The following is a 576,716-nucleotide window of genomic DNA, read 5'->3' as shown; positions in this document are numbered from 1 at the left end:
ATTTCCTCTATGACGTCTCTTTTTCATGGGCCTCATTTTCTTCCTCTATAAAAGAAGGGAGTTAAACTATATGAATGCTAAGGTCTTTTCCAGCTCTAAATCCAATGGTTCTATTAAGCTTTGATTAAGCCATCTGCTAAGGGCTAAAATTCTAGCTAAATTGTCTAAAATATCTAATGAGTGGTCACCAATAAATTATAAGCTTTAGCAAGAGTTAGACTTTTTTTTTTTTTTTGGCGGGGCAATGGGGGTTAAGTGACTTGCCCAGGGTCACACAGCTAGTAAGTGTCAAGTGTCTGAGGCCGGATTTGAACTCAGGTCCTCCTGAATCCAGGGCCGGTGCTTTATCCACTGCGCCACCCCCAAGAGTTAGACTTTTAAGCATTTATTAAGGAGAATAAGAATTTGGTAAAGAGAGAAGAAAGGCCTAGATTCCTCTATCTATTAAAGGGAGAGCGCATTTCTAGCTGCCCTCTCCACCAGCATCCCCAGGAAAGAAAGTGAGACCAAGCACCAGACTCTTCCTTCCTCCTCCCACTTTCCAAATTTCTTTAATTTGTCAACATATTCTTCAAAAGGGGAGGACAAAAACTAATTTTTTAGCACATTAGTGACTTTCAGAGAACATGGTAACATTGCACTTTCTATCCCCATGGAACACTGAACAACAGAAAAGTGCCAAGCTATATTAAATTCAGATCAGGTACTGTGGAAGCTCATACAATGTCATCTCCTTCCAGAGGTTTTCTTTCTTTCTTTTTTTTTTTAAAGGATGAATTTTCTTCTATCTGGAATGGATAATGTATGGTACTACCAACAAAAATATATGACCTGTCAAGGTTCCTCCTATTATTCAAAAATTCCTCTGAATCATGACAGTCACTCAAGTACAGATTTTATTTTAGCTTTTTATCCTCCTAAGTCAAGGTTGTTTATGAGAAAAGAAAGAACAGAAAAAATAGCAAGTGCCACTCATGACTATAGCATGGCATTTTCCACCCACTGTTTATTAAAACTTGATTTTCAACTTTTAAAATTAATTTCCATGCTATTCAATAAGTACTGCAGGTATTTAACATTTTTCATCTCAATCAAGAAATATTTACTGGGTACCTAATAAATGTTCTGATAACTACTCTACTTACAACTCTAAGTTTTTTAGTTCTAGGATATTTAAGAAGTAGAGCTCATAGAATTATGCATATAAAACCAGAAAAAAACCTAAGAGAGCATCTAGTCTAATCCTGTAATTTTATAATTTCAGAAACTGAGGCCCAGAGACAAATGACTTACTCAAAGTCTCACGGCAGTATGCCATTAGCCTGGTACATAAAAGTTTTTTGAGTCCTAAGACATGTACAATACTAGTTTTGTCTCCATCACAGAACCTAGCAGAGTTCTGAGTCAATAAAGAATGGTGTGGTGGGAAGAATGCTAGATTAGATGTTGAGAGAAAGCTAGGTTCAAGTCGCAGTTCTGCCAATAGCTCATTGGGGATGACTTGGAGCATTGAACTTTTCTGTACCTTACTTTTCTGGTCTGTAAAAAAAGGGTGATAATACCTATCAATATTATCTAGTACCTACCTCAAAGGAATGTTAGGAGGAAGCAGTGAAGTAATGCATATAAAATGTGTTGCAAACTTTAAAGAGCTACAAAAGTGAAGAATTTATTTTGTCCATTAGACAAAGTCAAAAAAGGTAGAGCACGGGGCAGCTAGATGGCACAGTGGATAAAGCACTGGCCCTGGATTCAGGAGTACCTGAGTTCAAATCCGGCCTCAGACACTTGGCACTTACTAGCTGTGTGACCCTGGGCAAGTCACTTAACCCTGATTGCCTCACTAAAAACAAAACAAAAAAAAACCCAAACAAACAAACAAAAAAAGGTAGAGCACGAATAAATAAATGCTTAGCAATTCTAAATTAAATTAAAATAGATTATATTCCCCGTGTGATGAAAATATCATTGATCTTGTAGGAATGGGAGCAAAGTTGTTCCTGAGTCCTCAACAAATCATTCCATTTCTCTGGACCTCAGTTTCCCCAACTGTAAGATGAGGGGATTTCACTAAAGCATCTTTAAGGTCCCTTCCAGCAGTGACATACCACAGTCTAAAATGCATTAGAAAACAGAATCTGAGGGACCAGATAAGAGAATATTAAAATAGTGTAGATACAAAAAGGGGGGGGGGAGAACAAGAGTGGCCTAAATTGAAGTACAGAGGAGGAGTTGAACTCACATGTTGGTAAAGTTTGGCAAATGAATGGATTGAGAAGAAAGGAAAGAATCATCAACAAGAAACCAAAGGTATTGGGAGTATAGGTTGCTTTCTTCACTGATTCCCCCTAAAGACAAAGACTGGAGAAGAGAAGGGCAGAAATTAATTCTTAAAAAGATAATGCCCGGGGGTGGGGGGAGACATGGACGGATGGCAGGGATGGGCGGCGGGGCGGGGGGCTCACGGCTAGGTGGCCAGTGGATAAGCACCGGCCCTGGATTCAGGAGTACCTGAGTTCAAATCCGGCCTCAGACACTTGACACTTACTAGCTGTGTGACCCTGGGCAAGTCACTTAACCCCCATTGCCCTGCAAAAAAATTTTTAAAAATTAAAAAAAAAAAAAGATAATGCCGGGGGGCAGCTAGATGGCACAGTGGATAGAGCACTGGCCCTGGATTCAGGAGGACCTACGTTCAAATCTGGCCTCAGACACTTAACACTTACTAGCTGTGTGACCCTGGGCAAGTCACTTAACCCCAATTGACTCACCACCACCACCACCCCCCAAAAAAGATGATGTCTAAGAATAAGATTTCTATTTCCAGACCACAGTTTAAAATTTAAGAACTCAGGGGCAGACAGGTGGCACAATGGTTTAGAAAACCAGTCCTGGAGTCATGAGGACCTGAGTTCAAATCAGACCTCAAATGCTTACTAGCTGTGTGACCCTGGGCAAATGACAATCCTGATTGCCTCCTCTCCTCAACTGCCCCACCAAAAGAGAATGACTTGTAGGCAGGATAAAATGTAACTAAATCATGGTTGGTAAGAACATCTTTGCCATACTTGGAAACAAACTAAATGCCCATTTTGCAATGGCTAAACAAATTGTGATCTATTAATATAGTGGGCTATTTCTGCACTATAATATGCAATGAACGTAGAAAATTCTGAGACGAATAGGAAAGCTTGAACTGATGCAGAGTGAAATAAGCAAAACAAGGAAAACAGTAGTTATAGCTCAATTGAAAGTTATGCAATTATAATGACCAAGTGTGGCCCTGAGGAGAGCTGAAAAAATGCATTTCCTGTCCTTCTTTGCAGAGATGGAGGACTATGGGTATGGAACACTACACATACTGTTACACTTGGTTAGTTTTATTTAACTACCTCTCTTCCCCATTTCTCTTATTCTTTGTTACAGGGACAGAGGGGAACATTTTTGAAAATGTAAAGATCATGTAAAAACAAAAGATATCAATAAAAATGTCTTATTGCAGAGGAGGGAATGTATTTTCTGGAATCTTGCAAATCAAATCATGAGGATTTTTAGTTTAAAAGGAGAAGGGTTTGAGAAAAAATGCCTAAGTATATCTAGTCTAATCTAGCTAGGTAAAGAATAGCTGCAAAGCAGAAAGAGTAGTGGCAAAAAAAATCGTTAGAAACTCGTAGGAGATAAAATCTGATAAGAGAACTAGTAACAAAGCATTGTATCAAATCCATACATAAATCCACTTAAAATAAAACAAGGTAAACCAAAGAGCATCAGGAACATTGCCTTGGAAGGATTATTCAAAAGTACAAGGATATATAGCATGGGAGGAAGTGGAGAGGCAAAGAGATAGTCTCTATTTGAGAAGATAGACCAAAAAATCCAGGAGCCCAAGATGGGGCACTTGGTACAACACATATGAAGATCAGAGGCAGAAACAGAAGTAATATTGTTATCAGAAGATACTACAGACTACCTAGATAGAACAAGGAAACAGATGAGGAATTCAGGAAACAGATCACAGGCCTGGCATGATAGGGTTGTAATGGAGAACTTCAATTATCTGGACATCTGTTGGAGCTCCCTTTCAGTTAATAATTTCCTGACTCACTTTAATGATAATTCTATCTTTCAAAAGATAATCACAAATGAGAGAAACTTTTCTTCTGGACCTAATTTTCACCAACAAAGAAAATGGCTGGTAGGGTAGAAATGAGATGAGAACAGAGTCTGCAAAATGCTAAGGCAGTGAGCTTTACTTCCATTTCTATACCTACCTAGCACAGAATAGTAGATGCTCAGGAATGTTGACTTTGTTGAATCTAACTCTAAGCAAAATCCTCAAATGTACATTCTTTATTATTAAAGGGATGGTTGTTTAACATCTAAAAAACTGTAGCATTCGATCATGTCAGTATGACTTTAAGAACCGGTTGTCCATTTTTTACCAGATTATTGGACTGGCAGAGGAAGTGAATGCTATAACTTACCTAGATTCTAAGGATTTGACAAAGTCTCTCACATTATTTTTATGTAAAAGAAAGATGCAAGTCTTATGATAGTAAAATCAGATGGATTCAGAACTAGCTCTATGATGAGAGTCATTACCAGTTTGATATCATTTTGAGAAAAGGTCTCTGGTAAAATGCTGAGAGAACTATGCTTGGTCCTTTGGTTATTTTTTGTTGTTTTAACATTTTTATCAGTGATTCTGACAAAGGAATATATAACCTATTTATCCTATTTTCCAGTGACAGAAAACTATTATGATAAGTAACATACCCAAAAATATCTTGAAAGACTAGAACTCTGGGTCAATTTTAATAGAATGAAACAATAGGAATAAATGGAAAAGTATTACATTTGGCTTAAAAATTATCAATTGTACAAGGTAGAGGAGGCATGGCTGGAGAGTAATCTGAAAACATCTCAAGGGTCTTAGTGTACTGCAGGCTCAATGTGAGTCAGGAGCATGACAGGACACCCCAAAAAGCTAATCCAATCTCAGGTTGTATTAAGAAAGGTATTATGGCTAGGACTAGGGAAGTGTTAGTTCCAACCTAATCAAAACATATACAGAATATTCTATTCTGTGCTGGACATACTGCAGGAAGGGCATCAATAAGCTAGTGTGCGACCAGGATGGTATGTATGGGATCATGTAATATAAAGAATGAAGTAACTGGGAATTATCTATAGAAAATATGGGGGGAGTGGTTGCCCAGATTATACCTATCTTTAACATATGAAGGACTGTCATAGAGAAAAGGGATTAGACTTGAGACTTGTTCATCTTGACCCTAGAAGGCTAAATTACGAACAATGGGAAGAAGTTAGAAGGGCAAAATTTGGACTTGAACCAAGGAAAAACTAGGGCTATTAAAACGGAATGGGGGCACTGGAGCTGGAATTCAGGAGGACCTGAGTTCAAATTCAGCTTCAGACACAACACTTACTGGCTGTGTGACCCTGGGCAATTCACTTAACCCTCATTGCCCTGGGTGGGGAACAAATGGAATGTCTCTTGACATTTCCTTTCAAGGGAGGCATTTTTAAGCTGCCTGATTATGTTGGAGAAAGGATTCTTACTTAGGTACAAGTTAGGCTAAATTACATGGACTCTAGGGATTCCTTTCCAGCTGAATTCTGATTTTGAGTCACTCTACCCCTTCTAAAGACAAGCAGTGAGATGTAAATCGCTACCTTCCTGAGGCAGCACTTTCCATTGTTGGCCTGCTCCATTAGAAAGTTCTTCCTTACTAAAATGAAGTCTACTTTTCTTAACTTCTACCTATAACTGCTACCTCATTATGCCCCCGGTGATAGCATAGGATAACATAAATATGCAATGTGCTTAGGGGGAAAAAAAATCTTAATTTGCATTTGCAAAGCATGCATAAACAATTAGCTATTTTGGTTCAATCATAGTTCTAAAAGGGACCTGAAAGCCAAGATACAGATTCCCCAATACTGGAGACCTTCAAGTACAAGTTGGTCTTAGAGTTGGGTTAAACTAGTTGACTTCTGCTGTCCCTTCCAACTTTGAGACTATATTCTAAATTGTAAAGAGGTATAATTCCCCTATGACATTGCTAGTTTTACAAACACACACCCACACATGCACACACATTGAGCTATTTTCTCCAAAGACATACTTGCTGAAACTCTGATGAACAAAAATGGCAGACAACTCTTGAAAATTTTGAAACAATTTATTTTAAATGACCTTAAGGAGCCAAGTGAGACATGGGTGGAAAACAGTCATGTTTCATGACTCATGATATTAACTATTTAATAATGGATCAAACAAAACCAATTGAACTTCATAAGATATTGCACACAATGCTTCATCATATGACCAAATTCAAACTATTGATTTATACATATGTATTGCTAAAAAAAAAAATGTAAGAGGTAGAGGATAGAAAGTCCTGGAAAAGAGGTATAAGAAAAGCATTCTATAGCAAGGTCAAAGTAAGGAAAATTCATTTCAATCCCTGACCACTGTACAGGAATGTTCTAAAGGGATTTACTGACTCACATACAGGTTATACTATAATGACCTCTATGAAGCCATTCTGACCCTGGGATTCTAAGATACTATTATTGTCTCAAATGTTGTTGAGGCATGTGCCCCTCCTCCTTTCACAAATTAGTTAAATATATGTCTTTTAACAAGTTTGCCAATACATATGAATGATTTGCTAAATCAGCTTGGGGGGTTGGGAAGGAGGAGAGGGAAAGAAGCCTGGCACACATATGCAAAATACATATAAATGAACTTTCAGGTTCCCATAATCTCTATTTTTTAGAAAACTACAGGGAACATTGATGGGTAGGACTTACTGTTGGCTGGGTCATGTTCAACCGAGTCATCCTGACAGAACCCTAGGGAAAAAGAAAAAAGAAAAACAGCATTTATGATCTGTGAGTTACTTCTATATTCTGCCTTCAAACAGAATATATTTAGTCATCAGCAAGTCTAAGGAATGTCAGCAGTCCCTACAAGGCTTCTCATGTGTTACCAAAATCAATCTATCCTAAAAGACTTCATGATAGAGTAGAAAGGACACTGGGCTTGGAGTAAGAAGATGACATCTGATTTAGAATCCTGGTTTCCAAACTGTATTAGTTATATGACCTGGAAAGAGTTACATCAACTCTCTGAAACTTAGCACCTTTATCTGTAAAATGTGGGCAATCATACTTATACTTACCTTACAAAATCTTGAAGAAAACATGTTTGCATTTTCACCAGCTTCCTGCAAGCCTGGAATTCTCTCCCTCCTCATCTCTGCCTCCTGGCTTCTCAAGCCTCAGCTGAAATTCTACTTTCTCCTTCTTGGCCTTTCCCAGTGCCCCTTAATGCAAAGGGCCTTTCTTCTGAAACTACCACCACCAGCTTATCTTTTTTTTTTTTTAAGTGAGGCAATTGGGGTTAAGTGACTTGCCTAGGGTCACACAGCTAGTAAGTGTTAAGTGTCTGAGGCCGGATTTGAACTCAGGTACTCCTGAATCCAGGCCGGTGCTCTATCCACTGCGCCATCTAGCTGCCCCACCACCAGCTTACCTTACTTAAGTCTGCCCCATTAGTATGAGCTCCTTGAAGGAAAGAACTATTTTTGCCTTTCTTATCTTAGCACTTAGCATAGTGCTTAGCACATAATAAGGCACTTGATAAATGCTTACTGACTTGTAAGTGTGAACTATTATTACTCTATAAACAACCTTTCTTATATCAAGTTTATTATTCAAAATATAATAGAAGTGTTAAAGAACATGTCTGGTATAACAGATTCAGGATGCGGGTGTCTCTTACCATATCAAAGCCCAGACAGAATCAAGGACATTAGGCTACCTATGCTACTGCAACTTTCTCCAAAGCTCAGCTCAAGTGCCTGCAAGAGGCTGAATTTGACTCTACAAGATGCAAATATCTTTTCCCCTTCCAATATCACTATATATTTATTTATCTTGGGTATATGTTAGACTTTTTTTTTGTCTTTGTATCCTCAGCAACTAGTATAGTGAGTGCTTGGCTGAGTAGTAGGTCCCTAATAAATGCTTGCTGAACAAATATCTTAGTTTGATCCATAAGTCTGCAGGAGCTAGGAGGTAGATAATACATAAGCTACGACAAACATTTTTTTTAAAGTAGTTTTGTGGTTTTGTTTTGGCTTTGGCGGGGCAATTGGGGTTAAGTGACTTGCCCAGGGTCACACAGCTAGTAAGTGTTAAGTGTCTGAGGCCAGATTTGAACTCAGGTCCTCCTGAATCCAGGGCTGGTATTCTATCTACTGCACCACCTAGCTGCCCCTATGACAAACAGTTTAAGAGCCTTTCTTGATCTTTTGCCCCACTTCAGTTGAAAGTAACTTCACCTAAATATAGGAATATCAATCGCTCACAGAGAGGCCAAGCAAATATGATAAAAACAATAATACTATCTGAACCAATTTACTTACTCAGTGGCATACCAAACTACCAAAGATTAAAATTTTTTTTTTAAGTGAGGCAAGTGGGGTTAAGTGACTTGCCCAGGGTCACACAGCTAGTAAGTGTTAAGTGTCTGAGGCCGGATTTGAACTCAGGTACTCCTGAATCCAGGGCCGGTGCTCTATCCACTGCGCCACCTAGCTGCCCCCAAAGATTTAATATTATATATTATTGTTGTTGTTTAGTCGTTTTCAGTTGTGTCCAACTCTGTGTGACTGATTTGGGGCTTTCTTGGAAATGACACTGGAGTGATTTGCTATTTTCTTTTCCAGCTCATTTTAGAGATGAGTAAACTGAGGCAAACCAGGACAAGTGACTTGCCCAGGATCCCACAACTAGTGACTGAGACCAGAATGGGATTCAGGAAGATGAGTCTTCCTGATTCCAGGCCCTGAACTCTATCCACTGTGCCACACCTTGCTGTATAGATGTGCATGTGCGTGTGCGTGTGCATGTGTGTGTGTACAAACACATACACACATATGCACGTTATACACACATTCACATACAGGTACATATGTGCATATATAACAAAATTCATTTGGAGAAACAAAAGGTCAAGAATCTCAAGGGAATGGACATTGTCATGAATGGTAATGGTAAACATGGATGGGGCTTACTTAACAGTACCAGATCTCAAAATATACTACAAAACAATAATCATCAAAATGATCTGGCACTGATTAAGAAAGAGAGGTCAATGAATAGAATACACTGAGGATATAATATACAGAAGGAAACGAACCCTAGTCATCTAATGATCAATTTATCCAAAGACACCACCCCCCTCCCACTGTGGTAATGGCTCACTATTGTACAAAAATTGGTGGGAAACTGGAAAGCAGTCTAGAAGAAATTAGATATAGACAAACAACTCATAACATATAACAAGATAAACTTTAAATGCCTACATGACAGACATAAAAGGTGGCATCATAAATAAATTAAAGAAGCAAGAAGAAATTACCTGCTGGATCTATGGCAAAAAAAGGTCAAGACCAAACAAATAATAGACAGGATCACAGAAGATAAAATGGGCAATTTTGATTACATGTATTTTAAAAGATTTTGCACAAATAAATCCAATGCAGCTAAAATTTGTAGGAAAACAATTAACTGGGAGGAGGGGGGAGAAATCTTTGCAGCAAGGTTCTCTGGTAAAAATAACATTTTGATATATATAAAGAACTGATTTTTAAGAACAAGAGCCATTTCTTAATATGAAAACTGGTCAAAGGATATGAACAAGCGGTTTTCAAATTAAGACATCTAAGCTATCAACCATATGAAAATGCTCCAAATCCCTAACAATTAGAGAAATGCAAATTAAAGTAACCCTAAGCTTCCACCTCACACCTATCAAAATTGGCAAAAGTTGCCAAAAAGGAATATTGAAGGGACTTAAAGATAACAAATACACCATTGTACTCTCCACTGGCTCATTCCCTCCTGCCTACAAACATGCCCATATCTCTGCCATTCTGAAAAATCCTCACTTGATCCTTCCACCTTATTAATTCTCATCCTATATATTCTGCCCTTTGTAGCTAAATTCCTACTCTCTTCTTAACCCTCTATAGTCTGCCTTCCGACCTTATCATTCCACGAATACAGCTCTCTCCAAAGTTACTAACAATTTCTTGTTTGCTGAATCCAATGACCTTTTCCTCTATCTTCATTTTCTCCTTGACCTCTCTGCAGCTTTTGACACTGCAGATTACTCTCTCCACCTTGATACTCTTCTCTCCCAGTCTCTTCCTGGTTCTTCTACCTGACTGCTTCTTCTCTGTCGTCTTTGCCAAAACCAGCTCCAGGATCATATACCCTCTAACTGTCCGGGGCCTTCTCTACTACTTCACTTGGCAATCTCAGCAGCTCTCATGGATTTAATTACTATCCTTATGCTGATAATTAGCCAATCTACCTTTCCTGCAGTCTTCTAATTGAACATTTCCAACTGCCTTTCAGACATATCTAACTAGAGGTCCAGCAGTTATTGTAAACTCAATATATCCAAAATGAACTCATTTATCTTTTCCCTTAAACCCTCCCCTCCTCCTACTGTCCTTATTAGGGGGCAATAACATCCTCTCAGGCCCCTCAGATTCACAAGGTAGGAGTCACCCTAGACTCCTCACTATCTCTCACCACCCCCACATCTACTTTGTTGCCAAGATCTGTTGGCTTCACCTTTGCAACATCTCTTGTAAATGCTCCCTTCTCTATGGCCCTGCCACCATTCTAGTGCATCTCATATCTCAAGCACTGCAACAGTCTACTGGTGGGTCTACCTGCCTCAAGTCTCTCCCTACTCCAATCTCTTCTCCATTTAGCCACTAATGTGATTTTCCTAAAACCCAACTCTGATCATGTCACTGTCACACACACACACAACTCCAGTAGCTCCCTACTGTTTCCACAAGCAAATACAAAATGCTTTGTTTAGCATTCAAAGCCCTTCATATCCTAGCCCCTTCCAACCTTTCCAGTCTTTTTACACCTTTACTCCTCCTCAATGTGTACTCTTCTACACAATGCCACTGGCCTCCTGGTTGTTCCATGACCAAAATACACCATCTCTTGGCTCCAGGCATTTTCTCTGGCTGTCCCCATGCCTGGAATGCTATCTCTCCTCTGTCTGCTCTGACTACTGACATTCCTGGCGGCTGCCTTACTAAAATCCCACTTTCTATAGGAAGTCTTCCCCAACCCCCTCTTAATTCCAGTGCCTTCTCTCTTTTAATTATTTCCTATTTATCTTGTATATAACTTGCTTTGTATCTACAGTATTTGCATGTAAGCTCCTCAAGGAGAGGAACTGTCTTTTTCCTCTTTTTGTATCCACTGTGCTTAGCACAGTGCCTGGTACATAGTGGGCACCTGGGGGCAGCTAGGTGTCACAGTGGATAAAGTACTGGCCCTGGATTCAGAAGGACCTGAGTTCAAATGTCACCTCAAGACACTCGACACTTACTAGCTGTGTGATACCTTGGGCAAGTCGCTTAACCCCCACTGCCCCGCCAAAAAACCCCCAAAAACAAAAGAACATAGTGGGCACCTAATACATTTTTATTGAATTGAATTGAACTGTCAAGTTAGTCTAACCATTCTGAGAATCAATTTGGAATTACGCTCAAAAAGTACTAGTTGTGCATATCCTTTAACTCAAAAATACTACTACTAAGCCTAAACATCAAAGAGATCCTAAGAGGAAAAGGACCAGGGCAGCTAGGTGGCTCAGTGGCTAAAGCACTGGCCCTGGAGTCAGGAGGACCCGAGTTCAAATATGGCCTCCAACACTTGACACTTACTAGCTGTGTGACCCTGGGCAAGTCACTTAACCCTCATTGCCCTGCAAAAAAAAAAAAAGAAAAAGAAAAGGACCAATAGGGATTACAAATGCTTATAGGAGTTCTTTTATAGTGGCAAAGAACTGGAAACTAAAGGCACACACCAGCTGAAGAGTGGCAAAATAAATTACAGTATATGACTGTAATTGAATATTATAGTGTTGTAAGAAATGGAAAAAAGGATGGTTTTCAAAGAAAACTGGGAAGATTTGTAAGAAGTGATGTAGGATGAAGTGAAGAGAACCAGGAGAACAATTTATGTAAAAACAATACCGTAGGGGCAGCTAGGTGGCGCAGTGGATAGAGCGCTGGCCCTGGAGTCAGGAGTACCTGAGTTCAAATCCAGCCTCAGACACTTAACACTTACTAGCTGTGTGACCCTGGGCAAGTCACTTAACCCCAATTGCCTCACTAAAAAAAAAAAAAAATTACTGTAAAGACCACTGACTTCAAAAGCCTTAAGAACCTTGATTGATTGCAATAACCAAATGTGATTGCAGAGAACTGATGATGATGGTGTGTGATACCCACCCCTGAGAGGGAGATGATAGATTCAAGATGCAGACGCAGAAGGAGACATTCAGTTTTGAATATGGCCGATGCAGGAACTTGTTTTGCTTGACTATACGAGTTCCTTACAAGGGTTTTATTTGTTTTTTCTACTTTTTCTGTGGGGGAGAGGGAGAAAGAAGGTGAGGAGCAGAAAAAAGAAATGCTTATTAATTGGAAAAAAAAAGTTTTGAAATTTTTAAAAAGTCATCTTTTCTTCCTTCTCCTAAAGCACTGGCACTGTATCCAGACACAAACTGTGTGACACTGAGCAAGTCTACTTAATCTGTCTGCCTCACTTTCCTCAATTGTAAAATGGGGATAATAATAGCATCTACTTCTCAGGGCTGTTATGAGGATCAAATGAAAAAAATAACTGAAAACACCTTAGCACAGCACATGGCACTATGGTAAGCACTTAATAAAGGCTTGTTTCCTTCACTATCCAATTCTATTGTGCATTATATCCACTTTTTTATATGGCACGTTCCCACCATTAGATGATAAGCTTCCTGAGCACAGCAATTTTTTTTATTTTTATCTCTTCCTTCTGTTTCCCCCTCTATTACCCCACCAGCATGAGCACCTCCCTGTTCATAACAAGCATTTAATAAATACTTGTTAAAACTGAATTGGTCAGGGGCAGCTAGGTGGCGCAGTGGATAGAGCACTGGCCCTGGATTCAGGAGGACCTGAGTTCAAATCCAGTCTCAGATACTTGACACTTACTAGCTGTGTGACCCTGGGCAAGTCACTTAACCCCAATTGCCTCACCAAAAACAAACAAACAAAACTGAATTGGTCAGATAGACCCTGACCTGAAATGCTACGGTGACTGTGACAGACTCCTCCAAAGGTCAGGGATCTATCCCAAACGATGTCAGTTCCATGAAGGCAGGAACTGTTTTGCTTGTATTTGTATTCCCACCACCTAGAGTGGTGTTTTGGCTCTTAGTGGGTGCTTAATAAATGCTTGCTGAATTAAACTGCTATGGCTCTACCATCCAAAAAGTTACCCAAGTCTTTCGTGGACTGCTTTACATTTTCAGCTTATAAGTTTTCTTGGAGCTAATGAGTCCCACATGTTAGCAGCCTATGGTATAAATAAGTACTTCCTTTCACTTGGTGTCAAACCATTTTCTTCCAGCTTCTAGGGGTACCCCTCAGCACTAAGCATTCTGAAATTTTTGGAACCAGTTTGGGTTCATCTTTTTCAGGTCCCCCCCTTTTTTTTGGACTCTAACTTCCTTTCAGTTCCATGCTTATTGTCAAGAACTCAGGAAGCCCAAAAGAGATTAGCAGAAAGTAATTACTTTGACAAGCTTACGTATTGACAACACTAGGTCAAAGACGATATACGACAATCTAGCTCTTCTCCTTAAACAAGACCACAGGCAGATGTTCAACAGCAGACAGAACTTAACACTTCAAGTCACAAAATGACTTTTAACTGCCAAAAAACTGCCAAAAGTTAAGTGATCATTTCATCCTTTTAGGTGGTGCCAAAACCATCATTTGTTTTATTGAAAGTAGAAGCCAAAACCTTATAAGACTTCTCAGAACACTATCACAAGGGCTCTGGAAAACTATTCTAAGCCATCAAATCAAAACATGATTTCTGGTTGATTATTAAGTCAGAAAGGAATACAGATAGATTATGTACATCTTCTGCCCTGGACTATGTATAGCTTCTGAAATGTAATAACCACTCACAAAAGAGAAGGGGTTTTAAACTTTTTTTTTAACTGCCAGAGCTGGAAAAGACCCTAGGATCAAAATGCTGGAACTAGAAGAAAGCTTAGACATCACCTAGTCCAATTCCCTTATATGACAAATAAAGAAACCAAGGACCAGTTAGAGTAAGTGGCTTGCCCAAAGTCATCCAAAAAGGAAAATGGAACAAAGGTCACCTCATTCCTTCAAGGCACTTTGTACAACACCATGCTTCACCACTCAGCTGGCAATGTTCCCTTTTCCTCCTAGGACTAAGGAGGGAGGGGGTGCTCTACACCATAGAGTTCATATAAATAGTAGCAATAAACTTCTTCAGTACTTTTAAAGTTTCCAAAGCACGTCATTCTCTAAGACCCATGGTCCAAGCATCCTATTTAACAGATGAAGCTCAGAAAAACAAAACAAAACCCAATTTGACCCAAAAATCTTTTCCCAGACAGGTAGTAAGTGGCGGAGCCAGGAATTCAAACCCCATATTATTAAATGTCTTCACTCCATTGTGATTTCACTACACAAGGGTAGGTCCTAATACAATTCAAAATCTACAAGTTCTTGAATACACAGCACCCAGTGGTGATGAATTGGGAGTTTCATTTACTGTTAACTTCGATGCTCTGGTTCCTGGAGTCCTTTTTTAAATGAAAAGCAGAATCTACCACAGCTACATGTCTTAGTCCACTGGGCAAGAAAGAACTGTCAGGGACTCCTGCTCCTGGGAATGGTTGTAGTGACTATAGTATAAAATTCAATGTTTTCCTATACCAGGTTGCATGGACTGTCATGTCCCCCTTAAGTTAACATATTAAGGCTAAAGAGTGCAGTTGCTCAGATGATTCTGACTGTAGACACTGCCTGAATGCACAATTGTCTCTGAAAAAGTTATACTGATACGTTTTCTTTCTGCTTTTGTATTGGGGGGGTTATTTATTAGGTTCTCTTGGAAGGCAGTTAAAGGACTGAATCAGACTACTTAGATGCTAGGCCCAGTTCATTCATTGTCTTTGTATGACCACAGACAAATTGCTTTCTTTTTCTAGCCTCAAACTTAATCTGAAGCGAATGAACCCTACAGACAATCTTTAAATGTCCCTTTAAGCTATCTCTGTCCTTTTCAGATTATACACTCTAAGGTCCCTTCAAGAGATAACATTTTACATGTCTGGAACCCTGCACCTAACTGTTCTCTCCTGTTTGCCTAGTATGAACCCTATTAAGACTGGAATTTGGGGCAGCTAGGTGGCGCAGTAGATAAAGCACCAGCCCTGGATTCAGGAAGACCTGAGTTCAAATCCAGCCTCAGACACTTGACATTTACTAGCTGTGTGACCCTGGGCAAGTCACTTAACCCCTGTTGCCCTGCCCCCCCCCCAAATTTTCACTCTGGAAAAATCCCCTGCAGCCCCTTCCTCTGATTGGTCAGCTCTTCCTGGAACCTCCATTTTAAGGAAGTACCTAGGCTAACTATGATCACTTTCATTCCTCTATAGGTTCTATTCCTTACACTCTGGCCTTTGTTTTCCACTAAGCCCCAGTGTAGGAACCTTCCCACTTCTGCACCTCCCTCATTCACTCCCCTACAGCATCATTTTCTGTATTGTCTTCCCTCATTAGAATGTAAGTTCCTTGTGAGGAAAAACAAAAATATCTTTCTTTTTGCTCTTATTTGCATGCCCAGTGCTTAGCAAAGTCCCTGTAACATAGTAATGGTATAATAAATACTTATTAACTTGTTGACTAATTATGGATCACATTTCCACCCAAATTTAAAGGCTAACTATAAAATGGCTAGATCTTTCTTCATCTTGGAAAGGAAACATGAGCACAAGCTTTCCAAAATTATAAAAGGGGAAGGTGGGGGCACTGTGATTTAAAAGCAGGTGGCCTTACTAGCTGTGTGACCTTGGATAAGTCACTTAACCCTCATTACCACCACCCCCCCCCAAAAAAAACAGGTGGCAATCTTCATTAGTAAAGAAAGTTTCTTCAAGTTCCTTATACCAATAAAATCACTGGGCAGGTCCACAAATAAACTGTGCAGGATACTAAACACTACAGACACAAAAATGAAAAGTTACGAATAGTCTATGACAAATGACACGTACACAAATCATTGTGTTTCAAAGGAGGATGGGACAGGAACCAAAGAGACAGTCAAAGTTAAACAGGAAAATTGGAAAGCATTACTTTTAGGGAAAGGTTTTCAAGTGTGAGCTAGATAATTAGGATGAAGAGGATTTGTAAAAGACATGCCTTTTCTTAAAACGCTACTTCATTTTTCTTTTGTATATACCCATATATGTATTTGTCTTCCTCAAAAAAATGTAAATATCGAAGGGCAAGGGCATGTTCACTATCTTAGTATCGGAAGCACCCAGCAAGATAACTGGCCCAAAGAAGAAACTTAGTCATTGACTGAAAAGGAAATGTGTTCCAAGTCTCAAAAATGGTCTGTAGAGATCTAGAAGAAATGATAATAAAATTCATCTGAAAAAACAAAATATGAAAGAAGGTGGTCTAGCAGTACCAAATCACAAACTATATATATTTTTTGTCCTGTTCAGTTCTGAGTTTCTATGGTTCTTTGATCTTTTCTTTTCTCTTTCTTTTTTGTTTTTTACTGGGCAATGAGGGTTTAAGTGACTTGCCCAGGGTCACATAGCTAGTAAGTGTCAAGTATCTGAGGCTGGATTTGAATTCAGGTTCTCCTGAATCCAGGGCCAGTGCTCTATCCACTCCACCACCTAGCTGCCCCCTCAAACTATATTATAAAACAGATAATTATTAAAACAATGTGGTACTGGCTAAGAAATAGAGAGATAGATCAGTGAAATAGGATAGATAGAAATTACACCATAGTAAATGACTAGTCATCTAGTATATCACAAACCCAAAGATCCAAGCTTTTGGAACAAAAACTCATTATTTGACAAAAAACTGCTGGGAAAACTGGAAAACAGGATGGCAGAAACTAGGTATAGACCAACATCTCACACCTTATACCAATATAAGGTCAAAATGGTTACATGATTTACACATAAAGGATGATACCATAGGCAAATTAAGAGAGAATGGAATCGTTTATCTGTCACATCTATGGGCAGAGGAAGAATTTAGGACCAAAGAAGCTATAGAGAGTAAAACAAAAAGTAAAATAAATCATTTTGATTATATAAAATTAAAAAGGTTTTGCACAAACAAAACAAATGTAACCAAGATTAGAAGGGAAGCAGAAAACTAGGAAAGAATTTTTGAAACAAGTATCATGGATAAAGGCCTCATTTTTCAAATACATAGAGAACTGAGTCAAATTTATAAAAATACAAGTCATTCCCCAATTGATAAATGGTCAAAGGATATGAATAGGCAGTTTTCAGACACAGAAATCAAAACTATCTATAATCATATGAAAAAATGCTCTAGATCACTATTGATCAGAGAAATGCAAATTAAAACAAGTCAGAGGTATCACCTCATATCTATCAGAGTAGCAAATAAAACAAAAATGGAAAATATTGGATGTTGGAAGGGATGTGGGAAAGCTGTGTTGTTAATCCACTCTTGGTGGAGTTGTGAAAAGATCCAACCATTTTGGAGAGCAATTTGGAACTATGCCCAAAGGGCTATAGAACTTTGTATACCCTTTGATCCAGCAATACTACTGCTAGGTTTATATCCCAAAGACATTCCCCCCAAGAGAGAAAAAATATTTATAGCAGCTTTTTTTTTTTGGTGGTACCTAAGAACTGGAAATCAAAGGAATACCTATCAATTGCGGAATGGCTAAACAAGCTATGGTATGTGATTGTGATGGAATATTATTGTGCTATAAGAAATAACAAGCAGGATGATTTCAGAAAGGCCTGGAAAGACCTGTATGAACTGATGTGTAGTAAAGTGAGGAGAACCATGAGAACATTGTACACAGACAGCAATACTATTTGATGAAGAACTGTGAAAGACGTAACTGTTCTCAACAATACAATGATCTAAGACAATCCACCTTCAAAAAATGAACTGATATTGATTGAACACAGACTGAAGTGTGCTATTTTTTACTTTAATTTTTTCTTTTATTCAAGTTTTCTTGTACAAAATTACTAATACGGTAATGTTAATTGCACATGTATAACCCATATCTGCTTACCACCTTAGGGAGGGGAGAGGAGAAGGAGGGATAAAAATTGGAACTCAAAACTATAAATAAAAATGTTTTATTACTTTTTTTTTAAATGGTCTGAGAAAATTCAGGAGGGCAGAAGATGATTCAATAAAATGGGTAAGAAATATCAATTCAGTTTGGCTGGAAGGCAGATTAGATTTAAACTGTGGAGGAGCCCTGAATGCTGGGCTAAGGGATTTATATTTTTGGAGTACAGGGAACCACTAAAGGTTTTTGAGCAAGGGAATGACTTCATTGAAAGTTAGACCCCTGCATTTAATATCTAATCTCTTCTACAAATGAGTATAATTAAGGTCCAGTTAAGTGAATTACCTGATGTCACTAAACTGGTTAAATAACTATGCAGTTTTAGTTAGAATAGGACCCTTATAACATCATTGAATGTTATACAGTTCTGAGATCTGAAAGATGCCTAACTTTCTTAAAAGAGTATTTATCTGGTCCAAGTGTCTCCACTTCTACAATATTATGGTTCTCTTCTCCGCCCCTCCCCTTCCCCTTGCTTTTTTTTTTTTTTTGGCCTTTCAGACCCACAACAATCTCAGTTGCCAGTTGTAGCCAATTATCAGCTTTCAAAAGTTCATAGAAAAAGCTGTACTAGACCCTCTCCACTAAGACCAACTTTGCAGGGCTCAGATTTTCCAGCTGCAAAGTCTGGCAAAGATTTTAACTTCAAAACTGAGAGTGGAATAACAAAAGCAAGACATCTGACTCCCTTTATCAGCTGAACTCCTAGGAACAATAAGAATTTAGCAGTGGACTCCCTGGGGTCAACCTATATACACATGCAAAATCATCTCTGACCCACTGATATGATGGGACTAACTCTGTCATTTGCCTCCCAAAGAGAGATCCTTTGTTCTAGGAAGCAGCTTAGGCAAAGAATTTCACTACCTAGGAATGGAACTGTAGGTGGGAAGAGGAGGGAGGTTAAGGTTACCAACACACACACACACACACACACACCCCCTCTAATCCTTTTGCTCATTTGCTCTTTTTTAAGAGTCTGTCAGGCTATCTTTACCAGAATTTATTAATTTTAGAAATGAAGTTCAAAATCAAATAATTTGTGAGCTGAAAGGTCATATAGGACCACAAGATTTAGACTGGAAGAGATTTAAGATGTAGTCCAATCCCACAACTGAGAAAACTAATAGGCTGCAGTCAAGATTCAGTTTCATGAGTTTCATGAGTTTAAATCCAGAGCTTTTTCCACATCACATTATCTCCCTATCAGGGATTGGGGAGAGGGGAGGGAATAAGTATTTCTATAGCACCTACTAAGTACCAGGCACTATACAAAAGTACTTTTTACAAACATTTTCTCATTTGATGGAAAACTCATTTCATTTCTCTGAACAAGTGTCTCTCATCTGCATTTACTACCTCCTCTGTAAAGACAGTGAGCCCTAAACATTAGCACAAGTTCCTTCAGATGATTATGGTGACTTGGTTTCAAGGTTCTTCACTAGAAACCAAGATATTAAGATAGATACACATGGGACAGCTAGGTGGTGCAATGTATAAAGCACCAGCCCTGGATTCAGGAGGACCTGAGTTCAAATCCAGCCTCACACACTTGACACTTACTAGCTGTGTGACCTTTGGCAAGTCACTTAACCCCCATTGCCCTCCCCCCCAAAAAAGATAGATAGATAGATAGATATACACACACCTGAAAAACTGCAGTTTGGGGTTAATTTATTCATTTAGGGGAGGAGATTAGTTTAGTGAAAAGAACACTAGATTTGTTGTCAAAGGTATAAATCCTGGCTCTTCTATTTACTGAGTGACTGAATTTGGGCAAGTCACTTAACTGTTCTGTCTCCTTATTTTTTCATCTATAAAATAAGGTGGTTAAACAAAAGATTCTGAAACTCTCCCAGCACTAAATCCTATGATTTTACATTAAGTGACCTAGATCACATGGTCATGTAAACTAAAAATTACCAGAAACAAATCTGAGACTCAGCTCTTCAGATTCAGTCCTAATATCAGTTATCAATGTATTTTATCTTATCTCTTCTACTAGAGTATAAGTAAGCTACCTGAGGGCACAAACTGCCTGGTTTCATCTTCTACCCAGCCTGGACACAAAGCCTTTCTTGAACACAGTAGGCTATTAAAAATATTTGCTGAATTAAATTCCCATCTGCCTTCTACTAGTTCCTTCAGCGAGTTGAATGACTCTTAATGCCATTAACTTTTGTTTTCCATTAGCCAACCTGACAAACAGCACTTGAAAAAGATCAGAAAATGCTTTTAAATGCAGGGACCCAAGGATCAGCCTGGCAGAGCTTCAAACCACGTTTCTCTTCTACCACCTACAAATGTCAAGGTCACATGTTTTGAAAGCCTTGACAAAAACAAGATGTCCTTTTTGTTAAGAACACTTATGTGTTTTTTCCTCTAATGCAGTCTTCTCAACTGGAAGGATCGTAGGCAAAAGCAAGAGGCTTCTCCATTCTGTTCGCTATTATGTGCCACCGACTTGCTCAGCTTAGCTTTTCGAGGCCTTTCTCTGAGAAGGGCCTTCATTTCTATAGAAACATTAATCACTGTTACCTCACCAACCCACATCCCCCTTCATGCTGTTTGCAGAGCTTACCAATGTTGTAGTCACAGCCTTGAAAACAGGTTCCTGGCAGAAAAGCAAGTCTAAGATGAAGGATCTCATTTCAAATTTTTATTAAGAGCAGGAATGCAGAGCTAAATTGTGCATAGCTACAAGGTTGGAGCAACGAAACCAGCAAGCACTGTGATGGAGGGCCTGGGGTAAAGACAGAGGTCATTAATGTTTTTCTATATAGCAGGAAAGAGGTATTTTTCAGAAAGCTAGGTAGGAGAGTTAAACCTATGACATTTTTGCATTTACATCACATCTCTTTTCTCTCTTTGAAGAGGAGGTGGGAGGTTTTATTGTTGCTTTTTAATAGAAGTTTTAGAAATTTCAAATATGGCATAGGAAAACAAAGTTTCAAAATGTTGTTGTCATGTAGACCATAGGAGGGATCTAAGAATACAGACTGTTAGACTGAGAGGGGCCAGGAACCGCCCTGTTTGGCCTGCTCATCTTACAAATGAGAAAATTGAGACCCCGAACAGGGCAATGATTTGTCCAAAAGTTCATGGCAGAGCCAGGTCTTGAACTAATGTTTCCAGATTCTAACTCAATGCTTCTTCCACTACACCAAATTAATTATTAAGCAGCAAAACTGACATTCACAAGACAGCTAGCTATAAAAGCAAAGGCTCTGCCTTAGCCAAAATATGATCTATTCAGAAGTTATATAGTATTTGATCATGGGTACAAGGGTCTCAAGGATGCCTAGAGATATCTTAAAAAACATTTACACAACTTAAATACCCAATATGTCTCTTGGGGGGAAGAAAGACAAAATAGTTGTTATTGACTACTTAAGGAAAAGTGTCCCAGAATGTCACTTCCATTCTTTTCCTACACCTCAAACCCTACAGGGTCCTCTGACTTTAAATCCAATGTTATTTCCACTATACTATGCAGCCATCTAAGGTCTCTTCCAATTCTGTATTACTACTATTCTGTGAAGAAAACTAGGTAAGAAGAAGAGGTAATTAATATGCTGTAGTAGAAAAGCACTGACTTCAGAGTCGGAGGACATGGGTTGGAATCCTCAATCTAACACTACCATGGAATCATGGGCAAGGAATTTAACTACTGGGTCACAGTTCCTAATCAATGAAATGGGAACAATAAGACCTGCAAAATATCTACCTTGCTTAGCAGTTGTGAGGAAAGTGTTTTATAAAATTTAAAGCATTCCGGTAATGGTAATCAGCAGCAGCAACAGCAACAGCAAATAAAACAAGTAGAACAATGGAGAAACTATGGATGCCAACAAAACCCTTATGGACCAAAAGTGCTCAGTCAAGAAAACTTCCCCAGTTGTTAGAGGATTAGCGACTTTTCTCCTTATCATTCTAAACAGATGGTTTGCCAGAACAGCTGAAGCTAACACACTGGAAATCCATTAGCCAGGCGCTGACAACAACGATTTTAAAAGAAAAGCCCCAAGTGACCAACAGATCAGCCTCTCTATTCAATTCAAAAATATCCTGCACAAAGTGGTTTTCCTATTTGGCACAGTGGAAAGACATGAAATCAGAAGACCTAGTTCTGTCACGTCCTAGCACTGTGATCTTGGACAAATCACTTGCCTTGATTGGTGGAGCCTTAGTTCATTTCTAAAATGGGGATAACAATCCTTGCAACTACCTCCTTCCTTCACAAGTCTTTAATGCACTAAATATTTTACAAGCCTTAAAACTCTATATAAGGAAGAGACATTATCAGTAACCCTTTACTAGAAATAAAGTTTTAGACACAAGCCCTTCCAACATCCTAGTCTTTCAGTAAGTAAAACCCTGTGTAATCATCTCCCTGTGGCCACCTTAAGAAATCAATTGTAGAGCAACAAAGAAATACTGCATCGATAACCTTCTACCCCAAGAGAATTAAGGCAGAAGCAAAACAAATTAATCACATTTCAATATTTCAAGAGATCCATGATCTCATCAGTCTGGAGATTCCCTTAGTCAGTACAGAATGTCATCCCCTCATGCTTTTTCATCTCATGAAGATTCTTGGCTAGAACACAGAACTTCCATAAATTTACCCAAAGTGTTGGGATGTCTTCTGAGTCATTCACTTGCTCAAACAAGTTCAGTGTGTCCCTATTACCTCCGGGGTAAAATTATCTAATTTAAGGCTATTGTTACTCTTCTCACACATTCTCTATTTCAGCCAAATCTGACTAATAAATTGCTCCCCAATCTTATCAAATCACTTGCTAAATCTTGTAATTTTTCTCTACAAAACTTCTTCACGAGATCATAAAAAAGGGATAAGGACAGACATGTACAAAAATATTTATAGCTGCTCTCTTTGTGGTGGCAAGGAATTGGAAATTTAGGGGATGCCCATCAACTGGGGAATGGCTGAACAAGTTGTGGTATATGAATGTAATGGAATACTACTGTGCTGTAAGAAACGATGAGCGGGTGGATTTCAGAGAAACCTGGAAGGACTTGGATGAACTGATGCTGAGTGAGATGAGCAGAACCAGGAGAACAATGTACACAATATCAACAACATTGTATGTTGATCAACTGTGATAGACTTGACTCTTCTCAGCAATGGTCCAAGACAGTACCAAAGAACTAACAATGGAAAATCCTCTCCAAATCCAGAAAAAAAAAAGAACTATGGAATCTAGAAGCAGATTGAACCATGCTATTTCTTTTTTTGTTTGTCTTTCTTTTTTGATTTTTTTCCTTTTTGCTCTGATTCTTCTTTCACAGGATGACTAATGCAGAAATATGTTTAATGTGATTGTACATATATAACCTATATCAGATTGCTTACTGTCTTGGGGAGGGGGGGGGAGAAAAATTTGAAACTAGAAATCTTATAAAAACAAATGTTGAAAACTAAAAAAAAATTGAACACATTCCATCAAAAAAAAGAAAGAGAGAGAGAGACTTCTTCACATGTTGAAATCCTTCCTTCCAGATCTAGCTCAGATACCACCACTGCATGATATCACCAAGGGAGACACCAAGGTAGGCACGTGCTAAGTAAGTCAAATCACTGCCACCACTTCCCCTGGTGGAGTGCAAGGCATGGGGGAATAGCTCAGAACCTTGAGCCCAAGAATCCCAGTACCCTTCTGAACACTGACTGCTTCCAGCCTATCCTGTAAAGCCATCATAAAGAAGAAGAACCCTTTTTGGAAAAGGGATCTGCTGCCATTCCCACCATCAACTGCTAATCAACTGCCACAGATGGGCAGATAAGCCCAAGAGCCCTAGGGATAGCAATAGCTTCCAGACTACCAGCCTGTACCCCACCACCATTGTCCAGGGAAACAACCATTATGGAAATGAAAACTGTAAACGTTTCTGAAAGTGCTGAGTCCCAACCTCATCTACATCGACAGCTACTCAAGATTGGGAAAAGTTGTTTACACCAAACTCTTTGACAGTATAAAATGGTTTAATGATGCATGGCCATCTGTTTTCACTAATGCACCCTGGGGATCACTGGGGCTTTTCCACCTGACTTGTAGTTGGAAGCTCCTATATTTGACTATTTTGCTTTCCATTTAATACCTCCAGTGCTAAGTACAGAGTAATCACTTAATAAATGCCTTTTCATTTATTCAGTTATTGATTTCCCACAACTAAAAATTCTCTTTCCCTCTTCAGATTTTTTTAGAGAACTTAAGAGGTCTCCTTCACTCCTAGTCCCAATATTCTTTATATTTATCTGTCGGGTACATGTCACATCCCTTTAATATAATGTAAGCTCCTTAAGGGCAAGGTCAGATTGTAGCATTTTTCATCTTTGTTTCTCCAGTCCTGAGCACTGTGTGTGGCACAAGGCAATAACTTAATATGTTGTAGAATATTTTGTGGCTAGCTAATCTGGCTATGGGGCTAATATACCTGGTCCAGTCATATATGTTAAAAAGCAGTGTTGTGCAGTGGAAGGAACACTGGATTTAGAGACAGGGGATACAAGCTCTGCCACCACTGCTGGACCTTGATTAAATCACTTATGTTTCCTAGACCTCCTTTTCCTCATCATGAAAAATACTGGATGATTCTTGAGCTCCCTTTTAGCTCTAAATTCTGTCTTGGATAAAATCATTTACACCATTTTTTATTCACAAGTTACTGTTAATGACATGCTGCAGCTAGCCTACTTAAACTCAAGCCTATGAAATAATCCCAGAATAGAGTTTAAAAAAAAAAGATTAATCTAACCAGTAGCATGATACAATGGGAGGAATACTGAATTTAAAGTTAAAGGACCTAGAGATTCAAATCCTGTTCCTATTATTTACTTGCCCTGGGCAAACCACTTAACCTCTTGGGGCCTCAGTTTCCTCCTTTATAAAATGAGGTCAGACTAGATTGTCTAAGGTCACTTCAAGACCCGGTACTAAATCCTGATACTATAAAATAGATCAAGGATGGACGGATTTTTTGAGTCAAAATGTGCCAGTGAAATTTCTATTTGTTTTTCTATATCCAACATTTAATTCCATCGATGCACCCGGTAGCAAACCATTCAGGTTTGTTATGAGTGATAGAATGCAGAAAATAATTCATTTTTGTCTCTGTATCCAGAGCATCCAGCACAATGTCTTATGCGTAGTAGACACTGAATAAAAGGCTTTTTGAATTACTGGTAATAGCACTGAATCTGAAGTAAACAAACAAACAACAAACAACCTAGTGTTCAAGTTCTGTCCCAACTCAGTCCTCAGGAGCCCACTATGAATTAACAAGTGAAAAGTGAAGCATGAACACAGTCTTTAGAAGAATGTGGCACAAAACCTTAGCAGTTGAGAGGGATGTCAGGCAGCATCTAATCTAACACCTACCTAAGGTGTAAGATTTTCATTTTAACATCCCTAACATGTTTTACTTCAGCTCAAAGACCTCTCAGTCTTTGGATAAACTCACTACACCTCCCCAGATTGCCCATTCCACTTGGGTACAATTCTCTCAGGGTCTCTTTCTAATCTAAACCCCTACCTCCTACCCAACTGCTCCTAATTCTGCTTTGTGGGGCCAAGAAGAACAATTCTAATCCCTCTTTCAAGTGAATGGCCTTCAGAAGACTACTAAATGGCATATAAGCTCTGGAATCTGGCAATCAAGGCCCTCACATTCTAGTTCCAACCCACTTTTCCTGGACCCTTCTCATACTATTCCCTCTCTTATATACTACCCAAAAAAGTGTCTTTCTCTTCAACCTTTCATGATTTTACCTTTGCCTCCTAATGGTCATCACAATCTACTCCATCATTTTATCCTGATATCAAAGCCAAAATTTTTAAACAAAGGAAGTTTTCCCAAAATCAATTAAGACAGATTACAAAATAGTCACAGTATTAAAGTAATAAGCAGCCATAGTGTAGTGGAAGGAGTACTAGGTCTTCCACTTACTAGCTATGTGAATCCCTCTTTAAAAAGAGATGTTTAGAGAGTGGCTAGGTGGTGCAGTGGATAGAGCACCGGCCCTGGAGTCAGGAGGACCTGAGTTCAAATCCAGCCTCAGACACTTGACATTTACTAGCTGTGTGACCCTGGGCAAGTCACTTAACCCTCATTGCCCCGCTCCCCACCCCCCCAAAAAAAAGAAAAGAAATTTTTTTTTAAAAGATGTTTAAATTATCTCAAGGACCCTCCCATTATTTGAAGCTAAAGTATGCTAAGAATTACAAGTTAGAATTAGAACAGACCTTGGAACAAAGAACTATATGATTCATTATTAATATTCGTATCAATGCTAATGTACAGTAATACTTCCACAATGCCATTATAGTGTATAAGAATAACCTAGGAGTCTCCTCTCAACATGGCAAAGAAAGTCATGACAGATTGTTAAATTTTAGACTATGTAATGTTTGTTATTTACAAAGCACTACAGCGACAAGTATTATTAGAACCAAAGTGATTTTGCCCAGGGTCATACTGACTGTGAATGCTGCAAGCCTGAGGTTTGAGTCCAGGTGTCTCCTAACTCCAATTCCAGCAGCAGAGCCTAGCTAGATCCAGGAAGGGTACCTCAGAACATGGGATCTTGGAGCTGGAAGGATTCTTAGAATGAAGAATGTTAGAAGTTAAGACATTAAGATTAGATGGCTTGGAAGTCACCTAGCCTAACCTATTCATTCTAACAAAGGAGAAAACTAAGAGAATGGTTCTCCATTTGTATCACCTTTACTAAAGCATTATCTATTCAATTGTTTGGAACTCTTCTTTGTGAATTCATCTAGATCATTTCCAAAATCATTTTTATTTTAGGAAGCATTCTCTTGATTCAAATATCTAACTGTTTTGAAAAAGCTGTGGTATTACTATTCTAAGCCAGGCACACATATGGCATAGGGGCCTTATTAAGTCATCACTCAGTGCTATCATTAAGATGTTTCCTTCTCTATGAAGCAGCCCCATTCATGTGAAAATTGACCTTGGGTCAACCATTCAGGCTTCAGATGACAGGACCAAAGTAGTAAATGACTCAGGCATGTTTATTAACAGCTACAGACACTCTCCCAGGCCCACCCTACCCCCAAACAAATTTAAATTACAATTCTCCCTTTAAAGTAATAATAGCAGCTCACACTCAGATAGCACTTTGAGGTTTACAAAGGCTTTACACATGCATTATCTCATTTGATCCTATCCCCAGGGTAGCTCACATATTATCCTATTTTTACAGATGAGGAAAATGAGTTAGAAAGAGGGAGAATGACTGGCCCAGGGTCGCACTAAGCTAGTAAGTGTGGAACCTGGAATCAAACCCAAGTCTTCTAACTTCAAGGCCAGAAAGAACTCTCCATCACAGCACAACTATCTCCAACTTACAGGAGAAAACTGAGACTAAGATACAGGGTCTTGCTAGGAAGCAAGGCAGAATCAGGGTCAAATCCTGGTCCTCTAACAACAAAGTCCTTACTTCCCCCCTCCCTCCCCCATAACTAGATCTTAGATTCTACAAGCCCAGAAGAGCAAAAGACCTCCTGATGCTTACTAAACACCATTTCCAATCATGGGGGTGCAACATTAGCTTCTAGTTTTCCTTTCTTTTCATCATGGAATTTAAAAGGATATTGAGCAAGAGTTTAGGGTTTGGGCTCCCTGGGTAGGAGGCCATTGTTCAGTTAGTCATGACTCACATTCTTGCCATCTTACAGTACAGTCTAGGGCATCTCCCCTCCTCCCGGCAATTTCCTCCAGGTTTATTACATGAAAGGGGCTAGATTAATCACTTTAAAGATAAAATTGCCTTTCTTTCCTACTACTCATTGTGAATGTCTCAGAGGCAGCCTGTTATTACAAGTGCTAGATTTAGAGTCAAAGAACATGGGTTCAAATCCATGCTCTATTGTGTGATCTTAAGAGATATCTCTTCATCTCTATGGATATCAATTGCACAATTTGTAAAAAGTGGGGGAAAGAATGAATAATCCAGATACCTAGAGAATTTCTAAAGTCCCCTATAGATAGAAATCCTACAGATCTATGATTTTCTCTCCCAAGTATATGGTAGAATAAGAAAGGTTTTCTTCCTTGAAACTGTGATCTATGTCTGTACCCCTTCACCCTGACTACAAACTGTGACCTAACCTGGAGCTTTATTCTCCAGCAAATGAATAGGACCAACAAGGAAAACAAGACAACTGGAGGCACCAGGTCAAGAAACAGAAAGACTCACAAGTTTCCTAGCTAGACAGAGGGAGGTGAAAGGCCTATTGAGATGTTTGATTCAATTTTTCAAAACTATGTTAAGTGTCTACCAGTGCCTGGTGCTGGTAATATAAAGATGACAGTTCTTGCCCTCAAGGATCTAATAGGGTGGATAATACAAGGACACAAATATGTATGAGACAAGATAGAATATGATAGGGGTAAAGGGTAGGTACAAAAAGGCCGTAGGACAACTTTGAGAAAGAATAATACTTCTCTGGGGAGGAAATAAAGGGGACCAGGGAAGGTGGCTCCTAAGCTGTTGCCTGGAAAAAAGAAAAGATTTCTGGCAGGTAGAGATGATAAGGAAATGCGGTCTAGGCATGGAGGGGGGTGGGGGTGGGGGGGAGGGAGAGCAGGTCTTGGATGAATGTAGGCAGACAGAAAAGATTGGATAGTAGTTCAGTTTGGGGGGAAATGTACCATACATAAGGCACCCATAAATCTTTGGCTGAAAGTATAGTGCATAAACAAGAGTATGTGAAATAAGACTGGTAAGCAGATTGGAATTAAATTGTGGAGGCATTTAAGTACCAAGCCAAGCAATGTTCATTTTGTTCTATGGGCAAAAGGGAGGCATTTTTCTTTTAATTAAAGCAAGGAAGTGACCCGTGTATACTTATGCATTACAAAGACTATTTTGGCAGCCATATGAAGGATGGATTGGAAAGACGAGGCAGGAAGACCAGTTTTCTACACTTAATCTTCTCAGATCTCTATTTTAAACACAAACTACCACCACTACCACCACCACCCAATCACAATGCCTTCAGAATAAAATCTATGAGCCTGGTATTCAAGGCTCACCATGGCCTTGTTTTACTTTAGTCCTCAGAACATGCTCCGTTATCCATATTCTACTACTCAAGACAACCTAACCTGCTAGCAGTTCTGGCTCTCTCCCACCTTGATGGAATCACTCTTTGGTCTTAAGGCAAGTCATTTAACTTCTCTGGATCTTAGTCTCCTCATCTGTAAAAATGACGGAGGCGTTCCAGTCTTAAATCTTAACACTATAATTCTCCCATGAAACCTTCCTTTCCCTGACATCCCCTAATTTTGACCCGGCTCAGAGATCTTTCCCTTCCAAAATCTCAGAATCCCAAAGCCTAAACTCCCCTCCTTTGTATTTGCACTTTCCTTTAGAATACAGTGATTTAGAGACCATCTAATTTGCATTTTACTGATAAGGAAGGAGAGGCTCAGGAAGGGGAAGAGAACTGCCCAGGCATACCTTGGAGATATTGTAGGTTCAGTTCCAGACCACCACAATAAAGTGAGTAACAAGGATTTTTGGGTTTCCCAGTGCATATAAAAGTTGTGTTTACGCTATACAATATACTATACTGTAGTCCAGTATTATGTTTTTAAAAAGCAATATACATAGCTTAATTCTTCAAATACTTTCTTGCTAATAAATGAGGTATGCTTCATTTTATGCATTTGGTTTTTGTTTCTGTTCCTCTCCTATAGGAATGTAGGTTGGTAGAGACCAGAAACAGTTTTACATAACCATAGATAGCTCCCCAAATATAAGCACTTCGTGTTTATTCAATTTAATTGAATATTCTCTAGATTATGAAGAAAGCAAGAGAGTTCCAGAAAAACATCGACTTGTACTTCATTAGTAATACTAAAACCTTTGTGTGGATCATAACAAAACATGGCAAGTTCTAAAGAGATGGAAGTACCAAATCATCTTACTTGTGTCCAGAGGAACCTGCATGGGAGCCAAGAAGTAAAAATACCGAACATAGAAAACTGATTGGTTTAAGATTGGAAAAGGAGTAGGACAAGTATATTGTCACAAAACAAGAAGGCTGGATGAATGAAAAGCTAGAATTAAGGCTGCTGGGGGGAAATATCAACAATCTTAGATTTGTAGGTGATACCACTGATAGCAGAAATGAAGAGGAATTAAGATTCTTGATGAGGGTTAGAGAGAAAAGTGTAAAAGCTGGCTTGAAGCTTAACATCAAAAAAGCTAAGTTTTTGGCAACTGGTCCCATCAATTTCTGGCAAATAGAGGGAGAAGAAATGGAAGATTTTAAACTCTTAGGCTTAAAGATCACTGTAGGTGGCAACTGCAGCCATGAAATTAAGACACTTGCTCCTTGAAAGAAAAGCTATGGCAAATCTGGATACCATACTAAAAAAGCAGACATCACCTTACTGACAAAGGTCAGAATAATCAAAGCTATGGCTTTTCCATCAGCAATGTATGGCTGTGATATCTGCACTATCTGGAAAGCTGAACGTCACAGAATCATGATGCTGGAGAAGACTTTTGAGAGTTCCTTGGACAGCAAGGACATCAAATCAGTCAATACTTAAAGAAACTAATTCAGGTGCTTCACTAGAAGGTCAAATACTGAAGCTGAAACTTTACTTTAGCCACATAATGAGAAGATGGGACTCACTATAAAAGACACTGATGCTGGGAAAGATTGAAGGCAAAAAGAAAAGGGTACAGCAAAGAAGGAGATGGATAGATATTATCTTGAAAACAATAAACATGAACTTGGACACACTTCAACAGACAGTGTAGGATAGAAAAAGGCCTATGTATGGTCCATGGGGTCACAAAGAGTTGGACACAACTGAACAACAAAAATAAGAAAAATGAAATAGAAGAACAGGGGCTCTTAACCTGAGATCCATAAACTGTTTTCCCCAATATTTTGATAATTATTTTAATATAATTAGCTTCCTTTACAATTCTACGTAGCTTGTTGTAAAATTTATTTTAAAAACATTATTCTGAGAGGTACGTAAGTTTCATCAAACTTCCAAAGAGATCCACAACACAGAAAAAGGTTAAGAACCCATGAAGTAGAGCAACATTATGAGGAAGTAAAACGTCAAATCTCAATTTCATTTTCTGTCTACAGGTTTTTTTAATTACAAACTTAAGTCACCTAATGTGAATATTTCAAAAAACAACACAAAGGATAAATTCTTATGAAACCATAAGTTTCTGTTACATATAGTTTGGTTTTTTTAATTCTGTATTAAATTGAAGCTGATAATAACAAAATTTCCCTGTTTTCATCCCCTCTTCTCTTACTGTCTTCTGTATGTTTAATGTTTTAATGAAACTCTTTTGTTTCTTTCTGCATCTCCATCACCATTTACCAACTCCACTCCCCCCAACAGAAGAATCTCTCCCTTGTAACAAATAAGTCCTATTAATTATAATAAATCAATACATGGGCTGTATCTAAAAATGCTCCATATTCTGTACCCTCTGGCTCATCACCCCTCTGTCAAGAGGTAGGAGCCATACTTCATTTAATTGTCCTCTAAAACCATAACTAGTCACAGTTCTATAGATCTGTTTTCTTTTACAGTACTGTAATCACAGTATAAATTGTTCTCCTGATTCTGTTCACTTAACTAACTTCATCAGTTCATATAAAAATTCTCCTAGTTTTCTCCAACTCCACAATATCTGTTACTTTTTACCACATGATAATTTTCCATTACATTCATATACAATTTCTTTTGTATGTGGGTTTTAATTTTTTTTTTTGGCAGGGAAATGAGAGTTACATGACTTGCCCAGGGTCACACAGCTAATAAGCATCAAGTGAACTCAGGTCCTTCTGAATCCAGGGCCCGTGCTTTATACACTGCACCACCTAGCTGCCCCTATACTACAATTTCTTTAGCCATTTTTCAATAGGCACCTTCCTGCCCCTCCCCCATCCTATAGTTTTAAGATATCATTTTGTTGTTGTTGTTGTTGTTGTTTTTTTTAGTGAGGCAATTGGGGTTAAGTGACTTGCCCAGGGTCACACAGCTAGTAAGTGTTAAGTGACTGAGGCCGGATTTGAACTCAGGTACTCCTGACTCCAGGGCAGGTGCTCTGTCCACTGCACCACCTAGCTGCCCCTAAGATATCATTTTTATGCAGTTGTAGATAAGAAAGGTCTTATTTTTAAACTGTTTTCAATTATCGTCTCTATCATTAAGACAAAACTCCAGTTATTTCTCTAGCAAAAAGATTTGTACAGACTTTAAAGTACTATGTAAATCATAATTATTATTCTAAAAGACAATGACCTATCTTTGATTACTTTCCCCAAGTTCCCGGGTGCTAAGGTTCTTGAAAATATAACAGCATAGGGGCAGCTAGATGGCGCAATGGATAGAGCACCGGCCCTGGAGTCAGGAGTACCTGAGTTCAAATCCGGCCTCAGTCACTTAACACTTACTAGCTGTGTGACCCTGGGCAAGTCACTTAACCCCAATTGCCTCACTAAAAAAAAAACAAAAACAAAAACAAAACAAAAAAACAAAAAATATAACAGCATAAGGGCAGCTAGGTGGCGCAGTGGACAAAGTACTGGTCCTGGATGAAGGAGGACCTGAGTTCAAATCCAGCCTCAGACACTTGGCACTTACTAGCTGTGTGACCCTAGGCAAGTCACTTAACCCTCATTGCCCCACAAAAAACAAACAAACAAACAAAAATATAACAGCATAAAATGAAACCTGTCTCTGCTAGTTAGATGATGATGGACTAAAGACCTCTATTGTTCTCTGAATGTTATCTGCAAAATGAGGAGAAAGATTAAGGATCATAGGATTTAGGGCTAGAAGGAATGAAAGGAGCCCTCTCGAGATCATCTTATCAACTTCATTTTACAGATGAGGACAGTAAGACCCAGAGAAATTAAAGGACTTGCTGGAGATCACAAACCTTGCACTGGAATTCCAGTCTTCAGACTCCAAAACTGTACAGCCTACTCTTGCAGGGCTTCTGTGAAGAATGGATGATCAAGTGCATGTGAAATGTAATATAACAGAAGGGAACACCAACCTTGGAATCCCAATACCTGCCATTTACTAGCAATTGTGACTTTGGATAAGTTACTTAACCTCTCTAGGCCTGTTTCTTCATCTGTAAAATGAGGGAATTAGAATAGATGACCACTAAGATCCCTTTCAGCCCTAAATCTTATCATCAACTATGATTCTTCTATTAATATCCCCATCTGATCCTTTATCAAGGTGACCCCTGAGCTTTTAAAAGTTTATGCTGACTGACTACAAGCTCTGGCCAGTCCAACCAAGTTGAAAAGATTTTTGGAAGATAAAGCTTGGCAATGGACTGCATCTGTTGAATAGTTCATTTCTGAAAGGCTCATCACCAGAAGGTCCACGTAAAGAGATGAATGAATGTTGGGGACCAATTAGTATCAGTGTAAATCATATTCATCCTAATAAAAACATATATCCTTATAATACTGAGGTATTATTACCGAACAAAATGTACATTGATGAAAATAAGCAAGCGGTAAATAAATTTCCCTTTTTACCCACTTTTTACCCAGGCTTTATCAGCTTCATTTAGCATAACAGACCGAGAGGGTACATAATAAAAAGGCCTGACAAATGAATATTTTTTTTAAATCACCAAAAAGGGGAGCAGCTAGGTGGCACAGTGGATAGAGCACTGGCCCAGGATTCAGAAGGACCTGAGTTCAAATCCAGCCTCAGACACTTGGCACTTAGTAGCTGTGTGACCCTGGGCAAGTCACTTAACCCCCAGTGCCCTGCCAAAAAAAAAAAACCACCAAAAAGATGTGTTGAATCAGAGAACTACTGAAAAGGTTAGACCCGAAATGTTCCTTAAGGTTTATCAGATTATAAAGTAGCCTCTTAGCACAGGTTCTTACATGTAGAAGGGACTTAATAAATGAATTGCTGAATTTAACAATTATTAACTATTCCTTCAGGTTTTATAGGGTTACAAAGCATTGAGCAGGACAAAAATTGCATTGTCTTCCTTCACTTTGCCACAGAATATTCATTTCAACATATATTAAATCATTTTGAACGTATGTGGAACACAACATTAGATTAAGATTTCAACTAAATTCAACATTTATTAAGTGTCTACTATATATAGTGCATGATGTTAGGTGCTAGGGAAGATGTAAAATTTAACTCCATACAGAGTATACCAGTCTATTAGGGGAATGTAATATATACAGATAACTACAACACACAAAAATGAAGGTACAAAGTGTTAATATAAGCTCTGAGGGAGGAAAAGGTTATTGTGCTGACTAGGCAGTAAAAATGAGGCCAGGCTTTCTGGAGGAAAGTACTCAAGATTTTAAAAGATGGACAGGAATCCATAGTAGGCACTTAATAAATACTAGCTGACTGCTTGAAAAAAGAGAACAATGGATATGGAAGACATAGGAACAACATTAGCAAAAGTAAAAAGGAAGAATTTTTTAATGGACACAAAGTAACCCTTCTTGGTTTGAAACACAAAATAGATGAGGAGTAGGTAGAAAGAGATAAGGCTGAAAAGTTAATATACCCATAATACATAGTATTATGCTGCATTTTGGGTTTGTTTTTTTTTAGATTTTTAAGAGAACCTACCTACTACCAATAAGACAAAGTTAGGCACTTACTGGGTAATATGGAGGACAGGCAGTATTATTCTTCATGCACAGAGGAGGAAACAGGATCAAAGAGCAAAGTGACTTGGCCAAGGTCACAGTGATATCAAGTACTACAGATCAGAGCAGAAGTGGAAGGGACTTTGGAAGTCATCTAGAATAACCACCTAATTTTATAAATAAGGAAATTCAGGGCCCAAGGTCAACTGGTAGTGGGCCAGGATGTAAACACAGGTTTCTTGTCTCCCAGTTCACTGCTTTGAACTAAGTTAATGCTATAAAGTCAACTGAATTTGCTATTTAGAAGTGTTATAGACACAAAAATATGACAAAGTACTACAGCTGTCCTATTTAGACCTGTCCCAGTATTACACATACAGATTTTAATAACAGAACTTTCTTTAATTTCTTTCTAAATAGTAAATATTTCCATGGAAAGAATGTTTAAAGGGAAAACAAATAGTAACCTACAGAGATTCTTCTGACTCAATGTTGTTCAATAAGAATTTTTAATCCATCACTTTCTAATTCTACAAAAAATATTAAGTGCCTTCTATGTGCAAGGAAACACGTATAAGACAAGTGTGCGGCCTTTGAGTTAGATCCATTTGTCCTAATCAAGTTGGTTTACATCCTGTGACCTGTTTAAAATTGCAAGGGAAAATGGCAAAACCTGCATATCGGTAGGTATTCAGAGGACTAGTGTTGTAGACTTGAGGTTCATGGCCTAGCTCTTACACCCACACATTGTCTGATCTTGGGCAAAGTCAGTTTTCCCCTCTCTGAGCCCTTATTTTCTCATTGGATCATACAATCTTTAAGGTCTCATCTTGCTCTGATGTTCCATGGCCTATGTATGCAAAGGAAAGAACCCTCAACTTGGAATTCAGGCTCTGACACTTACTAGCTCTGTGACCCCTAGGGCCTTCAACCTCCATTTCCTTATCTATAAAATAACCTACTTCATAAGGTTCTTGTAAATAAAGCACATTATAAATCCTTAAATAGCTACAGGCATGTGACATAAAATATCCTATAATCTAAGGTACCTTCCATTTCTGATAGTCAACGTTTCTGTCCCCAAAAGGAATTTATCTCATTAGGGTTCAGTTCTAGTTGCTTCTTTGATCCATCTGAAAACTCATCTGAGAAGCTATCTTCACATTTGTTCTGTTCAACATATAAAAGAGCTCATGGGGGGGAAAACACCATCACCATGTCGTAATAAAACCAATAAAAAATAAATTGGAATACAATAAAAAATAAACAGGAATACATTTGCTTAATGATTAATTTAAGGCAGATAATTGGCAAAACTATAAAAATGATGAAATAATTTAAATTGCATTTAAGAGAAGCAATTTTTCCATAAGGTACACAATTTTAAAAGATAGTAATGGAAAATGTTTTTCATTGTTTCTAACATTTTTAAAAAAACAAAAACTGATTACTATAAAAACCATTTTCAATAAAAAAGTAAAATGAGGTCAATTTCCATCTAAAATTAGAGGGGTAAGAATTTTAATAATTCAAACTATAAAATAGACTAGATTTCATAATCTGACATAGTTCCACCAGATTACCATGGTCCCCATTCATTAACAAATGTAGCACAGTAAACAGTTAATTCATTCTAAATGTAATTGGGAAAAGATGAGCAGAAGGTAATAAAAAGGCTGCTTCCTAGATTTTTATTACACTTGAGATAACATCTGTTTCAGAAACTGCTAGCCCTAAAGACTGTGTTGTTGTTTTTTAACTCTTTTACAACATTATCAAGTCAAGAGTCAAAGGAAGTGTTTAGAATGCTGTTACAATTATTCTAATAGATGCTATGCAGAGAAGTAGGAGACAACAGAACTACAGTAACATTTATAACCTCTGGCATTTTAATAAGCCTTAAGAAAAAGCCATGCATTTAGAAAAAAGCTAAGTCCAATAAAGAAAACAGCCCCATCTTTAAAGTGCTAAATTAAAAAACACATTCCTCTATGCAGTTGAACCTAAAATTATCACATTTCAGAGAAAGAAGGCCATAGAACTTGGAATGGTACACCACAGAAAATGGAATGTTAGCATTGTAAGGCAAGGCTTCTTAAACTGTGGGTCATGACCCCAATATGGAGTCACATAACTGAATGTGGTAGTTGTGAAAAATTTGGCAACAGTTAAAGGTTTTGTATACCTATTTTATTTATCTATATACTCTGGGTTGCATAAAAATTTCTCAGGGGAAAAGAGGTCACAAGTGGAAAAAGTTTAAGAAGCCCTATTGTAAGGTCATCTAGTTCTGAACTTCACATATGAGGAAACTGAAGCTAATCACTATTTTCTGGTTTGTCCAAGGTCTAGCCAGGTCCAGAACATAATCTTAACCCTCTTCCCAATGCACACTTTTTGGCTCCACCATTCTTTATTCTATTTATATCCTTTAAACTGCAGGGAAACTGGTCACTGAGATTATCCATAGGAGAATTTAGCCATTTTACAAGAGGCTAAGCAAACCCTAGTAACAGTACTCAAATGGGAGTCCAGAGATACAGGTTCTAACACCAGGTCAGCCAGCAGCTAGTTTTATGCCTTCAGGCAAAGTAACTTATTGTCTCTGGGATTCTATAGTCTCTAAGACCCCTTCAAACCCTAAAATTCTAAGTTCCAAGGTCCCTTTCCAGGGCTAACCTTCTATGATTCTATTTTATAAAACTAGACTTATTCTAGTTACCAGAAGTTCTAGTTATTAGAAGTATGTACTCAATTGTGTAAAGAAAACCTTGAACTACTATTATCTGATTGATAATAGAAGCCTTGAAATTGTTGATATAAGAATCAGGTGGGCATGTTGGAATGCAAGATAACACGTGTTCTCTAGAGTCATAAATGTGGGTCAATAGGAAAGCAAATAGTAAAAGTGAATGCTAAATACAGGTACCTGTGATTTTTTTGTTCATTTAGAGCTTCCTCCCTTTAAAAAAAGAATCAAAATGGGTATTCCAAAGCTCTGTACATATGAAACTTATCAGGTTACACTTCCTGATAGTAAAAATGGTTTACATTTATATGGTACTTTATGGTTTATAAAACACTTTCTTTGGTTATTATAATTCCCATTTTACACATGAGGCTCTGAGATGCAAAGTACACAGGTTATAAATGAGTGAGGACTCAAAGTCAGGTCTTCTAGCCCGAAATACAACAGTTTTTGGCATTATATCACAATATCCTAGTAAAAATGGTAAGAATTGTTACAAACAGAAATTCTAATAAATTTTAAGATGAGATTTGGAATTTTTATCCTAAGTGACTCTCTAATATGCTTTCACATAGCAACGCTATTTTAAAAAATAAACAAGATCAGTGGATAGAGCACTGGCATTGGAGTCAAGAGTACCTGAGTTCAAATCCGGCCCCAGACACTTAACACTTACTAGCTGTGTGACCCTGGGCAAGTCACTTAACCCCAATTGCCTCACTTAAATAAATAAAAATAAACAAGATCTTAGAGGTTTAACTTCCCCCTGGTGATACCTGGCTGGATACCTGTCAGAAAAGCCAAAACCAGAAGTTAATCTAATAGCTGTCACCTCATTCAGGTTTACTAAGAAGTTATTACAGAAACGTAAAGCGGTGGTTAGCATGAAAAGGGAGCTGAATTTCATTGTCAACTTGATGGAGTTGAATTATAGAATCACAGATCTAAGACTTCTAAAATCTAGTCCAATCCACTCTAATTTTACAAATGAGGAAACTGAAACATGAGGTGGTTAAGTGACTACTCAAAGCCATGTAAACCACCATGTGAATAAGATGTGCCAAAACATATCATAACCTAATTGTCTCTCCCTCAAAATTGGTATTTGGGGACTCAATTTTTAAAGTTTGTATTTAAGTTTAGTTAATTCCCTTAAGTTTAGCTAAGTGACTGTTTCTTTGATTTGATAAATGAAAATCTGCTATGATTGAATATTAAAACAATTTTTCTATGAAGTTTTTTTTCAATTCCCCAGGTGCATACCCTAATGAAATATAGCATGCTCAACTATAACAAGTAGTAGGTGTCCTATAAATATGACAGCTGTAAGGTACCTTAGAAATATGATTGATAAGGAAACTGAAGTCCAGGAGACATTTAAGTGCTTCTTCCTTTATGACATTCTGACTCTTGGCAGTTTTTTAGTCATGGAAACTGTAAAGTATCTGGCTGAGTAACCTCCAAAAAAAAACCCACTAAAGTAAAACTAAAACTAATTAATTATGAAATATTTGATTCTTTATTGAGAATCAATAGCTGTCAAATGTTAAACTGGGAGGAAAAAAAAATAAGACATTCAAAATAAATCGCAATAGGGTCAAAATGACTCACCTAAAAATTAATTCCATCCAACTTTAAACCTTTTGTAAGTATATGTTTAAAATGCTTCAAAGGTAGATAACAAATTGAATAATGTTTGCATCAGATTGTGGGTGCCTCTTATTAATGATTTCTGATCGTCAGTGTTCACTCAAGGCTACTGCTTAATGTTTCAGCAAACAGTGTACCATTCTACCTAACCTCTTGCAATGAACAAATGTGATAAATTTACTTGAAGACAGCTTTTGTGATTCGGTTAGATTCAAGGTCATTCTAAGGCTTTTAATTACTAACTGGGATTTGAGGGCTCTGGAGCTCAGTGTATTTGAGAGAGAAGAGCAGCTGGCTCACTCACTTTCTTATTAAAGAACATTATAAAACCCAGGAATTGGCAAATGGCAAGTTCTCTAACTATCCATGGGGAACACAAAGAACTAAAGAAGATATAACCAAATATCTCTTTAGCTTTTCACCACCATCAATATCAATGTTTAAAAGTCGCTAGTAAAATGTGTGAATTCAGTGATCTAAGTTTTAAACTGAAATTTGTCCCAAAACCAGAATCCTACAAAGTGAGATCCATTTTCAGTTAGAAATGTTTTCAGATTTGTACTTTGAAATGATCTCTTAAGATTACCACCTCCTGATCTGGGGATCCTATGGAACTGTGAAATAAGCCTTGGTTTTGTAAAAATTCTTCATGAGAGTGAACCCAAAGTAACCTTAAAAAAAGTCATTTCAGGGTAGAACAAACTGAGGACATCTGTGTTGAGCATAGCATGGGTTACACATAAATGAAAAGGTGCTATTTGCCACTCCTCTCACCACCACCCCTCCCCCTGCCCCAGGCTGGTATTGTAAAAAATGGATAAAGAGGCAGGAAATTCATGTTCTAGTCTTGTTTTGACCACTAACCAGCTGCGGGACTCAGGGCTAAACCATTTCACTTCCCATCTCTCAGTTTATTCACATGAAAATGGAGACTGGATTAGGTTGGAGGTTCTTAATTGTTTTTGTGTCAAGGGCCCCTTTTGCAGTCTAGTGAAACATACTGAACCACCCTTTCTCAAAATAATGTTTTTAAATGCATTTTTAAAATCCACAGAATTACAAAGGAAATTGATTATGCTGAAGTCCTTACCAAAAAAAATTTTAAGAACAAGTTCACAGCCTTCAGGCTAAAAACCTCTAGATTAGGTACTCTCTAAGGCCCTTTCAAGATCTAACATTCTATTAAAGGATAACATCAAATTAGCATGGAGGCTATTTAAAAATCACAGCAAAACTAATTGAAAGGCAGCACCACAAAGTCACATAAAGAACACTGAACTAGAAATCAGAAGACATGTTGGTTTCAGTTCTAACATTTAAGGGCCAAGTGACTCTGTACTACTCACTTAACTTCCATGTCCTTATCTGTAGGTTGGGGATAACATTCAATTTCCTTCCCTCAAAGACTTGTAATAGAGACAGATAGATGTGATTTAAAGAGCATGGACTCAGTCATAAGAGTATAGCAACCGTCCTTTCTTCCCTTCTCAGCTAAACTTGAAAAAGCAATCTACAGTGGGTGTCTCCATTTTGCTCACCCTTCTCATTCATTTTTTAACTCTCTGCATTCTGGACTCCAATCTCTTCTACTGAATCTGCCATCTCCAAAGTCATCAGTGACCTCTTCCCCACCCAATCTAATGACCTTTTCACAATCCTAATGCTTCTTGATCTCTCCGGGAGCTAAGCCTGCTGATAACCTTCTCTTAGATTTTCTCTTCTCTCTATGGTTTCTTGATGCTACTGTTAATGGTTCTCCTATAGGTCCTATTGCTCTCTGAGTCCCCCTGACTGATTTTTCAACAGTGTCACAGCCATTCACACAGGTGCCCCCCCTCCCCAAAGCTCAGTCCTAGGCCACCTTCTCTTTTTCCCTCAATAGTATTTCAATTGTTGCTCTTATCACCTCCTATGATTCAATTATCATGCAGATGATTCCCACATCTGCATGTTTAACTCTAGTGATCTCCTGAGAGCCAGTCCTGTATTTGCCTTTTGGACAACAGGAATCCATCTCAAACACAACATGTCCAAAATTTAACAGCTTTTCCCACAAAATCTTCCTACATTCCCAATTTCTGTCAAGGGCACAACCATTCCCTCAGTAACCCAGGCTCAAAAGTTCAGTTGCATCCTTAACTCCTCATTCTTACTCATCCCATATATTCAATCTGTTGTTGAATCTCATCAATTTTACCTGCACGGTGGATTCCAGAGAAACCTGGAAGGGCTTGCATGAACTGATGCTGAGTGAGATGAACAGAACCAGGAGAGCATTGTACACAGTATCAACAACATTGTGTTGATCAACTGTGATAGACTTGATTCTTCTCAGCAATACAATGAATGGTCCAAGATAGTTCCAAAAGACTCATGATGGAAAATACTCTCCAAATCCAGAAAAAAAAAAGAACTGTGGAATCTGGATGCAGATTGAACCATACTATTTCTATTGGGTTTTTTTGTTGTTTTTCTTTTTTGAGGTTTTTCCTTTTTGCTCTGATTCTTCTCTCATAACATGACTAATGCAGAAATATGTTTAATGTGATTGTACATATATAGCCTATATCAGATTACTTTTGGAACTAGAAATCTTATAAAAACAAATGTTGAAAACTATCTCTAAATGTAACTGGAAAATAATAAAATATTTATATGAAAGAAAATTTTACCTGCACATCTCTCTTCTATGTCCCTTTCTCTCCACTCACACAGCCACCATCCTAGTACAGACTCTCTCTTTAGTGGACAGAATTTTCAACTCTGATAAAGTCCTAGGTCCCAAGGCATAAGAACTAATTGGAGAAATATAATATTTATTATTTTTTAAAAAATAAATCCTTACCTTGCTTTTACATTACCTACATTTCCCCCTCAATCCCCTTCCAGAGGACAACCCTTTCTAATAAAAAAGTCTTAAGAAAATTTTAATAAAACCAAATAAACACAGAAAAAAGATGATGATGTATGCCATGCTCCACACCCATAGACCCCTGCTTCTTCCAAGGGGGAAGAGTGTCTTCTAATTTCCTTCTTTGGGTTTTTGTTTTTTTTTTTTTAGTGAGGCAATTGGGGTTAAGTGACTTGCCCAGGGTCACACAGCTAGTAAGTGTTAAGTGTCTGAGGCCGGATTTGAACTCAAGTTCTCCTGACTCCAGGGCTAGTGCTCTATCCACTGTGCCATCTAGCTGCCCCCTAATTTCCTTCTTTGGGGCAAAGATTGGGCTTTACAATTTTAAAACATTCAGTAACAATTGTTTTGTGCTTAGTTATCTCTCCATTTACATTGCTGCAGTTATCTTGGCTCTACTGAGATCATTACATGTATTTCTCACACACATAATTTCTTACAGCCAGTAGTATCCCATTACATGAATGTAATACGATTTCTTTAACAATACTGCAAAAGACAGGTATCTACTTTGTTTCTAGTTATTTGCTATCACAAAAAAAAACGACTGCTCTAAATATTTTGGTGTATGTACAGCTCTTCTTTTCTGTCATGGCTGCCTTGAAGCATATGTCTAGAAGTGGAATCTGTCACTATTTTAGTCACTATTTGCATAATTCCAAATTGCTGTCCAGAATGGTTGTACCATTTCACAGCTCCATTAACAATGCATCACCAACATCAAATAAATAAATAAAGACTAATATGGTAATGTTTTACATAACTGCACATGTATAACCTATATCTGATTGCTTACCACCTCGGGGAGGGAGGGAATGAGAGAGGGATAGAATTTGGAACTCAAAACAATCAATCAATAAATAAGCAAGCAAACAAACAATGCATTACTGTACCTGTCTCTCCACAACTATCCAAACATTGACTATTACTTTCTTTTGTTATCATTTCCAAATTGCTCCATGTGAAGTGAAGCCTCAGGGTTTTGATTAGTATTTTTAGTATTAGTATTTTTCTTACTATTAGTGATTTAGAGTATCCTTTTATTTGGTTAATAGTTTGAAATTCTTTTGAGAGCTGTTCACATCTTTTGACTAATTCTCCATTGAGGGGTGGCTTTTGGTCTTAAATATTTCATATAGTTTTGGTATAAAATCCTTAAAAATATTCCATACAGGGGCAGCTAGGTGGCACAGTGGATAGAGCACTGGCCCTGGATTCAGGAGGACCTGAGTTCAAATCCGACCTCAGACACTCGACACTTACTAGCTGTGTGATCCTGGGCAAGTCACTTAACCCTCATTGCCCCACCAAAAAAAAAAAAAAGGAAAAAGAAAAGAAAAGAAAAAGAAATATTATTGCTTTGTAAGTTGTATATTTCTTGTATTGAACAGTTCTTAGTTTTGAGAAATTAGGGGTTTTTCCCCCGTGAAAGCTGGTGGATGGCTTATTTTAGGTATTAGTAGACTTGTTCGTTGCTTTGCAAATAGAATTCTGAATTAGAATTTTTTAAATTCCCACTTCTAGATCAGTTTGTGATTCATGTATCTTTGTAGAATATTAGGTGACTGAAGATAGATGAATTTAACAAATCTTTTAGTTTTCTGCACTTTTCATTACAGTATACCTTAGCCTTTTTTTGTATTTACCTCCATTTTAACAGAGGCATTTTATTTTGTTGGTTTGTGTTTGGCATTTTGCTTTACACAGAGCCTGTAGGCTAATTTGAAGCACAACTTGTGTGAAGATATTTTCCATGGGGGTGGGCAGAACACAATAATGGCCACAAGACCAGACTATAAACGGAAATTTCTCCCTGCCTCTGTCTCTTTCCACTGTAATAACTTCTACAAAATATGAAATTAAAGTCAAAGTCGAATACCTCACACCTTTTTTTGGTTAGGAGCCTACTGAGGATGGTTCAGATTTCTCTGTCTGGCATCTCATACTTGCTAAACTTTTGTCTCCAAACAGTACTCTGTGTTATTGTCCTCTATATGTTCTGAATTCTGACCAAATCAAGCTGTGATTTGACTACATGTTCTTTGAATGGAAACTCATGATATTCCTTCCCCATTATTAGAATCATATTCTCCCACATCTCTTCTTTTGAAATCCTACCTATTCTTTAAAACTCAGAAAATTGTTACACTCAGCATTATAGGATATACCTGATGTTATTGAGCACTACCTGCCTTTAAGACTTCATGTAAGGGGCAGCTAGGTGACACAGTGGATAGAGCACCAGCCCTGGAGTCAGGAGGACCTGAGTTCAAATCCGGCCTCAGACACTTAACGCTTACTAGCTGTGTGACCCTAAAGAAGTCACTTAACCCCAATTGCCTCACAAAAAAAAAAAACAAACAACCACGTAATATCTCTAAATGTAACTGGAAAATAATAAGATATTTACATGGAAAAAAAAAAGATTTCATGTAATACACAACTTGGTCCTAGCTACCTTTCTGGGCACCTAGGACATCATTCGCCCTCCCCACATTCTGTGATAAAGCCAAACTGGTCTCTCTCTGTTCCTCATTCACATCTCCTTAGCTATGTGCTGGTCATCCCCCACCTACCTTCTTACTTGTCTACCTCATAGATTCCCTCTTTTCTTTTAAGATGAGGCTCATACATCACCTTCCAAATGAAACCTTCCTTAATTTCCCCCTCCAACTGCTAATGTCCTCCTTCTTAGACTACCTTTTTTAATGACTTTGTACATATATACTTATGTTACATATGCTTGTGTAATATGTTCTTGCTGTCTCCCTCATTGGAATTAAGTTTAATTTAAGTAGAATTGTTTTTTGTTTTTTTTTTTGTACTTGTAGTCCCAGGGCCTAACATAGTACCTGGCACATAGTAGGTACCTAATTTCTGCCAGAGTAGTTTCCACTTTTCCCTAGCCATTCTTTTCAAATAAGGAGTTTTCTAGGTAATTGATGTTTTGGGGTTTATCAAATACTGGGTTAAATTCCTCCTCTTTGCCACCAGTCTGTTCCAATGATCTCCTTAAAACACACACACACACACACACACACACACACACACACACACACACACACTATCAAATGGTTTTGATGATTGCCAACTTTATAATATAGTTTAAAATCTCTTCATGCTTTTTCTCCCCCATCACTTCCCTTGATAACGTAGATCTTCTGTTCCTCCAAATGAATTTTGTTATTATTTTGTCTAGCTCCATGAAGTATTCCTTTGGTAGTTTGGTATAGTGCTTAACCAGTACATTAACTTTGATAGTGGGGGCAGCTAGGTGGCACAGTGGATAAAGCACTGGCCCTGGATTCAAGAGGACCTGAGTTCAAACCCAGTTTCAGACACTTGACACTTAACTAGCTGTGTGAATCTAGGCAAGTCACTTAACCCTCATTGCCCCACAAAAGAAAACAAAACGAAAAAACTTTGATAGTACTGTCATTTGTATTCATTCTATTGATACCATCTGGGCATGAGTATTTGGAAAAAAAAAAAAGATAACTTAAAAAGGGAGCAGCTAGATGGCACAGTGGATAAAGCACCGGCCCTGGAGTCAGGAGTACCTGAGTTCAAATCCGGCCTCAGACACTTAACACTTACTAGCTGTGTGACCCTGGGCAAGTCACTTAACCCCAATTGCCTCACTAAAAAAAAAATTTCTATCACTTTCTTTTTTGGGGGGGCAATGAGGGTTAAGTGACTTGCCCAGGGTCACACAGCTAGTAAGTGTTAAGTGTCTGAGACCAGATTTGAACTCAGGTCCTCCTGAATCCTGGGCCAGTGCTTTATCCACTGCCCCCAATTCATATCACTTTCTAAGATATTCTTTATTTCGTTAAGAAGTCAGTCATCAGCAAGTCAGTAACAATCATCTATTAAATGTTTACCACGTGCCAGATCTTGTGCTAAGTGATGGGGATACAAAGAAAGACAAAAATAGCATTTTGTAAATGAACCTATACAGGTAGTTGAGTGTGCTTTGCTAGATTAATTCCCAAATATTTTATGCATTTTGTAGTTATTTTGGATGGCACTTACCTTTCTGTTATTGGCTCTTTGATTCTGTTATTATCACCTAGAAATATTGTTGATTCTTGGGTGTTTATAATGTAGCCTGAAACTTTGCTGACACTACTGTTCTTTCAGTTTCTTTGCTGATTCCCTATGATCTTCTTTAAAAAAAAACAAAACAAAAAAACCCCAACTCATATCATCAGTAAATAAGTAAAATTTTGTTCCAATATTTATAATTGATTGATTGATTGATTGATTGGTCGTGATGGGGGAGGAGGGAAGTTCTGAGATTTCTGGGGAAAAGAGGAATAGCTCCTGTTCAATATCTTTGCCACCCATGATTCAACAATAACCAATAAGCTACCCCAGAGTAGACTGGACTACTACTGGAAATGACAGGACTTCACCAGAGACACTTAAGCAAGTCTGCACACACTCTACACTCTAGGCAAACTTGCCTTCTTGCCATTCCTCACACAGGCCACCTTATCTGTGGTCTTTGTGCTGGGATGACCCTCCTTCCTCTCTTCTAGAGACCTTTGGAATCCCTTGTTTTCTTCACAGGTCAGCCCAAGTGCCATTTCCAACAGGAGATCTTCCAGTATCCCTCTAATGCATTCCCTCCAAAATCCCCTTGTTTATTCTGTGTATATTTATATGGATATCGATTGTCTCTCCCTGCCTCTCTTAATGGAATGTAAGATTCTTGAAGGCAGGCATCTTTGTGTCTCCAGCTCCTAACAGTTCCTGGCACACAGCAAGTACTTAATACATGCTTGTTGACTGAAAGAGGAGCAGACATCTTGAATAAGACCAAATGAGCTGTTCTATCCCAACTAGAAGGAAAAGGATCCAATCAGTGGGAGAGGGCTGGTTAAAGGAATAAGAGGAACTAGAGACAATAGGCATATCAATTAGGTCCTTCAACAGAGTTAAAAAAAAAAAAAAGACCACAACATGTCATTAAAACACTTCACTGGCAATTAAGAGATTTAATCACTAACCTGTGGTAAGACCTTAAGTGAGTCACTGGGCCTCAGTGTTCTCATCTATAAAATGGGGAGGGGAGCAGGTGTTGAATCACATGAGCTCTAACATTTATGTTTTCATATTATAGGATACTCTGACATCCCCATTACTTTTTTTTCCCAACCACTGGGAGACTTTTACAATAAAGCTCAGACTGTTGTGTTTTATGGCATCTCCTGATTGCACATAAAAACATTCCACCTTTCCCAAATGTTAAGTTAATCTTTTTTGCTATGGTACCTTCCAGAGCTGCATGCAATTAGCCAGCTTTGAATTCCTGCCAAGCTAGCTACCTCTCAGATTTGATCATCAGCATGAAAAGGAATTTTCTTGTGTGTTGGGGGAGGGGGGAAAGCAATTGTAATTCTCCATTATGTGATTGATTACGTTTTACTCTCTAAAAGGCTGATTGGTTTCCTGGTGCCAGTAAAATGATTGATGAATATTTCAACCATGGCTCTTACTCTTCTCTAAATCTCCCCTCCCCCCCAAAAAAACTTAAATCCTACCTCTCTCCTATAGTACTGCACCCTCCCCCACTCTTGTACCACCCACCCCCTTCCTGCTGGGCTTCCCTTTTATTGACCTACAACATTTAAAAAGGTCTCCCTTCTGTCATTCAGGGCTTTTTTTCTTTAAATTGAATCTGGAATTCTCTAGTGCAGGTCATCTGGCTTAAAGAGAATCTCTTCAAGATGCTGATGGAATGATGCTAGGTCCCAAGAATTCTGAATCAAAACTCTACTTTACCAACAGAGACTGTCTCAAAGAAGAAATAAATTATAATAAAATAATATTAGTAGCCTCTGAGAACCCTTCCAGCTCTAAATCTACTCGTCCTATGGTAACTAGACAAGGATCCCCATTTTACAGATGAGGAAGCTGAATAGAGCTCAAGGAGATAAAATGATTTGTCCAAGGTTATTAAAGAAGTGACAAGATCAAGACTCAAATTCAGGTCCTCTCACCTCAAGATATAGGCAGTGACAGAAGAGACAACTTTGGCTGAGTGAAAGAACCACAGGATTTAGAGTCACAGATCTGGGCTGCAAATTTAAACTCTGCCTAGTGGCCAGTATGACCTTGGGCAAGACCTTGTGGGTCACTTCTTCTCTTGGTAAACTGAGGAGTGGATTATTTTTATTTTTTATTTTTTTGCAGGGTAATGAGGGTTAAGTGACTTGCCCAGGGTCACACAGCTAGTAAGTGTCAAGTGTCTGAGGTCGGATTTGAACTCTGGTCCTCCTGAATCCAGGGCTGGTGCTTTATCCACTGCGCCGCCTAGCTGTCCCGAGAGGAATGGATTAAATAAATTCTTCAAGGTCTAAATCTGGTGGATATGCTTGGATACACCATCCCCCTCCCAAACAATGAGACCACTGCCATTTGATGGGAATTAATTGAGTCCATGCACCCTTTTCCAGCCTCCTTAGGGATACCAGCAAAAGACGATTCACTGTAATATCTTCTCTCTCCTTAAGCCTCTGATTTGCCAAGGACTAACTTCATGAGGCTTATATTTACCACACCCAATATCAGGAAAGGTGGCAAAAGAATTTGAAGCTATATGAGTACATGGATATCATAAACACCCTCTCTTTGGACACCATTTGAACCTCTCATCTTTCCCTGAACCCTCCTTGGCAACTGAAAACTCACCTTTCTCAAATCTCACTTTTCATTCTTCCTTTTCCCTCATTCTTCACATCAAATTAACTGCCAACCTCAGGTATTCTTACCTTCTCTTACCTGTTCCATATATACTGTCCTCTCTGGGGCAGCTAGGTGGTGCAGTGGATAGAGCACCAACTCTGGATTCATTCCACCTCAGACACTTAACACTTACTAGCTGTGTGACCCTGGGCAAGTCACTTAACCCCAATTGCCTCAGAAACAAAACAAAACAAAACATACTGTCCTCTCCCACTGTAACTACTCTATTTCAAGTCTTCTCATCTCTTCCTGAACTATTATTATAGTCTTTTAATGGATTTCCTTCCTCCAACTTTTCTCTTCTACAATCTCTCCTTCATGACACTCCCCAGTAAAGTAATATTCCTAACATAGTTCTAATTATTTGGCTCCTCTACTCAAGACCCATCGAAATTCTTTATCACCTATTGTATGGTAAGAAAACATGACACATTGTGAAACACTGAACTGGAAGTCAGAAGAAGGTTCATAGCCTGGCTCTGCCCTGACTAGCTGTGTGACTATGGAAAAATTATTTAATTTCTCTAATCCTCACTTTGTTGATCTATAAAGTAGGGATAATACTCATACTACCTAATTCGAGTTTTTTAGAGAGCAAAGAGCTCTGCAAAACTTAAAGTGCCATAGAAACCTAAGTTACCACAAAATAAGGCCCTCCACACTGTGGGCCAACTGACCTGTCCAGCTCTCTTACACTACTCCCCTTCATTCATTCTTCATTCCAAACAAATTTCATTACTCATGCTTGTTGTTGTTCAGTCCTGTCTGACTTTTCTTGACCCTGTAAGCCACGCTGTCCATGGAGTTTTCTAGGAAAAGATACTCCAGTGGTTTGCCCTTTTCTTCCCCAGTGGATTAAGGCAGAGGTTAAGTAACTTGCCTAGGATCACACACCTAGTAAGTGTCTGAAACCATATTTGACCTCAGGCCTTCCTGACTCCAGGTCCAGTGCTCTATCCACTGAACCACCTGGCTTCCTCCTACTCATGCTGCTACTCCACTGAAGTTCTTTCCTTCCTCCAAGATTGAGCTTTGGTCTTCCATGAAGCCATCGACCCTCTTCCAGACGAAAGTGATCTCTTGATCCTTAAGTTACATTACACTTTATTTAGTCTTTTCTGTATTTAGCTTTCTCTTCCCCTGTATCATCATCATTGTTATACAGTGTCCTCCACTGCTTAAAATTACAAACTCCTCAGGAGCAGCCCTAGCCCTGAGCTCTGGATAGCCATTAATAAATATGTGTTGATTTGGATCTCTCCTCTCCTACCAGCTAATTTAGGTTTTTCCTCTTCTAGCAGCCCAACTTTTCCTGTTCTTTAAAAAATCTAAGTGTTTTCCTAGCATACCGTTTATTATTCTGCTGGAAAGGCATCATTTATTCATTAGAAGCCCAAGTTTCTGTGCTCGGAGGACTCAAAGATCATCTAGGAGAGCCTTCCTATATTTTGTTCAAATGAGTACGGTCCAGAGGCTTGGGGTCAAATGGCAAAGTAAGGGCTCCATAGAACCCAGTTGTTCTAACTCCCACTCCAGAGTGTCCTTGAGTTTAAATTTCTCTTGTGAGAAATACCTTTGGGTAACAACTGAAGGAACTGTTTATATTTAGCCTATGGAGCAGAATACTTCAGAGGAGACAAGGTAGCTATCTTCAAATATCTAAAGGGCTTTTACATGGAAGCAGTCTTACTTTGATTGGTCCAGAGGAAGAACCAGGAATGATGAGTTAAAGTTATAGTGTGGCAGATTTTATTTGAGAAAGAATTTTGAATTAAGCATTGTCCAACAACTGAATAGAGTACTTCCAAAACCATCCAAAAGTTTATTATCAGAGCCTTTTCGGTTAACTAGCTGCATAACCTTAAACAAACTGCTTATCTTCCATAGGTTCAGTTTTGCCATCTATAAAATGAGGCAGTGGGATTATTTCTCCAAAGCTGGTCTATATTCCAAGACCCCAGACAACCCCCAAACCTAAACCTACATACCTATTCTCTTACCTGGGATACTGAACCAACGACTACCTAATGGAATCTCTCTCCTATGGGTATCTCAAACTCAACAAGTCTTAAAGAGCTATCACCACCTCCACCTTCTTAACTTCCCTGGTTCTGTCAGTTATCACCCCCCTCCCAACGATTCGGGTTTGAAACCTTAACTCTACATCTGTGCTTTTTCACAACCTCCCCCCCCCCTACACACACACACACACACACACACACACACACACACACACACACACACCTCCCTCCCAATCCAGAGCTTCCTTCAAAACTTTAAGTGGCATATCATATAGGAAACCTATCTAGACTCTCCAAGCTGTAGTTCTCTTGACATTCCCTCTCATTACTGTGTATATCTTTTATATTTACTTTTCTTTGGACGTGTTTCCAATTGAATGTAAGCTCACTGAGGGCAAGGACTACTTTTTTTTTTGTCTTTGTAGGCCCAACACCTAAAAGTGCCTAGCATCATCATAGGTGCTTAATAAATGTTTGTTGAATGAATTCTATGAAAAGGAAGATCAATTTATTTTCATGACTGAACTATGCCAGCAATATAAAATTAAAACTGTTTGAAGATATTTTCCACAGATGATATGGAACTCCCAACAATGACTTCTTCCACCATCCCCCCTCCCCCAAACACTTTCCAGGCCTTTAATCCCCACACCAAGCTTCAGTGGAAGTTCTGATCCTGTAACTCATTGTTATTCACATTGTTATGTGACATTTCTTCAGCTTGCTGGCTTACCACGGAATGACTTCTACCTAGCAACTGCCCTAACCCCCTTAACAACAAAGTAATTGACTTACACTAAAATGTCATTCACACCAAAGACAGGGGCAGCCTCTGTCCCAGGGCTGAAACTGAAATGCCGATTCTATACTGCCCTTCTTTGTATATATTTTTTAATTGCTAGTTAAGGGAGCTATAAATACAACAAACTGATTAATTGCTACTGTGTACAGGGTACTGTGCCACAGCTAGAAGCGATACAAAGCTTAACTGCGATCTGGTCTCTGTCCTCAAGGAGCCACAGCTTAGTAAGGGATAAGACACAAACAGCGCAACGATAAGTACACTCAAGTTAACCGACATCACAACTAACAAAATTCAATGAACACCAAATTGTGATGCTGAGTTCTCAGACAATGCCACTGGAACATAAGCCCTGGCTGGTCCTATCAAGCTGGAAAGGTTTTGATTACAGGATCCAGACTGTGTCTCTGGTTTGCAAACTAGCCTCCTGAAAAGGTTCTTCATTTTCCAGAAGTCTGGCCACTGGGGATAATTTTTCCCCCTGCAACTCATGAAACTCTCTACTATGATGAGAAAGGGTTGGGTTCTGGTTTGATTAAGGGATAACATACAGAAGGAATAAAACCTCTTGAAATTTTGATGTAATTCCCAAACCCTACTACTCTAAACAATGCAAGCATAGACCCCTTTTCTCCCAGCTAAAAACCCACTAGATTCGAAATTTCACTAGATTTCTCCATCCCACATCAGTACATCTGAAGTGTAATCTTGAACATAACACAGTGTAATCTTGTGGCATAACACAAAGGACTTGAGGTTTCAATCTCTAGTCTGACATGTTAAACTAGCTCTGTAACCAGCCTCAGTTTCATCTGTAAATGTAAGGATGACTCTTCAGTTGTTGTGACAAAAGCACCAGGAGTATCATCACAACACTCACGCTTACAATACTATCATTTACCATTAATCCAAATTGTGAGCCCACTGTAGAGAAAGAGTAATTTCCTATTAGACTCAAGTAGCCACAACTAAGATAATGAAGGGTCAAGCAAGAGGTTTCCAATATCAGCTAAACAAAAGATATCTGAGAACATGGTGAGGGCAGGGTATAATTAGGAAGAATGCTCCCCTTTGATTCTGTTCTAAATAAATAAAACAGATAAGAGGGATGGTAATATCCAGCCGTTTCATTATAGACATGGGAAAAACATAACTATGAAGTACAGGAAAAAGGTTGGTGGTCACTTTTAAAAATTAGTTTTATACTGTCTCCTTTCCATTCCTTTTCAAACTAGAGCTCATATTAAATCACTTCTATAGACTGACTGATAATCATAGAATCTCAGTTTTGAAAGAAATACAGAATATTACAGCATAGAAAAGGACCTCAGAGACTATCCCCTGCCCCCTTATTGCATAGAAGAGGAGAAATTAAGGTGAAATAACGTAACCTGCCCTCCATCACACTAAGTTAAGTGACAGAACTGGAACTGCAGTCTCCTTATTTCTATATTACTCTTTCCATTAATTATGTGGCCCTCGGTAAGTTGCTCCTTTTTCTAAGCCTTAGTTTCTTATTTATACAAATGAGGGATTTGGATTAGAGACAGCCTCAACTTCTTCCATTCCTATGAATCTGAGAACTACAGAATAAAGAAAAAGCCTAAAAGGCAAAGAGGTTTGAAGAGGAAGTCATTTTTATTCTGAAGAATTAATTTTTCCATTTGGAAATTAAAAGTTCCTTGGTTGTTGTACTATGACTAATTGTAATATTTATGTTGTACTCTAGGTTACAGAGACTTTAGGTATATGATGGGGAGGTAGGGGGAAAGAACAACCCAGAGAAGTAGGGTAGTACATGTATCAATCACTATGCCCACTTTACAGATGAGGCACACAAAGTAGAGACTTGTCCAGAAGTTACACAGCAAGTAAGAAGCAGAGTCTGGATTCCAACCCATAACTTCAAAATGAGTTCTCTTTCCACTATAAAACTGCTGCTAAGTCCAAATTGCCTCCAGTGCAAATAATTAATTACCTGAATCGATGGCCCTTAGAGGCACCTTTAAAGGAGAATATGAAATACATATCAAAAATATTAAACCATCTCCAGCACTTTAACAAATTCACCATTCTAGCTGAAACCACCCACTAAGTAGATCTTTCCATCCAATTCCCTAATTTCTCCCAAGAACACATAACGTTTTGCTGTCCTGGTATTGGATTTCAGAAACACTACACCTGGCAGCTGACATAGCAGTAGTACATGGAGACAGATATGGGGACCAGAACTGACAGAGAAAGAGTAACTGGGATAAAGTGTGTGTTAGCCTAGAAAAGAGAAAAACATACTACTACTGCCATCTGTGGTTTCTACTTGAATAGCTTTCCTGGTATAAAATAACTAGAAGGAAAATGTGACTCAGACCCAGTGGTTTCATCATTTGAAGACACTTTCATAAAGTAATTGAATCATGGCATTCCGATATAGAGATAAGAAATAGACTTTTAATTATTTTATTCTAGATTATAAAATGGGACCTTAGAAGAATTCTAGAACTAGAAAAGACCTCAGAGATCATTTAGTCAAACTGCCTCATTTTACAGGTGAGTAAACTGAGGTCCAAGGCAAACAATGCTCCTTGCTTAAAATCACATAGCTAGTAAATAAAATAACTACTCATATTTACAAAGTGCTTCTGTGAGATGAGAGTACATATTACCTTACATATGAATAAAGAAACAAAGAAATATTATAAACTTGCCCCAAAGTAAAATCAGTTGGGAATAGAAGAACCAGGCCATAAATCTACTGTATCTAAATCATTCATCATTCATTAAACATTAAGTGCCCACTGTTTGCCACATAGAGGATTTTGTTAGAAATACAAGGATCATTCTATTGGGTCCAGTTCTCTTCCCACTGCTTCAAATTATCTCCCAAGTGATTATCTCATGCCATTAAGAGAAACCAAATTTTCATACTGTTGGCACAGGTAAGATTTTGGGGTAGATGGGAGGTCATTTCTTTCTCATATACAAAGCAAGTGTTTTGAAGAGCATGGTAATACTGTGGATGGTTTGACAAAACAAAGCAGTTCTTTTCAGAAATCATTCCATTGACAAAATGTAAATAACCAAGTGTTTCTAATAGCACTTAGGTGACTAAGATCTTTAGTTCTAAATCTGATGAGCCTATGAAATATTCCCGAATTTGCTTGTATTTAACTGAACCTAAGTTTGCCCACACAGAGTGTGCACCATATGTTTAAAATTCAGAAGGTTTCCCTTTAGCAGAGGATGATTCAGGATTAAGTTAATATTTTCAATTTTTTTTTCCTTAGTCTTCAAGTGCCAAAAATGTTAAAGAGTACCTCCGAAGTTGGGGATTTTAAAAACAATTTGGAGTTAACCTGCTCAAAGGCCAATCACTGTAGGCTGAGGATCAAAAGATACAGGGCAGCTGGGGATGGGAGGGTGGAGAAGCAATTTAAGCCACCAGCCAGCAGCCCAGGGAAGCCTGATCCGCTCCCAAAGTAAATCACTGTTAATTAGAATTACCAGGTTACACTGAGAAAGCCAGCTTTAAATAATCATTGTATCAACAGGATAGACTCTTTCTTCTCCTAGGGAAGTGGTTAGAAGCTGCGATAAGACTCACACCTACCTAATAAGGAATTCTGAAAGCCATCTTGGGCAGCCAAAAAATTCTCTTTGTAGCATAATTTATAAAAGACAGTGGGAGTGAAGTGTCTCTCCACATTACCAGTCCTTCAACTTTCTCTAGTTCAGGGGAGGGGTTAGGCATATTATAATATGCCAGGCATGGAATACAGATTTACCCACTGGAAGGGAGAAGTAGGGGACTTTAAATGTCCATCAGGAAGGATTTTACCCTGGGGGAGGTCACTCCAAAGGAACCAGACAAACTACAATTCTGTTTTATATTCATGCACTTATATAAAGCACCCACTCCCTGTGTGCAGAGTACAGTTTAAGATACCAAGTCCAGAAAAGATCCAGTCCATGGTCTTGGGATTTACATAGATTTATATGGAGCTATGAAATACATACAACATAAGTAGAATAAACAAATCCCTGATCTATAGGTTTTAAGATTTATCAAAGCACTCTCTCCATAATATCTATTTTGAGTTACTGCTTGCAAGCATCTCCATTATACAGATGAAGAAACAAGCTCAGAGAGCATCAAGTGACTTGCTCAGGGTCCCACAGCTAGTGAAAGCTATGACTCAAAACCAGGTCTCCTGACTCCAATTCCAGCCAAATTTTTCTAATCCTCTAATGTTCCTAAATCTCAATTTCTAACTGAGGGAATACATTGAAACCTACAATATTTAATTCTAAAGTTGAGGGAAAGGAGAGAAAATGTCTGTTGTAACTTCATGGATACAAAAATCAGGAAGGAAAAGGTTTCCAATTCAAAGTAGGTTGCTTGCAAATCAACTCACAACACAAGCTACAATTACTCCTGTTGGCTACCTTGTTTTAAATATGAAACCAATAAAGAGTGATGTGAATAAGAGTCAGAAAGACTAAATATTAGCAACCTCTCAGAAAGTGGAACACTGACAACTACTCAGAAAGAAAGAAACCCAGCAACAAAATCCAAAGAAATATGCAAGGAGTCAGAAAGCAGAAGAAAACAGTGTCATTACCATATTAAAGTTAACATACTTTTAAAAAATGAATCCTGTAGCTCATGGTTCCATCTACAGTCATTTTAATTTTCATTGCTGCTAATAACAAAGTGAAAAAATATTGGGGGGGGGACCTTACAAACTTTCCTGGAAACTAAGGAATCAATTGCTCCCCCTTTGTTCCCTTCCTGCTCCACCCTCAACCAACCCCCAACCTTCATTCTCCAAAGTGTTTATCTGTTCTTGGTCAAGGAATTCTTTGATTTTTTTTTCCCCTCCAACTTTGACACAGTTCTCACACAGAAGAGGGATATAGCTAAGTTCACAATAATAGAAGGCACATTTGAATGCCTCAGGCTTTAAAAAAAAAATAAAAGAATCTTAACCAAAATAATTACTCTTCAAAGGTAACTGGCCAAAAGTTTAGTTTTCATACCAATTATAGACATTATAAATAGTCAACAAAGGAAGGGTATTAAGCTCCGCTACAAGAAAGAAAAAGGAGCAGTGCAATTCTGGAGCAAAAATAAGAAAGACAAGACCACCAGTATCTAGATTAGCTTCCAAACAATGGAATTAAGAGAATCTAGAGGAGGGTTAGCTTTCCAGCTACTAAGGATATTTAAAATAAGGAACTCCTCATGTAAATCGATAAATGCAATTAAATATAAAATTATGTGAAAGTATTAATCATTCATTTACAGCAGCTCCAGCATTTCCTACCTCTGTGACTATGGGAAAATTAGTTTTTTCATCTGTAAAATTAAAATAAAAATCTTTAAGGTTTAACAAGTACTTCTCACAAGAACTTTGAGAGGCAGATAATGCAAGTATTCCAAGATTTTGAGTCAACTCCATAAATGTAAGTTGTTACTCAGAAAAAAGGATTTTAAAAATACTGTGTGTATATGCTAAAAGCTTGAAGTCAGAAAGGTGTGGCTAAGGTTGGACCCTTGCCATTGCTCACAGTCTACTTAGGAATTATAACAAACACACGTCAATATAATAATAATTCCCACTTTTTAAGTTATTTCTTCAGAATCCTGTAAGAGAGGTTGGGCACATGCTATCACCCCTATTTTACAGATGAGGAAATTGAGGATCAGAAAGGTTAGATGACTAACTAACCCAGGTTCACTGGCTAGTAAATTCTGGAACAAGAATTTGAACTCATGTTCTTAGACTAAGGCCCTTTCCACTACAACATGTTGCCTTTCAGCAATGCATCAAAAAGAGGAAAAATTGTTGAGGGATATCAAGGAAGGTGTCCTGGATACCTGGATAGTGGACACCTAGAAGAGAGCCTGAAAGCATTAGCAAGAATTCAGCAAGAGACCTGAATAGGTAGGTCTGAATACTAGTTACCTCTACATTCAGTACAATCCTAGATTTCTGCAATTAAAAGTATATATACATACACTGAACAAATCCCCATCCCACCAGATTTTCTACAGACTAGTTTAGGGGTTGTGGTGGTGGAGTAGGGACTTAGTTCATTCTCCCTACAAGTTCTTCCTAATTGTCACAACAAAAGAATAGTCTCTTAAAGCAAGAAAAAGACCAGAAGCTGAATCCACCAACATGCAAATCTGATCATTCAGAGTTTCATTTAAACCTTCCTCCTCACTCACTATGAAAACCACTCTGCTCAGTAATCTTTCACCAAAATAGCTCAAATCCCCCAAATTTTCTAAATTTTAAAATATCTTCATTCTGATCACCATCTTCCCTCTGGTAGCTTCCTGGATGTGTTAATTCCACCACTTTAAGGCCCTCCACAATCTGATGCCATTGCCTATCTTTCTGGTTTCTCTTCCTCTACTTAATTCAATGTCCAAGCCAAACTGGACAACTCTCAATTCCAGAAGAAGCTCTCCCTGTTCCCACACCTCAATACTTTTGCTTCCAGTTCTCTAATGCCCCAAATGCTCTCCCCCCTTCTTCCTTCTTTCCATCTAGTGAATTTCTAATGACCCTTTCAACCCTAAATCAAATGGCTTCTCCTTCCCCGAAGTTTCTGATCCCAACAGAATGTAACCCATCCCCCATTTATACAGGACTTATCTTTCCACATCGCTAAAGAAATTAACTATGATGCTGAATAATACATACGTGAATATTTATCTCCTAAAAAACAACAACAACCTGGCTCCAAGACAACAGGGGCCATACTTTATCTAAATTGTATCTCAAACCCCTCACCCCCATGGTGCTCTGCATAATAGATGCTTAATTTATTGAATTGAATCACAGAAATTTTAAGTGGAAAGAATCTCAGATCATCTGGTCCAAGTTATTGTTCAAAGTACAGGATGTCCCAAAAGTCTAAATGCAGTTTTAAGTTATTAAAGCTTAAATAGCTTTAATTAAACTAAACTAATTTTAATTAAAGCTTTAATAGTGTAAAATTGAACTGACTCAGAGCTGCACTAAGTCTTTTGGGCCATCCTATATAATCATTATAACTACATAAGTTGGCCCCACAATAACAGTTAATACATTATAACCAAACCATATATTCTATTTATTACATTGTTCTTGTAAAAATAAATGCCCCCAATTGTCTTTTCTCTCAGTGATCTGTTTTTGAAAACCCAATTAACTCTCGTTAACCAGTATGTATGGCCATACTTGAAAATGTGCTACCTATTCTCAAATAAAATGAACCCCTGTTGGCATCCCCAAATCATTCCTCTTTCTTTTGAAAGGCCTTCTATAGTCCCCCTCAGTTATACCTACAGTTGAACAAATGTGTTTGTTGTAAAAAGACCCTACGAGACAGCAATAGCAAAATATCTTGCCCACTCAGCACAAAATTCCTGGAAGGGTTGAGGAGGCTGTTTGCATCAAAGGCAGGCTGCCCAGTTACCAAAGGGAACAGAACAGAAAAACCATTTAGAAGACTGTAAATTCAGCATCCCCAGGAATTCCTCCAGGAAAACATTTCTAAAATTCCATTTGTGAGTTTTATTGTTTCCATACTTCTATCAGTATTAAGCATTTTTATTTTATCTACTGTAGCTCTATTTTACACAAACTCAAAATTCCTTCCAAGCTTAAAAACTTCAGAACAGAGCCCAGTTTATTACAATAAAGGACATCAGTTACTGGGGCAAAAAGTGAAAAGAATTCAGCTCCTCAGACTAGTACTTAAGGAGAAATGAGGGGGTTGGATTAGATACTTTCTAAGGTTACTTCCAGAGCAACCATTCTTTATTCTATTATTTTTTTAGATCTTCATTTGCTCTAAAGAAAGCTGTAACTAGGAAGCAAAAGAAATTTTTTAAAAATGTTTATGTAGAATGCCACTCATTTCCCCTAGCATACTGTGTTACTCTTGGGAGCTCCAAATGAAGCTTTAATACAAAGAGAGAACAAAAGATAGTGTAAAAATCAACTGTCAGATATTGCACCCACTCCCCCCCCCCAATCTGATCATTCTATTTCCGTTCTATAACTATTTGCTAGGTTTAATGTCCCAATTTCCCATGTGTTTAAAGCAACACATAGATGGCTTTCATTAACACAGAAGAATTCTGCAACCCTAAATAAGAAAGATGTCAAATACTAAAGTGATGCTGTTTTCTACAGGATGGCTAGAACTCTGCCATTTCAAACTGGCTCCGGCCAATCCAGGAAGAATTGGAAATTTGGGTGAGTTAAAAATCACCATTAAAATTCTTTAAAATGTACCAATGAATAACTGATAGACAAGGCAATTCCTAGCCTCCCCTTAACTACCATATAGACAAAAGTAATGATGTCTGTTCTAAGATTTGTCATCTTTTTGGATGTGAAGTGGCATATTTTACTTTTTATATGTTCACAGGATTTACTGGGAAGAGTCCAAATCCCAGTCTAACTTTTTTTAGACTGGTTTAACAGCATTCACAGACTAATGGCTAAACTAAGTTATCAAAAAGGCTACAGAGGAAAAAGGTTCAATGAATTAAAAAGATGGGCTTTGTTCTACAAGACTCTTTCTCCCTTTCCTAACTGGATCCCAGGTTCCCTCTCTTTGTGTGACAGGAAATTTTATTGATTTCAAACACACTCACAATTCAGAAGTCAATTCCCAAAGACACCAGCACACATGACACCCAAATATCATGGAAGCACTCCTTTTATCCACATTCCCCACGTCTTAATCTGGGTCAAATCAAACACAATTCCACTTTTTAAAACTTCTCTCCACCTGCAACTTGTGCTTTATTCGAATATTAAGATAATACAAATGAATCTGAATTTATTCCATAAAGCAGCAGGGCCAGCAAGGATTTCAGGTAACAAATCCAGCAGAGATTCCCTGAGGTAAATATATACCTCTCAATTCTAAGCCAGATTTAAAGGGCATTTCTGCAACACAGTGGTCAGTTATTTTCAAGTCAAATGGTTTACTTGGAAGTCAGAACTCCAAAAACATTCTTTGTTCTTAGATCCCTTCCAGGGCTAAATTCTAACAAGCTATGTTCCCTCCCATTTTTTAACATTGTTATCCGTATCTTAACGTTCTATTGTGTCTTTCAACTTTAATGCTTTATGTCGGATGTTTGAAGGTTCAATTTATATAATTCAATGACTAAGTCTACCTAAATAATTGCAAGTATCTATGAAAAGTAAAACCCTACCTACACTTCTTTATTCAGAAATGCAAAGATGTGTAAAAGGTGGAAGCCACAGCAAATAAATAAAGAGGTTTTGCCACTTCAGCATTTGCTATTGCAGGTCCCCTAGCACCCTTTGTAATTCAGAACTCCCGGTGCTATAGCTCCAGCAGCTAATTGCTCCAGGGCGCTTTCCAAGTTCAAAAGTTCACCTTTTACGACCTCACAAAGGCTTCTTACACTTTACTAATAAACACATACCCAAGGCAAACACTGAAGGGAACTATATCAAACATACAAATAAACCTTCAGGTCAAGGAGTACACACACACACACACACACACACACACACACACACACACACACACCCCTCCAAAAAAAAATTTCAATCAGGGACCCAAGAGGCCTGAATAAGGGGGGTGATATGCTACCTAAGACTGATGCCCACCTTCACCATCACGCTTTCCAAAGCCTTCACTGTAGACCTCACAGATCTCCCCAAACTTCTTATGGGCCAACTAGAACAAAGCCCTGGTAGGGCCAATTCCTGAAGCCGGGCTCTCTAAGGCTCTACTGGGGATGAATCAGGGTACCAGGCTGTGCCGGGATTAATGGGGGGGGGACCCGGGACCCAGGAAGACGGGCCATTCTCTTATAACTCTTCACTTGATAATAAGTTGAGGGACAGGATGAAAATTGGAGAGAAGCGCTAGGAAAACAAGAACCTGTGGCCACTAGGTTAAGAATGAGAACCAAAGCCTCAGAGACCATGGACAGAAAAGGGATATAGAAAGAAGGGTGAGAGCGGAAAGAAGTTCACAGAAAAAAGGAATTTGAGGAGCCTATGGAAAGTGGGGCTAGCTCTTGGGGCAAGACCCTGTGGGGTCAGCGAGGAATGTGAAAACTGACGGAAAGAGGTGAAACGAGGACCGCGAAGTGGTGGTCCCCCAGGTAAAGTGACTCAAATTTAAAGACCTGCGGAAAGAACCCTGGAGCATTAAGTGTAGAAGGAACTAGAAGGAAGTGAGACTGAGCGATAGAGATGGACCGAGGGCCCTACGAGATGGGAAAGGCGAGCTAAGGGATTGAAAAGGGCCGAGAAAAGTAAAGAGGGAGTGAGAAACATCCAAGATCCTAGAAGCAAAGGAATTAATTCCTAGAACCCCGAAAAGGTGAGCCAGGTTTCAAAAAATGGGGGCGGGAGAGGATATGTCTAAGAAAGGTAAGACCAGAGAAGACTTTAGAATGGGAAAAGGGAGCTGAGGACGGAAAAGATATAGGGAAGGGGAGACCGGGAGGTGGGGAGTTCTCAAAACAGGGACGAAGGCAGAGATGAGGCTCCTAGAATAAGGAGGGGTCGGCTACAGAGCGGGGTGAGGGAGAGGCTGTCCCGGGAATTTCAAATTAGAAGAATGGAGTGGGGGCAGCCGGAAGAAGGTGGAGGGATCTGGAGAATTGAAAGGATGTGAAATCCAGAGTAGAAGGGGTCGAGGACCAGGAGGTGTGGGGTGCCGAAAGAAGGGGTCGGGAGAAATGGGGAAAAATCCCTCCGGAGTAGGGGAGGATGGGGAAGGGAAACGGAGAAAAGGAAAAAGGAGAAGGAATAGGGGGAGCAGGAGGGGTCTGGGGGAGGGGGAAGAGGAGGGTAGGAGAAGGGGAAGACGGGAGAAGGGGTTCGGGTTATGGGGGAGGGGAGAAGGGTCCCAAGAATAGGGGGAAGAGGAGATCCGGAAATTGTGGTGAAGAGGTTGGAGAACTAAGGAACTCAAGTCCTAGAGAGGTTGGAAGCGGAGGGGGGGAAGGGGGATGGTCCGGAGAAGAGGAAAGGGGGAAGGGAGGCCCGAAGATTAGCTGGGGTGGAGGAGAGGGGAGAGGCCGAAGGGGAGAAGAGTTCCAATCCGGATGGACCGGGAGGAAGACTGAAGTCCGGAGACGGGGACGAGGAGGGGGTTGGTTCGGACATGGGGGTCTGGGGCAAGGAAGAGGCTGGAAATGGGAATTTGGGTAGAAGAGAGAGAATGAAAGGAGACCAGAAAATTGGGATGGGGGGGGTTCAAAGAGAGGAGGGAAATGTCCGGAGATGGGGGAGGGGGCATGGTGGGAGGTCAAGGGGCATGCAAAGGATGGGGGGCCAGGATGGATGCTGGGGAGAACTAGAGGAAGGAGCGCCGGATAGACTGGGATGGGGGTAGAAGATGGAGGCAAGGGGAACCCGGAGTTTGGGGTAAGGTGTGGGGCGCGGGTGCAGGACAACCTACCGTTGCGCGGTGCCGGGGCTGGTGCCGGAGCCGCCGCGGGGGCGGGGGCCGGGGCCAGGGGCGGCTCTGGAGAAGCGGAGGAGCCTCCGGCGCCGCTATGCGGCCGCTCGTCCCGCTCCATGGGCGCGCTTAGGGCCCGCGCGGGGCCCGCAGCTCCGCCAGGGGCGGCTCCCCAGAGGCGGAGGCTGTCATGGCCCGGGCCGGGCCAGGCCGGGACAAACTGGGGTAGGCTGAGCTGCTCGGCGCTGGGCTGAGAGTTGCGCTCGGTTCCCGAGGCTCCGGCGCTGACTGAGACTCTACGGCCGAGTCCGGGACCCGGCCCCTCAGCACTGGCCAGCTCCCTCCCCCGACGTCACCGCGCCCAACTCGCTGGGCTCCACGGGGCACGCCGGGAAATGGAGTCCTCCATGAGGCACCGCCCCCCGCTCGGGACATACCAACACCACTCTGATCGTGGGGAGAGGTAAAAGGAGGATCACCCCCCCCCCCAAAAAAGGGGTCGTGATATAATAGATAAGAATTACCCCATGGTCTCTCTCTATTTTAAAATTATAATCAATAATCTCTTAAATATTATGTCTTCTAATTTACTTTTTCACAATCACTAGACTTTGTGGCACTGCAGTTTCCCCTTTACTAAAGAATACATTTCTCCAAAAGAGTAGCTCCTCAGATTAAGGCCCGCCCCTTCCTCCCTGAAGGCTCCCGACGCCTAAGAGAGCACGTGCTACAAGGACCGCCCCCCCGGGGGTGGGGCATCAGAGGGGGCGGGGTCATTGAGCACCTTTTTTCGGTTTCTGCGGGACAAATAATTCCCTGGGATTAAAAAGCAGGAATTAAGGTTCCGCTACCATTGTCGACCTGCATGTTGGAGCGTAAAAACACATTTATAAAGTAATTTAAAAAAACACCTCCACAACACTCCCACGAGTTAAGTTGTTCAAAGATTATACCATTTTTCAAATGGGGAAATTGAGGCTCAGATAAATTGCCCAGAGTCGCGCAGCTAGTAAATTTCTGACCTGGGATCTGAATAAGTCTCGTCTGATCCTAAATTCAACACTTTATACCACGACACCAATGGAACTCAGTTTCCTCGTATGAAAAATGAGGAAATTGAAGATGGTCTTTCAAGTTCTTTCCAGTTCTACATCACATGACCTTGCACTACCTTCCCTTTTCCATAGCTATACGGTCTATCAATGAGCCCAAGTGACCAAATAATACAACCCTATCTTTTTACAGAGAGGGAAACTGAGACTCAAAGAGGTGAATACAGTGACTTTTGAAAGGCTACACAAGCGTAATAGAATCTTGAGGTTGGAATGAACATCAGGAGAATAGGAAGTCCAGTCTTCATATGAGCAAGAATCAATCCCCTATACCGAATACCTGACTATTAGTATCTATTTGAAATTATCTATCTGCATCCAATTTCACTTGTGGATCCTCTAATTGTTTTCCTGGGGCAGCTAGGCAGCACAGTGTATAGAGAGCCAGGCCTAGCTGTGTGATGCTGAGTGAGTCACTTCATCCTGTTTGCCTCAGTTTTCTCATCTGTAAAACGAGCTGGAGAAATTTCCTTCTTGCAAATCACTTCTGTATCTTTGTCAAGAGAACCGCAAATAGGGTCACCAAGAGTGAGAGACAACTGAAATATTGTTTTTCTAGCTGCTGAGTCATCCTTAGCCAGGAGATGGCGTGCAACTACTATCAATGCTGCTGGGTTGAAGCCCAGGGGTCAAATTCAAGACCCCTCCAAGAAACAGATGAATTCGGCTGTCTGACTACAGACAGGTGGTGGATTAGGGCCTGGGATAATGGACAAAATAGTTGGGGATTGACATTCAATTACTATTCTTTATTCCTCCCTCAGCATCCCTTCATACACCCTAATCTCTCACCCAACGTTTGCAAAAAATGAATTTTTAAGCTCCCCAATTCTAGTATCTTGGCTCTACCCTTTCCCCTCTCCCCGCAACTTCCTATACTTAGCAACTGCTAAGTAAATGGTTGATGGATGAATTCCATCTGCTCCCTGCATGATCTTGGGCAATTCAGTTCAACTCAACCAAGATCTATTGTTCTTAATAGCTATGTATAAGTCAATGTGCTAGGCACTGGGAATGTGAAGATTTTTTTTTTCAGCCTCTGCTGTCCTGAAACGTATGTTTTAGCTGTGGGAGGGTGGCATTAAAGGAAAACTGGCAAGGTACATGAAGACACATAAAAACGGGAGTAGAGCATGATGGATGGAACTCTGGATAAATGCAGAGGAAAATTCTAGAAAGAGAAAACTTTCAGTTCAAGAGATCAGGGAAAGCTTCACAAAGGAGTGAAGAGAAGAATCCTGAAAGGCAGAGGGGAGGAGGAAGTACATCCCAAACAAGGGAGAGCGTCTTATTAAGTTTGAAAAATGCCTATCAGTCCAGTTTGGTTGGAGTTTAGAATGCACCCTACCAAATGAGGCTGGCAAGGTAGGCTCCAATCAAAAAAGTATTTATTAAATGCCTACTGTGCATAGACATTGTGTCAAATACTAAGGATACAAAATGGGGGTAGGACCATTATCGTCCTCAAGAAGTCTATATTCTACTGGAAGAATATATCATGTCAACAGATAAGTATATACAGGATCATTTGCAAAGGAGAAAGAGGAAGGAGGGAGTACTCACAACTAAGGGTATCCCAAAAAGTTTCTGTATAAAAGTTTCTGAGCCATTGAAGGGGGTTAGGGATTCCAGTGATGAGGAACTAGGTCTTGACAATAATAGCTAGCATTGGTATAGCAGGGGTTTTTTGTTTGTTTGTGTGTTTTTTTTTACGGGGCAATGGGGTTAAGTGACTTGCCCAGGGTCACACAGCTAGTAAGTGTTAAGTGTCTGAGGCCCGATTTGAACTCAGGAACTCCTGAATCCAGGGCTGGTGCTTTATCCACTGCGCCACCTAGCCGCCCCTGGTATAGCGTTTTTAACTACTTTACATATTATCTCCTTTGATCTTCACAACAACATTGTAAGGTTCAACTCTTATTATCCCCATTCTATAGATGAGGAAACTGCTGCTGAAAGAGGTTAAATGCTTATCCAGGATCAAATAGCCAGTAAGTATATAAGCAGTATTTAAACTCAGGTCTTCTTGACTCCAAATCCAATACTATCCACTGTATCACCTAGATGCTTTAAGTGTTAAATTAGGGAATTTGCATTTTATCCTACAGGCAATAGAGAGCCAGTGATGGTTCTTGAGCAGAGTAATAACCTGTTCATTGGGAAGATTATAGAGGTTATGACTTGACCAAGGTAACACAGATAGTTTAGCAGCTGAGTAAAGTCTGAATTGAAAAGGGACCAGGTTGAAGGTAGAGAGGCCATTTAAGACACTATGTTTGATAATACCACTACCAGGTCTATATCCCAAAGAGATCATAGAAAAGGAAAAAAGGACCCACGTGTGCAAGAATATTTATAGCAGCTCTTTTTGTGTCGGCAAAGAATTGGAAATTAAGGGAATGTCCATCAATTGGGGAATGGCTGAACAAGTTGTGGTATATAAATGCTATTGTATTGATCAGCAGGCAGATTTCAGAAAAAACTGGAAAGACTTAAGTGGACTGATACTGAGTGAAGTGAGCAGAACCAGGAGAACATTATACATGGTAATAGCGACATTGTGGAATGATCACCTATAATAAACAGCTCTTCTCAGCAGTGCAATGATCCAAGACAATTCCAAAGAACTCATGATGAAAAACGTTCTCCACATCCAGAAAAAAGAACTGTAGATTCTGAATGCAGATTACACCATACTGTTTCAACTTTTTGGTTGTTTTTTTGTTTTGGTTTGGTTTTTTGAGGTTTTTCCCTTTTGTTCTGATTCTTCTTTCACAACATGACTAATGCAGAAATATGTCTAATGTGATTGCACATTTTTGAAATCCAAGCAATAGGTGATGAGCTGAGCCAAGGTTTTCTTATTTATAAAATGTTGGGATGGAGTTAGGTGCTCACTAGGGTCCCTTCTAGCTCTGACATTCTACATTCCAACAATCTATGTTCTAAATCCTTTAACGTATTTGCATTGTATATTGCGATTTTGTAGGCTCCTTTGCTTTCCTTCCTACCCCTACCTCCAAAAGACTGGAAGTTCTTAAAAGATAGATACCCTTTCTTATTTACCTTGAAACCTTCCTAAGAGCATAGCTCAAGGGTTTATAAAAAGTATATTTTAAGTAAATGGTTTTATAATTAAATAGAATTTTTAATTGCCCCTGAATTTCTCAGTGTTTTGAGATCCTCTGTGTCAAAGGCTGCCCACCCAGGGTGATCTTTATCTTTGGAGGGGATGGGCCCTCAGATTTCCTTGTGTCTAACATGATCACCTGCATACACAGCATCCTCTATCAACACTGCCAGAGAAATGGTGGGGTAAATTTGGAGGAATCAAGTTAGCCAGGCAACATCTGGTAAAGCAGGGATCCTCTAAATTAATGTAACTGAATCCAGAAAGCATTTATTACATGCGTACTGCATTCATCACTTGGGGAAGATACAAAGCTCAGGAGCACATGCTTATAAATCCCATAAATGCTTAGAGGAGACACTGTGGGTGACAGGAAGATCTGTGTCTGTGATTAGTCAATTTTTCGCTATTCTCCTCTCTTTCAAGCTAGTTTCCTTTCTACAAATGAAAGAGGATCACAGGGAGGGAAGTGAAGGCTTCTTGGCAAGTATTTTTTTCCCTTGTAACCCCCAAAGTTCTACTGATGTCGCACTACTGCCTGGAAGTGGTGTTGGGTTCTTAAAGAATATATCAGAGCAGGGCAGCTAGGTGGCGCAGTGGATAGAGCACTGGCCCTTGATTCAGGAGTACCTGAGTTCAAATCCGGCCTCAGACACTTAACATGTACTAGCTGTATGACCCTGGGCAAGTCACTTAACCCCAATTGCCTCACTAAAAAAAAAAAAAAAGAATATATCAGAGCAAACGCTGGCAGTTCCTACCTGCTTGCTGGAAAAGCTTAGCGTTCAGTCTCAGAAAATTGAAATCTGCTTCCTAAGAACCATCCTATATATAGTTGGTTGGTGTTGGCCACTTGGGATTGAATTCTTTAAGTATAGCAGCTCTATGAAACCAGAAAATTACAAAATGACCCTTGATCTGTGCACTTCTGCAGAGATACTGGTAGAGTGATGGGAAAGGGCACAGAAGATACTACGAACTCCATAGTTTTTAAACTTTTTTTTTTCATCTTTCATTTGGATGTTGTCTCTCTAAATGTGAAACCTTTGTCCAACGTTCAACTAGCGGACATATTAGGCAGGGCTGAATTATGTTCATCTTGAATTTTTAACTATAAATGAAATGAGAAGGAAGAAGGAAGTTGCAGCCAAATCAAAGGATACCTCAAATCCTTAGAGGCAAAGAAACAAGTGGGTAGAGTTGGTTTTATTGTCTGCCCAAAGGTAACAAAAAACATAATTTTATGGGACATTTAGTCATCTTGCATTCAATGCTCATGAGAATTTTCTTTCTTTCTTTTTTTTTTTTTTGGTGAGGCAATCGGGGTTAAGTGACTTGCCCAGGGTCACACAGCTAGTAAGTCTTAAGTGTCTGAGGCCGGATTTGAACTCAGGTCCTCCTGAATCCAGGGCCGGGTGCTCTATCCACTGCGCCACCTAGCTGCCCCTCATGAGAATTTTCAAAAAGAAGGTCATGAAAGTATTTAGGTCTATATAATAGTATCGGTTGCTAAGACCTTGCAAATTAAATCAACATAGACTTTTAATACTAGGTGATTTCAGTGCAAAGGGGGGAAAAGGTGAGCATGGTGAGAAATAAACCAGAAAGGGGGCAGCTAGGTGGCACAGTGGATAAGCACCAGCCCTGGATTCAGGAGGACCTGAGTTCAAATCCAGCCTCAGACACTTGACACTTACTAGCTGTGTGACCTTGGACAAGTCACTTAACCCTCATTGCTCTACCAAAAAAAGGGGTGGGGGAAGAGAAAAAAAATCAATAAAATTATAGGAAAACCATTGAATGAATTTTGCATCTTCAAGAGTAATGTATACTGGTCATGTCATTGAAATATGAAGGTTCTGTCATTAATTTGTTTTAGTATTTGTTGTTTGCCCTTTGTTCTTGAAGAGGACCATGATATCAGGGAGATATCATGACTTGCAGTGAATTGAATTTAAGTAAGGGAGGGCTGTGCAAGATCACCAACTTTACTCTCCTCCAGAGCCATCTGGGTCCAGTGGCAAGATATACACCAGGAAAACTGGAGATGGCCCTGTCTGTTTTAAAGCAACCTGTATTAAGTGACCTGCCCAGGGTCACACAGCTAGTGTCATGTGTCTGAGGCAAGATTTGAACTCAGGTCCTCCTGACTCCAGGACCAGTGCTCTATCCACTGAACCACCTATCTGCCCAGTTTTGTTATAGTGGTCTGATATGGAAGGCAAGAAGCTTTATTTGCTTGCTCGTTTGTTTTTAAAACATATCAGAGGATTTTGAGAACATTTAAAACTATAGCCAAATGATTCCTGCTTGCATAGTGCTTAACTAGTAGAAGGCAACTAGTAGAAGCAAAGATTTCTGGCCTTGCTTACTGTTTGGGGAGTGGGGTGGAGTGGGGAGGGAGGGAAAGGAGAGAGGGAATTTGGAACTGAATTTTTTTTCACTGAATGTTAAAAATTCTTTACATGTAATTGGGAAAAAATGAAATATTATTTTAAAAAAGATTATTATGATTTCAAAACCATTTTAAAGTAACCTATATTAAACTTCATTGCCACTTAGAATATAGTTACTCAAAGTGCTACAAATGTTGATGTGGTGTTGTTAAATAAAAATTATTAAAGTTAAAATGTAAGCCTCCAATATAACCCAGAATAGCTTTTATATTTATAATAAATAGTCACTGAAATTCACATTATTACATTGGCTTAATTTAAAAATCTCAACTATTCTAAAATTATGTATTCCAAACTGCACACAAAATAACATTGAAACACTGTGAGCCTTTGTAGAATTAAGTAAAGTTATGAGAGAAATAAATATACAGACCATAGATAATAATACAGGTTCAAAGGACATCACTACCAAATTATATTGTGAAAATTATACAATGTTAAATAAGTTATAAAAAAGAAACAGAGGCAGCTAGGTGGCTCAGTGGATAGAGTACTGGCCCTGGATTCAGGAGTATATGACTTCAAATCTAGCCTCAGACACTTGACACTTACTAGCTGTGTGATCCTGGGCAAGTCACTTAACCCTCATTGCCCCACAAAAAAAAAGAAAGAAAGAAAGAAAAGAAATCAGTAGGCTTTGGACACAGCAAGCAAATCATATCAAATGACATCACAAGAATGAAAGTGGCTGAATTTTAACAAATAGGAAAAGATTCATTATGGTGAGCCATCTCTTAATCATCTGTCTTCATACAGTCAAACCACTAACTTGTTAGAACAAAGATCAGACAAGCTAGAAGAAAGAGAAAGAGATGCTTGATGCTTGATGGAAGAGAGAGATTTTATGAGGTGGAGGTAAGGAGGAAATACATTCTAGGCATGGGTGACAACCAAAGGCAGAGAATCCAGGACATGGATTATAATGAGAAAAGAACAATAAGAAGGTCAGTTTGGCTTATCACAAATTGCAGGAAGGGAGTAATATCCAATGAGGCTGGAAAGATAGGTTGGGGCTAATCAATTTGTCAAGTTAACTGTAGCAGGGAGCCCAATTAAGAGACTATTACAAGAATCTAGGGAAGAAGTGATAAGTACTTGAACAAAGATAGAATCAGCATTTGTGGGGAGAAGGGGTTGGATGCAAAAGATGTCATGGAAATCGAAATGGCAAGATTTGGCAACTGGAGGGATACATGGAATGAGAAAGAATGAGGAGTTAAGGATAATGCCTAGGTTAAAAACCTGAGAGACTGGAAGGATGGTGGTACCTTTGGCAGGAATAAGGAAGTTTGGAAGAAAGGAAGATTTGGGAAGGAAAGATAATAAATTCTATTTAGGATTATGGAGTTGGGGATGCTTCTGGGACATCCAGTTTGAAATGACCAATAGGTAACTGGTGATGAGAGACTGAAGCTCAAAGGGAGAGCCTGGGGCTGATCTCTGGTATGTGAGTGTGTCTATATTTACACTTATATAGACAATTCTGTGACTATACATACATTTATATAGACACACTTTATGTCTATACATACATTTATATAGACACACTTTGTCTATATATACACATTTATATGTGTGAATATATGCATGTGCACACATACATACATTGTATATCTATACATGTGCATATGTGGTACGTTATATATACACATATATGTTATACCTCTACATGTGTGGTATGTATATATAAATTGCATATAGATGTGTATCTCTATATTGTGGGTATGTATATTACATATACATATATGGTATTCATGATATGTGTATTGCACATGTACATGTGTCCCTGTGTGGTATATGCACAGTATTCTATATCTATATAGTGTTGTATGGACACATACATATATGTGGCTACATACACATCTGTGTCTCATTTGCATAAAAATACTAGTAAATCCATGGGAGCCCAGGACATTTGAAGAGAAAGCATAGCAGGAGAAGAGGGCCCAGAGCAGAACCTTGGAGAATAGTCATGATTTAGGGAGCACGCTATGCATGATGACCCAGCAAAGACAACTGAGAAGGAAGGGTCCGATAAGCCAGAGAAGCAGGAAGGAGCAGCATGACAAAAATCCATAGAGGAGAGCACAACCAGGAAAAGAGGGTGGTCAGCCATATCAGATGCAGCAGATAGCTTGAAAAAGCTGCATTATGAGAAAAGGCCAACAGAGTTCTCAATGAAAAGATCACGGTAATTTTGAAGGGGGAAGTTTCAGTTGAATGATGAGGTCAAAAGCCACTTTAGATTGCCAGGAGTTAAGGAATGAGTGAGAAGAAAGGCATAAGAGTTGACTATTGACTGAAGAAGTAGAGGCAGCAAGTATAGAGAGCCTTTTCAAGGAATATAGCTAAGAAAGGGAGGAGGGTTGTTAAGCTATTATTCCTTGCTCTCACTACCTGAATGCTTGCATGCTCGCGCTCTCTCTCTCTCTCTCTCTCTCTCTCTCTCTCTCTTCTATGTCTGTCTGTGTGTGTCTTTCTCTGTCTCTCTGCCTGTCTCTGTCTCTGTCATACCTTTCTTATCATTCCCCCTAAACCCTTCCCTCCTTCCTAACTTTCCTATTAATGTTGAGGGTACCACCATCCTCCTGGTCACCCATGCTCAAAACCTGGATGTCATCCACAGTTCCTCACTCTCTCTCACCTCCCATATGCAATTTGTTGCCAAGTCCTGTGGATGCTACTGTCTCAACATCTCTTGTACATGCCCCCTTCTCTACTCTGACACTGCCATCAGCCTGATACAGCCTTTTAGTTGGTTTCCCTGCTTCAAGTCTGTCCCCACTCTAATCCAATCCTCCACTCAGCTGTCAAATTGATTTTCCTAAAGCACAGATCTGACCATGTCATCCCCAAATTCAATAAACTCCAGTGTCTCCCTATCATGTCTAGGATGTCTGGCATTCAAAGTCCTTCATAACCTGGTTCCCTCCCACCTTTCTAGTCTTCTTACTCTTTACTCATCCCAACATATTCTGTGATCATGTAACATAGATCTCCTTGCTGTTCCTCAAACATGATACTGCATCTCCCAACTCTGGGCATTTCTACTGGCTGTCCTCTATGCCTAAAAATCTCTTCCTCCTCAGCTCTGCCTCCTGGCAGAGTGCCATCTAAAATCCTTCCTCCTACATGAAACCTTTCCCAATCCCACTTAATGTTATACCTTCCTTTCTCCTATTATTTCCAATTCATCCTAGATATATCATGTTTGTTCATAGTTCTTTTCAAGTTGTCTCATTGAGAACAAGGATTGTTTTGTTGTTATTTTTGTGGTCCATATACCCACCACTTAGCACAGTGCTTGGCACATGGAAAGTGCTTAATAAATGCTTGTTGAGTCATTGATATCTTTGACACCTCTTCTTTGGCGTGTGGAAAATGAAAATACAGTGTCACTTATTTCAGAAACAGTGAAGCAACTTCTGTCCTAAAGTAAGAAAAACAAAAACTGGCTGGATCCAGTTTTTGTCAGTAAGGTTAGGCTAAGTGAACTATGGTTACCTCAACTCTCTTCTGAGCATGCTTAATCAGTTTATGAATATTATCTGCCAATGCTCCAAGGGTGGAGACAGCTGCCATTTTTTAACATGGGACTTATGAAGATGTATGTAACGGGAGGGAGAACGTGTTAAGGAGAATTTGAGTAGGCTTCTTTGGAAACCCTGTGCTTTTTGAAAGAACTAGCCAATGAGAGATTGGGGGAGGATTTTTGGACTTGGGCATTGAGTATAAAAGGCTGGATGGCTGTAGCTAAGGTGTGCTTCACTCCTAGAGACATCCTTTCTTGCAAGATTGATCAATAAATTGCCTTCTTGCTTATGTCCTGTAATGATTGGAATGACGCCACCTGCTAGAGACTTACTGTAGGAAAGCTCCAACATGAGGAGAGGGCCTCTGAGGGCAGGACCATGTGGCTTTCTTTGGTGTCAGGAAGTGACGTTGCCTTGTGGGAGGAGGAAGGGGGAGGTGGGCGCCCTGGCTGGCTCTCTTTTTTTTTGTGTGGACTCTGGCAGAGAGCGGAGCTAGGAATGCTCTTCCCCTTTAATAGATAGATGAATCTAGGCCTTTCTCTTTCTCTTCACCAAATTCTTATTCTCCTTAATAAATGCTTAAAAGTCTAAATCTTGCTAAAGCTTATAATTTATTGGCGACCACTCATTAGATTTTAGACAGACTAGCTAGAATTTTAGCCCTTACAGTCCTGAGTCAGGTCAACTTTGTCAGTGAGGACCCTTGTTTCTCACAGGTGCAAGTCATCATTGGTGCTTGGGGCAGCTAGGTGGCTTAGTGGATAAAGCACCAGCCTGGGATTCAGGAGGACCTGAGTTCAAATCTGGCCTCAGACACTTGACACTTACTAGCTGTGTGACCCTGGGCAAGTCACTTAACCCCCATTGCCCCACCAAAAAAAAGCTTGATTGCTGTGTGACCCTGGGCAAGTTACTTAACCCTCATGGCTCAAAAACAAACAAACAAACAAACCACAAAAACAAAAACAAAACAAAGCTTGATTGGACAGTTAAATAATTCAGTTATACCTCAAACCTCCAATCCCTTACTTCTTCTTCTTCTTCTTCTTCTTTTTTTTTTTTCCGGGGCAATGGGGGTTAAATGACTTGCCCAGGGTCACAGAGCTAGTAAGTGTCAAGTGTCTGAGGCTGGCTTTGAACTCAAGTCTTTCTGAATCCAGGGCCAGTGCTTTATCCACTGCGCCATCTAGCTGCCCCTAATCCCTTACTTCTTGTCCCATTGCCACTCATATCTTGTCAACCCTTATCCCTGAATTATCTTGAACACATCTCAAAAATAGAACTCATTGTACCAGCATCTTAAAAGTTTTTCAAATATGTCCAAAAAAAGGTAACATGTTGAACTTGTTATATACTTTATCTTTTATTTAGTTATTTTTGTGGGGCAGTGAGGGTTAAGTGACTTGCCCAGGGTCACACAGCTAGTAAGTGTCAAGTGTCTGAGATCACATTTGAACTCAGGTCCTCCTGAATCCCAGGCTGGTGCTTTATCCATTGAGCCACCTAGCTGCCCCTGTTATACACTTTAAAAGAAAAAACAAGCATTATCTAATTCACAGTTTCAAGTAAAATCCTCTTTTTCTGGTCTATTTTTTTTTAATCTGCAGGAGTAAAAATAAGTAAATCCACAAACCAAAAGGAGATTTGAGAGCAAACAAAGATAAGAGGGATAACTTTGGAACTAACCTGAGGAGCGCATCATATACTTTAAAAATCCCAATTTGTATGTAATGAAGATTTGTGGTTTCATGTATAATACTCTTTTTCTATTTTTTCTCTAAGGAAATGCTCATATTTACTGGTATTTGTCAGGTTCAGAATAACAAAAATATTAAATTATATTAAAGATAGAACTCATTTTCTTCTTCCCTGAGCCTGTCCTTCCTCCAAACTTCCCAATTTCAACTGAAGAGAACCATCTGTTCTAACAACTTAGGTTGTCAAGTTCACAACTTAGATTTCATCCTCGACCCCTCCCTCTCTCCCTCATCTCCCATATCCAATCAACTCCCAAATCATGTCAATTCTCCCTCTTCAATACCTCTCACATCCCCATTAGTATTGCAGTAGTCTCCTAGATTGGTTTTCTAGCCACATGTCTGGACCCTCTTTCATCCATTCTCCAAATAACTATCAAAATAGTCTTTCTAAATTACAGGTTTGACTGTCACTTTCCTATTGGAGAAGCTCCAATGAATCCCTACTGACACTATGATAAAACACAACCTCTCAGCCTGGTGTTTGAAGTTCCTCCCAGTCTGGTTCTTGCCTCCTGTTCCAGACTTATTTCACATTTCTCCCCTTTGCCAATTATGTGCTCCAGTCAAATAGGCCTTCTTACACATGAGCCATCATCTCCTGCCTCTTCACCTTTGCCCAGGTTGTCCCTTAGGTTTGGAATGCATTCCACTTCTCACTTCTGGCTCAAAGCCCTGCTCCGGAGGGACTTCTCTATGAAATCTTTCCTGAGCTGTCTCAGCTTCCCTCAAATCCCTTTCTCCGCCCCCCCCAAATTATCTTGTATTTATTTTGCATATTCTAAAAGTATATTTACCCAAAAAAGTATATTTACATCTCTACATATTGGATGGTCAGAAATTGTTTTATTCATTACCTAGACTATGACATATAGTAGGTACTTAATAAATGCTTGTGGATTGATTGTTGAGTCCCCTAATTGTTCATTCTCTCACCTCCCCAAATTATCTTTTATTTACTTATCTGTGTAATCGTTGTATGTATGCCATCTCTCCCCCAGTAAAGGGTAAGACTCTTGAGGGCAGCATAGTTACTATTATTATTTGTCTTCATATGCCTAGCACAGTGACAAGAAATAGTAGGTGCTTAATAAATGCACATTAAAAGAAACTGAATTTAGTTTACATCACTTCTTCCAACTAAATTTTCATAGGACAAATGCTTCAGCTTATTCACATCTGCCACACAACTTGTCACTCATCTTTGGGTGACTTGGGTAGGAGAGGCTACAAAATGCAATTCTGGGGGCAGCTAGATGGCACAGTGGATAAAGCACTGGCCCTGGATTATTCAGGAGTACCTGAGTTCAAATCCGGCCTCGGACACTTGACACTTAAGTAGCTGTGTGACCCTGGGCAAGTCACTTAACCCTCATTGCCCTGCAAAAACAAATGGGAAAAAAACAAAAACAACATGTTATTGGGGGAAAAGGGCAGCTAGGTGGCGCAGTGGATAAAGTACTGGCCTTGGATTCAGGAGGACCTGAGTTCAAATCTGGCCTCAGACATTTGACACTTACTAGCTGTGTGACCCTGGGCAAGTCACTTAACCCTCATTGCCCCCCCCCCAAAAAAACAACAAAAAATCAAAAGGCAATTCTGACTCTTGCTTCAGATTTCAAGACTCTTGGTTTAAAGACAATGCTGGGAGAGCAAAAAGAGCATGGGACTTACTGTCAGAATACCTGGAGGCAAGACCCAATTCTTTCACTTACTACTTATGTAATCTTGGTCCAGGCAGTTTTCCTGGACCTCAATTTCCTCATCCATAAAATGCGTAAATCCACACTTACAGAGCTGACCTTAAAGGGTTATTCTTGGAAAAGAGCCGGCAAAACTTTATTGTAATTTTTGTTTTCTTGGCACCCTGAACAGTTCCTGATTAATTCACCAGGAAGACACCAGGCGGCAGGCATGAGCTGAGTTAAACTTGGAAAACACCTGCAGGAAGACTGCAGTGACAGGATTTGCAGTTGTCTGGGCTGTTGGCCACCATTCAGATAGAATGCTTGACTGGCTCTATGACTTCAGCCACATCTTTCATTCAGGGATACCCCCTCAGCTTTCCTCCACTATGATCTCCCCCATAACTGAGGTCTCTCATTGCCACTGTTGTCTGAACACTTCAAGGACAAAGCATCAATGTACCCAGGTAGAAGCTCAAATAAATCGGGGAGGACAGAATCTGTGATTTAACTGGGATAAGCAACACCCCTTGAGAAAACTTCATCTATCAAGCAGGTCTGCACCTATTTTGCAATTTCTAATTTTAGAAAGTTGCCCCAGATGCTAGGTAAGCAAAGGAGGGACTGGCGTACTTATGTGTTCCTGAATCTGAAGTCAGCTCCAACTACTATGCCGTGACACCTCTCATAAATGTGTTTCCATACTTCAATGATGCTTGATTTCACCAAAAGAGGAAAGTGAATTTTAGGACATGAAATGATCAGTTCTTTTTTTTTTTTTCAGGGCAATGGGAGTTAAGTGACTTGCCCAGGGTCACACAGCTAGTAAGTGTCAAGTGTCTGAGGTCAGATTTGAACTCAGGTACTCCTGAATCCACAGCCGGTGCTTTATCCACTGTGCCACCTAGCCACCCCGAAAATGATCAATTCTTGATTCCTATCTAAATAAAAATGAAAGCTGATATTTGTAAAGCACTTGAAATTTTACACAATAGTTTATCTAGATCATTTCATTTGATCCTATCAACAACTGTGTTGTTAACTTCATCTTAGCAGGTGTAGGAACTGAGCTCAGGAAGGTTGAATTACTTGCCTAGGGTCACACAGCTGTTAAGTACCTGAAGGATGGTTCAAATCTAAGTCTTCAACACTCCATCCACAACCCCAAGATTCCTGTTCAGATATCAATTGGAAGGGGCAGCTAGATGGCGCAGCGGATAGAGCACCGGCCCTGGAGTCAGGAGTTACTGAGTTTAAATCCAGCCTCAGACACTTAACACTTACTAGCTGTGTGACCCTGAGCAAGTCACTTAACCCCAATTGCCTCACTAAAAAAATAAATTAAAAAAAAAACAGATATCAATTGGAATAGATCAATCATTCCTAAAAAGTAGGCCAAGGACCCCCTCATTTGGAGGGGTGCAGGGCTCAGGGTTATTGCAAGGGGTCCAGAAATCCATATGGCCACCAACCATTGTACTTTTTATTTTTATTTAGCTCCTATGAAATATGTAACATGAGGGGGCAGCTAGGTGGTGCAGTGGATAAAGCATCGGCTCTGGATTCAGGAGGACCTGAGTTCAAATTCGGACCAGACACTTTATATTTACTAGCTGTGTGACCCTGGGCAAGTCACTTAATCCTCAATGGATGGATAAATAGATAAATGATTGTCCAAATGTCCAAAATGAATGAATAAATAAACAGATAAATGGACAAATAAGTGAATTAAAAATAAGTAAATAAAATAAAATAAAAGCTATTCTCTCAGACTTTCAAAAAATAAAGTATTCCTACAAAGCACTTACCTCACGATAGCCCTGTGCAGTATCCTTGACCCCATTTTATAGAAAAAGGAAACTGTTGCCCAAGGCTACACAGCTGTAAATGGCAGAGCCGGGATTCTAATCCACATCCTCTGCCTCCTAGTCCAAAGATTATTCTGCTCAGTACCACCGTCCCTGGCACTCAGTTCAATCAATTTGAACTTTTACCAAATTATGTAAAGAATGCAATGACTATTGAATGCCAAATTCTGTGCCTGGGGCTGGGAACATAAGGAGGATCAAATTAATCGCCTCTCCCCTCAAGAAGTTTACATCCTTACTTCCAGTGGAACGTAGTAAGGGTTGAAAGAATAAATGAAGATCTGGCGGTTCTAAAAGGGGAAATGGCTGTCAGCCAGGTGACGCAGTGAATAGAGTGCAGGGCCTGGAATCAGGAAGGCTCATTTTCTCGAGTTCAAATCTGGCCTCAGACACTCACTAGCTGTGTGACCCTGAGGAAGTCGCTTAACCCTACTTGTCTCAGTTTCCTCATCTGTAGAATAGGCTGGAGGAGGAAATGGCAAACTACTCTAATGTCCTTGCCAAGAAAACCCCAAATAAGGCCACGATGAGGTAGAAGCGACTGAAAGAGCGGGGAACCGTGAGCTAAAGAACCCAGTAGTAGCCAATCGTTGGTTCCTAGTATTTAGCTAGAGAAAGTGGAATTGAGGATCAGGGAGTAGAAATCTCTGCTCTGGACTAAAGAAGCGACAAGTAAGGAGACAAAAACACACTGGGAGACAGTGAGTTGAGTCCAAACAAACAGGAAGCCAGAAAAAGACAAAAGTTGAGTCAAAGAAGACTGAAACAGAGAGGAAAGGCAGAGATGCAGACACAGGGAAAAAAAAAACGGAAGAGAAGATGGAGATGCGGGAGGGAGATGAGATAGAGAGAAACAGAGGGAAGAAGAAAATACTGGGAGAGTACGTAAAGTAGACTGGATGCGGGGGCCGGGGAAGGAGAGCAAGGAAGAGAGAGCTAGGAAAAAGCTGACGAGAAATGAGAAGAAACCCTTCCAAATCCCAATTTCGACACCCCACCCCCAGTACCTCGGGTTATCTCCAGGTTGTGAAATTCTCCAAACCAAATGCTTTCAATAAACTTTTAAGATTATTATTATTATTTTAAACAAACACGTGCCCAGTTGGGGAAAGGGAGTCGCAAATTCAAACCAACCATTCAGCTGGTGGGAAAGTCCCAGGGCCGAGGTTCGGGGGCCGGAGGGATAAGGGGGGCGGGGGCCAGAGGGAGAGGCGGGGCGGGGGCCGGGGCCCAACCCACGGTCCCTCGGGGAAAGGGAATGAGGGGGGTGGGGTTGGCCACTCCGGCCCCACCCCCTGGGCCGGCCCCTACACAAGCCTGGCAGGCGAGGGCGGGGCGCTCAGAAAGAGCGGCGGGAGCTTCGGGGACTTAACTGCGAGCTGAGCCCAGCCCAGCCCAGCCCAGCCCAGCCGCTGGTGCAGCTTGTCCAGCTCGTCCAGCCCGAGCCATGGCCCGACGCGGACTGCTTTGGTTGCCACTGGTGCTCTGTGTCGCCTCAGTGAGGGCCAACAGCAAGGTAAGTCCTAGGGAGCCCAGGGGAATCCCATGACTCCTTTGCCCACATCGGCTCCCTTCATCTTTATGCCTTTAGACTCCTATGATGTCAAGGCTGGAGCGACCTTAGAATAAAGAATGTCAGGACCGGAAAGACACAGAACGTAAGAGTTAAGTGGGAACTTAGGACCTAGAATGTTAGAACATAGAATGTCAAAGCTTGACAAGACCTTAGAAGACAACGCTCATCCTGCTGGGGTTTTAAAGATGGGGAAACTGAGGCCCAGAAAGGGAAAGTGACTTGCCCTTCTGCAGCTCTCTGCTAAAGCGCTGTGACCCTAGAACCAGTTTCTTCTACTGGTGTTCTGCTAAGAGCTCTTTTGCCAGTCATCTCCTGGGGTGGGTGGGAAGCGGGGATGACTCTATGGCTTCTTAGTGTCGGATTGGCGTGGTGCTGTGACCACGAGAAGGAATGCTATGGTCCTGGCAGAGGGAGGGAATACTCTTGTTCTGGGCCTGGGAAAGGGGGTAGGACCCTGGTAGGGGGCATTTGGATCAATGCCTTTTCTACTTAGTACCACCCTGCCTGGCACACATTTCAATCAATTTAACCACTTACTAAGTCATGTAAATAATGCAATACTACAATGCACTCAGGATCTGAGACCAGAGAGAGCTGTTTTTCTTTCCAATCTGTGAAATAAGGGACTTGGACCACATGACCTCCAAGAGCCTTTCTAGCTCAAATATTCTTTGTCCTAAATTTTTATGTTGTCTTAGAACATTTTGCAATCTGAGATCTTTTCCAGCTCTCTTATATCCATCCTTTGATTCCTCAAGACCCTCAATAAGCTATTAGATCTATGGAAGGGAGGTGGGGAGAGATCCATCCACTGACCCTGGTAATTCAAGGAAAGGGAATAAAGCAGGAAAGTACAAACACTATCTGGGGAGAAAAAGAAAAAAGAAGCAAGGGCTGTCTTCTACAACTTATTGCAGCTAGTTCACCTAAAGCCTCTGGTGGAGCTTTCACCAGGAAAGGATAACTATAAAAAGGGGTACGGGGGCAGCTAGGTGTTGCAATGGATAAAGCACTGGCCTGGATTCAGGAGGACCTGAATTCAAATCTGGCCTCAGACACTTGACACTTACTAGCTGTGTGACCATGGGCAAGTCACTTAACCCTCATTGCCCCGCAAAAATAAATAAATAAATATGCCTATAGTGAATGATGTCCCATAGTGAAGTATCTCTTTTCCCACTGATCATGGAGCCATTCCTGGAAGAGGAGGGGGAAAGACTTCCAGATGGGACTGGAAGTCCCCTGTGCTTTTTCTTACACACTTTTCCTCTGACTCTTAGATGCCAGGTGATTTAGCTCAGGTTCCCGGAAATATCAATTTCAATTAATTTCCAGAGGAGTTGAAAAGGAACTTGGAACATAATGATGATAGCTATCATTTATATAGTACTTTAAAACTACTTTACAGATATTACTATATACATATTATCCTCACAACAACCCTAGGAAATAAATGCTATTATTATTTCTATTTTACAGATGAGGAAACTGAGGCAGATAGAGGTCAAGAGACTTGTCCAGGTTCATATAACTAGTAAGCATCTGATTTGCACTTAGGTGTTCCTGACTGCTGGTCCAGCGCTCTGTCCACTGTACTTCCCAGCTGCCCTTAATACAATGTTAGGACACAGTCCACAAACGATGGGAGCTAGAATGTTAAGGATCAAAGAATCTCAGGATGGGAAAGGACCTCAGGGGTCATCTGACCAAGAATCTCCTTTAAAACACCTTCAACAAGTAGTTGTCCAGCCTTCCACTGAAGTCTTCCAGTGAGGCAGCCTCTTTTTTTTGTTTGTTTGTTTTTGGTGAGGCAATTGGGGTTAAGTGACTTGTCCAGGGTCACACAGCTAGTAAGTGTCAAGTGTCTGAGGCCAGATTTGAACTCAGGTCGTCCTGAATCCAGGGCCGGTGCTCTATCCACTGCGCCATCTAGCTGCCCCAGCCTCTTTTATTGTCTGTCATAAAGATCAAGTTCTTGTATGTCAATCTAAATCTATCTTTGAAATTCCTGCCCTTTCCTTTTAGTTCTGACTACCTGGGCCACGGAGAAGAGAAATGGAGGTGTCTGAGCTGGGTTGAACTTAGAGGGTTGGTTGGATTTGAAGGAGGGAAGCATGTTCTCTGTATGTAAGGATAAAAAAAAAATTCTTCCCAGATGTACCAGATGACCTTCCCAGATGTACCAGATGACCTTCGTCAAATTATTTCACTTCTCCATACCTCACTTTTCCCAACTGTAAAATAACAGAAGTGGACTAGAATGTCCAATGACTAGGATTCTATGGTCTAAGCTGTCTCTTGCATGGAAAATTCTGAGTCTCTACCTTAGTGACCATATATGCAGGTCTCCTGAATCAGCTGTTTCCACTCATTCACTTTGCTATGTCATAGATGCAGGAAGCAAATATCGTCTTGTCCTCTTTTCTCCTTTATCCCCTAAGGTCTCTTTAAACAGAACAGGAGGTTGTGTGGGCTTGTGGCAGAAGAATTTAAATTGAAAGCAGAAAAGAAGATGAAAATCCAAATTTGTTTGTGTTAGCCAAACATCACTTAACTAGCTTAAAAAAAATTCAAGAAACCACAAACAAAAACAACCTGGTCCCAGGTGGATGACTTTTTCGTCGACAACTCCTGTGGTGAGTGAGCATTTCAGGAGCCAGGCATCTCTGCCATCCACAGACAGGAATCTTCACTGTCCATAGGAAGAGGCACTCTGGTTGGCATGATCTAAGTGGCCTTGCTAGGAAAAATAAAACCTGAGTTTCCCATTTACTTCTTAGCTGAAAGCCCTGAAGGAGCTAAGGATTCCGAAACCTGGGTTCAGATCTCTGCTCTGCTACTCATTTGTTGTGCTATAATTTCTTTTCTTTTCTTTTCTTTTTTTTTGCAGGGCAATGAGGGTTAAGTGACTTGCCCAGGTTCACACAGCTGGTTAAGTGTCAAGTGTCTGAGGCTGGATTTGAACTCAGGTCCTCCTGAATCCAAGGCCAATGCTTTATCCACTGCGCCACCTAGCTGCCCTGTGCTATAATGTCAACAAGTCACTTTTACCTATTTACCAGTTTCTTTGCATGCAAAATGATGGTGTTGGACTAAGTAATCTCTAAGGTCCCTTCAATTTTAAATCCCAAGGTGTTCAACTAGATGGTCTGTAATTACCCTTTGGGGGTGGTGCAACTAGGTGGCACAGTGGATAGAGTGCTGGGGCTGGAGTCAGGAAGGCTATCTTCTGAGGTTCAAATCTGGCCTCAGACACTTGCTAGCTGTGGGGCCCTGGACAAGTCCCTTAATCCCGTTTGCCTCAGTTTCCTCACCTGTAAAAATGAGCTAGAGAAGGAAATGGCAAACCATTCCAGTATCTTGGCCAAGAAAACTTCAAATGGGGTCATGAAGAGTCCCTTGTAGTGTTATCTGTGGTCTAGCATTTTATGTTCTAAGGTCATTTCCAGCTCTAACATTTTGCATTCTGACATTCTCTGTTCTAAAAGCACATCATGAAAACAGTGAATTTAGCTTCGGAAAGTCTTGGGTTCAAATCCTTGCTCCGTGTGATATTGGGGAAAATCTCTTCACCTCTCTGATTTTCTCATCTCTAAAATGAGGGGGTCAGACTACGTTGTCTCTGAGGTCTCCTGCAGCTCTTACTCCAAGATCCTGTGATTCCTCACAGCCTTCATATCCTGATTCCAGTCTCCTCTGCATATTCAACTACTAGCAGGTCCCAGCAGGTGTAGGTTTAGGCATGGGTTGCAGGTTGGGGGAGGGCAGGGGGCTGTGGCTAATCCCAGTACTCAGTCAGAGCAATGAGCTGGGGGTGGGGGTGGAGGAAGCCTCCTTTTGGCTGGTGATAACTGGGCGTGAGAGGCCTGAGGAAGGAGGCCACTACTGAAATAACTACCAGCACACTGGGGGTGGGAGAGAAGGAAGCAGCTGGTAACAAGCCAGGGGAGCTCTCAGCCCCAGGCATGCCAGGCTTCATTCAACTCCAGGCAGATCTTGGGGGCCCTGGGGAGCAGGTGGGGCTTGGGAGGAAGCTGGCAGGAGGTGGCCCTGGCTGGGACCCTTCCCCCAGAATCGGGAAGGGCTGATTCTGCTCACATGTTCCAGGCCCTGCTGGCCTCCTGGGCTTAGGTGGCTCTTCTTTGACTTGTGGAGTTTCCGCCCGGGGGTGTAATTGGAAACAGGACGAGCTGGAGCAGGAAAAGCTCTTTGCAGCTGTCACCCCTCACCCCCCTTAGCTACTCCCCCCCTCTTCTGACCATGAGTGCCAGGGCCAGGACTAGGGCAGGCCAGGAGCCTGTGGGATCTTCTGTGGGATCTCGACCTCCACCCCTTACAGGGGCCCTCTCCTCTAGGACCCCCTCAATGAGGCCAGCTTTGCTTCAGGAATGAATACCTGTCTCTGCCTGTGGGGGGCAGTTTCTCTTCTGGAATCACTGTCTCTGGTGGTCCTACAATGGGGTCCTTTGCCCTCTGTTATTTCCTCTGAGGCTCCTCTTCCACAAATCTCTGGGGAACCTTCTGCACCCCCATAGGGGCCTTCTTTGCTCTTGGAGCCACTCTTTGGGGTTTCTCTTTCCCAGGGCTCCACCAAGGAGTTTCTCAGTCTAGGGATTCCTTTCTTTCTAGAAACTCCCCCCATTAGGTCTTTGCTCCCTACTGGAAACCCTGCCCTCTGGAAAGACCTCTGTACCCCACTGGAATCGTCCCATTTTTCAGCTTAGAATCTTTTTGGGGTTTCTACCTCTGGAAGCCTTTTCCCCTATTTTGTTGGGTTTTGTTCTTCTTGGGCTCTCCCTCCCAGTTAGTCTTTTCCCCTCCTCTCCCTCACACAGTGGTGGCATCATCAGATTTGGAGTCAGGGGTCTGGGTTTAAATGTTAATTCTACAGGGGCAGCTAGATGGCGCAGTGGATAGAGCACCGGCCCTGGAGTCAGGAGTACCTGAGTTCAAATCCAGCCTCAGACACTTAATACTTACTAGCTGTATGAACCTGGGTAAGTCACTTAACCCCAATTGCCTCACTTTTAAAAAAATGTTAATTCCACCATTTATATTCCCTTTGTGACCATGGCCAGGTCACTCCCCGTCTCTAGACCTCAGTTTCCTGATTTGTAAAATGAGGAGGCTGGATTAGGTGATTTCTTAAGGCCCCTTCCTACTGGAAAACCTTTGATCCCAACAACCTAGACGTGCTTCTAGTGAGTCCTCTGGCTGCAGCCTGTCCTCAGCTTCAGCCCTTCTAAGCCCCTGAAGGTTGACACATACCCAAGCCTGAAGGGGAATGGGTACTAGATGGGGACTATGTGATCCTCATGTGAGAGTGAAGATTTCAAAACATGGGAGGTGAGGTGAGAGTAGAGGCGGAAGAGGGGAAGGACAAAGGGAGGGAGAGAGAGAGAGAGAGAGAGAGAGAGAGAGAGAGAGAGAGAAGGAAGGAGGGAAGGAGGAGTGAAGAGAGACTGGGAAGACAGAGATACCAGGGTAACAGGGTGACAGGGAAACCTAAAAAAGAAGCAGTTGGGGCAGCTAGGTGGCGCAGTAGATAAAGCACCAGCCCTGGGTTCAGGAGGACCTGAGTTCAAATCCATTCTCAGACATTTGATGCGTATTAGTTGTGTGACCCTGGGCAAGTCACTTAACCCTCATTGCCCTGCAAAAAAAAAAAAAAAAAAGAAGAAGAAGAAGCAGTCCAGAAAAGAGAGAGGAAAAAGACGATAAGGGGCAGACAGCCAGTTAGACTGAGAAAGTTGGGATGTTCCTTTATGCAGAGGTGGAGGGGGAAGGAGGCATTGACTGGTCAGGGAGGGCCACAGAGCCCAAATGGGTGTTTTTGGCAGATGATGACCAGATTGACGGTAATTCCCAGCCTGGGAAAACTTTGCCCTGGGAGGGTAGTTGAAAGTGAGGATGAAGATAAAATAGGGGACAGACACCCTGACTGCCAGCAAACCCTAGACACTGGCTCCAGTTGAGGAAGGGCCAGATCTCTCAGCATTTCCTTAGACTGACAGACTGACAGACATGAATTGTGCTTCTCCATCAAACATTAATAGGAAATAGCTTTGATTATGACTGCTTCAGAGGAAGAGAACTAAATGTGGTAGTATCAGCCAGCAACTGAGGCCTGGTGATTTTCAAGGCCTATGGGCTTGACAGCAGAATCCAACCAGTAATTTTCCCATTCTGAATGGGTGTAGCCTGACACAAGAGACGGCTGGGGATTTCTCAGTGCTTGATGTAACAACACGGATTGAACTTTGACAACCAATCACTCAGTAGCCATTTATAGATTGTATACTAGGTTTATTTCAGATCTGCCCCATCTTGTCATGGAGTCTATAATCTACAGACGGGACAAAGAAAATCATAGGAGCTAGGAAGGACTAGGGAGACCATCTAATCCTCCATTTTACACATTGGGAAACTGAGGCCCAAAGAGAGAAGTGATTTGTCAAAGGTTACACAAGTAGTAAGTGTTGAGCTAGTGTTTGAGCCCATGCCCAAATCAGTGCTCTTTCCATTATTCTATAATTTATGTTACTCTCCAATTAAACTGTAAACCCAGTGAGGACAGTGATATAATTAACCTAAACTTTGTCTCTCCCTCAGCCACTGAGAGCAGTGCCCTGCATAGAGCACTGCTGAATTCCAAGTGCCAGCTAAATGACACAGACAAGATGTGTTATGTAGGAGTCTGTGAGTTGTAGTAAGTAGGGAAGGCTTCCTGGGGGAAGTGAGGTAGTTGACTGAGTTGAAAGACGGTGAGGATTCAGATAAGCAAGAGAAGAAAATGGCAAGCATTTCAGGGGAGTAAACACTGGGTACCAAGGCGGAGAGGCGTTTTTCTGCGACAGAATCATAGACCCTCAGGACTAGAAGGAACCTTAGGGGCCAACCAGTCCCCTCTCTAGCTGGCCAAGAATCCCTACTATGTCCAACAAGTGTTCATCCAGGTTTGACTTGAAGGCCTCTAGTGAGAGACCTCCCGCTGCTTTGGGAGGCAGCCCATTCCATTTGGGGTTAGCTGTAACTTGTTTTCAAACATTTTTTATTGATATCTTTTGGTTTTTTTTTTTTTTGCAGGCAATGGGGGTTAAGTGACTTGCCCAGGGTCACACAGCTAGTAAGTGTCAAGTGTCTGAGGCCGCATTTGAATTCAGGTCCTCCTGACTCCAGGGCCGGTGCTTTAACCACTGTGCCATCTAGCTGCCCCGATATCTTTTGTTTTTACATCAAATACATTTCCAAATGTATCCTCTTCCCTTTGTCTTCCTAGAGGGCCATCCCTTTATAACAAAGAATAACAGAGAGAAAAAACAGGTCAGCAAAACTAAGCAACCCATCAGAAAAGTCTTGAGTTATCTATAGGGCACCAGACCCATAGCCCCTCACCTCTGCACAGAAAGGAGGGAGGTGCCTTCTCAATCCAAGCTAGTAGGGATTGTTTCTTTCATTGTAGTTATATCCCTAGTGCCTGATCAATCAATCAATAAGCATTTATGAAGTACCTATTATGTGCCAGTCACTGTGATAACCCCAGCTTGTTAAGAAAGTTTTCCTTACATCAATCCTAAATTTTCCTCTCTACAACATCCAGCCATTGCTTCTAGCTCTGCCATCTGAGGTTGAGGAAGATATATCTAATCTCTCTTCTATTTGACAGCCTGTCAAATACTTGAAGTCGACTATCTTGCCAACCCTGAGTCTTCTCTTCTCTAGAAGACACAAGATCCTCAGTTCATTCAGTGTCATTCCTGCTATGACACAGCCCTCCATCACTTAAATCTAATTCAGTGCAAGTCATGATATCCCCCCCAGTGTCATTGTCCTCTTCAGGAATGAAGGACAAAGAACAACATGGTCCAGAGGCTGCTCACCCTCCTGGTTGCTCCACTTTGCACCTTCTGTAGGTCAGTGAAGGAGTTTCTAAAATATGGTACCCAGAACTGAATATAGTACTCTAGATGTGAACTGATGAAGGCAAAGAACTAGATCCTCTCCCAATTTATGGACAAGGTGCATGGATAAAGCCCAAGATCTCATTAGCTTTTTTTTTTCAGGGCAGTGAAGTTAAGTGACTTACCCAGGGTCACATAGCTAGTTGTAAGGGGCTAAAATTCTAGCTATGATGTCTAAAATCTAATGAGTGGTTGCCTTAAATTAGAAAAAGTATAGCACCAATCTTTGGGCATTAAGTATTTATTAAAGTATATTAGGGTAAGTAAAGAGAAACACGTGGATCAAGTATGAAATTTGCTTGCTCTTCCTATCCTGCCTGTCTCTTGCTCCCCAGCCAAAGTCTCCAACCCAAAAGGCCCACTTGCTCCTCAGCTTCTCCCAGAAGCCTCCTGAGAAACTGGAAACAGAACCGTCCACACACACACACACACACACACCTCCAAGCTAATTGGCTAGTAGCTCTGATTGACAGGTCCCACAGGTGATTCTATAGATGTAACTTCCGGACACTGGGCAACTTCCTAATGCTAAAGTCACATAGTTTCTAAGTCATATGCCTTCTCCTCATGGCAGAGCTTCCCTGCAATGTCTTTCCCAGCAGGGGGTATCATTCCAATTCTCACATAGTTAAGTGTCAAGTGTCTGAGGCTGGATTTGAACTCAGGTCCTCCTGAATCCAAGGCCAGTGCTTTATCCACTGTGCCACCTAGCTGCCCCTCATTAGCTTTTTTGACTGACATGTTACACTGCCAACTCACACTGAGCCTTCAATCTACTAAAACCCCCACACCTTTTTCATATGACCTGTTGTCTAACCACCACATATCCCCTGTTATATATTTGTGAAGTTGGGTTTTTTTCTTTAAATTCCAAGTGGAAGACTTTGTATTTATGTCTATTAAATCGCATCTTGTGGAGATCTTTTTGGATCTTGGTTCTGCCATCCAGTGTGTCGTGCAGATTTTATTAGCTTGCAATCTATGCTGTCATCCAGTTGTTTATGGTGATGTTAAACAGCATGGGGCCTAGGGTAGACCTGTGGGGCATTATATGAGGGACCTCCTTTCAAGTTGACATCTACTGATGAATAATGCATCTTTTTTTTTTTTGGATATATTTTTTTTCTTTTTCTTTTTCCTTTTTTTTTTTTGCGGGGCAATGGGGGTTAAGTGACTCGCCCAGGGTCACACAGCTAGTAAGTGTCAAGTGTCTGAGGCCGGATTTGAACTCAGGTACTCCTGAATCCAGGGCCAGTGCTTTATCCACTGCACCACCTAGCCGCCCCGAATGATGCATCTTAAAGACCAGTCATCCAACCACATCTGAATCCAGCTAACTGTACTCCTATCTTGCTCATATCTCTTCATATTGTCTGTAAGGATAGCAGGAGAGACACTGCCAAGTGCATTATTGAAATCTAGGCAAAAAAAAAAAAAGGAAAAAAAAGAAATCTAGACAAAAAGGATGGTTGCTGTATTCCCCTGATCTAGCAGACTTTGAACCCAGTTAAAAAAAAAGAAAAAAAAAAGAAATGAGATTTGCCTGCCATGATATTTTTTTTTAAAGACCATGGTTGCTCTTGGTTGTCGTTGCTTCCCTTCCTAGATGTTAACAAACCATCCCTTTGATAATATTTCCTAGAATTTTTTCCAGGCATTGAAATTAAGCTTCATTTATCTGTAGGGTCCAAGACCCACAGTTCACCAGCTTTGCACAAAAGGGAAAGAGGTATCATTCTATAGTTTTCAGAATCTGCTGTCTTCTCTTTTTTAGAAAATTAAATTGCCCTTTTCCAGTCCTGTAGGACCTATTCCATTCTTCACAGTCTTTGAAAGATCACTTGACCATAACTCAATGGAGGCATCTGATTGTTCTTACAGTACTTTGGGATCTACTTCATTGAGGTCAGGTGCTTGTATTCATCAAGGGTAGCTGCTAGGCACTCTCTTAGCTATCTCCTCACTTGCCTTAGGTTGCACTCCCTATTAACCATTTTTGTTCATTCCTTGCCAGACCAAGGATCATTTTCCTTGGCCGAGAAAACAGGGGAAAATATCTGGATGGTTGACTTAGACTGGAAAAATAATGGGGGAACAAAGCTAGAGATTGGGTGGAGAGCCTCCTATAAAAGGCTGAAGTGTGTGGGAAGTGAGGAAGCATTGGATTTTTTTTAAATCACAGCGAGGTGTTGAGCCTAGAAGTGGTATAGTATAATGGAAAGAGGACTAGATTTAGAGCCAGAAGACTAGAGTTCAAATACTGGTTCTATTATTGCTTGTGTGACCATGAGCAAGTCACTCGGAATCCAGCTCTCAATCTGATAAAGCTGGTAACTGTACAAAGAATGAATTGGAAAGGATAAAGAGGAAGATCACTTTGTTATAATACTATAAATCTAGGACTGAAAGGGATCTTAGAAGTCATCACATCTACCTCATCCATCATTTTATAGATGAGGAAACTGAAAGAACTGCTCATTTGCCCAAAGTCATCCAAGTAGTATTGTCAGAAATGGGATTTGGATCCAAATTTATTATTTCAGAGTCAATACTCTTTCCACTGTACCAGAACCTGGGTAATAATAGGGGGAGTAGAGAAGAGGAGAAAAATGGTTGGAAGAGACTTTTTGAAGGAACCCTCAAGAGGGGGTTGGCAACTGATTGAATGAAGGGGCACGAGGGAAGGGAAAATAGTCAACATGAAAATTTCCAGCCTAGGTGGTGTCATGAATAGAAATAGAGAAGTCATGAGGAGGGTTAGGGTTAGCAGATATGGGCATGAGGGTGGGGGAGAAGATGAGGTCATATTGGGATATGTTGAGTTTAAGGTGCTGGTAAGACAATTAGTTGGAGATATTCAACTGTCAGTTAGATACATGGATTTAGATCTCAGAAAGACTCGAAATTTAAAACTGGGACTAATCTAAATAGACATGATCAATCAACCCATGGGAGTGAATTAGACTATAAAGGGAGACCATATAGAGAAAGAAGAGAGTCTGAGAGAGTTTTAGGACTTGGCAACATGTGCAATCAATCAACCTATCAGCAAGCATTTATTAAACACCCTCTGTATGCCAGACACTCTACTAAGCATTCCTCAAGGAGCTTACTCCAAAGGTGGGAGATAACTTGTACTTATATAAGCATATCCAAAATATATTCAAAATGAATGCTATAATAAGGTGTTTTGGGGAAAGAAACCTCTAGCAGTTTAGGGATTAGGAAAGGATTCATGTAGAAGGATGCATCTCCACACAATTTTTTTTTTTGCAGGGCAATGGGGGTTAAGTGACTTGCCCAGGGTCACACAGCTAGTAAGTTTCAAGTGTACTCAGGTATTCCTGAATCCAAGGCCAGTGCTTTATCCACTGCACCACTTAGCTGCCCCCTAGAAGGATGCATCTAAGATTGCTGGATTGGAGACAGAGGATCTGAGCTCAACTTCTAGATTTGCCCCTTACCTTGGTAAAGTCACTTAACCTCCTTCAGCCTCAGCTCCCTCATCTGTAAAATGAGGGGGAAGGACTAGATAACCCCTTAGTTCTCTTCCACATCCAAAGCTATGAACCTACGAACTTTTGCGTAGGAAGCAGGAGAAAGAAAAGAAAGTGGTGAAGGAGGCTGGAGAGTGGTTGGCAAGGTAGACATTTGGAACATTGAGAGTAAATGAGGTCTCTCAGGTAGTAGTAACAGCATGAGGAGGAGGAAGGAGAAGAGCAGGAGCAATAGTATTAATAGGAGTAGGGAGAAGAAGAGGAGGAATAGTGTAATAGTAATAGGAGGAGGAAGAAGAAGAAGAGTAGAAATAGTAGGAGAGGGAAAGGAGGAGGAAGAGTACAAGGATAGGTAATAGGAGGAGGAGCAAAAGATTGAGAGTTGGAAAGAACCTTAGACATCCTCTAGTCCAAAGGTTGTTAACCAATGCGTGTCATGTATTCCTTTGTCAGTGTGGTGAAGCCTATGGACTCTCTCTCAGAATAATGTTTCTAAATGCATAAAACAAAGAAGAAGGGAGGAAGCATTTATTCAAAGCCAATCATGTGTCAGTCACTGTGCTAAACGTTTTACAAATATCTCATTTGATTAAAAAAAAAAACTACAAATTTTACCATAAATAAATAAAACATAAAATTATAAAGAAAACCAAGTATATTGAACTACTGTTATCAAAATATAAAAAAGAAGTTCAGGGAACCCAGGTTAGGCCCCTGATTCTAGTCCAACCACATCATTTTACAGAGAGTGCACATTTTCTATGGTGTTTTAAGATGTACCACAGGAGGCGGCTAGGTGGTGCAGTGGATAAAGCACTAGCCCTGGATTCAGGAGTTCCTGAGTTCAAATTCGGCCTCAGACACTTGACACTCACTGGCTGTGTGACCCTGGGCAAGTCACTTAACCCCCATTGCCCTGAAACAAACAAACAAACAAAAAAAAGATGTACCACACATTCTTCTCCCAGCATCCCTCTGAGTCAGGTAGGAAGTAAGGATCATTTCCCCTACAGATGAGGAAACTGAAGGTCAGAAAGATAACATGAATTGTTGAACTAGTAAGTGTGACAGTTGGGACTCATACCTCTGCCCACTGACCCCATGTTTAGTATCCAGGGGTTGGAGAGAGAGACAGGAACAAAGACTGGAAGTGACTGGGGAAAGGCATGCCCACAGTCAGGTAATTTGCATTACATTTAGATTAGGCCCCATTGCTTAACTTTAAAGTAACTAAATATTTTTTTTGTGAGGCAATTGGGGTTAAGTGACTTGCCCAGAGTCACACAGCTAGTAATTGTTAAGTGTCTGAGTCCAGATTTGAACTCAGGTCCTCCTGAATCCAGGGCCAGTGCTCTATCCACTCTGCCACCTAGCTGCCCCTGTAACTAAATCTTCTTAAGCAAGAGCTCCAGAGGCCAGATTTTCAGGCTTTTGGAAGGACAGAATCACCTTCTAAGTAGGTGGCAGGATATCCTTATGGAAGGAGGTGAGGGGTTAGAGAGGAAATAGAAAGGGATAGAAAGAGAGAATAGTAACTCTCTTTGGCACCAGTGGTCCCTGCTGAATTTGATCCAGCCCAGGGTCTAATTGACTCATTTTCAGTAAAACCACTAATTTTCCCCCTGATGGTTTTTGGATTCTATTGTAAACTACTTGTAAGCATTCAGGCTCCTGTTTATATAAAAACCAGTGACAAAATGAGGACAACAGCAATCTATGTGGGCAGTGAAGAGTTTTGTTTCAGCAATAGGAGAGGGGGGAGTGGGAACCAAGGAGATCTTGGACCTGAGAAAACACATTTTCCAGGTTTGCCTGGAGGGAGGACAGGATTAAGAAAAGAGCCAGTTATTAAGACTCCCCAGGATGCCTGGAACACAGTCATTTAAAAGCTCTCTTGACCCTTTACAGAGTGGTGTCCTGAAATGAGCCCTAGGCTGGAAGGAAAGAGCACTGGGTTCTAATCATAGTTCCACCCCTATTCTTTGGGAAAGTGGCTTTCTCTCTTGGGTCTCTGTTTCCTCTTCTTTAAATTGAATGGGTTGGGCAAAGAAGATAGACCTCTAAGCTCACTGCCCACTCTCCCACTCTTTGTTTTAGAGGCTATCATTCTAAGTTGTGAGCTCCTTTCCAGCCCTAACCTTATATGCCCCATAGTCTCACTTTCCATATTATGAGGTTCCGTCCAGCTCGCATATTCTGTTATTAGGAAGCTCCTTTCATTGTGTAAATTAGTGAAGGAGAGAAAGGAATTCACCATCAGCTCCACCTCCAAGCACGGATCTTGCGGACAAGGCTTTGTCCTTAGCAAAGTGAAAAGATGGATGGTGGGAGGGACAGGAGTTGGGTGGGGGATGGGAGGCATGAGCCAGCTGGGCAGGATTTGGCTTGGGGTGGGGTGAGTTGGGGGAGCTCCCCTCCTGGACCAAACCCAGGATTGTTACCAAAGGCTATTTCCAGGCCAGCTTGAAAACTGACCCACCAGTGGGCCTGAGTAAGCCTTGCCAACCTCCCTGCACCACATAGGACGTTGCACCTCATCACCGAGGGAAAGAATGTAGCAGATGGTCGATGCTTGGGCAGATGAGCTAAACAGCTTTTCCTGCCCAGTGATGGGGGAGGCTCCTGTTAAGTCCCCCACACCCAATCTCTCTCAGCTCCCCTTTTGCTAGGGCCCCATCAGGCCAGGCCAAAGAAACACAGGCTGGGATTGTGAGGGGGCAGAAGCCGGGAGCCTAGGGGCTGGTGTGACATAAACTCTGAGAATCCGGAGACTCGTGGGGGATGATCTTACAAGATTTAGAGGCAGCCCTGTTTAGTGCAGAGAGCTGGAGGGTGTCAAAGCACCTGGGTTCTAGTCTGGCTCTGCTACTAATCATCTGTGTGATGTAGGCAGGATTCCTAGTCTTCTCAAGGCCTCATTTTCCTGATTTCCTTAACTAAAATGGGGGGGGGGGGTTCAATGATTGAAATGTAAGGTCTCTCTGACATTTTGTATTCTGACATCCCTTCCAGCTCTAATATCGTGTTTCAAGGCCCCTTTCATTTCCGACCTTCAATGTTCTAAGGCCCTAATAGTCTGTGTCTAAGGTCCCTTTTCATTCATTTGTGGTTTTTTTTGCAGAGCAATGAGGGTTAAGTGACTTGCCCAGGGTCACACAGCTACTTAAGTGTCAAGTGTCTGAGGTCGGATTTGAACTCAGGTCTTCCTGAATCCAGGGCTGGTGCTTTATCCACTGTGCCACCTAGCTGCCCTAACTTCTTTCTTTTAACAATCCATAATGTCCCTTCCAACCCAGGTAGCATATATGATTCTCTGATTGATTAGGTGGAATTAGCATTTGGAAGCTCCTCCTATAAATGGCATGGGACTGTGGAATGTGGCAAACACTGAGCTCTCATCCTGGCCTGGTGTTAACCATTAACAGGTAGGAGATAATTACCTGGCAACTTTAAAAGTAGGTTTTGCCAGGAAAGTGTCCTTGTTACCAAAAACTTCCTCCAGCAGTCCCAGAGCTCACTGCTCAGGACTGGTCTGTCTTCTTCCCAGCATTATGAGGTTAGAGTTGGACCAATGCTCCTGGCCTTCCCTCCCAAAAATCCCCCCAAAAAAGGAAAAGAGAAGACCCAAGTCCAGAGATCAAGACCCTGAAGAAATAAGACTTACAGGAAAAGCAGCTTTCTAAAAGATGAACGCCAATCTACTCACCACCATTACAAAGTTGGGAATCCAAAACCAATCATAAAAGCAATAAGCCCACATTTCTGTACTTGATTACAAAATGCTTTTTTCATAGTAACCTTTATGAGGTAGGCAATGCATAAAATATTATCATCTCCATTTTACAGATGAAGAACTGAAGTCAGAGTGTGGAAGTGATTTTCCCATTAATAGCTCACATTTCTCCAGTCTTTTACAGTTCACAGAATCATAAGATTTAGAGCTAGGAAAAACTTTAGAGATGATGTAGTCCAGGGCTTCTTATACTTTTTCCACCCACAACCCCTTTTTGCCTGAGAAAATTTTATACGACCCTGGGTATATAAAATAGGTATCCATAACCTTTTATTGTTGCCAGATTTTTTGTGACCCCCCCACACATTCAGTTATGTGACCTCATGTGGGGTTGTGACCCAAAGTTTAAGAAGCTTTGATCTAGTCCAACCTTCTTATTTTACATAAGGGGAAACTGAGGCCCAGAGAAGGAAAGTATCATTCAGGTAACAGAGCTGAGATTCATATTCAGTGTACTTTTTATTCCAATTCATTGCCTTCTAAATTTACAAAGTGCTTTTTTAATAACAACCCTGTGTTAGGAGGTACAAGACTTATTGTTTCTATTTATCTAAGAATGAATGAACCCAAGACCCAGAAGGGTTAAGGGACAAGCATTGTTTTTGGATTCAAAGGATCTGAGTTCAAATCCTGACTGCTTACCACCTCTGGACTTTGGATTCCTCATATATAAATGGAGACACATGAACTAGAGGATCTTTAAGGACCTTCCCAGCTCTTAAATCTATTATTTGTACAAGACCACAATTAGTATGTATCAGAACCAGGGCTCAGATTTATACCTCCTGAATCTCATTGCAGGGCCCTTTCCTTTATACCTTTATGTCTTTTTTATCTGGGAATGCTCAGATTATTTGTAGTTATTCTCATTTCGTGAGAGTCTAAAGCAGAAGCCTAATCCTTTTCCCACATGACGCTTTACTTAAAGGTAACTATCATGATCCTCCCTTCCCTCACTCAAATCTTCTCCAAGCTAAGTGTTTTTGTTCCAACATTCCTTGAAGTCCTTCACCATCCTGATTGTCTTCCTTTTGGCCTTCTCTTGCTTATTACTCTCCTTTCTCAAATATGGCAGGCAGAACTGAACTAAGCCTTCTAAATGGGTCCTGACCAGGGTAAAAGAACAATAAGGCTATCATTGCCCAAACCCTGGACACCATTATCCTCTTCATCCAGCCTATAGGTTTGCTGACTGTTATGTTGAACTGAGCTTGCAGTCCACTAAGACCTCCAGATCTTCTTCAAAAGAACAATAACTTTTTTTAACTCGAATGTAGTACTATTTACCACTATTAAATTTCATCTTATTTGATTTAGTCCATTGTTCTATCCCATGGAGGTCTTTTGGGATCCTGACTTTATCATTCAATTATCTATCCTCTCAAGTTTTATTTCATCTGCAAATCTGATAACCATGAAATCTATACCATTAGCCAAGTTATTTATAATAAGGTCAAATAAATACAAAACCTAGGACAGACCTTTAGGGCACTCTTCACTGGAGACCTTCCAAGTTGTTATCTACCTTGAAGCAGCTAGGTATCATAGTGGATAGAATGAAGGGCCTAGAGTCAGGGAGGCCTGAGTACAAATCTAGCCTCAGACACACAATTAGCTGTGTGACCCTGGGCAAGTCACTTAACCTCTTCTGCCTCAGTTTCCTCACCTGTAAAATGGTAATAATACCTCATAAGGTTGTTATGGAGATCAAATGAGATATTTGTTCAGTACTTAGCACATAATAGATACCAGATAAATGCTTATTCCCTTTGCTCTCCCACCTCTGAAATCTTTAGGACTCATTCAACCAGGTCTGAATATACCAGACTGTACTCTTGGATAGCCCATGACTCTTCATCTTGTTTACAAAGTTAGCATGAGAGACATTGCCAAATGCTTTGCTGAAATTAAGTCAACAATATCTACATTTCCATAATCTCTCTCTCTCTCTCTCTCTCTCTCTCTCTCTCTCTCTCTCTTTTCAGGGCAGTGTGGGTTAAGTGACTTGCCCAGGGTCACATAGCTAGTAAGTGTCAAGTGTCTGAGGCCAGATTTGAACTCAGGTCCTCCTGAATCCAGGGCTGGTTCTTTTCCATAATCTCCCAATCAAGTAACCCTGTAAAAAAGGAAAAAAAAAAGGATGGATCATAGGAAGGATTTATTACGCACCTGCTGTCTGCCAAGCACTATGAAAAGTGCTTTACAAATACTGTTTCATTTGATCCTTACAATGACTATAGGAGGTAGGTGCTATCTCTAATTTAGAAGTTGAGAAAACCGAGGCAGACAGCATGACTTGCTCAGGGTCACCCAGCCAGTAAGTGCCTGAGGCTGGTTTTGAATTCAGGTCTTCCTGACTCTAGAGCCAGTGCTCCATCCACTGCATGACCTAGCTGCTGCTTATAATCACAGGATCTTAGATTTAGAGCAGGAAGAAACCTCAGCCATCAACTAGTCCCACTCCCTCATTTTACAGATGAGAAAACTGAGGATGAGAGAGCTTTAAGTGTCTTGCTTCCATTCATACAGAGAGACAGTGGCAGAGCAAAGATGTGGAACCAGGTCCCCCAATGCAAATCTTGTGCTCTTTCCTCTGTACTATGGTGTTAGGAGATGAGGCTAGTCTGCCATGACCTCTTCTTGGGAAATTCACAGTCTCATGCTTATCACTGCTTCCCTTTCTAGATGTTCACAACCCATCCCTTTATTGTATTTTCTAGGATTTTCCCAGAAACTGAAATCAAGCCCAGGGTCCCATAGATGAGAAATTTTGCTCTTTTCCTGGTTTTGAAAATTGGGACATTTGCTCTTATTCAGTCTTGTAGCATAAATCCTATTCTCCACAGTCTTTCAAAGATCTCTGCTGCTGGGAACCAGGAAAACGTACACAATGATCAGTTCCTGATTGACTTAGCTCTTCTCAGCAATACAATCCCAAGAAATAACTGATGGAATCTGAATGCAGATCGAAGCATACTATTTTCGCTTTCTTTATTTTGTTCATAGTTTTTTTTCCTTTTGTTGTGTTTCTTCTTTCACAAAATAACTAATATGGAAACATGTTTTACATGATTGCACATATATAACCTTTGTCAAATTATTTACCGTTTGAGGGAGGAAAAAAAGGGGGGAGGGAGGGAAGGAAGGAGAGAGAAAAATTTGGAACTCAATCTTATTTTTTAAAAAATGAATGTTGGGGCGGCTAGGTGGCACAGTGGATAGAGCACTGGCCCTGGAGTCAGGAGTACCTGAGTTCAAATCCGGCCTCAGACACTTAACACTTACTAGCTGTGTGACCCTGGGCAAGTCACTTAACCCCAATTGCCTCACTAAAAAAAAAGAAAGAAAGAAAGAAAGAATGTTAAAGATTGTCTTTACATGCAATTGGAAAAATAAAATACCATTAGAAAAAAAAAGAAAAAAAACCTCAGCTGCTGGCTCAATAATTATATCAGCTAATTCCTTCAGTATCCTGGGATGTAGTTCATTCAGGTCTGGTGACTCAAATTTATCAAGGCAGTCAAGCATTCTCTTACTATCTCCTTACTTAACGTGCTCCAATTCCTTATTAATCATTTTCGTTACATCTTTTCTAGTCCAAGATAATTTTTTCTTTTTTTAATCATAAAAGTATTTTATTATTTTCCAGTTACATGTAAAGATAGTTTTCAACATTTGTTTTCATAAGATTTTGAGTTTCATATTTTTCTCCCTCCCTCCCTTCCCTCCCCCCTCCCCAAGACAGAAAACAATCGGATATAGGTTATATATGTACAATCACGTTAAACATATTTCCGCATTAGTCATATTGTGAAAGAAGAATCAAAATAAAAGGGAAAAACTTAAAAAAACAACAACCCCAAAACAACAACAAAAAAAAGGAGAGTCCAGTTCTTTTTTGTTTTTGGTTTTGTTTGGTTTTTGGCCAGGCAATGAGGGTTAAGTGACTCACCCAGGGTCACACAGCTAATAAGTGTCAAGTGTCTGAGGCTGGATTTGAACTCAGGTCCTCCTGAATCTGGGGTCGGTGCTTTATCCACTGTGCCACCTAGCTGCCCCCCACAGTTCTTTTTTTCTGGATATGGAGAACATTTTCCATCATGAGAACTTTGGAGTTGGATCATTGTATTGCTGAGAAGAGTTAAGTCTACAAGATCATTTTTCTTAGCAGAAAAAAGAAAAGTGAAATGAGTTGAGCAGTTCTGCCTTCTCTCTTTTACTTTATCGTTGTCCCAACCCTCCTGAATAGCCCTTCCATCTCTCTCTCCCTCTCTCTTCCTTTTGTCAGATATGACTAAAATGCCCTTCTCATTGCCAGCAATCACTGCCAGTCCCAGCTTGTTCTGAACTTTCCCATTCTGTAAGCTCCTCTTACAAGATCCTGCAACACTTTGGATCATTACCTATCCTTACTTCTATCACCTTTATATCCTCCTTAAAGTCTTATCGATCTCTTTAGACAACACCCTCTTTCCTTCTTCATTGGAGTTGTTTCTGTTTGTTTCTGTTTTCAGAACTTCATTCTTAAGAGCTTCCTGTCCCCTTTGGACTGGCTTCCATCACAGAATTTTAGGCAACGGGTTCCTACCCAGCTTCCTCTGAATGCTTTAAAATCTATTCCCTGGGGGCAGATAGGTGGCACAGAGGATAAAGCACTGGCCCTGGATTCAGGAGGACCTGAGTTCAAATTCTGCCTCAGACACTTGACCCTCATTGTCCTGCCAAAAAAAAAAAAAATCTATTCCCTAAATAGGATGCCTGTAAGACTATGCCTGCATTTCCTCTCTTCCTCTAGCAGAGATTCTAGGATGGAGTGAGTGGTCATTGTGTCTAATTCAGCAGCCAGTTCCTTCTTGTTGGTGAGAATCAGGTCCACAGTAGATCCACTTGTCACTTTCTTCACTTCCCATAAAAGGGAAATTTTTCTACCTCAGAGAGAAGGAACCCTCCTTCAGCCTGGCTAATGGTGGCCCCAACTACTCATGTGCCTACTCGGCCCATTAGATAAATAGGCACTTCTCTCCCCAGTGCCCATCTATCTCTGGGCCTTCTCCCCAGGGACCTCTGTTCTGCTATCCCCCCAGGTGTTTGGTGATACCGACCAGGTTCAGATGACGTCCGAGGGCTCAGACTGCCGCTGCAAGTGCATCCTGAGACCCCTGAGCAAGGACGCCTGCAGTCGTGTCCGCAGTGGAAGCATGAGAGTGGAGGACTTCTACACGGTGGAAACTGTGAGTTCTGGGGCTGATTGTCGCTGTTCCTGCACGGCGCCACCTTCTTCCCTCAACCCCTGCGAGAATGAATGGAAGATGGAAAAGATCAAGAAACAGGCCCCAGAACTCTTCAAGGTATGTGGGCTAGGGCTAAGCAGGTGTCCATCTATGGGAAAGGAGAGGCACCACAGTGGCTGGGGGGTGGACGGGCTGGGAAGGAGGCAGGTCCTGGAGGCAGATTCAGGTGATTATAGGACCGGTGAAGGGAACCCTCTATCACTCAGCAGGAAGTCATCCAAAAAACCCAACTTCTTATACTCAAGCACAATGGCAAATCACCACCACTCCAATGTAATGTCACCAATCTCAATAAATTGTATAATCATACAGTGTTAGAGAAGGAAGGGACCTTACAATAACGAAAATTAGACCTGAAGAGCATGAGATGATAGAACATAGAATGTTAGTACATAAAACATGGAATAGGACCTTAGAATACAGAATGGGACTTTAGAACATAGAACATTAATGTTGGAAGGGACTCTAGGGACTCTGACTCCTTCATTTTACAGATAAAGAAACCGAGACCCATGGAGAGGAAGAGATTTGGTGAGGGTACACAGCTCATTAAGACTGAGGATCAGAATATAGGCTTTCTTACTCCTAGTATGTTATTATCCTTTCTGCTCTCTCTTCCAGCAGCACATGGGTTTCATGTCTGTCCTAGAAATTCTAGGGAGTCACTTCTACATGCTTTTTGTTTAGAGTTTTGGCAGAGCTCTGCTTTTCAGTTCTATCTTCCTTCTAGACTCTAAGTAAGGGTGTTTTTCCAGGTCCTAGATCTCAGGCCCTCTTTTGGGGGGGGGGGTGGAGGTGGGAATGGATGAGTCAGACTCCAGCCTCAGGAAACTGAGCCAAGGAGCTGAGGATCAGCTCTGTCCCTTGGGGTCTAAGTAAAGCGTAGGAGTCAAACCCATATTTCCTGTGTGCATTGGTTGAGGGGAGGGATGAATATTATTGAGGTTGGAGATTTAGGAGACTTCCAGAGAAGGGCAGCCTCACCAGTAAGTAAGACTTTGGAAGGAGAAGCAATTATATCAAATGTCATGAGATGGAAGATATTAGTGAGGGGAGAGTTCTGAGGAATAATCATTGCCCACATGGTTCTTTGGAGAAATGGTGGGATGGGGTAGGTGTACATCAGGGAAGGCAGGAAGACAGGTGGGAATCCAATGGAAAATAAGGAAGAGCTGGGGAAATGGAATATTTGAAGGGATGAGGGGAGAGGAGCTGGGAGCAGCTATTTCTGAAGTCATGGCCTTTGATGTCCCTCCCCGCAAGAGCTGTTTTGTGTGATAACCTCCCCCCTCATAAGTCCTTTGGCTTTTTATGCCAGCCCTTCCACCCCCTCCCAAGGGAGCAGTGACTTCAGTTAAAGGTCAATCAGGACAATGTCCTGGGTGTGTGCTTTTTGTCTCATCATTTTTCCAGTTTGATGTGGGGAGGAGACCTGAGCCATGGAGTCAATAAGGGAAAGGGTGTGGCCTCTGTTTCCCTCTTTGCTCACAGACCAGGCAAAGTAACATCAAACACTCATGGGAAGAGTCCGGCTTTCCAGGCAGGAAGGGGACCAAGAGAAGGGAGGGTAGATGAAAGCATTAAGAGGCCCCAGGAACTGTCCCATGCCCCCAAGACAGAGGGTGGGCTCAGAGCAGGGGACCCCAATGTATCAAACATAGGAAATTCCCAGCTTTAGGCTATTGTGAGGGGTTGGGTTTTTTTCTTCTTGGTGGTCCTCATTTACTATTGGCTGAAAGAAACCTTAGAATGTGGATTTTCAGAACTAGAATAATTCTTAGAACATAGAATGCAATGACTAGAAAGGACCTTTAAAGTTGGAAGGAAACAACATAGAATGTTAGAGCTAAAAGGACTGTGGAACATACATTGTTAGAACTGGGAGTGCCTTTAGGATGTAGACCATCAGGGCTAGCAGGAAGCTTAGAACATTAAATGTTAGTGCTGGAAGGTACTTCAAAACATAAAGTATTATGACTTGGAAGGAACCTCAGAATGGAGAATGTTAGGACTAAAGGAAAGTGGAAAGGGGCCTTAGAACACAAATTATGAAGACCGAAGGAACTCTAGAACATAGGCCATGAGCTAGAAGGCCCCTTAGAACACAGAATGTGAGAAATTGTTAATGCTGGATAGGTTCTTAGAACGTCGAATATGAGTTCTGGAGGGGACATTAGAACAGAAACTCAAGTGCTTTAAGGTAAGAAGGAGAAACCATAGAAAATAGAATACTGGGAATGAAAACACTTTAGAACATAGTGCTCGAAGGGACCTTAGAACAAAGACTGTCAGAGCTGAAAGGAATGTTGGTCTAGTCATTTGATTTTACAGATGAAGAAATTAGAGTTCAAGGATGGGGAAGTGACTTCCTTGGGTTTACACTGGGAGCTGGTGGCAGACAACAGACTGGAACCCCGGTTTGTTGAGTCCTGGTCCAGCATTCTTTCCACTAGACCGATTTTCCTTAAACCCAAGTACCAGGGCAGCTAGGTGGCGCAGTGGATAGAGCACCGGCCCTGGATTCAGGAGGATCTGAGTTCAAATCTGGCCTCTGACACTTGACACTTACTAGCTGTGTGACCCTGGGCAAGTCACTTAACCTCAATTGCCTCACGGAAAAAATATATATATATATAAACCATTCTAGAATTTTTAAAAAAAACCCAGGTACCAAAGAGACCTAGGATGGGAAGTATAGACCTCTGAAGTCATCTAGTCCTACCCCCTACCCGGTGTATATCTCTTTCTGTTACAAAATCCAGCTTCTACTTGACCACCCACAGTGATAAGAAACTCACCATCTTTTGAGGAAAGCCTTTCCAATGTTGGGGAGCTCTCATTGTTAGGAAGTTCTTTTCTATTTCATGCTGAACTCTGTCTCCTCCAATTGCTTCAACCTGGAGCTAACCAGAATAAATCTAATCTCTCTTTGCTGTGACAGCTTTTTAGATAGGTGAAGTAGATTCTTAGATGGAAATCAATCCTAGTTCAACAGTGATGGAGCCACAGTGGCTGAGAAGTTGAAAGTGATGAGAAATATTTACTAGAGCTCTCCCTTATTGCTGTCAAAGCTTCCTGAGCCAGAGGTTATCTGGTCCAACCCCTTGCTAGAGCATGAATCCTCTCTACACCATCCCCAACAAGTGTTTATCCAACTTCTGCTCAAATACTTCCATTGACAGGGAGCTCACTATCTCCCAAAATATTTTGGGGTCCCAGATAGGGGCCTCTATGTGGTCTGGGAATTTTGGAAGAAAACTGTGGCCTTTTTTCTTTATAGCTCCAGTCCATGGTCGACCTCCTGGAAGGGACATTATACAGTATGGACCTGCTGAAAGTCCACGCCTACATCAACAAAGTAGCCTCTCAGATGAACACCCTGGAAGAGGTGAGAGGGTCTGAGTCCCCCAAGATGGCAACAGGATGTGGAGCTAAGGAATGGAGTAGGACCAAAATTCCATTTGGGTCAGAAATAGGGCACACTTTCCCACGAATCTTGTTTGTATGAAATCTGGAGTCTGGGAACCCCAGGCCACCAAGAAAAGAAGGCTGTGTTCCCATCCCTACCTTCTCCTCTTCAGGGGCATCTAGAGTAAAAGGAAGGAGCCAGCACCAGCTCCATCTCTGCCATTCAGGGGGCCAAACAAATGGAACCAAGTCCTTCCTGGGTCAGCCTTGATCCTTTCAGAACCAACATGGAGATTTGGTGGAAAGAGGGATTGTCTTAGAGTTAAGAGACTTTGCTTCCCTAGCATATTACCTGGCATATAAAAGGTGCTTAGTAAATGTTTATTGAGTGAATGAATGAGTTTGAATCCAAGCTCTGTTACTTTCTAGCTGTGTGACCCCGGACAAGTCACTTCCTTTCCCTGAGCCTCAGTTTTTTCATCAGGAAAATGGTAATAATAATCCTTTTCCTCCCTGCCTTATGCTGTTTGAATGTTCAAGTATGACAGAAATGTGAGTTGTTCTAATTCCTCATTGCTTTGTTACCCCAAAAGCCTACTTCAGGTCTAGGTAGCCTCCTGACCTACAGGGAATTATGAGACAAAGAACATCCATGGGTAACTCTCCACTAATATTGTTATTAGAGGCTGCCTGGGAGGAATGAAAAGAGGACTGGACTTGGAGTCCTGGTTTCTGGACCTAGATCTAATACTTATTTGCTATATGACTTTGATATTCCTGCCTGTGGGCCTTAATTTTCTCCACTGTAAAATGGGTTTAATAATGCCTGCACTAGGGGCAGCTAGGTGGTGCAGTGGATAGAGCACTGGCCCTGGATTCAGGAATACCTGAATTCAAATGTGGCCTCAGACACTTGACACTTACTAGCTGTGTGACCCTGGGCAAGTCACTTAACCCCAATTGCCTCACCAAAAAAAAAAAAAAATGCCTGCACTAATCTACCTCACAGTGTAGCTTTGACAATATGGTGAGATAAGGTGAATAAAATGCTGTGTAAACAGTAAGTAATGACGAAGCTAACAATTATAGTGTTTGTACAGGGCTTTATAAAGTTACCCTATGTATGTCGATTTGTATTGCTGGCATTGAGCCCAAGGCTCGGTTCACAATAGGGAATAGTTAATAAGTGTTTGTAAGTGAATGTAATTGAGCCTCATTCTCTTCACCTGTACAGTGGGGGTAGTCATCCTTGCACTCCCCTGGACCATGGAGATGAAAGCGATTTGTAAATGGTAAAAACATGAGCAGTTATTCTTGTCCTCTGTCTTTACTGGCTGGGTCTCTAGGCCCCATCTACCTGGCCCCACCCCCAGGCCTTCAGCTGGGAAAAGGCCCCTGTCCCTTAAGGCCTCCCACCTTTTTCTTTCTTTCTTTTTTGGGTGAGGCAATTGGGGTTAAGTGACTTGCCCAGGGTCACACAGCTAGTAAGTGTCAAGTGTCTGAGGTCAGATTTGAACTCAGGTACTCCTGAATCCAGGGCCGGTCCTCTATCCATTGTGCCACCCAACCGCCTCCACTTTCCTTGTCTTTCAATTCCCTCAGACTCCTCTGGTTTCAGTGTGGACACACTTCCGCTTCCCTTTTGTGCATCTGAGAGAGAAGATGGGTTTTTCGATAATTAATAATGATCAGCATGCACATTTACATATTTTCTCCCATTTAAGCTTTGAAATAACTCAGTGAAGTATACCAGTATTGCAGGTCTCATTGTCTCCATTTAACAGATGAAGAAACTGTAATCCAGAGAGTGGCAAAGCTTGTAGAATGTCCACTTTGGGATTATTAATAGTAATTAATAGTAATCTTTTTTCTTTATTAATAGTAATCTTATTATAATAGCTGGGCAGCTAGGTTGTGAAGTGGATAGAGCACCAGCCTGGAGTCAGACTCACTTTGTGAAGTCAAGTCCAGCTTTAGACACTTCCTAGCTGTGTGAACCTGGGCAAGTCACTTAACCCTGTTTGCCTCAGTTTCCTCATCTGTAATATGAACAGAAGGAGGAAATGGCAAATCATTCCAGTATCTTTGCCAAGAGAACCCCACATGGGCTCATGAAGAGTCAGACATGACTGAACAACAACAACGATATAATGCTTTAAGGTTTGCAAAGCACATTACAAATATTATTTCATTTTATGCTCAAGACACCCCTGCAAAGCAGGTGCTATTACTATCTGCATTTTACGGATGGGGAAACAGAGGCAGGTAGAGGTTAAGTGACTTGCCCAGACTTACTAGACTAGTTTCTGAGGCAGCATGTGAATGCAGATCCTCAGGTGACTCCAAGTCCAGTGTTTTATCCACTGCACCACCTAGCTTAATGCACAGCTGAGAACCTACACTTCTTGACTATCAAGTCAAAACCCTTAACTACATTTTTTAAGCTATGAAAAAAAATCACATGCTTTTGTTTAAAAGGAAGGAAGGAAGGATCTCATATGGTTGAAGAACTCTCATAACTCACATCCTAATAATATAATATATACAATAGTGATGACTAGCATGTGGTACTTTATGAGAGAACTATAGACATGGAACTGAAGGAACTTGGAGGTCATCTCATCTAAAGAGGTCACCCTATAATTTTTTTATTAATAAAGTGAATTTCAAGGAAGTTATGTGACTTGTCCAAGGTCACAAAGGTGCTAAGTGGCCAACCAGGGATTTGAACCCAAGTTCTCTGACATCAAATCTGTGTTCATCCCACAGCACACTTGTGCTTCAGGTGATGCTCCCTGACTTCTAGTCATAGAGCATTGTGGTCTGTGAACAAAGTTGACTTTATCCAAACCATTAGCAAAAAGTATGTATTAATGACTGCATCAAATCCTCACAACAACCCCAGGAAACAGACACAGAAAACCTGAGTGTGAGTCCAGACTCTTCCATGAGCTTGTATGATCCTGGATGTGTCACTTTGGCACAGTCAACTCACTGAGGTTCAGTCTCCCCAACTGTAAAGGGAGAAGAATGAAATACATACTGCTTCTCTCCCAGGGCTGTTGTATGATCAGCTGAGGTACATGGAAAAGCAGCCTGTGGGAGAATCATTCTCCCACTTTTCCAGTGAAGTAAATGAGATTCAGCAGTAAAGTAATTTGTGTAAGGTTACATGGCTAGTAAGTGACAGGGTGAGGACTTGACCTCAGGTCTTACAACCTCACTCCAGTTCTTGTGCTCTCTCTACTACATAACACCCTGGGGTGGTAGACAGGATGAAATTATTATTATTATTATTATTATTTGGGGGGCAGGGCAATGAGAGTTAAGTGATTTGCCCAGGGTCACACAGCTAGAAAGTGACAAATGTCTGAGGTCGGATTTGAACTCAGGTTCTCCTGAATCCAGGGCTGGTGCTTTATCCATTGTGCCACCTAGGTACCCCAGTAGACAGGATGAAAGGGGATATAAGTAAGGAGTGAATGGAGAGATGCTGGAATGCAATGGTAATAATTACAATAGCACTATAGAGCTTTGTTGCTGTTGTTTAGTCATGTCCTATTCTTCCTGACCCCATTTGGAGTTTTCTTGGTAGAAATACTGAAGTCCTCGGCCATTTCCTTCTGCCGCTCATTTTACAGATGACGAAACTGGGACAAACAGGGTTAAATGACTTGTCCAAGGTTACACAGTTAATAAGTGTCTGAGGTTGGATTTGAACTAAAATCCTCCTGTCCCCAGAGTTGGCACTCTATCCATTGTGCCATCTAAGACTTACTTTCCTCACAATAGTCCTGGGAGATAGTGTGAGAATTATTATTTCCATTATACAGATAGGTAAACTGAGGTTCAGAAAGTAAGTGACCTGTCCCAGGTCATTCAGCTACTACCAGTTCTAGGACTTGAACCCAGATATTTCTTTATTATAATTTTGTTTTTTTGGTGAGGCAATGGGGGTTTAAGTGACTTGCCCAGGGTCACACAGCTAGTAAGTGTCAAGGATGTGAGGCCGGATTTGAACTCAGGTCCTCCTGAATCCAGGGCCAGTGCTCTATCCACTGCGCCACCAGCTGCCCCAAACCCAGATATTTCTACCCAAAAGTTCAATGTTTTTTCTACTACCGTTTTATACTTCTTGTCCCTGTCCCTTACAGACGATTAAGACAAATCTTAGCCGGGAGAATGATTTCATGAAGGAAAGCGTGGCCCACCTGACCCACCAGATGAAACGTTATGAGAACTACTCAGACATCATGATGAGTATTAAGAAGGAGATTTCCAGCCTGGGCTACCAGTTGCTACAGAAGGATGCAGCTGCTGGCCCTGAGAGCAAAGCCCAGGTAAGCCAGAGCCATGGATCATGTTCATCATGGCCCTTGGCCCCAGAACACTTTCCAGTTTGCAAGCTGATTCCTCACAAAAACCCCATGAGATACATCAAGCAGATGTTATTATCCCTGCTTTACAGTGAGGAAACTGAGAAAGTCACTGGCCTAAGGTCCCACAGCCAGAAATAGGAGCGTGGCGCCCCTTCTTGGCCACTCCTCCCAACTTTCCAGGCCTGGTTAGTTTCCAAAGGATGACTGGCGATTCCTCTCAAAAGGTTCTAGGGGTAACTCTGAGGGCTTATGCTTCTAGTACCATTGCTCCTGAGCCGTCCCCCCCATTGTTTCCTATTAACAATCAACCCAACACAATAAATAAGTTTTATGCAAAAGTATTTACTAAGATGGGATTGGTTAACAATTGGTATAAGAGATTCTCACAGATACAGCTCCATGGGAAGAAGAGGCTCACACTGAGAGGCCAGTGGGAGTGAGGCCACATGGGTTGACTGATCCCTAAGATGCAGAGGTGCCAAAGGGTGACTTATCACTTCCGGTGCTTTAGGGCTGGAAGTCCTTTCTTTAGTCCATAGCCAGCATTCTTCTTTGATACAGAGGCTCGTCTTCCTGGAAGCTTCCTTCCTCCTCAGGTGACTGTCTTTGCACATCTGCTCGTCCTCAGTAGTCACTCTGTTGCTTGTTTTGTCTCCTACCAGTCCAGTATCTCTGATTCTAGCTGGATGCATTTTTTGCTACTGCTCTAATCTCTCCAATTAAAGGGGTAGGAGCAGGAGAAGAGACCCTTTTCTGCCCCCAGCCCCAAGAGTGATTCCCTCTCAGGGGCTTGACTCTGAAACTGGAATCCTCAACTCCATAATTTGAAATCCTCCACCACTGAACTGGACAACCACTTGACTGATAGTTGTATGGGGGAAGAGGAAGGGAATTACCATTTACATAATATGTATCACCTGCCAGACATGGTGCTGCTGAGTACTTTACAAATCACAACAACATTGCAAGGTGGTGTTCTTATCCCCATTTTCCAACTCATTGTGACCCCTGTTTGAGGTTTTTTTCACAGAAATACTGAAGTGGTTTGCCATTTCTGTCTCTAGGTCATTTTACAGATGAGGAAACTGAGGCAAACAAGGTTAAGTGACTTCCCCAGGGTCACATAGCTAGGAGGTGTTTGAGGCCAGATTTGGACTCAGGAAGATGAGTCTTCCTGATTCCAAGCTCAGTGGCTTTCTACTCTATCACCTAGATGCTCCAACAACAACAATAACACCTGCCAGGGAGCATCTAAGCACTTATCAAATTATAACTTTCAAGGTGCTGTTATTATCCCCACTTTACAGTTGAACAAACTGAGGTAAATAGAAATTAGGTGATTTGTCCAGGATCACACCACTAGTAAGTATCTGAGGCTAGATTTAAACTCAGGTCTTCTTCAGTCTGGGCCTAGCACTCTATCCACTGAGCTGCCTCTGAGCATAGGCTCAGAGACATGTCTGATTCTTTCAGCCAAATCACAAGATATTTCCCATCTTCATCTGCCTTCATCCAATGGCCAAAGATCTATAATCCTGTCAAGTTGATTAAAATAATCATTTGAACATTGTGGTAAAGTCTTAGAAAAATTCCTTAACAGTTTGCTCTGTTGGTTGACTGATTGATTCATTTAAGGGGCCTGAATTTTCTAGGATTTCATTAGTTGAGATGATGAAGTGAATAGAGCTCCCAGCTTGGAGTTAAGACCTGAGTTCAAATGTGGCCTCAGATACTTATTAGCTGTGTGGCCCTGGCCAAGTCACTTAACCGTGTTTACTTCAGTTTCCTCATCTATAAAATGTACTGGAGAAGGACATGGCAAACCACTCCAGTGTCTTTGCCAAGAAAACCCCAAAAGGGACATCACTGAACAACAACCACCCTTACAAGAGGAAAAATAGCTCATGTTTCTATCATGCTTTCTTCACACCAACCCTAGCTATCAGGTGAGATATGTTAGGAGATAGATGATTCAGTCATTATAATCCCCTTCTCACACTCATCTCCATTGACAATTACAACAGGCCCATGAAAGAGGCTCTCACCTTTAAACAGATGAGGAAGTTGAGAGTAAGAGTGGACTTGTCCAAGGTCTCATAGCAAGTTAGTGGCAATTGGAGCTGAAACCCCAACTTTCTGATTCCCAGTCCAGTGTTTGTTCGTTCTCTCTCTCTCTCTCTCTCTCTCTCTCTCTCACACACACACACACGTACATATTGGGCAAAAGTTAAAAAATTCTCAAGTGAAAGCAATGATCAGGAATTGTCTTATTGTTTGTATTGGTCTGAATCCTCCACCGATCTATGGAAATGGGATAGAAGGAGATTTCAACTCAGTGAAAAAAATACACAACCCTACATCTTGACAATTAGAGCTGCCCCCTAATGGAAAGTTGAAAGACCCCCTGTCAGGGATGATAGAGAGGAGATCCCTCCTTTGGTCCAAATTAGGCTAGATGTTTTATCAGAGTCCTTCCAATTCTGGGATTCTGGGATTACTAGTAGTATCATTAATGACAACAATGTATTACATATGAAATGTGGACATTTAAAATAAACATCAAATGAAAGCCATGCTTTACCTTGGAAAGAAGACAATTGGCAGGATTGGGAATTGGATTATATATGTAGTGTTTGTCATATTACCAAGAGTTTCTTTATAGATTGTAAATTGTGGGATCTAGAAGCATCAAATATTTGATTTGGAGGGGACCCCTTAGAAGATCATAGAAAGGTAGGAGTGGAATTAACTTAGGGGCCAGATAGTCCAAGCCCTCCATTTAAAAAATGATTCTTCCCTGATCTGCTTCAACAATAGATTATGTAATGGACTTGGCCAGTAGGGCCCCCATGCTGTTATAGTGAGTTAACACCAGAGTCATCTGAGTAGTAATAAAAAATAACATTCATCCTCATAATAATAATAATAATAATAAGGAACAAGCTCTCCAAATGCCTATACACTAGAAACTACCCCTAGTAATGGAATAATGAGGTCATGTTGTTCAGTCATTTCAGTTGGGTCCCGACTCTTCATGACCCTATTCGAGGTTTTCTTGGCAAAGATAACAGAGTAGTTTGCCGTTTCTTTCTCCAGCTCATTTTGCAGATGAGGAAACTGAGGCAAACAGAGTTAAGTGACTTGACCGGGGTCACACAGACAGAAAGTGTCTCTGCAACTCTACCTAGCTACCTCCAATGAAGTCATAATAACCAGTAAAAGGTTGAGTTTGGAGAGTGAAAGATTCCTAGAATGTCAGACCATAAAATGTAAGCTGTTATCTAACTTTGAAGTATAGAATGACCTACAATGGACCCTAGAACATAGAATATAAGATGTCGTAGCTAGAATAAACTTTAGAGGTCAAACCTATCATTTTACAGATGAAGAAACTGATACCAGAGAGAAGTGACTTACTTATGGTCACACAGCTAGTAAATTACACTACCAGATCTCCCGACTTCCACACCCACTACTCTTTGTATTCCTCCAGGGACAATGGGAAGGGCTAGTCACCTGGACATTGACTTGAGAACTAGAAATCTATTCCCCTAATTCCAAACCCCTGACAAGGATAAGAGGTGTCCCTGCCAGCAGTTCTAGGAGCCTTTCCCCCCTTTTTTTCCCCTAGGAGACAGCTGGTGGAAAAGGCAGAGAAGCCAGCAAATATTCTGGAGTCAAGAAAAACTTTGGGGACAAGGCTGTCCCAAGGCCTCCCAAAGACAAGCTTCTGAAGGTGGAGAAGGTGAGGAAAGACACTGTGAAGAGCAAAGCCCTGCAGGCCACAGCTAGGCCCCGGGCCCTCCCACACCAGCAAGCTGTGATCCGAGGCATCACCTACTACAAATCCACAAAGCAGGAAGAGGTGAAGGATGCAGCTGGTAAGTCTCTTGAGGAGGAAGATTCAGATTTTTCTGATACAAGTAACATTAGGAGATTGCTGAGCATCTGTGGATGTTGGTGCTGCTAGGAATTGGTGGGTGGGATGGCAAGGGAAATAAAATGTGGAAAGTGAGACCTTTTGACATAGAATGAGAACGTAGAAAGGGAACTTAAGAAAAATAGGATGTTTTGGGACAGCTAGGTGGTTGAGTGGATAGAGCACCAGCCCTGGAGTCAGGAAGACCTGAGTTCAAATCCAGTATCAGACACTTACTGGCTGTATGACCCTGAGCAAGTCACAACCCCAATTGCCAAGAAAGAGAGGAAAGAAGAAAGGAAAGAAAGAAAATAGGATGTTAGAATTGAAAAGGACTTGAGAATACAAGGCTGTTAGAGCTGATGAAATCTGAGAACATAGAATTTGATCACATATGCCACCAAATGTTAAAGCTAGAAGGGACGTTAAATTGTCAGTGTATAAACTGAACCTGTTGTCCAGAGTCCAGACAGAAGTTCATACAATGGCAGGACTTCCCCAGCGTCAGGACCTCCCTTCTGCCCAGCTCAACCAAGAAGAGCCACGACCTGGCCGCATGTCTCCACATTTATTCCTTCCCTCCCTTTGCCAAAAAAAAAAGGCACTCAGCAGACAAACAGCTGCAGGAATCCGACTTTGCCAACAAGACCTGTGGGAACCAAGGCCTGTGTCTGGCAAGTAGCCCAGGTCAATGGCAAAGACTCTGCAAAGGGATGCTAGGCCCTAATGTCCACCTTCCCATTCTGGCTGGGCCAGGCCTGATGTGTGAACAGGAAGAAGACTAGGAAATGCTGATGTGCCCTTGATGAATTGTTAGCACATCAAAGGCAAGGGAGGCTGGGGAAGAACCCGGTCTAGACAAGGTCTGACTCCCTCTTCCCCTCAGTCACCCCAGTAGCCCTGGATCCATCTATCTCTTGTTTCCACTGCAGAATGAAGGGTGCAGCTAAGTGAGCTGGAATGTCCCTTTGAGCTTTCATGTTCTATGTTCTAGCATTTTGTATTCTTGAGTTTTAATGGAAAATAATCTGGATTTAGGATCGGGAGACCTGGGTTCATATCCTGACTCTGGGGTAAGATACTGTAGCTCTCAGTTTCAGTTTCTTCATCAGTTAAATAAGGATAATAATACTTGTGTTGTCTATCTCATGTTGTTTCTTGAAAAGTTCTTGGTAAAATGTAAAGTATTATCTAGATACATATATGTATGTGTGTATATGTATATATGTGTTTTTCATATGTTTCAGTTGTGTCCTTCTCTTCATGACCCTATTTGGAGTTTTCTTGGCAGAGATACTGTGGTGGTTTGCTATTTCCTTCTCTAGCACATTTTACAGATGAGGGAACTGAGGAAAACCAGGTTAAGTGACTTGCCCAGGGCCACCTAGCTAGTGACTGAAGCTAGATTTGAACTCAGGAAGATGAATCTTCCTGATTCAAAGCCCAGTCCTCTCTCTACTATGCCACCTAGTATGCATATATGCATATATATACGTGTGTGTGTGTGTAATTCATTGTTCCAGGGTCCTTTCCACCACTGAGATTCTGTGTTCTGACACTATGTTTTCTTCACTTGGTGTTAAGGTGAATCTCCATGATTTACCCTTGCCTCCTTTCCCAAAGGCGAGCTAGGTACAAGATGGTAACTCTAGAATGGGATGAACACTCAGAGGCCATTTATTCTGGGACATGTTGGCAAACATTTAACAAGTGTGGTAGGAGATGGATGGGGAGGAGGGATACACACACACACACACACACACACACACAGGACACACTGTTATGTTTAATCTGCACTGTTAATAAGAAATCAAGCCCTGGTTTATAGTGATTGTGAGTTCTGATCTCCCAGGTATAAATACTCACAGTGAAAATCAGCTTTTTCTTTCAAGCTGACTCCAGCCCACCCAACCCCTTCATTTTTCAGTTAAGGAAACTGAAGCCAAAGAAGTCAAGTGACTTGCCAAGGTCACAAAGGTAATAAGTGGCAGAGCTGGTATTTTAATTCAATTATGGATTTCTAGGAGACAGCTCAGACTGATTGTGAGCCACTTAATCCCTTGTTTCCTCGGTTTCCTAGTCCATAAAATGGGAATAACATAATTATACTAGCTTCCTCACAGGGGTGTGTGTGTGGAGGGGGGAGGCTTGTAGACTTTAAAGTCCTACTGAGAACCAGAAAAAAAGGAGAAAAAAAAAGTCCTATAGAAATGTTATTATCTCTTAGTGGGCAGCCAGCTGCTTACAGCTGTGCCCCTGAATTGAAGATTTGCAGAATTGTAGGGGAGAGGTTATAGGTGAGGAATGTGGGGATGGGATAAAAGGGACTCTGGTTAACTTTGCATGGTGTTTGACCATCACTCTGATGGCCTGGTGGGAAGAAGAGGTTAAGTCAGTGCTTAGAGGCCAAGGTTGGTTTGTTTCGATGGTTTGGGACTAGAGGCCAGGGATAAATAGGGATGCTGTGGTCACTTTGTGTGTTGTTTGACCCCATCACCGAGACAGCCCGGTGGAAAGAAAGGGTAAAAGATTATTGCTTGGAGACCAAGGTTGGTATGGCTCTGTGGTTTTTGGCTACAGCCCAAGGAAAAGTCAGCCAGTAGCTAGGCTGATGGAACAGGGATTAGGCTGGGGATTTGAACTCTGCCATAAATGAATTGCAAAAACTCCCCCTACCCTTCTACCCCCCCCCCACCTTGCCTCAAAAAAAATAAAGAAAAGAAAAGAAAAGGTGAGGGGAACTCTCCTTTTTAGAACCAGGCTGGTCTTGCCAGTAAGCAAAGATTAAGACATTTCAAAGCCAAATCAGATGGCGGGAGGAGATAATCCCTAGGGGAAAATTGAGGAGGGTAGTGTACTGGAAGCAGCTTTGGACTGGGTCCTCAATCCGTGAAGCACGGGATCTCATCAGCTAACTAGTCCCTGGTCCAGTCACTTCTGTCCAGCCTTCATTTTGTCCAATGAAAGGGTTGGATTATATGACCTCTGAAGTCCTTTCTAACTGTAACATTCTATATTCTTTCCAGCCTTAAGATTCTGTATTCTAACTTTCTATGTTCTAATATCTTTTCCTGCCCTAACATTCTATGTTCTAATATTCTGTATTCCAGGATCCATTCCAGCTCTGACATTTTATGTCCCAAGGTCACTTCCAGTTCTACCATTCTTTGAGTTTAGGAGTTATTGCCCCAAGTGAACCCCTTCATTTTTCCAACAGCTGTAGGAGGGAGAGGCAGGGCTGGTAAGGAGCCTTTGTCCTGCTGCCAAGTTGTCTTAAGTAACCTCCTTAGAGAGTGGAGTTGGATGTCTTGATTCTTAAGGAGAGGGACCGATGTGATTGATGTCTGGTGGTGGTCGCAGGAACAATCTTGTCTCCCTGGGAGTCAGTGTACAGAGCGGGTGGCTTGGCACCTTTAACCCCCATAGCAAACAAAGTGAAGACAACAATAAGGAAGCACAGAGGGGGAGGACTAGGACAAAAGGGAGAAAGAGATGAAGGGAGAGTGGGAGGGTGTAAAGACGGAATCAGGCTCCATACCCTGAGGGTCAAAGAGTGCTAGACCCTAGGACACAGAATGTCAGAGGCAAAAGGGACCTGAGAACAGAGGATGTCAGAGCTGGGAGGGGCCTAAGAATATAGCATGGGAAAACATAAAGCCTAGATTACTGGAGCCAGGAGGGACCCTAGAGATCTCTTGGTTCAACTCTTTCATTTTGCAGATAAGAAAACCAGAAGCTAGAGAGAGAAAGTGACATGCCCCATGTCATGTAAAGTGCATGGTGGAGCCCATGTCTAAAGCCCAGGTCTCTTCCTCTGTTCTCTCCACTCCCACACTCCTCTGGTCCCAAGGCAAGATGAGGTGTCTGTCTCAGAAAAGACTCAGGGTTTACCTCAAAGTCAGCATGTTCCAAACAGTTTTGATAACAAGCAGGTCAGGGTGGTTGGAATGTAGAGCACATGGCGTGTGGGGTGGTAGGAAGGAAGGAAGGGAATAAGCATTTATATCACGCCTACTGTATGCAAGCTACTGTGCTAAGCACTTTGGAAATATTACTTCATTTGATCCCCCCCTCCAGCAATCCTGGGAGATAGGTGCTATTACTATCCCTATTTTACAGATAAAGAAACTGAGGCAAACAGAGGTTCATACAGCTAGTATCTTCTTGACTCCAAGCCCAGTATACCACCTAGCTTCCTCTGTGTACATGAAAGGGAAGGGTGTAACGTAAGGCTAAAAAGGTAGATTAGGATAGATTATAGAGAGCCTGGGATGCCAGGCCAAGGGCAGGTTTTAACCTCTCTACTAAGGTTTTTTCCCCTTTTTGTGTCAGGAAGCCCTCTGGGCAGTCTGGTGAAGTCTATAGACCCCTTCTCAGAATGACTTTTAATGCATAAAACAAAATACAAATGATTAGAAGGGGAACCAATTATATTGAAATAAAGATGTTAGTTTTTTCCTATCCTAGTTTACAGACCACTTGAAATCTATCCAAAGGCCCCCAGGTTTAGAACCTCTGCTCGAAGCAATGAGGAGCTACTGAGGGTGTTTATGTAAAGGGAAGGAGACCTTGATCAGAGCATCATGGGTATCCTGAAGACCATTGAGGCAGCTCTGGATTGGAAAGACTGGAGACAAGGAGAGCAGCTCCGAAGCTATTACAGTAGGCCTGGCAAAAGGGAAGGAGGTCTGGACTTGGTTGGGTGCAGAGGCAATGGAAAAGAGGAAATAGATTCAAGAAATAATCCTCATACCTTGCATTTCTAGAAAGAGTGCTTTTAGATTTATAAAGTGCGTTCTTCACAGTGGCCCTGCCTGTCAGGTTGAGAGTGGAGATTCAAAGTTGTAAAACATCTTGTAGAGGATATCTAGCCAACCTCCCTCATTTAACAGATGAGGAAACTGAGGCTGAGAGGAGTGTGATCCCTAGAACATACAGGCAGGAAATGGAAGAGCTGGGACCTGACTTTAGACCATCTGATTCCAGATGGAGAGAGTTTCCCAGTGACCCATTATGCAGTGCAAGTGCATCACACAGAGAACCTGGGACTCATAGAGCTGATGCGACTGGCCCACAAGCACCCAGCACAGGATAGAGACTCTCTTCCTACTAGTCCAGCACTTTTTCATGATGATAATCAACAGCAACAACAAGGGTTAGGCTGTGGGACCATGGTCAAGTCTGTTAAACTGTTAAAAGTTAGAGGAGACTTTACAGAGCACACAGACTTAGTGCAGGCTCCTCATTTTATACCCGAGGAGCCTGAAACTCAGCCAGAGAAACTCATTTACCTATCCAACCCAATCCAATCTAGGAAGCATTTACTAAGTACCAGCTAAGTGCAAGGCACTGTTCTAGGTGTCAGGAATACAGAGGCAAAGGAGGAAGCAAGCCCTTATGTCATGGATTTTACATTCTACTAAAAGGATGCGGCTTGTAAAGAGAGAACTATACATGATGGTTTAAGGAAGGAAAAGGCCCTTGATGAGTAAGAGATCCGGAAAGGCTTCCTGTAGGAACTGGCCTAATAACTGGGCCTTCAAGGGAGTCAGGTGAAATTAGTCATTAGTAAGAGAGGATTTGAACTCAGGACTTCTGACTCCCTATCAAATGCTCTTTCCATAATGACAGAGTGGCTCCCCAAATTCATATTACTGTCTTTGGGGAAGGGGACAGCTTCAGCCCAGTTAAAAAAACAAAACAAAACAAAACCAACACACCACCTAATAAGGGGCCCACAGGCTGCCTGAGATATACTCTCTCAGAATACCTAATGGCCCCATGCCGGCTTCAAACGCGAGGCAGCTGCCATGACAAACAGAGCTAGAGGAATCCGTTTCCTTCCTGTAGATTCTTCTCTGGCCTCCCTATATCACAAGAGGGTGATTGGGGAGACAGGGCTTCAGCACAAGGCCTGATTTGGTCCCCGCCTCCCTTGCCTGCCCTGCCAAGGGCTGAGTGAATCTGCGTGTCTCGCCCCAGTGTATTTCCACCTTCCCACAGTTTGGAATGTGCACAGGAGGAATTCAGAAGAGAATGAGAGGCAGGGGAGGAAGACAAGAGGACAGTGGGCCAACCCCTCCACTCGCCCAAGGACTTGAACCTCCACGCCCCGAGGGCTTCTTCCCCTTAGGAGAGAGTCCAAGAGAAAAAAGACCTGGGTTTGAATCATTGCTTGCTCACTGTGTGACACTGGGCAGGCCATTCGCCTCCTCTGAAGCTCTGGTTCCTTATCTCTGATGTGAAGGGATTGTACTATCTCGCTTCCAAAGTCCCTTCCAGCTCTGACATTCCAAGTGGTGATAATGATATGTAAACAGCCTGTGTCATGGGGTCTTTGTGAGGATCAAATGAGACCATGTCCATAAAGTGTTTAATAGTAGTAAATGGCTCTCTAAGTGTGAGTTATTATTATTGTTATTTTCTTACCTCTGCCTCATAGAAGGCCTTCTTGCCTTCAAGACTCAACTCAACCAGTACCATCTCCATGAAGCCTTTCCTGATCTCTCCTCAACTTCTAATGCCCTAAATTGCTCTGAATTTATTTGGTATTTATTCTGACTATACTTACATACATGCAAGTTGCCTCCCCCCACCAAAAAATATTATAAGTCCCTTGAGAATAGGGATATTTTTTTAGAGGCAATAAGGGTTAAGTGACTTGCCAAGGGTCACACAGCTAGTAAGTGTCTGAGGCTGGATTTGAACTCATGATTCCAGGGCTGGTGCTCTATCCATTGGAGAACAGGGACTATTTAGTTTTTGTCTTATTAAATGACTAGCACAGCGCCTGGCATATAGAAGATATTTAACATATGTTTATTGGTTGATTATTGTTATTATTCATAGAAAACACCCTCAAGGGAATAGTAACAGGGGTGGAGCAGCAGGAAACCAGGCCAGAAGGAAGACACCTGGAACCCAACTCCGATGAGCAAGAGGAAGTAGAGGCTACAGATGAAGGAGACCCCACCCCTGGCCCTCCTTCAAGCACTACCACCCTTCCCACCACCGTGGTTGCTAGCACCACCACCACCACCACCACTACCACCACCACCGCTACCAGTAGCCCGTTGGTCACCATACTATCCATTGGATACAATGCTGAAGGCCCCAATGGGTCAGAAAGTCTGAATCAAGGTATGCTATCAGTCTTTAAAATGTCAAGGACAGTGGAATGAATACTAGGATCTGGGTTCTGGTCCTACTTCTGCCATGAGTGATATGGGTGACAGGCAGGTCACTTAATCTCTTTGTGTCTCATTTTCTTCTTCTGTAGATGAGGAAGCTAAACTAGATAGTCTCTGAGGCCATTCTAATCCTGATATTCTAGATCTCTTGCATCTCTGATAGGAGCTGCTTCCACCCTCATCTGAACGGGACTAAAGGATCTCCAAGAAACAATTTTATACTTTTGTATATTATTATTGGAGGGATAAGATAATTTCATACTTTTGTGATTTGGTAGCTTCATTAATATATATCCTTTCTCCCTACAGTCAAAGAAGTGGGGTGTGAAGGCACCATCAAGTCTGTTGATCCCCCTGTGAAGCAGCACAGTTATGGGCGGAATGAAGGTGCTTGGATGAAGGACCCTACAGCCCGGGATGACAAAATCTACGTCACTAACTATTACTATGGGAACAGTTTGGTGGAGTTCCGTAACCTGGACAACTTCCAACAAGGTCAGGAATCCCATGGGAAATTCTTGAAAAGGGACTGGGGCAAAAAGTAGGGAGACCCTTGGGCCTCCACTGAGTACATGGCAGGGACTAATTTTTTAGAACCAAGTTTCCCAAGGATGTGAGGAGTATTTATGGAGGCCCGTGGGACATAAAAGAATCAAGTTCCCCCTGGGGGAAATAGGGCATATGATCTAGGGAAACCTGATAGTCTGTTTGGGAAGGGAGTAGACCCTTCCCTTGACCTGACCACTTAGAGTTAGGCATCTTCCCGCCTCTCCCAGAAGTTCCCTGTGTAATGATTGGAATGACGCCACCTACTGGAGACTTGCTGTGGAGAGCTCCACCATGAGGAAAATGCCTCAGAGGCATTGTGGCTTTTCCTTGGCGTCATGGGTGCTGTCTATCAAGTCTACCAGCCAATCAACTGGAGGAGCCTCCTATGGTCTGGGAGGAGACAGGAAGGAGGAAAGGGAGCCTGCGCAGAGAGCGCTGGCCTTTTTGGCTTCCGGACTTGATGGTGGTGGCGGTAGAGGACTTCACAGGAAATTTGAGGAAAGATAGGAATGCCAGGCTGTTAGAATTCTGTTCTCAATCTTTTTCTTTCTATTTTCCAATAAACCCTTAAAAACCTAAACTCGTTTTATCAGTGATTTTTAGTCAGTTTCCCCCAAACTGGGGGAACACATTAGAATCCACATTTAGAATCTTAAATTACACACCTGTTCCATGTCTTTATGATTCTGAATGATAAAATATTAGAATCCCAAGAGATCTTAAAATATCAAATATTAGATTATCACGGAGCAGACCTTAGTACACAGAATGTTATGATATAAAACCCAGAATGTCCAACCTAGAATGAGAGACCCCCAGGTACAGACTGGTAGAACAAAGACTCACAGCATCTCAGAATCCATAAGGGACCTTAGAAGTCAATCAGTCCAACTCTATACTTGGTCTATTTTGGGAATCGTATCCCATTCTGCCCGGGAAGCAGTTTGGCTGTAGTAGAGAGAACATTTGAGAACAGATTTTGTTGGACATAGTAAGAGCACACTACAGTGAAAAGAGCACTGTAGTGATATTTCTACAACTCAAGTTTTTTCCAGGTTGTGTCAAAATATTGCTGTCTGGGCCTCGGTTTCCATACATGTAAAATGGAAGCATAGATAATGTCCCTTTCAGGGGCAGCTAGGTGGCACAGTAGATAGAGCAATGGGCCCGGAATCAGGAAGACATCTTCTTGAGTTCAAATCTGGCCTCAGATACTTACTAGCTGTGTGATCCTAGACAAGTCCCTTAACCCTGTTTGCCTCAGTTTCCTCATCTGTCAAATGAGCTGGAGAAGGAAATGGCAAACCACTTCAGTGACCCCAAATGGGGTCAGACATAACTGAAATGATTGAATAGCACTAGAACTATCCCTTCCAGCTCCTCCATTCTATGTTCTAAGGTCTCTGAGTCTAGCTCTCCTGTCTGGGATGGAGGCCTGGGTGCCAGCAGGGAAGATCTGCCCTCGTTTTCTAATTAGGAAAGATGACCTACATAAATGGGCCAAAAGGGCCCCCTGAGCATCAGGCCCCCTGAGCATCAGGTCAAGTTGCTGCAGGGGGCAAGGAGGAGAGGGCTGGAATGTGCCTAATGTAGTCCATGTGTTTAAACAAGATCAAAGATCAGTGGGTGCTTTTCATGAGCTTGAGAGCTGAGAACCCTCCAGGATTTCCCGAGGTTGGACTGGTGCCCAGCAGAAATAGGACAGTGTTGGAACCTGAATGCAGGCTTACATAATCAAAGAGAAGGTGCCAGAAATGCTTGGTTTTCATTGACATGGAAATGACATGCTAGGGGTTCAGCACCCGGGAGAAATGTCTGGGGCCTGCCTCCATCCCTGTGGCCCTTCTGTGCTCTCTCCTTCGGGCTCCTGTGAATCATAAGATGTTACAGTTGGAAGGAACTCAGAGCACGGAATGTTAGAGCTAGAAGAGACCTGGTACAATGGCGAGAACCCTAGATTTGGAGTCAGAGGAGCTTGGTTCAGATCCTGGATCTGCCATTTACTCCCTGAGTGACTTCAAGCAAGTCCCATGAATTTCTTAGGCTTTAGTTTCCTAGCTATGGACAACATAGCTAGGGTTCTTTTCAAATTCTTTTTTTTTTTTAACTTTTTTTTTTAAGTGAGGCAATTGGGGTTAAGTGACTTGCCCAGGGTCACACAGCCAGTAAGTGTTAATTGTCTGAGGCCGGATTTGAACTCAGGTACTCCTGACTCCAGGGCCGGTGCTCTAGCCACTGCGCCACCTAGCTGCCCCTTTTTTCGAATTCTAATTCCCTATGACCTCGGGTGAGTCATTGGAGTTTTATAAGCCCTTTTATTCTGTCTGACGTTGAGGATGCTGAAGACCAAGGAGGTTAGATGACTTGCCTAGGATTGAACAGGTGATATTCTTCAGAGGCAGGATTTGAACCCAGACCCTCTAACTCCAGAGTCAATGCTTTCATCTCCTGCATCACATTACCTCCATTGATCCCACTGAGTCTTGTTTCCTTATCTGTAAAAGGATCATGTTGAGGTTGCTTTCAGCTCTATTCTCTTAAGATTTTGCTGGGCTAGGTCCAAGAGCTCTGAAACATTTTTGATGTGGGGGTCATTAACTGGGGCTCCTAATCTCTCCCACTCTCCCTGCAGGCCGCTGGAGTAACATGTACAAACTCCCGTATAATTGGATCGGGACGGGTCATGTGGTGTTCCAGGGGGCTTTCTATTACAACCGAGCCTTCACCAAGAATATCATCAAATACGACCTCCGGCAGCGCTATGTGGCAGCCTGGACCCTGCTCCCAGACGTGGTGTATGAGGACACTACCCCGTGGAAGTGGCGAGGCCACTCTGACATTGACTTTGCTGTTGACGAGAGTGGCCTGTGGGTCATCTACCCCTCAGTGGACGAGGGCGGCTTCTCCCAGCAGGAGGTGATTGTGCTGAGCCGGCTGGATCCTGGCGACCTGTCTGTGAGGCGGGAGACCACTTGGAAAACCCGACTGAGGCGCAACTCCTATGGGAATTGCTTCCTCGTCTGTGGGATCCTGTATGCTGTGGATGTCTACAACCAGAGAGAAGGGCAGATCTCCTATGCCTTTGATACTCACACCAACACTGATGCCTACCCCAAACTGCCTTTCCTCAATGAGCACTCCTTCACTACCCAGATTGACTACAACCCCAAGGAGAGGGTCCTCTATGCCTGGGACAATGGGCACCAGGTCACCTATACCCTCCATTTCGTGGTCTGAGGGAAGCAGGGGTCTTCTCTCCCACCACAGTGGGAAGCACCTTTGGGCAACCCCCACCCCCCAAGGCATAGAGGAGGAGGTCACAGGTGATGGGTGGGTGCCCCCTCTGCGATTATTCATGATGGCCCCCATACCCACAGAGCAGGGGAACATTGGGATTATTTCTGGGGCTGCCCAGATTGGAGCGGTGTTACTGGAGTTGGGGAGAGAGAGACAGAGCAGAGAGTGGGGTACACTTTACAGAAGACTTGGAATAGGCTTCACCTATCCTTAAAAGCTTTCTAGAACTAGACCCCCATCCTCTCTCTCTCTTTTCCTCTTTTCCCCTTCTATTGTCTCTTCATTCTTGAAACAAAAGTCAGTTGTTCTTGTGTTCCCAGGGGACCTCCTGCAACCAGAACCAGGGGACAGGGCACTGTAGCAAGGGAACAAGAGAATCCTTGATCCTGTGTTGAAAGGACCCTTTGAGGTCATCTAGTCCAAACTGACCCTTTACTGAGAGGCCTCTGAGGGCTGAAATGGTTTGCTCTCTTTAGCAGAAGTCAGGGGTCACTGTAATTTCCTACCTGGATAAATGCATATGATTATATAAAATTAAATATATGAGACTACAGTACTTCAAAGACCTGGGATGCTCTTGGCATAGCTGCTCTTTCTACCAGCATAGGTTCTAACCAGCCTCAGGCCCCACCCCCAAGGGTGGCCAACCTTCTGTGTAGGAGCCCCCTCTGCCCTCTGCTAGGCCAGCTGGCCTTCAATGGCAGATGCACACTAGCACTGGGCTATCCCACCAGAACTTGACTTCATGGGCGTGGCCCAGGAGATCCAGCATCACCTCCACATCATGAGCATGTGTCAGAGGAGGAAACATCACTAGATTACAATTATGTGTATGTGTCTGTGTACATATATACACACGCATATATATGCACATATGTGTGTAGGTATACATAGCTTAAAGGCAAGCAGAGGGAATGAGAAAGCATTCTTGGTTTGTCTTTTTCTCCCTACTTGTCTACCCAAGAAGTAGTCATTTCCCCAGGTTTAGTTTAATTTAATTTAAGGTAGTCTAGCTTAGAGGAAAGAGCATTAATTATGGAATCAAAAAGCCTAAGTTTCACAATTGGTTCTGATACTTGCTTGGTGAAAGACTTTGTTCAGATCAGGTTCCTTCTCTCTGGGCCTCCGTTTCCTCCTCTATAAAACAAGGGTGTTGGACTACATAACGTGTAAGTATTCTTCTGGCTCTAAGTCCTATGATTTATTGAACAGGGATGGATGGCCTGGACTAGATGCAAGGAGCCCTGTTCATGCCTCAGCTGGGGGCCCTGGGTTCAAATCCTGACTTTGTGACTGACTACCAGTGCAGGCTCAGACGAATCCCTTCCCCTCTGCTGGCTTCAGTTTCCTTCTTTGTGAAAATGAGGGGATTAGATTAGATGACCTCTTGAGTCCCTTCCAACTTTAAATCTTGTGTTCCTATGGTCTTATTTCAGTTCAACAAATATTAAGTGTCTTCTGTATGCAAAGAGGGGCCTGGTTTAGGGAACAGTTCCCCTTCCTTGGTAAACCTGGGCTCTGTTTAGCCTCAGGCCTCTTCAGGCTGCTCTGATCTAAATTCAGGCCCGTGGCTTCCTCATCTCTTGGGATGCTGTTGTACACTGTCTGACACACATTCCATCCCTCCACAGTCACCCACGAGCCGGCCTGAAATCAAATACCAAGAAAACATGAGAACTTGTTCCAAGGTCCTCTCCCTTTCTTCTGCACTGATTTTTCTTTTGTAATTCATAAATGTTGTCATCTATTTCTGCGGTCGTGGCCCAAGAATGCTGTAAGTGCTTGTGTGCCAGGAAATGTCGGGAGGGGTACACTGTTTCCATCAGCTCGTTCCCTCCTCTCCCCGCCTCCCAGCCCCCACAATTCTGGCCCAGCCTGAGGCTCCCTCCCACGGCAGAAATGCTTGCTTTGGCCAAATGCCTGATGTCTTTGCCCTCCACCCCCCTCACTCCCCTCATCCCCCGCTTGGTGTCACACAGTAGAGGATCCTGGCAGCTTTCACAGTGTCCCCAAACTCAGGTTCCCAGAGTGCACCTGTTCTAGACATATCCTCCCCTGTGTATGACCTTTGACAAGTCATTTCTCCGGGCCCCAGTTTCCTCATCTGTAAAACAGGGGACTTGGACTATGTGACCTTTAAAGTCCCTTCTAGCTCTAAACCCTAACACATTGGGCATTTTGAACAAGCTTTCTACACACTCAGGGAAACTTGCATCAGACAAATCACTTGTCCCAAACCATACTGAGAACCATGACCTTTACTGTTTGTCAGGTATTGGTCTGAATATAGGCTGACCCTTCTCCAAATACAGGCTATGTTCTTAAAATTAGACATTTCTGGAGGAATAAAGAGCAATGAGCAATGGGTGGAAGTTAGGGAAACAGCTCAACAGAAGGAAAAAACCTCTTACCAGTTAAATTAGCTGAGTGGAATGGGGTGCTTCTAGAGGTAGTGACTGAGTACCTCATCACTAGAAGGCTGTGGGTAAAGCTTGGGAAGCCAAGTTGTCAGGGATACAGGACAAGGGATTCCCAATGAGGTGCCTGTTGGATCCGATGACATGGGAGGACCCTTCCAGCTCAAAAATTCTGGAATTAGATAGTATGGCGTATATTCAGACCAGTACTGTGTGTGCAAAGAGCGACTTCATCCATCCTTCCGAACCCCGCCCCCCCCCACCCTAGTTCTGCTGGATTCAGTATGGACCATCAGCACCGAGACATCCTATGTGATTTGTATCTCCATGGCTGGAGTCCCAGACAGCAGGAGTCCTGAACCCTTCTGATCTGGGAGGAGCTTTGTATCTGGTCTGTGGCAGGCGAAGGCTTTCCAAAGGCAAAGAGAAGACCTGTTACTGGTCAGAGACAGCTAGGGGTTGTGAGCAAGAAAAAATGGAGGAAGGTTGTGAGGAAGAGGAGGGCAGGCTTTTCTCAAAGGATACCAGCCCTGAAGGCTCTCTCCTCAAGAGAAGAATTGTCCAATGGGAGAACCACAGTCAGGTCTGAAGGAAACCACTGGTTGGGGAGTGGAAATAGTCTTGGATTGGGAATGTAGGGACCAGAATCTGGGTGCTGCTACTAACTGACCATGTAACCTCGAACAAATCACTTCCTTCCCTCCTCCTAATTTTTTCTCTTTTTTAAATGGAAGAGGTTGACTAGCTGTGTGACCCTGGGCAAGTCACTTAACCCCAATTGCCTTACTAAAACAAAAACAAAAAACGAAAAAACAAATAAATGGAAGAGATTGGATTAGATCATCTTTAAAGTTCTTTTCAGTTCTAATATTTTATGATCCAGTGTTCTATCTTCTAAGATTTCTTCTAGCTATTGTGTTCTATGTTCTAGGAGCTCTTCATGCTGGGGTGAAATCTTGGCATGAAATCTCCCTTGTAGGTCCCCTTCTCTCTACTCACTTGGCTACTACTCTAGTTCAGGCCCTAATCACCTCTTGCTTGGAGAATTGCAATAATTTATTGTTCCTCCTTGCCTTAACTCTCTCTCCAACACAATCCATCCTCTACCCAGCCACCAAAGTGATTTTCCTAAAGTTCAAATCTGGCCTTTTCCTGCCCCCCTACAGGCCCCCCCAAAACCCACTAGTGATCCCCTATTAGCACTAGGAGGAAATATAAATTCCACTAAGTTGCATTTGGGCAACTAGGTAGTGCAGCGAATAGAGCACTAGGCATGGAGTCAAGACCCAAGTTCAAATCCAGACTCAGATACTCAATAGCTGTATGACCCTGGGCAAGTCACTTAGCAAACCACTCCAATATATATATATATTTTTTTTTTCCCATGAGGCAATTGAGGTTAAGTGACTTGCCCAGGGTCACACAGCTAGTGTCAAGTGTCTGAGGTCGGATTTGAACTCAGGTCTTCCTGAATCCAGGGCCGGTGTTCTATCCACTGCGCCACCTAGCTGCCCCCCACTCCAGTATTTTTGCCAAGAAAACCCCAAATGGGGTCATAAAGAGTCAAACAAGACTCAACAGCAAAATTTGCCTTGACAGCTCCTCATATTCTGGCCCCTTCCTCCCTTTCCCACACACATTACAATGAATGCACACTGGCTTACTTGCTGCTCCTTGCTCACAATACTCCCTCTCCAGGCCTCTGCCCTTTGCCTGCTAGCTTTGCTAGCTTCCATCAAGACTTGGCTCAAATTGGACTTTCTGCCAGAGGCCTTTCCTGTTCCCCTGGCTGTTGGTGCCTTCCGCTCTGAGGTTACCTTCCATCTACTCTGTATATACCTGTACATATCTAGTGATTTTCATGTTGTCTCCCCCTTTAGAATGCATATTCCTTGAGGGCAGGGACTTGTTTTGCCTGGCATGTAGTAAGTGCTTAATAAATGCTTCTTGACCCCCTGACTGACATGCTACAATTGTGTTCTAGGTCGCTGCCTAGGCCTCTGACGTTCTCTATATATTCAGAGGTCAGTCCAGCTCTATTGTTGTTGGCTCTAAGGGCCCACCAGCTCTTCCATTCTCGGGGTAACGTCCATCCCAGTGCTTGGGACCCTTGCCACCAGTAGGCCCAGGATAGTCAGGTGTGATTTCTACTCCTAACATGACCCCAACTCCAGTGCTTGTTGTGAAGGAGTGTGTAGACATTCTTAACCTGCCTATCAGATAGGCAGAAGTATTTCGTGCAATTTCCTTTACACTATGGCCTTCTCTCCCTTCCACCTGACTCTCCAAGAAGGTGGGGACTTGGTGGTACCTCCCCTTTCCCAATCCTTCAGGAGCCCCATCTCAACATCTATTTGAAGATGGGCCCACTTCTTGCAATCTGTAAGCACATTTCCTTGTGAGCACCAGCTCCTCATATAGGGGATAGTTGAGAGTATAGCTGGATATCACAGAATATTGACTCTGACATTGTGAAGGAGTTGTGTTTATATATGAAAAGAGCTTTAGAGGTGGAAGGAACCATCAATGTCTGCTTTGGAGTTTGGAGGACCGAGATTCAGATCCTGATTTTTCTATCCTGTCAACGTGACCTGAGATGATGCCCTTAATTTCTCTTAACCTCAGTTTCTCTCTGTAAAATGAGAGGATTAGCTACTTTATCTCTTGGGTCTCTTCTAGTTCTGACATTCTATGATAATAGTGCTTCCATTTTCTTAACAACAACAACAACCATGTGCGTTAAGCAGGGCCCTATTTCCATCATTGCCCTATTTCCCACAGCAGTATCAAAAAGTCCCAGCTCCCAGAGCCTACAATGCTTTGCCCTTAACCCTCACTGCAAGGTGCCAACCCCATGCCATGGCACATTTAGTGTGCAGGGCCCAACTAGAACGGTTACTTATCATTGTTTATGGATGCAAGGGTGTCCTGTGGAGCCCAATTTGCCCTGCTCAGGGCTCTTTTGAAGGTCTCTAAGAAGAGAGGAAGCAATGGGTTCCCCTCACTCTTGTGTCAATGTCTAGGGTTTCCAGAAATAGCTCCTTCAGTCCAGACTCTAGTCCAGGGATTGGCACACTAAGTCCTGCAGGCCATGTTTGCCCTACTGCCTGTTTTTGTCTTTCTGTGAGCTGAGGATGGTTTTGGTATTTTAAAGTAATGTCTTATTGTACTTTAAAATGTGAAACAGGTAGATGGACATAGTTTGTTTGCCAAGCCCAGCTCCAGCCCAAAGTTCTCCTATGCCCCTTGAGAAGGCCTAATTGACTGCTGCGTCACCTTGTAAATCGAGGTACACAAGTGTGCATCATGTAGAATCTGCTTGTATCAGCCATGCGCCCACAATGGTTGGCGACTTCTTTTTTTTTTAACATGTAACAATTCTTTGAAATAAAAGAAAAATATGATCCCAAATCAAGGATTGCTTCATTTCAAATAAATATTAACTAAAAATTAGGATAGGGAGGTCAGGGGAGTAAAATCTATCACATCCACATGATTCGACTTCAATTATCTGTGTGAAAATTATGTCATCTTCCACTGGTATTGGTGCAGCCAAAATAAACTGGAAGTCATAGGTTTGTTCTGTCATTTTTCAGGTGTGTCTAACTCTCCATGACCCCATTTGGGGTTTTCCTCCAAAGGTAAAGGTACCAGAATGGTTTGCCATTTCCTTCTTCAGCTCACTTTACAGATAAGGAAACTGAGGCAAACAGGGTTAAGGGATTTATCTAGGGTCATGCAGCCAGTAAGTAGCTGAGACCAGAACTGAACTTGGGAAGATGAGTCTTCCTGACTCCAGGCCTGGCACTCTATCCACTGTGCCACCTTGAGGACCTAGGTTCAGAGCTGGCTTTCCCACTCACTACCTATGTGACCTGGGGCACACCTCTCTCTGGACCTCAGGGAGGTTGAGCTAGATGATCTCTGGAGTCCCGTCCAGCTCTAGATCTGTGATTCTGTGACCCTCATTGTGGCATAGAGCTAATACTGAATTGTCCGTGGCCATCCTGCTGGAGTCCAGGTTCTGACTAGGCTTGTCAAACTGGAAAGTCTTCCAAGGACCTGCCCAGTTTGACGTCCACCCACCATTAAGTACAGGGAGGCTTATCTCCAGGTGATAAATTTTCTTGGCCACAAGAACTGCGGAAGGATTATCTTGTTTGGCTTAGTGGAAAAGGACGATGGATTCAAAATCAGAAGACCCCGAGTCTGGGCCTTAGCTCTGTCACTTTTAAACAATCCTAACTTTGGGAAAGTCACTTCTTGGTGTCTCTAAAGCCTCTGTCTCACCACCTGATCATGAGGAAAATAATCTTTGCCCTCCCAAGGGTGGGCGGGGAGGCACAAATGAGATCATGCGTATAAAGTGCTTGGTAAACGCTAAAGGCTATAGAAACATCAGTTATTATTATTAAGGCATGGGGGAAAGCATAGAAAATCACAGCTCTTTTGAAGTTTGGAAGTCATTCTCCCACAGTGAAAGTGGCGTTTGTTTTGCTGACCCTCTGGTTTATTTTACAAGACTCTGTGTCCCATGATGTCACAGTTTAACCATGTGAGAGGATTTACTCCTTTTTTTCTAAAAAGTTCATAAAAATTAGACTTCGAACTAACTGCGTTTGGAGAATAAAGAAATAACAACATAGGATTGATTTAAACAGTGGGGCTGGAATTTAAGAATACCTTAAAGGGTACAGTGAATTTTTTTTAATCCGTAAAGAAAATAAATTAGAGAGGAGGAACAGTTTTATTCCAGAGTAAAATTAATAATATCTGCTTGCAATTATTTGTATTTAAAGTGCATTTGCACAGCTAGGAGAAATTATAATAAAATCACCAAAAAAATTGTACCTCAGTTTACATACCTGGTGCTTCTAGTGTAAAATAAAACCAGGTAAGGGGGAAGAGAGTCAATGCAAATGGACACCACAAAAATACAAATCAGTCTTCACTCACTGTGTTCAGGCAACTGGACAAAAGTATAAAACACTTAGATAAGTCCCTGCTCTCATAGAAATCACAGTCTAGTAGGTGATTAAGACACTACCATGGATAAGCAGAGTGGGAAAAAAAAAATGAGATTTAGAAGGAGGAGAATTCATCTTGAATCTCAGCTCTGACACTTTTTTTTTTTAATGACTTTGGACAAATCACTCCTTCCTCTCACTGGTTTCCAATGTTCAATAGAAGGGTTAGAATGGCTGGGCTTCTTGGCTTCTTTTGTGTTGTAGACTCTTTGGTAGTTGGATGAAACCTATGGACTCCCCAGAATAATGTTTTTAAATGAATATAATAAAATCCATAGATGTATGTGTATATATATATGTGTGTGTGTGTGTGTGTGTGTGTGTGTGTGTGTGTGTGTGTGTGTGTGTGGGCAGCTATGTGGTGTGGTGGATAGAATGCCAGGCCTGGAGTCAGGAAGACTCATGTTCCTGAGTTCAAATCTGGCCTCAGACTCTTACTAGCCGGGTGACCCTGGGCAAGTTACTTAACCCTGTTTGTCTCAGTTCCTCATCTGTAAAATGAGCTGGAGAAGGAAATGCCAAACCGTACCAATATCTTTTCCAAGAAAACCCCAAGTGGGGTCACAAAAAGTTGGACAAGACTGAAAAATGACCAAACAATAAATATATGTGTGCATGTGTATATTGATATTGATTTATGTGTGCATGTGTGTATGTATTATATATATGTGTATGTTTGTGTATACATGTGTATTGTGTATATACACACATATATACATTTGTAGAGAAAGACATAGATGAGAGAGAGAGAGAGAGATGATAGATAGATAGATTAAGCCTTAGGTCACTAGATGATTTCTTAGGTCCCTTTCAACCCCAAACTATTAGCCAAGAGACCCAGGAGTTGGAATGAATCTAGGAGAAAGAATTCTTTATGCCCCACTGATTGGTGAGCTTTTATTTCTGGTGTTCCTCTTGGGAGAACTGACCTCAGCAAGCTGTATTCCTTTCCCCAGAGACCAAGGGTACAATTTAAAATTGGGACTCCATAATAAAACAAAACAACCTGAAAAATCAGGATTGAATCTCAGCCCTTCAAACCCCAAGGCAGATACTAGTGGTTCCTTCTACCTCTAAAGTTTTATTATATATATAAACACAACAACCTGATCCACTCAGCAGCTCCAGGAGATTTTACTGGGCTTGGACAGTTCCTACCTGACCTTATACTCTCTGGTTTTGAAAGGACCCCTGAGCTTAGAATCACAGAATGTCACAGCAGGAGGAGACTTTAAAACATAGAAAGTTAGGGGAAGCTAGGTGGCTCAGTTGATAAAGCACCAGCCCTGGATTCAGGAGGACCTGAGTTCAAATCCGACCTCAGACACTTGACACTTACTAGCTGTGTGACTCTGAGCAAGTCATTTAACCCTCCTTGCCCCACCCCCCAAAAAAACAAAAACACAAAAAAAAACAACAAAAACCAAACCACAGAAAGAACACAAATATCAAAATGTTAGAAACGCAAGATATAATAGCCCATAGAATGTTAGAATATAGGGCCAAGGATGTAAGAGCTGGAGGGGATCTCAGAGGTGGTAGAGCCCTAACTCTTTGTTGTTGTTGTTAAGTCATTTTTTAGTTGTGTCTGACTCTTCATGACCCCATTTGGGTGGTTTTTTGGCAAAGATACTAGCGTGGTTTGTCATTTCCTTCTCCAGCTCATTTTTAAAGATGAGGAAACTGGGGCAAACAGGGTTCAGTGACTTGCCTAGGGTCACACAGCTAGTGTCTGAGGCCAGATTTGAACTCAGGAAGATAAGTCTTCCTGATTCCAGCCCCAGCACTCTATCCACCGTATCACCTAGCTTAATTAATAACCAATAGCTAACATGTATATATAGTGCTTACTATGTGCCAGGCATTGTTTTAAGCACTTTACATATGTTATCTTATTTGATCCTCACAACAACTCTGAGAGGTAGGTGCTATGATTATCCCCATTTTACAGATGAGAAAATTGAGGCAAACAAGGATTAAGTGACTTGCCTAGGGTCACATAGCTAGTAAGTGTCTAAGGCCAAATTTGAACTCAGGAAGACTAGTCTTCCTGACCCCATGCCTGGCACTCTATCCACTGTGCCACCTCAATGCCCCTAAACTCTTGTTTACAAAGAAGGAAATTGAGACCCAAACAAAGAAATGATTCTTTTAAGGTCACACAGCCAATGACAGCTGAGCCAGGATTCGAATTCAGGTCTTTGATTCTTTCCACCACACTTTCAACACTACTTCCTTGGACTGGAAGGAACCAAGAAAGGGTCATTTAGTCCTGCCCTCTGCCTCTACTCAGAATGAAATAAAATCCACATGAAGAAATCCAATGTCCGGGCCAACCCCAAAGTCAATGCTTCTTGCTTCTACTTTGTTAAGACCTAGAGCTCTCCCCAATCCCTACTCACAAATACTGTACGGAATAAGTGATCCCAATTAACTCTGCCCTAGGTTAGATTGCTTTCCACACTGTTTTGTCATGAATTTATTTTTTGAAAAAGCACTGAGGAATATATATGGGCAGAGGTACAAAAAGACTGTGGCATATTGTAGGGGATTCTTTCAGGAGTGATGGGGGAGAACAATGGGGGAGGGGGTCAATACTGATAAACTCTTCAAGGAAACTCTTGTGGCCTATTCTTAGGTACTAGGCTAGGTAATCTTGAATGACCTACTTCACTTCACTTACAAAGTGGTTGTGAGGAAGCTCTTTGTCGAGCTATTCTAATTCAGATCACCCATTTATTTATGCAAATCTTTTGGCCTTGCCAGCCAGCATTGCGGTTAAGACCTCTCAGCCCCTCCCTTGGATCTGTATAGGCAACAAATAATATGCACTCACATATACCAGGTTTGACTTGGGCTACAGGAATTTTCATATGGGGGACCACATAGAATTTTAGATTGAACTGCAGGTGACCTTCACAAAATCACAGACTCTCAGAGACCTCAGGGGGGTCTGATGTGTACCTCAGTGGTATCCCCTCTTAGGGATCTATCAGCCTCCAATTGAAGGCTTTCGGTGGTAGGAAACTCTGTCTCTTGAGAAAGCCTATTCTATCAGACAGTTGTGGTTGTCCTTAGAGAACAGGATGTTCAAAATAGAAGGCACTTAAAAATGAAAAGCATTCTGGGGAAGGGGTAGGTGGGGAGGTAAGAGGGAACGGAACAATGGAAATGGATGCTGGCACTCAAGTGAGTCTATGAATCACTGTTTGAGTTGAGGCAGAAGGGATTATAGAACAAGATGAAAAGGCATTAAGTAGATCAAACAGGTCTGGGCAGAGCCAAGCAGGGCTCTATTCTGGATACTGCTGGTTGAAAGTTAGAAGGTCACCAGGCAGCAGTTGGGAACAGAGAGAGAAGGGGCAATTCAGGGTCAAAGCATCCCAGCTGGACTCTGTAGCCAGGCAGGTGTCACCCATCTCCCCACTCCTTCCTCAGTGCCCTGTGGTCTGGCCTGCTCTCTGTCCTTGCATCCAGGCTGTTTCTCTATTTCCTGGCCCCCTCTCCACCTTTTGACCATCCCAGGCAGAGCTGGGGAACATACCCATGGCCCTCTGTGTGGCTCACTAGCCTCCTGGATTGGAAGGAAGTCACTGCAAGGGCTGTCTTGAGGAATTCAACTTTTGAATAGGAGCCTAATATCAATCGGCAGTGTTTTGTCCTGGGAAAACCTAGGGACGGGAAGCCAGGTTTCATTCAAGTCTTACCTCATTTACTTCTGAGCTGTTGCCCCCCCTTCAGGATCCATGCAAAATGCCACCATCTCCATGAAGCCTCAGCTGAAAGCCTCATCTCTTCTTTCTCAGCTTTTCCTAGTGTGTTTGGAGTAAAGTTGTGGTGGTTGTTGTTTAAGTAGTGTTCAACTCTTTGTGACTCTGTTTGGGGTTTTCTTGACAAAAATCCTGGAGTAGTCTGCCTTTTCCTTCTCCAGCTCATTTTATAGATGAGGCAACTGAGGCAAACAAGGTTAAGTGACTTGCCCAGGGTCAACACAACTAGGAAGTATCTGAGGCCAGATAAGTCTTCCAGATTCCAAACCCAAAGTTGGGAAGAACTGAGTTCAAATCCTGCCTCAGACATATAGTAGCTGTGTGACCCTGGGCAAGTCATTTAACTGTTTGCCTCAGTTGCCTCATCTGTAAAATGAGGATGACAGCACCTCCTTACAGGGTTGTTGTGAGGATTGAATAAGATAATAATTGTAAAGTGCTTAGTGCAGTGCCTGGCACATAGTAAGCACTATATAAATGTTAGCTGTTATTATTATGCCATGCGTCATATTTATTCATACAGTATGTATGTTTACACACTATTAGACTATAAGCTCCTTGAGGGTAGAGACTCTCCTTTTCCCATCTTTGTCTCTCCAGTGTTGTCTATACACAGGTGCTATTATAAATGTCTGTGAGTCAATAGATACTTACCATGTTCCTGGCCCTGTGCTCAACTCTAGAGATGCAAAGAAAGGCAAAAGACAATAGCTGCCTTCAAGGAGCTTACATTAAAAAATGTGCAAAAAATTATACATGGCAGATAAATACAGTATAAATGTATAACTCCCTGAGAAGGTAATTGTAGAGGGAAGGCACTAGTTGGGGGTGGGATAGGCCAAAGCTTTGAGTTTAATTGGTTGAACTAAAATGAAAACATGTACACAAACCACTTTAGTAAAAAATGGAATACAAGTGCATACAAGAGGTACAATGGCTTCAGAGAGCTCATAGGTGAAAGTTGTTTCCTTTCTCCCTTGGGACCAAGGAAGGCTTAATGCAGGAGGTGACACTGGAACTGGGCCTCAAAGGATAGATAAAACTTCAACACATAGAAAATAAAGGGCAGGAAAGGACATTCCCAATAGAGGCAACAGTAGGAGCAGAAGGAAGGAGTCAAGGGGGAAAAAAAGAACAAATTCAGGGAAAAGCCAGGAGTCTGGTTCAGTGGATGTTCGAATGCATGATGTGGTGCAGTGTCAGATAAGGCTGAAAAGGTTTTGAATGCCAGGCAAAATTTATGTGATGGGCAATGGGGAGTCCCTGATGGTGCTTGAGCAGAGGAGCAATAAAATCATGCCATATTACAAAAGAATCTTTAGGAAGATTCCTCTGTCATTGGTGAGAAGGATGGGTTGGAGAGGAAAGGAGACAGGGAGACTAGTTAGGAGGGTATTAAAATAACCCAGGGGAGAGGAGATGAGATTAAGTGCAGTGAGAGTGTAAAGGAGGAGATGTATGTGAAAGATATTTTGAACATAGAGTCAACAGGACTTGGCAACTAGCTGGATGTGGGAAGTGAGGTAGAGGTGAGGATCAAAGGTGATCCTTGGGTTATGAGCCTGGGCAACAAGAAGGATGATGGTGCCATTGATAGAAATAGGGAAATTGGAAGGAGGGATAAGTTTCAGAGGAAGGATCAAGAATGTAATTTGGGGCATTGATGTGCAGGTGGGTTAACCAAATCAATTCAGCAGTATGATGTAGTGGGGAGGAAGGGAAAAGAACACATATTTATATAGCACCTACTATGTGCCAGACTGTGTAAGTGCTTTACAAATATTATTCAATCTTCCCAACACCTGTGCCATCAGCTGTCTCCAATGATCTTTTAGGTGGTACAGTCAATACAGTACTGGATCTGAAGTCAGGAAGACTGGGGTTCTAATCCAACCTTCCATACTTACTAGCTGTGTGACCCTGGGCAAATCACTTAACCTCTGATTGCTTGACAAAATGGATCCACTGGACCAATGGAGAAGGAAATGGCAAACCACTCCAATATCCTTTCTAAGAAAATCCCAAATGAGGTCACAAAGTGTCAGACCCAACTAAAAGAAATGAAAAACAACAGCAACAACAACAAAAAGCTGTGTAACCCAGCAAATAATTTAACCTCTGCCTGCCTGAGTCACCTCAGTTGTAAAAAGGGGATAATCATAGCACCTATCTCCCAAGGCTGTGAGGATAAGATGAGATATTTGTCAAGTGATTTGCAAACCTCAGAGCACTCTAAAATGGCAAGCTAGCATTATTATTTGGAGTCGTAATCCTGGTTCTGCCACATCTCCGGCAAGCCTCTCTGGGTTTCCAATTTCCTTGTGTAAACCGAGTGGATCAGACTGGAAGAGCTCTAGGGTTCTTTCTGGTTCTGAATCCTTAGATCTTACATTTACTGAGAGCCTCCAGTATTAGAAAGTTTATATCTTGGGATTCTGAGCTGTAGGTCAAAGATCACTGGGAGCTGGCTGAGTCTTTGAGCAGAGAGGTATGACATAACCAGACTTATGCATAAGGAAGATGAATCAGTCATTGGAGGTGAGAGAAGAAGCAGGAACACAGGGAAAGAATCTATTGTGATAGGTAGTCTAGGCAAGTGGTATTGAGAGCCTTTACTAGGGTATGCTGGCCATGGGAATAAAAACAGAAGGGACATCCATCCAGAAGATCATCCAATTGACCAACAAGCATTTATCAAGCACTTCTTCTGTTCCAGGCACAGTGGTAGGCACTATGAAGAGAATAAATGAAAAGAGATGGAGCAGAAATGGAATCCCTGTTGCACACTAGCTGATTCACCAGAGGAGGTGAGGAAGAGGGAAGAGTCAGGGATTATCGCAAGGTTTTGAGTATCCAGTTGGAGAACAATTTGAACACAGTCCAAACGTTAGCTAATGGCAAAGATCTTGCCCCAGCTTGAGTGTTCTGATTATCAAGGAAAAACAAGCTGCAGACACGTGGACCCCCAGATGTTCTGCTCTAATCCCCAAAGTGATTGTCGAGTTCAAGGGAGATGCCTCTGAAGGACAAGGAAGGAGAGGAAGAACGTCAGAAGATCCCAAGACCGGAAAATGCCCCTTGACCTCTGAGGCAGGGCCACCAGCACAGGGCTGAGTGACCCTGAGGGGAATTCTTTAGTCACAGTGCCTGCCCTTTGCAGTCTGCAGGATCACATCATCTCCCAGTCAGACCAGAACTCAGAAGTCATTTGTCCAACCTCTACAAGAATCCCCCTACAATATCCCTGACAAGGGATCATTCTGCTTGGATACCTCCAGCGATGGAGAACCTATTACCTCTCAGAGCAGTTTCTTCCTCTTTTGGAAGGTTCTGTTAGGATGTTTCTACTTACATTAGACCTGAATCTTGCCTTCATTGTTTCTAGTTCTCCCCTCTGGGCCTCACAAACCAATTCTAATCCTTCGTCTAAATGACTGCCTTTCATAGCTCGTTTTACAGCTAGTATTTATATGGTATTTTAATGTTTGCCAAGTGCTTTGCAAATATTATCTCATTTTATCCTCACAACAACCCTGAGAAGTAGGTGCTATTATTACCCCCATTTTACAGATGAGGAGACTGAGGATGAATAGCTCATGGACTTGCCAAGGTCACAGCTAGTAAGAGTCTGAGGCCAAATTTGAACTCAGGTCTTCCTGACTGCAGGTCCAGTATTCTATATACCTTACCCCTTAGCTGCCTCTGACTTGAATACAGTTATCTTCTCATCCCCCTCCCATGTGTGGTCGAGGGAAGTACCCACCCCCAGTGAAATGACAGATCCTAAAATTAGTGGAATAATAATTTCATCTCATCAGATTTGCCTCATTTTAACCCACTTAGATCATTTTGTATACTGGCTCTATCATGCAGTGTGTTTGTCGTTCCTCCCACCCAGCTTCCTGACATCTGATACTTGATAAGCACACCATCTAATAAATAGGTAACAATTAAATTCAAGGTTATTTTGAAGGAGAGGACATTAGAAGTTGAGATAAATCTGAGGGAGCTGACAAAGGTCCTTAGAGGGTAAGTGACAGAGGTCATGCCTAGAAAATGTCCAGGGAGGGATTTGAACCCTGGTCTTCTTTACCCCAACTCTTTCTGTCCATAATGCCACATTGCCTCTCCCATAACCAGCATAGTGCCCTGTCAGTATGCTGCTCTTCATGATCACTGGTAACTTTTCTGTATGCCCATAAATCATTTCTTTAATACTATGTTCTTCAATTTTGTTAAGAATCAAAATCTACCTCCCTGCCCTATAGGCTGCGGAGCCCACCCTTTTCCCTGGAGCACTTGTACTGGATTCCATGATTTTCCAAAGATCAGAGGAGTGACGCAGAGATGACACTTGCCAGTTCTTTCATTGCCCTAGGACATCATTCATAGAAAATTGATTTAGATTTGCAAGGGGCCTTACAAGAGTCTCTCCTCCCAAGCCCTCATTTAATAGATCCAAGCTCAGAATGATTAAGTGACTTGCCCAAAGTCTACCAACTTGTAAGGGCCAGGACTGAGACTTGAACATAGATCCTCTGACTCCAAGTTGAACACTTTTCCCATTGGAAAAGGTAACATTAAAAGCAAATTAGAGGAGTGGGGAAGGAGATACCTTTCATGACTATGAGAACAGTTCTTGGACAAGCAAAAGATTAGGAGAATCATAGGTAACAAAATCGATAATTTTGATGACATAAAGTTGAAGTGCTTTTGTACAAACAAGATCAATGGAGTTAGAATTAGAAGGAAAGGGGCAGCTAGGTGGTGCAGCGGATAGAGCACCGGCCCTGGATTCAGGAGAACCTGAGTTCAAATCCAGCCTCAGACACTTGACACTTACTAGCTGTGTGACCCTGGGCAAGTTACTTAACCCTCACTGCCCTGCAAAAAAATAATAATAATAATTAGAAGGAAAACAGTTAAGTGGAAGAGGGTGGGATCTTTCTCTAATAAAGGTCAATATCCAGGATGTATGGAAAATTGATTCGGGGGCAGCTAGGTGGCACAGTGGATAAAGCACCAGTCCTGGATTCGGGAGGACCTGAGTTCAAATCCAGCCTCAGACACTTGACACTTACTAGCTATGTGACCCTGGGCAAGTCACTTAACCCTTATTGCCCCACAAAAAAAAAAAAAAAAAAGAAAAGAAAAGAAAAGAAAAGTGACTCAAATATATAAGCACAAGAGCAATTTTCCAGGAGAGAGATCCTCAAAGGATATGAATAGGCACTAGTGCTCACATGAAAAAAATAACTATCAACAACTACATAAAAATGTTCCAAATGACTACTAATGAGAGAAATGCAAACTGACATAACTACAAGGCTCCATCTCATACCCATCACATTGATAAAGGTGACAAACACAGAAAATAGAGTCATTGAAGGGAATGATGGAAAGGGACAGGCACACTAATGAATGTATTAGTTAGTTAGTAGAGCTGTTAATTGGTTCAGGTTTTCTGGAAAGCAATTTGGAACTTACCCCAAAAGTGAGTAAAATGGTGCATATGCTTTAACCCGGTGATACCATTGCTAGGTTTATACCACAACAAGAGAAAAAAAAAAGAGGGAGAAAATCCATATGTGCAAAAAATATTCATAATTGCTCTTTTCGCTGCAACAAAGAACTAGAAGAAGAGGATGCCCATTGATTGGGGAATGACTGAACAAATTATGGTATATGAATGTAGAGAAACTTGGGAGAACCAGTATGGACTAATGCAGAATGGAACAAACAGAATCAAGAAGACAGTTTATCCAGTGACAACAACTTTGAGAAACTTAGGAACTGTGATCAGTGTGATGACCAGCCACAACCCCAGAGGAAGGTTGAAACATGCTTCCCACCTCTTGATAGGAGTATAGAATGAGACATGTGTTCAGACATGGCCACTGCGTAGCTTTGCTTTGGTTGTTTGTTTATTTGTAACAAAGGAGGTTTTGTGTTCTTTGGTGTTTTTTTCTTTTTTTGAGTTCTTGAATGGGAGGGAATTTGAAGGGGAGGGAGGCTGGTGATTGAAATGCCAAAATAAAAGAGTGTTATAGTACATTGGATAGAATGCTGGGCCTGAACTCAGAAAGACCTGAGTTCAAATCCGGTCTCAGACACTTATCCATGTGACCTTGACCAAATCACTTAAGTGCTGTTTACCTCAATTTCCTCATCTCTAAAATGGGGCTAACCTACTTTGCAGGGTTGTTATGAAGATCAGATGAGATAATAATTATAAAGAGCTTAGCACAGCATCTGGTACATAGTGCTTTGTAAATGTTAGTGATTATTATTATTATAAGAGCATTGATGAAGCTTTTTTTTTTTAGTGAGGCAATTGGCATTAAGCGACTTGCCCAGGGTCACACAGCTAGTAAGCGTTAAGTGTCTGAGGCAGGATTTGAACTCAGGTACTCCTGATTCCAGGGCCGGTGCTCTTTCCACTACGCCACCTAGCTGACCCCATGAAGCATTTTTTAAATGCACAGAAGGGAACAGAAGGAGGTTCAGAGGGATGCACAGGCAAGTTTGCAACTAATGTGCTAAATTTGTTATATACCTCAAAAAACAAGCTGTGTGGGCCGGCTTTGGCAGCATTTATACTAACCCTGGAATGACGTAGAGAAGATGAGCATGAACACGTGCAAAGATAACGATATGAAGAATTCATGGTGTTACTTTTTTTTTTTTTAGAAAAACATGCTCCATGGAACAGAATTTCATGGTTTCATGTACTAATCCTCTTTTTTCTGTTCTTTGCATATGGAAATGTTTGTGCTTGTTGGTGTTTGTCAAGTTAAGAATAGTAAAATATTTAAAATTTATTTTTTTAGGGGGCAGCTAGGTGGCGCAGTGGGTAGAGCACCAGCCCTGGATTTAGGAGGACCTGAGTTCAAATTTAACCTCAGACACTGGACACTTACTAGCTGTGTGACCCTGGGCAAGTCACTTAACCCTCATTGCCCCATCCCCCCCAAATTTATTTTCTAAAAAAGGTGATCAAGGTCCAATGCAGATGCAAAAGAAATTGTTAGGGTTGTAGCTGAATCGTCAATTTTGCTACAAGGTGAGCCAGGCTCCCCCAACCTTCTGGGGGTAGGGGGTAGATTTGCAGCTATGGAAGAAACTCTGAACTAAGAGAGGTAGAAGGAGTCAGAAGCCCAGGTTTGAGTCTGAGTTGTGCCACTCACTGTGTGACCTCACAAAGCTCATTTCCCTTTTCTAGGCCTCATTTGCCTCATCTGGAAAAGGAAGAGCTTGTTTTAGATGACCTTCCAGCTCTAGCATTTGATTTAATCTACACTGATTAAAAGAGGAAATGTGGGGCAGCTAGATGGCGCAGTGGTTAAAGCACTGGCCCTGGATTCAGGAGTACCGGAGTTCAAATCCGGCCTCAGACACTTGACACTTACTAGCTGTGTGACCGTGGGCAAGTCACTTAACCCTCATTGCCTAAAAAAAAAAAAAAAAAAAAAAAAAGAGGAAACGCATTGGATTTGGAGTCCCAGTCACTTGTCAGTTGCATGACCTTGAGCAAATCCTTTTCTTGATCTGGGCCTCAGTTTCCATATCTGTAAAATTTAGAACCCTGGACTGGATATCCTCTGAGGTTCCCTCATGCTCTAGAATTCTGCGATACTGTGAATTGTTACCCTTGGCAAAGACAAACACGAATAAAAAAGATCTGGGGTCAGAGAAGAACCAACGTGTCTCAACCTTTCTCCAAGCCATTTCATGGGGAAGAAAGGTTTTTTGGCTGTGGTATATCTAAACAATGTGGTCTGCACAACGGCTTTGAAGCCAAAGCTGCCTTAGAAACTGCAAAGCCCTCAGATGTACTCTTCAGTTAGTTGGGGGTTGAGGCGGGGAGGGAAAAGAATGGCTTTGTTTTATCCACAGTCTTCTCTCTGCTTTTGCGGCATCTCAGGTATGAGACAGGCAGGTCAGTCCAACTGGGGCTTGCCTGCCTGAAATGTCATCAGATCAGACTCTTTCAAAGAGAAGATTTCAAAGCATCATGTTCCATTTTGAGTGCCTCATTTAGGAAGAATATTGATAAATTGGAGTGTCTAGATGAGGGTGACCAAGACAGTGAAGGATGGTGATATGTGAGGTTGAAAGAACCAGGGGTGTTTATCTGTGCCCTTTGACCTAGCAATATCATTACTAGGCCTATTCCCCAAAGAGAATCAAGAAAGAGGGAAAGGACCCGCATATTCTTTAAATAAAAATATTTATATGTGAGAAAATGGGTAGTTGTCTCCTCTCAATGTGGATATAACAGTCAGTCACATTACTCCTCCTGACCTGTTTGTAGGACAAAGGTCTCAGAACCCCTCCTCCCCGTCAGGTTAACAAAATCACATGGTTCAAAGAGCCCTGGTCTCAATAAGGTCTGCTCCAGAGTTGTGTCCATATAAGGAAGTATAATGTCCACTCCTGAGTCATGCCCATACAAGAAAAAGGGGTGGGAATACTGCATTCTGATTAGATAGTTTTTGAGCGTATTTTGTAACCCTTGAGTAATCGGACCAGTGATGAAAAAGGGGAGGGTCCATTCACATTAGGGACTAGGGTATAAAACAGGGCCTGCGAGCCCCCTTTCTGGGCACCCACTAGCTGCACACTAGGGTGCCTCCTTCTCATGAGAATGAAATAAAGAGCCTTTGCCACATCCCTGTTGAATTCCTGAGAATTATTGAGAAGAGGATGGTTTTTTCCCTCACATATAGCGGCTCTTTTTCTGGCAAAGTACTAGAAGATAAGGACATACCTTTCAATTGGGGGATGGTGGAACAAATCATGATATATAGTTATCATTGAATAAAGGTAGGTTGCAATTAATGTAAGTTTGAATAATGCAAATTTCAATTTAGTGATAAAATGATACCAGGTCACATTTAATGTGAATCCAAATTTAATTAATGCGATGCACGTGAGCTAGTTGAGAGTTTTAATATGTTGCTACATTCTCTGTCTGCATTGTCCTATGTGGAGATCCTGTGCTGTGTACATACCATATTATCAAAAGTTGTGTTAATTTTTTTAATAGCAGCTCAACAAAGTGGACAAAGGGAAAAATACTTTGGATGGAAACACTGCCAGTGTGAAAAAGAAGAGGCTTATTATTACATTGGAACAAAAATTTAATGTAATTGAATGGCATGAATATGGTCATAGTAATTCTAAAATAAGACAAGATGTCAAAATGCCGAACGATGGCATGGAATATTATAAAACACCAGGAGGGGTGCAGCTAGGTGGCACAGTGGATAGAGCACTGGCCCTGGATTCAGGAGGACCTGAGTTCAAATCCAGCCTCAGACACTTGACACTTACTAGCTGTGTGACCCCAGGCAAGTCATTTAACCCTCATTGCCCCAAAAAACAAAAACAAAAACAAAAAAACACCAGGGTGAAATAACAGAAAAAGGCAAAGTTGGGTCAATTTTTTGTGATTTGCAAACAGCTACAAGGAACAGAGGTGTCATGTTGATCAAAATGTATCTGTTGGGGCGGCTAGGTGGCGCAGTGGATAGAGCACCGGCCCTGGAGTCAGGAGGACCTGAGTTTAACTACGGCCTCAGACACTTAACACTTACTAGCTGTGTGGCCCTGGGCAAGTCACTTAACCCCAATTGCCTCACTAAACAAAAAAAAAAATGTATCTGTCTTTTAGCTGTGCAGATTCAAGATTGCCATCACAAATACCTTCCTCTTAGCAGAGCAACCATTCAGACAAAACCTTCACATTTACTTAAGGTAGCAAACAAAATGAAAAGGAACTGGATAGTGAGGAAACATTTACTTTAAATATTGGTTAGTTTGATCACTTTAAAATTTCAATTGGGGGGCAGCTAGGTGGCGCAGTAGATAGAGCACTGGCCCTGGATTTAGGAGTACCTGAGTTCAAATCCGGCCTCAGACACTTGACACTTACTAGCTGCGTGACCTGGGCAAGTCACTTAACCCCCATTGCCCCGTTTAAAAAAAAAAATTTCAATTGCATTGTTGTTAAAATTCCAGAGAGGTAGCCAGTGAAGATGAGAATGTGAAGGTATGGAAATGTAGTTGGCTATATTGTGCAAGTAGTAGTTTTGAAGATTTTCCCTTTCAGAGGCAGATTGTTAGAGAAGAAATAGCAAACATTGGAAGAAGGCTTGGTTTGGATGAACTAGAAAATGATGTTGCCTGTGAATTATTCAATTCACACTATGAAGAATTGGCCGCTGACAATCTTTTCCATTTAGATCCATGAAATGTTTGAAGAAGTAGATGATGATGCCAGAGAAGTAGAAATGTGCAAATGAAACCGTCTCAAAGAATTTGCTGATATCTTTCCAGCTGTAGAAGCTGTGAAACAGAAAATTATAGATGTTGATGCAGTATGAAAATTCACCAAGATGTAGCTCTCCACATCTACAAGATACATATAAAGATTTAAAGAAAGAAAAGAATGTTTAAACCACACTGCTAAAATATTTTAAATGACAATAACATTTTTGTCATATCATCAGTGTAGGCTAATTTTTAGGTACAATATTAAATAATTTAATTTTTTTTTAATTGGCTTTCTGGGGCAGCTAGGTGGCGCAGTTGATAAAGCACCAGCCCTGAATTCAGGAGGACCTGAGTTCAAATCCGACCTCAGACACTTGGCACTTACTAGCTGTGTGACCCTAGGCAAGTCACTTAACCCTCATTGCCTCGCCCCCCCCAATTGCTTTATATTAATACTATAATACTTTGTAATAAACAAATCAGAACTTTATTTTCTTATCCTTTGCTGTTATATCACATTAATAAACAGGTAGAAAACTTATTAAAGTTTTTTCATTGCATGTTCTCATTGGGCTAGAACCAATTACCCTATTTTCCACATAATTATAACTTTGAAGAGTTTAAGTTCCAATAAATATGATCATTTCACGATATACATTATTCACACTAATGGGGACCTACCTGTACTCTTGGAGTGCTATAAGAAATGATGAAAGAGATGGTTTTTGAGAGACTTAGGAAGACTTGGGTGAACTGATACAGAGTGAAGAAAGAAGTGCCAGGGGAACAATTTCCACAATCATAACAACACTGGAAATACAAACAACCTTGAAACACTTAAAACTCTGATTAATTCCAGAGGACCAAAGATGTCGCTCTCCATCTGTTGAGAGAAAAGTAATGTACTTTGGATGCAGATTGAGACATCTGCCAATATGGGGATTTGTTTTGCTTGATGATGCCTTTTTTTGTTTTGTCTTGTTTTTGTATTGTTTTTTTCGGGGCAATGAGGGTTGAGTGACTTGCCCAGGGTCACACAGCTAGTAAATGCCAAGTGTCTGGGGCCAGATTTGAACTCAGGTCCTCCTGAATCCAGGGCCGGTGCTTTATCAACTGTGCCACCTAGTTGATCCCTAGGACGATGCCTATTTATTTCAAGGGTTTTGTTTTTCTTTTTTCATCAAGGGAAGGAAGGACCAAGAAAAAATAGATCTTTGTTCAATAAAAAATTAAATTCAATTTTTTTAAACAGTGATGATGGGTTGCTAAGGTGCATCAATGAATGGAATATCTACTCTGGTGAGATATTGAAGAATCAATGCATTATTATCTCTCAGGACAGTCTTTTTGAGAACAGCTCTGATTATTAATAAGTTCTTTCTTACTAACTTGTCAAAATCTGCCTCCATAACTTGGGGGGGAGGGGGAAGAGAAGCTTCATTGTCTTCAAATATCAAACACCCTTCCCCTAGTTTAACTGCTCAACAACAAAAAGTTTAACATGACCAGCAGCAGCAGCAGCAGCAGCAGCAGTAAGTCAAGAAAGAAAGCATTTATTAAATATCTACTATGTGGCAGGCACTGAACTAGGCACTACAAATACAAAGAAAAAAATGAAATCATCCCTGCCTTCAAGGAGTTTATATTCTAACGGGAAGATAGACTGTATATATCTATAGAGATATACAAAATGCATATAAAGAAGATACAATGTAATTTTGAAGGTAACAGCATAAGCCACAGGGAAGGGGAGGGAGGGGGTTAGGAAAGGCCTTATGCAGAACTTGAGCTGAATCTTGAAGGAAACCAGGAACTTCAAGAGGTGGAGGGGAGAAGAAGAGAGCATTCAGTGATGGAGGACAGACAGGACAAAAGCATAGAGGTGGGAGATGGAGTTAACACATGGGAGTGATATTAAGTAGAATCATATGGCTGGACCATAGTGGAGGGAAAGGAGTTATGTATAAGAAAGTTGGGGGGCATCTAGGTGGCACAGTGGATAAAGCACTGGCCCTGGATTCAAGAGGACCTGAGTCCAAATCTGATCTCAGCCACTTGACACTAGCTGTGTGACCTTGGGCAAGTCATTTAACCCTCATTGCCCTGCAAAAGAAAGAAAGAAAGTTCGAAAGGCAGGATGGGGTCAGGTTGTGAAGAGCTTTGAATGACAAATAGATGAGTTTATAATTGATCCCAAAGATGAGAGGGAGTCACTGGAGTTTGAGTAAGGATGTGGCATGCACCTGTACTTCAGTAAAATCATTTCTGTAACTGAGTGGAAGATAGGTTGGAGGGGGCATAGACTTGAAGCAGGAAGATCTGCCAGAAGGCTCTTACAATAGTCAGGGTGGCAGATGATGAAGGCCTTCACCAGTGGGGTGGCCACATGAGAAAGAGGTAGATGTGAGAGATGTTGTGAAGGTAGAAATGGTAAGATTGGCAACTGATTCTATATGTAGGCTGAGGAAGAATGAGCAGTTGATAACAGGCTCCAAGTCTGTCAACCTGGGTGCCTTGCCCACGGTTTTTAAGTGGCAAGGCCAAGATTCAAACTCAAGTCCTTTGACTCTAAATGTAGTGGGGTCATTCCCCTTTCCCCAGGGGACACCTGAACTCAGAGAGTCCATTTTGCCACAAAAGCTTCCCCTGCATGGTGTGCATTCCCTCATTCTGACCTATGGGGCAGTCTTCTGGCACTGGTCTTGGCTCTGCCCCATCCCAGCCATAGAAGTCTGAACTCTGGAGAATGTCTAGCCTCCTACTTTCCAAGCACAAGCCCAGCAGCCACGCACATTCCTGTAGGGGCCTTGTATGGCTGGAACAGAAGGGGCTTTCATGAGGACCTCCTCACAGCATGATGATTATCTCTGAGGAATTATCTTCCATTAATGTAGCCAGTTGGAGGGGGTGGATATGGTCTGAACTGGGGCCGTAGGGGCCTCCACTCACACATCTTCATCTTTAAGTCAGACATGTGCATGTAAACATTTCACATTCAAAGGTTAGGGAGACTTTTTACCATGACTACTTGGCTCGCAAATCCTCATTGCCAATTGTGTAGCTACAGAAACTGTATTCTCTTTCTCAGTGAGGAACCACTACCTCCTCCCCATCTGTCTCCACTCAGAAGCAGCCAACTCCCTAGAGAGCTATAAAGACTTGAACAAAAGACATGGGCCCCAGGTTTCCTCTTCCTTCTCCTTTGGTAAGGATCAAGGTGATAGAAGGTAGGTTGTCCCCAAAAGTCTATCCTTTTAATGAACATAAAGATGTCATGGAGATGTTATGGTTTAATGAATATAACCATGTTATGGAGATGGGATATTGATAAATTGGAGTATGACTCAACCAATTGTGGCACATGAATATAGTGGAATACTATTATGGTGTAAGAAATCATGCAAAGGATGATTTCAGAGAAACCTGAAGGGGCAGCTGGGTGGCACAGTAGATAGAGCACCGGCCCTGGATTCAGGAGGACCTGAGTTCAAATCTGGTCTCAGACACTTGACACTTACTAGCTGTGTGACCTTGGGCAACTCACTTAACCCTCATTGCCCAGCAAAAAAAAAAAAAAAGAAAAGAAAAGAAAAAAAAAGAAACCTGAGAAGATTTGTGTGAACTGATAAAGAATGAAGTGAGCAGAACCAGCAGAACAATTTCTATAATAACAATAGTGTAAAGATGAATAATTTTGAGAAACTTAAGAACCCTGATTGATGCAATGACCAACAATTCTAAAGAGTCCATGATGAAACATATATATATATATATATATATGTATATATATATATGTGTGTGTGTGTGTGTATGGAGATATATATATATATATATATATAATCAGTCTGCACTGATATATATATATATGTGTGTGTGTATATACATAATCAGTCTGCATTGATATATATAAAATATATATAATCAGTCTGCACCCTGAGTCTACCACATACATACACACACACACACACACACACACACATACACACACACACATATATATACATATATATGATTTAGCCAATGGAGTAATTTGTTTGACTTGATTATGCATGTTCATTACAAGGATTTTCTTTTTCTTTTCTTTTTTCAATGGGAGAGGGAGGTTGTGAGAGAGAAATAATAGATTTTTGTTAATTGAAATTTTTAAAATTAAATTTTAAGGGGCAGCTAGATGGTGCAGTAGATAGAGTACTGGCTCTGGATTCAGGAGGACCCAAGTTCAAGTCTGGCCTCAGATACTTGACACTTGCTAGCTGTGTGACCCTGGGCAATTCACTTAATCCTCATTGCCTTGCAAAAAAATATTAAATTTTAAAAAGAAAGTCTTGAAAAAAGATGTTATAGAGACAAGAAAGTAGACGTGTGGGTTGGCAGTCAGCATTTTAAAAATAATGCCATCAATGATCTTTCCTGTTCTTTTAATAATCTTTCTCTTAGGGGCGGCTAGGTGGCACAGTGGATAGAGCACTGGCCTTGGATTCAGGAGTACCTGAGTTCAAAACCAGCCTCAGACACTTGACACTTACTAGCTGTGTGACCCTGGGCAAGTCACTTAACCCCCATTGCCCTGAAAAAAAAATCTTTCTCTTACTTGTTATATAGTAAAAACTGGCCTCTGAATGCCTTCAAAATTTAATCAACTACAGTACAGTACCCTGGGTCATGCCCAGGTGCTCTTCCTGATTCCATCTTCTTAAATGCCATTTCCTCTTCCACGGAGAGCATATTGGATACCAACATATTCGAATGAGATGATTTTAGTGTCACAGATCCTAAGACTAGAGCACTTGTTTTTCTTTGTCCTTTGTCTTCGAAGAGGACCAATGACATCATGGCATGGTGTTTTGACTTGAGTGTGAACTGGACGTAAGTGAGGCAGAGTTACACACAGTCATCAGCCCCTCTCTTCCAGAGTCCAGTGATAAGACGAAAGTCAAGGCCACTGGTGATGGACTGGGATGCAGTGGGTGACTCTGGCATCATCAATGTCTTGACCAAGCTCCATGTGCTCCACAACACCTGCTTCCACTGCCTTCATGGGCATTAGATCAAATTGTTCTCATCTGTCCATTCTATTAGGGAAGTCTTCACATGCTTGGAGTAGACATCCCCCTAACTCACCGATGTGTTTGAGGCCCATCTCATCCTGATTTAGCCAGTCTGCCAAGACAGTTTTACCAGGGTGTAGTCACTGTGCATGCCATGTCATCTTGGAGCCACAGGTGAAAGCTGAGTGATTGTTTAGATGCTAAAGGTGGATGAGCAGCCCCGAAAAGTGCTCAGCAAGCCCTTACCAGGGGTGCTAGTTCTCCCTGAACACCCCACACTGAACTAGAGTGCTACTGAAATGCTGACATCTCTGTTCTATTTTGCCTCAGAGATTTGTTGTCCTCTCCACTTCATTTCGAAGTGTTTTCCTTGTTTTGTGAAGTGATGATGCTCATAATCTTTTGCCTTTCTCTTCTCAAATGTTTCGCAATTAAGTTTTTACTCTCAAGGGACTTTGTCCTTAACTGCAAAGTCTACTCCTTTGCAAGAAGATCAAATGTTGCCAATTGAAGTGATTTCTGGGCTTTGGGGGTTTCTTTCTCATGGTGACTATTTTACATTCATATATTTCTCTAAGAAATGGTGACAGTTCTGGGAAAATATACAAAAAAGAGTTCAGAAGAGGACACAGAAGTAAATAAGACATTGATGTTATCATCTTGTTAAAGTTAATATAAATATAATGGGGGAGGTGACTGGCCAATGAGCTCTTGGATTGGACATCCTCACATTTGCCCTTCTTGGTGAGTTATACAGAATATGTATAAATATTTCTCTGCCTGCTTCCCCTCCAACCACATTGAGCAGCTTAGTGATGCTATTTCTGGCCATGAGATACTAGGGAGTTGGTGCAAGTATTCTGGTCAGCGGCAGAGTCAGAGGACCATGATTGAGGAGGTGTTGAGCTGGGACTGAATTCACATACAACAGCTATAATATGCCCCTTCCCCATCCCTTTTTGCATTTTTCCTTCCTGGTCACTATCATGGCAAAACCTACTGCAAGCTGTGGGGTGGGGAAGGGGCAACCTTATCTCTCACTCAGTCACTATGTATTTTTGAACACATGTTGCTGCTTTTTTTTTTTTTTTTGGTGTTTATTCTTTCTGAATTTTAGGTCCAGGAGGACCTGAGTTCAAATCTACCCTCAGACACTTGACACTTACTAGCTGTGTGACCCTGGGCAAGTCACTTAACCCTCATTGCCCTGCAAAAAACAAATAAACAAACAAACACACACACACAAAAGCTACATAAGACTGATTAAAAGAACAGGCAATTTTCAGATGAAGAAATTAAAGCTATCTATAGTCATATGAAAATATGCTCTCAATCACTATTGATTAGAGAAATGCAAATTAAAATGACTGAGATACCACCTCACAACTATCAGACTGGCTAATATAACAAAAAGGAAAATGAGAAATGCTGGAGAAGATGTGGGAAAACTGGAACACTAATGCATTGCTTGTGGAGTTGTGAACTAAACAAAACTATTCTGGAGATCAGTTTGACACTATGCCCAAAGGACTATAAAACTGTGCATACCCTTTAACCCAGCAATACCACTACTAGGTCTATATCCCAAAGAGATCATAAAAAGGGGAAAGGACCTACACATACAAAAACATTTATATCAGCTCTTTTTGGGGTAGCAAAGAATTGGAAATCAAGGGGATGCCCAGCAATTGGAGAATGGCTGAATAAGTTGTGGTACATGAATATAATAGAATACTATTATACTGTAAGAAATGATGAACAGGCAGATTTCAGAAGATCCTGGAAAGACTTAAATGAACTGATGCTGAGTGAAATGAGCAGAACCAGAAGAACATTGTACACAGTAACAGCAACATTGTATGAAGATCAACTGTGATAGACTTAGCTCTTCTCAGCAATACAATAATCCAAGACGATTCCAAAAGACTCATGATGGAAAAAGCTCTCCACATTCAGAAAAAGAACTATGAAGTCTGAATGCAGACCAAAGTGTACTATTTTCACTTCATTTGTTGTTTTCTTTCTTGTGTTTTTCCCCTTTTGTTCTGATTCTTCTTTCACAACATGACCAATGTGGAAATATGTTTAACATGATTGTACATATATAACCTATATCTTAGCTTCTTCCTTCCTTCCTTTCTTTCTTTCTTTTTGCAGGGCAATGAGGGTTAAGTGACTCCCAGGGTCACACAACTAGTGAGTGTCAAGTGTCTGAGGCTGGATTTGAACTTAGGTCCTCCTGAATCCAGGGCCAGTGTTTCATCCACTGTGCCACCTAGCTGCCCTTATATCCTAGCTTCTTAAACTGTGGGTCATGACCTCATATGGTGTCACAGAACTGAATATGGGGGTCCTGAAAAATTTGACAATAGTAAAAGTTTATGTATGCCTATTTTATATACCTATATACCTGTGGCTGTGTAAAAGTTTTTTGGGTGAAAAGGGGTCACAAGTGGAAAAAGTTTAAGAAGCCCTGACCACCTTATATCAGACCGCTTCCTGTCTTGGTGGAGGGGGGAGAGAGAGGAAGGAGGGAGAAAAATTTGGAACTCAAATACAAAATTAATGTTGAAAACTATCTTTACATGTAATTGGAAAAAAATAAAATACTATTAAGGGAAAAAATGAAAAAAGTATTCATAATCTACAGGTATGAGATTCACTAAGTATCAGAGATGCCATCATTTTCTTAGTCCAAGTTGGATAGTGGGATGAAATGAGGCATTTGCAAGCCATTGAATGGTTAACAAATGAGGTTTACTTTGCTTTAACACAGCAAGGATATGCAACAAGGATACAACAGTGTTTAGCTTCCATGGCTGTGACTTATCTCCATATGGAAACTCATCTGATCATCAGGGTAGGATAAGATAGAGGACATAGTGAAGATCTTCAGAAATCCACCAAGCCTGAAGAGCCCAGACTTTCCATGGCTAGGACTTTTTATGCCCTTAGAAGACCAGAAAGCCAGGGCCAATCTGTTCTCCATTCTTGGAATGTTCCCCTTTCTCACTTCTGCCTCTTGGAACCCCTGGCTCCGTTTAAGACTCAGCTCAAGGGGCAGCTAGATCTATACACACAGCTAGGTGGATAGAGCACCAGCCCTGGATTCAGGAGACACTTAACACTTACTAGCTGTGTGACCCTGGGCAAGTCACTTAACCCTAATTGCCTCACCAAAAAAAAAGACTCAGCTCAAGAGTCACCTTCTTCAAGAGTCTTTTCTAATCTTCCTAGTTGTTAGTGAGCCTTATCCTAATCATTCTCTTTATTTGGCATATATAGTATTTGCTTCCCTGTTAACTTGTTTCCTTTCAGTAGAATGTAAGTTTCTTGAGGGTAGGGAGTGTTTCCAGTTTATTTTCACATCCCCAGAACCTAGCAAAATGCCCAAGATACAATAGGCTTTTTAATAAATATTTAATGGTTGAGGATTGATTGAACTGGTTTGTAAGATCTTTTCTGACTTTTCATTGAATTTCTCTACTTCTTCACCATCAGCTGCAATTGATATTGAACTACAATTATCTTCATGGTGGTCCTTTTGTTTACACCCATCATGAGCACTGCTAGGCAAGAAAACCAAGTGTTCTATGAAATGACTCATACCCCAGGGAGCCTATCTTGTTGCCTTGGGCCCATTATGAAGCCAATTCTACCAATCCCTTTATTTACCTCTCCAAAGAAAACCTATGAGCCATCCTTCCACTTAGCCACAGTTTCTTTATGTTTTCTGGATGCTGGTTTCTGTTAATATTGATGTAATTCAGTAGCTCCTTTTACAAATTGAGGAATAATGATTACTAACAAAGCATTCATTAAACACTTACTATGTGCCAGGCACTAATGGAGTCCACTTAGCCAAAGTTACGTGGTCATTGGACAAAGATTTCACATTTAAAGTACTAACAATTAAAATACTATTTATAGACATCTTTTTTTCTTTCTTTTTTTTGCTGGGCAATGGGGGTTAAGTGACTTGCCCAGGGTCACACAGCTAGTAAGTCAAGTGTCTGAGGCCGAATTTGAACTCAGGTACTCCTGAATCCAAGGCCACTGCGCCACCTAGCCGCCCCTATAGACATCTTTAAAATTGTGTGATTCTTAACACCTCCTGCCTCCTTTTCCCATTATTCCATCACTGTCAGTGCAGAAATAGATAGGAGCCCCATAGGACTCAGCATCACTGTGTGTTTTTCTTCATTTCATTGGCCAATGTAATTCATCACCTAGTGTCCCACCCACTGGTGATAAGTCTCTTAGTACTTGGCTAGGCTGGGTCTTAGACAGTAAACACAGTCTGCTGCCAGGCCTGTACTTGAAGCCTTTCTGATTCGATAGAATCAGCCAGCACTCACGCTCCATTGGCACAACCTTTAAGAACCCAAAGTGAAGCTTCAGAGTAGGAATTTTGTGGAGGAGTTTTATTGCGAGGCTATTTTAGCTTTTTATGACTATTCTGTGTGACCTCCAGATAGATTTACAGAATCACAGAATGTTAAAGCTGGATAGGAGCCTAGGTCATAGAATATTAGAGTTTGGGAAAAAATACCTTAGAATATAAAATGTTAGCCTATAGAAAAACAGTATGTTCAAACTGAAATGGACCTTCAGACATAGTATTTTGGAGCACTGAATGTCAAGGCTCCAAAGGAGCTTAGAAGACAGAATGGTAGTGGTTCAGAGGAGGGAGAGAACTAGGAAAACAAAGATTCATTTGTTTTTCGTTCTCAGAAAATACCTACCCAGACAATGCCAAAGCCCAACCCTGAAGCCCCTAAGGAGGGCAGCTCTGCACTGCTAGGGTGTTTCCTTATGGATGCCATTCCTGTCATAGATGTGTCATTACCATCTGCTTGAAAATTTAACTAGCAACTCTTCCTCAGAATGAGTGTTTCCTCCATCATCATGGGGGTGTTTTATAACTCGATGAAATAATGCTGAGAGTAAGACATTCCATGTTACCAAGGAGGGCTCAGTAAAAACAGGGTCAGGGTCCCTTTCTCTCTCTCTCTCTCTCTCTCTCTCTCTCTCTCTCTCTCTCTCTCTCTCTCGTTGGGTAGCAACAGGGAATATTTTTACCTGGGGCAAAAACAGTATGGGAGGGGTGGGGCAAGGAGGGTTGATGACTAGCTTAAGTTTTGTATCTTCAGTGCCTGAAACATGGTAAATGTTTAATAAATGCTTTTTAAGTCATTCATTCATTCATTTAAGGTCATGTAACTAGTATATGACTAACTTGGGGTGTGAGCCCAATTTCTCTGACTTCAAATCAGATGTCCTTTCTATTGCACCCCATTGTCCCATTTTATAGATGTGGAAACTGAGACTCAGTGAACTGGATCACATAGCTTTTAAGTGGTAAATATAGGACAATAGCAGTCTTTAGGTATTTGGAGGGTTGTTAGAAAGGGGATTAGACTTGCTCTGTTTTGTCCCACAGAGGAGAACTAGGAGCAATGGATAGAAGTGGCAGAAGAGATAGGAGACAGAAAAGATTTAGGCAGGAGGAAAAACTTCTATAAAGAGAGATTGATCAGTGAGAACCTAAAATGAAGAATGTGTATAATAGGTTTTGCCTGTTGCCAATGCATGTTGGGGGCTTGAAGAGCCAGCTTCTGGGTGTGATGATGGAGAATGGAGATTCCCTGCTCCCCTTTTCAGACCATGGACAGGTAATTGTCTCCTGTTTACCTACTGAATGGTGACTTTTGATTGCTGAGCCAGGACTGAGTGTGAAGAAACAAGGCATTCTCTGACCAAATCAATCTCTCCTCCCTGTGAGGCAAAAACACTAAGAATACTTCAGCTCCATACTCCGTGCGTCAATATGTATTTTTTTCATTCATCCAGTGTGCATATAATAAGTGCCTAGTATTGCTAGGCACTATGTTGGGTACTGAAGAAGGAAAGGAAAAATGAAACGGTCCCTGCCTTGAGTTCACATTCTCTTGGTGGGTGGGGACAGCATGTAGATTGAAAATGAAATAATATGCAAAGTAGTTTCCTGTGGGGAGAGCACAAACAACTCATGGGATCAGGGGAGACTTCCTATAGCAGGTGGCACTCAATCTGAGCTTTGAAAGAGCCTAGAGATTCTAAGAGGTGGAGGAGAGGAGGAACAAAATTCCAGGCATAGGCATAAGGGACAGACTATACAAGGGAGCAGAGATAGGAAATGCAATGCCATGTCCAAAGAATAAAAAGTAGACAAGGTTTGAATGGAAGGAAGGATTTAGTAAGTACCTACTATGTGTCAGACACTGTGCTAAGTGCTTTATAAATATTATCTCATTTGATCTTCACAGCAACCTTGGAAGTGTTATGATGAAATAGGTGGGGGGGGGTTGGGATAGAGGCTAGAGGTTTGGGGTCCTTAGGAATTCCTCTTTAAAGAATTACACCCTCGGGGGCAGCTAGGTGGTGCAGTGGATAAAGCACCGGCCCTGGATTCAGGAGTACCTGAGTTCAAATCTGGCCTCAGACACTTGACACTGGCTGTGTGACCCTGGGCAAGTCACTTAACCCCCCATAGCCCCACCCAAAAAGAAAGAAAGAAAGAAAGAATTACACCCTCTTGCACACAAATCCAATTAGAATAAAATAATAGTTTATTTAGGGGCTGGGGAAAGGAAGCCAAGAGAGAAGTCCTTGGACTTCTTCTCATGGGAAGAAGACATGGCACAGAGCATGGCTCTGAGATACCAATCTCCTTGAGCAGGAGACAGGCAGATACTTTTATAGAGGACTGATGGGGATGATCATCTGACTATGGAAAGTTCCTTTATTGGGGAAAGACCACCCCCCACTGGTGGTGTCTGGGGGAGTTGGGTGAGGGGTGGCTGCGGATCTCTCAAGCCATTTCTCTCCTCCTCCTGCCACAAAGGCAGCAGCCACACCTAATCTTATCTCCCCAGGGGTGGGGGAGACTGGAATGAAGGGTGATGGTTCTGGAGCTAGCTCAGTCCCGATCCAGTGCCACTTATCTCTTTAGGTGTGTCTGTCCTTTGGTTTAGTTTCTCAAAGAGAAGGTTCTTTGATGTACCCCCCAAAACTTCTGGGGTGCTAGGCCCATAACAGAAGGTAGGTTCTATTACCACCCACATTTTATAATTGAGGAAACTGAAGCAGAAGGGTAAGTCACTTGCCCAGAATCATGGGACTAGTAAGTGTCTGAGGAAGGATTTGAACACAGGTCTTCCTGACTGAAAGTCCAGAGCTCTACCCATTGGGCTACTTAGCTGCCACTATGGAGCATATACTGTGTGAAGGAAAATAAATCTGCATTAATCCTGGAAAGGTAGGCTGGAGTCAGGTAGTGACGGGCTTTAAAAGACAAAAGAATGTGTGTGTGATTCTGGGAGGAAGAGGAAAGCACTGGAGTGTAATAGATCTAGTCACAGATCTAGACCTGGGGGAACCTCAGACACCATATGGCTTATCCTCCTCATTTTACAGACAGGAAAACTGGGGTTCAGGGAGGTTGTGATTTACCTAGAGTCACATGGGTAAGAGAGAGACATGCTCAGATCTATACTTTGGGAGTATCCATTTCTCAGCTGGGTGAAGGATGGATTGGAACGGAAACAGACTGGAAACTGAGAGACCAATCAGGAGGCTACTGTGATAGTCTTGGTGAGAGGTGATAAAAGTCTGAAGTAGTCTGAAGGCTCTGGAGTAGAAAGGAGGAGACAAGACGTAAGACCTATTGTGGAAGTTGAATCAACAAGACCTAGCAACCGACTGGACGCGAGGGGTGAGGGAGAGAGAAGAGTTGTGAAACTGGGTAGCTGGAAAATTGGTATTGCTCGAAACAAAAACAGGGAAATTAGGAAGAAGGACTGGCTTGGGGCAAAGAGAATGAGTTCTGTTTTGAACATGTTGAGTTTGAGATGCCTACAAGACATCCTGTTTTAGATTGTCCACTAGGAATTGCTTAATATGGGCCTGAATTACAGGAGGTAGACTAGGACTGTGTGTATGTATGTGTGTGTGTGTATATGTATGTGTATATATATATATATGTGTGTGTGTGTGTGTATCTATCTAGATCTATACACACATGCATGTGTATGTATATATATGCATGTGTACATATATGTGTATATATCTATCTAGATCTAGATCTACATATACATATACATATACATATCTATCTATCTATATCAGGGAGTCAAATATGTCGAGGTGATAGACTCCTGGGAGCCTATGAGATCATGAGGAAAGAGAGTGGAGAGAGAGAAGGGAAGAGAGCCCTGGCATGCATATTCATAGGGTGTGGGAGAAATCAATGATCTAGCAGAGAAAACTGGCCAGACAGGTAGAAGGAAAACCAAAGAAAGGCAATATTATGGGGAAATCCAAGGAGGAAAGAGTATCAGGGAGGAAGGGGTGATCAACACTGTCAAATATTGCAGAGGTCAAGAAAAATGAGTATTGAGAAAAGCCCATCAGATCTAGTAATTAATGGAATGTTTGCAATCCTGGAGAGAGTAGTGATGAGTCAAATTACAAAGGGTTAAGAAGTGAGTATGAGATGATTAAAATAAAGGGAATACAGATAGTTCAATAGCATGAAAAGCTCCCCAGTATCTTTCCTTATATATCATTCCATGTCCCCAGGGAGAGTTCAGCAAAACAGAGTCAAGGTCTTGCTCTAGGGCTGTTCCACTAACTGAGGACTCACAAATTGGAGTTCTAGTGGAGTAACTATTCTCTCTGTCTCTGTCTCTGTCTCTCTTTCTCCTTTCTCTTTCTCTGTTGAAGAATAAGACTGAGAGACTGTTTCTACTGTTGTCACTCATGAACCCCCACCAATGTGTTCCCTCTCAGTGATCTATCAGTTGATATATTAAAATATATTATTAAGAGGGGAAAATAAGAGAAGTTGGTATAAAACATTCCCTTAAACACCTGGAGCACATTCTTTCACAAATATACAACTTCCACTAGGGAATTCAGCTTTATTTTAGAGTACCAGGAAAATGAGGTACAAGATGTAGGGAACATATGTGGCAAAGGGGCATTTCACAACTCCTTCACTGGAAGTCCATTTATGCCTTTGTGGAATGCTGAAGTTCTCATTAAGAACTGTCTGCTGGGGTTGGGGGGGGGGACCCGCAACTAGGTTGTGCAGTGGATAGAGCACTGGAGTCAGGAGGACCTGAGTTCAAATCCGGCCTCAGACACTTGACACTTACTAGCTATGTGACCCTGGGCAAGTCACTTAACCCCAATTGCCTCACCCAAAAAATAAAATAAAATGAAAAGAACTGTCTGCTGGGGTCTGAGAGTCGATGTCTTTCTAGAGTCCATATCCACTATTCTTCTCTGGTTTAAAGGACCATGTTTCTTGTGTCTAATGCCACTCTACACAGGCAGAACTATCTTTCCACATCTATCTACAGCTGATTCTCCTGTTGCTGGCCACTGTCACTCAGGTGGCTACAACTACTGCCACCAATTGCTGGGACTTTTTAGATCTCCCAAATTCACAATGTTGTCATTTGGACATTTCTACCTCAGGAGGTTCATTCATCAAAGATCAGTAAAGAACATGGGATGCAGGGCAGGCAAGTGGAGAGATAGGAGGGAGGGCAGATGCTTTCTCCACCTGTTCTCCACTCTCAGAGGTGGCTCAAAATAGTCATGCTTCCTGAGAGCTGCAAACAGAAGAGAGTGATGGAGGGTGGTAGACCCTCGTTGTGTACCTACTTAGTTGTGAGTCAGCAGCCACTGAGCCCTTGATTAATCTGCCTCTGAAGTGAATTAGAAGATTTTTTGGTCATCACAGAGGACAAGCTCCTCAGTTATATGTGGCCAGACACAGGCTTTCCCCAAGTCACTTGGTTAGCAGGAAAAATCTGCAGATGCTCCAAGGACAGGCCTCCCCATAGGCTAGGCTAGACTTCTTGCACTTAAATCAGCCTTGAAGGCAGTCATGTTTGTCTACTCTCACTCTCTATTAGACAACTCAGGGAGCAGGGAGTGGGGCTTGTTTATCAACACATGGTCAGGCATAAGTCTAGTCAGACTAGGCTGGGGTTGGTTCCCAACAGTGGTTTCTCATCCTAGTAGCCTGATGAGCTTAGATCAGCACCCCCAAGCTCCTTCTATCACCAACACATATCTATAGGCCAGAGGGGCCACACCAAAGTTCCACCATCTCCTAACAAGATATATCACATACCTGAAATACCAACTTAAAAGCAAGCACAACTCTGGCCTAGAAACACAGAATTCCAGTGTTGGAAGGTTGCTTAGGACACAGAAAGTGCAATCTGGGAGCATCCTAAGAGCACAAGATTGTGGAAAAACAAAATGTGAGAATATAGAATGTTGGATATGATAGAGTGAAAAAAGGATTGGACTCAGATTCAAGGGACATGGGTACAATTTTTATTCTGCCACTAACTCACTGTGTGATCTTGGGCAAGTCACTTTTCTTTCCTATATCCAAGTTTCTTGAGCTATAATATGAGAAAGGTAGAAAAGATAGTCTTTAAGGTCCCTTTAGGTGACACAAAGGATAGAGTGAAGGGCCCAGAGTCAGGAAGACTCATCTTTTGGAGTTCGAATCAAGCCTTAGACACTTATTAGCTGTGTGACTCTGGGGAATTTACTTAACCCTATTTGCCTCAGTTTTCTCATCTGTAAAATGAGTTGGAGAAGGAAACGGTAAACCACTAGCATCTTTGCCAAGAAAACCCCAAATGGGGTCTTGGAGTCAGACACAATTGAAACGACTGAACAACAACAACAATCTTTGTCAAATACAAAACCCTCCAGCCTCTGACACTTCTAGGGCCAGTCTTATGGTACAATTATTCCAAATAAAGATCTTATTGAGTTTAACATCTGCTTATTGTATACTTTCTTGTTTGGGGAGATTGTTTAGAGTTGGCTGGTAGATTTTTAATCTTATCTGCAAGACAGCCTTAAAATGTCTTTATTATCTTTTCAACTTGTGACTGACCCTCTGAGGATTTGGCAAGGCAGTCAGGTGACACAGCAGATAGAATGTTGGGCCTGGAGTGAGAAAGACCTGAATTCAAATGTGGCCTCAGATACTTCCTAGCTGTGTGATCCAGAACAAGTCATTTAAACTCTCTTTGCCTCATTTCCCTCAACCATAAGATGAGGGTAATAATAGCACTTCCCTTGAGGAATTGTCAGAAGGATCAAATGAGATCATATTTGTAAAAGTGCTTGGCATCCTAGTGATGATGAAGATGATGATGTCTTGAATCAGGACAGGAGGCAGAGGAAAACAAGGTGCCTCCTGTTTTAACTATTAATAATTATAGTTTTGCTACCCCTCTTTAATCTGAATTTTCTATAGTGACCTTTTGTTATTGATATTATTCAGTTGCTTTGGTATCCAACTCTCCATGACCCCATTTGGGTTTGTGTGTGTGTGTGTGTGTGTGTTTGTGTTTTGTTTGTTTTTTGGCAAACATACTGGGGTGGTTTGCCATTTCCTTCTCCAGCTCATTTTACAGATGAGGAAACTGAGACAAACAGGGCTAAATGACTTGCCCAGGATCACACAGCTAGTAAATGTCTGACACCATATTTGAATTCAAGACCTCCTGATTCCAGGCCTGCCACTCTACCCACTGAGCAAGCACACTAAGGTAAAAAGACATTTTTAAAACTATGTGTTACTCTTCTTCCCTGCCAACCTCCCTTCTCTGCAGAGGTAGAAGATTGTGGGTGTGGAGCATTGTATGGGCTGTCAGACATGGTTGATATGTTGGTTGGTGTTGTTGCACCGCTTTTCTTTTGTTTCCATTTGAAATCTTTGTTACCAGGGATGTCCTGATGGATAGGAGAGGAAGAAGGGATACATTCATAAATGAAGGTGATGTGAAAACAAAAAGATCTCAGTACAAATAAGATTTTCTAAATCACGTGCCCCAATTTCCACAATGAATCCTTTCTTTTACAGGAAGCCTTCCCCAACCCTTCTTGATTCTAGCACCTTCCCTCTGCTAATTATTTCCTATTTATCCTGTATATAGCTTGCTCTGTGTGTGTGTGTGTGTGTGTGTGTGTGTGTGTGTATGTACATATGTTTATTTATTTATTTGGTTCCTCTTCCCCATTAGAGTGTAAGCTCCTTGAGGGTTTAGATTGTCTTTTGCCTCTTTTTGTATTCCCAGTGCTTAGCACATTTTGTTGTTGTTCAGTCTTTTAAGTCTCTACATGACCTTATTTGGGGTTTTCTTGGCAACGATACTGGAATGGTTTGTTGTTTCCTTCTCCAACTCATTGTACATATGAGAAACTGAGTCAAACAAGGTTAAGTAACTTGCTCAGGGTCACACAGCTATTAAGTGTCTGAGGCTGGATTTGAACTCAGGTCCTCCTGACTCCAGGGCCAGTGTTTTAATCCCCTGTGCCACCTAGCTTCATGATGATGTTTAGCACATTGCTTGCTATATAATAGGTACTTAATAAATGTTTCTTGATTGACCGATTAAAACAACAGGAAGGGGGCAGCTAGGTGGCGCAGTGGATAGAACACCGGCCCTGGAGTCAGGAGTACCTGAGTTCAAATTCGACCTCAGACACTTAACACTTACTAGCTGTGTGACCCTGGGCAAGTCACTTAACCCCAATTGCCTCACTAAAAAAAACAAAAACAAAACAAAAACAAACAAACAAAAAACAACAGGAAGGCCAGAACAATAGACCCTGAAAACTTGCTCCTGTCTCCCTTCCTTCCCTTGATGTTTTGGCAGAAAGCCTCGTCCTCAAGATGATCCTGATGGAAAGAACCCATGACTGGTGATCAGGAAGCCAGGGTTCTGGTCCTGGTTCTGCCACGGACTCCTTGTAGTTTCTCGAATGAATTACCAAATATCCCTGTACTTCAGTTTTCTCATCTGTTGAATTAGGGGGGTGGACTAGGTGATGTCCAAGGTTTCCTCCACCCACCGCAGCTCTAAGACACTACTTGCTTCACGGCATCATGAGAAAAGCACTTTACAAACCGTATAATTCTATGTAAAAATAAATCGTTATTATTATGTTCTACCATTCAATATTCCAAGCTCCGTTCCAGCTCTGACATTCTATGATTCCCTAGTTCTAGGGGTAGAAATAACTCCTAAAGAGTCATTGGAAATAGAAATGTAGTGGGCACGCCGAATCTCTACTCAGCACCGAGCTTTCCGCCCACAGACACATGAGTAGGAAATCAATTAAGAAACCCACTCACCATTTTCCAGCAATTAATTTAACATGCCAGATGGAGCTTTTAAAGTTCAAATAGACGCCTGCATACAGTTTAGCAAAGCTGTCAACCAGGATTATCTTTCATAGCCTTGTGCAGACTAATCTAGTGCCAAAATAGTACCGAGGGAGGTTTATCCATCATTTGTACTAAATTGTTCCCTTGTAACGACAAACTCCCTTCCACGATCTGCCTCCACATGGGATCCTGTCAGGTTACTGGGGGAAGTGGGGAGAGGAGGACGTGGGCAAGACCCACAGGTGGTGAGGCCAGGCAGGAAGGGCAGCCAAAGTACACAAGCTATGGGATGGAAGGAGCCAGTGGGGCGCGTGTTTGGAATGAGGCAGGAGGACGGCTGTATTTGCCTTGGTGAAACACCAGCCTCAGCAACAGCAACTGAGATGCACAGACCGAGGCTCACTGCACTGTTTATGGCTAGACCCAGAGGAGATCCTGAAGATAATCCAGTCCCACCCCCTCATTTTACAGAGAAAGGGACTGAGGCCCAAAATGAAGAAGCTATTTATGTAAATTCACACAAGGCATGATTAGCAGAACTAGGATCTGGAACCCTGTCCTCTGATAGCCAACCTATTCCTTGATCGTGTCATTCATTAAATACTTATGATATGTTTTCCTGCACTGTCGAAATGCCTCCTAATGAGTCTCCCTGCCTCTACTCTCCCTTCTCTAATCAGTCCTTCACATGTTAGCAGCCAGACTCCAGGGTCATTCCCTTGCTTAAAACCCCTCTTTAGCTCCCTACTGTTTATGGACAAAGTCCATACTCCTCAGCCTGGCATTCAAAGCCCTCTACAACCTGACTCTATCCTGCTTTTCTGGCCTTAGACTACTCTCCTCCATGGGCTCTCTACCCTCTTGCTTCTGTGCCTTCTGTGACTTTGGTCACAGTATTCTGCATGTCCAGAATATCTCTGCCAACCCACTGCTTGGATTTCTGTATATCCTTTAAAGCCAGACTCAGAGGTCACCTCCTCCAGGAAGCCTTTCCTGCCTCGGACATCAAAAAGCACTTTATACCAATCTTATGGTCGTATGTTCTATGCAACTCTATAGTTATCATAGAGTTCTTACAGTGATTGCTTATCTGTGTAGATCTTAGATCTTAAAACTACTGCCAGATGGGGGCAGCTAGGTGGTGCAGTGGATAAAGCACCGACCCTGGATTCAGGAGGACCTGAGTTCAAATCCAGCCTCAGACACTTGACACTTATTGGTTGTGTGAACCTGGGCAAGTCACTTAACCCCCATTGCCCTGCAAAAAAAACCCCAAAACAACAACAACAAAAAAAAACCACTGCCAGGATGAGAGCATCTATGTGGCACAGTAGAGAACCAGTAGATAGAGAATTCATCTTCCTGAGTTCAAATCTGGCCTCAGACATTCACTAGCTATATGACCCTGGGTAAGTCACTTAACACTGTTGCCTCAGTTCCTTATCCGTAAAATGAGCTGGAGAAAGAAATGGCAAACCACTCCTGTACCTTGGCCAAGAAAACCCCAAATGGAGTCATGAAAAGTCAGACATAACTGAAACAACCCAACAATAATAACAGATTGTAAGCTCCTCGAGGGCAGGAACTGTGTCTTATTCACCTTTTTATAATTTCTGTGACTGAGCATTGTGTCCTGCACATATGAGGATTAATACATGTTCATTGAACGAATGAATGAATTCAATCCAACAAATCAAATACTTAATACAAAGATAGATATTACATAATCCCCACCACCAAGGAAATTTACAATAATAACAACAGACATTTATAAAGTACTTTAAAGTTTGCAAAGCACTTTATATGTGTCATCTCATTTAAACCTTGCAACAACCTTGTGAAGAAGGTACAACAGACACAGATATCATTACCCCATTTTATGGAAAAGGAAGTCAGTGCTCAGAAGTTTAAGTAATTTCCCCACAGTCACACAGTGAATAAATGTCGGAGGCAAGATCTGAGCCAAAGGTGTGCTGGATCATGAAGGTCAATTGCTAAATTTTCAGCATGAGCATTTATTCATCAGAATTCTGCAAATGTTAAAAACCCAGACTTGATTTATTGTTTTGTTAATTATCTTAGAGTTAAGAAAGTGATAAAGAAAATGTTAATAATGAAGATTAAACTTAAGTGGGTTGGGCTAGACATCTTTTTTTTAGGCTGGTAGTTAAATATTTGATACCAAGACCTTTAACTGAACCCAGATTTCTAGGTTTTGGCTCCAGGTCCACTATATTTTGCTTCTCTTACTGGAGGAAAGACAAGTACAGAAATTGTGATGTAATTGGGAAATGTGAGTTCAAAGAAAAGATCCGGGCAAAGTAAAATCATAAATTTGAGAAAAGAGAGTCCATTCACCTAAGGAGATGAGAGAAGGCTTGTGGCAAAGGTGGCATCTAAGTTAAACCTTGAAGGAAGGGAGACTTTCAACAGACAAGTGACAGAGAGAGTCTATAGCCATGGAGGATGATGGTGTGAGAAGGGAGTGGGCAGTATGTGCCTGGGGGTAGAAAATCATCTAGATTAGCTGGAACATAGGGGACATGGAGGAAAACATTATTAGATAAAACTAGAAAGGTCAGTTGCAGCCAGATTATAGAAGAATTTAAATCCTAGTGTCAGAAATGTATATTTCCTAGGTTTCCTCAACTATAAATTGGGGGATGAATCCCTGACTTTATCATTTATTTTGATTCAGTTTAACAAACATCTATTTGGCACCTACTATGTGGGGACAACTAGGTCTCACAGTTAATAGAATGCTGAGGGGGGCATCTAGGTGGTGCAGTGGATAAAGCACCGGCCCTGGATTCAGGAAGACCTGAGTTCAAATCCAACCTCAGACACTTGACACTTATTAGCTGTGTGACCCTGGGCAAGTCACTTAACCCCCATTGCCCCGCAAAACAAAACAAAACAAAAAAATAGAATGCTGAGCCTGAAATCAGAAAGACTCCTTTTCCTAAATTCAAGTCTGGCCTCAGAAACTTACTAGCTGTGTGACTCTGAGCAAGTCATTTAACCCTGCTTGCCTCACTTCCCTCATCTGTAAAATGAGCTGGAGAAGGAAATGGCAAACTATTCCAAAATCTCTGCCAAGAAAACCCAAAAGGGATCACAAAGAGTTGGACATGACTAAGAAACAACAACAACAACAAATGTGGAGACACTGTACTATATGCTGAGGGCAATACAAAGAAGAATAAGACATAGCCCCTACCCTCAGAAAGCTGACCATCTGGTAGGGGACATAAGACACATGCATAAATGAATATCGTATAAATTGGATCATAGTATGTCGTGGGAGAAGTACTAGACAGGAATCAGGAAATTTGGTTTTAAATCCCCTCTGCCTCTAACTTACCATGTAAGCTTGGGGAAATCATGTCCTCTCCTCTGTCAAGTGAGAAGGTTGGATTGGGTGATCTCCAAGGTCCCATCCTATTAGACTATTCTATGTTAAAAGGTCCCTTCCAGTCTGACACTCCATATTTAAATGCAGGAGTGGTATCCAAGATTCAAGAACAGAAAGGTCATTGAAACCTGGGGTCATCTGGGAAGGCTTCCTAGAGGAGGTGGTATTGGAACTGAGCCTAAAAGGATGAAGGAACTTTCCCCAGGTGAGGACTGGTAGAGAGAGGTGGTGGTCTGAAGAAAAATCTTAGCACATGACATGAAAAAAGGTCCAGAATGCTGGGTAGTTCTGAAGACGATGAGTAAATGGTCTGGTTTGGCTGGAAGGTAAAGTACGAACGAGATGGGAAAGATGGGGTGAGGGGTCTTGAATGTCAGGCAAAGGCGATTATATTTCCATGGGTTGGACCCAAAGAACACTGATAGGGTTTTCCACATTTTCTCCCAATCCCAAACCCCAGCACTGATAGGATCATAGGGTTTAGAGCTTGAAGAGACTTTGGAACGATGGTGCAACTAGAAGGGGACTGTAAAGGTCCATCACACAGTTAAGGAGCAAAGCTAGAGTTTGGAGCTAGGTCACTGAGTCATAGACTTCAAGCTGGAAGGGCCATTAGAGACCTCGAATGTCTTCAAGGCCACTTAGTCTGACCCCCTTCTTTTTTTTTTAATTAATAAAGTATTTTTTTTCCCGTTATATGTAAAGATAGTTCTCAACCTTTGTTTATACAAGCTTTACAATTTCAGATTGTTCTCCCTCCCTCCCCTCCCTCCCCCCTTCCCTAGACAGCAGGTAATCTGATATAGGTTTTATATATATATATATATATATATATATATATGTATATATATACACATACACACACACACATATATATACACACACATAATAACATTAATCCTATTTCTGCATTAGTCATGTTATAAGAGAAAAAAAAATCAGAGCAATGATGGAAAACCTCAAAATAGAAAAAAACCAACAGCATCAAAAACAAAAGAAATAGTATGGTTCATTTAGCATCTATACTCTGCAGTTCTTTTTTTCCCCCTGGATTTGGAGATCCTCTTCCATCACGAGTTCCCTGGAAATCTTCTGTGCCATTGCATTGGTGAGAAGAATATAGTCCATCACAGTAGATCAACACTCAATGTTGATGTTACTGTGTACAATGTTCTTCTAGTTCTGCTCATCTCACTCATCATCAGCCCATGCAAGACCCTCCAGGTTTCTCTGAACTCCTCCTGCTCATTGTTTCTTATAGCACAATAGTATTCCATTGTATTCATATACCACAACTTGTCCAGCCATTCCCCAATTGATGGGCACCCCCTCAACTTCCAATTCTTTGCCACCACGTAAAGAGCAGCTATAAATATTTTTGTACATGTGGGTCCCTTTCCCCCTTCCATGATCTCTTTGGGAAAAAGACCCAAAAGTGGTATTGCTGGGTCAAAGGGTATGCACAGCTTTATCACCCTTTGGGCATAATTCCAAATTGCTCTCCAGAATGGCTGGATCAGTTCACAGCTCCACCAACAATGGATTAGTGTTCCAATTTTCCCACAGCTTCTCCAACATTTATTATTTTCCTTTTTTGTCATTTTAGCCAATCTGATAGGTGTCAGAGTTGTTTTTATTTGCATCTCTCTAATCATTAGAGATTTAGAGCATTTTTTCATATGGGAATAGATAACTTTGGTTTCTTCATCAGAAAACTGCCTGTTCATATCCTTTGACCATTTCTCAATTGGGGAATGACTTGGGTTCTTATAAATTTGATTTAGTTCCCTATATATTTTAGAGATGAGGCCTTTATCAGAAGTACTGGCCTCAAAAATTGTTTCCCAGCTTTCTGCCTCCCTTCTAATTTTGGATGCATTGCTTCTGTTTGTACAAAAATTTTTTAATTTAATGTAATCAAAATCATCCACTTTGCATTTTATAATATACTCTATCTCTTGTTTGGTCAAAAACTGTTTTCCTTTCCAAAGATCTGCTAGGTGGACTATTCCTTTCTCTCCTAATTTACCTATGGTATCACCTCTTATGTCTAAATCGTGTATCCATTTTGACCTTATTTTAGTATAAGGTGTCAGATGTTGGTCTATGCCTAATTTCTGCCATACTATCTGCCAGTTTTCCCAGCAGTTTTTGTCAAATACTGAGTTTCTATCCCAGAAGCTGGAGTCTTTGGGTTTATCAAACACTACATTACTAGTGTCATTTACTACTGCATTTCCTGAGCCTAGCCTATTCCATTGATCTACCACTCTATTTTTTAGCCAGTACCAGATAGTTTTGATGACTGCCACTTTATAGTAGAGCTCCAGGTTTGGTACCGCTAACCCACCTTCCTGTGAATTTTTTTTCATTATTTCCCTGAATATTCTTGATTTTTTGTTTTTCCAGATGAATTTTGTTATTATTCTTTCTAGCTCTATAAAATAATTTTTAGGTAGTCTGATTGGTATGGCACTGAATAAGTAAATTAATTTAGGCAGGATTGTCATTTTTACTATATTAGCTCTGCCTATCCATGAGCAATTGATATCTTTCCAATTATTTAGATCTGATTTGATTTGTGTGAAGAGTGTTTGGTAGTTGTGTTCATAGAGTTCCTGGGTTTGTCTTGGCAAGTAGACTCCCAAGTATTTTATATTATCTACTGTTACTTTAAGTGGAATTTCTCTTTCTATCTCTTGCCGCTGGACTTTGTTGGTCATGTATAGAAATGCTGATGATTTATGTGGATTTATTTTATATCCTGCTACTTTGCTAAAGTTGTTAATTGTTTCAAGTAATTTTTGAGTTGATTCTCGAGGATTCCTTAAGTATACCATCATATCATCTTCAAAGAGTGATAGTTTTGTTTCCTCCTTGCCTATTCTAATTTCTTTAATTCTGACCCCCTTCTTTTACAGATGAGGAATTGAAAACAAGAAAGGTTAGGTGATTTACCCAGGGTGATCCAGTCAGGAAGTATCTGAGGTAGGATTTGAACCCAGGTCTTTATGACTCTGAGTCACCAGGGTGCCTCTTAGGCCTTCTGACTTCAAGCTGTGTCCTCTAGATTCTATCAGGCTGTGACCCCCCACTCCCAACCCCATTCATGCTCAGAAAAGGCACCACCTTCCAAGGGATGGTTGAGGGGAAAATAGAACTGAATCTTCACTCATGTCAACACAAACCTCAGAGAAAAGGGTTAGTTTGATTTATGAACCCCCTCTAAATACACCAGAAGCCTTCAATCTCTCACAATCTGTGGCTCCCCACAAAGACACATATGTGCCAAGCAAGGGTGTGAGAGAGGGTTTGTTTGTGTCTCCTAGCAACAGCCCTAGGAGAGAGCCTTTAAGGCAAAAGACCAACTGTTGGTAGAAAGCCAGGCTTGTGGCTACTGCCCAAGGAGCCCCTGCAATGTTTTTAATTTTTGTAGGGGTTAAGGGGAGCTCAAAAGCAGAATGCAGGCCTTGAAGGTACAAGGCCTGTTGTTGCTGTTAAGTCTTTTTCAGTTGTATCTGACTCTTTGTGACTCCATCTGGGGTTTTCTTGGTAAAGATAATGGAGTGATTTGCCTTTTCCTTCTCCAGCAGATTTTACAGATGAGGAAACTGAGGCAAATGGGGTTAAGTGACTTGCCCAGGGTCATACAGCTAGTGAGTGTCTGAGTCTGGATTTGAACTCATGAGTCTTCCTGATTCCAGGCCTGGCCCTCTATACACTGTACCACCTAGCTGCCCTTTCCACTGTACCAGACTACTTTACTGCCTGGGAATCCTGAAGACAATTTGGGGGAGGAGGGGGCTAGTATTGAAAATTTTGCCACTTCTCACTTTCACCTCTTTCTTTTCCCTGACCTGTCATATCCAATAGACTGCCAAGTCCTACAGACTCAGCCTCTGCAGTATATCTCATACTCACCTCTTTCTTTCCTCCTTCCCATTCTCCTTGCCACTACCCACCTTCAGGTTCTAATGACCTTTTCCCTGGACTATTGTAAAAGCCTCTTAACTGGTCTTTCTGCCTGTGATAGCTCCCTTCCCCAACTCCCACATCCCTCCCTGCCACAGTGATCTTTCCAATGAACATCTTACTGTTACTCACCTTTAAAACCTTTAGTTGCTCCCTGTTTCTGACAGCATAAAACACCATCTCCATAGACTAGTATTCCAGACTCTTGGCGATCTGTTTTAACCTACTTTTCAGACCTTGCCCCTTAATTGTCTTTATGTTCTCTGTGCTCCAAGGAACTAGATGGTTGATCAAGCTCTCCTCTGCTCTCATCCTGACCCCTCCAATCTCTGGTTCTTTGCTCCTAACTGAGATTATGGGAGCCTGAAATGTACCATGGGATCATAGAATGTCTGAGCCAAAAGAGGTTAAAGCTAGAGACTGTCGTAAGGGTGTAACCTTGTCCTGTTTGGGCCCAGGGACCATGGGGGAGGCAGCAAAGGGGCAAATCCACGCTTGAGATAAGGAAAAACTTCCTAACAACAAGAGCTATTAAAAAGCTGAACAGGCAGATGTGGGAGATGGCATCGGAGCAAAGGCTACATGACCAGCCGAGAGTGTTCTAGTAGGGATTCTCTTAGCAGGTAACGGGTTGTATTATCAATCAACAATTAGCAGGAATTGATACTAGGTCCTGATTAGTACAAATACTGAATCCTGTGAAGTGGTCAGATGATTTGGAGTCACACTTCATATTTCCATTTGACTGGAACCAGTTACTATATTTTATATAGTTGTAACTCTGAATAAAGAAAATTCCAATATAAGCTACCACTTCATAAGATTTATTATTCATGCTACTAGGAACCTAGCTGTATCAAGCATCTACTATGTTCCAGGCATAGATAAAGATATATAGATGGATGGATAAATCTGGATGAAGGTGTGGATGTGGGTGTGGGTGTGGATGTGAATGTGGATGTGGGTATGGATATGGATAGATATACGTACACAAAATGAAGACAAGATTGTTTAAGAAGGGGGGTGGTTAGAAGTTAAGGAGACTCGGGGCAGCTAGGTGGCACAGTGAATAAAACACTGGCCCTGGATTCAGGAGGACCTGAGTTCAAATCTGGCCTCAGGCACTTGACACCTACTAGCTGTGTGACCCTGGGCAAGTCACTTAACCCTCATTGCCCCACAAAAAAGACCCAACAACAACAACAAAAAAGACATTTATTAAGAAGTTAAGGAGGGGCAGCTAGGTGGCGAAGTGGATAGAGCACCGGCCCTGGAGTTCAAATCCAGCCTCAGACACTTAACACACACTTACAAGCTGTGTGACCCTGGGCAAGTCACTTAACCCCAATTGCCTCACTAAAAAAAAAAAAAAAAAAAAAATAGAAGTTAAGGAGACTCAATGGCCACTGAGGTCATTTCCAAAGGTGATCTTCTGTGATTCTGGACTTTTGGAAACATCTGCACTAAGTCCTCCATTTAACAGTTGAATAAACTGAGACTAGAGACAGGAAATTAATTGCCCAAGGTCTTACATAGTAACTGGCAAGCCTGGGCATCGTCCTCAAGTCTTCTAGAACACATCCTACACTCTTTCCATTATACTTGCCTCTACATCTTCATCCTATTAGCTTATCTCCTTAGTGAAGACTTCCTGACCCCCCCCCCAACTTAGCTAAAAGTGATTCCTCCTTTTTCAATTCCTTATTCCTTTTTGGTCTCTCTCATGCTTTTATCACATTCTTTCTTGTAGCAGGGTTGTTTTTGCATATGCCATAGTTTTGGAATAGTTCCTAAGTAACTATCAGTTTTCATCTTTCTGTCCCCATCACTCAGCTGTGCCCTGCACAGAGTAGGCACCAAATATGTGTGTCAAACTGAATTAATTAAAAGAATTGGATATAAAAGAGATGTTTTATTAAAGGACTGGAAGACTACCCCATCTTTGGCTCCACGGGATTCTACAGACAAGTCTCCTATGCTAGGGAATGATACTCCAGTGGTCAGTATCTATGGGAACTCCTTTCTTTCTGCTCCTGTAGGACTTTTGCAGTGGAGAGAGGATGAGACTTCTGACACTGGGTCTGTTCAAGTAGAAGTTAGATGCTTTCAAGGATTTGTGCATTGGGCAGAAGAATGAACTGGATGTCTTAAGAAATGCCCTGGGGGCAGCTAGGTGGCGCAGTGGATAGAGCACCGGCCCTGGATTCAGGAGTACCTGAGTTCAAATCCGACCTCAGACACTTAACACTTACTAGCTATGTGACCCTGGGCAAGTCACTTAACCCCAATTGCCTCACTAAAAAAAAGAAATGCCCCGGAGCAGCTAGGTGGCACAGTGGGTAGAGCACCAGCCCTGGAGTCAGGAGGACCTGAGTTCAAATCCGGCCTCAGACACTTGACATTTACTAGCTGTGTGACCCTGGGCAAGTCACTTAACCCCAATTGCCTCACCAAAAACAAAAGAAAAAAGAAAAAAGAAATGCCCCATCCCACCCTACCCTTTGGCTCACCAAAAAACTCCAGGATCCCTAGACAGTGAATGCACTGTCCTGCCCATTACTATGGGACATAGGAGGATAGCTTTCCATAATGATGCAGTAAAAAGAACCTAACTCTGCTGCTTACTACCTACAGCTTTGGCCTCAGTTTCCTCTTCTGTAACTGACTTTGAGCAGGTCATTTTCCCTCTCTGGACCTCAGTTTCCCCATCTGTAAAACAAGAGGGTTGGACTAGAAGCCCTCCAAGTCTCTTCCTTCTCTATAAACAATGACCTTAAGTCACAGCATCCTGGTCTCTAGAAGAAGTACTGAGGAAGAAGGTGATTTGGAGCCTTTGTGTGGGTGGGTTGTGGTTTTTCAGATTGGGTCTGTGCCACAGCTTTATCTAAATATCCCCCACAAAGCCCTGCCTAAGCAACACATACTTTTGAGTCTTTTCCTCTGCTCAAGAACAAACTGTCAACCCAACTCTAATCCCCAGCCTTTGTTGTTAGAAAGCAGGAGTGGGCCTTTGGTTGTTCTGAGCTGCACAGGATTGGTCTGAAATGATAGAAAGAAAATTGTTGACATTCCTTTCTGTGGGAAAATACATTCTTCCCCCCTCCCCCAGCTGAGCTTAGGGGCTTCTGCCCTGGCTAATTCCTAGATGGGCCAGTATCATCTTTCAGAGTCAGCTTGATGTGGTAGAAAGAACACTGGAAGCCAGTCATGATTTCAGAGGATTAATGGCAAACTGTGTCTCCCTCTATCTATCTACTCTTCAGAGAGGTGGTGAACTATGGGTGTGAAGTAAGGCATATGCTGTCAGAAATGGACAGTGTATTTGTTTGGCATAATTATTTTGTCGTTGTTGTTGTTGTTGTTGTTAAAAGAGAGGATTCTGGGGCAGCCAGGTGGCGCAGTGGATAGAGCACCACCTTAGTGTCAGGAGGACCTGAGTTCAAATCCAACCTCAGACACGTGACACTTACTAGCTGTGTGACCCTGAGTAAGTCACTTAACCCCAATTGCCTCACACACACAAAAGAGAGGATTCAGTTGGGAGGTGAGGGAGTTTTTAAGAGGCGATAGCAGTATAAGAGAAAAAAAAATCATTGAAACATCTATTTGTTATAAAGATCATTGGACAACTATAAGAACTCTCTAGGCCTCAGTTTCTTCATCAATGAACTGAAGGAGGTAGATTAGTTTAGGGCTTCTTAAACTTTTTTCATTCCTGACCCCTTTTCGCCCAAGAAATTTTTACATGACCCTGGGTTTATAGAGATATGAAATAGGCATACATATCCTTTTACTGTTGCCAAATTTTTTGCTGCCCCCACATTCAGCTATGTGACCCCATATAGGGTTGTGACCCACAGTTTAAGAAGCTTTGGACTAGTTGACCCTTCCACCTCTGACCTTCTCAGCTTGCCCAGACGTGAAGCTGGAAGCATGCCTGAAGACACCATCACCAGACTGGTGGGGTAGGCACCCCTGTCACAGGCTCTTGCAGAGAATAAATGTGGGAGCCTTCTTACCTGGAGCCTAGCTGGCTTTTTGTGATCCAACTGTCTGAGAAAACAACATCTCAACCCTAAATTACCCCTGAGCATCCCTGTAGGTGGGGGCCAGGCAGGGCAGCAGTGGAGGTGAAACCTATACCACCTTGTCCCGTGTCCATCATTACTATTAGAAAACATATTGCGGGGGCAGCTAGGTGGCGCAGTGGATAGAGCACTGGCCCTGGAGTCAGGAGGACCTGAGTTCAAATCCAGCCTCAGATGCTTGACACTTACTAGCTGTGTGACCCTGGGCAAGTCACTTAACCCCAATTGCCTCACCAAAAAACAAACAAAAAAACCAAAACAACAAAAAAACATATTGCCTCAGTCACCTGTAACTGTCGAGGGCCCAGGTAGGTGAGAGCCACCAATAATAACCAGAGCCCTGCCCCAACACTTGCTTCACCACAATTTTCACCAGGCTCTGGCTCTGGCCTTCTCGGGCACTGGACTTGAAGACCTCTGTAGCTCTGAAGTCAACCCATGTGGAACTGCCCAAGAGAAATAACTCAACCTTCCGCAACAAGCAGTAGGCACTAAGCTCCCAGGCACCATGGGAACCAGGACCTCAGGGGCCAGGCCCAACAAAGAGCCAAGTGAGTGTATGATCCATGTATGGACCATCCTCTGGGTGTGTATCGGGGCATAGTGTGGTGCAGTGGGAGGAACACTCGCTGTCTTTGGAGCAAGGAAGCCTTAGTTCAAATCCTGCCTATTACTTACTAATTAAATTTTCCTACCACTTGCCTCAGTTTCTTCATCTAGAAAATAAAATGGAGTTGGGGAGGACATGACTAGATGGCTTCTCACATCCTTTACAACTCAAACTCTATGGTCCTGTGTCTTAGATTTGAATCTTGACTCTATTTTTAAGAAAGTGAAGGAGAAAATGTTAATAATGCAAATTAAACTTAAAAGTGTGTCATGTTCACTTTCTCCCCTAGAAAGTAGGTTGTTAAAACATTTACCAGAACATCCTAGGGTCTGACATTCTGTGTTGTCATGTTCTATACCGAGTGTAGACTTGGATTCAAGAAGACCCGCGTTCTGATCCTGCTTCAGACACCTAGACAACTTACTACCTCTATGATCTTAGGGGAGTCATTTAAGCTCCTTTGGCCTCAGAATCCCTTATTTATAAAACTAGATCGCTACACCAGACTCTGTGGCCTAGTGATCTCTGTGGTTCCTTTCAGTTCTAGATCTATGAGGTCATAAAAGTCTGGTGGCTTTACCAGGATGCCCTGTGAGTGGTGTGAGTCCGCATCCTAGACACCAGAAGAGTCATCCCCTGCCCCCTCCCTGGCCCACACCCAGCTATAAGAAGACAAGCATTTCTATGTGAATACACAGAAGGTGACACTGTCTGGTTAGACCCTGCAGGAACGAAGGAAGGAAGGAAGTAGGGGCATTGCTTAGTGAATGAAGAAAGTCATTCATGCTGCTGCTCCAATCTTCCCTATGCCCCAAATGCAAATGTCTCAGAGGGACAAAGGGGGCTGTCTCAGCCTCGGCCCCAAGGCCAAGACCCCCGAATACCCAAAGAGCATTTGGGGGTGGGGGTGGGGGACAGGCTGAGCAGACAGACTGAGAGGAGGCCTCTAACCACCCACTTGTGTGCTAAGAATAACTCTGATTTCCATAGGGCTCTAAGGCTTACAAAACATTCTGCAGAAGAATCCTGTGAGGTAGGTAGGACAAGGGTTATTATCATCCACGTTTTGTAGAGAAGGAAACTGAGGCCCTGAGAAGTCACAGAGCCAGGATTCAACCTGGCTCTTTAATGTTTGCAAACCACTTTACATTCATTCTCTTATTTGAGGCTCAGGACACCCAGTGAGTTGTGTTGTTATCCTCAGTTTATAGGGAAGCCTGAGGCTCAGAGAGATTAACTGGCCCAGGAACACCAGTTAGGTGTCTGAACAGGATTAGAACTCCAATCTTCCCTCTGCTCCCAATGCATTTGTCTCAGAGGGCCCCAAGGCCAAGACCCCCAATTTCCCAAAGGGCAGTGGGGTGTGGAGGTCTTCTTAGAATCTCCTGGACGCTCTATATAGAGCATACAGAAGGTCAGACCCAGGGGTGTTCTTGGTAAATGTTTTAACAACCAGATTTCTGGAAGGAAAAAGTAAACACTGGATCCACTTTTAAGTCTAAACTGCATTGTTAACACTTTCTCCTTTATTTTCTTAAATCTAGACAACAAAACAATAAACCAAACTGTCATTTGTAGGCATTTGTCTGTTTCCAAGGTGTGAATGTTCAGACTGAAAATTTAAAAATCAGATCTGGCTTCAGCACACTGTGGCATAAAATGTTCGAGTGGAAAGAAACTTGGAGATCATAGTTAAACTTCATTTTACTGATATGGAAACAAGGAATGAATGAAGGAATGAATGATTTATTAATCACCTAGTCCACACCAGAAGCTATGCTAAGTGTTGGGGATACAGATCCAAAGGTGAGAGGGTCCCTGTCCTCTAAGCTTGCATTCTAATTTGGGGTGAGATCACATGGGTGGGTGTGGTAGCCAGAATAGTTTTTGATTTTGAGAATCACTGAGATGGTGAGCTTATCCACAGGCTGGTCCACTGACAAACCCATTCCAGAAACAATGGTAGTATTGATTTAATTTCTGTGCCCAGGGCAGGGTATAGAAAGCTGGGGATGGAAAAAGAAAAGAAATATGGTACTGGGGAGAAGGGTGGGAGCTGGAGGTCGGGTATAGGCGATGTTATTCTAGGTGGGGGGAAATGATTCAATGACAAGGCAGATGGCAAAATGACCACGGTGGATGGTTGAATGGGATGGGAAGCCTGGGCTGCTTTGAGGCCAAAATAGAATCAAATTTGTGACTTGCTTAAGGTCACAAAGCTATTTAGTGACTCCCAGTCTAGGGCTATGGATTTTCTTACAGTGGCATCTTTAGTAGCAGGGGAATGGTTTAGACCAAAGCTTCTTAAACTGTGGGTCGAGATCCCATATGGAATATGAGGGTCACAAAGAATTTGGCAACAGTAAAAGGTTATGTAAACCTATTTTATAGACCTATATACCCGGAGTGGCATAACAATTTCTCTTTTTTTGGGGGGTGGGGTGGGGCAATGAGGGTTAAGTGACTTGCCCAGGGTCACACAGCTAGTAAGTATCAAGAGTCTGAGGCTGGATTTGAACTCAGGTCCTCCTGAATCCAGAGCCAGTGCTTTATCCACTGCACCACCTAGGTGCCCCCAACAATTTCTTGAGGGAAAAGGAGTCACAAGTGGGAAAATTTTAAGAAGCCCTGGTTTAAACGGTCACTCTGCTCTCCCTCCCATTCTATAGAACAATTTTTATTTGTTCTTATGTCATTCCTTTGTCCCCCTCCCAAACTCTCTATCTCATCCCAGCTGGATGTAAGGATGCCTCTCAGCTGGTTTGGCTTCCCCAAGCTTATTTTCCTAGAAGGATGGGTAGGCTCTTCCAGTCTGTGTTGCCCTGGACACATCTTTGCTGTCTGTCTGTTTCTGCCTGAAGTCTCTCCTTCTCCTCCCATCAGGACGTCATTTCACACTTAGGTAATACCCTGTGGACAGCTTCCTGGGCCAGCTTCCACAGCCCCAGCCCTCTTCCCCAACCCCCACCCTGGGGAGGACAAATTGAGACACTTGCTGGATATCCAGCCCCTCGCCTCCTGTCCTGTTCCCCCCCTCCCAGCCTGTGATAGGGGAAAAGGCAGAGACTCTTTTTGCCTTTCTTTGTATCCCCAGGGCTTAGCACAGTGATGAGTACTTTTCAACAGAGTGACTGAATGACTGAATTCTATTACCTTACATTAGACAAGTCTTAGAACATGGAATGATAGAGCTTAAGGGAGACTTAGAGCATGGGGTATTATAACATAGAACCAAGGAAAGGACCTAGGCATGTGGGGTATTAGATCTGGAATGAAGGGAAAAGCATTTATTAAGCACTTACTAGATAGGTTAGAGACACAAACAGAAAGAAAGAGACACAGAGACACAGAGAGACAGGAAAAGACAGAAATACAGAAAAAGAGAGGGAGAGAGAAAATCAGAGAGAGAGAGAGAGGGAGAGAGAGTACATTCATTGTGCTAAGTGCTGGGGATGCAAATACAAGAAAGAAAGGCAGTCCCTACCCTCAAGAAGGATTACATTTTAATAGGGGGAGGGGATGGGCAGCTAGGTGGCTCAGTGGATAAAACACCAGCCCTGGATTCAGGAGGACCTGAATTCAGGTCCAACCTCAGACACTTGACACTTACCAGCTGTGTGACCCTGGGCAAGTCACTTAACCCTCATTGCCCTGCAAAAAAAAAAAAAAAGAAAGAAAGAAAAAAAAGAAAAGAAAAAAAGTGAAGAGTGAAAATACGAAATGAGATAGCCCTTGCTCTCTAGGAGCGTACAATCAAATGTGAGAAACACCTATTTGTTGTTCAGTCGGTTGTGTCCAACTCTCCATGACCCCATTTGGGGTTTTCTTGGCAAAGATACTGGAGTGGTTTGCCATTTCTTTCTCCAGATCATTTTACAGATAAGGAAACTGAGGCAAACAGGGTTAAGTGACTTGCTCAGGGCCATGCAGCTAATAAATATCTGAGGCCAGATCTGAACACAGGAAGATGAGCCTTCCTGACTCCAGGCCCAGCACTCTATCCATTGTACCACCTACTTGCCCCTGGTTTAGGGAAAGTGAATAATTAGTCCAGTCAAATAGACTAGATAGAATTTGAACCCAGGTCTTTTCTAAGTCTGGGCGCTTTCTAGTGTACCACACTGCCTCAGTACCTATCAGTTTTATACAAGAGATCATCTCATGAATGGTACAGATTGAGAGAATTCAAAGAATTCAGAGGGGGAGAACACTCTCAATTCAAGGGCAATCTGGAAAGGGTTCGTGTAGGACACCGTACCCAAACTGGGCCTTGCAGGAATGACATGTAGGGGGAATGACATGAGGTTCTATTCCAGGTGAAAGGGATGGTGACCTGAACAAAGGCACAGCAACAGGAAAGTCTGAGGAATGTTTGGGAAATGGCCAGCCTTCCTGTTTGGCTGAAGGGGGTGGTGAGTGTGATGGATCAGAAGGAGGTGGAGGCTGGGGCCAGATTGTTGAGAGTCTACAGTGGAGGGCTGAGGAATTTGGATTTCCTCCCATGAGCAGTGGGGAGCCCAGGAAGAGCAAATACCCAGAGGCTTGGGGGGTTCTTCTATGTAACTGGTCAAATAGATTTTTTCTGGACATTTGCCTGACCTTGACTGAGTGATGGAAAAGGACTTAATGCATTTCTTTCCAAGATCTTGGATCTTTCTTTTAAAATAAATGAGTAAATAAATAAAGTAATAGAGTTTGCTATGCCAACGTGCTCAGAATACTAGTGAGTCCCAACCTAAAAAAAAACAATAACCAACCAACACACAAAAGCCCAAACTTAACAATTGAATTTGAATACCCTTCATGTCTCAGCATTCTCCACTAGTCAGACCAGGCTATGCTGTCCTGGCGAGGTCACTTAGCTGTGTGACTGTGGAGGCGTCACTTTCCCTCTCATATCCTCAATGACCTCATCTCTAAGATGAAGGGATTTTACTAGTTGGTTTCTATGGTTCCTTCTATCTATGACATTCATGTGATTCGACGAGGTCCTGGTGCTTCTCAGGCAGAGTGCCCCGCCTCCCCTGCCCACCCAGCCAGAGTCCAGGGTCCATCGGAACAACCCAGCTCATCCACTCTCCTTTAGGGATGCCAATGTTGGAGCCAGTCTCCAGGCTCAGACCAGCTGGACAAAAGCAGGCATACCCATTCCCCTCTCACTTGTCTCCTCCCCAGTCAGTTGCTTTCTCAATTGGGATTTTGCAATTGTCAGAAAGCATCCTTGTCTCTTCCACCCATATCATCTTATGTCCTAAAGTTCCTTTTACCTGTAATGTTCTCTTTTCTATGATCCCTTCCAGGCCAAACATTTCATATTTAATTTTCTAAAATTCTCTGTCCTAAAGTTCCTTCCAGTGACATTTATTGTTAAGGTCTTTTCCCTTTCAGCATTCCACGGTGCAGTAGAAATCATGCTGGCTTGGGTGCCCAGGTATGATGGGTTTCAGTCCTTGTTCTGCTCTACTATTTCCCAGCTGTGTGGCCAGGGGCAGGTCATTTCCCTTCTCTGAGGTTCAGCTTCCTCATCTGTTAAATGGGGACAAAAATGCTTATACTATACTATGGGGTTGTTGTGAGAAAGAGTCATTATAAACATTAAAATATGATAAAAACATGGTGGTGGTGGTAGTAGTAGTAGTAGTGGTGGTGGTGGTGGTAGTAGTAGTAGTAGTAATTGTAGTGGTGGTGGTAGTAGTAATGGTGGTAGTGATGGCAGTGGTGGTGGTGGTGGTGGTAGTGATGGCAGTGGTGGTGGTGGTGGTGGTAGTGATGGCAGTGGTGGTGGTAGTAGTAGCAGCAGCAGCAGGAGTAGTGGTGGTGGTGGTAGTAGTAGTAGTAATTATAGTAACAGTAGCAGTAGTGGTGGTGGTGGTAGTGGTAGTAGTAGTAGTAATTATAGTAACAGTAGCAGTAGTGGTGGTGGTGGTAGTGGTAGTAGTAGTAATTGTAGTGGTGGTGGTAGTAGTAATGGTGGTAGTGATGGCAGTGGTGGTGGTGGTGGTGGTGGTAGTGGTGGTGGTGGTAGTGGTAGTAGTAGCAGCCGCAGCAGGAGTAGTGGTGGTGGTGGTAGTAGTAGTAGTAATGATAGTAACAGTATCGGTAGTGGTGGTGGTGGTAGTGGTAGTAGTAGTAATTGTAGTGGTGGTGGTAGTGATGGCAGTGGTGGTGGTGGTGGTGGTGGTAGTGGTAGTAGTAGTAATTGTAGTGGTAGTGGTAGTAGTAATGGTGGTAGTGATGGCAGTGGTGGTGGTGGTGGTGGTAGTGGTAGTAGTAGCAGCCGCAGCAGGAGTAGTGGTGGTGGTAGTAGTAGTAGTAGTAGTAATTATAGTAACAGTATCGGTAGTGGTGGTGGTGGTAGTGGTAGTAGTAGGAATTGTAGTGGTGATGGTAGTAGTAATGGTGGTAGTGATGGCAGTGGTGGTGGTGGTGGTAGTGGTAGTAGTAGCAGCCGCAGCAGGAGTAGTGGTGGTGGTAGTAGTAGTAATTATAGTAACAGTATCGGTAGTGGTAGTAGTAGTAATTGTAGTGGTGGTGGTAGTAGTAATGGTGGTAGTGATGGCAGTGGTGGTGGTGGTAGTAGTAGCAACCGCAGCAGGAATAGTGGTGGTGGTAGTAGTAGTAGTAGTAATTATAGTAACAGTATCGGTAGTGGTGGTGGTGGTAGTGGTAGTAGTAGTAGTAGCAGCAGCAGCATCATCACCTTCCAGGTCTAACATTCTACGAATATTGAACTTGTCTCATTCTGGAAAAATTCATTACCAACTTCATTTAATTAGAATTTAAAAGAAGATATGAATTACCCAAATTTGATTTTCATGTCACTTTTTATGGACACATCTATTTTTTGAAAACCACTTTATATCTTTATTTAAAAATTTTTCCTCTATTATAATCACACTTCTACTGGAGACAAGAAGCTGAAAATCCTGATTTTCATCTCTGTCTTCAAGCTCTTGTCACCTCTAACTATGTCCTCCAGTAAATTTTATTTTCCTGTTAATTTCTGTGACTATTCACTATTCAATTCTTCCTCCACTTTATTGATTGATCTTTCTGTCTCCTCTTCCTCCTCTCAACCCTAAAAGTAGGCATTCTCCAATGGTGGATTAGTCCACTAGTCTACCATTGTAAAACTAGTCCATACTTCTGTGTTCTTTATCATCCGTTGTCTCTATTATAGTTATTCGTGTACCTGGCTCATTCCTGCTATTGGACTCTGAGCTCTATGAGGCAGAAACTGTCTATCTAACTTTTCAGTTAGCTCAGTGACCTGCTTGTGACACCATTCCTTCTGCTCAGAATCACCACATCCCTTCACATCTTTCCCTGTTGAAATCCTATCCATCCTTAAGAGGCAGCATGGAAAGAGTGCTGGATTTGGTGTCAGAAGAACCCAACTCTCAAATCTTAGCTCTGACATTGACTAGCTTATATGGTCATGAGCAAATCTGTGAGCCTTAGTTTCTTCATCTGTAAAATGGGAATAATAGTTACGGCTAACATTTGCCGATTAAAGTCGCCAATATTATCTCCTTCAGTCTTAACAACAAGCCTATCAAGGAGGTGCAATTATTATTTTCATTTTACAAAAAAGAAAACTGAGAGTGAAATAAGTCAAATGCCTGAGGTCACACATATAACAAGTGCCTGAGGAGAGATTCCAACTCAGGTCTTCCTGCCTTCTGGTCCAGAGTTCTAGTCACAGGGCCACATAATACCAACCTCACAGGATTGCCTCAAAAGTGATGATAATGTATGGGGTTGCTAGGTGTCTAAAGCACTGGCCCTGGATTCAGGAGGACCTGAGTTCAAATCTGGCCTCAGACACTTGACACCCCTCATTGCCCTGAAAAAAAAAAGGAAAAAAAGATAATAATGTTTGCAAAACATAAAGCACTCGATTTGGAGAGGAAAAGGGAGGCAGGCCTTTCAAATAACTGCTCTTCTACTGGCTAGTGGGTGGTTTTAGGCAGGCTCTCCTCTAAGCCTCAGTGTCTTAATTTGTAAAATTAGGAGACTGGACCAGATGACTTCTAAGAGCCTTTCCAGATCTAAATCCCAAGTTAATGCCAAAGCAGCTCCTCTTGTCCCCTGCAGCAGCTACATGGCCCGGCCAGAGCCTTTGACTCAGGGCAGAGATTCCGAGTGGGATCCCAGTCTGTTTATTTTCTTTCTATGGTTTGAGGTCATGACTTACTGGAGCCATCATCCCATGAATTTAGCCTGGCTGTGCTCTGGGTAGAAAAGCAGCTCTGTGTCATGGAACAATCACTGGCTTGGTGTCCAAAGCCCCGGGTTTGAATCTTGGCCCTGCCAAAATTACCTGTGTGAGCCTGGGAAAATCACCTCATGCCTCTGAGCCCCAGTGTTTTCATCTGTCAAATGGGATAATAATAAGCTGTAGACTACTAGCCTCATAGGGCTGCCATAAAGGGAAACACATCAGAAAGTTCAAAGTACTAGAGAGAACCATTATTTCCTTTTAATCTGTCCCTGGCAGGCAATATGATATGCAAGATTGGTGGAAGAAGCTGTGAGGGGCAGCTAGGTGGGTACAGAGGTTAGAGCACTGGCCCTGGAATCAGAAGGACCTGAGTTCAAATTTGAGCTCAGATACTTAGTTGTGCAATGCTGGGCAAGTCACTTAACCTTGATTGACTCAAAAAAAAAAAAAAAGGAAGGAAGGAAAGAAAAAAGCAGGAGCTGTGGATGTTTAAGCTTGGAGAGAAGATTCAAGGTACTCAGTCACTGCCATTGAGTATTCAAAAGACAATAATGGAATAAAGAATTAGATTTTTTTTTTCTGCTTGGTTCCAGAAGACAGAAACAGGAGTCACCAAGGAAAGTTAAAGAGAATGATATTTCAACTTAATATAAGGAAATTATTCCTAGCAAACAATTCCTAACAAACAGCTGTCCAAAAGCAGAATGGGCTGACGTGAGAAGTAGTGAGTTTCCCATTACTGGAAGTCTTCAAGCAAAAGCTTCAGAACTACCTGTTGGGTAGGTTCTGGATTCCGGCTAAGACACGGGCAGGGATGGGCTGGATCCAGCTCTAACTCACTTGTGAGCTGTTGTTAAATTTTCCAAGTAAGTGTTTCTGCTTCAGAAATCGGTAAATGCTGAAAATTAGGGCTTGTTTTGTTATTTTGTTGATTGTCTAGGCTTATTTTAAGGTATGCGCGCCTATACCCATCCTGCTAACTCTGTTCTCCACCTCCAGTCTAGTTGTTAAACATTTACCAGCCCACACCCCGGTATTGATCCATAAACACTGCTTGAGTTCAGCAGGAATGAAGTAGAAGGCTCAGAGAATGAAGTCATCCTCAGACTGGAGGCTAATAATAACAACAATAACAATAAATGGAATTTACACAGTACTTAAAGGTTTGCAAAATGTTCTACATCCATCATCTCATTTGAGCTTCACAACATCCTGGATGTGGGTCAGGCAAGACACACCCCAAGGTTCCTTCCAGCTCTGAGATTCTGGGATCCTACAATTTAAAATATAATGGCAAGGGCATTGGACTTGAAATCTGAAGATCTGGGTTCAAATTCTGGCTCTGCCATTTGCTAGCTATTTGTTCTGGAGCAAGTGATTTCTCCCCTCAGATCCTTTTTCCCTAGTTATAAAATGAAGGGGTTGGGTTAAATGAGCCGTGAAGGTCCCCTTTTGTTTTATTTTTTGTTTTTACAGGATAATGAGGGTTAAGTGGCTTGCCCAGGGTCACACAGCTAGTAAGTGTTAAGGGTCTGAGGCCAAATTTAAACTCAGGTCCTCCTGAATCCAGGGCCAGTGTTTTGTCCACTGCACCACCTAGCTGCCCCGCTCTTTTGTTTTAACAGTCTATCTTCTACATCCTCCATCTATGCTGTCCCAGTTCTAACATTCTCTGTTCTATATTCTAACACTCTTTGTTCTAAGGTCCCTCCCAGCTCTAACATACTGTGTTCTATATTCTAACATTCCATGTTCTAAGGCTCCTCCCAGCTCTAAGATTCTCTGTTTCCATATTCTAACATTTTATGTTCTATATTCTAACAATCTATGTTCTACAGTCTAACATTCTATGTTCTAGATTCTAACATTCTATGTTCTAGATTCTAACATTCTATGTTCTAAGGCTCCTCCCAGCTCTAACAGTCCATGCTCTTCAAGATTGGTCCAGTCTAGTCTGGGTCCAGAGTTCGGTAGATCAGCCTGGATGGCCTGATGACCCTCCTTTCAACCAACTCTTCCTTGGGAATCACAACAGGAAAGAGTCTTGTCTTCAGAGCAGCTTAGTAAAAACAATAAAGCCGGCGCAGTGGATAGAGCACTGGCCCTGGAGTCAGGAGTACCTGAGTTCAAATCCAGCCTCAGACACTTAACACTCACTAGCTGTGTGACCTTGGGCAAGTCACTTAGCCCCAATTGCCTCACTTAAAAAAAAACAAAAAACAAAACAAAACAAAAAACAAACAAACAATAAGGCCACTTCTCCACTTCCCTCCCCCAACCACTCCACCCGTTTCTCCCCAGTTGAGGTTTTGGGGGAGGGGCCCCAGAAGGGGTAAGTTTCCTTAATGAATGCCTGTTTCACATGTGGGAAAAAGTTTATATTCAACAAGACTCATTCTTCATTTCCTTTCTCTTTCTCCTCCTTCCAACTCTTAGTGCAGTGCATGTCCCTCTGCTAATCAATGTTGACTAAGTAGGTCCGTAATAAATGCTTCTGGACCGGATTCATTCTCTGCCCTGAACATGTTGCCACTCCTTCTCTGCAGTGTTTTACTCTCAAGGCAAAAGCATATCTCTGGCCCTTCTACTTCAGTTAGTTCACTTAACCATCCCTCAGAGATCCTATGGGCTGAATATCAGGAGCTCAGGCTTCTAGTCCCAAATCTGTCACTGATTGGCTGGTCCTTCAATTTTCCCATCTGCAAATGGGAAATTTGGAGCAGACAGTGCACAAGCCTCCTTCCAGCTCTGTGATTTAAAGTCAGAAAACCCAAGTCTGAATCTCAGCTCTGTCTAGTAGCTATGTTACCATAGACATGTCACTTATCCTCTTTGGGAAACAATAATCGTTGCAATGAAGAGAAATTTCAAATAGGCTAATTTAAGTTTGAGGTCAGGAAAAACTTCCTACCATTTAGAGCTATCTACCCTTCATTGGCTGTCTTCAGACAGAGGCTAGGCAAGCACTTTTCAGGTCTCTTAGATGGAAGATTCTTTTCTGATATTGGGTTGGACGGGATGGTCACTGAGGCGCCTTTCAGCTCTAAAATTCTAGGATGCTGTAATGCTGTATAAACTTTAAAGTGTAATGGCATGGAAGGGGAAGGAATAAGCATTTATATGAGGCCTAGTACATGCCAGCTGGGGCAGCTAGGTGGTGCAGTGGATATAGTGCCAAGCTTGGAGTGAGGAAGACTTATCTTCCTGAGTTCAAATCTAGCCTCAGTCATTTACTAGCTCTGTGACCCTGGGAAAGTCACTTAACCCTGTTTGTCTTAGTTTCCTCATCTGTAAAATGAGCTGGAAAAGGAAATGGCCAACCACTACAGCATCTCTGCCAAGAAACCTCTCCAAAAAAAGGATCACAAAGAGTCAGACATAACTGAAAAACCACTGAATAAGGATAACAGGCCAGGAAGGGTGCTAAGCACTTTTTACAAATATTTTCTCATTTGATCCTCATATCTGTGAAGTGGATGCTCTTTTATTTTCATTTTACAGTTGAGGAAACTGAAGAAAACAGAGGTTAAGTGACTTGCTCAAGGGCCACACAGCTAGTTTGGGGCTGGATTGGAACTCAGGTCTTCTTGACTCCAGGCCTAGGGCTCTTTCTACTGTGCCACTAGCTGCCTATATGGAAATGAGAACTTGTTCTTCAGTCACATGACTAGTAAGTGTCTGAGGCCGGATTTGAACTAAGGAAGCTGAGTATTCCTGACTCGAGGCCCAGAGTTCTATCTACTGCATCACCTAGCTGAAAACGACTGTTATTATTGTGATTTCGATGGGAGTCAAAGAGAAGCTTAACTCACTGGGGGCTGGGGCTGTTGGGGAGATGTAGTTCCTAGTTAGAAGGGCTTATGTTTGTTGCAAAGCACAGAGATGCATAAACTTCTCCCTGTCTGACCTCTGTACTGTCTTCAGTCATAGCTAAAGTGATCCAAAGACCACTGTCACCATTCATGGAGCCCCACAGTCCTCTGTTCTGGCGCCACATGGGACAAGCCTCTTCCTTTCCCATGCCTAGGCTGCCCATCCTTTTCTGGGGTCCAGGCTTCCCTCCATTCTCATGGTCTGTGGGTTGGATTCTCTGAGGGATAGACCACCCCTTCTCGTTATGAAACTGTATTAACCAGTCCTCTGTGCCACCCCCACTCCACCCCAGAAGACTCTGTGCTGGAGTCACCCCCTTCAATCATTATTGTCTGGGGTGGAAAAATTCCTACTTACAGTTGTACTTGTTATAATTAAAAGGGCTTTTTAAAAATAGATTTTTTTATTTTATTCAGATAATGTTTTAAGTGAACAGACTTAGGTAGTTTTGATCACATATTATTTTTTACAAGCATTAAATAGTCAAAATTCTAATACTAAAATACTGAAGTAAAAATAATACTGAGTTTCTTTTTTTTTAAGTTAGTGGTTTGTTATTTATTTCCATATTTTCTCTCACTCTTTAGAGTTACAGTAAGGTTTTTTAATGTAATAAACATTTTTATTTATAGTTTGGGGTTCCAATTTTTATCCCTCCTTCCCTCCCTCCCTTCCCCCCTCCCTGAGGTGGCAAGCAATCAAATATGGGTTATACATGTATGATTATTTAAAACATAACCATATTTGTCATTTAAAAGTTTCTATTTACAATAGAATCATCAAAGAACTTTCAACTTTGCTGTTATTCTGCTATTCGAAAATTTTCAATGGTTCCCTATTGTCTCTGGGATAAAATAGAAAATTTTTATTGTTTGAACAACTTTTGTCATGTCCAACTCTTTGTGTCCTCATTTGGGGTTTTCTTGGCAAAGATACTGGAGTGCTTTACCATTTCCTTTTCCAGCTCATTTTACAGATGAGGAAACTGAGGCCCAAGGGTCACGCAGCTAACAATGTCTCAGGTGATGTTTGAACTCAGGTCTATCCCACCTCCAGGACCAGTGTGGTGGGCTATCCACTGCACCACCTAGCTGCTCTACAAAACTTTTAGCCAGAGATTGAAATCCCTCTACAATACAGCTCCTTTTCAGTCTTAGATACAAGTTTTATAAATTATCTGTCTTGGTCAAGTTGACCAGCTAGCTGTTCCCCACATATAGCATTCTGCATTCTTTTTTCTTCCCCATGTACAGGTATTTCCCCATGTCTGGAAAACTCTCTCTTCTTCCCCTGGCCTCTTAGAAGGTCTGCTTTCCTTCAAAGCACAGCTCAGAGGCCACTGGGGGAGTTTTGCAGAAGCTGCAGATGACATGCAAAAACCAGCAGATGACACAGAAAAGGTTTAGAAACTCAGAAATGCATAAAACATATGTATAGTATTGTATAATATAGCCTATGACCAAATATTCAACCCAAATTTTACAATAAGGGATTATAAACACCCCCAAAAGAAAAAAATCAGACTGCTTTGGTACAAAAGAAAGGCCAAAAATTTCCATGCAGATTTTCCAGATCATGGGGGCACTGCACCCCTAAGCCTACATGATAGGGAAGGGATATCTATATACAAACACGTATACATACACATATATAAATATAAATATATATACACACATATACACATTTGTGTATTCTAGGAGAATTATGCCTCAGATTACACATCAATCTCTTTCACAGTCTGTCTTTTATCCCTCCGGTTTATCACCTCCTGTTTAGTAACTGCCTCAGGCAACACCCACGGGTTTGTGATTCAATGGGGAGAAAGCCTAATACTTGGCTGCCTCATTTTTTTCTCTCAATCTCCTAGCAGGCACTAGGTGGGTCTTTCACTTTCTCCAGACTGTGGAACCCCCATCTCTACTATTGTGGTTCACATCAAACATGAAACAAGGTTAGGTGCTGCTAATACATTTTATATGACACTAGATTAAACAGCATTGAGGAATAAACAGAAGGAGCATGGGAAAGGGGTTGCTGACTGGGTGTCTGTCACTCACAGAGAAGTAGAGCATGGCCACACTGGAGGAGGCCCCCATCAGAACTGTGGGCAGAGACATCTGTCTGCAGGGCAGCACAAGTCACCTCACCCAATGACTAATCACGGTCATCAGCCTGGCTTAGCTTTATTGTTGACCCTAGAGACCACCACTGGGCTAATCAATAGCCATGGTTTTTCAGAGGCTTTGAAGGAGAGCAGAACACAAATTTAACATTGGTGCCTGCCCCTGTACACATCTCTGCTTATATTGACACATATAGAGATTAAAATTGGATATTAGATCATAAATCTACCCTACTTAACCTTTCCTTTAATTTATCTCCCAGACTAGTAAATGGAAGAAGCTTCTGGTTTTCTAGATAGAGCTTTTATTGTATGGTAGTCACAAGGTGATGTTGATTAGAAGGATAGGAAAGTAGAAATACAATACAAATCGTCTTAAGTCTAGGCTTAGTCTATATTCTGTATAAAACTCACCAAAAGCTGAAGGCCACCTTTTGGGGAGAGAGACTGAGTCAAGGGCGTGCTGTTAACCAAGAGCCGGGCCGAGTCAAACTCCAGTCCGCGTCTGTCTGTGCAGCGCAGCCAGGAGACCAGCAGAGCAGGAAAAAGGCCCCACTTCCATTCTCTCCTTGCCTTTTAAGCTCGCACCCCGGAAGTCGAGTGCTCAGTAGGCAATCTGGCGTGCATCACAGGCGGACTGGTGTGCGTAGCTCATGCTGTTGGTCTCCTCCCCAAAAGGGTGGTCCTAAAAAAAACTGGCGTCTCTCCATTATCTAACCGACTGTTAAAACTTTTTACCACAGTGTCTATGTATCATGTACATGTTTGTGTGATTATATGTATGGGGGCATGCATGTGTGGGGCGGTAGCATGACATGGTAAATAGAGAACTGGCCTAGAAGGTAGGAAGGTCTGAGTTCAAGTTCCAACTTTGATACATACCCTGGGTGAGTAATTTAACCTTTCTGTGCTCTAGGCAACTCTCTGAGACGTGCAGAAAGGTGCTAAATTTTCTTCACCCAGAAGTTCCTTGTTCCAGGAAATCACAGGTCTTCTACCTATCCTCTTTTGTATTTATTTATCTGTGGGCTTTTTGTACCCTTCATATATATCTCCAGTGAAATGTAAGTTCCTTGAGGTCAAGGACAGTTTTACTTTTTCTTCTTTTTTTAATTTTGTTTTTATTGTGCAGCACAATGAGGGTTAAGTGACTTGCCCATGGTCACACAGATACTAAGTGTCAAGTGTCTGAGGTTGGATTTGAACTCAGGTCCTCCTGAATCCAGGGCTGGTGCTTTATCCACTGTACCACCTACCTGCCCTCGACAGTTTTACTTCTAATATATGCATCCTCATAAGCTCACACTACTACCTTGCCTGCAATAAGTACTTAAACTTGGTTAAACCAAATTTGTTGAACTCTAGCTGTAAGGGTCCCCACCCCCCACCCCCCAGCTTCAACAGTACATAGCAGACTGCCATCCTGAATGGGAGTCCCCTTAATAGTATCCCCTCTGTACACCTAGAAGCATCAGGTATGTTCCAAAGAGTCCTGAACCAAGTGTCATGACATTTCCATCTGGCTTTTCTGTATTGGGAGACAGAAGGGAGGTGCTGCTAATTGAGGGAGACCTGTGGGTAGGTTTCTATATTAGAGGTATTGGAGTATGTTGTTCTTGTCGTTCAGTTGTATCCAACTCTACAAAACCGCATGGACTTTGTCCATGGGGTTTTCTTAGCAAAGATACTGGAGGGGTTGCCTTTTTCCTTCTCCAGTGTGCCCCCATTTTACAGATGAGGAACTGAGGCAAACAGGGGGTAAGTGACTTGCCCAGCGTCACACAGCTAGTCAGTGTCTGAGGCCGGATTTGAACTCATCTTCTTGCTTCCAGGCCTGGCGCTTTACCCCTGGTACACCTAACATTCAAAGGGCAGAGAAATGTATTGGAAAGAGCACTGAGCTAGGATTGTAAGATTGTAAGCTCCTTGAGGTTAGGAACTGTCTTTTGCTTCTTTTTGTATCCCTGGCACTTAGCACAGTGCCTGGCAAGTAATAAATGTTTATTGATTGATTAACTGAGATTGATTAACTGAGAAAACATTCAAGGGCCAGATCTCTCCCTAATTAACCACAGGAAAGTTGTATAAAATCTCCAATCTCAATTTCCCCCAGCCATAAAATGGTAATAATAATAATTCTTGCCCTTCCTACCTGACAGGGTTGTCCTGAGCAAAAGCATGTTAGCATTCTGCAGACAACAACAAACTTTTATTAAAGACTTTTATTAAGGACTGTCTATGAGCCAGGCACCATGGGAATAAGCCAGAAGAATGACTGTCTTAGCCTTCTAGGAATGTAAATTCTAAAGGGAGAAGATGACACATAAAAGGAGGCTGGAACAGGAAGCCAGGGCAGGAAGCAGGAGAATTTGAATAGGGGGCATGGTAGATAAAACAGTCCAAAGAGAGAATGGGGCCTAGAGAGGAATGAAAGAATGATCCAGGCTAGTCCTGGGCCCTTTCTTAAAATGGTGGTTCTGGGAAGAGCTAACTAATGAAAGGAAGAAATCACAGGGGTGGAGACAGTGGTATACGGGTCAATGTTTAACAACTAGCCCTCCAGAAAAAAATTTACCTAAGACACACTTAAAATTTTTTTTTTCCCAAGACACACTTTTAAGTTCAATTTGCATTATTAGACAGCTGGTAATGTGGTAGAGAGCTGACCTTGAAATCAGGAAGAACTGAGTTCAGATTCAGGATCTGTTTGCCTCAGTTTCCTCAATTGTAAAATGGGGATAATAATAGCACTGACCCCAAAGGATTGTTGTGAAGAAGAAATGTGATATTTGTAAAAGTTCTTAGCACAGTGCCCTACACAAAGTTGTTGTTCGGTCATTCAGTCATATTTGATTTTTTGTGACCTTGTGGACTACAGCAAGCCAATACTGTCCATGGAGTTTTCTTGGCAAAGATAGTGGAGTGGTTTACCATTTCCTTCTCCAGTGAATTAAGGCAAACAGAGGTTAAGTGACTTGTCCACAGTCACACAGCTAGTAAGTAGGCACTATATAAATACTTATTTCCTTCCCTTCCCCCTCATTAATATTTTCTCCATCACTTTATTGTCTAGAAAATTAACAAAATAATAAATCAAGCCTTGATTGATAGCATTCGCTGATTTCCAAGGCATAAATGCTCACACTGAAAATTTAGCAATCAGCTAAAAGGCCTGTCAGAGCTGGCTCCAGCACACCACTGAGTAGAGGGATTTGTCATGGTGAGAAGTCTGCTGGAGCATGGTGGGAAAGAAATCTAAAGAGTCGGGATAGGAAGAACTTACCTTAACACAGAGTAGAAATATGTTTATATATCAGTATAGAATCTACCCCAAAAATCTGGGAGGGGGAGACTGTGCCAAATCATTTCTGCCCCCACCAGACTATAAGCCCCTCAAGGGCAGAAAACATGATTTTTCCTTTTTAATTCTCCCCTCTCTCTAATGCCCACCACAGAACTGGGCATTCAATGAAGGGTTGGAGTGGGGGGCATAATACATATGTGTTGAATGAATTCCTGCGTGAACAAAGAGCAGGCATTCACCACCACCCACAGAGTGTCCTTTCATGCCTTCCAAGGCAGCTGTCCCAGCTGCAGTCTGTCAAGTAGAATATATTGGGAAAAGTCACAACACAGTAAAACCTATTCATTGGGGATCCCACTAATTGGGAGCTTGTGATAATCTGGACACCGGCTGGCTTCAAATGCGGTTGAGAATCACAGTCATAGAACACAGACCCGGGAGGGATCTTTCCAACATGGAAGGACAGACTTTACAACATACATTGTTAGATCTAGAACCCTCCTTAGAATATGAAATGTTAAAGTTTAGAATGTCAAATGTTTGAGCTAGAATAATTCTTAGAACAAAGTATGTTAGAGTTAGAATAATCCTTAGGACATAGTATGTTAGAATGAAGAATGTTAGAACTGGAAGGAACCTTTGGACATTAAATGTGATGATCTAGGTCATAGAATGTCAGGATTATCAGTGTCCTTAGAACAAAGAATTTTAGAATGTAGAATGTTTAAGCTGGAAGAGACCTTTGAATACAGTATGTTAGAATATAGAACAAAAAGTGCTAGATCTAGAAATTCCCTTAGAACATAAAATGTCAGAACTGGAAGTGGACTTTGAATGTAGAATGTTACTGCTAGAGTAGACATTAGAGATCATCTGGTCCTATCCCCTTCATTTAGCAGATGAGAAAACTGAGGCCCTAAAAGATGTGAAGTGACTGTGGCTTTTTGTTGTTGTTATAGTCGTTCAGTTGCATTCAACTCTTCATGACCCCATGAATTTGTCTGTGGAGTTTTCTTAGCAAAGGTAATGGAGTGGTTCACCATTTCCTTCTCCAATGTGTCCCCATTTTACAGATGAGGAACTGAAGCAAATAAAAGTTAAGTGACTTGTCCGGGGTTACACAGCTAGTCAGTGTCTGAAGTCAAATTTGAATTCAGATCTTCCTGACTCTAGGCCCAGTGCTCTCTCCACTGTGCCACCTAGCTGCCCCTCAGACCATGGTTTAACTCAGAAATTAAAACTTTAAAAAAAAAAATTATAGGTACTTAGGATGAGAGTCATGTTTTTACACCCAAGATACTTTCCTCTAGAAGTAGTATAGAATAATGGAAAGTAGAGTGAATCTGAATCCGAATTCAATTCAGCTATACAGTGATCACCCCTCCAGAATATAGGAGTAGAAACATGCTTCTCATCTCTTGGCAGAGAGGTGATGGACCAGAAGTCCAAAATGAGGCACGTACTTTCAAACATGGCCAGTGGGATCCTTTTTTTTGCTTGACCGGAATTATCTGTTACAAAGTATGGTTTCTATCTGGGGGAGATATTGGGTGGGTAGTGTTAATGATACAGAAAAGGGGGAGGAGGAGGAGGAGGAAGATTGTCAATGAAACATTAAAAAAAGACACATGATACACGAAAGAAAGCAGAAGGAATTTCAAAGGGGACCAAAGACAGGGCAGTATTGATACTTTTATGTTAAATTGAACATATACTTTAAAAAGTCATCTGTAGCGGGCAGCTAGGTGGAGCGGTGGATAAAGCACTGGCCCTGAATTCAGGAGGTCCTGAGTTCAAATGTGATCTTAGACACTTGACACTAGCTGTGTGACCCTGGGCAAGTCACTTAACCTCCATTGCCCCACAAAAATCAATTAATTTTTTAAAAAGTCATCTGTATACATTAGAGATTTATGATTTTATATATGTTTCTATACATAAATCTAATTTTAAAAATATTTCTTTGCATATTGAAGATTTTGTGGGGTTTTTGTGTTTAAGTTAATAATAAAAAAAAATACTTAAAGAGAAAGAAAATTGAAGCCGAGAGAAATTAAATGACTTGCCCAAAGACACAAAGAAAGTTAGTGGCAGAAGGAGGATTAAATCTCAGATTGCCTCACTCATGATTTAGGGTTCTTTGTATCACCCCACATTTTCTTCCTTTATTCCTTCTTTCCTTTTTCTTTCTTACTTTCTTTCTCTTTTTGGAGGCTATTGAGGTTAAGTGACTTGCCCAGGGTCACACAGCTAATATGTCTATTACTAGATTTGAACTCAGGTCCTCCTGACTCCCCGGCCGGTGCTCTGTGCCACTTAGTTTCCCCATGCCACACTGTTTCTATAGTAGCCTCAACCTCCTTTCCCAGGAGATTTTGGGAAGGAAGACTGTAAGGAGACTGAACTCAACTCTTTCTCCTTTGGTTCCCATTAAGTTGTTATATTATCGACCTAACAGTGACCAAAAGGTCACAGGTTAATAATTGTTCTTGATGGATTCAGTACTCAGACTATATTTGGTAAGATGTAGAAATAATTCATTTTCTCTTTGGGACTTTGTTCTTGGCACTGTGTCAGGGAAAATGCCTTTCAGTTGGCCTGCTGGCTCTAGCTCCCAGAGTGTGGGAAGACAAATTATTAAGTCTTCTTATTATCCCTCTTTGTTCTAAGCTTTGACCTGGTTCTCTTTCAATTGTAACATTCTGTTGGTTGTGCATTCCCATCTCCATATACTGCTATTATGGGGTATCTACTACCACCTAGTTTTCTAGCCTCTGAAAGATGGGGACTAGAAAGTAAGGGTTCCTTGAATCCAGGTCCTAGTAGGGCTAAGAAATCACTTATAAAGTAATGTGATGGGGACTACATGTGGAAGATTCTTTAAAGAGGAAGCAAAGTCGGGAGTTACCAAGTCCAGATTAAGGTCCTTTGTCAATGCTGTGGAGTGAGCCTGACTCAGGCTGTTCTGATGCTCCAGGTTTGGAATTGAAATGAAATTAAACACTTGCAAATCATCCAACAATTAACAAATGGAGCTTTATTTATTTAACTATAGCTGAGGAAAGAATATTCAGCAAAGACACAGCATTGATCCACTGAGTATAGCTTCCCTGCATTCTGTGTTAGCCAGGCAGGTCCAGAAGCCCAAAGGGACAGCTCATGGTTTTTGTACTCAGGATACCAGGATACTTGAACATCAGTGGTTCAAGCCTTAGTCCCTTACATCAATTAAATCTCAAGGATGGTTTCAATATCTTTTGGAGGGGTGGGCAATGAGGGTTAAGTGACTTGCCCAGGGTCACACGGCCAGTAAGTGTCAATTGTCTGAGGCCTGATTTGAATTGAGGTCCTCTTAAATCTAGGGCCGGTGCTTTATCCACTGTGCAACCTAGCTGCCCCCCAATGTCTTTTTGTTTGTTTGTTTTTGTTGTTGTTGTTTTGCAGGGCAGTGAGGGTTAAGTGACTTGCTCAGGATCACACTGTTGTGGGAATTTCGATGGAGAAACCCAAACAGCACTCAGGAATAAGGAAGAGTAGTTTATTGATGTGCTGGCCCAAAGCAGAGTAACCTCTGGTTCTTTGGGCCCCGAGCAAGTGTCCAAACAGCAGTTATATACCTCTTAAGTGTGAAATACATGCAGGTTTTCACAGGTACATTGTGGTGAGCTACTTGGCAGACAGGAAGGCAGTAAACAGAGGCATATGTCAGGAAGTTGGTACTAAACCACAGACTTCAGGGGAACAAACAGTATGCTCCGCTTTCATTTTGGGGCTCTCAGCTCAGGCCTCAGTTTCATCCCCTGTAATTTCCCATATTAACACAGCTAGTAAATGTCAATTGTCTGAGGCCAGATTTGAACTCAGGTCCTCCTGAATCCAGGGCTGGTGCTTTATCCACTGTGCCATCTAGCTGCCCCACCAATGTCTTTTAAAGAATAACTAATCTAGCCTGCATAGGAGTGGGATCCTAAGAGATATTGCTTCTATCACAGCCAGTTTCCAGTATATGGGGGAAGATGGGTGCCAAATGCTAAGGTGCATAAAGGGACTCAGACCAGGAACATCAACAGATTTGTCTATCTCCCAAGATGCTTGGGAGATAGTCAGCTGAGCACCAGGATGTTTGTTTGCCCAAGGACTGTTAGGTGATGCTTCCTAACCAAACCTGACTCACCTACAACATGGGCCTGGTACTGCCATTCCCTCTCTCCACCCCCCCCCACCTCCTTCCTTTACCACACCCTAACAACCTTGTGTTTAAGAAAGGATTTACTAGGAGAAAGGTACAAAAAATAGTCAGAAGGTAAAATGGCAGATGGTATTCAGAGTCTGGGAGTTGGGAGAACTAGGCCTGAATCTTGGTATTTACTTTTACTGGGTAAGTTACCGAGTCTTGGTGAACTCCTGCGCAAAATCAGACACTGTCTACATAAATACATAGCCAGAGTTAAGAGGGAGGATACTACTAGTAAGGGGAAAATTATAAGCAAAACAAAAATCTCAATCCTGGAAAGATTAAAAGGGAGAAGAAAAGAGAAGAGAAGAAAAAGAAAAGGAAGAGAAGAGAGGAGAAGAGGGGAGAAGAGGAGAGGTGAAGAGAAGAAAAGAGGAGAAAAGAGGAAAAGGGGAGGAGAAAGAAAAGGGGAGGAGAAGAGAAGAGATATAGATTCTAAGCAGAGACCCTCCATCACCTCTTAGACAATTGGGAAATGACTGAACAAATTTTATCTGAATGTAATTGAATACATTGCACCTTAAGAAATGTCAAAAGAGATGATTTCAAAGAATTGTGGGTGGTATGAACTAGCACAGAGTAAAATGAACAGAACCAGGAGGATACTCTACATCAGGACAGCAGCATTGTAGAGAAAACCACTTTGAACATCTCAAACTCTTTCTAAAGCACTGAACAACCATATCCCATGAGCACCTTCATGAAGCATGTTACCCATCCCCTTTCAGAGAGGTGATGGATATGAGGTGTGCCCTTTCTTCTCTTGGTTTTTAATTGGGATTGGGGGAAAAGTTAGCAATATGCTGCAAAAAAGAAAATCATTGTAACCTTTAAAAAATACACAGAAAGGGGCAGCTAGGTGATGCAGTAGATAAAGCACCAGCCCTGGATTCAGGAGGACCTGAGCTCAAATCCAGCCTCAAACACTTGACACTTACTAGCTGCGTGACCCTGGGCAAGTCACTTAACCCTCATTGCCCTGCCCACCCCCAAAATGCACAGAAGAGAACAGAAAGAAGTTGAAAAAGGAAGCATAGACACAAAGTTTTGAAAATAGCATGTAGAATTTCATTTATTTATTAAAACACAAGCAAGGGGGCAGCTAGGTAGCGCAGTGGATAAAGCATCAGCCCTGTATTCAGGAGGACTTGAGTTCAAATATGACCTCAGACATAGCTGTGTGACCCTGAGCAAGTCACTTAACCCTCATTGCCCCATCCCACCCCCCCAAAAAAGCAAGCAATACAACTGACATTAGAACATGATTGACTGAGAGCATCTATGTTTTGATTTTGGTTTTGGTTTTGGTTCTTAGTCCCATCTAGAAATCTGAATTAATAGGTGGTTGAGCTCAGTCTGAGTCTCAATTCCCCTTGAAGACATTAAGATCTGAAGGGGTGCTTCTTATTTCTTCCTCATTAGAATGCTGGTCCTATTATATCATCATACAAATACTGTCATTTGCTTAAATAAATTTGTCTTTACAGGTCTCCAAAAAACAAAAAAGCAAGCAATATAAAATTGAGATTCACACTTCCCTATAGAATCTGTTTTGGAGTTCAGCTGTGTACATGGAAATGCGTTTTTGTTGTTTAAATTCAAAACTTAAAAAAAAGTTAAAGGCATAGGTGTTCATAGAGTTAGGCTGAAGTCTACATGTCTGTCAGAATGCTGGGAGGTGAGCATTACCATTGACCACTGGAATAGTAACTTGGAACACAGAACAATACCTTAGGGCAGGGACCCCAGGGTCTATGGATCCCAGATGTTCTGTGGATCAATTTCAGGAGGTTGTTAACTTGGATGGGGGAAAAAATTATGTATTTATTTTCATTGACCTTTGGTTTCCTTTGTAATCCTATGCATTTTATTTTATGCATTGAAAAAACATTCTTTTGAGAGGGAGGGGGTCCCTAGGCTTCAGCAAATAGTCAAAAGGGTCCATGATACAAAAAAGATTAAGAACTCTGGCCTTAGGGAAAGGTTCAGTGGTAATGCTTACCCAAAGGCGTGCTCTACAAATGCCCGTGCTCATAGGATTGTTTTGAGGAAAGCTTTTTGGAAAGCTTGAAGTGCTACAAAAATGTAAATTATGATTTGGATCAAGATCAGGGTTTGAATCCCAGCTCTGGTATTTAAGAACTATGTGACCTGACACTTACCAGCTGTGTGGCAGGGGCAGGGGGCAAAGGGGCAGGGAGCAAGGAACTGGACTTTACTCTTTCATAAAAATGGGGATAATAATGCCTGTAGTGTTTTCCTCACAGAGTTGTTGGGAACTTTCAATAAGATCAATTAACACGGATTTATTAAGTGCTTTTTGTATACTAGGAGGCTAGGTGGGGCAGTGGATGGACTGCCAGTCTGGAGTCAAGAAGATTCATCTCAGTGAGTACAAATGCAGCCTCAAATACTTAACAGTTGTGTGACCCTGGCAAGTCACTTAACCCTTTTTGCCACGGTTTCTTTGTCTGTAAAATGAGCTGGAGAAGGAAATGACAAGCCACTCCAGTATCTTTACCCAGAAAACCCCAAATGGGGTCATGAAGTATCAGACATAACTGAACAACAACTTTTATATACTGGGTACTGTGCTAGATGCTTGGAATACAAAGATAAAAAAGGCATAGGTGTTCAGAGAGCTATTTATAGAGATTTTATAGAGGTGCAATCTAAGGACCAGGGAGGAGAGAAAACTTACTCAAGATCACATAGTTTTTTCTCTTAAAATTCGACACCCTTGAGGAATTTAAAGATAATTTCCATAGAGTTTGCTGCAAACTGGAAACAAAGAGGATGTTCATTATTTGAAGAATGGCTAAACAAAAGCATGGTTTGTGAATATGATAGAATATCATTGCACTGAAAGAAATGATGAAAGAGATGATTTCAAAGCCTCCTTGGAAAACTTGAATGAACTGATGCAGAGTGAAATGAGAAGAACCTGCCTTCAATATTTCTCCATCTAATGTCAAAAGCACCAAAAAGACAATGTCATGCATTCACAAACCACATGGAAGCCAAGTAGGGAAATAAAGGCCTAAGGCATCTCTACTCACTCAGAAGGTTATAACATTTCTTTCCTCAACTGCCACCAAAAAAGAGAAAGTAGGAATTGTCTTGTTTTCACCTTGTATATACTCCATCTTTTCTTCACCATCCTGTAAGCCAACAGAAAACAGTCACAGACCACCTGTTCATGCTCTGAACCAGGGCCCCTTCCTTATGCATCATTTGCAAAAACAAGTTCACCAAGCCCCTAAGGGGATTGACGGCAGGCAAAGAACACTGCACATGCTCTGAAATCAGGCACCTACTGACCATTCCTCTGTTATAAATATATTTAATACAAGAATTTTTTCTTTCTTTCTTTCAATTTGTAAGGAGAATTGGGGAGGGGGCAGGGTAGGATAGTTACCAAAATGAAAAAAAAAAAAAGAGAAGAGAGGAGAGGGGAGGGGAGAGTCATTAAAGCGTCTCCAAAAATGAACAGAACAGAAGGAAGGTCAGTAGGAAGCAGGCAATCAGGTCAGCTTTGAAAACAACAAGTTAAATTTATTACATACTTAAGAAAAGCAAAGTGTCTATAATGCAGATTCACAGTATCATGCGCATTCTCTTTTTTCTGTTCTACTTAGTATATGGAAATGTCTCTCTTATTTGGTGTTTGTTGCATTCAGAATAAAAAGCAATTAAAAGTCACGATAACAAAGAAAATGTGGCTGAGAATAACAAAGAAAATGTGGCTGAGAATTGTATACACAATCCGATGCAATCACTATGTCCATTGATTTTGCTTAACCGTTTTACGTGGGAGAGCTCATTTGGTGGTGGTGGTGGTAGATAATATACCCAAGAATTACTGTGATATAAAAACAACAGGCTAATAAGTCAAATTTTAAGAAAAAGAACTATGTGATCTTGAGTAAGTTATTTCCCCTCCCTGGTCCTCGGATCACTCCTCTATAAAATCAAAGGTCTCTTGTGTGCTATGTGTAGAAAAGAATCTGCCCAGTTGGAGCTGTGTAGCTCCCCAGCCTCCCGATCTGCCTATCTAGAAAAGAGATCCCCAGTCAAGTCTTTGACCTACTTAAGAAAGAGCTGGGAATTTGAGAGCTTTAGGCAGCTCCTAGTGGCTGACAAGTAGCAGCTAGCCAGTGGGTTGGGAGGGGGATAATAGGAATCAGACCGGCCAGGGGCTAGATTTGGGAATATAGTGGGGAGTGTGGATTCCCAGCTACCGGTTGGGCCTAAAGTCTTCATGGCTTGGGTCATAAAATTCCAACATGAGCCACCATGAAATTTCCAACAGCTGCTGCTTATTCAGGATCAAATCAGATGAGCAGGAAGATAATGGGGCTGTGGTCTTATTTAGGGCCAGCTGTGATCTTCCGGACAGTAAGAGGCAGGCAGCAGTTGCTTACTTTCACAGGCTCTGAACAAGCCTAGGCAGGCAAGGTTAGTCTAGGAATGAGGGTAATAATGTAGGCTGGCAGTTTTCATGGCTAAAGCAAGGCCCCCATCTTAAAGCAACAGAACCAAGTCTTTTTTTTGTTTTCTCTAGCTTTAAAACGAGGGGAAGCAAATTAGGTAGTTTGTCAGGCTCTTTTCAGTGTGGCATAGTGGAACAAATATAGGAGCTGAAGTAAGGAGATCTGGGTTCAAATTCCAGCTCTGATATTTAAAAAATAACCTTGGGTTGGTCATTTAGTCATTCTGAGCCTCAGTTTCCTCATACGTAAAAGAGGGACCATCATATCTTCCCTACCTACCAGACTTCTGTGAATAAAGTACTTTGTAAACCTAACTAAAGTCCTTTATTAAATAGTATTATGATTCTTCCACATTCTATATTCTAAAATTAGATGTCCCAAGATCTCTACTAGCAACGAACACTTATATTTTAAAATGTTTAAGTGTAATTTTATTTCTTTCAATGAATAAAAATCAAGTTCACCCACACAAGCACATGCTTCACTGCCATATGCATATAGCTTATGCTTCAAGGGAAGAGAAGGAAGGAGAGGGAGGAGAAAGGAGGCTCAATCACCAGTCCTCATTAGTACAATCTCCCCAACCCCCAACATGAGGACCAAGCAACCGGCAAGAGCCTCTGATTCTGCATTCCATTTAGTACCGGGTTAGAGTGCATATGTCATAGGAAGAGGTTCAAGCTTGGGGCACATCAGAAGGGGCCAGGGCACAGACTCCATCCCATGAGAAATGCCACAGTCTAACTAATGAAGGAGGATCCCCTGATTCTCCCCATCACACACACATTTTCTCATTTGAACCTGGTGTGATAAATAGTTCAAGGTTTATCATTCCTGTTTTAGAGTGATGAAACTGAGGCATAAAAAGGTGAATGGGGTTGGTCTGAAGTCACACAGCTAGGAAGTGGCAGAGGCAGAATTCAAACTCAGGTCTCCTGACTCCACATGCAAAGTTCTCTCCAGAGCTCAGGTCTGTCAGATATCAGGTGACCCGCAAAGACAGTTAAAAGAAATCAACCACCCAGTAGTTATTTCCTTCCTTTGTAGACCTGGGAAGCTAGGCAGAATCTTTACATATCTCAAGGAGATACTGTGTGCAGCCAGCTGACCAATAGGGCATGGGAAGAGAGGAAGACAAAGCCCTTTCCATTGAGAGAGATGTGGACCTGAATGGGGGGAGAAGGTACCCTTCCAATTCCATCCAGTCCCTCTCATTCCTCCTTAGGCCTGGTTAGAGAGCAACAGGTGGATGAAATAAAGTTCCAGCAGCGTGACTTTGGCTAAATCACTTAAGCTCTCTAAGTTTCAGTTCTAAGCTATCAGTTTCTTCATCTGTAAAATGATACAATTAGATAAGAGGATCTCCAAGGTCCCTTCTAGCTCTAACGGTCCATGCATAAGGATTTAATTGATATCTGAATAGCTGCATTACCTTAGGCAAAAGTCAGTTAGCCTCTCTGAGCCTCAGTTTCCTCATCTGTAAAACAAGGGCATTGGATTAATTGGTTCTGCTCTCCCACTGGTAAATTTCTTCTGGGCTCTCTATTTGATGATGGACCCAGGCCAGCCATTTTCATTCCCCTCCTAGTCCTGAACTTCCCTCGGTGTTTGAGGTCTTCTCACCGTGAAACACCTCTTTTCTATGCCAACTCCCTTCTCCCAATGGTGAGTTCTGGCCAGGGTCTCCATTTGGAAGATAAGCCCAAGGCATTCACCTCCTTGCTACACTTTTGGCACCATGGTGACTTCCCTCCCTCTCTCCTGCTTTTTACCTCTTTTATGTGCTGAATTCCTGGGCAAGTCACTTAACCCTCATTGCCCTGAAAAAAAAAAAGTAAGCTCCTCGAGGCCAGGGACTTTCCACTTGTATTTGCACCCCCAGCACTACTACACAGCCTGTGCACACAGTAATCACTTAATACAGGGCTTCTCAAACTTTTTCCACTCACACCTTTGGTACCCAGGAAATTTTTACACAACCCCGGGTATATAGGTGTATAAAATAGGTATACATAACCTTTTACTGCTGCCAAATTTTTCACGACTCCCATATGGGGTCAAGACCCACAGTTTAAGAAGCTAGGATTTAATAAATGCTTGTTTCCTGCCTGCTGTATACTATGGTCCAATCTAATTTTGGGGTGGGGGTGGGGAAATGAGGGTTAGTGACTTGCCCAAGGTCACACAGCTAGTAAGTGTCAAGTGTTTGAGGCTGGATTTGAACTCAGGTTGTCCTGAATTCAGGGCTGGTGCTGTATCCACTGTGCCACCTAGCTGCTCCCCAAACTAATTTAAATCTATGATCCTATAAATAACTTCCCTCTCTGAACCAGAGATTCCTCATCTATAAAATGGAAAGAACACCCTTTACATTAATGACTTCTTAGGGGTATTGTGAGGCAAATGTTTTGCCAATTTGAAGGCATCACAGAAATGTGAGCTTTGCTATTTTTCTTCTCTAAAGAATCAACATTACTGGGTGTTCAATCTCAACAATCTAAGTACCAGAGTGAGAGAGCCAGCTCTGTTGAAAAAAGGGACCCACAGAGACCCACTGGCGACTTGCAATAGCAAGTACTACAGAATTATACATAGGACTGACTGCAAGAAAGAGGAAGTGATTGCCCCAGGTCATGATGGCAGCAGAAGTAAGATGAGATCCCAGGATCTCTCTTTTTTTAACAGGTGTTTTCCTGAAATGCTATGTGTCAATCAAATTTTTGTAAATTCAATCCTCCTTTCAAAGATGGGGATACACATATCCAGAGAAAGAAATGATGGAGTCTGAATGAAGATAGAAACATACTTTGGGTTTTTTTCCCTTTTGTTCTGTTTCTTCTTTCACAACATGGCTAATTGTTGTGAAAACACTTTTTACAGGGGGCAGATAGGTGGCACAGTGGATAAGGCACTGACTGGATTCAGGAGCACCTGAATTCAAATCCTACTTCAGATACATGGCACATACTAGCTGCGTGATCCTGGGCAAGTCACTTAACCCTCATTGCCCCGCCAAAAACAACACCAACAACAAAAAACCCCACCACGTTTTACATGATTGCACATGTATGACCTACATCAAATTGCTCGCTTCTTTGGGAGGAGGGGGAGAGGAAGGGAGAAAAATTTGGAACTCAAAATCTTTCAAAAAATGAATGTTGAAAATTGTCTTTACATGTAATTGGAAAAAATAAAATACTACTACTTTTTTTGGATGGGGATGCAAAAGGTAAATAAAGTACCACCTCTGCCCTCAGAGATAATATAATCTACTAAGAAGAATGGAATGTATTCAAGTAACTTTAATATCTGGTATTTGGATTGGAAGCTAGCAGACACAGTTGGTAGCTCCCTGGACTTGGAGTCAAGAAGACCTGAGTTCAAAGCTTGCCTCAGACACAGTAATTGTGTGACCTTGGGCAAAGCCATTTAATTTCTCCTAGCCTTGAAACTAAGGCTCATCTATAAAGTGAGGGTAATAATAGTGCCTAACTACTTCACAGAGTTTTGGGTTGTTTTTGGTTTTTGGTGAAGCAATTGGGGTTAAGTGACTTGCCCAGGGTCACACAGCTAGTAAGTGTTAAGTGTCTGAGGCCAGATTTGAACTCAGGTCCTCCTGACTCCAGGGCCAGTGCTCTATTCACTGTGCCGCCTAGCTGCCCAACAGTTATTATAAGGATCAAATGAAATAATGTGAATAAAGTGCTTTGCAAATTTTAAAGTGTTTATAAGGGAAAAGAAGCATTTCAACAGACTGGAATGTGAAGAAGATGTATGTTAGTTATGGAGGATAGTGTGGGTAAAAAAACACAGAGGTAAAGGGGAGGGCAAAGCAGGTTGGGGGTCCAATTTGACTGGAATGTTATGAAAGTATGTAAATATATATGTATATATATATACACATACACAAATACATATGTAAAGATAGATGTATGTATGTTTGTATATATCTCCATCTATCTACCTGGCAAATGTTTAACAACTAACTCTCCCCAAAAATGTATTCATGACACATTTTTAAGTTTAATCTACATTATTCAGATTTTCTCTATCACTTTCTTAAGTCTAGATAGTCAACAAAATAATCAATCAAACCCTGATTTGTGGCATTTCTTGATTTCTGAGGTAAAAATGCTCACACTGAAAACAACATATCAGCTCAGCACTTGGGAGCCAGACCTAAGTTGGCTACAACATGCATACAAATGACAACAAAAATTATTAAATAATTTTAAATAATTTTGATTAAATGAAAATTTTAAGTTTTTATTTGAACAAAATCAATGTAACTAGGATAAAAAAGGAAGTTGCTGATTAGGAAAAGATCTTTACATCAAAATTTCTTTGATAAAGGTCTAAAATCCAAGATACATAGGAGACTAACACATAAATATAAGACATATGAAAATGAAACTTATCAAAATATATTTCAACATGCAGGGGCTGCAATAGTTTGACATCAAACACCACAAATAAACAGTTCCCAAAAGAATCGCAAAATATAAATGGCCATTTAATGACACATTTCAACTTATTAATATTAAGAGGAATGGAAATGAAAACAATTTTGTGGTTTCCCCTCACACCATGCAGATTGACTGACGACCAAAAAATGAGCATTCTTTTCTTAGCTATAACTGCAAAAGGTACCTGATTTCATTCTTTGCAGATTTAAAAAAATCATTCTCTTTGTTTTAAAGAGGATAAAACTAAAGAGAGGAGATATGGAAAGGGCTGTGGGAAGAGACTTTGAATGGCCCATCTATATCGGTTGGAAATTTTGCAAGAAAAGCAACCAAACTGTTTATATCCTTTGATCTAACAATCAGACTGAAATAAGGGAGGAAAGAATGAGAGATTATGACTAGGAATTTTGAGACGTAGGGAAGGGGAGGAGAGGGAGTGATGGATAGTGTCTATTTCCCACTAAAGTATGAGGCAGGATCCTTAGCTAAGAGAGTTAGAGAAGTGTAATAGAGAGGTTAGAGGAGAGAAGGTTTGGAACAACCTCAGTGGGGAATGGGCCAGAGAAGTAATTAGAGAGGAATAAGTGTATTATTTGCTGCAGTGAGAGTCCGGTTGAGATTAGACAATATAAATTTGTAGTGTCCCCAAGTTGGTTTGGTTATGTTTTTTCCACCAGTTCTACTCAGTTGCATGTGGGTAAACTTGACTTTGTAAGGTGTATCACTTATTAGTTTGTCTTTTTTGTACAATAAAAATTTCATATTGTCAATACTTCTGTATCACTTTTAGATCACTTTAAAGACCCTAGGACCCTCTGTGAGCATAGAGAGACACAAATAACAAAATTTGTGTGACACCCCAACAAAAGTGAGATTACACCAATCCTCTCTTTCTAGGTCAGAAAGAGGTTGGTAGAAGCTGTCCAGCCCTGAGCATGCTGTGGGGCAGGAAGTCATGCAATAGGAGATGAACACTTGATCTGTACACTGCAATGTCCATTATTCACTTTCTGTATTCCTTCAATATACAGGTAACTAGCTGGTACACTGGCTAGAGTGTTGACCCTGGAGTCACAAAGAAAAGTTCAAATCCAGCCTTAGTTATCGTGGTAAAAATTATTTGTGGTAAAGATTAATATCAAAAGTTTTAGCTGAATCATTTGGGAGGGGCCACACCTGGCCCACCCTGAGACTGAGCATGCTACTAAGCAGCTTTTGAAGGACCTCCCCTTTTGTGGGAGGAAAACTCCAATGGAAGGTAGGCAACTTCCAGTGGGTGGGGCATTCAAAAGGTCACAGGTCGAGCTCTTTTGGCCTGGAAAGCAGTCTGGTGGCACTTGGCTCACTCGGTGGTGGGGTGTTTCATGCTTGGTCTTGGGCATGCTGGTTATCGTCCTGGCGGGCAGTTCTGGATTGGTGAGTTATATGAAGGAAAGCCCTAGATTCCTTTGAACTACCTTAATCTCTGGGATCACATAGACTAATCTTGTTAAGATTGTCCATCTGTATTTCTACTTCCTTATTTCCCTAATTGGTTTCACCTTTGTGGTCTAATTAATTCCCAAGCAATAAAACCTGATCCTTTATGAACTAAAGCTCAGAGGCTCCTTTTCTTATTGGCCTGGGAGGTATATATAACAGGGAAAGTTCAAAGGGGAGATTAATGTTCTGTATGTCTAATTTTGGCCTTCACATTATTTAATATCTGTGTGACTCTAGACAAGTCACTTAAACCACCCTATAGCTCAGCTTCCTCATTTGTAAAATAAGGATAATAATGGCAACTGCTTTCCATTCCAGAGTTGCTATGAGGATAAAACTAGATGATATTTATAGAATGTGTTGCAAACCTATAAGTGCTATATAAATGCTAACTATTATTTTATTATTAAATGTCCTTGCCATTCCAGGCTTCCATGAAAGAAGTCAGAGAAAGTAGCCAATTCCCAAAGAGTATAGAGGTGCAGAGATCACAATTCATGTACTCTGTAGACATAGCAAAATGACAGCAAGGTAACTGAAAGCCAGTCCAGCCTGGAGGTAAAGACTCAAAGTGGCAGATGACCAGCTATTCTGCATCCTATTGAGCTGGGTGAGCTAGGAAACCATGCTTCAGAAAAAAAAAAAAAATAGAGACTAGGCTTAAGTAGAGCACCACCTGGTGGGTAAGTCTAGTATTGTACATTTTCTGGCTGGATAATTAATAGAGTTACATGCTGCCTTTCTATAGACTTAAAGAAGGCAACTGTCAAGTCATATGATCCTAGGGCCCCAGGTGTTTGAGAGGGTAGATTCATGTCCATATGCTGTATAAAGCTATCTTGAAGCAAAACATCTGATTTGATATAAAAATGAAGAGTGGTAGGGGAAAAGGCTGTCCCTAAAAGAATGAGTGGGTAGAAAGGGGAGAGACATGTAAGTTCAATATCATGTTTTTCTTGTCACTCTTCCTAAAGACATTTTTGTTGGAAATAGAGAAAGAAGCTGATTAAATGACAGTAGGATGTTATATTAGCATCTGAGTATGGTGGTGGCTGTAGAGTTACAGAACCTGGGTTCAAATCTCAGCTCCCTCTTGGAGCCTTAGCATCATAATTTGTAAAATTAGGGGTTTGAACTAGATGACCTCTAAAATAACTTCTAGCTCTAAAATTCTATAATTCTATTATAAAGTAACCCATTTAAAATGAACCCCCACTGGATATGACAATAATGACACATTTTGATAGCACTTTAAGGATTACGATATATTGGCAGCTAAGGTAGTACAGATAAGTATGCATTCTGAATTGGAATCAAAAAGCAAGTTCAAATCTTGCCTCAGATACTGGCTGCATGACCCTGAACAATTCATTTAACCTTTCTAAGCCTCAATTTCTTCATCTGTAAAATGGGGATTATAATAGAACCAACCTCACAGGATTGTTGTAAGGCTCAAATGAGATAAATATTTGTAAAGCACTTAGCACAGTGCCTGGCATATAGTAGGTACTGTAGAAATACTTATTCCCTTCCTTTCCCCCCTTATTAATATTTTCTCCATCACTTCACAACAACTTTAGGGGGTAGAAGCTATTATTATCTCATTTTACATATTAGGAAGAACTCTTTCTCCTCCTTCTTCATTACTACTACTATTACCACAACTACTACCACTACCACTACTACTACCACTACTACTACTCACCTCCTTCATAATAACCTATGACATAACGGGGCAGCTAGGTGGCACGGTGGATAGAGCACCAGCCCTGGAGTCAGGAGTACCTGAGTTCGAATCCGACCTCAGACACTTAACACTTACTAGCTGTGTGACCCTGGGCAAGTCACTTAACCCCAATTGCCTCACTAAAAAATCAAAACAAAACAAAACAAAAAAACATATGACGTAAGCACGAAAAACATTATTTTAGAGATGAGAAAACTGAGGCTCACAGAGCTTACATGGGTTGCCTGAGGTCACAGAGCTGGTAAGTGATCGAACAGAGACTCATGCTTGCTGTATCAAGGCGGGCACTCTGTCCGCTATATTCTGCTATCTTTAGTTGTCTAGGAAAATGTTCGTTTGTTCTGTGTGTCCAGCAGCTACTTCCCTTTTCTCTTTACAGGGCTGGGCAGGAGGACCCTCCCTGATTAAGGCCTTGCTCACAGATCTCTCCACCAGCTTGGCTGGAGCAACTGCTGATGACAGGAGGCTGATGGGAGGCACCAGCCTGGTGGCGGCTCCCTGCCATATCTTCAGGGGCAGTAGCTGAGCTCAACAGGGGCTGAAGGCAGGCCTTGGGCCAAGGGAAGAATCTGATAACTCCCTGGGGTCCCTCTTCTCCCACTCAGCCTGTGAATCTGACAGTCTTGGCAAAAGGCATATGATAACAAGCTTCCTTTACTTGGAAGGAAAGGGAAGAAAAATCAAGGGTAGGTTTTAGTGGACAGACCCATAAGAGGCTATAGTCACTCTGCCTGTAACAAAGAAGGCCAGAATCTGGGAGTAAGAGAACTTGAATTTGGAGAGGCAACATTGTTATAGTGGAAAGGGTGCTGGATTTGGTGTCATGAGAGGGCCAAGTTCAAATATTGCCTCTGCCAATTGATAGCTGTATGAGTAGGTAACTTAGTCTCAGTTTCCTCATCTGTAAAATGGGAATAATAATATGTACCTCAAAAGGCTGTTGTGGGGGACAACTAGGTGGCACAGTGGATAAAGCATTGGCTTTGGATTCAGGAAGACCTGAGTTCAAATGCAGCCTCAGACACTTGACACTTACTAGCTGTGTGACCCTGGGCAAGTCACTTAACCCTCATTGTTCCTCCCCCCCCCCCCAAAAAAAAAAAGATTATTGTGAGGAGCAAATGAGATAATGGTGTTTTACAAACCTTAAAGCTCTTTTTAAAAAGTCAATAATTATTGGGGCAGCAGGGTGGCACAGTGGATAGAACACTGGCCCTGATGTCAGGAGTACCTGAGTTCAAATCCGGCCTCAGACACTTTACACTTACTAGCTGTGTGACCCTGGGCAAGTCACTTAACCCCAATTGCCTCACTAAAAAAAAAAAGTCAATAATTATTACTCATAATCTCAAACAGTATGACCTGTAAGGAATCACTCAGAATTTTAATTTCCTGCATCTCTTCCTTGAGGCCCAAAGTACCTAAGCCACCCTCCTTGGGAGGAACTCACAGGACACTGGAGATGGAAAGGGTAGAACATTGAATGTTAGAACTGGAAGAGGTCTTGTAATATGGAATATTAGATAGCACAAGGATCATCAGCCCAACTTCATAGATGAAAAAACTGAGATGAGGAACGCTTCAGGCCTTGGGTCACACAGCTGAAGAGTACAAAGCCAGAACTCCAGCCTAGATCTTCTGACTTCAAAACCAGCATTCTTGCCACTACATCACAAGATGGTAGAACTAGGAACACAGAATGCTAATGTACAGTGCCGAAGCTAAGGGGAACCTTAGAGTGCAGAATGCCAAAGCTGGAAGGAACACTGAAGATCATTTAGTCTAACCCCTTCTTTTTACAGATGAGGAAACCCCAAGTTGGAGTTCTGTCGGAGTCTATTGTCCTAAGAGTGGCAGCTCTTGCATGGAGAAGAACTGGTTCTTCCCTTTCCAAATGGCTTTTTTTTTCTTTTAACTATGCACCCAGTGGTGATGCCATTGAGGAGTGGGAAGCAGGGGAACAGCTGGGGCAGTATCAGATCACAGGCTAGAGGGAGAGGGAAAAGGGAAGGAGGCTACAGGATGTGCCCAGGCGGCCATTCCCCCACTAGAGTACACCCCCATGCCCCTGCTCATTTAGCACTGTCTTTCCCTGTTGAAACCTGATATATAATGTCCCATCTGACAAGGTAGAGACAGCTGCTAGGCAGAGGGCTCAGAAGCTGAAACCAAAGCCTAGAAAACCATGACAATGGAACTGTGGCAGAGTAGAAAGGACATTGGGCAGAGAGTTAGGAAGGTAATAATAATAATAATAATCATAGGAAGGTAATAATAAAGACAGGGCTACTACATGACACAGAAGATAGAGTGCTGGACCTTAAGTCAGGAAGACTCATCTTTGTGAGTGCAAATCTGGCCTCAGATACTAGCTCTGTGATGCTGGGCAAGCCACTTCACCCTGTTTGCCTCAGCGTCCTCATCTATAAAATGAGCTGGAGGAGGAAATGGCCAACTACTCCAGTATCTTTGCCAAGAAAACCTGAAAGGGAGCCATGAAGAGTTGGACATAACTCAACAACAACAACAACAACAATAATATTTATATAGCACCTACTACGGGCCAGGCACTGTACTAAATGCTTTGCAAATCTTATCACATTTTATCCTAATAACCCTGGGAGAAGACGGCATTTTTAATCCCCATTTTACAGTTGAGGAATCTGAGGCAAACAGAGGTTAAGTGACTTTCCAGAGTTACACAATTAGTGTCTGATGCAGGTTTTGAATTTGAGTCTTCCTGACTTCAGGTACAGTGTTTTATCCATTGCAGCTCCTAGCTGGTCCAGAATCCTAGTCCTAACTCTGCCACTGCCTTGATGTGGGACCTTGGGCAAGTCACTGATCCTCCTTGGGCCTCAGTACTATAAAATGAAGTATCAGTATATATATCTCCGTCAGATTTCCATATAGATCTCAGTATCTATAAAATGAAATGATTGGGGGCAGCTGGGTGGTACAGTAGATAAAGCACCGGTCCTGGATTCAAGAGGACCTGAGTTCGAATCCAACCTCAGATACTTGACACTTACTAGTTGTGTGACCTTGGGCAAGTCACTTAACCCTCATGCCCCACCCCCCAAAAAATGCTGTCTTAAAATGAAATGACTGGGGCTGATGATCACAATGGTCCCTTCTAGTTCTAACATCCTGTGGTCTATGTCCTTACGTCCTATTCTTATATTTTAAAAAATTTTATATTCTAGAGGCCCTTCTACAGTGGCTCCAATGTCCTACCTTCTACCTTTCTACACCCTAAAATCTTCCAGGCCAAACACTCCATGGCAGGCGTTCTTAACCTTTTTTATATCATAGAACCCTTTGGCAGTGTGGTAAAGCCTGTGGACCTCTTCTCAGAACAATATTATGTAATGCATAAAATAAAACATAAGATTACAAATGAAAGCAATTATAATCGAATCTTGTAATTGAGATGCTCAAAGTTTCAAGGTCACAGACCCTAGATTAAGACCCCTAGCTCTAGAGTTTCTTCCAGCTCTAACATTCAATGTTGACATGCCCGATGTTTTATAGCTTAATAATAATAGCTAGTATTTATATAGTTCTTACTGTTAAGCTATTCTGTCTAAAATCTCTAATGAGTGGTCGCCAATAAATTATAAGCTTTAGCAAGAGTTAGGCTTTTAAGCATTTATTAAGGAGAATAAGAATTTGGTGAAGAGAGAGAGAAAGGCCTAGATTCCTATCTATTAAAGGGAGAGCGCATTTCTAGCTCCCCTCTCCACTAGCGTCCTCAGGAAAGAGAGCGAGACCGAGCGCCAGCCTCTTCCTTCTTCCTCCCACTAGCCAACGTCACTTCCTGATGCCAAAGAAAAGACTCCTGGGGGGCAGCTAGGTGGCTCAGTGGATAAAGCACCGGCCCTGGATTCAGGAGTACCTGAGTTCAAATCCGGCCCCAGACACTTGACACTAGCTGTGTGACCCTGGGCAAGTCACTTAACCCCCATTGCCCCGCAAAAAAAAAAAAAAAAAAAAAGACTCCTGGTCTTGCCCTCAAAGACCTTTGCTTCATGGGCAGAACTCTTCTACAGTAAGTCTCCAGCAGGTGGTGTCATTCCAATCGTTACACTACTATGTGCTAGGTACTATGCTAAGTACTTTACCATCATTATCTTGGATGACTTTGGGGGGGGGCAATGAGGGTTAAGTGACTTGCCCAAGGTCACACAGCTGGTAAGTGTCAATTGTCTGAGGGCAGATTTGAACTCAGGTCCTCCTGAATCCAGGGCCGGTGCTCTATCCACTGCACCACCTAGCTGCCCCCTCTCAGGTGACTCTTACAACAATCCTAGAAGGTATTAGCTATTATCAGCCCTATTTTGCAGATGATGACACTGAGGCAAACAGAAGGTAAGTGTCCAGGGTAATACAGTTAGTATCTGAGGCAGGATTTGAACTCAGATCTTTCTGACTTCAGGCCAGGCTCTCTATCCACTTTACCACCTAGCTGCCTCAGCAGCTATTCAACAAGGGAGCTGTAACTAGAACACCAATCAGCCAGTGTTTTCTACCAGCACTACTTTCTCTTCCAGGCTGAAATCCCAAGGTAGGACCTTTTTTCCTAGCTTCTTGGGGGATGAGAGGGATCCTTGAACAACAGCAATAATTGCCATCATTATTCAACAAGAAAAAGTTCAATGAAATAAAAACCATTTAATAAGTGTGTGTCAGACCATGTGCTGGGTATTGGGGATAGAGAAATTTTTAAATGGCACCATTCCTGGCCCTCAAGAAGCTTATAGACTAGAGGGTAAATGCAACATAGTCTGCAGACAAGCAGGAGATAAGGCAATGTGTGCCCAGGGCAAAGGAGACGTCCAGGCAAAATGGTAGGAGAAATTTGAGGAGGGAGTTATCTTTTTGGAGGTAGGGAAGATTTCATGGAAGGCTGGAGGGAGTGGGTACATCAGCACTCAGACTTGAAGGGAGTGATTTAACAGATGGAAGTAGAAGGAAGGAAAGGAAAAAACATTCCAGACTTGAGGGGCGGCATGAACAAAGAGGTAGAGATGAGAGAAAGCAAGACAAGGGGAGAGACAATTGTACAGTTTGGCTGGAACACAGAATATGTGAAGGGGACTAATATGAAAATTCAATAATTTAAATTGTATTTAGTAGGTAATGAGCACACACTGAACTTTTTTTTTTTAAACAGGGATCAGACTGAGGAATTAGGAAGATTATTCTAGCATCCCATGGAAGAGAGGTAGATAATGGATGATCTCAGCCATCCTCTCAGGCAAAATTATACCTTACAGTCCTGGAACAGTTGGCTTTAATAAACTAAGTCATATGAACTTACAGGAACACCAGGACTGAAGTCAGGAAGACCTGATTTTAAATCAGACCTTAGACACTTACTAGCTGTGGGACCCTGGGCAAGTCACTTAGCCCTGTTTACTTCAGTTTCCTCATCTGTAAAATGAGCTGGAGAAGGGAATGACAAATCACTCCAGTATCTCTACCAAGAAAACCCCAAATGGGATCATGAAGAATCAGACACAACTGAAAAACAACTGAACAACAAATGAATTTCTAAGTCTCTCCTATATGGACTCCCACCAGCACAGAACTCCCATGTACAAGAGCAAATCCTGGAGGAAGGGGTAATCTTTTTTTTTTTTTACTGAGGCAATTGGGGTTAAGTGACTTGCCCAGGGTCACACAGCTAGTAAGTGTTAAGTGTTTGAGGCCAGCTTTGAACTCAGGTCCTCCTAACTCCAAGGCCGGTGCTCTATCCACTGTGCCACCTAGCTGCCCCAGGAAGGGGTAATCTTGAAGAAAGTTGGCAGCTAAAGAAAAATCAAATTGGGTTGGGCCTCATTAGTCACCCATCCTCCCTCATGGAGATGCTGAACTGCTGGGCTGAGGGATAGGGAGGGCAGGGAAGAACAATCTACTTGCCAAGTGGAAAAGGATGAACCACTGGAAAAGCCAAGTCATTTTCCAGTTTCTTGGAAGCTTCTTCTGTTCCTGTTTAATAGAAATCATGATTCCTTGGGACCCAATAACCCCAGAAAAGGATAATATTCATCATTGTCCCTTCAGGGTCTTTGCCAGGGTGTGTCTGGCAAGAGCTCCTTGGAAGATACCTCCTTCTCACCCCCAGCCACTCTCTTTCCTGAACAATGGCATCTCTCTACCTCCAACCAAGTCAGAAGCTCTGATCACTAAGACCTTTTCCAAGGGGAATGACTTCTGCCACTTTCCATCTGCATCTTCCTAGATCTCTAAGTCTTAAACTATCTGGATCTGTTTCCTTCCGAACTTCCATTTCTTGTAAAAGAAGGCGTTTTTGTCTTACCTGACAAATGGGCAAAGGGACACAAAACAGGAATAGTCAATGTTGTAGAGATGGAATTAATCCAATCAATCAACCAACCAATAAGCATTTATTAAGTGATTACTTTATGCTGGGCACTATCCTACATACTGGGGAAACAAATACAATGAATGAAATAATTCCTACTTTCAAGGAACTTCAAGGAATTGAAATTATTCTGTGTGTATTATGCTATATTTGGGGGATAGATAGAAAGACAAAAAAGAAACACTCACTTCAAGAAACCTGGTTTGGGGGGGAAACAGTACATATGTTGTATAAGCCCTGGGGACAGAGCCCCTTTCCAGCCTTTGCTGGATACATCTGCATATGAAAAAGTCAGGAATGTTATTAGGCAGGTAGAAGAGATGATGACATTCCCACCTTTGCTTAGTTTGTGTAGGGTGTGTGCTGCCCATGTACATTACATATGTCCACATGGATTGTCTAAATTCAGCTCTCAGAAAGGCACTGATAGATATCTTTAGAATCTCACCTTCCTTCTGCAAGGGAGACTTTGATTACTGCCTAGAGGAAACAGAAGAAGGGGGCTAGCTGATCTGTTCTCCTCTGAAAGATGGGGCTATTGGACTAGAGTTATTCTTATCTGCTTCCCTAAATATTGCTAGTCTAGTAAAATGATTTTTTTTAGGTTCCAGCCACTTTCCTTGTTTGCTATCATTCAATCATTTCGGTTGTCTTCCTGACTCCATTTGGGGTTTTCTTGACAAAGATACTGGAGTGGTTTGCCATTTTCTTCTCCAGCTCATTTTACAGATGAGGAAACTGAGGCAAACAGGGTTAAGTGACTTGCCTAGGGTTACACAGCTAGTAAGTGAATGAAACCAGATTTGAACTCAGGAAGATGAGTCTTCCTGACTCCATGCTGGGTACTTGACTGCACCAGCTAGCTTCCCTTAAAATGATTAGATGCCACAGAATAGGTAACAATGTCTTAACTGTATTTGTGTTATAAAGGCCACTAGGACTTCTTTCATGTTTATCAAGGGGAGTGCTAACTTTCTTTTCATACAACACTCATTTATACAACACAAGGAGATTTTAAAAGGAAAAGGATAACCCAAGCTTACATGCAAAAAATTGCCTCCTTGCCACCAAATGCTAGTTACACAAAAGATCATTACAAATAGTTAAAAGTGAGTAAACACATTTATCCAAACAGATAGGAAATAAAAATCAGAGTTCTATAGATTATGACATAACAGAAGACACCTAGAGTGAATGAACTCTCTTACAGGTAGCAAGATATCTCAGCTCAAGAACCAGGAGAAAATTGTACACAGTATCAACATTATGTGTTGATTTACTGTGATAGACTAGATTCTTCTCACCAATCCAACGGTACAAGAAAGTTTCAAAGGACTCATGATGGAAAAGGCTCTCCAAATCCAGAGGAAAAAAAAAGGAACTGTGGAATATGGACACTGATTGGATCATATGATTTCTTTTGTTTTTGGTGCTGTTGTTTTTCTTTTTTGAGGTTTTTCCTTTTTGCTCTGATTCTTCTCGTATAACATGACTAATGCAGAAATATGTTTCATGTTATTTTTTTTTTTTAGTGAGGCAATTGGGGTTAAGTGACTTGCCCAGGGTCACACAGCTAGTTAAGTGTCTGAAGCCGGATTTGAACTCAGGTGCTCCTGACTCCAGGGCCGGTGCTCTATCCACTGTGCCACCTAGCTGCCCCTAAATGTTATTTATATATATATATATATACATATATATATATATATATATGTATGTATAAAACCTATATCAGATTACCTGCTGTCTAGGGGAGGGGGGGAGGGAAGGGAGGGAGGGAGAAAAATTTGAAATTGAAAATCTTATCTAAACAAATGTTGAAAACTAAAATAAATAAATTTTTTTTTAAAAGATAGCTCAACCAAGAGAAACGTTGTGATCTCAACCAATGGGAAATTTCTCTATGTCTCTAGGGAGGCAAGCGGGAAATCAGGGACATGTCGAAGTACCAGCTCCTCTTCATGTCCAACACTTACCAAAGTCTTTTTTCTCTGTCTCTAGAATCAGTCCAGAAAACAGTCTGGAATTGTATATGTCCTCTCAAAGAAGAAAGGAAGAATATCTCTCCTCTCTAAAGCTCTCAAACCAGCTTTATTTCCCACATAAGCTTGCAGTGTCAAGTAATCATTCTCTCCATCGATAAGGGAGAGTCTTATGCAAAGTTCTCCGTGCTTGTAATCTATATTATATTTGTCTCTGTTGATTTATTTTCCCACCCAATTATTGATGTGAGAGAATAAAATATATTTATGGTTCAAAAACTAGAGAATCTTGAACTCCAAAGGTGGTTGGTAGTTAGTGGGTGAACCACATTACTTCACTTTTAGCCTAGCCTTCAGAGATTGAAAAGTGGAAAGTGATGTCATGTTCATCATAAGTATAGAGTGAAGTCTCTAACAGAGGGACCCAAGACCCTGAACTGGAAAGAGGAGTCCAAAGAAAATTCTGTCTGAGTACATTAGTTATCTGGTAAAGCCCATATTTTTGTTTTAAAGAGCTTGAACCCTAGTCTATTTTTTGTTCTAAAGAACTTAGAAGCTTTTTACTGGGTTCTAGACAAGGATTTCTACATTTTCTAAAAGAATTGGAAAAAGCATGTGTCCTTTAAAGACTTTGGGATACCTACCCAACAAGAGTATGATCCATGGGGCGGGGGAGGGGGGAGGGGCAGGGAATATATTCAATAAAATAGAGAATTTTCAAGCATTCCTGATGAAAAGACAAAAGCTGAATAGAAAATTTGTCTTTCAAATACAGGACTCAAGAGGAGCATAAAAAGGTAAACAGTAAAGAGAAATCATAAGGCATTCAATAAGATTAACCTATTTACATTCCTACATGAGAACATAATACTTGTAACTCATAAGAACTTTCTTATTATTACAGCAATTAGAAGGAGTGTACATAGACAGAGGTTATGGGTTTGAGTTGAATATGATGAAATTAAGGGGTGAGAAAGAGGAATGCACTGGGAGAAAGGAAAAGGGAGTGGTAGAATGATGTAAATTATCTCACATAAAAGAGTCACAAAAGAGCTTTTAGAGTGGAGGGGAAGATGGGGGAGATGAGAAGGGGGAACACGAGAAGGGGGAACACTTGAACCTTACATCAGAATTGACTCAAAGAGGGAATAAGCATACACACTCATTTAAATATAGAAATCTATTTTGCCCTACAGAAAAGTAGGAGAGGAAGGAGATAAAAGGAGTGGAGGTCTGATAGACAGGAGTACAGAGGATGGACAGGGTGACAGGAGGGAGAGAATAGAATAAACTGGGGGAAATAGGATGGAGGGAAATACAATTAGTAATCATAAGTGTGAAAAACCTATTACAACAAATGTCTCTGATAAAGGCCTCATTTCTCAAATATATAGAGAACTGTGTCAAATGCATAAAAACAAGAGCCATTCCCCAATCGATAAATGGTCAAAGGATTTGAACAGGCAGTTTTCAGATAAAGTAATCAAAACTAACTGTAATCATATGAAAAAATGTTCTAAATCATTATTGATTAGAGAAATACAAATAAAAATAATTCTGAGGTACCACCTCATGCCTCTCAAATTAGCTAATATGACAAAAAAGGGGGGCAGCTAGGTGGTGCAGTAGATAAAGCACTGGCCCTGGATTCAGGAGGACCTGAGTTCAAATTCGACCTCAGACACTTGACACTTACTAGCTGTGTGACTCTGGGAAAGTCACTTAATCTCAATTGCCTCACAAAAAGAAAAAAGAAAAAAAAGAGAGATAAATATGACAGAAAAGGAAAATGACAAATGGGGATGTGGGAAAATTGAGATACTAATATATTGTTGGTGGAGTGGTAAATTGATTCAACCATTACATAAAACAATTTGGAACTATGCCCAATAAAACCATGCATTCCCTTTGACCCAGCAATACCACTACTAAGTCTGTATTCCAAAGTGATAAAAAATTTTTTAAAAAGGACCTATATGTACAAAAATATTTATAGCAGCTCTTTTCTGATAGCAAAGAATAGGAAATTGAGGGGCTGTCTATCAATTAGGGAATGGCTGAACAAGTTGTGGTATATTATTGTGAGGGAATATTATTGTACTATAAGAAATGACAAACAGGAAGCTCTTAGAAAAACCTGGAAAGGTTTTTGCATGAACTGATACAAAGTGAAATGAGCAGAAACAGGAAAACATTGTACACAATAATTGCAATATTATACAATGATCAACTGTGAATGAAGTAGCTATTCTCAGCAATACAGTGATCCAAGCACTTCTGAAGAAATTTTGATGAAAAATCCTATCTATCCCCAGAGAAAGAACTGATGGAGTCTGAATGCAGATGGAAGCATACTACTTTTTTCTACTTTTTTTTTTAGTGAGGCAATTGGGGTTAAGTGACTTGCCCAGGGTCACACAGTGGATGGAGCACTGGCCCTGGAGTCAGGAGGACCTGGGTTCAAATCCAGCCTCAAACACTTAACACTTACTAGCTGTGTGACCCTGGGCAAGTCACTTAACCCCGATTGCCTTCCTAAAAAAAAAATAAAAGAAATAAAAGAAGTATACTTTAAAAAATTTTATTTTTCTTGGGGGTTTTTCTGGTCTGTGTTTTCTTTCAAAACATGACTGATATGTAAATATGTTTTGCATGACTGCACATGTATAACTTATATCAAATTGCTTGCCTTCTCAATGAGAGGGCAAGGGAAGGGAGACAAAGAATTTGGAACTCAAAATTTTGAAAAACAAATGTTAAAAATTGTTTTTACAAGTAATTGGGGGAAAATAAAATACTAAATAAATAGTTTTTAAAATGTTTTTAAAAGACTATAGGGGGGGCAGCTAGATGGCGCAGTGGATAAAGCACTGGCCCTGGATTCAGGAGTACCTGAGTTCAAATCCAGCCTCAGACACTTGACACTTACTAGCTGTGTGACCGTGGGCAAGTCACTTAACCCCCATTGCCCCGCAAAAAAAAAAAAAAAAAAAAAGAAAGAAAAGACTATAGGAGGGGCAGCTAGGTGGCACAGTGGACAGAGCACCAGTCCTGGAGTCAAGAGGACCTGAGTTCAAATCCGGCCTCAGACACTTAACACTTACTAGCTGTGTGACCCTGGGCAAGTCACTTAACCCCAATTGCCTCACCAAAAAAAAAAAAAAAAAAAAAAGACTATAGGAGCTTCTGTTCTTGCCTTGAAGAGAGGAAAGGGCCAAAGATTTCAGCTGATTCAGAACCTGGAGATGATGGGTATCCAATTCAGCAGCATCTTGGGAAGCATAAGTTGGCAGAGACCACACCAGAACAGCATGGCCATGCCCAATCCAGCAGACAATAGTCAAGGGATATGTGCTGACCTTCTGTGAGTGTACCCTGGCTTTATGTATTACCCACATGCGATCTTCTCCACATGTACACCCTGACCATACATGTCCCCACATGTAGGCTTCTCTAAATGTATTTGCTACATGTGTCTGGGTCTTACCACTGGTATTTACATATTTGTGAGAGAGTATATCTTGTTAATACTTTTATTGCCATACATTTGACAACTATGGGAACAATCCCCACTCACAGATTCATCTACCTTGACTCCAGATGCTTCTCTATGCCTCACCTCCTAGAAAATAGAGTAGAGACCAGGAAAGTTTTATCTCTTTGCTCCAAGAGAGCAAGTCATATGAGCTATAGTGGAAAGCATTAGATTTGGAATTGAAAGACACAGGCTATGGTTATAAAAAGACAGTTTGCAAAAGAAGAAACACAATCTATCAACAACAATATGAAAAAAATTCTTAATCACTAATAATAATAAAACGCTCATTTCTGAGGTTGTCATCATACCTATCAAATAGGCAAAAACAATAAAAAAGAAAATGACAACTGTTGCAAGGACAGTAAGAACAAAAATATATTAATGTTCTGTTGTGGGGTTGCAAATTAGTCTATTCTGGAAAGCAATCTGAACATGTACCCCAAAAGTTATTAAACTGTGCATATCCATCAACCCTATGTAGATGCATACCTCAAATATCATAACATCAGAGCTATAGAGTTAAAAGGGACCTTAGAGATCATCTAATGGAACCCCCTCATTTTTTAAAGATGAGGAAACTGAGGTATAAAAGAGATAAGTGATTGGTCCAAAGTCCCACAGGGAGTTAGTGGCAGAGCTGGGATTTGAATCCAGTCATCTGACCTCAAACCTAGAACTTCTACTACTCTATGATATGGAGGGAAAGGACTGGAGGTGTGCTGGAGTCAGCTTATATCAGAAAGAAACAGATTGTTAAATTTTCGTTATGAGCATATACACCTCAAAAATCAGCAAATGCTACAAATCAGGTCTTGACTTATTTTGTTAATTCCTAGACTTAAAGTGATGGGGGACAGCTAGGTAGCACAGTGGATAAAGCACCGGCCCTGGAGTCAGGAGTACCTGAGTTCAAATCTGGCCTCAGACACTTGACACTTACTAGCTGTGTGACCGTGGGCAAGTCACTTAACCCTCATTGCCCTGCAAAAAAAAAAAAAAGTGATGGAGAAAATGTGGATAATGAAGATTCAACTTATAACTGTGCTGTGTTAGACATTCTGTTTTTCCAGAGAGCCAGTTATTAAACATTTACCAACACATCCCTAGAAAGACTCTGTAAGTATAAACATATTTATAGCAGCACTTTTTCTGCAGGAAAGAAGCAAAAATGAAGTGTGTGTCCATCATTTAGGGAATGGCTGAATAAAATATGGTATATGAATGTAATGGACTATTATTGCACCATAAGAAATGATGAAAAGGAGGGATTCAGAGAAACCCAAGACTTACATGAACTGATTTAGCACAGAACCAGCAGGACATTTACACAATAACCACAATAATGTAAAGGAAAATATTATATAAATATATAATAAAAATATTTAATATAATAAAATAATATAAAGGAAAACAATTTAAGACTTGTCTGATCAATGAAATAACAATAATAAGAGAAATGCAAAATTTTGGAGAAATTTCTATCAATTTAGTCAGAAGACTAAAAATGAACATGCTTCCCATCTCTAGGCAGAAAGGTGATGGGCTTGAAGGGATAGTCTGAGACCTACATTTTCAGACATTGCTAATGTGTGAATCTGTTTTGCTTACTTATACTTACAAGGAAGGACTTTTATTGAAAGAGGAATAGTTATGCAGGGAAATGGGTGGGTAGTGATATTTTGCTAAGAAAAAGAAGAAAAATGGGGGCAGCTAGGTGGTGCAGCGGCTAAAGCACTGGCCCTGGATTCAGAAGGACCTGAGTTCAAATCCGGCCTCAGACACTTGACACTTACTAGCTGTGTGACCCTGGGCAAGTCACTTAACCCTCATTGCCCTGCAAAAAGAAAAAAAAGAAAAAGAAAAAGAAGAAAAAGCATTGCTGAAACATTTTTCAAAATACCCAGAAGGGAGCAGAAGGAAATTCAGAAAGGGACCCAGAAAAGTAGGGCGGATTGATTATTGTTGCATTAAATCGAATATACACTTAGGTGTAGTGTAACAAGGTCTCAGAGCTTCTCTTCCTGAATATGGTTGACTATGTGGGAGATGTGGAACTACTTCAAACGATGAATGACTCAGGACTAAAAGATTTGTATTCTGAGATGCTGAGAGTCCCCTTATTGGCTTCTGAATTGAAGATGCTAGTGACTCAGTGGACCTATAAGAGGAGTTAGCTTCTGGCTGGGCTCTCTTTATTTTTGGGGGGGGGTTATCATATACTATATTATTTTTTTTACATATAAAGTATTTTATTTTTTCCGTTACATGTAAAGATAGTTCTCAACTTTTGTTTATACAAGCTTTACAATTTCAGATTTTCTCCCTCCCTCCCCTCCCTCCCCCCTCCCCTAGACAGCAGGTAATCTGATATAGGTTATATCTATATATCTCTATACATATACATATAGATATATACACACATATATATACACATAATAACATTAATCCCATTTCTTCATTAATCCTGTTACAAGAGAAAAAATCAGAGCAGTGATGCAAAACCTCAAAATAGAAAAAAAAAACAAGAGCACCCATAACAAAAGAAATAGTATGGTTCAATCAGCATCTATACTCCACAGTTCTTTTTTTTTTTTTTCTTGGATTTGGAGATCCTCTTCTATCATGAGTTCCCTGGAACTCTTCTGTACCATTGCATTGGTGAGAAGAATATAGTCCACTACAGTAGGTCAACACTCAATGTTGATGATACTGTGTACAATGTTCTTCGGGTTCTGCTCATCTCACTCATCATCAGCTCACGAAAGACCCTCCAGGTTTCTCTGAACTCCTTCTGCTCATCATTTCTTACAGCACAATAGTATTCCATTGTATTCATATACCACAACTTGTCCAGCCATTCCCCAATAGATGGGCACCCCCTCAACTTCCAATTCCTTGCTACCACGTAAAGAGCAGGTATAAATATTTTTGTACATGTGGGTCCCTTTCCCCCTTCCATGATTTCTTTGGGAAAAAGACCTAAAAGTGGAATTGCTGGGTCAAAGGGTATGCACAGCTTTATCACCCTTTGGGCATAATTCCAAATTGCTCTCCAGAATGGTTGGATCAGCTCACAGCTCCACCAACAATGCATTAGTGTTCCAATTTTCCCACAGCTTCTCCAACATTTATTATCTTCCTTTTTTGTCATTTTAGCCAATCTGATAGGTGTCAGGTGGTACCTCAGAGTTGTTTTAATTTGCATCTCTCTAATCATTAGAGATTTAGAGCATTTTTTCATATGGTAATAGATAGCTTTGGTTTCTTCATCAGAAAACTGCCTGTTCATATCCTTTGACCATTTCTCTGGGCTCTCTTTAAATGGTCTGCTGAGTGATCATTAGCATCTCATCTAGTTTACCTCCCCACAGAATGGATACTATGCTCACGAGTTCTGGAGTACTTCGTGGATCTGCATGTGGAGCTTTCGCAAATCTATAGCTCATGAGCCTCCACTTTAACAGTCAACCTGGAGATAGGATTAGTTATAGCAAGAGCATTTACTACTAATAATAGCTAGCATTTATATAGCACTCTAACGTTTATAAAGCACTTTATAAACATTATCTTACTTTATCCTCACAAGAATCCTGGGAGATAGTTACTATTATTATACCCATTTTACAGATAAAGTAACTGAAGCAAATAGAGATTGAGGGACTTGCTCAGGGTCACACAGCTAGTGTCTGAAGCAGGATTTGAATTTAGGTCTTCCAGTTGTCCAACTACTGCACCACTTAGATATCTAAGATAGTGTAGAAATAAAAGCAGCTATAAAACGTCCACTGCCCATAAACCTGTGGATCACTCTCCACAAATACACATTGTGTTTATGGGGAAAATGGACATAAACTTAGGGTATAATGATAACGAGGCCCAAATGTAGGGAACACATGTGACCAAGGCTCTGGTACTGTGAGGTCCCAATATCCTTTCTCTCTTTATGAGTTTTCTTCACAACTTGACTCCCAGTTGCAAGGGCCAGGTCTCCCTTGAAGCAAAGGTCATATTCTCTACTACCAAGAAATGTACTTCTTGAAGCTGCTTCTGGTCTCTTGTGACTTCCTCATTGTGTACCATGTCTGTCTGGAGAATATGCATTTCTGCTCCCTCAACTGTGCCTTAAACTGTCTCCAAATGACTCTTCTCAAACTATTTGAATTGTCCGTGAAGGGCCATGAGGACATTGCCAGCCATTTAAATGGCATCACTCCTTCCCATTCAATCAAAGACATTTTTTATACTTTGTAAAGAGATTCAGCATATAGAGACATCTTTATAGTTAATTTAATACTGCATCATCTGATACTTTCCGTCATTATGCCAGCTGTGGAAAGAGATGAGGAATTGATTAGTCAGAAACTAACTAATCCCCTGAATTTCCTGTAATAGGACCAAGATTCCCCCTGCCCCAGCTGTTTGCTCAAAGCTATTTCTGGAACCTAATTGGTCACTGTTTCCCTTCCTGATCATCTAAAGGCATAAAAAGTCCCCACCCACATGGACTTGGTGGATGTCTGAAGATCATGAATGTTACCCTAACCTTGCTTGTTGACCAGGTCCATTTCCATATGGAGACAAAGGGGTCTGAGTCTATTTTTTTTTTTTTAGTGAGGCAATTGGGGTTAAGTGACTTGCCCAAGGTCACACAGCTAGTAAGTGTTAAGTGTCTGAGGCTGGATTTGAACTCAGGTACTCCTGACTCTAGGGCTGATGCTCTATCCACTGAGCCACCTACCTGCCCCGGTCTGAGTCTATTTGAAGCTAAGTGAAACTGTATCTTTATTATATAGTCTTGCCTTGCTAGCACTAAATAAATCTCCTTTAATTAACTTATGACTTATTAGTGACTCATTTTGTCCCAAAATCAAACCTGAATTAATTGAGTGCCAGCATCAGCCCCACCCCTAACAGTCCCCCTCATAAAAAAAACCCTACAACTAATAGAAGTTCACAGTTTCACAGAAAATATTCTTCTTTTCTCCATATATTGAATGTTCGTGTTTCTTAATGTTTAAGTTCAACTTTAGCTCTGAGAATAGGAATCAAAGCAACATTACCCTTTCTTGTAAGCGTAAGTCACTCAATTGCCCTATGACTCTGCCATTCTCCTCTGACTTCCCTGCCCCAAACCCTCTTCCTTGACCACCCACCATTCCTAGGTATGTGTGGTTTTTCCCTATTAGGATATAAACTACTTGAGAGCAGGGGTTATTTTTATTTGTGTTTCCCAGTGCTCAGCACATAGTAAGTACTTAATTTTTTTTCATTTATTTATTCAGAATGAAAAAGAAGAAAACAGTATCCTGGATTCGGAGTCAGAGGATTTGGTTCCAGATCCAGGCCTACCACATGTTATTGTACTTTGTTGAATTTTGCTGATGCAGTTATCTCTTCCCCATTATGGGGCTTAAGGGCACTACACCCTATTGATCTAGAAAAATCTGCATGAAATTTTTTGGCCCTCCCTTTGTAGCAGAGAAGTCTGAACTATTATGGCATTAGAAGATAAAATATGTTGATATCGTACAATACTATGCATATATTTTATGCATTTTTGAATGTCTAAACTTTTTCTGTGTCATCTACTGACTTTCATGTGTGTCATCTGCAGCTTCTGCAAAATTTCCCCCAAATTCCCATTTAATTTCTTATGCTGACCCATGATATATTGACCCATGATGGAGAAAGTCAAGATGTGTCAAGGGATAACTGTACTGCATTTTAATTGTTATTGTTGTTGTTTTACAAATTAAAGGCAACCCTGTGTGTTAAGCGAGTCTATTGGCACCATTTTTCCAATACCATGTGCTCATGTCATGTCTTTGTGTTACATTGTGGTAATTCTCACAATATTTCAAACTTTTTCATTATTATTTTATCTATTATGGTGATCTGTGATCAGCAATCTTTGATGTTATTATTGTAATTATTTAGGGTATTAGTATTATTATTATTACAACTATGTAAGATTGTGAACTGATAAATGTTGTGTGTTCTGACTGCTCCGCCAACCAGCCTTTCCCCAGTCTCTCTCCCTTCCCTTGGGCCTCCCTATTCCCTGAGACACAACAATATTGAAGAATCTTACTTAGTTGATAAAAAGCAGTGGCAGAGTTTGAGAGGACTGACTCCAGTTTTGAAAGAAGTTCTACTGTGCATAAAATACTATCAAACAGCATTGCATGCTACAGAGAAATTTTTTGTGAAAGGAAGAGTCACTTGATGCCACAAACTTCATTGTTGTCTTATTTGGGGGGGGGGGCAATGAGAGTTAAGTGACTTGCCCAGGGTCATATAGCTAGCTAGTAAGTATCAAATGTCTGAGGTTAGATTTGAACTCAGGTCCTCCTGAATTCAGGGCTGGTACTTTATCCATTTTGCCACCTAGCTGCCCCTATTGTTGTCTTATTTTAAGAAATTCCCAAAGCCATCCCAACTTTCAGTAACTACCACCTTGATCAATTAGCAACATCCATCAACACTGAGGCAAGACCCTCCAGTAGCAAAAAGATTACAACTTACTGAAGGCTCAGGTGATGGTTAGCATTTTTTAGCAATAAAGTGTTTTAAAATTAAGATATGTAAATTGCTTTCTTAGACATAATACTACTACACACAGTAGAATGTAAACATAACTTTTATATGCACCGGGAAATCAAAAATTCTTGTGACTTGCCTTAGTGCGATATTCACTTTATTACTGTAATCTGGAACTAAACTTATGATATCTCCAAGACATGACTGTGACCTTGGGCAAATCACTTAACCTCTCTGAAATTCAGTTTCTTCACCTGTAAAATGAGGGGGATGGACTAGATGATTTCTAAGGCACCTCCCAGCTCTAAATCTAGGAGCCTCCGATCCTGGGGGACCACAATCAATTACCTTCTCCCAACAAAGTCTCTCATGTTTGCAACCTTAAAGCCATCTCATCTCTGACTGGACAGGTCAGGTACAAGAATAATGCTATCACTTTATGCTTTTCAGAACCTGATCTGTCATAGACTTCTGTTTTGTTTTGTTTTTGCGGGGCAGTGGGGGTTAAGTGACTTGCCCAAGGTCACACAGCTAGTAAGTGTGAAGTGTCTGAGGCTGGATTTGAACTCAAGAACTCCTGAATCCAGGGCCGGTGCTTTATCCACTGTGCCACCTAGCCACCCCCTGTCATAGACTTCTAAACCATCAGAGTTAGAAAGGACCATAGAGGTTATCTAGGCTCCTTCTTTCATTTTAATACATGAGGAAGCTGGGATCCTGGGACATTAAATGACCAGCCCCAAACCACACGGCCACATGGAGTGAGGAGCAAAGCTGGGAGCAGAACCAAGGTTTTCTGATCCTAAATCCAAGGCTCTTTCCCCTATACTCTGTTGTGTCTCCTCTCCTTCCTCTCTCCTCCTTGTGTCCCCACCACAGTTAACTTCTCCTCTACCATTAAAATAGATTGTCTGTTTCCCAATATGATTAGGGGGAAAAGAAAAGAACCTCTATGTTCTCAAATAATGATGAGCAAAATGAGCAGAACCAAGAGAACATTGTATACAATAACAACAATATTGTTTTAATACCAACTTTGGGGGTAGCTAGTTGGCGCAGTGGATAGAGCACTGGCCCCGGATTCAGGAGAACCTGAGTTCAAATCCAGTCTCAGACACTTGACACTTACTAGCTGTGTGACCCTGGGCAAGTCACTTAACCCTCATTGCCCTGAAAAGAGAGAGAGAGAGAGAGAGAGAGAGAGAGAGAGAACAACTTTGAATGACTAAAGTCATTTTGACTATTATAAATTCCCATCTCCACTATCTGAAGTCAGAGAAAGAATTGATAAATAGAAGTATGTGTAGAATGGTTTTACATATATACATATACACATACACACATACATATTTCTGTCTAATGGTAGCCATTTCCACGGCAAGTGGAGAGGGGAGAAAAAAAGGGTGAGGAAAAGAAAGTTGCATGATAACTTTATTATATATTTAAAAGGAATAGCAAGTAGTCCATAATAGATTTGAAGTTTCATGTATGATCATCTTTTTCCTATTCTACCGTGTTATAGAAATGCTTTTTTTGTTTCTTAAATTCAGAGTAAAATAAATGAAATTTTTAAAAAAGTAGATTGTGGATTGCTGAGATCTCCAGATGTGCTGAGTAAAAAGCCACTGAACCTTGAATTCCGTCTCCAGGTTTTTGCACAAATTGTCCACCATGCCTAGAATACACACCCTCCTCACCTCTTCTTAAAGTCCCTGGTTTCCTTCAAAGCGCAGATCCATTGCCACCTCCTACATTAGGTATTTCCCAATTCACTGAGGGCAGAGACTTTCATTTTTGTCTTTTTATTCCCATCACAAGCCACATGGTAGATGACAAATAAACGCTTGTTGATTAATTGATTGATCACAGCCTTTTCCCAATACCACAACTAGGAGGATGAAGAGCTGTGGGATAATAATGATGATGGCAGTTCACCACATTATGGTGACAAAGCATTTTCATGTTTATATAAACCACTTCATTTGATTTTCATAACAACATACTTATATGATTATGCCCATTTTACAAATGAGGAAACAGAGGCACAGGAAGGGAAGCCTTCTACCCAAGGTCACATGATTAGTAAGTGTTGGGGTTAAGACTTGAAGCTAAGTTATCATATGTTGGGATTTTAGAGCTTAGAACTTAGAATGTCAGAGCCAGAAGGGATCTTAGAACAGAATGTTACAACATAGAACAAAGAAGTTCAGAATTGGAAGTGACCTTAGGATGTTAACTCATCTAGTCCATTTTATTGATGAGGAAGCAGGCCCAGAGAGAGGCAGTCAGTGACTTACCCATGGTCACACAGTTAATGAGTTGGCAGAGCCAGGGCTCGAGCTTTCCTTCATTGAAACTTACTCTCCCTCCCTCCCTCCCCTCTTCCAAACCCGTGCCCCCCCAGGGTAGCTTCTGCCAACTGGAGTGCTCTTGTTTCCAGGAGGGTGGGCACCAATTGCGGTCATAGCTGCACAGAGGTCACATTGTTCTCTCCCTCCCTCCTCCTTTGGTGCCTAAAATAGAGCTCGATTGCCGCCGTGGTGTCTTGCAGAAACCGTGAGACTTGGGGGCTGGGGGAGCTATGGAATGAGTCACAGCCTGGGAAGCTCTACTTGGGACAGGTCCTCCTCCCTTTCCCCACCCACTGTGAGGTCTCCGAGAATTCTCTGGAGGGGATAGTTCTCAGGACCAAGAATAGGAAGGAGGTGGCCAGGGGGTGGGGCAGGAGGAAAGCTTGGCTCAGCCTCCACCAACAGGGTCCTGTTACTTTGTCTGTTTTCGCTCTCTCCCGTGCAGCTTCCCTGAGGCTCAAGGGCTATGGGGAGGGCTCCTTCCTTTAAGAGAGAGGTGAACAAAAAAAAAAGGGGGGGGGGGTGGCTAGATGGCGCAGTGGATAAAGCACTGGCCCTGGATTCAGGAGGACCTGAGTTCAAATCCAGCCTCAGACACTTGACACTTACTAGCTGTGTGACCGTGGGCAAGTCACTTAACCCCCATTGCCCCACAAAAAAAAAAGAGAGAGAGAGAGAGATGACCCATGGATGGGGACCCTTCTCTGCCCCATCTGGAATGGATATGATTCGAGGAAGACTATCTGCCCTGAGACCATGAGATTCGAAACCTCGGAGATCTTCTAGTCTAGGGCTCCTTAACCTTGTAAGGTGGTACAGGTCGCTTGGGCAGCCTGGTGAAATCTGTGAAGCCCTTCTCAGAATGAATGTCCAATTCCAATTTGAGGTTAGTGAAAATAAAGATGCAACTGTTTTTCTCATCCAGTTAATGGATCCCTTCAGGGACCCCAGGTTAAGATCCCCCCTCATCTCGTCCAGTGCTCTCATTTTACAGATCAGGAAATAGAAAGAAAAAGAGAATACGTGTATTAATTATTTATTGTGTTATCCACTGTCTAACATGACATAGCTTCTAAAGAACAGAGTTGGGATTCAACCCAGTGGTTGGGACCCTAAATCTAGTCCACATTCCTTTATGGCCAAGGGCCTCCCCTGGGTGGGCCCTAGCTTGGAGCAAAGAGCCTCCTATGAACATAACCACAGGGAGCTTCTAGGCATGGATCTTCCGTGTGGGGAACCCCTGAGGTCAATAAAAGAAAGCCTGGGGAGCCTTTTCCTAGAAATAGAGCCCTGAGCCTGGATGCTGGGCCCAGAGGCCTGGTGTCATAGGGACCAACCTGGAGAGGGGACACATAGAGCACCAAGAAACAGAGTTTGTCTCCTGGGACCAAACACAGAGGCTATTCTGTGCCCCAGGACCATCTTCTGTGACTAGGCCCCACTTCATATGTGTGTGTGTGAGCCTGGCTGGCTGCATCTTTGTGTGAATGCATGTGAATATGGGAATGACTGGGTGTGTCCAAGTGTCTATGACTGTGTGTCAGCATGAGGGTTTCAGTGCATGTGTATCTGAATGTGTCTGTGTGTGAACAGAAGTGTTTATGAGTACATAACTGTCTCTGTATATATGTCCATACATGCCAATCCATGTGTATGAGAGTACATCAATATCTGTATCCAGTGAACATGTGTGAGTCTATGTTGGTGAGTTTTGGTGCCACTGTGTATGTCTATGAATGTTTTTGTGAGCCTGTGTCTGTGTGTGTCCTCCTTCTGATAATGCCTCCCACCTTTTGGCTTCTGTTCCCTCTCCCAGGGCCAGGCTTTCCCTCCTTCCCACACTAGGCAGTCCTTGGCAGATGCTAGGAGTGACCCATGGTACAGGAAGGGGCTTCTGGTTTCATTCAATAGGAGAATATCCTTTATTCTGCTTTGGCTAGAAAGTAGTTCTTTTTCCTGACTTTGACCTTGTTCTCACGCTAGGTTTGCCACCACCTCCCTTGCCATCAGGCCCAAATGAGGAATGTGGACTGAGCAGTATCCAGAGGCCTCTGGTGGGAAGAATCACAGGTTTCTCTTACCCCTGAGCCTCCAGTCCAAAGGTCCAAGCCTGGAGAACCTGGCAAACTTCCTGAAAATTTTGATACTGTGGGGTAGAGTAAGGTGAGATGCTGTAGGTTCCTCAGAAAGGTCCCTTTGGTGATAGGACCCCAAGTACAAGAACTGTGTTGTGTATTAAGAATAAGAAACCAAGGGGCAGCTAGATGGTGCAGTGGATAGAGCACCAGCCCTGGAGTCGAGGACCTGAGTTCAAATCCAGCCTCAGATACTTAACACTTACTAGCTGTGTGACCCTGGGCAAGTCACTTAATACCAATTGCCTCACAAATAAATAAATAAATAAGAATAAGAAGCCAAAAGAATGAGGTTTGAGTGCTAGCTACACTACAAAATGCCTATATGACCTGAGGCAAGCCATTTTCTCTTTCTGGACCTTGGCTTCCTGCATTGTAAAATAAGGGCATCAGACTTCACAGAATCTTAGAGATGGGAGGGACTCGAGGCCATTTAGTCTAATCATAACTGAACAAGGATACCCTCAAAATCCAGGGAGGACATTACTGTCATGAATGATATAGATGCAAAGTGAGTAGGAAGACGAGAGAAAACAGCATACACCATGTCTGTGATAATGTAATAAAAAAGAATGTTGAAATGAAGCTGAATGGTATATAATAATGTAATTATAACGGGCAATCATGGCCCCAGAGAAATGAGAAAGCACTTCCTTCTTTTTGGCGAAGAAGTAGGATACCACAGGTATAAAATGGTACATACATTTTCAGAGGTGTTCACCAGATCAGTTAGTTTTACTTAAAACCTTTTTCTTTGTTAAAAGGGAAGAACTGGGGCAGCTAGGTGGTGCAGGGGATAGAGCACCGGCCCTGGAGTCAGGAGGACCTGAGTTCAAATGCGGCCTCAGACACTTGACACTAGATGCTGGACACATACTAGCTGTGTGACCAACCCTGGGCAAGTCACTTAACCCCAACTGCCTCACCAAAAAAAAAAAAAGGGAAGGACCATTATTTGTCTTCTGAGTGGGTGGAGGATATAGTTGGAAATGACTGTGATAAAATCAAAAGTCATCAATACAATATAATAGTAATAACAACTATCATTTATATAGTACTTAGCATGTGTCAGGCACTGTGCTGAGTGCTTTACAATTATTATCTCATTTGATCCTCATGAGAATCCTGGGAGGTAGGTGCTATTATTATTCTCATTTCACAGATGAGGGAATTGAGGCAAAAGTTTAGAGGTTACATGACTAGCCCAGCTAATAAGTATCTGAGAATGGATTTGAACTCAGATCTTCTGATGCTCTATGTACTGTGTCACCTAGCTACCTAATAAGAGAGAGAGAGAGAAACAGAGCGACAGAGAGAGAGGGAAAGGGAGCAGGGCAGAAGCGGGGAAGGAGAAGATGAGAGAGAGAATGAGAGAGGGAGAGAAAGAGAGAGAGAGAGCTCCTTTGTACATAGCTATATATCAATCTATATCTATAGGTCTATACCTATACAGATCTATAGATAGACATATATGCCTATTTCTCTAGATCTATCTAAATATAAATAGATCTAGATCTTCTTTACAAGGTAGACCTGACAAGAGGTCATCCAGCCTTTGCTTGAAGACCTCTAATGAGGAGGAATCCATTCCCAACAGGGGCCATTCCATTTTGGGCTAGCTCTATTTGTTAGGGAGCTTTCTTCTCCCATTAAGCTAAAATTTGCCTCTCTGCTGCTTCTACCCATTGAGAGTTCTGGCTTCAGGGACCAAGCAGAGCAAGGCTGATCCCTCTCCCTTGGATCAGTCCTTTAGATTGTTGAAAACTCCCATCTTGTCTCTCTCTGATCCTTTTCTTCTCTAGGCCAAACATTCCCAGTTCCTTCAGGTGATCCTCATATAACATGGCCTTAGTGTAGTGGGGGATGGATTTAATTGATCAGATTGATCATGAGGTGTCCCAAAGAATTACAAGACCCAGTGACTCAATTTCCTAAGTTTTATTGGAATACTGTGATGACCACAGGGAGAGCACCAGGGAGGTGTCTCCAATAGGGGATGAAAATGGTTTTATATATATATATATATATATATATATATATATATAGTGAGAAAAAGTAGGTTACCTCCTCATTATCTTAATCTCCTTTTTTTTTTTTTTTTGCACAGGGCAATGGGGGTTAAGTGACTTGCCCAGGGTCACACAGCTAGTAAGTGTCAAGTGTCCGAGGCCAGATTTGAACTCAGGTCCTCCTGAATCCAGGGCTGGTGCTTTATCCACTGTGCCACCTAGCTGCCCCTATCTTAATCTCCTTCTTAAGGAGGTTCATGGGAGGGCTTATCCTAATTTGGAATTCTTGGGGTCCTAAAACAATGCCTAAGGCAGGTCTCTTTTTCCCTGGAGGTGTGTTTTTGGTGTCTAAACATCATAAGGTGAACCTAAGGACACATTTGGTCTTACTGAGCATGTTCCTAAAGACATGCTTAAACTTGTCAGAGCCAGAAGGTCTCTGTGTTTTTTATATCTCTTTACTTAAGATCAGGTTCCTAGGTGCAGTTTCTGTTTCCGGTCATCTAGGAATATTAATGGCTATTAATGGTTTATGGTCTCCGGCTACTGTTTCTATTGATAGTATTGATCGATAGGGACTTGAACCCTCTAGTTATAGTTGATAAAAACTCAAACCTTAATTTCTCTGTTAACCCTTTTGGCTACTATTGATAACTCAAGCCTCAGGTTCTGTTAACCCCTTTTAGTTGATAGGTTATCTGTTAACCCTCTTAGCCTCCTCCATCATTAGGGCCCTACCACATATGGGTCACAATCTTCTGGATGCTTTCAAGATTGTCAATGTCCTTCCTAAAATATGACATCCAAAATGAAAGATAGTATTCCCGATACGGTCTGACCCAGTGTGGAGGACAGGAAGATTATTATCTCCCTAGTTCTGGATGTGCTGCCTCTCAATGAAGTCTACAAGGTCATTGGTTTACCTGGTTGTCATATCACACTATAGAATCTTACTGAGTCTTCAGTCTAATAAAAGTCCCAGGTCTTTTTTTTCCCCCATACAAATTGTTATCTAAAGGGGCTTTCCATGTTGTATACTTAGGAAGTAACTCAAGTGGATTGTTTTACATCTCTCCAGGCGTGTGCTGGAACCAGCTTGAATTGGCCTAGGAGAGGCGGTTGTTACATTTTCAGGGTAAGCAAACACTACATATCAGAGCTAGATTTATTATTTTGTTATTTATCTAGACTTAAGAAAGTGATGGAGAAAGTATTAATAATGAAGATTAAACTTCAAAGTGTATGTTGGGAACACTTTTTCCCCAGAGCACTGGTTGACCCTTTGTCTACTCCTGTCGTTTATTGTTTGGTCCTGCCCAACTATTTGAGACCTCATTTGGGGTTTTCTTGGCAAAGATACTGGAATGGTTTGCTATTTCCTTCTCCTGTTCATTTTACAGATGAGGAAACTGTGGTAAACAAGGTTAAGTGACTTGCCCAGGGTCACACATCTAGTACGTATCTGAGGCCAGATTTAAACTCAGAAAAAAGGAGTCTTTCTGAAACCAGGCCTGGCACTCTATCCACTGCACCACTTAGATGCCCTTTTCTTTAGTCCTACAGTATTTCTATTCACCACAGTCTTTTGCTGAGATGGTGACTCAGCAAACACCTTTGCCAATTCTATCAGGACCTAAGGCTGCAGCTCCCCTGAGCCAGGTGTCATGAACTTCTGATAGCCAGTGAGGTATTCTCACTTTCTCCTGTCATACCTTTGGAATAACTCCCTATTAGACACTTATTTTCTGACCTAACAACCCAAGGCTTATTTTCCTTGGCAAAAAATCAAGGAAGAAAATAAGAAGAGCAATTCTACCTTCTCTGTTGTCAATTATAATCATCCCAACTACCACATGGCAGTAATCTTTATCCCCTCTTGGGCTGATAGGTGGTGCAATGGATAAAGCTGGACCGGCCACCAGAAAGACCCGGGTTCAAAACCAGCCTCAGACATTTACCAGCTGTGTAACCTCTGCCTGCTTCAGTTTCCTAACTGTAAAATGGGGATAATAATAGCATCTATCTCCCAGGGCTGTGATGAGGATCAAATAAGATATGTAAATGAGCTCAAGTTAGATTTGCAAAGTATTTGGCACAATCCCCAGCACACTGAAATAAATACTTGTTCCCTCCCTTTTTTGAGCCTCCTCTTTCCCTCAGAGCTAAAAACCCAAACTCTTTTTGATGTCCTCAGTTTCCCTCACTAGCTTCAGCTCATTCTGAGCTTTACCGCTTCTGGTATTACTTTACAGATAGATGCCAGACTCTTCCTTCCATCCTTTGCTACTTGGCCATGTTTCCATCTTTTATACATTTCTTTTAAGATCTAAATTGGTTGGTAAGGTTCCTCTGTATAGATCCTACTTTTTCTCCTCCTCATTTTGGGACTATTTCTCTTTGAATATTCAGGCAAATTAAATTAAGGTAAAATTAAAATTAAATTAAATTCAGGTAAATTAAATTAAGGCAAATTGAGGAAGTATTAGCTACTCTGATTTTGGCTAAACTGGCTCTCTGGAAGATATCCAGATAAACGTCAGTCTCTTGTCACTACTTCTATTATTCTTCTGCTCCTTTGTGATCTCTTTCCCAGTTCTTTATCTATTTTCTCTTCTGTCCAGCTGATCTGTAGTACCAAGATCTTCTCGTGGGTTGGTATTGTCTTCCAATTGAAGGAAATGAATGTCCTCCATAATCTGGCACCTCCCTACCTTTCCAACCTTGTTTCATATTACTCTTCTCCATGTACTCTATGCTTTGGTCCAACCGGACTACTTTCTACCCACTGCACATACCCTGTCCTGCCCCACCTCCATGCCTGGCCTTAGAACGCCTCTTCCCCTGGTAGATTCCTGTCCAGACTTTAAAGCCCAGATCAAAGTCTACCTCTTCCATGAAGCTTTCACTGATCGCCAATCAGAAACAACTTTCCAGTCTTATTAACTCACCTGGTACATTGTTTCTACCTTTCCAATTCTCTTACATAATAGCATGTATTATTTCTACCTGTGCTTGTCTTATCTAGACCTGATTACATAAAGAAAGGAACAAAGGGGCAGCTAGGTGGCACAGTGGATAGAGCACCAGCCAATACACTCACTAGACCTGATTACATAAAGAAAGGAACAAAGGGGCAGCTAGGTGGCACAGTGGATAGAGCACCAGCCTTGGAGTCAGGAGTACCTGAGTTCAAATCCAGCCTCAGACACTTAACGCTTACTAGCTGTGTGACCCTGGGCAAGTCACTTAACCCCAATTGCCTCACTAAAAAAAAAAAGAAAAGAAAGGAACAAAGTTTTATATAGACTTTGTATCTTCTCCATCCCTGTGGGCCTAGGTTCTGCACATGGAATGTCCTTAAAGCTCACTGATTTAAACCAAGTACCATTTCTTCCTCTTTCACTTCAACAAATGCATCAGACACAGGGATGGAGAGACTAGAGACAGAGAGACAAAGGCAGTTTTGTTCCCACAGGGCACATCAAAGTAATAATTAATGTGAACTATCCAGTTAATTGAGGTGGTGATGTGGTCTAAGATTTGAATTAGCCAGATAAAATTTCCTCAGTGGCCCTCATCAAATTCACAAAGAATTGAACTCAATGTTTAAATTGCTGCCAATTGCATACTTCACTAATATTGCAATTTGATCTAAGAGCAAATCAAGGTGGATGTCCTTCCATTGGTGAAGATCCTCCATGCAGAAATTTCTCAGTCATTATGATTCTTGTCCATGTTCTTCTATAGAACCTCGAAGGACCACCCACTCAAGGTGCTGGAGCTTCCTCTATGCCTTCTTTTGTTCTGTGGGTCCCACCACAGCATTCAGACAGTCAATTTGTTCACCCTCATTCTGGAGTCAAAGGACCAACAGTGTCATGTAAATTGATTAGAACAAAGTAAAATAATTAAATTTATTGACTGGGCAGAGGGATGTTAGGTGGTACAGTGGATAAAGCACTGGCCCTGGATTCAGGAGGACCTGAGTTCAAATCCGGCCTCAGACACTTGCCACTTACTGGCTGTGTAACCCTAGGCAAGTTACTTAACCCTTGTTGCCCCACAAAAAAAGGAGAAAAAAAGACATATGGGATCAATCTTACACCTTTTTACATCTTTGACAATCTCTTATGATGCAACAGGTCCTCAGGTCCTCCTTTTGTTGGAATCACTTATAATACACAAGTAGGCACTGAGTTAAAAAGATTTTGACACATTCTTTAATTCTTCATTATGAAACCACACATCACATGCAATATTAAGTATACCTTTGACCAACAATTCATTTTTCAAATTCTAACCATAGGTTCTCGCTGAGGGTTAAATCAGGTGAGTTCCCAGCCCATCAGAGTATGTTTAGAGGCATCTCTTTCTTATTTTCATGATGTATGATGTGGTACAAAGCCATGTTAAAGGATTCCCTCCCCATTTGAGAATTTACCATAATTCTAGAACAATTCTACTTCTCAGTCTATTTATATATACATATGTTTTTTGTTTTTTTATTTTATATACATATGTTTAATGTGATTGTACATATATAATCTAGATCAGATTGCTTTCTGTCTTGGGGAGGGGGAAGGGAAGACGGAGGAAGAAAAATTTGGAACTCAAAATCTTATAGAGACAAATGTTGAAAACTACTGATATATTTGTCAGTATTCATCATCCCCTCAGTGGGGACAAGACTTGAACCTACCTTAGCTAATCACCTCATGGTTAGAGTAGCTATTCCTCAGTTCTGCACAATAGAGCATTAACTGGTAAGTAAGAGCCCTTTGCATTGTGGGCAGGGCAGAGCATGTCAGATGATTGAACAGCTACAGATAGGCTGGGAAATGAAATCACAGATTTCATTGCATTTTATTCCTGCCACAGCCCAAAGCCTACCTCTCTTCTGAACTTCAAAACTTCATCTGAGAGCACCACCATCCTCCAGTCACTTAGATTCATACCTTTGTGTCATCCTCAACTCTGTACTCTCATTTAGCCCACATATCCAAGCAGTTGCTAAATCTCATCATTCCTATCCCCATAACATCTCTCATCTATGTCCCCTTCTCTCCCTAATAAAGGCCCTTGTGACCTCTCACCTGGACTATCACAATGGCTTCATAATTTGTCTCAAGTCTCTCCCCACTCCAATTCTTCTTCCTTGTGACCCTTTTTGGAGTTTTCTTGAAAAAGATACTAGCAAAAAAAAAAAAAGAAAGAAAGAAAAAGATACTAGCGGGGGCAGCTACGTGGCACAGTGGATAAAGCACCAGCCCTGGATTCAGGAAGGACCTAAGTTCAAATCCCGCCTCAGACGCTTGACTGTGTGACCCTGGGCAAGTCACTTAACCCTCCCTCATTGCCCCACAAAAACAAACAAACAAAAAAGATACTAGAGTGGTTTGCCATCTCCTTCTCCAGATCATTTTACAGAGGAGGAAACTGAGGCAGATAGAGTTAAGTGACTTGTCCGGGGTCCTATAGCTAGTGTTTGAGACCAGATTTGAACTCAGAAAAATGAGTCTTCCTGATTCTGGGCTCAGCACTCTCTCCACTGGGCTACCTAGCTTCCCTCAGGGAGACCTATATTCAAATCTAGCCACAGATACTTACTAATTGTGTGACCCTGGACAAGTTATTTAACCTTTTACAGCCTTAATCTCCTTGATTATTAAATGTATATAATAATAGTACCTACCTCCCAAGCAGTTGTGAGGATTAAATGAGATAATACTTGTAAAATGTTTAGTACCTAGTACAGTGGTGCTTAGCAAATGCATGCTTCTTTTCCTTTCTTTTCCACAATCTCTGGAAGGCAATTCCCTTATATGTCAACATGATTCTCCTGGAAGCACTCTCTAGAGTATTATTTTTGCAGATAAGGATGAGTGATTGAAAAAGTTGGGCACTATACCAATACATTGTTGGTGGAGTTGTGAAGTAGCCCAACCATTCTGGGAAGCAATTTGGAATTATGCTAAAGAGGTGACTAAAATGTCTTTACCTTTTGACCAGTAATTGCACTTCTAGGTATATACTCTAAGGAGTCCACTGACAAAAAGAAAGACTCCATTTAGAACAACTTATAGCAACTCCTTTTGTGGTAGCAAAGAACTGGAAACAAAGTAGATGCCCATGAATTAGGGGAATGGTAACACAAACCATGGTACTTGAATATAATGGAATATTACTAGGTTGTAAGAAACAATGACTATGATGTATACAGAGAAGCATGGAAAGACTTAAATGAACTGATGCAAAGGGTATAATCAGAATTGGGAAAACAATTCTATAAATAAGTACTACAACAGTGTAAATGGAAAGAATTCCACAACACCATTCAAGAAACAATGCTATGAAGCTATAATGACCAAGCTTTGTCCCATAGGTGAGATATGAGAAGGCATTTCCCCTCCTTGTTTGCAGAGGTAGATAATGATGGCTGTGGAACACTGTGTAATGTTAGATTTCTTCAATATGGTGGTTGGTTTTACTGGATTGGTTTTTTCCTCTTTTTTTTAGGGAATGACTCTCGGGGAGGGATACTTTGACAAAAGTAGGTGATATAAAAACAAGAGATCAATAAAATTTATTTTTAAGTGTTTTCTGAATAACAACATTAGGAGTTAGGTTTTACAAGAATTATTCTTCCTAGAAAAAAGTGAGGAAAGTGAAGCTTCTTGAGATGAAAGCAGAAGACTGGTTTGAATCATGTCCCTGACACGGAGCTGCATGTCTTGAGCAGGTCACTTAACTTTTCTGAGGCTCAGTTTCTTCTTCAGTAAAATGAAGGGGTTAATATACCTAAGGTCCCTTCCAACTCTGAAAAGAGCACAAAACCCCCTTAGATACCCTTTGGAGCCACGGATCATGAATTTAAATGCCCTTCTTCTCGGGAAAGGGTCCATATGGGCAGGTTTTCCTCCCTCACACTGGCAACAACCTCCCATTTCCCACCAAGAATACCAAATAACTCCCATCACTATTGAGTGGGAAGAGTAGTCCCATCCTGATCTCATAAAGAGGATGCCAGATGGGTCTGGCTCAGGGCCCATCAGTCAATGGTTAATGCCTGGGGCCCCATGAAGATAAAATGTCAAGCCAGGCTATAATGTAACCATTGGTGTTAGGATGGGGGGTAGGGCAGGCAGGCATTGCCTAAGACAGCAGCCTGAATAGCTCACTCTGTTAGGAGGTGGCAGGAGCCAGGGGAGGGGTGGTTTAGGATATTGGGGCATGGGGCAATTACCACCCTGGTAGCCTGAATCATGCCAATGCCATGAATGTAATCAGTGTTTGACTGAAGCCATTGACCCCCCCCCCCTCATCTGGGGTAAGGAGCGAACCCACCCTCCTCTGTCAGGATGATTTCCTGGAGGGGAAGGATCCCTGTCTGCACGCTAGGGTAGAGGGAAAGCAGGAGTTGGGGGGGCAGAGTGGGACAAGGGGGCAGGGCTATCAGTCTAGAGTATTTCTTGGAGTGGCCCCTCTCTCGGGCTCACCTTGGAGAATCCCCCTTTTCTAGGAGTGAGCAAGTTTAAGGGAGAAGAGAAGAGTCACTTTTGATAAAGTTCTTAGACTATAACAGAAAGTTTACATTATCTAACCATTGATCTTTCTATCTCTCCATCTATCTTCCTACCCATCTCTCCATTTCTTTCTGTGTAGCTCCTTTCTATCAATCTTTTTCTTTCTGACATCATATCTACACATCAATTTAGCAATCAATTTCAGGCAGAGGTGTGCTAACATGGAGAGCAGAATGTAAAATTTTTCAGTGTGAACACTTAGACTTCAGAAATCAGCAGACACTACAAATCAGGGATTGACTGTTTTGTTGATTGTCTAGGCTTAAGAAAGTGGTGGAGAAAGTGTTAATGCTGATTAAATTTTAAAATATGCCCCGCCAAAGTACATACTTTTTCCCCCCCAGAGAGCTGGCTGTTAAACATTTACCAGCACACCCTTGATTTCAGGCAATTCCCTAAGGGCAGCTAAGTGGCACACTGGATACACTTCCGGGCTTGGAGTCAGGAAGATAGCCTTCTGAGTTCAAATCTGGCCTCAGACACCTAATAGCTGTGTGACCCTGGGTAAGTAATTTGACTCTGCCTCTGTTTCCTCATCTGTAAAATGAGTTGGAAAAAGAAATGGCAAACCACTCCAGTATCTTTGCCAAGATAACCCCAATGGGGCCACAAAGCACCAGACATAACTGAAAACGACTGAACAATATAGGTTACAGAGCAGGTACAGCTCTGCACTGATTGAGTTCTGCATTGCATCTGATGAGTTTCCTCATCAGAACCTCCCCACACCAATCAAGTCACAGGTCTTGTCAAGGTCAAAAAAGGCCTATCAGGGGCAGCTAGGTGGTGCAGTGGATAGAGCACCGGCCCTGGAGTCAGGAGGACCTGAGTTCAAATCCGACCTCAGACACTCAACACTAGCTGTGTGACCCTGGGCAAGTCACTTAACCCCAATTGCCTCACCAAAAAAAAAAAAAAAAAAAAAAAAAGGCCTATCAATTGCTCCCAGAGATACTGAATAGCAACTTCATCCATACTGGTTTGCACATTTTATCTCATTGCGAGTGGTGTTCTGGGAAGAGTAGAGTAGAGGATCTGGGTTCAAATCCCAGATCTGCTACTACTGCCTCTCCATGTGATCTTCAGAAAGCTGATTGCCCTTTCTGACCTCAGTTTCCTCCTCTGTACCATGAATAGGTTAAACTAGAAGATCTCTATGGTCCCTTCTAACTCTAAAGCTTAGGCTCCTAATACAGGGCAACAGAAAGACCAGCGATGGACAGGACTGAAAGAGACTAAGCTAATGGACAAGACTACTAGTTAGGAGAGCAGGGCTCTAGTCTCCCACTAATTAGCTGTGTGCCTCCCAGGTCCAGTAATCTTGCCAGCCTAATGGAAAGAACTCTCTGACTCTGTCCTTTAGGACAATAGGCATGCCTCTCAGACCTGAAGAGGAAGGGGGCTGCAGGATAGAGACCTTGCAGCTCTTTGGAACTTTTAAGTTTAATTTGCCTTGTTAACACTTTCTCCATTACTTTCTTAAGTTTAAACAATAAGCAAAACAGTAAGTCGACCCCTGATTTATAGTGTTTGACAATTTCTGCAGTGTATATACTCTCACTGAAAATTTAACAAGCAGGTTCTCTAAGCCCTTAAGAGCTGGCTCCAGCATAGCGTTGCTCATAACCACGATCTTAACCTCTACATAGTCCTTTGTATCCAAGCTTCCATTTCCCATCCAGCTGAGAGGAAAGGGGAGAGGAGGGGTCACCTTGTCTGAGAGCAAGAGGATTTTTAACCTTACAGAAGCATTTTGGTTTTTTATTCTCTCTCTCTCTTTTTTTTTTTTTTTTTTGCAGGCAATGGGGGTTAAGTGACTTGCTCAGGGTCACACAGCCAGTAAGTGTCAAGTGTCTGAGGCCGGATCTGAACTCAGGTACTCCTGAATCCAGGGCCGGTGCTTTATCCACTGTGCCACCTAGCTGCCCCAGCATTTTGTTTTTTAAATTGCCTTTTTTTCTTTTTTTTTCTTTTTAAGAACAGGCTGGAATAATGGGAAAGCATGCTTGATTGAAATCAGACCTGGCTCTAAAATCTGATTCTGCCAGTTACTATCATACAATAGCTGTATAACACTGGGCAAGTCTCTCTCTTGGCTTCAGTTCCCTCACCTATAAAATGGGAATGATAATTCTGGGACCACCAACTCCTTTGAGAGGAAGCCCAGTGGAAAGACTAGAAAGCCATCCCCCAAGATCAGCTTCAAGTCAGCCTCTTACACATCCTTGGCTGTGTGACCTTGGGGAAGAAACTTAACCTCTCAGTGCTCCAGGTCTAAGACTGTAAGTGGCTGTACAGTTGAAGAAGCAAGGTTATGTGAGGGAGATCACTCATTGCAAATATGATCTGCTGCTGCTATTCTTTGGAAAGAGTTCTTAATTTCTATGTGATACGGATCCCTTTGGCACCCTGGTAAAATCTATGGGTTCCCATAGATCTCTTTCAGATTAATGCTTTTTTAATGTATAAAATACATAAATTTATAAAGGAAACCAAGTACATTGAAACATAGTCATACACATATATATACTTGTTAAAATATATATATATATATATATGTGTTTATATTTAAATTTAAACAAGTTCATTGATTCCAGGTTAAGAACCCCTGATCTAATCCAAATCCCTCATTTTACATCTGAGGAAACTGAAAGCCAGAGACTTCAAGACACTTATCTAATCCCAAGAGATGGGATTAAAACTCAGGCTTCAAAACTGGGGTTCTTTCCACTTCACCCCAAAGTATCTTATTCTTCATATTCCCATTTAATGGATGGAGAAAGTGAGGCCCTGAGAGAGCATGTGGATAAGGCAAGACTTAGTGTATACAAAAGAAGAGATGGCTGTTTTCCTGCTAGCCCCCCACTTCCTGGTAGTCTTCTGGCCGCCCAGTGGAGAAGGTGCCAGGTTGTATGGGATGGATGGAAATAGAAAGGAAAAGGGAAGGGTAGGATTTAGGTCTCAAGGACTGGAAGCCCTAGGGCTAGAGACAGCTTATCCCTTAATTACCTCAGGTCCAGTAGCCAGGGTAACCCAGGAGTCTAAGGGCCATGTAGGGCCTTGAGCCTGGGTTGGGTACCATGGAGAGCCATGCTCATCCTCACTCAGCCTCAGCATCTGTTTCTGGTTTGTAATCAGTTCCGGCTGGAAATCATTTATTTAGTGAAATAATATTTTCCCTCGGGATGGGATGCTGGGGGGGGGGGGGGCTGGAGTTGAGTAACAGATTGTCTTTTGGGAAAAAAAAAAGTAACAAAAATAAACAGCCACAGCTTAGGGAAAGTGTTCAACTTGGAAACCACACCACTGTTTGGATCTCTCCTCCCTGAAGTGGGGGAAGACTCCCACACAGGCTGGGGGGAGGGTCTGGATGGCCCCCTTGGCTGAGGTATTGGCTGGAAAACCACACCAAACTTGTATTCCTTCCCCACAGGCTCTTGTGGTCTCTTCCACAAGGGGCAAGACACCCAGGCTTGGAAGGGAGGTCATTACCTTGCCTATTTCTAGGGCCTCACCAATGCAGTCAAGACTTGCAAATTAGGGGCCCTGGGGTTAACTTTGCCAGGCACCCTTTGACAAAAAAGATTATAAGGGAATATTTGGTGTTTTCGTTTTTGTAGTTGTTTTGATAGCTCATTGCTAACTGTGATCTTGATTATTTTTTTCCTCTTTGGGTCTCAGTTTCCTAATATGGGGGAAAAAAATCTTTACATTACACACCTCTCAGGGTTATTGTGAGGTGGAAAATACTGTTCAGTAGTTTCTCAGTCATGTCTGTCTCTTCATGACTTTCATTTGGAGTTCTCTTGACAACGATACTGAAAAGGTTTGCCTTTCCTTCTTCACTTCATTTTACATATAAGGAAACTGAGACAAACAGGGTTTAGTGACTTCCCCACAGTCACACAGCTAGTAGTCAAATTTAAACTCAGGAAGAAGAGTCTTTCTGACTCCAAGCCTAGCACTCCATCCACTGTACCACTGATGATGTGGAAAGCACTTTCTTTCTTTTCTTTTCTTTCTTTCTTTTTTTTTTTTTTGCAAGGCAGTGAGGGTTAAGTGACTTGCCCAGGGTCATACAGCTAGTTAAGTGTCAAATGTCTGAGGCCAAATTTGAACTCAGGTACTCCTGAATCCAGGGCCGGTGCTTTATCCACTACACCACCTAGCTGCCCCTGGAAAGCACTTTGTAAATGGCAAATTGCTAATTAAAATGTTAAGGCTGGAAGTGAACCTTCCAGCATCAGACAATTTAGAACTGGAAGACAAAATAAAGACTATTAGAGCTAGAAAGGGATCCAGAATGATAACTATATCACATCAGAGATGGAAGACACTTTAGAAATGATCAAGTCAAAACCTTTCATTTTTTTTGTAATAAACATTTTTATTTGTAGTTTGGGGTTCCAATTTTTATCCCTCTTTCCCTCCCTACCCTCCCTAAGGTGGCAAACAATCAGATGTGCGTTATACATGTTTGATTATGTAAAACATTACGATATTTGTCATTTTGTACAAGAAAACTTGATTAAAAGAAAAAAATGAAAGAAAGTGAAAATAGCATGCTTCAGTCTGTGTTCAATCAATATCAGTTCTTTCTTTGGAGGTGGAGAGTATGTTTCATAAACAGTCCTTTGGGATTGTCTTGGATCACTGTATTGTTGAGAATAGTCAAGTCTTTCACAGTTCTTCATCAAACAATATTGCTTTCTCTGTGCACAATATTCTCTTGGTTCTGCTCACTTTACTATACATCATTTCATACAAGTCTTTCCAGGTCTTTCTGAACTCATCCCGCTTGTCATTTCTTTTTTCTTTTTTGTTTTTGTTTTTTGGTGGTGTTTTTTTTTTTTTTTTTTGCAGGGCAATGGGGGTTAAGTGGCTTGCCCAGGGTCACACAGCTAGTATGTGTCAAGTGTCTGAGGCCGGATTTGAACTCAGGTACTCCTGAATCCAAGGCTGGTGCTTCATCCACTGCACCACCTAGCTGCCCCCTTGTCATTTCTTATAGCACAATAATATTCCATCACCATCATATACCACAACTTGTTTAGCCATTCCCTAATTGATGGGCATTCCTTTGATTTCCAATTCCTTTAAATTTTTTTTTTTTTTTTTGCGGAGCAATGAGGGTTAAGTGACTTGCCCAGGGTCACACAGCTAGTAAGTGTCAAGTGTCTGAGGTCGGATTTGAATTCAGGTCCTCCTGAATCCAGGGCCAGTGCTTTATCCACTATGCCACCTAGCTGCCCCCCTGATTTCCAATTCTTAACCACAAAAAGAGCTGCTAGAAATATTTTTCTACAAATATAAACCTTTCATTTTTAAAAAGAAAATTTGATGGATGTTTTTTGTTTTTACATGAGCTAAAGTTCTTGTTCCCTTTCCCTCCCAGAGAGTCATTCCTTATAACCGAGAATGTGGTTGGTTTTTTTTAATAGGAAGAAGAGGGGAAAATCAGTAAAGCCAATTAATACACTGGGAAAAAATCTAATAATATATTCAATTTTCCACACAAGTGGGGAAAAAGATACTGTCTTATATGGGCTCTTTGGGAGCCCAATTTGTTCTTTGTAGTTTTGCAACATTGATTTCCAATTTAAAACCTTCATTTTACAGAGGAAGAAACTAAGACTCAGAGATTGGAAATAACTTGCCAAAGGTCACACAGATAGTGATAATTGAGGCATTTAAATAAATGGGAAAGGCAGCTAGGTGGCAAAGTGGATAGAGCATCAGCTCTGCAGTCAGGAGGACCTGAGTTCAAATCCAGCCTCAGACACTTGATTCTCACTAGCTGTGTGACCCTGGGCAAGTCACTTAACCCCGACTGCCTTGCCAAAAAATCAAATAAATGGGGAGATGGAATGTTGGTGACTCAGTGGTAGAGCCCTCAGCCTGAAGTCAGGAAAACCTGAGTTTATAATCCTGCCTTAGATACTTAGTAGTTGTGTAAATCATGTAACTCCTGTTTGCCTCAGTTTCCTCATTTATAAAATGGGGATAATAACAGCACCTACCCTCTCAGGGCTGTCAGGAGGATCTAATGAGATAATGTAAGTAAAGCTTAAGGCATCATATAAATACTATTGTTATTAATAACTTCAAAAGCATTTTAAACATTATATAACCTTATTATTAAAATAATAACCCTCTTCAAAAGATCCCTTTGGAGGATTAATCCCTATTAGGAACATTTTCCAGGCCAAAATGTTAGAAATGAATATGACAACGGCCTGGTATAGGGACCAGGTTGTAGTGGAGCCAGGCTCAGGTGGAGCTAGTATGCCCTTCAGTCACAGGTCCACTTAGCACTACCCTGGCTTCTCAACATTAGTGAGCACTTCTCTCAAGGGGCAGGCAGTGCATGGGCGCCCTCTAGCAGAGGCTCTGAAAACAGGCAAGGAAGGAAAGAAGCAAGAGACAGAAGGAAAGAGGAAAGGAGGGAGTGAGGGAGAAGATGTCATTCAATTCGATTCAATTAAGCATCTATTATGTACTCAGTATTGTGCAGGACACTAGTGATAAAAAAGATACAGGTGAGAAAAGAGTCCCTGTCCTCAAGGAGCTTACATTCTTTTGGGGGAATTCAACATATATACAGATAAGAAAATACAAGTGTGTGTGGGGGGGGCAGCTAGGTGGTGCAGTAGATAGAGCACCAGCCCTGGAGTCAGGAGGACCTGAGTTCAAATTCGGCCTCAGATAATTGACCCTTACTAGCTGTGTGACCCTGAGCAAGTCACTTAACCCCAATTGCCTCACTCAAAGAAAAAAAGAAAGAAAAGAAAATATTGAGGTGTGGGTTGGACCAGAGATGGTCCTTGAAGTCTTCTTCCAACTCGGAGATTCTATTCTATGATTCAGAAAATCTGGTTTTAATTTTGGGATGCTGAACTTACTGACATTTGGCTAGCAGACAAACCCTAGGTGTCAGGACAAAAGAGATGTGGTCCTTGTCCTCAAGGTGCTTAACAGTCTGATAGCCACTATGAGATTCCCAAGGTTGTTGAATGGAATGAAACTGAATTACCTTATCTGTTAGAAGGTGCCTGGCCCCATGCACTGTCTTAACACAGGAGCCTTACGACTAACCATCTAGATTTGCCAGAGGCAAGCCTTAAGGTGAGACGCTAGGTGGCGCCATGGTGCACAGAATGCCAGGCCTGGAGGCAGGAAAACTCCCAGAGTTCAAGTCTGGCCTCAGACACTTACTAATTGCTTGACCCTGGGCAGGTCATTTAATCCTCTTTGACTTCCTGGAGAAGGAAATGGAAAGCCACTCCAGTATCTGTGCCCCAAATGGGGTCCCAGACAGACAGGACTGAAATGAATGAACAACAACAGCCTTAAGTAGATAGGTGTAGTGGAAAGACTGTCACACCTACTCCCATCTCAGTGCCTAGGCCCAGTTCCTTAAGCCTCGAGTGTCTCATCTTTTTCATTTCTTGCAAGTTGGAATCCTTGCCTTCTTTTTAGTCATACCTCAGGTGCCACCACTTCCCAAAAACCTCCCCTCCTTGCCCCATCTAGAAGCAATCCCTCCATCTTCTCTGATCTCTCAGAGCACTTTGTTTTGATGACTTGATGGCTTTTATCACATTCAGACTCCAACAAAAGCCTCTTCTGAAACCTCACCATCACACACAGGTAACGTTGGGTTTTCTAAGCTGAAAAGGTCTCAGCTGTGGCTCTGGTGACAACCTACATGTGCATGTTGTCCCAGGACCAGGTTGTTAAATTCAGAGCAGTAAATCACTTGCTCCTTTGCCACCAGGAGACTGGCAACTCAGGAAACATGGTAGGTGTCGTATGGGACCCAGAGTGATAAGATGCCAAATGTTTCAGAGTAATCACTAACTTTGAGGTCAGAAGACTTAGGAGTCAAATCCCACCTCTGATATTTCACTGTATGGCCTTGGGCAAGCAACTTCAATCTTCCTGAGATTCAGTTTCATCTGTAAAATTCAGGGGTGATCTAGATCAGCGGTGTCAAATTCAAATATAAATGAGGGCCACAAAACTTAGAAAGCCATGCATTTTGTTGTTGTTCAGTAGTGTCCAACTCTTCATGATCCCATTTAGGGTTTTCTTTACAAAGCTACTGGAATGGTTTGCCATTTCCTTCTCCAGGTCATTTTACAAATGAGGAAACTGAGGCAAACAGTGTTAAGTGACTTGCCCAGGGTCACACAGCTAGTAAGTGTCTGAGGCCTTGATTTGAACTCAGGAAGATGGACACTACAGGCCTGGCGCTCTATCTACTGCACTACCTGGCTGTCCTATATTAACATTATTTATATTCTGTTATATTTTTGTTGTATTTTTAGATTTGTCACCTATTGTATGTTTGTGTTTTTTTTTTTTAGTGAGGCAATTGAGGTTAAGTGACTTGCCCAGGGTCACACAGCTAGTGTCAAATGTCTGAGGCCGGATTTGAACTCGGGTCCTTCTGAATCCAGGGCTTGTGCTTTATCCACTGTGCCACCTAGCTGCCCCTACTGTTTCATTTTTTATTTGTTAAATATTTCTCAATTACATTTTAATCTCCTTCAATCCACATTCACGAGTATTATAGACTACAATGCTGCCTCCTGGGCTACACATTTGGCTTCTAGATGGTCTAGATAACCTCTGACTTCCCTTCCAGCCCTAGAGCTCTGACCCTAAAAGTGTGAAACCCACTCATATTTATCCAAGCTCTTTAAGGTTTATAAAGTGTTTTCCCCTTAAGAGCCCCGGGAAGCAGGAATCATAATGTTTATTATCCTCATTTTTACAGATGAGTAAATGGAGAAGGCTCAAAGAAGGGCCTTGGAAGGCTTGCTCTAGCTCTGAGTTATATATATTTAGTGTCAGAGCCAGGGCTTGATCCCAAGCCCAGTAGTATATTCTCTGCTCTACCATACTGCCTATACATACATACATACATACACACACACACACATATATATATGTGTGTACATGTATATACACACACATACATATATACATACACATAGAGATTTTTATATCTCTATATATCCATATATCTAACTACATATTCATATATCTATCATCCACCAACCCATCCACCCATCCATCCATCCATCCATCTAAAATTCATGAAGTCTGGATTCTCCTGTATCTTTTGTATCTGCCCCAGAAGAGCCCCGGAATTCTAAGTACACACTAAGCGTTTAATAGCTGCTGTTTGGTAATGCTGACGGCGCCCCCTTGTGGAGTTAAGCCGTACTCAGAAGGAGAGGAGGGAGGAAAGGGGAGAAAATCGGGCGGGGCGGTCACCATGGAGACCCCAGCATACACATCCCCCTCTCCACCCCTTGCTCCCCCAGAGCGGCCCTAGCATGCCCAGGTCGGCAGTCACCTTGAGAGAGATGGCCGCGGTGCGGGAGAGAACCGGCGATCGAAGCTCCAACGATCGAAGAAGCCCCCTCAGAGCTAGCTCTGAAACCACATCAACGTCCTCCTTCCAGACCCCTCCAACCCGGTCCTCACCATCCGGAAAAGCCTGGGCGCCTCTGACCGTGGGCAGTATAAAATACTTCAGTCGTCACAAGGGGGAGGTAAGCGGCAATGTTGTCGAGTCGGAGGAGGGGGCTACCTGGGCCCCCAGGACAGCATACAACCCTTTCCCAGGCGCTGCTTGGGCTGTTCTGCCTCTTTCTGCGCTCCCCATTCCCAGCACCCCCTGATCTAATTTCCCCTCAACTTGCTAGCTCTCCTGACTTCGCTATTGCTGTCTAGGGGCACATCTCGATGCCTAGGTGTTATCTCAGATACTTCTGTTTCCCTCATTTCATAAACCCAAACAGTCACTCTCGTGTTTGACCCCTTCTTTCTATTATCTTCACCCTGATTCCAGCACAGATCTTCTTCTCACCATCTGGACAATTGCAATGGCCTCCTAAGAAGATGTTCTTCCCTCCACTCTCTCCCTTCTAATGAAACTCATCTCTTATAGATACTAATAGGATAGAATCAGAAAAGGCCTTAGAGGTCTAGTTCAGGCCCCTCATTTTACAGAGGAGGGAAGGCCCAGAAAGATGAAATGACTTGCTTATGCAGATGTTTTTTATGCATAGATGGGGTCGTATCATTTTTTTTGTCCAAAATCTTTCAATAGTTTGCTATTGCCTTCTCAACAATGTGGAGGGGGCAGCTAGGTGACACAGTGGATAAAGCACTGGCCCTGGATTCAGGAGTACCTGAGTTCAAATCCGGCCTCAGACACTTGACACTTACTAGCTGTGTGACCCTGGGCAAGTCACTTAACTCCCATTGCCCTGCAAAAAACAAAACAAAACAAACAAAAAAAAAACAATGTTGAGACTCCTCCCAGCATTCAAGGCCCTTTACCATCAGACATCACCATCCCCTTTCCAGCTTTATATTTCATTCTCTCATTCCTTGTGTTATTCTATGCTTCAACCAAACTGGATTCCTCAATATCCAGCAAATGTTCCCTATGCTTTCCCACTATGCATGCCTTTAGACATTATCTTACTGCCCTTAATGTGTTCCTTTCCCCTCTTCCTGTTGTATTTCTCCCTATCCTTTAAACCCGAATTCAAAGTCCCTTCTTCCCTGAAGTATTTCTTGACTCTCCTTGGAGTCTCAACAGACCTCTCATAGCACTTTACACGTGTCTGATTCACTTAGATGTTATGTATTACAGTCCTTTGTATATTTGTCGAAACATGATGATGTCATGGGAAATGTCTTAAAGTCAGCAGATTAGTGTGCCAGAGCTCAAGTGGACTTTAGAGATCATTTGGTCCAAACTCTTCATTTCATAGGATGAAGAAAAGGAGGCTCATATGGGTGAAGTGGCCCCCAAGTCATCCAGCTAAGAAGTAGCACAGTCAAAAATCCACCCTAGGTCAAGTGACTTCTAGGTTCATTGTTCTTTGCCCAGGACCTGGAAGCGGCAGCACAGTAAGGTGGAGAGACCTCTGGATTTGGCATCAGGAGGTGTGGGTTTGCACCTCAATCCTGGAATTTACTAGCTTGGTAATCTTGGGCATGCCACTTCACAAACTCCATCTCCTTCAATGTCAAGGACATTGTATGATCTACCTCACAGACTTGTTATGAGAAAAGGATTCTGTAAACCATAAAGCTGGTGGAGAAATGAGAGCAATTATCATAGTCATTTTCCTGTCATTCCCCATGCAAGTTCCATGAAAGTGTTTTTAACAAAACTTTTTAAATTTTTTTAACCTTCCAACCAATCCAGTCCAACAAGCATTTGTTAAAGCACATGGCACTTCTGCTAGAGATGAAAAGACAAAACAAAAGGAATCCGTGCCCTCAAGGTGATTACATTTTACTAGGAAGATGCTACAGGTAAACAGATAATACATATATTTGAGACAGGAAAGGTCAGTAATTAGGGAGATCAGGAACGGTTTCTTGTAGGAGGTGGCTCATAAATTGGGCCTGGAAGGAATAGAGGGTCTAGAAAGTAGAGGTAATGAGGGAGGGAGGGAAGTGGGAAGATGGATAGCTAAGTGTGGGGAGAGTAAGTAGAGCAATTGGCTGGAACAAATGAGGGAGGAACAAAGGGGAGCTATGTGAAATAATTGGAGAAGATAGACTTGCGTCAGATTGTAAAAAGCTTTAAAAATGCTAAACTGAGGAGTTTGAATTTAACGTAGAGGTAATAAGGAACCACTCAATGAAAGTTATTTGAGCAGGGGAATAATGTGGTCAGATCCCTGTTTTAAGGGAGATTATGGTTAGGGGAGCCCAGAAGATGGGAATCCCATTAGAGATCCATGGGAGATTGCTGATGATGCAAAACTAGTGTTCTGGGAACAGGACTGGGTATAAAGATTTGGGAATCCTGTGCATAAGGAACTGATAAGATCAGAAAGTCACTGAGAGACAGAGACAGAGAGAGACACAGACGGAGACAGACAGATGGACAGACAAGGGAAAAGAACCAAAGCAGAGGTGTAATTCCCCAGTACCCAGCAGTTAAACTAAATTTCCCAAACACTGATTTAGCACCTACTCTCTGCAGTGGTTGAGGAAAAGTTTACATAAGATATTGTTTTCATGGAGCTTGGTGAGTGAAATTATTGAATCAAATTATTGAACCATCAAACTTAAGGGGAATTTTGAAACTGAATTAAAATACAGAAAAAAAGTGTGCCCCCATGGAGAGAATATTGTAATTGATGATGTAGGTCACAGGCAAAGTAAAACTTGATCAGCGATTTAGAACCTTTGGGCAGACCGGTTAATCCAACCCCTAACTTTGCAGATGAGGAAACTAAGGGCTAGAAAGATGAAATGACCCGCACAGGGTCACTCAGAGAGTCACCTCTCAGCCAAGCATTCTTTCCAGACTATCTGGCTAACTCCTTTTGGAATGGAATCCAATAGAATTCTTCCCTCCCAGGTCAATTCGTGTGCCTTCTCCCCGGACACCCGGATCCTCCTCACGTGCTGTGATGACAACAAGGTGTACATGTGGGGGGCTCGGACTGGGAATTTGCTACGGAGGCTGCAGGGCCACACAGGTGGGCGGCGCAGGCATCCCATCCGGTCTCTCATCCCTCACCCCTCCTCCTCCTGCACCCCCCCGCCTCAGCCGTCTAGCTTGCCCGCAAACCAGCGCCCAACGTCGCCCTGGGATCTGTGTACTGTGGCATAAGTCACTGCAGGTGGGCTCAGGTCATCAGGTATGGGTGCCCACCCCTCCCTGCCAAGCTTCCCACATTGCTGCGCCAGACGTTGACACTCCAATCGCGAGTTGGAACCGCACAAGGGACTCCAGGGGAAAGGAGGAGGGAGTGCAGGGTCGGGGAGGAGAGGTGGGCTTCTTCCAGCACCCTAAGACCAGCCCCTCTGGAGCTCAGGCTGCCATCAGGAGAGAACTGGGCAGTAAGAAAAACTCCAGATCCACTGACAGCAGTGAGGTTCTCTAGGCCTTTGGTCCTTGCTATTCCAGCTCTCAGAGAGTTTGAATTTTGCTGGGTCTGTAAAAGGTAAGTTTCCAGAGCCTAATATGGAAATATGTTTAAATATGTTTTGCATGACTGCACATGTATAATTATATCAAATTGCTTGCCTTCTCAAGGAGGGGAAAAGGAGGAAATTTAGAACTCAAAAATTTTTTACAAATAATATCAAAAAACTGTTCTTACATGTAATTGGAAAAATATATAATTAAAAACAATTCTGGGGGGGCAGCTAGATGGCACAGTGGATAAAGCACCGACCCTGGATTCAGGAGGACCTGAGTTCATATCCAGCCTCAGACACTTGACACTTACTAGCTGTGTGACCCTGGGCAAGTCACTTAACCCTCATTGACCCACAAAAAAACAAAACCAAAAACAATTCTAACCGATGCAATGACCAACCACAGTTCCAGAGAGACCCACCCACCTCTTTCAAGAGAGGTGATATACTCAAGGTGCAACTTGAAACACTTTTTTTTTTTGGACATAGCCAGTGCCAAAATGTGTTCTGCTTGACTATGTATATTTAAAAGATCTTTGTTCTTCAATGAGGAAAGGAACTGAGAAGCAGGAAAAAAATAGATGTTTTTTTTTTAATTTAAAAAGGTCTAGGGAATAATTGTCTAATTAAGGGGCAGCTAGGGGGCAGCTAGGTGGCGCAGTGGATAGAGCACCGGCCCTGGAGTCAGGAGTACCTGGGTTCAAATCCGGCCTCAGACACTTAACACTTACTAGCTGTGTGACCCTGGGCAGGTCACTTAACCCCAAATGCCTCACTAAAAAAAAAAAAAAAAAAAAAAAAAGAATTAAAAGGGGCAGCTAGGTGGTGCAGTGCATAGAGCACTGGCCCTGGAGTCAGAAGTACCTGAGTTCAAATTCGGCCTCAGACACTTACTAGCTGTGTGACCCTGGGCAAGTCACTTAACCCCAATTGCCTCACTAAAAAAACAACAACAACAAAACAAAACAAAAAACAACAACAAAAACAAAAACAACAAAAATAACTGTCTAATTATGCCCAGTCCTTCCCACAGAGGCTTCCCAAAGTCCTTGTTGCTACCAGTGCCTTTTTGTTGATTCAGACTAAGTTCGGAATTCAGTTCTCCTCATTTTTCACAGTATCTATGCAGCTGCCCACTAAAAATTCCCTCTGATTTCTCATAGCAGTGGCCTTGGTTTCTTGACAACTATGGCTATGAGCATAAACTTGGACAGGCCCTGAGAGGCTGGAATAAAAATCCATCAATGTTGTCAGAAAACTAGCCTAGGTCAGGTCACAAGTAGTTTGGACACCAGGGTATGACTTTTTTTTTTTCAGTCATATCAACTACCCTAAGCCAGGAAGTGGTTGTGAGCTGTGTTAGTGATGGAGTGACCAGATGGTCTGTGACACTGACCAAAACACAGACCATTAGTGTAGAAGGATCTCTGTCTCTCTCCCTCTCTTCCTCCTTTCTTCTCCCCCTATCCCCTCTCTATATAGCTATGTAGCTACATAGGTATATCTATCTACCTACCTATCCCTGTCAGTTTCTAGAATCATACCATGTCAGTGCTAAGAAATACAGTAGGGAGGACAGCTAGGTGGCACAGTGGATAAAGCACCAGCCCTGGATTCAGGAGGACCCGGGTTCAAATCTGACCTCAGACCCTTGACACTTACTAGCTGTGTGACCTTGGGCAAGTCACTTAACCCTTAATGCCCTGCAAGAAAAGAAAAAGAAATACAGTAGAACTCCTTTAGTCCAACCCCATTAGTTTATAGATGAGAAGACATAGTTCAGAGTTGGGGTGGCAGAGCCAGGTCTCCTGGCTGTCATTTGAGTACTCTTTCTAGGAACACAGAATCCCAGAGATAAAAAGGGCCACAAAAGCTATACCTCCACAGAAATGCCCTCCACAGTTTCCCCAATAATATCTCCCAGCCTTCATGTGAAACACCTTCATTGCCTTCAGATCCAAGATTCTCTGCTCTTTGATCAGATGTTGAATGTTGTCACCTTTACCACTCTTGGAACTCAGGCTGTCTGGTGGCTTATTAACTTCTGTTGTTCTAGGAGAAGAAATCATCTTATGTGTGCCATGACAAAACCCCTTAGTTCAAGCTCTCTAGAGCCAGACTCCCCCAAATGTCTCCTTTTCATCATCCACTTCTTGCCAATAAACTTCCCAATCGACAGTGGGAACATTTCCCTGTGCCACTTCCACTCCTCTCCCATCGCTGCCATTACCTTCAGTTTTTGCACTGAGAGAATATTCAAATGAATGTACAGGTAGGAAATGAAATCCCGTGGTGATCCTCAGCCTGGAGGAAGAGGAAACTGATGCTTGGGCTCACTGAAATCTTCACCTCTTCTGACCATGACTTGGAACATTGACAACTCATTTTCTGTTACCTCTCTGTGGCACTTTGAAGTTGAGTGAGTTAAAGTATGATTATCCCTATTTTAGAGATGAAGAAACTAAGGCTGAAAGATTAAATGAAACAGAAACATAAGATGGATGGATGGATGGATGGATGGATGGATGGATGGATGGATGGATGGATGGATAGGTAGGTAAGTAAGTAGGTAGAGCACTTACTAAGTGCATAGTACATACCAGGGACTGTGTGTGGTAAGTGCTGGGATAGAAATACAAGCAAATGAAATAGTTCCTACCCTCAAGGAGCTTACTTTTCTTATGGGTGAAGACAAAACATAAAAGAAGGCTGGAAAGTTGTTGAAGGGCAAGATGGAGAGAAAGCTTGAAGAGTGAGGTGACTGTGAATCTCACAGCTGCTGAGGGCAGAGACTCACTTTTATCATTTTTGTTTTTGTGCCCTCAGTGCTTAGCACATAGTACATGTAAGTTTCAGAACCAAGAATGAAAAACAGGTCTTCTGAATCAAAGACTCTCAGATCAGAAGGGGACCTGAAAAGACCATGTGGTCCAACCAATTTGTGAATAGAAATTCCCTCTACAACAATCCCAACAACTAGTCATCCAGTCTTCACTTGAAGATCTCCCATAATGGTGAATTTAATACCTTATGAGACTCCCTGTTCCATTTTTGGACATGGGTAATTATTAAGAAATGTTTTCTTACATTGCACCCAAATCTCTTTCTCCCTTTACAGTCAATTTCTCCTCATTACTCTCAGTTCTGCTTGGCTGAGCCAAGCATAACAAACTTTCTTATCCCTTCAAACGCTTTGAAGACAATAACAATAGTTATAATAACTAGCATGTGTATAGCCTTTTAAGGTTAGTGATGTACTTTACAAATATTATCTCATTTGATCCTCAAAATAACCCAGTGATATAGGTGCTATTATTCTCATTTTACAGATGAGGAAACCAAAATAAACAGAAGTTAAATGACTTTTCTAGGGGCACATAGCTAATGAAGGTCTGAGGCAGGATTTGAACTCAGGTCTTGTCTTCTTCCTGAGTCCAGGTCCAGCACTCTATCCTATTTGTCATCTAGCTGCCTGTCCCCACTAAGTTTTCTTTTCTTCCAGCTAACCATCCTCACCTGGTATGGCCTATAGTCCTCTCACCATTCTGGTTACCCTCCTCTGGACCCCTCCCACCTTGTCAAGGGCCTTCCTAAAAATGTGGCATATAGAACTAAGCACAGTACTCCAGATGTAGTTTATCAGGGAAGAGCACAGTAGGACTACTAATTCCTTAGTCTTGGATCACTTACTAGATGTGTTACATTGGGCAGCCTCTTTTCATCTATGGGCCTCAGTTTCTCCATCTGTAAAATGAGGGGTTTAAATGGGCCCTTCCAAAAATCTCAATCCCTGTGTCCTTATTCTTCCAAGTCCATTGATATTTAAGTTCCTATTGGATAGGGTCTAGGTCATTAACTTCTCCCGTTTTACAGGGAAAGTCTCTAGGGCTGAAGCTGCGTCCTAGCATCTAAGAAGCATACATGAACGAAGTTTTCCTTTAGCCTGAGAAGGAGCCCTCCACTTAGCCACACTATTGGGCCTCATTCCCAAGGGCTCAGGCCCCCATGCCCCATTCCAGGAAAGGTCACAGGGGACACATTTTCCTGGAGCCTCTACACAGTTTGTTGTTCCCGGGGGGAGCCTGTTCTTCCCAGTTATATTGTGAGCTCCCAGTTCTTTTCCTTGTCTCTTTTACAGGTCCAGTGCTATTTTGCAGATTCTCTCCTGATGGCAAATTCTTTGCAAGCGCCTCTCGTGACTGCACAGTCCGGCTGTGGGATGCCCAAACCACCCAATGCCTCCAGGTTCTAAGAGGTGACCTGAATCAAGGAGACTGGAGGAGGGGAGGGGAAGGAGGATAGCAGGAGGCAGGGGTGGGGCCTTAGGCCAGGTGACCACTACTGGTTTCAGATAGAGTTTGGTGTGGATCAGAGGATTTGGGTTTGAATTCTTTTCTAATACTTCTACCCGTGTGCCACTGAACGAGCCACAATCTCTCTAGGCCTCAGTTTTCTGCACTGGACTAGATAAGGGGTCAGCACACTGGCCTGAGGTCCAGCTCAGATTTGTTTTGGTATACCAGGCCTGGATTCAGGAATTCAGATCTGACCTGAGATGCTTAACAGCTGTGTGACCCTGGGTAAGTCACTTATCCCTATTTACCTGTTTCCTCATCTGTAAAATAAGCCAAAGAAGGCAATGGCAAACCACTCCAGTATCTTTGCCAAGAAAACCTCAGATGGGATCACATTGAATATGACATGACTGAAAAACAGCTGAACAACAATAATATCAAGCTAAGAACACTTTTTATATTTTAAAAATCTTAAAATGTAAACCCCAATCTTAGCTCAACAGGCAGCAGGTTGGATTTGACCCATGAGCAGTGCTGTTTGCCAGCCCTGGACTAGATCACCTCTGACATCTCTTTCAGCTCTGAGTCCCATGACGCTATGACAAATGGCAAGAGGTCACAGGCTGTGTCCTGGTCCAGAGTCAGAAGAGAAACCAGGAGGGTTCCTCTTGGAGCTGCAGAAAATCCCATGGTATTCATTGCTCCTTAGGGGAGCCACCCTGTAAGCTTCAAACTGTGACAGTTCCTGCCCTCTTCCAAGGATACATGAGATCTCCTTCTTTCTCCCTATTCCTCTTCATTCCTCACTTCCTTCCAAAGAAAGACATTGAACTTAGAGTACAAATGTTTGGCTTTGAATGCCAATGGCTCTGTCACCTTAAAATGTAAAAGGTTGGGCCAAAACATTAATTTCTTGGGGCAGCTAACTGGCCCAGATAGAACACTGGTCCTGGAGTCAGAAGGATGTGAGTTCAAATCCAGACTTGGACACTTACTAGCTGTGTGACTCTGGAGGGCAAGTCATTTAACCCAGATTGCCACCCAAAAAAACCCCTGTCATTTTTCTCAAATTCATTTTTTTCAGGCTTCAAATCCATATCTCCTGTTCTCCTGCTGAAGTAAAAAGAGCACTGGGCTTAGAGTCCAAAGACCCAACTTCAAATTCAAGTGCCAGGAATCCTCACTATAATAACCATACATACCTGATCATTGGTCATCCAGTCACTGCTTGAAGAATTCCAAAGAGGGGGGACTCACTGCTTCCTGAGGCAGCCCATTCCCCTTGGGGATAACTAATTATTAGGAATTTTTTCCTGACATCAAGTCATTTGTCTTATTCTCAACTTCTACCCATTTCTCCTCTGGGGCCGAACAAAACAAGGCTAATCCATCTTCTACATGATGACTTTTCAAATGCTGGAAAACCATTACCATGTTCTTCATTCCACCCCACCTGCCCATTCCTATCATCTCCAGTTTCCTCAACTGGTCCTTTCTATCCCCAAAGATTAGCTGGTGCAGGGCACATAGAAACATTTAATAAATGCTTATTAGTTGATTGCTGTTGATTATGAAATGAACTCAAGGCTCTTCACCATTCTGATTGCCCCCATCTGAACACTCACCTTATGTTCTTCTTAAACTATGTAGCCTAGAACTGGAACAGATTGTGTTCATCCACCCATTCTGCCAGGGGAAGTCTTCACATGCTTGGGGTAGACATCCCCCCAACTCATTGACAGGTTTGAGGCCTGTTGGTTACTCTCAACCCAGTTTAACCATCTACTAAGATGGTTTTATTGGGGTATGGAAGTAGGCACTGTGGAGCGCTTCGAGCTTGGTTAGTCATTGAAGATGCCAAGGTCATCCATGGCATCCCAGGTCATCACCCGTCATCTTGACTTTCATCTTGCCAACTGTACTTCAGTGACTCAGGAAAAGTGAGGCTGCTGGCTTTGTGCAACTCTGCCTCACTTAAGTCAAGACATCACCCTGTAATGTCATTGGTCCTCTTTGAAACACAGGACAAACAGACTAGAATTAAGCATAATATCCCAGATGAGTCCTGAGAAGGGCCCAGTACAGAGGGACTATCACCTCTGTCTTCCAGAAAGTCCTACCAAAGATCTCAATTCCCATGTCCCTATTCTTCCGAGTCCATTGATATATAAGACCCTGTTGGATAGGGTCTAGGTCATTAAGCTGCTCTGCTTTTAATTCAGCCTGAGATTGCATTAGGATTTTCCTTTGATGACTGCTGTCATCATACTGTTGACTCACCTTGACTTTATAGTCCACTAAAACCCCTAGATCTTTTTTAGGCAAGTCTCCTCCAAGCTGTACTTGTGATCTTGGCAAATTTCTTTACCTTTTGTTACCTCAGTTTCATCAGTCAGAAAATGATGAGGATCCTGTGAGGCACACCCAATATATATGACTCAGGTTTAGTGTGAGGTCATCATCACTGGTGAACCAAAGTAATTTAAAAGTAAGCTACCATACAACTCAGGGCTACCCAGGGCTCTCTGGGTCCATACCAAATGTCCAAAGCTGGGGATGGGCCGAGGTGGGCAAGGCCCCAAGGAAGGGAAGTCCTGTGCCCACAGAATGACTGACTGTCCCTTGGAATTTCCTCATCACTTCCAAAGGAGTCCAAACCCCAAGTGTGAGAAAGTAGTGCTCACTTTCATTCTCATAAAAACTTTAGGAGGTAGGTGAATAGGTGATTCCATGTCACACAGTATATCTCACAACTTGACTCTTACTTTCCACCTGACTGTCCTGGCTCTTCCCTCCAGGCCTGTAAGGCATATCATACCTGTGTACCTAGAAAGTCACCCCACTGAGTCTATGGTCAAAAGGCCCAATCACTACCTTTTCTCTGCCTTGCACCACTCCTTTCTTTTTTTCTTTTTGGTGAGGCAATTGGGGTTAAGTGACTTGCCCAGGGTCACACAAGTGCCACTCCTTTCATATCACAGTCTGGGCAGGAAGCCGGTGCTGGGGGCTAATTGTTTCTATTTCATGTACCCTGTCCTGCACTGGGGTCTTCCAGGTCATTCCAGGGGTGTGGAGACAGTCAGCTTCAGTCCAGACTCCAAACAGCTGGCATCTGGAGGCTGGGACCGCAAGGCTATACTCTGGGAAGTTCAGGTATGGGAATGGGGGGAAGACTGGGTGTGGTGGTGGTGGTAGTTTCCCCGGAATGGGGCTTTTCCCTTAAGTAGCTCTATACAGTCTACCCTATGAAACTCAGCTAATATAGATTTACTAAAATCAAACATAAAATGAGGGAACATGTTCACATTTCATCAGGAATCATTATTTTACAAAGAGTCCCTTAATACATGTATTTTTTATACTATTTCACTGGGGGTATGGGGTTGAAGTGAATAGAGAAATCTAAAGTATTAGAAGTCTCTGAGGAATGAAAGTTAATAAGATTTTAGCATAGGAAAGATTAGAAAATAGAAACCATTTATTAGCAGGAAAGAGGAATCTTAGAACTAGGATTTCTCAACTATGTCAAAAAGAAGTGGTGACAATGGTCAACCTTGCTTTACAGCTGTTTTTTTGGTGGGAATGTATGTAGGAGGCAGCAGAGCACAGTGGAAAGGGTCCTGGACAGAAGGCTTGGATTTGAATCCCAACTATGAGACCTTGGGCAAGCCACAACCTCTTTGAGGCTCCGTTTTCTCATCTATAAGGGCGCTGGACTAGACAATCTCTCACATCCCTTACTTCTATTTCTCCTTTGCAAGTATACTAGTTTGGTGTATATATTTAGACAGATTTTCCTTCTCTTTTAGACGGGCCAAACCATCACTCAACTCCTTGGACATCGGGATGCCATCCAAAGCAGTGACTTTTCTCCCAATTCAGAATATCTTGTAAGTGTGATCTCCCTCTTCAGCACATGTAGTGGTGGGCACCTTGTTCTTCAACAGTTGCCCTTGTATGGATTGAGTGGCAGTCCTCCATTTTATGCACTCCACCTGCAAACCTCTTCCTCCGAATCCAGCCACTTACCAAGTTCTGTTGATTCTGCCTTCTACAACATCCCTTGTATGAAATTTTTTAGCTCAGTGTCTGGCACATGGGAAGCACTCAATAGATGCTTTTTCATTCATTCATTGATTCACTTACATACATACACTCCTCTCTATTCTCCTCTTTACTTCTCCAGTTCAGGCCATCACAAACTTTTTAACCTGGCATTTAAAGTCCTCCATACTCAGGCTCCAACTTATCTATCCAACCTTATTTCATATAACTCTTTTATTCACTGTATACCAGATTATTAGTCGTGCTTAATTTTCAACCTTATGGCCCTCATGCTTGGAATGCACTCCTCAGCTCTATTTGTTAAAAAGATCTCTTCCTTAGAGACTCTAGTTCAGGGCCCCAGTCCTCCTTCCATTCCTTCCCCCTCCCCATCTCTACCCTTTCCTACTCAGATGAAAGCTTTCCCTCCAACTCTCCAATTTCCCTAGAGCAATTTGTCTGAATCTCCACTTGTCCCTTTATTTATTTTCCTTTGTTTTATCTATGTGGATGTTGAGTTGCCATTCACCCTCAGGTGACTGACCTTGAGCACAACACTTCTACATAGTAAGTGTGTTGTAAATGTCATTTACATGTAAACCCAATTGCTAAAGTGTTAGATTATCATGACCTCCTGTCCCCTCCCCCAGAAGCAGCATGGTATAATGGAGGACCATCTTTGGAGTCAGGAATCAGATCCTGCTTTTTGACACCTATCAGTTCTGTGACCATGGGAAAGTCACTCTTCAATATTTCAGTCTACTCTCTAAGACTAAATTGCAGATGGTTTTCTGTGGGAAGGGAATTTCCACACAGATCATAAAGCACAGAACCCCGCCCCCCCCCAAAACAACCTTCAATAACATTCCCTCTACCCCATGGAACATCAAAGAATGAATGAATCACTAAAGTCCCCTTGGCTTTCCTCTGTTTCCCTTCCCTTCGGCTCTCCTACTGCCAGCTTCTTCCAAACAAAGCTCCTTCTAAAACACTATTCCCAGCAAAAACTAATCAAGGAAAAGAAAAGTAGGCCATTTCCTTAAGTCTCACAGTCTGATTTCCTTCACACCAAGCTCCCAAAGGCCTGGGTAAAATGGGGTGATCTCTCCCCACTTTTTTAGAACATGGAATCTTAGAGTTTAGACCACTAGGCTTAACAAATTAGCTTTGGAGTGCTTTAAAGGTTATAAAGGCATTTCCCCACACAGCAGTCTTTTAAGGTGGGCAATTCAGTACAAAGTACTTGTGAAATGGGGACAAGACCCATTCTACAGAGAAGAAAACTGGGGATCAGAGAATAAGTGATTTGGTCCTAGTTACAGTAGGTGAAATCAGAACTGAGATGTTTAACTCTGCTATCTTGGGGCAGCCTTGGCCAAGTGAATAAAGAGTTGGCCTTGGAATCAGGAAGACTTTGGGTTCCAGTCTGACATCTGAAAGAGTGGCCGTGTGACCCTGGGTAAATCACTTAACCTCTCAGTTAAGTCTCTCTAAGACTAACTTGTAAGAAAGGTGCTGACCTGCATTGGTAGAGAGAGTCGTGTTGTTGGGGTCTCCCTGTACCAATGAAATCACAGGTCTATTCCTTGATCCTGAATCCTGGGTTCTTTCCACTCTCTAGCATCACATCTCTTTGATGGCTTGTGCTTGAATATGACTTTAAAAAAAAAGAATTGATAAAGCATTTATTAAGTGCTTACTATATGTCTGGCACCTTATTAAGCAGGGAAGGGAATAAGCATTTATGTAGTGCCTCATGTGTGTCAGGTGCCTTTTGAACATCTCATTTGATCCCCAAAACAATCCTGAGAGGTAAGTGCTATTATTGCTATTTTACAGGCAAACAGAGGTTAAGCAACTTGCCTAGGTTCACACAGCTAGTAAATGTCTGAGGCAGAATTGAAACTACAGTCTTCATGACTCCAGGCCCAGGGTTCTTTTCACTGCATCACCTAGTTGCCTCTGCCCCCAGTGCCAGGCTTTAGGAATAGCCAGGAAGTGGGGAGGTCAGTATCCTAATTCTGAGCAAGAAAATGTGAATGTTCACCTATCAGAACTCAATCATCTTGGGTAGAGGCTAGGATTCCAGTGGGAGGGGAATGAAGTTGAGAAAGATGGCCAGTGGAGATGGCACAACCTGGGTATTTTTTGTTATTTTTTTTGGTTTAAATTCTCATTATGAACTTGACAAACATCAACATGAACATTCTAGTACAGAGAGACTGATATATGAAACTGTAAATCTGTTATGTAAAATGTTTTTTTTTTAATTTATGTTACATTTAACATAGTAGTAACAAAACTGCCCCACTGGTCTCTACCCCCTTCAGAAATTCCTGCTGTTCTGTGTATTTTTTCAAAGTTTCATTGTTTTCTTTTTTTCTTCCCCATCGGTATCACTACCCACCCACACCCCTCCAAAATAAATGTGATATGTGAGTAAGTATAGTCAGGCAAAGCAAATGGACACTTGGGTGGGTGTCCTCTGAAGTCATGATTTTGGTCACTGAACTGCTCAGAGCTTTTAAATCATCCAGTTATTATTTTCCTTTACATTATTGTGGCACTGTGTAAATTGTGCTACTCTTTCTGTTGACTTCACTGCATTCATTCCTATAAAGTTTCTCAGGTTTCTCATAATTTGACTTTTTTTTTTTAATTTTGCATGGTGCAATTTGTATGAGAAGCACCATGACGTCAATGGTTAGAGACCTAATCTCAGAACAAGACCTGGGCTCAAGTCGTCCTTTTGGCACACACTGGCTATTTGACCCTAGGCAAATCACTTCAACCTCTCCATGCTCAGTCAACTCTTTAAGAGTATAAATTACAGAAAGGACACTGACCAAGAAATCACAGGTTTGGTACCCATTCCTCCAGAGCAATGTTTCAGTTCTGTTACAGTAGTCCTGCTGATAGATATAACAAGACTATTGTCACACACACACACACACACACACATATATAGTCCTTCTAGTCTTTGCCTTTTGAAGTACATACCTAGTAGGTGTATTGTATTGCTGAGAGTATGCAGTTAGTAACTTTTTTGGGGGGGGGGGCAGTGAGGCAATTGGGGTTAAGCGACTTGCCCAGGGTCACACAGCTAGTAAGTGTCAAGCATCTGAGGCCAAATTTGAACTCAGGTGCTCCTGACTCCAGGGCCAGCGCTCTATCCACTTCGCCACCTAGCTGCCCCAGTAACTTTTTGAATACAGTTCCAAATTGCTTTCCAGAATGGACCCATTCCCAGCTCAACCAACAGTTCATTAATGTGCTGTTTGTACAGATCTGCTGCCACCCTATTTTGCCCCCTTCCCCTTATTGGGGCTTTTTCCTTTGTCATTTTTGTCAACCTGGTCACAAGATAGGACCTTAAAATTGTCCTAATGTGCATTTCTCTTGATTTGGAGCATTTTTTTAAAAACCTATGGTTATTGATAGCTTGCATTTTTTCTTTTGAAAATTGCCTATTCCTATCTTTTGGAGAATGACTTGTGTTCTTATATACATTTAACAATATCCTATGTATCCTGAATATAAGCACTCTCTGAGAAATTTGCTTAAGGTTTCCCTTCTAATTCTGCTTTATTGCTTGTGCAAAAGCTTTTTGTTTTTGTCATCAAAATTGCCTGTTTTTTCTATGATCATCTCCATCCCCAGAATTCTACAGTTGTGAATGTTCTTTCATTTCTTTCTCTATTTGTTCTTTTTTTTTTTCTTGCTGGGCAATTGGGGTTAAGTGACTTGCCCAGAGTCACACAGCTAGTAAGTGTCAAGTGTCTGAGGCCGGATTTGAACTCAGGTACTCCTGAATCCAGGGCCGGTGCTTTATCCACTGCGCCACCTAGCCGCCCTTACTTATCTAGTTTTATCAAAACATTGCGCTAGTTTGATTGCATCTAGGTTTTGCTTTTTATGTTATCTGTTCCATTAGTCAATTTTTCTATTTCTTTTTAGATTTGATTACAGCTTTTTCTTTGTGTCTAGTTCTAGTACTACCCTCTTCCTCTTTCTAATCTTCCTAGAGATTCTTCACCTTCTGTTCCTCCAAATTAATTTTGTTTGGTTCTAAAATAATCCTTTGGTTTACTTTGATAATTGATATTGCCAATTGTAAATAAAGTAGTACTGTCATTTTTATATTAATGATCTCTTCAGTTTTTATTTCTGTAGTGTTTAGTATTTTGAAATTTCACACAATTCCTGGGTTGTCTTGGTACGTGAACTACCAGCTAACGTAATCTTTTACTACCCCTAGCATAAATTTCAGTGTGTGAAGATGGTTGGATGTAGCCATTTTGAAACCTGGCTATTTGTGACACGTATCTCTTCCTGTCTCTCACTGGCCTCCTCATCCTTGTTTCTAGGCCCACCAGCAGCTAGCTGCTCTAGTGAAGTTTTCAGGCCTTAAAAAGTTTTGAATTTTCTTCATCCCCTAACAGGTGATGGCTATCTTCCTGTGTGTTGCCATGGAGGGCTTCTATGTAGATAAAGGGCCACTCTGACTCTCAGGGAAGGACTTGGGAAAATTTCCTCCCTGTCACTTTATGAAGCCCCAGCTCTCTCCTTTCCCTAGTGGTTGGCCAGCAGCAGCCTCTGCCTCATAGAATGTTGAATCTTATAACATGTGATAGTCCTTTCTCCAAAGCTCTGCTCACAGCTGCTTACTTCTCTTTGAGACAGGCTACTGGCTCCTGGGATTCTACAGTCCAAGTCTGGGATCTGCGCACACTGGATAAGATTAAAAAAAAAATATTGGAAGGTCACAAAGGAAATGTCAGCTGCGTGTGTTTCTCCCCATCTGGACTCCTGGTAAGCTGGGATTCTCTTCCCTCTCCTTTAGAAAGGAGGGAAGCCATCTTGGGAAAGACCATTGCCAAAATACTCCCACTTTTCCCACAGGCCTCCGGCTCCTGGGACAAAACCATTCGCATCTGGAAGCCTGAGACAGGGAAGCTCCTTGTTAAACTCTTAGGACATCTGACCTGGGTGAAGAGCATGGCCTTCTCTGCTGATGGACTTCACATGGCTAGTTCGGAATACTCTGAGATGGTAATCCTGACCTCTTTTCTTCACTCAGGAGTGGGTTGATCCTGGCTACCCTACCCATAGATCTCTGCTACCACGGCAAGTGCTGTCTTTGAAGACAAAGGAACTGAATTCAAATCCTGACCTTGGGCCTGCTTAGGAAGCAGGCTTCAGGGGCAGCTAGGTGGCACAGTGGATAGAGCACTGGCCCTGGATTCGGGAGTACCTGAATTCAAATCTGGCCTCAGACATTTGACACTTACTAGCTGTGTGACCCTGGGCAAGTCACTTAACCCTCATTGCCCCACAAAACAAAACAAAATTTAAAAAAAGGAAAAGAAGCAGGCTTCAAAGGGAGCTGGGCCAGATCAGGTGTCAAGCACTCCTGAGGTCCAAACCACATGAAGATGCAATTGGAAGATACTTACCAAAATAAAAACACAATAAAACAGATGTGGTTTTCTAAGTCAATAAGTAGATTGTTTCTGAGTTTGACACCACTGAGCTAGATGACCTCAAAAGCACCATCTATGCCTGAAGCTACATTTTGATCCTATGACCTAAATGGGGATAAATGCAGTCAGTGAACACAAGGTGGCTGTGAGGAAAAATTCTGTGACTCCTGGTAAGCTGTGGCCAAAGCAGCTGCTAGCTCTATAGAATGGCCTAAATAGTTTTCAACTTGCCTACTTTATTCCTGACTGGCCAACTTAGCCAGTGCTTCCTCCAGCCACACTAGGAGAATCACAACTACATGAGTCACTGTTAAGGACAGCAGAACCCAAAGAAATCTAGTCCAATCCTAACTGATGATGAGGTTCAAGGAAGGAAAGAAATGGTCACAGCTACTATGTTAAAACCAGACCCAAGTACATGCCATATATACCTTGTACATACCTTGCTTCTCTAAGAAATGTGTACAACTTGTCATGGATTTAGCCTATAACTGATTTGCTTTTCAATGCTCAGATTATTTCTCTAAGAAGCTACATTTAAAAGCATATAGACGATGTAATAAGTGGCTCACCCATGATTTCACTTGATCTTCCCGTAGGACCCAAAGCCAGGTCTTCCTTGTCCCAGTATTTTGTTGACTTTTTTTTTTCTTTTATATAGGTTAAAATCTGGGATTGTACGACTGGAAAATGCACAGAGAGCCTGAGGGTAAGCTATAGCAAGTGTACACGTGAGGGTAGAAAATAGTATAGTTTAAATTACCAAGTTATATCTTCTCCAATAATCAATTGTTTCCTAGAGCATCCAAACCATGTAGCTAAACAAGGTACTAACATCTTTATAGAATGGCAGAGTTGGAACTTTCAAGGTCATCTAGTCCAACACTCTAAAAAAGGAATGAGATCAGAAGTGATTTTGCCAGGGTCACCCAGTGGCTTAGTGGTATAAATGGGATTCAAGAGCAGGTCTCCTGGCTCCCAGCCCACTGCTGTTTCTACTTTATTTATTTGGCAGGGAGTTTTAGAAGTGGCCCATGTCTGCGCTTTCACCCCAGATGGGAAGTTGTTGGTTTCAGGGTCAGCTGATCATCGAATATTTGGAGAAGGAACTGCAGATCGTCAAGTATTTGGAGAATATTCCAAGCGCTGTCAGATGAGCCACTCGGCCTCCCAGAAATCAGCTCTAAGCGAAAGCTCCTTCAAGGCCACTGACTTACACAATTACCTGGAACCAGGAGCCACAATGAAAAGAGCTAAGAGCAGCACCATTTCCACCTTAGGAAGAGAACACTGAAAATCTAAGCCCCAAGACAAGTGATAAGGAGTTTAAAAGAAACAACTTTGGGCTTGACCTTAAATTCAACTATCAAGAGAAACTGTCTTCTTATGAAATGACACCTTACACGGTAACCAATAAAGAATCAACACACTCCAGGGGCCAGCTTCTTAAAAGGGACCAAGAGTCAGTCTTCCTCAGTACCACAGGTTATAACAATTTGTCTTTTTATTTAGCACTTCTACAAATTATGCCTTAACAGCAAATTTCCGAAGAGGGTACAGGCGTTCCTTCCTCTGCTGTTTTTTGGTCTTCAGGCTTTCCTCATGCTTATTAAGCCTGCGGCGCATGGCACGGGTCTTCTTGGGCCGAAGGTCCAGGGGCTTGTATTTCTTGCCCTGTTTTTTGAGAAAATAAGTCGTGACCCTCAAAGGCAACCACATGTTGCATTAAACCTGAGAGAAGAGTCTCCAAGTCAGGTGACCAGAAAGTATTAGTTTTGGTTATTCCTGAAAGGGCCACCATCTTTCCAGACTTATGGAATCATGAAAGTCAGAACTATAAAGGACCTTTTTCAAGGATCTAGTCCAAGATCCTTTTTCAAATTAGACCTGGGGAAGAGACATTTGCCTGAGGTCATAGATTCAAACAAAGGCCTCATCCTGCTTGCCTGAAACTATAGTTTTAGAACTGGAAAGGACCTCACTCAACTAGTCCAAGCCCCTCATTTGCCTGATAGGCAGATGTATAGAATTAAATGTAGAATTTGAATCCAGGTCCTCTGACTCTAGAGTCATTGTCTCCCCTTAGTTCAACTGCTGTGTTTTAAAGCTAAGGAAAAGAGGGCCCAGAAGTGATTTGAGTTAATATAGCTAAGTGGAGACAGAGGAAAGGGTCTCCTAATTGTCTTTCTTCCTACCAGGGCTTCCACAATGCTCCTAGAAGTGGATTAAGTAAATCCTTTAGCACCCAGCTCCCATTCCACCTCCAGGAAGCTTAACCAGAGGACCTCAGCCTGAAGAGAGCTCTTCCACTTCTCAGCTCCCACACTGCTCCTTATCATTTACCTGGGTTGGGACCTTAATGAATCAATAGTAGGACATGGCAGCCCTACCCCAACCCCAACCCAACAAATAGAAAGCAGTGTCTATAACAAGGGAGGTGATACTAGATTCTGTGCCAACCAGACTCAATGGTCAGTTCTGGATACTGCCACTTTAAGAAGAATGTTAAAAGTGGAGAACACCTGAAGGAGACTGAGGAGCAGGTTGGTAAGATGATTTCAGATCATCCCAGATGCGAAGACTTGTTTAAAGAAATAGAAACATTTAGCCTGGAAAGACATAAATACCTCTTTCAAATACCAAAAGGCTATTGTGGAAGGTGAAACCAATTTGTTCTGCTTGGTCCTAGAGAGAAAAATCTATTCCCCATTGTGCTGAGGATACCACGATGCTCAAGTACTCAGGTTTACAGTTTCGAGAATAAACCCTAACGCTTTGCTCTCCCATAGTCCCACTCCTTCCTAGCTAACCAAGTAGTCATCAGATGCTGTTCTTTTTATTTCTGCAAACTCTCACATTGCTATCCTTCCCATTCACACATAAGCTCAACACCTTCCCTTGTTCCATTTTTCATGCAGCTGGCAAAACCATTTTCCCAAGGCATGGCTCTTGCTCACTCCAAGAATCTTCAGTGGCTACAAATAGCTTCTAGAATAAATACAAACTCAAAGTTTTCATTTAAGGCCTTCCATAACATGGCTCCAGACTAATTTCCTATTATTACTTCATGTTTATTTTGGCCAAATTGAACAACCAGCTGTTGTCCGGCCTCTTACCCATTAAGTAGAAAGGACACCAATTTTAGAAGTGGGAAACCTGGGTTCACTTTCTGGCTGTCATTTAATACCTGTGTGACTTTGGCTAAGTCACTTAATCTCTCAGACCTCAGCTTCCTCACCTGAAGTGGATGAGATGATCCACTTGTGCAGTCCTTCCCAGCTACAATGCTATTAATCTTACAATCTGCACCTTTGCACACCTGGAATACTTTAGCCTAATGGTATCCGTTCACCCTCAAATCAGTTTGTATCTACTTACCTGTGTCCACAATCATAGCTATCAGATATAATCTAAGCTACCTGAAATCAAAGAGTGTTCCATTTTGGGCTAGATTGAAGGGAAAAAAATCTAGCAAATAGACTGACCAAAAATGTTCAAGCAGAGGCTAAAGGACTACCTGTTAAATCTTGTTTAAGTATGTATTGAACCGGATGATTGGATCAGATTCTATCATCCCTCCCCAACAGTGTTCCAAGCCTTGGTTCCATCTAAAACACTTGGGTATTTTACTCAGTGATACTTATCTAGGCAGTCCATCCCACTTTCCCTAGAAGTCTTCCTACTGTTACCTAAAGCTTGCTTCCTTTGTAACTAGCACTTGTTAGTCTTAATTATCCTATCAGAAAGCACTTCTACTTTGATTAAATTGGCATGAAATGAAGAGTTTCACATGCACCTATACAACACTCTTCATTTTCCTTTTTCTGGGACCTTTATCAAAAATCTCAGGTTCCATTTTAAAAAAACAACAACAAACCCTTAGGCAAAGGACAAAGAAATGTAAACTGTACCTTCTGGAAAGCTCACTGAGTTAAAAAACCCAAAACCAGTTTGTATGCTTCCCAGTAGGAGAATTCTGTAGCAAGATCAAATTCACACTTTCTCCAAGTCAGAGCAGTGCTGGGTGTGTGTCTTGCAATTCAGTTCAAGTTGATTTTAACCACAAAATAGATACTAAACTTCTCAAAGCTCAACTTACCTTATAGAATTTCCTGAGGTTCTCTTTTTGTGTCTGGTTGATGACAGTCAGGACTCGGGCAATAGATTTTCTGACAACTCGGCTGTTAATGAAAGAGACTTCAGCTTAGGAGGCAAGGAAAAACAGGGCCTTGTGCATCCTACATACTTTAGGCTGTCAACAATCTTGTCCCCAAACCAAAACCTAGAGAGGGCTCAATCAACATTTGCTGGAAGAATGTTATTTTTACATAGAAAATATCAAGTTATAGAACCATGAACTGTTAGAACATAAAATACAGACCTCAGAACATGGAATGGTGTTGGAAGGAACCTGGTCCAATTTAACAGATGAAGGAAATCGAAACCCACACCAGAAATGGTTTTGTTCAAGTCCCACAGCTTGTTAGTGGCTGAACATGTTTCCACTCTAAATAGGCTGTTTCTCAATCATTGCTATTTCAAGGGCAAATTTCTTAAAGGAGACACTGGATTTTGGAAGACAGAACCTAAAGATCAGTTAGTTAAAACTTTTCTATTTTAGAGGAAACAGTCCCCAATAAGTGACTTGCCCAAGGTCATGCAGGTGACTTGAGTGGCAGAACCAAGACTCAGTTAGAGGTTCATTCCAATTCATTCTAACCATCTATGTTCCAAAACATTCTAATAGAATGTTTTCCTTAACTCAGGTCACAAGCTAAAGAATTTCCAAAATGTACTTTGAAAATCACAAGCAGCAAATTACATAAACCAATTTCACTGCTAAGTTTTTTAGGAATTGAAGATACTCACATCTTAGATAGCTTGGATGCAGCTCCTCCAGTGACCTTAGCCACTCTCAATTGGGAAAGTTCCACCTTTAAATCATCTAACTGTTTAAGTAGCTCCTCCTTCTTCTTCCCACGAAGATCCCTGGCCTTGATTTTTGCCTTAAGTCAGAAGCAAAAGAGATTAGGAACTTAACAGGTCAAGGCATTAGTCTATGGGGACTGAAGAAAAGCAGAAAGCTCCCAATTAGGAGTAAGCGATTATATTTACTGGGGAAAGGGCAGGAAGAACCCTGAGCCCATTTCCTCCCAAAAAACCAACCACCTTCATAACATCTATCATTTAGTTTATCTGTAAGATAGGAAAGCAGCAGGAGTAATTTTTCCATTTCCATCTTACAGATGAAACTAAGAACTAACTTGCCACAAGCTAGTGCTGGAATCCTATTTTGAACTTAGGTCGCCTGACTCCCAAGTTCACGGCTCCACTAAAATAATACAACCAGGGCTCCTCAGAGAAGGCAAAAATAACAGGAAAGCATTAGGCGCGATACTAACCGACCATGAAAATGGATACACTCATAGGCATGTTAGAAGCAGCATGGGCCGATGGTAACTCAGAAACCTGAATGTGAATTCCGGCTCTGCTTCTGGCTTGCCGTACTTGCACAGACCCCTTAAGCCTTTGCGGGCTTCCTAAGGCCTGTCGCGCGCACATTCCCTCTTAGTTCCTCCCCGTCCTAGTTACTAGACTGCGACAGGTCAGAGCTGGGAAGACCTTAGAACTACCCGCACCTCCATTTTTCTGAGTAGGAAAGCGAGGCCTCGGCGACACAACACGCCCCGGGCGCTCAGCGGCAACCGTCCGCTCCCAGCCCGGGCAGCCTCGCTTCCCTCCCGGCCTCCCCGCAACCCCCTGCCCGCGGCCGGCATCGGCGCAGAGGCCAAAGGGCCCGGACGCCACCGCCTGGAGCTCGTCAGGCGCCCGCAGCGCCCCGGCCCACAGCTCCGGGGCCTCCAGCGCCGCCATCGCAGCCCATGCAGGAGGCCCCCCGGTGTGGCGTGCGACGAGTGGCTCCGGAGCCCGAGGATGGCGGCGGATTCCCGGTGCAGAGCTCACCATGATCGAAGATACGACAGTCCGCCACCGGATCCGAGGAGAAAGAGGAAAAGGGAGGGGCCACGCCTGGGAACTACTACCGGGTCGTGGGCGCGACCAAGTCAAAGGGGAGCAAGAGTGTTATGGGCGGAGAATGGTACAGTCCGCCCAGAAGAAGGGGAGGAGGAGGAAGCGGCATAAGGCAAGGAGGGAGCCGGCCACACGAAGGCACGCCCACCCACGCTGGAGGACTCTTGCGCTTCTTCCATTTTTCAAGGCCCAGTTTAGGCTCCTCCTCCTCGAAGCTTTCCTTGATTACTCTCCCATCAAATTTCTCCGAACACCTTGGACCTCATCTTTAGAAGACAATATAAGGTCTCAAGTTTTTTCCTTCAGTAAAACGAATTAAGCCACCTTTCCAGTATTCGGTACAAATTCCTTTCCTGTCCAGTCTTACTGATCTACTGATCTGTGGGCACACAGGATGATTGCTCTCCAGGTTTCCCTCCCTTTCTTTTTGCACTTGCTGAGCCCACACCTTACTGGAATTCATTCCCTTCTTCGCAGCTCCCCTCCCACCCCTTTTCAAAATCCCTTGTTTGCTTCAAGCCTTTTTACATGAAACCATTCCTGAGCTCACCAATTTCTGCTCACTCTCACCCATTATGACCTTGTATTCATTTTATATTTAAATACATGTGCATATATACTTATATATCTATATAAACTTACATATGTACATGCTGTCTCCCCCATTAGAATGTAGCTCCTTGAGGGTGGGGACTGTTTCATTTTTGTATTTCCAGAACTTAGCCCAGTGCCTGAAACATATAGGTGCTTAATAAGTGCTTACTGATTAACTCATTCTGGGGGACAGTTATACATTGTCTACCTCATTAGTGAGACACAAGAAATAACAGCACAATAGCATCAGATTTAAAGCTGGAAGGATTCTTAGAAATAGCCTGTCTAGTCTAATCACCTTTTTATAGATGTGGAAACAAGCCTAAGGTAGTTAAATGGGCCAAGATCACACAATGGCAAGTAGGAAAACCAGGATTCCAGGATTTGAACTAGATAATATATGTGGAATTAAGGAATATTCAATTACAGACTTTTAAGATGTAGAATATATATTAGAGATGGGAAGGCTCATAGGGAATAGATGCTAGAACATAGAATGCTTGGAAGAACTTTTAGAGACCCTTTGAGCCTTATCCCCTTATTTTGAAGAGGTTCAAAAAAAGATCATAACTGAATTCAGAACCCAGTTTCTTGAAATCTGTTCCCAAAAGCTTTGAGCTAGCAGAAGTGAGGATAAAATTCAGACCCTCCAACTCTCAGTTCAGTGTTGCATCCATTCCATTTAAAATGACTTCTTGCAAGTATAAAGTGCTAAAATCATAAAGTGCATCATCATAAATTATTATTATACATAAATGTTTGGTGTTACAATATTAACTAGCCTTATTTTAGTAATAGATGGGCTCTGGACCAGAGTTCACGAAACTGGAAAGATCTTGGTCCTTAGTCTCCCACCCCCAGTGCAAACCTACTATTAAGGGATGTGGGAGAGATAAAGTTTTTTTGAAACACTAGCTGTGTCCTCTGACATCTCAAGGTGTCTGGAACCTCAGTTGGAATGCTGGCTTCACTATTAGTCTCTATGTGATCTTGGGCAAGTCACTTTCTTCTTTGAGCCCTAAAAATGAAAGGGTTGGATTTAAACAGCATCTAAAATCCTTAGTAGAATTGATCCTCTGATACCACTTCATTCCTGGAAATTGTTTGGTTATATATAGCTCACACAAAGAACCTGTCAGCAATTAACATCGCTAATATGTAGTTACCAGTTGATGCTAAGCAACAGAGGCAGGGGCAGGGGCTGTTTCTGTATCTGGTGCAGTACCCAGCAGGCTGTGGGCGCTTCATGAATGTCAAGTGACAATAATAACTGCTCCTTCTCCCACTGAGGATGTCAATCCCTAGCCCCCGAGATATGGATTGCTTTCCAAAAGTGCCTTTGGGAGCTGGGGAATGGAAAGTGAGTACAACAGTAACACGTCTCTATGACATTTTAAGATTCACAAAATGCCTTCCTCATAACACTATGATACAGGTAGGTCAAGACAGAGAATCTGTTACCCTTTCATCCCAGAGGTTTCTCGGGATATAAAAGAGGAAAAGCCAGAAATTGGTGCTTCTGGGTCAAACCAAGTGATGATTGTTGGGCCTTCACATAGTTCTCTGATGTTACTCAAATAGTCTTGCATTTTCCCCAAATTTCTTTCTTGTATTAATTTCTTTGTGCCTCCCAAACCCTGTAATATCATTGGATGATCATGACCTGCATTTCATTTTTGTCTTTTGGCAGGTTGAGTTTTAAAGCCTGGGAGGCTGTATGGACCCATGGAAAAGGTACTCCAGGGAACTAGGAAACTGAGATTCTTAGCTGGTAGTCAGAAGATGACTGGATTTGGAGTCCAAAGAGGTTTCAAATCCCTGCTTTTCTAATGACTAGATTTGCAATTTTTGGCAAATCATTTTGACTCACTGGGCCTCAGTTTCTTAGTCCTCATTATAAGAGGGTTTTGACTTGGTAATCTCTAAGGTCCCACCCATATCCAATGTGACCCTGAGGAGGTCATTTCCCTTCTTTGGGCAGTCCCCGCTTCTGCAAGTCTCATTCAATAAACATTTATTGAACAACTACTATATGTATTGTGATCTGTGATTCATTAGCACCAAGGGCAAGGCAAATATGAGTCATAGTTCTGGCTCTCATAGAGTTGTAATCAAATGATTAAAGTGTGAAACACTTATCAGTCAGTCAGGTTCTCCCATGAACATCATCCTGCAGAATCACATCGTATCAGCCTTGGTACTCTTATCTCATCAGTATCCTCTGCCTCTGGGGTCCCTCAGATGTTGAAGGGGAGAGCTGTGCTCCACACCTGGAATTCTCTCCCACTTCAACTTCACTTCCTCACTGCTTCAAGTCCATTAGATTGTGAACTCCTCCAGGGTAGGACTGTGTTTTGCCTCTTTTTGCATCTCTAGCATTTTGCACATTGCCTGATACACAGTAGGTGCTTAATAAATGTTTACCGTATGACTGAAGTCTCCCCCTTCTGCAAGTCTTTCCCAAATCTCCCTCCTACTAGTGCCTTTTCTCTGGGATTAGCTCCAATTTAGCTTCTACATGTCATTCGTTCATACTTGTTTGGATATACTCTCCCCATTAGACTGAGCTCCTTGAGAGCAGGTACCTTTTCTTCTCTTTGCCTTTCTTTGTTTCCCTAGAGCCTGGCACTGTGCCTGGCACGTAGTATGCTCTTAGTCAATATTTGTTAACCGACAGACTCCCTGTGCCAGCTGGGCGAAATCACTCACAAATTCTCAGTCTGTTGGGTCTGGGGAAGGGATCTCGGACATGCTCCAGCTTCCCTTTCTAAACGTCAGGTTACTCATCTGCAGAAGGGAACTATGAGTCCTCACCCCTTCTTACTTCCCTGGGCTGCTGGAGATGGGGAAAGCGCTCTGTAAATCCTGCCTGAAGCACACACAGTAGGAACGGTGGTTTACAATGATCATTCACCACCACGTCCTCCCCGCTCCCTGCCCCGGCCCCTGCCGCCACCTCCACCTGGGAGAAACAACCTGGGGTTAGCCTCGCCGCAGTAAAGCAGCCTCCTTGCCTCCCCAAATCCAGCCCCGCCCCGCCCCGCCTTGTCGGCCCCGCCCCCACCGGCCCCACATCCGGTTCCGGCGCTCGCCGGAAGCGGGTGTGCGTCGCGGCGCGGCGCGGCGCGCGGCGGAGTCGTCTCCCGGACCGTTGCCGGGGCCGTTGCCGGGCTCCGAGCGCCGTCCCTGCGGCGTCTTCTCGCTCACTGTCTTCTGTCTCCCGGCGCTGTTCGGGGTGGAGGCGGCCGCCGCCATGGCCAGGAACACACTGTCCTCGCGCTTCCGCAAGGTGGACATCGACGAGTTTGACGAGAACAAGTTCGTCGACGAGCAGGAGGAAGCGGCGGCGGCCGCGGCGGCAGAGCCGGGCCCGGACTCGGACCCGGACCCCGGGGAGGTGGACAGCCTGCTGCGGCAATATCCTTCCGCCACCCGCGCGGGCTCGGGGGAGGGAGGGCAGTAGGGGGCACGGGCAGGAGGAGACTCCGAAGAGAGGAGCAATAGCGGCTGGGAGAGGGGAAGGGAGAAAGGGAAGAGGGATCCTGGAAGGTAGTGAGCGCACGTCCCAGAGACCCACCCCCAGCGGACGACCCCACCGACCACAGTCACCCCCAGAGCCTTCCAGGGCCGCCCCCCCCCCAGACTAAGGAGACCCTTCCCCACCCGGCTCCCTCCCCCAGGTTCTGCGGTTCTGAGAGCCTCCTCTTCCCTTCCTCGTTCTTCTTTCCTGCTAGTTTAGCTTATCGCGTACATTGTAGAACCCGCCAAAGCTAGGAAAGGTTTATCGAGAAGCCCCCCCCCCAACTTCCTCAGGTGGTCACCCCCCTTTTCCCATGTCTGGTGATTTATGCTCCCATCTCTGCTTTGTGTGAAGAGATTGGGAGCCTCCGGGAACTTGCCCCAGAAGCCATGGGTTCTGGTTTCTCCAAGTTCTGATTTCCCCATCCCACCGGCCAGGGACCGAACACAGGTGTGAGGACTGGAGGGATGGGCCAAGTTTGGAAAAATGTGGAGTGGTTGGTTTTACCTGTTTAGAAATAGAAGAGGTGGGTGTCTTTAACTGTACACTTACCCCACCCTCCGGAGTGGAGATGTGGGGGGAAGTGGGGCAGGAAATGGGGCCCATCTCCTCGGTCTTAGTCTGGGGAGTGCCCAAGGTGATCCAGTGCTGAGTAATAGATGGGGTCAGAGTAGTCCCGGATACAGATCTGCATTCATTAACCATGCTTCATACCCTCATGCTGTGACAGGGATCGAGCCTTGTTAAAAATAGGTGTGCAGTGGGGGAGGGGAAGTGAGGGAAGCAGTTTTAGAATAGAAGGCAGCCCCATGGATTTGCGATTTTACCTCCGCCTGAGAATAGAAGGCTTGAACAGCTAGTGCTGGTTTCCACTGCCTTAAATTGTGACTTTCATCCTCATTTCTCCAGAAGTACTTTTTATCTCCTGCTTAGAATGTTTGGCTTCTAAAAATAGCCTCATCTCATTTTCTGTTAGTATATTTTTGCTATTTCAACAGCCATCTTTTACTTTTAGCGTACTGTGTTTGGGCATCTCTTTTCTCCATATTGTTTCCCTCCGAGGTTGGAAGCAGTTTTAGCAATTTTTTAAAAAGAGGAAGACTTCCAGAAAGAAGAATATTTACATTTTAGTGATGGTTATAGTCAGTTATGTCTATCTGGTACAACTTCCAATAAAGAAGTTTGACACTTATAATTTGCAGCCTTCATTTATCCAGGGATCCTTTAATTGGTTGACTACATCTCAAAATAAGAACTACTTTTTTTTTTTGGCGGGGCAGTGGGGGTTAAGTGACTTGCCCAGGGTCACACAGCTAGTAAGTGTCAAGTGTCTGAGGTCAGATTTGAACTCAGGGCCTCCTGAATCCAAGGCTGGTGCTTTATCCACTGCGCCACCTAGCTGCCCAGTACTACTTTTTAAGGAGCAGTTTCAGGTGGAAGAAATTTAACAGCCTGTGGTGGTTACCATTTTTATGTCTCAGGTTTACAACAATCTGGTGAGGGCACTAGTGCAAATATTACCCACTTTGGCCTGACTATAGATCATATTTTTCATTTTTTAGATCTGATTTGCTAAAAAAATATGAGTATGGCTTGTAATTGGTATTGTTTTTATGCATAGAGACAGGACCTGTTATTTCACTGATGTAGGGAATTCTCAGGAAACTCACTCTTTGCATTGGCTACATCTCTGCAACTTTGTGTCTTAGTTGCCTACAACAGGGAGAAGTCAAATGACTTACCTAGGGTCACAGAGTCATTATAAGTCAGAGGTCATGGCTTTAAGGTCAGTTCCCTGTCTAATATGCCATGCTATCTCTTAATTGCATGCTTTTCCTTTAAAAAAAATGAGATATACTGTAGTAGAAAAAACTGTACTTGAAATCAAAAGACCTGGGTTTGAATTCCATTTCTGCTTCTTACTGTCTTTGTGACCTTGGACAAGTCAGCTAACCCCATTGGATCTCAAATTTCTCTAAAATGTGGTTAATACCATAGTGATTGGACTATAGCCTGCATTCTACAAATGAAACCATACATCACAGGAAATAATAGGATTTCAAAGAGACTTTTGACATCTAGTCCAAGGGTTTGCAAACCTTTTAGTTTCAGTAATCTTTTATACTCTTAAAAATTATTGAGGATCTCAGAGCTTTTGCAACAGTGAGTTTTAGTTATTAATATTTTTGTTGTTAAGTCTTATTTAGTCATATTTGACTCTTGTTTGTTGGTTGTTTTTTTTTTTGCTGGGCAATTGGGGTTAAGTGACTTGCCCAGGGTCACACAGCTAGTAAGTGTCAAGTGTATGAGGCCAGATTTGAACTCAGGTCCTCCTGAATCGAGGGCCAGTGCTCTATCCTCTGTGCCGCCTAGCTGCCCCCATATTTGACTCTTTATGACTGCCTTTGGAGTTTTTTGGCAAAGATATTGTAATGGTTTACCATTTCCTTCTCCAGCTTATTTTAGAGATGAGGAAACTGAGGCAAACAGGGTTAAGTGACTTGCCGGGGTCTCACAGCTAGTAATTGTCTACAGCTGGTTTTGAACTCAGGAAGATGAGTCTTCCTGACTAGACCTGGCACTCTATCCACTGTGCCACCTAGCTGTCTGGCTATTAATATTTGGTACATTCGGGGGCAGCTAGATGGTGCAGTGGATAGAGCACCGGCCTTGCATTCAGGAGGACCTGAGTTCAAATCTGCCCTCAGACACTTAACACTAGGTGTGTGACCCTGGGCAAGTCACTTAACTCCAATTGCCTATCTCACACACACACACACACACACACACACACACACACACACACACACACACACACACACACACCAAAAAAAAATATTTAGTACGTTAGAAATGAAAACTGATAATTTAAAAAACAATTTATTAGCTCATTACATGGGGGTTTTTTTGTGTGGGTTTTTTTTTTTTGGAGGGCAATGGGGATTAAGTGACTTGCCCAGGGTCACACAGCTAGTAAGTGTCAAGTGTCTGAGGCCGGATTTGAACACAGGTCCTCCTGAATCCAGGGCCGGTGCTTTATCTACTATGCCACCTAGCCGCCCCCAGCTCATTACATGTTAACAAATATTTTTTTTATGAAAGATAACTTTTCCAAAAGAAAAAAATAGTGAGAAGAGTGGCATTTTTTACATATTTTTTTGCAAGTCTCTTTAATGTGTGACAATAAAAGACAGCTAGATTCTGCTTCTTCACTCAATCTGTTATGTTTTGGTGGAAGTATAGGACAAAAAGCCTCTCACAGGTGGTTGGAAAAAAAGGAGTCTTTTACTAGGCAAATAATATCTTAATATTACTATGAAAATAATTTTGACCTTGTAGACCCTCTAGAAGGGTCTTAGGAACTTCTAGAGTTCCTCAGACCCCATTTTGAGAACTGCTGGTCTAGTCTCATGTCCTCATTTTACAGTAAAGCTGAGGCCCAGAGAGAAGTGACTTATTTAATATGACAGAGTGAGAAATAGGGGCTTAAAGCAGATTGTTTCCTCTTAAGTTCAACACAGTTGAACAGTTAAGTGATGCTGGGGACCACTAGGTGGTACAGTGGATAAAGCACCAGCCCTGAATTCAGGAGGACCTGAGTTCAAATTTGACCTCAGACACTTGACACTTACTAGCTGTGTGACCTTGGGCAAGTCACTTATCCCTCATTGCCCCACCCCAAAAAAGAGAGAGAGAGAGAGAGATTAAATGATGGCTACTTCTGGTAGTATTAACATAGATTCTAATGAACTATTAGAATTTTAACTTTTTTTTTTTGTTTGAATAGAAACAGTTTTAGAAAGGGAATCTTAAAAGACTGGATTCCAATCTTTGTACCATCCAGAGCTCTGCTATCTTATCTATTAGCAAAATGGAGGCAGTGATGGTTATTAACTATCACCTGAAAAAAGGAAGACGTTTTATCTATCTCTCCCCTCTCCCCCAGTTGTGTAGAATACATGATCTCTGAGTTCAAAGGGACCTTAGACACCATCTAGTCCAAACCTCATAATAATAAGAATGCCTTCTACACTACCCTTGACAAGTAGTCATTCAGCCTTGGCTCGAAGACCTACAGTGAGAGAAAACTAATAGATTGCTGGTTTGGTTATTATAACCCTCAGTACAGACCAGATATGAGAGTTGAAGCGTGAATATAAAATTACTCAAATATTTTGAACCTAGGCAAACACATAAGGTACAGTTATCCCTGTATTAACACTAATAACAGTTTGTTGACAGAAACTATATCAGCAGAGGTAGACATGATAGGGGACATTTAGATACATCCTGGAATGAACTCAGGAACAGGAAGGGTAAAATAATTTGTCATTAAATACTAAACATCAGATAATTCAGGGGGTTAGAAAAGGTGAGAGAAAAGGGACCTATTGCAGCCCTCTTGCCTGGAGTAGAGTGAACTGGCTTAGTATAGTAGACAGGGAGCTGACCTGAGTCAGTATGACCTGGGTTTCAAGTCCTGCCTCTCATCCATAGTGACTTTATGATTTTAGGTAAGTCATTTCATCACTTAGTGCCCTAGGCAATTTTCTTAAGACTAAAATAGTGGAACTTTTGCTGATCTGCTTTGGAACAGATAGTTTCCTCACCAGTTATTGATGGAATCAGAGGTTTACAGGTGTATATCAAAAAAGATGAGAAAGGGATGAGCTTTGGGGAACAAGGAATAGGTTTCTGGCAGCACCTGGCCCAATCTGCCTTGGGGAGGGACCAAAGACCTCTGACAATGTACCCTTCCCCCTCCTCAAGTCCCAAATGTCTGGATTACAGGCTTGAATTTTAGGGCTAGTATAGTAAAACAGTGATTTCAGGAATCTTCTGAAACTTCATTGTATTACAGATCCCAAGGTCATACATAGATTTACACCTAGAAGTGTCCATCTGGACCAACCCTCATCTACAGTTGTGCAAACAGATCCAGAGATACTAAGCAACTTAGAGTCACACTAGTAATAAGGGAATGAAGTGGCATTCTAGCCTAGCATGCTTTCCCCTGTGCCATTCATAGCAACAGATTATTGAGAGCTGGAGAGGACCTGATCTAGCCCACATACCCCTTCCCTCCCCCATTTTATAAATGAGGAAACTAAGGCTCAGAGAACTTAGGAGGCTTGCCTAAGTTCACACAATTATCATAGGTAATGCTTCATATTACACTCCTCTCACCTCTGTGAGGGTTTAGGTCACTGATCCTTTAGACCCATTTTACAGAAAAGGTAACTGACATTCAGAAAAGTGAAGTGAATGCCCAAGGCCACACGGCTAATAAATGGCAGAGATGGGACTCTTCTGACTCCAAATCTTTTCCCTTTCTTAAAATAACAATACATAACATTTGTGTTGCACTACAGTATCTCATTGCATCTGTTTGATCTTTGTAGACCATCAGCTGCTACCATACTAAAAATAAAGGGCTGAAATTGCAAACGCCTGATTAAATTCCATGATGATTAAAACAGAAAGGGACCTTAAAACAGAGAATAAAGAGAACGTCAAAACAATATAGACTATTAGACATGACTTGTGTTTTTTTAAAAGGTTATTGATGCATTTTGCTTTGTCATGTGGGGAAAATGTTGGACTTGGAGTTAAGAAAACCTAAGTTCCAATAACATCCTTGACACTAGCTGAGCAATCATGGGCAAGTCACTTAAACCTCACTGATCCTGTTTCATTATCTCTAAAATAGAGATAATTACTGTAATATCTACCCCACGGGGTTTTTATAAGGCTCAAATGAGACAATGTACTTAAATTGCTTTGCAAACCTTAAATGCCTTATAAATGTCAGGTTTATTGACAAGTCACACACTCCACAGCAAGGCCCCTTACAAAGCACATTCCCTGAAAAAGTTAGTTTACCAGTTGTTAACAGAAAGATGGATGTATCCTCAAAATTTGACAGTTCAGTATTAATACTTAACATTGTATTTGACCTGAGGTTTCTTAACCCTCCCTAAGAACTTTAATTACATTGTTGTATTCACTGCATAGTATTATTTAGTATTCTTTTTGCCCAGCTACTCAGTGCTCTATATCACTTGGTACAAAGTCTTTAGAAAGGATTTTAGTGATGCTGTAGTCCATCCCCCACATTTTACAGATGAGGAAACTAAGTCCCTGAAATGGTACATAATTTGCCTACAGTAACAAAAGTAGTAGGTGGTAAACTGGACTAAAACCCAGATTTTCTGACTTGTGATGTTTTTCCTAGTAGACTGCAGTGCCACCTAGATCGTCTAGTCTATGGCATGAAAACAATTTTACAAGTTGGGAAATATCTTTACCTGTAACAAGATTTATTCAAATGCCTTTAGGATATGCCCCAACTAAAACTTGTTTACAATAAAGTATAATTCAAACAAGTGGAAGTTATTGATATCAAATACTTTACTGTTTTGATAGAGGAGATAAGACTGGGAGTGGATATATGGGGTGGAAGGATGGAAGATTGTGGAGGAAAAATTAGACAAAAATGAATTTTATATATAGCATTAGAACTGGAAAGGGACCCAGGTCTAGTTTCCTTATTTTATAGATGAGGAAGGAGACCCAGAGAAAAGTGACTTGACTAAGTTCACAAGATCTCAGAATATCAGTTGGAAGGAACATAACAGTCCAATTAATACCTCTACAATATGTGAGCCTTGCTTGATGTGAAACCTACTTGCTGAGGCAAACTATCATACTTCTGGACAGCTTTAATTTTGAGGAGGTTTTTCCCATGTTAAATTAAAATGTGCCTCTGAAAGTTCTACCCATTATTCTTTTTTTTTTTTTTTTTTGCAGGGCAGTGAAGGTTAAGTGACTTGCCCAGAGTCACACAGCTAGTAAGTGTCAAGTGTCTGAGGTCGGATTTGAACTCAGGTACTCCTGAATCCAGGGCTGGTGCTTTATCCACTGCGCCATCTAGCTGCCCTCTACCCATTATTCTTGCAGAACAAGTCTAAACCATCTCTGGTGTTAATTCTCAAGTACTTCTAAATACCTATCACATCACTTTAAGTTTTCTCTTACTCTGCTTAGATATCTTCAGGGTCATCAATTGTTCCTCCTCTGCAAGTGACAGAATCCGGCTTTGAACCAGTTCTTTTTGCATGACTGTTGCTTATACCTCTTAGTTGGTAATCTACCTATAGGGCAGTATTGAGGGAGTATTTGGTTGTCTTCAGTTAGGCAGAGAACTATATAAGAATTCAGATGCTGCTTCATTAGATTTAAGAAGACTGCTTTATATACCTCAGAATTTATTAATTTTGGGGTTTCATTGGTTTGAGCTATGGAGGTACTTGACTGAGGAGAGGTTATGTGTGTACTTGGTCTATATTTGGATTTTTTAAAGACCACACCATGTTTTAAAAGAGGAAATTAAAACTAGCAGATGTAATGTAGCTAGAAATAAGTGTCACCTTTGGGGATGTAACCTAGATTTTCTCTAATGTACTTTGTTCTGAATACAGAACAGTCTATGTGGATAAAATACTGTAATTGAGGTTGGGAAGAGGAAGGTTCTGATAGTTCTGCTATGAACTGTTCACTAGATTAATTTTGAGATATTAATCAGTGCTTTGGGATTTCACTGGTTCAGACTAGACTTGGAAAACGGCAGTCTAAAACTAATCGTCATTTCTTTGAGAATTCAATGATCACAAAAGCCTCTTTGAATGCAAGTAAAGCATTTATGTTTACTTTGGAATGTCTTGGATTAGATTAAATTAGCTTCAGTACACATTTATAGGCTGTGAGACTAAAGGTGAAACTTCTTTTCTTTGAATAAGTTCTCATTTTTATAGCACTTAAGATTTACAAGTCACTTTCCTCACAATTGCACTTGGGAAGGAGGACCAGCAAGTGTTGTTCATAGATGTTTTACACATGACGAAACAGGCTCGTAGAAGCCTGTACTACAGGCTCAAATTAAACAAAAACCCATTTATTAAGTACCTACTGTGTACCAGTTGCTTGGATGCTAGGGACTACAAAGACAAAAATGGGATAGTTGCTGCCCTCAAAGTGTTTAGTCTTTTGGGGAACCAACATATGCAAATATAAATCTAGATAAACACACCCTCAGAGTAAATAACTTCATGTGGGATATGTACTTGCTGTTGGGGGACCTCAGAGAAGCCTCATGTAAGAGGTTGGGTTTGAGCCAAACTTTGAAGGAATGTAGCTATTCTATGAAATGGAAGTGAGAGACCAGAAGGTCTTTAAGGTATGAGTAAAAGCAGATAGGGCAGTTTGGCTATACAGAAGGGGAGCAATTTATCACGGACAGTGCCACCACTTGTGCCTTCACACCCATCAGGGCACCCAGCTGCTTATCTAAAAAAAAAACCGCTTGGGGCAGCTAGGTGGCGCAGTGGATAAAGCACTGGCCCTGGATTCAGGAGTACCTGAGTTCAAATCCGGCCTCAGATACTTGACATGTACTAGCTGTGTGACCCTGGGCAAGTCACTTAACCCCCATTGCCCTGCCAAAAAAAAAGGGAAAAAAAAATGCTTAGGGGGTAGACTGCCCTCTTTGCCTGCCCTTTTTTGCGTATTGTTGGGGGGGGGGGGGAACGCGGGAGTGTGATGAGATGAGAGGAAGATGCCATTTGGCCTTTTGATCCCAAGAACTTAATGAACATATTTAGCACAGCAGACTTAAGTATTCTATCCCATCAGAGTGATCCTTGACTGGCAGTGATGCACAGGTGATATGCTCAGAGCATTTCATGCAGCTTTACGAAACTCCCCTGTCAATGCGAAGAATCAAGCAGTAAAGGTAAACAGGATAGTAGTTTTGGAAGTGGTGGGGTATTGGGTACATATTTTCACAGGAATATTTTCTTGAAAACTGCCCCCCCCCTCGGCCCTTTATCATACACAGCCTCAACAAAGACTTATATGGGTTTGCTCAGAGAGTTAAAAGTTTATTTGAAGATATAGCTTCTGCATTATTGCACATTCTTTTGGCCAGTTGTGAAGCAGAGAACAAGAAAATTGTAGGACAGACTTAGTGCTGGAAAAGACTGTTGATGTTGGAAGGACCTGAGGATATACAATAAGGATTCTTAATCTAGGGCCTGTAAACTTTTTTTAAAAATGTAAAAAAATCTTTCATTATATTTGGTTTCCTTTGTTCTATGTTTTTTATTTATTTAAGAAAATTATTCTGAGGAGGCTGTAGATTTTACCAGACAGCCAAAAGAGTCCATGATACAAAAAAAAAAAAAGGTTAAGGACCAAGATAGGGACCTTAGGACACAGAATGTTGGTGCTGGGGAAGACCTTAGATTGTAATGTGTTGGTGATAGAAAAGACCTCGGGATCAGGATGTAGAATGTTGGCATTGGGAGGGGCCTCAGACCTTAGGATCTTGGCCCTGGGAGGGACTTGTGATGGATTTTGGCTGGTCCTGGGAGGAGCCTGGGAAAGTAGGATGTTGGCCATGGAAGGCCCTGAGGAGGTAAGATGTTGGTCCTGCAAGGGCCTGCAGGAGGGCCTGAAGTTAGAAGTGGGATGAGAAGGTAGCTATCTAGGAAATGAGCCTAGCCATAGTGTGAAGGGGAACATGAGTTCGAATTAGAAGAGATCTTAAGAGATCAGCTGCTGTCACTAATCAAGGAGGAAGCTAAGGCCCCTGAGAGGGAATGTGACATGGCAGGTGCCACACACCTGGTTAATGATGAGACTAGACTCAGAGACAGCTCTGAGTTAAGTGTTATTTCTAGTGCATGAGAATGCAGCCTAGATGATTTTGTACATGACATGCAATATGGCAGTTACAATCTTAAGGGATAGGTATTATCTTTAAGAGCTGTAAAAGAATGCTTGTGGATACTAATAATTTTTAAAAAACTTTTTGAAAGAGAATACCGTTTTAAAGATGCTGCTATATAAAATGTGATCTCACAAAAGAGAAGAATAGATTGGAATTTCACATTGCTTTTACTAATGCAGCCATGGGGTACCATGTAAAACAATAGCAATATAGGAAGGCCAAAAAAGAACCATATGCTTGCTTATCTTTTGACTTCTAGAGAAGTAGAAATGTACAAAGTTGCTTCTCAGCCTTAGTTATTGTCAGATAATCAGGCTCCATCTGGACCTTATAATGATAAATGCTTGGCTTTAAATAACAATGACAGTTCACATTGCAGTAATGCTTCCTTATTTACAAAGTGCTTTATGTTTATTACTTAATTTGATTCTCACAATAGCTATGTGGGGAACGTAGTACAAAGTTTATATTCATTTTTACAGATAAGGAAACTAAGGCAAAATGATTTACCAAGGTCACATAGCTAGCAGCTGGTAGACCTTAGACTTGAGTTAGGATTCAGATTACAAATCCAGTGCCAACTGCCAGCACTGCACTGCTGCTCATAATTGGAGAACTTGTGGGGAGAGTAAAAGTGATTGCTCTGATATCTATTTTATGGACACAGTAGTTCTCGGGAGCCCCCACCTACCTCCCCACTCTGTGTGTGGGAACTTTGTCTTGTTTGCCACCTGCCCTCGAATGGCCCCTCGGATCTCACCACTCTCTCTTCTGTCTTTGCAGGAACGGGCCCAAGGAGTGGTGCTGAAAGTGCTCACGAACTTTAAAAGCAGTGAGATAGAGCAGGCTGTACAGTCCTTAGACAGCAATGGCATTGACTTGTTAATGAAGTACATTTATAAAGGATTTGAGAAGCCCACAGAGAATAGCAGCGCCCTGTTACTTCAGTGGCATGAGAAGGTATGTGCTTCTTCCTTCACAGCAAGCGCTGTGTGCACAGCTGCTGTTTGCTCTCTATTTCAATGCGTTTTGTAATCGCTGTAGTACTTGATGAGTGCCTCACTGAGGCAGACCACCTCTCCATAGATGAGTTATTGTGGCCAGCCTTCTAGTGATGAGCCTGTCTCATTTAGCAAGGTGGGCGCCTTGTATGTCATTAGTTATGTTCCTTGAAGATTTTCCAGCTTTGTAAGACCTGCCAGAACTAGTACACAGTCTTTAAGAATGGAAGGCTCCAGGCTACAATTAGGAATCAGAAGACAACTTTAGTGGTGGTAGTATTATTCCCGTTTTACAAATGAGAAAAGTGAGGGTCAGAGAGAAGTGAGATTGCCCAAGATCAAATACATAGTTGCAGAGCTCTCTGTGAAGGTAGGGAGTGTATTATGTTCCTTCACATACTTGGTGGAAAATTCCTAGGAACATCTTTTTTGAGGTGGGGTCCTCCCTTTTTAGTCACATTTGGTAATGTTACAATATAATAGAAACTGCTGTTATATATATTAATAAATGATTATTGAAAGTCGTGTTTCTGTAGTACTTGCTGGTTTACAAGGTGCTTATCTATTGTATGATTCATACAGCATCGCTGAGAGAGGTAGGTCAGGTGTCTCAAAGCTTAGAAAGGTTAATTACCTTAGGAAACAGAATGTACTCTTTGGCATATGGGGCTAGGAACAGCGCATCCCAGCTAGGGGCAACTGGCAGACTGCCCACCGAGACTTGTGCACTGACTGGGGCAGGCTGTTTTTTTAGGTAAACACAGCCCTTCCTGATGTCAGGCGTGGTATTTCAGTACCTGCAGTGGCAAAACTTGTGGGGAGTCAAATTTCTTGCTCCCTTACAGACTGAATTGTTCACAGGTGAGTACATATGTAGCTAGGATTCTTTGGCTTATCTAAAGAGGTGGCTAGTGTGCCAGTTTTGGAGATTATTTCAAGAATAACAGTGGTTGAATATTAATAAAGATTTGTCATTGTGGGCTATTCCGTGTTACATTTTGCCATTTGAAGTAGTTACACAGGTCAGTCTGTTCTCTAGGTTCAAGTAGAGGCCTAATGATCACTCCAGAGAGAATTCATACATTGGCTGGGGTTGTGCTAGGTCACATAAACAACAGCACCAACAATTTGTGAAGGTGTTTGCTGTGTTCAGGGCACTGATAGAGGTTATTAAAAAAATACCACCTTTAGATAAGATATAATCCTATCCATGTGAAGCTTAAAGTCTAGTAGGAGGAGTCAGCATGGATACTGGCGATATACAGTACTGTTGTTAGCATGTGAAAAAGGTGTACAAGGAAGTGCTTTCTGAGGTCCTGGGAAGAATGGCAGTGGTTCCAGGAATGCTTTATAGAGGTCACAGCCTTGAGGATGATGGGTTTTGTTTTGGAGTTTAACAAGTGAAGGAGAAGGGGAAGGCATTGCCCTGTAGGCACAGGACAGAAGGTGTGGAGGCAGGAAATCACAGGGCATGTTTGGGGAACAGAGTCCAGGCTGGAGTGTAGACTGCATAGGAAAGGGAGATAACAGAAGGTTGGGAATGTAGGGTGATCCCAGCTTATGCAATGCAGAGGGAATTGTATTTTATTTGGTAACATTTTTGAGGCAGAGAAGTGACATGACTAGATTATGCCTAAGATTATTCTTGTAACCATGTGGAAGATGGGTTGGAGAGAAAATGGAGGGGGAAAGATGTATAAAGATGCTATTGCAGGGGCAGCTAGGTGGTGCAGTGGATAGAGCACCGGCCCTGGAGTCAGGAGTGCCTGAGTTCAAATGCGGCCTCAAACAACTTAACACTTAGTAGCTGTGTGACCCTGGGCAAGTCACTTAACCCTCATTGCCCTGCCCCCCCCCCCAAATGCTATTGCAGTAGTATAGGTAATAGGTGGTGAGGACCTGGATTAGGTGGGGCAAGTGGGAATGGATTGAGGGGGACAGATTGAGAGTTTTGGAATTGGAATCATTAGTATCTGGTGGTAATTGAAAGATGATGGGAAACCTGAGAAATCCAAGTTTATGTACATGAAAAACAAGGTGGAGGTTTAGGAATTTTAGATATAAAAATAATCAGATTGATAGGGAACAGGTTTATTTGGGGTGCTGCTTAGGACTTCTTAGTGGAGATGTCTTAGAAGTTATTAGAAGTGCTTATATGGAACTCAAAACATCAGGACTGGGGATGCAGATTTGGGATTCTTGCATAGATATGGTCAGAGTAATGGTAGAGAAGAGGGCCAATGACAGATGCTTGGGAACTATTCAGATAGTGGTGGTAAGGCAGGAAGTCTACAAAGCCAGTGAAAGAGTTCAGGAGCAGGAACAGTCTCAAGGAGAGCGAGCAAGTGAGCATGTGTACACACGCATGTATGCTCATCTGTGCGAGCACATGTGTATGAAAGATTGCATCTCTGAAACAAGATAGGAGAAAAGTATCTAATATAAAAGGTGTCAAAAGCTGTAAGGTCAAAGATGTGGAGTAGAGGTCGCTGGATTTGGTGATTAGGAAATCATTGGTTCCATTGGAATGATGGCAACAGGGCGATGAAGAAAGAAGTAAAAGACGCTTTTGCAAGATGTTTACCTGTAAAAATACTCTCCATGTGTCCAGTTTTTCTCCTGTTGTATGCTTTGGAACAAGCAGTAGTCCTTTTCTGTTACTTAACAAATGTGTGACACAAGCACTCCTTGTCTAGCATCTTGTTTCCATGACAGTATTCCTACTAGGTGAGGAGCCATACAGGGACAGTTGATTCTATACAAACAGTACTCAGCTTGGCATCATAAATAAGTGTGATGCTCAGTGATTTTCACATACCATGTTGGCTTCAGAGAGAGAGCTTTGATGAGTTATCAGTTGTCTGTTCTTTCTGGTGTTTTGGCAAGTCTTAGTAGAATTTGGTTATGAAAGTTTTGGTTGAAGCAGCACTATGTAGAGGGCTCCTCTGAAGAGTCAAGGCAAATTTGTCTTACCTATAATAATGCCTCTACTATAGAAGTGTAGAAATCTTTCCTTGTGGCTGCCCACCTCATTAGTGGGTCTGGCTGATTAATGGAAGCATTTCTGCTCAGTATTATCTGTGTCATAATAGGAACTTAGAGTAGGTAAGTAGCTTCCCCACTCCCAAGTACTGCTCAGGATTCTGATCAGTATGGTACCCTGAGGAAAATCCCTTGGAGGATGTTAATAAATGACTTATTACTACTCTTCTGGACTGTCACAATAACCTTCAAAGCAGATTTCCCCAACATTCTTTCCTTCCGCAAGCAGTCTCTTAACATGTGATTTTCAAAATGTAGTTCTGATCATCTCACTCTCTTGCTCAGAAACCTTCAGTGTCTGCTTTTGCCTGTCAGATAGTCCAGACTCCTAAGGCTATACCTTAACAGACTTTTGTCCATACATTCTCTACTCTAACTGAACTAGACTACTCCTGGATATGCCCCAGATCTCCCAACTGCCATGCTTACAGGCTAATACGTATGAAGTCTCCCCTCTCATTGCTGCCCCAGAGTAAAAATTCCTACCCATCTTTTTATTTTGATTTTCAGTTCTAAGGTCTCTCTCTCTGTATCCTTTTCACCAGCCATTATACATATGAAATCATATAAAACATTACCCCATTAGTCATATTTCAGGGGAAAGAAGGCAAGTAAAATGTAAAAATAGGCCTCTTTTTTAAAAGACCAACTCAAAAGCCACTTTCTAGGAAAGGACGCCACCCCTCCCCACACCTGTTGTTACTTCCCCTTAGGGACTTTATATCCCTATCACTTCATTGGTATCTTTCTAGTCACAATAGCCTACCAGATAAGGCTCCATAAGGGCAAGGACTCTGTTCTGACCAACTGTAGTAGCATCTGCTAGTGCCAGTACAGGGTATAGTAATTCATATTTACTGAGTTTGTGATTTGCACAACTCTTAGGACTAACTCTGAGGTGCTGAGTTGAATTGGCAGAAGCAGTTCCTCATCAGGAGGTTTGCCTCCCCCCCCCCCCCCCAAAAAAAAATTCTGCATAGAATCTGAGAGTTGGAAAGGAGCTCAGAAGCCATTTTTGTCACATAAATCCCTTCTCGTAATAATAGAACCTGAGAGCCAGAAGGGCAGGCATCATCTAAGTGTACACAGACATGAGAAGGATGTTCCTTTGTAATATCCCTGACAAGTGGTCATGCAAATTCTTGTTTACAAACCTTAAACAGTGAGGAGTACACTTTGTGAGGCAGCCTTTTTCTTTTTTTTTCTGGGGCAATGAGGATTAAGTGACTTGCCCAGGGTCACACAGCTAGTGTCAGGTGTCTGAGGCTGGATATGAACTCAGGTCCTCCTGAATCCAGGGCCGGTGCTTTATCCACTGTGTCACCTAGCTGCCCAGCCTTTTTCATTTTTGGTCAGTTGATGCTTAATAAATAAAGATGAGAAATGTACACAGTTGGATGTAGTGGGAAGAATATTGTAAATATATCTAGGAAAACAGGGGTTGCGTGTCAGCATTGATAGTGGCTATTTGAATGTGGTTCTCTAAAAAGTCCTTGCCTCATGAGGCTGTATTATGAAAGACAGTACTTTGTAAACCTTCAGGTGCTATAGAAATGTGTTGTTAACTGTAATTGTGGGTAGGGTGGCTGGTGTTTGTGACTAAGTGATCTAACCTATACTATTGGTCTCCTTTTCTCACTCCAATAGGCATTAGCAGTAGGTGGTCTAGGTTCCATAATAAGAGTTCTCACAGCAAGAAAAACTGTTTAAAAAAAGACTTTTAACTTGCACTGAGAAGACCAGAAGAGTTTGGGGGAACCCAGAACAAGGAAGAAGGAATAATGGAGATGACACTGGCCCATCTTCCCCAAAACTACAATGAATATTTCAGACCATTCATTTGTTGAAAATGCTTTTTATTTTTGAGGTGGAGGGGCGGGGGGGATCCAATGTTCTGCTGCTGCCTTTTCTGAATCCTGCACATGATCTGACATTCTCCTTCACCTGGGAGTAAAAGAATCGCCACCACTGAAATTGGATATTGAAGAGAGGAGGATTCATTCTGCTGGTGGGTGCTCCTGGGCACTGCTGATGTAGAATGTTGGGATGCCTTTGGCAGGTGTAGAATTTTTGCTGCTTGGAAAGGGAGTGCTTGTTTGGTGTTAGATTTTCAAAGAATCTGAGGGTTTGTACAGAAATAGTCTTCCTAGAGGAGGGAGGCAGACTCGGGGGCTGATTTTTATTGTAAAGTGCCTGCTGGATCAATAAAGCTCTTCTTCACTCATTAGTATATTAATTTTTGGTGTGTTTCATCCAGTAAAATAGAAGAGTGATGCTAAATGGGCAGGGGTTCTGAGTCGTTCAGGGACACTGACCAAGAACAAGAGAGCTGCGTATGTTGGCTCTTAAGCCATGTGGATAGATGCAGCTTGTGAGTCTAGTCTATATACACCTCAGCCATTAGATCTGCATCACTACCTAGCTGATGGATCATAGGAAGGCAAAATGTTTGGTGTTTAAATATTTATTGTTTCATACAACTTCAAGTTTACCTTGTCTGTACGTCTTGGATCTTAAGTTAATAAAGTACCAACCACATTTAATATTTTGTCCATATTTTTAAAAGTGCTTTTGTATGGCTTTCTCAGAGGGGTGTTTTAAAAAGGCAGAAAATGCTGGCATTGGTCACAATACAATTTTACTGTTGACAGGTTTTCCTTTTGCTTCAAAACAAAACAAAACAAAACAAACACATGAAAAACATGTGGAGGCCAGTAAGACAACAGGAATCAAATCTGGCCCCAAACTGGTAGGGTTAGTGAGATTAGAGGATTGAGTCTTGGTTAATACCATTTACTAGTTGTGTGACTTTGGAATGAACTAGCTTCATCAGCAAAATGGGAGATATACTACTTTAGACTACTGACTTCAAGAGGAAAATGATAAAGTAGTAGGTGAAAATAAGCTGTTATTTAACTCCACTTTCTCAAGTTCACAGAGGGTGACATTATTTATATTAAATAAAAATAAACTTGGTTATGTTCTATTGTGAACTAAATTTTCTTTAATGAGCAAATAAGGATGAAATACTATTTTGTGATTTTTATTACAGTTTATCTTTGCACAGTATTCTACAAAGCCACGTTTATTCATTGTCAACCCAAATTAAGTGTAGATATCCTCAATTTTACAGATGGACAAATCACAGAATGGTGAGAGAAAGTGACAACTCTGACTTGAACCCCAGGGGTCTCATACTCTTTGCACTATCCCTGCTGTACCAAGATGGCCTATTGAAAATATCTATTTGCCTTTAGCATAAGCTTGCATATATAGGTAGGAGGACTATTTTTAGCAGGTATAGTAGTGGCTCCTGCGACTTGGAAGATTTTGTAAATTACACTGAAGTTGGAAGTAAGTTTTTCTTTTTTTTTTGGTGAGGCAACTGGGATTAAGTGACTTGCCTAGGGGTCACACAGCTAGTAAGTGTCAAGTGTCTGTCTGAGGCCAGATTTCAATTTAGGTCCTCCTGAATCCAGAGCCAGTGCTCTATCCACTGCGCCACCTAGCTGCCCCAGAAGTAAGTTTCTTGACTCATAAAGTTCTTAGAGCATTCAATATAATTATATCATCAAGAATAAAAATGAAAAAAAAAAAACAAACCAAAAAGGGCAGCTAGGTGGCACAGTGGATAAAGCACAGGTCTTGGATTCAGGAGGATTTAAGTTCAAATTCGGTCTCAAGACACTTGACACTAGTTGTGTGACCCTGGGCAAGTCACTTAATCCTCACTGCCCCACCAAAAAAAAAAAACCCACAAGAATAAAAATAATGAGCTGTGCTTAAAAACCTAATGACTTAAGACTGCAGAGCAACCATGAACCAACCCTTTGGTGATCACATGTGAACATACTACTGATAGCAGTAAGTTGCCTTTCCTTCCAGATGTGTAGAGAAGTTGGGGCAACCTTGAGAGACCTAATAAAGCCGGTCCCACTTCTTATGCAGATGAGGGAACTGAGGGTCAGAGAGGAAAAGGAACTTTGTGGGGTAGGTAGCAGAATTGGGATTTGAACTTTGGGTCCTGTGGAGTCAGTCGCCAAATCTGTAATAAAGCACTTTTATTTTTCTTTTTGCAGGGCAGTGAAGGTTAAGTGACTTGCCCAGGGTTAACATAGCTAGTGTCAAGTGTCTGAGGTCACATTTGAACTTGGGTCCTGCTGAATCCTGGGCTGGTGCTTTGTCCACTGTGCCACCTAGCTGCCCCAATAAAGCACTTTAATCAATATTTGTCTTTACTAGCTAACATAAGTTTTAGAGCAGGAAGGGACTACCATAATTATCTAGTACAAGTCTCATTTGCGAGGGAACAGCTCCAAAGAAAGTCAAGTAACTTGGACAAGGTCATATAGCTGATAAATAGCTCATCTGAAATTCTTTTTTTTTTAATTCTTTTTGCAAACAAATCAAAAATCCACCAAATCCTAGATTTAAGAGCTTTAATCAAAAAAAAAAATTATTGCACCACAAATGAATTCAACAGTTTCACATAATACAATGAATATTTACAACATGAAGGAAAAGACCCAGAGCTAATGCTCAGATAAAGAATTATTTATACATATAAACTGTGTTACCATAGTAGTTTTATGTTTTTTATACATGTTAAAGTATGTCCAATCACTCAGTATATTTACACCACTCTTGCTTTAAAAATCAACATGCAGGGAATCCTTAATCATCAATTTTAAAATACTTAAATACCCAGAGACCTAGTTAGTAGCTTCCCAAAAATATATAATTAACCTGTATCAAGGGAGAGAGATGGTATGGTCAGATGACTCAGGCAGGAAGGAGCAGGGCCTGTGTGACTCCAGGTTAGGGTGTGTTTGTTTGAGCTGAGTATTTAGCTGCTCAGACTTGCCCATTACAACCTCATTTTAGTAGTTTCTTTCTCCTGCCCCTGGGCAAAGCTGCTGAAAATATGCTGAACAAAGTAGTAAAAGAAACTTAGTTCTGTGTAGGACTGCCTCTTGCTCAGAAAAAAAAATGCTTCTAAACACATCTTCATGTTGTAAATGGAAATATTTCGGCTCACAGACCTGGTGAGAATTTATGAGCCTTTTAAAAGCCTCCCCCCCTTTGGGGAGGGGCAGCTGAGATAGGCTCGAAAAATACCTGGGGGATGAGCTGTGGGGAGAGTGATGCTGTTCCCCTCTTTGGGAATACCAGGCATTGCTGTATGCTCCTGAAGAACCTGGGCAGAGCAATGTAAATAATTTGTTGTTAAAATATCTCCCTTCCTTGTTACTTGGGAAACATTCACATATATATGATCCTGCAACTGGTTCTTAAGTCAGTGGTTAACCATGATGAAGCCTTGAGCAAGCTATAGTCTGTTCTGAAATGATCCCCTTTTCGAATGAATTTTAAGATCCTACTATGCTGAATATATATTGACTTTTCCTTAGAAATAGTTGGTAAATAGAATGGCCCCTAGCAATCACAGCCAGAGCACTTCAAGGTAAGCACACTCAAGCACTTCAAGCTTTGTAAATCCTATATATGTTACATATAATCTGTAGTGTGTTTATACATATTGGAGGCTTAGTGTTTTTACGTACAAGGCAATCGAGGCTGTGTTGCAGTTCTCCATCTCCAAAACTGGGTTTGTGGCCAAAGGTAGAAGGGCCAATATATTTATTTTGTCCTTACCCTATAGTTTGCTCATTCTCAACTGTGCATAGAATTGGGAGGGAGCAAATCCAGGTTTCTGCTACATAGAAGATACTGATACTGATTTCTCAGGAGATTGTCTAAGAGTGCTATGGAATTGGAGGGGGAAAGATGGAGAATTTAGGGTGGAAGGCAATTCCTTTTACCTCTCTGATTTTTCTCTAAGAACACTGGTAAACTGACTGCAAGACAGAAGAAATGTTTACAAGCAAATCTGGCTTTAAAAAGTATGCTTTAAAATGGTTTACCAGCAACCTGTACAAGACATATATGAGTTTAAAAAGGCAACTGAGTATATTCAGTACTTATTAACACCTTTTTTTAGTATTTTCTTTAAGAAAAGTAAAACGAGATCCCTCCAGAAAGTTGCATGTCCCTCACTGACTACTATCAGCCCCCAAGGCAGAAATCATACCTTCTGACATTCTAAAATCAGGACATACCTAGCTTCAGGAATTGGTGGGAGGGATTAAGAACATTTTAGTCTTTTTCCCTCCCTGGGATCCAAACCACTGGAAGGGAAATGCCAGGAAATGTCTTTATAAAAACACATTAGGCCATATGGAGGTTCTAGGAAATTCAGCAAGATGCAACTTGGAGGAATCAGGTTGTCCTGTACCACTAAATGTCAGTCACTTTAACCCCTCACAGCACTAGCTTGTCCACTGACATTTAGCCTTCTGGACAGATACTAATAGTTAGAACTCTTAAAGTGCTAGCACTAGGGGTTAGAGAAATCCAAATGCAAACGAACCCTCTGAGGTGCAAGTGTGGGGATTTATAGCAGCACTGTGTGAAACAGGAGTTTCCATTAGCTACTTGTCATCCCACCCACAAAAGCCCATGGAAAGCAATCCCTTCCTTTCACAACTGGCAAAATCTCTGAAATCGGCCCTATAATGTGGCTGTCAGTTTGCAACGAAGGAAGCTCTAACCATTATTTGTCTTGTAAACAATGTTTCAAAGCTTGTACAAAATACTGCAATTACAGTGATTAAAAAACCCACCCAGACTGGTGTGCTGTGTTCTTTTCATAGAAAAAGTGGCTACACATGGAATTTCCATTCTCAGGTTTCTTTTAAGACCATGGCACCCTGGGATTCGAGATGGATGGTCGAATGCTACCTCTGGGAGATGGCTTGGACCCAAACCACGACATCTATCATTTAAACAGAAAAACAACAAATGATTAGCATCATAAAGAATATGGGAAAAAGTATGAAATAGTTCACAAAGGCCATCCATCCTCTGTAGAGGAGAAAGCAGCTACAGGAACTTGTCACTGGTTCCTTTGGTCTGCACAGGCCTCTTGCTGCTAAACAGGATAACAGGTTAAATTTGATGACTAAATTTTATCTGCATAGAACTGGACAGTTTGAAGGAACCTTAGACATCATCTACTTCAACCTACAATGGGGAAACAGGTTGAGGCTTGAACTAAGTTCAAGGCTCCTCTCACCATATGCCGTTTGAGGGTCTAGGTTACAAGCCCCTGCATGAAATGCCTTGGGATTTCTAAGTCTGGATAATGCATAATACTCATAGGTCTGGGGAATGACCCAGAACAAGACCATATTTCATTATCTGAGAATTACACAGAGGTAGATTTTTAAAAGAAAGACCTTTCAAAAAAATCAGACCTGCTCAACAGTGAAAGCTGCTTTGATAGCTAAGTTCCCCATGGTGGGAGGAATTTAAGCTGAAGCTGGAGGATCACTTATCAGGGATGTTGTAGAGAAGACTCAAGCATCACATAAGGCTGAACTAGATGACCTGAAGTCTCTTCTGGTGAGACTGTATAAGAATGTATAAGAATGATAAAATAAAGAAAGGAATCAGAGGCTATACAACTATCAGGGGGCCACCACCCAAATGATCTGTAAGTGCTTGTTACGTTTACTCTTCTAGATTCAATCTTTACACAGATACGTGTTAGCACCTCATCTAAGATTCCATTTTCCATCCCCACTCTGAAGAACAGAAAAATCTACCTTATATTCCAAGGTCTCTTTGAGCATGTTTTCTTCCTCTTGTGAAAAATTCAGTAGCACAGACACGGCTTTAATGAGATGAAAAGCCTGAAAGGGAACAGATGTTGCTTACTCCAAAGAGAATGTCCAGCATGATGGCCAGACCTGGGAAAAGGGGAGGTGGGAGGCTGGTGTGGTGCAGGAGCTGTCTAGATATTCCAGCAGATATTTGCTCTGAGCTTAGGGAGAACTTCCAGGGTAGCTAAGTGGCTTGGTGGATTAAAGCACCAGCCCTGGATTCAGGAGGATCTGAGTTCAAATCCAGCCTCAGACACTTGACACTTACTAGCTGTGTGACCCTGGGCAAGTCACTTAACCCTAATTGCCTCAAACATCTGGAGCCACCGCCAATCGTCCTGATCTATGTCTTGCCACTAGACCCAGATGGCTCTGGAGGGGAGAGTAAGTCTGGTGACTCCTTTACTTAAATTCAATTCACTGCAAGTTATGATGACATCATCTCCTGATGTCACAGTCCGCTTCGAGAACGGACAAACAAACAAAAAACATGCAGGAAAATTTCTATGTGGCAGTGGTCAAAGTGGGAATATTCCTGTATTTCTAGCCTATGGCCTGATTAAATGACTAATAACCAGTTTGTGATCAAAATTTGGGATGATATTTGAAATCAGCAAAAACCTTCAAAGTTTTTTTTTTTAAGCTTTCCAAGTCTTTACTATCAATAGCAATGAATGGCCATTATGTTTACTAAGAGAATGCTACTTTGAGTATTCTGTTCTTTCATCAGTGATGATTTTCCCTCCACATCAAAGCAAATGGTCTTCCTGGGTGGTAGTGGCCAAAAAAGATTTATTCTCTGGTGGGTGACTTTTTGGCGATGAGCCACTCAGTTCATCACTAGGCCTGGATCGGTTTTCTTTGCAGTCCAGTATGATCTACAAGAGCACAGGCACAGCCTTTGTCATCCCAGGGACACATCCATAACACGATGATGTATCAGACAGGATAATCTCAGTGTAGTTATCATAGCAGTAATAACAAAAGTAATTATTACTACCACAAACAAAAGCAGCTAACATTTGTCACAAAGCATTTTCACATACATTTTATTTGATCTTCACAAAAACCCTCTTGAGATAGGTTTTACTGTGAAAGGTACTGTGTAAGATGGAACTCTGGGCCTGGAGTCAGGAAGACCCAAGTCCCAATCTGGCTTCAGATACTGGCTTCGTGATCCTGGGCCAGTCATGTCACCGGTCTGCCTCAGTTTCCTCATCTGTAAAATGGGGATAATAATAGCATCTACCTCCCAGGGTTTTTGTGAGGCTCAAAACAATTGTAATGTGCTTAGCACAGTGCCTGGCACATAGTCAGTGCTATATAAATGCTAGCTATTATGATTATTATTAGCTATTGCTGTATTGACCTGAATACTGGGTGTCCTTAAATAAAGGTCAGACCCCTAAAATAAGATTTCATTGAAAAGAAAAAAATAGGTATATACTGAAATAAAATGCACAAAATTTCATTAAAATATTCTTCCTGTGAAATTTGAAGCATTTCTTTTAAAACAGAAAAAGATTCTTTATTTTATTTTATCACCAATACCTTAATATCTATCCCTTTCATCATTGTTCTCTTATTATTTATAGCCTACTGTAGGGTGTTCTATAAGCCATATATGAGAAAAACCATTAGGCTATATTTAGTCCAATATGGACTGAAATGTATGCAGGTATGTATATGTATATTATCTGCTTATTCCCATTTACAGTTGAGGAAACTAAAGTTCAAAAAGACATGAAGTAGGGCAGCTAGGTGGCACAGTGAATAGAGCACCAGCCCTGGATTCAGTAGGACCTGAGTTCAAATTCGACCTCACACACTTGATACTTACTAGCTGTGTGACCCTGGGCAAGTCACTTAGCCCTCACTGCCCCGTTTAAATAAAAAAAAAGAAGTCATTACAAAACAAAACACAAAATCAAAAAGACATGAAGTGATTCAACTAAGAGCACCCAACTCTTCAATGGCAGAGCAGCTACTTGTTTGGGTCCTCAGATTCTTAGGTCACTGTCCTTAGCCCTCTGGTTCAATGGAGCAGGCAAATGAAGCTGAACAGGTTCAAGCCCTGGCACTGGTAATTAGTTGTGTGACCAGGTATGGGAAGACTGTGACTCTCAGAACCTTAGTTTCCTCAGCTATAAAATGGAGGGCAACTAGGTGGTTCAGTGGATGAAGCACCAGCCCTGGATTTAGGAGGACCTGAGTTCAAATTCAGCCTCAGACACTTGACACTTACTAGCTGTTTGACTCTGGGCAAGTCACTTAACCCTCACTGCTCCACAAAAATAAAATAAAATAAAATAAAATGGGCATGATACTAGTACTATTCAAGTCACAGAACTGTGGTGACAAAAGGACTCTAAATTTAAGTGCTATAAAAATGAGCTATTATGATTATTACGAGAAAGAAAAGCTGAGTTTAGATTTAGGAAACATGTTAAGTGCTACTATAAATCATTTCCTAAACTGTAACTGAGCTATTACCAAGTATGGGACAGGGACAGGAAGAAGTAAGATGGCATGGGAACTGTAATATGAAAATTCATACAGGAATAAAAATCCAGGGCAAACTGAAACCAGTGTTTTTACCTCTGATTCCCGACAGGACATGAATTTTAAAACCACATGCTTGAGGTATTCAAAATTTATCTCTCGAGAATCATTTAAGTCTGAGTTATTGGTGACAGTTGTGGAAGCAGTAGGCACTTCAGGATTGGGTTTCTCCCGAACTTCAAAGATATCATTTTCAGGCCGAATTTTCTGGAAGAGAAAAAAAACAAAAAGAGGAAAAACACTGAAATATGCTACCTTCTTTGCTCCGAAGAAAAATAGGTCAGATGTTTTAACATTTCTCAGCATGGAAATAATCCAGGTTTTAAGCCCTTTTCCTCCATGCCTTCTCCATACCTGCAGATGGGGTAAAGTAGTTGGACCAAACTGATAGCTGATCCTTCAGATATAGGATTTAAAGCTGAAAAATACCTGAGAGATCATTGAATCTAACCTCATCATTTTACAGAAGAGGACCCCAAAAGAGAAGTGATTGGCCGAAAGCCACACAAGTTGTAAGGGGGAGGGGTCAAAGCTTGGATTCAAACCTAGGTCCTCTTCAAATCCAGGGTTCATTCCATTAAGCTGTGCTCCTTTTAAGGGGAGCTATTGCCTCCTAGAAAAGGAAAAGACAGCTTCTGAAGCAAACATGGCTGGCAGAAGGTCTAGGGATGGGATTGTGGCTAAGGAGGAAGAAAGCACCAGAATAGAAACATTCAAGTCTGTCCTGCAGTCCCTTCCGCCCCCAGCCCCCAAGCAGCCCAGTCATGAAAGTTCATATGGACAGTCACTCACCAACTCCTTCTGGAGGGTCTTCTTGAGTTCCAACATTCTCTGCTGCAGCTGCTTTATAGTCTGTGGAACAAATGTCAGAGCGGCAGGGATTTAGACCTCTGAGGTCATCCAGCCTCAAGTCTCCTCCCTCCCCAATCCTAAAGCACAGATCTGCCCACATCACTGTCCTGCTCATTAAGCTCCCAATTAGGTCTAGGAGAAAACAAAACTCTTACTTTTGCATTTAAAACCCTCTACAGTCTTACTGTATCCCATCTTTTCAGGCTCATTACACATTATTCTTCTCCACACAGGCTGTATTATGGGCTTCCTTCTGTTCCCCACACATGACCTTCCATTTCCCATCTCTGTGCCTTTGCTTATGCAGTCCACCATGTCTTTAATATAGCTCCTCCTCAGCGCCACCTTCTAGGATCCTGGGTTTGCTTTAAAACTCAGCTCAAGTGCTTCTCTCTACCTATAGTTTTTCCTGATTCCCCCAGCTCCTGGTGATTCACCCTCCCCCCCCAACCCCCTCTTCACCCCCCCCCAATTATCTTGTAATTAACTTTGCATATATTTTGAATACTAATGTAGACACATTGCTGCCCATATGAATGTAAGCTCCTTGAGTGTGTGGACTATCTCACTTTCATAGTTATATCCTTGGTGATTAGTACAATGCCTGGCTCATAGCTGGCACTTAATAACTGATGACTGGTTGAATGATTGGTGGAGCCTGGTCTTGTGAGAAGGGCCCCCTGTTACCTTGTTTTTCTCTATGATCTGCTGCTCCAAGTCTCGGTTTTCTTTTTGCAGCTGCACCATATCAACACAATCCACTTCTCCGTTCAGGGTGCATTCATCATTTGAGAGGGGATATAAATCATCACTCAATTCCTTTGCTGTTTCTCCATAAACAATTACCTGCTGGGGTGGAGAATGTATACTTCAGAGCCTCTTTTGCTATTAGTCTTGAGCTTATTTTTAGGTAGAAAAGGTACAAAAATAAACCACGGGATTTTTCCCTCCAGATAAATGAACTGTCTGCCCAAATTGTTACTAGATCCAACACACAGTGGAATGTCAGTTGGAAATCAATCCCAATTCTCTATGCAAAGGCACAGCTGTGATTTATTTGTGACCCCCCCCCCCAAAAAAAGAGAAAGCCAAATGGGTAATTTTTTTAACAGGCCAGACACAAAGTAAGTAGCAATGCCAAATACAACCCAATGACCATCCCCAAAGATACAGGTTTACCTGAAGGTACAACAAATTTCAGTCACTGTGATGTTAACCAGCCTAATGTTTTTTTGGGTTTTTTTTTTTTTTTTTTAGTGAGGCAATTGGGGTAAAGTGACTTGCCCAGGGTCACACAGCTAGTAAGTGTTAAGTGTCTGAGGCTGGATTTGAACTCAGGTACTCCTGACTCCAGGGCCGATGCTCTATCCACTGCGCCATCTAGCTGCCCCTGCCTAATGTTTTTTAGTAGTACTTATCTGATATTACTGCTCAGGTTCCCAAAGGTGATCTGCCTGTGATAGATTCAGTGGGATTCAACAAAGATTGCAAATTAGCTAGCAACTTACAAATCAAGCCAACAATTACTAATTAAGCACCTACTATGCAAAAGGCACTGGACTGAAGATGGCTGAGGAAAGACAGTGAGCTCTTGAACTCATGACACAATCACTCCAAAAAACATCCAAGTAATGCTATAGGAAAATGCCTGGAGCAGCAAAACTCACAGAAGAACGTGCTGAAATCATCTTCTAACCAAGAACAGCTTGGAAGGTCAGAAGGAGGGAGCTGCTGTGCTGATACAGGAGTTGAGTCCAACCCCACAATCACTCTGACACAGATTCAGTCCCAGGAAGGCCTCACCAGAGAAGGATACCCCCAGAGCCTCTGAATCAGCTGAAGTGCCAGTGTCGTCTGGAACTAAGCTCACAATCTGGTGAGAGGGGTGAGCCCTGGCCTGGGCAGGGGGAGACTAGAGGGGTCTATGCTGGTGCTGAGGCAGAACTTGGATTTTTCACCCCTGCTGAGAACCAGGAGGTAGGCTTGAGCAGCAGTGGCCCAGGTGGGGGAGGGGCACAGGCTCATCAGAGCTAAGAACCATAACACACAAAGCTGGTTGATTGGCAAGTTGGTCTGGGGTCATCTAAGGACCAGGGAACAGGCTGGGCAAGTGAAGAACCTGATCCTCCTTAAATCATATCACCTGGGACTTCTTAAGCTTGGGATACTGCAGCCTGGAAACAGTGCCCCACTTTAAGGAGCTAAAAGTCAAGTAAAATGAAGGCAAGATGAGCAGACAGAGAAAGGTTAGGACCATAGAAAGTTTCTTCAGTGACAAGGAAGACCAAGGGGCACCCTCAGAGGAAGATGTCAACATCAGGGCCCCTATATCTAAAGCTTCCAAGAAAAATAAGAATTGGTCTCAGGCCATAGAGGTGCTCAAAAAGGACATTGAAGATAAAGTTAGAGGTAGAGGAAAAAATGGAAAGAGAAATGAGGGGGATGCAGGAAAGACATGAGAAAAAAGTCAAATGGAAAAGGAGGTACAGAAGCTCTCTGATGAAAATAATTGCCTAAGAATGAGGATTGAACAAATGGAAGCCAGTGACTTTATGAGAAACCAAGACACAATAAAGCAAATCCAAATGAATAAAAAAATAGAGGGCAATGTGAAATATCATCTGGGAAAAACTGCTGACCTGGAAAATAGATCCAGGAGAGATAATTTGAAAATTATTGGTCTACCTGAAAACCATGATCAAGGAAAGAGCTTAGACATCATCTTCCAAGATATTCTATGGGGAAATTTCCCTGAAATTCTAGAAGAAGCAGCTAAAACAGAACTTGAAAGAATTCACCGATCACCTCCAGAAAGAGATCCCAAAAGGAAAACTCCTAGGAATATTATAGCCAAATTCCAGAGTTCTCAGGTCAAGGAGAAAATATTGCAAGCTGCCAAAAAGAAAGAATTCAAGTACTGTGGAGCCCCAGTCAGGATAGCACAAGATCTAGCAGCTTCTACATTAAAGGACTGGAGGGCATGGAATATGATATTCCAGAAGGCAAAGGAAATGGGATTACAACCAAGAATCACCTACCCAGCAAAATTTAGCATAATCTTTCAGTGGAAAAAATGGGACTTTAAAGAAAAAGAAGACTTTCAGATATTTGTGATGAAAAGACCTGAACTGAATGGCAAATTTGACTTTCAAATACAAAACCCTAGAGAACCATAAACAATTGGAGCTGGGGGACATACCTGGGGTCATACAGTGGTCGACTGTCTTGTGTCTGAGGCCGAGTTTTGGCTGGGATCCCCCTAGGTCCGGGGGTGATGATTTGTCCACTGTGTCACTTAGCTAGATGATAATGTCTTTAGGGTTAAATTGAGGAGTGAAGGGAATGCACTGGGGGAGGGGGAAGGGCAGAGGTGAAATCCTATATGAAAGAAACAGGAAAAGGCTTATGGAGTGGGGGAAGAGATGGGAGAGGAGCAGGGCAGTAAATGAATTTTACACTCATCAGAAAAGGCCTTAAACTCAGCAGAGCTGCCTCAAGGAGGGACTAACACACACACACACACACACACACCTAACTGGGTGGAGTAATCTATTTAATCTGGGCAGTAAATGAGCCTAACGCTCATCAGAATTGGCTCAAAGACCTCAATCTCATTAGAATTGGCACAAGGAGGGAATAATGTACACACTCAATTGGGTGGAGTAATCTCTCTAAACCTTCAAGAAAACAGGAGGGGAAGGGGAAGGAAAGGCAGAGTGGGGGAGGGGACAGATAGAAGCAAATCCCTTTTGAAGAGTGATAGGATGAAAGAAGATGGATAACAGAATAAATATCATGGGGAAGGGAATAGGATGGAAGGGAAACAGTTAACAATAGTAATCATGAAAAAGAGAAAAGGGGGAAAAATTGTACAAAAAATATTTATAGCAACTCTTGGTGGAGGCTAAGAATTGAGAATCAAGGGAATGTCCATCAATTGAGGAATGACGGAAAAAGCTGTGTTATATGATTGTAGTGGAATGGACTTGTGCTACAGGAAATGGCAAACAGGATGATCCCCCCAAAACCTGGAAAGACTAATGAACATTGATGTATAGTGAAGTGAGCAGAGCCGGGAGGACACTGTGCGTAGTGACAGCAGTATTGTTCAATGAGCAATTGTGAATGACTTAACTACTCTCAGTAGTGCAATGATCCAATACAATCCCAAGGAACCAATGAGGAAGCTTACTATGCACCCCTATAGAAAGAACTGATAAAAAGAACACTTGTGGATTGTACATATATAACCTGATTGTGATCTTGTGGAGGAGGGAGGAAAGGGAGGGAGGGAAAAAAATTTGGAATTCTAAATCTTATGAAAATGAATATTGAAAACTACCCTTACATCTAACTAGAAAAAATAAAATAAATGTTGCTTAAAAAAAAAGGCACTGGACTGAACAATGGGGATATAAAGACAAAATTGAAACAGTTCCTACTGTGGCAGCTAAGTGGTGTAGTGGATAAAAGCACCAGCCCTGGATTCAAGAGGACCTGGGTTCAAATTTGGCTTCAGACACTTGACACTTACTAGCTGTGTAACCCTGAGCAAGTCACTTAACCCTCACTGCCTTGCAAACAAAACAGTTCCTATCCTCAAGGAATTTACATTTTATCGGGAGGATACAACATATAAACAGTTAAGTTTACATAGGATAATCTGAGGAAAAGAAGGAGAGATGGTGAGGAAAGGCTTCCCATAGGAGGCAGCCCATGACCTGAGCCTTGAAGGAAGACAGATATTCTAAGAAGCAGCTCGAGGAGAGAGCACATTCTAGGAATGGGCACAGACTGCAAAAGCACCAAGAGATGGGCTGCCAAGTCTGGGGACAAGAAAAAGGCCAATTTGGTTGGAACACATCAGTATGGATGAGAAGTAATGTAAAAGTCTAAGTAAATAAGCTGAGAGCCAGGTTTTTTGAAAGTTTTTTGTTTTGTTTTGTTTTTGTGGGGCAATGACTTGCTCAGAGTCACACAGCTAGTAAGGGTCAAGTGTCTGAGGCCAAATTTGAACTCAGCTCCTCCTGAATCTAGGGCTGGTTGTTTAACCACTGTACCACCCAGCTACTCCCTATGAAAGATGGTTTTTGTCTGAAGTTTGTATTACTTTAGAGACAAGAGGAAACCACTAGAGTTTTTTGATCAAGGAAATGATGTGCCTAGACTTATGCTTTAGGCCGGGACTTCTTAAACTTTCTCCACTCATAATGCCTTTTTGCCTGAGAAAATTTTACTTGACCCCAGGAATACAGGTATAAAAATAGGTATACATAACCATTTTTGGTGGGGGGGTGGTGGTGAGACAAGTGGGGTTAAGTGACTTGCCCAGGGTCACACAGCTAGTAAGTGTTAAGTGTCTGAGGTCGGATTTGGACTCAGGTCCTCCTGACTCCAGGGCTGGTGCTCTATCCATTTCGCCACCTAGCTGCCCCCATACATAACCTTTTACAGTTGCCAAATTTTTCAAGACCCCCACAATCAGTTATGTGACCCCATATATAAGGTTGTGACCCACAATTTAAGAAGCTTTGCTTTAGGAAGGTTATTTGGGACTGTGTGAAGACCTAAACTAGCATCTTATAAATGGAGAAAAAGGAATAATCACTAAGGATGTTAGGGAAATAGAACTGAAAAGACAGCATTATTGGGGATTAAGTAAAGGGACAAGGCAAATATAATTTGGAGGTTATGAACCTGGGGATCTGGAAAGACAGTGATGTCTTCAACAGTCATAGAGAAGCTTAGAAAACTCATTGTTTGCGGTAAGGGGGAAGACGATTTCTGTTTTAGACAGATTTGGGGATGTCTACGGGGCATCCAAGTAGAGATGTTAATAGATTGTGATCCAAGACTGGGGATCAGGTGATGGCCAAGATATGTAGATGTGTAGCACTACAGAGGTGGTAACTGAATACAGCAGAGCTGATTCAGAGATGACTAAGAGACATTTTGTAGCAAGAGAAGGCAGCTCAAGACAGAACCCTGGAGCAGACCCACATGTGGGGGTGGGATATGGATGATGATCCAGCAATGGAGACTAAGAATAGTCATACAGGGAGGGGCAGAACCAGGTGAAAGCAGTATCCTGAGAGCCTAGGGAAGAGAAAGTATCCAAGAGCAAGGAGTGCTCAATCATGTCAAATGATGTTAAGAAATCAAGGATGAGTAAGAAGAAAAGGCTTTCACACTGAGCATTTAAGAGATTTATTGGCAACTTGGCAGAAAGTGGTTTTGGTTGGTTGGCAAAATAGAAAAACAGACCACATGAGATTAAGAAATGTTTGGCTTTGAAATGGAGGAGAGACATAGGATGGCAGCTTGAGGAGATGGAGGGTCAAATGATTTTTCAAATTACAGGGTATACTTGGACATGTTTGTAGGCAGGAGGGAAGGAGAAAAAGCTTAGAGAAACGGGGGAGGGAGGAGAAAGACTGAAGGGACAAGCTCTCAGAGGATTTACAAAGGTATGGGATTCAAGGGCACAACTATAAAGATTTATTGGACTAAAGCAAAAGTGGAGAGAACAGAGGATGATGTTGAAAGGGCTTTAATATGTAGACTAAGGGAGATTAGAACTTATGATGGACAGCATCCATATTCCCAATCAAGTTAGAACTGAGGTCCTGTGCTGGAAGAAGAGCAAGAAAGGAATTAATGAGAGAAGAGATTTGGAACAGCCATTGTGGAACGTGGAAAAGTCAATTCAAGGAAAATAAAAGAATTACTGTGCAGTGGTCAAGAGGGCAGGTGAAATTAGATAACGAATTTATAGTTGACCCAATCTGAACGTTTGTGACTTTTTCCATGCTTTTTGGCAGCACGCCTCTGAGAATCAATGTGGATGATGCAGATATGGGTTATGGCAAATGGGAAAGCAAACCATGAGTAAGGACAGATATATAGATGAAATGGTAAAACAGGGGGTTAAGACTGTGAACAGGGCAAACTAAGGTCAAAGTCAGGCTAACATATTAAGGAGGGAGGGGTGCAGTTACTAGAATTTCATGCAGATCAACTATAGGACTAGAAAGATGGAAGTACAGGAGGTTGTGGTCAGACAGGATTTCAGAGTTCTGAATCATAGCAATGGCTCACATTTACACAGTACTTAAAAGTCTGCAAAACACTTTATCGACATTATCTCATTTGATCATGAGGGTAGAGCATTTATAGGTAATGGTGAGGTCAATACTATGACTTCCCACATGTAGCTGAGGTAAAGGGGCAGGTTGTAGGAATCGAGGCGTTTGAAGATGGGAGGGCAGTAGGGATATAACAACATATATACTGAAATCTCTAAGCATAAAGACAAGGTTGGTGTGGAATAGATGACTTTGAACCATGTAGCTAACTACAACCAGGAGTAGATAAGGTGATTACATGTGGAGTGTGTGGCTTTCTAAGGGAGGAAGGATGCCGTGGGATGGAAACAGAAGGAACGTCTGGAAGTGGCAGTGATGTTTCAGGGGTTATGAGAGAAGGTGCATACTGGGTCAATACTGGGGAGAGTGGCAAGGGACAGTCTTCTGGAGGACATCAGGTTTCTGTGAGTCGAATTATGGAAGGAGTATGAGAAGATGAGGTCTAAGATCAAGGGAAATTTGTTAATAATAAATTGGGAGTTTTTCATAGGACATAGTGGAAGAACAGGAGGGGATGGGTTGCAGGTCTGACAACAGACTTGAAGTCATGAAGTGGTAGCAGGGAAGAAGCTTTTTGACTATGTAGTCAGTGACTGAATCAAAGAGATTTATTTGATAAGGAAGAAGGGAGAATTTGCTCAGCATGGGAAATGGATGTAATATTATTTGACCTGCATGAATCCTAGAATGGTATTAGGCAATATCAGTTCTTTTTGAAGCATGAGCTCTGATTTTAGAGGTGAGAGGCCTCATATTTGAAATTTTTCATGTACAAACTGCTAGGATGATCTCCTAAAAAAGAATTCACCCATGGGAGAAGAGGGCCAACATGGTAGAGGATAAGCAGGCCATAGGTATTGCTAATGGGGATATCCATTCGACAAGTGAAATTAAATGACAGCAATGAGCACACATGTCCTAGAGACACAAAACAGGAGACAGACTGCTCATGCACCAAGAGTAAGGGAGAACAGATGGATAGCCTGACTGATGCAAGAGTACCTATGAAATATTAAGGGAACGAGATCATGTCTTCCAATGCAATGGATGGATGCTCTATGAAAGATTTATGGAAAGATGTAAACAAGAACTGCATAGGATGAGGTGTGCATGGATGGAATCTGCCTCAATGAAGGCAGCAGCCACACTGATGCATTCATGACTCTCAACTCAAGTGCTACCTCCTTCAAAAGGCCTTTTCTAGTTCTCTTATTGTATAAATTCTCCCTCCCCTAATCACTGGGTGCTTATTTGTATACATACTGTATTTTCTGAGCTGTGAACGTATCATATTCCCTAGTAGAATGTAAGCTCCTTGAAGGCAAGGACTTTTGTATCCCTAGCACTAAGCACAGAGCTTGAAACAAAGCAGGCACTTAATAAATGCTTCTATCGATCCATAATTATTTGACAACAAAATGTGTAAATTTCGCAGAATCTCAGATTTGAAACAGTCCTTATAATTAACTAGACCAGCCTGTATCTCAAAAAGAATCACCTGACATTGGGTCATCTACACTTGATTTGAAGATTTCCAGTGTGCAGGAATCGATTATGGCCAAAGGCAGCCCATTTCACTTATGACTGGCTTGAATTGTTAAGATATTTTTCCTCATATCAAAACCAGACTTGCCTCTTTGCAGCGCCTACCCTTTGCTTCCAGTTTTGTGTTCTGGAGGTCAAACAGAGTAAGTCTAGTCCCTTTTCAATACAATAGCTCTTCAAATATTTGAAATAACCTAATATGTCCCTCCTAAGCCTTCTCTTTTTCAGGCTAAATATCAGTACTTCATTCAATCAATCCTCAAATGGCATGATCTTGAGGCCCATCACCCTCCTTTGGATGCTCTCCAGCATATCAATGTCCTTCATGAAATGGGAGGCCCGGAATTGAAAACAATACTCCAAACATGTTCAAATCAGGGCAGAGTACATCAAGCCTGATGCCTAGGTCCCGATACTACCCCTTTCTTAATGTAGCTTTAAGATCATATTAGTTTTTCTGTCTTTAAGAGTTTATCTTGGGGCAGCTAGGTGGCACATTGGATAAAGCACCAGTCCTGGATTCAGGAGTACCTGAGTTCAAATCTGGCCTCAGACATTTGACACAAGCTGTGTGACCCTGGGCAAGTCACTTAACTCCAATTGCCTCAGCAAAAACAACAACAACAAAAGAGTTTATCTTTATGCCTATAAGTGTCATTTTATTATATTTGTCCCAAGATTCTAGTTGAGATCTTTTAGGATACTGATTCTATGATCAAAGTTAGCTCTTTCCCCATTTCTTGTCACTGGCAATTTGGGGAGGCATGCCAACTCTGACCTTAATCAAGTCACTGATAAAAAAGTTAAAGAATGCTCCAATCTTGCGCATTCCACTGGAGACCTTTCAAGATAACATAAAACTATTAATAACTACTCACTGGGTTACGGATACAAAATTAGAAGGGGTATTAGAAATCTTTAAACCTCATTTTACAGATAAGGAAAATGGAGTCCAGAGGGTTTAAGTGACTTGCCCAAAGTCAAACTCTAGTATTCCTCTGACCTATTAGTCTAGTTACCTTGCAAAAAAGAATGAGGTTAGTCTGCCATAGCTTGTTTTTATTAACTACTTTTCCCCACACTGTGTACTCAACTTCTGATGTACAACAACTCCTCCCCCCACTCCAACAACAAAAAATAAGCAAAACCAATCAGCAAAGCAACTGCATCTGACACCATAAGGCACAATTTTGCCTTAGCCCCCTACTTTGCTACAAGAAAGAAGGAACTGTCCATATCTGCTCTCCAACATCTAGACTGATCATTACAATTAATCTGATTTCTGTTGCTTTTTTATTATTTTCATTTACATTATTGAAGTCACTTTATATTGTTCCTGGTTCTGCTTTCTTTTGAGTTCAGCATTGGTTTATACAAGTCTTCCCATATTTCTATGAACTTCTCCTATATTTGTCCATTGCTTATGGCGCAATAACATTCCATCGTATTATTGTACCACAGCAATGCTCAGCTATCTCCCAATCTATGATGACTGATTCCTCTTGTATTTTTTTGCTACAGCATAAAGAGTTGCTGCAGCTCTTCCTTTCTGTCTGGGGTGAGATCACTGAGTCAGGGGGTATGGACAGGTAACTTTTCCGCAGTAATTCCTCACTGCTTTTCAGAGCAGCTAATCCCCAGCTCTACCAGCTGAGTATTAGTGTGTCTGTATTTCCAGTCTCTCCAATCAATCAATAACTACTTATTAAGTACTACTATGTGCTAGGTATTGGGGATACAAGTACAAAGAATAAAACAGTCCCTACCCCTAAAGAGATTATGCTCTGAACAAGTATCAAGGCAGAAGATTAAGAAGATTTTTTTCAAGGATTACATAATTGACATGGAAGCAATACTACTAGCTCCTCTCTGCCCTTCTCTTATCGAGACTGATATAAATGGCAAGGACCTAATGTTCTAATGAGAGAGACAAGTACACATAAAAACATAGGCATAGTAAATATAAAGTTAACAAATACAAATACATACAAAAAAGTCAAATATAAAGTAGTTTGAAAGGGAGGGCACTAGGGGTTGGGAGAATCAGGAAAAGCTAGGCAGAAGTAGAGAAAAGTGTGGCAAGTGGGATGGCAAGTGCAAAGGAACAGAGAGAGAGAGCAGTGGGGTGTGTGTGTGTGTGTGTTTTGGGGGGCAGGGGGAAGGGAGGGCAGACGGGGACCTGAAAAGGCCACTTGGAATGGACTGCAAAGTGCTAAGGGGGAGTAATATCCAAAGAGGCTGGAAAGATAACTGGAAGCCAGGTCGGGTGGGGTTTTGTATTTTATCCTAGAGGCAACAGGACTGGAGTTGATTTGGTAAGAGTCATATGGTTAGATCTGTGTTTAAGGGAAATTACTTTAGTAGCAGTGTGCAGGATGGCTTGCAGTCCAACAGGGAAGCCAATTACGAGACTACTATAATAATGTAGGCAAGAGGTGATATCTTTAAGGTGGTAACTGTGAGTGGAGGACAGGGGTCAGTTCTAAGAGATGCTATAATATCAACTATTTCTATCTTTCATCATCTTTGACAGTATTTCTCTTATGAGTAGTGATTTGGAACATTTCTTATGCACAGTTGACAGTTTGTCCTTCCTCTTTTGAAGACTTCGTATTCTTTACCCATTTAGCCTAAAGGTGAATGGATCTTGGGGCATGACCTCTTTTTTTTTTTTTTAAGTGAGGCAATTGGGGTAAAGTGACTTGCCCAGGGTCACACAGCTAGTAAGTGTTAAGTGCCTGAGGCTGGATTTGAACTCAGGCACTCCTGACTCCAGGGCTGGTGCTCTATCCACTGTGCCACCTAGCTGCCTCCATGACCTGCTCTTGATAAGACCAGGCTGGCTCTTTGTGAACACTGCTTCGTTTTCTAGATGGTCATTACTTTTCTTATACATTCTGGATTTTATTCTCAGGAATCGAAGGTAAGCCTGAAGTTTATAATTTGCAGACTCTTTTTTCATCCTTAAAAAATTGGTCTAACATTTTCTTTTTTCCAGTCCTGTCCATTCCTGTTCTTCACAATCATTCACAAATGATTGGTAGTGGCTCATCGATCACATCCAAGGGTTTTCAGAACCCTTGATGTAGTTCCTCTTGGCCTAGTGACATAAGCAGCTAGGCATTCTCTTACTCTTCCTCATTTTGGATATTAGCAATTTTAATTCTGTCTTTTCCACTACAAATATCGGTAGAGAAAAAAGAAGCAAAAATAAGTTGAGCAGCTTTGCCTTCTCTGTCACTAGTCATCATCATCCTGCATACACAATGCAGTGGTCCTATCCCTCCTTCAATAAAAAATAAAAATCACTCATCATTGCTTTTAGTTTTCCTTGTTAGACTCAGCTCACTTTGATCTTTAATTCCCTTGATTTCATCCATTATAAGACAAACACTTCCAGAACTATATTCCAATCATGTTCTCATCTTACTCAGTGTCAGTGATATAGGTATGAAGTAAATTTTGCCTCCCTTGCAATTAGGACCTCTTTACTGTGTGCATTTGTGTATAAACATCTGAAGCCCTAAGTTTTATTGCTAGGTCTTTCAATTCCATCTTCTGTGAATTTCTCAGTATCACTAAATATAGTATCCTTGGGCTCTAGCTGAGTGGTTGGAATGGAAATAGTTTTCTCATTCCTTTCCTTTTTGGTTTTGAAAGATGAAGCCAAGACATTCACACCAGTCTTTCTTAGGTACACTCTCATCCCTGGGCAGGAACCTGCAATTCCTATATTTGAAGCCATCACCTAAATTTCTTTAAATGGTCCAAAATCCAAATCCTATTCTCAGAAATGGTCAACTTAAACAATAGTCCATCTCTCAAATATGTCTTTTTCTTCAGATCTTGCCTCTGATGAGCAGAAGTAATAAAAAAAGGCAATACCTGTGCTCCTATGGTAATTTCCTGGACAACACGTCATAGCAATGCTTTATAGATTTTTTTTTTTAAGTGAGGCAATTGGGGTTAAGTGACTTGCCCAGGGTCACACAGCTAGTAAGTGTCAAGTGTCTGAGGCCGGATTTGAACTCAGGAACTCCTGAATCCAGGGCTGGTGCTTTATCCACTGTGCCACCTAGCTGCCCCCCGCTTTATAGATTCTTAATTTTGTTTTTGTTTTTTGTTTTTTTGCGGGGCAATGGGGGTTAAGTGACTTGCCCAGGGTCATACAGCTAGTAAGTGTCAAGTGTCTGAGGCCGGATTTGAACTCAGGAACTCCTGAATCCAGGGCCGGTGCTTTATCTACTGTGCCACCTAGCTGCCCCCTGCTTTATAGATTCTTAATTTTGTTTTTGTTTTTTGTTTTTGGGGTTTTTTTTTGCAGGGCAATGGTGGTTAAGTGACTTGCCCAGGGTCACACAGCTAGTAAGTGTCAAGTGTCTGAGGCCGGATTTGAACTCAGGAACTTCTGAATCCAGGGCCAGTGCTTTATCCACTGTGCCACCTAGCTGCCCCACGCTTTATAGATTCTTTTTTTTTTTTTTTGCAGGGCAATGGGGGTTAAGTGACTTGCCCAGGGTCACACAGCTAGTATGTGTCAAGCGTCTGAGGCCTGATTTGAACTCAGGTACTCCTGAATCCAGGGCCAGTGTTTTATCCACTGCACCACCTAGCTGCCCCACGCTTTATAGATTCTTAATGGTAATATCACTTGTGCACATATAAGTCATCAGAGGTGGGTAGTGGTCATCAGGTTTATGTAAGGCTTGGAAGAGATCCTCCACCATGTCCATGATAGATCTCTATTTCTATCAGGTTGAAAAATAGTTTCCTATAGATTCATTACTTCTTCCTCTGATCCTTACCAGAAGATCTCTCACCTGCTAGTAACTTTGAATCAACTTCATTCTTCTTTGTAAAGGGGTAGGTGCTTCCTGCTCTTTGAGCAGAATCCCATCTCTATTGATCTTCCTTTTATCCCGTCACTGTTTTCCACTCTCTAATCTACTAGGGTATAGGTCAGAATTCCCCTTGCTCCCTCCCTATCTTCTTGTTTTTACAATGAGATAATTTCCCCAGTTTTGGAAAAATTAATCTCCCTCACATTCAAGAAGGGAGAGGAGTTATTTAAACATGTCACCATTTCTTCTAGAAAGGAAACAAACATGTCCTTTAAGCACAGACAAAAAGACAAAGAGTGTGCATTCTATGGAGGCTGCTGGCAGCCTCCGCGCTCTCCACTCTCCGGATTTCCTAAAAACATGATCTTGAGTCTTTTGTCATTCTATTTGTTATCGAAAAACATGTGTTTTAGAATTCTCATCAGCAATCAGAGGGGTTGAAATGATTTTAGTGGGTGGAAGTGTCTAGCAGTTGTTGGCCATGGACAGGGCTGCTTGCCATTTCACTTGCCATACCACTGTCACCAAGCCTTGTCTCCAATTGTGGGGTCTATGACCTCATTCCCTTCTAGGGACTATGGAGATAATTTAGTCAAGATTTGAGGGAAAGCTTAGTTCTTTTCATCATGATTCACAGAGGTCCATTACAAATTTACCCCATCTTTCTTCAGCTTTCCTTGTACTCCCTACCCCAACAAAGCACTCCAGAAGACATTCCTGCTTCCTCTCCCTGCTAGAACCAGCTGAATCTTCCACTCAGGCATGTGCGTGGACCTCCCTCCACTGCTTTTGTTTAAATCTCTCCACCACCACCACTCCAACTGAGGAATGTGTATTTATTCCCAAAGAGTATTTTCATAAGACAAATTCAATAATTATATAAATTTAATTCCTAAAGGCATCACAACTATTTATTTAGAACAAATGAATGAATAGTAGCATTTTGTAGCTAGAAGGGACCAAATAGCCTAACTCCCTCATTTTACAGATGAAGAAACTGAGGCCCAGGGAAGCAAAAGGTTTTGCTCAAAGTTACACAGTGAAATAATGACAGCTCTTGGATTAATTCCGAGGTCTCTAGACTCACAATCCAGGGCTCTTCACTAACCCATGCCTCCACCCCTTTGCCCAGCCCCACCCCTCAGTCCAAATGTATTCGGGAAAGGAGATAAACCTCTCAGTGACGGCCCTCTCATGTAAGGGTCTCACTTATATAGGTACTGAAAATGATGGAATTTTCCCCACTAAGGACAGAGTAGATGATGAATGAATGAGAGAGAGAGAGAGAGAGAGTGTGTGTGTGTGTGTGTGTGTGTGTGTGTGGAACAGACTTGAATTAAAGGGGAAGCCTAGTCTTTTATGAAATTACTTCTGAGGTTCTTGAAGGCCCTTGTTTGTTTTCTCTCCCATTCCCTTGGCAACATGCTTGCTTTTTTTTTTTTTTTTGCTTCTTTGATTGCTTTTTTTGGCTTCTTTGATTCCTCTATAGACCACGCATTAGTGAAGGACTACTGAGTCAATTCCATGTTTGTGGCACATAGGAAAGGAACCCCCTCCATGGGTCACTGCTTCTGTCTCAGCTCTGTCCCTAGAGATCCCTTTCTTTCCTCTGCAGCTCATCTGCACTGGGTATCTAGGTGTAGTGGAAAGAGTACACCAAATCTAGAGTGAAAGGACCTGGATTTAAATTTCGGCTGTTCTGTTTACTAGTCGTTTCAACATAGGTAAGAGGACTCATTTTCCTTATTTGTAAAATGAGGTAATTGGACTAAATCAGAGGTATCTAACCTATTAGCTGAAGAAACTTGGGAGTGCTAGGGAGCTACTGCAAAGGGTTTATAAATCTGTACTGTGCACCAAGGATTATTTCTAATCTTTACTGAGTTCCAACAAAATATGCACGACAGTATAATAAGCCAATACACCTTCCACAGACTGAATAGTCTGAAGTGATGTGTAATGAGGGCCAAGAGACTGCAAAGAGAACTGACTACAACAATCTAAATGGAAATGACACTAGAAGACCTCAGAACCAACTTGCATACAACAGCCAATCTTAGTTTCAGAATGCTGATGAGGATACTACCTCTTTTCTCAACAGAAAGACTCTGAACTATAGCTGTGGAATGTTGGGAATGCTGTCAAACTCAACTACTGGGTAGGTTGGTTTTACTTGTTTTTCTTTGTTGTAAAGGAGAGTTCTAAGGCAGGAAGGGGTTTTATTGGGAAGTGACTGTTCTAAACAACAAAAGACATCAAGAAAGCATTACCATCTTTTGTACATATAGTACTGATTTTCAAATGTATGTAGGTAATATAGAGAGGAATAAAATACAGATTTACAATACAGTTCACAAATGCACAAATCTTTCTCTTTTTTGCTGAGGGGAAATGTGTTTAAAGCAGTGGCCAGTGTACTCACATTTGGCTCACCCTGGCCTTGAAGGGTCTCCTCCTCTTCTATCTGCAGCCTCAACACATTCATCTCTTTTCCTTCAGAATCTTCTTCCCTTTTGGCGTCTTTACACCTGTAGGCCTCCATGTCACTCTGCAACTGGTGCATCTGTAGCAGGACAAGGTCATGCCCTGGACCAGAACACATGAAGGCACCTTTTCTTTCTCTTTCAAATACTGAAAACAGCCCCAGTAGCAATTTTTTTTTTTTTAAGTGAGGCAATGAGGGTTAAGTGACTTGCCCAGGGTCACACAGCTAGTAAGTGTTAAGTGTCTGAGGCTGGATTTGAACTCAGGTACTCCTGACTCCAGGGCCAGTGCTCTATCCACTGTGCCATCTAGCTGCCCCCCCTCCCCCAGTAACAATTTTATGGAGCTGCATTTCCCAGACTCATCTGTCCATGGAATGCTTTTAGGTTTGCTATATAAGGAAAAAAACACCTATTCTGGGCAATATGGGTCTGAATTATAGAATACTCTGGGGATAAAAGAGTGGGGGCAATCCTGGAGTAAAATGAGAGAAAATCATACCTATTTTTATATGAAAAAAATCGTTGCACAAAGCAAACATTTTTGATAAATAACTTGATACCGAGTATTTCTGTTCAAGGTACAGCTTTTCTCCCTGGCACCCAGGCTCAAAACCTGGGAGACAACTTTGACTCTCCTACCTCAACAATCTCTTTTGTATCTGTTCCCTTTTTCTCCATTCTCAGAGCTACTATCTTCGTCCAGGCCCCCATCACCATCCATGTGTGCTATCATAATAACCTCCTGAAGTGATTCCGCTACCCTGAATTACTAGTCACACCCCGTGCATTTGCTCAGCCAGTTCCCCATGATTGGCTGTCCATTCAGAATCTTCCTTTTCCTAATAAGCTCACTTCCGGTTTCATTCATTTTCTGTAGCATTACTCAATACCCTTAACTAAAATTATTCTCTCCCTCTGCAGATTTTCTAGAGAACTTTGGATCCCTCCAGTCTCTATTGTCACACTATCTTATACGACACATACATGTTATTTCTTCACTGCAGAATATAAACCCCTTTTGGCCAGAATCTGTGAAATTTTAAAAGTCTTTGTATCACTAGCATCTTACATACAAGGAAGCATTTAAAAAATGGGGTTTTTGTTGTTTGTCTTTTTGTGTTTTTTGCAGGACAATGAGGGTTAAGTGACTTGCCCAGGGTCACACAACTAGTAAGTATCAAGTGTCTGAAGCCATATTTGAACTCAGGTCCTCCTGAATCCAGGGCCAGTGCCTTATCCACTGCGCCATCTAGCTGCCCTAAAAAATGGGGTTTTTGTTTGTTTGTTTGTTTGTTTGGGGGGGGGGGGGGCGTGGGGCAATGAGGGTTACGTGACTTGCCCAGTCACAGGGTCACACAGCTATTAAGTGTTAAGTGTCTGAGGCCATATTTGAACTCGGGTCCTCCTGACTCTAGGGTCGGTGCTCTATCCACTGCGCCACCTAGCTGCCCCTGGAGTTTATATATTTTTAAAAGTCCCAATCAGATGTCATTGCCTTGGGAAGGCATGCCCTGATTTTTGTCAGTAACAAAATTTTTCTTCAGAATTCACACTGCCTTTAGTTTTGTACCCACTAAAACTTTTATTATGTAGAACTGTTTATTATAGATTCTGTGCTGGTGATTAAAACCCTTATTGGCCTGGCAGCTCCAGGAAGACAGAAATCATGTCTTAGCCTAAAAGCTAGTGCACAGTACAGTATTCTGCATGTTCTTTCAAGGTGCTCTGTTAAATGTCAATTGTATTCTATTTTATCACAAAATCCCTATTCTATCATATAATATACCAGAGGTTCCCTTAAACATAATTTGGGAAATACAAGGTTTGGTCTCTCCCTTCTTTCAGGACACAGACTGAACTAAATAACTACAGTAATTATCCATAGCAATTTTAAGAATTATTTCTTGATTGAATTTAGGCCTCCAGAAAGAAGGAACCTGGGCCCAAGCACTTTGTATCAATCTACATTTCAATCTTGTCCTAGCAAACAGACAGACACATAGAAAAGAACTCATCAGGTACAGAGGACAGAGGTACTTGGTCCAACCTTTCTTCAGCTGGTCAATTTCTTCTTCTTTTTGGAGAATAGTTTTGGTTTTCTCATTGAGAAACTGTTCCTTCTCATTTATTAATGTTGTTAGGTCAGCAACCTTGGTGAAGAGATAAACCAACATGTATCAATGTTAGTTATTCTTACACTTAACCACCACTCCACAGTTTACTACCTTAACTATCATAAAATATCCTCAGAAACTTCACTTTTAAGTTCTTTCCTGAAAACCTGATGGACCATTCCTTTTTCTTTCTTTTTTTTCTTTTTTTTTTTTTTGTGAGGCAATTGGGGTTAAGTGACTTGTCCAAGGTCACACTGCTAGTAAGTGTCAAGTGGCTGAGGCCGGATTTGAACTCAGGTCCTCCTGACTGCTCTACCCACTGTGCCACCTAGCTGCCCTGACCATTCCTTTTTCAACCATGCATTCTGTGGAAATTATTTTTCATTGTCACTCTGGCCAACAGAAAAAATCTGGCCAAATCTCAGCAGGGTTCTGTCCAAAAAGTGGATCCTAGCTTGAATTTCAGGGCATTAGCTTGCAAGAACCCATTTCTCAAAGGCTCAATAATTCATAGATCAATATTCAGTTGGGCAGAGTGATATTTATAGGACAATAATCAGCAAAGAGCATGGGACCAGATGTGGAAATTAAGTGGTGACTGTTAGGCAGTGATATGAGTATCTACCCCCACTGAAGCATTCCCTTCAATACCCCATCAAGGTATAGAGGTGACCCCATGTTCTTGAAACCTATCCAAGTACAGAACAACTTAGAGTAGCTCCTAATATACTGGAAAGACTTCAGCCAAGAATAGGCCTTGGCTATTAGGTGGTAATGAATTTGTCGAGCATTAGGATTCCATGAAACTGTCTAGTAGGAGGGGCTGAACTGCAGCAACGAATGGAAGTAGTGGAACCTCCAAAGTCTTAGCTCTTTTGAAATACTGCAATAATGTTCACTAAAATAAATCTCCTTTGGTGAATAAATTAGGTAAGCAGGTCATAGCATTTGTGTAACCTGCTTCCATCTCTCTAACTTTGAAATAAACAGCAAATAAATAATGAAGCACAAATATTTACCGGAGCCAATTCCTATAGCTGAAAACACCTTTATAAGTCATCTAAGTTTCTGACAGAAAAAATGCTGCCAGGCTCTTTATCATAGGAATGCTAAGGGAGAAGCAGTGACCTGAATAAGTAGCCACAAATGGACAAACCTGCTGTTGAAGATCTTCCCTCTGTTTCCGGGTTTCTTCCAGCGCCTTGGCAATTTCCACACTAACAGTTTCTCTCTGGTTCCATTCTTCCTACAAACCAAGATACACTCATGAGATTTTAATGTCAAAATTCTAGTTCGCACCCCTTTGGCCATAACATATATACAATTACTATGAAACATAGCAACATAAGAAATGCTACACTGAGTAAGACTAATAGATCATATCTCTATATTAGTGTAGCAAAACAAAAACAAAACCCCAATGGATTTTGAGTCAGAGAAGCAGATTGGATAATATTATAACCTTCAGCAAATCATTTCCTTTTGGAAGCCTCAGTTTCCAGTCTGGAAAATGAAGGGATTGAACTAGATAATCTCGAGGGTGCCTATTTCTAAATCCTAACATTCCCATGAGTTCTCACTAAAAGAGGCACTAAGGTCTATGGGAAAACCTTCTACAATGAAAGTAATTTTCCTTAAACAGAGATCCAGCCATGTGACTCTCAACAAATACATATATATACAAAGCATAAGAGGGAAGGCAGTAATAGTTGAGGCAGAGGGAGTCACGTTCTTGGCATGTGGTACAGCCAGTGGAAAAGACCAAGATGGAGAAGAACGTTGTGTATAAGGAACAGTAAAGAGGTCAGTTTGGTCCTAGCTTTAAAAAAAAAAATACATGATAAATTTAACATATAAAACCTCCAAAACTGATTTCTTTGGCCCTTTTTTGTTTGTTTGTTTGGGAAAGCTATCCCCACTCCCTGTCTTTTTTTTTCCCTTTCTTTTTTCAGGGCAATGAGGGTTAAGAGACTTGCCTAAGGCCACACAGCTAGTAAGTGTCAAGTGTCTGAAACTGGGTTTGAACTTGGGTCCTCCTGAATCCAGGGCTGGTGCTTTATCCACTGAGCCACCTAGCTACCCCTTCCCTGTCTTCTTCTATTGCCTCCTCCTCCCCTCCCACAACTGAAAAAGAAAAATAAAACCTTTCTGACAAATTTGCATTAAGAAAAATGAATTCCCACTTTGGCCATGTCCAAAAATGCACGTCTCATTCTGCCTCTCGAGGTTAGTTAGTAGATGGGTAGCATTCATCATTGGTATTGTGATATTGTTAGTGCAAGTGCCCACAACGTACTACCTTTTTAACTCTCACCTCACAGAGCCCTTTTCTTCCTGTAAGATAAGATTACTAAACTGATAAGAGTTAAATCTTTCAAAGTTACTGATTGTTCCTTACACTATTATTATTGTACAAACTGTGCTACTGGTTCTACTCCCTTCACTTTGCATTAGATAATACAAGACTTCTCAGGCAACATTGAAATCAACCCTTTCTTAATTTCTTATGGAGCAATTATATTCATATACCATAATTTATTCAGCCATTCTTCAAAAGATAGGGGCCCCACTAGTTTCCAGCTCCTTGCCAGTACCCAAAGAACTTCCATAAACATTCTTGCACACAAGGGTCCGGCTCCTCTTTCTCTGCTCTCTCTGGACTATAGACCCTGTAGCAATATCACTGGGTCAAAGTATGCAAGTTGGGTCTATAAACATTTATCAAATGCTTACTTTATACCAGGCACTGTGATATGTACAGTTTAATAACTTTTGGTGCATAATTCTGATTTAAGCACATTCTTCTGTGGGTTTTGTTTTGTTTTGTTTTTTTGCAGGGCAATGGGGATTAAGTGACTTGCCCAGGGTCACAAAGCTAGTAAGTGTCAAGTGTCTGAGGCCAAATTTGAACTCAGGTTCTCCTGAATCCAGGGCCAGTGCTTTAGCCACTGCGTCATCTAGCTGCCCTTGGTGCATAACTCTGAACTGATTTCCAGAATGGCTGGACCAATTCACAGTTCCACCAACAGAAACTATCTTTTCTACATACTAATTTTTTTTTAATTTTTTTGGGGGGGGGGGGTAGGGAAATGGGGGTTAAGTGACTTGTCCAGGGTCACACAGCTAGTAAGTGTCAAGTGTCTGAGGCCGGATTTGAACTCAGGTACTCCTGACTCCAGGGCCATGCTCTATCCACTGTGCCACCTAGCCGCCCCCTTTCTACATACTATTAAAGAGTTGAGGGCAATGTTTAACCAAAGTTTGACCCAAAATCTTTTTTCCTTGCCTATCCTTGTCATAGTACTCAATGAAAGGGGGATAAGATCATTAGGATTCTGGAGGAAAATGGGAGAAGTTTCCTCTTCTACTCCAATATGGTAAAATGGAAAGGGTACAACAGTTAGAAGACCCATCCTTGAATCCTGTCCCTTCTGCTTACAATTTGTGTGACTTTGGGGAGGTGACTTTTCTTCTCTAGGCTTCAGTTTCCTTCTTTGTAAAATGACGTTGGACTAGATGATTTTCTAAATTCCATCCAGCTCTAACTAATAGGAACTTTATCTTCTTAGGGTAGGGTCAGGGTGGAAGAGGAACCATTTTGGGAAAGTACTGAGTCTGCATAAGGAAAATGTCATAAAAACCAAAGAGACAACTGCACTCCTCTTTGACAACTTTTCTATAGCTGTCTCTTTTTAATGACATTTTAAAAAAGAACATCTTAACATTCTTTTGGTATACTGACTTCAAATCCTGCCCCCTCACTCACTAGCTGTGTCACTCTAAGGATCAAATGAGATAACATGTAGTGTTTGGAAATCCTTAAAGCCCTTTCTAAATGCTAGAAATTATTGTTATTACCCTAATTTAAGAGAAATAACACAATGGTGACTTGACAGGATTCTTTTAACTGAATTTAATGTAACAAATATTTAGTAAGTGACTATGATAAACCCCTGGGCTGGGTATTGGGGATACAAACATAGCTACTGCCATCATGTTCTTGTGGAAGGTCATGATGTGCACTCACCCAATATAAGTCAGAATGTGGTAAGTGTACAGGAGATGCCACACAGTGTGGTCTGAGAAATCTGAAGAGGGAGGGGACGAAGGAAAACTTAATGGATGAAGTAGCCCTGTGCTTTGAAGGAAGAGAAGAATTTCAACAGGCAGGTGGGAGTAGGGGAGATGTCCATCTCAGGAATGGAGGCTTGTTTGAATAAAAGCACGGAGGCAGAAGTGGGCAGGATGGGTCACAGGACCCTCAGTACTCTGGCTTGGAAGTATTAAAGGCAAATGTTATCCCGTATGTTATATAAGAAGCTTTGTGCCAGAAAATAAAGTAAGGAGTATACTTAACTTTTTAGGAACAACATCTTATGTGATTAAACCAGAGCCTGCACTACTTGCCTTTTTTTTTTTTTAATGGCAGGGCAATGAAGGTTAAGTGACTTGCCCAGAGTCACACAGCTAGTGAGTGTTAAGTGTCTGAGGCTGGATTTGAACTCAGGTCCTCCTGAATCCAGGGCCGGTGCTCTATCCACTGAGCCACTTAGCTGCCCCTCACTACTTGCTTTTTGTAGAATCACAAATTAGAGCTGGAAGAGGCCTTAGACCAAAGAGGCTTTAAAACACAAAACATTAGACCATAAAACAAACTGTTGGAAACGTAGAGACAACCTAGTTTAACCCCTTCGTTTAATCGATGAAGAAACTGAGGCTTAAATGAGAAGTAATGGTAAGTGCTTGAACCATTGTCTTGTGACTCCAAGCACAGGGTTTCTTCTACCACACCAGGCTGACATCATTTCAAAAGGATTCACAGTGCTGGAAGTGCCCTCCTTTAATTCTGTAACTACCTTCAACTTCTTCAACTCAAGCTTGTGGGCTTCTAAAGAGTTTTCATATTCATTTCTATTTTTTTTAAGGTTTGCATTTTCTTCTTCTAGCAGTTGCTGAAAATTAGAAAAAATAGGTGTTAAAAGAAAAAAGTTTTAAAGTGTTACATCATTCATCTTCATGACACTGAAGTTACTCATTTTTTAGCTATGAGGACCTCCAAACCAGTATTTTACAAAAGAAGCCACTACAGGATTACCTTTACAACAGAGTGGATGGAGGAAGGTGAAGAGCAAAGAAAAGGAACACTCCCAATTATGAACAGTAAACAGCTGGGAGGCAAATTCAAGAAAAGAAGGGGATGGAGAGCAAAGACAGGGTGGAGAGGGGGAAAAAAGAGAGTGTCACAGTTAGAGCCTAAGGGTAAAGAACCAATATATTTTGGGCATGAAGGGAAAGGAAATACATGTATTATAACATGAACCATTTTAAAGCACCCTCTCCCATTCAAAAAATGTATAAACTGCTACTTAAAACACTGCAACTCAAAGAGTGACTTTCCTAACCTCCATGGAAACAATTAGAAAAACTACATTTTGTTTGTTCTTGGTATATCCAGATTCTTGGAATTAAAGGGAGCAGCACCCCAGTGACCACAACATCCTTGGTTCAAACACTTTCCTCCACTTACTATCTGCTGGTTTGCTGCTGTGTTGTCAGACTCTCGAGCTTTCTCAAGGGCAGCTATTTCAGCCTCCAGTCGGTTTCCCTGCTCTGCATACTGCTGCTCCAGGACCAAGATGTGCTGTTGCAATTTGTTGCTTTCTTCTGCCAAACTGGACTGCTCAACCCCCCCCCCAAAAAAAAACACCAATTTATTCTCTAGTTAATAAGCCATTAGTATATGTGCAGCAACTTAAAGAGCTGCAAAGTAATGTTACCTATGAAGCAGGTACTATAGCTATTATTTCCATTTTACAGATGGGGAGACTGAGGCTCAGAGAAACTGACTTTTCCATGGCCACATGGATAGTCAATGTCAGAGATGAGATTCAAACCCAGGCCTCCTTGGACAACAAACCTGGGTTTCCTTCTATTAAATTATGTCACTTCTCTTCAAATCAAGTCCAGTCAAGACTTCCTCATGGCATGCAAGGGACTCTGGGTACTCTAAGGTTGTAAGTCTCCAGGACATGCCTAAGTAACAGGATAGTACTGCTGCTATCTTCAGACCAGTATTGCTGAGTGCAGAGAAGTTTGCCATCATGAAATGAATTCTTTCTGGTTACAGAAATTTGTGGGGATCACCTATTAATGTGTGGAGAGGTTATGATCTTTGTCAGTGGGAGAAACCCCACCACTAACAAAATGACAGGTCTTTTGCAGCCTGAATAAATATTTAACAAAAAGGATTTTTATGGGGATCTTTCCACAGGTCTTGGGTTAGTGAAGATCTAGTCTCTTTATAGAGATAAATTGTCATCCCACTCACCTAGTCAAACCCAATACTTCTTGCCACCTCTCAAAAAAAAAAAGGCACCCAGAGACAAATCTATGAATTACAGAAAATCTAAGTATTTGCATATCAAGTGACAGGCACAGCCACAGAGTAAGGTCAGGGTATGATGCCTTCTAATTGACCCAAACCAGAAAGTCCACCTCCGGAGACAACAAAGCCCCTTCCTGCCAGCAAATGAAACCACCAGAGCACACTTACAAGCCTCTGAATCTGGGCTTCTTTTTCAATCACTATTTCATTGCTCTTCTTGAGCTTCTCATCTGAAACTTGCAGCATTTCCTCAAGTTCTTTTACCTAGATGGGGAAAGAAAAGAAATACTCTTCCCTATTCAACAAATGCAGACACCATAAGAGAAGAATGCCATTTCACAGGCTTGACTTTCACCTGACTAAGGCTGCTTTCTCTGAATCCTTTTATAAATTCTTCCTTCTCATGAAGTAATGCTTGGCTGTCAGTTACTTGACTATTCAGTTGTGTAATCTAGAAATAAAACAAGCAGAAATATTTTCAGTTCAGAGAAGTGGAGGATGGAGAACCTCAAGCATGGCAGCTCTTCCCTAGGTGACTGGCATGCACCACAGCTGACACAGTAAGCCTCAGTCTCAGAGGCTGAAGCCAGTAATGCTGCAGTCTGTTACGCTCTTACTAGCTATGGGATTATGGGCACACTACTTCCCCCTTCCTCCCTCAGCCTCAGTTTCTTCATCTGTTAAATGTGACTGTTGTACTAGCCTCATTACTGAGATCTCTTTAAGCCGGAAGAGATCAGATGGTACTACTCACTGAATCATGCATGCTTCTGGTACTAAAAACAATGAGATCGAAAAGCATTCCTAAATTTTATAATTTCAAGAGATTTATAATTACAGGGGAAGTTTTTGTCACACAGACATACTGCTTCATAGACATAAGGCATTAATGATACAAACATAGAACACAGTGGAAAAAGTACCTGGGTCTCCAGCAGGCTAACTGTCTCAGCTTGGCTGGTCCTAGCAGCCAACAGTTGCTGCCTTGCATCGTCCAATTTCTGTTCTGCAACAGTTTTCTGGAATAATTGAAAAAAAGAAAAGTGACCCCACACACACACTATTAGTTAATATAATAGTCATTCTCTCTGGTTTTCCACAAACCAAGCATAGCTTGGTTCCAGTATACTAGCTTGCAGTATAATCTTTTCTTTTTTCTTTCTTCTTTTTTTTTTTTTGCAGGGCAATTGGGGTTAAGTGACTTGCCTAGGGTCACACAGCTAGTAAGTGTTAAGTGTCTGAGGCTAGATTTGAACTCAGGTCCTCCTGAATCCAGGGCTGGTGCTCTATCCACCGCACCACCTAGCTGCCCCAGTATAATCTTTTCTTAATAAAAGTCTGCATTCATAACTGTTTGTCTTCATCTACAGGAGAACACAAAGGGAAGGAGAACAAAGTAGAGAAGGTTTCAAGCAGCACAGAATGATGGGTGTAGTCTATTTATAAAAAGCATCTTATTAGGGCAGCTAGGTGGCACAGTGGATAAAGCACCGGCCCTGGATTCAGGAGTACCTGAGTTCAAGTCCGGCCTCAGACACTTCACACTTACTAGCTATGTGACCCTGGGCAAGTCACGTAACCCCCATTGCCCTGCCCCCCTCCCCAAAAGCATCTTATTAAATCATAGCTATCTCTTGCAAGTGGAGGGAAAAGTGCTTTAGTCCTTGGAATAAGACTGTCATTTGAGGATGACTGTAGGTGCAATGAGATTATCTGTATGAAAACAACATACCTAAGGAGAACTTTCCTTCCTGCCTCCTTACTTTTTTTTTTGGCAGGGCAATGGGGGTTAAGTGACTTTCCCAGGGTCACATAGCTAGTAAGTGTTAAGTGTCTGATACCAAATTTGAACTTAGGTCCTCCTGAATTCAAGGCCAGTGCTTTATCCACTGAACCACCTAGCTGCCCCTGCCTCCTTACTTTTAATGTGTTTTTTTCAACTCTACAATTCTATGATCCTATGAAATATCAGAATTCAAATTCTAAAAGAGATGAAACATTCACAATTTCCACTGTATTAGAATGTTGGAATAAACACTAAATTTAGATTTTTACAAAGTTCCTGCCCTTTGTGGACATTAGAATCTAGTAGGGGATATGACAAAAAGACCAGTGACTATAACACTTTAATAGTTTAAGATAGTGTTACAGTTGGTAGAGAGCCAGCATTGGGTTCAAAAAGAACTAGGTTTAATTAAACATCTTGACTGACAAGACACATACTGGTTATATGACCCTGGAAAAATCACTTGACTGTCAGTGGTCCAGGCAGCTCTGCAACACCAGAAGTTGTAGAAAAGGTACAGATATGAATAGATAGAATTCCCAATATGATGAAATCCCAAGTTCAGTCCCACCCCAATACTTAGGTTCACAAGGAAAATACAAAGTACTATGTGAAGTAGAAGGGAATGCGGTTTTTTACTCATTGGGGAAATGACAGAAGTCATGAAGATGACTTTACAAGACATGAACTTGAAAAGATGGGTATGTATTCAACAAAAGAAGGGGGAGAAGTCACATCTCATCAATGCTTTATTCTGACACTAATCAGGGAGAAGGTGATGTAGATTTAAATTACCTCCTTAAGTAGTTCCTGTACATGTTCTTCCCCTGACAAGTTTCCTTCTAGTCTCTTCTCCAGGGACAAAACTTTTTCCTGCAAATGTTCAATGAGTTTCTCTCTCTCTTCAGCTTTGACAGCAGCCTGTTATAGTAAAAAGCAATGATGTTCACCTTCTAAGGAAATCCTTCTGTCTCTTGACACACAAAAGTTCCTCAGAATTCAACTCAAAAGACACTTCACAGATCCCAAAAGATTCTTTACTTCACACTAGACAAGAAAAGCCTTCACCTGCCCCCATACTCCCCAAAACTGTGAAATATGGCTTCAGAACATACTCAATCACATCTTTCTTCCCACTTAAAGCAACAGGAGATCTTAGAAGTAATGCAATTACCTGTCCTGGAAACTGACCAGGATGCTAGATAGATACTCCTACCCTTTAAAAGAATTAAATTATGTTTTCATGGATCAGAACCCATTTTAATCATACTGTTTATGCTGTTATAATCAAGACCAGTAGTACTTGAACTGTTGAGCTTATGCCCTGAGTTCTGTCTTCATGCTTCATTTAATTAAAAACACATAAGGGTTTAAGATTGCCTTAAATGGTGGTCAAGTTTTTCAAAAAGTGAGCCATGACTAGAAATCTGTGTGTGCACGCTGCTTGAATATTTAAAATAGAAGGATATATTGATAGTTATTTAAAAATTTGCATTTTTGCAGTAATCAAAAATCAACTCCCTATCAACTTAGTGAAGTTCAATTATATACAAGGGCATAGCTGAACATCTGGAGCTAGTCACTGATCAATCACATCAATGAGGTGCTCTTTAGAAAGGATGACAAAATAATTACAGAGAACTGTGGATGTACCAGAGGTATATCACAATTCTAACTCCAGGTTTATTTATCAGGAATATTGTTGAAGGGACTCTTATTTGAGCATGGACTGGGTGGGATGACCTGAGCTCCTTTGTAGCTGTGAGCCTGAAGGTGGCTCTCAGCTTTGATTTCAGTGGTTTCGTGAAGGGAAATGTAAGTAGTACATAGATCCAGGTAGACCCAAACACTAACTAAAATTTAGTCACACAACCTGAAATGTCTGGTATTTAAGCCCCACTGGCTTAGTACTTTCCATGTGCTAGGTAATTGTGTAAAATTTGTTTTGCTAATCACCTCAGAAAGATAGAATATTCAATTAATAAGTCACAACCTAAGATACTGAAAGATGTTCCAGTTCAAATACAAGCATGACTATCACCCTAGCATGGCCTAAGCAAAGCAATTTTCTGGGGAAAGAATCAACTATATAATTTGAGAACAGTTCTAATAAAGATCAGAATACAAAAGCAGGAAAACCTTCCCACAATACTTTCATAATGTCTGTGACCACAACATTTATTAATTTCAGAACACAAAGAAAACCTAAATTTAAATTTAAAAAGAAAAAATGAAAATGGCCCCAAAACACATTCACTTAGATTGTTCTAGTTGGCTAAACAAAAGACAAGACTCAAGGAAAAATTCAACTTTTCCTCTGGCTACAGCCAATCACTAAGTCATCAAGGGCTAATAATAAACAAGGTATCTGACCTTGGTCTGACAAAGTCCCCAGATTCTATCATTTCAATTATACCTAGTAATCAGTTGTTAAATGCTTCTTTTATGTAAAGCAGTGTAATAGTAGCATAAACTAGTACCTGCCCTTCAGGACTTTCCAGAGGCTTGCAGAAGTGTGATGGTGTAATAGAAAAGATGCTGATATTGGGATCAGAAGAGACCTGACTTCAAATCCCACTTCTGACATTTCTATGTGTCTGTGCCCAATTTACTTAACCTCTTTGAGTGTCCATTTCTTTGTATGTAAAATGGGAATAATAATATAAACAAAACCTACCCTCATAGGGTTGTTATGAGGGTCAAATGAAATACCATGATAAATAGTAAAAAAAAAAATCCTACATACTGTCAATAACTATTCCTTATTCTTTTTTTTCTCCCTTTTTTTTTGGGGGGGTGGGGTGGGGGTGGGACAATAAGGGTTAAGTGACTTGCCCAGGGTCACACAGCTAGTAAGTGTCAAGTGTCTGAGGCCAGATTTGAACTCAGGTCCTCCTGAATCCAGGGCCAGTGCTTTATCCACTGCGCCACCTAGCTGCCCCCTCCTATTCTTAATAGTAGTAGAGAAAATATGAAAAATATATTGAGGACAATCATATTAGTTATTTTAAGTGTATATGAGAGATCTAAAAAAAATTGTATGTAAGGAAAGATCACTTAAAGTTGAGGGAACTCAAACCCAGGGAATAAGTTACCAAACATTGTATACAAGGAACAACACTGAACTTCGAAGTCCTGAGACTTGATTGAAATCTCAGTTCTGACACTTACTGGTTATTTTACCATGTAATGACAAGTCAATTCATCTCCACAAGCTTCAGTTTCCTCATCTATAAAATGGGATTAATAATAAACTATCTCCAAAAGCTGTTTGTAGAACACAGTGTTAAAGGTTTTAAGGAGCTATATGAGCTATTACTATTGTTCTCAAAACAACAGCCTTGCTACAATAGTACTTACTTGCAAACTCTAACAAAGGCCTTTTGTGAAAATCAAATGAAATACTGTAGGTGAAGGTAAGTATAGTGGGAAGATAAAGCACAAGACTTAAAAGACTTAAGACTGCTGCTTATTGCTTGTGACCTTGGGCACACCATTTTATACTTCTGGACCTCCATTTCCTCATCTGGATAATTAAGGGCCTCAATTTACCCCTCTCAGACCAAGATAAATCTAACCATAAAATAAACAAGACAGAAGTTAAGGAGATGAACAGAATTTTATAAAAGTTAAATATGGAAAATCTTGTATGTAGAAAATACTGAATGAGAATAGAAAATAGTATTTCCATTTCTCAACTGTACATGCACCTTCACAAAAACTGACCAGGGCATTAGAGCATAAAAGCTTTACAAACAAATGCAGAAAAGCAGAAATATTGAATGCATATTTTGCTAACCATAAAAGTAACATTAATTAAAGGGTCTTTGAAAAAGATTAAAAATTAACTGGAAAGTAAGTAGCTTAATCCTAAAGAACGACTGAGTCAAAGAACAAATCATAAAAACAATCAATAATTTCATTAAAGAAAATTACAACGAGATAACATAATTTGTGGGACGTAGCCAAAGCAGAATTTAGGGGAAAATTTATGTCTCCAGTTCCTTACAGCAATAAGAGAAAGAGCAGATCAGTCAAAGGAGATATTAGCAAAACTAAAAGTAAAAAAAAAAATTGAATTAATAAAACTAGGAATTGGTTTTTTGAAGAAACAAACAATAAAATAGATAAGCCACTGGCTAATTTGATTTTTTTAAAAAGGAAAATTAAATTACCAGTATCAAAAATGAAAAAGGTAAATTCACAACCATTGAAGAAATAAAAGCAAGTATTAGGAGTTGCCCAATTATATGTCATTAAAAAACTACCTAAAAGAAATGGATGAATTGAAATTATAAATTGGCCAAATTAAGAGAAGAAAGAGAATACTTAAATAATTATATTTTAGGAAAAAATAAATTGAACAAGCCATAAGTGAACTCCCTAAGCATAAAAAGCCAGGACCAGATGGATTTATAAGCAAATTCTACTGTGAAATTTAAAATTGGATATTAGATCATAAATCTCCCCTACTTAACTTTTCCCTTAATTTATCTCCCAGACTAGTAAATGGAAGAAGCTTCTGGTTTTCTAGATAGAGCCTTTATTGTATATAAGGTGTTGTTGATTAGAAGGATAGGAAAGTAGAAATACAGTAGAAATCGTCTTAAATCTAGGCTTAGTCTATATTTCTTATAAAAACTCACCAAACCAAAAAAGGCCACCTTTGGAGTGAGGGAGACCGTCTGTGCCGCGCCGCCAGGAGTCCCGCCAAGCAGGCAAAAAGGCCTACCCTCCTTCTCTCCACCCCGGAAGTCAAAAAACCCGGCAGGCAGTCTGACATGCGCAGCAGGCGGACTGTACCCGGCAGGCAGTCTGACATGCGCAGCAGGCGGACTGTACCCGGCAGGCAGTCTGACATGCGCAGCAGGCGGACTGTTCATCTCCTCCCCAAAAGGGTGGTCCTTGAAAAACTGGCGTCTTTCAGTTATCCTAACCGACTGTTAAAAACTTTCATATTTTACCACACTACCAAACATTTAAAGAACATATAATTCCAATGCCACATAAACTGTTTGAAAAAAGTTAAAGGAGTACTACAAAATTCCTCCTATGACACAAATATAGTCTTTCTTTTTTTTTTTTTTTTTTGGTGAGGCAATTAGGGTTAAGTGACTTGCCCAGGGTTTAAGTGTCTGAGGCCAGATTTGAACTCAGGTACTCCTGACTCCAGGGCCGGTGCTCTATCCATTTCGCCACCTAGCTGCCCCTATAGTCTTTCTTAATACCTAAACCAGGAAGGGTCAAAACAGAGAAAGAAAACTATAAATCAATTTCCCTAATGACTATTAATATAAAAATGTTAAATAAAATACTGGCGATGAGACTATATAATGTATCACATAGGACATGCACTATGACTGTATTTATTATAGGAAAAGAGGGCTGGTTCAATATCAGAAAAACCATAAGTGTAAATGACCATATTAATAACAAAACCAACAAAAATCTTGTGATTATTTCAAGACACTCAGAAAAAGCTTTTGGCAAAATTTAACACTAATTGTACTAGAAAACACAGGAATAAAAGGAGCTTTCTTTAAAATGATAACTAGTATCTTTCTAAAACCAAGAGCAAGCATCATCTGTAATGAAGATAAGCTAGATGTCTTTGCAATAGGATCAACAAGTGAAGTGAGAATGCCCATTGTCACTATTATTAGTCAACTTTGGACTAGAAATGCTAGCTATAGCAGAAAGACAAGAAAATGAAACTGACACAGGCAATGAGGAAATAAAACTATCACTTTTTACAGAAGATATGATGGTTTACTTAGAACCCTAGAGAGTCAATTCTAATGAACTGAAATTAACCGTATCAATGAAGAACTTCAGAAAAATTACAGGATATAAAAAACCCTGCACATGTCATCCAGATTTCTGTATATTACCAACAAAACTCAATAGGAAGAGACAGAGAATCCCATTTAAAATAACCAAGGACGCTATTAAAATATGTAGATATTAGGGAAGGGATCCAGCTAGTCTGCAGGTCCTGGGATTTAGGCAGTGGCCTGAACAACTCATCTAATTTTAGTGCTAATACCAACCCATTTTATATAAGATGATAGGTGAGTCAAAAGAGAAAAGTGACTTGGCCAGTCATCCAGCTAAGAAGTCAAAACCCAAATATGAATGCAGGATTTCTGATTATAAATCCAGTGCCCTTTCTACCACACAAAACTATTTAATCTCTTACTGTTATTGCTACTGCTCCTGTTGTTATTATTATTTTAGTTTTGCCACTTCCTTTGCTATCCTAAACTCCCCTACCTTTTGATTCTGCTGTTCACTGTCAAGCTTCAAAGACTCATGCTCAGCCTGCAACGTGCCCAACCTCTTCTCAGAACAAGCTGCGGTAACCTGGGCCTACAATTTGGGGAAGGAGAGTTAGTTTTCTGAATTCTGCTTTGTTTTTTTTTAATGGGTAGGTCCCTTCCAGCTCTAAAATTCCAATATTTTAACAGTAATAACAGATGAATAATGAAAAATGTTGTAAAGATTCTTTTAACTAAAATCTTACAGAACAAAAGATGCAACTTATTGTCAAATATAGAAAATGTAGAAACAGGATCAAGAATGATTTGGTAGTGGGGCAGCTAGGTGGCACAGTGGATAGAGCACCGGCCCTGGATTCAGGAGGACCTGAGTTCAAATCCGGCCTCAGACACTTAACAATTACTGGCTGTGTGACCTTGGGCAGGTCACTTAACCCCAATTGCCTCAAAAAAAAAAGAGAATGATTTGGTAACACTTTATTTTTATTTATTTATTTATTTTTGCGGGGCAATGGGGGTTATGTGACTTGCCCAGGGTCACACAGCTAGGAAGCATCAAGTGTCCGAGACCAGATTTGAACTCGGGTTCTCCTGAATCCAGAGCCGGTGCTTTATCCACTGTGCTACCTAGCTACCCCTTGGTAACACTTTTAGAGTAAGAATACCAAAAAGCTACAGACATTAGTTTGCTATTGAGAGTAAACCTAGACTAAGAAATGTATTGCAGCACCTTTCCGTTTCTACATCCACTTACTGAATAACTAAATCCAATTCTAATGAACATGTTTTGGATGAGGTATTCTTGCAAGGCTTTGCATACAATGATTTGCTGGGGTGGCCAGGGGGGAGGTGGTATTGGAAGTCAATATGGTATGATCCCACAAAGTGAAGGAAATCTACATGGTCATTCTTTTAGGATTCTTAGGAACATGACTTTCTGACAGAAAAAGTAAGCATCTGAGAATAGGGTAGTGGCCCCTCTCCCTAGGACATCCCCTGAAGTTTATGCCTGACAACATTCCTCTTTAACGTCACAGACTAGGAAGACCCAGCAGACACAAGGGTATTCAGAGTAAAGCAAGCAAGTGCCCATCCATGCCCAACTTGGTCAAGGGTATCAAAGCCAAGGGCTGGGTGCCCAAGTATATTTTTCTAGAGCAAAGGGAAGGGGTGGTGAGAAGGCTGTTGGGGAGACCACAGCAGCTCTGCCTGAATTTGGGCAGAAGTGGTCCAATAAGGCAAGAAGACATTGTGAAAGCTATCTGGAAATCTGTATTCTTGCACCAGCTCTGACCTACAGAAGGTGTGTGACCCTGGAGGGCTCTTTCACCTCTGAGTCTGTTTCCTCATGTGTACAAACAGATCGCCAGGTTTGCAGCACCCACCTCAAAGGATTTTTGTAAGGCTCAAATGATAAATGTATAATAAAACACTGTCAATCTTCTTACCATATTCCATAAACATAAGCTGTTTTTACTGATCCTCATCTGGGTCTTCTCACGTTTTTTATTGGAGTTCAAATAGAAATGGTCTTAGAAAAACCACTATCTTAATAGTTTTCTTTTGTATAATGTTCTATACACTTTTGCACAAGTGGATAAATAACTGCTCTTTCCAATGAAAGGATTAAGATGTAAGCTCCTCTTCTTTGTTTTTGGTGGTTTTTTTCGGTGAGGCAATTGGGGTTAAAAGACTTGCCCAGGGTCACACAGCTAGGAAGTGTCAAGTGTCTGAGGCCGGATTTGAACTCAGGTCTTCCTGAATCCAGGGCCGGTGCCACCTAGCTGCCCCACTCCTCTTCTTTGAAATCAATGAAAGCAATTCTACACATCCTCAGTGGCAGTCAGGATGACGGAGATTATGTACATATATATATGAACATATCTACATACACGCAAATGTATATGTATATATAGTTCATCCTATTCCTGCATGATTTTGATTTCTCCTGCTGGTTTCTGTTTTAAAAGCTTTCTCCAAATGTGGCTGAGAGATTATACTGATTTATTAACTTGATATTTATTAAAAATATTTTCCCCTAATTTTTATGTATCAGTTATGTCTTGGCAACTGTGGGTAACAATTCAATCTGAACAGTCCAATTCCAGTTTAGCTGGTGAAATTTCAAAGATTTTGTAAAGTCTATCTAACAAGGATTTTTTACCTGTTGATTTCTGAAAAGTAGCAAGCTTCTGAAGAATACAACTAGAGCCACTAGGTCATAATTTGCAAAGTATAGGTGATAAGTTTTTATAGTCTCCAGTGATATATATTTCCTTGAGTAATTCTGCTTTGATCAGTGTAAAAATTATTTTTATGATCTCATTCTCATCTTTATTCAGTGAAGTTCAAATAGAAATGGGCCTGAGAAAGGTCATTATGTTGCTTTTGCTCTTTTCTATCTAATGCTCTATGGACTACTATGCAGGTTAATAGCTTTAAAAAAAAAAACAAAACTGGATGCAAGTACTGGGATGTTAGATCATCTTCTCTAGGCTCACTGAAAGGAACATCCTCAGTATATATCCAGGCTTAGGTCTAAGCCATTTTTACAGGTTGCATTTAGAGAAAAACCACTTTCAAGTACATTTTAGAAAACCAACAGCAGTCTCTATTATATGCTTATTATTGACATCTGCTTATTTCAAAAGTATTTCTGTAGGTTTTCTTCAACCTATTTATCGTTTGCTTTGCAAATATCTATTAATCTTTATCTTTTTATAGCTACTTCAGGGTGATTGTCCCTGAATTTTGTTAACATTGTATAGATTTTGTGATCCAACCATTCTGGAGAGCAATTTTGGAATTATGTCCAAAGGGCTATAAAGCTGTGCATACTCTTTGACCCAGCAATAAACACTATTAGGTCTTTTCCCCAGAGATCATAAAAAAGGGAAAAGGACCTACATGTACAAAAATATTTATAGCTGCTCTTTTTGTGGTGGCAAGGAATTGGAAATTGAGGGGATGCCCATCAATTGGGGAATGGCTGAACAAGTTGTGGTATATGAATGTAATGGAATACTATTGTGCTGTAAGAAACGATGAGCAGGCAGATTTCAGAGAAACCTGGAAGGACTTATATGAACTGAGGCTGAGTGAGATGAAAAGAACCAGGAGAACATTGTACACAGTATCAACAACATTGTGTGTTTATCAACTGTGATAGACTTGACTCTTCCAAGATAGTTCCAAAGGACTCATGATGGAAAATGCTCTCCAAATCCAGAAAAAAAAAAAACAACTATGGAATCTAGATGCAGATTGAACCATACTATATTTTATTTATTTTCTTTTTTGAGGTTTTTCCCTTTTGCTCTGATTCCTCTTTCACAACATGACTAATGTAGAAATATGTTTAATGTGATTGTACATATATAATCTATATTGGATTGCTTGCTGTATTGGGGAGGGTGGAGGGAGGGGAAGGAGGATGAAAAAATTGAAACTAGAAATCTTATAAAAACAAATGTTTCAAACTATCTCTACATGTAACTGGAAAATAATAAAATACTTTTATGGAAAAAAAAAAGATTGTATAGATTTTGGTTAGGATACGTTCCAAATCTGTTATACTTCATTTTATAGTTTCAAAAATGGTCATTAAAATTGGTTTTGTGTAGATGTTAATTCCCTTAAAAGTGTTCCTCCTGTTCAGTTTTGATTTTATGCTGACAATAAGTCTCTTAACAAAGTCAGCCACAACCTTTATTCCTTATGTGTCTTGACCAGAGGAGACCAAAATATCTGTGGCTATTACCTTTATCCATTAATTCAATGTGATCTCCAAATTCAAGCTTGAAGCTGTCCAGCTTTTTCCTGGGTATACATTAAAAACGTAATACTTCTTATCTCCAACTGATATTTTGATATCGAAGGTTCTTTGAGATGAAGGCTCTGTCTATACTGTACCTCTTAGTGGAAGAATATAGTGTGATATTAGCCATGTGACTAATAAGATGTTTTTGTTCAATTCACTCTTTTGCTGCCTACTCCAGGCTGTTTTTGTGAGGAAAGTGTTTTATGAATCTTTCAGGTGCTATATTAGCATAAGTTTATCTTCTCCCTCTCCTCTTCCTCCTTCTCTTCTTCTTTTCTCCTCTTTTTCTTACTCCTCCTTTCTCCTTCTACTCTTCCTGCTTCTCTTCCTTCTCTTCTTTTTCTTCATCCCCATGGCTCCTGAGCTAGGTCTTAGTCCCTTTCACGTTCTTACAACTGAGTGGATTTTTTTTTTAAAGTGAGGCAATTGGGGTTAAGTGACTTGCCCAGGGTCACACTCACACAGCTAGCAAGTGTCTAGTGTCTGGGCCAGATTTGAACTCAGGTCCTCCTGAATTCAGGGCTGGTACTCTATCCACTGCACCACCTAGCTGCCCCCATGCTTTCTAGTCTTCTTACACTTTACACATCTACAAGTACTCTGTGATCCAGTGACACGACCTCCTTGCTGTTCTTTGGTCAAGACACTCCATCTCCTAAATCCATTTTCACTGTCTGTCCCCCATTTCCAGAATGCTCTCTCCTCCTCACCTCTGACTCCTGGCTTCCCTCAAGATGCAGATCAACTCTCACCTTTTACAAGAAGTCTTTCCCCCTCCATTACTAGTGCTTTCCCTGAGATTATTTTCCAACTATCCCATTTACATCTTGTATGTACATAATTCTTTGCATGCTGTCTTCTCCATTAGAATGGGGGGGACAGGTACCTTGTTTTTGCTATTCTGTATTCCCAGCACTTCTGTGTCCTGTCTAGAGAACTTGCTTAATAAATGCTTGTTCACTCAATGACTATAACCCCTGGGACTTTGTGTTACCCCCACTTTTAAAATTCTTAGTCAATATTTATTTTTTTATGTATAGAGATCTTTTTTTTAGTGACAGAAATTGTGAGTACTTTATATTAAGAATATACAAATATAACTTGCATATGTTTGGAGCAGTTGCCTTTGTTCTCATCTTCTAGTAATAAAATTCTTTCTCTTAAGAAAGGTTCTATTAAGAAAAATCAGGTTTACATCTGAAAAGAAGCTGGTAAAATCTTTGCTAGTGATCACTGTGCCACTATGAAGCATTTGAGTCAATACTTATGGATCATATCTGGCTTGGCCATATTCCAGGTTTGCAAAGAAGCTGAAATTTCTGTTGGATTTAAGTCTTGTCTCTAATACATCATGGCTGTGTGACCCTGGACAAGTCGCTAAACCTTTCAGTGTACCTGCCAACTCTCTAAGTATCTAAGTTGCAGAACTGAAGAGTTGTATTAGCAGAAAGTTTCCTCTTCTAAAGCTTTATACACCAATAAAATCATGGATGTGGACAAAAAATTTTATTAAAATGGGTATAATTACACTTGTCCTATGAATATTAAAGGGCAGTTGTACAAAAAACCTTTTGCAAACCTTGAAACTACTCTATATTTATCATTATAGTAACTCTCTTTTACAAAGCACTTTTAAAATTTATAAGAATGCCAGATTCTCTAATTCTCAAAATTCAAATCTCTTATCAGTCACTAATATTTCACCTGATTCTTAAACCATACCCTGCCCCACCCAGCTATCAAACTCTATAAATCTTATGTTGCTGAAAGATTTGTTAAAATAAGTTATCAATAAAATTATTAGTTTACATTATTGATAAACATGTCATCTGGATTAACAGTCAGACTGGAAAATTCTGCATTCTACAGAAGTCTGGAGGCACCTTCATCACTACTTTGAATTCTAAAGACCAGAATTAAGAATTCAGTTTTTCTGTACTCAAGTCAAAGGGCAGCCAGGCTGCTTTTACTGACATGGCTCTCAGGACAAGCTAGACTCCTTTTCACTTTCTCTTAGGTAAACTAAACTTAATTCCTCAATTAGATGGTTATCTTCTCCCCAAGCACTGTAGTAGAGGGAAAAGGGCACTGAGTTTAGATTAGAGGCAAGAGACTGAGTTTCACTAGATACAATCATGAACATTAGGTTCCCCATCTATCAAATGGGGGAAGTGGGGGAGGGGGAAAGACTCCTTTGCCAACAGGGTTGTTAAGAAAACTTAATGTAAACACTGAAATGTAATATAAATGAGGTAGTCTTGTAATTCACAACCAAACACTGAGTTTTTCCTCAACTGCTAGTATAGGCATATACTATATAACAAAACACCTAAACTGTAGTTTTCAACTTTCTGCTTCTGCAAGCTTAGCTATGGAACAATGCCACAAAGGACATGAGTCTAACCTGTCACTTTCCTCTACCCCCACTACCCTGCACTCTCACCTCCATGCCTTTGTCCACAATGCTTTGTCCACAATGCTTCCCATTCCAAGAATGGTCTTACTCCTTACCTTACTGACAACTGAATTTCTGTGCATCCAGCTCAAACGTTACCTCCTAAGGAAGCCTTCCCTATTCTCTCCTGTAAGTAGCATTCCCTCTGAGATCTCACATAGCATTTGGTTTTGCAAACTCTCTGATGTACTTATCCTGCAATATTGTGCATGATTCCTTAAAATCTATGTGTTATCCTTGAACTCAGCTGTAAGCATCTTGAGAGCCAGAACTTGGTCCCATATGAACTTTATACCTCCTTGATATCCAACACAATACTTCATACACAGTAGAAAACATAATAATGAAATCTGTTGTGCTGTGTTTTATGAATCAGGGAAAGTCAGCTTCTCTTTCATAACTCACCTTTTTTTTTTTTTTGCAGGGCAATGGGGGTTAAATGACTTGCCCAGGGTCACACAGCTAGTAAGTATCAAGTGTCTGAGGCCAGATTTGAACTCATGAACTCCTGAATCCAGGGCCGGTGCTTTATCCACTGCGCCACCTAGCTGCCCCCATGACTCACCTTTTGCAAATCAACAGAAAGCTGCTGAATGAACACTCGTAGTTCCTGTTCCCTCTGTTCCAAAGTAGTGATCTTACTTTCTGCATCTGTTTCTGCAGCTAACAAGTGATCCCTTAATTGGAAAAGAAAACACACAGAGTATCTAATGAACAGGATAACTCAGCTAAAATAGCTTCTCTATGCAAAAACTTCATGCTCATCAGAAAGCAATTAAAAGAGAGCCTATCCCTTTTGTTTTCCTTAAAAGAGGATACAATATTTGGTACTGGCTAAGAAATAGGGTGGTGGATCAGTAGAACAAGTTTGGCACAGGAGACACAGTAGTCAATGACTATAGTAATCTACTGTTTGATAAACCCAAAGACTCCAGTTTCTGGGACAAGAACTCACTATTTGACAAAAACTTCGGGGAAAACAAAGTTAGTATGGCAGGAACTAGGTATAGACCTACATTGTACACCATATACCAAAATAAGGTCTAAATAGGTACATGATTTAGACAAAAAGGGTGATACGATACCATAGGCAAATTAGGAGATGAAGGAATAGTTTACCTCACAGATCTAGGAGAAGAATTTATGACCAAACAAGAGAGAGAATATTATGAAATGGAAAATGGATCATTTTGATTACACTAAATTGAAAGGCTTTTGTACAAACAGAAGCAATGCAGTCAAGATTAGAAGAAAAGCGAAAAGCTAGGAAACAATTTTCACAATCAGTGTTTCTTTTTTCTGTTTTTGTTTTGTTTTGTTTTGTTTTTTGTATTTTGCAGAGCAATGAGGGTTAAGTGACTTGACTCAAGGTCACACAGCTATTAAGTGTCAAGTGTCTGAGGCTGGATTTGAACTCAGGTCCTCCTGAATCCAGGGCCAGTGCTTTATCCACTGTGCCACCTAGCTGCCCCCACAATCAGTGTTTCTGATAAAAGCCTCATTTCTAAAATACATAAAGAACTAAATCAAACTTATAAGAATACAAGTCATTCCCCAATTGAGAAATGGTCAAAGGATATAAACAGGCAGTTTTCAGATGAAGAAATCAAAGCTATCTATTGCCATATGAGAAAATGCTCTAAACCACTATTGATCAGAGAAATACAACTTAAAATAACTCTGAGGTACCACCTCACACCTATCAGATTGGCTAATATGACCAAAAAAAGGAAAATAATAAACGGAGAAGATGTGGAAAAACTGGAACACTAATGCATTGTTGTGAACAGATCCAACCATTCTGGAGAGCAATTTGGAACCATGCCCAAAGGGCTGTAGGGCTGTGCAGACCCTTTGACCCAGTAATACCACTACTAGGTCTGTATCCCAAAGAGATCATAAAAAAGGGAAAAGGATCCATATGTAGAAAAATATTTATAGCAGCTCTCTTTGTGGTGGCAAAGAATTGGAAATTGAGGGGATGCTCATCAAATGGGGAATGGCTGACCAAGTTGTGTGGTACATGAATGTAATGAAATACTATTGTACTATAAGAAATGATGAGCAGGCAGATTTCAGAAAAACCTGGAAAGACTTAAGTGGACTGATGCTGAGTGAAGTGAGCAGAACCAGAAGAACATTAGAGCAACATTGTGGGATGATCAACTGTGGTAGATTTAGCTCTTTTCAGCAGTACAATGATCTGAGACAATTCTAAAGGACTCATGATGGAAAATGCTCTCCACATCCAGAAAAAAGAACTGTGGAATCTGAATGCAGATTGAACCATATTATTTCTACTTTTTTTCTTTTTTGAGGTTTTTCCCTTTTGTTCTGATTCTTCTTTCACAACATGACTAATGCGGAAATATGTTTAATACGATTGTACATATATAACCTATACCACATTGCTTTCTGTCTTGGAGAGGGAGAAGGGGAGGAAGGGAGAAAAATTTGGAACTCAAAACGTTATAAACAAATGTTGAAAACTGGAAAAAAAAATACTATTAAGACTGGGGAGAAAAAAAAGAAGCTATAAGAAGAGATGGGGCCCAACTAAGCAGCTGTGAGAAATTCTGATCTAGCTTCACTAATAGACATAAATGCTTACTCAACACTGATCAAAGTATAAGCCATTACACTGCAGGGAAAGAGGGAGCTCAGCCTACAGCTGTCCTGTGATCCTAGGCTGAAATAGATCTCCTGTCACAACAGATCTACAACCAAATGCTGAACCCATGTATGAGGCACAGGTTGGTAGAATGAATTCAGTCCCTTTGGAATGGACTGACCTCAAAGAATATTACAAGGTGAGACTGGAAAAAGAGCACAGGACAGCTATGTTCAGAATGGCATCAAAACCAGTTCCCATCAGCCCCCACAGACCAAGCAATAACCTCTGTTCTTCCAGCGCTGAGTACTGCCTCTGCAACATCTCCAGCTCACAGCTTAAATCTGAAGATACTCGAACAGAGGCCAACAGTTCCTCATGTGTATGACTCAGTTCTCTGGTTCTAGCCTCCATTTCCTGTTCCATTTTTGCCAAACTTTCTTCCTTTTTCAAAAGCTATCAAAATGCAAAATGAAGAATACACACAATGACTACAATAATGTCAACAAAAAGAATACCAAAAGGCAGCTCAACTCAATTTACAGGCAATGTCTAATTCTGGACTCAGAGAACAGGTGATGAAACACACTTCCTACCTTTTAGTATAGAGTTGGGAACCATGGAAGCAAAATGTTGTGTGAACTTTTTTTTTGAGTAATTGTTTTTCTTCATTATAACAAAGAGTTCTTTGGGGTGAGGGACTTTATTGGGAGATGATATCGTGTTAAAAGTCATCAATAAAATTTTGTAAGCTAGTAAAATGTTAACATTTATAGTAATCATGGATTGATGCTAAGAGGTGCTTCATTTGCTGTAAGCCAAAGAACAGATTTCTTAAACCAAAAGACAACAATCTAACTCTGAGAAAAATAAAAAGTTATGTTTTTAGAAAAAAATATATTTTGTGTGTATATGAACAAAAATGCTGTATATCAACAACTAAAAAGACTTGAATGGCAATGTCCTAGAGGAACCATCGGTGTTTATTTTAGCTTTCATCAGGCAAGATTAATCTCTTCAAAAACATATTATTAAGTGCATACTAGATATACTTAGCAGAGATGCTCACCATGTGCTTGACTTTAGCCAGCTCCTGCTGCTGGAATCCCTCTAATTCATCAATTTCATCCCTCTTTTGGAACAGATTCAAACTTTGGTTCTTCATTTCCTGTAACTGAGCTGTCAACAGTCTTTTATCCTATTTGAAAGAACAAGATACCATCCTAGGCACTAAGATGGAGGAAGTATTTTGGTTTGGGGTTTTTTTTCCTGCAAAAAGAATGTTTACCTAAAGAAAAGTACATAGGGGAATATTCTATATTATTAGCTTTATGCTATTAACAGCTTTTTAATATTTCATGTTAAAAATGTTGATAATTATAATTGTGATCAAGACCGAAATAATTAGTAACAATGTTCAATTAATAGATTTTATAAAATAGCCAGTGATGAGATAGATGAAGACCAAGACCATTTGAAGCATTTAGGTAATTAAATTTGACCATCGGTTCCATATAGCCATTTCCCTTCTCTATTCCCCAAAACATCCTGAACTGGTTAACTAATACCTAAATCAAGACTAAATATCTTTTAAAATTACAATTTAGGGGCAGCTAGGTGGCACAGTGGATAGAGCACCAGTCCTAGAGTCAGGAATACCTGAGTTCAAATCCGTCTCAGATACTTGACACTTACTAGCTGTGTGACCCTGGGCAAGTCACTTAACCCCAAATGCCTCACCCAAAACAAACAAACAAACAAAAAACCATAATAAAATTACAATTTATCCAAGGAACTTTAGCTAAACTGACAATTAAACATGTATAGTGTCATCAAGCCAAATTTGTTGACCAAGAATTGCTGTAAAGGATCACAAATGTGCCAATTATTTCTCTCTCTAGTTTAAAAAGATATTAAAATCATCTACAAGATTGACTATTATCTATATTTATAGTGGTTTACAAGTCTTTGACAAGGATTTTCTTTGCCTTATTTTTTTTTTAATTTTTTTTTATTTTTGCGGGGCAATGGGGGTTAAGTGACTTGCCCATGGTCACACAGCTAATAAGTGTCTGAGGCTGGATTTGAACTCAGGTACTCCTGAATCCAGGGCCAGTGCTCTATCCACTGTGCTACCTAGCTGCCCCCCTCTTTGCCTTATTATTGGCCCCAAAATTGATTTTTCTTAGAATCAAATGAAGGGAACCCAGGTTAGATTTTATTTAGAATAGCTCCCTCTATCTTAGGAATACAAAAATAAAACCTTGGTCACTAACTTAACTCAGCAGTTTTCAATATTTTAAGAACCACAACTTTTACATTTCTTTTAGCTTAAGAAAATCTTATGTTAGTAATCTCTTTACCTAAGAGGACAATCATCATAAAAATTTGTGGTTTTATTGAGCACATGATTTGCAACTATATTCCACAAAACCCCAGCACTCCATTTCATAGGAACTCATTAAGAAAATTTTGTCGGTAATGTTTTCTCACTTAAAAAAATTAAAAATACCAGTTATGGGTGGCAATTTTGGGGTATGAAAATACCCAAAACTAATTGGGGGAGAATTTTGAGTATTAATTTCTTCTTTTTCACTTCAAAATTTCCCTGGCCAGTCTTTTATCCCAAGACCTCAACGTCAGCATTATTATATTCCACCATATTTCTACCTGTGTTCTGTGTCTAAATTAGTTTGGGAAACACTGTTTTAAAGCAATGAGCTATGCCTGGTAAGGAAAGACATGGGAGAAAACAATTTCAAAAAACCACCAGCTTAACTCAGTGTTATGTGCAAATTATATAGTATTCAAACCTAGTTTCTGGTAACTAAGAGTTGCTGTGGATAGATTTTAGATGTGGCTACCTCATGCTAGAAGGTAAGTGAAGATCATCTTTCATTATATTTGAAGAGAAGCTATATTCAGTGAGAATGAAAAATAGATTAGTAGCAGATCATGTGAATAGTTTGTGTTACTGATTCTCTAAAAATTAAAAATGTTTCTCCATCTTAGGTTTGAAAGCAAACCTTGTCTCCATTGGAGAGCTAAGAAGCTAAGAAGAAATCTCTTAAGGCCTACTGAGGACACTTCAGGGCCTGCCTGGGGCTACTGGAGCAGTCAGCTTTTCTGAATATTACCCAGTCAGGAGAGGGTCTTTATTAGCAGCTTGGTGTTGAGACCGCAGAACACCCTCCACTCTGACTACTTCTCTAAATATTCCTGATTTTAACTAGTAACAGAGACGTTTTCCAAACAGCTTTACCCCCTACAGGGGAAGCTCCACCAGTAACACTCATTCCTGTGGTGCTTCATTTGTTGCAAGCCAAAGAACAGATTTCTCAAACCCAAAGAGACGACAATCTAACTCTGAGAAAAATAAAAACACAACTCACTTTTTCAAGCTGAGCCAACTTCTCTGCCCATTCCTAAAAAAGACAAGAAAATCACAAAAATTATTATAGTTTTAAAGAATGGCAATACCAAGATTTTGAGAAAAAAAATCCTGTTACAAAACATTTAACTTGGCTTAATATTAAGAAAGCAGGGGGCAGCTAGGTGGCGCAGTGGATAAAGCATCAGCCCTGAATTCAGGAGGACCTGAGTTCAAATATGACCTCAGACACTTGACATTTACTAGCTGTGTGACCCTAGGCAAGTCACTTAACCCTCATTGCCCCACAAAATACACAAAGAAACCCAAAAAACAGATGAATAGCTAGTAGGTGTCGAAGCTAGATTTGAACTCAGGTCTTCCTGACTTCAAGTCCAGCACTTTGTCTACTGCACCACCTAGCTGGTTCTATATAACCTTTTGGTTCCTGATACTAGCATCTGTTTGGCAAATTGAAAAGAGGATATAAAAACTATAACATGGATGTAGCTAATAAGAAAGTGTCTCTAGAATTGCTTTAGCTTTTTTCTGATTTCCTTTAGTGTGTGAAATGATATGATTGACCTTCCTTCCTTTGACTTATGCTAGATGGGACAATTTATGAGCATACCCCACACAACGTTTTTCTGACTAGTGCATTATTGGTTACAGCATAACCAAACCCCATGTGAAATTCTGTTGTAATATATAATATTACATTATAATGATTAAAATGCTAATCCTGGGGCAGCTAGGTGGCACAGTGGATAAAGTACTGGCCCTGGATTCAGGAGGACCTGAGTTCAAATCCTGCCTCAGACACTTGACCCTTACTAGCTGTGTGATCCTGGGCAAGTCACTTAACCCTCAATGCCTCATGCAAAAAAACCCAAACAAACAAAAAAAGAAAAAAAAATGCTATTCCTGTAAGGTTAAGCACTCTCACTTCCCAGAAATAATGTTTCACCTAATTTCAAGTTTTAGTAAAGCCATTGTTAAGTGAGATGTGTCTTTCTGGAATTAAGTGTTACACTTTTGCTTTAGCGTCAATAGCTGGTTAAAAATCTATAGCTTTGGGGGGCGGCTAGGTGGCGCAGTGGATAAAGCAACGGCCCTGGATTCAGGAGTTCCTGAGTTCAAATCCGGCCTCAGATACTTGACACTTACTAGCTGTGTGACCTTGGGCAAGTCACTTAACCCCCACTGCCCCGCAAACAAAAACAAAAACAAAAACAAAAACAAAACCCCAAAAAACAAAAAAAAATCTATAGCTTTGGGGGCAGCTGTGCCACCTAGCTGCCCCCTTCCTCATCTATTAAAAAGAAGATAATAATAGTACCTGCCTCCCAGGACTGTTGTGGAGATGAAAATGAGATAATAATTGTAAAGTGCTCTGCAACCTTAAAGCACTATTTGTTAGTTATTGCAGAGAAGCAAACTTAAAAAAACCAAACAACCACTTAAAAAATATATATATTTTTTTGCAGAGAAGCAAACTTAAACAACATTAGCTATTATTACTATGTTCCAATGACCCCAGATTGCAAACTCCCCACTTCACTCCAAAATATCACCTTCTCTAAAATACAGCTGTAACTTTACTCAGATATCACTGATAGAAAATGCATTCCCAAAATAAACTATTCAGAAGATTAAAGAGACCATTTTAATTGCCACAACTTTAAAATTTTTAACCTGTCCTTGAAGAACATACCTCTTTACTTCCTTAAACAGAATATACTGTGTGGCCATGGGTAAACTCCCTTAACCTCCCTCAACCGTCAGCTTTAATAAAATAGTAAAATATAAATAATAATACCTGTATTTCCTGCCCCCCAAGGTTATTATGAGAATCAGATGAAATAATACATGTAAAACACTTTCTAAACTACAAAACTCAATCCAAAAAAATCCCCCAAACCTTCTAATTTAATCTTTTTTTAAATGGCTCTAAGTTGTCATTCTAATTAATAATTATTATACTTGGTTACGATAAAGTATTTTTTCCCTTGCCACAAAGCTGATGGTTACCACTCCTTTTGCCAGTATATTGGCCTCGTGTTCTTCCCTTTCTAATCTACTGAGGTCATTAGAATTTTGTGTAAACTGAATCCCTAAGTATTGAGTGTTAGCTCAAAGACTTCTCCTAAAAGGGGGAACTGTAGGCACTCGACTGTTTGTCTTTTATGTAAACTAGATAAATGGATTACTTTCAAGTTTTAGGAGTACAAAAAACCCATATTCATCTCACCAGCATAAATGAAAGTCTGACCTCCAGATAAGTGAGGATGCTACTGGGGTAGTATTCTCTTTCTCCACTCCATAAACCTGTAGCTGGAGATGGAAGAATCTCATTGGTCTTTTAAACCCTGGCACATATTTCACTACTAAAATCAGGGTTTTTTTGTTTTTGTTTTTTTACTCCAAGCCCAAGGATAAGTCATAGAATTTACATAATAGTATAATTCCTTTTACCCTTAGCTATGATAAAAACATTTGTCATAAATCTGTAATGCCACTAAATAAATACATGTCTTTTGGTTGGGCCTAAGCCATATAGGTATTACCTGGTCCTTTTTTGCTAGGGCCAAAGCCATTCCTTCTGCCATTTTGGCTCTGTTGGCTTGATATGTTTCATTCTGCTCTTGAAATTTCCTCATGGAAGCTGTTAACAAAGAGTCTTTATTTAAAAAGTGAGAATATTTCAGAACCAACCTGTCTTAGATTGCACCAGAACTTACTTTAAGACATTCATCTACAGAAAGGTGGGCACAACACAAAAAGATCATGGAAACTGGAAATGAACTGGATCATGTTAACACTATTATTTACAAACATGATCTCTTGGGCTTGGTAATGATTAGGTAGGTAGGTAGGTATTTATTCCCCCTGGAAGGCTCTGGTGGTAATTAAATCAAGCATAAATTATACTAAAACAACTCACTACCATTATCTATACTACACTTAGCATCTGTTTCCTATGTGCCCAAAGGCCTTAAAAAATATTCTCTTTCATCAATTTAGGCAAATTTTACATATCTTGTTAGAGGGAAGGCCATGTAGTACACTGGACTTGAAATGTGCAGACCTAGGTTTAAAGACTGTCATTATTTGGGCAAGTCATATTTAGCCTCTTTGAGGCAAAGTTTCCTCATTGGTAAAATTGGAGATAATAAACCCTACACTATTTAGTTCACAGGGTCCTTGTGTCAATTATGTAAGGGATTTTGTCAACCTTAAAACATAACATAAATGCAATTTATTATTATTATAACCACCAGAGGCAGAAAGGCAGAAAGTAGGTCACCAGCAGAGCCAGATCTCCTGAGACGAGAGCTTAATCTTTTGTCACTGGATTACAATGACAACTGAGGGAAGCTAATAATCAACTTTAGGTTTTAATACACCAAGAAAACTGGTCCAAGGAAGACAACAACAATCATTCCCATCTAATCAACATAAATGTAAATTACACTTTTTTGTCTAAAAAGGATATATTTGTGGTCAAATATTATACCAAATATATTGCTGGTTATATTACTTTCAAAGATTTCAATTTTTCAAGGGGGAAAAGAAAGCCAGAATATTTTATTAAAAAAAACAACAATCAACTTATTCTATAACCAACTGGGGGAAAAAAAACAGGAAAAGAATACGTACAATCCTGGTGTTTTTCTAATGCAATTTCAAGCTTCTCTTTTATCTTCTGCAAGTTTCGCACCTGTTCAGCATACTCTTGGGTAAGGAAGGGAGATGCACAGAATAGGAATGGACAAATATTAGGAAAGGAATTTTTAAAAAATGAGTTGAAAATAGTCATGTTTTTCTGAAATTAAGAATCATTTCTTTTAAGGAAAACTAGATAGACAGCTCCTCCTTAAAAACGAGCAATACAAGCAAACAGTTCTACAACAAATTCATTATGGTACAAAACAGTGAATACAAACAAGAGACTCTACTTAGTTCATGAGAACAAGTACCAGCTCTAATTATCATGTTCTGCCACTAAAATACTTCATTTCAAAATTCACAACCCCATTATAAATGGGATAGCTGGCAACTCATTAAATAACACATTTGCAGTCCACATGTTTATAGTCTTTCAAGGCAACTGAGCAAAAACTACACAAGGATAACATTCTGGCTCAGCTAACAGAATGCCACTATGACCTCAGAGTATGAATACTTAACATTGTAGGGATGTGAAACTCTTGGCTCAGTAGAATCTGATCAACACTTGCCATATCGAAGCAGAAATGTAATATAAACTTGGATACTCAGTTTATTCATTTCCCTGTTCTTCACAATAAAACCTAATTATCCTTCAATGGGGTAAACTATTCCTATAAAATCTATGTTGAACATTTATTTTGTTCTTCCACTTTTCTGGAGGATTTTTTTTGCGGGGAGGGGGAGAATGAAGGAAGGAAATAGAACAACATTATTTTGAATTTAAAGAAATACTAGTCTTCTGACAGTGAATTCATTTTCTTACTCGGTCAACGGTGAGACTTTTCCAATTTGGTCAGACCTTGGGATCTGTTGCAATAGCTTTCTAGAATCTAGGGCTGACCTTCTCCATCCCAAGATAAAGTATAATAAGAAGTCTTTAGTGGAAGATTGCCTAGTAACACTGTAATAATCCTAACAAAAAGGTTATTAGGTGAATGCCATTAAGACTGAAAGCAAAAAAAAAATACAAGCCAAAGAAGATATTCCTAGACTGTCCAAAGAAGTAAAGTCTTTAATAGCATCAGTCTGCAGTTCTAACAGTATCAGACACTCTATTCGCCAGAAAGAAATCATGCCTTACTAGACTGAGAAAGTAAAAGGGGGTACTGAAAAAAACTCTAACTTCCAAACAAGCATTAATAAATAGATTTTTGTCTGGAGACAAGTGTTGGAGTAAGAAAAATACCAATGGAAACTAAAGATGGTCCAAACACTATTACTGGAAATGTGTTACAAAGTTGCATTTCATCCCGGCTACAATAAAATCTTCCATTAGCAAGGAATCATATCTTCATTCCAAAATTTTTGTTCTGGAATTCCCAGACACATTTTTAAAGATTTCCTTTCCTTTCTTGTGCAGAAGATTTATCACTCCTTTTGCTTGCCCTACTGTGTAGCCTTCCTAACTATTGCCTCTTCTTGGAGTTATCTTGGGCAAAAGGGTATATTTGTCTTACACAAATATAATGCCATAAACTTCCATGAGTATAAACCACCATTACCTTTAAAGGCTGACTTAGCTTTTCAATTTTTAATATGTGTACTAAGTAACTCTTGCTTTAAACCTAAGAAGAAAAAAACCCAAGTCAGAGTATTGAATTTACAGTCAATGTAGTACAAAGGATATCAGTTATTTCCTATCTAGTCAGAAGGCCAGAGCTATAGAAAGAGCCACCCATAGTATGTCTTCAGATGGCCCCCACTCACATAAAAGAATAACCACATATGTATGTATTTCAGGTAACATGTGACCTCTACAGTGTTCGATATAGTACCTGAATAATAGAAGCTATCTGTCTTAGCTCGATTGCTTAGAAAAAGAAAACTAACTTTCACAGCTTTAATAAAAAATAAAAATGCAAAAGAATTTGCTGACCATTTATATTTAGTTTTATGAAAATCAGTGGTGGTATTTAAGGATCAGGAAAGAGCAGACTGTACATATTTTACTAAAGCTGCATCTTACTTCAATTTCAATGATCCTTGATTTACTGACTTGGGTGCTCCTTCCACCAACACATATTGTACTTTGTCCAAGTCATATTAGAACATTTCATAAACTGCTGTGGTCCAAGAAGTTCATCCCCAGGTGGGCAACATTTTGATGATTAGCTTCTTGGCACTCAGCTGGGTTGGCTCTTATCAAAGGGGTCCATGACTTGGCCTGAACTCAAATCAGCATCAGTTGTGCTTTAAATGTTTCTTGATTTCAATTACTGCCAGGCAAGTACTACAATGCACAGTAATGAGGAAACTGAGAATGTACTCACTTCCTAAGTCCTCAGACAAAAGGTCAGACTCTATTGCATGCATTTAGAAGTCCAATGTGGCTTAGCAGCTAGAGGACCACCATCTGAGTAAGGAAAACCTGGATTCTTAACCATTCTCCCACGTTAGCGGCTATGACCCTGGACAAGTCATTTAATCTCTTAGAGCCCTAGACAACTCTAAGACTATAATTTACAGATGAAACATCAATATGCATCAATGGAAGAGAGTTTCTGCACTAGTAGCACCCTCACACCTATGAGATCACAAGTCTAAACCAAGAAAAAATTTTTAAAAGGTGGGAATTTTTGTGTGACTAAAATAATATGCTCTGAGAGAATGATTTATTTTCAAAACACCTGTGTTTCATTTAGAAAGGAAATTGATAATATTCCTCTTAAACTAAGCCCTGTAAAGACAAACCTCAAATTCAGGTGTAATACATATTATGACATGGTCTAGATTTTTTGCCTTTTTAAGACAGAGGGATGTTGTATTAATTTTCTTACAAGTGAATGAACCTACCAGAAAGTTTGGCCTCTAGTTTCCTTATCTGTTCATTTCTTCTAAATAGCTGGGATGAAAGGTCTTCTCGAGAACTGCTTCCATCAGAAGCCTGTTGAGTTATAAAAAAACTGTAAAAAATTTCTGAAAAATTCTGTTCAAACATTTCTGGAGAGTCAAGTGAAGAATAATTTCAAAGTAACTTTGAGAAGTAAACACTGAACCAGAAGTTCAGACACATCTACTTAAGGAAGGGCTATGTTGTAAACTGTGTGACCTTAGCAAAGTCCCTTGGCTTCTCTGAGCCTGTTTTTCTGCCCTTAAAGTGGAAATAACACTACCTGTGTTCATCTACTTTAAAGAACTTAGAAAAGATTTGTGCATAAATAATATGAACTTGAATATCTCTTTCAGAAGGTCCCATAAGATATGGCTCTCTTAGAATACAGACTGCTTAGAAAAAATCCATTGTAAACTCATAAACTAATAGAATGTTAGTGATAAATGGGAGCCCTGAGATCATTTAGTCTCAGCCCTCTTACTTTTTTTTTTAAAGAGGACAAAGGGTTTTTTCCTTTTTGTTTTTTTGTGGGGCAAGGAGGATTAAGTGACTTGCCCAAAGTCATACAGCTAGGAAGTGTCAAGTGTCTGAGGCCATATTTGAACTCAGGTTCTCCTGACTCCAGGGCTGGTGCTTTATCCACTGCGCCACCTAGCTGCCCCCATGCCCTTTTACTTTTGCAGGTGAGTAACATGAAGCCAAGAGAAGGGAAGTGACTTTACTCAAGATCTTAAGTTAATGGCAAAGCCAAAATATTTATATAAGGTATAAAATATGCTCACAGCAACAACCCTAAAAGTAAATATCCTTTTCCAAAGCATCCAATCCTAAAAGAAATATAGTGACACCACACAAGAATTACTATCTACTTTAAATAAAAAGAAAAGACTAGGTCTACAACTAAGAAAACACCAATGATACTGGCAGAGACCTGAGGCTGAGTTAACCTTACCCAATAACCCAGACTGTTTTCATACATTAGGGACAGGTATGGGGAACTTTACCATTGTTAGTGAATAATTCATTTTGTATATATAACTAATAAGGCAAATAAATGAAGTCAGAAGCCCCAAAGCCAAATATTTCCCTAAGTACAGTTACTAGGTATATACCTTTTTGTTACAAAAGTCTTTGTCTTGATTTATTAGAAAAGACCCCTCTTGCTACAATCTAGAATCAAGGAAAAATAGGTCTCTTGCCAGAGCATTAGTACTGGTAATTCTATATCCTCTTGCCTGATGCACCAAATGTACTTGTATTTCCTGTTATACCTGGTAGCCAATGCAAACTTAAGTCTAGAAGCCTGTTGATATATACCTACAATGTACAACAACTACTATAGCCTTGTAATTCAACCCAGGATCCAGATGGCATAAAAGTGGGAAGTCATCTGACTTGACAGATGGCTTCAGTCATTCAACAAAGGAACTCTGTAATCCACAAGGATATCATTTCCTCAAATTCCCTGACTTCTTACTTTTTCAGTTTTAAACTACAAATTAGTTTTAATACTAAAGAAATGTGCCTATTCCACTTTCTCCATTAAAGTTACAACTGACAAGCTTAGCAATTCAATGAGAAAGACTGCAGGGTAGAGAGACAAACAGTTAATACACCTGGTCTATCCCTCATACCAAAATGCCTGTCAGTATTCATAAAAAATAATCGGTGACATTCAAAATGAATACACCTGAGCTAAGGGTACACATTTCTTGGAGTCCAAAAAGAATATGAAGAACATAGGGAATCTCTGAGTTGGGAGAGACCTCAGAAGACATCCAGTCCAAACAGTAACTGACCAAAAATCCCCTCTAAACCATTCTGAACAAGTGGGCATCCAACCTTTTATTTATGACCTTTTGTGAGGAGGCTCCTAATACCTCCCAAGGCCATTCCAATTTTGGTCCTGTTAGGAAGTTTTTCCTAACAGTAAACCTAAAAGAGGGTGATCTGCTTAAAACTACAAGAAAAATCCCAGAATAAGAAGAGTGAGTCAAACTGTTTACGTGGCTAAAATGACAAAATCCAATAAAAAAAATACATATCAAAAGAGAGCCCTTATCAAAACAATCCTCTAAGTTGTCAAGAAAAACATCTACAAGACCATACCCATGGGTCATGCTAAATAATCAAAAGAAGGAAGGGCTACTTACAAAGTCATCGCCTGAGTCAGCTCCCACAGAAGCAACTGACTCCTTGCTGATAGATCTTGGGATTCGTGCAGCTCCCCCTGGCCTTGGTGCAATGGCAGCCTCCTCTGCAATCTTCTTTTTAAGTTTGGCAAACATTTTTCCCAGTGGGGCTACCCTCGCTAACTTCTCCCCCCAATCCCTGACTAAAGCAAAGCAATAATGCCCTAGAATCTAGTGGCAAATCACTGAAGGGCCATCAAGAAGCTCCAGCAGCCAAAATTTCCATTTAAACCTGATGAACTTCCAAAACCCTCCAAAGGTTCAAGACATCACAGTATCTAGAGAAAGAGAGAGAAAGAGAATAGTTAACAACATGAAATTAACAAATATAAATGGAAGAAACTACTTAAGTAACCCAAAAAGTTGTAATACATTTATCATTTATTCAAATTGTTTAAGGTATAAAACTAAAGATAAGCATGTTTATAAGGTGACCTAGACAGCCACCTGCAATTTAACTACAGATTTTCAGTTCAGTGATGAAGGCAACAAACTGAGAGTTAAGAAATGATTTGAGACATATACAGCAGCTCTGGATGTTTTCTTTTTGTTTGTTTGTGGGGTTTTTTTTGCAGGGCAACGGGGGTTAAGTGACTTGCCCAGGATCACATAGCTAGTAAGCGTCAAGTGTCTGAGGCCGCATTTGAACTCAGGTCTTCCTGAATCCAGGGCCGCTGCTTTATCCACTGCTCCACCTAGCTACCCACTGGATGGTTTTTAATTCAAGACTGTTATCCCAGAAGTAAGCAGGTAAGCAATATGTTCAGGCATCAGAACTCCATATACATTTTCTTTTCTTTTTTTTTCAATTGTGAATGGCTGTTATTCTTTTTTTTTATTAGAGTATTTTATTTTTTTTCCCATTACTTGTCAAGATAGTTCTCAACTCTTGTTTATACAAGCTTTCCAATGTCAGACTTTTCTCCCTCCCTCCCCCCTCCCCCAGACAACAGGTAATCTGATATAGGTTTTATATATATATATATATATATATATATACACACACACACACATATACATACATACATATATGTGTGTGTGTATATATATATATATACCCATATACATTTTCAATGAATGCTACCAACTATATGACTTTTTTTTTCTGAAGTAATTTGATAAAGATTAACCCAAACTACACTTTTCATTCCTGTGGCAGAAATAGCATATTCATACAACACCTCAGATTCAAATCTCTTTCCTCCCACTAGTCTGCAGAACATTAATAGAGGTCTAATAATCACCTGTCTTGTGTGTGAAGGATTATTGCCACACTTTGTTCTGAGAACATGACACAAATATGAAGATTATCTTTCTTACCACCTACTACTATTCATTTACACTTGTGCAATTTGGGAAGGCTCTACAATCCATTCCCTTCAACTATTTTGAATCACCCACTCACCTGATATCTACCAGACTTAAAATCAGCTTTCTTGCTACTGCATTCTGTCCTGTGTGAAGAAGGTAAAGACAAAATACATTTGATGTTCCCTCTACCAATTTTAACTAGGAGGAAACATACATAGAAACACAACATATTGTAGTATCCCATTTCACATATTTGTACAATATTCTGTCTAGTGCCTCGAAAAATATTCTTAACTTTATTTTCCATAGAATCATAGAACTTAGGGCTGGAGTGGTTCATCAAGCCCAATATACTCGTTTTAAAGACAAAGAAACTGAGGCCCAGGAGGTAACATATAGCTAGTAAACTATGATTCAGGACTCAATGCTAGCTAGATCTTATGATTTGAAACCCAATGTTCTTTTTAGTACACCACACTGTTGTCAGTTCTAATTCTACTTCCCAAACTTGGAGGAGGAGGAAAAGAGAAAGGACTACTAAAAGAAAAACAAAAATGAAATAAGGTCGAATTCACTGGCCAGGACCTACTTCCTAGTTTATTCTGACAAGTCACAAAGGTCATATAACAAGTTGATTATGCGTCTTGATGCTGGTCTGCCATTCTCTCCCAGGCTCGCATTGAGAATGCCCCTGAGAACCGCAACCCTAAATTTAATGAAGCCTGAAGTCTAAACAGGAATACCCTGAGTGGGAATGAACTGCTGACATTTACAGTTCTAGGGCGCTCTCCTTCTTCGTCCAGCATCTTTTCTCACCTCCTCTTACCCACCCAAGTTCATAAATTAAGCCTGGAAGGGACCTCCTACCCGATCTAGTCCAAGCTTCCCATTGTGCAGAGGAGGCAAGTGAGGCCGGGGAAGGAGAAATGGCTTGCCCAACTGACAGTGGCAGAGCCCAGAACTCAGGCCAGGTCTTCCGACAGCAGACCCAGAACTGTTTTCAGTACAACGCACTGCTTCGAGAGTTTAGTAATGAGCAGGGCTCACTTCAGGACAAACAAGCTCGGCCTCCTGCTGAACGGCGAGAGCCTGACAGGCCTTCCGGACCACCAAGCCCATCCCGCCCCCACCATTTAACACACTGGGAGACTGAGGCCCGAGGAAGGGAAGTGACTTGCCCAGGGTGACACCGAGAGACGGTGGCGGGGCCGGGTCTGCAATCTAGTCCTCCTGGCTCCCAGGAGGGGACGCCTTCCAGACCCGCGGGCAGACCACCCCCCTCCGGCTCCTAACGCGGTGGAGTGATGGGGCGGGGAGCGGAGAGCCGGGGCGGTTCCGGAGGGCTCCTGGTGCGCAGCTCGGGGGTCCTCTTGGGGAGATCCCTCAGCCGCCCGCTTGCCGCGGACACCCGATCTGACCGCGGCTCCTGCTCCGGGCCCGCGCACCTGTGGCTCGCACCGACTCGGCCCAAACCCCTGTCTCCCAGGAGGAGGGGGGTGGCGGCTGCGGCAACTTCCGGAAGCCAGTCCCCAGAGCCCCGACGGAGGCGTCAGCAGCACCTCCGAGGCGACCGCAGCCCCGGACCCGGAAGCGCAGCAGGCGGCGCCGGAAATGACTGTACGGCCCCCGAGCGCCTCGAGGGTTCTACGCATGCGTTACAACCCAGAGAAGCGGCTAATCCCGTTCCCTTTACTCCTCAGCACCTTTTTTCTGGCTGAGAAGTGCGGAACCAGATCGCGGCGCGAGCCTGACGAGGACTGTTAAACGGGAATGCTCCCGGTGTAGCGACAACGCGCGTGCGCGAATGGGTTGGCTGGGCCACGTCAGCAGATTGGAACTCGGTGTCCTTGGTGTTGGGGGCGGTTATCGGGTGTTCCCAGTGACGGGCCTCGGAGGGAGAAAAGGACGCGCTCCTATGGAAAGACCGCCAAGCTTTGAATGCGGAGTCCCGGAGCTGGACCTCAGTTTTCCCATGTGTAAAATGGGATAATAGTTGGAAAAGCTAGGTCCTGGCACTCCTTACACCTCTTGCGGTGGAGTGCATTGGTCTGACCACTCGGGAAAACACTTGGAAATGTGTTGGTTGGTTTTGTAAACATTCATTTTCAAAACTTTTTTTTCCGGGCAGATTTGGGTTTCTAGTTAGGAATCTGGGAGATATTTTTGAAAATGAAGGTAATGTCAAAAGATGATGAAATAAACGCATTGCGATTAAATAGAAATAATACGTTCGAAGAATTTTTAAAAAAAAGGAAAATTTAAGAATTCGAGCAGGGAAATATGAACCGAATCAGTGAAGCAAGCAGAACAAGGAAAACCGTCACTGACTACAGTAATGTTAACAGAAAGAATAACAAAAACCCTTGGTATTATGCAACTATACTAACCAAACTTACCTAGAGAATGCACCCTCCTCCCTCCTTTACACAGGGGTAGAACAATGGGCATGAAACATGCGTGCTTGTCTGATTCAGTTGATATGGTTAGTTTTGCTGAATTTTCTTTTTTAAAATGCTTTATTACAAAAAAATGTTTCTTTGGGTAGGGGAGGGAAGAAGGATTTCTTCACAAGTGAAGGTGATATAAAAACAAAGATATAAATAAAAATTAAAGATAGCAATAAAATTTATAAATACTACCTGCTTCATCCCTGCTTTAGTTAAAGCCAAATTGTTCTACTCTAGGGCCTGAGGTGGTAAGCTGGGCTCTTGGCCTAAATAAAATCCAATTAGTGTGAATGGACTCCAAATTGGTCTCCCAGTGAGCATACAGAGAACAATCAACTCAAGAAATATTTACTAAGTACCAACTATATTCAATGCACTTTAGAAGCAAAGGTAAAAAGAGCAAAAGGCCCTTCAAGAAACTTTCAATCTAATGGGGTATATAACATTTACATAGCACTATGAGGTTTGCAAAGCATTTTACATGTGCTGTTTCATTTGATACAAGTCTGTAAAGTGGGTGCTACTATTATCCCCATTTTACAAATAAGGAAATTGAGTCAGAGAGGTTATGACTAAAGGCCATTATTGCCCAAGGTCATGCAGCTACTGCTGCCTACCTAGCCAACATACACAAGTAGGATTATGATGCCTGATGGGGCAAAGGAGAGTGCCAGAGTGACACAAGAATACTACCACAGCTTTCTGAGGCTGGGAAAAATGAACCAGCTTCAAAGCTTCCATGTGAGCAAGCTTTGGAGATGGATTTCAATAGGCAGAGTTCATTGGATCCTATAGCATTTATATTGATATTTCTGATATTTCATAGTTATCATGTGGGGTTGAGAGTATCCAGTCACTGGCATAAGAGCTCCCAGTGAAGAAACTCCTGCCAATCCAAATGGGCACTTTTTAGTAACTCTGGGTTCTTGAAGGCTACACCCACAGAATGCAAGCTCAAAACATGTTAAGCTAAGAAAGGTTTGGGATGTCAGTCTAACAAAAAATGGCACAAGGCATCAAATAGCTAAGTGCGAAGAGTCTCATTAAGAAAAGTCTGGCCATCAAGGAATGATTTTTTTGGGGGGGCCACAGCAATTTATGAAAGCATGTATTAATGTGTATGGAGGGGTGATCTGTCAGTAGAAGAAGTACCTAATGGAAATGAAATAACAGATCTTTTCAAGAATTTGCATACCTCAGAACCATAATGTCTTCAACCCTGACAAAGAGACAACACTTTAAGCAAATATGTTTATTTTTCTAGATAGTACACATCATATACGTGTGGATTCCAGATACAAAATTCATGTACAATAATAGTTCACAAATGATGAAGGTAGTCACATTCCTAGAGAACATTTATCAATGAGAAAAATAGCTTTAGTACACTGACAGCAAAAATCAAACCCTCCATAATCTTGTTATTCAATGCAATAGAAACAGTATGATACTTTAGCTTTTTTCAGGCATCCTGAATCTGGTAGGTGCTTTTCAAAAGAACAAAATCCAGGAAAGACATGGTCCTGCTGCCATTAGCTTTGCAGAATCACAGTGTTTTACTTTTGAGTTCATTTACTGAAGTACAATGGTGAAAGGAGCTAAGAGTAGACTACAAATAGCAATAGCAACAGACTCAAGCTCGAGAAGTTTATCTGATGGGGGTGAAACAAACCGGAAACATTTGTTAAGAGTATGGCTTAAGCAACTGAGATGTGTCAACAGACAAGGCCTATACAATATCACAAATGTAAGGTATCAGATTTTCATGTCAAATGTATGAACTGGTACTGACAAAGCAACATTTTCTTAATTAGTTACTGGTAGCAAATATTCCCTCAAAATTGAATCTACTGACAACACATTGTGAAATGAATATATCCAGATAACTGCCACCTGATAGGACTAAGTTGATGGGCTTGATTTTCAAGTCATTTTTTAAAAAATACATAATCCCTTAAATTTTAACACAAATGGGCAAACAAGACAATATATCAAAGATTACAGAGACTGTGAATGCTAAGTAGGTTCTTACACTTACAGTTACATTATATGCACTACAGACTTGCAGCACTTAGAAAAAGATTGAAATGTAAAATTTTTGTGCTTCAGTCTCTTCTGGAGAGCTCCTAAAAGATATACAGGTGTATAATCCTTATAATTGTTTCACAATTCGGTAACATTTCAGTTATAGACAAGTATTTGCCACAGTAAGAAAAAAGTCATTTATATCACTAGGAAATCAATTTTATTATGATTTCCAAATATAATAATTTTATGTATATAAACAAAAAAGTGTTTTACTGTCTAATAACCACAGTATGTAAAAAAAGTTCACAATAACTTCCATGAAAAACAGATGCATCTATATTTTTAGTCATCACATGGCTATCTTTAGCTTTAATGACAGTTTTAGGTGAATGAGGTAAAATCTCACTCAATTACTCCACATAGGCTCTGTTGAATTGTAAAGAACACTAAACCTAGAGTAAAATGACCAGTGTTCAAGTCTCTTTATATTTGTGATCTTAGACAAAGTCACAATATCTCTGAACTTGTTTCCTTATCTCAACAACACGGTAGTTGTGAGGTTCGAATGAGATAATGTATGTAAAAGTAGTTTGAAAACCATAAAGTACTATGCAAATATAAGGAATGATAATTAACAGTGCCCAAAATTGACCATAATCAATAGTTTAAGCTATTCCTGATTCCTTGAAACATTAGGTTCTAGACAATTGATTAGACCCAGTCACCAAGAGGAAGGTAGATAACCCGAGTCCTTGAGACTTGCTTCACTTGTCATTTCCACAATGGAAAGTAAAGCTTTAGAGAAAGCCCTGGCAAGATGGAGAAGAGCTGGACTCAGACTGAGGAATGCTTGGGTTCAAGACCTTTCTCATATATTTTGAGTACCCTTGGGCAAGCTGTCTAACCTTTCATTGCAACAGGCAACTCTGTAAGACTATAAACTGCAAAGCAGATGTTCACTTGCACTGACAGAGAAAGGTCCCCAAAAGGAGCACCCTAAAATGGTCAAATAAATGGTGAAAAAAAACAATAAAATGTTTTCAATCTTTGTTCCCTATTCCTTAAGGTCTTTCTACCTCAACTCTAAGAACTTTCAAAATTTCTGATCCTGTTTATACAATGGCCTTAATAACTACACTACTTCATAGAGCTATTGTGAGGAAAGTGCTTCATAAATCTCAAAGTATTACTGGTAAAAATGTAAATTATTCTTTCTCTTCAAAACGGATTACTGCTAAATGGCAAGTACAATGGAAACAGAAAGCACCCAGAGAACCAGGCATGAGAGTCTAGGTGACTCTAATAAAGAATACATTCATATCAGTGTAAAAAGCCATGAAAAAAATTCTAAATATTATATTAGAGGCATAAATAAGCAATTCTACATAATGACAATATAATAAATAGTCAAAAGCACAAAGCTTTTGGAATAAGGAAAAAGAAAAAGAAAAATCTTACTTTCTTGTTATTCTAGTCTCAGATATTGCTTCTCTCTCCCTAAAACAGCCAAAAAGGGAATTAAAGGCTATCTTTTTGCAATTCCTTTAATATGCTCTTAAGGAAGAAAAGGTGAAGGACATATTGGATGAGTTTATTTAACAAAATTTGGTTTTCCTTTTAAGAATTACCTACTCCGGGGTTATCAATTTGCATTTTAAAACCCTTGCCTATGATATCAGTATGCTTAAGAGGGTTTAAAATATATAAAACACAACAATGACATTTCTTAAGTTTTCAAACACTGGGAAAGAAGAGGATTCAGAATAGTCTTAAAAGCAAATGGAAAATACTATGGTGGGAAAAAACCCTTAAGGTCTAATTTCCAGAAATAATGCCTAAAATTTTTCTTCATATGTTCTTTACAATCTCACTTTGAAAATGATATATCATGAGGCAGCTAGGTGGTGCAGTGGATAGAGCACTAGCCCTGGAGTTAGAAGGACCTGACTTCAAATATGACCTCAGACACTTACTAGCTCTGTGACCCTGGGCAAGTTACTTAACCCCAATTGCCTCCCCCATAAAAAAATGGTATAGTAACTTAAGGGGTCGAATTAGAAATTCTCATTCATGAGCTTGGACCCTGAACTCCCCAGTGTCTTTTATTCTTTCTATGTAAGACCAGTTACTAATCTTAGGATGTCCTGTAAACAAAGAAAAAATTCCCAACTTAAAATTAGTCCTCACACCAAAAATAGCTTTAAAGAATTGTACCTGGCTTTTACAACAGATATGATGTAATCATATCGTTAGGAAAAGCAAAATCTACTATGCAAACATCTTATATTGTAAAAATGTCATTGCTTACTTATCAGACTGATAAAATAACAAAGGAAAACATAAAATTTTAAAATGATATTTCAATCAAGTGTTCAGGTAACATTGTCAAGTAGAAATGGAAACTAATAAATTCAGTATTATACAACAATTCAGAAGTGAAAAATAATAATAATAATCAAAACCATAAACATGATTCATATATACAGTTTCAAAGAAAATGTTTCAATAATGCAGAAAATCAGTCCTACTTAATTAAAACCCTTTTTATTTCCCTAAAGATGTTTTTCCCATACTTTTTCTTATTACCCTTTTTCTTGCTACTCAGTAGGTGGTTGATTTTATTTACATACACATATGTGTGCACACACTGCCTTCCCCATGCTATAATAGTTCTATGCATACAAACCCCAGTGAAGCCAGGAGACATTATGATTTTCGGGTTTTTAACTCGACTGCAGGAAGAACTAGTAAAATGTATCACAGTATTTGGGAAGAAATGAGGGAGATAGCACCTACAGGTACAAAGTACCAATTTATAAAGTACAGAATACTATAAGAAATGACTCATTTTTTCCAGGATATAGATTTCAAATCTGTGCTATACACTAAATGCAAAAGAAAGGAAAAAAAAGTATTGGCCTTATAACTTTTGGGGCAAGGGATATATAACAATGGGAGTTATCAGCTTATCTACCCAGTACTTTTTGTAGCTACTGTCCTAATTCAACATGTATCATTTTCATGAAGCTACTAAATAAAATAATACCCACTTTTTTGGTATCCAATTGCAATGATTTTCTTACAGAAACAAAATGTACACTTGCACTAGTTTGCAGGCGTGTCAAATTCTAGTTCCTTTATTAAGAACAAAAAACAGCTAAGTATTTGAATCTTCACTTTCAATTATATTCTGTAACTGAAAATGTTACAAAATGTTGTTCTCTTAATACAGCAAAAAGAAATATCGAGGTTGATAGTTTGGGAAACAATTTTTATCTCAACCAAGAAAAGGGAGTTGATTTATGTTTTATTTTGCAAAAATTACAACCAGTTTGATTTCTGCAGTGAAAGCACTCCAAATGCAAAACAATTATTGAGCACCTTGAACCATTCCATGAAAATATGTATGCTATCTAAACATGGTAGTATCTTCCAAATAACTCAACACTGTATGTCCAACTGTATTCCAAGGTCTAAAACGGGTGTAAGCTCACAAAGCTATTCATTATTCTTGTTGGAGTCCTGTTTTGCACAATGTGGATAGTCCAACTGCTTTTTCCCCTCTTCAGTTCCTCACAGCAGTATATAGGATACTACAGGCCTAACACTAAGGACCTTGTTTCAACTCTCAGCTTGTCATTCAAATGAAGGTACTAAATGGCTTCACAGAGAAAGTAATTTTTGCACTGATTCTTTCTGATCATTGGAGACTGGAATTGTTTCACTTAAACACCCCAATACCAACTTAAAATTGACACTCAATTGCTATTTTTGCTTTAATCAGAAGGCTCTACAATGAAAAATGTTGAGGTTACCCAATTTCTATAGGTACAGAAGAGTTAACAAACTGCTTCAGAACAAGCAGAAACTGGTGAAATTAAAGTTCACCTTACCTTTAGTCCTTTTTTCTAGGGCTACCTCAAGGAGAGCAGAAGCCTGAAGATAGCAAATGCTCCTTTCCCTGCCTCACAAAGACATACACAGGAAAAAACAAACCACAGGAATGAAGAAAAAAATTAAATCCAATATCAGGTTTCAGTGCAGTTGGGAAATAATTTTTCCTTTTTTAAAGGACAGATGACCTTTCATATGCATCCATTCATCTTGGTTTATTGATGAAATCAACTGTTACCCACACTCCCATAATTAGTCCCTAATGGGTAACCTACTAAGTACAAAGTGATTCCATACTTTAGATTAAGAAATAAGACACTAATACAGTACCAGTAAGTGCCACCATTTAAGATATGAATCTTCATTTCATATACCCAGTCTCCATAGGTTTATTTCACAAATTTATCAACAACTTAAATAAGAATTTCTGATGATTTCCAAACTGTGAAAGATTGGCTCTTGCTGAGATTGTCAGGTTCTAATTTAATTCCCAAATTATTTACCCAAACACGAGCCCCTCAAAATAGAGGCTCTTGAAAGGGATACAGCCACAGCCTTTATGAGAACAACATGAATGATGTCACTCTTGTGTCCTCAATAAACGAAAATAAATTCATGCCACAATAGCCATGACGTATATAATATACATATACTGTATCATTTCATACCAATGTATTTACAAATATATACACATATACATACATGTACACACACAAGATTGCATCAAGCATCACAAAAATATTTTTATACGTATATACCATTACAAGAAAAGGATTCAAAATAAATAAAGGCAACCATAGAACCACAGTCCCTCAAAAGGATACTGCTTACTTTCCCAACATATTAATGCACACACACACATACAGATACACTCAACATGCCATAACCAACTAATAGGAAAGCCCTAGTATCATTCTTATCGAAGTCAAAATAACTCAGGTTCACCCCAAATCTAATGTTGGAGTAATGGCAGGAATCATGTACAGAGAAGTGCCACATATCTCCAGCTATCACTGCCCTATACTCATTATGCTTTCGAATCCTGGAAATGAGTTGGATTACACAGAATAGATATTTATAAATTTCTGTTGAATTGAATGGAACACATCTCATTCTGATCAATGTTGGCTGCATGCAACTTTGGTGCCAGTTCTCAACTAAGTACTGTGAACACAATTTAATTGACTCTCTAATGGTCACCAACTAGAATCAAAATAACTAACTCATAGAAAGCAGGGTATAATTAGCAGAGACAGATGTATGCCAGGAAGTAATGGATTGAGAAAGTTCAATTGCTCATTTATCCAAAGGGCCCACTCCAAACCAGGTGTGTTTCTTCTATTTAGTGCCATACAAATATAGAAATAAAGTATAATTCTTATCTATTTCAGGGAATTAAAACATAAGAAGAAAATGAGAGAGAAGTCCTATAAGAGAGAAAGTGGTTGGGACTCAGGACTGCATGGTATTTTTCCTCTAGGGTTTTTAAACGTTTCAGTGTGGTAAAAACTTAAGGAAGGTACAAAGAGGTCAAATGTGCTGTGCTTTTTAAATTTCTAATTTCAAGTTCTTGGGCATGTTTTAAAACCCTTTGTTTTAGGAAATACACTTCAAGAAGGAACATAGCCCTACTAAAAATAAATCCATACAATTTTAACTGTCATTTTAATTCTAAGTAAAAAACCCCAAACACTTGCATGTGCACGCTGAATCTTTAGTTTCTTAATTTCACACAACTCTTTTTTTTTTTTTAAGTGAGGCAATTGGGGTTAAGTGACTTGCCCAGGGTCACACAGCTAGTAAGTGTGTGTTAAGTGTCTGAGGTCGGATTTGAACTCAGGCACTCCTGACTCCACCCAGCCGCCCCTCACACAACTCTTTTTGAATGAGACAATGTTTTGTGCAATTTGACAAAAAACCCCAACAACATACAAACCCTCACATGTTCTAAAACAAGTGCCACAGCTAAAAACTCCTTTAAAAAAACTTTTCAAAAAGACACTATAGAAGTGTGTGATCTAGTGAAAAAAAAAAATGTTGGAGTGATAGTTAAGGATGTCCTAGGTTTTGGAGCTATTTCTATCAATAACCATGCTTGTGATTTTAAATGAGTATCAAAGACTCTGGGGTCCAGTTTCTTTACTTGGAAAACAGGAATAATACATATCTTATTTGCTTCAGAGTTGTGAGGATAAAACATGATTACCAATTAATTGAAAATACTATACAAATGCAAATATCATTATTACTATAATTATTATGAAAATTAGTAGTAATAAAACTATTGTGCTTGAAATTTGTTTTTTGGAGCCCTGATTTTGTAGTTTTTAGTATGTTTCTATTCTTTTCATAATTCCACTCAAGATCCATTTAGAGATTAACTATTACCAAGAGAAAACACAATTGCTACAAAGCAGCAAAGTCTATTTCAGCCTAAGGAGCAAAACTGTACATCAGTCTTTGTTAGAACACACATACCTAGACAAAGCAGTCCTTATTGCTTGGTTATTGATCCTGTCTGAAGATTTCTAGCGCAACAGGGCCTTGGACTGCTTCTGGAGCATGAAAGGTAGTATGCATGCATTTAAATAACAAATATTTGCTCAGATAATCACTCTCTTTTGAAATGAGTAACTAATGTCTTAGAATTATAGTGCTGGAAGAGACCTCAGGGAGCACCTAGTACAATTCCTTCATTTTAAAGAAAAGGAAACTAAGGCCTGGGAGGAGTGACTGAAAGATCAATGTGAGTTAATAGCATGATGTGGCAACTAAAAAAACATTGCACTGTGTACAGAATGACATGCTCTGCCCTTGTCGGTATGCAAGTATTGAGCTCCAGGTACACATTTTATGAAGGATATTGACAAATTGGAGTACAACTAGAGGAGAGTAACTAGAATGGTGAGGGGATGCTAAAGTATGCCAGATGAGGATCTGAGTGATGTTTAGCTTGGAGAAGAGACTTCTTAGGGGGAAGCTGATGGCCAATCTTCAAGGGTTTAGTTTTGTTCTGCCTAACTCTACAGGGCATAACTAGGAACATTAAATGGAAGTTGTAGAGACAGATTTAGGCTTCATATAAAGGAATGCTTTCTAAGAGTAAGAGCAGTCCAAAAGTAGAATGGGTTGCCTCAGGAGGTAGTTTATTCAGTGTTACCAGAGGTCTTCAAGTGATGATTAGATCACTATTTCTTGGGGAAGTTATAGAGAAAATTATTTTTCAGGTATGGGTTGGACTAAATGACTTTTGAGGTCCAAATCAGATTTTAAGATTGGTCTCAATGTTAACTAAAGGCATGGCCCTGGAATTCTAGGATCCTGGCTCTGAGTCTAGTGTTCTTCATAGACACACCACAGATAGAAAGAATACTGTTCTGGGTAGGCTGTCATTCAAACCTTGCCAATACAGGAAATGTGCTATGGACATTTGTGTCTCAAAAGGTTGTTTTTAAAAAATCACTGAATTGAGTTTAAGGGACCAATGACATTCGGTTTCTAAGTTTGTAGTGCCAGGAGAAAAAGAATTGCAAATGGAATATGGATCCACCAAACACTGAATTCTTTCTTCAAAATAATTCATCTTTGTACATCTTAAAATGCTAAAGCTTCATAACTATTACATATTTCAGAGAAGAAACCAGAAAATCAGAATTGCTATCAGTTAACACAAACTGTGGCATAGCTCTAAACAAGGTGAATAAAACCAAAGTATATTTTTCTTTAGGGCATAAGTAACAAAAGTAATCACTTGATTTATTCCTTTCTAGGCTGGGGGAGACGGCATGGAGGCTGTCCAGATAATGATGTAAATGGGCATTTTGGCTCATAGATTTTTCTGTCATTTGTTTTTAGACTTAGAATATAGTACATCAAAAGAATGCAATAGGATAACTTCATTCAACCCCAATGAGGGGAAAAAAGGCTAATTCCTTGCTGGTGCCAACAGAAAAATAAGCAGGATAAGAGAATGAAACCAGACCCTCTTTAGCCACCCCCACCCCTCACAAAACTATGTGTGGATGCAAAAGGTCCTATATATGCCCAACATTAATTTCCTCTCATGAGGGTTTTCTCCCTTCTTCCATATTTCCAAAACTAATGACAGCCTTATATTTGAAACTATTCAGATTTAGAGCTGGCCACAGGAATAATTAAAACTTCAGTCTTTTTCTACTTGTACCCCTGTGGCTAGAGATGTCACAGCTAAAAACTGAGTTTACAAATTTGGTCCTGCTAGTTAAAGAGTTTAAATTCACATTTTTCTGCTGATGTTAATGTACTATGGTGCCAATAACCATGACATTTTGCAAGAGAGGGTTTGTACTTCAGACTGAAGTATTTTAGATGTGGTTCTCAAATGACTGGCAACATGAGAGAGCTAGAAAATAAGACAAATACATGTGGTGACAGAAAAAGATACATATAACTCTAATATGTTGTCATGTAACACCTAAAGTTTCCAGAAAAGTTCACTCAGGAGCAAATCACTCTCCATGGAATCTAAAAATCTGATGGTATTTAAAGAAAGTGAATGATTGACTAAAGGAGACAAATTCATACAAACTCAAAGAATCAGCCTTTCCCCCCCTCTTTAAATAATGATATTGAGTGAAAACAAGTGTTATGGAAGGGCTACGCTCTTGTTTTTCCTAGTATTGGTCTAAGTTGATTGGGTTCATCTTTGTGAACAATTCTCTATTTTTCCAAATCCAGACTTTTCAGGATAAAATATCACTGTTGGATTTTTCTCATCATACAAAAATAAATGATTTATTCTTCTCTGGGTGAGAGTGGTCGCTGATTATGTATTTGAATTTAGGACCAGTTGTTGGAGCTGGGACTCTTCAACCCCCAAAACAACGACAACGACGACAACAACAAAAACTTCCAGGGTTATTCTAGCTTTTAAAAGATCACAAAGACTGGATTACAAAAGTTACCCTATCTGTCAGAAGAATATTATTTTGAGTTGTCTGTAAAATGGTGGTCCTAAATTTAAAAATAAAAATTTAATGCCACTATGTATCATCACATTAAAAAACTGCACCATTTAAAATCTGTGGCTAATGAAACACAGTTTCAACGAGAGTTCAATTAATAGTCATCTATAGTATTCTCAAAGAACACGTTTCGCACATCCAGGATAGACGCCAGCTCCAAAATGTGCTTCTGAAGATGAGGGTTTTCAACTGTTTCATCCCTTGGCAGCTGAGGATATGTTTCTGGATAATTTCGGGTTTCCTGCTAGACAAAGGAGAGGAGTAAACTTTTATGGTCTAATAAAGAGAGAACATGTACAAAAATTAATTAATAGAAATGACTGCATTTAAAGCTTAGGATAAGACATTGTATCCCAGCTCCATATATATTCAGGTAAATGATATAAATTATTCTTTCACGCATACATTCATTCAATATCTTTTTCTGCCTTTACTATTTACAAGGCACTGAGAGAAATACAAAGATAAACAAGACAATCTCTCTCTTCAAGGTGTTTAACATTTAGTAGGGGAGATAAGACAAGTACCCTAATAATAATAATACACAGAAGAATATGATTAAGTGCCATTAAGAGCAGTATCAAGTGCTACAGGGATTCTTAAGAGATAACATTTGAATGTAAAACTGAAGAGGTTGCATTTCGGTAAACTCTTGAAGGAAGGGGAGGATTTGAACAGTGCTGTAGGGAAGTAGTAGGTAGTAAGATTGGGGACTGAAGATTGGATTAGACTGTGGAGACCCTTAGAGGCACCAGACTGAAGACCTTGGGATCTGTTTTGTAGGCTATGGCAAAACCCTGTAAGTCTCTGGAGAAAGGAAATGACATGATCAGAACTTTCCTTTAAAGAGTTTAAACTAGGGGAGCCATGTGGGACAATGAGGGCTAACTGACTTGTCCAGGGTCACACAGCTAGTAAGTGTCAAGTGTCTGAAGCTGGATTTGAACTCAGGTACTCCCGAATCCAGGACTGGTGCCTTATCCACTGCGTCATCTAGCTGCCCCCTACTGCAATATTCTATAGCATATATTCCAAAAAAGTCAGGACTAGTCATAAAGATCTGTGAATATCTACTTAGAAATGCTTGTTGAAATTGTGAGAGTAAATGATATTGCTCAAGAAAAGGATGTACAGAATGAAGAAAGGAGACTTGACAATATTACTTTAAGGAAAGTCCTATTATATGTCCTTAAAAGCCAGTGACTAGTATAGGAAGGGTGAAGAACCAGGAACTATAGTAATAAAACGAACAAGTTTTAAAACTATAATGTGATTAATATGAACCTTGCCACCCCATACCAGAACTGTGTAACAGTCAAAATGACAACCTTTGGAGGCAGTATACCTATAACGTCATATGGTTTTTAGGTTTCACTGTTAATCTGCTGTATAACAACTTGTTACACGGAAATTTGGCAGACCGGAAAAAATAGGGTGAGTAGCCTATGAAGAACTCTAAAGAACTTATTGATGGTTTTTAACGCACTGAAGAGAGCTAAAGAGATAATCAGTAGAATAACTTGATGATCATTATATAAAAGCTATAATCAGGGATGAAAAACTAGTTGCGCTATTGGGTTGAATGGATTCTGCAATATATTTTTTATCAAGGAATATATTAAGAGATATCCTGGGGCAGCTAGGTGGTGCAGTGGATAGAGCACCAGCCCTGTATTCAGGAGGACCTGAGTTCAAATCTAGACTCAGATACTTAACACTTACTAGCTGTGTGACCCTGGGCAAGTCACTTAACCCCAATAGCCTCACCAAAAAAAAAAAAAAAAAAGGAGATATCCTAACCACAGATACATCAATACTTTAAAAGATATGGTGAACCTGAATCCATACCACATTGAAGACCTCCTGCTCTACTAAGCCCTGTCTACAAATGACACTAAATTCTCTTGGTATTTCAATGCCAAATAAATGAAGATAAAATGCAGAAAAATCTTTTGAGGCTGGGTGACTGGTCAGAAAAATGACAAATGAGATTTATGAGGAGCAAGTACAAATATTTTCACATAGCTAAAAATAATCCCAATTAAAGTAATAATAATGAAACTTTAGGTAACAGTTGTAACCCAAGAAAGGGATCTGGAAGACACTATAGATTGTTCCCCAACTAATTGCTTAGGCCAAAAAGGTAAAAAAATATTAGGCCAAAAATATTTTATCTTGTCAAAAACAAAAATTCTTTAGGATGATACTTAATATTTTGTTTTTCTAAACCTGTGATTTTATCTACATAGGAAGTAACCCATGTAGAAACTCCCTCAACTAATGATCATGCTTAACTTATTTTAGAGAGTTGGCTACGGCTCTGAGAGGTTAAGGGATTTGCCCATGGTCAAACAGCTAGTTTGTGTCAAAGGAAGGAACTGAACTTAGATTATTTTGACTCTAACATTGGCCTTCTATCTATTGCTGGCACACTGCCTCTCCAAAAGGGTACTGGAAACAAAATAGAAAACATTAACTTTTTCTTATATAAAACTGCAATCTAATCTCAACATCTCAAGAAAATTAGAATTAGAGGACAAAAACCAAATGACTAAGGGAATAATGATACTACTATATGAGGCTGGACTACAACGATTAGTACTTTTCCATTTAAGCATAAAAAATTATAAACAATAAGGTAACTACAACCTTGTTATCAACAACAACAATGACAACAACAACAACCTGAAATAAATGGTAATTCTTTGACGCATAGAGACAAGTTTAGGACAAAAAAGAAAAAAGGATACAGTTCACAAACCAGTTATAAATTTATGGAACCAATTACTGAAGAAGTAGTGAAAAATTTTTAATGTAAAATAGATTTTTAAAAGGTTCAGCTAAATCCACAGACAACAGACATATAATGGGATACTAAGAAGAAACTAGGATGTTTTGAGGGTATGTACCTAAATCTTCAAGGATGATATCATAGATTCCCTTCATAACATTATTATAGACAGTGAATATGGCCAATTGTTCCCAGACCAGGAAATATCATGGACCAAGCAGGTCTGTAAAAGAGCAACTAGATTACCTTAGAAAAATTTGCAGTGAGCTCCCCTCTACAATACTCTAAGCAGATCTAAAAAAAAAATTGAGCAGATAGAATTCTGATGGGGAAATCCAGAAAAAGCCACAGTGATTCATTTCTCCAGCAAAGGGAGACAGACAGGGAAGTCTGGGGATGGGGTCAAAGCCAGGAACACACAGCACACAGAGCACTCTGGTGCCTAGGGAGATGCTGTGTAACAAAGCAAAAGGAGGTCACAGACCCATACCAGGGTCCTGTGATGAAGATAAGTGTGAACTAGCAATTTTTTCACCCACTACCCAGTTCTGGGTCACAGATCCAGAGAGTACTGAGAAAGGGATCTGCAATGAGGGATAGTATTATTGGGGAGGGAAGCCCTAGATGGTAAATGTGATAGGAGAAAGTTGAGAAGTAAGCAACTAGCACTATGGGCTTAAGAGCTGAGCCTTATTTCTAGTATCTAGCCCAGACTGAACAAGAATAAGAAGGCAGGAATTCCAAATCAAAAGGGAGCCTACAATTGTGCCACTCTGAACCAAGAGGGTTTTTTAGCTGGCTGACAGGCTGAATCCAGCAGCAATCTACTCTTTCTCAGATCCAGGTCTAGAACTAACAGAGCTCAGAGGTGAGGTGTGGGGAGAGCAGCAATGAGACTTTGCTCTTGATCACACAAACTTTGGGAACATTGAAAACTTGAAGGCCCTCAGCCTGTCCCTAAAATTCTGGAATAACACAATACTCAATAACCAAAGATTATAACAACAGGACCAACATAGGTTTTCCCTCCAGAAGTGCCAGAGTCTAACTTTAATATATAGTCCAAAGTAACAAAGTAGGCTGGAAGAATGGACAAACAAACAAAAAAAATCCTCCCATAAAGAACTATTATGGTGGTAAGGATACTCAAGGCACAAATCCAGAAGAAGAAAATTACCTCAAAAGCTCTACAAGCAAAGCCTCAGGGAAAAAGACAGCTTGGTCACAAACTTAACTAGAATGTTTGCAGGTGATGATGAAAGAGTTGGGTTTGTTTTTTTTAAAGAGTTGAAAAATATTTTTTATAAATGAAATGATATCACTCGAAGAAAAAAATGGAAAAGAAATAAAAGCTATGAAGGAGAGAAATGGAAAGAGAATAAATAGCTTGGCACAAGAGGTACAAAACCTTACCCAAGCAACAAATTTCATGAAAATTGGAATAGACCAAATAGAAGTCAATGACTCCATGAGACAACATGAAATATTAATACAAAAAAAAAGAATGAAAAAAATAGAAGAAAACATAAGGTATCTCAAAGCAAACACAACTGACTTGGAAAGCAGACTAAAGAGATTAAAAATTAAGAAGAATTTGGCTATATGAATACTATGAACAAAAAAAGAACCTAGACATACTGTTTTAAGAAATCTTAAAAACAAAACAAAAACTATCCAGATATCTTAGAAGCAGAGGGCAAAATGGAAATAGAAAGAATCCACTAGTCACCTCCCAAAAGAAATCCCCAAATAAAAGCCCCTAAGAACATCACATCAAAAATTCAAAGTTTCCAGGTTAAAGAAAAAGTATTGCAAGCAGTCAGAAAGAATTAAAGGACAGAAGAGGCACAGTCAAGCCCATACAATATTTAGCAGCCACCACTATAACCAAGAGAACTTAGAAGACTTTATTTCATAAGGTAAAGGATATAGGCTTACAGTCAAGAACTTAGCCAGCAAAACTGAGTATACAGTTATCCCCTTCCACATCATGACTTTCCCCATCATGGTTTTGGTATATCATGAGTTGACATAAAAAATTAAATGGGAATTCTCTGGGAGTTTTGTAGAAGCTGAAGATGACACGTGAAGGCCAGCAGACGACACAGAAAAAGTTTAGAAAGAAAAGCACAAATATATGTATATTATTGTATAATTTCAATCCCAAATTTCTAATAAGGTACTGTACATGCCCTATAAAAGAAAAAGATAAAAAAACTCAGACTTCTTCTCTGGTACAAAGGGAGGCCAAAAAATTTTAGCCCCCACATTATGGAAGAGATAACTGTAATAATACAAGGGGAAAAATGGATCTTTATTGAAATAGAGGACTTCTAAGAAATCCTGATAAAAAAACCAGAGCAGCAGAGAAACTTTGAAGTTTAAACAATGAAGAAAAGAGAAACTGAAAAAGGTAGACACGAAACATGAATGAATAATGATAAAGGACTAAACAAGGATAAACTGCTTACATTCAAGTATGGGGAAATGATACATGTGTTCCCTTAGAACCTTATCAGGGGTCACAGAGGGAGTCCATTTAGGCCTGGCAGTGGTTCTGTTATGTCTTGATGATCTTAAGAAAAGAATGGAAAGCAAGGGGAAAAGTAATAAATTGGTGCAGGAAGCAGTGAGGGGCGGGGAAGATTAGGAAAGGAAGGTTAAGTAAAATTATCTTTACATAATCAGAGTACAAAGGCAAACACATCTATAGAAGGAGGAGTGGGTATGGGATGTGATAGACACTTGAACCTCTCTCTCATCTGAACTGTTTGAAAAAAGGAGGAATACACACATATAATTGAGTAGAGAAATAAGTTTCACTCAACGGAGGAAAAAAAAGGAGAGAAGGGGAGAGGGAGAATTGGAGAGAAAGTCGACTATGGGAGGGATTAGTTCTAAGAAAAATAAACTCTAAGGATGTTTTAAAATATTTACAGCTCTTTTTGAGGTGGGAAATAATGAAAATCTGACAGGCTGCCCATAAACTGGAGATCTGATAAACAAGTAATAGTATATAAATGTAATGGAATACTATTATGATGAACTCTTATCAGCATAATAATCAAACATGGATTTCAGAAGACTAATAATAAAACATACTACCTACATTCTGATAGAGAGGTGAAGGACTCATTGAAGAATCAGACAAATATTTCTGGGACATGGCCAATGTGTAAATTTGTCTTGATTAACTATGTTTGTAATGGATTTCATTTTTCTTGTGTGAAAAGGCAGATTTTGGCTTATTAAAACAAATTTAAAAATTTTAAAAGAAAGTTTTAATAGTACCCAGTGTGGAACCACTGGGTGTTTAAAACACATGCATACACGCAAGCATACATGCATGTACACACATATATGTGTGTGTGTGTATATATATGTATACATATACATATATATACATATATATATATATATATATCTATATAAAGATACCAGGAGATATAGCTAGGTACCCAGGTATATCTCCTGCTATCTTAATTATTTATAACTTTTCTCATGCAAATAAACCCTAGAAAATATATATTTGTGGCATGGAGTGTTTGGCAATGGAGCCTGGAAGGAAAAGAGAGAACAGTGTTAGAACCAGACATCCAGTTACAGTTACAGGGGCAGAAGAAAGAGAATGGTAGTTAGAGACTGGATGTGGCAGATGTTGGAATCCCCAGAGCCTTGTGCAGGTGCAGGGAGGACCATAGAGGATCAGAAGGCTTGAGGCCTCAAGTTAGAGTTCAATAATAGAAAAAAATTTAGAAAGTGGTTAAACCCATGGAGTCTTGGCAAAACTCCACCGACAGACAGAGACTGCAGAGGAGCTGGTGTCCTAGGTCTCTGAACAAGATGGAACAATATTTAGGGTGAGATTCTTCACATGTGATGAAAACAATGGTATAATATGACAATTCTTATGTTCTTATGACAACTCCTGAGATTTAATAGGAATTTTTAAAATAGGAACTTTTTAAAAAATCTGTATGCAATTAGGATTACTGTATAAAGACAATCCATAAAAATAGACAAAACTAATATACATTTGTATAGAAACTAGAGTAGAGCTAAAATATAATTCTGAATTTATGTAAATTAAAAAGACCCTAACAATAATAAATGTCCACCAAAATATATGGATATCCAGAAAATACTTGTAGACTCTTATTTTAAGTACTTTATGAGCACTATGGAGATTTAAGTTTAAACTTAAATATGAAGACCATATTAGTCATCCTAAATAGTATATATTTCAAGTGACTATTTATTTGGTCAAGACATTCAATTACTTTACCACAGAGCTTAATTTCTTTCAAAGATTAGAGCATGTCATTTTTTTTTAGTGCATAAGTCTTACATGCCTAATCTTATTAAAGCTGAGCTCAAGTGATTATTTTCCCTCCATACCCGAAAAATCTTGTGCATCCTCATGGTAGCTGAACAGAAGACAAATCTGGTGAGAAGCAAGCGAAGAAATTCATCCCCGAAAAACTGGAGAAAAGCCTGATCTGAAAAGAATAAAAAGATGATATTGGAAGAAAGTTTGACTAGAAAAAAATTTCAGAGAGAGATAAAGAGAGATATTGATTGGTGGTGATCCTGTCTGTAACATGTTAAGTGACCCTTTTGAAAAAGTCAAACATATTTAAAGTATCATGAGATTTAACCACTCTTCTAAATTCTGGTAAATTGTGTCAAAAGGGTACCTATGGAACGTGAGTGGGTCAGCAGTTGGGCAATATCCCGGTTGATTTTTCGTAGGTATTCTTGACATTTTTCCCATAGACCTCTACGCATGCTTGACAATCCAGAGACAAACAGGAAGGCCATTAGAGGATTATTCAGAAAGAGAGTGAAGAGGCTACCACGTTGAGACTGATCTGAAATAAGAAATAGGTTGTATTGGGAGAGAATGAACCAGAAAGATCATCCAATTCTCCTTAATTCCAGGCTTTGCTATCCAAATGGTCTCAATCCTTTCATTCAAGTCTATGGAGACCACTTGCACACATGAAAGACAAACTAGGCCCTTAAGTAAATTCTATCTTGTTTGTACATATTCATCAACCTTAAAGGACAACCTTCTCTCCTTGCTTTGATATGAAAAGTTTACCTTCCTTATCCAACAGCTGGATAACCCATTTTATTTAAATAGACACCTTTTAATAGCATTTGTACACCTTTCATTAATGATGAAAACCTTTTTGTGGGCCATCTTTTCTCAATGAAAAGTTATTTATTTGATAAAGTATGTGATTAAAAACAACAACAACCCAGAGTGTAGTGGCAAATGCATTTCATTTTGGAGTCAGGCAGAATATCTCTGTTTGAAACCTGGCTCTGCTATTTGTGTGACTGTCAGAAAAACACTTCACCTCCCTTGGTCTAAGTTTTCTCATCTGTAGAATGAAAGACTCAAATGTGATGATCTCTAAGCTGTCTGGCAGCTTTAAAATTCTGTGATTCTATGAACCCAAACTCTGGATTGCCTTTCAAAAATCCTAACAAAATTAAATCTTGGTAGAGTTATTTGAATTAAAATACTACTGAAGTAGTCTCCCCAGCAGGAGACTTTCACCATTGTTTTAAGGTAAGTTCTATCTTAGTAGAATGGATAATTTGATGCTTAGACAAATCTATTGAATGTTACTGCTACATGCTTTTCTAACAAAGAGCAGAACTTACCTTAAAACAACGGTGAAAAGTCTCCAGCTTCTCTCAGGCATTCAAATGCTGACCACCACTTCCTGTGTCAAACTATATCAGCAGACTGGACTTCTGGCTGGGAAGTAGCGGTATATTGCCATCTCTCACTGAGAGACACCAACACTATTCACAGTTAGGGAGACATTGAAGGTCCTGCTAAAAACAGTTCTCAAAATCTCTCTGCAAAACTAAGCTGTGTTGCGTGCTCACCTCGCCTCGTGCTAGAATGAATGAGTGGAGAACAAGACCTCACAGGTCCTGGCTGGTGTTAGAGTGTATACAACCTGTGGATAAATTTGAATGTTTCTAATTTTCACTCAGCCATATGCTAAATGGGTAAAACATTCAGAGAGAGGCTCTTTTAACAACAAAAATGTAGAAAAATTTATAAAAAATTCCTTTAAGTTATGCCAATTTGGTTATGCTTAACATAGGTGCCAGGTGAACTTATTCAAGCCAAAACAAAGTTTAGTAGTTTAAATGGTGCTTCATGTATACTGAATAATCTCAGAATAGATGGAAGAGAGTATAGTTGTTGAATATAATATCAACTGACAAAGACAATCTCTTTTTCTTTCTTTCTTTCTTTTTTTTTTTTTTGAGGAGCAATGGGGGTTAAGTGACTTGCCCAGGGTCACACAGCTAGTAAGTGTCAAGTGTCTGAAGCCAGATTTGAACTCAGGTACTCCTGAATCCCAGGGCCAGTGCTCTATCTACTGCACCACCTAGCTGCCCCCTCTTTTTCTTTTTTGTCAAAATATTTGCTACAAGAGAAAGTTCAATGAAGAGCAGGTTTTATGAGAAATAACTAGCATAAAAACCAAAAAGGCATCAATAAACTTTAAATTAAAAGTTTACATGGGAGAGATGTTAAATCAACATAAATCCTTGAATTTCAAAATAAACACCCCATAAACAAAAAGCCCATAAACCATGAAAATTTCCAAAACAGCAAAAAATCTAATGATAGTAGATATTTCCTCTAATAATATTACATGATATTCCTTGGAAGATAAATAGGATACTGAAACTGGAATATTGCCTGGACCCTCTGAACCAAAAAGTCTACTTTTAGTAAAGAGTTAAAATTTAGAAATGGTCATATTGCTAAGCCAATTCCAGTCTAACATAAGCCACATATAGGTTTTTCACCAATGAGTACATCATGTGCTCTTCAGAGAGGAAAATCAAGTTTAAGAATATAAAGCAAAAAACAAACAAACTCCAGTTTAGCTTAGACCTAGGTGTATCAGTACAAAACATACCTTGTAATGCTTTTGGATATGTTGTTGGAGAAAGCAAGCAGACCAGAGGTTGTCCAAATAAGTTTGTGAAATTCTGTAACATATAACAATTTAAAACAAACATTAAGGCTCTGGCCAAAATTGGTTTCTCAGTAATATGCCCCATGAACAAATTTGTTTCTCAATGATGAATTACTTATAAACAGAGAACATAACAAACTAGAATGGTAGTAATAGAAAGGTCAAAATTTTTTATTTGACTAGGAAAGTACCCTGTACATTAAAAAAAAAATTGGACCTGTGATTTCATTAGATTAGGGAGCTCTTGATCAAATATATCTATTAATGAAGATTGGCATCTGCTTTGCTATTTATTTTCTTTTTTTCCATAAAAGTATTTTATTGGTTTCCAGTTACATGTAGAGATAGTTTTCAACATTTGTTTTAATAAGATTTCTAGTTTCAAATTTTTCTCCCTCCCTCCCCTCCCCACCCAAGACAGCAAGCAATCTGATATAGGTTATATATGTAAAATCACATTAAACATATTTCTGCATTAGTCATTCTGTGAAAGAAGAATCAGAGCAAAAGGGAAAAACCTCAAAAAAGAAAAACTAAAAAACCCAGAAATAGTATGGTTCAATCTGCATCTAGATTCCATAGTGGGGGGTTTTCTGGATTTGGAGAGCATTTTCCATCATGAGTCCTTTGGAACTATCTTGGACCATTGTATTGCTGAGAAGAGTCAAGTCTATCACAGTTGATCAACACACAATGTTGTTGATACTGTGTATAATGTTCTCCTGGTTCTGCTCATCTCACTCTTTGCTATTTCTTTTCTTTTTTTTTTTTTTTTGGTGAGGCAGTTGGGGTTAAGTGACTTGCCCAGGGTCACACAGCTAGTAAGTGTCAGGGGTCTCTGAGGCCAGATTTGAACTCAGGTACTCCTGAATCCAAGGCCAGTGCTTTTTCCAGTGCACCACCTAGCTGCCCCTGCTATTTATTTTCAAGGAAAGTTGCCCAGGGCACTGAAAGGTTAGGTCACTTGGCCAGGGTCACAAAGTCAGGATTTCTGAGGAAGGACTTGAACCCATGACTTCTTGGCTCTGAAGTTTACTCTATGCCAAGATATCTCTGCTAGTCTGCTTCTAGTCTTAAACATAGTAGCAACTTATTTATAAAATCATAGATTTGGAGCTGAAAAGGACCTTAGATGCCAACCCCATAATTTTATAAAGAAATCAAGGGCAAGGGAGGTTAAGTTACAAACCTGAGGTCACACAGGTAGGAAGTCACAGAGAAGGGACTAGGATTTAAACCAAATTTCTCTGGATCTAAATCTTAGCATGCTTTACTATGTCCTACTACTATTAAAGGTTTTCTGATATAATTATGATCCAAATGCTCTGATGAATCAAAAATCCAGAAAAAAATAGTGGTAAAAGTAATGCAAAAGCAATAAAATCCAAGAAACTGGTTAGGAGAATCAGTTACTTACACTAAGATTACAATTTCAAGTTAAGAAATTAATGTAGTAAATGACTTGGTGCAATTCAAAGTATTCCCTAGATAGGTTGGACAGCCTATGGAAGGAGCATGGTATCTTCTTTTACTCACTCCCTGTTTAGTTTTTTACATGTATGAGGGAAGAAGGAGGTGGGATAGTAACTGCCTGCATTCCTAAGATTTGTGAGTGGGTTATTGTCACGGTACTTCAAAAGAGCCATGATTTTATATGTGTGGAGGGAGACCTATCTGTAGCTTGATATGGTCTATAGCCACATCACACTTTACCAGATAGGTGCTATAGCCAAAAAACATCATCACCTGGTGGCTAACCCTCTGGTGATGAGCACCTCTTAACCTGGCAAATTCTCTGAGTTTTTCTAGGCTGCTGGGATTTGCCAGAAATTGTGTTCTGCCTGTATTACCTTAAAGACTCCAGGATCATCTCCAAGGCATGACAAGGCAGTAGAAGATAATTTTTTAGTAGAAATGGTCTGGGATACCCTAGAGAAACTTGGACTCCAGGCAATGGAGCTAAAAAAAGGGGAGGATGATAAAATGGAACCCCTTCTCTTCAAATACAAACTTTTAAATGTGTCACTTTTGTATGTCTATGGATAGAGAGGGTGATTTAAAAGTCAAATATAGTGCAATTAAAATGATATCGTTACATATAATTTTTCTACATCTATAAAAATCAGTCTATAATTTATAGTCTTCAAGAGGCATCTAAGTTCAAGTAATTTGTCCATGGTCGCACAGTTATGTGTCATACACAGGACTTGAATCCAGGATTTACTGGCTCCTAAGTCCAGCATTCAAACCATTACCTACTCTATATAGTCTCTGTTAATAATCAGAACAAACGGGGTCAGCTAGGTGGCACAGTGGATGGAGCACCGGCCCTGGAGTCAGGGGTACCTGAGTTCGGATCCTGCCTCAGACACTTAACACTTGCTAGCTGTGTGACCCTGGGAAGGTCACTTGACCCCAATTGCCTCACTTAAAAAAAAAAAATCAGAACCAGAAATGGTACAATGGCTTCCATTAAATAAAAGAGAAGTAATTTGTCTTTCAGATTAAGTGTTACTCTCTATTGTTCTGGAAGTCATGACTGGGGTGATTTTAAAAGCAGGCAGCCCCTATTCCAAAATATCAAATTTATCCACTATTCCAACATTATAGCTTCACTTCTTTGAGTTTTAAAGGTTTTTCATATAGAACCACTTTTTTTTTTTTTTGTGAGGCAACTGGGGTTAAGTGACTTGCCCAAGGTCACACAGCTAGTAAGTGTTAAGTGTCTGAGACCAGATTTGAACTCAGGTACTCCTGACTCCAGGGCCGGTGCTCTATCCACTGTGCCACCTAGCCGCCCCAGAACCACTTTTAATATGCAAATACAGTTGAGAAGAGCCAACCCAGAAGGGTTTATTAGTTAATACCTTAATTGCCAGTTAACACCTGAGCAAAGATTAAACAGTTTCAACAGAACAGGAGTAGTGGGGGGGATAACTCAGGGAGAAAAGAAAGGAATGCAGATGGAAAAGTTAAAGCAAAGACAAAAACTGCCTACACAAGTCTGCTTAAGACCAACTCTACATTGCACTAAAAATCATCTGGCTTACTACCTCTGAATAAATCAATAAGCCCTTACTAAGCGTCTACTATATTGCTAGGCAATTGCCAGGTGCTGGAGTTACCAATACAGAGAATGAAACCATACACTGTTTAACAAAAAATATTAATACTGCACTATAGGTACATTTTAAGTACAAGTCTGTCAGAAACAATCTGATTAATTTAACATTATTCAAAATACAAGCTGTGCTCAGAGTAAGGTCCAAATTGCTATAGTACTCCCCACTCGGGAGGCTTCTTTCCAGTGCCTAATACTTAATTTCTGAATGGAGAATGGTTGATCACAGTATCATTCCTACAGGGGGGTGCCACTAGGTAGCACAGTAGATAGAGCACCAGCCCTGAAGTCAGGAGGACCTGAGTTCAAATCTGGCTTCAGATGCTTGACACTTACTAGCTGTGTGACCCTGGACAAGTCACTTAACCCAATTGCCTCACCAAAAAATAAAATTAAATCATCCCTACAGGGGATGGGGAAAGCAATAATCTTTATTAGAAAAGAGACGTTTATCCTTTACCTAAGTCTTCGATCTTGATCTCTTATGGATTTTCCTAAAGGGAAAAGTCTGAGAAAGATTTTAGGCTGGAGAAAATATTATTTCTTCATATTTTCAGCTGAATTAAAAAGATGTTTTTTATATGCTTCAACATATTCTAACAGGGGAGACAAGTGTATACATGTATGTGTACACACACACACACACACACACACACACACACACTCTTACTTGGACCTGTGATTTCATTGCTATAAGGAACTCCCAAAGAGTAGACTTCCTTAAAGGTCAGAACCTTCTCTGGGATTTATCATCTTAGATAATTGCCTAGAGCAGTAATGTCAAAATCAAATAGAAATGAGGCCCACTAAACTGTACATAAGGATCCCTTAGGGCTGCATATTGACTTAGAAAAACACATATTAACATTATCTATGTGTCATTGTGTTTTTATCTATTCTGTTAAATATTTCCTAATTACTTTTTTTTTTTTTTAGTGAGGCAATGGGGGTTAAGTGACTTGCCCAGGGTCACACAGCTAGTAAGTGTCAAGTGTCTGAGGCCAGATTTGAACTCAGGTACTCCTGACTCCAGGGCCGGTGCTCTATCCACTGTGCCACCTAGCTGCCCCTCCTAATTACATTTTAATTTGGCTCCAGTCACACTCCAGATTATTTTGGGCTGCAGAGGGTTGTGAGAACTCTGGACTAGAGCACTAGAAGATTAAGGGCTTTGCCCAGAGTCACATAGAATGGATCTTGAACCCATGGTTTTCCTAGCTTTGATGCAGGCTCTCTTTTCCAGTCTATGACACATATGTAAATATTTAAAGAATAAATATAAAGACAACAAACATAAGCTAAGGAGGGTAATAGTAGTTGGGGGAATCAGGAAAAGCTGCATGTATAAGATGATCTATAAACTACTTCTTGAAGAAATAAAGGAATTCTCTGAGGTGGTGGTAAGGAGGGAGTATATTCCAGGCATGGGACAGTCAGTGCAAAAAAGGCCAGTTTGAGTGCATTATAGCCTATGGGAAAGGGATTTATGTATAAGTGGGTTAAAAAAATAGCTAGGTTGAGATCAAGATATTACCAGGTATAAAAGCTAAACTTTATATTCAAAGACTTTATATTTCATCCTAAAGAAAATGAGGAGACTAGGAATTTACTGAGTGGAGAAGTCAGTCAGATTTTTGATTAAAGAAAAGCATCTTGGCAGCTGTGTAGAAGACAGAATAGAGAAGAGGAAGGGTGATTTGAGGTAAGGAGCCAATAAGGAGGTCCTTGCAATAGTTTCAGTGAGAGGTGATAAAGGCTAAGACTGAGGTAGTAGCAGTATGAGTAGAAAGAATCAGCTGGATAAGAAAGATGTTGAAAAGTTGAAACGACAAGATTTTATAACAAAATGGATATTTGCAGTGAGGGAGAAAAACTGAGGAACTGTGGATATCAAGGTTATTAATTTGAGAGATAGTGAAAATGGTACCTTCAGCAGAAACACAAGGGATGAGTTTGGGTGTAAAAATAAGTTTTGTTGAATCTAATGTCAGAAAGTTGGCTGGAATAATAAGCAAAGAAACAAAAAGGAAAGAATCCCACCATAAAAAGCTATTATAGTGGGATGCTCAAGATAGGAACCCAGAACAAGAGAATGACTCCGAGACATCTACAAGCAAAACCTCAAAGAAAAACACAACATAGACACAAATTTAACTAGAATTCCTTGAAGAAACGAAGGAAGAGTTAAGAGTTTTAAATTTTTTTTTAAATAAATGAAATGAGAGAACTAGAGGGAAAAAGTGTAAAAGAAATGAGAGCCATGGAAGAAAGAATTAGGAAGGGAATTAATAGCTTGGCACAAGAGGTATAAAACCTTGTCCAAACAAGAAATTCCCTGAAAATTAGAATGGTCCCAAACAGAAAAAAAATTACTCCATGGAAAAACAAAAAATATTAAAACAAAGTCAAAAGACTGAAAAATAGAAGAAAATAAATTGGGCCTATTTGGGGAACAGTGAGTTTGAGATGCCTCCATAATATCTAGTTTGAAATATCTAACAGGCAGCTGGTGATGCAGAACTAAAACTCATGGAAGTTATTAGGGTTGGATATATAATAGATATGTCATCTGCATAGAGATGATCCTTTAAACCCATGGAAGATGATAAGGCTCCCCAAGAGGGAAAACGTAGCAAGAATATAAAATAAGGTGAAGGATAGAGCCCTGGTGAACAGCCACAGTTAATGGACATAGGGAGGATGGAGCCAACAAAGAAGATGGAGAAGGGGCAATCAGATAGAAGAAGGGGTTGGGGGGAAGGGGGGGGGGGGAAAGCAATATCACAAAAACCAAAAGGGGAAGAGAGAACAAGCAGAGTAGAAGGAAGCACTATAGCTGAAGTCCTTTCTACAAAACTCCTTCAGACTCAGAAAATGCACAAAATCAAATTCTGATGGGAAAATCCAGAAAAGTCATAGTGAATCATTTGTCCAGCCCAGGTTTGCACAGGGAGAGAGGAAAAGGGACAAAGGAAGCAGGTGACACCATAACCTCATTCTCATCTGAACTGGTTAAAGGAAGGAAGAATAAACACATACAAACGCAAACACACACACACACACACACACACACACACACACACACACACACGGGTACAGCAAATACATTTCACTCAACAATGATATAGGAGGAAAAAGGGAGAAGCAGAGGAATTAGAAGGACAAATTAAGGGCGAGAGCAAGTCCTAAGCAAAACTAACTAAGGATATACAAAAATATAGCTCTTTTTGAGGTAACAAAGAATGGAAATTTAAGGAGGTTTCCATAAATTGGAGAAAGGACAAACCAGTTATGGTATATAAATGTGATAGGTTATTGTATAATAAATGACAAGAGCATTTCAAAGAAAACTGGGGAGACTTGTATAAACTGATACAAAGGAAAGTGTAGAACCAGGAGAAAAATTTATACAATGACAACAATGTGTTAAAAGCATTAAGTCTGAAATATTTGGGAACTCTTATCATTGTAATAACCAACTACAATTCCAGAGGACTAATGATGAAACATGCTTCCCACCTCCTTATAGTGAGGAGAAGGACTCAGAGGGCAGAATAAGACAAATTTTGTTTTTTATATGGCCAATGTGGAAATTTGTTTTGATTGACTATGCATGTTTGTAATGGTTTTTCTTTTGTTCTCAATGGTAGAGGGTTGGGTTGAAAGGGTGAAAAGGCCCTTTGTTTTGCTGATTGGAAAAAAAAATAACAATTTTTTTTTTTTTTGCTGAGGCAATTGGGGTTAAGTGACTTGCCCAGGGTCACACAGCTAGTAAGTGTCAAGTGTCTGAGGCTGGATTTGAACTCAGGTCCTCCTGAATCCAGGGCCAGTGCTCTATCCACTGCGCCACCTAGCTGCCCCTATAACATAATATTTTAAAAAGAGGAAGAGAGTAACCAAGAGAAAAGGATAGTTCCCAGTGTCAAATGCAAGAGGTAAAATTAACCAATGAAGTCAGATCAGATTTTCTGTCTTATCCTTTCTGATTAAGCTAGTGAGAACTCCAAATCCTTTAGAAAGTAGGAAGAGGAAAACTGTAAGCAAATTGAAGGAAAACCCTCTAGCTCATTGGGTTCTTACTTATTGGGAGAAATATTTTGATAAGAAGCAAATAAGTTTAAAGAATGAAACCAGATTGTTGAATGTGACAGAATCTATTGCTTTAGAAAGCAAATGGTTTATGAAATGGATTAATTGTCTCCAGGCCAAAGAAAATACTACTAACCCAAACCAACAAGTCATGAAGCCCCAAAAAGAAGTTGAGGAAATAACAGAGGGAGAATTTGATGCCCTATGCTCTTTTTGTACCACTAGGATAAATTTGATGTCTACTCAGAGAAAAAAATAGAATTAAAAAGCTGCAGTATAAATAGGGTATATTGAATCCTGTTGTCAGATAAGTCAAAACTCATTGAACCTCTTCAACAGGTAAACAGACTCAATATTCAAGACCCAAAGGCACATATGAAAAAAATGGCAGGAATTAAAGAACATAACTCAGCACATAGCTCTGACCGTAACAAGAAAAGAGACGTTAAATAAGTTGCCTTCCAGACACAGAAAAAAGACCTTCCTAGAACCAAGATGAACAGAAGAGAAAATGGAAGAATATGAATATATCAAAGATATCCTCATCCTCACTGGAGAAATCTACGAAGACCTTCCCAGACTTTCACATGACCCAGAGAAAATCTGCAAAAGATTAAACACATAAGATCATACCAGATGGACTCTGTTTGGGTTTGGTCCAAGTATGTGGTCGCAGCAATACAGAAGACCTTTTCCACAGTCAGCCCCACTTAAGGCAGTGCAACCAGAGGGCTTCTGACTATTAATAACAACACGATCAATAAATATAATCATAGAAAAAATAAAGAAGGAGCTGGCTTTGATGATGTCTTTTAGAAAAGGCATTTAGAAAATGGGGCAGCTAGGTGGCACAGTGGATAGAGCACTGGCCCTAGAGTCAGGAGGACCTGAGTTCAAATCCAGCCTCAGACACTTAACACTTACTAGCTATGTGACCCTGGGCAAGTCACTTAACCCTACTTGCCTCACTTTAAAAAAAAAGGCCATCAGATCAGGCAACTGAGAGATCATTGATAACTTTGGAGATAGTTATTTCATTTGAATGATGAGGTCAGAAGCTAGACTGCAAAGCATTGAGGAAGACATGAGCTGAAGGGAGAGGCAACAATGCAGTAGAATAGACAGCTTTTTCTAGGAATTTGGCTGAGAGGAGAGATAAAAGATAATAAACTGAGAGGGGGTAGAATCTAGAGAAATTTTTCTAAGGATAGGGGAAACTTTGAAAATTAATAAGATGGATTAAGGGACAGTGAAGAGTCAAAAATACCTTAGAGGCTGAAAATCTAGGTAACTGAAGAATGGTGGTGCCATCTCTGATTGAAAGAGTAAATTCAGAAGAGGGAAAGATAGGTTTGGGGGAAAGATAACAGCCATTATGTTTGAGATGCCTCAGGAATATCCAGTTTTAATAATCCAATAAGCAGTTTGTGAGAAAGGACGGGTCCGATAGAGAGAGAGAAAGAGAGGCTAGGCCTACATATATCCATCTGAAAGTCATCTGCAAAGGGAACATTAAAGCTACAGGAGCTGATGAGGTCACCAACTGAGAGAAAAAATAAGTGGATATTGAATGCCTTAGGGTATATAAAGACAGTGGATGTGGCATGAACAGTAATAATGCAAAGAATGTTTGAGGAGTGGTTAAACTAGGCGGGAGAAGAAATAGTGGTGTCACAAAAACCCAGGGAGGAAAGTGTATCCAGGAGAACATGGTCCACAATGTCAAATGCAGCAGAGAGGTCAAGAGTCATCATATTTAGCAATAAGTGAACACTGGTAATTTTGGAGAAAGCATTTTGAAATGACCAATGAGGCTGGCTCACAAAGGGTTGAGGAATGAGAAGAGAAAGCAGCAACACTCCAGTAGAGCTGAAAGATTTTTCTAGGAGTTTGGCTAAGAAAAGAAAAAACAACAGCTTGAGAGGACAGCAAGGCCATCTAAAGTTTCTGCGGTTTTTTTAAGCATACTGGCAGGACACCAGGGCATGTTTTTAGGCAGGGCAGAAGAAAAGAGTATAGAGGTGTAACGATTGGAATAACGCCACCTGCTGGAGACTTACTGTAGAAGAGTTCCGCCCACGAAGTGAAGGTCTTTGAGGGCAAGACCAGGAGTCTTTTCTTTGGCGTCAGGAAGTGACGCAGGCTAGTGGGAGGAGGAAGGAAGAGACTGGCACTCAGTCTCGCTCTCTTGCCTTTGGACTCTGGTGGAGAGTGGAGCTAGAAATGTGCTCTCCCTTTGATAGGAATCTAGGCCTTTCTTTCTCTTTACCAAATTAGTATTCTCCTTAATAAATGCTTAAAAGTCTAACTCTTGCTAAAGCTTATAATTTATTGGCGACCACTCATTAGATATTTTAGACAGTTTAGCTAGAATTTTAGCCCTTAACAGAGGAAGAGCCAAAGATGAGGGAAAAGGGATTGTTGGGAGGGCAGTCTGCTAAAACAGATGTTCAAGGGTCTATGTAAATGGATTGGAGAAAGGTCACCTTTCCAGAGACTGGAATAAAGGAGACTAATATCCAATCATTTCGAGAAATAGGGAAGAAGATAAGAGGGAACTCACAGAAAATGGCTTTCCATTTTATTAGGAAAGTAAGAAGAAAGGTCCTCAGTTATGAGGGTGTGGTTAGGGTGGTAGGGAAGGCTTAAAAAGAGATGAGAAGGTTTGGAACAGGGAGGAGTGCAATGGAGAATCAACTAGGGAGGGGTAAAAAGGATCGCCTTACTGCAGCGAGCAACCATTTAAGATTAAATAACATAATTTTATGGTGGATCCAAGCTGCATGAGTGGTTGCTTAATATTTCTCAGTTCCTTTCAATGTCATGTGAGTAGGAGCAGAGGCTGCTGGTGGGAATAATCTAGGGTTGGAGTTTGGCAAAGTATGAGCTGTGACAGGACTTTGTTTGGAAAGTACTGTGGAGTGAAGTCTCTTGAGGGGGGAGAAGGGGAAAAGGGAAGAGTATCACAGTTAGGAAGAAATACAATTTCATCTCTACTATTCTTCAGTGGCTTGGCTACTTACTGTGTGTGAACTTGGGCAAGCCATTCAACCCTTTTAGACCTCAGTTTTCCCATCTGCAAAATGAGAGAGTTAGACTAGAGGGTCTTTATAGTACCTTCCAGCTCTACATCCATGGTCCTATGGCTATTAGCTAGAGAATGCAAAATATAAATTAGTTACTACTACTACTACTACTACTACTTCTACTACCAACATCAACAACTCACATTTCCATAGCACTTTAAGGCTGACAAAAGACTTTCCATAGAACTGAAGAAGGGAGTTGTACAAGTATCATTACAGTCTTTTTACAAATAAGGACATTTAGGTTTAGAGATATTAAGTAATTTTATTTAAGGTGACATGGCTAGGAAGTGGCAGAATTGTACTGGAATCCAGTTCTTCTAATTGTCCAGGTCAGTTAGTCAATAAACATTTATTAAGCACCTACTATGTGCCAGGTACTGTGCTAAGTATTGTGGATACCAAGAAAGGCTAAAGACAGTCCCTGCCCTCAAGATATTTCAATCTAATGGAGACTGAGGGAGACAATATACAAAGAATTATGTACAAACAAGACAAATTGGAAATAATACATAGTGGGAAGGCTTTAGAATTAAGGAGGATCAGGAAGTGTTTCCTGCAGTGGGTGAAATTTTTTCTGGGCCTCAAAAGAAGCCAGGGAAGCCAGAGCAGAGATGAGGAGAAAGCACTTAAAACATAGAAGACAGGGAAAATGCCCAGAATTGAGTGTTTTGTGTGTGGAACAATAAGGAGGCCAGTGTCACTGAACAGATGAGTACATTTGGGGAGCAGGGGAGGGTTCATGGGGCATGTAAGGTGTAAGACAACTGGTACCCCCTTAACAATACAACGCCTCTAAAAATTCAGGTTGATGTTGCTGCTTTCTCCTCACAATTTGTGATAAAACAACCATTTAAGGAGGCACAAATAATCATTTTATAGACAATGAAGCTGAGGATCAGGGAGGTTAGGGGACTTGCAGCAGCTCCCAATTAGTGAGTGATAGAGCTGGAGCTCATTATCAGATCTACTCACTCCAAAATTTAGAACTCTTGAATACAATATCCTCTTTTTTCTCTGGCATCTATTAGCATCATAGAGGATCATAGAAATAGAGAAAGGACCTTACCGTCTAGTCCAACTCTCTTTTTTAGGGATGAAGAAACTGAGGCCTGGAGGGGCTAAATGCCTTGCTCACAGTCATAGAGTTATTAAGTGGCCAACCAGGATTCTAACTTAGATCATCTGAGTCGAAATTTATCCCTCAGCTACCTTTCAGAAAAAGAAGTAGAGTAGTAAAGAAAAAACAGCCAGCAGGTGGAGCTGTGGAAGCATTCTTTGATATAAGCTGCTTCAATGGACAGTTCATAATGATGGGTGGAGGAGGATCAGGTGACAATAGCTAGGGCAGGTGTGGGAAATGCTTTATCCTGATAATCTAGCCACAGCTTCCTTATGCTATACTTGTATAGTTGATTTTCTGAATCAAAATATTGGTTAACAAACAACTGGTAATCTTCCACATCCTTATACTGAGTGTGCATCTTTCCATTATCCCTTGAATCACTTATATACATTTTTCTTTTTTGAAAATTGCATAACACAATTTGGTGTTATACTGTGGGAATATTGGTGTTAAGGAGACCAGCTTTGGAGCAATTTCCCCCATGCAATATAACTTGATCACCTTTGCTTATTCAATTCTGGGCCTAGTTCACTGTTAATCAGCAAAAAGTATAAGTGAAAAAACAAAACAAAATCCAAATCCTCTTTATTGTCCCTAAGTATTTCTTAATGCTCCTTTTGTGTTTTTACTTCGCTGACACTCTTCTCATAGGGCCCTGCCACTTTTTCATATTTATCCTTGGTTGAAAATTTCAACACCTCAGAAAAATCTGTTTAGTTATGGTGATCCTTTAACTTTATTTTAGGATCATTCATCTTGATCATTAAAAAATTTTTCTTAGTTTCATTTTTGGGAGCTGCCTTAAGGCATCTTCACTTTGGGAGTCTCTGGTCATGGGATCAGACTCAAGTATTCTTTGAACCTTTGTACATCTGTTAATTTAGTTATTTTTAAAGCCTAAGACTTATGACTAACTATGCATTTGTTTCCTTATCTATTGTAATCATGTTCAAGATTCCAAAGAGTCTCAATCATTTTCAATTCACCAACGAAGTCCACCTTATTGATCAGAACGAAGTACAGAGAAGCGGTTTCAGTAACTGCTTTCTCCACGATATATGAGTTGAAATTGCTATGAAAAAAAAAAGCCAGGAATCTACAAGATGCATTGCTTTGAACAAATTGAGACTACTGGCAGATGCCTGTAGACTTCAACTCATCCAGTGCCAATATATCTTGCCTTTATAACTTTTACATTTAAAAAAAAATTTTATTTTATTTTTTGATGGGTTTTTGTTACATTTTTTTAAGAGGAAAGTTTTTGTCCCTAAGGTTCTCCTCTGGCAATGTATCTAAAGTAAAGAAAATTCAAATCATTTCTTCTCACACATAAACATGTTAGCATTCTTTCATAACACTGTATTCATGAAAACATACTTTTTGACTGTTTAAAACTATAATTCAAGCAAACCAATTCATAGAATATGAAAATTCTATTCTTGATCCTGATGGTTTCTGAGGTTCTTTCCAATGGGAAGATGAGCCAGCAAAAAATCTCAAAAAGGATTGGTTAAGGAGGCAAAGCTATGATCCAGAGAGAACAATGTCATCAAAAACAAGGAATCTAGGAGGAAGGGAAAGTGGTTGCCAAGCTTCACTAACATCGAGTAGGAGTAGGGATGAGAAAAGGCCATTGGTTTATAGCCATTAAGGAATTATTACTGTTAACCTTGGGAGCATTTTCAATTGTGAGGTGAAGGCAGATTGCAAAGTGAGGGTTGGTAAGGAAGCAGTAAGTATATAAGATTCTTTGTCAGAGTTTGGAAACACAGAATCATAACTTGATATCATTGGGTCAAGTGAAAGTATTTTAAGGATAAGACATGTTTACAACTAACAGGGATAGAGGCAGTTAGAAGAGAAAAAGAAAGGAAGGGAATGATACATGGGCCAAGTACTTAGAAGACAAAGGACAGATCATCAAGAACATAAAGGTATGCTGGCTTGGCAGAGGTTAGAAGGGACGCTTCCTTCTTAAAATGATAGAGAAACCACTTTATCAGGGCTCCCTATTCCCCAGGGTCCTGTAATGACTATAATGGGGGTATGCTTCCATAGCAGATCACTTCAAACAGAGAACACTTGAGTGAAAGTGGTTCCTTGGGCCAAAGTGAACTCAGAGCACTCCCTAATGATGTACCCAGAAGATATTCCAGACATGTGGCAAGCACTCAGCCCCTAATCAATCAGAAACCCAGCACCAAATGTAACTAATTTGACAGTTAACTAATTAATTAACTCATGCAGTTAAATTATGTAACTAGGGGCAGCTAGGTGGCACAGTGGATAGAGCACCGGCCCTGGAATCAGGAGTACCTGAGTTCAAATCCGGCCTCAGACACTTGACACTTACCAGCTGTGTGACCCTGGGCAAGTCACTTAACCCCAATTGCCTCACTAAAAAAAAAAAAAAATTATGTAACTAAAATGATAACTAATGTAACTAAACTATTGGGGGATTAGCCTGAGTACCGTTCAGTAAAAACAGTATGATACTGCAAAGCAGTCTTTTGTACTTTTGGACAGCTCTACAATATGTTTACTAAAGACAAATCATAAGTACATTATCATTGTCTTTTATGGACAATTGGGGTTTCGATACATTTTATGCCTTTCAAAAAACAAAATATCTTTTAACAACTGAAAATTCCATAAACATTTTAAATGTTCAGAACTGAAACACCACTGAGGAAATACTTTACAGAGCTAGAAAAGAATAATGAAGCCATCATTTGGAAAAAACCAAAGGGTCTAAAATTGCAATGGAAACAAAGGACAAAGGGGAAATAGCACTCCTAAGCCTCAAATTATACTATAAAGCAATGATCATTAAAAAAATTTTAATGGTTAAAAAAAGAAAAGTAGAAGAGTTGAGTAAGTAGAAAAGTAGAACAAAACAGATAAGGAAGACTCAGAAATAACTGTGCTCAATAACCCCACTGGGTTATGAATTAAATTATTTGGGGAAGAACTCCTTATTTGCCAAGGATGAGAAAAATGGAAGAGAGTTTAGCAAAAATTAGGTTTAAATCAATCAGGCTTCCACGGCACTCCCTAGCCACCAGCTCCAAACCACACCATTTCCACTCCAGTCATTATCCCCACATTTTCCCCAATGGAACTGTGGACCATGCTTCTGGAACCAACCTTTCACCTTAGCTTTTCCAGAACCTGGCCTCCTCCTCACTTCCTGGCCACCAGCTCCACAGCATGCTCTCCTTTAAATGTCTTCTTTCATTACAATGTAAGATCTTTAAGGACAGGGATTATCTTACTTTTAGGTTTGTGTCTTTAGTGCTTAACACATGGCCTAGAACATGATAAACTCTTTTGGTTTTTTGGGGTGTTTTTTGTTTTTTGTTTTTTTAGTGAGGCAATTGGGGTTAAGTGACCTAGGGTCACACAGCTAGTAAGTGTTAAGTGTCTGAAGCCAGATTTGAACTCAGGTCCTCCTGACTCCAGGGCCAGTGCTCTATCCACCGCGCCACCTAGCTGCCCCATCACCATAAACTCTTAATAAATGCTTAATCTATCTTATGCCATATGGCCACATTTGAGCTGAATATTAAGATCACGTCACAGAAAAATTAGAAGAGAATCATAAACAAATACTGGTTACGGTTATGGCCAGTGGGTAAATTTGTCACCAAAAAAAGAAATAAAGGAGATCAAAAGAGATTAAACAGACACCTTAAATTATATGAAATTTTAAAACTTTCCAAAAATTAAATTAAAGCAAATAAGATAAAAAGAAAAACTGTTGGTTGGGGGAAATGTTTACATCAATTATCTCTAATAAGGGTTTGATATTCGAGATATATAGGCAACTAACAGAAATTAGAAGAACAAAGGCCATTTCCCAATAGACAAGTGGTCAAAGGATCAGAGCAAACAGTTCTCAAATGAAGAACTGCGAATTATTAACAACCATATGAAAGAAGGCTCTAAGCTACTAATAACAAGCAAAATACAAATCAAAACAATCCTGAGGTTTAACTTCATGACCAGCAAATTGGTGAAGATGACAAGAGTTAAGGATGCTGGGGCAGATAAGTAGCACAGTAGATAGAATGCTGGAGCTGGTATTAGGAAGACCTGAGTTCAAATTCTACCTCACAAACTCACTAGTTGTATGACCCTAGGCAAGTCACTTGACCTGTCTTCCTAAATTTCATCATCTGTATGATGTGGAAAGGAATAACACATATCTCCCAGGGATGTTGTGAGGATAATATTTGGTAATATTTATAAAGTACTTTGCAAACTTTAAGTGTTTCTTATTCTTCTTATTGTTATTATTATGATAATAAATATTAGAAGAGACATAGAAAGGCATTCTTGGTGGGGCTGTGAATTAATATAGACCTATTCTAGAAAATAATTTGGAATTATACCAAGAAAGTGACTTATAGGTCCGTTCTCTTTGACTTAAGAGGTCCTACTTCTAAACATTTACTCCAAGGATATCAAATGTTGAAAGAAAAGTTGCACATATGCCAAAGTATTGAAAGCAGTATTTTTTTGTGTTACTGATTTTTTGTGGGAAGTTAGGTGGCACAGTGGACAGAGTGCTAGGCTTGCAGTCAGGAAGACTCATCTTCCTGTGTTCAAATCCAGCTTCAGATACTCACTAGCTGTGTGGCTCTAGGCAAGGCACTTAACCCTATGTGCCTCAGTTTCCTCATTTGTAAAATGAGCTGGAGAAGAAAATGGAAAACCACTTCAGTAGCTTTGCCAAGAAAGCCACAAATGTGGTCACAAAGAGAGAGAGAGTGTGTGTGTGTGTGTGTGTGTGTGTGCGCGCGTGCGTGCACACGTGTGAGCAAAGAAGTGGAAATAAATTAGACATCCATCAGTCTGAGAAATGGTCAAAAACATCAATACATGAATATAATGGTGATGTAAGAAATTATTAAAATGATAAAAATAGAAAAGCATAGGATCATTTATATAAATAAATGCAAGATGAAACAAGAAAATCAGGAAAATAATATGCACTATGACTTCAACAATGTAAATGGAAACAACAAATCAAATGAAACTAAATGCTATGAAATTATAATAACCAATCTTGGCCCTCCAAAAGAAGTATCTGAATATACCTCCTACCTGTTTTTGCAAGGGAAGAAGGAAAAGACCTTGGGTGTTGAAGTACCAAAGTTGGGTAGGACTTGAATGATGTTAAGATACTAGTGCTGAAACCCCACCCCCACCATTGCATAATGGGAAAGCAGGTGATATAAAAACAAATGAAATAAATTAAAAATTTAAGACTTCTATCTATATAACATATAAGTACCTTGATCTGAAATAGATACATGTTAAAACTCACAAATTTAACAATAAACAGTAAAACTTTTATGCAATAAAACTGAAAGCTTATATTGACAGGATAGTCATCATTTCCTGAAACTAGCATAATAAAAGGGTAACTATTTTTCTTTCTTTTTTTTTTTTTGGTGAGGTAATTGGGGTTAAGTGACTTGCCCAGGGTCACACAGCTAGTAAGTGTCAAGTGTCTGAGGCTGGATTTGAACTCAGGACCTTCTGAATCCAGGGCCAGTGCTCTATCCACTGTGCCACCTAGCTGCCCCAGGGTAACTATTTTTCATGCTGCATTAAGAGTTGGTTCAGGGGCAGCTAGCTGGCACAGTGGATAAAGCACCGGCCCTGGATTCAGGAGGACCTGCGTTCAAATCCAGCCTCAGACACTTGACACTTACTAGCTGTGTGACCCTGGGCAAGTCACTTAACCTTCAATGCCCCCTCCAAAAGAGTTGGTTTGGATGATCTTCTCTTTAAATAGAGTAAAAAAATATGCAGTGGCATAGAGAAATATGATTAATTTTCACAAGTGTATGGAAATGTGAGATATTTCTTTTGGAGTATGTGTCTATCAACCTTCATGGGTGTCCTGCAGGTGGCAATATCATGAAGTGAAAATGAGGAAAACTTTTAACACATGTTTTAAAAACAAGAATGGCTTCCATCTTAGAATTTGCTCATTTGAATGGTTAATACATTTTAAATCATTTTTGGGCAAAAAATGTGCTGGGAGAAGATAAAGATTAACAATTGTCTAATTGCACACTTATAAAAACTGAAATCATCAGAAAGAGATGAAGGACAGCTTTTCTACTTTATTTTCTCACCCAATGACTAAAGAAGTGCTGCAAACATACATTACTGTACATTGCCTTTGCTTTTAAGTCACATACATTAAGATCTGTACTGTTTAGATTGTTGTCAGTTAATGGAATACTTGATATAAAAGCATAACACTTTAGGTAAATTGATTGTTTCATTTTTTTCCTCACCTACAGATTCTTTCTTACAAAGATGACAAGAAACTAGTATTCATCAAAAAAAAAAAAAAACCCAGGTTTCTCTGTACTGTGTCAGTTAATCTGATTTGTATAAACCAGATGGAAAACAATACAAATCCCATTAAAATTCAAATTTTCACATAATAATTTAGAAAACTCACAGAACACTAATTCAACATAGGTACAGAAGAGGGCAGAATGGAATTTTTTAAATTACATTTAATCAAAGTTTTATAGACCAAACAACTCCTGCTTTCCCCTCCCCAAAAGAAACACCAACAAAATAATATTCAGGGAAAAGACATCATATGTTTCCATTATTTATCACTAATCTAATTCAAATTATGAGTTCTTGTATATTGTATTTACCAAATTTGCTTGCCACAAATTAAATGTTAAAATGTTAGAGTGGCCTGGTCTAATTAACCTAATATAGATACCAAACTTTAAAAAAAAAATTTTTTTTTTAAGTGAGGCAATTGGGGTTAAGTGACTTGCCCAGGGTCACACAGCTAGTAAGTGTTAAGTGTCTGAGGCTGGATTTGAACTCAGGTACTCCTGACTCCAAGGCCAGTGCTCTATCCACTGTGCCACCTAGCTGCCCCGATACCAAACTTTAATAGAGACTTATGAGATGGAATACATTATTACAAAATAGCAGCAATGGAAATAAAAAATTATCACAAAAAATTAAAGGTAGCATAAATAGTAAGTGAAAGGGTAATAGTTTAAATAAAAAGCTGCTTTGTGTGAAACAAGCTAAAAAACAATATGATCTAAGTAATTTATTTAAATTATCTGTACTTTACATGTTGTATGCACCTGGAAGGAGAGAAAAGGAAAAAAATTCAAAAAACATTTTATGGGGAAACTAAAAAAAGGCTAATATACAAAGGGCTGGCCTCTGACAGGAAGCTCCTACTTTGAAAAGAATACTACAGAGGAGGAGGGGTTTGTTTCATTGTTTCAGTCTTTACATTGCCTTCCAGAGAATAGTGACAGCCTATGTAGACCAACACATTTTCTTTAGGGAGCAAGAAGAGTAGCTGACAGATTTACAGGCAAATAGAATGGTGTTTATGAAATATTAATAGGGTCTTATTGTTGTGATTGTCAAGAAATGATTCTCCAAAAATCTTACTGACAAGTTGGAATTTGATGACATCCTAAACTGGTAGCCTCCCAGTGACATTTCCTGAATATGAATTCTCTCCATACTGGCTGCTTAGCTCCTGGAATTCCTTCTTTCTGATGTGTGCTACATATCAGACCTTGGTCAAGTCATTTAACCTTCCTAGGCCTCAGTTTATTTATTTGTAGGATGAGAAGGTTGGATTAGATGGCTTTCAAGGTTCCCTTCAAGCTCCAGATCTTTGATCCTATGAGTTCCAAAGCCATCACTACATAAGCTATGTTGCTGTGACACAATGGGATGCAATTATTAGTACATCAACATCTGCTGTATATTTCAATCTTCTTAAATCACCTCTTACCATTAAAAGTTTTAACTTTTTAGTAGTTTTCCTGAAAGTCAGAAATTATGAACAGGCTGCAGCTGTCTGCTATGATGAGCCAAATGCTTTAAAAATGAGGCTCTGTGGATAATTATGTTGATTTTGACAAAGATGCAAATCATTTCTTGGCAAGCATCCATCTTTCTCATTACACTTCAGTTCTTCAAAGGGGTTTCTTCTTTCAAAATGAAAGAAGGAAGACAAAAAAACCCATCACAGAACAGCCTGGAATAGTTCACCCTTACCCCCATTAAATATACCACAACTACAACTGGCATTACTTAAACATGTAACTAGCTACTGCCTAACAATGATGAAAAGAGCAGGTTGGAAAATGTCCAACACTCAGGTCATAGAATTTCATGCAATCTCCTTTTCTGAACTGATTTTTAGTCTTAAAACTGGAAAAGATATTAGACATCATCTAACTGAAGTTTCCACCCAGTTAGGGAACATACCCTGCAACATTCCTGAAACATCATCATTCAGTATTTGCCTAAATACATCTAGGGATAAATAACTTACCACCTCAACTTAAGTCCCTAAATTATGAGTGCTTTTTATTTAATGAATTGCTTGCTGTCAAGCCATGTCTCCCCCAAACTGTATCTGTGTAATTTATTTTTTAACTTACATGAATGACATCTGTCCTGTACTTCTTTGTATATAGAAATGTTCATGTTTTTACTATTTAAATTCATAATAGAGAAAAGTTTTAAAATAAAGTACTGAAGATACAAAAATTCCCATTAGCTGAAGCTAATGTAACAGATCACTAGTACTACTACTCTTCAAAATAATGTCTAGAATTTATATAAAACTTTAAGGTTTACAAAGTGCTTTATACACACACACACACACATTATTCAATCCTCACTATAACCCTGTAAGATTGGTACTATTATTATCATCCCTACTTTAACAGATGAGAAAACTGAGGCTTAGAGGTTTAATGACTTGGTCACATAGCTAGTAACTACATCAGGATTTGAACTCCGGTCTTTCTGACTCACAAAGTCCAATACTATGACACCTAGTTGGATTAAAACAACAAAATAAAGGATTTTTTGTGCATTAGAAGACCATTTTTCAATTTGTGCACAGGCATATCCTATTTTTTTCATTATACAACATCAACTCATTCCTTTGTTTTGACTGAGGTAAGATTTTTTGTTTAAAATATTGCCTCAAAAGAAGCTACCAGCCATCCTTTTCTATTAAAAACAAAACAAAACAAAACAGCAAAACTGAGTAATTACATCTCCAACTCTAAAAACAAACACAAAGATAGAACTAACTTTCCTGGCAACTCAAAGGCCTGAAATTTAATGACTAGAATGGATTATCAAGGCATGTCCTAAAAAATTGCTTGGTATAAAAGCACTGTTAAAATTCACAGTTCAATTATACAAGGTAAAACTAAACATGGAAACCAGATGGGAAACATATATTTAGGGTCAGATCTCTTGGTCAACAGATGTCTCTATTGCTCTCTAGAAATAAATCTGCAAATTCAAGTTCCTCTGATCTGGTCATAAATATGAGAACAGACAATGGAAAGTAGGTAAAAGTGGCAGCTCTGCATACCCTGCATATTTTTGAGCATAATGTTCAGTAACGAAATAATTCCACGCAGATGCAGTGGACTCAGAGTTTTTGTTGGCATTTTTCTGGGAATTACCTAGTTTGAATAATAATAATTACTCAGTTATAAAGTGTTCATTGCTATTAAAAAAAACCCTAAAAGTTTTGTTTACTTCAAAGTTTACTGCCATCATCATCCCACTGTTATGACTGAAAAAATCTCAATGGTGTGTATATCTCTAGTCATCCATTTACATGCCAGGACAATAATTTGAATAGGTTATATGGCAAAAATATGGCACAGCAAGTACACTCAAAAACTAAAATAAACTCAGTGTACAGAAGGTAAAAAAATTTTGAAAAGTGAGAAAAAGAAGAAAAAAAACTTCTCTGCAATACCCCCACCTCCACAAAAGCAGACATCCTAGGGTATATAACATAAATGAACCTCCCACCAGAGATCTTGGAAATCTTGATTTTTTTTTTCTGCAGGATTTATTACTTTCCACTGAGCGTCCATTCATGCAGTTTTCTTCTTGATTCTATTCATAGCACCAGATCCTTACTAGCATGCACAACCTCAAAAGAAAAGAAAGACTAAATACAAACTGTGTAAAAGAAATAAAATAAAGCAAGACACAAAACACAGTAAAAAGAAGGGAATCCTGGGACTAGAATTTTATGACTAACATGCTATGGTTAGCTCCTGCTGGACTCACCTTATAGGCAACACTATTAGATGAGTCCACAATGATAAACAGGGGTTTTCTGGTGAAAGGGTAGAGATCTCCAGGATGAAGGCTGGAAAGAGAAATAAAAAACTCAGTAAGCTCAACAATGCAAGTCAAGTATTACAGGTCTTGTGTCTCCCCCCCCCCCCCACTTCCCCCAGGGAACTACTCCTTTTTCAGTTAATGCATAAAGAAAAGAATTTGATTTTTTTTTCAGTTATCTTTATTTTATTTATATTTTTACTTCTACATTTTTTCTCTCCCTAACGTCCTCCCCTGCCCATTGAGCAATATGACACCCATTATACATACATAGTCATGCAAAAGATTTCTGCATTAGCCACGTTTGGGCGGGGGGGGGGGGTGGAGAGAAGAAAAATAAAGCAAGGGGGAAAATGTTTCAATTTGCACCGTAGCCCATCAGTTCTTTATCTGGAGGTGGATGGCAGTTTATATCACGAATCCTTTGGAGTTGTGGTAAATCACTGTGTTGATCAGAGTTACTAAGTTTTTTACAGCTGATTTTCCTTCTGATATTGCAATTACTGTGTAGACCATTCTCTTGGTTCTGCTCACTTCACTTTGCATCAGTTCAGAGAAATCTTCCCAAGTTTCTTTGAAAACATTCCCTTTATTATAGCACAACAGAATTCCACCACCATCATATATCATGATTTGTTCATCAATTCACCAATTGATGGGCATCTCCTCAGTTTCCAATTCTTTACCACCACAAAAAAGAGCTGTTATATATATTGTTTGGTACATAAAGATCCTTTTCCTTTTTCTTTGATCTCTTTGGGAAACAGACCTAGCAGAGGCATTGCTTGATCAAATAATACACATAGTTTTATCACCCTTTGGCCATAGTTACAAACTGTTCTCCAGAATGGCAGGACTAGTTCAGAGCTCCACCAGTAGTGCATCAATGTACCTTTTTTCTCACATCCCCTTCAGAATTTGTTATTTTCTCTTTATGTCATGTTAGCCAATCTGGTGGGTGTGAGGTGGTATCTCAGAATTGTTTTAATTTGCATTTCTCTAATTCTGAGTGATTTAGAGCATTTTTACATGACTATTGATAGCTTTGATTTCTTCCTCTAAAAACTGCCTGCTTATATCCTTTGACTGTTTATTAACTGTGGAATAGCTCCTATTTTTATAAATTTGTCTCAATTCTTGATATACATGAGAAATGAGACTTTTATAGAGAAACTTGCTGCAATTTTTCCCAATTTACTATTTTTCTTCTAATTTTGGTTACATTGGTTTTGTTTGTGCAAAAACTTTTTAATTTTATGTAATAAAAATTATCCATTTTACCTTTTGTGAACCTATCTCTTGTTTGATCATGAGTTCTTCCCCATCCATAGATCTGACAGGTAATTTCTTCCATGATCCACTAATATACATATGTTAGCATCCTTTATGTTTAAATAATATACTTATTTTAAGCATATCTTGGCATACAGTGCAGGATGTTGGCCTATGCCTATTTTCTGCTAGACTACTTTCCAGTTTTCCCAGTAGTTTTTGTTAAATATAAAGCTCTTGCCTCCAAAGCTGGAATCTTTGGGTTTATCAAACATGAGGCCAATATGCTCATTTGCTACTATATATTGTATCCTAGTCTATTCCATTAATCAACCTCTCTGTTTCTCACCCAGTACCAAATTGTTTTGACAATTACAGCTTTGTAATATAGTTTGAGATCTAGTACTGCTAGGCCCCCTTCCTTTACTTTTTTCCCCATTGATTCCTTTTGATTTTCTTGACCTTTTATTTCCTCAGATGAATTTTGTTATTATTTTTTCTAGTTCTATAAAGTAATTCTTTAGTATTTTGATAGGGAAAGAATTAAAGTTAACTTGGGGAACCTGAAATTTTGAGAAGCTATTGCTTGTTTAGTGTTCAAACACTAAGTAGTGTCTAAAGTAAGATATGAAACAAAGCCTCCAGATTCTAACAGCAGAACCCTTCTTGCTGAAATAGAGTGTGAAAATGCTATAAACCTAAGGTGAAGGTATCTAGTTCTGTCTTGTTTTTCAGGAAGGGACCACCAAGTGCTGTCTTGACTTAAAGAAAAGGAATTACAAAAACCACAACTCAAATTCTCAAGCTCTCTAAACCTTAAAATCTACACATATTTCCAAGACGCTGGATAATAGTAATTATAAATGAATAGAATGATATTACCGGAAATGGCCTTAGAGATTATATAATTCAGCCTTTTCTTTGTTTAAATGAGGAAACTATATGATTTGCCCCATATCAAACAGTAGTAGCAGTCATTCACTTAAAGCACTATTTTAGGAGTTAGGAGATATGATTAAGATAGAGTTCTCACCCCTTCCTAACTTTCAATCTCTCAAGGTGAGTTATTATGCACATACATATATGCAATAAAGATATTAAATAACTAGAATCCAGAGTATAATATAAAAGTATGAGAGGTATAAGGTGTTATGGAACACCTGAGGAATAAAAATGATTCCTGACCAAAGGGATCAGGGAAAGAAATGTTAAGAGAAAACTCAAGTTTTCCTGATTACGAGGTCCATTCTTTTCCATTAAACCACATTGCTTCTTCTCTCTCTTGAGCAGAGCTTAGCTTTTGGAGGACAGAATGGTTCCCTTCCCATCCCAATACCATTAAATCCCATCTTTCTAGCTGTCACATATAGGTTTGCACTCTTACTATTCAAAATCAAGCCATTAGAAAGAAAACAAAGGACAAGAACATTGTTTTTGTTTTGTTTTTTAATGAGGAATCTTTAGCAGATGAAATTCTCCTTACAATGCTGGTTCTATCAATTACCAGAGCTCTCAATTTCAGAGATCTTACTCATATTAAGATCAGTATGAGCAAAGGACTTCTTTCTTCCTTGGATAATCAACAAAAAGCCTTCAGTAATTGATATTAATTGGCTCTGTCATTCACTAAGTGGCCCTAGAAAAATCATTCTGCCTTTCTGAGCCTCAGTTTTCTCATCACTGCTCTGCAAAGTACCATATAACTCTAATATTATATGTTCTAATTACTACCATTCTATGTTCTTAGGCCACTTTGCCATGACATTTTATATTTCAAAGCTTCGTTCCCAGCTAACCTATTTATTTCTAAGTTAGTTTTGGATTTTAATGAATGCTTATTAATTATATTCTGTTGCATCTCTGTATTACTAGAAATCTTCTATTTCAATGGGAAGTATAAAACAGGAGTGACATACTTAGGTATCACAGTAGATAGAATTTTGGGCCTGGAGTAAGGAAGACCCGAGTTCAAATCTGGATTCAGACACAGCTGGGTAACTCTAGGCAACTCTCAACTTCTGTTTGCCTCAGAGTCTTCAATTGTAAAATGGGAAGAATAATAGCACCTAGCATCTACCTCCCAGGGTTATTTTGAGGATCAAAAGAGATAATAATTGTTAAGTGCTTAGCATAGTGCCTTGCACATAGTAGGTGATAAATAAACGCTTATTTACTTCCCTCTCTCTCCCCACTACCCAAAGAATAGCTGGAAGCCAGATCAGCTCTCTTACCAGTGCATTTCTTTATGGGTCTGATTTCGTTTGTGGATGGCATCTCCATTTATGATATCTCGATTACTGTTAGTGAGGACTCCTCCAAAATCATATGGACCTATAAAAAGAAAGGGAAAAAAATGTGACATTAATTGGAATGTTGCCATTTATCTTAGGTTCAAACAAAGTGGTAATGGGTGAACATATATTCTCATCAAGAGAGAAAGAAAGCACACATTTTCTAATCACATAATATAATGCAGTATCTAAACAATTCCACATAGTGTTTATTTCAACATTATTAAGGGGTTTTTACTTTACTTATTTGATTCAAAATAGGGCATAATGAAAAACAAAGTAAGAACTTACTACATGAGCAACAAAAGTGATAGAAAATGAGTCATTATAATTAAAATTTCAAGAAAAAAATAACATTTCATATGAAAATTAAAATCAACAGGTCCTAAATATTATGTGAAACAATAAACAGAAGAACTGAATTTTTTCCTAACAATCCCTTATGAAGAGCCATGGAAACATTTACATATTTTTAAGTTTGCTCTAAGAGCAAATATTACTGAACTATTTCAGAAGTTTGGGAAGTCTCATGATGATAAATATTAGAGTATTAAGAAAACAGCAGCAAATTTCAGTGCTATGTCAAGTGGCTTGTTCAGGTGAGCAAGGCATAGTACCCTGAGAGCCATACACAGGGCAAGAAGAATACAGGTTCAAGTCCCATGTCAAAAATATACTAGTCGTATAACCCTGAGCAAAATCACTTAAGCTCTGAGTACTCTAGACCAGTGTTGTCATACTCAAATCCTGCAGGCCATATACTGACTTAGAAAACCACAAAGTAACATCATCTATATTGTAAAGCATTTCTATTTATTTTGCTAAACATTTCCCAGTTATATTTTAATCTGGTTTAGGCCTCACAGGCTGTGAATTTGATACCTCTGTTCTATGAAATTCTCTAGGACTATATATTGCAGACTTACATTTGTAAAGGAAATTTTCTCACCTGGAAGTTCTCTATATCAATGAACTCTCCAGTTCCTATCCTCTGCCCCTTTCTGAAGTCACACTTTAATATTATGAAATTTTGTTTTCAATCAAACTATGCCACCATGAGAGAATGTGGCATAACAGAAAATGTGCTGTTCAAATTGGTTCTGATACCTTGAAGCCATGTGACTTTGGGCACACCACTTCCCCATTATAGGCCTCAGTTTTTTCATCTAGAAATAGGGATGATCATGTTTACATGCTCTATCTTACAGGGTTGTCCTTTGAAAAATGCTTTATAAATCATCATTATTTTTGTTATTCTGCATATTCCGAGAAGTTTGTAAGACCAGAGGAAATCCTTCAACACACTAGAGGATTAAAGGAAAAACTTGAATAAAGATTGTACAGAGTAATAAGATGGGGGACAAAGGTTTACAATCTGCATCAGTGAAGGGAGAAACCAACCCAGTAAAAGCAAGGATCAACAAAAAAAAATCTGTAAATCCAGAACTAGGTATGTTTAATAAAATCATACTTCTAAACTTAGCTTCCAGAATGACTTAGCTACTATGAAGTATGACTGAAAATGTGGTTGTTTTACTATAAGAAGGTAGAAAATGAACAAATTAATAAAAGTTGAATATCCTAAGCATTAATGTTTTATAAATCACACACTAGTAAAACTATAGAGTACAGGTTGCTTGTCCACAGTAGCTACTAGAAACGGTAACAATAAACACACTGTGGGACAAACAGAATCCTCTTTATTGAAAAATGCACTTCAAGTTTTCAGGTTTAAGAATGAGAGGCAAATGGGGAGGAACCCAAAGTCAAATTGGCTAGCCTAGGTACAGGAAACATATCAGCATACACTGATGCAAAATAAGACATGCAATATTAAATTCTATTTTTCTTCTCCCCCCACCCCCTGCCAAAAAAAAATCACTGCAACAAAGAACTACAGAGATTTTTTTTTCCTTTTTAACATTTTAAAAGGGTCTTTGAGTCATGCAAGGAAGAGGAAAAGAGCATGCTTCATATAAAGGAATGCAAGTTTCAAAAAAGAAATGAGTTGAAAAAAATATTAAGGAATTGAGAATTTCTTTCCACCAAAGAAACTGTTTTAATTACTTAAATCAACTTATCTAAATATTCTGACCATTCTACTCCAGTCAGATTTTTCAGTTTTACCAGCAGCACCCCAATATTCAACTTGGTTTAAAAAAAGATAAATGTAAGGAAAGACAGAATTAACAAAATCATGACAAGGGCTTGAACTTTCACAGTAATAAAAGTATAATGATATCTACAAAGATTCTTAGCCACACTGCAACCATAGACCCAACCATGTAATTCACCAGAGGCTCAGGGAACATGATAATGAAGAAGAAAATCATGTTATGACATCCAGATCAACAAATCAAATGGGCTTTTGGGGGTCTTCAAAATCAACAGTGTTCAAATGATATTCAGGCAAAAACTGAGACATGCTCTAAAGTGTGATCAATAGGCTCAGAGAAATATAACATTTAGAGTTACACTGGACTTTAGAGACGATGATCTTATCAAATTTCATTTTATAAAAGGGAATTGAGGCCCAGGGAGGTAAAGAAACTAGATGAATGTCACAGCTAGTAAACAGTAGAGCATGAATTCAAATCTACAGGTCTCTGGACTTAGTCTAGGACTCTTTAATATGACTAAAATGTTTCTATGTCTACTGTTTATGAAGATGTACAGGAGTTTTACATTCAAAAGACAAACTAGAACTTTAAATTGGATGCCTCTTGAGAAAGGAGTTTTGAGACTGTCAGGAGGCCACAGGCCATCATCTTGCAGAATATAAAGAGAATTCAAGCCCTGCTCATGACAGGGAGCATTCCTTTATTATACCTTCACTATCAGAACGACCTGTGGGAAAAACTCCAGTGGCTGACAGGTAAATCAGGAGCACACTGTTGGCTGGCAGCTCCTGGAATTTAAGACATACACATATATAAAACAATAAACAAAGAGAAATGTGCTTTTTAAAAAACAATTCATGACATATACAAGAGCAATAAGTTGCCTTATCACAATGTGGTGACAACCAAAGCCAAATTTAAAATCCTATTCTATTTTTCAGCAGACATTTTAGTCTTGTTGACTTAGAGAATAACAGAGTATCAGAGGTGCAAGGGGTTTAGTAATCATCTAGTCCAATCCCCTCATTTTATAGATAAGAAAGCTGAGGTTTACAACACGAAGTGATTAGCTCAAGGTCACACAACTATTACATGGCAGAGCTGGACCCAACACAGGTCTTCTAGCTCAAGGTTAACAGCCATTCCACTAAAACACACTTCTTCTTTTTTTTTTTTTTTTAAAGTGAGGCGATTGGGGTTAAGTGACTTGCCCAGGGTCACACAGCTAGTAAGTGTTAAGTGTCTGAGGTCGGATTTGAACTCAGGTACTCCTGAATCCAGGGCCAGTGCTCTATCCACTGCGCCACCTAGCTGCCCCTAAAACACACTTCTACTTGCTCCATAGCTATTTATAGAGTAAATAATCAAAAAGCTAACCACTAATTGATACACACACACACACACACACACACATACACATATCACAAGTTATAAAGATTGTTTTTAAACACTAATCCCCAAGTAATGAATATTTTTTACATACCTACATTCACACTCAGGGGCAGCTGGGTGGCACAGTGGATAGAGTGCCAGGCCTGGAGTCAGGAAGACTCATCTTCCTAAGTTCAGATTTGGCCCCAGACACTTATTAGCTGTGTGACTCTGGGCAAGTCACTTAACCCTGTTTGCCTCAGTTTCCTCATCTATAAAATGACCCAGAGAAGGAAATGGCAACTCCAGTATCTTTACCAAGAAAAATCCAAGTGGGATCATGAAGAGTCAGACATGTCTGAAAAAGTACTGAACAACAAATTCAGATCCAGGGCTAGATGTAGGTAAAGAAAGCAGGAGCCTAAGGCAAAGCAAATGGAAAGGCTAGTACAGGAGACAATTTTTAAGATATAGTTTGTTTGTTTGTTTGTTTGTTTTGTTTGTTTTGTTTTGTGTGTGTGTGTGTGTGTGAGGCAATTAGGGTTGAGAGACTTACCCAGGGTCACACAGATAGTAAGTGTTAAGTGTCTGAGGCCAGATTTGAACTCAGGTACTCCTGACTCCAGGGCCAGTGCTCTATCCACTGTGCCACCTAGCTACCCCTAACCCTTTACTTTTGAAAAGGGTGGCATTTATATATGTATTAGTGTCCACTGGATCATTTATGCAGTTATAAAAACCTATATCTTGGGGCAGCTAGGTGGCGCAGTGGATAGAGCACCGGCCCTGGAGTCAGGAGTACCTGAGTTCAAATCTGGCCTCAGACACTTAACACTTACTAGCTGTGTGACCCTGGGCAAGTCACTTAACCCCAATTGCCTCCCTTAAAAAAAAAAAAAGTAAAGGGCTATAAGAACATTCAAGTCTTCCTAGATTGCAGAAATGCCTTGTTCTAGCTTTCCCAAAAATGAAGAAACAACATTTCAACTACCGGGCAAATTCACCTCCAAGGCATGTTTAAAAAGCCTCTATATTAGGGGCTGAGAAAAAAAAAATCTGAGATCTCTAATTTCTCAAGTTGTTAGAAATGAAGCAAAAGCATATTTAGGGTGCTTCTTGATATCTGACAAATATACATAATAAAACACTGTTTCACTTGATGGGGAATTACAGTACTGGGGGCATGAATACATGTAGTAAACACAGTAGAGTTCATCAACACATTCATTATCTTTGTTGAAAAAACACATTCATTAATTTTCCTCAGGAAGATATATATCAGAAGCTCTTTCTACACTACACAGTAATACATAGGATTCCTATTTTCCAAGTTCATTTGAATATGGCTCACCAAATTTGTCACTGGTATATTTAATAGTATGTTTCTTTTAGGACCCTTCTTTATTTTCTAGACAACAGAAAACATGATCACACAAACCTTAAAAGAAGCTGCTAAAAATGTATATAGCTGGCTGAAGGTTGGTTTGTACAGCAGATATTTATGAGGGTTTTCTCGCCGGGCAGGCTTGTCAGCAGATTCCTGTAACCAAACAAAATACCAAATATAGAAAGAGACAGAAAGAAAGATAGAGATATATAGATATATAACTCTATTTTAACGGATAATTTTCAACTTTTTTCATCTAGCAAATATGTTCTGGTACACTCAATAACAAATGCCATTTTATTGGACCTAGCTACTCATGTTGCCCATGAAAGAAAAAACTTTTATGACTTAAGGCCTTTCACAGAAGACCTCCTCTGATATATGAACATGGTATAAAGGTGAATTTAGTTCTTGAAGGCTATTCCTAGTAGGGTCTAGCTCTGACATTTAGGTCTGATTACAAATTCAGGGAGGAATTATGTGTCATTTAAGATGAGTCCATCCCAATGCAAAGAGAGAGGTTCATTACTAGAATGTTGGCCACTTGATGAACTTATTCTGACCACAGTAAAAAAAGAAAGAAGACTGCAGAAGTGGTGGAAGGGTTGCAATCTACATCTGTGAAACATCCACAGTAATGAAAACACAGATCTTCTGAAGGTCTGAAGAATTACTTTTACAGTATTCTAATCCTTCAGTTACAAGGAAACACAGACTTCCTTCTCTACACAGTATAAGCAGCTCAAAGTGTTTTATCCAGCTTAAAAAACCACAGAGGATTGTCACCTGCATTCCAGGTTTGTTCATCTGTGAAGCTAAATTCATTGGCTCTCGTTCTAAAGCCTGTAACATCCGGAACATGTCAACAGTTAGTTCACTAAACTTCACCTACAAAAGAAATAGACCAAAATATTAATACACTGTTTAAGGGAAAGATACAGTCTTAAGCAAAGCCCAGTAAAGCCCAGAAGTTAATTATAGCATGTTGACAAAGGCAACTATCAACTTATTTAACCTATACTACTTCTTTTTTTTTGGGGGGGGGGTGAGGCAATTGGGGTTAAGTGACTTGCCCAGGGTCACACAGCTAGTGAGTATCAAGTGTCTGAGGCCAAATTTGAACTCAGGTCTTCCTGACTCCAGGGCCGGTGCTCTATCCATTGTGCCACCTAGCTGCCCCCCTAATCTATACTTCTTAAGTTCCCTTAACTATAAAGAAGCCACAGTAATCAGTCAATAAACATTTATTAAGTATCTACTATGTGTTAGGCACTGTGCTAAGTAGGGATACAAAAAAAGGTAAAATACAGTCCTTGCTCTCAAAGAAATCACAGTCTAATGGGAGAGACAATGTGTAAACAATTATGTTCAAACAAGTTAAATACAGAATGAACTGAAAATAGTCAACAAGGGAAGGCATTAGAATTAAGAGGGATTGGGAAAGGTTTCTTATAGTAGGTGGGATTTTAGCTGAGACCTGAAAGAAGCCAGGAGATAGAAATAAGGAGGGAAACCATTCTGGGCATGGGGTGGGCTTGGGGGGGGGGTTTGCAGAGAGAAGGGAAACCAGAATTGAAAATGACTGAAGTTGGGGGTGGGAGAGAAGTAAATATGGTAGGGTAGAGGAAGCATTACAACTGAGCTTTCCCAACATTTCCTTCCAAATGATTTTAAAATAATGCCTCAAATAGAATTTCTAGGATGGCAGAGTCAACAAAAGGTTGGGGTGAGACATTTTTCCGGTCCAAGATAACCTAGGAGGCTGGAGGGAAGTTTGTGACACTGGGATGGCGGCTGGTCTAGAGCACACATAATAGCAACACCAGCTGTGAGATATGACAGCAGCAGCACCTTCAGGATCTCTCAGCCAAGAGATGGAAAAGGGATTGGAAAACTGGTTAGTGCCCATTTCCACTTCTGACTGCAGTTCCACTGGAGAAAGGAGCACTTTCAGTCACAAGTCATTAGGTGCCCTGAAGAGCAGCGGTGCTTGTGGCTGCAGAGGATCAGGGACCCTTTCTGAGTAAAAACTCAGGAGAACAAAGAAGGAAAACAGTGACCTCTCTCCAAATCACACTGTCTTGGAAGCACTGAAAACCTCCAAACCCCCAGAACTAGCTCTGAAAACAGCACAGCAAAAAAGCCTGAAGGTTGGGACAATGCTGTACTCTCTTCCTCAGGTAAACAGATCCCAACTTTAACATTGAATTCAAAGTCAAGAAATAGGCTTGGCGGGGCAGCTAGGTGGCACAGTGGATAGGGGACCAGCTCTGGATTCAGGAGGACCTGAGTTCAAATCTGGGCTCAGACACTTGACACTTACTGGCTGTGTGACCCTGGGCAAGTCACTTAACCTCCATTGTCCCACTCCCCCAAAAAATAAATTAAAAAAAAGAAGAAATAGGCTTGGAAAATGAGCAAAAAAAAAGGGACCCAACTGTAAAAAACTACTATAATGATAGAGAAGATGAAGACAGAAACTCAGAAGAAGACAATGATGTTAAAACAGTTAAAAGCAAAGCCTTGAAGAAAAAATGTAAATTGGACACAAATACAAAAAGAATTCCTTAAAGAACTAAAAAATGATTTAAAAACTCAAATGGGGCAGCTAGGTGGTGCAGTGAATAGAGCACCAGCCCTGGAGTCAGGAGGACCTGAGTTCAAATGTGACCTCAGACATCGATACTTACTAACTGTATGACTCTGGGCAAGTCACTTAACCCCAATTGCCACACCACAAAAAAAAAAAAAGAAAAGAAAGAAGGAAAGAAAGAAAGAAAGAAAGAAAGAAAGAAAGAAAGAAAGAAAGAAAGAAAGAAAGAAAGAAAGAAAGAAAACTCAAATAAGTGGCAGAGGAAAAATTGGGAAAAGAAATAGTGTAGTAAAAGAGGTACCAAAAATACTTAAGAAAATAACACCTTAAAAAACAGAATTAGTCATCAAATGGTAGAAACTTCACTGAGGAAGAAAATATTAAATATTTCACTGGAAAAACAACTGACATGGAAAATAGAGAGATAATTTTAGAATGAATGGACTATCTGAAAGCCATTATCAAGAGACTACACATCATATTTCAAGAAATTATAAAAGAAAACTGCCTAGATATCCACAAACCAGAGGGTAAAATATGAATTGAAAGAATCTACTGGGGGCAACTAGGTGGCGCAGTGGATAAAGCACTGGCCTTGGATTCAGGAGGACTTGAGTTCAAATCCAGCCCTCAGACACTTGATGCTAGCTGTGTGATCCTGAGCAAATCACTTAACCCTCCTTGCCCCCACACCCCGCCCCAAATCTACCTAGCACCTCCTGAAAGAGATCCCAAAAAGAAAACTCCCAAGAATATTATCACTAAATCCCAGAGATCCCAAATCAAATACTGCAAGCAGCCACAAAGAAACAATTCAAATATTGTGGAGCCATAGTCAGTATCACACAAGATTTATCAGCTGCTAGGTTAAAGGAGCTGAGAGCTTAGAACATGATATTCCAGAAAGTAATGGAGCTAGAATTACAATCAAGAATAACTTAGTCAGAAAAACTGAGTATAAATTTTCAAGGGGGAAAATGGACATATAATGAAATAGAGGGTTTTCAAGCATTCCTGATGAAAAGACCAACGATGAATAGAAAACATGACTTCCAAATACAAGACACAAGAGAAGCATAAAAAGGTAAACTTGAAAGAATAATCACAAGGGACTCAATAAGGTTGAACTATTTACATTCCTATATGGAAAGAAGATACATGTAATTTGCTAAAAAAAATTTATCATTATCATGGCAGTTAGAAGAACTCTACATAGACAGAGGGCATCATGGGAGTGAGATGATTATGTTGGGATAATCTAAAAAAATGTACTGGTGAGAAAAAGATGCTGTGAGAGATAAGGGAAGGGAGAAAAACAGGGGGATTATTTAGGGAGGATGGAACAGACATTGGACATGTTTTTTACCAGTAAGGAAGCAGCCAGTAGGCAAGGAGAGAATGATGATGAGTGAGAGAGTGGGGATGATAGAAGGGACAATCTACTGGAGAAGAGGGGATGAATGGGGATCACTTGTGCATATAGAAGTATTTGCCTTGGCAAGGAGAAGAATCACTTCCTTGTGTGAAAGAAGAAGCTAATGGCAGAAGGCATCTCAGTGATGTGAAAATAGGAGAAAAAGAGAAGAGGAAGCTTTTGGTGAATGGCCTCAATTTTTCAGTGAAATATGAGGCAAGTTTCTCTAAAGAGAGGGTAGGATTAGAGGGAAAAGTAGGAGGTTTGAGGAAAAATGAAAAGGTTTGGAAGAGTTGCTTCATTAAGTGTCTGAATAAGTTATATGGGGAGGTGTAAAAGGGTTGCCTTGTAGATGTGAGAAACTAGTTGAGGTTATTCAACATAAACTTGTAGAGGAAGGACCCTGTCATGGTTTTGTGAATGTGTCAGCATGTGCACAGTACAAAAGGCTGAAGGATATACCAGAAAGAAGACTGATTTTTGTGTCAGAAGTTCAAATCCTGACTGTTACTTACTACATGAATAATTTTGGGCCAATCTCTAGAGCTCAATTTTCTCCTTTGTAAAAAGGAAGAGGTTGTGCCTAGCATCATAGAAGCAAGAGTTGGAAAGCATTTTCAAGATCATCTAATTTATTAGCTTCCAGCTCTATGATTTACTTCCAAATGACAACATTAAAATTTTATTCTGTACCACATTTTCCCTCCACTTTGCTAGAAAATGGGATAAAATTACCTTTGTAAAGAAAAAATAATAATATACTTTGCTTCTTTTTCAAGTTTTAGAAATGTTTTAAGAACTTTTCTAATTAATTCTTTTAGTGTCTACAACATATAATTAAATGTTAAGATTCCAAAAATTTGCACAATAAATAGCATAGTCTTGAAGTACAAAATTCATTTTCTTAAATATTTCTTTTTGAATAGACCTAAATTTGTTCCCAAAAGCTGTTGTAATTAAAAGGTACAGAATGCTACAGAATTAACACAACATATTGATAAATAGATACAAGTGAAATAAATAATTATTCCAAGAGCTGCTACCAGAATTATCCTTATTGATGGGGGTCTATTCTATACTTCCTAAATTTTCCAATAAGACTATCTAGTTATTTCTGTGGATATTCTATCACTGTACTGGACTATAAGCTAGCTCCAAGGGGGCCAGGACCACATTTTTAATCACACCCTGTATCTTTCTAGGTTCCTGACACAGTATTCTGCCAGCAACAGGCATTTAATGATTGCTTTTGAATCCTCATTACATACTTCAAGAAAATGTGGTAAATGCATTAGGAAAGTAATATTGCTAATCCTACTTTGACAAGTCTCTTATTTTTCTAGGTAAAATATAAACATTCCACAGTAATTCTTTACCTGATTATTACAGTTGCCAATAATGAGTGCATCAGCCAGAGTCAACTGTCCTACAATCATCCCTTGCTCCAGCAAGGGGGCCCCTGCTTCAGCCAGTCGGTTAGATGTGATAACAATGGTATTGTCATCATTTAAAACCATGACTGGATCTGCCTAGAAAAAGAACCAGTCACAAGTTAACTATACAAAAATGTTTCTAAAGTAAAAGACTTTCAGATGCAAACAATCAGGCTCCTCTTTTCAGGGCAGACAAAGACATACACATACATACACTCTCCATGGTAAAAATGTGCCCCCATAGAAATGTATAGTCTGATATAAACAACCAAGTAAGCCAACCTCAATAAAAGCTGCAACCTCCTGAAGTACTAGGTTCCACTCCACCTGATCTTCAGTATTAAAGCGATGAGTATAATCTTCAATTTCATCAGATAGTTCCTAATTTTAAAAATCCACAAAGAAAGGAAGATTTTAGACAACTCGCCTAAGGTATCTGGACAGTTAAAAATCATTAATAACTGACAGAATGGAATTGAAATATGCAGGAAATCATTTTGGAAATATTGTCATCACTAAAGCTCTTTAAGTACAACCTAAATGACTATATCCCAAGGATATTATAGATAGGATTCTTATTCTCGTACTGTTTGAACTAGATGACCTCAGAGGATCTTTCCAACCCCTTTCAATTCAATTCTAAGATTCTATGGTAAATCCACCACAAAACTCCCAAAAAGAAGAAAGGAAAGAACAGAACCCAAACATGCCTTTGATTAAAAAAAAAGAACATGGCATTGCTCATTTATGAGTAGTTCTTATACCCAGCAGGTTAGATGCTACCTCCTCCATGAAACTTCTCCTGACTACTTAAGCTAGAATATAAGTACAAAGGAAAGGTCTAAACAGAATACCAGAACAGAAAAGAAAAAAGGGATAATCCATCTATGTGGGGATGGAGGGAATGGAGGGGTGGGGGAATCAGGGAAGGATTTATGGAAAAAGTGACATGTGAGATAGACATTAAATAAAAGTAAAGATGGGAAGGGGGAGAGGAAGCAGTGTTCTCCAGGCATACCTGTATATATGTACAAGCATGGGAAGAGGGCAGGATGAAGCAAGTAAATAATGGCTAATTTAGTCTGACTGAAACACAGAGTGAATAAAAGGTAATAAGGAGATAAATCTGGAAAGGGGGACAGGAGTCAAATTGGTGGAGAGCTCTGAATGCATAATTTAATTTAATTTTTTTTGGCTTGAGATATTGACTTTTGCTATTACTTTGTCAGTAAAAAACTAACCTAGGTTGTAAGAATTAACTGAGACTATTGAAGTCATTTTTAAATTTTTTGTGGGGCAATGAGGGTTAAGTGATTTGCCCAGGGTCAGATAGCTAGTTAAGTGTCAAGTGTCTGAGGCTGAATTTGAACTCTGGTCCTCCTGAATCCAGAGCCGGTGCTTTATCCACTGTGCCACCTGGCTGTCCCCTTTTGAAGTAATTTTAAACTTAAATTTGATAACCCTCCAAAATAGGACATCTACATATAGTTACATGGCTCTCCAGTTAATGTATTATTATGACTTAAGATAGAAGTACCAGGTTAAAATCTCAGCTAAGTTCAATTACTTAACATTTTAGGGAGCCTTCACTTATTTTGAAGGGTCTAGAGACAATTGGTTACTTATTGCAGACAAAAGAAATTTAGTGGGAAGAGCACTGGACGTGGAATAAGGACCTGGTTTTAAATTTCAGCCTGGCTACTCACTAGGTGAGTGACCTTGAACAAATCACTATTTTTTTGAAAACTGTTCCCTCATCTTTAAAATATATAAAATATTACTTGCACTACCTGTTTCACAAGATTGTTGGTAGACTATATAAGATGATGGCCATAAACCTCTCTGTAAAGCCTAAAGTATTTTATGAATATAAGCCATTATTATGAATATTACTTACTTCAAGTATCAATAATTTTATTGGGATGATTATTACCTGCAACAATGAAGATAGCAATTTTCATTATTATTAGTAGTAGTACTTACTACTCTAAAGTTCCGTGATTTCATCTGTGTGGGTATGCCTCTCTACCAGTACAGTAACAACTATTATTACTAATAATACAATTCAAATATGAAAATACCAATATTAGTTCATGATATAATAAATGACAGATAAAATAGTGATAATGAGGTTTGAAGTTCCTCATTGTTCCAACTTCCACATACCTTGACCAGATCCTTTACAACATCCATTTTATTGAGGAGAAGGCAAACCACTATAAATCTTGCATAGTACCGTAGCTTCTTAACCACCAACTCAGGTCTACATCAGGAAAAGATAAAATAACATCATTAAAAAAAATACATATTTAACCCCCTGTTTTCCATGGCATTTCATAAGCCATTGTATCATCAAGATGTCAGACCCTATGATGAGACATAATATGGTAGTTTTCCCCAAACATTCTCCTTCAGTAGTATACTTGTGAGAATATTTTAACTGGTAAGAGAAGGTGGTGGCCTCATATTCTGGAAATGCTCATGACAGAGGTAGGATTTGAAACAGGTATGGCTATGAAATACAAAAGGAAAAAAAGTACCCATCATGACTTGGTTGTCATGGGGGAGTTCATATTAGAAATAAAAAATCTCCCAAACCTGAAGCAAGCCTCAAGTCAGAGTCTAGTTCTAGAGGGTGGAGAAAGGAGGAGTGTTACGGGAGACCAGGAAATAAAAGGTATGCAAATATAATGTATATAGGCAACATATGCCCCAGAAAGGGAGGAGAGGGGGATTATAGGAATGGAGCAGGGGTTACCAGGGCATGGGGGGAATTTGGAATGAGAAGCATATTAGAAGCAGTAGGCAAACTGTATATACTACTTGGCTGAGAACTGCATGCTTACAGAGAAGTTTGATTTTAGGGCTACCTAGAGAGAGAGTGAAATTGAAGGAGTACTTACTAGGATTAAAAAGAATAAAATGAAACTGGGGAGATCCACAGCACAAGTACAGCAATGCGGGAGCCAGAGGGAGGCTAAAGAATTTCTATGATCCTATGAACTTGCATGATTAAAGGCTATATGAGTGAAGAAGGATGGGGCAGTACCTGTGCATACTTGTGACTGGCATCATACAGATCTCTACAAGAATCAATAGATCTGAGTTACACTAAGGAGTATGTATTAAGACATGTTTTTTGTGAGCTGCACAGCAAATGGCAAGTAAAAGCTGCATTCAATGCTTAAATTATAGGGAATTCAAGTTACTTTGAGAGTCTGGGGAGAGGTAAGGAAGAAACACAGCCACTATAAAGAGCACTGGGTATAAAAAAAATGATAATGAAAGCCTGGATTGCTACAAAACACAAATTAGTCCTTTAGAACACTGGTGTAATCTTGAATGCTAGTTGGCATTGTTATTACATAGAACATAGTGACAAAGATTTTATTCTTTCTCTACCTGACTGAAAATAATGGGTTTCCCAGTGTTACCTTGAGATTAACTGAATTCACACCACAACAGTCATTTTCTAGGAACTTTGTTCTAGTCTCACTGCTGAAGCCAGTTTATTTATTTGAAACTCAGCTTTCTTGTCAATAAAATAGGTATAATAACATTTGTGTTGTTGTGAAGATTAAAAAATGATTATGAAGTACTCTGTAAAATGTAAAACTCTATACAATTATGAGATAATCATCACCATTATTATTCCAAAGGTTTTTATTTCTCATCATATGAAGGAACCAATAATTAAGTTTCTTATATGTTCTTAAATATTATTTCTATATATCATATGTATATATCCATATATGTATACATATGTATATATGTATACACAAATATACATATTTTGTAATAACTGTCCTGTGGTAATAACACTATAAAATGGTTGAGACTAGGCAATGAAGAGACTACATTAGATAGCTCATGTTTGATCTAATGAGGCTGTTAAACTTCAAAAAGTACAGGCAAGTTTTGTTAAAAAAAAAAAAGTTTAAATAACAAGAAGAACTATTCTCTTTTGGTTTCATACTCTGGTTTATCTCAAGAATTTTGAAAAGAAATATTCCCACCAATGAATCGAACAAAGGTTACAAAGAACACAAACATTTAATTGTCACATTAGCTTCACGTTTTTCATTTTTTTTTGGAAAGAATTCAAATTTAAAGTTTTCAGATGAACACAAAGGGGTTGAGCTTTTCTACCTAACTTTGTCATATAATTCAATCAACATTAAGCAACTACTCTGTGTGATGCACTCACTTAGGTGCAGAAACTAAATAAAGTGTAGTTCACGTGTGTTAGATACCATATTTATAAACTGATAGGTATTGTGTTACTTCCACCATACCTGTCCTCTTTACTGACTTGAGAGTAATAAGATCTCTGTCTGATTGCAGAGTAGAAGGAAAAGGCCTCATTCAGATAGCTGGTCTCAGATGTACGCAGGCTGTAGGAGAAATATATCATCTTAATTCTCTATACCTGGGTGTATCTCAAACTCTCCAAATATATAGGTACTTGGTTCCTCTACTGTCTACTAAAATAATGGAGCTTCTTTTCTACACTATAAGCTCCTCAAGGGCAGGAAGCACACATTCTTGAATTCAGATTTCAGCTCAACATAAGAAAAACTTCCTAGAAACCAACACTGCACCAAAATAAAGTGGGCAGCCTTGGAAAGTAATTTGTCATCTTGAAACAAGCTGGATGAGCACTTGCTGGAGAGGTTGTAAAGGGCATTCATGCTTCAGATATGGGTTAAACTAAATGACCTCTAGTGCTGTGAGCATGAATAAGATTCTTCAATGTAAAAAACAACAACACTTTTCTACTGCATTCAGAATAGTGATAAACACAGGGAAACTCTCAAACAAGCAAAGCTTTTTTTTAGGATCCTTCACCTTCACATTTTCAGAGATGTGGCTTCTGCTTGTGCCACCCAGTCCAAGTACCAAGGGAATATTCTCATCTTACTTAACTTGTCCCACTGTAGTGCTTTAATCAGGCCAGCCATTACTACATTTTTCAGTCATCATTTATTATGGCATAATAGTAGGCCAAAACATTAATATACCACTGTTTTTTAACCTTTTTGCAAAAGATAGGCATCTACATACTTTGCATTTTTGTTACTATAAAAAGTTATGAATATTTTAGTGTATATGGAGTTTTTCTTTCTGTTTGACATTCTTAGGGTATACACCTAGAACTGAGATCTCTGGGACAAAGAGTAAGGACGTTTTAGTCACTTTCTTAGTAGTATAATTCCAAATTGATTTCCAGAACAGATGGACAAATTCATAGGTATTCCCCAGTGGGAGAATCAATGAATCTGTCTTTCCGTGGCCTTTCATTGATTGCTCCCGTTTTCTCATCTTTACCAATTTGCTAAGTATAAGGCAGAACTTCAAGTTTGTTTTCATCTGCATTTCTCTTTTTTAAAATTAAGTTTTCTTTTTTTCAATAAGCAAAAATCTCTCTCTCTCATACCCCACCAACTGAGAAAGAAAAACAAAACCCCATGTTACATGCTGAGTCAAGCTAAAGAAATTCTTGCATTGTCCACATCTTTAAAAAATACAACATCTCAAACAGTCTTTCGCTTTTCTATCAAAAGATGGGTAGTATGTTTCATCATGAGTCCTTTAGAATAACATCTGGTCATTACACTGATCAGAGGTCCTAAGTCTTTCAAAGTTGTTTGCCTTTACAATATTGTCACAGCATAGTTTGTTCTCCTGGTTCTGCTCACTTCATTTTGCATCAGTCTTTCCAGTGTTCTCTGAAACCATCCCCTTCAACATTTCTTACCACACAATCTTGTTTGGTTATTCCTCAACTAATGGGCACCCCCCCTTTCAGTTTCCAATTCTTTGTCACTACATGAAGCTACAATAAATATTTTTTAACTTCTTAGAGTTTGTTTTGCTTAGAACTGTCCCCCCCACCCTTAATATGCTCTCCTTATTGGGGCAGCAAGATGGCACAGTGATTAAAGCACCGGCCCTGGAGTCAGGGGTACCTGAGTTCAAATCCGGCCTCAGACACTTAACATTTACTAGCTTTGTGACCCTGGGCAAGTCACTTAACCCCCATTGCCCTGCAAAAAAAAAAAATGCTCTCCTTATTTTCCCCTCCTGTTTCCCTGTTAGGTGAAATATTTTTCTATACCTGATGTGCGTGTGTGTGTGTGTGTGTGTGTGTGTGTGTGTGTGTGTGAGAGAGAGAGAGAGAGAGAGAGAGATCCTCTCTTCTTTGCCAGTTTAGATGAGAGTGCAGTTCACCCCACACCCCTTCCCTCATTTTTTGTACAGACTTTTATTTATATATTTATTTTATTTTATTTTTTGTGGGGCAATGAGGGTTAAGTGATGTGCCCAGGGTCACACAGCTAGTATCAAGTGTTTGAGGCCAGATTTGAACTCAGGTCCTCCTGAATCCAGGGCTGGTGCTCTATCCACTGTGCCACCTAGCTGCCCCCCAGACTTCTATTTATAAACCCTGATTATGTGAGATTATTTTCTCTATGCTTCCTTGTTCCTCCAGTCTGTTCTTCTTCCCCATTCTTTCCATTCTTCATTCATTCAATAAGACATAATAGAACTGCTCCCAAGTTCTCAGTCTAATTAATCTCACTCTATGATCCCTGATGATAGGGTTCTGGGATGGGGGTGGGGCACAATTATCATCTCCCTAACTCAGAATGTAACCAGTTTGTCCTTTTTAAGTTCCTTTAAGATTTACACTAATGTTTACCTTTTTGTGTTCTTCTGACTCCTGTGTTTGTACTTCAACTTTATGCAGCTCCTTTTCAACAGGAATGCTTGAAGTCCTTTACTTCATTAAAGGTTAATTTCCCCCCATCAGCATTATACTCAGTTGGTTTGTTTTTGTATTTGGGGGGGGGGGTTGCAACGAACATTTATTTTATTTTTTCCAGTTACATGTAAGTTACATGTAGTTTTCAATATTCATTTTCATAAGATTTTGAGTTCCAATTTTTTCTCCCTCTCTCCCTTTCCTTCCACCTCCATAAGACAGCAACCAATCTGCTACAGGTTATGTATGTTCAATCCACAAGTGCTCTTTTTATCAGTTCTTTCTATGGGAGTGGGTTATACTCAGTTTTGATGGGTAAGTTACTCTTAGCTATAAGTCCATATCCTTTGCCTTCTCAAATGTTGTACTGTAAGTTTTTCTTTCCTTTAGAATGGCAATTATTAAATCATAAGTCATCCTGACTGTGGCTCCTCAGTATCAGAATTCTTTCTTTATAAATGCTTGCAGTATTTGTTCTTAGACCAGGAGGTCCTAGATTTTAGCAATTGTGTTACTGGGGTGTTTTATAAAGGGGTTTCTTTCATGGGTAACTAATGTATTTTTTTCAAAAAATTTCTACTTTACTCTCTGGTTCTAAGAGATCTAGGAAGTTTGCTCTTAAGATTTCTTAAGACAGTATGTCTACTCTCTTTTTTTGGTCAGAGCTTTCACACAGTTCAGTAACTTTTAAATTATCTATCCTCAATATCTTTTCCAGATCAGTTGTTTTTTCTATGAAAGTCCTTACATTTTCTTCTACTTTTTTTAGTCTTTTGACTTTGTTTTAGTATTTCTTGTTGTCTCATGGATTCACTGGCTTCTATTTGGTTCATTCTAATTTTCAGGGAATTTATTGCTTGGGTGTGCTTTTGCACCTCTTGTAACAAGCTATTAATTCCCTCTCCACTTCTTCCTTCCATAGCTCTCACTTCTTTTCCAATTTTTTTTCCTCTAGTATGTTCATTTTATTGATATAAACTTTTTAAAAAAGCTCTTCCTTCAACTCTTTCCAGTTGAACTTCTTGTGAATTCCAACTGAACTTGAAGATGTGTTTTCTTTTGAGGCTTTGCTTGTAGATGCAATGGAATCATTCTCTTTTTCTGGGTTTGTACCGTGAACCTTCCTGTTACCATGATAGCTTTTTTTTGGGGGGGGGGGGCGGGGCAATGAGGGTTAAGTGACTTGCCCAGGGTCACACAGCTAGTAAGTGTTAAGTGTCTGATGCTGGATTTGAACTTAGGTCTTCCTGAATCCAGGGCCAGTGCTTTATCCACTGCACCACCTAGCTGCCCCACCATGATAGTTTTTTATGATGACATTCTTTTTTTTTTCTCCTTTCTTCCAGTCTTCTTCCTGACTTTGGATTTTATCTTAGGGCTAGGCTCTGTGTATTTTTGGAGGGAATGACTGGGTTGGTCTTGCTGTGTCTCTTTTCATGTATTGAGTGTTTTATTATTCCAGGTTCTTAAAAACAACTTGGGCTAGGTACCTAAAAACTTTCAGTAATCCCAAAGTGGTCTGATCCAAGGCAAAGTCTAATTTTTGCCCTTCTGGGTCTGCTCCACAAGTTCCTGACTTAGGTTTGAGTCTGAACCTATGAGATGGCCTTCTTTGAAGTTTTAGTAGAATGCTCTTTGGAAAGATCTGTTGGTTCAGAGTGACAAAATTATCGGCTCCCCTTAGATTTGAGATTCCTGTCCTGGTTATTCTGTTGCAGGTTTCAGATTGTGCTGGAAGTTGGAACTGAGACCTCTACTCCTCTCCTATCATCCAACACTGCACACAGCTGTTCACAGCTGTGGCTTGCTTCTGACCTTGCTCCTTGCTCTGTACATAGCCTAGAGTATGTAAATTCTCCTCATACTGGAATACCACTCATAGGCATAGGTCCCCTCCTCATCCACCCTGGATCTGTTACCTAGAAAAAGATAGTAAGCAATAGAGCTATACATTGGTGCCTTTTCCAGCACTCTATACAATCTTAGCCTCCTTTCTGTGAGATCTAGAATCTCATTCTTGCCCTGGTGCATAGCCTCTCGCTGTGGCCATTCCTACCTATGCCCCATCCCCAATGGCCAAAGACTTCTCTGTCTAACTTCCTATGACAACTTAGACTTGAAAAATTACTAATTTTCTTGGATTTCCAATCAGGATTAAGTTTTGTACATTTTAAAGATCTGTTTGGAGGAACTGTGGAGGGGAACTCATTTTAATTCTTCCTGCTCTTCTTTTGCCATCTTGGTTTTCCCCCCGAAAAAATTTCTCTCAATATTAGTGATGTGGGGCAATCTTTTATGTAGTTGCTAAATATTTGCAATTCTTTTTTGGGCAGGGAGGGCAATGAGGGTTAAGTGACTTGGCCAGGGTCACACAGCTAGTAAGGGTCAAGTGTCTGAGGCTGGATTTGTACTCAGGTCCTCCTTAATCCAGGGCTTTATCCACTGTGCCACCTAGCTGCCCCCTTGCAATTCTTTTTTACATCATGAGACCTTTAATATTCATTATTTTTGTTAGTTGTTTTGTGTCTGATGAATTCACTCAAGTTCATGAATTCTCAACTAGTTTCTTTGCTGATTCTCTAGGGTTTTCTAAGTAAATGATCATGTCGTCAATAAATATGAATAGTTTTTTCTCCTCTTTCCCTATGTTTATGCCTTAATTTCTTTCTCTTATCCTATTGCTATCACTAGTATCAAACTATCAAATGGCAACAGAGAAAGGAGACATCCTAGGTTTTTCTCTAGTCATTCCCTAGATAGTTGTTAAATTCTAAAACAATTCCTGATCTACAACTTCCTAATCAAAATTCATCTGTTCTTTTTATCTCTTTCCTCCATAACACATATGTATACATATATACACATAGACACATATATCTCTCTTAAAGATTTTATGGTTCTGTAGGAATTCTGCCAATGAATTTTAGGAATTGCCTAGCCTCTTGGACTCTGAATTTCAATGACTCCCAGATGAGCAATTTTGTATATTCACAATGGCATTCCTGAGACAACAGATGTACCCGAATAGTGGTTCTAATTGTGAAGGTTGCAAGCAGCATGTTTGTGGAGAACATTTTTGAGGGGAAAATGAAAGTCTGGTACCTCTCAAAACAGTTTTGACAGCATCTAAAAGAAGACTGGTCTTAGACATGTGTCATAGACTTGTACATTATAGGAATCAGAGGAATGCCAGTGATAAGGAAATCACTATGCTCAGAAAAACTACAACCTGTCAATATACTTCCTAAAATGCATTGCCATGAATCAGCCACAATATTCTAGATGTGATCTGACTAGGGCAGAGCACAGGAAGACTATCACCACTCTCATTCTAGATACTATGCCCTTATTAATGCAACCCAAAATGCTGATGCCATCCTAGACTGCAACGTTACGGTACTGACTCCTATTTGACCTTATAGCTTGCTAAATCTTCATGTCTTTTTTATGTGAATGATTTGTCTAGCTATACTTATCTTATCTTGTATACATACAATTCATTTTTAACTTAATAAATAACTACCATTGGTGAAGGGCAGGCTGCCTAAAAGGTGGTCTCTCCCCTTTCCCAGATGTCATTGTTTTAAGGATATAGTAAACTATAAAATAATTATCACCACAAATCATCTTTTAATAAATACTTCATTTCCTTGTAAATTATCTATTTTAAAATATATATACACATATATATGTCTACAAACAACATAAACATATATATATGTTTATGCATGTGCATGTATATGTATACACACACACACACACCATTAGAGTTCCTAGGACAGTAATAAAACCTCCAGAAATGAAAACTCATTGATCTAAAATTATGAGCACACTCCTAAACACTACATATAAGTTTGCAAATATAATCCATGATATATACGTTTATATATAAGTTATTTACTTACTAATAATGGTAGTAAAGCTGCCCAATCTTGGAAGCAATTTCCCCTATCTGCCATCGCTTCAAGCCATACCGATTGTCCAAGACTTGACTGTTTAAAAAAAAAAAAGTGGGAGGAAAGCAGACAGGACTTTGAAGAACAGGGAAGAAAATGAAAGCTTGCAAATGTAATACAAAATTTTCCAATGTATCCCAAAGCAGCTATTTGACTACTTCAAAAAGCATTCATTATCTACTCTTATGAACTCTGGATGGGACAAATGATATCTGGAACAACCTGAGGAAATTTCACCCCAAAGATATAGTATGTTGGACAAAGTTAAAACCAACTCAGAGTAAGATCATGTTTGGCATAGTATATTAGAAATTTCTAAGTTCTAAATTGCCACTAATTATGTGGCTTTAACAAAGTTATCTTTAATATTAGTAGGGTTGGATTAGATGCTCTCAAAGGTACCTTCCAGCTTAAAAATTCTATACATTTTTTATTCTATAAATAATAAGGAAACCTATTTAAAAATTTTAAAATATGATTTATTCATCATAGAAATTCTTTCTGAACTATTTTAGATGTAAGAAACATCTTTGTAAAGGTTAGATAAATATGCAACATTTTCAAATATTAATTTTTATGATTCTTCCTATTCTTATTCCAACAATAAACCATTACTATCATTTCGCTACTTAAAAAAACACACAACTGGGGCAGCTAGGTGGCACAGTAGATAGAGCACTGGCCCTAGATTCAGGAGGATCTGAGTTCAAATCCAGCTTCAGACACTTAACACTTACTAGCTGTGTGACCCTGGGCAAGTCACTTAACCCCAATTGCCTCACCAAAGAAAGGGGGGGGGGCAGCTAGATGGCACAGTGGATAAAGCACTGGCCCTGGATTCAGGAAGACCTGAGTTCAAATCCAGCCTCAGACACTTGACACTTATTAGCTGTGTGACCTTGGGCAAGTCACTTAACCCTTTATTGCCCTGCAAAAAACCCCCAACAAAACAAAACAAAACAAAAAAAACAAACCCACACAACTGAGAGAACACTATGAAATATGATGTCTTTGGCCACCAGAATAATGAGGGTCATAATCAGAATGAAAACAAAATTACTACTGTAATGATTAGAGTGACGTCACCTGCTGGAGAGTTACTGTAGGAAAGCTCTGCCATGAGGAGAAGGCATCTGAGGGCAAGCCATGTAGCTTTTCCTTGGCATCAGGAAGTGACATTTGCTCATGGGTACTGTCCATCAAAGCTACCAGCCAATGAGCTTGGAGCTATGTGTGCGAATGGACGGGATTTGTTCCCAGTTTCACAGGAGGCTTGTGGGATGAAGGAGGGGTGGTTCTCTCTCTTTCGTCAGGACTCTCATGGAGACCGGAGCAGGAGACACTGGCTCCCTGAGGTAGACAGCTGAATCTAGGCCCCTCTCTCTCTTCACCAAATTCTTATTCTCCTTAATAAATGCTTAAAATTCTAAACTCTTGCTAAAGCTTTTAATTTAATGGCAACCACTCATTGGATATTTTAGACAGTATAGCTAGAATTTTAGCCCCTTATACTACCTTATCCATTCAGTCATTCACCTGTGCCTTCTTACCATCTGCTATCACCAAACTACCTCCCTACCTAGATTAGCACTCATTACCCTCACCAGACTTGACATTTGGACCTCCATACTCAAATCTTCTTAAATTTATGTACCAGTCTGTGAAGAAGTTAACCCACTCATCTTTGGAGCTCCCATTCAAGGGCCCAACTCAATGACTGCTGACTAAGGGTGTTCAATCTAGTAGACTATATCTTCTGGCTACCCCTAGACACAAGACCATACTCCAGTATCACATTCCATCCAGCCATCTCATCATCTGCCTGATCCTTCCCCAATGCACACCGCAGCTCCCTCTTCCATTTTTATCTCCCCAGGAAAAGCAAACAAAAACTCCCTTACCTAGTCATCTCTTCCATATGTATATTATCTTCCCCTTTTAGAACATAAGGTACTTGAGAGTAAGGAGTCTATTTTAAAAATATTTTTATTCCTAGAGCTTACCACAGTACATGGAATATAGTAAGCATTTATTTTTCATTTCATTCACTCATTCATTCAGCCATTAATCCTCTAAAACCTATTCACCCAAGTTCTTGAAAATGACAATAGTAGAGCTAGATCTTAGTCAGCTGAAAAGACTTCCAGTACTACTTCCCCACACTCAACAGACTATGTATGAATTATCTTAGACTACCTTTACTAACTGAAGGGGGGGTTCAGCTTCTGAAGGTTGCTCAATAGGTGATGATTTTTATGGCCATGCCAATTTATGAAGACCAAATGACCATCACAAGAAATAGTAGCAGTCTACACATCCTTTGTGTTTTGCAGTAATGAAAATCTAACAGGATTCATTTTCTTACCGATGTTGCTGTTGGAACTTCCAGAGTTTGGTGTAGACGTCAAAAGTTCGCCCAAAATACGATTGCCACTGCTTTTGTCCATACTGTGGCAAATCTCTGCAACAACAAGGGAATATTTAGTTGTAAACTGCACTGAAATAAACAATTTTTTAAATCACATAAACTTTTAATAATTCAGAAAAACTTTTGATGAGGATTTATTTTTTTTTAAGTATGGCATATCTAAGGACAGCTAGGTGGTGCAGTAGATAAAGCACTGGCCCTGGATTCAGGAGGACCTGAGTTCAAATCTGGCCTCAGACACTTGACACTTACTAGCTGTGTGACCCTGGGCAAGTCACTTAACCCTAACTGCCCTGGAAACAAAATATTCCATATCATGGTAAAAATAGGGATGCTATAATGCTCACCTACCAAATGATTAATTTGATCACCTTGGGTGTTTCTCTCTAAATAAGAACCTGTTTATTCTGAAGACATGAAATTCCTAGTTTTGAGTGTCTATTGTACATAGAGAAAACCAATATGGCATCATGGAAAAAGCACTGAATTTGTAGTTAAGAAATCTGTGTTCTAATCTAAAGTGATACTATTTGTTTTGCCATGGACTCATCATTTAATAAAAAAAATAATACCCAACATTTATTTTAGCACGTTAAGGTTTGCAAAGGACTTTACAAATATTTTCTCTTTGATCCCAACAGCAACATAAGTGCTCCTTGTCCTATTTTCCAAATGAAGCTAAGAGACATTAAGTAGACTTGCCAGGGTCACACAGATACAAAGTATATGAAGCAGGGTTTGAACTTAGGTCTTACTGACTCCCAAGTCCAGCATCTCAACCACCATAACATCTAGCTGCATCCAAGCACCTTCTCTGATTCATTTGTATAACAGGGAAACATGAATACTAGTTATGCTTCAAAAGGCTGACATAAAAGCAACTTCTTATAAACAATAAAAAACGTATTGACTTTGAGCTGAAATTCATTCATTCATCCAACAAGTTGTTGTGGTTTTTTTTTTCCTGAGCAGTTTGACTTTATTAGCCAAAGGCAGGTCTGGCCCCCTAAGTGCTCTTGGGTAGACAGGTTCGTTTCTTCTTCACTACCACTGGCTTCTGGCTCATAAGGATGGCACTGGCCTTGCACAGAGTGGTCATGCAGAGATCTTTCTGGTATTTGTTCTTGCAGATGATGTGCCAGATGCTGTTGAGTGTGGCCTGGGCGTTTTTGTTGATGGTAGCCCTCACATAGGAAGTGGCAGGCTTCCTCTGACCTGCCCGGCACTTCAGCACCACCATGATGCCCTTGCCGCTGGTGGCCAGCTCAATGCCCACCATCTTCCAGTGGATCAGCCTGTTGTGGCAGGAGTTTCGGGCCTTGAGGTTGTTGGGCTCGGTGCTGTACGTCTGCTTGTCGCGCTTGATGAGAAAGCTGGAGCAGTTCCAGAGGACCAGCCACACAAAACAGACACCAAGAATCCATCAAGCAGAATCAAAAGATTGAAAAGATAGAAGAAAATGTGAAAACCACCAACATAGAGATGATAATCCATTCCATGGGAGCTGATGAGATCAGCAAGTAACACACTAGAGGGGAAGTAATGAAGAAGGCCCAAAATAGAGCTTTACTAGAAATCTACCATTAGTGGGCATAACCCAGTAAAGGAGACTTAAGAGGGGCAGCTAGGTGGAACAGTGGATAGAGCACCGACCCTATAGTCAGGAGGACCTGAGTTCAAATCCGACCTCAGACACTTAACACTTACTAGCTGTGTGACCCTGGGCAAGTCACTTAACCCCAATTGCCTCACCAAAAAAAAAAAAAAAAGGAGACTGAAGAAAGTAAGAAAGGTCAGGTTGGTAGGAAGAGGACCAGGAGAGACTAGTGTCAAGAAAACCTAGAAAGAAGAGAATATCAAGGAAAAGAGGGTGATTGCTTTATTTGGCCTCATGGCTAAGGTTAAAGCAAATATCTGGGTTCATAATTTCTACAAAATTGGTACTCAGTAAAATGATACCAATACAAACTTTATTATGATGTGATATAGCAAGCAGGAAAACAAAGCATATACATACTATGGCAATATAAACAGCCAGAGGTTTGTCTCCAAATGCAAGAAACTCACCCTACCTGAAGTAGGCCTGTTGAGGTAAAAACATGCTTGAAGTTGGGTTTCAGGTAGCAAGATTATATACCCTAAGAATGGACTTGCCTAAGAACAGATAATTGGTGCCATATGTAGGAGGGGGAATTCCTAATCAGACCCACATGTGGTAGGTGATTGGTTGGTTGCCGTCCTTCATTCTCAGAGACGACCAAAAAGAAATCACTGTGTTGGGGCCAAGATACAGTGTGTCCAAATGTGGCTGATCAGGCCAATATGAGCTTGGAAGGCTCTAGCACAGGTTGAGCATGAATAGCCCACATGAACATTTGGATTTGGAGTGGAAATGTCTATAAATTTGAGCATCTCATATTCCTTTTGAGCTACTACAATTCTGCTTTGCTCATAGAACACAGTGCCTTCTTTGATGAAGACACACCATGCTGGGTGGTCCTGTGCCAGTGTCTCCTATGTCTCATAATCAACGCCAGAGTTCTTCAGAGAGACCTTGAGAGTGTCCTTTTATAACTTCTTCTAACCTCCATGTGAGTACTTGCCTTGAGTGAGCTCTCAATAAAACAGTCACAAATATATGTTTGGCATTTGAATAATGCAGCCAGCCCATCAGAGTTGCATTCTCTGCAGTAAAGTTTGAATACTTGGCAGTTCAGCTTGAGAAAGAACCTTGGTGTCCAAGTACCTTATCTTGGTGTCCTGGCATGATGCTGGTATACTGTACCAGTTTCACAATTATACAATAATGAGGTCAGCACAATGGCTCTGTAGATCTTCAGTCTGGTAGGCATCTAATATCTCTTCTCCCCCACAGTTTCCTTTGGAGCCTCCCTAACATTATGTTAGCTCTGGCAATGTGTGTCAACCTTATCATCTATATGTACATCCCTAAAAAATACACTGCCAAGGTAAGTGAATTCATTCACAGCATTCAAAATTTCTCTATTTGCTGTAACAAGTGGTTCCACTTATAGCTGGTGGAAAACCTTTGGGGTTTTTTGGTATTAATTTTTAGGCCAAGATTAGCACAAGCAGCAGATATTGATCCATGCTTTGTTGTAGCTCAGCCTCAGAGGCTGCACTGAGTGCATAATCATCTGTAACAAAGTCACACACCAGCTCTTCCTCCACTTTAGTTTTGATTTATACCCTTTTCAAGTTAAATAATTTAGTATCATTGTGGTAGCTGACCTTGATGCCACTTTTGTCCTTGTTGAAGGCATATGACAAAAGTCTTACTGAGTCTCTTATTGATATGAAGGCCAAGGGAAGGTTGAGTAGGGGGAGTTTCTTTATCTAGACTACAAACCGCTAGGAGGATCTAATGTTAACTAAGGCAACAGAAAGAGGCTCCTGCAGCAGATTGAGAGTTCATGTAATCAAAAAATCTGCTAGCCTTATCCTTATCCACCTGACATAGAGCTAATGGTAGAAGAGTACAAACTGTCTGGTTTTTCCTATTTGTTTCTGTAAACATTAGGACTACTCAGCCTAAATGTCTCCATTATGGAATCTTATCATTATGAATATGATATCAAAGAATAACTATGACACCAAGCAATAATTATAACATCAACAAAAAAAAATTTTCGATTATTATAGTGATTGATCAGTGTCAATAGTTGCAGAGAGGTCAAGAAAGATAGGGACTGAGAAAAGACCATTCTGTTTGATAATTAAGAGACTGTTAATAACTTTGCAAAGAACAATTTGCATTGCATGGTAAGAACGGAAACCAGACTTTAGAGAATTATGAGAAGAGTGAGAGGAAATAACATGGTAGCAACTTATCTAGATGGCCTAACCTCAAGGAGGTTAGCCACAAAAGGGAGGAGAGATATGGGATGAGAGCTAGCAGGGATGGATAAATCAAGTAGATTTTTTGAGGATGAGGGAGACATGGGCATGTTTTTCAACAGTAGGGAAGTAGCCAGCAGACAAGGAAAGAATGGTAAATGAGAAACTGGGGATGGTGAAAGGGGCAATCTGCCAGCGAGAAGAGAAGGGAATGGGACCATTTGTGTATACAGAAGTAGTTGCCATGAAATCATCTCTTCATGTGAAACAGGGGTGAAGGAGATAATTGTAGAAAGCATCGGGGTGATGTGAAAAGAGGATAAAGAGAGAAGAGGGAGCTTTTGGTGAATGGCCTCAGTTTTTCAGTTGAATATGAGACAAGCTTCTTGGCCTAGTTAGTAACTCTTGGTAGCTCTTAGTTTAACTTTTCTCTGTCAAATCTTGAATAATCAAATGCTAGAGCTAGAAGAAGCTATGGAGAGCTAATCTGACCCTTTCATTTTACAATTTAAAAAACTGAAGGCATATAACTTTCCCATAGTCACAAGAATATTAGAAATGGAGAAGACTTTTAAAAGTCAATTCAATTGGGGCAGCTAGGTGGCACAGTGGATAGAGCGCCAGCCCTGTAGTCAGTAGGACCTGATTTCAAATCCGGCCTCAGACACTTTGACATTTAACCAGCTGTGTGACCCTGGGCAAGTCACTTAACCCCAATTGCCTCACCCCAAAACAAACAAACAAAAAACAGTCTCAGTTTTCAAGAAGGTTACATGTTATTAGGAAGGAATATAACAGGCATAGAAATAAATTGTATAATCTGAAAAGAAAGAACAGTGGCAACTGGAAGGATCAGAGAAAGCTATACAGAAGTGACACCTAAGCTGAGTCTGAAAAACGACGACAATGATTCAGAAAGGCAAGATGTGAGAAGAAAGTACATTCCAGGCACGAAGAGGAGCTTGAGCAAAGGTATAGAGGAGGGAGACAATCTCAGTTTCAAATAAGAACTAGTTCAATTTGAGTGGAACACAAATAAGATTGTAAACTTATTAGGTAGGAACCAAATTGTGAAAACTGCACCTTAGAAAAATTATTTTGACCATAATGTGAAAATAGAAACACCAGTTAGGAGTCTATTAAAATAGTGCAAAAAAAAGGTGATAAGTGATTGAACTCAAACACTAGATATTCAGTATTAAGGAAAAAATAAACACAAGAGATATTGTATATAGTGATGTTACGGATCTGATAAGAGTATGTACAGTGTATGCTGGGGGAACTGAGAAAAAAATTTGGACTGACAGAGTGGGCCAGATTATTGAGGTTTGAAACTCTCTGTTTTTTCTTCAGGTAGTCTATCATGGAGAAGATAAAATTTTTATTTTACAACCAACTATGGAGTAGCAGCATCTTCTCTACCTGCTATTAAGAAAAGGAAACAAGTATTTATTAAGCACCAATTGTGTACTAGGTACTATACTAAAAAGCACTTTACAAGTATTTCATTTGATCCTCACAACAACCCTAGGAGGTAGGTCCTATTATTATCCACATTTTACAATTGGGGAGACTGAAATAGAAGTTAAATGATTTGCCCAGGGTCACAGAGCTTGTTTCCAAGACTATATTTGAAGTCAGCTCTTCCACAGACTCCAGACCTAGATATTTACTATGCCACTTAGGTATCTCAGAACTGAAGCTTTTTTGTATACCTCTTTCAAAATAATTCACAGAATCACAGACCTGGGGTCTCAAAGATCATCAAATCCTTAGGTATATATTTTAAAAGAAAAACCCTTTAGAACATCCCCAAGTGGTCATGTAGCTTCTGCTTTATGACTTTTAATCATCATGAAAAACTTTACATGAGCAACTGCCTACAAGCTCATATTAATTCAGTGCTAAATAGTAGGCTCCAGAATGTAAAGTGCTTCTAAATAAGACCTAATGGTGACTCTGCAAAGATATTGTTTTATAAAGGTACATAAAACATTTAGATCTAAAGCTCCCTCATAAAGGTAATATTTCTTCCCTAAAAAATGTGGTTATATTTTCAAATAACTAAAGAAAAGATTTTCTAATGAAAAACATTCATGTGGGCTAAAACAGAAAATACTGAAAGGGTGGTCATGGTTTGTAACAGACCAAGGTTTTATCAAAAAAGCTAGACTCATTTCTATACAAGCTAGTATTTGGCCCTTCTTTAAAACACTGAATATATCTTCTCATCATTATTATTGTCAGCAGAGATGGGAAAATTAATGGTCCAGATAATTAAATTAAATGGGACTTGGTGAACTGCCTCATAAGCTCAAATAACCTTGCATTTCACATTCTGCAAAGGTATCTGTATCATGAACAGGCTGATCACAGAATTTCTCTAGGCCTTCCAAATAAAAGTTTGGCCATAGGATAAAACAAAATCCTCTACTTTGATTGGTCAAACAAAGGAAAATAGTGGTCTGAATTTTTCCTAGGAAGAACTGTAGCAAATTGATGTCAAATGAGTTTTCAGAGTGCTCTAAAGTATACTAAATTAGTCTATCTGTAGACTAACTTATTTTTTGGATAGATGCTACAGATAAGTAATAAGCTGAACACAAAACCGAATACAAGGAAGAAATTAGGCTAGATCATATTAAGGAAACTGTGCAGTGCTTTCAATGATCACAAGCTACTCAAGGTCGTAAAAGCACATTTCTTTTACACCAATACTCTCTTGGTGATGTTATCTATCATAAAATATCACAACTTCACAAGAAACACAATTGCAGAGGACCTGAAGAGCAACAGAAAGATTCATGATGGATGTTGACAGAATATAGCAGGTTAACAATGATTATGCATAAGAATGGTGTAAATTAGAGGTGTCAAACTTACAGCCTATACATAAGTGGCAGGCAAAACTCCAAAGACCATTCTGAACCAGATAAAAATGTAATTGGGAAATATTTAACAAAATAAATAAAAATACAATAAAACATAGATAATGTTAACTTGTGGTTTTCTAAGTCAAAATACAGCCTGCAGGGATCTGTTTGACACTAATGATGTAAATGATATAATTATGGACAATGTATGACTGGAAAATGAGTTGGGTGGGTTAAAAATAGTGTAAGAAAATGGAAAATGAAGCATGTTAATGATAGTATGTTAGTGAGGAATTATAGACAGATAGCCCAGAAGCTACACTAAGTATGATTATGTGATTATGTAAACTTGTGTGAGCCAAGTTATCTTTTGAGTTTGGGACACCTGAAAGGAATCATAAAATATAAAACACATCCTGCAGAGGTCAACAAGGATAGTGAAGGGTATTGAAGGCTCTTGAATACACATCATATAACAACTGGTTGACAGAAATAAGAATTCTTAACCCATAGAAGACACATGGAGAACATGATAGCTGTGTTCAAAAATCTGAAGAGCGGTCATGTGCATAAGGAATCAGACTTCTGCTGTTTGACACCACAGGGCAAAATCAGAAAAAATGGGTGGAAGTTTCTAAGAGTAGATTTAAATTCCCTAACAATTAGAGCTGTACAAAGGTGGAATAGGCTGCCTTGGGATATGGTGGATTCTTTATATGTAATATGTTAGCAAACATGACAAAAAAAAAAGAAAATTACAGCTGTTGGAAGGATTGTGGAGAAACAACCTCATTAATGTACTATTTATAGAACTGTGAATTGGGCCAGTGATTCTGAAAAGCAATTTGGAACTATGCCCAAAAAGTCACTCAACTATACATATCCTTTGACCCAGCAAGGTACCACTACCAAGCCAACACCCCAAACAGATCAACAAAAGGAGAAAAGGACCCATTTGAACAATAATATTTATAGCAGCTCTTTTTGTAGCAACAAAGAACTAGAAACTTAGGGAGTGCTCTTCAATTGGAGAACAGCTAAAAAAAAATTATGGTATATGACTGCAATGGAATATTATTATGTTCTAAGAAATGGTTTCAGAGAAACTTGGGAAGATTTATATGAACTGATATAGAATGACGAAAGGAGGGCCAGGAGATCAATTTATACAATCTCAAAAACACTGATAAAAGAAAATTCATTGGAAGGGATTGTGGAAGGACAGGCACACTAACACACTGTTGATAGAGTTGTGAATTAGTGCAATCATTTCAAAAAATAAATGGTCATAAGTAAATGGTTAAATGATATGAACAAGACTTTTCTTTTTTTTTATTTTAATTTTTTTGGGGGGCACGCAATGGGGGTTAAGTGACTTGCCCAGGATCACACAGCTAGTGTCAAGTGTCTGAGGCCAGATTTGAACTCAGGTACTCCTGAATCCAAGGCTGGTGCTTTATCCACTGCGCCACCTAGCTGCCCCAACAAGACTTTTCAAAAGAAATTCAAGCCATCAACCAAAAGAAAAAAAAATGCTCTAAATCACTGACAAGAAAAATACAAATTAAAAACAACTCTAAGATTTTAACTCTGCTCCCATGAGAAACCATGACCATGAAAGATCAAAGTAGCAGTTGCCCAGAGTACTGTGAGAGAAAGTAGCCACTGGGATAGGACAGTCAATTGGTTCAACCATTTGGAAATACATTTGGAACAATACCAAAAAAGTCACTAAAGCATACATGCACTTTAACATACCAATATCACTACTAGCCATATATGCCAGAAAGAGATCAAAGAGGTAAAGGGGTCACATGTACAAAACTACTTATTGCAGTATTTTATTGTTTTAGCGAAGACCTGAGAGAAAAGTGAGTACCCGTGACCTGGGAAATGGCTGATCAAATTATGGTCTATTAATATAATGGAATACCACGAGAAATTATATAAGGGACAGATTCAGAAAAACCTTGGAAAACCTGTATGAACTGATGGAAACGTGAAATGAGCAAGAGAACAATGTATACAATGATTACAATAATGGGAAGTGAAATAATTTAGAAATACTTAAGAATGCAAGGATGAATAATGACTTCAGATTAATGATGAAGCAAGCCTCCCACCTCTTGGAAGAGCAGTGAAGGACCAGGGGTACATAATGAGACACATTTTTGGTAATAGCAAATGTTAGAGAAATGATTATTAAATAACAAATTATTAGGGAAGATTCCTGATCTTTCCCAAAAACTTACCCCACACCTAGACCATCTTATCTAGGTGAAGTTTGTTGCCCCACCCAACTAGAAAACCTGACATAGAATTTAATACAAGGTGATGTTTGGCCCATTGTGTTTCACTCTGGCAGGTTTGGGCAAGGGGGTAGATCCTTTGTTGACATTGGCTGAGGCTAGGGCTGGTCTGGGAGGAAGAGGGATCACAGTCACATTCCCAGCCCCTCATTAGTACAGGTCCATATTTCATTTTAATATTCATTCTTCTAATTAATTATTAACCAATCAAAGTTGATGGCCACCCTCAGGAACACCCACCATTCCAAGAGCATACAAGCACTAATCCTTGCAACCACCCTGGAGATAAGTGCTATTATTATCCCCATTCTACAACTGAGGAAAGTGAAGCAGTTCATGTTCTTATGGTTACAAAGGTGGTGCCAGCAGTTATTCTTCAGAGCCCAGAGCAATCATGCCATGAATAATAATTTTCCTCAATTAATTTATCAAATTCAACACCAATCCACATTTTTTTTTTTTTGGTGAGGCAACTGGGGTTAAGTGACTTGCCCACAGTCACACAGCTAGTAAGTATTAAGTGTCTGAGGCCGCATTTGAACTCAGGTCCGCCTGAATCCAGGGCCGGTGCTCTATCCACTGTGCCACCTAGCTGTCCCCAGTCCACATTTTAAATAGCTCGATTCTAAATACTGCTACATAATCCCAGCTATTTTTCTCCATTAGCAAAACAATCAAAATTTGTGAAATAAAGCTTAGGAATCATGAGAAATCTCAAAACTAATTGTAAATTACAATAGAAATTCATTGCAAAACTTTCACCTTTCCCTGGAAACTTGAAGGATTATGGGCAGTTCCTCATTTTGCCAAGTAAAAAGATTCCAATTTTTTCTTACTTTAGAGCCTGCAAGTGCATGCTCTATTTTAATTTCTCTTAAGTGCTCTTCCTTCTAATTTGCTTAGACAATGAAATTCTACCAAATCATTCCTAGAAGACTATAAATATCCACTTTCAAAATATTTTTTACCTTTTTCTAAATTATTTGCCTTTTCCTAAACAAGCCTTTTTTCTTTCAAGTTGGAGAACAAGCTAATACTTGAACTAAAAGGTTCTGAAAGCTCTGAAAGTTTCAACTGCAAAGTTGCTTTTTGAATTATTAAAAACAACCTTTTTAGTCTGGCTTCAGTTCAGTTTAGGACTGAGTATTTCTCTAGTTGGTGAAATCACCTTCTTATTTTACAATAAAACAAAAAACTTTTCACTGTTCAGGGAAGAGAATGAGTGAGAAGTCTGGGTGCTATGCAAAATTCACAAAATCTCTACTTTTAATGATCCAAAGAGCTGCATTCTCAAAATCTTACTAAGCTATTTCAATATATGCCATTAAAACTATACTTCCATCATTATTTGTAAGTTATATATTAAACAGATTACATTTCCATCACAAATGTAGTCTCTAGTTTGTCATGTCATAAATATCTGCAATGGGGAAAGACTGTGTCTGTCTCTCTCCTTCTCCAACTTAGCCAGAATTATGAACACAGTGATAAGACTATATTTTGAAGGTTTTCAAACCTTTGCCTATTTTACCCTTTGTCCTTTGGCTGATCAGGACACAAGAAAAAATCAGTTGGATTTAGTAAGACAGAATATACCGAATGCTAACAGAATATATTCTACATTATACACAACACAAATAAAATTCTGCTCACTCTTAAGCTACCAATACTAAAAAAAAATTTTTTTAAATACTCAGAAGGGAACAGAGGGAAATTCCAAAGGGGATACAGACAAGCAAGGTCATTTTGTTACTATTTTGTTAAATTTAATGTATACTTTCAAACTATTTACAGAGGTTTATGTTTTCACATACAATTTTCTTTTCTGCTCTTTATATGTTGGAATGTTCATATTTGCTGAGTTGTGAAATTAAAAATTTTAAAAATGTGTAAAGACAAGAGAAAATTTGTTACTTTGTTAATAATCTTTGTTCCAGTGATCCTACTGAGTACATTCCTCCCCCCCACCCACCCCAAAGAGGTTAAAGACAGACCCCCTTTGTAACAAAATATTCATAGCATCATTTTTTTTGCAGTAGCAAAGAATTGAAAAGCAAGTAGGTGCCCCCTGAGTGAGAAAAGGCTGAACAAAATGTGGGATATAAATGTAATGGGATATTATCATGCAGTAAAACATGATGCACATGATGAATTCCAAAAAATATGCAAACGTATAAATTGATACGAAATGGAGCAAGAAGAATCAGGAAAACGATATACAAAATGAATATAATCATTGAATCAAAAAGACACAAAAAAAGGAGCTCAAATCTGACCATTTAAGATCCTGCAGGGCAGGTAATGAAGCAAACCCCTTTCCCCTCTGCTGAAAGGTGTGGAACTGCAAGGAAAGAATGCTGCATACATTGCCAGGCATGTTCACTGTACTAGTTATTTTTATTTAAATGTCTTTCTTTGTTATATAAGAAGGTCCATTGTGAGGGGAAACTATGACTGTGATGCAACTGTATACGCTCTTCTTCCTGGGTTTTCATGATGTTATTCTCCTAATTTTTCACTTGTCTGACCAACACTTCTCAGTCTCTTTAGAAGGATCATTATCCATGTTCTGTCCCCTAGGTATTCAGGTACCCCACAGCTTTACCATGGCCCCAATTCTCTATATACACACTCTGTTTTGATAATCTCATCAGTTCTCAACTATCATATCAAAGCAGATGATTCCCAAATATGCATATCCAGCCCGTACCTCTCTTCAGAGCCCCAGTTTGGCAGATTTGGTGGCCTGTTGCATATACATCTACATCTTAATATACCACAGGTGACCCCAAAATGAACGCATTTTCTTTCTGCCAAACCCATCCCCTCCTCCTAACTTCCCTATTTCTGTTGAGATCACCACCATTTCCCCAGTTATCCAGGTTCATAACTTAGGCATCATTCTCAACCCAGCACTCTCATTAATTCTCCCTCTCATATTCAGCTGCCAAATCTTGTTAGTTTTGCCTTTTTGTCTCATTCACACCACAACAACCCTACATCAAGTCCTCTTTGCTCCTCCTAAAGATACTGCAATAGGGGCAGCTAGGTGGCGCAGTGGATAGAGCACCGGCCCTGGAGTCAGGAGGCCCTGAGTTCAAATCCAGCCTCAGACACTTAACACTTACTAGCTGTGTGACCCTGGACAAGTCACTTAACCCCAATTGCCTCACCAAAAAAAAAAAGATACTGCAATAGTTTCCTAAATGGTTTCTCAACCTCCATTCTCTTATCTCCTCCAATACTTTATCCACAACTAATACCCTAAAAGCACAGACTTGATAATGTCATTCTTGTACTCAAAAAGCTTCTGTGGCTCCCTATTACTCCTAAGACAAGTATAAATTCCTTTTTCACATTAAACACCCTCCACAATCTAGATTCTACTTAGCTTTTAAGACTGATTTAATGAGATCCCCTTGCACAGTCTGGAAAAACTAATTTTTTTGATGTTTCTAAAACTCCATCTCCTGTGCCCTTCCACAGACTGGTCTGCATACTAGAAATGTTTCCTATCCTCATCTGATCTCTTAGAATACACAGCTCCCTTCAAAGTTCAGTTATGTATCACCTAATTCCCTCAGTTGTTAATGTCCTTCCCCTCAGCCAAAGTTACTTTGTTTTAGATAGACAGACAGACAGACAGATAGATAGATAAATATCTTGCATATACTTACCTCTCTGTGTGTGTGTGTGTGTGTGTGTGTGTGTGTGTGTGTGTGTGTATATATATATATATATCTCTTCCCTCCCACCTAGCAGAATGTAAGCTCCTTGAAGGCAGGATGTTTTCTTATTTTTACCTTTGTAATCTCAAGATACAGTACATAAAAGGCATTTAATAAATGCTTGTTGAACTGAAATGATTATGTTAACAAAAAAATTAACAAAATTTATTTTTAAAATTAAAAAAATTCAGAGAGAGAATGTTGAGGGTAGTATGAAAAATAAGCACCCATGTAAGTGATTTATCTATCATATAATCAGAGGTGGTCTCAGAGGTAGTGCTTGAACTCAGATCTGCCTTACTTTAAGGCCAGCAGGCTTCTATCCACTAGATCACATGGCTTCAGATAACCCTGTTAAACAGATAAGTAAGGATTATTATCCCTATTTTAAAAGTAAGGAATTTGAGGCTCAAAGAAATTAAATTATTTTCTCAGGCTAAGTAGCTAAGGAACATAGCTAAGATTTGACCACAGGTCTTCTGACTATAACAAATATTCAAGTTCTTGAACTAAGTTGATTAATTTATAGCCTTTATGTTCATTTACTCCTGCTGTAGCATAGATCTTTTCTATCTTTCCTTTCATCCCTATTTTTTGAAATCTGATTAATTCCTTTAGGACTTCAGGTGATGAGGTTGGTTAAAGAAACAAAACCCACAAGCTATTAATGTAGTTTGCTTATGATCACTATAGGGAGATTCCCTGTTACAATTAGTACACATAATAAAGAAAATAGTGGGAATGGGAAATATGATTCTTGTGAGTAAAAAACCAAAATGTTCAGAAGATTATTCAGCATTGTTAAAGGATTCTATTTCTTAAGGAACATGCTGATCCAAAGTGTAATAGAAAGACGTATGATCGTCATAAATAGGCTATAGCTTATTACCACTAATGATTTATATGCAAGAAGTCATGTGGGTATAAGTTATAATCAGCTTCTCAATAATTACATTCTTTAGCTTGTTCTCCCACACAGGTTTTTCCTCAGGGCACTGCAAAATTTGAATTGTTCCTAACTAAGTACAACAAAAGAGAAAAGGGCTCAGAGCTTCCATGAAAACACTTAGGCTAAAATAATACAGAATATGGGACAAGCTTTATTTGGCCCAACATTTTAAAAAAAGTCAAAGCATAAAGAACTCATACGCAGGCCCCCAAAAAGTAAAGACATTGCAATGTCCATCTCATATAACAGGCATCTCCCCAAGGAGGTTACAGTCCTTCTGATTTATGATACTACTACCACCACCACCAACACCACCAACAACCACCATGAGGGAAAAGAACTATAGGCTGCTAAAGAGTAAGCAACCTATGGTGAAGATCCACTCTAAACATTAATTCTTGCTCCAATCTCCTTTTAAAAGTTAAAGTTCAAGGGTATAATAGCTCAAATACACATCAGTGGGAATATGATTAAATAATTTCTTGGTTTTACCCCTTGATATCAGAGGGTAATTTTCAAGAAAGTATCTCAAAATCAACTGCTACATAAATGTGAACCATCATCATCATTATTATGTCTCCAATGACATCCTATTCTACTGCCTCATCATGGCATGGAACAGATCCTAAGTTTTTGAAGGTATACCAGCTAAGTACAAATTCTGTTCAATCTTACTGAGGTGAACAAACTTCAAGTATAGACATAGTAAGGCCCATGTTCTCACTAAGCAAAGAACAAACCAAATAAGAATACTCATACTAATAAAATACCTCATACATTAAAAAAAAAAAAACAACAAAACCAAGAATACTCATACTTCTCTAACTGATAGATAAATGGTCAAAGGATACAAACGGGCAGTTTTCAGAAGAAGAAATCAAAGCTATATATAGTCATATAAAAAAAAGTGTTCTTAATCATGAGTAATTAGAGAAATACAAATTAAAACAACTTTGATCACCTCACACCTCTCAGATTGGCTAACATGACAGAAAAGGAAAATGATAAATGCTGGAGGGAATGTGAAAAAATAGGGCCACAAATGCACTGTTGGGAGAGTTCAGAACTAGTCCAACCAGTCTAGAGAATAATATGGAACTATGCCCAAAGGGCTATAAAACTGTGTATGCGCTTTGATACCACTACCAGATATGTATCTCAAAGAGAGCAAAAAAAAAGGATACATAAGTACAAAAGTATTTATACCAGCTCTTTTTGTAGTGGCAAAGAATTAGAAATTGAGAGGATGCTCATCAATTGGGGAATGGCTGAACAAATTATAATGTATAATTGTGATAGAATATTATTATGCTATAAGAAATGATATGGGGCGATAGTTTCAGAAAAACCTGGGAAGACCTATATGAACTGATGCAGAGTGAGGTGAGCAGAACCAGGAGATCATTATACACAGTAACAGCAATATTGTAATAATGATCAACTGTGAAAGACTTAGCCATTCTGATCAATATAATGATCAAAGACAATTTCAAAGGACTCATGATGAAAAATACTATCCACCTCCAGAAAGAGAACTGATGAACTCTGAGTACAAATTGAAATATAATTTTTTCACATTCTTTATTTTTCTTGCTTTTGTTTCAAAATGAATAATATAGAAATACATTTTGCATGATTTCACACATATGGTTGATATCATGTTGTTTGTCTACTCAATGGATGGGGAAGGGACCAAAGAGAGAGAGAGAGAGAGAGAGAGAGAGAGAGCGAGAGAGAGAGAGCGAGAGAGAGAGAATTTGGAACTTAAAAAAAATTTTTTTAATGTATGTTAAAAATAAATAATAACAAATTTTATTTTTAAAAGGAGTGCTCAGATAAAATAATGGATTGTTTAAAATATCACAAGTATTATTTTCAAAGTTATTATGTATACTTATGTTAAGACATCCTATCTACTATATAATCAAAATAACAAGCAATGCTGTGACTCAGATAAACAAAAGGTGACTATATCCCTAGAGTGAGACCTTTAATGCCGATAACTCCCTGTGTAGTATGAGACTGGGGAGAGGAGGAAGAGGGAAAACAAGAAAGAAAAAAAAGGAAGGTAATTAGAGTGAAGAATTCAAATTAAGAAGAGGATTGAGTCTAAAAAGACACCAGACTTATAGGCCATCTATGAGAAATAAAATTTTTCTTGGTTTGAGAGAAAGAATACAGGGAAATTCCTCTAAGCTATTAAGTAATTCTACAAAAATATGATATTGGAAAAACAATTTACAGGAGGAAATTAGCTCCATAAGAATACTGTCATGGGGGCAGCTAGATGGCATAGTGGATAAAGTACAGGCCCTGGATTCAGGAGTACCTGAGTTCAAATCCAGCCTCAGACATTTCACACTTACTAGCTGTGTGACCCTGGGCAAGTCACTTAACGCTCATTTCCCTGCCCCCCCCCCCAAAAAGAATACTGTCATAAATAGGGTAGTGCCCAAGTAATGTTAGAGTGGGTTGATATGATGTTGTGAAGGGATTTTATTATAATGTATTAATGAAATTATTAGAATATAATGCTGACTGGGGCCTAATTATGCAGGCCATACCTAAAAATAGGTCTTGGGGAATAAAGTAACAAGAATCCTGGAATGAGAAAAAAGTAAGCTAAGGTGGGGTAGGATAGGAGTATGCCAAGAAGCTATCACACAAAAATACAGGCTATTTGCCAAGACTAAACAATAATTCATGTGGAAAAAGTTTGAGGGTTTTAGTTGACTGAAAACTCAAGAGCATGATATCATAACAAAAAGATAAGAACATCTTAAGCCACCTTTAAGAGAAGGTATAGGAGGGGCAGCTAGGTGGTGCAGTGGATAAAGCACCAGCCCTGGATTCAGGAAGATCTGAGTTCAAATCCAGCCTAAGACACTTGAGACTTACTAGCTGTGTGACCCTGAGCAAGTCAGTTAACCCTCATTACCCTGCGCCCCCCCCCCCCAAAAAGAGAGGTATAGGATTCAAAATAAGGGAAGTAATAATTCACTGTATTCTTCCCTGGTAAGAGGCAACCAAGTAACACAGTGGATAGAGTGTTGACCCGGAGTCAGGAAAACCTGAGTTCAAATCTGGACTCAAATGTTTACTAATTGTATAACTCAGGGCAAGTCACTTAACCTGGGTCTGCTTCTGTTTCCTTGTCTATAAAATGAAGACAATAATAGTACCTATTTCCTAGGGTTGCTGTAAGGATAAAATGAGATTATATTTGTAAAGTGCTTTGCAAACCTTAAAGCACTATATAAATGCTAGTTCTAGAGAGGAAAAAATAATACATCTAAAGCAGTATGTTATTGTGAAGAACAACACATCTAGATCTAGAGACAAAGGACCTGGATTAAAATCCCACCTCTTAAACTACTTGTATGACCTTGGACAAATCATTTAACCTCTTTGGGCTTCAGCTTTCTCATTTGTAAAATTGAGGATTTCAAGTTTATCTGTCAGATCTATGAATAAGGAAAAAATTTAGGCCCAAAGAAAATATAGAGAGCATCACAAAATGTAAAATACATAATTTTGATAATATAAAATTAAAAGGTTTTGCACAGACAAAACCAGTACAACCAAAATTATAAGGAAAGCAGAAAACTGGGGGAGGGGGACAGATATTTGCAAAAAGTATCTCTGATACAGGCTTTATTTCTCAAATATATAGAGAACTGAGTCAAATTTATAAAAATACAAATCATTCCCTAATTGATAAATAACCAAATGATATGAACGGGCAGTTTTCAGATAAAAAAATCAAAGCTATCTATAGTAATATGAAAAAAATGCTCTAAATCACTATTAATGAGAGAAATGCAAATTAAAACAACTCTATCAGAGTAACTAATATGACAAAAAAAGGAAAATTATGGCTGTTGGAGATGTGGGAATACTGGGACGCTAATGCACTGCTGGTGGAGTTGTGAACTAATTCAACCATTCGAGAGAGCAATTTGGAATTATGACCCTAAAGGGCTATAATACTGTGCATACCCTAATGATGTAGGAGGCAAAAAAGGGGTTAACAGAAAAACTTAAGACCCAAGCTCTAATTCAGATATGAGCTCTAAGAGGGATTCAGACCCCAGTTAATGGATAACTTACAAGTCAGGATGCTAAGTTCTCTTACCCACAGTAATCAGTACTCATAATGGGAACAGAAGGAGCTAGGCCATGAAGGCCTAAGACTATAACAATGATACACTGACAGGCTACAGAAACTCTGACTAGGAATAAATGATAAATGAAGATGTTTTGAAACTAAGCATGGGAACCAGAAAGAAACATGCGCAGAAAAGGCCAAATTTGTCCCCAGATTCACCTTATGACATGTAAACCCCAAAAACACACCTCCAAAGAAAAAGGTACCTACCTCAGGGGTTGGCTTAAGACCCCAAGAACTCCAAATTAGGACAGGCCCTCCCCTGTACCTCCCTAAGGTGGAGATTATTATAATGAGACTGATAATCAATTTATCCATACTATAAATATAACTGTCTTTCCTTACCTTATTGGAGAGATATCTTTCCACTTTTCTGGTTCTCTCCCTGTGGTCACTCACAGTATTGCAATAAAACTTGGGAAACTGAGTCACTGAGTCTTGTAATTCTTTTGGGATGACTCATGATCAATTTGACCCTTAATTTCAGCCCACATCACTTTGATCCAGCAATACCACTGCTAGGTTTATATTCCAAAGACATTCCAAAAAAAGATAAAAAGACCTATTTGTACAAAAATATTTATAACAAACAGATCTTTTTGTGGTGGCTAAGAATTGAAAATCAAAGGAATGCCCATTGATTGGGGAATGGCTAAACAAGCTGTGGTATACGATGGTGATGGAATATTAATGTACTATAAGAAATGGCAAGCAGGATGATTTCAGAAAGGCCTGGAAAGAATTGCATGGACTGATGTATACTGAACTGAGCAGAACCAGGAGAACGTTGTACACAGTGACAGCAATATTGTTTGATGAAGAACTGTGAATGACCCCCAATTGATAAATGGTCAAAGGATATGAACAGGCAGTTTTCAGACAAAGAAATCAAAGCTATCTATAATTATACGAAAAATGCTCTCAATTTCTATTTGGGGGTGGGGTGAGGCAATTGGAGTTAAGTGACTTGCCCAGGGTCACACAGCTAGTAAGTGTCAAGTGTCTGAGGCCGGATTTGAACTCAGGTCCTTCTCAATCCAGGGCCAGTGCACTCCACTGCACCACCTAGCTGCCCCTCTAAATCACTATTAATCAGAGAAATTCAAATTAAAACAACTCTGAGGTATCACCTCACACCTATCAGAGTGACAAATATAACAAAAATGGAAAATACTGGATGTTGGAGGGGATGTGGGAAAGCTGGGACGCTAATGCACTGCTGGTGGAGTTGTGAACTAATCCAACCATTCTGGAGAGCAATTTGGAATTATGCCTAAAGGGCTATAAAACTGTGTATACCCTTTGATCCAGCAATACCACTGCTAGGTTTATGTTCCAAAGACATTACAAAAAAAAGAGAAAAAGCCCTATTGTACAAAAATATTTATAACAGCTCTTTTTGTAGTGGCTAAGAATTAGAAATCAAAGGAATGCCCAGCAATTGCCCAGCAATATTGTTTGATGAAGAAGTGTGAATGACTTGATTATTCTCAACAATACAATGATCCAAGACAATCCCAAAGGACTATTAATGAAACATACTATCTACCTCCAAAGAAAGAACTAATATTGATGGAACAGACTGAAGCATGCTATTTTTCACTTTCTTTCAACTTTTTCTTTTAATCAAGTTTTCTTATAACAAAAAGGTTCTCCATCTTTTTGATCACATGATCCCCAAATCCTCAATATATTTATTATATAAATGCGTAGTCTCTTCTTCTTATTCTGGGAAGATCTTAACCACTACAAATTATAAACTATACACCTTCAGATTGTAGAAAAACATTGCTCATAGCCAGCTCCTGGGATTCATGAGGGGAATGGATATTTCAGTCTATCAGGGAGATCAGATTTACACTCAAAGATGACTTTTTTTTAAAAGTGATATGCTTGGGGGCAGCTAGGTGGTGCAGTAGATAGAGCACCGGCCCTGGAGTCAGGAGTACCTGAGTTCAAATCCGGCCTCAGACACTTAACACACACTAGCTGTGTGACCCTGGGCAAGTCACTTAATCCCAATTGCCTCACTAAAAAAAAAAAATAAATAAATAAATAATATGCTTAATTAGAGAGGGGGAAAGTAGAGGTGAAAAATCAGGACAGGACCAAAAATGAAGGCCTACAGTCCACTGAATAAGCCATGACTAGCTCTGACTAGTACCAAAACTACAGTAATAAACAAAAAAATGTCTTTATGGTAGAACTTTGATAGGTGAAGCTAATGGCAGTTTTTTGTCTCTTCACTTTGGGAACTGTAACCTACTTTGAAAAATGATAGTTACCATTAGTCACCTATTTGTGATTCATTAATGTTAACATTTCAATTTGAATTTGAAAAAAAATTAACTTATAATTTTTAACAACAGTACGTTGCACATGAAAGGTGCTACAAAGATATTTGTTGAATAAAAGAGTATAAATTTCTAACACCTTTTGATAGCCTAAATTAAGATTACATTCTAAAATTTCATTGCAATTTTACTGAGCTAAAAAAAAAGTAAAAGGAAGTATTCGTTATTTTAAGGTTTTATACTTTGAGGCATAGGCTTAATATCAATAAACCCTAAAATGTTATGTATTTTGTTCTTTTAGTCTTTAGTATACTTCTTAATGCAAATGCATTAGCATAATCCAATTAACAAAACCCAACAAGCTTCCAACGGGCAAACTTTTATTATTTTCAGTCTTCTGGTTTAGGGTAATTCCTAATTATCCATTCACTACTTTTTTTGTTTTTGTTTTCAGGGGCAATGAGGGTTAAGTGACTTGCCCAGGGTCACACAGCTAGTAAGTGTCAAGCATCTGAGGCTGGATTTGAACTCAGGTCCTCCTGAATCCAGGGCCAGTGCTTTATCTACTGCGCCATCTAGCTGCCCCTGGACATTCACTATTAAAATAAGATGTAGTAAAACTCTATGAAAAGTCAGTTTACAGAATCAATTTATAAAAAAAAAAAAAAAAGGAAAGATATGAAGAAAAAAGGGGGGAGAAAAAGAGAATCTAATTCTGCTTCACAACACAGAGACAAAATAAGCAGTTACTTTATTTGCCCAACTTTTCAACAGCTTAAATGAAAATTTCAGAAGTGATTTTCTATACCATCATATTGGTTTTACCATAAAATGCACAACTTAACTCCAGAAAATAACTAGTCTAGCCTAACATTAAGGATTATTGATATAAATCTATACAGTTAGTAATCTGAACGATATTTCTACTTTGTAAATTCTACCTAAATTTTGCTAACTGATCTTAAGGCAACAGATATTCAGTCCATCGCTAAGTTCCTACTTGAAGCCTTTCTAACTTTGTAGGACCTGCCAGAGCTGGCATGTGTCTAGCATGTCTTCAAGCTCTTCCAGACAACTATACTTTCTGGTGTTTTGGATTTTGGTTTTTTGGGGCGGAGCAATGGGGGTTAAGTGACTTGCCCAGGGTCACACAGCTAGTAAGTCTCAAGTGTCTGAGGTTGGATTTGAACTCAGGTCCTCCTGAATCCAGGGCCGGTGCTTTATCCACTGCGCCACCTAGCTGCCCCCTATAACTATACTTTCTAAAGACCAACTACTAATTATGAACCACAGAGAGGTTTTAATCCACCTTAGTGGAGGGAGTATCAATGAAATCACAGATCCTTCAACTATTGGTGTTCAGATGTCTCTGTGTGTGCCTCTTATATTTACATGTTGGGGTATAGGAGGAGGGGGATCCCCCACAGGGTTGATCACAGCACTCTGCACATAGGAGGCCCTTAAATGCATTTAGTGAAATGAATATGATTCTCAAGCTTTTGAAAACAGTGATTTACAGAGCTACTGCCTTCTGCAATTCAAATCCAGTCGAAATCTTGGCACAAGGGGAATGGAAGTTTTGATTAAAGAAGTGATGAAATTGTATTTGTCATAGTGAACTGGCCTTCTAGTGATGCTTAGAGATGATTTGAAGGAAGAATCAAAAACTGACTGTGCAAATAACAGAGGATTTGCAGAGTGCAATACTGTACTATGAACAGGTAAGAGAGGACAATGTTTGAAAAATAGAACTGTCATGACTTTGAAACAGCTAAGGTAGATAATATTAAAAAAAAGAAATGGTTGGAATAACCCTAAATAAAAAAAAAAAAAGAATAGTTCCACTAATGCCAAAAAGTAAAACTCCTTCTAACAATGAAGGTCTCCATCCTTTTCTGCAGGTCAGAGTCTTTAAAAGTTGCCTAGAACATTGAGCTGAGTGACCTATCCAGGATGATATAAACAGGATATGTCAGAGACAGGCCTTGAAGCCAGGTCTTCCAACATTTGAATCCAGTTCTCTATGTAGTACACTATGTTCTCTGTAAGGTGAGAGGAAAAACTGTGTACCAAATATTTAAGATAAGGTATTATATTCCAAGGTATATACAAATTAAGATAAATGTATAAAAACAAAAATCATTCCCTGATGGATAAGTGGTCAAGAGATATAACTAGTAGTTCTCAAAAGAACTACAAACTATAAATAACCATATGAAAGACTGTTACAAATCATTAATAATCTGAGATTTTACCTCAGTCAGAAAATTAGCAAAGATGACAAAACATAGAAATAAATCAGCATTAGAGAGGTTACAGAAAGAGAAACTAACACACTGCTGATGGAGTGAAGTTAAAAAATGGTCCACCATTGTGGAAAGCAATTAGGGATTATGCTCAAAAAGGGCCCAGAATGTCCATATCCTGTAATCCTACTATTAGACATAGAGCCCAAAAAAGTCAAAGATAGAAAAAAGTGTCCCATATACAACAAAATATACAGAGCAGTATATTTTGTGGCAGCAAAGAATTAGAAACAAGGTAGCTAACCAGTGATTAAGTAATGGGCAAACAAGTTCTGGTACATTAATACAATGAATATTACTACACTATAACAAGTGAAAAAAATGAAAACTTAACAGAAGCATGTAAAGACTTATATGAACTCACACAAAGTGAAGCAAGAAGAACAAGGGAAATAATCAATACAAAGTCTATGAAAAAACAATCATACTGACCAATCTGAAAATTCACCTCCTTGGTACAAAATAACATACATTTCCAGACATAGCCAATATGTTGTTTTATTGAATTTAACTGTTATTGAAAGGAGGGGTCAGTATGGGACAAATGAGAGGATAATGATAATACCAAAAATGAAAAGAAAGAAAATAGTATCAATGAATCATTTAAAAATAAGCATAAGAGTGGAAACGTTCAGAAGTGGATACAGATAAGCTGAGCAACTACTAAGAAAAATTTATTGTAGACTTTTAAAAGAATAAGTTGCTTGTAACAAAGATTCATGGTATTTCATAAATCATCTTTTGTGATCTTATTTATAGAAGGAAATGTCACTGTTTTTCATTTTTGTTGTTTTTAATTATAAAGAAAATTAAACAAAAGTAAATATACCTCCTTCCTTTTTTTGAGGAAGTGGAGAATACAGACATGGAACCCAATGCAGCTTTTGACACTGTTGATCATCTTCTCCTAGTACTTTCTTCTCTTGAGGTTTTCAGGACACTACTTTCCTAGTTTTCCTCATACTTTTCTAATGGTTCCTTCTCAGTCTCTTTTGCTAGATTTTCATCCAGGTAATGCTTGCTAATAGTGTGGATCTCACAGGCCTTTGTCCTAACAGTCATTTCTCTGTCTATATTGTCACTGGGGTTAATCTCATAAACTCACATGAATTGAATTACCACTCTATGTTGATGATTTTCAAATCTACTTTTTCAGCCCTAATCTTTGCTGACCTCCAGACTTGCATTTCCAACTGGATGTCCTATAGTTATCATAAACTCAACATGGCCAAAACAAAATTCATTATCTTTCCTCCCCAAACCTTCTGCTTGTCTTAACTTCTCTGTTACTGTTGAAGGTACCATTATCCTCTTTCTCACCCAGGTGAGCAAGCAAGTTGTTATTCTTGATTCTTCACTTTCTCTCCTAATGAGGGAAGAGATGCCACAATAGATTAGACAGATGGGTATCCTTTTGTTACAGTCAGAAATGCTTGGATTTTATGTTGTCTCTAGTTTCCTTGTAAAGCCTGCCAAGCAATAGTACTGGGCAAACATTCCTATCTATCAGTTCCACTTTATGTCTCCTCAAATAATTTTTGGCACAGAAGGACAGCTGATATTTGAACAAAGATAGTCAAGTCTCCTACTCATTTTCAACAAACTACAGATGATATTCTTCATTTGTTTAATGAATTGGATGTTTGGACATAAAGTCTTTAATTCAAAACTCTGGTTTATCCACTTGATGAAAAGTAAATAAGAGCTGTAAGGCATGCCAGTACCATCTTGTGGAAGGTCAGCTGTAGATAGTCCATTAAGTTTTGGTAGAACATGTTATATGGTTCTTCTGCTATCTTGGAAATGGACACATACCTACTTTGCTAGCTTTTGAACACAACGCAGAATTTTAAATAGAATTTCTCAAATGCTCCTTTGGGGTGGGGTAGAAGAGAGGGAAGCAGCAGCATGAGCTAATAATATTGGTACATTACATGATTTCTGTTATCATCATCAACATGCTGAGAATGAGAACCATAGAGTACCTACCATTGGCTTGTGCTCTAAATGAAGGGAGACAACCTTGTTAAAGGACTGACTGTAAGCTAATGGAAGTCAGTTTGGAAAACTTTTGAAAAAATTTAAGTTTCATGAAGATACAATTTTTCATGACAATAAATTATACTATCTTTTTTCCTAGATATAAATGAATACAATGAATTAAGCTTATTGTTTTGCCATAACCCATTAACATGCTCACTGCTTCTTAGGTTTACTTTCAGAGCTGAGAATAGATAATTGTCCTACTTTCCCTAACCCAGATGTTTGAAATTTGTGTTCCCTGTGTTGCTATCAGGTAGGGGCTTTGTGCCCTCACTTAAAAACACATGTGATTTAGCTTGCTGCAAAATAAATGGTTATGTGCTATAGAGAATTTTCTCACATTGAATATATGTATGTTTATATAAAAACTCATGGATCCGTGGGAAGAAATTAACAAAAATTGGAAAGAATAACAGGCACAAAAAAGCGTGGTGATTCTCATTAGTGGAGAGAGTACCCATCTAAGTAAACTCACTGGTCTTTGAAGTACCATTTTTTAAAAACTTCTTAAAATATTTTATTTGGAAAAGTATCCTGGGTCAAATTCTCCCCTTAAACATTTTTGTTGATGTGTATTTTTATCATCTTAGTATTCTAATAGAGATCTTCCATCCATAAGCAGTAAGTTATCTCTTCTAAGAAAGAATTTAAAAAGAAAAACAGTTTAGAAAAATAGCTAACACATTAACTGAGTCTGATAATTCAAGAAGGATGAAGATTGAGAAAAAGTAATTTGATTTTGCAATTAAGAGATCATTGGTAACTTTGGCTAGAGCAGTTTCAGTTGATTATTGATGTCAGAATCCAGAATATTGAGAGTTAGAAAGTAAGAAAAGTGGTAGAGGCATCTATTATAAACGGCCTTCTCAAGTTTAGCCATGGAAGAGAGGAGATTCAGCCATCAAAGGGTGAAAGCTAGCAGGGATGGATGGACCAAATGAGGGTTTTTTAAGGATGAGAAACACATCAAAATGTTTATTGGCAGTAGAGAATCGGGAAGTAGAGAGGGAGAGACCAAAGATAAGTGAGACAGTGGAGGGGAGGAAGGGGGAAATCTGCTAGAGAAGGGGATAAAATGTAGAGATAGAGGGGTTGGCTTTGGCAAGAAGGACCACATAATCCTGTGAGAGAGGGGTGAAGGCAGAAATAGTGGTAGAAGGTTATTTGGGTGATGTGAGATTAGGAGGAGGGAAGAGGCAACTCTTCATGAAAGGCCTCAATTTATTTCAATAAATTACAAAGCACATTTCATTATACTCTAGACTTTATTCTTTGATTGATGGCCCTCATACTTACTTATTTCTTCTTTAGTTTCTGTATTCCTTATGGAATTAAATCTTCTAAGGTGCCTATTTTGAGTTCACCCTTCTTTCTTAACTGTGGACTTGATTAGGATACTTCACATATTCCCCTCTATCACATTCTAATATGCCCTCTCATTCCACAGTCAAACCCCGCCCCCCAAAACCCACCACACATTGCACCTGTAGGAGGGGTGTTATGAGATTTAGTCCACTACGTTTCAAGACCTGTTCCTCCATCACTTCTTTTATTTGACTTCCACTTTTATGCTTGTGTCCTTCTATCCTTTTAGAAAGAAATTTGTTGGGCAGCTAGGTGGCACAGTGGACAGGGCAACGGCCCTGGATTCAGGAGGACCTGAGTTCAAATCCGGCCTCAGACACTTGACACTTACTAGCTATGTGACCCTAGGCAAGTCACTTAACCCTCACTGCCACACAATGCCCCCCCCAAAAAAAAACCCCAAAGCAAAACAAAAAAAGAAAAGAAAAGAAAAAGAAAGAAATTCCTTAATGGTCTTCTGCGGTTGTTTTGTTGTTAATTTCATAGTTGTCTTTCTCTTTCTTAGTTTTTGCTCTTTTTTTCCAGGGTAAATTTGCCTTCTTTGATTGCTGTATTTGTTTAACTGTCTTGTATTTCTGTTTGCAGAACAAATTACTTTGTTCAGGTCTGGTTTTCTTTGCAGGAATGCTTTGAGTGCCTCTTTTTTCTTAATGTCCATCTTTTCTCATTCATATTTTGTCTTGGGTTTTCAGCACATTACTTTGGGTTGCATCTTGGGCACCCTTGCTCTTTGGAACACCTTATTTCATTCACTCCTGCATTTTCTTGTGGGTGCAGAATAGACTTCCCTAACATTATTCAAATTTACCCTCTTTTATAATTTGAAGGTCTTTCTCCCAGTCATTTGCAGAACTTGTTAAATTGAACCACTATGTGTTGTGGAGTTTATAGCATAGGGTTTTTGTCTGTTCTGTGATACTCTTTCAATTTGTACTGTGTTCTGTTTTCTATGGAGTTTTCTTGTATTATTTCTTACATTATGGTGTTCAGGTTATTTGGCCTCTTATGTTCTTTTTAGAGACCTATATTCCTTAAGTTGTATCTATATATCTTTGTCTTCAAGATCAATATATTTTGATATTTGTCACTATGGATTCAAGTTTTTCTATTCTGCCCATTCTTTTCTTTTTTTTTTTTTTTGCGCGGGGCAATGGGGGTTAAGTGACTTGCCCAGGGTCACACAGCTAGCAAGTGTCTAAGGCCGGATTTGAACTCAGGTACTCCTGAATCCAGGGCCGGTGCTTTATCCACTGCGCCACCTAGCTGCCCCCTGCCCATTATTTTCATTGTGTAAGGAATAAATTTTACTTTCCCACTTCCTAATTCTTAAGCCATTTAAGAACATTCTGCTTTTGGTTCAATGGTCTCTTGAGAAACTACCAGGCTCCCTGCCTCATCAGGTATTGATTCATTTTCATTTGTTATATAATATTTGTAGATATCTGGTCTCATTTAGATGATCTGGAAGCCATTTTCCCTTCTGTTAATATCTTACCTTTTGGTTTATCTCCTTGTACTCAAGGACTTTGACTCAGTTTTCTTCCTCTTGAAGTCTTTGGTAATTTCAAACTTTATTCCTTATATTCTACTATTGCTTTCTGGCTTCTTCCCCTTTGATATTCCTGGGATCTGGGTCTCAGAGTTGTCTCAGATTATTCTCAAATTGGGCAACTATTTTTCACTTTAGTCTTTGCCCCAAGTAACTTCCAAAGGACAAAACTGGGTCCCTATACTTCAGGCCTGGTGAATAAATAGATATACATACATACATACATACATACATACATACATACATACATGCACACCCAGAGCAGCATTCTTTCCTAGTTCCCTCTGTTCCTCAGGTCGCTGGAAAAGTACTGTTGAAGCATAGAGCATGGCCACACTAAAAGCCAAAGCAGAGCAAGCTTCTGGGAAGGATAGGGGTATGGGAATGTTGAGTTCTGTTGCAAGTACCAGCTTGTGCAAATCTGCTCAGATGACAGTGGCTGGTAGGGAGGGGTGTGGAGTATGCACATTAGGGATTAGTCTTCTCTGTTGTTAATTCATTAGTTTGTTACCTCTTTGGGTTTCTTTGTGTCTTACACTGAGGAGACAGATGAAATTTCTTTACCTCTTGGGCATAATTCTTATTTTAGAAAGATTTGTGAGGTTGTTAGAAGAGAATGTAGCTAATCTCCTATCTTGTTGATCACATGACCCAGAAATCTCAATCATGTTTGTCAAGTCTCTTCTCAAAATGATATATTCCCATTTACCTCGAGATCCTATCACATGGTCTCAAGAGTCTTTATCATCCTTCTCCTTCTCTAGAACTGTCCAAATACAAGCTCAGTCCAATTCGTGATGAGTCTATCTGAACTGCCAGTAATAAATACATGTATACACACATATAGACACATACAAACACATGCCTTTTCATTAATATATGAAAACAGTGATGATGGTGATAATAATAGCAACTGATCTTTTATATGCTTTAAAATTTGCAAGATGCTTCATCCCAGGAGCAAGAAGAAGCCCCTAATGCAAGGTTCTTAACCTGTGGTTGGACTCCAAGACATCTGTGTATTTATTTCAAGGGATCTTTGAAATTGGATGGGGATGGGGATGGGGCAGCTAGGTGGCACAGTGGATAGAGAACTGGCCCTGGAGCCAGGAGGACTTGACTTCAAACCTGGTCTCAGACACTTGACACTTACTAGCTGTGTGACCCTGGGCAAGTCACTTAACCCCAATTGCCTCACCAAAAAAAACAAACAAAAAAAACCAACGAAATTGGATGGGGAAAAAATTACAACTCTATTTTCACTAGCCTCTAACTGAAATTTATCATTTCCTTCAATTATTTAAAAACATTATCCTCAAAAGGGATCTATAGGGTTTGCCAAACTACCAAAGGAGTCTGTGACACAAAAACAGGTTAAGAACACTTGCACTAATAAAAACAACTCTGAGGTACCACCTGACACCTATCAGATTGGCTAAAATGACAAAAAAGGAAAATAATAAATGTTGGAGAAGCTGTGGGAAAATTGGAACACTAATCCATTGTTGGTGGAGCTGTGAACTGATCCAACCATCCTGGAGAGCAATTTGGAATTATGCCCAAAGGGCAATAAAGCTGTGCATACCCTTTGACCCAGCAATATCACTTTTGGGTCTTTTTCCCAAAGAAATCATGGAAAGGGGAAAGGGACCCACATGTACAAAAATATTTATAGCTGCACTTTACGTGGTGGCAAGGAATTGGAAGTTGAGGGGGTGCCCATCAATTGGGGAATGGCTGGACAAGTTGTGATATATGAATACAATGGAATACTATTGTGCTGTAAGAAATGATGAGCAGGAGGAGTTCAGAGAAACCTGGAGGGTCTTATGTGAGCTGATGATGAGGGAGATGAGCAGAACCAGAAGAACATTGTACACAGTATCATCAACACTGAGTGTTGATCTACTGTGATGGACTATATTCTTCTCACCAATGCAATGGTACAGAAGAGGATCTCCAAATCCAAAAAAAAAAAAAAAAAGAACTGCGGAATATAGATGCTGAATGAACCATACTATTTCTTTTGTTTTTGATGCTGTTGTTTTTTTCTATTTTGAGGTTTTTCATCATTGTTCTGATTTTTTCTCTTATAACATGACTAATGCAGAAATAGGATTAATGTTATTATGTGTGTGTATGTATATATATATAACCTATATCAGATTACCTGCTGTCTAGGGGAGGGGGGAGGAAGGGAGAAAAATCTGAAATTGTAAAGCTTGTATAAACAAAAGTTGAGAACTATCTTTACATGTAACGGAAAAAAATAAAATACTTTATTAATTAGAAAAAAGAACACTTGCACTAAAATTTCTTGAAAGGGATTAACAAGGTCAGGTTTGTGCTTTAAGAATATCAACATAGCAGCTGTGTGGGGGATGGATTAGAGGAGGCAATGGCTGGAATGAGGGAGACCATTTAGGAGGCAATTGCAATACTCCCAATGAAAGGTCATGAATGACTGAAGTAGGGTGGTGGGAGTATGAGTAGAGAAAAAAGGAGATGGCTGGAGATGTTGTAAAGGTAGAATCAACAAGACTTGGGTAAATGATGGAGAGTTAAGGGAATATGAAAAGTAAAGGATGACTCCAAGGTTGTGAAGCAGGACAGTTGTGTTGTGAGAATCACTATCTATCAGGGTCTTCCCCATCATGTAGTTTAGGGACTTTTTTCTTAAACAATAACTATGTTGTCCCCAACACTCAACTGATCCAGGGAGTGAAGGCTCAAGCTTCCTAGCTTTTGACAGTTTCCTGGTGGCCTCAATCCATGTTGATATAACTTCCTGTTCACCTTTAGACTTGATGGATAGACGAATTTATAAGATAAAGCTATTTGACTCTATACACCCTGGTCAAGTAAGGTAAAATTACTTGGAAGTAAAGAACTACCAATATTGGTCATTCAAATATAAAAATCTATGAGCTTATCAAAAATATCACCATAAATGCTACAACACCCTGCCAAGATGCATGAACATAAAAATTTTCATTAATAAAAATATGCATGTATTTGTATATGTACACCCATATATACACACATATTGTTGCTATTGTTGTTGAGTCCTTTCAGTTGTGTGATTCTTCGTGACCCCCCATTTGGAGTTTTCTTGGCAAAGATCCTAGAATTTGCCATTTTCTTCTCCAGCTCATTTTACAGATGAGGAACCAAGGCACAGCACTATGTGATTTGCCTGGGATCACACGGCTAGTAAGTATCTAAGGCCAGATTTGACTCACAAAGATGAGTCTTTCTGACTCTAGGCCCAGAGCCCTATCCATTGTACCACCCAGCTGCTACAGGCTCACGCAGCTAATATGTGTCTGAGGTCACATTTTAACTCAGTTTCTCCTAACTCCAGGTCCAACACTCTACCTACTGTGCCACATAGCTGCCCCTAACATACACATATGTGTTTGTATATGTGTCTCTCTACCCCTAGCCAATCAGCTGATAAATCTTGTTGATTTCATCCCTCACAACAATCTCCTTTTCTACTCACACAGCCACTGACCCAGTTCAGGTATTCATCACCTCTTGTCTAGAGCAGGGCTTCTTAAACTTTTTCCACTCGTGACCCCTTTTTGCCCAATACATTTTTATGTGACGCCAAGTATACAGGTGTAGAAAATAGTTATACATAACCTTTTAGTGTGGCCAAAATTTTTCACAACCCTCACATTCAATTCCACAATCCCATATGGGATTGTAACCCACAGTTTAAGCAGCTTTGGCCTAAAGAATTATAAAATCCTAATTGGTATCCTTATCTCCATCCTACACATAGCTGACAAACTGATATGTGTATATATCTTACCAGTATTTCAATAACTGAATGGAAAAGTTAAGAGTTAAATCAGAAATTTACCTTGAACAAACTTAATCATCATTATCATACATATAATCTCATGATTATCTTTGTGGAGAAGAGTTTCTCAAAAATACAACAAAGGCCATAAAAAATAAACCCCAAATCAGCTGTAAGTCAAATTCTCTCCTGACTTCTCTTCCTCTAACATTTGCACCATCAAACAATGGTTAAAGAACATCCAAAATTTAGATAATACTTTGCTTCCTTACCAATCACCATCCTGGAGCCCCTGAAAACCAAGGAAGCATTCCTAACACATGTCAGAGAAGAGACTTTTCCTGTACAAAAGAGGAAAGTCAGGAAGTCATTTTGAGGGATTTGCTACCTCACTACTTCTGGATTTGAAACAGCACCCCTCCTACCTCCAATACACATAAGATCCTAGTTGGCAGTTCACAATATCTTTTAATAAGCATAGCTGATACAGAGTGTTGGACTTGGAGACAAGAAAACCTCATTTCCAACCCTACCTCTGACATTTACCAACTGTGTGACCCTGGGCAAGTTTTTGAACAACTCTGAGCCTTAGTTTCTTCACCTGTAAGAAGAGAGTGTTAGATGTTCTCTAAGGTGATTCCAAGCTCCAAATCCATGGCCCTATCTTGTGATTTCACTTGGACACATACTTGCTATACACAGGTTTTCTCTTTCTGTTCATTAATTTTAGAAATTTTTGGTACATTCAGGTCCACAAAGATTCAATGCTACAGAATATTTGGGATCATTTGCAATTCACAGTAAAGAATTAAGAATTCACTGACCTTAACCCATTGAATAGCTGCTTAGATTTATCCAGTAGGTAACAAAAATCAGTGACTGTTTTTCTCTCTCCCTGTGGGATATCATCTTCAGCTCCTCCAGAGGACATGATTTCTTTAAGAGCAAATTCAGTCCTATATATGTTAAAAGAAAAAAAGCTTATGTCTATATGTACATTAGGTAAAGGCAAAAAGATTAGACTTTACTGTTCCAATTATTTGTTCAACTTTTTCTTTAAAAAAAAAAAAAACCACCCACAGATTTGTCACCATCAGGTCATTTAAACTAAACAAGCTCAAAAAAGGTCAGAAGACTACCAATTCAACTTAACCGTACCAGTTAAATAAAGAATATTCTCAAAAATCACAACCATAGAACTAAAGTCTTAGGCTGTTATTTCATCATGATGTGACTATAGCCTAAAAACTATACTAGCCTAGCACAAACTCTGGCAAATAGAACCAAGATCAGTACCTTATATGTAATAAGTGTTCAGTTAATGTTTACTAAACTGAACTGAATTAGTTAAAAGAATATGAATCATTATTTAAGAAATAGAATGGATAAGATTCCAAGGGCTCATTACGAGAAACTTGGATATCAGGCAATATTTGAGGGGCCACAGCAACTCACAAAACTATTTAGGGTATCAGTGATATAATCTGCATCAGTGCAAGGAATATCTTCTGATGTTTAAAAAACCAAAATACTATTACAGAAGATGTTTGGTCAACTACAAAATAATTCACCTTGAAAAAGACAATATAAAATAATAATGGTAGCTCACAGTTGATAGTATAATAGCATATAGTTTATAAAACATTTTCTTTACAAGAAACCTGTGAAGGGGCCAGCTAGGTGGTGCAGTGGATAAAGCACCAGCCCTGGATGCAGGAAGACCTGAGTTCAAATCCGACCTCAGACACTTGACACTTACTAACTGTGTGACCCTTGGCAAGTCACTTAACTCCCATTGCCCCACCAAAAAAAAAAAAGAAAGAAAGAAAGAAACCTGTGAAGACAGTATGCATATATTATCTACATTTGAAATATGAGGAAATTGAGGGTCTAAAAATATAAGTGATTTTCCATAATTTCAAGTTTAATAATAGTAAGTGGCAGAAACAGAACTTAAGCAAATGTCTTATGACTCCAAATCCAGTGTCCCTTCTACTCTATCTGGATGCTTCCCGATAATTACTCACTTGAAAACTTTTGTTGCATATAATATTATAGGAATAGCAGAATGAAGACAAAGTTGCATTAAGTAAAATCACAATATTAGTTAATACTTTTACAAAACTTATACCAATAATGATAGCATTTTATATGTATGCGGTCTCTGAAGAAACAGATGGATAGCTCCTAACAGTACTTAGATTATTTTTCTTTTTTCTTAAGTATACTTTTTGTTAATATATTTTGTTTTTACGATTCCCATGGCACCCCATTCTTCCTTTTTCTAGAAAAGGGAGTATGTTTCTTTCTAGGCTCTTGGGTCAGCTCACTTCATTTTGCATTAGTTAATACATTCTTCCATGCTTCTCTGTACTAATCATTCCTTACAGCAGAGTAATCTTACATTCTTCTATATACAATTTTGCATACAAAATATTTGTATACAATTTTGAATACAAAATACTAATATTTTCTTTGGCCACTCCCTGATTAATGGGCATTTATTTTCACTTATTTGCTACAATAAAAAGTGCTGCTAAAAATAATTTGGGTTATATGAGACATTTCTTTTTATCATTAACCTCCTTGGAGTACAAGCCTAGCAATGGAATCTTTGAGTCAAAGGGTTATGGATATTTTAGTCAATTTATTTGGATAATTCTAATTTGTTTTCTAAAATGGTTGTACCAATTTATAATTCTATGCAGGAAAAAAATTTAGAATATCAAGGGAAATAATGAAAAAAAGATAGTAATGTAAAATTTTTTTTCCTACTTTTTTTTTTTTTTTGGTGAGGGAATTGGGGTTAAGTGACTTGCCCAGGGTCACACAGCTAGTAAGTGTTAAGTGTCTGAGGCCGGATTTGAACTCAGGTACTCCTGAATCTAGGGCCAGTGCCTTATCCACTGCGCCATCTAGCTGCCCCAGTAATGCAAAATTAATAATAGCACTTCAAGATCTCAAACTATATTGCTAAAAACAGTGATCATTAAAATCATCAGGTACAGTATTATACCCCCCCTCCCATTAAAAAAAAAAGATCTACTAAGGCAATAGATTAGAAAAGGAAGAATCAGAAATGACTGAATTCAATAACCCAGCATATGATAAATCTAAAACTATGAATTATCTGTGAAATAATTCCCTATTTGAGAAGAATTACCAGGAATACTGGAAAGCAATCTGACAGAAATTTAGATCAATATCCTACTACATATTATACAATAAATTCAAAATGTGTGTATATATGTATACATATATACATATATATATATATATATGACATGAACATTGAAGATCAAACCATGAAAAATTTAAAAAGAATCTATCAAGTACCATTCACTGTTATAGATAAGGCTAAGGCTAAAATAAGGCATAGAGGTTATTACAAAATAATAAAATACATAATTTTGATTACTAGACATTGAAAAGTTTTTGCATTAACAAACACTAGAAAGGCAAGTGGTAAGTTGGAAAAAAATTTCCTATCTTCTATCTGTGATAGCTGTCTATATATCTTGAATATTAGACCCTTAAAAAAAATATAAGATCAAAAGCCATTCCCCAATAGATAAGTTGTCAAAGGATTTTGCTGTTGTTGTTCAATTGTTTCAATCACGTCCAACTTCTTAACACCAATTTGGGGTTTTCTTGGTAAATATGCTGGAGTGGTTTGCTATTTCCTTCAGCTCATTTTACAGATGAGGAAACTGAAGCAAACAAAGTTAAGTGATTTGCCCAGGGTCACACAACAAGGCTTTGCATTTTGGATTTGCATTCAGGAAGATAAGTCTTACCAACTCCAGGCTAAGCAATCTATCCACTAAGCCAACTAGTTACTCCTCAAAGGATATAAACAAACGATTCTCTTTTTTTCCTTCTTTTTGTGGGGCAATGAGGGTTAAGTGACTTGCCCAGGGTCACACAGCTAGTAAGTGTCAAGTGTCCAAGGCCAGATTTAAACTCAGGTCCTCCTAAATCCAGGGTGGTTGCTTTATCCACTGCTCCACCTAGCTGCCCCTAAACAAACAAATTCTTGAAAGAATTACAAGCTATTAAAATCCACATAAAAGAGCACTCTAAGTAAATGATAAGAAAAATTCAAATAAAAACAAACCTGAGGTTTCACATCATACAGACTAAGTTGGCAAAGATGACGAAAAATGGAAATAGTCACTATAGGAAGGAGTACAGAAAAATGGACACATTGGTAGATTTTTTCATTATAACATTACAAAAAAAAACCCTGAAAAATATATTAATGCAACAGATTAGACAAGGAAGAATTGGAAATGACTGAACTCTATAACCTAGTATTTGATAAATCTGAACATGTGAATTATCTGTGAAAGGACTCCCTATTTGACAAGAATTTCCAGGAAAACTGGAAAATAATTAGGCAGAAATTCGGTTTAGATCAATATCTTACAACACATTGTACAATAAATTCAAAATAGAACCTGGATTGTTTTTCATATAGTGTTAAGAATTATCTTGAATTGAATAACTCACACTTTCTTACCTATTATTCTTTGTAATCAAGGAAAACTTTTATAAGATAAGTTTGTTATCCCCATTTTGCAGATGAGACAAACGAGTCTGAAAGAAGAAAAGTAACTTGTCCAAGCAACAAAGCTAATAACAAGTGGCAAAGTCACATTTTGAACCTAGGCTTTCACTGATCGAAGGCCAGGATTATATCTACCACTGTAGGCTGCAATGATTTAGAAAGCACTGCTTATATTTCCTAACTTCATCATTGGGAAATTACATTAGTTGGAGGAGATGAGGATAACATAAGGTATTTTGCATTAATAAATAGAAAAAAAACACAAAAAACCCCCCACCAAAAACACGCCACTAAAAATATCACTATAATAGGAAACCTACCTTCCTCTTCAACTATAATTAATTTATTCGCCATATAAACACAAAGAACAACTAACCATATATTCAATCTTTGGTTTCCTTTATTTTGAAATCAACTTCCAAGTTGTAGTAACAAACAGTTTCTCAATATGCAATTTAGCTTTCATTATTATCTTTCTTGGCAAAGCAAGTACCATTAGCATACAACATGAAGTTGAACTACATGCACACATGCATGTGTATGTGTGTGTGTGTTTGTGTATGTGTGTGTGAGTTAACCAACATCACTGCTGAGACCAAATTCCAACCATGATAAGGATAATTAAGTCAAAAGGAGGGTCTGGTGTACTCCACACCCCTATTCATGACCACACTAGCTCATAAGCATAAAATAGAAACTCTCATTTGCCTTCCAGTTTTAAAATCCCATTGCCCATGAGATAAAATACAAAATCCTAAACCTGGCACTTAAAAAGACCTCCAAAATCTGGTTCCCATCTGCTTTTCCAGTCTGATTATTAATATTCATATTATTCCACTCCAGGCACTCTCTATTTCAGCCAAACTGGCCTACTCACTGTTCCTGAACTCAGCATTCCATCTTCCTTTCCTATGCCTTTGCACAAGCTGTCTCTAATCCCTAAAATGCTTTTCTACACATTACTTCCACACCTTAGATTCCTTAGCTTCTTTCAAGGCTCAAATCACTTACCTTGGTGTTGTTTGTCTTTCGTTCTCAAAGAGGACCCATGATATCAGGCGATGTCATGACTGGCACTGAATTGGATTTAAGTGAGAGAGGGCTGTACATGGTCACCAACCTCACTCCCTACTCCAGAGACATCTGGGTCCAGTGGCAAGACAGATATCAAGACTGGAGATAACACTGGATGTTTAAGGCAATTGGAGTTAAGTGACTTGCCCACAGTCACATAACTATTAAGTGTCTTTGGTGAGATTTGAACTCAGATCCTGTTGACTTCAGGGTCAGCACTCTATCCACTGTGCCACCTCTTATGGAAAGCCTTTCCTGATCTTCACAAGTACTGGTATACCCTCAAATTTTCTTGAATTTACCTATCTATGTACAAATGGGTTACATCTCTAAAGAAGAATAAATGTGAGGGTTTTGTAGGTCAGGACCATTTCACTTTTTCTTGTATCAACAGAGCATTCCATACAGTATATATTTAACAGACGTTTATGCAATTGTATTGGGCAACAGTCACTAAAAAGACAAAACTTTATAGCAGAGAGGCATTTCTATTTAATCCTACCCACGTGATTCTTGTTATGGAATCAATTAAAATTTAGTTAAACTCCTTACCTGTAAATAAACTACTAATCAGGAAGGAATACAGAGCTTGAAGCAGCAAAGACAATTCCTCTATGATTTAAGACAGGTAAACATGGACTTTCACATATAAAAGGACTATTTCTTTCTTCTTTGGACAATGTTGGAAAATAATGTTAGAAGATAATCTCAGAACTCCTGAATGCCCAGGACAATGTGCTCAGAGAAATAACTAGGAGAGGCAGGAAGGCAACTTAATGCTAGCTCTAAGTTTCTGTGAATTTAGTCAGAATTGCAAGGGACCTTTAAAGTAAATTAATCCTGGCAGGAACTGACCCATAGAATGAAAGCTGATAGCAAAATGGATTAAAAATCAGAACCTGATAATATGGTGTTCACAAGAAACACATTTGAAACAGAGAGAGACACACAGAGTAAAAATTATGCTTCAGCTGAAGTTTAAAAAAATGTAGCAATCATGATCTAAGATAAAAGCAAAAATAGATCTAATTAAAAGAGATAAGCAGGGAAACTACATTTTGCTAAAAGGCACCATATGCAATGAAGTAATAACATTACTAAACATATATGTACCAAATGGTATAGCGTCCAAATTCTTAAAGGAAAAGTTAAAAGAGTTATGGGGAAAGTTGACAGTTACTAGTGGGGGACCTCAACTTTCCCTTCTCAGAATTAGATAAATAAAACCAAAAATAAACAAGAAAGAAGTTATGGAGATGAATAGAATTTTAGAAAAGTTAAGTAGGAGAGAATTCTGTAGAAAACTGAATGGGAATAGAAAGGAATATGTCTCTCAGTTTTACATGGCACCTTCATAAAATTTGACCACAGAGTAGGGCATAAAAACAGCACAAGTAGATGCAGAAAAGCAGAACTATGAAATGTGTCCTTTTCAGATCATAATATAATAAAAATTACATTCAACAAAGGGCCATGGAGATATAGATTAAAAATTAATTGGAGGGGGCAGCTAGGTGGCGCAGTGGATAAAACACCAGCCCTGGATTCAGGAGGACCTGAGTTCAAATCCAGCCATATACACTTGACACTTACTATCTGTGTGACCCTGGGCAAGTCATTTAACCCTCATTGCCCCACTCAAAAAAAATAGAAACTAAATAATCTAACCCTAAAAGAATGACTAAGTCAGGAAGGATTCTGGGAAGATGGCAGGCTAAGTCAAGAAATACCAGGTTCTCCCAAATTCTTTTATAAACAAGTTAAAATGTTGCCTCAAAGGGAACTTTGAGAAGCAGAAAAAATTAAAAGTCAGGGAAAAGCAGCTGTCTTCCTAAGACAACTTGAGAGGAATTCAAAGGCCAAAGGTTTGGCCTGACTGAAGTACAAATACCTCCAGGCAAACTCAGCTCAATCAACAAACTCTGGGGGCAACAGTGGAGCAGATTGGGTAAATACATATTACCAAATAACCATAGTAATTTTTTTTCTTTTTTAGTGAGGCAATTGGGGTTAAGTGACTTGCCCAGGGTCACACAGCTAGTAAATGTTAAGTGTCTGAGGGTGGATTTGAACTCAGGTACTCCTGACTCCAGGGCTGGTGCTCTATCCACTGCGCCACCTAGCTGAAACTAGGTATAGAATAATATCTCACCCTATATGCCAAAATATAAGCATAGAGGATTATAACATAAGCAAATCAGGGGAGCACTGGATAGTTTACTTGTCAGAACTATAATTAAGAGAAGAATTTATGGCCAAACAAAAGACAGAGCATTATAGTTGTAAAATGGATAATTTTGATCATATTAAATTAAAAAGGTTTTGCACAAAAAACCCCAATTCTGCCAAGATTAAAAGGAAAGCAGGAAACTGTCTGGTATGGGGGGGATTTTACATAAAGTTTCTCTGATGAAAGCCTCATTTCACAAATATATAGAGAATTCAATCAAATTTATGAGAATATGAGTCATTCCCCAGTTGATAAATGGTCAAAGGATATGAAAAGGCAATATTTAGAAGAAATCAAAGCTATCTATAGTCATATGAAAAAATGCTCTAAAACACTACTTATTAGAGAAATACAAATTAAAACAACTTTGAGGTACCACCTCACACCTATCAGATTGGCTAATATGATAGAAAAGGAAAACAACAAATGTTGGAAAAGATATGGGGGGGGGCAGCTAGGTGGCGCAGTGGATAGAGCACCGGCCCTGGAGTCAGGAGTACCTGAGTTCAAATCCGGCCTCAAACACTTAACACTAACTAGCTGTGTGACCCTGGGCAAGTCACTTAACCCCAATTGCCTCACTAAAAAAAAAAAGAAAAGAAAAGATATGGAGAAAATCGGGACACTAATGCACTCTTGATCAAGTTGTAAACTGATCCAACCATGCTGGAGAGCAATTTGTAACCATGCCCAAAAGGCTATGAAACTGCATACCCTTTGACCAGGTAATACCACTATTAGGTCTATATCCCAAAGAGATTTTTTAAAAAGGAAAAGGATCTATAGGTACAAAAAATATTTATAGCAGCTCTTTTTGTGGTGGCAAAGAATTGGAAATTAAGAGAATGCTCATCAATTGGGGAACGGTTGAACAAGTTGTGGTATATGATTGTGATGGAGTACTATTGTGCTATAAGAAACAAGCCAGATGCTTTCAGAAAAACCTGGGAAGATTTATATGAACTGATGCAAAGTGAAGGGAACCAAGGCAGAAGATCATTGTACACAGTAACAGCAATGTTTTACAATGATCAACTGCAAATGACTGAGCTATTCTCAGTAATACAATGATCTAAGACAATTCTGAAGAATTTATATGAAAAATGCTATCCACCTCCAGAGAAATAACTGATGGAGTCTGAATGAAGATTCAAGCATCTCTTTTTCTTTTACTTTTTTTATTTTTCTTGTCCCCCCCCCATTCTCCCCCCTCCTTCCTCTCTCTCTCTCCCTCTTTCTTTCTGTCCCTATTCTCCTTTGCAACATTGCTAATATGTAAATGTTTTGCCTGACCACATATGTATAATCTATATCAAAGTTTGCCTTCTCAAGGAGGGGGGAAGCTAAAGAGGGAGGGAGGGAATTTGAAATTCAAAAATTATTCTTTTGGGGGGGGTGAGGCAATTGGGGTTAAGTGATTTGCCTAGGGTCACACAGCTAGTATCAAGTGTCAAGTGTCTGAGGCTGGATTTGAACTCAGGTCTTCCTGAATCCAGGGCCGGTGCTCTATCCACTGCGCCACCCAGCTGCCCCTCAAAAATTATTCTTTTAAAAAAAGAATGTTAAAGATTGTTTTTTACACATAAGCGAGAATAAAATAAAATAAAAACATTATTTTTTAAACAAGTGATTTAATCCACCTACCTACTTGATGTAGAAATCTTATCCTAAAAATTAGAAAAAGACATCCAGCACCTGCAAGAATACTTCTAGTGCTGGCAACTTCATGACCTGATTAAACCTCTGTTATAGTTACCTAAAATATATTTAGATTTTTAATACTGACCACAAAGAGCCTTAGAATTATAAAAATATGTTATTATAAAAGTCAAAATTGGGATGAAATACCCAATATATTTCAAAAGGGTCATGATCATGTTGATCAGGTTACTCCTTCTACTGGTATGCCCTGTTATACTTTCTTACTTCAGGCTCTTCTCCATAAAAAGGGAAAGTTTCCAAAATCATAGAATCTGAGTTCAAAAGGAGTGATTTCAGCAACCATCTGATACAACTTATACCTAAACAAGGATTCACTCTAAAATATTCCTAACAAGAGGTTATCCAGTTTAACTTGATGCCTTCTAGTCAGGAAGAACCCACTATCTACTACTTCAGACAGCCCATTCCATATTTGGATAACTATAATTATATGGAAGATTTTCTTTGCATCAAGTCTCTACTTGCTCCTGTGCAACTTCTACCTATTGTTTTTACTTTTGCCCTAGAGGACCAAGCAGACAAAATCTAATTTTTTATTATCCCATAAAGACTTTCAAATACTCAAAAACAGCTATTATGTCTTCTGAAGGAATCTCTTATTTATAATAAATATTTTCATCTCCATCAACTACTATTCATATGGCATAATCCTGATCCCTTCACCACCTTAGCTTCCTTTGTCTGGTCTGGACACTTTTTATCTAATTAGTGCTCTTCCTAAAATTTGGTACAAAAAACTGAACAAAATCTTCCAGATATGGTATGATTAACGTATAGTACTGGGACTATCACCTTCCTGATCCTGGACACTATGCCCACTAATGCTGGGTAAAGCTGCATGAGCTTTTTTGCCTGCAAAATATGAACTGCCAATTTGCTTAACTGTAGTGACAATAATTGTTCTTTTCTTCTTTAAAACAAAAATGATGTCACTTCTTCAATTAGAACCATGATCATCCTTTTTATACTGCTTTTTAGCACATCCTAGGTAGCCTATGATGACTCAAGTTTTTTTTGTTTTGATAAAAGGAGGTGATTTGTCTACCTTGTTTTCCATCTGGAATGCCAAGAATATCCTTTTAGATTTAGAAACATTCATTTCCTTTGCCTGATAAATGTACCTACATTTAACCGCTAGCTCTGAGCTAGTGGATAAAGGTCCCCAAATCTTCCAATAAGTTAAACAGAAAGTCCTTAGAATTGCCCTGTTACACGGATTTCATTTGGTGGAAGTGAATGACCACACTATGCTAATATTCTCTTCAATTCAAGTAACCTAACCATCCACACAATTCAATTTGTTTTAGTGTCTGCATAGTTAAACTGTTATAGCCAATAGAAGGCAGAGGGCATCAAAACTTAAGAGAGAAGAGAGGCCCATCTTTCTTCCTGTTTAGGGTCACTCCCTTTCTCTCATGACTTGCTTTCTCTGGAAAGCAAGATTCTTAAAATGCTACTGTGCTCAAGCACAATGACCCAGACAGTGACTTTTTCAACTCACATTTCGGCAAGGAATTTTTTTTCCTACAGCTTTGCCAAGGTATACATATTTTTAAGTGACATCTGATCTGAAGACTATTTGTCCTGCCATCAATGACGCTTTTGAATACTTTATTGGCCAAGGTATACATATTTTTAAGTGGCATCTGATCTGAAGACTATTTGTCCTGCCATCAGTGATGCTTTTGAATCCTTTACTGGCAAAAGGGGCCAAAGAATTACTCAAAAATACACTTTAAACACTGATAATCCTTGTTTACCAGAGCAAAAAATTATCCAATAAATCCTTTGATTTTTTCTTAAACTACAGTGTTTCATTTTAATATATAATTATTCAGAACCTTTCAGAGTCTTCTAGAACTCACACAGTCTATAGAAACTATTCACAAAGACATACCTGTCATATCAGATACAAGCTAATGTATCTCAACAGACCCCATAGGGTACTTCACTACATTCAAGGGCACAGTTGCCTGGATGTTGGCCTATTTAAGCATATGGAATGAAATCCAAAAGTGCTCTTACAAGCTTAGCTTCCTACAGAGTAGCAGCACTCATGGGAATGTGTGGCAGGAGTCTGTCACCCTTTGGGAAACATTTGGTTGCTAGCTGAGCCATACAATGCTAAGTGACAAAGGCTCCAAAACAGAAGCCTCTGGGGAAGAAGTGAAGTCAGAACGCCAGCCCACATTCATCAGAAAATCATGGTATTTTAACTCTTCTGAGACCCAAAAGCCAACATTTTCTAACATGGCTGTGGATCACAAAATACTACAATCTCAGAGAAATTAAAATTGTGGGCTGCCCAAAGTACAAAAGAGAGACAAAATAGAAAATGAAAAGGTTTTAGCATATTATGAGCAATGAGTTACATTCAAAAAGCAGAATAAAAGGTATCAAAGAGAGATATGCCTGAAAAAGTAGACAAATTATGTACTGAGTTTGAAAAAAAAGAGATACTGTTTATGGAATGTACCCACATAACACTGAGAGACCAAGAGAAAAGTGACCCCCAGAATGTTAGGTGGACCTTCTGATGAAGAGATTGGATCATAGATTTGTGGGGAGACCATATGGTGCAGTGAAAAGCACACTGTGTTGGAGTCAAAGTGACTTGGGTTGTAATCCCATCTCAGCTATTACCTGTATAACCTTGGGCAGGTCACTTAAATTCTCTGTACCTGAGTTCCCCTCATTTACAAATAAAGGAGATGGACCAGGTGGTGTCTAAGACCCCTTCAGGCCACAAATGCATGATTCTGTATCTTGTGATCTAGAGTTCTGTGATAAAGGCCTCCAGTTTGAAGGCTTTCTGGCCCAGAGAGGTTAAGTAATTTGCCCAAGGTTACAGAGGCTCACATATCTAAGTGTGGAAGGTGGGCTTGTAGCCCAGGTCCTCTAATTCTAGAACCAAAGCTTCTGTGCCTATGACATGCTGCTTCCATGAATGAGAATCAGATATAAGAAGGTAAGGATGAACTGCAGGCTGCACCTCTGGAGGGAAGACCAAAATAAATGAGATCAGACTTACCAGAGTAAGTGAAATAAGAAGCAATGATTTAGACAAAGAATACCTCGATACATTCCAGCTGAGTCATGATCTCATGGATGAAGTTACCCCTTCCAACGTCATTCCTTCTAATTTTTTTTTTTTTTAGTGAGGCAATTGGGGTTAAGTGACTTGCCCACGGTCACACAGCTAGTAAGTGTTAAGTGTCTGAGGCCGGATTTGAACTCAGGTACTCCTGACTCCAGGGCCGATTCTCTATCCACTGCGCCACCTAGCTGCCCCAACATCATTCCTTCTGTCATGGGGCGCAGAGCACCCCAGAATTTCTCTGGGGCACACCGAGGAATCTTCTCCTTGAGAAACTAAACCAGAGGACAGATAAGGCCTAGAGGAACCAAATCGGACTGAGCTAGCTTGGGATTCCTACCCTTCATTCCGGTCTCCCTTATCCTGGGGAGATAAGTTTGGGTGTGGCTTTGGCCTTTGTGTTCTGAAGAGGGATCCGTAGCCACCCCTCACCCAATTCCTCTAGTCACTACTAGTGGGGGATGGTCCTCCACTCCTCACCCAATTCCCCCAGCTACCACCAGTGGGGGATGGTCCACCTTCATTAAAGGAACTTTTCACGGGCAGATGGTCCACCCCCATCAGTCCTCTATAAAAGTACCTTCCGGTCTCCTGTTCGAGGAGATTTGGTACCTCTGAGCCATGTGCTTTATGCCAAATCTCCCCATGAAAAGTCTAAGGATTTCTTTCATGGTTTCCCTCCCCCCACCCTTCCCTTCCCTTGCTCCTAAATAAACTATCACCTTGTTCTAACTAAGTTTTGTGTGCAAGAGGGTGTAATTCTTTAAAGAGGAATTCCCAAGAACCCCAACCCCAACCTGTACCCCATTTTCCCACTATATCACTTCTAATAAAGAAAAATTCTCATGTGTCTTTCTGTAAATCCTGCATAAAAGATTTGCCAGTCTAACGGAGGAGACACCATGCAAACAACCACGTACAAAGACATACATTGTTGTCATTCGGTCATTGCAGTCATATCCAGCTCTGCATAACCCCAATTTGGGGCTTCCTTTGCAAAGATACTGGAGTAGTTTGCCATTTCCTTCTCCAGCTCATTTTTTTACAGATGAGTAACTGGGCCAAACAGGGTGAAGTCACTAGCCTAGGGACATATAGCTAGTGTCTCAGGCCACATTCGAACTCATGAAGATGAGTCTTCCCGATTCCAAGCCCGGTATTCTATCCACTGCACCAACTAGCTGCATACAAAGAAATATATGCAGAATAAACGAGGGGTATCCGAGAAGGAAGGCGCTAAGATTAAGAAGTGGGAAAGGCTTCTTGGCCAAGGTAGGGTTTAGCTGAGGGTATCAGGAAGCCAGTGAAATGGAGGAGACATGAAGGGAGATTGGTCTAGACACTGGGTGACATATAGTGAAATGCTCTGAGCTGAGAGATAAGATGCCATCAGTGCCAGAACGTGTAGCCAAGGGAGTTGTCTTCAGGGGGCGCCAGATCTCAGTGAGAACGAAAAGATGGAGGAAGCAAGAATGCAAAAGGTTTAAGATGAAATCTAGTTTCTACCTATGAACCATGCATTCCAGAAAGTAGAGTGGAAAGGCTAGATAGTTTTAGAGTAGGATTTTTGTGAGGAGGGAATAAGGGAGCAGTCAGTGAAGATGACAAAAGTAATAATCATCATCATAATAAACATTTATATGGTGCTTTCAAGTTGACAAAGTACCTTACAAATAGTATTTCTTTTGAACCTCGCAACCTTGTAAGGTAGATGCTACTTCCCATTTTACAGATAAGGAAACTGAGGAAGACAAAAGTAAGTGCCCAGGGTCCCAAAATGCCCTTTAAGTGTGAGGCCAGATTTGAACTTGCTTATTCCTGACTCCAAGTCTATTGCTCTCTCCGCTGCACCACCTAACATTCAGAATCACTGTGATGGAATGGGTATGAGAGGGTGGAAGTATGTTAATCATTAAGGAATGAGTTCCAGTAGGCTATCATTGTCTACAGGGTACTTCCTCAGGGGTTATGTCTCAGGTCATCAAGGAAGTGTGTATGGCTAGAAAGTAGAAAAGGGATGCTGGGGGCAGCTAGGTGGTATAGTGGATAAAGCACCAGCCCTGGATTCAGGAGGACCTGAGTTCAAATCTGACCTCAGACACTTGACACTTACTAGCTGTGTAACCATGGGCAAGTCACTTAACTCTCATTGCCCGAGAAGAGAAGAGAAGAGAAGAGAAGAGAAGAGAAGAGAAGAGAAGAGAAGAGAAGAGAAGAGAAGAGAAGAGAAGAGAAGAGAAGAGAAGAGAAGAGAAGAGAAGAGAAGAGAAGAGAAGAGAAGAGAAGAGAAGAGAAGAGAAGAGAAGAGAAGAGAAGAGAAAAGGGATGTTGTATGAAAGGTGCCCAGCAGGGGTAAGGCTCAGCCTGTCAAGCTGTAGGTGACTATGGACTGTGCCTATCTAGAGTGACAGATCTACAAAGCAAGCCTTGTGAAGCTGTAGGTGGCCCCAAACATGCTTGCCTTTAGCATGATGCTAAGCATTGAGAATTCAAAGTCATAAAAAGAATATTGCCTATTCTTAAGGATCTTGCACTGAAATTGGGTGACACAAGTACACATACATAAAGTAATAGGTAGGGGCAGCTAGGTGGCACAGTGGATAAAGCACTGGTTTTGGATTCAGGAGGACCTGAATTCAAATCCGGCCTCAGACACTTAACACTTACTAGCTGTGTGATGCTGGGCAAGTCATTTAACCCTCATTGCCCCGCCAAAAAAAAAAAAAAAGTAATAGGTAGGAGGGGGTTTGAGAGCAAAGAAAAACTCAATAGAGGTGGCACCTAATCTAAGCCATGAAAGAAGATAAGCATTCTGAAAAATCAAGATGATGAGTGAGTATTACTATATCTCTCACATAAGGAGATTATAAAGAAAAAGGCTATAAAATGACCTTTTGAGAGGCAAAGGCATATGAGAGCAATGAATTGGCTAAAGGTTAACTTCTTCACTTAGTCAAAGATAAGAACTGCAAAAGTCATAAGAAGTATAGTTTTCTCTTGTGATTTTCACTTAGCAATAACTTGACATGACTCTCTTGCCATCAGAATAAAATTCATTCTCCTCTGCCTATTATTCAAGACTTCTACAAAATGCCTTGCCGTTCCAGTCTCTCATTCCCCTACATGTTCTCTACATTCTACTCAAAGCAGACTGCCCTCTGCCCTTTGGAAATGTTACCCCACCTCCGTGCCTCTGTGACTAAAATGCCTCCACTCCTCCTAACCTGCTGAATTCCAAGCCTTTAAAGACCCACTTATGACCCTCTCCACAAGGAAGCTTTATTTGGATTCTGCCCACTCCTTGCCACCTTCCACCCTCAGAGGTAACTGAACACTTTTGTTTTGAAAAACTCTAACAAACTTAACCTGTCATGTTATCTACCACAATTACTCTATTGATGTTTTATCTCCCTAATAAATTGGTCTAATCTAATATAGGTCTAAACTGCTTAGTCCATTATCTCCAATATGTAGAAAGATGCCTTGCACATAGAAGGAATTAAATAAATGTTTGTCATTGTTAAGAATTGTCTTAAGGAAATAGTAACATCTCTCTAGCTAGAAGTATCCAAGTTGGAACTGGACTTACTGGTCACTTGTGGGGAATGTTGTAGGCAGATATTATGCTTTCAATAGGGGTTAGACTAGATGACCTCTAAAGTTTCTTGAGGTAGCTAGGTGGTACAGTAGGTAAAGCACTGACCTGGAGTCAGGAAGACCCAAATTCAAATCCAGTCAAAGACACTATATATCTATGTGACCCTGGGCAAGGCACTTAACCTCTGTTTGCTATGGTTTCCTCATCTGTAAAATGGGGATAAGAATAGCACCTACCTCACAGAGATACTGAGGAAGATCTCTACAGGTGAATCCCAAAATCTTTCTCTAGTTCTGACCCTCCAATACTTCAAGCCAACACCTCATACATATTATGTCCATAATTGAGCTTATCTTTTCCCCTGTCAAGATATTAGGAGACACCCTGTTTTCCAGACCTAAGGCCAAGCAAGCTGTGCCCTAAGTTTGGCATAACAACAATCCTTTGCGCTCACCTTCTAGAACTGATGGTCTCTGAGCTCGGGCAAGCACCAACAGGCCCAGCCCCAAAGCCCTGCTATGACCAGACTTTTTGTCACTAGACAACCTTGTCTCACTTGCTGTTGTGCCTCACCACCGTTGCTACACTGTACTGTGACTCTGTCTAAATACAAGTATATAAATCAAGGTTTAGCCACACTAACACGGGTCCCCCCACTAGAGGTGGGGGGCCCTGGTACTTGTGTCTAACTTGCCTCCTTGCTTACAAGCCATTTTCCTCACAGTGAAATGAAACTTCTGTTTGATTCCCGACTCTCCTGTCTCTAGCCTGCTCTGTCTGGCTCTGGCCATCCACAGGTTAGAGGCCAGTTCAGTCTGGCTGATACCCCTAAACATACTCCTACTAACTTCATGATTTCTGACACTAATACCATTTACCAAGCCTTTCATTTTAAAACCTTGGATTTATATTTCACATAACTTATTTCTCATAACTAAGCAATCACCAGGACCTGTCACAATAGCTTCACAATAGCTCTCATATCATCCCTATTCACTATTCCCACTGCCACTACTCTAGTATAGCAATATATGACCACCTGCCCAGACTATCCTAACAGTCTACTGGTATTCCCACCTCTACTTTCTTCTACCTCCAATTTATATCTCATACCACTTCAGTATTCTCCTTTTGCATAAATCTGCTTATGTTAGTATGCTGAAGTCCTATCTTCACCCCAAGGCCTTCTCTGACACCCTTCTCTGTCCTGTCTCTGTCCTTTACTCCAAGAGACCTGGCCAACTGCTCCAGTCTTCTCTCCTTGTCCTCAGGGAATTTTCAATGGGACTACCTTACACTGCAACTTACTGTCTCTTGACTAGATTCCCCAGGCTTTATTTCTATCTGCTCCAGCTTACAGGATAGTGGGCCTCCTGAGGCTTCACTTAACCACAACCAGGAAGGAGGATCTTGAAAAGTCCAATCACCTGCCTCCTTCAACACACCGATCTAACCACTGATGCTCTGCCTTGACTTACTACTTCAATGGTTACCATGCCCTAAGCTCCAAAATACTCCACATCCCAGTGATTCTGAATGTCACTTGCTGCTGTACCATACCCCATACCCCACCACCAATTGATTGTTCCTTTACTACTATCCCTCTTTACCTTCCTACCCATTTCTCCTCTGTCTGACTCCACATATGCATGCCACTTCCACTGTGTCTTCTGGCATTCCATAATGAACAAACTTCCTCTTGTTGTAAACATTTCCTTTCTCACCCCTTGTGACTTCAGGCACAGACAAACAACTGGCTCTCTCTGGATGACTCTTCTCACTATTTTTTCCTTTTTCAGGATTGGCTATTCATTGGTCACTGGTTAAGGGGATAGAAAAATCCTTGCTCTCTATGTGCCACCTAGCTCCCCCGGTCATAATCTTTCGATGTTCCATTTTCCCCTATTCCTTAACAACCCCTAGTTTGTCCATGCCATGAACTCCATTCCTTCCACCTTTCATTTTCTCCCCAACCCATCATTATCCCTACAAGTTACATACTCTCTGGACCCTTGGGTGAGCCAACTCAATTATACACTATCTTCTACTCTTGAATACCTTGCCCTTTATTCTATCACCGATCACATTTTGCCAAACCCCAACCCTGGATTATTCCCACTATCTGCCTCCTTTGCTGCTAAATATTTATATGCTGTTAAGTAGAGCTGATGAAAATAATGAAACTGTGCTGATTAGATCCACTACAAATTTATTCCATAATCTCCACAGGGCCCTCACTAAAGGCAAGCAACACTTTTATACATCCCTAATGAATTCTATATTCCATTCAACAATGAGGATATTCCAAGTTTTTTCAAGACTACAATGGCAACCTCTCACCTAAGGACCTCACCTCACACTGTACAGAAAAATTAAGACTACTTGCCAAAAGATCTTTCTACTCTCCTCATCTCACACCATTCAGACATATTCCCCTACTATCTCCCCTTTCACGGTAGTTTCTAATGAAGAGCTTCTTTTCCTTGCCAAGGCAAAATATGTACCCTTAAAACACACATCACCTACTTAGTTTTCCAGCAGATTGTCCTTCCTATTATCCTGGGTGTCTGGATAATCTTCAATCACTTCTAAATTTTTTTTTTTTTTGGTGAGGCAATTGGGGTTAAGTGACTTGCCTAGGGTTACACAGCTAGTAAGTGTCAAGTGTCTGAGGCCAAATTTGAACTCAGGACCTCCTTAATCCAGAGCTGGTGCTCTATCCACTGTGCCAGCTAGGTAGCTGCCCCTTCAATCACTTCTTATCCACTGGCTCTTTCCTTGCTGCCTACAAACATACCCATGTCTTTATCATCCTTAGAAAACCTCGCCTGATCTAATCATCCCTGTTAGCTGCCACCCTGCCTGTCTCCTCCCCTTCTTGACCTATAATCCTTGAGAAAGCTGCCAACAATAAGTGGCCCCATCTCTTCTCTCAGTCCTAAACCTTCTGCAGTCTGGCCTCCAACCTCAACCTTCAAGTGAATCTACTCCCTACACAATCACCACTGATCTCTTAATTGCCAAATCTAATGGCCTTTTCTCAATCCTCTTCAACCTTCCTGACCTCTCCCTGCAGCCTCTAATACTGGATCACCCTCAGCTCTCATATACTCTCCTCTTGAGTTTTCATATGATATTATTTTATTCTGATTCTCCTCCTACTTGTATGACTGCTTCTTTCCAGTCTCCATCAAAGACTCTTTATGCAGGTCATGCCCACTAACCTAAGGCTAAGTCCTTAGCCCTCCCCTCTTCCTCCCTCTATGCTATCTCTTTGGGTGATGTTATCAGATCCCATAGGTTAAATTATCATCTCTATGCCAATGATTCCCACATCTATCTATCCAGCCCTAATGTCTCTCTTGACTATCTCTGTATCACATCACCAACTACTTTTTGGGCATTTCAAACTGGATATCCCCTACCTATCTCAAATTTAACATGGCCCAAAAAGAGCTCATTCACTCCCCCCCACATCCACAATATCTCCCTTCTTCCAAACTTCCTTAATACAGTCAAGGGCACCAACTTCCTCCCATTCTCCTAGACTCACAATCTCTATGTCATTCTTGACTCCTCACTCTCACTTCCCACATCTAAACAGTTGCCAAGTCCTATCAATTCTACTTTTATAGCATCTTTCACATAATCCCCCTTACATCCTCTGACATGGCACATGTAGGCCCTCATCACCCCACGCCTGGACTACTACAGTAGCTTTCTGACTGGTCTCCCTGGTTCAAGTCTCTCCTCATTCCAGTCTGTCACCCACTCAGCTATCAAAGAACTTTTCCTAAAGCACAGGTCTGGCCATGTCACCCCCTGTTCAATGAGATCCACTGGCTCCATTTTCGCTCCAGAATCAAATACAAAGTTCTATGTTTAGCATTTAAAATCTTCCACAACCTGGACCCTCTCTCCGTGTCCAGTTCTCTTACATTTTATTTCCCTCCATGAACTCTAAAATCCAGCCACACGACACTTTATCTTCCATCTGTGCCTCTATACTGTCTGTTCCCCATGCATGTAATGCTCTTGCCTCACTTCCACCTTAGCTTTCTTCATTGCCTTCAAAATAGCTCAAATGTAATCTCTGCAGCAGCACTCTGCTGACTGTCCCTCTCCTTGAGTCTACCCTTTAATATTATATTCCATATTTTTAGAATATATCTTATATTTATATAGTTATTACACGTTGACTCTCCCATTTGAATGAGAACTACTTATAAGTAATTCAATAAGCATTTATTAAGTGCTTACTCTGTGTCAAGCATTGCATTAAAAACTGGGGATACAAAAAAACTCAAAGACAGTCCCTGCCTTCCAGTAGCACACAAACTAATAGAGAAGACAACATGCAAACAACTGTGTAGATAAGTTAAGACATTAGAATTAAGAGGGACTGTCAAAGGCTACCTGGTAAAGGTAGGATTTTACCTGGAATGTGAAAGAAGCCAGAAGGAAGATATTAGAAAAGAGAACATTTCCAAGCATGAGGGACATCCACAAAACATGCTTGGAGTCAAGACATGGATTTTCTTGTTCCAGAACCAGCAAGGAGGCCAATGACACTGGATAGAAGAGTACATGGGTAGGGGGTAAAGGAGAAAGGTAGAAAAAGGCGAAAGGTGTTGGGGGGGGATGGGTGGGAGGCATTTATTAAGCACTTACTTTCTTTTTTCAGGGCAATGAGGGTTAAGTGACTTGCCCAGGGTCACACAGCTAGTAAGTGTCAAGTGTCTGAGGCTGGATTTGAACTCAGGTCCTCCTGAATCCAGGGCCAGTGCTTTATCCACAAGCACTTACTATTATAAGCTCTAGGAAGACAAACAGAAAAATGAAACAGTACCTGCTCTCAAGGTTCACATTCTAGGGGAATAACACATATAGAAAGTTTCAACTGCAAATCAGATAGAAAAGTCCCATAGTCCTTAGGGACAAACAATGTCAAAGAGACAAAACAAATGATGATGTCTCTTATTTAAAGTGTTGTTCCCACCAATAAAATAATTTTGGTTTCTGATGCTGAACCATCTGACAGTGCCAAGGAGTTGGAGGGAAGAATGTGGTTTTCAGGGTAGCTGTGGTTGTAGCATTTGCAGGAGCAGTTGCCAGGATCAATCTCCGCCAGATTTGCTTCCCAGGATAATGGGTAAGGTCACTGGGTTTGAAGGTTCAGAGTCATGGTCTGGGCCTGAGGGAACATGGTGGTCAAGGTAGTGATCAACCTGGCACATGCTGCCTCCTACCTCTCCTGCAGGGTACCTTGCTGCTTCCATCTTGTGTGAGGAAATTGGTTGGTAGTTGGTGGGAATGATCCTGAGAATAATGTAAATGAATCTCCTGCTAATGTGGATTGAAATCCTTCCATATTCCATGAGTTGCTATGCATTATATGGTGGCCCAAACTCCTGGTGATGAACCTTTCTAAAATAATCTACCCTTGTTTGTTGCCAGGTTGACACTTAAAACCTTCCTAGAGTGGAGGAAGTTGACCCTTAAAGCCTGTCTTCTTACAGCCTTCCTCCTGGCATCTGGTAGCAGTGCTCTTATGCTAACATAACCTTTGAGAATTGTGAGTCACAAAGCAGTGGCTGAATGGTCACTGGGTCACAGTACTCAGTGTCACAATATTCTTGAATGTTTCAGAGGACCTATGTTTTCAACAATATGAGTCCCCTCCTTTGGTCCAACTAAAAAACTCTTCATTTTCAAATCCTATGCAATGCATTCCTGCCTTTCTATAAATCTTCTATAGATAATCTATGCAGTGGAGAAGTTTCTCTGGTTCTTTTAACATTCTATAAATACCAGTAGAGAACTCTAGCATGCCATCTGTTATCTCTCACTCACAAAATTACTAGCCCTACTGCCTTTTAAATCCCGTGTCCTTGATTTCTCATGTGAAAGTCATTCTCAGAAGGCTGCGGTCAACTTAGTTATTCCTACCATATGTCTTTCCAGTGTCCTTTGGGTCACCTACAAAATTTTATTTTCTGAGATTACTACAGATCCTGTAACATTTCAATCTTAGTGGTCTCACGATGATTTCATTCATTCATTCAGTCAGTCAGTCAGAAAAAAAAAGTAGTTATTAAAAACTTACTATGTGCCAGGCACTGTACTAAAAGAAAGACAATCTAAAGCCAAAATAATTTTTATTATGACTCATCTGACTTCAAAAAAATCAAGCATAGTAATAATGAGTTCAAAGTAAAAGGAAAAATACAAAGCATTAACAAAGATACACAAGATTTTTTTTAAGCAGACCTATGATTTCACTGTTATGGTAAACTCCTTCAAATGCAGATGAGCAGAGGCTCAGAAACTGACAATCTTTGAGGGATAGTTGCCTGGGGCACTGAGAAGTTAAATAAACTTGCTCAAGTCATGCAGCCAGTGTGGATCAGAGGCATGACTGAAAGACAGCCTGCTTCACTGTTAGGAAGCTCTCCTCTCCTCTCCCCCCCCAAAACAAAAAAACCATTAAAGAAATAAAACATCAGTCAAAAAAGGGGAGAATTTTTGATACAGGCAAATGATATTAAGGTTAACTTAAAAAACTAAAGAGAATCCACTAAAAAAAAATCAGTGGAGATAATGGCTTCAGCAAAGTAAAAAATTCACAGAAATCATCACCATTTCTATGCCTTACTATCAAAAATCAAGGAAGATTATTAGAAATGGAAATATTGGCGCAGCTAGGTGGTACAGTAGATAGAGCACTGGCCCTAGATTCGGGAGGACCTGAGTTCAAATCCAGCTTCAGACACTTGACACTTGCTAGCTATGTGACCCTGAGCAAGTCACTTAACCCCCATTGCCCTGCAAAAAGGAAAAAAAAAAAAAAGGAAATATTGAAAACAAAATGCATTAAATATCTGGAAAGTAACCTGCCCAGACAAATATGACTTATACAAATATTAGAAAATAATTTTATAGAAAAATTTAAATATCGAATATTTATGAGTTGGCCAGATTAATATTGTAAAACGAACAATAATATCCAGATTGACAGATTTAACAAAATACCAATCAAAATGCCAAAAGGATTACATAATTAGATATAACAAAATTTATATAGTTCTAAAGGCCAATAATATCAAGAGGGGAAAAAAGAGAAAAGAACACTAGATCTCAATTTATACTGTCAGAAATTATCAAAATTAATTGGAATTCTATAAAAATAGTAAAGTGGATCAGTGAAATAGTCATGATATAAGCAAGATATATAATGCATACGACTATCTAATATTCAATAAAACAAAGCACAAATTACTGTGGAAGGAACAAATTCAGCAAAAACTGTTGGGAAAATATCTACCAACATATGTTATGACAAAGTCCAACAGGCTCAATGATCTAGAGGCTATACCATTTTTAAATAAGAGGGAAATGGAAGGGCATAGCTCAAGAGTCTAGAGGTGAAAGAGATATGATATGACATCTAATCCAACTCTTATTTTACAGAAACCCTGGAAGATTCTCTAATTTGCCCAAGGTCCCATTGGTAGTAAAGCCCTGGGAGGTTAACTGACTTGTCTAAAGTCATCCCTTAATTTCTAAGACGACAGAATGCAGAACTGCTTATTTGCATTGATAGAGGAAGTTTCTCAATAAGAACTCCTTAAAACAATAAAATCACAGGTGCAATAAAATACATACATATGCATACACACATAAACACATATGTATGTATGTATGTATGTGTGTGTGTGTGTATAGGGGAAATTGGTTAACAATATGCCCCCCCAAAAAAAAACAGAAAATGAACACCAGATACAACATTAAATTCCAACTGGACTATAGACCTAAAAATGAAAAGGACTAGGGACAAGAAGTGGGAACTATAAGAAATTCCTTATAGTTGAACAAGATTGATCCAGGTCAGCACCAACAGCGTTGCCCACCACACTTGCTCAGGGTCACACAGGGAATATATGTCAGAGGTGGGATTTAATCTAAAGTTTTCTAGACTCTGGAACCAGCTCTCTATCCACTATACCATCCATACACTATAAAAATAGGGGAGAAAATGGAATATAATAATCTCAGTTGTAGATGAGAAATTTTTTTATCTATTAAAAAAAGAAAAGTAGGAACAAGGTATGTATACTGGATGACATAAACTAATGAACTCCTGTTGAAGGGAAGGAGAAGGATAAGTCTACTTGACAAGGGGAGGAAAGGAGGGAAGAATTACAAAACCAGTTAAAAACAGGACAGAAAAAGGAACTAATAAGCAAAACCCCAAAGGAAGTAACAAATGAGTAATTAATGAAAGGAGGGGATTGAATGTGAGGGGAAGGAAGACAGTGGGAACAAGATAACCTTTAAAAAGATTAAGATGAAGTAAATAAAAGAACATAGCATTGTATTTACAACTCAAGTGAGAAAATAAATCATTGCTTTAAAAAAAAACAAATATTAGAGACAAATGGAGGAAAATAGAAACCTAATTCTCACAAAATTAAATGTAAATGGCTTAAACAATCCAATAAGATGAAAGAGTGACATTGCATAAGAATACAAAACCCTGTAATCTGTTGCTTACAAGAAACATTTAAAAAAAAAACAGACATAACCCAATATAAAACTGAGGGGATGAATTTACTCTGCATCAAATAAATCTAAAAAAGAACAAGTTGCCATTAAGTTATTTAACACAAAAAAACCCACCTCATTCATAAAATAAAAAGGGATAAACAAGGAAACTTACTCAAAGTTTAAAAAGACAACAAACCAATGTCAGTAATAAATTTATACAATGCAAATGCCTTAATATCCAGATTTAATAAAGGAAATATTATATTAGCTTCGAGAGGAGATTTTAATGCCCCCTCTCAAGGATATTGGATAAGTCTAACAGAAGGATAAACAAAGGAATTGAACAAATTGTTGAAGAAACTAGAGTTTAAAGACTTGTGATGTCTTCTAAATGGGATAGAAAGAAAATATACATATTTCTCATCACCACATGGAACTTTTACAAAAACTGACCATGTACTACAGCACAGAGACATTGTAAACAAATGTAACAAGGCAGAAATAGTTAACAAATATTTACAGATCATAACACTATAAAAACAGTAATTGGTTCAGAGAACATAAAGAAAAGATACAGACCCAAATAGAGACTTAACAATGAAATCCTAAAAATAATGAGGTCAAAAAACAAATCACAGAAACAATGAATAATTATGTAAAATAAAATTATAATAATGAAATAACACACAAAAATTTCTGAAATGAAACAAAAGCAGTCCTCAGTGGGGATATCACATCTTTACAAACATATATTAATAAAATAGGAAAAGAGCAATAACTAAAAGCTAGTTCTTTAAAAAGACTAATAAAAGTCATAAACCTTTAGCTAATCTGATTTTTAAAAGTAGAAAACAAAATCAATAAAATAGCAAATGAGTAAGGTGAAATCATAGCAAAAAAGAAGAAATAAAAAGAATTATCAGAACATATTATGTAGCTATATGCTAACAAAACTGAGAACACAAAAGAAATAGTGAAATAACTTCAAAAATAAAAAATACCCCAACTATCAGAAAACCAGATGGATAGACCATATCTTAAATAATCTGATTTTAGAAAAGGAAACATGGGGCAGCTAGGTGGCACAGTGGATAGAGCACCAGCCCTGGAGTCAGGAGGACCCGAGTTCAAATCCGGGTTCAGACACTTTACATTTACTAGCTGTATGACCCTGGGCAAGTCACTTAACCCCCCCAAAAAAAGAAAGAAAAGGAAACGTAGCTATAAAGGAACTACCAAAGGGAAAAACTCCTGGTCAGGAGAGTTCTATCAAATTCTTAAAGAATAGTTAGTATTCATACTTCATAAATTATTCTCAAAAATTCAGAAGCAGTCCTAATACCTAAACCAGGGAAAGATGAAATACTGAAAGAAAACCATAAGCCAGTATCATTAATAAATATTGACTCAAAAATTTTAAACGAAATCTTATTAAATAGACAACAAGGATTTAGGCAAGAAATCACTCATTATGATCAAGTAGAATCAGGGATACAAGGATGGTTCAACACTAGGAAAGCAACCAATTTAATTATATTAAAAAGCAAAACATCCAAAACTACATGATCATCTCAACAGATGTAGAAAAGGAATTTGACAAAGTACAACATTCTTTTATGCTAAAAATTCTACACAGTACAGGCTTTAAAGTAGGACTTTAAAAAATATCATAAAATATCTCTCTAAAATCAAAAACAAGCATCATATGCAATAAGGATACATTAGACCCTTTTCCAATAAATATGGAAGCAAAACAAAAATGCCCACTCTCCTCACTATTGTTTGATATGCTTCTGGAAAAGCTAGCAATAGCAATAAGAGAAAGGAATTAAAGCAATAAAGATAGGTAAAGCAATAAAACTATTTTTGCTGATGATATGATATTTTACTTGGAAAACCCCAGAGAATCAGCAAAGATACTAACTGAAACAATGACTTCAGCAAAGCTGCAGGCTACAAAATATGTCTTCAAAAATCAACAGCATTTTATATGATAATAACAATAATAAAACATAAAAAGCAAAAAAATAGAGGGAAATCACATTTCAAATAATTTCAAAATGCATCAAGTATCTGGGAATCACTCTACCAAAGTACACAAAAGTTTGATATAGATGCAATTGATATAGAACAATTTAAATAGCTAGAGGAATATTCAGAGCCCTAGGCCCTGCTAATAAAAATGACAATATTGCCAAAATTAATTTACATTTTAATGCTATAGCAATCAAATTATCAAGAGAATACAGAACTTGATAAAATGATAGCAAAATTCATTTAGAAAAACAAAAGATCTAGAATATCAAGGAAAATTATGAAAAGCAAGAATAGGGGGCAGCTAGGTGGCACAGTGGATAAAGCACCGGCCCTGGATTCAGGAGGACCTGAGTTCAAACCCGGCCTCAGACACTTGACACTTACTAGCTGTGTGACCCTGGGCAAATCACTTAACTCTCACTACTCTGCAAAAAAAAAAAAAAGAAAGAAAAGAAAAGAAGGATGAAGAGGGAATAACACTTCAAGACCTTGAACTACATTATAATGCAGCAGTCATCAAAACTATTAAAATAGAGAGAAAAAAGTCAATGGAACAAACTAGATAAGAAAGAATAAAAAACAATAGAACTAGATGACCCAATGTTTGATAAAGTTGAAAATATGAATTGCCTAGGAAAAAACTCTTTATTTGATTAAAAAAACAGTTGGGAAAAGCAGTATGGCAGAAATTAGTCTTAGACCAACATCTTACACCATATTGAACAATGTATCCTAAATGGATATACATTTTAATATTAAAGATCATACTATATTAAAATTAGGAGAAAGATCATATACCTCTTACAGCTATGTGTAAGAGAAGTTACTGTTTTTGTTGTTGTTTAGCTGTTCAGTCATGTCTAACTCTTAGTGACCCCATGGACCATAGCACACCAGGCCTTTCTATCCTCCCCCATCTCCCAAAGTCTATCCAAACTCATATTCATTGTTTCCATGGAACTATCTATCCATCTCATTTTCTGCCGTCTCCTTCTCCTTTTGCCTTCAATCCTTCCCAACATCAGGGTTTTTTTCCAATAAGTCCCATCTTCTCATATGTGGCCTAAGCATTTAAGCCTCGGCTTCAATATTTGACCTTCCAATGAACAGTCTGAATTAACTTCTTTAAGTAGGGACTGATTTGATCTCCTTGCTGTCCAAGGGACTCAAGTATTCTCCTATACCATTATTTGAAAGCATTGATTCTGTGGTGCTCAGCTTTTCAAGTCTCACAGCCATACACTGCTACTAGGAAAACCACAACTTTGACTATATAGACCTTTGTCAGCAAGGTGATGTGTCTGCCTTTTTTTTAGTACGCTGTCCAAATTTGTCATAGCTATCCTTTTAAGGAGCAAGTGCCTTTTAATTTCATGGCTACAGTCACCATCTTTGAGCCCAAGAATATAAAATCTGACACTGCTTTCATTCCTTCTCCTTCTATTTGCCAGGAAGTGATACAACCATTTGCCATGACCTAAGTTTGTTTTGTTGTTGTTGTTAAGCTTCAAGCCAGCTTTTATACTCTCTTCTTTCACCCTCATCAAGAGGCTTCTTAAATCTTCTTCACTTTCTACCATTAGAGTGGTATCATCTGCATATCTGAGATTGTTGATATTTCTCCAGGCAATCTTAATTCTGGCTTTTAATTTGTCCAGTCTGGAATTTTGCATGATGTACTCTTCATATAAGTTAAATAAATAAATTGACAACATACAGTCTTTGGCTTGGTTTTTTTTGCCGGGCAATGGGGGTTAAGTGACTTGCCCAGAGTCACAAAGCTAGTAAGTGTCAAGTGTCTGAGGCCAGATTTGAACTCAGGTACTCCTGAATCCAGGGCCGGTGCTTTATCCACTGTGCCACCTAGCTGCCCCTAACATACATGGAACAACCATACATGGAAAACATACTGTTTTCCAGTCTTGAACCAAGTGGTTGTTCCATGTTCAGTTCTAACTAAAAAGTTTCTATACAGACAAAAATCACTGCATCTATGATAAGATGGGTAGTTGAATGGGGGGGAAATCTATATCAAATTTCTCTGTTACGGGTTTGGTATCCATGATATATAAACAATAAATACATAATACAAATAATCATTCCCCTCTGTATAAATGGTCAAAGGATATGAAAACATTCTCAAAAGAAGTATTCACAACCACACACAAAAAACTCAAAGTCACTAATGATTAGAGAAATGTAAATTAAAACAACCCTGGGGTTTTACCTCACACCCTGAAAACTGGCAAAAAATTATTTAAAATGACAAGAGTCACTACTAAAAATGTGAAATGAGAGGCAAACTAATACACTGTTAATAGAGCTGTTAAATGGTATAATAATTTAGGAAAGCAATTTGGAATTGTGCAAATAAAGTGACTAAAATAATCATACCCTTTGAACCAAGGACTCCATTGCTATTCTTATATACCCAGAAAGCCATTAATAAGAAGAAAATCCCCATATACTCTAAAATATTTATATTAGTACTTTTTTGTGACAACTAAGAATTGCAAACAAAGAAAATGCCCATAGACTGGGGGATGGCTAAACAAATGGTAGCACGAGTGAAATAGAATATTACTGCGCTGTAAGAAAATAAGTGTATGATGAATTAAAAAAAACAACATGAAAAGACCTATATGAATTGATGCAGAGTGAAATAGTCAAGAAAACAATATAAAAAAATTAGACACCAAAAAACAGAAGGTAAGAAAATTATAAAGATTAAGCAAGAACTGAATGAAGATTTATGAGAAGACATTCCCAACCCATCCTTCATTGAGGCGGAATGTCCACACATGTTATACGTGTTGCATAGACTTTTCGACTTTTTTCAATGTATTGATCAGTTGTACTGATTTTTTTCCTCTCTAAAAAAATATTACTTGTTATGTTCTCTGGGAGGGAAAGTAGAAGGGATACTTGGGATAACTATAATAGCTAAGGGGGGGAAGTTATTTTTTAAGAAAATAGCTGTGTTGCAGCAATTTTTCTTTTTTTAAATTTCCTGTTTATTATGAATATAACCAACATCAACATAAATATAAACACTGCAATATACAAAAAAGAAAGTCATATATATATATATATAGTTTTTTCTAAAGTGTATTTTAACTGAATACTACAGTAACAAAAATGAACTTTGTGTCCTCTTCTCAATTTCCTTCTGCTCTTGTTTATTCTTTTAAATGTTTCATTGATTTTCTTTTCTTTGCTTTTTTCCTATCACCATCACTACCCACCAATTCTCTTTGCCTCAAATAGAAACCCCTACCTTGTGTTATTGTTGGGGGTTTTTTGGGGGGGTCATTTAATGTTCCTTTTTTTTCATAGTCTGTACTTTCACCGTCCCACCTCATCCTGGATCAATCAAAACAAATTTCCACGCTGGTCATGTCCAAAAAAAACTCTCATTCTGCATTTTGAGTTCTTCTCCTCTCTATCAGGAGGTAGCATGTATGTTTTATCTTTAATCCTCTGGAATTGTGGTTGGTTATTATGGTGATTTTCATTATGCTGAGTTCCTAATTATTTCACAGTTGTGAGTCAACAAGCACTTATTAAGCATTTATTATGTGAAAGACAATATGCTAAGTACTAAGGATATAAATACAAAAAAAGACAGTTCCTGCCCTTATGAAACTGGTGAGACAACAGAAAAAGAAACCTGGAAAGGAGGTGGGGGGGAGGTGAAACCTAGGTACATAATGAAGTCCAAATAAGTCCAAAAGATTACAGGCAGGTAGGAAATAAAAAGACTTGGCCTAGAGCTCTTTTCTTAAATGAAGGTTTTAGAATTTGTGGCTCTGCCTTCCACATCAGAGGCAATAGATAACACTGATAAAGTGTACCAAAGCTGACTGAATCCTATTGGATGTTAAGATTTTTAATGATGAAATTCCTAAAGCATGATGGCAAAGTAAGTCAAAGAGTTCAGACAGATGGAAAATATGTGTTTGCCTTTACCATTTTGTTGGCATTATTATATGCTGTTCTGAAAACTTCATTCTTTATCACTTCATATAAGTCTTCCAAGAATTCTCTGAAACTCTTTCCATCATTTCTTACAGCACAGTAGTATCCCATCACATTTATATACCATAACTTATTTATCCATTGCCCAATTTATGGGTACCTCCTCAGATTCCCATTCTTTGCCACCTCAAAAACATTTTTTGTCTATTTGTAAATATTTTTCTATATCTTTAGAGGGTTTTTTTTTTGCTTAGGACTAATCCTTCCCTTAATCTTCCCTCCTGGGAATTTCCTTTTCCCTCTTTCCTTTCCTTCTCTCTTCTCCCCTTTCCCTCCTATTTCTGTGTGGGAATGAAAGGCATTTCTGTATCCAAATATGTGTGTGTGCATGTGAATGTGCATGTGTGTATTCTTCCTTCTGTTCTAAATCAGTTCAGATGAGAGTGCCATTGAACTAACAGCTGCTTCCCCAACTCCTTCCTCCTTGTCTATATAGATGTCTACTTGGGCATATGTCTACATGAGATAACTTTGACTACTGTTCCTTTTCTTTTCCTCATCCTGAATGTATTCTTCTTCATCTCTCTTTGCATTCTTTATTTAAGATCATCAAGATATAAAAGACCCACTCCCAGGCTTTATGTCTACATGAGATAATTTTGCCTCATTTTCCTTTCCTTTTCCTCATCCTGAATGTATTCTTCTTCATCTCTCTTTGCATTCTTTATTTAAGAACATCAAGATATAACAGACCCACTCCCAGACTTTGTCTAATTACATTCCCTATATGACCCATGATGATGATAGGTTTTAGAAGGGACATAGATATCATCTTCTCTCTCTCTTTTTTTTTTTTTTTTTGCAGGGCAATGAGGGTTAAGTGACTTGCCCAGAGTCACACTGCTAGTTAAGTGCCAAGTGTCTGAGGCCAGATTTAAACTCAGGTACTCCTGAATCCAAGATCAGTGCTTTATCCACTGCGCCATCTAGCTGCCCCCTTCATTTTTTAATATTAGCATTTTATCTGTTAGTCCCTTATTGTTGTTTTCTCATGTTTACCCTTTTATATGTTACTACTCTGTTTGAATTTCATAGTTTCTATGAAATTCCTGTCTTTTCATCAGGAATGTTTTGAAGGCATATATTTCATTAAAGATTCATTTTTTTTCACCTGTAGCATTATACTTGCTTTTGCTGGACAAGTTATTCTTGGCCATAAGTCCATATTCTTAATCTTCTGAAAAACTATATTCCAAGTTCTACACACTTTTAGAGTGGTAAATGCTAAATACTGTGTTATCATCCTGACTGTGGCTCCTTAGGACTTGAATTTTTTTCTTTTTGGCTAGTAGCTCTGGATTTTGGTTATCATCTTCCTGGGAGTTTTATCTGGCAGATTCTTCTTATTTCTACTTTGTCCTTAGATTCTAAGAGTTCTGGGAAGTTTTCTTTTAAGTTTTCTTGAAATAGAATGTCTCAGATCTTTTTCTGGTCATGATGTTCAGATATCCAATGGTTCTTAAAATTTTTTCTCCTTGATCCATTTTCCAGGAGAGGTGTTTTTGCTAAGATATATCATGTCGCATTTTCTTCTATTTTTTCAATCTTTTTTACTTTGTTTTAATATCTCTCGCAGTCTTGTTGAGTAATTGGTTTCCATTCTAATTTTCAAGAGTTTGTTGTTTGAGCAAAGTTTTGTACTTTTTATACCAAACTATTCATTCCCTTTGCAATTCTTCCTTCCAAATTGCTCATTTCTTTTCCATCTTTTTCCTCATGCTCTTAATTTATTGATAAAAAATTGTTTTAAACTTTTTTTCATTGTTGCTTCAGCTTTTTCTAAGAATTCAAATTGTTTTGTGAGCAAATTGTGTCCTTCTCTGAGACTTTCCTTGTAGATGTTTTGAAGTCATTCACTTCTGGGTTTGTGTCTTGAGTATCTCTACCACCATAATAGCAATTTGTGGGAGGATTCTTTTTATGTTCGACCATTCTTCCATCCTACTTACTGACTTTGTATTTGATGTTAGGGTTGGGCTCTGTGGCACTTCTGGATTGAAGGTCTGGGTTGGTCATGTTGCCATCTTCTTGGAGTACTGAGTATTGTGTTACTGCAGGATCTCAGAGACAGCTCAGGCTAGGGACCTCCAAGCTTTCAGTGCTCCTGAAGTGGCCTGATCTAGGGCAAAGTCTGGGTCCTGACCTGGGGTTGGGACAGAGTAAGTAAGAGTAAACTGCTGCTGGACTCTGTCAGTCACATGGAAATCTCTTTTAGTTTAGCAACAGAATTGTAGGCTCTCCTTTGGTCTAGGATTTCTGCTCTGGTTACTCCTCAGGAGACTTGGAATTGAGACTTGGATGCTGAAATTGAGACCCTGCTCTACTCTTTGTTTTTGTTTGTTTTTGTTTTTATAGGGCAATGAGGGTTAAGTGACTTGCCCAAGGTCACACAGCTAGTAAGTGTCAAGTGTCTGAGGCTGGATTTGAACTCAGGTCCTCCTGAATCCAAGGCCAGTGCTTTATCCACTGCACCACCTAGCCGCCCCCCTGCTCTACTCTTAATGTCTGAGCTACATTACTACTCTTGTCTTTACACTTCTTCCTTTCTCCATATACTCCTTTATGGCCTTCTTTCCTAGGAACATCATCCCTGGGTACAAATCCCATTCTCAGTCTGCCCTTGATCTATGGCCCAGAAGTAGTTAGTAAGTGGTAAAGTTGCTGTCTGGCATCTGTCCCCATCATGATGCCTCAGTATGGATCTCGGGGTGTCTGCTATAGTACTTCCTTTTGCCTTGGTGCACAGCTTCTCCTTGAGCAGTGGAATGCACAAATAGTGTGTTCCTGGCCTGACCTTATCCCCAGTGTCTACAAACCTCTATATCTCCCTAAGCCAACCTGGGCTGGACAAATGACTCACCATAACTTTTTTCTGGATTTCCCCATCAACATTAAGTTTATGTCTTTTTGAAGGAGAATTATGGAGGGGAGCTCAGCTGTATTTCTTCCTGATACTCCACCATCTTGGCTCCCCCCTCAAAGCCCTCCCTTTTAACAAATATAAACTTCAATAATTCTTCCACTGCACCAAGCTGCTTATTTTTACACTTATCTGTGTCATTATAGCTCTCTGAGGGCATGAAGCCTATTTATATACGAAATAACTTTACTGAATAATGAATTGTTTAAACATACTGATACTTCCAGAACAAAGGATGAACAACAGCAACAAGAACTTGCAAAGATATCTTCTACCTGTGATTTCCCTACCACAGAATTTATGTATACACACTGGCAAAGGAGTATCAATGCGTGTTGGGGGATAGGATACAAAAAAATTTCATTCGTTAGAATATAAATTCCTTGTCTTAAGGAAATATTCCATTTCAGTTGTTGGATTCCCAGCAGCTGTGCCTGGTACATAAAACTATCTTAATACATGCTTGTTGAATGATTACTTACAAGGTAGTGTCAGTAGAGTAGAATCAGAAAAACTGAGCTCAAATTACATCTGATACTAACTGAGCTGAACGATCACGATCACAGATGAGTTACTTCATCTTTCTGAGCTTGTTTTCTAATCTGTAAAATGAGGACAACACTTCCATCATTTACTTGAGTGTTGAGTATAAGTCTATATCAATGATTATATACTGAGCTAGGCACTTAAAAAGGATTTTACTTGCATAGAAGATAAAACTCTATGTCTATTACTTTGATCAAGTTTGGTTTATTTATGAAATGGAGAAAGGAAATCAATTTTCTAGCAATTTAAAAGTTAAATTTTTAAAAAAAGATAATTTATACAAACATTTGTCCCATAACAAAAGTAAACTAAAGGTTCTGTTAACTAGTACTTTTCAAATCTAAGTAGACATTAGCTAAAAACTGTTTTAATTCAGGCTTATCATGTAAAAGGTGTGGTGTGTTTTTCAGACTTCCACATACAGAAAAGATAACTCCTTGCTATTAAAAGGCTCCATCTGTTCCTGGTGCTGTCTACCTGGGGGGTCAAAATGTACTACGGTGATGATGTCATTGAAAGAAGGCAGATCAGGAGATCAGTCAAATTTGTCTAAGGGTTTTTTTCTTATCAGGCTGTAACCATGTGAATGTGGTAAAAATTATTTGTGGTAAAGATTAATATTCCCGTTTTTAGCTAACTCATTTGGCCCACTCCGAGGTTATGAAGGCAGCTTTTGAAGGACCTCCCCTTTTGGGGGAGGGGAGATTGAACGCTTTCGGAAGGAGGCGGGCTACTTCCGGTACTCGGGCTTGCTCTCGGGTTTTTCAGTCCTGGCCCTTGTGGTGGCGAGTGCTGGTTCTCGGTATGGTAGGGTGTTCAGGTTTGGGTGAGTTAATGACAGAAAACCCTAAATTCCTTTGAACTAGCTTAATTGGAAATCTGTCTGGGGTTGCACAGGTTAAGTTTAGAGTTAATAATATTCATTTGTATTTCCATTTTCCTATTTCCTTATCTTTGATTTTTTATTAGTTTCACCTTTGTTCTTTAATTAATTCCCAAGTAATAAAATCTGATCTTTTTGTGAACTAAAGCTTAGAGGTTCCTTTCTTATTGGCCTGGGAGAAATATTTAAAAAGAGCAGTTCAGAGGGGAGGTTTAAACCTAAAATGTCCCTCATATTTCCAGGACCCTAATATTAAGGTGAGTCACCCAAATAACGCTCAGTATATCAAATTTGGCCCTCACATAACCATGAATGTGCTTCTCTTGGGCCACCACCTCGACAAGTCTGGTAAAAATTCCTGGTAGCCTTATTTGTAGCCAATTCAATTCAATTCCAACTAATGAACACTTAAATGTCCCCTCCTCTTATTATGCCAGCTGAAAATCAAATCTACATATAAGAATATAAGGTCTGAAAGGGACCATCTTCCCTTTTCCCTCAAGTAGAAATTCACCCTTGCAACAAATATATCTAGTCAAACTCAACAATACCTTAACTTGAAGGGTTGTTGTGAGATCATGTTTGTAAAGTGCTTGCCACAATGCCTAACACAAAGTAGGCACAATAAAAATGCTTATTTAAAAAAAATAATAACTCTGCTAGGGGTTAGGGAGAGATAGATTAATATGACCCGATCCTTACCCTTAGAGAAATAGCATACTTGTTTAACACTTACTTAGACACTGTTTTCCTTAACATTCCCTTCTTTCTATCTTTGCACCACAGGGAAAAGAATGAATTGTCTAGAACTGTTAACATAAAAGGAAAGCTAGTTGTTGCCCTGAACAGAGCATTTCAAACTAAGAGAATACAGAAAACATCAGAACTCTGGGAGACTTGCAAAAGAAAAACCACATGTACAGTAAGCTTCATGCCTGCCAGGTAAAGACGGTTCTAGCCACTGGTAGGGGCCTCCAATTCCTCATTTAAGACATATGTCAGTGGCCTCTGATACCTAAATGCTAGAGACTCCCACCAAAGACCAGAGAATAATAATAGTTAATATTTATATAGCATTTTACATCAAAAAGAAGAAACAATGCATGCAGCAATGTGCTGAGCACAGATTGGAGGGGGGGGAACAGAAGGTAGAGGGGAGTATTATTAACCCTGCCTCTGAGATATATACAAGATGATTCTTGACCAAACTTGTTTCCAAATGAATAAGCATTTATTAAGCACTTATTAGGTACAAAACACTCTGCTAAGCTCTGGGGAGAGAAACAGAAAAGTAAGCCAATCACGGCTCTCCAGGGGCACACATTATAATGGCAAAGACAACACATTCAGGATATTTCAACTGTAAAACAGATGGGAAGGCCCAGTAGTACTTAGAGTGCAACAGCCAAGCAGATGGTAATGCATCTTACTAAGTGTCATTTCCATTGATAAAACCATACCCATTTCTGACACAGAGCTTTGAATGTGCCAAAGCCTTTAGGAAGATTTTTCTTTTCTGCAGCGTCAGCAGCAGCCATGGCTCTTGAGGAAGCAGGGGTTGCCAGGTTACAGCTTCACCAGGTCTGTTCTCGTGGATGGGCGGGCACTAGGCTGCAAACATCACCAGTGCTCTGGGGGTGCTGTTATTCTCTGGGTTTTTAAGCTGTCTCTACTCCAATTCCAAGCAAGTAGAGGTCAAGGTGACAGCGGTGCTCAGATCTGCCCGGTACATGCCAATTCCTGTCTCTTCTCCTCTGGTCCCCGAGCCAAGAGGTTGGAGCCAGATGAAATGTTTTCTCCTATTTTACCCATTTATTATGACAATGGAACACAGGAGCATGCCCTCCTAAAATAGCTAGATGAAGATAGGGAGAGGGAAAGTCGAATTTTTTCAGATCTTTCCCAGGGTGAAATCTGTCTTTTAATTCCATGCAGTAAATGTACTCTAAGATATTATACAAATGTGTTTTTCTTTGGGAAATGCGAAGTTGGAAATTATATATGAAGCAATATGAAATGTATTCAGAAGCCAATTGTAATAAATTTATAAAATACTGTAAAATATGATTCTTCTATTTTAAACCTGGCTTCAAGGCAACAAACCCTAGATTGAGAAAAAGGAAACCAGATGGCAATGGAAGGTTGAGAATACCTCCTGTTATATGCTAAGTAATCCAGGTTTATTATAGATTTTAAAAGAAAATCAAGCTATACATATTAATAGAGATTCACAGTTTCATGCACAAATCTTTTTTCTTGTTCTAAAATGCATATGGGGGCAGCGAGGTGGCACAGTGGATAAAGTACTGGCCCTGGATTCAGGAGTACCTGAGTTCAAATCCGGCCTCAGACACTTGACACTTACTAGCTGTGTGACCCTGGGCAAGTCACTTAACCCCCAATGCCCCGCAAAAACAAACAAACAAAAACAAAGAGTAAAATGCATATAGAAATATTTGTTAAATTCAGAATTTAAAAATCCACACATACAAATAGAGTGATCTAGACAGGCAGCTTAAGTTTATGCAGGTGTGAGAGAGCTCTGGGGCTGGTAACCTGAAGTTACTTGGCAACAAGATAGCTTATGATGAAACTTCACTCTGAATAGATATTACAGACCCCCACCTCTGGAAGCCAAAAGCTAGAGGAAAACCTAGAAGTCCAGTTTGGTAGCCACAAATTACAAAAAGAGGAGTACGAGGAAATGACACAGAGGTGTGGAGGGTTAATGAGTCTAAAGAGAACCAGGTTTTTGAGCAGATAACAGATTTTCACCTATAGTTCAGGAAGATTACTTCAGCATCATGTCAATATTGTATTAAAGAAAGGAATGAATAAGAAAGTTTTTAAGGGACTACTATATCCCAATCACTGTGCTAAGTGTTAGAAAAACAAATAGACCAATTGGTGCTCTCAAGGATTCACATTCTGATTAGATGAGACAACACATAAAGAAGGGATGTTAAACTCATGGCAAATGGAAAGATCAAAGAATACTTGGGTAGGGAAAATATCAAGAAAGAAAACAAGGCCCCAAAGACCTCAGGAAGTAAGGCAGGGCAAATGGTCCCCTACAAAAAGGAGAGCAAATCTAAGGGTTAGCATGGAGTGGGTGATCTGGGATCCTTGGAGAAAACCTAGTGATGTTGGAGTCAGTATCCTCCAGTTGGCAACGTGCATCTTGTATACAGTAGGAACCCAGAAATGAGGCAGTTACAATTGACTGGGGAAAGGTCCGTGGCTCCTTTCATTGGCAGTAGAGAGGGCTGCTGCCATTTGTCAGGTTAGAGTGGAGAAGGGAAAATTCCAGACTCAAGTAGGAGCAACCTGTGGGGGTGAATACTGGGAGAAATATTTCAAATAACAGGCCTGTAATGGACAGTGTGTCTGTCAACTATCTGGAGTTGACTCGTGACTAAAAGACTATCAGCCAAAAAAACACACCAGACTATCAGCCGGTGAGTCAACATAAATTTATTAAGCAACTACAACATGCCAGGTACTGGACTAAGCACTGGGTATGTAAAGAAAATGAAAAGACAGTCCTTGTTCTCAAGAAACTCAGAATCTAATGGGAGAGAACATGAAAACAACTAAGTACTAACAAGATAAATAAAACAAACCTGGGGATAATCAACAGAAGTAAGGTATCAGCATTGAGGAGGATTAGGAAAGGTTCTTGCAGAAGGTAGGGTTATAGTTGAGCCTTGAGGGAACCTAGAGGGCAAGGGCAAAAGGGAAGAACATTCCAAGCATGATGGAAAGCCAATGAAAATTTTCAGAGTTGGGAGATAAAGTAGGAAGCCAGAGTCACTAGATCAGAGAGTACATGGAGGGGAGTAAAGTATAAGACTGGAAAAGTAGGAAAGGGTCAAGTTATGAAAGATTTAAAAAACCAAACAGGATTTTATATTGATTCTGTGAGTGAAAATAAGCCACTAGAGTTTATTGACTAGAGGGAGGGGGGAGAAGGAAGACTACATGGTCAGATCTGAAAGATCAGTTTGACAGCTGAGTGGAAGGTGGACAGAAGTGGGGACAGACTCGCATCAGGGAGTACAACTAGAAGGCTGACCCAAGTAAGAGATGGTGAGGGCCTGAACCAGTGTGGCAGCAAAGGAAAAAAAGGAGTATATACAAGAGATGTTGTGAAGGTAGAGTTAACAGGACTTAACAATTGACAGAATATGGGCAGTAATAGAGGGAAGGATTTGAGGATGACACCTAGGTTGCAAGCCTTGGTGATGAGGATGGTGGTACCCTAGAAAGTAGCAGACAAGTTTGAAAGAGGAGAGAGTCTGGGAGAAAAGATGAGTTCATGGACATGTTGAATTTTTGTTTTTTCTGCAGGGCAATAGGGGTTAAGTGATTTGCCTGAAATCACACTGCTAATAAGTGTCAAATGTTTGAGGCCGAATTTGAACTCAGGTCCTCCTGAATCCAGGGCCAGTGCTTTATCCACTGTGTCACCTAGCTGCCCCTGACATGTTGAATTTAAAATGTGTAAAAGACACGCAATTCTATGTGTCCTAGAGCTAGTGATCAGAAACTAGAAAGGCAGAAAAGAAGAAAGCAAACATTTATTAAGCCCCTACTCTGTGCCAAGCACTGTGGTAAACACTGTACAAATACACCACTTGATACAAAAAAACTGGGGAGATCAGATTGGCAGAGTTGACAAAAAGAGAAAATGACAAATGCTGGAGAAGCTGTGGATACTTTAATGCACTGTTGGTGGGGCTGTGAATTGGTTCATTCTGGAAAGCTACTGGGAACTATGCCTAAAAAACTATTAAACTGTGCATATCCCTTGACCCAGAGATACTGATCTAGGTCTATACTCCAAAGAGATCAAAGAAAGAGGAAAAGGGCATACATATTAAAAAATATATATTTATGGCAGTTCTTTTGTGGTAGCAAAGAAATGGATACTGAGGGGGTTCCTTAGAGGAAGGAATGAATAAATTATGGTATATGTATGTATATCTATGCTATTGTGCTGTAAGAAATGATGAAGGGGATGGTTTTAGAAAAACTTGGGAAGACTTATATGAACTGGTACAAAGTAAAGTGAGCAGAATCAGGTGAACAATTTATAGAAAAACAACAATACTATAAAGACAAACCATTCTGAAAGACTTAGGAACTCTGGATCAACAAGATGGAAGCAACCACAGTTCCAGAGGACTCAATAATGTAACATGCTGTGCAGGTTCAAATTGCACTCAGAGTGCAGAGTAAAGTATTGGGAAGGGAAGGGAAGGGAAGGGAAGGGAAGGGAAGGGAAGGGAAGGGAAGGGAAGGGAAGGGAAGGGAAGGGAAGGGAAGGGAAGGGAAGGGAAGGGAAGGGAAGGGAAGGGAAGGGAAAAGGGAAGGGAAAAGGGAAGGGAAGGGAAAAGGGAAGGGAAGGGAAGGGAAGGGAAAAGGGAAGGGAAGGGAAGGGAAGGGAAGGAAGGGAAGGGAAGGGAAGGGAAGGGAAGGGAAGGGAAGGGAAGGGAAGGGAAGGGAAGGGAAGGGAAGGGAAGGGAAGGGAAGGGAAGGGAAGGGAAGGGAAGGGAAGGGAAGGGAAGGGAAGGGAAGGGAAGGGAAGGGAAGGGAAAAGGGAAGGGAAGGGAAGGGAAGGGAAGGGAAGGGAAGGGAAGGGAAGGGAAGGGAAGGGAAGGGAAGGGAAGGGAAGGGAAGGGAAGGGAAGGGAAGGGAAGGGAAGGGAAGGGAAGGGAAGGGAAGGGAAGGGAAGGGAAAAGGGAAGGGAAAAGGGAAGGGAAGGGAAAAGGGAAGGGAAGGGAAGGGAAGGGAAGGGAAAAGGGAAGGGAAGGGAAGGGAAGGGAAGGGAAGGGAAGGGAAGGGAAGGGAAGGGAAGGGAAGGGAAGGGAAGGGAAGGGAAGGGAAGGGAAGGGAAGGGAAGGGAAGGGAAGGGAAGGGAAGGGAAGGGAAGGGAAGGGAAGGGAAGGGAAGGGAAGGGAAGGGAAGGGAAGGGAAGGGAAGGGAAGGGAAGGGAAGGGAAGGGAAGGGAAGGGAAGGGAAGGGAAGGGAAGGGAAGGGAAGGGAAGGGAAGGGAAGGGAAGGGAAGGGAAGGGAAGGGAAGGGAAGGAAGGGAAGGGAAGGGAAGGGAAGGGAAGGGAAGGGAAGGGAAGGGAAGGGAAGGGAAGGGAAGGAAGGGAAGGGAAGGGAAGGGAAGGGAAGGGAAGGGAAGGGAAGGGAAGGGAAGGGAAGGGAAGGGAAGGGAAGGAAGGGAAGGGAAGGGAAGGGAAGGGAAGGGAAGGGAAGGGAAGGGAAGGGAAGGGAAGGGAAGGGAAGGGAAGGGAAGGGAAGGGAAGGGAAGGGAAGGGAAGGGAAGGAAGGGAAGGGAAGGGAAGGGAAGGGAAGGGAAGGGAAGGGAAGGGAAGGGAAGGGAAGGGAAGGGAAGGGAAGGGAAGGGAAGGGAAGGGAAGGGAAGGGAAGGGAAGGGAAGGGAAGGGAAGGGAAGGGAAGGGAAGGGAAGGGAAGGGAAGGGAAGGGAAGGGAAGGGAAGGGAAGGGAAGGGAAGGGAAGGAAGGAAGGGAAGGGAAGGGAAGGGAAGGGAAGGGAAGGGAAGGGAAGGGAAGGGAAGGGAAGGGTTAATGAGAGAATGTGTGTTGTTTGACAGTACATACCTGTAACAGGTTTTGTTTTTCTTGCTTTCTAAATTGGTGGCTTGGGTGGGGGAGGGGGAGGGAGGGAAGGAATTCAAAATAGAAAATAAAATAAAACTGAATATAAGAGGTGGGTTTAGAGTGGCAAGGCAGGAGACGTGGAATGAGAACAAATTGTGATAAAACAAGGGAATTTCAGAGTTTGTGAATATGAAATACTTGTCTATGACAGGAAGATCAAGCATATGCCCATCTCTGTGTGTAGCTGAGATGATGTGGAGGAGTAGGTCATGGTAAATTAGGAAGCCAAGGAACTAGGAGACCACTGTTTGAGGGATCAAATAAGGGCAGGAGTTGATGAGGAGAGGAAGACTGTGAAGCAGGTACTAAATCAATTCAGGAAGGAAGAGAAGTGTCCTGAAGGTCACAACAGTTAGTATGATTTTAATTAGGAGGAAGATGTGATTTCCATCAGCAAAAAGAACATGCACACCAATGAAACTATGGATTCTTAAAGTACTTAAATATTTAAAACTAGTACATATGACTTGGGGGGGGGGTGAGGCAATTGGGGTTAAGTGACTTGTCCAGGGTCACACAGCTAGTAAGTGTCAAGAGTCCAAGGCTGAATTTGAACTCAGGTCCTATCCACTGCGCCACCTAGCTGCCCCTATATGACCTTTTTTAGATCACTAAATATTTTTTAAATGGCCAATAGGGTATAGTAGAAAGAAAATTAGATTGGAAAATTTTAAAACATAGGTCTGAATCCTAACTCCAACACTTACTAGCTAGAAGCAACTTAAAATCTACCCAAGCCTCAATTTCCTGATCTATAAAGGATCTTGTAAACACCATATAATTGAAAACCAATATAATTATTCAATAAAACTGAAATAATTTAATGAAATAATATAATAATTTGGTGGATTTAAATCACTTTAATTATTCATGCCTGGGAAAAACCTAAACAATTATTCCACTAAGCAAAGGTCAGGTACCACTACAGTTAGGTCCCAATTAGTGAGAATAGTGAATCCCAGGAAGTGGTCAAAGTGTTTGAATTTCCACTGCATATTTCCAATGGGCTGAAACCGATTATCTTATTTTACATAATTATAACTTTGAATAGTGTCCATTTGAATACATATGACCATAGGATCACAGCATCTTCCACACACTCTGGCTGTATTCATCTGGTGGAAGTTACCTAAATTTAAGGGACAGTATTTCAGAAGAAAAACTGCCTATAAAGGTTTAGCCTTGTACATCAAAACCTACTTAGGTGGAACAATTCCATAGCATCAAGCACAGTTTTATACATATATCAGAAGCTCAGGAAGTAGTTGAGTGAATACAAGATAACCACCTGAATAAAAAAAAATAGCTTTTTTGAACCACCTCAACAAAATTTATTGTGTGCCCACCCCCGAAGTGTTTAGCATTGTAGTAGTTGCTATAACTTACCTTTATAAGTGGTTTACAATTTACAAAGTGCTTTCTTTTTTAGATGAAAAGACACAGTAATAGACATAATCCACTGCTAGGATGAACTTTGAAATTTATAGAGCCAGTACTCAAACCTAGATATTCTTAATATACATTTAAATAATATTTCCACTATACCTAGTTGCCTTTCACAATTTTGTGAAACTGTTTCGCAACTGAGTGCCTTGACTCCCATACTCTCATATACTCAACTAAAAGAACTCACACACAATAATAAGGCAGAAACCCAACTACATTTTACAAGGTAGTCAAAAATCAAACCATAGATAGCCATAAAGACTAAACAAACTTTTTTTTAAGACTAAACATACTGAAAAAAAAAAAGACTAAACATACTGAATCACACACCCAGAAACAAAAAGGGAACCAACACAGACAACGAAAAATGACGTTACCATTTTTGTAAGTAAACCAAGTAGACCAATAATTATATTTAATCTCCTTCCCTCTCATACTCAAAAACTATCCAGGCAGTATGTTATGGTGGGAAATGTACAGGATTTGGTGTTAAAGGGCTTAATTTTCAAAGTCTCTAAATCATAATCCTATAATTTGTGAATTGAGTATCTCTTGGCCTTAATACTTCGATAGGATCGTATTTTTAACACCAGCATCTTCAAAGCTATTATTTTCAGTGAAAGCTCTCAAATGTCAAAGCTCCATCAATGGGACATCTGGAAGATTACAAATCTGAGGCAACTTTTTTGTTCTAACATCTTCAAGGACTGCACAAATATGTATCAACTTACAAAAGTACCCAGTTCTATATATAAAGCTGCAAGCCTCTTCTAATACAATCAACTTTTAAGAAATCAATTTAGAATGTCTTGCAGTAGTTATGATTTTAACAAATGTGAACCAGCATAGAATATCTGAATTTGAATAAAAAGTGACATTCCATTCCACATAATTGGTGTATGTGTTCTGATTCTCAAAGTTAAACTATTACTTTCAACCATCTTAAGAAATTATTTCTTTTTGTCAAGCCCATTTCCAGCACAGTCATAAAGTAATCACTGTAACTTAACAAGGAGTTCAGAAGACACTAAGAAACTAGAAATTGGGTAGGTTATAAAATTTACATTTCAAAAGGCTATCTTTTGACAGCAGAATCTAAATTTTTGTTCCTCTTCGAGGAACCTAATTTGACAAGGTATCCTCAAAACTCTTATAATCAGAACTGTAAATTTACTGCTGCCTAACATTTTCCACTATGGTTTTCTAAAGGGACTATTAACAGGATCGCTAGAGTGTGTCTAATGGGGGGAGGGTTGCAGAAAGGAACAACAATGCAACAAATGATGGAAGTTACTGGAGACTGAAAATTGAACTAAATAGGGAGGAGTGTAAATGCATCTATATTAAAAGTATATGCAGTGCCCTTAAGAATACAAAGTAAATATTAGATTACAGGGGTTTTTACTTGGAGTTAATTTTTAAAATATTTCAATAAATGAAATGTAATATAATTGGTTTGCCTTTTAATCCTATGTATTTTATTCATTTAAAACATTATTCTAAGGAATGACTAAACAAATTGTGGTAATATTACTGTGCTATAAGAAATGATGTATGTTTTAAAAAGAAAGAAAGAAATGATGTATGTGCTGAATACAGAGAATCATGGAAAGATCAACACAAACTGATGCAGAGTGAAGTAAGCAGAGCGAAGACAACACAGTTATCCAATAACTACAGCAATGTAATTGGAAAGAACTACACACAAAAAAAAATCAAAAGTGAACACAACAAAATTATAAAGATCAAGAGGACTTGAAAAAAAAACAGATATAAGAAAATACTCCCAACCTACCCTTTCATGGAGGTAGGAGGTCCACATGTATTACATGTTGAACATATTTCTGTACTTTTTCAATATATAGATCAGTTGTGCTATGGTTTTTTTCCCCTCTAAAAAAATTACTGTTTGTCATGTGGGATAGTTCTCTGAGAGGCAAAGGAGGAAGGGCCCTTGGAATAATTATGGTGATGTAAGAAACAGAAAATATTGATAAAAACCTATAAAAAATAAAATAAAAACATTTTTCTAAGAAGGGATCCATAGGCTTCATTAGACTTTTCAAAAAGGTTAAGAACTGAATTAGAAGAAAATTACTATTATAACACAAAAAAGGAGAAAAAGAAGAGGGAGAAAGAGTCCTAATAAAGACTGATGTTGTGTTTAAAACTACCTAGGACCAAGTAAAAGAGGAAGATAAACTTTCCTTTGAAGAAGGGTCATAGAAATAAGTTTATTTTTTATTCAACAACAGTTAGTTATCTCTGATAAGAATACCTCCAATTCTAAAGCATTTTAAAGTTTGCATTGCTTTCTTCACAACAAACCTTTTAAGACATCTAATGCAATTATCAATCCAACTTTATAGAAAAAGAAATCGAGGGTCAGAGAATGTGACTTTCCCAAAGTTATAAGACTAGTAAATTGGGGCAGCTAGATGGCACAGTGGATAAAGCACCGGCCCTGGATTCAGGAGTACCTGAGTGCAAATCCAACCTCAGACACTTAACACTTACTAGCTGTGTGACCCTGGGCGAGTCACTTAACCCTAATTGCCTCACTCCCCCCCCCCCCAAAAAAGACTAGTAAATTAAGTCTTCTGTCTTCCATACTTTCCCCTACCCCACTGTTACAGCTTCTGAGAGGAGAGTAGGAGAAAAGGGTAATAATGAACAGAATCATAACATCTCAGAGCTTCAAGGTATAGCAAAGATCATCTATTCCAGTGGTTCTATAAAAATGTAGTCCAAGGACCTCAGGTGATCCATGAAGTCAATATTGTTTTCATAATAATGGTAAAATGTTTTCATTTCTAATACAACCATTTTGTTGTTGTTGTTGTTCAGTTGTGTTGTGACCCCATTTGGGGTTTTCTTTGCAAATATCTTGGAATGGTTTGCCATTCCCAATGATTATAACACTGTAAACTGAAAGAACAACAACCACATGACAATCAAAATTGAATGTTACAAAATTAGAAACAAGCAAGGTTCAAAGAGAGAAGAGAAAATAGTTCCTTTTACTCTTTTGCAGAAAGGAGAGGCCCATGGGTGTAGAACATTACATATATTTTCAGAATTTTTTGATGAATATAACAGTTTTGCTTATTGTTTTTTCCTCTTTTTCTTTTAAACAATTATTCGTGATAAGAGATGGCTAGGGGGATAAAGAGATGGAATACAGCATGAAATCTGGGTGGTGTAAAAACAAAAGATATTAATAAAAATTAATTTTTCAACAAAAGAAGTTTCTGTTTATAGTGAGTTTTCACATTTGCCCCTTAGACACTATAACTTCTCCCTTTTGAGACCAAGCAAAAACAAATCTAATCTCCTTTCTACATCAGATGTTTGAAGACAATCATCACAGCCCTGGTAAGTCTTTCCTCCAGGCTAAACAATCCTGAAATGGTCTCCAGTCTCCTCACCAACTTGGTCCTGCTCCAGTGTACAAGAGAATTAAGGGTAACTATAAAGGCTATGTCAGGAACGAGATGATCAAACATGAAATAGTGGTGCTGTTTGAGTAAATAATGCAATAACAGAAACATAAAACAAAGAATTGCCTAAGTCTTACTTCATTTCTATTTTCTCTACAAAGAATGGCCTTCATACTGACATGGATGAAACAAAAATGAATGAAAGAGAATTGAAACCCAAGCTAACTGGCAGTCCTAATTCCTTAATAATTAGATACCTAACCTTATTCTTTCAAATCTCAGTAAAACTAAATACATTCTTTTGTTTAAGCCAAAAATACAGTGAATTTTTCCAATATCTGATCTAGAAGAATGAGACATTTGAGATGCTAGGTATTTAGCTACAGAAAGTCAAACTAAACCAAGTGACTACCAAAAATGAAGTAAAGTCTTACTAGATTAACCAAAGAATGGACAGAAAACGGCTGGAGACATTATGGTATAGTTAAAAAAAAAAAAAGCAGTGGCATGGGAATTAGGCTCTCCCACTAATTAGTTCAATGACCATGGGCCAAATCCCTCCCCTTCTCTACAGCTTTATTTCCTCATTCGTAAGAGAAAGAGAGAGAGTAGACTATATGACCTCTAAAGATCCCATTAAGTTCTTTAAATCTATGAAAAAAAATCTGCTAAATATTAATGTAAGGTCAACATTAGATATGCCTCCTCAAAAGAGCTACTAATGGATAAATATAGAAAGAAATTTTATATACTACACTTACTGATAAGAATACTTTCCCTGGGGGCAGCTAGGTGGCACAGTAGATAAAGCAAGGCCCTGGATTCAGGAGGACCTGAGTTCAAATTTGGCCTCAGACATTTGACACTTAACTAGCTGTGTGACCCTGGGCAAGTCACTTAACCTTCATTGCCCCCCCCCAAAAAAAAACAAAAACAAAAAATACTTTCCCTGTTGATTATCTCCAATTTGTTTCTCATACACACACACACACACACACACACACACACACACACACACACATCTTGTTTGTACATAGTTGTTTGAATATTGTCTTCATCAATGAGCTCCTTGAGAGTAGAGACTATCTTTTGCCTTTGTATCCCCAGAGTACAACACAGTGCCTGGCACATAATGGTCACCTAATAAATATTTATTGACAGAGTAATAAATGATACAATGAACAAAATGTATAAGCCCATTAAAAAGTTTTATATTATTAAATAATGACTAGCGGAGGCCAGGGAGGACATCATAAAAACAAAAGCAGAATACATTAAAGATAATGATACTTTTGATACTACATATCAAAAGCTATGAGATAAATACAAATCAATAGAGGCAAATTTATAATGCTACACGCCTAAATCAATAAGAAACGGATAGAATTCATAAAACTGAATCTGCACTTAAATTGAGAAAAGGAGCAAAGCCACAAAAAACAAAAACAAAAAACTAGCTCAAGAGCTGAGATTAATGAAATAGAAAACAAGAAAATGAAATAAGTAAATTCAAGAATAACTTTTTAAGATTAACAAAACTGAACAAACTAAAAAAGTCTAATCAAAGAAGAGAGCAACTTAAAACCATGAAAAGAAGAAAGAAGAGAGAGCACAAGCACAAAACAAATTAAACTACCAAAGTTACTACACAAAAGTCTATACTAGGGGGCAGCTAGGTGGCGCAGTGGATGGAGCACCGGCCCTGGAGTCAGGAGTACTTGAGTTCAAATCCGGCCTCAGACACGTAACACTTACTAGCTGTGTGACCCTGGGCAAGTCACTTAACCCCAACTGCCTCACTTAAAAAAAAAGTCTATACTAATACATTTGGGGATCTAAGAGAAATAGATTATTATCTATAGATACATAATATACCAACATTAACAAAACAAGAAATGAATTACCTAGATAGATCAATCTAAGGAGGTCAGGCCATCAAAGAACAGTTCTATGTAAAGGCCCTAAATCTAAATATAATCACAAGAAAATTTGACCAAATTATTAAAAACAATAACTCCTGTACCATGTGGTCTATTTTAAAACATAGAGAAATATGGTTTCTAGGAGGTAAAATATAGGGGTTTTTTTGGTTTGGGTTGGTTTGGGGTTTTTTTGCGGGGCAATGAGGGTTAAGTGACTTGCCCAGGGTCACACAGCTAGTGTCAAGTGTCTGAGGCTGCATTTGAACTCAGGTCCTTCTGAATCTAGGGCCAGTGCTTTATCCACTGCGCCATCTAGCTGTCCTCTAAAATATAGTTTTAATTGAAAAGAAAAGACTATGGGGGTTAAGTAGGTGGCACAGTGGATAAAACACCGGCCCTGGATTCAGGAGAATCTCAGTTCAAATGTAGCCTCAGACACTTGACACTTACTAGCTGTGTGACCCTGGGCAAGTCACTTAACCCTCATTGCCCTGCAAAACAAAAAAAAGACTGTGGACCAAAATCATTAATGAAAATTGACACAAAAATATTAAGCAAAATACCTGCAAAAAGAACATAGCAGTATTTCAAAAAAATTACCTGTCATAGACAAGCAGGATAACAAGAAATGTAAGGCCTTTTAAAACCAGTAAAATAAACATAATAAATCATATCAATAAGAAGGGGAAAAAAACATTTGATTTAACAAATATTTACTAGGTGCTCCCTTTAGACATCCCCTAACTCATAGGTTTGAGGCCTATCCATTACCCTCAACCTGATTTAGCTTGTCTGCCAAGAGGGTTTACCAGGGTGGCAGCTGTGCATGTTACAACATCTTGGAGCCATGGAAGAAAACAACTCCTTAAACAGTAGAACTGGCCAAATGGAAAACAAAATACAAAAGCTTAATGAAGAAAATAAATCCTTAAAATAAGAATTGGATAAGTGGAAGCTAATAACTCCATGAGACACGAATAAAACAAAGTCAAAAGAATAAAAATATAAAAGAAAATGTGAAATATCGCATTGGAAAAACAACTGACCTAAAAATAGATCAGAGAGAGATAATTTAAGAAATATTGGACTGCCTGAAAACTATGATAAAATTATCACATCTCTCTCTCTCTTTTTTTTTTGGGGGGGGAGGGGGTTAAGTAACTTACCTAGGGTCACACAGCCAGTAAGTGTCAAGTGTCTGAGGGCGGATTTGAACTCAGGTACTCCTGAATCCAGGGCCTGTGCTTTATCCACTGTGCAGCCTAGCTGCCCCCAGCCACATCTCTTAACCAAGAAATTCTTCTAGGCATATACATCAAGGAGGGTGGTGACAGAGAGATTTTCCTTTGTATAATGAAAACTGAAATATGTCAGGAAGCCATCTACCTCTTTTAATTGCTTAGCCTTTTAAGGTTTTATCAACATTTAGGATTTCCAAAAATTTCAGTTCCATTTAAGAATTAAAAATCTAAATATCAACCAAATCACCAAAATGTTCCATTCCTTTCAAGTTTACACTAACCAAATTGATGACCCCAGCCAGGTCTTGGCAGTTAATATCTACTGACTCCCAAAACATGAGTTTCCCTCTCAACCCTAACATCTATATCCTCATACTAGGAGTCTGAAAAAATGTTCTCTCCAAGTTACCGATGAACTCTTAATTGCCAAATCTGACAATTTTATTTCAATCCTCATCCTTTTAAACCTCCCTGCTGCCTTTCACACTATCACCCTCTTTTCTCGTAAAAAATCCTTTCTCTCTAGGTTTTTGTGACACCCTTCTTGCCTGGTTTTCCTCTTACCTAACTGACCACTCCTTCATGGTCTCCTTTGCTGGATGGTCATTTCAGATTATGCCTTCTAACCATATATATTCTCCCAAAGCTCTATTCTGAGCCTTCTTTTCTCCCTCTATACTAATGGTGATCTCATCAGCTGCCATGGATTCAGTTATTCACTCTATGCTGATGATTCTCAAATCTATTCATTCAGTTCTAACCTCTCTGGTGGCCTATAGTCTCACATCTCCAAGTGCCTCCCAGACAGCTCATATTGGATATTCTACAGACATCTTAAACTAATGTTGGGGGCAGCTAGGTGGAGCAGTGGATAAAGCTCTGGCCCTGTATTCAGTAGGACCGGAGTTCGGATCCGGCCTCAGACACTTGACACTTACTAGCTGTGTGACCCTGGGCAAGTCACTTAACCCTCATTGCCCAGCAAAACAAAACAAAACAAAACCTTAATGTTGCTAAAACTGAACTCAATATGTTTCCTCTCCAAACCCTCCCCTCTTCTTATTTTATTACTGTTGAAGGTACCATTATCCTCCAAGTCATTGAGGCAAGCAAGCAAGGTATCATCCTTGAATCCTTGCTCTCTCACCTCCCACATATCCAATCTGTTGCCCCAATTTTATCTTCATTACATCTTTCAGACATGCTCTCTTCTCCTCTGTGTCACCACCTTTGTGCAGGCCTCACTGACTCATGGCTAGATTTCTGGCTGGGCTTGTTGCCGTAAGTCTCTCCCCACTTCAGTCCATCCCCCCACTCAGTTGTCAAAGTGATGTGCTTAAAATGCAGGTGTGCCCATGTCAATAAACATCCTTGGCTCCCCAATACCTCCAGGCTCAAATATAAAATTCTCTGTTTAATGTTCAAAGCCTTCATAACCTTCCCATTTTTCTTATACTTTACACGTCCCCCACATACCCTGCAATCCAATGACCTTGGCTTCCTTACTGTCCTTCCTACTGGACCTTCCAACTCCTGACTCTGGGCATGTTTACTAGCTGGCCCCTGTTCTTCCTCCTCATCTCTACCTTCCTGCCTTCCCTGGCTTGCTTCAAGTCCCAGTTCAAATCCCATTTTCTACAGTAAACCTTTCCTGACACACATACACACACACCCTTAATTCGAGTGCCTTCCTTTTGTTGATTATCTCCGATGTAACCTGTCTATATCTTGTTTGTACATAATCATTTTCATGTTGTTTCCCCTATTAGACTATAAGTTCCTTGAGAACATGGACTGTTTTTTGCCTTTCTTTGTGTGCTGAACAGACTTAAATCCAATTCACTGCAAGCCATAACATCATCTCCTAATGTTATGGCCCTCTTGGAGAATGAAGGACAAATAACGATCAACATTCTGTGAGTAAGAGCTACCCCACTGGGGACCCAACTAGCAAGCTCCAGTTATGCAATGAAGCTCTCTCTACGTCTCCTTCCTCTATCCATATAGGGAATCATACCCTTACCTGAGGGTGCTCTACCCAAAGGAATATATTTTAATTGCTTAAACCTCACAAGATATCTTGGAGTTAAGGGCCTAGAGTTTTTTAAGGACCAAGCCTTAATCCCTGAAAACAACTTTGTAACATAAGGAATACTAATATTATTATATCCATTTTACAGATGAGGAAACTAAAGCTTACAACTTAAGTGACTTCATCAGATTCAAACGGCTAGTCTATAACAATGCCTGAATTCAAACCCAAGTTCTCTGATTCCAAGTCTAATGTTCTTTATGTTACAAAAAGTTACTTTCTTAAGAAAACAATTAGACCAAGATGAGATAATGGATTAGAGGCAGGAAGAACATTGGTTCATGGGCATATTTTTTCATCTGTTACTAAAATAAAGATACAACTTTTTCTAACTCTAATAAACATACACTAAAAAGAGGTTTAAATGAGAAAAGTCAATTATTTTATTTAAAAATAATTTCCACTGTAAGACTAAGTATGTAAGAATTTCCTAAATAAAAATTATAAGAACATAAAAATATATGGTAATGTATTTTGTGGAGAGGGTTATTTTTGTTTTAAGGAAAAAATTAAACTGTTTTACTCCATACTTCTCTTCTGTATTTCAATAGATAATATTCAATAATAATAAAGTATTCAATAGTACTTACATACATTTAAGTGAGGGAATTAAAAGTTACTGGACAGGCTCAACAATTATAAAAATCATATTAAAAGGTTATTTTAGGAGTTCTTGTAGAAAATAATGCAGAACTTACCAAAAAACGCAGCTATTTGTTACATTTCATGCCTCTTTTGTGCACAGATTTAACTCTTTGTAGTCTCAAAACAACTTAGGAGTTTAAAGTGACCTGAAATTTTACTATATGATACATCAAAGAGAAAGGAGAGAAAAAAAACAGGTTACAATAATTTTGGTAGAATGAGGAGGAAGAAAAAACCCAAAGTAGTAGTCATAGAATTTCAGAGCAGGAAAAAAAATTACAGATCATCCAAAACAAACCCTTCTATTTTACTATGAGGAAACTGAGTACCAAAAAAGGTGCCCAGGGACAGCTAGGTGGTGCAGTGGATAGAGCACCGGCCCTGGAGTCAGGAGTACCTGAGTTCAAATCCGGCCTCAGACACTTAACACTTACTAGCTGTGTGACCCTGGGCAAGTCACTTAACCCCAATTGCCTCACTAAAAAAAAAAAAAAAATGGTGCCCAAAACCAAGTGAAGTGATTTGTCCACCACTACGGAGTGATAGAGAAAGGACTAGAACCCAGGTCTACTGATACCCACTTACAGTATTCCTTCTACCAAATCCAATAACTTCCTTAATGCTAACATACAGAAGTCTCTTAAGCCAGAGGTTTGGAGCCACATGCATCTAAATAATATCATGTGTGAGACTGGAAAATTTTTCCAAAGACTTCAAGAGAGTGTTTACTTGAAATAAAATACACATATATCTTTACAACCTGTTAAATTAATTAAGTATAAACCACACTAAGAAGCTCATAATGTTAAATAAATAATGTGACAAAAGCAATATATCTTTAAATAAAACTTTAAGCACTGTGAGAAAGCATCGTGCTAGGGAATGCAGGAGAAACAAAGTTTAAATAAGACATGATCTCTGTTCCCATGAAGCTTACAGTCTATCAATGGATAAGAAATAAACACTAAAATATGTGTTTTCAAGAGGTACTATGTAAAGTCAAAGAAAAGAGGTTATCATCAACTGGAGTATAATTTAGGAAAGCTTCCTAGAAGAGAAGGCATTTGATCTGGGTTATAAAAATGAATGAATTGTATAGGACAGAATGTCTCAACAGATACTTTTTATAGTCCTTCTCCCTACCATGTCATCCATCTCATTCCCTCCTGTGAGTTTTTGTTCATGTGACTCTTCCCATCAAGGATTTAATAGTTCAAAGTTTGCTTTATTCTATAAGTAAAATGTCGGAAAGTCATGCCTGTTTTACTTTGTAAAATAGATTTCATTTTAAAATTCCAAAGAAGGCTCTCTAAAAAAAAATAATAAAAATAAGCTATTTCTTTTATAAAGAATCTCTTAGCAAAGCAAATAATAATGCCCCTCAGTTTATCTGGTTACTCCAGATATTCATGTATTTTACTTAAAACAGAGTATGACTATTAAAAACACATACATCATACCTAACTGGAGCAGTAGGGTACTTTCAGTGGTACAAGCTTAAGTCTATTTTCATAAACAGAAGGACTGAAAAAGACAAATATTCCTAATATTCCCGATTGTTGACTCAAGAATGTGAGATCTCCCTTTCAAATCCAAAGCTTAGTATTTCTCATTTTTCATTCTGTTTGCTGATTCAGTGCTAAATTTCAAAAGAACTTACTAGTTTTAACCAAATTTGGTATACTATAATAAGTTAAAGCAACAAGTTAATTTGATTTATGAAGGGAAAAATGGCAGCTAATAGAAATTTTCAAATGGGTTTAAAAAAAAAAGATGAGTTCCTAAGACAGCACATTTTTTTCTCCAGAAAATGGCTACATCAATGTGATATCTCTAAATTATGCAGACAATCCAGCTGTTGCTTCCAAAAGACAGTGTCTTAAGAGTGGCAGGAGTTTTAAACTCTTTTGCAACTGCTTGACTTTATAGGACAAAAATCTGGCACTGCCAACACCCAATGACATTCTAATTGAACAACTTGAAAAAGAAGTATGACACACAACATTTGGAGAATAAGAGGAGTGAGTTAGAGTGGGAGAATTTGTTTAATTAACTTTTGTGGTAGTGTTTTTCCTATTTGTACACTGCAGAAGGAAATCACCAATCTAGTAATTAAACCTTCAGTTTGTCAGTGGTAATAGCTACTATGGCAAAAGCAATTATATGATATAGAAGTAAAGATTCAAACAATTGTAGGGTTTTTCCTCCTACATATGAACAAGATTATTTTCTGGTTCTTATGGGGTTTTTTTCCTTAATCAGCAGGTAAACATAAAATTTATCCAACTGTTTTCATTTCTCTCATCCTTTAAAAGCATAATTGGCAGCTGAAGGTGAAGAATAACAAAGGAACAGCTAGAAGGTTGTATTAGTATCTACAAAAAAAAAATTTTAAGAGGAAAACCTGCAAGATTTAGAGAACATTGTTGATAATAATCATCCAAGATGATAGGGTACAGAAAAGCTATGCCTACAAAATCATGATTCCACTGAAGTTTTGCCATTGAGAAGTCAAAGATAAATAGGACCCTTCAGAAGTTTCTAGCACTTGTAACATTTGATGCAAACTCACATGGTTTTAAAACTGAGAAAAACTGATCTTTCTTTAGAGATAGACATACTATACAAAATTATTGTAGTTTAATTCTGGTACAGCAACATTCTTGATTATGTCTAAAACTACATGTTAGAAACTAAGGTTGGGAGGCATTCTTCCCCAAATGAAACAGCTAACTAGAATATAATTTCCACTGCATGTTGAAATGGAAGAAAAGCCACTTTGTTTTTTGTGTAACATAAATGAATGTACATCATGACTGGTAATTCCTCATACTGAATGCAAGAAAGGTCACTTTAGGTTTTTTTTCTAACATAAATGGACATGACTTGAACAAAATATAAAAACTATCCCAAAGACCAGACTCAGGTTCTGGCAGAGCTCCCAAATTCCTAGTTTTCTGGATAAGTGCTGAGCTTGGGAATAAGTGCCTGTCAGTAAAGGCTGTTAAACTGCTATTAAACACTCTTTAAATAATAAATTTATTTCTTGTACATCTTTTATGAATGTCTCTTTATTTGACACTTCCCTTCCTGTGCATCTGTTCAAGTATCCATAGTATCAAACTACTCCCTGCTGATCATTTTGAAGCATTTGCACAAACCATCTGCAATGCCCCTGATTGTTTTTTTGGCCAGGCTAAATATCCTGGTGTGGAGTTTTTTAAGCCAAAATCATTGCATTCTATGGATCTGGGAGGAGCAAGGGCTCTCCCAATTGCCTTTGAGGTCCCAACAAAGCTATGGGAATTTAGACACTACAAGTTTTTCAGAAATTATAGTACAAAGGTTAAGAATAGATTCCATGATATATCATTTGGAAGGAAGATATAGGTATCAAATTAAATTATGCTGCAAACAAAGCTGTTCCTACATGAACATTACCACTAAGGTTCACCTCATCCTAATATGGAGGTGACTATGATTCTTAAAGATTATGCCCACAGAACAGCAAGCTTTGAAATGTCCTAAGCAAGAAGGAACAGTTTTGAGCAAAGGTTCAGAGATATACTGTGTATCTCCAAGAATAAACCTAGCGAAATGCATGGAGACTTATCACAAAAATTTAACCACCAGATAAATAACGGTTTGAGGGATTTTGTTTTGCTTTCTATTTTTTGCAACAGTTAATATATAAAACTATGTACACCAAGGTATGAAGCATTAGTGGATAGCACAAATCATACCAACTCATATTAATGAAATAAAAAATTATGAATGTGAAACAAAATGCTAGTTAAGCTACATTCAAAATAATAACACCGTCCTTCACACAATAATATCACTAAAGGGGGCAGCTAGGTGGCACAGTGGATAAAGCAGCAGCCTAGATTCAGGAGGACGTGGGTTCAAATCTGGTCTCTGACACTTGACACTTACTAGCTGTGTGACCGTGGGCAAGTCACTTAACACTCATTGCTGTGCAAAACCAAAAACCAAACCAAAAAAAAAAAAAGAATAATATCACTATTAACATTAACTTTGTAAAGTGTACTTTTTATTTTCTAGTAATGGTGATGGATTCCTGCTGATTTAACCACACTCTCACTAGTTCCCCCTTTATGACCACCAGAATCTATAATGGTAGGTCAAGTTTAAAAGGTAGAAATAATGGCCAGGGAGCAGAGCAATTTATTTATTTATTTATTTAATTTTTGTGTTTTATTGCATTTTTATTTAACTTTTTAAACATTTCCCAATTACATTTTTTTCTTTTACATATAAGGTATTTTATTTTTTCCGTTACATGTAAAGATAGTTCTCAACTTATGTTTATACAAGCTTTACGATTTCAGATTTTTCTCCCTCCCTCTCCTCCCTCCCCCCTCCCCTAGACAGCAGGTAATCCGATATAGGTTATATCTATATACATATACATATACATATATCTATACACGCATATATATATACACACATAATAACATTAATCCTATTTCTGCATTAGTCCTGTTATAAGAGAAAAAATCAAAGCAATGATGAAAAACCTCAAAATAGAAAAAAACAACAGCACCAAAAACAAAAGAAATAGTATGGTTCATTCAGCATCTGTACTCCACAGTTGTTGTTTTTTTTCCTTGGATTTGGAGATCCTCTTCTATCATGAGTTCCCTGGAACTCTTCTGTACCATTGCGTTGGCGAGAAGAATATAGTCCATCACAGTAGATCAACACTCAATGTTGATGATACTGTGTACAATGTTCTTCTGGTTCTGCTCATCTCACTCATCATCAGCTCATGCAAGACCCTCCAGGTTTCTCTGAACTCCTCCTGCTCATCATTTCTTACAGCACAATAGTATTCCATTGTATTCATATACCACATCTTGTCCAGCCATTCCCCAATTGATGGGCATCCCCTCAACTTCCAATTCCTTGCTACCATGTAAAGAGCAGCTATAAATATTTTTGTACATGTGGGTCCCTTTCCCCTTTCCATGATTTCTTTGGGAAAAAGACCTAAAAGTGGTATTGCTGGGTCAAAGGGTATGCACAGCTTTATCGCCCTTTGGGCATAATTCCAAATTGCTCTCCAGAATGGTTGGATCAGTTCATAGCTCCACCAACAATGAATTAGTGTTCCAATTTTCCCACAGCTTCTCCAACATTTATTATTTTCCTTTTTTGTCATTTTAGCCAATCTGATAGGTGTCAGGTGGTACCTCAGAGTTGTTTTAATTTGCATCTCTCTAATTTGCATTAGAGATTTAGAGCATTTTTTCAAATGGGAATAGATAGCTTTGGTTTCTTCATCAGAAAACTGCCTGTTCATATCCTTTGACCATTTCTCAATTGGGGAATGACTTGGATTCTTATAAATTTGATTTAGTTCCCTATATATTTTAGAGATGAGGCCTTTATCAGAAGTACTGGCCTCAAAAATTATTTCCCAGCTTTCTGCCTCCCTTCTAATTTTGGATGCATTGCTTCTGTTTGTACAAAAATTTTTTAATTTAATATAATCAAAATCATCCATTTTGCATTTTATAATATACTCTATCTCTTGTTTGGTCATAAACTGTTTTCCTTTCCAAAGATCTGATAGGTAGACTATTCCTTTCTCTCCTAATTTACCTATGGTATCACCTCTTATGTCTAAATCGTGTATCCATTTTGACCTTATTTTAGTATAAGGTGTCAGATGTTGGTCTATGCCTAATTTTCTGCCATACTATCTTCCAGTTTTCCCAGCAGTTTTTGTCAAATACTGAGTTCCTATCCCAGAAGCTGGAGTCTTTGGGTTTATCAAACACTACATTACTGGTGTCATTTACTACTGCATTTCCTGAGCCTAGCCTATTCCATTGATCTACCACTCTATTTTTTAGCCAGTACCAGATAGTTTTGATGACTGCCACTTTATAGTAAAACTCCAGGTTTGGTACCGCTAACCCACCTTCCTGTGAATTTTTTTTCATTATTTCCCTGGATATTCTTGATTTTTTGTTTTTCCAGATAAATTTTGTTATTATTTTTTCTAGCTCTATAAAATAATTTTTAGGTAGTCTGATTGGTATGGCACTAAATAAGTAAATTAATGTAGGCAGTATTGTCATATTTACTATATTAGCTCTGCCTATCCATGAGCAATTGATATCTTTCCAATTATTTAGATCTGATTTGATTTGTGTGAAGAGTGTTTGGTAGTTGTGTTCATAGAGTTCCTGGGTTTGTCTTGGCAAGTAGATTCCCAAGTATTTTATATGATCTACCGTTACTTTAAATGGAATTTCTCTTTCTATCTCTTGCTGCTGGACTTTGTTGGTCATATATAGAAATGCTGATGATTTATGTGGATTTATTTTATATCCGAGCAGAGCAATTTATAAAGCAAATAGCATGTACCATGTGACTTGTGTATTGGTTCCACAGAGAGACAATGAATGTGGTGGCATAATAAAAAATGTTTCTAACACTTTCTAACCGGATGACTCTAAGAAAGCCATTTTACCTTTTATATGCCTCAGTTTCCCCATCTATGAGAAGATCCCCACTTAGGTACAGGCTATACTATGTGGCCAGAGGTCCCTTTCAACTCTGAGACTCTGTGAGATAATATTTGTACTATATACTTCACAAGGTTACTGTGAGGGAAATATTTTGTTAACCAGGATGTAACACATAAATGTGGGCTGTTATTTTTAGCAATAAGGGGGAAAAAAAGATTCCTAGAACCTACTAGGGAATAAGGAGAATAGCCAAAATACTCTAAGTTACAAATGTATTCCTCAATTTTTCTCTACTGATGAAAATAATAGAAAATGAAATCTTATTTATGAGAAATCTCTACCAATCACAATAGCTAGTTTCCTAAAAGGAAAGCATTTGCTACCACATACACATTTATTTACATCTCATGAGGATTTTAGTATTAAAATGTCTACAAATGAATTCTTCTTAGTAATCTTTGAATGAAAGTCAACCAAAAGTATTAACATTCTTTTCCTTTAAATACTTCCATAAAACTCACTGCTATTAGTTCCGCCTGAGCTACTAAAACCTAAGAAGATAAATGGAACCATTTCAACAACACTGCATTCCTGGCCTCTGCATCAAGTCCAATATTTTTTCAGAGAATCCTCAAGACTACAGAGGATATTGAAGTAATATAGTCTATCCTTATGCCTATGGCAGAATTGTACTTAAACCATTCCAGATAGAGGGATATCTAAACTATTTTTAAAGACACCTAGGTAAAGAGATTTCATTGACAATTCCTTAATTTAACTCATAAGCTCACTGGGAAGGGGGCAGTCTAATTTTATGCTCTATGTATCTATGTCTTCACATACTGTTGGTGCAATGTGTCAGAATATTACCACAAGTGAGTGGCAGCTTGAAAAGCTTTGACTGGGACCAAAACATTAGTATCTGAGAAGTGCTGACAAGATAAAATTCTTTCCTCCAAATCTAAACTCCCCGATTTATCACATACCAGTTTGAAAAATTCCATTATAGAGCTTTATGAAGGATAATATTGAAAAGTATATCACAAACCAAATTTCTCAAACCAAAGAATCCTCAAATAGAGGAAGTACCAATTTCACAAAATACCTGTATCCCAACATTTCATTTAGAAGGTAGTTGTGTAGTAAAAATTATTTGTGGTAAAAATTGATTTTGTTTTCCAAGAAACAGTGTTTAAAAGAAGTTAGATTTTTGTTTTAAAGCCTGGGCACTATCATAAATGATAAATGAAAACTGCCTAGATATGTTAGAATTCTTGGCCAAAGTGAAAGTATAAATAATCCACCAATTACCTCCTGAAAGGTAATCCAAAAAGGAAAGTCTCAGGACTATTACAGCCAAAATCCAGAGCTTCCACATCTAAGAAAAAATGTTTCAAGCATCCAGAAAGAAGTAATTCAAATACCAAAGAAGTATAGTCGGGATCACATAAAACCTGTCAGTTTCTACTAAAAATGAGAGATCCTGGAATACAATATCCCAAAAATAAAAAAGATATACTTACAACCAAGAATAATTTACCCTGCAAAGGTGAGTATCATCCTACAGGAGGAAAATGAATCTTTAAGGGAATACAGAACTTCCAAGCATTTTTTATAAAAATACCAAAGCTGAGAAGGAACTCTGAAATGCAAACGCAAGAGTCAAGAGAAACTGTGAAAGGTAAATTAATTTGAGCATCTGGAAGGGGTACATGATGATGTAATGTTAACATTCTAAGAGAAATTAATTGCATTACTTCAGAGCATTAAAGTCTCCAAAGGGCACCAAGCAAGTTAAATAAGAGAAATCAAGGACCTGGGATGAACTCGTTCTGTTCTGATAGTTTTAAGAAAGGAAAGAGAAGGGAGAATAAAAGGAATACACTACTATAGAAAGGAGGTAAGAGGGAGTAAAACTTTTTTATTTCTCATAATTGGACTCCAAGAGAAGAAGACATGCAAGAAGGAGCTTAGGAAGAAGGTAGCAGATGAACTTCACTCTAAGCTGTATCAGACAAAGGAAAGTTGAATACAAACAATTTGGTACAGGAGAAAAATACCTAGTCAAAGTACAACAAACATCCTGATGCTAAAGGGGGGGGGGGGGCGCAATAGTCTAAGGTGGTGTCCAACATCTGGTAAATGGATGAAAAAATACAACATCTAAAAATGGAATATTATTGCATTGCATTGTAATAAATTATGAAAGAAGCTATTTCAGAGAAAGCTAGACAGGATGAAGCCATATGAGTTAAATGAGCAGAACTAAGAGAACGAATTATGGTACAACAGCACCATAAAGAAAAATCAACCTTGAAAGACTAAAGCAGTCTAATCAATGCAATGACCAATCTAAACTTCAGAAGACTTATGATGAAACATGTTACATACCTCCTGACATTGAGATGATGAACTCAAGGTACAAAAAGACACATACATTTTTGGACAAAGCCACTATATGGATTTCCTTTGTTCAACAGTGCTCTTTTGTTACAACATGGTTTTTTTCCTCTTGGTTTTTTACTTGAGGGGTTGAAAAGAAAAGCAAGTAATACTAATGCCAAAAACAGTTACTGAAACATTTTTTTAAATGCACAGAACAAGGGGGCAGCTAGGTGGCACAGTGGATAAAGCACTGGCCCTGGATTCAGGAGGACCTGAGTTCAAATCCAACCTCAGACACTTGACACTTACTAGTTGTGTGACCCTGGGCAAGTCACTTAACCCTCATTGCCCGTCCTCCAAATGCACAGAACAGAAAGGAGTTGCAAAGAAAGAATAGACAAGCAGCATGGTTTTGGAAGAAATGTATGGAATTTATTACGCTCTTTTTTGGAGACTGAATCTGTATATCTTGCCCAGATTAGAAGTGCAGGAGTCAGATGCTCACAGGTCCAATCCCACAACTGACTGGCAAAGGAGCTTTGACCTACTCCATTTCTGATCTTGGCTGTCACTCCTCTTTTAGGCAGCTGTGGGTTCCCCCTGCTCCTGAAGTCTTATCATACTGGTGCCTGACAGTGCAGACTTGCCCAATGCAATGGGTTTTGTCCACTACAACACACAACTCCCATGTTCAAGTGATCCACCAGCCTCAGCCTCCCCAGTAGAAATTGTGCATTAACATGCACTACTATGTACTTCTTTAAAAAAGAAAATAATGTGAAATGTAAATTGTTTCATATATAATACCCCTTTTCTGTTCTGTTATTTATAAAGAAACTATTAATTTTGGTTTAATATCAAAAGTAAAAAATAATTTTTCTAAAAAGATCAATGTATTGGTTTTGCTTAATTATACTTTGTTATGACTGTAATACTAGGCTGGTAGAGAAGGAAATATTGGGAAGTGGCAGAGTTTGGGAGCTTGTAAAAGGCATCAATGAAACATTTATAAAAACTTTAAAAATTTTTTTCCTCTTTCCACCCAAATCTTTTACCTGTTGTTGTGTCATTTTTTTTAGTTGTGTCCTATTCTTCATAACCCCATTTGGGTTTTTCTTGGCAAAGACACTAATGTGGTTTGCCATGTCTTTTTTCCAGCTCACTTTATACATGTGGAACTGAGGCAGAGTTAAGTAACTTGCTCAGGATCACACTGCTAGTAAGTGTCTGAAGCCAGATTTGAACTCAGGTCTTCCTGACTCTAAACCAGCATTCTATCTACCTCCACCAAAAAAAATTCATCATCCTACACAGATCTTTTCACATTGCTAACCTTGCTTCTTCATGCACAGTAGTGACAAATCAAAAAACTACAAGGTTTCCACATTGCCTATGAGTAAAATACACATTCTACAGTCTGGCATTCAAAGCCCTCCCCAATCTTATTTCAAACTACTTTTCAAGCTATACTTCACTATTTCTCTTCATGTAGTCTGCTCTAGTTTTTAATTGAGAAAGGCCAAGGTCATCCACTGTATTCTAGGTCATCACTGTCATCTTGGCTTTTGGCTTGCCACTGGACTTTGATAACTGGAGGAAAGTGAGGCTGATGACTTTTCCCAGCTCTGCCTCACTTAAATCCAATTCAAAAGCAGGTCAGAATATTGTCCTCATGATGTCACTGGTTTCTTTGAGAAAGAAAGACAAACAACAAACTACGTTGCTAGCTCTTTTTGTAACAGCCCCAAACTGAAAACTAAAAAGAAAACTACTGATTAAGGAATGGTTAAACAAATCCAAGACATGATTGTAATAGAATATTATTGTAGCATAAGAAATTATGAAATAGACAATTTCAGAGGAAATTGGGCATAAACTATGAATTTATGCAGATTAAAGTGATCAGAACAAGGAAAACAATTCATACAATGACACTAAGAATAACAAACTTTGAAATATTTCAGAATTCTGAGGACTGAAGATGAAAGCTGCCACCCAAATCCTGCCAGCAAGGTGATGAATTTAAAACACAGAATGAGAATGGGACAGATATTTGGACAAAGGAGGGGGTACCTGTGGGAGGAAGAGATTAAAAATGCTTCCAAAAACAAATGAATAATAAATAACACTGCTATCTCTTCTCTAGTCTTTTTTCTCCCCTCTTCTGCCTCGGCACATTTATATACACTATCCTTCATCCACAGTGGAAATCTTCTCCCCTCACCTTCCCACCCTATAACTATCTGTCCTACAAACCTCCATGGCACATCTTCCATGATGCCTTCCCTGCTGCCCTAAAGTATCCTATGATCCCTTGCTCTTAAAATCTCTCAGGCAACTGTTTGATATTTCTTCTATACATATATTCTAATCTATATTACAGTAATTTTTGTATGCTTTTTTATGTTTCATCTCCTTATAGGCAGGAACTATCATTTTTTTTATTTTCAAAGCCTCAGCAACAAACACAGTAGCTCACAATTAGTAGATATTTAATAAATACATATTAAATATATTATTCACACAAATAATAATAAATGTGGGGGATATGGGGAAAATAAGACAGTAGTACACTCTTGGTAAAGTTGTAAACTGATTCAAACTTTCTGTAGAGCAATTTGGAACTATGGCCAAAGGCTATAAAACCATGCTTACTCTTTGACCTAACAATACCACTACTAGGCTGGTATTCTAAAAGAGATTTTTTTTAAAAGTTGAATTCGAAATTGGAGTGATGCCCCATCAACTGGGAAATGTCTGAACAAATTGTGGGATGCGATTAGGATGGAACACTATTTTTTTTTTTTTTTGCGGGGCAATGGGGGTTAAGTGACTTGCCCAGGGTCACACAGCTAGTTAAGTGTCAAGTGTCTGAGGCCGGATTTGAACTCAGGTACTCCTGAATCCAGGGCTGGTGCTTTATCCACTGCGCCACCTAGCCGCCCCCATGGATGGAACACTATTGTGCTGCAAGAAATGATGAGCAGGATGCTATCAGAAAAGCCTGGAGACATACATGAGCTGATGCAAAGTGAAATGAATAACAGCAATATTGTAAGATGATCTGCTGTGAATGACTTAGTTATTTTCAGCAATCCAATGATCCAAGACAATTCTGAAGGACTTATGAAAAATTCAATCCATCTATAGAGAAAGAACTGATGGTATCTGAATACAGATTGAAGTATAATTTTTTTAGTTCCTTTTTCTAAAGTTTTTTTTGTTTTCTTTCTAATGTGGAAATGTTTTGCATGACTGCACATATGTAACTTATATTGAATTGCTTGAGTTCTTGGGGGGTGTAGGGAGGGAGGGAGGAAGAGAATTTGGAACACAAAGTTTTAAAAATTGATGTTAAAATTTGTTTTTACATGTAACCTAGGGGGAAAATTCTAAATAAATAAAAATATAAAAAACCAAATATTGAAAACTATCTTTACATATGACTGGAAAATAATAAAATGCTATTAATAAATAAAAAAATACATTTTAAATACTATGTATTTGAAGTGAAAAATAGGAGAAAACAATACTAGTGTATTTGGTGTTCATAATTAGGGAGCTAAGGTGGCACAGTGCTGGGTCTAAAGTCAGGAAGACCTAAGTTCAAATCCAGCTTCATATACATATCAGCTGTGTTACTCTGGGCAAGTCATTTAATCTCTCTCTGCCTCAGTTTCCTCAACCTTAAAGGGGGAGTAATAATAGCACCTTCCTCCCAGAGTTTTTGTGAGGATCAAATGAGATAATAAATGTAAAGCTCTTAATAAATGCTTATTTACTATTTCACTATACCTATCACATAGGGTTGTTGTGAGGAAAATACTTTGCAAATCTTAAAGTACCATATGAATATGTTCTTTCTTTTATACCATACGTTCTTCTTTTCAACTACCTTCCTTGCAAATTGTGTTCCTCTCTCCAACCCTGACCCCTAACAAACACTACCACTGTCTCTCCTTTCTGAAATACTTTAGTTAATTCCACCTGGACCCCAGCTATGAATCAGCAAGGAATACGAGGAATACTTTTAAATGTTTTTAATCTATTCCCCATGACATATAAGAATTTATTTTATGATACTTGTCTGTTTTACTGAAGCCTCAAACAACAAAGAGGCCCAAATTTCAGACCCTGCCAGGGTATTTAAATGCCTTCGTCCAGTTCTGAATTCATTTTAGGTAGTCTCTCACAAACATCCTCTTTAACCTTCTTTCCAGCTATTCCAAATTTTGATCAGAGAACAAAGAACAAAGAACACGGTGGGAGAGGAATGGGAATGCAGGGAGGGAGCACCAGGGATTTGGGAGAGAAGGAAGCAAGAATAACGTCAGGATGGCTTTTAAGTGAAGGCAGTGTTCAACCAACCATTCTATATACAGGACTTTCTTAAAGCCTTTCTTAGATTATCCTTGGGCATGGAAATCTTCAAAGGCATGTCATCCAATCTTATATCCCATAGTATTTATGACTGCAGTTAAACTTAACAGGTTCAATTTCACATTTATTAATAAATCAAGGAAGTATAGCATCATTTGGTGGAAAAGTAATGATTTTGTAATCATGATTACAGCACATGGTTTTGGGGAAAATCACTTGATGCATAATAAATTTTGGCCAAGCTATTAATTTTCATTTTATATCTCTTTACTTTTAGCTATTTTTCTTCTCACAGTAAATTGTCGAATTTTGTTGGATTTTTTTCATTCTTCTACCCTTTCATTTTATTGGACTGCTTAATCCACTTATGCTTTAGTCATCCAGTCAGCAAACATTTATTAGACACATAGTAAATACAGCCTCAGATACTTACTAGCTGTATGATCCTGGGCAAGTCACTTACCTCTGTTTGCCTCAATTTCTTATCAGTAAGATGAACTCGAGAAGGAAATGGCAAACCACTCCAGTATCTTTGCCAAGAAAATCCCAAAAGGGTTCATGAAAAGTTGTACATGACTGAAAAAATACCTGAACATTTACCAGGTACTATGCTAAGCACTGAGGACACAGCGAAAGGCAAAAGCACAGTCCCTGCACTCAAGGAGCTCACATTCTAATAGAGGCAACAACCTGAAAATGACTGTGCATACAAGATATATACAGACATAGATAGAGAAGGCAATTTCAGAAGGAATAAAAGGGAGAGAGGGGGAAAGACATCAGGAAAGGCCTCCAGCAGAAAGCATTATAATTATTTACTATAATTTGTTCAATCATTTCCCCAGTTGATGGTCACCCTCTTAGAAATTTCCAATTCTATGCCACTACAAAAAGAGGGGCTACAAATATTTGCCTCAGTTTCCTCAACTGTAAAATGGGGATAAAAATAGCACTTACTTCCCAGGGTTGTTGTGAGGAGCAAATGAGATAATATTTGAAAAGCACTTAACACACAGAAGGCACTATACAAATGCTAAGTATTATCATTATTATCATCATTACCATTGTAATTATATAAGGCCTTTTCCTCTTTCTTTGCTCTCTTTATAAGCCTACTTACTGGTATCACTGAGTCGATGGATAAACACAGTTTAATGAATATCTGAGCATTGTTCTACATTGATTTTCAGAATGGCTAGACCAATTCAGAGCTCTACCAACAACACATTGGTGTGACTGTTTCCCTATAGCCCTTCCAATAATTGTCCTTTCCCTTTTTTGTCAATTTATTCTCTATAGGTGATTCAGAGCATTTTTTTAATGTGACCACTGATAGCCTAGCTTTCTTCCTTCAAATATGTCCACTCATATTATTTAACCACTTATCAATTGGGGAATGGCTCTTATTATTTTTAAAATTTTTTTAAAATAATAAACATTTTTATTTAAAGTTTTGAGTTTCAGTTTTTATCCATCCTTCCCTCCGTCCCCTCTCCCCCTCCATGAGGTGGCAAGCAATCAGATATGAGTTAAACATGTGCAATTATATATATTATCATGTTAGTCATTTTGTACAAGAAAACTTGAATAAAAGAAAAAAAATGAAAGAAACTGAAAAATAGTTTGCTTCAGTCTCTGTTCTTTCTTTGAAGGTGTATCATATGCTTCATCATTAGCCCTCTGGGATTATCTTGGATCACTGTATTATTGAGAATAGTTAAGTCATACACAGTTCTTCATCAAACAATGTTGCTGTCTCTATGCACAATGTTCTCTTGGTTCTGCTCACTTCATTATACATGGGTTCATACAAGTCTTTCCAGGCCTTTCTGAAATCATCCTACTTGTCATTTCTTATAGCACAATAATATTCCATCACCATCATATACCACCACTTGTTTAGCCATTCCCCAATTGATGGACATTCCTTTGATTTGAATGGCTCTTATTCTTATCAATTTGAATCAGCTTTTTGTGTATTTTGGAAAGACCAAAGAAACCTGCTACAAGGATTTTTCTCCATTTGTTTCCCTTCTAGTTGTAGATGAATTGGTTTTGTTTGTGCAAAAACTTTCAATTTTATATACTCAAAATTTTTCCTTTTATCTTCCGTGACCTCTTACTTTTCTGGTCACAAACTCTTCCCCTACCCATAGATCCAAAGGTAAATTCTTCCTGGATCTTTTAACTTATTTATTGTGGGACCTTTTATATCTAAGTCAGGTATTCATGAGTAGTTTATACTTGGTATATGGAGTGAGGTGTCAGTCTAAACCTAATTTCTGACAGACTGCTTTCCACTTTTCCTGATAGTTTTTATCCAACAGTGCATCCTTATTCCAGTAGATAGAAAGTTTTCAGGTTTACTAAAGGCTACTAAGTTCATTTGTTTCAACATATTGTATATTAAATTTGTTGCTGTGAAGAAGCTTTCTATTTCTTAAACAGGGTCAAATTGTTTTGACGATTACAATTTTGTAGTATGGTCTGAAATATAGTACAGCTAGGCCCCTTTCCTTCCCACTTTTTTTTCATTATTTCTTTTGGGTCTTGACCTTTCATTCCTCTAGAAGAATTTTATTTTGTTTCTTGATCTATGAAGTAATCTTTTGGTGGTTTGATTGGTATGGCACTGAATAAGCAAATTAATTTAAGTAGTACTGTCATTTTTATCATATTAGCTTATCCATGAGCAATTAATATTCCTTCAATTATTTAGGTCTATCTTTATTTAGATGGTGCAGTGGAGAGAGTAGCAGGTCTAAAGTCAGGAAGAGTCATTTTCCTGAGTTTAAATATGGCCTCAAACACTTACTGGGTGGAGGGGGGGAGGTGCGGATCCCTTAATCCTGTTTGCCTCAATTCCTCCTCTATAAAATGAGTTGGAGAAGGAAATGGCAAATCACTCTAGAATTTTTACCAAGAAAACCCCAAATGTGGTCACAAAGAGTCAGACATGACTGAAATGACTGAACAACAACAAATCATTATTTCTGTAAAAAATACTTTATAAATATAGTCATAGAGTTCCTTTTGGTGCCTTGGTAGATAGATTCCCAAGTAGTTTATATATCTGTAGTTATTTTAAATGGAATTTCTCTGTCTCTTCCTGCTGAGTTTTGTTGGTAATATATGAAAATCCTGATGATTTCTGTGTTTTATATTTATTTTATTATATTTTATATTTATATTTCTGATTTTATATCCTGCAATTTTGTTAAAGTTAAAAAACCAATCCCTTTTCTGAGTTTCAGCCATTAAAATACTTTAAGACAGCTATCCCTAAGTCTTTTTTTCTCTAGTTCCTCAATCAGTACTTCTGTGGCATGTGCTAAACCCTCACATCAAAAATGCCTTCCTTTGGACACTCTTAAGGTTATCAGTGTCCTTCCTAAAACACAGTGCTGAGAACTAAGCAAAATACTCTTTTTTGTGTGTGGGAGGCAATTGGGGTTAAGTGACTTGCCCAGGGTCACACAGCTAGTAAGTGTCAAGTGTCTGAGGTCAGATTTGAACTCAGGTCTTCCTGAATCCAGGGCCAGTGCTCTATCTACTGTGCCACATAGCTGCCCTAAGCAAAATACTCTTAATGTGATCCAACCAGGGCAAAGGACAGCAGAACTATAACCTAGCCCTGGACAGCCTAAGAATGCATTATGTTTCTTTTCTGCCAAGCACACTGCCACCTTGTTTTGAGATAACTGTCCTCTAAAACTCTCTGCTCTTTTTCATTAAAAAAAAAGTTGCCTAGCAATACTACCCTCATCTTGTACTTCTAAAGCTGAGTTTCTGAACAAATGCAAGACTTCACATTTATCCCTATTAAACTGCATTTCATTAAATCAGCATAACATGCTAGTTCTTCTCAGTTTTAAAAACAAATGTTGAAAATTGTTTTTACATGGAATTGGGGAAAATAAAATGCCAAATAAAAATAAATTTTAAAAAGAAACATGCTACTTCTTGAAATCTTGCTGGAACCTATTTCTGTCATTGACTCTATTTGCTATCTCTGCCAATAATCAATCAATAAACATTTATTAAGCAGCTACTACATGCTGGGCACCATGCTAAGTGTTAGGCACTGTGCTAAGCACTGGGTCATCTGAAAATTTGATAAACCCACCATCATTACCTTTATCCAAGGTAAAGATAAAAATGTTTGCGCAGTGACAGCAATACTGTTCATGAAGAACCGTGAAGGACTTAACTATTCTCAGCAATGCAGTGATCCAAGGGAATCCCAAAGGACTAATGATGAAGCATACTATCCATCTCCAAAGAAAGAACTGCTGTTGACTGAACACAGACTGAAACATGCTATTTTCACTTTGTCTTTCTTTTTTTTTTCTTTTATTCAAGTCTTCTTATACAAAATTACTAATATGATAATGTTTTACATAATTGCACATGTATAACCTATATCTGATTGCTTACCACCTCACGGGGGGGGGGGGAGGTGAAAGGAGAAAGGGAAGGATTGAATATGGAACTCAAAACTTTAAATTAAAATGTTTATTAAAAAATTTTTTAAAGATAAAAATGTTAAGCAGCACAGATCCCTAGAGTAGTCCATTAGATACCATCCAAGCTGACAGTGAACCTTTAATGATTTTGCCAGCTGTGATTCTATCTAAATGTACCAACATCAACATCTAGCCCACATCTTTCCAACTTTTCCACAAGAATAGCAAGAGATTTTATCACATGCTTTGTTAAAATGTATGTAAAGTATATCTACAATATAACTTTCATGATCTGAATAACCCTTTCAAAAAATAAGATTACTCTGTAATCTTCATAAGATATATTACCTATCCTGGATAATGTCATTCTTCTGGATGACATATCTATGTATTCCCTCTTCAAAGGATACATCCCTCGGATTCCTAGCCTTTTCTTTTTTCAAACAAAAAATGGGCTTAATATCTTTTTATTGCAGACTTCTTATTTACATTCAACTCTAAATTACTTAAAGTTCTATCTGCCTGCCAATTCCAGATTTCTCTTTGGAAAACAATTAAGTAATGTAACTATATCAAAGAACCATGTTTCTCTATGAAGTAATAAATTCCATTTTGCAAAATAGATATTGTAGGGATGCAGGATTATTTCTCTTTCATGTATAACATCTCAGCCTTTCTTTTCATTTCTTATGTTATAGAGTCTTTACATAATCCAAATTGTTGCCTACTAAATACAAATTGATATTTCCTAGATGCTTGAAAGACTCTGTCCTTTACTATGAAGTTTGGCAACTTGAAAACTACATTTCTAGGCAAGTTAAACTTAGGGTTCCTCTCTTCTGATTTTACCAACATGAGCTCATTACTAATCCTGATTAGTAATTTCAATAATACTTAGAAGAGCTACTCATCAGGAAGGCAAAAATAGCACAAGAGGTTTAAGATACCTATTATTTTAAACATTTTCATCTTAGAGATGTGCTACTCGGATCAGTAAGGTACTCTACTGTTTAAATCTGCATGAGATAAGTTTTCAAACTATGTTACTGATTCAACACTTTCAATGAGAATTTGTGATAAGGGGGGGGGGCTGGGGGGAGATGGTAGCTTTTTTTTCCCTTGCATTTTATGAGAAATGATTATGAGTAACCAATATCTTGGAGGAGATTCAGAGCTCCAAAGTCCTGACAACCCAGTTTTCCTTTTAAACATTACTTATTATTTTCCATAAAAGTATTTTTATTATTTTCCAGTTACATGTAGAGATAGTTTTCAGCATTTGTTTTTATAAGACTTCTAGTTTCAAATTTTTCTCCCTCCCTCCCTCCCCTCACTCCCCCTCCCCAAGACAGCAAACAATCTGATATAGGTTATATATGTACAATCACATTAAACATATTTCTACATTAGTCATGCTGGGTAAGAAGAATCAGAGCAGAAAGGAAAAACCTCAAAAAAGAAAATCAAAACAAAAATAGAAATAGTATGATTCAATCTGCATCTAGATTCCATAGTTCTTTTTTTCTGGATTTGGAGAGTATTTTCCATCACGAGTCCCCTGGAACTATCTTGGACCATTGCACTGCTGAGAAGAGTTAAGTCCATCACAGTTGATCAATATACATTGTTGTTGATACCGTGTATCTCCTAGTTCTGCTCATCTCAGTCAGCATCAGTTCATGTAAGTCCTTCTGAGTTTCTCTGAAATCTGCCTGCTCATCGTTTCTTACAGCACAATAGTATTCCATTACATCCATATACCACAACTTGTTCAGCCATTCCCCAACTGATAGGCATCCCCTCAATTTCTAACTCCTTGCCACCACAAAAAGAGCAGCTATAAATAGTTTTGTACATGTGGGTACTTTTCCCTTTTCTCTGATCTCTTTGGGAAAAAGACCTAATAGTGGTATTTCTGGGTCAAAGGGTATGCACAGTTTAATAGCCCTTTGGGCATAGTTCCAAATTGCTCTCCAGAATGGCTGGATCAGTTCACAACTCCACCAACAGTGCATTAGTGTTCCAATTTTTCCACAGCTTCTCCAACATTTATTATTTTCCTTTTTTGTCATATTAGCCAATCTGATACAATACTGATAGGTATCAGATAGGTACCTTAGGGTTAAACATTACTTATAATGAGACTGCATTGACCCTCCTCAATCTTGGTCAGACCCCACCCAACCTTGCAAGGAATTTAATCTAGAGTACAGAATCCCATTCTGTTTTACTCAAGCTTTGGTGGAGACAGATCCTTTAGTCTAGATAGTCAAGGCTTCTCCATCCAGGAGTCACTCAGCCCCCTCACTGAAAAAGGTATACATTCTTTCAATTGATAGCCCAAGACTAGGACCTGTGTGGTATATCTGGGGGTGGTCTGAATAGAGATCTCTCTGTACAAGGGTTAACTCTCAGCCCTACTGACCATCTATTGTTTCAAAAGTATATAAACCATGAGCCTCACCACTATGATTGTCTTTCATCTAACAGAGATGGCCAAATGTCCATTTCTTCATTAAAAACTTTATTAATAAAATGATTAAATTACTTAGAAACTATGTCTCTTGAACTTTTTAAACATCACAGTTAAATAACCTTTTTTCCAGTTAAGAACTCATCACAACATCCAAAGAACAACGTCTCAAACCATGGAACAGGCACAATTTGACAAAATTGCAACAATTTAAAAAAAATAATAATGGTATCTAGCATACATAGCACTTTAAGGTTTTAAAAATGTTTTATAAATATTATCTCATTTTATTCTCCCAACAATTAGTGGGTATTGTTATTATCATCCCTCTTTTACAGATAAGGAAACTAAGTCAAGACAGAGGTTCAGGGACAGCTAGATGGCTCAGTGGATAGAGCACCGGCCCTGGAGTCAGGAGTACCTGAATTCAAATCCGGCCTCAGACACTTTAACACTTACTAGCTGTGTGACCCTGGGCAAGTCACTTAATCCCAATTGCCTCACTTAAAAAAAAAAAAAAAAGACAGAGGTTCAATGATTTCCCCAGAGTCCCAAAGCTAGTAAGGATCTGAGGCCAAATCTGAACTTGGGTCTTCCTGAACTAGTACTCTATCCACTGTATTACCTAGTCACTTTTTTTTTTGGAGGGAGGGGTGAGGCAATTGGGGTTAAGTGACTTGCCCAGGGTCACATAGCTAGTAAGTGTCAAGGGTCTGAGGCTGGATTTCAACTCAGGTCCTCCTGAATCCAGGGCTGGTGCTCTATCCACTGTGCCACCTAGCTGCCCCCCATGTCACTTTTAACAAACAGCATGTATTACATTTGAGAACAGATAGACCTAAGAGTTAGTATTTGATGTTTAAATTACACAGTCTGCACTGTATGATTCTCAAATGATTTTCCTTATCATTTTGATCACCCTATTCCCCTATATACAAGCCCCAATAACTTCTAGCTGCAAACTATATCAGCTATCAATGTGGCCCGGTGTGAAGAAACACTAGTTGTATGGTATAACCTTGAACAAATTATTTAGCCATTCTTTAACCCAATTTCCTTATCTGAAAAATAAGAAATGGAACTAAATCTCTAAGATCTCCTCCTACTTTAAAATGTCATGATTCTAAAATTCTAAATATGTATATGTGAAAAATGAGGATTGGGGTAGATATTTACTGAGAGACAAATTTCAAAGATCAAATTCCAATTTAACCGTTCCCATAGTTTGTAACTTCTATTTTCTTTAACAAAAAGAAAAAGCTGGGGCAGCTAGGTGGCGCAGTGGAGTTCTGGAGTCAGGAAGACCTGAATTCAAATCTGACCTCAGACACTTAATGCTTACTAGCTGTGTGACCCTAGGCAAGTCACTTAACCCCAATTGCCTCACCAAAAAAAAAGAAAAAGAAAAAAGAAAAAGCTGATACTGTTCAATTTTACCTCCAAGAATATGCAGTGTAGTATAGTGAAAAGAACACAACACTTGATATAAAATCTGCGTTCGAATCACAACACTACCACTTACTGTGTGCCCCCTGGGTACATCATTCAATACTGTTACCTCCGTCGTTTTGTCATTTTTTAAAAAGCATCAATACAAAAAAAAAAAAAAAAAACACCAAAAAGGGGCAGCTAGGTGGCGCAGTGGATAAAGCACTGGCCTTGGATTCAGGAGGACCTGAGTTCAAAATCCAGCCTCAGATACTTGACACTAGCTGTGTGACCCTGGGCAAGTCACTTAACCCTCATTGCCCCACAAAAACAAAAACAAAAACAAAGCATCAATAACAAAATGTGTACTACCCAACACAGGACTATTGTGAAGATAAAAATTTTAAATGTATATAAAGTGCTTCGTAAACATAAAAGTGCTATATGAATATTTTTAAATTTCACCTTAAAGTCTCTGTATTTTAACATGTCTGTCTAAAGCCCATCATGAATAAATTTCAACTACAAAATTTTAGAACATAAAAATAAGAGAGAATAAAAAATTTATATAGCAATTTTACCTGATGTTCACCAGTTCTTATTCTCCAACACTTAATTCAAGCTAACAATCAGGCTATTGTTAAGAGAAACTTTTTAGGGGAAACCCTAAGCAAGCACATTAGTATCTTAGCAAATTCCTTACTCTCTAATTAGAATTCAGAAAACATTTTTAATTAAAGAAAATATTCAGTGCTAAAACAAAACCAAAAACCTGAACATGGGAATTTTTCTTCTTGCAGGGCCCAAGCATCCAAAGAGGTTTTTACCATCACATTCCTTGTTTCCTGTCTGATATCCTCAGGGATCCAATTTGACAGCTCCTCTGCACAATTTCCCCTGCAAGACTACCCTGGCCTCTCTCTTGGCACATGTAAATGGCTGCTAGGTAATATTTCTTTTGGCAGCAACCTAACATACTTTGTAGAAACAGACCTCCAAGTGACCCCCTCCCCCCGCCCTTAAGCCCACATGCTTTCCTTTTCTAGCATTTTGTAAGAAAGAAATCCTGTTGTCTACTGCACCAAGCTAGATATTTTAAAGATACTAAAATGCTACATGTTTATTGAAAATATCTTTCTATTTCCAGGGAATTAAATTTAAATAACACTCATTTTCATACTTTTTTATCTGCAAAACACATCAGCATTATTATTGTACATATATAATCTATATCAGATTAGTTGCTGTCTTGGTAAGGGAAGAGGGAAGGGAGAAAAATTTGGAACTCTAAATCTTATAAAAACGAATGTTGAAAACTATCTTTACATGTAACTGGAAAAAAATAAAATACTATTAATATTGAAAAAAAACACATCAGTATTTCACCTGAATGAAATTCACCCATTTCTCCTTTCATTTATTTGCCTGAAAAGTTTTATAACATTTATTCAAGATTTAAATCTGGAACTAAAGACAAATAGATTTTAGAAAAGAAAAATCAAAAGCCAATAGAACCAAATAGCTTAACTAAGTCCAAAAGGATAACGATGACTATGGAAAATAACTATTTTTAAGAGTTTAACATACACACTTCTTGATATTCTTCCACAACAGCAACTTATTTTACACCTTAAGTTAACACTTACCTATACTGACATGCATAAACTTCTCTGAGCAGCACTAACACTTCAGAGAACTTTAAAGTCCATTTGTAGAGACTGAAAGTTTCAAAATTAAATTTTGTTGTCCTTATCTAAATAAAATTTTGTTAAACAACAATCATTTGTTCATCAAATACATTCTCTCCTCTTACACCACCACTTCTCTGGTGCAGGCCCTCATCACCTCACACCTCGACTACTATAACAGCCTGCGGGTGGTTCTGCAGGCTTCAAAATCTCTCCCTACTCCAATTCTCCATTCAGTTAGCAAAGCGATTTTCTTAAAGTGCAAGTCTGACCATGGTACCTCACTACTCAATAAACTCCAATGAGTCTCTATTGCTTCCAGAATCAAATACAAAATCCTCTGGTGTTCAAAGAGATTCATAACCTAACCCCTTCTTATCATTCCAGTCTTCTTACACCTTACTCCCACCACATGTTCTCACGTCCAGTGACTGGCCTTCTTACTATTTCATGAACAAGACAATCCCTCAGTTTGTGGAATTTTCTCTGGCTGTCCCTCATCCCTGGAATACTCTCCCTCCTCATCTCTGCCTATGGGATTCCCTGGCTTCCTTTAAGTCCCTACTAAAATCCAAAGCTTTCCTTTAGGAAAGCTTTCCCAACTCCCCTTTATTCTAGTGCCTTATTTATTTCCTGTTTATACTGGTTATAGCTTGTTTGTACATATTTATTTGCTTGTTGTCTCCTCCATTAGATTGTAAGCCTCTTTTTGTATTCCTAGCACAGCGTCTAACACCTAGTAGTGGCTTAATAAATGTGTATTGACTGACAGATTTAGTACCTGTTATATGCAAAGCACTTAATTAAGGCCAGAATCATATCTAGAACACAGTACCTATACTCATCAAGAAGAGAATATAAACATAATGCATTTTTAGTCCTGCAACAAAATGGATGGTTAAATGCAAAGAGCACTGGACATGGGGTCTAATCTCAGCTCTATAATACTAAGTGGCAACAACAACAAAAGTTGTCATTATATAGGACTTTAAGGTTTGCATATCACTTCTCATACCTTTTTGGTGGGGGGATGAGGGTTAAGTGACTTGTCCAGGGTCACACAGTAAGTGTCAAGTGTCTGAGGCCGGATTTGAACTTAGAGCACCAGTCCTGTAGTCAGGAGGACCTATCTACTGCACCACCTAGCAGCCCCCACTTTTCATAGCTTACCTAAACAGCTAGGTAGTGCAGTGGAGAGAACTATGAACCTGGAGTTGGAAAGACCTGAGTTGAAATCCAGCATCAGATACTATCTTCATGACTCTAGGCAAGTCATTTAAACTATCTCCAATTTTTCATTTGCAAAATGGGGATAGTAATAGTATTTGCTTCCTGGGTTGTTGTAAAGATCAATGAGATAATATTTGTAAAGTTCTTTGCAAATTTTAAAGCACTATACAAATACTAGCTATTATTATTATTATTATTATTACTCATTTTAATCCTCACAAAGACCCAGTGAGGCAAGTGTTATTATACCCATTTTACAGATGAGAAAACTTGAGGCTCACAAGGATAAATAACTATACTGGGGTCACAAAGCTAACGAATATGAGATGAGATTTCAGTTCAGTTCTCTCCTCACCACAAGTCCAGACTCTTTCCACTACACACCACACTGGTACCAAGCAGATCACTTACCCTTTCACTTTCCTCATTTATAAAAATAATCTTTTTATAATAATTCAAGGTTTGCCTAGCAATTTCCTTACAATCACCTGAGGAAGCAGGTAGCCTATTAGTACCCCTATTTTACAAATTAAGAAACTGAACCTCAGAGAGGTGAGATGATTTGCCATCTATCACACACTGGCAGAATCAAGACTCAAACCTAATGCTTTTTCTATAACATTAATGTTACTTCAGTATGAGCAGTATATCCTAACTACTGCCCCCAGGCAAGTTAAGCTAATTTTTTCCTTAAAAGGTATTGAAACCATCTCAATACCTGATTGGTTCAGAGGACGGCTCAGAGAGGAAATGCTCAAGTTGTTGACATCATTTCCTGATGCCTTGAACACAAACAGCCAAGAGGATCTCCAGGCCCACTCTGATACTAGGCTGGTAATCCACAATGGGGAAATCAGCTTTGCTTAGCTGAATCAACTTTGGTGTTCTCAATACATATTCTTGTTGAATATCCTTCTCCTACGTTAGCTAAGTAAATTTCCTTTATTAATTGCTGAATAACCTATAAATGTCTCATTTCATTCAATACCAAATGTAAACAGGATACTGGCATGTCTCAGACTTGCCTATTACAGCTATTTTTTCATCTATAAAAGATGGCGGAGGAAAGGAGGAATAAGCTGAAGGGGTCTGGTCTAAATGACCTCAAACATTCTACAATTCTGGGAATTCTGGGAACTGAATCCTTGCCGGGACTGAGATAAGACTCTCTACCCTACCATACACTAATTCTATTTGATGTGATTTTTTCCAAATATAGAACCATTTTTTAACATGCTACAGAGGCTACAGGGATCTAAAAACTGCCAGAAGCAAAGAGCAGCTGTGCTATACAAAGAAGCTTGTCACCATGTTACAGAAGAGCTGTGCGTGACAGAATCCTAGACTGGATTCCTACAAACAACACCTAAAGATGTTCTGCATTCTTCAACATTTAAAATAACCCCTCCAACACGGAGTTATGTGTGCTACCTATTTGGTAAACCAGCCAAATGCAATAGGAGTTTCATCACCAGTGCATCACTGCCAACATGACTAGATAAGCAATAAAATCTCATTACCTGGCAACACTATAATATAAAAGACGTGAAAGACAGAAAGGCAGCCCTATATAGAACAAAATATTCACAGTAACACTTTTTATAGTAGTCAATACTAGAAATAAGTTGGGTGCCCATATAGTGAACTAAACAACTATGGTAGAAATATATAATAGAATATTAGTGTTTTGTGATTGGGTGAATATGAGTAATTCAGAGAAATACAAAAAGACTTTAATGAACTGACAGAGAGAAGTATAGAAAAGAAAAACATAAACAATGACCAAAATAATGTAAATGAAAAGAACACTAAAAGGAAGTCAAACTGAATACTATAATGATTAATCCTGATTAATCCTGATTTCTAGAGAGCAGGTAAGAAAACAGACTTCCCTCCTCTTAGCTGATAGGGGGGTAACTCTAAGATAGGATGTTGCATACACTATCAAATGCAATAATTGTATCATCTTATGCTTAAGTGTTTTTCTGTTATAAGGAAAGGTTCAGTGCTGAAGCAGACTTGGTGGGGGAAAGAGGTCCTGTATCTGGAAATAACTAATGTAAAAACAAAAACCATCAATGGAACTTAAAAAAAAAAGACATTAGCTTTGTAATTTTTAAGAAGTCCCTTCAAGGAAATAGCATATAATATAAAGAGTACTGGGCTTGGGGTCAAAAGTTATGGATTTAAATCCTAACAGCAATGCAAGCATCTATATTCCAATTCAATAAACATTTATTAAGTGCCTACTATGTGGAAGTCACTATACTACTTGCTAGACCCTAAGCATGTCACTTCACTGCTCTGAAATCAAGGTTTCTTCCCTATCCAATGGGAAAAACAATCCCTATACTATCTACTTCAGAGAACTGCTGTGAAAAAAGCCTTTTGTAAACTAAAGATTATTGTATAAAGTGATAGGGTTAGACTAGATAATCTCTATGATTCTGTCCAATTCTAATACTCTATGATCTTAGGTAAATGTGAATCATCAATGAAGAAAGAGGGAAGAGAAACAAACAAGTGTTAATTAAGGACCTACTATGTGCCAAGCACTATGCAAAGTACTTGACAATTAATATCTCAATTGATCCTCACATCAACCCTGGAAGGTAGGTGATAGTATTATCTCCATTTTATAGTTAAGGAATCTGTGATAGACAAAGGTTAAGTGACTTGCCCAGAGTCACATAAATATTAACTGTACGAGGCTTCATTTGAACTTGGGTCCTCCCAACTCCTGGCCCAAGTGTCTATCCACCATGCCACTTAGCTAGAACCTAGCTTCTTTTTTTTTTTTTTAAAGTGAGGCAATTGGGGTTAAGTGACTTGCCCAGGGTCACACAGCTAGTAAGTGTTAAGTGTCTGAGGCCGGATTTGAACTCAGGTACTCCTGACTCCAGGGCCAGTGATCTATCCACTGCGCCACCTAGCTGCCTCAGAACCTAGCTTCTTAAACCATTGGTTGCAACCCCATATGGTGTCATGTAACTGAATGTGGGGGTCACAACAAATTTGGCAACAATAAAAGGTTATGTATACCTATCTTACATACCTATATACCCAGGGTTGCATAAAAATTTCTCAGGAGAAAAGAGGCTGCAAGTGGAAAAAGTTTAAGAAGCTCTGGCCTAGAACACTAAAGACTTCTTCATCAAAGTATAAAGTTTCCTGTATTTGGAGGGTATTACCATTTTCACAACATTTCCGCACCACTCCATCAAGTTTTATTATCAATACAGTGTCACCATTCTTTTCCTGTCATATTCTTCTTACAGGCAATATTCATTATATAGTCCCCATTTTTCTTTGGGACCTAGTTAGGAAGAACATATGTTCACCAGTGCTCAGATTCAAACTCAATAATAAATGGTCCTCAAACTAATGGGAAAATGAAATATTTTTTCCTTCAATTAAAAGAAATGGCAGTGGCTTTTAGACTCACAAAGGTACCATGTTCTTGTAACTAATAATTATAATTTAATATCTGCTTTTACACTTCAGTTCAATATTATTCTCTGTCATAAACAATCTGACAAAAAATAGCAACTAAGAACCTTGTCCTCACCGTGGAGGCATGAAAAAAATTTTTAAAAGCTCTACAGCATGGTTCACTGTTTACACTGCCCATGGTTTCATCTAATTCAAAACCCTTCAATATCATTGTCTTCATGAGCTGCTGTAGCCAAAAGAAATGCATCAGTTAATAGCCAATCTTCTGATGATAAAAGCCTCTCCAAAACTGTTACCAAGCCCATATTCAAAGGCTTTCCTGATTGGAAGGCTTTGCTAGAGCAGCACTTCTCAAACCTTTTGGTCTCAGAACCCTCTTACACTCTTAAAAATTATTAAAGACCCGAAGAGCTTTTTTTAATATGGGTTATATCTATTAATTTTACTGTATTCGAAATTAAAACTGATAATTTTAAAAAATTTATTCATTCCTTTAAAATAACGATAAGATGACATGTTGACATAAATAACATTTTTTTAAAATATATTTTCCAAAAAAAATTTACTGAGAAAAATGGCAATGTTTTATATATTTTTGCAACTCTCTTTTATGTTTGGCTTAATAGAAGACAGCTTAGATTCTCATATCCACTTTTGCATTCCATCTATTATGATGTTGTTTTATTAAAGTATATGGGGGCAGCTAGGTGGCCCAGTGGATAAGGCCCTGGATTCAGGAGGACCTGAGTTCAAATCCGACCTCAGTCACTTAACCCCAATTGCCCCGCAAAAAAAAAAATAAAAAGAATACAAAAAAATAAAGTATATGAAAAAATGAAGTACATGGGAAAAAAAGTGTTGAAACACATAAAAAAATCCAGACCCACATAGACATGTAGTTGGAAAGTGAATTCTAATAGGCAAAAAATTCCTTATGAAAACAGTTCTGACTTTGAAGACTTCCTGAAAGGATCATGGGTACCCCAAGAGCTGCCAGAATAAAAAATAAATATATGGCATTGTATAATCATTTTCTCTTAAACATTTTATTATTCCAAAGAACTCATTTTTTATTGGTGAGAGATTTCTCTGCAACAAATCTAATCACATTCCATCCATAACTGTGCATTCCACCAGACCTTTATCCATGTCTTCCTATAAATTTGCCACAAGGAGTCCATCTAACCTGCTAGTCATAGTCTACCAGTTCTCTTGACATTACAAGGATAAAATTATAATCCCAACTGTGGTCTCTCATCCTTCATTCTGTGTGGGAACATGATGAAAATCCATTTTATCCCTTAATTTCTTTATCACCCTTACCCAGGTATTCAAATTCCTAACTGAACTCTGTTAATCTGTCTAACAAAAAAGTGACCAATTAAGTAGTCATGCTATATTTTATTTTATTTTTGGTGAGGCAATTGTGCCCAGGGTCACACAGCTAATAAGTATCAAGTGTCTGAGGCCATATTTGAACTTAGGTCCTCCTGACTCCAGGGCTGTTGCTCTATCTACTGTGACACCTAGCTGCCCCCCTATATTTTAGATCTTTAAAAAATCTTGCAGTAGTGAAAAATCTTCTTTATCATAAAATTATAAAAGTTTAGAATTAAATTGGGGTTTCAAGACCCTCTATTCCAAAGTTTCTCATTCTGTAGAACCTTGGGATTCTATGAAGTCATCCATGGGGTTCTGCTTCAATGACAGACGAGCACGCAAGAAACCCATATGCTTTACTATGTATGTCATATGCAATATGTCTATTCAGTCAAGGCAAAAAAAACCACACCAAAAGTCAAGATTGGTCAAAACTGCTCATGTTACCAAAAGGTAGGCTTATGGATATAGTACATCTATTATTCAATGTACCTAGTAATATAAGATGCATACTGATTGCCCATTTGTTTTACTTAAATTACATGCAAAAAATCAGTATGCATATATATTCTTATGGTTATTTTATTAAGAAGTTATATTTCAGAAAGGTCTGGAAAGACTTATATGAATTGATGTATAATGAAGTGAGCAGAACCAGGGCAATGTTGTGCATAGTGACAGCAATACTATTCAATGAAGAACTGTGAATAACTTAACTATTCTCAGCAACACAGTGATCTAAGACAATCCCAAAGGACTACTGATGAAGCATACTATCTACCTCCAAAGAAAGAACTGATATTGATGGAACACAGACTGAAGCATGCTGTTTTTCACTTTCTTTCATTTTTTTTCTTTCATTCAAGCTTTCTTTTACAAAATGACTAATTAATTAAGCATCTACTATGTGCCAGAAACCGTGATAAGTGCTGGGAATACCAAAAAAAAAAAAAAAAGGCAAAAGACAATCATTGTTCTGAAGGAACTTACAAACTAATGGAGGCAGGTGACATGCAAACAACTATTTATAAACAAATATACATATGTGATATATTGGAGTTAATCAACGGGGGGGAGGGGGAGACACTAACATTAAGAGGGATTTGAAAAAGCTTCTTGAAAAAAGTGAGACTTTAACTAAGATTTGAAGGAAACCAAGCAGACATAATGGGGAGAGAGAGCATTCCAGACATGGGGACAATCCATGTTTTATACTGAAAATATTATAGTTCAAGTAACAAATCTCAAAATCAGAATAAATAACACTAGCTATGACATCAAGGGTATTATGTAACATATTTAAAAAATTATATTCTATGGTTTATTCTTTGATCATGGAAAATTACAGGAACATTTAGAAATGAAAAAATCACGTCTAAAAACAAGACTTTTGAATGTTTAAAATGAAAATGTGATGAATCAAAACAATCTTAAAAATTGTTGGGGTATAAAGGAAAAAAATGAAAAAGGACTTTAACGACTACTTCTCAGGGATGCTGGCTGAAGAAGGGATTTCCATAGCTGCAGTGAAAACATCAAGAGTTAATTAAATTAGCTGTGTGACCCTGGGCAAGTCACTTAACCCCCACTGCCCCGCAAAAAAAAAAAAAAAAAAGAGTTAATTAAATGCCCAAAGGGCTATAAAGCTGTGCATACACTTTGACCCAGCATTACCACTTTTGGGTCTTTTTCCCAAAGAGATCATAAAAAAGGGAAAAGGACCCACATATACAAAAACATTGATAGCTGTTCTTTTTGTGGTGGCAAGGAAATGGAAATTGAGGGGATGTCCATCAATTGGGGAATGGCTGAACAAGTTGTGGTATATGAATATAATGGAATTCTATTATGCTGTAAGAAACGATGAGCAGGAAGAGTTCAGAGAAACCTGGAAGGACTTGCATGAACTGATGATAAGTGAGATGAGCAGAACCAGAAGAACATTATACACAGTATCATCAACAGTATGTGTTGATCAACTGTGACAGACTAGATTCTTCTCACCAATCCAACGGTACAAGAAAGTTCCAAAGGTCTCATGATGGAAAAGGCTCTCTAAATCCAGAAAAAAGAAAAAAAAGGAACCGTGGAATACAGATGCTGATTGGACCATACTATTTCTTTTGTTTTGGGTGCTGTTGTTTTCCTGTTTTTCCTTTTTTGCTCTGATTCTTCTCTTATAACATGACTAATGCAGAAATATGTTTAATGTTATTATGTATATATAACCTATATCAGATTACCTGCTGTCTAGGGGAGGGGGGGAGGGAGGGAGAAAAATTTGAAATTGGAAATATTATATAAACAAATGTTGAAAACTATTTCTACATGTAACTGGAAAATAATAAAATACTTTTTAAAAAAGTTAATTGAGTAAGCAATCAGTAGAGGTGAAATTGTGCTACAGGAAATCACAAGGGGGCAGTAGAGAACAAGGGAAGGGTACAGGGACACTAATAAGCTACACAAGCCAGCTGTCAGAGTAAAGGATACTTTGAGATCAGGTAAGATTTTCCACAAACCAAGTGTCTCTTTGTGCATATCTTAAAATTATATAAGAGTTTCTAAAAAGTATTACAAAAATAACTTTTTTCAATAACCTGATCATTAATATCAGGGAAGGAATAAAAGTGGCAGATGTATGCTTGGAAAGGTATGTGCCACTGTTATTGAGGATATTCAGTGCAGAGACCAAATGGAAGAGGGATTCCCTATAGATGGAGATGTCTTCCATAAGCTTCTGTTTGCAGATGACATCAGGCTAACTGAAATAAACTCCAGAACACTGAAGACTCTCCTAAATAGGATCCATAATTATTAAAAAGAATTTGGCTTAACAATCTAAATTGGGGGGGGAAAGTGGATAAAAATATTTATTATCCAGACTATAGTATGCAATCCTATGATCAACCCACAGAGTTGGGCCATCAGTATACAGTTCTTTAACAAGCACTGTGAATGAACAATGATCTGGAATGAAAATTACCAAAACATAAACTAGACTGCTTTTGGGGGGCAGCTAGGTGGCGCAGTGGATAGAGCACCGGCCCTGGAGTCAGGAGTACCTGAGTTCAAATCCAGCCTCAGACACTTAACACTTACTAGCTGTGTGACCCTTGGCAAATCACTTAACCCCAATTGCCTCACTAAAAAAAAAAAAAAAAGAAATTTATATGAACTAGACTGCTTTTGGAAAACTGATCAATTTTATGACCCCAAGCTTCTCCTTGAAATAAAGGCTCATCATCTTTTTAACAATGTTTGTCCAGTGATGCTATGGCTCCAAATCATATGATACCAGAGTATCAAAAGAACCAAAGGGTCCCCAAAGAGCAAAAGAGAAGCACATGATGAATGTGAGTGAGATGCAACACCATTTGTGACCAAAAATTTTACAAAAGAAAAAGAATGGCAGAGAGGATGTTATCAGAGAGACATATGACTGAATGATCAAGAGATGAGAGCAAAATATAACTGCTTAACTTTCATATTCCACTAGTATCCAGTCAAAAGGATCAAAAGAAGGCTTCCAGGGCAGCTAGGTGGCGCAGTGGATAAAGCACCGGCCCTGGATTTAAAAGGACCTGAGTTCAAATCTGATCTCAGACACTTAACACTTACTAGCTGTGTGACCCTGGGCGAGTCACTTGACCCCAATTGCCTCACAAAAAAAAAAAAAAAGAAGAAGAAGAAGAAGAAGGCTTCCAAGCATATGTTAGACCCCTTTAGAAGGATTTCTGTGGTACATGGACAAAACATATACATGACACAAGAATGGATTGTAATATACATCCCTGAAGAGAATACTCATATCACAAAGGTCTCAGATCCACTGAATTTTATAAAGAAGCATAAAAATATTACATCTGGCAAATTATATAACTTCAGTTTTAATAAGTGTTTCTCTAAGTAATGTTACGTGGGATATCCCCCCTCTTATTTTATTAACAATGTAAAATTCAGTGGTGCACCAATTACTTGGAATAAGAAATAATTTTTATATAGTTTCATTTTGTAATTGTTATGCACGTCTGCTACTAACACTAGACTGACTCCTTAAATCTGACCTTGACCAGATGAAACCAGATTTAGCTATTACCCCTTATTTAAATAGCTGAATGACAGATTTTATGCCAAATATATATATATATATATATATATATATATATTTGCACTCTTATGTTTTTAACAATGCAGTTTTTAATAATAAATATTTCTCAAAAGAAATGTGCAAAAGTTATGGCTCTGAAAGAGCACACTTCAATGACTGTTAGAGATATTGCAATTGGCTGTTGGGCTGGGAAAGTCAAGGATCAATGATCCACATTGAGCCAGGATTAGCCTCACCAACATCAAAAGGAAAGTGTGGTCAAAAAAAAAAAAGGGGAAAAAAAAGCTGGTACCAATAACTGAAACTATTGCTGCAAAACAGCCTAACTAATCATCAGAAAATAAGCTAACATCTACTAAGGGACCTGGCAGCTGGGGAGGCTGATTTCTCTACAGTGGCAAACAGTGAGAAATAGGGGGAGAAATCTAACTTGCTATGAGAAAAAATATTTTTCATGGGCAAGATAACACAGAAACAAAAGAAGATTGGAAAGAGATAATTGTAAGTGATAATAATAGTCAATAATTAAATAGAGCTTCGATGTTTACAGAACACTTTATCTCAATCAAGTATTAAAACTCATTTTTTCATTCAAGGCTATAGATATCAAAATTGTTGTCAGAATTCCAAGCAAGCCTATAAGAAAGAGGCATTTCCATCAGACTAAAACATCCACCAAAATAACGTGGAAATTTTTCATTTCCAGTGGACCTGGATATCTTGTCCCCCTTGTGGGAATGATGAACTCTGATAAATACAAAGATGAATAATTGTCTTGGAATTACGAAAATTTTGAAATAGATATGGGATACAACAACACAATGCTGCACCATGCCATACACCTCAGGAAAAGTTAAGCAAGCTTTAGAGGAAATGGAAATTAAACATGATTCATTGGCCTGGAAACTCATCTCATTTAAAGCCTGTTGAAAACAAATGGGTTATAATCAAGCCTAGGCCTGGAAAAATGGACTCTTTCAAAGGTGTGCTAAATACCCAATGTGACAGAAGTGAAGTATAATGAAGAACTTAAAAATATATCCAAAAATCTCGTGAACTAAATAAATTGTATAAAACAAGTGATTACAGCAAAAGGATATAATGCTTATTAAAAGATGGTTTGAAGATGTACAAAGATACAAAGTTTATTGTATGAGTCGATAAATTTTAGTTCGTCTCAGCTAATTTGCACACCACAGTAGCATTTCTGTAGAGTTTAAGGTTTACAAAATGCTTTATGTACCCCCATTTGCTTCTCAGAACAATCCTGTGATTAAGGTACTTTAAGTATCACCCCCACTTTATGGACAAGGAAACTAAGGTTCTAAGAGGTAAAGTGGGTATCTCTGGTCACAGTGCTCCTGTGGTGTCAGAGAATGGATCTAAATGCAGATCTTTGTGATCCAAGTCTAACACTCAAGGTCTAATATCAACATTGCACTGCCATAATTTTGGATTTTGTTTTTTCTTTTTTTAACAGAAAACCATAATTGAATTTAAACTAGACCTCTTTGTCTACACAAGTACCTTCCACATTGTATAAATTACATCATAGAACTATTCTTTTTTTTTTTTTAAGTGAGACAATTGGGGTTAAGTGACTTGCCCAGGGTCACACAGCTAGTAAGTGTTAAAGTGTCTGAGACAGGATTTGAACTCAGGTACTCCTGACTCCAGGGCCAGTGCTCTATCCACTGCGCCACCTAGCTGCCCCCGTATAGAACTATTCTTGAAAACAGAAGCTATAACAGTACAAGAAATTCTGGAATACGGAAGTCAAATATACATTGTTTTCCTTTTTTTGGTTAGACTGACAAATTTTTCCCATTTTCCTATGGAGCAGCAAACAGATTCTCTCTATTCCTCATTGTATAGCACATAGTCCCAGTCTCAAGGGATCCAGGCTGCATATGCTGATGACTTACTGAAGTAAGTGCTTCAGGAAAAAGAGGTAACAGCAAACAACAGCCACATTGGAAAGAATTTTTTCTGCTTTATATGGCATAACAAAAGCACATATTCAATCTACTGAAACTATTATAATGCCCGGGTCTCTTGTGTTTTAAGACAAACAAACAAACACAAAACCCTACAGTGTAAAGAAAATCTTTATTAGTATATATAGCAACCATCATGTCGCCAATAGGATAAGAAAAGATTTACTAACTCACAACATCCTTTACTGACAATTGTTGTTATTGAAAAGCAAGAAAGAATTACCTTTATTTGGACATCTTTCCCTAAAAGCACAGAAAACAAGGGCCCCAGCATCAGCCCAGATTACTACCACAATTAATGTCATGATCACAGCCTTAAGAACCACCAGAGAAGGCTCATATTAATTAATGTATAATCAAATAAGAAGGAACAAAACAGTAACATACTCAGTGACTACAGTAATGTACAGCAAAACAACACTAAAAGACATCTGAACTCGGATCAATGAAATTACCTAGAGACTAATGGGGAGGAAAGGAGAGGGGAGGAGAGATGCAGACAGATATATGTATATGCAATTATACATACACATATATACATATTAGACAAAACTCTCTGAGGTTTACTACACATGTAACATTGGCAAGTCATAAACTTCTCAGGGCCTCAGTTTTCTGAGCTATAAAATGAGGAGCTAGAACTAATGGCCCTAGAACATATGATCATAGAAACTTTTACATTTACCTTCAAAAATGTTTTATTCTGGGGGAGCTAGGTGGTACAGTGGATAGAGCACCAGCCCTGGATTCAGGAGGACCTGAGTTCAAATCCAGACTCAGACACTTAACACTTACTATCTGTGTGACCCTGGGCAAGTCACTTAACCCCAATTGCCTTACCAAAAAAAAAAAGTTTTATTCTACAAGTGGTGTGGCCTACTAGTATATTGACAATCAAAGCTTCATCCATCACTAATAGCATTCTGCTATTGTAAGGAGTTAGAAAAAGTGGTTGGCTATTTTCATTTCTACCATTAATAGCTTTAGCTTATCAATAAAATAGTCATCTCTGCAGTTTATTCAAGCTAACTACAATCATTTAATAAGCATATCCATGGATACAGTTATAGACTGACCATTTCACTCTAATTGCCTTATTTCTGTGTCTCTGTTTAAAATGAACTCCATATAACTACAGAGTTGCTGACATCTCTTAGCAGTATATTTGAAGGGCAACTTTAACTTTTCAGGATTCAAGGGATAGTTCTCTAATTTGGGGGTTATCAAACTCTTCTGCTTCTCCTCTCCAATTTCCTATATTTCAAACACTTCATTGCTTATTTCAATGAGTAAGCAAAGAAAATGCAATGACTTTAACAATAAAATAATAAACTTGCTAAAAGTTCTAATAATAGAGTTGCAGGAAAGAAGTTAAAATTATAAACCACTTCTTGTAATAGCAAAGAACTGGAAACAAAGTAGATACAATAGTTAAATTGTGGTACATGCATGAAGTAGAATATTACTGTGCTATGAGAAACAATGAATATGAATACAGAAGCATGAAAATAGTTATACAAAATGATACAAATAAAGAAGTAAAAAGAACTAGAAAAACAACATAACAATGTAAACAAAAATAACAACAATAAAACAATCAAAACTAAAAATTGCAAAATAACTACCAAATATGGGGAGCTAGGTGGTATAGTGGATAAAGCACCAGCTCTGGATTCAGGAGGAACTGAGTTCAAATATGGCCTCAGACACTTGACACTTACTAACTGTGTGACCCTGGGCAAGTCACTTAACCCTCATTGCCCTGCCAGAAACAAACAAAAAACTATCAAACTCATCCCCAAAGAAGAAATATAAGAAGACACCTGTCCTCAATTTCTTTGCAGAGGTGGGGGACCATGTATGTGATACACTGCATATAACAGACTTTTCCTATATATTAGTTAACTTTTTTCCTCTTTTTTCCTTCTTTATTATAGGGGATATCCTTCTGAGAGGGAAGAATGAAGGGAATGTAGGTGATATAAAAACAAAAAGATAACTTTTTTTATAAAATCATATTACAGAATAGTGATTCCAGAAGACTCATGATGCTACCTACCTTCAGAGAGCAAAGGGTTAGGGTTAGGGTTAGTTTCACTAAACATGTCTATAGTAGGGGTTTTGTTTTTCTTGCTTTCTCAGCAGGGGAAGAAGGTGGAAAAGAGAGAAAGCAGACTTTAATTGATTGAAAAAATTAATATTGAGCAAAAAAACCCACTCTACGCTAAAATAAGAATTTAGAAATATTAATGGATTTCAATTATCCATGACCTACACTGTCCCAGATAATCAAAAGTTTATACTAAGAGAAAGACTACTCAAAAGACAGGTACTTGGGGCAGCTAGATGGTGCAGTGGTTAAAGCGCTGGCCCTGGATTCTGGAGTACCTGAGTTCAAATCCAGCCTCAGACACTTGAAACTTATTAGCTGTGTGACCCTGGGCAAGTCACTTAACCCCCATTGCCCCTCCAAAAAAAAAAAAGAAGATAGGCACTTTATGTACTTACGGTGGACATATTAAATAAGTCAAGGAAGAATTTGGACAGGGTGTATCTGCCATCAGCCAAAAAAAAGAGCAAAAAGGCAAGGCTGAGCTTCAGAAGCCAAATACTGAAAGCAAATAAGACCCAGAACTTACCTGCTTTTCCGTTTTCGAGGTGGTTTCTCCACTGTGCCAGTTAGTCTAGAGACCAAAAAAATAAAGCAATTATTAGAGAGTGAAGGGGCTGGGGGCAAGATGGAGGGAGGAGACCCTGAGTTTCTTCTATCAATCCAGAACTAATCTGACATCTTGATATCTAATTCTCTAAACCAATTCATAACCCCAGCCTGGAAAATCCTGAGTGCAATGATTGGTCCCAATGCCAAATGAGGACTACTGCTCCCTTATGACCACTGTAACCCCCACAATGCCTGCTCATATATCACAATGCTTAAATACTCCTATTTAACTTAAAATTCCACACACCAACCTTCATGCCAGGTACCTTTGTACACTGTCCCTCAAAGACCAGACCAGAGCCATATATACCTAGTGCTATCCACAGTCAAGCCTAAAAGGCCTTATGGCTTCCATACTCAGTCCTTCATGACTGTGTAGTTGCTGTGACCTGTTCATGGTATCTATAAAGCACAGTGAACTTTCCATTAACAGGCAATCCTCTAATTTTTAGTTATCTGGGCCCTTTTTTTCTCCTCTGCAGCTCCTTGACTTTCAGATATCCAGACAAAAAGCAAGCAAAGAAAGTAAACCAAAAGTACCTATGGTGACTACATTGAGACACAGTAGAGTCCGATGTCCCCCTAGCATACAGTCCTCCATGCTCACTATCTTTCATAGCCCACAATACCTAGTCCCACTCTTCTACCCTTTACATTCCAGATCACTTATCATCCCTGCCCTTCATGGTCCAGTGCCAGTACCCACTGTTATTCATGGCTCAGCCTATCGTATAACCAAATAACCCCATCATATGTGACACACACCCCCATACCCACCGACCCTAACCCCCTGGTCCCTAATTACCACTGCTTTTATTAACTAATCTCCCTCTATGCCAAATCTCCCTCGTGCTTGGTGTCTGGGTCGAGTCCCTCAATCCAACCCATACCTAATCACACCTACTGTCCCTCAAAGGTCATTCCCTCACAACTTCATGCCCTCAGTCTCCTTCTCATACCCACTGTCTCTCACAGCTAAGGTCCTCAAAGCTTCTGCCAAAGCTTTTCTCCCACTTCTTGCCTCCAAACCAACTCTCCCTATCACAACCCCCCAGCTCCTCTTAATTTCTAGGTCTTTCACAGCCACTCCCTCATCATTTCATCACAGAATCTAAGAAATCTTTTAGTCCAAACTGCCAACATCACTCAACCCCATCATCCAAATATGGATAGTCTCTAATTATCTACCCACTGCCACATCAATCTCCCTCTTTTCTCAAGGAATTAAACAATTGGCTCAGTCTTATTCTATACCCCGACCTCTTCCAATAAAAAGTGTTGATGTTCCCTCATATACCCAACGCTTCAAGATCACAATTCACAGAAGCTGCCTCCACTTCAGCTCAGCCAAATGCAGAAATGGTCATATCCTTATTCTCATTACCACTTAGGAATGCTCCATCTGAGAAATCCAGAACTTGGAAATTCCTAACATAACCTCCCTATTTTGCCATCTCCCCCTGTGCCTCACCCTTTCTAAACCACTGTTCTTCCTTACTGCAACCTTCAGTCACTCTATCCTTTCAGCCTTTGCCAATCTATCATCCCTGTTCCTGCCTAGCTTTTGTCCTTTAAGAATCCTAATACCTAGTTAACCAGTTCAACTTTGCACTGTCCCCTACCCTCAAATTGCTTGCCCCATCTTATTTTGTTTGGCTTATCCTCTTCCAAATTCCAAACCTGGATTACCTTCACCATACACTTTCTCTGCTTCTACTCATATGCCTCTAGAAACAGCAGGAACTTCACAAGGCTGTGCTAATTAGGGCCACTACAAATTTATGTTATCTCATCTCACCTGGGCCCTTACAGCTACATAACAATCCTTTTACTTTTCCCTGACTGACTCTCTATTGCAGGATCCCACGGTGTCTACTGCAAACTTTCTCCTCTCAAGCCCCCAAATACCCACCATTTCCCTATTTACTTTCAGCAAAGGATTTTTCAGAGAAAACTGAGACCATTAATACTGGAATTTGTTTTGCTTGACTATACATATTTGCAATAAGGATTTTGTTTGTTTCTTTTTCTTTTTTCCAATGGATGGGGGAGGTAAGATGGAGACACAAAAAGATCTTTGTTCATTGGGGAAGAAATTAATTAAATTTTAAAAATCAAGGTCATTCATCATGACATCTCTCTTTTCCCTCAACTCCACTCCTCAAACTGCTTCATTCTCACTTCTATTCTTTTCTCCTTTATTCCAGTCTCTAAGAAATTATCTTTTTCCTTACCAAGGCTAACCCTTCTATTTTTGTCTTTGATCTTACTCCAGAAGAGGGATGGTGCTTAAAGATCTCATCTAATTTTCAACTTCTCTTTAACCACAAACTCCTACCCTGCTGCCTAAAAACATGCTAAGGGATCTTGGATTAAAAAAAAATACAGCAGCAGCAACAACAACAAAACTTCACTTAAACCTGTTATCCTTTCAGGCTACCATCTATCCTTTTCCCTTTCCCTATCCTCCTTTTTCACAACCTAACTCCTAGAAAAAGCCATCTATACTCTTTGCCTCGACCTCCTCATAATCCTAGTTCTTAACTTTTTGCAATCCATCTCCAGACCCACCACTCAACTGAAACTGCTATCTCCAAGGTTAGTAACAATCTCTTAACTGCTAATCCTAATGATTGGGGGGGGGGGGCCCAATTGGGGTTAAGTGACTTGCCCAGGATCACACAGCAGGTAAGTGTTAAGTGTCTGAGGCCGGATCCAAACTCAGGTCCTCCTGAATCCAGGGCCAGTGCTCTATCCACTGTGCCATCTAGCTGCCCGCTAATGATTTTTAATAGTCTCCACCCTTCTTGGCCCCTCAATGGCATTTAACCCTACTGACAAACTCCATATTCTTGATACCTGCTTTTCATGACATTCTTCTCTTCCAGTTCTCTTACTACAATCTTTCTGACCCTTCAGTCTCAGCTTCCCTTGCTTAATCATCCATGTCCTACTCTCTATGTGTGAATGAATGTACTGCAAGGTTCTGTCATGGCCCCCTTCTCTTCTCTGTATACAGTAGTCATTCTTGGTGATCTCATTTGCTTCTATGCAGATGGATCCTAGATCTTATATACCCAGTCCTCATCTTTCCTGAGCTCTAGGCCCTATTACCATCTACCAGTTGGGCATCTCTACCTAGATGTCTCAAGGGCAACTCTAACTCCACATGACCAGAGTCTAGTACTCCTCTCAATCCATCCTTCTTCCTCACTTCCTTCTTTCTGTCAAGGGCACCACCATACACCCAATCACCCAGGTTTACAACCTAGAAATTATCCCCAATTCTTCCTCTCCCTCACTCATGTGTAATCAATTGTCAAATCTCATAGACTTTATCTCTACAACATCTCATAACTACCCCCTTTTCCTATTCAAATCCTCATCACCTCTGGACCACTACAATAATCTCTTAACTGGTCTTCCTACTTACATCTCTCCCCTTCTTTAAGGAATCTGCTTCACCCTTTGCCAAATGAATATTCCTAAAGCACAAAACTGTGTCACTTCCCTGCTCATGAAGGTTTAGTGGCTCCCTAGTACCTTTAGGACAAAAAAATCTCCTCCATTTAGCTTTTTTATTTGGGGGGGGGGTGAGGCAATTGGGGTTAAGTGACTTGGCCAGGGTCACACAGCTAGTAAGTATCAAGTGTCTGAGGCCGAATTTGAATGCAGGTCCTCCTGACTCCAGGGCTCATGCTCTGTCCACTGTGCTACCTAGCTGCCCCTCATTTGGCTTTTAAAACCCTTCACAGTCTGGCTCTATCCTATTTTTATAAATTGATGTCATATTATTCTCTCATATACTCTCTGTTCCAGCCAAAGTGGCCTAGTTAAAGTTCCTTATACAAAACATTCCATCTTCCGCCTCAGTACCTTTCCACGGGGTATCTCTCATGTCTGAAATGTTCTTTCTCCCTCCTCATGTCCATCTGTGAGGTGAGTTTTCCTCAACCTGAAGCTCGAATGCCACCTTCTACAAGAGGCCTTTCATGATTCCGTCATCTGTTACCACTGTTCCTCCCCCTGACCATCAAAATAACTTTGTATTTACTAGTCTACATACTTATTCTGGACTAGTTATATCTATGTCATAACCAACCCAAGAGGAAGCAAGTAAACAAGTATTTATTAGGCATCTTTGTGCTAGGACTATGCTAAAGGAAAGCTGAGAAAGAAACCAAAAACAAAACCAAAAACAAAAACATCCCCTGCCCTCAAGGAGCTCACAGTCTAACTGGGAAGACAATATACAAACAACTATGGACAAACCAGGTATTTCCAAGTTAAAATGGAAATCATCTCAGAGGGGAGGCAGTAGCATTAAGGGGGAGTCTGGAAAGGATTCTTGCAAAAAGTTGGATTTTATAAGACTTGAAGGAAGCCAGAAAGAAAAAAGGAAGAGAATTCCATGTTCAAGGGCTATTCCTTTGTATCCCCAGAGCCTAGCACAGTGACTGGCATATAATGACTAATTTAATACATGCTTGTTGACTTGAATGGAACCTTTACCGAAGCAGAAATTCCCTCTACAAGAGGGGTTCTTGACCTGGGGTCTGTGAACTTGTCTGGTTTTTTTTTTTAATATATTTGATAACTATCTCAGTGGGTCTCCTTTCTCATCCTAAATATCGTATTTTACACATTTAGAAACCATACTCTGAGAAGGGGTCCACAGACTTCACCAAACTGCCAAAGGGGTCCATGACAACACAAAAAAAGGTCAAGAACCGCCCCACCCCCCACCCCCTGGCTCTCCAACTTCCTTAACAAGTGGTCATCCAGCCTCCATTCAAAGACCTCTGGGGATGGAGAACTCAGTCCCCTTCCACGGTACTTCTGGACAGCTCTCGCGACCAGGAAACCTTTCCTCGCAGACATCTCTATCTTTGTCACTTCCCCCCATCGCTCCCTTTGGGGCCAAGATGCACAAGCCTGAACCTCCTCCTATTCCACAGCCCCTCAGACCCTGGAAGGCAGCGGCGTCCGTGTCCCCCTGTCTTGCCTCCTCGTCCCGACGCTCCGGCGGCCGGTCCCCCGGTGCTCTCCCCATCCTCCCTGCTCTGCCCTGCTCTGGACCGTCTCCAGTTTGTCATGATCCTTCCCAAAATGTGCTGCCCGGAGTCGAGCACAATACTCCAGCGGGGACCTGACCAGGGGGAGCCGGGGGCAGCGTGCCCTCCCGACCGCTGCCTGCTGCCCCCCCCACCCCAACTCCCGGCCACGGCCCCCGAAGCCACCGCCCCCCGGCCCAGGCGCCCTCCCAGCCGATGCCCCTCACGCCCCCCTCGGCCTCGCCCCCCCCTTCTCGCGGCTAATCGCCGCCCCAGTCCTTCCCGCCCCCCGCCCGGGCCCCCAGCTCACCTGGAGGGCAGGCGGGTCCGCGGCTGCTGCTGGCGGCCTCCTCTGACCATCCGTCCCCGGCCCCGGCTCCGCCGCGGGAGCTGCTCCGGCGGCCGCTGCGCTCGCGAGGCTGAGGCGGCGGCGGCGGTGGCGGCGGTGGCAGCGGCGGCGGCGGCGGCGGCGGCGGCGGCAGCCGAGGGGCGGGAGATAGCTCCCCCACGGCTCAACCTAACTTTTCGTGGGTCCGCCTCCACTGCCTATTCTTCTCGCCCCTCATTGGTTGGGTGGCTAGCGTGGCAGCCCACTCGCTTGCTGAATGGCTTGCGCCACCGTCCCTCCGGATTTGCCTGTCCAGACGGTTCGGTTGAGGTTGCAGGTGACGGCGAAGGCGCCTTAGCTACCGCTAAGCGAGTCGGGGCGAGGAGAGAGCCAAAACGCCACCGTGCGCCCGAGAGAGGAACTGCAACGAACGCAGCAGGCACCTGCGCGCAACTCCCTCCCCCATGTCCACATCCTCCAACTGCCTGCACCTCCCCTATGCACCACAAAGGTGATCCACCCTGGTAAAGTTCTTACCCAAAGCTCCTGCTGCCCCCTAGCGAGATGGGGAGTGGGGCTAGGACTGGGGCAGGGGCTGAAGCTGGGGGGTATGTAGTGTAAAGCGGCAGAACGGGAAATCAGGTCCAATTCTGGTACGTAGGAACTTAGTAGAGAGCCTGGCTTAATTGTTGATTGATAGGAGCCGTGTGACCTTGGGCAAGTGGTTTTCCCCAATCAGTTCTTTAGTTCCTAAGAAATCATATGTTCCCACACCGTCATTTTACAGATGAACAAATTTAGCCCAAGGTCACACTGTGGGGCTGTGACAGGCTGGGGATCTAAACCCAAGTCTCCTGGTTCTTTTTGCCATTCTATTGACTTGTGTATCAGTCTCTTTCCTTGTAAAATAGGATAAAACTTGACATTAATAGTAAGATAATGTTCATAGTGTTTTGAGGTTTGCGAAGCAATTTATATACACTTTATGTGCTTCAGGAGTGTTGTGAGGAAATGAACTTGTAAACTGCAGAGCATCAGGGAAATGGGAACTATTATGCTTATCTAAGGTGCTATGATGAAAACATCTCCCCAACCCTCCTTCAATTTGGTGCTCGATTTTGGATCATCCTATGAACTAGCCTCATACTTACTAAGAGCCCACGTGGAAATGCCGTTCACTAAAAGACCCAAGGATCACCACAGAACACAGAAAAGGGACCTAATGCACCTAAATCTTATGGTACATTATAACATTCCACTCAGATTAAATAATTAGATATGAGTCTGGCTTCACCTTACATACTCTGCATTTTTCCTACATATCCTTTGGGAAGAAGCACTCTGCGGTATAGATTTGGACCTGAGTTCACCTTAACTATTTCAACTGGTGGTCTTGCCTTAGTTTTTTCCCAAATAATTCCTCCCATCACTCCCTTGCGCAAAAAGGTTTTGGTTTTGGTTTTTTTGGTAGGGAAATGAGGGTTAAGTGATTTGCCCAGGGTCACACAGTTAGTAAATGTCAAGTGTCTGAGGTTGGATTTGAACTCAGAGCTTCCTGAATCCAGGGCCTGTGCTTTATCCACTGTGCCACCTAGCTTGCCCCACTCAAAAAGTTTTAGTGACTCCCTACTATGAAATAAAATAACAGCTCTCCTTAGCCTTGCATTCAAGGCGCTCTACACTCTGGCTACACCCTACCTCTCCAATCTTAGTGATTCACCTTCGCTATCTATAGTTCAAACGAACAAGATTCATCATAACTTCACACATTTTTCTAAGCTGCCCACCAAACTGAGTACACCCTCTGTCCACATAAAGACCTCTTAAAATCCTACTCTTCACCCAAAGGGCCAGTTCAACTACCACCTCTTTCATTAGAGTCATTACTGACCCCATATGCTACCACTACCTATCAGTGAAAGTGATTCCAAATTTTTCTTCTTTGGATTTTGCACAATCCTAGAAATTCCCCTGCCTTGTATCCTATGTGGAATGACTTGGACCCTATGAATTTCAAATTTCCCTGAGGGAAGGAACTGTATACAGTTCTTCCATTTTAGTATGCCCAAAAGTAAGCGAACACAAGGCCTTACATGAGATGGGCAATTAAGAAACACATCAATTGAATAGGTACTTAATTGCTAGATTTCTAAAACAGCTGCAGGATTTTGCTAAAATGGAGCCATGTTATTTATACGTCAGAATAAATTCCATTCCCTCATTCAAAAAGTGAAGCTCAGAAGAAAATTCCAGTGTCCCTTAACATTTTTACAATGTTCTATTCCATAATGAAGCAACGGATTAATAGGTTGTAGCCCACTGTTCTTCTCCTTCCCATTCCACCACCATCCTACCAGTAAGTTAGATAGATAAAGCCAAGAGTTGAATTCCTATTTCTCAGCCAGGTTTTCTAATACTTCTAGGTTCTAGTACTGCTCCTATCTGAAACAGTGAACCAGCATGGTGTTGTGGAAAGAGCACTGGGGATTTAGAGTCAGAGAACTGGGGTTCAAAGTCTAGCTATATGACCCACTACCTCTGTGGCCTTGGACAATTTAATCTTCTGTGTTTATCTGTCAAATGAAGGGGTTTTACTAGATATCTCTAAGGTCTCTTTCAGCTCTAAATCTTATGGTCTCATAGCCTTAAAACATCCAGCAACTGCTTGAATGAATGTTTTTTTTTTCCTGTAAAAAGCATCAGATTCAAACCAAGTCCTTTGGTTACTAAACATATTCAGACAGTCCCCGTAAAACCCCAAACTGTACTGTTGTTACATATAAGAGATCCAAAATAAATAAGGCAACATGGTATAGGTGGCAGAGTAGATTCATAGAATGTGGAATTAACTTCCTACTCTCCCATTCTTTAGCTGTATGGCCTTGAACAAGTTACCTCTTCTGTAAAAGAGCAATAACTACAGGTAGGGGATAGGATGGGATGGGTAAAGAATTTGGGAATCAGAAACCTGGGGTTCAAATCTCTGCTCTCTCCTGGGAGGCGGTTTCATCCTCTGTACTATGGGAAAAGTAAAGTACTTGTACTACCTACCTCACAGGGCAAATGCAAGTAAAGCACTTTATAAAATTTGTTTACAAATATGACTCTTATTAACCATCTGACAGGGCTTAGAGGATTAGAAAAAGCATGTTACACAAAGCATTTTGTAATAACCCCAAGCTAAGCCTGAAGGTCTGCTAAAGCAAAGCTTTGGGCCACATAAAATAAGTGCCACATTGTGAGAGCTAGATCATCCAAATAAAGTGTAATGGGTCCAGTTCTGCTCACTAGAAACTACCAAGAGGGCTCAACTCTAATTTGGAAGTTCTGGGTTCAAATTCCAGCTGCCCCAATTATTAGCCATGACAAGTCATTTCATTTCACAGTATCTGTTTTTTCATTTGTAAAATGTGAGGTATTGGATTAGATGACCTAATACTTCTAAGAGTCTATAATTCTAGGGTTCTAGGATGGTGAGAATAAAAATAGGTTTCATTTTTCAATGGTCAGGAGAATCGTTTTCTTCATACACACCTACTCAAAACCATACAATGGATAAAATACTTACTTGACAAACTTCCTGTAAGCTTTTTATTTTTCATTTACAAAGGGCATAATAATAGCACCTTTCATCTGAAGAGCTGAAGGTGTTTTTACAAATGTCAACATTTTAAAACAATCACACAAAGAACAAGGAGTCTTGCAATCAGTCTCTGATTCAAAGTGCACCATTTTCCGGAAGCTGTCATATGGCAGTCCTACCAATGATGATTCCAGGAAACGAATCCTGTTTCTGTGTTAGAAATCAAATTGGAAAAAAGGCATAGTCCCAAATCCTTTCACAATACAAGCATCCGTTTTAAACAGAAGACAAGGGAAAAAATTGGCCCAGCCTCAAAAAAGGGAGAATTGATGGGGTGGTCAGCATCACCCTAATACAACTTGTAAAGCAGCCAACACTATTTCAGAAACACCACAGTCTACCTCAAATGCCTGGGGTAGATGCCAGTGTAAAACACATAGGAGGCTGACGTCTTCCATCACTTCTAGACATGCAGGTACAGGTGATGATGCAGGCTATATACTACCTATACTGTGGACCCGGGCCCCTTACCACTGCACCCAGTTTAATCCACTTACAGTAGTGGGATTTTCCTGTGAAAAGCATCAAGCAATAAAAGGTTAAAGTACAGAGTAGGGTGACAGCAAAAGGGAGTCGATGGCAATTAGAAGCAGACAGTGCTCACTACAGCCTAGGATATTTTATTAGAAACCAAGTATGTTGAAAAAAGTAAAAAATAAGTCACTCCCATTAATACAGCACAAATGATTTCACATACAACCTACAAAGGGAGTAACAGATCCTCCTGCCTACAAACATATTAAGACTGTCAATTAGCTCCCACACCAAATGACATTTATTGTTCTATATAGTACATAGCCCTTTTTCATGAGATGGAGTCCAAATATTCTTTCTGAAGTTTACAAAAGTCTAATACATTCACTCTTCCTTGCAACTGAGAAAATCTAAACGTTCCTTTTTCTTTGTGTCAAAAAGCTATTACACTTTTTTTGACAAGAAATTAGGCATGTCCACAATTGAGCAATGGATGCAGGATTATCATTAGCATTGCCTTACCAGTGACATACAAGTTCAGTCCCATAAAAGAAATAGTCACATTGGAGGGAGATTTTAAACAATGACATTGAAATAGGAATAGAAGTGTCAGAGGGTAGGGTAGGGTACCAGATATAACTAGTTTTATTGGTACAACTTAAAAGCAGTAGAGGCTGAACAATTCAATACAATTTATAACGGAAAAAAAATACTGTAATAAGGAGGTGTTCAAAACAAACAGGAGTTATTTGCATCATATATCAAAAGATCATCAATTTCCAGTGTTCCACAATTAGTAAAATACACAACTACGGATAGTCCCATAAGACAAAAATACCTTTTTTTCCCCCTGAATTCAACTGGGGTCAGGTCAGTAATACAAAGCTACTGACCTGACATTAGTTCAAGTGTGTGCAGAAAAGTGTCCAAGCCACTTCTTTTTCTGATCATAGCTACATAATCAAAAGCTACACAAAGGAAACGGTTAAGGAAGGGGTAAAGTGGAGGAGAAAGGAAAACGGAATCTCCAATTATTGAAGAAAATTGAAATCCAAAGGGAATTGTGCTCTTCATTTCCCCAAACACAAAACCAAACCAAAAGTGTCCATGAAAAACAATGTGCCAAGGAGAACTTTAGCTACAGTGATATTTTTTATTGCATTTCAGGGTGACCTGGAGGTTATTTACCTAGAGGGGAAAAGTTGATTTTCAAAACTACCTGAACAGATACTAAAGTGCTTTATTAAAATTGGCTGGCTTCACAAGATTCCTGGAATGACAAAAATGAACCACAGTCAAGGAATACCAAGATAGTTCACAAAATGCTCAAAGCCAACATGACTCACACCCACAGTTCTGAGATGGGCTGCTGGAACACTTGTCCTTCTTTAGTAGACAGTTGTATATTAAGAAGTGATCATCACACCACTGTAGGTGTTTAGACTACTCACACAAAGCCTCAAACATGATATCACAGAACTTTAAAGAAAGCTCCAACTTGTCTTCCTCTTAAGCTTCAAGGATTTTTTACATTTCAGATATACAAGAAGCCTTGACTCTTTTCACTTTTCCAGTTGCAACCAAATCAAAACTCTTTCTTAAGGAGAAAGGCAAGTGTTACAGCAAGAGAAACCATGATTTTACTTAATGGTATTCGTGGATGGATTGTAAACTGAGTTAATCTCAATCCACTAACTGGTATCAAAGTAATACATCAGCATTACAAGTATTAAATGTTTCAATACTACCTACAGAAGATAGAACCAAAATATTCATATGGCAGTTATGTTCTTTAGGCACAGTTTAGTGATTTTTTCAAAAATAAATACCATTGAATTTCAATTCAAGTTCTAAACCTGATAACCAAAGAGTTAAGATATTCTTACTTAGGAAAACAAGGTATACCTTTAAGCTAACAATGGAGGTTGTTGTTGAAATTTCTAATACTTAACCTAGCTGGGTTTCATTTAAGATTCTTTTATTAAAAAATACAAGGAAATTTGAAAAAGATTGATACAATTATTTTAACGTACAAAGTCATAAGCTGGAGCAGGATTTGCATTTTGCCTGGAATTTAAAAGAACAACAAAGAGGGCAGCCCTTTCGACCAATTTATTTTATAGCCACTTAAAATATCATCCAACAAAGGACAATGTTTACAGCTGGGACAGGTGTACACAACGCAAAGGCATTTTACAGTCCATCGTGCCCACTGAATAATAACTTTGCTGCTGAAATTTCTTAAAACTTACCAAACTTAAAAAAAAAAAAAAGCTGAACAATACAAGAGGAGGGGAATATTTCGGTGTGATCTGTTCTTTCCAATTTGCTTTTTTAAAAAAGGAAAAATGTCCTGCTTCCCCCCAAACCAGTAATAAGCAAGAACTACATGCAGCAGTATGGATGTTAAGACATTTCTCAAAGTCTTTGCAAATAAGTCCAAGGTGGAGGATGAAATGGGGAGGAAATCAATAGAGAAACATTGCTATAGACACCATAATACACAATAAATTTAGATAATTTAAAATAAAAAAGGGGGGAGGGGAGGCAAGAGGCAGCATTTCAGCAGCAAAGTGCTCAATAAAAAGTATATTGTAGAGGGGTAAATACAAGGAATTTGGGGGAGGGTAGGAAAAGGGATCAGCAGGATGGGCGAAGGCCTCAAAGGAAATACGGCGTAGTTGTTCTAGGAGGAATTACACGTTCTGAATCTGGAACTGCCCGGAATAACTTTGGTTCTCTTGTATTTACATCTTTGAAGACCATGATTGAGGCGATATTTCCACAACGGTAGCAATAATTGGGAGCTGACCATACTGTCACCAGCTTTTCATCAAACATAAATTTATACCCTTCATGTACCAGTTGATGTGCTCTGCAGATGAGTTTTAAGTTGTTGATGTGAACAAACTGCAATATTAAAAAATATATATGCCTTGTAAATATTCAGAGAAATAAAAATGCAATGTGCAGAGAATCAGAACTTTAGACATTTAAATTAGCAAATCCGTATTCAATTCTACATAGAGGTAGGTTTCCCATCAGGAAATCAAGATTCAAAAGTCTTCTCCTTAATTTACAGTAACTCCAGCAGTTGTCAAATATCTTACTTACAAACTGACTTTTGACAAGTCACTTCCCCCCCTGGGCCACAACTTCTTCATACATAAAATGGAAATGATGATACTGGCAATGCCTGACTTAAAGGATAGTTTGAGATAATCAAATGTGATAATGTAATGTAAAGTGATTTGTAAGTCTTAAACCATTGCATAAAAATGTCAGGTATCATGATGATATGAGAAGAGAACATTTCATTCTGTTTACTTGTACATACACCCCACCCCCACCCCCTCCGGCCAATGCTTACTAGCTCAGTGTCTGGCACAGAGTAGGCACTTAATAAATGTTATATGGAAAGAATGCCTGCACTACCACCTACTTCTCAGATCTGTTGTGAGGAAAGCAATGTGTAAGCCTTAAAGTGTTATTAAAAAAAAAAGTCATAATTATTTATTACAAAAAGCCACTGAATGAATAGAAAAGGGCAGAGTGCAATCAATAAGCCACTTCCCCTCTAGAAGAATTGTCTCATCTGTTCAAATGGAATACCAGAACCTACACCTCCAATGCAGCTATGAGGATCTAAAAAGATAATGTCTCTAACACTCTATATAAAGTATATTGCTCCTCCTACCACTCTCCTCAGCTAAACAAAAAGTTAGCTACCCACAGTCACCAATACAAAATCATTACTTCTATGATCAACCAATTAGTAATTGGCCAGGTCAATCTAAAGAAGCACTAGATTTTGGAACCAGCAGGTTCAGCTATCTATACTTTTGATCTTAGATCTAAAAAAGAAAAAAAAGAAGAAAAAAAAGGGGGCAGCTAGGCGGCACAGTAGATAAAGCAGTGGCCCTGACACTTACTAGCTGTGTGACCCTGAGCAAGTCACTTAACCCTCAAGGAAGGAAGGAAAGAAGGGAGGGAGGGAGGGAAGGAGGGAAGAAGGGAAGAAGCGAGGGAGGGAAGGAAGGAAGGAAGGAAGGAAGGAGGGAGGGAGGGAGGGAGGGAGGGAGGGAGGAAGGGAGGAAGGGAGGAAGGGAGGAAGGGAGGAAGGGAGGAAGGGAGGAAGGGAGGGAGGGAGGGAGGGAGGGAGGGAGGGAGGGAGGGAGGGAGGGAGGGAGGGAGGGAGGAAGGAAGGAAGGAAGGAAGGAAGGAAGGAAGGAAGGAAGGAAGGAAGGAAGGAAGGAAGGAAGGAAGGAAGGAAGGAAGGAAGGAAGGAAGGAAGGAAGGAAGGAAGATCTGATAGTCACATTACCCTGATTGCCTCAAACACCTGGGGCCATCTCCAGTCATCTTGATGTATATCTTGCCACTAGACCCAGATGGCTCTGGAGGAGAGAGTGAGGCTGGTGACTTTCCACACCCCTCCCTCACTTAAACCCAATTCAGTTCAAGTCATAACATCACTTCCCAAAGTCATGGTCCTCTTCGAGAATGAAGGAAAAAACAACAACAATAACAGCTACTTATTAGCTCTGTGACTCTGTAAACCACTTGCCCTTTACTGATTTATTTCCTCATCTGTTAAAAGAATCTCTTATGGTCTCTTTCACCTTGATTATTACATAGCTACAGTTCCTTTCAGCTCTAAAAGTCAGTCAGTCAATAAACATTTATTAAGTTCTTACTATGACGTGCCAGGCACTGTGCTAAGTACCAAGGTATAAAGAAAGGTAAAAGACATTCTCTGCTCTTAAGAAACTCACAGTCTGGGGCAGCTAGGTGGCGCAATGGATAGAGCACCGGCCCTGGAGTCAGGAGTATCTGAGTTCAAATCCGGCCTCAGACACTTAACACTTAATAGCTGTGTGACCCTGGGCAAGTCACTTAACCCCAGTTGCCTCACTAAAAAAAAAAAAAAAAGAAAAAGGAAAAAAAGAAACTCACAGTCTAATGGGGGAGAAAACATGCAAATGACTATGTACAAACAAGATATAGACAGAGTAAACTGGAGATAATCAACAGAGGGAACTATGATCCTAAGATCACTTTTAGCTCTAAAATTTTCTAATTCAATTAATCAAGAATGACTTTTACCTCGTTTGTGACCTTTGCTCCAAAAAGCCAACCTGCTCCCCGAGGACTAATTGCCCAAGTATCTACATCTTCAGGATCTGACCACACCAAATCACAAAATGCTCCTTTGTGAGGAATTTCCTGATTCCTTTCAATGGTTCGGATTTGATCCAGTGTTTTGATGTCTGGAGAGAGACCACCATGGACGCATAAAATCTGCTCATCTATTAACTGGTGAAAAATGTGAAAAAAAGGATTAATGTGAAATCGTTTTAAGTAAGATTCAGGATCATAATTAGAAAAAGATTCCAATGTAATCAAGTTAACAACCTTGTAACTTTGATTAAGAGGAGGCCCAAAACCATACCAAGCCAGGATCAATTAAAGGAAATGAAGATGTTTAGCATGAAAAGACTTATGGGGAAATGATTTTTGTTTTGTTTCTTCAAATATCTAAAAGATTGCCATTTAGAAAGAAATAGCAGAGTTAACATGTTTAGCTCCAGGGGACAGAACCAGAAGCAAGGAGTAAAAGTAACATAAAGGCAGACATCAACAAAATATTAAGAACATGCTAAAACAATATTTTAAAAGCTGTCTGATGACATAGTGAGTTCACCATTACTGAAGAAACTGAGAAGCTAAATGACTACTTAGCAAGAACATGAACATGGATTCCCAGGGTCTAAAATTATATCAAGAGAAGTTAGTACAAGAAAAAAATCAAAAACAAAATTCAGAAGATACCAAAGAGAAGCAAGACCAATGGGGAAAAGAAAGGATTGTGGAAAATGCCCTGGTTCTACCCAATTTGGATATTTAAGAGATGTACTCATGAGACATGATCCCTAAGAACAGTCTCAGGAGGGCTAAATCTCTGAAAGGGCTAAAGGTGGTGAAGAAACAGCTAAGGACAATGAAACACACTGTTGCTGTTTTTGCTTTAAGATATAATGAAAAAAAGAGGTAGATCAAAAAAGGGACAAGACCTCCCTCCACTCTCAGTGGCTAAGGTCATGAAAACAAACAATAGCAACAATGCATGTCTGAACACTTATTGTGGTTCTTTTTTCTCTGCGAAGAATGACATCTGGACCTCTAGCACAACTGCTTTGTGACCCTGGGCAAATCTGGGTACCTCTCAGGGCTCCCAGGCAATTAGCAGGTGCCAATCTGCATTTATAGAAGACATTTCCCAGTGAGTATCTAGAAAAATAAATAGTGACCACAAGGAGCCAGCATAGTTTTATCAAAAATGGGTTGTGCCAAACCAACCTCACTTCCTTTACTGGCAGAGTCACTAAACTCAAAGACTAAGGAATGCTGAAGATATAATTGACTTAAATTTTAGCAACACATTTGACAAAGTCTCATGTTTTTCTTACAGAAGATAGAGAGATAGAGGCTAGACAATAGTAGTAACACAGCTTTAGAACTGGTTGCTTAAAAGTGATTAATAGTTCAATGACAACTTGGAGGAAGGTGTCCACTGGAGTACATGAGAAATCTGTTTAGTTCTATGATATTTAATATTTTTACCAACAACTTGGATAAATGTTTTGATAATAACTGCTTATCAAATGTGCAACTGACACAAACCTATTAGAGATTGCTAATATGCTAGATGAAAGGAAAAGAGCATAGGACCATCATTCTAAGATGATGACATTTAATAGGAATTATGTAAAGTCTCACACTTGAGTTAAAAAACAAATTAAAGGTGCATTAAGAGAAGTATATAGGCCAAGCCTGAGGAGATGACAGTCACCTGGTACTCTTCTCTGGTCTTATCTCACCTGGAGTACTGGATTCAGTTCTGGATGATATATTTTACGGAGAATACTAATATGTCATAGTACATAGGAAGACAAGCAAGAGAGAAAGGCCTTGACATCATATTATATGAGGATTATATGAAGGAACTACAAATGTTTAGCACAGGAAAAAAGAAAAAGACCAGGGGAGCAGATTAAGAGCACTCTAACCATCTTCAAGTATCTAAAAGAATGACATTTTTAAAAATTAGATTTGTTCCACTTAGTCCTCAAGGGTACAAGTAGGAACAAGGGGTGGAAATTACAAAAAGGTAAATTTGGGCTTGAAATAAGGAAAAATTTCCTAACAATTAGAGCTATCCAAAAGTGGAATTAGCTGATTAAGGAGACTGTCCTTCTATGAAGATCTTCCAACAAAGATTAGATGACCATTTATCTAATACGGTGTAGAGGAGATTCTTATTCAGGTACTCCTGAAATCTCTTCCCACTGTGAAATGTTATGTAACCAGAGGAAAGAAATTATGAACCAGGAAAGAATGTTCAGATTAAAGAGGCAGCATGAAAAAAGTGCTAGATTTGAAGAAAGACGGCCTTAGGTTCAAATGTGCTTTGCTACTTATTATCTGTGAGCCTAAGCAAATCAAAAACCCACTCTGGTCCTCAATATTCCCATATCTAAAATGAGGAGACTAGATTTGCAGCATGGAAACAACATGATGTCATAAATAAAATGCTGTACTTTGCAGTAAGAAAAGACCCTGAGTTCAAATCTAATCTCTAATACTTGCTAGCCAGGAGACAATGGATGGGCAGTCGACTTTACTCTCTCAGCCTGTTCCCTTATCTGTAAAAAGATCTCTTCTAACACAAAATGTGTGCCACTATGACTAGATGACCTCAAGGTTTCTTCTCTCTATAAATCTATGATCATGTGACTTTTAAAGTCTCTTCAAACTCTATGATCCTCAATAAAATGAAAATTAAGCATTGTGAAGTAACATTTGTGTGACTTAGGAAAGAAAATATAGAAATGTTTTTATAAACTTACAGCTGCTACTGTGAGCATATCAAAGACTTTGGTACAATATCTCCAAGCATTAGCATTCCCATATTTGGTTTGGCACTCATCTGCAAAAGAAATAAGAGTATCAGTATCTTTCCATAAATCAAAGGTTAAATTCTAAAACTAAAAGATAAAAATCAATAATATGCCTCACTCCAGCATTCCATGTTCTAAGGTTCCTTCCAGCTAAAATATTTGGTTCCTTTCAGTTCTACCACTTCATGATTTTAGGTTATTCAAAACGATGCCATAAAGGATTAAAATTTTCAAATGTTAGTCTATTATGTGTGTAGAACAGCTGGGATAACTGAAAAATCTGGAGGCAAAGAAATATGAATCCTCTCACCATGTTTTAATTAATTTTAAGCAAAGAATGTATATAAAAATCACTTATTGCCACCTCTGAACATAAATGTGGCTAAATTCCCAAGAAGTAGTACAGAGAGGCTATTTGAATTGGCAATTAAGATTTTCATTATAATTTCATTTTAACATCTCAGCTCTGGGAAGGTATGGTGTAATGGACAAAGCACTTGTATTTGGAGTCAAAAGGGAAAAGTCAAATGCTAGCTCTGCCATTTACTCTCTGTGTGACCTTGGGCAGATCAGTTTCATCTATAAAATGAGAAGGTTAGACTAGATGATTGCTAAGGCCCATTCCAACAGTAAGATACTACGATCTTAAAGACAGAAAATATCTGGGGATCGACCTACCAAAACACAAAAAAGACTTGTGTAGATTCAATTAAAACGTGCTCCTTAAGGAAATAAAGAACAACTTAAAATAACTGGAGGAATATTCAGTGCTCATAGCTAGCCCAATACAATAAAAATGACAGTACTATGAAAATTAATTTACACTTTTAATGCTACACCAATAAAATTACCAAGGGACACTTTGTAGAACTTGATAAAAATAATAAAATTCATTTGGAAAAACAAAAGATCTAGAATAGCAAGAGAAATGATAAAAAGAAGTAGGGATGAAGGGAGAATAGCACTTCCAGACCTCAAACTATATTACAAAGCAGCAGTCATTAAAGCCATCTGGTATCAGTTTAAAAATAGACAGATCAATGGAACAGACTAGAAAAGGGAAAATCAGAAACAATAGCACTCAATAACCCAATGTTTGATAAAGCAGAAAATAGAAATTAACTAGGAAAAAACTCCGTATTTAATTTTTTTTTAAAAACTGCTGGGAAAACTAGAAAGTAATCTGGCAGAAATTAAGCATAGACAACATTAAGGAATGTTAAGGGGTCATCCTCTGAACTTGTCTTTTGAGTTGCCTATTTTGCGATTGCCTGTTAAAAACCAACACCTTACACATATTCCACAATACGTTCTAAATGGATATGCCACCTTAATATTAAATATCATATTACATAACAATAAGAAGAGAAGCATATCATATACCTCTCACAGTTTTGCATAGGACATATATTCTTAAGCAAACAAGAGATAAAGGCAATAACAAAAAACAAAATAGATAATTTTGATAACATGAAAAGGTTCCACATAGAGGAAAATGAATGCATATCAGATAAGAAGGGAAGTGGCTGAATACAAAAAAATCTTTTTATCAAATTTGATTTGGTATCCAAGATACAATAACTATATGTGTGTGTAAGAGACTAGTAGCTGCTCCCCAATAGATATAAACAAACAGTTCTCAAATGAAGGATAGCAAAGGATTCACAACCACATGAAAAAATGCTTGAAATCACTAGTAATAAGAGAAAAGTAAATCTGAGATTTCACTTCACACTGAAAATTAGCACAGAGAGAGAGAGAGAGAGAGAGAAAGAAAGAAAGAAAGAAAGAAAAGTAGCAGAGTTGATAAAAAATAGCAATACTCAATTTTGGAGGAGTAGTGGAATGAAACTATACTCATATTACTGGTGGAGTCACTGTGAAAGGATACAACCATTTTGGAAATCAATTTGGAATTATGCAAATAAAGGGACTAAAATGTCCATACCCTTCATCCCAGAGAATCCATTACTGAGCTTTATATCCCAAGGAAGCCAATGATGATAAGAAAAAAGTCCTTGTATATTCCAAAATATTTATAGCACCACTTTTTGTAGTAGCAAAGAAATGGAACAAAGTAAATGCCCATTAACTGGGGAATGGCTAAAAAATTGTGGTATGTGAATGTAATGGAATATAACTGTGCTATAAGAAATTATGTATGATGAATAAAGGGAAACAGGGAAAGATCTACAAGAAGTGATACAGAGTGAAAACAAGAAAGCAATATACACAATGACTCCAACAATGTAAATGAAAGAACTAAATACCAAAAAAACAGAAATGAATGTAACAAAATTATAAAGATCTATTAGAACTCTAATGAAGAGATGACACCCCTAATTTACACATTTCCATACTTTTTCAGTGTACTGATGAGTTGTACTGATTTTTTTTCCCCTCTTTAAAAACATTATTTGTTATATGAGATGGGACTCTGGGAGAGGGAAGGCAAGAGACACCTGGGATAACTATGATGAAGTAAAAAATAGAGGACATTAACAAAAACTTATTTAAAAATTAAACAATTTTTAAAAATTTTAAAGTATGACTAGTTCTATATTGGGCTGAGATCTTAGTTAGCCACACTGATATCTTGCAATATTTACAGTTATAAGACCAGGTCTTTCAAAGACTGACTAAGAAATGATGGAATATTTATGTTTAAAAACAGCTTCAACTGCTGGTGGCTGTTGTGCTGGGGGGTCAGGGGTGGGCATTTAACAAGATGATAAATTTTATGCTAACTCATACCCTTCTACTTAAATAAATATGCAAAGCACAACAACAATAAGGTCTCCTTTATAATAGCCATTCTTTGAAGCTACAATGTTCTACAATGGAGAAATGACTGAACTACGGTACAATCAGCATAATGGAATATGGAATATTTTTTGGGGGGTGGGGCAATGAGGGTTAAGTGACTTGCCCAGGATCACACAGCTAGTAAGTGTTAAGTGTCTGAGGCCGGATTTGAACTCAGGTACTCCTAACTCCAGGGCCGGTGCTTTATCCACTGCACCACCTAGCAGCCTCCCAGAATATGAAGTATTTTAAAAGAACTTCTCCCTTTCCACACCTCCCCCATCCCATACACACATACATATATTTCTAAAGCATTACAGCTGGTACATATTCTTATATATTATTGTGAATCATCATTCTCAATCTATGTTATCACATTTTCTTTAAGCCTCAGGATGACAGGCACTAGGTATCATCTAAACTTTGTATTTCCCACAAGGGGACAGGCACAGTGTTCTCTCTCTACAAGTACTTATTAAATACTTGTTGCACTAACTCAAATATAAAGAAATAATAAAGACATATGAAATAATGCTAAGTGAAAAAAGCCTATACATGATCTGCAATTACATAAATGGAAAATAAACACTTAAATATTGGGGAAAGTAAACCAAAAAAATGATGATGGAAAAAGGGACAGAAAGAAAACACTCATAGTTAGTTCTAGAAAGGGCTTTTAAAGGTTATCTAGGACAACCCCACTCTTTAATTTTAGAGATGAAAAAAATGAGTCCCAGAGAGAGAAAATGAATTTCCCAAAGTAACAGAAGTATTAAATGGTAGAACTGGGTTTCCAACCCAGGTCCTCTGATACCAAATCCAATACTATTTGAACTCTGACATACTATCTTATGGATCAAAGGTTTCTTTCAAAGTTAAATTAGTTATATAATTAAGTTCAGTTGATTCTATTACTGCTTAAAGTACATAATGATTTACTTAGAAGAGAGCTAAGTCATTGAAAGACAAAATTCCTCTGAAATCTAGCATCCAAGACTTTTATGTCCAGCTTCTCTGACCCTGGCATCCAGGCACAATCTTCCTTGGAGTCTCAATAGCATGACAGCTTTTCTTCAAGGAACATGAAATTTTTCACTTTCACAAAAATATAGAGAATTCAGTTTTGATTAGTGAGCTATACATCTGAAATGAACAATACTGCCCCAACTCCGGAATATCTCATTAGTTAACATTTATTGAGAAACACTACAACACCCATTTTGAAGGTAATGAAAGCGTTTTTAAAAGGTGGAGTAAAAAGAAAATTGAAAAGTATATACCTTGAAGAGAAAACTACAAAACAAAAAGAGATGGGAGAAAAGTCTTACCATAAAATCCATAAACCTGTGTTATCTGTCTACTCTCGTGATTTCCTCGCAAGAGTGTAATGCGATCAGGCCATTTAGCCTTTAGTGCAAGAAGGTAAGTGAAGGTCTCCAAACTGTAGTAACCTCTGTCTACAAAATCGCCCTGCAAATTAAAAGCACACAGGTATTAGCAACATAGTAATCTGGATGGTCCTACCATCCACTAAGGTTTTCCTTCAACAGACCTCCCTGTGCCAAGTTGTCCTGCATTTCTAAAAGCTACATTAGCAAAGCAAATGATCTGGAAAGGCTTCAGATGACAAAACAGCAGGTCTGTCTTCCAAGGATCAATAAAAACATAGTTAAACTAGTTACCTAGCAAGCAAGCATTATTTTTGACTATAGAAACTCATCAAACTGTCTCCTAAGACATGAAGGGGTCACAAGTGTGTTGGAAAAGAATGTCAACAACAATGACCCTGGGGCTTCTTGAAGAACTTGTCTCCCTTCACTGGAGAAGTGGGGCAATACAAACATGGAGTACTGCATAAACAGATAATATCAGACTCAGTTGATGTGTTGGTTGCTTTGCTCAACTATTTTCTTTTTTGTTATAAGGAATGATACAGTGGATAGAAAGGGGAGAAATATATTCAGAAATGAAAAGAGAACTTTTTTTAATGAAGGAAGACAAATATATACACTTAGAATGATTTTGAAACCTACTTTCTCAGTCTCCTGAACTTCACAACTTTTAAGGTATCATATGCTTGGCATTTTTGCTCTATTTAACAATCCCCTTAAGTCTGCTTAGACCAACATTAAATTACTGAGTACTGTAACGATTGGAATGATGCCACCTGCTGGAGACTTACTGTAGAAAAGCTCCGCCATGAGGTGAAGGTCTCTGAGGGCAAGACCATGCGTCTTTTCTTTGGCGTCAGGAAGTGACGTTTGCTTGTGGGAGGAAGAAGGGGGAGCCTGGCGCTGTGAGTCGCGCTCTTTCCTGTGGACTCTGGAGGAGAAGGGAGCTACAAATGCGCTCTCCCTTTAATAGATAGAGGAATCTAGGCCTTTCTCTCTCTCTTTACAAAATTCTTATTCTCCTTAATAAATGCTTAAAAGTCTAACTCTTGCTAAAGCTTATAATTTATTGGCGACCACTCATAAGGTATTTTAGACAGTATAGCCCAAATTTTAGCCTTAACAGTACATATACCAACTAAAAGGGAGGTATTCTAAAAATCTGCAAGATTAGAAGAAGCCTGTCATGGGAAAAATCACAAACATAAAAGTTCATTTCAAATGACAATCAGGAAGAAAAATGACAGGACACAAGACCCTAACTGGCTTTGTGACTTTAAACAAGTCACTTCATTTCTTAAGTCTTAGTTCCTCATCTATATAAGGAGACAAGATCTATATAAGGAAATCATTTAGTTGGAAAATTCTAGGTCTCTGAAAACAGTAAATGTACCCTACTAATAACTTGGCATCAGAAATATTATTAGAATCACAAAGAGATAATAAGTAAATTGTCACCTTAAGGGAAACAACACTAAAACAAAAAATGCTTTCTGGATAATATTTTTGTGGACCTGTACTATTAAAAAGTAAAAATGGAAACTCAAAAAACCGTGAATTCAAAGGCACATCAAAGGGAATCTAGTCCAAAGCCAGCTGAAAAAGGAGGAATTCCCTCCTCAACCTTCCTAACAATGGTCATCCTGCCACTTGTTTGAAGAATTGCAGTGATAGAGAACTCTCTAACTGCTCAGATTTTTCCTAACAGGGAAGCAAACTATAGTTCCCTATAGTTTCTGACCAGCGATCATCACTCTGGTCCCCTAGGATCAAACAAAACAAGCTTAATCCTCCAAGGAGTAAGTACTTCCCATATGTAGTTAATCACAGAAATGACTAATATACCAATTTACACTAACATTCAGCTAACCACATCACCAGGATTTACGTACCATAAATATGTAGTTTGTATCTGGAACTTGACCTCCAGTTCTGAAGAGTTCACAAAGGTCATAGAACTAGAAAAGAAAAATAAGATAACCCTATCACGTATTCCTGTTAATAAGCAATTATAAAACCAGTAATTAAAATACATAAATTACAAAAGCAATTCACAACAT

At 39.8% G+C, this 576,716-nt stretch overlaps 7 protein-coding genes and 1 pseudogene across 15 annotated transcripts in view; 3 read left to right on the top strand and 5 right to left on the bottom strand.

The window, feature by feature from the left end:
* Positions 1-80,277: 80,277 nt before the first annotated feature.
* On the top strand, positions 80,278-127,592 carry OLFML2A (olfactomedin like 2A). The gene is made up of 8 exons (XM_043989112.1): positions 80,278-80,439; positions 100,835-101,098; positions 104,322-104,429; positions 108,604-108,789; positions 112,460-112,709; positions 119,597-119,887; positions 120,247-120,432; positions 123,119-127,592. The coding sequence occupies exons 1-8, from the start codon at positions 80,371-80,373 to the stop codon at positions 123,721-123,723; spliced, it is 1,959 nt and encodes a 652-aa protein (XP_043845047.1). The 5' UTR covers positions 80,278-80,370; the 3' UTR covers positions 123,724-127,592.
* Positions 127,593-216,871: 89,279 nt separating this feature from the next.
* On the bottom strand, positions 216,872-216,992 carry LOC122745150 (annotated as a pseudogene).
* A 34,481-nt stretch (positions 216,993-251,473) lies between these two features.
* Positions 251,474-270,286, top strand: WDR38 (WD repeat domain 38). The gene is made up of 9 exons (XM_043987667.1): positions 251,474-251,703; positions 254,547-254,667; positions 259,251-259,367; positions 262,463-262,560; positions 263,217-263,297; positions 268,135-268,263; positions 268,354-268,503; positions 269,596-269,643; positions 269,950-270,286. Exons 1-9 carry the CDS (start codon positions 251,485-251,487, stop codon positions 270,226-270,228), a joined length of 1,242 nt encoding a protein of 413 aa, XP_043843602.1. The 5' UTR covers positions 251,474-251,484; the 3' UTR covers positions 270,229-270,286.
* Positions 270,287-270,420: 134 nt separating this feature from the next.
* RPL35 (ribosomal protein L35) lies at positions 270,421-275,027 on the bottom strand. Its single transcript, XM_043987666.1, has 4 exons — positions 274,899-275,027; positions 273,804-273,940; positions 273,034-273,115; positions 270,421-270,608 (listed from the first exon to the last, which is right to left on the bottom strand). Exons 1-4 carry the CDS (start codon positions 274,899-274,901, stop codon positions 270,459-270,461), a joined length of 372 nt encoding a protein of 123 aa, XP_043843601.1. The 5' UTR covers positions 274,902-275,027; the 3' UTR covers positions 270,421-270,458.
* Positions 275,028-278,651: 3,624 nt separating this feature from the next.
* Positions 278,652-295,464, top strand: ARPC5L (actin related protein 2/3 complex subunit 5 like). Its single transcript, XM_043980555.1, has 4 exons — positions 278,652-278,978; positions 287,800-287,872; positions 289,655-289,831; positions 294,562-295,464. The coding sequence occupies exons 1-4, from the start codon at positions 278,815-278,817 to the stop codon at positions 294,622-294,624; spliced, it is 477 nt and encodes a 158-aa protein (XP_043836490.1). The 5' UTR covers positions 278,652-278,814; the 3' UTR covers positions 294,625-295,464.
* Positions 295,465-296,582: 1,118 nt separating this feature from the next.
* GOLGA1 (golgin A1) lies at positions 296,583-360,537 on the bottom strand. 8 transcript variants are annotated; one of them, XR_006354646.1, is made up of 26 exons: positions 360,402-360,537; positions 359,051-359,099; positions 357,607-357,923; positions 355,414-355,504; positions 352,549-352,623; positions 351,456-351,553; positions 348,911-348,943; positions 346,588-346,716; positions 345,805-345,974; positions 343,473-343,584; positions 336,628-336,723; positions 331,150-331,275; positions 329,492-329,587; positions 328,924-329,019; positions 328,737-328,832; positions 327,711-327,863; positions 327,040-327,135; positions 323,340-323,429; positions 322,117-322,219; positions 320,006-320,169; positions 304,740-304,901; positions 303,993-304,052; positions 303,237-303,407; positions 300,582-300,668; positions 299,598-299,749; positions 296,583-298,111 (listed from the first exon to the last, which is right to left on the bottom strand). XR_006354646.1 is itself a non-coding variant. In XM_043980551.1 (25 exons), exons 3-25 carry the CDS (start codon positions 357,739-357,741, stop codon positions 299,669-299,671), a joined length of 2,517 nt encoding a protein of 838 aa, XP_043836486.1. In that variant the 5' UTR covers positions 357,742-357,923; positions 359,051-359,099; positions 360,402-360,537; the 3' UTR covers positions 296,587-299,668. The 8 variants fall into 8 exon arrangements, 7 of the variants coding, with proteins under 7 accessions (XP_043836486.1, XP_043836483.1, XP_043836487.1 ...); XM_043980551.1 differs by having other exon boundaries at positions 296,587-299,749; positions 304,740-304,898; XM_043980548.1 differs by having other exon boundaries at positions 296,589-299,749.
* A 6,029-nt stretch (positions 360,538-366,566) lies between these two features.
* On the bottom strand, positions 366,567-558,496 carry SCAI (suppressor of cancer cell invasion). 2 transcript variants are annotated; one of them, XM_043985115.1, is made up of 18 exons: positions 558,365-558,496; positions 552,918-552,962; positions 462,869-463,000; positions 430,729-430,824; positions 428,313-428,399; positions 421,937-422,035; positions 419,808-419,904; positions 417,924-418,022; positions 417,585-417,737; positions 412,988-413,089; positions 412,253-412,354; positions 410,153-410,231; positions 407,264-407,363; positions 403,707-403,788; positions 382,082-382,154; positions 379,817-379,990; positions 379,518-379,618; positions 366,567-372,572 (listed from the first exon to the last, which is right to left on the bottom strand). In XM_043985115.1, exons 1-18 carry the CDS (start codon positions 558,412-558,414, stop codon positions 372,423-372,425), a joined length of 1,821 nt encoding a protein of 606 aa, XP_043841050.1. In that variant the 5' UTR covers positions 558,415-558,496; the 3' UTR covers positions 366,567-372,422. The 2 variants fall into 2 exon arrangements, with proteins under 2 accessions (XP_043841050.1, XP_043841051.1); XM_043985116.1 differs by having other exon boundaries at positions 366,567-372,569.
* Positions 558,497-564,596: 6,100 nt separating this feature from the next.
* Positions 564,597-576,716, bottom strand: part of PPP6C (protein phosphatase 6 catalytic subunit) — a 40,318-nt gene continuing 28,198 nt past the window's right edge. Inside the window, exons 4-8 of the mRNA XM_043986032.1 lie at positions 576,549-576,614; positions 574,594-574,735; positions 570,410-570,489; positions 567,606-567,815; positions 564,597-565,409 (exon numbers count right to left, since the gene is read on the bottom strand). Of these exons, the coding sequence (XP_043841967.1) occupies positions 565,161-565,409; positions 567,606-567,815; positions 570,410-570,489; positions 574,594-574,735; positions 576,549-576,614 (747 nt within the window). The 3' untranslated portion in view covers positions 564,597-565,160. The remainder of the gene's footprint in view (positions 565,410-567,605; positions 567,816-570,409; positions 570,490-574,593; positions 574,736-576,548; positions 576,615-576,716) is intronic.

The sequence above is a fragment of the Dromiciops gliroides genome, chromosome 2, assembly GCF_019393635.1.
Source record: "Dromiciops gliroides isolate mDroGli1 chromosome 2, mDroGli1.pri, whole genome shotgun sequence".
Lineage (NCBI taxonomy): Eukaryota > Metazoa > Chordata > Mammalia > Microbiotheria > Microbiotheriidae > Dromiciops > Dromiciops gliroides.
This window is presented reverse-complemented; position numbering and strand designations above follow the sequence as displayed.

Coding starts and splice junctions, on each gene's coding strand:
- OLFML2A (XM_043989112.1), top strand. CDS start 80,371: ATGGCCCGACGCGGACTGCTTTGGTTGCCACTGGTGCTCTGTGTCGCC. Junction 112,710..119,596: donor AGAGGTGAAGGATGCAGCTG/GTAAGTCTCTTG, acceptor TATTATTCATAG/AAAACACCCTCAAGGGAATA. Junction 119,888..120,246: donor GTCAGAAAGTCTGAATCAAG/GTATGCTATCAG, acceptor TTCTCCCTACAG/TCAAAGAAGTGGGGTGTGAA.
- WDR38 (XM_043987667.1), top strand. CDS start 251,485: ATGCCCAGGTCGGCAGTCACCTTGAGAGAGATGGCCGCGGTGCGGGAG. Junction 262,561..263,216: donor CTATACTCTGGGAAGTTCAG/GTATGGGAATGG, acceptor CTTCTCTTTTAG/ACGGGCCAAACCATCACTCA. Junction 263,298..268,134: donor CTCCCAATTCAGAATATCTT/GTAAGTGTGATC, acceptor TCTTTGAGACAG/GCTACTGGCTCCTGGGATTC.
- RPL35 (XM_043987666.1), bottom strand. Junction 273,116..273,803: donor GCATCCAAGCTATCTAAGAT/GTGAGTATCTTC, acceptor TTTCATTAACAG/CCGAGTTGTCAGAAAATCTA. Junction 270,609..273,033: donor ACCTCAGGAAATTCTATAAG/GTAAGTTGAGCT, acceptor CTCAAAAAACAG/GGCAAGAAATACAAGCCCCT.
- ARPC5L (XM_043980555.1), top strand. CDS start 278,815: ATGGCCAGGAACACACTGTCCTCGCGCTTCCGCAAGGTGGACATCGAC. Junction 278,979..287,799: donor GTGGACAGCCTGCTGCGGCA/ATATCCTTCCGC, acceptor GCAGTGATGCAC/AGGTGATATGCTCAGAGCAT. Junction 287,873..289,654: donor CGAAGAATCAAGCAGTAAAG/GTAAACAGGATA, acceptor CTGTCTTTGCAG/GAACGGGCCCAAGGAGTGGT.
- GOLGA1 (XM_043980548.1), bottom strand. CDS start 357,741: ATGTTTGCCAAACTTAAAAAGAAGATTGCAGAGGAGGCTGCCATTGCA. Junction 303,408..303,992: donor AGACCCTCCAGAAGGAGTTG/GTGAGTGACTGT, acceptor TTTCTCTTCCAG/AAAATTCGGCCTGAAAATGA. Junction 300,669..303,236: donor TGTCCTGTCGGGAATCAGAG/GTAAAAACACTG, acceptor GTTCCCTTTCAG/GCTTTTCATCTCATTAAAGC.
- SCAI (XM_043985115.1), bottom strand. CDS start 558,414: ATGGTCAGAGGAGGCCGCCAGCAGCAGCCGCGGACCCGCCTGCCCTCC. Junction 413,090..417,584: donor TTGGCAACTGTAATAATCAG/GTAAAGAATTAC, acceptor TTTCTTTTGTAG/GTGAAGTTTAGTGAACTAAC. Junction 412,355..412,987: donor TGAACAAACCTGGAATGCAG/GTGACAATCCTC, acceptor GTTTGGTTACAG/GAATCTGCTGACAAGCCTGC.